General features: G+C 41.5%; 2 protein-coding genes across 2 annotated transcripts; one reads left to right on the forward strand and one right to left on the reverse strand.

The window, feature by feature from the left end:
* Positions 1-175210: 175210 nt before the first annotated feature.
* SORCS3 (sortilin related VPS10 domain containing receptor 3) lies at positions 175211-442137 on the reverse strand. Its single transcript, XM_054637549.2, has 27 exons — positions 441182-442137; positions 358795-358862; positions 317444-317543; positions 298227-298385; positions 275309-275382; positions 256648-256712; positions 249836-249954; positions 237533-237622; positions 235477-235656; positions 233540-233686; positions 232987-233089; positions 230576-230652; positions 230383-230474; positions 227260-227367; positions 211677-211794; positions 210161-210294; positions 206159-206272; positions 204896-205067; positions 200551-200737; positions 197425-197558; positions 193147-193270; positions 190419-190531; positions 188480-188611; positions 186517-186616; positions 184372-184477; positions 180082-180242; positions 175211-179510 (listed from the first exon to the last, which is right to left on the reverse strand). The coding sequence occupies exons 1-27, from the start codon at positions 441785-441787 to the stop codon at positions 179446-179448; spliced, it is 3648 nt and encodes a 1215-aa protein (XP_054493524.2). The 5' UTR covers positions 441788-442137; the 3' UTR covers positions 175211-179445.
* On the forward strand, positions 441604-479030 carry LOC129123268 (uncharacterized). The gene is made up of 5 exons (XM_077182901.1): positions 441604-441720; positions 442104-442338; positions 455152-455207; positions 470475-470546; positions 478979-479030. Coding segments are annotated over exons 1-4 (309 nt in total). The 5' UTR covers positions 441604-441719; the 3' UTR covers positions 470492-470546; positions 478979-479030.
* Positions 479031-487587: the final 8557 nt, after the last annotated feature.

The following is a 487587-nucleotide window of genomic DNA, read 5'->3' on the forward strand; positions in this document are numbered from 1 at the left end:
ACTGTGAAAGGTGAAAAATATTCCTTTTAGATTTGGGTGTTGACATCTATTCCAATGACTCCCAGCTCTGCCTTTGAGGGCCAGAGTTCAGAGCACTCTGACAGTGACGTGCCCTGACTCCCACAAATTGCAAGATCTTCTCTCAGTTAAAGCTCTTGAGAAATTTCATTGCATAATGCAGCAAAATGTGTACACCAACAACTGAGTGCCAGCAAAGAAAACATCTGCACAATAGCTGGGGAGAAACATAATGCATAATATTACTTGTAAAGAAAATTTAGCTGGAGCCAGAACTGAGTACTGGGCAAACATTAACAAATAAAACATTGAAATACACCAAGAACAAACTTATACAAAGCATTAGTAAGCCAAGCTGAAACTTTATCCCCATATCAGTTTGAGTTTTTTTTTAAATGCCCTTTTTAAAAAATAGGGATCTCCACTTTTAATTGCCAATTAAGGATTTCTCAAGTTTTTGTTTACTGTAGAAAAACATCCTTCAAAGGATGCTCAGCAAAACAAACCTGACTAATACCACTTCCTGACCTTTTGAAAATAATCCTTGTGAAGTATTTTTAAAGTCAGTTAACAGACAATTCAAAACTTTGAAAAATACTGAATAAAATATTTCTGCATTCTTCCAGAAACAGGGAATTATCCACAGTTGGCTCATGATATTGGCATTTGTGCTTTCCTTTTATATCAGTGAAGATCCCTCTAGGTCCCTTGATGCTTCTAGGAGAGATGTTGGCACTTCTCTAGACACAAAAAAAGTATCAGCATATTTTCTGTGGTAAATAAGATTCTGGCATGCTCAAATGTCACCTCCCACTGCCCCAGCATGCCATCCCATAAATCCAAAGATTCCCCAATGCCATTTGATCTTTCACTGTATGCCCTTTTAGTGTTTCTATCAACCATTCCATCATAAATTACAGCTTTTACTTAATGATTTTGTTTCTTGTCCAGCTATTTCTCTTACAGAACCATCATCTTTTGCAGGCAGGCAAAGAACATCCAGTAGGGCAGAAAAAGCTTGGGCTGAAGGAAAGGGATGGAAATGAGTGTGACCCAATGGATGTTTGTAAGCTAAAACATATGGATCCTTTTCCTGGTTCTGTCTATGAACCTGATTTTCTTGTTTTCATTTGTTCTTGTGCTCAGCTCAAAATCCTTAGGTACTTTCTCTCAAGTCCTTCTTGTAGCACACATAGTGTAGCAGAGTCTAGCAATAACTGGATGCTTCCAATAGGAAAAAGTGTTAATAAAAAAGCTTGTGTGTGTAGGATGTGATGGCTGCTGTGTTCACCACAAAATATTTCTTCAGAAAGAAGTAAAGATTATTTTCTTAGGAACAGATGTCCCAGTGTAGGAGAGCTTTTTTTCCATGACAGGTCCATATCACATTTGGTAGTTTTCTAGTAAGTAGCCATTCAACTTCCTGCTACAAATGCCCATCCTTGAGGAACTGAACTGAGAATGTGGAGAAGCCACGTGGCAAAGGCTGCTAAAAAGTGACCTGTGGGCACATTTGTTCAGAGCATGGGTCTCTGTGGGAGGTAAAGGGTTCTGTTCAGCTCTTCACTGCACTCTCACTCACAGGAAAGCAGAAATGAGTCACCAGAGATTCTTATCTGAGCTAGAAATATAAATGGACAAAATGGTTCATCAATGTGCTTTCTAGGAAGTTCTTTATAAGGACACCTGGATGCACACAGGTAGTCTGCAAATTCTGGATCAAGTTCATAATGAAACATCTGACTTGACAAAAGTTCCTAATAGACTTATGAGTATGCAAAACTCTTTTCTGTACTCAATTTACTTCATTGTTAGATGCAAAGGTAACAAAATGACACGGGAGAACATGTTCTCCATGTAGAAATGCTCATTAACAGAGATGAGAAATCAAGAGAAGGCTCAGGAGAGAACTTTGTAATGATTTCCAATCTTTTTGGAGCCCTAAGCCAGACTCTTAGAGAGGTAAGCTGTACCCAGACAAATCCATCTTTATGTCAGGAAAGTCGCCAGTCATGAAACTTCAGAATTTGATGGCGCTCAGGAAAATTTAGGAGAAAATTCAGCTCCTGTTGGAATCAGTGCAATCAGTGCAATGTGCCAAAATCACTTAAAGGTCTGGATCTTTGTTAGAAGAAAAGGTGAATGCATCTCTGATTTCTTGCACACAGTCCCATGGATATGACTGAGACATCCATAGCTGCAAGTTATTTGCTCCTGTCTTCTTCAACACACAGCAGATTGTGTGGGGTAAATCCACAGAAGGAAACCCTAGGAGAGGTGGCCAGGACACAAATTGAAGAAACTTCTACGTCGCACTCCTGCAGCTCTGGGACCATGAAAAACCCAAAATAGCAACTCCTGGTCACTGGCTGATAGTTTGCTGTCTGCCTGCAGCTAGCTGAGTGGGGTGACTGTCCTGGAAGATGAAATTACCTGAAGAAATCTCTGTTTTGATGGCTGGATTACCCAATTCTCCAGCAAGGGAGAGCTGGAGAAATTATCTTTAACAAGAGAGCGGCCAGCAGTCAGCATGTAGCTGTATTCCTGCCCCAACCACTGCAAACTCCCAAACTGAGCAAACAAACACCAGCAAAGCTCAGGACCACTTCAGCTCCTTTCTAGACTCAGACCCATCCCTGCCTGCCCAGCACAAAGGGGTTATTTTCTGATTAAAAAAAAGGGAAAAGTTAATGACACAATTCCTCCTGTTCTCTTCCGGATTCCACTAGTGCAGTCTAGTGTACAAAGCTGTTTATAGGCAGCTGCTTGGCAAAGAACAGACATCTTTCTTGTAGCCCAATACATTTAAATATTTAAAGGCCAGCTGCACAGAGCAATGTCCCACAACATTGTCACTGGGACACGGTGACTCATCCACAGCCGGAGGAGCAGGAATTGGACTTTCTGCCACAAGATGGGGCTCTGCCTGCCCTCTTTCCCCATATATCCTATTGTATGCTTTGCTTCCTGTCCTGCATGAAAAAGCATTGTTTCCTTGGTTATCATGTGTCTTTTTTTCCTCCTTCTTTTAGTGTATTGAAGGACATTAATTTTTCATGGCAAGCAACTTTTCTGTCTTGCCCCCAAACAGACACACTAAACTGACAAAGCCTCTAGGATCCCCGTGGCTGAGACAGATGAGTTGTGCTTACAGAATTAGAGCAAAACCTTTATTGCAGAGGGAAACAATGCTATAACCAGGCCATCTGTTTCATAGCCTCCTAAAACAGAGAGCATTCCTACAGGTTTCCTGCTCATTATTACTTGAGCGTTTTGCTCCTACAAGCAGAGAATCAGTGACCAGATTCTGACATTTGGTGCTCACTGGAGAAACAGGAACAGGCTGAAGTTCACAAAACTGTGCTGAATTTTTATGCAGGAATGCATAGCAACCACTTTTTATAGCAAAGAAATTATTAGTACTGTGGTTGTGCCCGGGGGCTTTCACAGGCCCTTCACAATGGCTGGTATTTAACACACACATATAAAGAGAATTGGCTCATGCAGGGTCACACTGATCCTTTTCCTCATGGGAGGGGATGCCTTTGAAGAGGATTGCTGGTTTCTGTCCATCAGGTGCCAAAAGAATTCCATCCCTTGCTGCTGTGTGGAGATGGCCAGAGCAGAGCTGCCTGCCAGCCTCTGTCCATATATTGTAGCAAACACCAAAGCACCACCACCACTACAGGAGGTGATCCCCCAGACTCAGCACACAGGAGGGACTAGGGACTTCCTCCCTCCCTTCCAGGTAATGGGATCTCTGGATTGCACTTGTGAGGATGAGCACACCTGGCTGTGGCACTGCAGGGTGATCAACTCTCAGTGCAGGAACCACCCTGCAGGGACCTTCCTGTCCAAGTGTCCAGAAATGTGTGCTGAAGGACTGAGCAGCCCAGGAAGCAGATTTGGCTCCTGCTGGGAGAGTAACTTTCTTCTTGACTTAGCTATAGGAAGGTGACACTGTTTCTTAGAGCAGTTGTGAGCCTTTTAGAATGGTTTTGTAGTCCACCAGCAGCCTGTGAATCATCGGTCAATGCACGTTATCTGTACTATAAAAAATAGAGCTGAAATCTAAGGAACTAAGATTTGAATAAGCCCAAATCTCATTTCTTTGTTTCCTTATCATTTTTACTTCTGCTTCTTCTGCTGTTACATACTTGTACTTTTACTCAGCACAGAATGCTACTCATGCTTTAAAATCACTGAAACACCAGAAGAAAAGGCATTCACACATTACTAAATTTCATTAAAATATAAAACAGCCTTCAGCACATTTAGAACTTGGAACCAAAACATATTTATTGGATCAAGGCCAGTCCTCTGTGACCTGAGGTTGCTTCCTCATACAAGCTCATTATAAACTTGTCAAGGCTACTTTAAATGAGTTAGAACTTTCTCCCCCACTAGTCCAATTGGAACATTGCTGGGATTTGCTGATAAAGGAATCTTGTCATTTTAAAGTTAAAATTTCTTCATAGCCCTGAGAAGAGGGATTTTATGTGCTATTCTTTGCGGAACAGACTGAAGAAGAATATCTGAGGTTTTCCTCCATTTTTTTACAAAAGGACTAGGAAGTAATGAAAAGTGATTAGCCAAGCAGTGGGCTCAGAGGGTGAAAGTGCAATTCTAGTGCTGGGTCTTAATGCTGGTTAGAAATTACAAAAAAATCCTCTCTGTACAACTGGACAGGACCCATCAGTAATTCCCATCAATATTTTTAAAGTTCAATTCTCAAGTATTTGTGTGAATTAACATAATACAAGAGTAAAAAGAGACCACTTTTCCTGTTACCTTAAACCCCAGCTTTCAGAAATCACCTTTCTTTCTATGGTCACCAGTGGTTTTAGGGGAAGTTTTAATAGAGGCCCGTGATGCAGAGCTGCATTACTAGGCTTCCTTCTGCTGTGGTCCTTGAGTCCATGGGATTTTTAAAGTGTATTTTTTAAGTCTTCTGTTACTATTTTGTCCTTTTTAGATAGAAGCTGTAAACTTTTTCTCACTGAAGATTTCATTCTGGGAAACTCATGGCAACCATCCCATGACTGAGCCTTATACACTTTATTTACAGAGACTGAATGCCAAGGTACCTAGGAAGTGATAACCTGCTTCCAGGAATGGGGAAAATTTAATTCAGGTGGCTCAGGAATGTGGGCAGCTAGGATGGGCTGAAATTTGGGACTGGATGCATAGAAAAACCCAGAAGAAAAAACATAAATTCTGTCTACACTTCACATGAAGACCCTCCTCCTATTCCTCTTGTAGGTATGAATCCCAGCTGTGGCTCTCCTATTTATTTGCAATATCAGGGGAAGTGCAGCCCATGCCTGGGATGTCAGGAAAGCTGCCAGGCTTTCTCTACCAGCTGTGTCATTTTCACACATTCAGACAGCTTTACACAGCCACTGGGCTCATCACTTTGGTCAAGAAATACCAGTAGTTCATTCCACACTAAAATGTCCCCTCAAGATCCCAAGAGCTTTCAGAGAGGAAAACGTTTTCAGGTCTTTTTTCCTCCAGCCTGCACTTTTTCCTCTTACTAGAATTTGTTCATTCTGTTACTCACATTTCTGCACAGCCATTCCCAGACCAGTTGTCATTAATTATTGGGTTTAGGGACGGTTGCTTAATGAAGATAAATGACCCAGCAGTCTCTGTAATACAAAGCCATTTGCACAGCAGCACGTGGTGGGTCAGGCTGGTGGGTCTGCCTCCAGTTCAAAGCATCCAGCCAGATGTTCCCACCACATGTACTGTCATCAGAATTGTCACTAATCACCAGCCTCGTTAGCAGCTTCTCTAAACCCCAGCCAAGGACCAATGGGCCACAGAAGGCAAATTTCCCTCAGAGATTATTTTTGCCAACATGGTTTAAAAATGCATTTAGCAAGGGAATGTAGGAAACAGCTGTTTGTACTGTGAAAAGTGCGTGAAAAGATGGCATTTCTTCAGAGAGGTCAGTATGGCACTGCTCACTAGCAGCAGTCAGGGCTGGAGGACACATCAGTGGTTGTGCTTTCAGATAGAAGCTGCTTATGCATCTCAGCAGGGCAGAAAGGAGGTTGGGGAACAGTGGTTCCTTTTTTTCCAGGTGACTGTGATGGCCCAGCCACCATGAGGGCAGTTGCTGCCTTTGTAACAAAGTTCTCTTGACATATAAGGATTCAAAGGAAAAGCAAACCAAAACCAAAACCCCCCAGGAAATTCAGATGAACAATGGCAGGATTTTTTTTACATTAACATTTTTCATGTTGTTGGAAAGGCTATGACAAAAAGAAGCACCAACATTTTAATTCCATCTCTTACCAATCTCCCATGCAGTTCTACTGAAATTTGAGAGACTAAACACGCCCAATATTCTCAGCTAACACAGCAATCTCATCACAAAGAATTAGTGAAACGACAGCAAGGAAGCACATAATGGTGAAGTTTCAAGGAATCTTATCTCTAGACAATTGTACCAACTTTGTTTTTACATCCTCTCCTTCTCACATAGTCTCAGTATTCTGCTTTGTTGTACTGATCTCTTTTTTTCTCTATTATTCCCTTTTTGAATAATACTGAAATGAGATCTTTTCTTCTCTCTCTTCCTATCTCTTCTAAATAGAAGCAAACCTTATAATCAAAGAAGTGCAAATCTAGTTTCCCTCCCAATGATGTCTGAGTGGATTTGAAACTTAAAATATAACCATTTGTTGCATTCTGGCTAAATGACCTGGTAATAAAGGAGCTTTGTGCCTTTCCTTGGAGGGCTGGTCTTTTGTACAAAAAGTACAAATGCAAACCAGTGAGCTGCACGTGGTGCAGGGCATATGGGGCTGTATTTCTGTATGACCTCCTTTACTCTTCCTTTTACATAATCCATAGGTAAAAATATTAGTAAGATGGAGGGTTAGCAATGTGCATTGTTATTCAAGGTAATTAGGGAAAGTACACAAGTCATTATCATTAGTGGTTCATAATACAGCAATCAAAGCATGATTGCAGCTCAGCCCTAACTCTTAGCTGACTGAGCAGGGCCAGTGCAGCAGGACTGTGGAGAAATGCTCTATGACAAGAGGTTTGTAATGATTTACAGGGTGCTCCTTAATTGCACTATCAGTTGTTTGTTTCAGTTAATTGAGTTCCCCTCCCACTAATTACTCTTTGCTGCTCTTTATGCCACTGTACCACAAGCTTAACTTTTTATACAGATATCTTAGCTCAGTTTTCTCCCAGGACTTTTCTGCTTCACTGGATTGAATTAGTGTTGCCACTGCAGTGGTTCACCAGGAATGCTGTATTTACTTCCTATATGAATTCCCTGTGTATTGTGCATGTGTCTTTAAAGAATGTGGCAGGGTGCAAAGGGGGATAAGGCTGGTTTTCTTCCAGGTGCTCTACATGTGGGGTCTTGATCTTTTCTCCAGAAGTCATTGGTACACCCATGTCCAGGATACAGTTCAAACCATCACCTGCCATATCCTTGACTTCTTAATGTCTGTTTCTGTCACAAAGCTAAAAACAGCCTATGTTTAATGGAATTTGACACTGCTAAGGAAAATCTGTGTTTCTATACGTTTCTATACTATAAAACTAGGCAAGTAATACATCATGACCATATGAAAATGAATATGCAAGCAGAAAACAATGCATGGAAGGGATGGTGGCTGTCCCATTTACTACACACAAACTTGTATTTCTTCCATCACTCATGAAATGTTAACTGCTCTTCATTGTCTGCTACTATTGATTTTTAAACTGGTTTATTGTTGGTTTATGTTAAACAATATTTTATATATACAAAAGTCACTGTTTTAACTGTGGTGTTTGTGAAAGTCTTTTCTGAAGTATGGGAAGCTAGAAAGTCTTCCCTCCATGCTTGTTTGCACATGTATCGAGGCACTTAATTTTCCAAGATTCTTTCAGTCTGGAGGAAAAAAAAAGGCATTTAGAATTTGTTTATGAGGCCCTTTTCCTCCACACACATTTGTATTAGTTGTAAATGATTACTGTGCACATTTTTTTAAATGTTTCTGCTTTTAGCATTGCCAGATGCTTACTAGTAATGATGATTCATATGTTTCATACACATAAATATTTCTGGTGCTTCAGCTTCTGAGATAAGCAGATGGAGGATAGCTGAATTTCAGCAAACTGTGTATTACCAACAGGTAAGATGCAAGTAAGGGAGAATGAAACAATGTGCTGAGCTGCCCCTTAATTTCAGCTCTGCTGTTGCCACCACAGACCAAATATCAATAAAGTGTGGTTTATGTCAATGCTTTCTTGTCTTTTATAGCCTTCAATAATAAACCAGCAGGCAGTGGAATCTCAGTACTCTGCTGGGATTTTACACTGTTTAGACAATTAATTCTCAGCATCTCTTCCACTTTGTGATGCTTTGTTTTCTGTTGAAATCCAGCAAGGATTAAAAATTCTTCTGCACGAATTCACCCATTCAAGATATGGATCTTCTGGATTAAACTGATGTCCAGACCAGCTGCCATTTTGATTTGAAATGTCCAAATGGTGTATTGGGAAGTAATAATTGTTTACAGTTGAACAAAAAAGAGTGTGTGTACAAAAGAGAAAAACACCTGAATAACACTTCTCAGGTTGGTGTGCCAAATAGCACAACTATGCCATGTTTCATTTCAAATATGTGGTGGTTTTCAATTTTGATTCAGCCTTTCAATTTTGTTGTAGCTCAGCTTTACCTTCTCTCAGAAGCCACCTGCTACCAACACCTTACCATGCAAAGCCAATTCATTTTATAAATGATTTTAAACTTCTTAAGCTGTTCCGCTCCCCCCCAAGATCACTATAAAATGAGAAGAGAAAAGGTTAAATCTTGTACTCTAAGGGATTTTAAAAATAACTTCTTTGTTGGACATTCTTCATGGGTTGGACATTCATTCAGTTTGGTACCTGAGGGAACTTGGAAAAGATGTTTGATGTCCTTTACCAAACAGATGAATCCTAGACCTGTCACTGATAGAAAAGAAAAGAGAAAATACCAAATAAGAAAAAGAAAATTGTCAGCAGTACTGTGTAACTTTTGGAGTGGTTAACTTTGATAGTTTTGGGTTCTTTTGAAGGGAACTTTAGTGTTGTTGAAAAAAAAATCCTTGAATATAAAAGAAGAAAAATAAGAATTGACTGCACCAGGTTCTTTTCCAGTAAGTTTAATTTCCTAATTATTTGTAGGGTCATTCCTGAGAGCTGCCAAGGTGTGACTCATTTTTATTAAACACTGTGCCATCCAACACTGTTCATCAATATCTTTCAGCCATTCATTCCTCTCAGCCAGTATCTCTTTTAAGAAGAACTCACATCACTGGATTCTATTGCTTCAGGTCTAGTGAAAAGCTCACATCAAATATGCTGAAGACTATGTAACCTTTATCACAGAGCTAGTTAGGGGACTAGGCTGGAGTCTCTCCCAACAGAAGTAAGTGGTCCTGTTGAGCCTTGGAGGATGGTTTGACCTACAGATCCATACTGAGTCAATATCCAAAGACTGCTACTAGAGTCATGTCTTTTGAGCTTATTACCTTTCAGAGAAGCCTTTAAAAGAGAGGTTTTGATCCATGTCATTAAAAAGCTCATGTCAGTTTTCTTCAAGAATAGTGATTTATGCTAAATAGTTCAGCAAATTCTCTTCTACAATTCTGCTTGTGACCCAGAATGTTTTACATCCTACTCTGTTCTTCTGTGATATCTGCATCAAAAATAAATACTGATAAATCCTGCTCCAGTAATTGCTCCAATTCCTGTCATGGCTGATGTTTTCTTTTTCTAGAATGAGGGCTTGAGGACTGTGTGTAGGGCTGTTAATCCTTTTGATTAATTCTGGATAAAAAAGGAATTTTCTAAATATAACAGGATTTATTGTTATTCTTTCCATAAAGGCAATGGAAAAAGAGAGTGAAGCTATGCGATGGGTAGTTCAAGAATACTGAGACTGATTTGGCACTGTTCATTAAGGCTGTTGCATTATAAATGATCATGAAATGCACTATTTAGAATTCTAACTATCCCAGTATAGGCGGCACATTTATTTTTAGAGAATTGTTAGGAACAATTGCTTGGTTTTCCTTATAAGCAGCGGCAGCCGCAAGTAGAAATTAACTGATGTGTAAACACAGTTGGGAGGTAAATGTGTCTGTGTTAGAGAGAATGAGCTGCATTCCATGGCAGAGAAATATCAGCCAACAAACTGCTCAGTTCTCTGCTCCAATAAATCCTACAGGAGATGTTCTGCTAGCTGGTGTGCTCAGATAAACACCCAACCTCCACCGCTGTTTTCTTGTGGTTGTACCTTCACCATCAAAACCACAGCAAACACAGGAACTATTCTGCCCAGCAGTGGCACTGGCTGAATCAGTATTCTGATGAAAAAGCTGAAGACTACAGGCTTCATTTTGGGAGAGAACATCATCCAGGAGCTCTTCAAGAGCTCCTACTGCTGCTGACATGGTGGGGAAGTTCAAGTGATTACATTAGAACTGCTCTCTAAGGAACAAAACACAGTGGGTAGATTACTTGCCTACGTTATGCAGACTAGAATTAATTTTGAATTATTATCACTTAATCATTTATAAAGTTAGCTTGGGCTCATTTCCAGTGTCTTTCCTTAAGCCCCCCCTTTGTTGAAGTTGGGAAATAGTATGGACTTTGCTTCAGCACAGACATGTTCTGGATCACCCTGTGTTTTCATAACAGCCTCTCTCCTGCTGCAAGGAGGCTTTCTCTCAGGTGCTCTTGTTTATGCACAGAATTTCTGGAGACTTCCTACTCTTTTTATGCATTTTTTTAAATCCATACTCCTTTTGATGAATTTATAAAATCCCCAAAATTTACAGGTACGTGCCTTACTAAAAAAGGGTCTCCTAAAACAATTTACAAATTTGGAATCTAAGGTGCACAAAGTGAGACCACTGAGACCATTGCTTTTTCCTCAAGGTTTTTGGAAGTATATTCTACCTTAGAAAAGAAATCACTTTAACTGGGATGTAAATGAATATCCAAATATGCAAAATTATTCTCAATTTTGCATAGCTGTGAGGCTGTGCTGTGTGGAGACAATTTAAAAAAAACTTACAATGATCATCAGGAGACATTTTGAAATAGTAAAGCTTCTTTATTTGTTTCACCATCTCCCCAAGTGAACAGGACAGGGAAAATTGAGTCAGGAAAACAAAATTTCACCTCTGAAGAAAACCAGACTCAAGATGCTATTTTAAAAACTCCACCTTAAATCTGAAAAATGCAAATCACAGATCTTCCCCCAAACTGGTCACACTAAAATGTATTCTGTCAGGGCCCACTGAAAAGGCTCAAAATGAAAATCATAAAATATTCATTTAGATCTGGCTTCAAACAAAAGACGACTAAAATTGGACTAATGTTTAAATACAAAGGCACTTCAAATTGAAACACTTTTTTCTTCCTTTAATGAATGTCAAAGCACTCTTTTGGACAACATTGGCCCATTTTTAGCTTAAAAATTAATCCAAAATAACTCTTCTGTCAAAAGTACTGTTACAATAAAACTGAATTTAAAATGAAAGAGAGAAAATTTTATAGAGAGGAAATTTTTAGAGAAAATTTTTAACCATGTCATGTCATGTCAAGTCATGTCATGTCACCTAACTCTTAAGCGTGAAACAATTTGGATAAAGATATTTTAGTGACCAAAAAAATATGGAAAATTATTCACAACTGACAGAAATATCTAGCTGAAAAATGGTCCAAAGTATCACTTTGTCTTATGGGAATGTGGTAAGAATGTACATATTGCAGGGATGTTCAGATTTGGTGTGAACTGATAATAGATCAGCCAAATGCAAGAGTGAGCTCTGTGGTCAATGAACCATTTGTGATTTACATCTGAGACATCCCTGTTAGGCACCTGAAGAAATGCCAGTTCATACATGTGAATGCAGTCCATGGAAGCTGCATGTCTGCACTAAATTTTGGTAATACTTTGGAGTTTAAAAGCAGTTAAAAATCTCTGCATTTAGCTGCTGAGAAAGGTTTCCAACTGGAGAGTCTTGAAGCGTGATTTTTTTTCCCTGCTAATGCTTTTTGAAGCTCCTTCCTTTACTGCTGTGTGAACTGCTCTTTTCTCTTATAAACACAAATATCCCGTTCACAGCGCTGCCACTTAAGGCATTCCGTGCGTGCTTTGTTTTTCCTGCAGCTGAAGATAAATTTTAATTACTTTTGGAAACTTTGCTGCCATTTTCCTGCCAGCAGGGTCCGAAGGGAGCGCGTCACCCCTCAGCCCCTCAGCTGGCAGAGATCCGCCAGCATTACCAAATACAAGGCGTAAAACTCTGCCCCCTCACCAGGGTTTGCTGGGCACAATCCTTCCCTTGTACCCCCAGGTTTCTCAAGGAAATACTGCACACTGCAAAAAGAGACACTTGCAACCACATGGATATCTGGAAGACAAATCTCTCAAGAGTGATCACGGAACTGTGTTTCAATTTTAGAGCCATGCAGCTAGGGAGGGCTGAATTTAATATATCCCCTCTGCTCAACCTGCAGTGCAACACACAGCTCCTGTGATTAATAAAAAGCATCATAAAACCATAGCTTGCTGCCTGCCCAAATCTATTAACCCTGTGTGAAGGTCTGCTGCAGAGTCAAGGGGTCTGCATGGAACTTTCAATTCTTCCAGAAGTTGTAATTTTTTCCCTCATTAGGATTACCCATATCTGCTTTTAATCAGGCCCTCCAGAGCTTCACAGGAAAGACTTATTGCTGATTAGACAGTGATGCTTGCCCAGATTTCCCTTTTTTCTGTCCCTTAGAGGCTCAGTTGGAGGCAGAATGTGTTTTTGCAGAGAGTGCTGTTGCAAAGGGAATTAGAAATTATGAGATTGGGAATTTTCTAGTTATGAAATTTCCAGCCATTTTTTAGAGGCCAGCAAAGATGTATGATAAGAAAAACAGTAATAATAGTAGTAGTAGTAGTAGTAGTAGTAATAATAATAGCAATAGAATTAGAATATAGAAAACAAGTAATACACAATGCAATTACCACTCACTGACTGATGCCCTGCCAGTCCTTGACCAGTGGCCCCTGGTCATCTTTCCCCCAGTTTAAATACTGAGCATGACAGGCAGGATTGCCGTGCAGTGTGTAAAGGAATCTGCCAATTCCTTCAAGCCAAGACAGGTGCAGAGGGATAGGGAGGATGATGAAGAAGGCACCAAGTGGAGAAATCACCACTTGGTAATTTGGAAATGCCCTGGATCTCAGTTAGCAGTCATTCAAGCCCATGTGTGTTCAGTAGAACAGGTTTTTGAGGATTTTAGGGATATGATTTGGTGATGGACTTGGCAATGTCGGGTTAATGGTTGGACTCAATGGCATTAAAGATCATTCCCTACGTCATTCTGTGATTCTGCCTGAGTCACACACCCTGGAGGTGGCTGCCATCCAGCTTGTGGCTCAGAGAGAAGCACTTTGCCTTTCCCAGGCCAGTAAATCTTCTTGCATCTCAGAAGAATATGGGCTCCACAGCATGGCACACTGAACAATCTGCCCAAGGAAAAGCATAGTGAAATTTTTGGAGGAGGCTTTATGGGAGGTTTTGCTTCAAGGCACAAGCCTCTCATGTGAGGCAGAACTGAAGGCTCTGGGTTGGGTTGATTATGGTTTGCTTCTTGATCTCTATCCCTGCTCTTCTACACTTGGAGAAACTTGATGTTTCTGGTCCACCAAAGGAAGCTGAGCTGCTCTATAATTATCAAGAGTATTATTGATGAAGCATTGTCTGACACCATCCATCCAAGAGAGGTCAGCTGCAGCTGTACTGAGAAAAGCATCTACTGATAGTGAAGAAAGCAAAAAGCCTGGGCAATGAGTTTGTACAGAAGAAAGCAGTAAAATGTCTTTCTAGTTTAAGTTCCTTGAAGGCTGAGTGGTAAAGAATGTATTTATAAACCACAGATTTTTCCCTCCTTTGGAGAATTAATCCCTTCCTACCAGGGAATTGCCAAGAGGTTCAAGCAGCAGATACCCCAGCCAGCCATGCACACAGCAACTTATCAGCAGCCTTCACTGTAACACACAAATCTGAGTGGGAAAACTGAGCAGCTGCCAAAGAAAACAGCCTGAAGGAAGGGGGAACACACAGGATGTTCACAACACCTGAATCATGGGCTCGAGGAGCAAAACTACTTTGGAGATTTTTGTTTTCTAATTTCAGGAACAGATTTATGAAGGGGGCTAAAAGAGTCCTCAGCCCTAAAGGTACTGGATGTAAAACACAGTTATTCTTGTGTCACAACTATGTAGCAACATGGTCTTATTAAACACAGATCACACTGCCTTTTTTCACCATGGCTTTTTCTTTCCTCCTTCTTCAGTCTTGAAGAAGAATTGCATCTTTATTCTATGAGTTTCTTCACTTCTGCTCATGTTTTTTCTTAATTTTTTATATTTCTTTCTTCTTTTTTTTTTTTTACCAGACTCTATTACAGAGTTTTACCACTTCATTACAGTAATTTTCTTCCAATTGCCTTAAGGGCTTTTGCTCTAGCTTCACAAAATATGTATGCCTCTCACATATAGATGAGGGACATATATGTCTGTAAATACAAACATTTTGAATTGAAAGTGAAATCATGAGCAAAACAATATTTATGAAGACTTCTCTTTTTTCCAGTAGATCTCTATTTTTTTTTTTTTTTTGTCATGGAAATGAAGCATCTTCAGACAACCTCATATCTCTTTCAGTGGGATGCATGAAATTTCCTGAAAACTGTTGTTTGGTTGGTTTCTTAATCTTTGTGCCAAATTTTCCTGCCATGCTTTCTTCTCTGAAGAAGTCTGTTCAGACAGAATATACCATAAGCAAGGTTGTGTCCTTGTTTTATGGTATATATAGATATTAGGAAATTGGTGCTTCCAATAACACAGTTCAAAGGAGTCACTAGAATGCAGTATTTGGATACATCATGCCCTCTTAAAATATTTTTAATCAGTATTAAAATGTTATGAAAACTACCCTTGCATCTCCTTTCACATCTATACTTCTCCTTAGTTTAGTATTTGCCATTTTATTTTTCAGTCTTTCCTGAACAACTCATGCCAAAAGAAACTCGGAAACCTTCCAGTCATGGTAAGAAGTGATAAGAACCTGAAAAGGCTAAAAGATGGGCTGAAAAATCTGCTGATGTCATAGTACCCGTGGTAAGCTGAAGGCACCATGCAGCCTTGGGAATGTCCGGAGATGCTCACTGGGAGGTGCTCCTGGGCAGAGGTGCACAGGGGAGGTGCTGAAGGAATGTAGCCTCCCTTCTTTCTGTTGTGCCCTTTGGTGCAAAACATGGGCCTCTTTTTGTATAACATGGTTGTGGTGTGGGTGAAGTTTGTTTTCAGTCTTCCTTGAAGACACATCTCTGTGAAATAGCTTTATCTTCAGATGCTCAGTTCTGTCTGAGAACTTTTTAGGCTTACCTTTTTATATACCTAAATACAATATATTTTGACATAAAAATACAGCCAATGTGTTTGCAGGCTATGGTTTTATTTGTTAGTCTTCTTATTGACATCCTCTGGACCGAGCAGCTCTTCACTTTTGACCTTTTACCATGAATTACTTTGATTCAGCCAGACTTCTTACAAGCAAATAAACAAACAAACAAACAAAAAATCAGGTCATTCCTTCACAAACAGAACAGCTCATAATTCCAGGGGACAGGTGGTGCTGCTGCTATAAATGTCTGTAACACACAAAGGAATATTCTTTACCTTTGCCATTATTACTGAAACAATTGCCTCCTATGTTAGACTAGTTAACAAGCCTGCTGGAAGGTGTTAGTTTTGATTACAGTGTGACATGACTGATCTATTGTGACAGCAGCTAAAACTAAATGTCCAATTAACCTTCAAAGTCAGTCTGTGGCTCAGCAGTATTTGTCTTTTCTCTCTGCAGAGAGCCTTTTCACATCTCTCACACATTTTAATGTGCTACTGGGTGTCCAACTTCATAAAAGCTACTCCAGACTAACGTGACTGATCAGTGAGATTACTGTCATCTGTACTAGGGCTGAGGCCTCCTTATCCATTCTTAGCTGATCAGGGAGTATTGGCTTGTCCATGAACTTGAGAATTATCCTAGTTTTTTATATGAGTTCTTGTTGATTAAGATCAGCCATCAGACAGTAGCCTGACTGGGTGAGCTCTGCTGTCTTTGGCACAATGAGTGATCCAAAGGGTGTCCTGTATCTACCTCGTGTGGAAGTGCTCCCATAACCAAGCCCCATGGGATCACACCTCTCTCTGAACACATCCTGAATCCAGGCTTGCTGCCAATATGCAAAATCAAAGATGTTTTGTCCCCAAAAAGCAATCTTGGTGATGAGTTTGTATGGCAACTATCTGCAATGCTTCCATCTCCAGGTGATAACAAATCCTGTCTTGTTAGATGAGGTCCTGATCCCCAAAGTATGTCCCCTGAGATAATAAACCCCCTTCCAAAGATTCATATCTAAAAGGACACTCCTCTGCTCAAGGTAGAGATTCTTAGAGGGAAAATAGTATTTTGGAAGAGATTTCTTTTTTCCACCACAGGTTTTATTTAATAAAGTATTACAGAGAGTTGAAAAATGGATTATGTAACAGCCCTGGATAAATCTTTTCCAGCTGGAGTCATCAATAGATCAGTATGCTGTACCCCCTCTCTCCACTTTCATATATAGTCAGAAGAAGATTTTGCCAAGGGACAACCAAATTCAACACATTTCATTCAGACATCAGATGCTGGACATCTTTGTACTTTCAGAAGTAATCTTTTAGACTTTTAGAAGTGATTGAAAGCAATCGAGCAGTCAAGGCTGTCAAGCTTTAATTTGACAGGAGGTTTTGATATAAGATACATCCTGAAGGAAGATCAAATGCACCAAATATTGACATTCCCTTTTCTGAACTTTGGGGAAGAAATCTGTAGAATCAAGTATATCTTGTCAGAAGAGCATCCTCATTTACGGCTGCTTTTACACTTTTTATCCTGGTTTTGTTCTATTTTGTCAAGAACAAGCTCAGAATAGCAAAGCTGATCAACTGCTTGCTAAATCACCTCTATCATTCAGTCTATTTTAATTCATACACTGGCACTGCACACACAGATTTACACTTTGAAGAATCTGTTCTCATATTCTGCATGACAGAAACATTCTCCAGAGGTTGCAAAAAGGAAAGAGCTGAGGGAGCTCATTTCTCCTGTGGCTTAAGTACAAGATTCAATAATCAGTTTTAGACTGTTTTTTCATTAACATTCTAAATTGTGTAACCCTGCATATTACAGATTATTTTTCATCTGAACCTCTTAAGAAAAATACTTTTTTTTATTGTAATCCTGCATGAATATGCCTAAATTGCTGTCAGTGCCCCCCTTCTTAAAAAATTTCAGCTACACTTGTTAATGATCTTGATGCCTCCCCCAAAGTTCTATGGTGCCTGGGGTTTCCTCTCACTGTCTCTGGTATTTCTGACATACAAAGTGGTTTCTTGTGCTGTCTGTTTTTAGCAGCTTGCCCCAAAGCTTACACATGCCTTCACTAAAGACACTGCTAACAGACAATGAGATCAGGTAACCACAAGTAGAAAAAACAAATGTACCCTGCCATAAAAAGGGCTGAGATGGTGCCTGTCACTTCTGAAACATAACTCTATTGAATTCTAACATTCAGAAGAGTTCAGGTCCCCAGCAGAGGGACTGTTCCTTCCACCTTTTGCATAAACATTTGTTGATGTGTTGGTATGTTAATAACATAATATTCAGTGGGAGAAGATGCAACTGTTCAGAACCAGACTTTTTTGGACTTCAGTGGCAAATTCTTCTGGCTAAGAGTCATGATGGCACCATGGAAATGTTGCTGAAATAAATGTACATTATTCCATTTTCTGCCATGAGCATCATCTTTGTCCCCTTCTGTCACACTATGGACTTTCAATACTGTAAAGACTAGATCCTACCAGAGTCTAAGACAGGGTCACATAAACACAAGATTGGTCTTATTCATGAAGTTTTAAATGCAAAAAAACCCAGTTGAATCTGTAATTTTATGTTCTGAGCACAAAAAGACCTCTACATGGAGCAGAAAAATCAGTATTTTCTGTAACTATTAGTGCTGCTAACATTATTTCAGTCATCCAGCTGCTACCCCATAATTGTTCACTGACTCCCATAATTTAATCCTCCCAAGGTACACCTACTCTATCATTACCTGAACTTCTTGCATGTTTAGATTGAAAACTCTATAAATCCCTGCACAGATAGTGAAAAAGATAAGGAGGGCTACTAGAGAGAAAGAATTTTGTTAATGGCTGTTCCTTACTGTAGGAAGTACATGTTCTACCTCAAAAAAAAAGCACACCACCATCTCATTATGATGCAAAACCAATAAATCAGATTAAAAATGAGAAAACAAACTGAAAGATCAAGCTTTTTTCACACAGGTTTGTGAATATTTTAAAAACTCTTCCTTCCCACTCCCTCATTTACCTGTGGATGGATAGTGAGCTCACTTGGTATTTGTTTCCCATAATTCTCACTGGTGTAGTTTTAGCCCCAAAACCTTTGTTTCTTTTCTGTGACTGACTTCCTTTTGTTTTTTTCCAAAGAAGACAAAAAAGGACAAGTAATGAACAGAGAACTCAAACTTGGTGCAAATTCATGAAGCCTGTGAATCACAAGCCTGCATTTCCATTATTACCCATCAGCTGCTTGAACATAACCAGCAAGCAAAGGCTGTGCTCACATAAGGTAGCAGCAAATGACACCGGAGATGTTGGTCCACAAACGTGCTAGTGAACATGTTTGTTCATTATTCAGATATTTTTATCAAATCCTGATTCATGACCCAGTTACATTCTATGTATTATTCATCTTACCCATGATGTCTCCTTATACAACTTCTATAAAACCTTCATGACACTCTATGGCTGGATAAAGCCCACGAGTCTGTCAGGAGTCGGAAGGGGACATGGTGGCTGCTTGTCCCCAGCTGTGACCCCCTATCCAAACTGGACCTGCACATGCAATTTGTATCATCTTGTATGGACTCCTCGTGTACCTGTGCATGGATGCAGTGAGTGTGGAGCACAGACTACTCCATGCTAAGTGACTTCAGGTGTCACTGCCAGCTCTCCCCTGCTCTACAGTTATTTCTGCCACCCTTTAAGGTCAGTCAGAAGAGCCCCAGTTAGCATACATTGGACATGCCAATCACTACTATGAGAAATATATTGTAGCTGTGTTTACGTCTTGTTTTGCTTTTAAGTACATATAATTTCACTGCCTTTAGAAAATACCACTCCCCCATAGCTTCAATTTCCTTCAATGTTTCAGATTCTGAATTCAGCTGTGTGGGAGACCCTGCTGGTCCACTCACTCCTAAAGCAGCTGCAAATCTGAAAAACCAGGAGGGCTTCAAACTTTATTTCATTCCTTGTATTCAGGTGCAGCCCTCTCCTGGGTCCTCTGAAACTATGCAGGGATAGGTTCCAATGAGGGAATGGGGAAATGGGGAGAGGCCAGGAGATGAGGCCTAATTGTGATATTCAACCAAAAATTAATTCTCTCTGATATTTTTTCAGTTATGTAGGAGATAATGCTACTTTAAGGCAAAAAATAATAAACTTGACAGCTCTTGCTCACTCCTCTCACAGGAGGTTGCTTGGCAACCTCATAAGGTGGGAGAGAGGAAGCTGTGGGAGCCAGGCACAGGAAGAGGAGTGGGTCTTGCCCTGTTCTGGATGCCAAGGAAGCCCATGGAGGAGCCACACGACTATGGATGGTGAGCATAAGCCCCATCCTATGGCTCCTTTAAAGAGCCATAGGACAATTTGTCCTTCTAGCCAAGGTCAAGGGAAGTGCCTTGGGCAGCAGAAGCAATGCAGTTCATTTCACAATTTAATGTTTTAAGAGATTTCCTGCTTAAGAGGGAAACAAAGAGTTCAGTGAAAGCAGTTGCTTCCCTGAGACACATCTGTGTACAGTGTATGGCTGTATAGGAAGAAATTGAAGGAGAGCTGACCCTTGCCTGCTGACAGTCCAAGTTCAAGTACTTCCCACTGTTCTGTTGTTTCCCTTGCTGTGTTGATGGGCTGTGAGATCCTTCCTTCCTCAGGTCCTCTGAACCTGACACTGCAACATTACATATCCACTCAGAAGTCAAGTCATCCATCCCAGACAAGCTGCTTTTCAGAGTACTCCAAAGCCTTCTTTTCAACCTGTTGCACAGCTGGTGATCTTGGCATTAAAAAAAAGGAATAAAAGCACATCTAACATAACTGGAATGCAGCTGCAGGTCCAATCTCCTATCCTCTGCTCCAAGATCTCATTACAGCCATGATAAAGCTTTCAGAGTGTTTGGGGTCCTTCTGGAAAGCAAACTCCAGGAACCTTGTGCTACAGTAATGCTGCAGTTTCAGTGCCAGTGGTTTTGCAAGAGGATGTGAGAAGCTGCCACTGTGCAAGTGGCTGTTTGTACACAACAGCAAGGAGGGAAACAGCTGCTGTAATCCATCCCAGGTTACTGGGATGCTGTGTGTGGAGCTGAAAATGCACATGTGATCAGAGATTGTGCTTCAAGTGAAAGGGAAATTCAGCTTCTACCTGGGGACCAATGGCTTTCTAAAACATTCTGGCATAACCATGCCCAGCACATTTGTCATAATTTGTCTCTCCCCTCTTATAAAGCCAATCTGTTTTTCTGGCCAGTTCCTGTTTTCCCCACCAAATCTTGGCTTTCTATGAGGTGCCATAAACTATTGAAATGATTCTCAGGTATTATTGTGCATGAAGGATGGGTCCCACTGTGCTGCTGCTCAAAGAACAATGCATCACCTGCCTCAGCTGAGATAAGATAGATGAGAACATAGATACCCCTCTCCTCAGCACATATCTTTAGTGCTGCTGACAGCGCTGCATCACACAGAGGAGTTCATGTCTACCCACCTGTAGCAACATGCAGTTGTCCTTGACCTTTGGAATCATGTTTCACACCCTCTGCATGTCAAAATGTCAGGCAAACAGGGTGAGCCTTGTGCTGCCAACGCACTCCACACACAGGAGGAGCTGATGGGCTTCTCAGCTTGGACAGAGCAAGGTACTAAACCACACACAGTGGCAAAGCCTCAAGGAGCCCATGCATGAGGTGGGTGCTCACCTCTTTTTCTCAAGGTGGATGCTGCTTGCTCAATCCTTCAGCAGCACTAAGGGATTGACACTAGAACTCTGGAGGAGAAAGCCAAAGAGAGGAGGATGATGGGCAAAGGGTGAATGGTTGCCATGCTCTGGAGAAGATCAGAACTAGTTCTTAATATAAATGTTACCAGGCTCCTGCTTGATCACTGTTTGGTTTCAGTCCTTCAAGTTCTGATGGACCACCCAAAAGCTGATGCATATGAATAAGAGTTGCCCTAGCTGCTATGGTCAGTATGACTGCAAACATCTGATTCCCTCTCTTATGACCTTCTTGATAGAGTATTCCTTGTTAAACAAATGAAGGAGCTGCTAAATCACAGAAGTCTGCAAGAACACATAAGGTCTTTTGCCATGTCTCTAGTTCAGTTCCACCAAAACAAATTGCTGCAAAACAGTTTTTCTTTCCCCCCCCCCACTAAGTTTTGCCACTAATCACTTAACATAAGAAAGCTGATTTCTGATGTAGCCTAAGTAGGCCACCCTAGTAACAACCAGGCAACTTCTTGGAAACATTGGTGATCATGGGACTTTCTATGCCTCTCCTGGCTTTAGTGGATTTCTCATGCTTAGAGATTTACAAAACCATTGCACATGTTATTTTTTTTCATGTGCCTCCTGAAGGCTATTCCAAATATCCTGCTGAAATAACTTCTTTTTATAAAACTGCCTAAGATCATTTTCAATGTCTCTGTTACCCCAGAGTACTCGCTGTAATCAGCTATTAAAAGCATTCCTTTCCTCCTTCTCCAAATCTACCTTCTCCCTACATGTTTTCATCATTCAGTAATCCCAACTGGTTCATATACATGGAAAAGCCATTTGTAGTAATTAGACAAAATTACTTACACCTGCTCAGCAACGCACTGCATTTTTATCTGCAGTGAGTGACATTTTCCCCAAAGAGTACATTTTAAATGAAAAAGGGTTCTGAGATGTTTTCCTCTCCTTGCCCTCTTCTGATTCTGTCCCAATTCCACTTAATTCTTGTGGCCTTTTAGCAGCAGTTATTTTTTTAGAACCAAATCCAGGAAAGTGCTGAGCTGACAGGTCTCCAGCTTCTGTGTGACCACACGTCTGTTAAACTGAGTTCAGGGATGGGTGTGGGAGGCACCAGCTATGGCAGTGGAAAAGGCACAATTTCAACCTTGGAACTGCACACTTTGGACAGCTGGGTCCTGCAGCACCAACAGCCCTAACTGGGCAAGCAGGAGTCCTCTCCTGCACAGGTACTTCCTCAGCAGTAAAGCTTTTTTTCTGGACCACTCAAAGTTGAAGTGTGTTTAAGCAATATAAGGCCTGAAGTTGCAGGTAGCAAAAAATTTAGAAAGCAAATAATATAATAAACTGAGCTTCCCAGATTAGAATCAAACTATATACAGCCCATTTAAGTATTTATATAATTTATTAACAACTTAATTTTTCACTGGAAATCATCAGTTTCCATTAAATCCAGAAGAATAATGCCCACATAGACCCTTTTAAATAGGAGATGTACATATTGTAAACTTTAACGTATTTTTCCCCACAACATCTACTCCTGAGTCAGGAAGTACTTCTAGCACTATTTCATAGATGAAGAATTTCACAGAGCAATTCCTTCATTTGTCTAAGGTCATGTAAGTAACTGGATGTCAAGATTAACTAAACTTGGCTTTCTCATATCCCAGTCTCCTTACACACCCTGAATCTCTTTTCAGCCATTCCTTTTTAAATAGGAGAGGCAGCATCTCTGCAATATGTCTCCACTGGACTGTGCACAATAAAATCTCAAGCATGTCATGTAATAAATGTCCATACAAACACTTTCCAGCTCTTCCTTTCCTTTCCTTGCAACTTGTTACAACCCTTCCTATCCCAAGCCAGGAGAGCAGGCATGGGAAATCTGCACATGTTCAGTCCTAGGCAGAAAAGGAACTTATTTCTGTACCATTTTTACATTTCTCACAGTGTCTGCATTATAACCAAGTGCTGCTGGCATCAGTTATGGCAGGACTTTGTGCCCAGGTTGTCAAGGGCAACAAAAAGAGAGTAATCATTTAGGATTTTTTCTCTTAGTCTCGCTCCCATTTCTATCTTAAAAAAAAAAAAAAACAAAAAAAAAACCAAAAAAAAACCACAAGTAAACAAAACCCCAAACCCATTCTCTAATTAAAAAATAACAGAAAAGCAGAAAAACTGTTTTTTCCAGTTTTAATTTACTATTGAAAAATACCTAGTGCATTTTGTGCCCCTTCCACTAATGTCTATGTCTCTCTGTTTTCTCTGTCAGGGTTTGACCCATCTCTTTTGTATACTGCTATAAAGGAATCAGCACACAATTTGCTGACTAATCTACTCCAGAAAATGGCAATCTGGAGACCAGCAGTGGAGCAAGTGCCAGGAGATGCCTTTTGGAGCCAACATAAGACTGTTGCAGGCTGCAGTAGAAAGCTGCCTTTTTGAAAAGGCTGGTATTGGTTTTCTTTCAAAGCCGGGCCAGAAAGTCCTACAGAAAAATTTTTTTCAGAGATTTCAAGACCTGGTCTTCTGATATTAGTCATAATAATTTTTGGACCTTCCTGGTAGAGTGTGTTATTGACTTTACTAGGAAATCATGAGCTTTTTTTTAGGTCATGTGAAAAATTTGCTTATAATAAGGTTTTCTACCTCTTTTTTTTTTGGTGTTACTTTAATAGATTTGGTGTTTCCCCACAGAGGGCATAAGTACTACAGAGACAAAGTACATGCCATAAGCATTCAGTACAAAAAAACCAATTACAACTCTGTAATATAATCAGCAGTAAGGCCCTTAATTATTGTTATTGAACCTTGCAGCTGTAATAAGTTTTCCTTTATTTTTTGCATTCCCTTCCAGAGTTTCAATGTTTTCCTTTGGTATTTCTTTTCTATATAGTATCTAACAACAAATGATGACAAAACACTCATTCTGACTTGTCAAAAAAAAAAAACCCCAAAATTCCTGAGATGCTACACCCAGAAACAGGGAATTATAAGGAGCCCAAAAATAATTTTCAAATATTAGGTTTTCTGGGCACAAACCTGACTTGAAAATAGAAGTCAGGATACTATGGGATTGTTTGTGAGTGCTAAATTTGTTTTTATTTGTGCTTGAATTTGTTTATGTTGCTTTTGGGTTCTTTCAGTTAATGCCTCTGAGAGCTGAACTGGCATCCTCTATATTTAAAAGAAATTAAATAAAAACAATTTAACATCTTTCCCCTGTGTCTGAATTTGTTGTTTCCTACTCATAGGAGAGAATAAATTGTTAATATATATATGTTTATATTCATATATACATACACGGTGGGGGTTTCTGTTGGGATTGTTGTGCTCCAACAATGGATGTTTCATCATGGAAAAAAGTTGTGTAACATAGTCAGGAAAAACATTTTAGAGGAACTGTTAAAAAAATAGCTCAAAGAGGGAACATCAGGAAATAATAAACAAAATTGTTCCTAATTGACCCATGCCCTCTCCTGTGGGTCTTGATCAGATCAAATGGATCAGGTCAAATGGATCTGTGTCTTGATCAGACAATCCAGGTGTACAGAGCCATTCCCATCACTTAGGATTTCTTTAAATTATGTACCACACATCCTCAGGGCTGTTCTTAGGTCCCCATGGACCAGCAAGTAGAACTTTTTTACTATATTAAGCATTTGTCTGGGTACAAAAGATTTAAACAGAATTTCTGGCTTTTCTATGAGCTCCTGGCACGAAGCCAGTGAATCACTGCACCACTGTGTTTCATGGAATCAGGACAGGGGGATTTGCTGTCAAAAACTGGGACAAAAAATGCATCTTACAGCTTAGAAAATAGCCAGTGGACTGGGAAACATTCTTGGCTGTTTATACCAGTAATGATTACACACGACAAAGTAAATGTTTTATGTTTTGCTATCCCCAGTAATGTCTGCAGCACCGTGTTAATTGTTTTTGTTCCAAAGAATGGAAGCAGATAGCTGAGGCCAGCCCATGTGGGGAAAGCAGCTGCTGAGCTCCAGTGATCTGAACCCACAGCACTGGCTGCAGCAGTGGCTCTCCATTGTCAGCGTCCGCTGGCTCCAGCACTGCCAGCAGCATGAGGGGCCCTTCTCCCAGAGCTGCCTTCGGGACAGCGCCTGAGGCAGCGCCCAGCTGGCGGCTGAGGGCACACCTTGGGCAGGACGGAGTCTGGTAAAGGCTGCAACCAGCGGAAACAAAACGGCGGACTCCAACTGTGGCTTAATCCAGGCTTTAACGAAGCCCAGAGGGACCGACAGGAGAAGACGGGGGTGGGATGACAGCAAGCTTTAAGGGGTAGGGAGAACAAGGGAGGTGCCGGGCATTGGGCCAATGGGGGCGCAGTGGGGAGTGGGGTCCGAGGGATTGACACGTGGGCAACACCAACGGGAAACATTCTGGGGAGGGGCCCCGGTTCCTCAGCCAACCATCGAACTCCCCTGCTGGAACATTCTAGCAGTAAGGGTGGGCAGTGAGAGTGATTGGCGGGGCACTGGGGAGGGATCAGAAGAAAAGATCCAAGGGTTTCCAGGGAAACCAGGGCAGAGTTTAGGGGATACATTGTTGGCTGGGGTGGAGCCAGGAAGACAGACAGCTCCAAAGGCGGGAAGGGAGAGCTGGGGCAGAACCATTTTCAGACAGAAGGGGATTGGAACAAACCAACCTAATAACAAAACACACTGCAACCCTGGCAGCGCTGGTTGTGCAATCTGGCACTGCATTCACCCTCTGGCAGTTGAGGTGACCACGCCATGGTAGCTGCTGTACAACCCTCTAATCAGCACTTGTCTGTTTTAAAGACTTTGTACTCCCAAAATTCACATATATATCTTTTAATTATATGAACTTCAGCTCACAAGATTGGTCCAGGAAACAGGTGAATGATAAGTATATTTATACAGTAAAGCCAGGCTGAAGAAACCAAACCAGTCTGCACAAAAGCATATTAATAACCTGACCCTGTGCAGTGTGTATTCCAGAATATATATTTCTTCTTAAAGAAGGATCTTGTGGGATTTATTAAATTACTGATAGCATTTTATTGTATTTTCTGAAGAAAAAGGAGTATGTTCCTCCATGGTTGAAGAAAATCTAAATGGGGAGTTGAGAAGCTATAAAAGGACTACAATAAAACATTCAGTGGTTTGGACTTCCTGGCTAATTTACTTTGTGATGAAAAGTTTCTTAATAAACAAAGTTGAGAATATCTATGGATTCTTTAGAACATTCAGTATCCAGGTGGCTTAGGAGAACAGCACACCAAAACTCTCAGAGCCTGTAGTCACCCTGCCCATTGTGTGTAGCTGACTGTACCTTTCCTTTTTCTATCTGGCTGTGCAATCTGGCACTGCATTGCCAGCACTGTTTTAGCTCACCCAAGCAGTGATATTGTGATGTCTGCTTCATGATAATAACGCACACAAAATTTGGTGTCACCCCTCTCCACATGATATTGGACACTGAGAATGATAACAGTGGTAGAAGAGAAGCTGTGAACCAATTTACTTTTCTGCTTCATTTGTTATAATCGCACAAGTCTACATGCAATCAAGTATGTAATAATGTATAATTTGCACACATGAACCTAAAAATATACCATAAATTACACATGAATAAATAAAATAAACCAGTGCCAGGAGGGAGTGGAGTGAGAAGAGAACGTGAAGTAAGAGAAGGAAATCACATTGGATCTCCTCAGAGTTAATGTCACAGAAAATGAAAATGTGACCTTTGCTGGAAGATACAAGAAGAGGCTTAAGGAATCATAGTGCCAAATCGAGTGCCTTGGAGCAAGAATGGGGGACCCAGGGTTACTGTGCTGTGCTTATGCCAGTCTGCTTCCAGGGAAATTGTTCCTTCTCTTCCATCACGTTGTAGTCACACACTGAAACTGAAGACGCATTCCCATTGTTTGGGACATGACAGAAGAATGATTATCTGCCTGCTCTTATGAAAAACTAAAGCCATTTTAAGTGCAGGGTATATCACCTTCCTTTGTGTTTCAAAAAGAATCCCTTCTAAATAAAAAGATTGCTTAACAGATTAAATGCTGGGGGTGGTGAAGCACCTAATAGTGTGGTAAACTGCCTCGTCACCTCTAACAAATTCAAGACAATATCTAGATGACATTTCTGTGTGATGGATGCATAAAGGTTATTTTCAATCCTCCACCTAGTAAAACCTCCTGGATGTTTTAATCTCACTGCTTTTTTTAAGAGTTAATAAAATTGAGATGAGAGTATAGAAAATAATTCCAGAGATTAATGAGAAATTTTGTGGACAGTCAGTCTACAGGAACAACCTACTTAGTTTGTGAATCATATGATGGAGAGGCACCTTGTTTACAATAAGTGAACAATTTTGTCAGAAGAAAATACCAAATAATAAACAGCTCTTTTTCCTGGTGGAGAACAACTAATAGCTGCAAACACATTCAGTGAGAATCAAGGTCTAAGTATTTATCACTGATGGTGGTAGAATACCTGAATAATTGTAAAAGCACCAGGAGATTTTCAATTTCTAGGTAACTTCAGTAGTGTGGTTGCTGCTGCCAAGGACTGGCTTTAACAGCCTGTCACAAGTTCTGGTAGCATGGGTGAGATGTGTTAAAACTTCTGTGGTCATACTGTATGAGCTAATGGTCCCTCCTGGCTTCAGAGTCTATCAACCTATTAATTAGTGGCTAATTAGCAGCTGGTAGCAATAATAGGCTATTATGTTGTAGCAAATCAGCCAGTAGAGGAACACACAGTAATACACAAGCTGGTACATTATATGACTAACACTCATTTTTAACAGTCTTCTGGTATTTAGAATGAATTCACATAAGTCCTCTGAGTCACACAGATGAATAAACAGATTTAGCCACACTGTAGATTTATCCTAACCTTAGGGACCTCGGTTGCCCTTGCTTTGTCTTCAAGTCCTAACACAGACATGAAGGGAAAAAGCTGCAATAATCTTTCCATTAGAAAGCTTTTGGGTTCTTTTTTGAAACACAAAGTCCATTTTAGTACTTTAATATTCATGAGAGGATATGGGCCATGCAAAAATTTACATTTAAACAAACATTTTAATTTTGCTGTGTTATTTTTTGTAACCTAAAACCATTCTAGGTGTATTGTCACTTAAAAAACTAGGTTGAAGCTTTGAGTTTCCACGTTCTCCTTGGAAACATTAGCAAAAATACTTTTTTAAGTTTTCTCAAAATTATTTGGGGGAGAGCAACATATTGTTCACCCACACCTGATAACACTTTCTTCCTGTATGCTTTCTTTAATTGAAGTTAGCTTCTTGATACATCCTGTCAATTGTCATCCTGGAAATCTAGGAACTGAGCCAGGAAAAGAAATCTTGTCTTAGGTTCTCCCAAAATCTACATTGTATAATCTTTCCTTTGCCAAAAAGAAGATAGAAACTTCTTGAAAGAGTCACCCTGAAAACCCATGCTGGGCTATGCTCTGGACAATAAAACAGATTAGTATTATCCTTGTGAGAGAAGCCTTTATGAATGCCCACATTAACAGTCACTTTTTCCATCTGTGGAAAGCAGCATGAATATTTTCCTCACTGGCAGGGGTAGCTCCTCACTCATTAACAGACTGTAGGGCAGATGTCCTCCAGAAGCATCAAACTAAATCCACAGTACTGATGTACATTAATTAGCCTCCAGATTTTTCAGATTTTTTTTTTATAATTTCTCATTTATAGTCTAAATATTCCCACCACAAAAGCTGGGATTTGTATACACAATAGCCCTGAATTTTGTACATGGACCAAGCCAGACACATTGATGTATCTTCATCATCTATTCTGTACAACAACCTTTTTCTATATGAAAAAGGAAAGAAAAAATGAAAAGACAAGAAACAAAGTCATTTGTTCTGGGTCCTGGGCCTATTGCTTTCTTATAGATATTACAGATAGTACACCTTTGCAATCCTCCTGTTAGTATGAAGAGGAAGTGTTAAAAATAAAACAAAAAAATCCATTACAGAGGCCTCAAAGAGACTTATAAAGGGATTAAAACACAATAGGAAATGTTCTGAGCACAAGGAGGGTTGCCTCAGGTCATATGAGGTCTCTGACCTGCAGCAATAGTGACAGGGTAGTAATAAAGCCTCTCTGGTGGGAAGTGCTTTTGGTCTCTCACATTAGTTACCTGGAAGATGTCGTAGAAGTTTATTGCTTTGTCCCGTGTAGTTATAAATACTCAAGACAATACCAAAGAATCAGCAGAAAGTTATTCTTTGTTGAGTGCAAATTCTGCATCATTAATGTACCTTTCCTCAGAATATTTTGTCTTTCTTAGGACCTCAAACTTGCACGTTCTGTGAGGCCCATCCTCTCCATGGTTAGACAAAACAGGTTTAGCCATTCTGGTGGTTTCTTGGCTGCTTGTACAGAATTCTCAGCTCCTTCCAAGCACATAAAACAGCAAAGAATTGTGTGATGTGTGTGTTAGGTGTTTTACTGGATTTGTCCAATAGACATTCCCATAATGAAGACTTTGATTTCTTCTTTGTTGTCTGAAAAGAAAAAAAAAATCATATGTGAACAACCACAATGCGTAGTCTTTCATTAATCAGTATTCTACTCAGATGTGCAAGGTTCTAATTAAAGGCTCCAGGCAGTCCTGTCTGTCTCCCTGTTAATGCTGCTACTGAGCCTGAGGTTATGTGTCTTACAGTGAGAGAGTAAAGTGTGGGAGGGAAAAAAGCAGGGTAGAATCAGGTGTTTCATTTCTTTCAGATAAGGACTGAATAAAGGAAAAGAGAATATTTCAAAAACAAAAGAGGTGGAAGAAATGAAGAGAGAGATGAAAAAGGAAATGTGATATGACAGTAAAGAAGTAAATGTATTATTACTGCACGTCCATTTTTATTACAGGTAGTTACCATCATCAGAGTGATTTAAGGAAGAGGAAAACCAGATTTCTAACTTCAGCTAAGAAAGATTGCCTTGCACTATTATTAATACCAGTAGAGTTCAGTTTCAGTTGTGCTGAAAAACTGTGTGACGGGGATACAGAGTGAAATTCTTGAAAAAAAACACAACGCACATAGAAGCTTCACAAAATTAATTGCTGCACAGCATGAAAATCTTGGGCTAGAATATCTAGGAGATAGACTGGAGAGATACCAAATTTGTGAACACAATTACTCCAGGGTGAAAATGTCAGAGCCTATTGCACTAAAATAAAAATCCCATTGGTTATGACAAATAACCACCAATTGAATCAGAAATATTCTATTATCCTACTGTATAAACATTACATTCATTTCATCACTTGAATGTATAATCACTGCTCTTGTTTACACAGCTTGTGTAGGGCAGAATGCGATGATTTCTTTTTCCAAAATATAAAGCACAACAGACTTATTAAATCCTAGCTATAAACACTTTCTTGAGGAATAAGAACAAGCTGCTTTGGAAGGCTGGAATGGCTGTTGGCTCTCCCAGAGTGATTTGTAGGGAGCGAGGGAGCATGCACAGAATGTGGCATTGCACAGAATGTGGCATTGCACAGAATGTGGCGTTGCACAGAATGTGGCATTGCACAGAATGTGGTATTGCACAGAATGTGGCGTTGCACAGAATGTGGTATTGCATTGCACAGAATGTGGCATTGCACAGAATGTGGTATTGCACAGAATGTGGCATTGCATTGCACAGAATGTGGCATTGCACAGAATGTGGCGTTGCACAGAATGTGGTATTGCACAGAATGTGGCGTTGCACAGAATGTGGTATTGCATTGCACAGAATGTGGCATTGCACAGAATGTGGCGTTGCACAGAATGTGGTATTGCACAGAATGTGGCGTTGCACAGAATGTGGCGTTGCACAGAATGTGGTGTTGCACAGAATGTGGCGTTGCACAGAATGTGGCGTTGCACAGAATGTGGTGTTGCACAGAATGTGGCATTGCACAGAATGTGGCGTTGCACAGAATGTGGTATTGCACAGAATGTGGTGTTGCATTGCACAGAATGTGGCGTTGCACAGAATGTGGTGTTGCACAGAATGTGGTGTTGCACAGAATGTGGCATTGCACAGAATGTGGTGTTGCATTGCACAGAATGTGGCGTTGCACAGAATGTGGTGTTGCACAGAATGTGGCATTGCACAGAATGTGGTGTTGCATTGCACAGAATGTGGCGTTGCACAGAATGTGGTGTTGCACAGAATGTGGCATTGCACAGAATGTGGCATTGCACAGAATGTGGTATTGCACAGAATGTGGTGTTGCACAGAATGTGGTGTTGCACAGAATGTGGCATTGCACAGAATGTGGGGTTGCACAGAATGTGGTGTTGCACAGAATGTGGCATTGCACAGAATGTGGCATTGCACAGAGAGCAGCAGCTGCTGAGGCAGGGCAGCGAGGCTGGGAGCTGGGGCTCACCCCGTGGGGCAGCACCCACCAGACCCTCCTGCTTCCCCCTGAAACCTCAGGGCTGAGCTCTGCCTGAGCAATGGCCTTGCTGCCTGTTCATGAGCCACTATTTCCCTGGAACTGTGAACAGTCATTTCTATTTGTGCAGGACTTCATTAATCCCAGCAAATACATCATTTTGGTTATTTATTGTTGCAGCAGTGGCTGGTGGCTGGGAGCTGAGGAGGTTGCTATTTCAAAGTAGGCAACATAAACTCATACAATGAGAGAGAAGGTCTGCATTATTTCTGCCTCTTTCCCAATAACCAGGACAGCCAACGCTTTGGGTGGCATGACAGGGAAAAGGCCATTTTCTGGCTTTCAATCATATTATAATTTCATCTGACTCTGATTCACTCCTCTTCCTGTAATGCAAAAGGTGGTAAAGGAAACAAGAAGAGCTATTCCCAAGGTCAAACTATAAATCCAGTACAGACTTCAGAATAGCAAGCAGCCTCCAGCCTGTTGATTTGTGCTCACAAAGCAAGACTGTGCAGGACATTTATATTTTCCTTTCATCATGAGCTTCCTAGAATATTCAGTTTCCTGTGCTTGCAGTGTTGTATATCTTAACAAAGAGACCTTCTGTGGTTACTGTCAATTTTGTCAAGCATCAACAGCTGTCTGAGCACACATGGATTACCATGATTGAGTGATCTCTGTCAGAGTGTGGTAGAGGCTACATCTCTGGCATTGAGATGCAAGTTATTTTCCCCCTACTTTGAGTTCTTTCTTTAGACCTCACAATTAAAAAGTCAAAATACAGAGATGGACAAGGAGGTCATTTATGCAATTACCTTACATTCTAAAGCCTCATTATTACATACAATATAAATTGAGATTGTTAATATAATTTAATATTCAAGTCATTTTGCCTTAGGAATATCATAAATTTCCTTTGATCATGGCAAGCTATGCACCTTTACCATGAACATTTGCACTAAAATAAATCATGTAGTGCTATGTGAAAACCGTGTAAAATGCAGAGTGTCACATCAGCAGGCTTTGATAAAGCCATGTTCTCTTCTTGTTACTGCTGAAGTGTGGGGGTGACACACCCCATTCTCAGTCCTGGCCCGTCATTTACCTGCAGGGCTTGCTCTAAGGCTTGGTGCTCTTATTTCCAAGAAGTGATAATAATGCTAGGGGATCAGGACTTAATGAATTTGGAAGTCCTTTGGAGCCTTTTGGATAACAGAGACCACAGTTCAAAGTGCTGTTACAAAATCCCCTAGTGCCAGCTCCACTGGGGAGATCATCTGAAAACCCTTTTTTCCTGCCCCAGTCTGTTGTAGAGTAAGTGACTGAGGCAGAGCTTTCAAAGGGTGGATTCAGCAGATGGAAGAACTAGAGAAGGCCTTTGCAGTGGGATTGAAGAAAGGAAAGTGCCCTGCCGGCTCAGCAGCCTTTGCAGCCCCTTCAAAGAAGAGCAGGAGTCGTCTCAGACCCATGGATAGGTCCCTGTCCACCTGACTGCTGCAGTGTCAGGAGAGAGGTGGAATATGACAAGCTGGGACTGGCCTTCAGAAGAGGCAAATTAGAGCAATGAGCTGGGACTAGAGACTGGTGGGGCAGGCAGAAATGTTACAAAGGGATATGTAACACTGTTACCTTCGTCACAAACCCTCTCCCCTGAAAACAAACAAACAAAAAGAAGTAGAGGAAACACAGAGACAACTGCCTTTCTCAAAAATTCATGCACACCCTCGCCTTGAAACCTTTCATTCCAACTGTGGTTCCCTGGCTCCCTGGTTTTTCCAGAGGGCAGGTGACTTTGCATGGGCTGAGCGCTTTTCCCTGATCAGAGCAGATAAACCACAGCCTCCGGAGGAAACATCCTCCTGGCAAGGCACGAGCAGCTCCCTGTGGCCTCCAGAGGCAGAGGGGGAAATGAGCCCTCTGCCCTGAGCACGAGAGGCAGCTCCTCTCCCAGAGACTGACAGAGGCAGTCAGGTCACTGCGCTGGGAAATCTCAGCTTAAAGCTTCAAAGAATATTTTAGCCTTATGAGTTGGTTTTTCCATTTTATTCCCTGATCATTTACTAAGCTGTGCTATGTTCTTGATAGAGTTATTCAACAGCTTTATTAATAGATTCCTTGGGTCAGATATCAATTCAATATGTGTAAAACTTGGCTAATTCACATTAAACCAATGACAATAAAGCAGCCACCTTATAGCAAATTAGCTGCAATTAGAATCAGGGCTTTTCTGTTTGTTTGTTCTCTGAAGAACTGTTAAAACTTTGTGAACAGAGATAAATATTTGCAATGTACCAATAATGTTTTCCTTTTGGCTCCTTTTTGCCCCCTAGAAGGCTAATATTTCAAACAGCAGAGGAATACAACAATCTCCAACAGAGCACAGTATTGCAGAGTCTAAAAGTAGACAGATCTTTAGCAGAAGCTGCAGGGGATATTTTAAACTGGTAAAGGACTTGTACTCAAATGTGCCTAGGGCCCTGGGAGTAGCACAGGATCTTTACTGATCACTAAGGTAAAGGGACTTTCATTTTGCTCCTCTCCCTTTGAGCAGCAGTGTTGTTTCTAATGATAGGCTAGAGACCCAAGGTGGGGCTTTTAGAAGTCTCTTTGGGTCAGATCCACAAAGAAGTTTAGATTTTACAGTCCTAAGCTACCTTTTGTCACTTACTGTGAATTGCTCTGGGCTGTCCATCATACAAATAAAGGCCTTATTAAACCCTTCACATGTGGAGTTTGTCACATACTCAGCAGAAGGCTGTGGGTTTCTTTTGATGAACTGGAAAACAGAAACCAAAGTTGTTCTCTGTGTGCAAATCTTCCTGATGGAAAATATTCCTTACTCCCCTCTCTTCCACACCCAGATGATGGAAAATGGTCTGTCACAGGGTAACTGGCTCTGTAGGTGAGGGGTGACTGGTGACCACTGCTCATCTGAGCTTGCTTCCTTGGAGCCAAACTGGGGAGAGAGGGACTGCACGGGTGGGCCACGGAGTGGGTGGAAAACTGTCTGAATTGTTGAAATGGTACAACAGTTTGAAGTCTAAATGATGTGCTGTTTCCCTCGGGTGTCATGGGACAATGATGTTTCATATCTTCATTAACAACCTGCTGGACAGGAGAGAGCACACCCTCAGCCAAGCCCCAGGTGATATTTCATAAGGCAGGGCAGAGGGAGCTGCTGAAAGCCTGGAGGGTAGAGCTGTGTTCAGAGAGGTCACAGAAAAGCAGACCAGTGGGAATTTCAGGAAGTTAAAAAAATTTCAAATGCAACATCCTGCACCAGGAGATAAAACCTCCATGCCACAATGTAACAAGGTTATTGGGCTGGACAAGGAGCAGTTCTGCAGTAAAGTTCACAGCAATGCCTGTGGGCAGCAAAATGAATATTTCTCAGCAAGGCGTCCTAACTGCAGCAAAGGCTGAGTATTGGTCTGGGTTAAAAGTGGACATAAACAGCAAAACCAAGGAATTATTTTTCTCTTCTACTTGGCAGTTGGTTAAATTGGCCTCTGGAGTAGCGTCTGGTTGTGAGCCACCCATGCAAATGAGACATGGACCTGTTGATGCAAACTGAGGAGAGAGATGAGTCTGTCAACCTGCACAAGGGGAGGTTAAGAAAAGAGCTGCCTGTTGTTTCCAACAGGAGTTGGGCAGTCAATGCTTTCAGCAAAAGAAACAGACAGACCTCAGGGTGCAGAAAAGGAACAAGTGACACAAGTTGCAGAAATGGGAATTTCACCTTTTGAGAAAAATTAACCAGGCAGCAGCCCTCTACCAGAGGGCCAAGAGGCTCTGGATTATGCTTCCATGTGGATTTTTGGAATTTACTTAAACAACACCCCAAGCAAACTTTTCTACTTTGAGCCTTATTTTGAGCAGGAGTTTTCTAATGGGCTCTTCCAAGCTGAATTGTTCAATAAATTGACATATTTCTGTCCTTTTCATCCAGTTTTTAGCTCAACCAATTCAAAGCTTGCAAGGCAAAATACTACAATGAACAGAGAAAACTGTAAGAACTAATTACATACCCAGAACACAAGCTACATTTCAAGATCAACAGATAATTAATGCAGGTTACTCAGCAGAAATAGTTTGACAGCATGGTCTTACCATGAGAGACATCTTACATCATTAAAGGCAGGCATTTACTGTTAAGCAATTGTAAGGTGAAGAGTCTCTGTAGGCTGCACAGCCCTATCCTAAAATAAATGTCTAAAAGGGAGGAACATAATTCCATCCACAGAAGAGGGAACCTTGATAGGTAGCCCCCATTTTACACTTCAGATGTAGGTAGCTCTGCAGAAGTACTAAAGTACTACAAAGATAAATTTCACCGTAATAGCAGTAAAGTGGTTCAGGAAAATGTGAGGAAACCTACCAACCTGTTGTTTCCAAATAAGCAGGGAGAAGTTCTTTGTCCTATATATATTGCTAAATTAAACATGGCTGAGCTGTATTCTTCTGCATTTACCCTTGATTACACTATTGATTTGATGTTGGTTGCCAAAGAAGCTTAATAATGATCTGAAGTATTTATCACTAGAATTGAGTGAAATGAGCTCACTAGCTTTGTTCCAAACCTGGTTCATAACACAGAGATTCTACTCACTCTAATTTACATTATTTGCATAATTGGCAGCTCTCCCAACAATACTGTATTAGGCTGAGAATTGCAAGTAAGCATGTATTTGTTTTAGCATCACTTAGGCAATTATTCATTGCAAGGAAAGATTTGCTTTCTCAGTTTGGATATGACTGTGCTTTAAAGACCCTTTCAAAAAAACACAAAGAATCTATTCCAAGTCGAACTGTGAAATTTACTACTCGGCAGAATTTCAGAGCCAGAAGCTAAGGGTTTGATTCATGAACATAAGCCAAAAAAGAATGCCTTTATATTGAATCTGTCAAATGTATTCATGCTTGTTAACACCATATAAATTTTAGTTAATAGGTTTCCTAATTCTTGTTTCTATTTTTTTTTTTTTTTTTTACATTTAATCCTCTGTCATAGTCTGAAGCCACCAACTGTAAGGTGACAGCAAAGAAAAATAAATCTGGGAGCTGAGAAATTACCATAAACATCTACTCACTTTACAGAACCTCCAAATTCAAGGTCAGTTTGGACTGGCAAATTTTCATTTGTAGACAAACCTGAGTTCCCTGGTCAAGAAAAGCATCTTCTAGAAAATTTTACAAGTGCCTTCATCTTTGTTGCTTCCTCCCACAAGATACCTGTGTCTTACAGCTAACTGAGGACCTCCAGAACAACTAGTCAGAGTATTTCCCCACAGCCAGGGCTTGGAAAGCTGCCTGAAGCTGTGCACTGATTACTGATTACTAAATCAGAAATTCTAACACCCCTGATTGTTTCCCTTTTGCTCCCCCCTGCACTCTCCTTCTCTGTAAGCACAATATCATTTAATCAGCAACTAGTTTGCCTTGGTTTTCTTTTTATAATACATCAGCCTTCCCAAGCAAAGCAGAGGTAACAGATGAGTGTACTAATTGGAGATGTCAGGGCATTGGGGATTTCATTAATGACTGAGAAATGGACTGAGGAACATCAAACACTTCCTCTCACCTCATTGTGCGCCTTATCTGTGGAAAAATGAAAAGCTGGTTAAGCCCTTCTGTATTTTAGTACAGATTGTGAGTACCAAAGGAGACATCCTATCAAATAAAGGTACATGAAAACTAAGTTCATTTTGTAAAAAAAAAAAACAAAAAAACCCAACAAATTAGAATAGAACCAAAAACAACCCATGAAAGTGCTTTACTCTAAAACTTAGTTTTTCTCTGCCAGATATAACCAAAATCTCTCTAGAGAAGAAATCAACACAAAAGTTATCTGCAAAGAATGTGTTTTAATTTTTTAAACCTTTTGAAAGTCTCTTTACTATCCACATAATGCAGGCAGGAATACAGGATTTTATACAGCTCTGCTGAAGCAATGAACTAGGAGGCAGGACTCCTGGTTTGGTGTGTGATCTCCAGTGCTGTCTGACTCTCAGCAGAACACCATTCTGTCCCTAAATCACCACTCTTCCCTTGGTAATAATGAAAGCCTGATTCTCCACTCTCCTTTCTGAAAAATGTTTAGATGTTTGAAGAGGAAAAGCACTGCACAGGCTAAAACTGATTTCTTTCCTTGAAATACATCAATTGGACAAAAGTTCCCTCAAGTGATATGGAATTTGAGACAAGTGTGAATGAAAGAGGTTTCATCCACCATTTCTCAGTGCCAGAGCTGCTCCCTTTCATCTCAACAATGGATTTCAGGTGGGAAATCCACCTGGGATGAGCAGGTGGGTGGCCAGAATGAAGGTCCCCTCTGAATGAGGACAGGTCCTGCATCTCCCTGCTGCCAGCTGTGCCCATTGACTGGAGTGTCCTGGCGTGGTTTGCTCACAGTGTTCTCAGCAGCCTTCATTTCATCTGCACAGTGAAAGGTAGGGCTGAGTGCATTTCTGGAGGATCTCCTTCTCTTTGTGCCACATTGCTGTCAATCCTCGTTAATAGAATGTTGTATTTTCACTCTGGTATGTCCAGCAGGTTCTAAGCAGAACCAATCTTTTCTATCCAACATACGGAATGAACACTTGTAAATTTAGAGATTTAATATGAAATTTTGCTCAGAAATAGAGATTCTATAAAGTTTAATTAAGACAGTCCTGGAAATGTCATTATCATGGACGTATCTTTGGGTCATCAATATGACCCAAGATTATTAACTCACTATAAAATTAATTGGAAAATGAAAACATTTTTTTATTTTTCACAAAATTCTGTCTAAAGTCCAGAGGAAGTTTAGTAACCAGAATTCATCTTCTAGTGTTTTGTTTTGATAATTTCTAGCAGAAATTACTTCTTGGATGCAGTTTCAATACAGGATGATGCAAAGAACTCAGCTGAAGTGACTCAACCAGATGATAAATTTGCTTCCAATTTTAGGATAAATTAGATTTGTTCTCTGAAATTGACCATTCAAAAAATTCCTGCTAAGAGTATTTCTGACCACTTTTTAAGTATCAGGCTTCTCTCCAGAGAGCTATTAAATCTTTACCTCAATTATAAAACCTTTTATGTCTGGGGTAGCATAAGGGATTTTGTCCCAAACTTTGCCGAGATAGGTCTCACAGAATTTCATTTTCCAAAGGGAAAATTTAGAGATTAACTAATTATTTTCTGCCATGAAATAATAAACATTTTTGAAAGGAAATGTTTTTCAACAGAAAGTAAATTTCCTTGGAGAAAAATATTAATTTCTAACTCGAGATTCTTCAGTGAAAAGAAGGAAAATGTAATAATACATTTGCCTTCCAAAAATCTTTTCTACATAGGTTTTGTTACTGAACTGATTAAATCATATTGTTAAAACTAGTTAAAATTCCCTCAGCTTTAAACTGTGGAATCTTGTTGCCACTGAACAATATTTTTGCTTATAGTGTTTGGTTTTTTGCTCGCCTGTTTTCTTAGTTATGCTTTCAGCTTTCACACTTAGTTAATAATGACTATGTTAAGATTTATAGGAAAGATGAATATTTATTTTGATGAGTCTTCTGTGAATATTTTTTCTCCTAATCATAACTGAAATATGTAAAATATTCAACTGAGATAAAGAGAGCAGAAAAAAAGGTCACATATCATTGAACAGTATATCACCATGGAAAATATCACAAAATAGCCTGTAATTATGGAAAATCAAATATAAGTGAGCCCATAAAGATAATTTCTTTCTTTCAACATGCATTCAGGGAAGAAAAAGAAAAGCCAACAAAAACCACATGAGCTGAAAAATATGTTACTACTGTAATTCAGCAAGGCTAAACTTTATAAGGCACGTGATTAAAACTTTAAGGGACTCTAAGCAAAGCTATGATTTTATCCATATCAAATAGAAGTATGCAATAAAACCACATAAAATAAGAACACTAATTTTGATACACTGGCAAGCCCATGAGTGTATCTGTACAAGTTCCTTTATTAACAATTCAGACTTCTTTTAGTAGTTCAATAATACATTATGGTTTCAGATGAAAATCATGCTGCAAAGAAAAAACATCACTGTAAGCTACAAAATCAATAATTTCTAACACAAATGAGGGAATTACTTTGAGTTGCAGCCCTCTACACCTATCATTTTCAGGGTTAATGTTCATGGGGAGCATCTTTTCAGTATGCAAATTCAGGCTATATAAAAGATTTTGATCCAAAAATTAATCTCCACCCCACACTCTGCATAATGTCAGGAATTAAAGCACTGAGTTCTTCTCTTCTTTGTTTTCATGATGCATATATAAACCCTACAAAAGGAGAGAAAAGTCTCTACTCCTCACTTCAGATAAAACTTCATCCTAACTGTGAGCTTGTACTTGTCCTCCTATCAAAAGGGGCTTTCTTCACAAAAGGTGTTCCCAGCCATCTGTTCACAAGGAACATTGCCAGCTGGCAAATTTGGTGGAGCTTTGTTGCTTTAATTCATTTTCAAAAACTTCAGATTTCATAATCTGGCAGCAAAGGCAGAGTAACAAATTTGTGTCTGTCAGCCCACTATTCCCTGATGAGAGGCCTGTGAGCCTGCTGATTATACATATGCAGCTAATTAGGACCGTGGTTAGGAAAAGTTAATGGATTTATTTGCCTCTGTATCCAGTTAAGTGACAACCTCGGGAGCACACAGACACTGCCCCATGATCTCCCACTGCCTGATTCCTGCCAGCTGAGCTGGAGAGGCCAGGCTCCAATCTCCTCCTGGGGCACAGATTGCCTCCCAGAAGCTGTGAAAGGGGAAAGATGCTTCAGCAAGAAAGGGGTGGTAAACAGCCCTCTTTTCTAGATGGGAAGGGATGGCTGTTGATAAGTGTAAAGACCATTTTGCAGCTTTGCTTCCCTTTCATGAAGTGCTAAAGGCCCCTGGCACTGTTTTAATTGCCCATGTGCTTGAACATAAGCAGCAAACTTTTGGAAGAGTGTGGGAGCCAAATCTTCTTTTGCAGGGACCCTTGATTCTGCGGTGCCAGCTCTCTGTCACATGCAGTGACCCTTATTTCAGCCTAATGATGAGTGAGGTCCAGGCTATTGCTCTTGGTGATCCACAGTGGTGCTCCAGGGGCAAACTTCCTTTCAGACTGAAGGAAATTCCAATGCAGATCAGTCAGCTCCGTACAAAGTGAGTCTGCTCTCTGCACTGACAGTGCTCTAGAGAGACCTGCATAGGTAACTGCAGTTTCAGACACCAGACTGTCCTCCCCTGTTACCCCTGAGCTGCAGAACTGATGTCCCACAGAGGAGGAACCACCATGGGAGAGAAGCCTCGGAAATAATTTTACTGAACTCCAGAAGCCTGGCAGGCAGATCCTCAAGTGTACCTAGTAAATTTATCACAAGGCACAGAATGAATATTCTTTCTATACAGGCCAAGAGTGGCAAATCCTGCTGTGTTATCTTTCACATACTCAGCCATTCTCTCAACATACAGTTCTAGTAGGAAATTGAGGAATCAAAGGTACAGTTGTGTGTATTGTACAATGTGAATACACACACACACACACACATCTATCTAATTGCATGTGCATAGACAGTCACATCCCCTTGGCTTGGTTTTCCATTTCACACCAATAACTTTCTAAACCCCTGATCAATTCTATCCAAGTTTGTCAGACAAAAAGGGATCCCATTGCTTGTTGTCTGCAAAACTTTGTAGAAAAGCATCCCTTAGGTCTCCCTTTATTCCACAGGTTGTCAGTAAATCAAGTGGTACAAATTTGTGAGGACCCAGTCTTCGTTCTGCTTGCCATGAAAGTGTTTCTTGCGATCTGGTACTGCTCACTGTTGGAGACCAGGTTCAATGATCAGAAATGCAGTGGCTTTGTCTAATCTGGTATCCAGCGTGGGTTTGTCAAGCATTGCCTCATGTAATCTCAGCTCAGTTCCTTGTACTTGGAACGGGGAAAAGCAGCATTTGTAAATGAACCCATGTGAAGCTGTGATTTCATAAACCATGTTGGGTCTCTAATGAGCAAACTCCTGCAAATGAATGAAATTGTTACCACATGATGCAGGGTGCAGAATTTCATCTGTCTTTTCCCCCCTCAAGCATTGGCAGTTTCCAATCAATGTTTCACCTGATGGGCAAGGCCTGACAGAGCAGTATTGTGGGTCCTTCAAAGCTGAATACTTCTGAGCTAAGCATTTCTAAAGCTATGGCACAAGGATAAAAACACAATCTCAGAAGATGTGTTGCACATTAAATGCCCTTCATTAAATATTTACTGAGAGAATAAACTTGCTGTTTCTGGTTTTACTATAGAGCAGTACTAATGTGTACATTTGGTGGACACATTGTTCTACACCGTGATCTGTTTAATGGAGGTACAGCTGTACATGTGCTATCAAGTCAACACATCAGTATTGCACTGAAATAAAATATATTAGCAACGTATTTTAAAGAATTTAAACTGTTAGAAGGACTGCAGGGTGATTAGTAGACCAGTTTGCAGAATGATTTAGGAAAATGCCTTCATCGGAGAATTTGTTAACTGAAGACCTGAAATACACCCTTAACTGCTTTATTCAACCAGGTCTTCTACAGAGTATTTGCCTGTCTCAAAGTATTAGATGCAACACAGAGTTAATTGAACTTTTTGTAGGCTTCACATTAAATTTGTGCTACAGAACATTGCTGAATCAGGGATTTAATGGGCAAACAGTTAAACAAAGGAATCATGTGCATGGCTTGAGCCAGGAAGCAGAAGGCAGAATCCAGAGTTTTTTTCACAGCTCTGCCTTTGGGAAGGTGAGATTAATCTTTATACTTGTAATAGATTTTGAGCTTTTCTTAATAGACCTTAGGCATTCAGATATAATTAGAAATAGTAATCTAATGTCAGTCTCGTGCTTATTGTACTTAGCAATTGTGGGATTTAGTTAATTAGTACATTTTATGTGCTTTGGCGTCCTTGGACAATGAAGGTCGTGTACCTACTTAGATAGATGTTTGGAAAAATGTAGGTCATTATTATTCAAATGAACTTGAAGTTTTATCAGTCAGTTATATAGAACTGAGGAATGAGGCTGAGATAACCAGTCCAGCTGTTAGTGTGGCCACCAGTTCTTAGAGAAGACAGATTCAGCATTTTCACTACCAAAATTACTATAAAGGAAAAAAAAAAAGAAAAGAGGGAAAACATTGCATATATAGAGGACTTATTTGAAAGTTAGTACAAGCTGTGCTGAAAACAATGAGGGGAAGACAGCCAGGACTTGCTTGTGACAAGTCCTGGACATAGATTTTTTTGGTGCCTTGAGAACACAGCTAAAGCTCTGCCCACCATTTTTACCATCTGTAAGGATTTTGTTTTCTGTTACCCCTCAATCTTCTAGAGCATGAGGGCCAACATTCCCGCATTTAGCACAGTGAGTTACTGTGGAAGAATCCCTGTCTCACATTTATATGGCCACTTATTTTGAGATTTCCCCTTCAAGTTCTCAGTCAGATGCAGTTCATATCAACCAATATACTAAGTACTGATGGCAAGGGGTGAGATGGCAGGCAGACAGACACACTGGAGAGACCTTCTTTTCCTCAAAGAAAGCAGTGAAGGAAATCTATTAACCTTTTCCCACTTTATCCATCCCTGTTTCAAATCTCTTTGTCCTTTGAGTGACTATTTAGTTTTATAATAAAATGTCATATGCACTTGGTTTGGTTCCAAAATTCAGATTTTATGTTAAAACCAACAGCAAAAACAACCAAAAAATTAAGAAAGGACTTTTAGGAGGACAGAAACATCCATAACATTTGCTTTCTCAGCTTATAAGCAGCACTGGTTGCAAAGTCAAATAGTGGAGCAGCTCAGCAGAAAAAAAGTAATCTGTCAGCACCGTTCTTCCCTTCAGGATAAATACCTTTAATGATAATTAAATGTGTGCAGGAGTTCATGTGGGTCCATCTTAAATTTGATGCAAAAGACAAAGATCACAAAATGCAAAATAAATGAAGGAATCAAATATTGATGGGCAAGCAGCAGCAAATTCAATTATTTGATTTTTTTTCTATTTTTTGCTACTCTGAGCCTTGGTCCAGAACAGGCTTTTGCATATTAGTAGTCTATTTAAGATCATCAATTTCTAGATTTTAGGATTGAGCCATTATTATCATCCAGTGTGACCTGCAGAACACAAGCCAAAGAATTCCAGCTGATAATTTCTGCAGTTCAATCAGCCACTTATTGACTTGATCTTCCAAAATGCTGAGCTTTCTGGCCTGGGTTGGGTCAAGCATTTCAAAGTGATCCATGTTAAGAGGGAGGCAAGACACCTACCCATAGAGGTGTCTTACAAGAACAGAGCCTACAGTAGTTCTCTAATAAAGAATTTAATCCTTCCTGGTGGTAGGAAGGTGAGTGAAGTGACAGACCCATAACCAAGGCAGATGAGGGTGAGCACAGACTCAGCCACCAAACACCAGCAGGATCTTTTGTAGGGCTGTTCAGAGCACAAACTCTGTTAAACCCTGGTTTGATCCCAACAAAGTGACATTTGAAGAAAAACAATGAGTTGATCAATGGCACTATAGACAGAAATATTCCTAAGATCTAGAGAAGACATCTTGGAAGAGTCCAAGGACTTTGAAGCTCACCAAAACTCCAACCTTGTTATTGTGGAAAGGGGAATTTCAGCAAAATTCCATTTCATTAAAGCTTTGAATTGAATTCTAATGCAGAAATAAAACAAAGGTGAAATCTCTCAAGTCAGTTTAGAAGCAAAACACCAGACTCCTGAGGAAGCACATTCCTTGTTTCTTTTCTCCTCTGCCCTTTTAAATGGTTGTTATACTCACTTACAGCTCTCTGGGACTGTGCCTCTTGCTTTCTTTGAGCACTTTTACAAAAACAAGAAAGGAAAAAAATTACTTGTCATTCTTTAATCCTTGAGTTCAACAGACAATCTGGGATTCTGGTCTGAAATGTCAAACTGCTTACGTCCACTGCAGAACAAAGTTGAATTTTCAAATCTTTTATTTATTTATCTATTTGTCTGGGTTAAAAGTTATCCTAGCACCTGTCATGTTCCATGTTAAAGCCCTTTGGTGAAAGGACTTTGAAGCAGTGTTCATAAATCTCATTCTTAAATAGCATTCCTTTGAAGTAAAAAAAAAAAAAAAAGGACAAACAAAGCTCACTATTTTTCACTGTTCATTAGATTTTCATATCTGGAATAAACAGAGGGCTTTAAAAGGAACAAAAGAAAGCAGCAACTCCAATTGCCTGCAATAACTTCAGCACCATGCCTAGGTCTGCATTCAGTTTGCATCCTAACACAGCACCCCTGTGTTCAGTGAATGAGAACCAGGTAATATCTGTGAACCAGCTGTAATTTTCAGCCATCAGAAGAGTCATGGTCTGTGCAGGTAATGGCTTGAGTTCAAGTTCTTTCTTCACTTCCTTAAGGCTGGTAGCCTCTCCCTGAAAGTCACTCAGGGTCCCTGTGTAATTGAGAGTCTGCAGTTTGCTCATAGAATGGACATGTCCCTCCATGAGTGAGTATCTGATCTCCCTCTGAACTCCATAGAAAAGTCAAAGCCACACTCAAGACTCAGAGAACTAGTGGATTTATTCCCTATTCCTTTGAAAAACCTCTGAATTGTGTTCAGTTTCCAGTGAAAACATGGCCCCAAACCCTACCAAATGAACTGTTTTCCTTTTTCTTCACAATTTTGAAAGACAGAAGCTCACTTGATGTAAAAATAAGATCCAGTTTACATTTCTGAATATGAAACATCTCCTATGATAAAATATGAAGAAATGTAACATTACTTTGACATTCCTACTTTAATTAATTTGAAGAAGTTTCATTTTAAAAAGATAAAAACATTTTGTGTAATCCTTATACTGTAATCAATCTGTCACAATTTCATTTTACTAGAATATTTAAGTATGATTTAATTATTTTAAAAGCATGTATTAACATCTAATTTCAGAACTTAAAAGTTCCGAATTTAAAAAAATGTTTAGGAAAAAAATTTGAAAATTATCCCCATTTCAGCTTTTCATTTTGAATAGAATATCAGAAATTGCTGAAAGAATCATGGTTTTCAGGCCAGACTTGATACACTGCGGTTAGCACTGCTCAGATTGCAGAGACCAGCATTAAAGCAGGTTCTTGTCACCTGTGCATTTAGCAATCCTCTCTTTTTTTAGCACAGCCCTACTTCCTCCATGGTCTGAGGGTCCCTGCACTTGCAGCAGCAGAGGGCGAGCAGTGCCATGGCAAGGGGCACTCGTGTCCCCCCAGTGTCAGTGGCTGGGTGTGCTCTGTGCCTCTGAATGTGCTCTGCACCCTGCAGTGGGGATGGGAGGCCAGCTTGGCAGATGGAAACCTGCCAGCTCCTTTTCACTAAACTGCTTTCTTGTGTCATGGATCCTTCAAGGCATTCCTTTTTTAAAAATACCCACCCTCTCCAGCAAAGTCACAGGGTGAGCCAGAAAGGAATCGTGTTTCAAAGTCTTTGTTGATTCCTGCAGTAAATGCCAATTGTTCCTGGGAGGATGGATCCCTGGTCAGGAGCCAAGCATCTCCTGATATCCTGCTTACCTTGAATGCTAGGTATTAGAAAGGGAGAGGAAAAACTAAAAAGTCTAACACTTGAGAGTTCAGACCAAATGGGAGTTTAACACCATGAATTTTATAGCCTATTTCTTTCCTTCTCACTGTAATGGTCAGTGGCCTTCTATAACTCTACAAGAGAAAAAAAATATCTTAAAAGAAGAGGTTCCTAAGGTCTCATCAATTTTTGTAGGGCTGATTCAGTTCTCCTCAGTCAGCATGGGCTCTGTACTTACTGTTGTGCAGCTGATCCAAGGATGGCAAATATGGAGGTGACAAGAAGCTGAAGGGAACCAGTCTCAGGTGTGTTTTCTGCATTATACAGTACAAAGTAACCTTCTTCTCATGTCTGCATTGCAGAGGGAAGGCACATCAAAGATGGTTTAAAACAAAACTGACAGCAAAACCAAGGAGCACCTGACTGCTCCCTGAGTGCCAATTGCTGGGCTCTGTCCTTCCACAGCTATGCTGCAACACTACCCTCAACCAGAGAGGTTAACACCAGCTGAAATTCTTCTGACTTAAACAACAAATTTCAGAGGAATTGGTTGTTTGCAGTATATTGCAACAGCTGCACTGTAGCTGGACCCAGATCTTTGTCTCTTCACCCTCTCTCCTCACTGAAGCTGGTCCTTGCCCCTTTTGTACATCTCAGCCTCCAGGCTCTGCTAAGGATCATGCCAGGAAAGCTGGGGCTGCATCTCTGGGTCATTGATCCAAAGATGGGAAACAACGTGTGCAAAGCAAGACTCCTCACTGCTCACCTTTTCTGCAGAGCAAAAATGTCAAGAAAAGGTTCAGGCAGGTACAGAGCAGCACTGTGCAACCAGGCAGCACTAAGCTGCCTCCTTCTTCTGATGTGTTGGGAATGGTAGCAGCAGAACTGCCACATTCCCAACCAGGCAGGCTCTGGATGAGTTAATTCTGCTGCATCCTTCCTACCCAGCAGTAATGAGAGCTCTGACAGATTCCCAGAGTTCATTCCTTGACGAGACAGAGAGGGCAGCTCTTGTGTCAAGTCCTGTAGAACCTGGCAGGACTGTGTACTTCCCATCAGCAGATTATATCTCTGCCTTTTCTTTATTTTCATAAAGAAGTATTATGTGTTTCTTTTTGTCAGTGAGCCTCACAGCATTTTACTGAAAAATGAATGTAGAAAGTAACTTACAAGACATGTCCCACATTTCTGGACAAGGTATCAGAAGAGAAAAAGTAACATTCTTCCTCTGACAAGTGTTTGTATTGTGCAGCTGCCTGAATTTTTTTCCTGAAAAACCCTGCTGGGATTTTTTCATGGAATCAGTCCTCTGACTTCAGGAAATAAATCATGAATACAAAATGCCCGTGGCTCTGTGGAACTTTGCTACCAAATCTGCTTTCCCTTCAGGCTACCAGAACCTCATCAAAGCCAGCACAATGAAGGCTGCAATCAGAAGAGGCAGTTTTCTCTTGCAGCTGCTTGTTCACTCCTTGTGTTGGCCTCATGTGGCACATAACCATGCTGGATTGAGCCACTGCCATAGCCCATACCAGAGCACACACCAGATGGTCAAGCCTTTTGCTTCAAAATCAATAAAAAACAAACCCAAGCAGCAAAAGACCTGATTCAGATAAAGCTTATTTTAGTGGCAGTGCCTTACAGGCATCTATTATAACCATGGGTGTCAGTGAATCACAAAAATAATACTTTTGCATGTTCAGTGAGACCTGATAAAATTGAGTGACTGACTGTTCCCTTTTGAGAGAGTGAGTGCACTCGGTTCCAGCTTGAAAAAAAAAGTTAAAAAAATTCATGCCACTAATTTGCATGAGGAATAAATCCTGTGTTCAACAGGCTTGTCATCTGGTGGTGAGTCACCACTCACCTTATAATGAATGGCATTAATTTGATTTTGAAGGAACAGCTTTTGCATGTTATGTCTCATGAGGTTATAAACAACACATGAATCTGATCCGTGCTGTACAGACAGCTCACTTGGGCAAATAAAGCAGATTTTATTCATGGAGGAAATCCCAGAGAGAGAGATGGGAATTTGTTCTAATGACAGTTAATCTCAGGAATCTCAGAGAAGAACAAGGGGAAATACTTCATGAACCTGTCCCAGCTGCTGGTGTTGGTGCTTTGGGAGGATTTGTACCTGTGCACCCAACCCTGCCCCCTCCCCACACACAGACACCTCCTTCTACCCCCAGGGGATTCAGAAATGCACCACAGCAATTCCTGTGAAGTCAGGGGACTGTTCACCTGGCTTTCTGTCAGTCAGGGCCACTTTTGAACATGAGTACATTTGACACTTTCTCATCTCTCCTTCCTACTTTTCCCAGATTACAGCTGCTGTTGTAGAAGGGTGGTTTGTCCTGGTCCCCTTGCCTGGTAGTGGGAAAAGGGCAAGGAAAACAGCCCAGGCATCTTTGCACCCTGTTTTCTTTCCTGTTCTGCATTTTCTATGATTGTGAGGATGAGGGTTCAGTACACTTGTATATTTATATCTGTTTTATGATGTAAAAAACACGCTGTGACACTGACCTCTACCCAATTCAACTCCTCTTGTAAATGAAGAATCTGTGTGGGAAGCTGCACCCACAGAGCTGAGTGTGGAAAAGGACAGGTAGCTGAAGTCTCTGGAAAAACCCAAGCTATTTGTGTCTCATTGTAAAGCAGGCTTACAGATGTAAACAGAAGTTATGCATACACAGAGCACACTTTTATTTTTATCTTCCTTTAAAAAAAGAGATCTCACGCTATGTCTTTGAGTTAAAAACAAACATGGAAATGAACACAAAGAGAGTAATTTAAAATTGAAATTATTTTTTTACTGCCTCTCCATCACTTCTGTTCCAAGTAGCTGTTGAACATTACCCTGTCAACTCTTCAAGTATTTAACTACAAAATACTCTTCATAAATAATGTAGACAGATTAACTAAATGGTACATAATTACCGCAAATTTCGAGTCCCCTTGCAGAATATATTTTATCCATGATTACAGTGCTTACAGACTTTCCAAACACTCTCTTGTATATTTGACAGTAAGCCATAGGAAAATTTCAGCTGTCTATAACTGCATTTTAGAATCTATAAAAACTTAGATTAACATGTTATTAAAGACTTTGACTTAGGAAACACCTAATATACTTTTCTATTTTTTTTCCTTTAATTTAGGGTAAAAAAAAAAAAAAAAAGCACAAGATTGCACTTGTAAAGTGGAAGTTTTCAAAGTTGATTGTAGGTTCATAGCTCTGTAACAAGGTACTTTCACTCTGGCAGAGACTCAAACGAGACAATTAACAGGAGTAATGAAGCAATTCAAAGAGAGAGTTGTGGGGCTTTTTAATTGGTGCTTCAGAAAGCCAAAGTTCCCTCTACACAGAAAAGAGAGGAGCCAGGGAGTAATTGCCTCTCCGTTTATCTAAAAAGGGCTTGAAATCTCAGTCAAATAAGCTCTTGATCTTAGCACAGGAAGGTCATGGTTCTCTGGAAGTGTACAGATGTTCCTCCCCTGCAGTGAGTGGTCCTTTAGTGATTGGAAAGATTTTATGCTGGTCATTACAAGATACTGAATGAATGCTAAAATAAAAGCTAAAATATAGATTCTCTGCAGTTCCTATTGTGTTGTAAAGGAAAATTTCCACTAACTGCAACAGCAGCTGGGTCTGTGTCTGTTGATAATTAAATAGTCATCTTATATCTGAGCACTTCACTGTGTTGATGCTCACGTTAAAAATGTGACTTTGAGTAAGGACAATATATCCTCTTCTGAGAGTCTCAATATATGTTGGGTAACTGGTCCCAGAGTAACCCATTCTTTTCAGACTGAGAACATGGGATTGGGTTTTCAGAGCCCTGAACAGGCAACAAAAGCACCATTATTTGACCAGGGTCCCATATTGTCCTCAAAAGTCTACCAATGTAAAAGTTTCAGCAGTGTAAGAACAGTCCAAATTTCTTTTCATTCCCAGGCCAGCTCAGTTCAGCTCTCACTCTGTTTTCTCTGTTCTCCACATGCATCTTGGGAAAGCAAAGACAGCAGCAAGCAAATTGCCTTTAAATTCCATAAAGCCTTGAATGCCCATTGCAGTTCAGAGCCCTCAGTGGTTGACTGGTGCCCATTTCTGTTCTCATTAGCTGCCAACTGCTCTCCTTATGCCCCAAGTTGAGAAACCTTCTTCAGAAAGAAATCCTGGCCTAAGTAAGGTGTAGGCCAGCAGTGAGTGACTTTTAGAGCATTTCAATTTCCCCTTGAAATCAGCGTGAATTTGGGGCTCAAACTTCCCTTCTTGACTGCGCATTAACCTCAGTGTTGTGCTTCCCTGCCTTGGATGCATGAACAGAACACTCTCTCAGCTGCTTTAACCTTGAGATTCTTACACAGCAGTAAGGGAAAGACCAGGTTCTGAGTCTATCACAGAGGTATGAGGAAAGAAACTGGATCATTTCTGCCAAATAAATGACTTCTAGGCAACACACCTGTTAAAAAACATCAGGCTCTCAAAGAGATTAATTTGCATTGTGGTGGAAAAATTGCTCATGAAATCCTCAGGCATCCTCTTGGATGTAGTGGAGAGTGAGGACTTCAGGGCTGAAAAGGGAATTTCATCTTCAGTTATTGCCACAGATAATGATCAATTTGTGGCTGTCTTATCCACAGGTGCTTGCCCTTGTCAGCAAATGTGAAGACCTGGGATGGATACCTTGAAATGCTGTGCAAATTACTTCTAGATAGGCAAGTCTTATTTTATACAAAGAAGGAATTTACTTGTATATTGCAATCTGAAAGTCCATTTGCTGTTCTCCATGCAGTAGAGGTAAAATTAGGGTGTTATTTAAGATGCTGTTTAGGTTACCTTCCTTCTACTTGTCAAATGTAATCTTGGAAAGTCATCTGTTCTCTCAGTGCTGTATTTTTTCTGCCTGTAAATTAAAGGTACTATGGCTCTTCACATCACCCTGTCTAGATCACAGCTAGACCAGAATGAAGAACAGATCTTTTATTCAGTGGTTGACTTTAAAAATCAGGAAAAGAATTTTCTGTAGATTAAATGAAAATGGAGATATCTTTTTTGTCATTTTTATTTTTCCTAAAAGCCATCTTCAGATATTATGTTTAATCCCGAGAAAAGTGATTCATTTTATTTTGGCATTGAAAAATTCTTTATATTTTTTAAATACATTTTAAATACATTTTAATACATTTCATATGGCCAAGTTTTCATTTAAAAGAAAGACACTCATAACTTCTAATTTTAAAATTCTCAATTTGTGAGAGCTTTAGAATCCAAGGTATTATTTCTAATTTTGACAGTAGTGAAGTGTTATAGTTTTAATTTTTAAAAATCAATTATCCACAAGCCATTTCCTTCTTTCAATGCAAGAGAGAAGTGCTGATACTATCTGCAAAATTTAAAACAGTTTCACAAATAACTGCAGTCCTTCCAGTTTTCATTTTCTATTTTTTGCCCGTTGTCTTTTTTCTTTAACACAGTTTAGTGTATAATTCCCTGGTACAATGAGTACCCAGGCTCAATGGAATCACATTTATCTGAGTTAATTGCTTCTGTTTTCTAGGGAAGGAAAGAATAACATCAATGACATAGTGGGCAGACCTGCTGCAAACACTGACAATCCCACGAACAGCAGTGAATTTTGTATTTCTGTCAATTAATCCTCATATTTATTAGCTGAAAAAAATGACGGGGTTAGGATGGAGGACACAGTTTATCACTTATCCCAGTCTTGTTTTTCTTTTATCGTTTTGCTTTATTTTCTACAAAGCCCCAGACTTGCCCTGAATTAGGTCCTGTGTCAGTTTCTTTCATTCTTATCTCGGTCATGGCAGCAGGCAGGAGATCTTTTATGATCAGTATTTCACCTCATTTCTTTCAGTTGTAGCTCTGGTTCTGCCAGAGGAAAAAGAAACTTGAGAACAGCAATTTCTCTTCTTGGCAATCAGACTGCTGCATAAGTCTGCTCTGACTTTTATCTGCTCTCTTACCCCTTCCTCCCCACTCAATCCTCACATCTTCCTGGATCTTGCAAGTGGTTTCAGATCTGATCATCTACTTCTGTTGCCCTTCCACTTCCATCTTCCACACCTCTACACCAGAGATTTTGGAGCCTGAATCCCCTTACTTCACAGCAGCACTAAGCAATAACTACCTGCAGTGAAAACAGGAGATTTAAATAAATTGCTCTTCCCTACCAGCACTGAAATTCTACTTCTGAATGTGAGCAAACCAGTGATAATGGCAAGTTTTCCTTGTAACACATTGTTTCATTGTCTCATGTGGGGCAAGAATGAAGCAAATAAAACTCTTCTCAGAATCTGTCTTTCTGGCTTATCTTCATTCATGTGTTGTATAGATTTTCCAACTTTAATTTGGTACATTCTCATAAGTGGCATCCACTAATAGGTCTCTAATCTTAGAAGGAACTACCTAGAGGTGAGTCCAGAGTCCAGCAGCTGCCACGTAGTGCTTCACTGGATTCCAGAGCTGGGCTTCTCTTGAGGCAGAGTAGAGACTCTGCCTCCCTCACCTGTGTGTGCAGATGCTGGTGGGTGTCTCTTTATGCAGACTGGCCTCATGCTTGCAATTTTTGAGCCAGAGAACACATTTAACAATTGCAGATTCTCTTGTAGGATCTAACATTGTGGGTAAGAGATGAAGACAAAGCTTTGTCCACACCCTGTTTATGTAGAATGACTCTTCAGAGTTGAGGTTCTTGTGTTTGGGTGTTTAGGTGAATGCTGGATGGTGCTGGACAAAGTCAGAAGTCAAGTTGAACAGATGTATAAATGTCTCATACAATACTCCATATCAAACAGTTGTGCTGCTTTCATTAAGGAGCTGGAACTTTAATGACCTGCAGAGAAAATGAGAACTAATTTTTTAAGCTTAGGTCACACAATGCCATTTTTCAGAGCTTTACAACTAAACAGTTTTACTTGTTCTGCAGTCACTTAATCAATATTGTTTTCATGGATACTTAAAAAAAGGATATCACTTATCTATAAATCTGCTTCTGCTACATCCTCTTCCTGAGCATCTCTGAATAAGTATTTATCCTTGCCACACATATTTGAAATGCCAAGATATTATTGTCCTTTTTGGGACCTGGGGAAAACAGCTCCCAAAGATCCTTTCCCCAAGATCATAAAAGTATTTTGGGAGAAAAGTCAGGATTTCTGCTATCTGGGAGAAAGCACTTACTACTGTTCCCTATTTCTAATGTTTTCATGTACATCTGCCACAAAAATGGCACAAATTGTTTTTTCCTGTTGGAAAGAGAAGCCATGGAACAAAGAGATAGAATTTGAGCTTATCCTCATGTGGAATTGAATTGTCTCCTTTGTATCAGAGAGAAGCCAGCTGGGTTTGAAACTTGCACTGCTGATGCCACTGTATAGGCAATCATCACACAAAAGTATCGTAATGAATGGATGGCTGGAGTTAAACCTTCTGGCAAGAGGCACGATGGGTACTTGCTTCTTTCTCCACAAAAGAAACAATTTGAAATGTGAGTTATAAACAGGCTGTGTGCCCTGCACCTCCTGCTGCTTAATTGATACCTTACACACCAAAGTATATCTGCTACATCTTTCCCTCCCAACAAATCAGGTGCAACTACAAACTCCTCTAAAAGAAAATAGATTTAGCTCATGTTTACTGTACTTATCAAGGCTTGCCAGAAACTGAAATTTCTGGTAATTCCACATTTGTGCTCTTCTCATGCTAAGTCAAAATTTTTGTTTCCTTTTCTTATTACTTTTTAGAGAAATAGGAAAATCTGGTGCCTCCATGCCATTAGATTTGAATCACTGAAGATTGCTTTGATACTGAGCAGCATTTGCCTGCAATGCCCGTGGGGATGGGGATCCAGATGCCCCATCTCTTATGGGACCTGGGCTGAACTGACCCCCAAGTTTCCCAGGGTCTCTGTGGAATTTGATGTTGAGAAGGGAACCATGTGCTTTGGGAGAAAAAATGTTAAACAGTGAGGGCCAACACGAAAGAGGCTATGATAGAAGGCATGCATTTCCCATAGGCTAATGCACTGATCCACTGAGTTACCAGTTTAGGCAAAGCTGAAATGAAAAAATAAGATAAAAAATATTTTGCCTTTTGCCCAGGCAATCATGCCAACTCAGAAATCTCATATACTCCACAAAGTAATTTTTTCATTTGGAAGATATCAGCTGGAAGTCCTTTGCCCACTTGTACTTTCATTATTTTTAGGGGAATAACTACAGCTGCACACACATCCACTGAAACACCTTGATTTTTCAATTTTTTATTCTGATCCACAGTCCCAGTTTCTTGTCCCTCCCCAGGATTGAGTGGGTCCCTCCAGTACAAGTGAGAATCACAGATGTACCTTATTCCATTACATACAACATTCTTGTTCTTTCCTAAGGCTTGTCCAGGTAATTCCCTTTGTTAGCTTGGTGGAAAAAAATATTCTCTTTTACAAAATTGAAAGTAATGCAGACTGGCAGTAGAACTTCCTTTTCTTCAAAACCTTTGAGCATCCTGGGATGCCAGTCAAATAGTCTGTGCAACAGTTCAGTGGTCATTCATTCCCTTGCCTACATCACTGTCAGCAAGTGGTTCTTAATTTCCCATCTGATAGAGGCACACCAAGGGAAAAAGCTGCCTGTGGGAAAAATTAAAAGAACAGCAGCAGCTCACAGTGATTATGTCAATTAGTGCTGTGTTGATTTAGCTGGAACGAAGAAAAAAGGACAAATTCTCTATTCCTTTCTTGTCTTTTCACCTGCACATTTTCTTTCAAAGCAGTGACCAGCAAGCCTAATCTTTTTACTGAAGATCACTTCAACCAAAAGCTAGCTTTTGTTTCTCATATGGCCAATTGCTATTATTGCTAAATTATCTTGAAACTGTTTTACCAAGGCTATTGCTTCCAAAAAAAACCAAAAAACTGTCCCACAAACACAACAAAACTCATAGACACGAACCATCTGCAGCCAAACTGCCTTGGGCTAGGAATTCTCAGAGGAAACTGAGACACACCACCCATTATAGAGCACCTGATTCTCTCTGTAAATGCAAAACCTGCTAACACAGACATCCCCCTCAAATTCAGATCTGTGTGCTTGCTTTAGAACTGGCTAATGCTTCCCTTCCCAGTGTGCTCAGATATTGCTGTGGAAACTTGCCATGTGTTTTACCAGGATCTGTCTTAAGAAATCTCAGGTTTTCTACCTGTGACAGCTACTGGAATATCTGTCAGCTGATTTTTCTGAGATCCTAAAATACCCCTATTTTCCTGAAAAGTCAAGGCAAGGCATTTGTGGGCTTCACATGAAATCTCTGTGTTGTTTGCTTCATCCCTGCACACCAATCTACTGTGATTCAGACCCTAACTCTGCTGTGATTCAGACCCTAACTCCTACTCCCTGCAGCAGTGCTGAGCCTGTAGGGAAAAATGATGTCTTCCATCACAAAGTGAATGAGTAAAAGAGGCCTCTCACTTCTGGCATCTGTCCAAAATCTTCCAAAAAAAAAAAAAGGAAATCAAAAGCACAAAAGCTCAGGTACATAAAGCCAGCAGAGTGAGAAAAATAATGAAATTGCAAACTCCTTCCAAAAACAACTTCCTGAATAATCCCTCACTCTCAGAGTATCAGCTATGATGCCTTCTACTTTCCTGCATCAATCCCCCTCCACTTTTGTGGCATCTATGCAAAAATCAGAGCAACTTGAAGCCTCTCCCCAAAACCAAAAGAAACTATGAACACTGAAACCAGTAGGAGAAGCCTCATCTCAGCCATTAGAGTTCTACCAGGTAATGATTTAGCAATTAAAAATGAACTATCCCTACACCATGCTCACCTCCCCACTGTCATGTTCAAGTTCTTGAAGGCCTAATGGGCATGGTTTTATTACTGGAGATAAAATGTAATGGTACCAGAGAGTTTCACTCTGCCCAGCACTACAATTGCATTTGGCTGTGCCTCTCATTAAGTGTGGATGAACAGCAATGGCTGAGACCATTTTCTCCACTGAAGTGCCACTGCTGACATTTATGACTCCAATGAGTAGCAATAACTTTTGTTTCAGTGTTGTTAGGTAAACTTAAACTTCCATGTTTACAAGACAGCGATTTTTTTTTTTAGGAGGGATGACACTTCATTGTCATGTTCTCCATGTTGAGGAAATACCAAGCAGGGTTTAACTGGTTTGAAGGTGGAAGTATTCATGAATGATAATCATTGAAAAATGACTCTGACTGACTGTGTAGAGGGATCTTTCCTTTCCCTGCAAGAACATTAATTTGCCTGTCCTCTGCTATGACTAATAATGGACAATTCTGGTTCTATCAAACAAGCTATTTAAAATCTTGGTGCTTGCCTTGGGATTTGGACCTTTGGAAGGGCAAAATACCTCTTTGTGAGAGGTCAGATTGGTGGTTGGATTGATGTTTCTGAGGCACTCAAGTGATTTCCATTAATAGCAGAGCTGAGTATCACAATATTATTATTATTATTATTATTATACCTTTGAGGCATTGTTCCTTGTTTGCAAAGAGGAGAGGAAGAAAGGATCAGGTCTTTTGGTAATTCTTGTGAGTATTCTAGGTATTATCTTCTTGCCAAGCCTCTTCTCCCACCTAGAACAGATTTTTTACAGAAGCACCAGTGTGTGTGTGTGTGTGTGTGTTTGTGTGCACCAGTGTGTGTGTGTCTGTGTGCATACAACCATATTTTAGCTTCACATTAAATAGATATTTTTCTGAGTTTGGTTTTTTCTCAGTAAATAGACAAGCAGAATTTTCTTTCTGACTCTTTTCAGTGTCAAAGTGGCTTTGGTTTTTATTGTTGTTTTGGCTTTTTTAAAGCAAGACTTGGCTCTGTGTTTGTGAGTGAGAGAGAATGCTTGTGTCTGGAGGGGTTTAAAAAGTTTAGGATTTATATACTTCAAGAAATAGAAACAAAAAAGACCAGAATTGGATTTAACTAGAACCAATTTGATTTGCATACTAAAAGGTATCTGACAAGTGTAGTGGTGCAGCCAAATCTCACTAAAGGCAAATCTCACTAAAGGGTTCCTCCTTTTTTTGCCCACTTGAAATCACAAAACTGTCAGGAAGACAGGTCTTCAGAGACATCACAGCTGAAGCTGTTACCAAAGGCACAAAAGTCTTTAGAAAGACAAGTATTCTTTCTCCTGTCACTGTAACACTCAGAATACCAGCCCAGTCTCACAAACCATATATAAGGTCAGTGCACAGGAGCTTCTTCCAGACAAGAGGCTTGAAAAGATATCTGCCATGAATGTCACTGATCTTTTTTTGATTGTGTTGTGCTGAATCTCTGTGCAGATTCTTTGTCTGCAGAACGGGTCATGTTCTCATTGGCATGGATCCCCTGGCTGCAGACTTTCCCTCTCCTTTGAAAACCTGCAAAATTTCAGTCCTGGAGTAGTTAACATAAGGACAGAGGAAGCAAGAGAGTACACTTTCAACTTTGTTCACATTGAAGAATTTGTGTATGACATTTGACCAGAAACAGTTGGATTTGAATGAAAGATGCATAAATCAGGTAAAAATAAATTCAATATCTCTCCATAAGTCAGGTAAACTTATCTGTGCAGAGCAGCTGGGAGTTCCAGGGACAAGAGCCTTATTCTATCTTGAAAGCTCTGCAGTGTTAGTCACAGTCTGGAATATGTATGTGAATATATGTAGAGGCTTACGTGTATATAGGATAGAAAAGGACATTTCAGTTAGAAGGGATCTAGTTCAGGTGCCTGACCTCTTCAGGGCCATTCCTGAAGTTTGCCCAAATGCCTCTGAAACACTGACAGACTTGAGGCATCAGCCTCCAGAGAGCTCAGCACCTCCCTGGCCACTTCCCATTCCCAGCAAAGTGCAGAGAGCAACGAGGCTGAGCACCCCTCAGCTTCTCTTCTCTTCTCTTCTCTTCTCTTCTCTTCTCTTCTCTTCTCTTCTCTTCTCTTCTCTTCTCTTCTCTTCTCTTCTCTTCTCTTCTCTTCTCTTCTCTTCTCTTCTCTTCTCTTCTCTTCTCTTCTCTTCTCTTCTCTTCTCTTCTCTTCTCTTCTCTTCTCTCCTCTCCTCTCCTCTCCTCTCCTCTCCTCTCCTCTCCTCTCCTCTCCTCTCCTCTCCTCTCCTCTCCTCTCCTCTCCTCAGCCCAGCATCCTCAGCACAAGTTATGCAATCAATATAATGGGGTGGGGAGGGAGAAAGAAAGATTCAGCAATACTATTAACTTCTGAAAATTGTACTTAATACCCAGGTAACTGTTGAGCATTTTCACCCTACACTCCTTGTGGAGGTAATGGAGAGATATAGGCACCTCCAGAGGCTAATTTAGTCCACTGCTCTCTTATAAAGTAATTAGGCTTCATCAGGTAAGGAGAAATCTGGGATTTAAAGTTGCCAATAATCTTTAAATGAGCACCTGAACTCCCTCTGCAGCTCAAGGTCTACAAAAAGTTTCTTCAGCTTCTATACAAAATGTTTGCATCTTGTGTTGCACAACTTCCTGGGAGAATATTCCTGCCACTGTTCCTGGCAGAGGAAATCAGGCAAAAATAGCCTTTAGACTGTTAAATTGCTTCAGGCTTTTTAAATGTTTTCTAGGGGAAAAAAACCCAAGCCTGTTCCTACATTCAGTATTCTGGTGAGCTTTGAAATGTACTTAGATTTTATTTTTAAATTTATTTAATCCACAAGGACTCAACAAACACAGTGGGCTGCTCTGACTAGAAAGATTTTGTTTTGCATTCCTGACTTAAAACTAAAATAAATGTCACTTTAGATTAACCTCAGATTCTTGTTTAAATAGATTCCATTCCAATCCATGAACAAAGGAAAATATAAAAGTTTAAAGAAAAACAACCAAATGAACCACCTCCCTATTTTTTGTATTCTTTAAATGCGACATTTTTCTTTGACCTCCTAATTGTTTTCCTTAGTATTTCTTTTCATCATACTTGAAATTCAAATGATAATTTAATTTAAGGTTTATAATTTAAACTTATTTATTCAGTTTAAAAAAAAATGCTTTGTCACAATGCATTAGTGCCATAATCTGGATTGTGCTAGTTTTTACATGACAAATATTAGAATGAGGAATCATTAATGGACGTGATTTTTCTTCCTATGGAGATGAAATGGTAATTTATATCCAAGCAAGACAATTTAGGAACAGATATTCCTTCTTTCGAGTCATGCTATGAGCATATTAATAAAAGAGACAACTTTTGTTGGTTGATTCAGAGAAAATGCACTTCTGTGATAAAAACAAACACCTGGGACACTTGGGAGGCTTGGGGGCTTTCTGAAGGCATATCCACAACCTGAATAAGTCACATCATAATTGCATCTCTCAGTTGCCATATACAGAGAGTGGTGAAATAATCACACCTACTTCAAAAAGGAGAACACAAGTGAGCTGTACTTTATAAAGTCAGAGAAGGAAAAAAAGAGAGCATACAGGCAAGGGAGTGGATATCAAAACCAGGTTAGAGTCTGACCAGAAATGGAGTATGGGGGAAGCTGATCTATGAAGTGACGCTTTCAATGTCAAACCAAGTTTTTCCCCAGTGTAGACACTTCAAACAGCTCCTCTGTCCAATGTGGACAGGTTCGTGGCAGGTTCTAAAATATTCCTGCTCTTTTTCATGTCTACAGAAAAGTTGACTCAGAAGAGACATCCCAACTTGTGCACACAGAACCTGAGCCAGCCAATTTTGTACCTACCATGCCAGTTCAAGTGGGAGAAGCCAACATTTCCCCTGGAGAGGACATTTCCACCTTTCTCCCAGCTCTGGCTTCTCACTCCTGCTCCATGCATGGTCCTTTCTTTACAACACTACGAGCATCTCTGGGACTTTGCTGTGAACTGATCAGATGAAAAACAATTTTAGAAAGGGCTAATCTCCTTGTCCCAAGCTTAGCTTTCTGTCAATTTCTTAGGCTGAATGTATTCACAGGGGGTCAGAGTTTGTGTATTCCTACAGGAGAGGAAAAGAGGAAAGAAAGAAAAGAAAGAAAGAAAAGAAAAGAAAAGAAAGAAAGAAAGAAAGAAAGAAAGAAAGAAAGAAAGAAAGAAAGAAAGAAAGAAAGAAAGAAAGAAAGAAAGAAAGAAAAGAAAGAAAGAAAGAAAAGAAAGAAAGAAAGAAAGAAAGAAAGAAAGAAAGAAAGAAAGAAAGAAAGAAAGAAAGAAAGAAAGAAAGAAAAGAAAGAGAGAAAGAAAGAGAAAGAAAGAAGCCCTATTTTAATAAAGATAAATTCCTTCTCAATATTCCTCTTTCAGATTTGTAATTCAACCCTCTCTGTTTGATGTGATGAATCTAAACTTCAATATCCCTACAAACCCCCTTTCTTCTCCTTGAGCATTGTAAATGCTGTGAAAGCCATTTTCCATGCCTATTGACAGGCAGTGTGTATAGACAGAATATAGTTTATGTGCACACAGAGAGACATAAAGGTTATGGGGGAGCAACACAGAAGATGTTGTTCTCTTCAGGTCCCAGTGTGGATCAAGCAATATTTTTTGCACCAGATGCACCTTGCAAAGCAATTCAAGATGCAGTTCAGCCTTATGAAGTGGTACCAGAAGCTTTGGCAGACACAATGTGAATGACACAAATGCCCCACCTGACTTATGAGTAGCCATGAAATGAAAAAAAATGTTGATGGGAAGGAGGGCTACCTTCCTCTAGCTTCCACAGTAATATGAATTAAATTCCTTGGCCTACTTGGAGATTAAAATGGATCAGACTTGTAAGTTTTGTTCTGTCTGGAGATTTATTCAAGAAGATATAGACACTAACAGGCAGAATTTCCTTCTGAGCATTTCATATATTGTTTGTGCAAGCAGGATTTAGAAAAGCAAGAAAAAAAAGCCTCCTAGGGAACAAATGTGTTCTTTGAGTTTGCTTTTACATCATGTCTTTCTTCCTTCTTTTTTTTTTAACATAAAGATATTTCACACATCTATTTTGTCCATTTGCATACCAGAGGGGCATGGAAGTCAAAGTAAAATCTTACTTTTGATTTTGGGAGAGATGATCAGTGAGTGATAAACTCATGCATGTAAAAGCACCCATAAAGTTATGTATTTATGATTTTAACACATTCATGCCATTAACCCATGGATTAGTATTCCTTCAAGAATATAGGATGTGATATCCAACCTGCTTTCATCACATTTCCAATCAAAGAAAAGTAACTTCTACTTTCATAGGCACATTTCTACTTAATTAGTAAATTAACCAATTTATGCATTTATCATCTAATAATCTGAAACCTGAGATTTGATTCACCAGGTTTCAAATGATCTGTCTGCAATACACAAGTCTAAGTCCCCTACTCTCTCTCCATGTTCATAACTTAAATTCTGAAGTCTTTTTCCAGCAAGAAATCTCTTGTTCCCAGTCTGTAAAACATTTCAACGAAGATCAATATATCTGTTCCACTCTCTGAGAAGTGTCCATGTGGGCTATCTGCACACACCCTTTCCATGTTAGGTTGGAGAGTGTTCTGGAAGCGTGACACCATGGAACAGGGACACTGAATAATCCTGACAGAGGAAGAAGGTCAGGTTCTTTGATGGAATGAGGTACCATGGACAGCAGCTTGTACTTTCTCTTGTCTTCCTATAAAAGTATTGATTAATACTGAAACCTGGTTGTACACTTTATGCATGCAATAAAAGTTGTTACTCTTCTCATCATGGGGGCTTCATTCATGTCAACATCTTCTGTATGTAGGATCCTGTGCTATAATGTGAATATATCCATTCACATCATGATTGCCTTGAAGCTTTTACAGCTAAAAGGAGTGATAATGAAAAGGTGGGGAAAGGAAGTACCCTTGTCCCTGTTTTACAGACAGAGAACTGAATGAGAATAAACCCACCTCATCTGCAGCACCTGAGGTCAATCTTACAGCCAATGTGTAGTTAGGTTGCAGTTCTGGAAGACATAAAGAGAATTTACTAAGGTCACATCATGCAGCAATTCTCATGAGGATCGCATCTCCCACATCCTCTCATAGTGCTTCACTGAGAGGACACTTTTCCTTTCCCTTGCTAATTTTGTGTACCAGGCTAAATCCTCAGAGAAGTCAGCATGTCCTCTAAGCATCCCTCAGACCTGTGAGTGTTAGCTGCAAGGATCTGTCTCCCAGCAGCCCAAAAAGAACACTTAGCAGTTTTATCCAGTTCCTTGGTGTTGGTATGTCAGGGCAGTGGTGCAAACTCATTGCTGCTTGGCAGCTGTCTGGCATCTGCTGACTATCTGCAGGAAAAGTGAGTGGTTATATTTAAATATCTGTCAGCAAATATGACAAAAGACAAGAATACTTCTCTGGGATTTGCAATGACCTTTTCATTTGCCTTGAAGAGTTGTCTTCCTCTGATCAAGAAACTAATTAGATTGCTGAAACTTGCTGTACGTCTCTATCACTGCTCTAGGGAAATCCATTTCTTGTTTTGACAATCACTCTGCAGGATACCTCCATTCTCCCCAGAAGCCTGTGGCTACAAATGGTTCCACTTTCTCCAGAGCTTTTTACTCAGACTGACCAACCTCAGTTGTAAGCGATCACAACATTTGGCAAAGTTGAATTACCTTGGAAGCTCAAAATACTGAGTTTCCACAGTGCATTGGTAGAGTTCTATAATGGGCCCCAAGCTCACAGCTCTTGAAAGCAGTCTGAAGGGGTGAAAAGCAGCCACAGCTCTGCAGGTATCAAGAGGACAGTGTTCTCTGACTCTACACAGGGCACACATGCACCTGAATTTTCACAGGATGGGGAGGGCACATCTAGAAACAAGCTGGTAAAATGAATTTTCAGTGACACAGCAACCAGCAGTGGTGCTGAGAATGAGGTGCTGAATGTCTGCACTGTCACACAGATGAGCAATGGAATGAGGCATGGCCCATGACCTCAGTGGATTGTTTGCTATTCCATGTCATGATTTGCTGAAGACAATTGGGAATTCAAGGAGTTGCCAGGAGACACTCACAGAAGCTTCAGGTGGATTAATCTCATTTACACTGGAAAAGAAATGTAGATTCAAACTCCATCTGTTTACCACCACATTTACCTTGGAGGAGCTTTTTCTTCTGGAATATGCTGCTTCTGGGAATAGGCAGACTCCTCACAACTGATAATGCCAGACGAATATGCCTCCAAATCAAGAGTAGGTTCTTTCTGGGATTTATTTGTTTGCTGAAGATTTCACAATGAAGGGGACCACTAAAGTCCTCATTCTGCAGCCCTCCCCAGCACAGGCCCCTGAAGTTCATGCTGTTATTCCCCCAGTAGCTGTGGCCAGCTAAACCCTGCCACACAGAGATGCTGCCCAGCAGGCAACAACTCCCAGGGCAGATACAGCGTGAGCCCGCTCCCCTCTTCCAGACCAAATGAAATTGCTCCATCTAAGGCAAGATGAGGAAAGAACCAAAAATATGAGTTTGACTTTGTTTAGAGGACCCTCTGTGGAGAGAAGTGGGCTGTTCTTTCCAGCTCACATGGGGCTCAGGAGGGCTGTGTGTAGGCAGCTGCTTCGTGTGCCCAGCAGGGCTGCTCTCTGGAAAAAGGCATCATTTCCTGGGTTCTAAGTGCCAGCAAGCTGTATCCCAGTGCACAGTCAGCTGGGTCATAAAACTTGCCTTTGCTTACCACAACTATGAAAGCACTAAGTGCATTAAATTAAAATACTGTTAAAGTGGTTTATGGGAGCTCCCTATAAATAATCATCAAGATCTAACTCCTGGGAAAACACTGTATTTCATGCAGTTTTGTTCCTTGCTGTCTAGAGAGAAGGCAAGCTTCATAAATATGCACCTTCTCTATTAACAGTTGTAATTCTTGCCTTTCTTTGAGAAACTTCTCTTCCTTTTTTGCAGACTTCCCACTTCCAAAAGACAAACACACAACAGTGTAAGTCACACAGTCCTGAGCCCTGCTGGTATTCCAGGCAGGGAGTAATTCAGAAACCCACATCTACATGCAGCTTAGATTGCTTCAATTTTGGATTCTTAAATGGAGCCCTGAGCCTGAGAGCCCCTTGGCTGGCACTGTCAGCTCCCAGTGATGCTGTGGGTGAACCTCCATGTGTTTCATTAACCTTCTCATGACCAGGGTTTTGGTACCCCCAAATGTGACACCATGGCGGTGTCTCTGTCCCTGTGTGCTCACTGTCTGCCTGCGTGTGAGTGTCACAGAGGCTTCCATGGACAGACAGACAGGCAGACAGAAAGGCTGATGCAGAGATACTCCCTCCTGTGCTTCAAAAACCTTCACCTGCTCAGATGAAAAACTATTTCTCTCTGTCTAAAAGGAGAGGCAGAGAGAAAGGCTTGAAAAGGAGATCTCTGTTCCATGAATGCTTTCATCTAATCCTTTAGTGTTTTACCACTTATCCCTGGAATTAAAGGACTAAAAATTATGATTCCATGGGAAATTAGACCTGAATTACATACCAGTGGAAATCAATATGCAACCAGCCTTAACTATAATTCTTCTTACATGCTCCAATATTATTTATATTGTATATAGATACTTGACTTAGTCTTTATCCTCTTTTAATAGAGACTTCTCATTAAAATGTTGTGGATTTGGCTTGGTTTAATTTCGTATGTTTTTCTTAATTCTTTTTTTTTCTCCTGTGTCTCTAAATTGTGTTCTAGTTTATGGAGGAAAAAAGTTAATTTTCTGAAGCTGAGATACTTTTTATATGACTAAATTCTAATATTACTCTACATTTCTCCTTTTACTTCTGCACTTCCCTTTACTTGGCAGATGGAAGGGAGGGAAGTGGAAGGGAGGAGAGGTAAAAATATTTCAAAATATCCCCAGGAAAGCACCATATTTATTATCTGAAACTTAAATACCTCAAAAACATTTTTTAGAATTATTTGTAATGCACAGAAACTTTTTACATGATCATCTACCAAACAAGATAGATGAAATCAATTTAAAAAGTTATTGACCATTTTCCAGGACAGCTATGGTTCAGAAATCCCTATGCCATGAATTTTAAGGGATGTGGGATGTTTCATGCCATTATATACCACAGAGAAATCTTTTTTTTTTTTTTTTGAGGTCATTATGTTTGCATTTGCATTCTGTATTTACAAAACCTTTGCCACACTGGCATTCCTAATCTGGATCTGCCCAATGGCCCAGTCCTCTCTCACCAACCATGACCAGAACCAGCTGCTCCCAATAGCAGAAGCAAAAATTCAGCTTCTGCAATAACCTACCCAGGATGAATGTTCCTGCCCAGCCACCATTAGTTAGTTAATCTACTGTGACAATTTTAAAAAGCACATAATGAACAGTGGGCCAAATGACTTTAGGAATGCTGCATCAGTAAAAGGTCTCATTTAGTTGGCTGCAGCTGAGCAATGCAGGTGATCAACCACAGCACCACAAATGCATGAATTCACAGCACAAGACAGCACTGTAGTTAATTTATCTTCCTTTAAAATCTTGCTGGATCACTTTGACAAGCAAGATGTGTCAGACCAGAAAATGACCATGACATCATTGCCCAGAGGAGCAGGCATGTCTATTTGGTTATGATCATATTCTAAACATCTCCCAGTAGTCATAAAGCTGAGCACAGGGATCTCTGAGAGATGGGTTTAATGGACTGACACTGATCAAAGCAAAAATGTCAGTTAGGTACTGTGAGCAAGGGCCTAACTGAGATTCATTAGAGGATGCAACAGCCTCCTGAGCTGGATGCTTCATCAAACCAGTCACTTAAAACCACACTGGAGAGAAGCACTGAGCTGTTCAAATGCTCTGCTGGGGAGGGAACAGACACACAGGGATGGAAGGAGACATCCAGGCATTCAGCACTTCACTTGCAGGCAGCAGGAATTTAGGATGGGAATGTATGATAGATCAAGGGATTTAAGTACAGATATCCACATCTGGATGCCTACACTGGGGCAAGGTGTTTAAAAAGCTGCTGCAGTCTGTGGGGACTCCAGTCCTTCTAAAGCAGACAGTGGCTGGTGGGCTAAATGAGCAGCTCTGCAGTCTCCAAAGCAGGTTGTTTATTGACTATCCTGGAAGGTCAGACATCAGCTCTCACCCAGATATGTAGGATAAAGTTTGTAATCTTCAGCTGAATTCCAGCTCTCTCCCAAGAGGAGCTGTCATTCTGTGGACATCATTGAGCAGCCAGCCAAACAAACACCATGTGCTCCCATAAATTTGCGCTGTAGAATGCAGACAAGGAGTTTGCAAGGAGAGTGATGGTTCAATTTGATGTCCTGGATGAATGCAAGTGACACTCTTTGAGGTGTCCTGGGCCATCCAATGCAGGCACACAGGTTTGGCAGGTGTGACAGAGGACTCACAGAAGAGCAGTCACATTCTAAAACAGTAGCTGGTGACCAGATATGATACCATAGGATACCTTAAGGGACACCATATTCCTATGTTTAGACAATCATAATTTCAATTCTCAATAAGGGAAACTGCTGTCTTTTATTAGTGCTTAATTCCTCTGTTGATAAGGAACCATTCTTTTCTTTCAGGTAGGGGAAATAACCTATTCAGACTCCAGAGCTGAATTTGATATGGTGCAGCATGGGAATAGAGCAGTTACACTGCAGAAAATCATTATTAGTAGAATAACTACAAGGCAAGTCATGATTAGAAAAGGGATTACAATGGCATGTGTTAAAATAAGAAATATTTAGCTGAAGGGAAATTATTTTTGGAATTCCCTAGAACTGGCATCAGGATGACATTACTTCAGAAATGTAACATAGAGAGGATGTGCTTATGAAATTTGCTACAACACAGAGTTAGAGGAACTGGAAAAAATTAAAGAAAATCTGAATATTACTAGTAGGAATGAGATGACTTTAAGGTCTGTATTAATTTAAATCATATGATTAAAGTTAAATACTTGTTCCCAGAAAGTAGAGTAAATATCCTTATAGAAATTAAGTCATGTTTATTCTTGAATCCTTTTTTAGGAAGTGGCAGAGGAAAAGTAATATTTAGATAAATAAGTCAACTATAGGATGAGCAAGAGCCACTTGGGTGATGTGACCAAGAAAAACTCAAATATTTATTTGGATATATACAGATTCCTCCAGGAGAAAATATTTAATGTCTCTGGAAAAGACATTAGAAAAAGGAACAGCCTTTTCCCAGCTGGTTCCTAGAAACATCATTTACACTGGAATACAAATGTAGAAGGGGGATGGAACTGAGCAGAGAAATTCAGAAGTAGTTGTGAAAAGGGGGTTGTAAAGACAGTAGAGACCCTAAGATAATTTTGTTTCATCTGGTGGAACAAAGCCCAAGAGGAGGTAGAATAACTTTGCTGAATTACACATGTGGGGACAGTCACAGACTCATTTGTGACTTGTTTGTTGGAAGGCATTGCCAGGGATCCTCTTGTCCAGCTCCAGCTTGAGTGTGTCCTGTGAACGGCAGTGGCTCAGGTCAGCCATGGCTCTGTAAAAACAAATCTTATTAAACTGTTAGGATGGGCATGCCACATCTTCCCTCGTGGTCACTGCCAATAAACTCAGGAAATTCTTTCCTAATGCCCAGCCTGAACCTACCTGGACATGGTTTGTGACCATTTCCCATTGTTCTGTTCTCTGACAGTCCTAAGAGCATTCACAGATCGCCTCTGTCTCAGAAAAAGAGGATTATTTGAACTAAGGAAGATACAGTTCCTGAACAGATGTACATAATCCACCTTGAGTAATTCAAAATTAGAGGAACTTTTTGTCTCTTAGTGGTCTGGGGCTGTGGAGCAGATTTTGGTCAGGCAGATTTGGAATCACACAAAGGTAAGATGGTCCATCAACCTGCAGTAAAATAGAGTTATAAATTTCCCACCAGGAATCAAATACTTCATGGTCAGGATGTGGAAGAGTCTTGGGCTCTTTGATGTCTTTCCAGCTCTCTGTTCTGCAGGCCCAAGTTTCTCTCATAATTTTCCCTATCTAATAAAACAAAGGTTTTGCAAATCTTTGCACCTTTCTCGTAGGATGCAGCTGCTGGTGGTTATATTACCAATTATGCTTAATGATTTTAACACAACCCAAGCACTGTTTGCTAAAAGTCCTGCCAATCAACTGGACCATGAGTCTGACAGGGGTGCACAGGAGCAGAAAGGTAAATCACTAGCAGAGAGCTGCACTGAATCAGTTACTCACAGCAAATAGTTCCCTGCAATTCCTCACAAACCCTTCATGGAGACAAATATTCTCTGTAAGAATAGATTCCTTGGCAAGGATATTTTCTACAAAGCTGATAATATCAGCTTAATATCAGCTATAAAATGCATTCAGAATTTATTTTACATCAGAGATACAATTGTTTCTAGGAATGATTTTTTTGTGGGTGACCTTGTACACTATTATGCAAGAGAAGTTTTTCCAGCACTGAAATAGAGTTATAAACATGTCTCAGCTTTAAATATATATAGGTATTACAAAAGCTAATAATTCTGATGAGGCCTTTGAATGGAAAGAAAATCAACTTTGATTACTTGCCAAATGCTGCTGGAATGTTATAAGATGTGGAAGTTACTTATTCATACCAAATTCCCTCATTTTATTTGTTCTCAGGAAAGAAATTCTTGTTCTTTGGCATTCTCTTTTTCCTGCTTCTCTTTTTTTCAGTCTCTTCTTCATCTGTGACACAAAAGCATTTTCTTTGCAGAGACATTACTTTATTAATTCAGGATTATTCATTTGTGACACTACTTTCCTCAGATTCTGTCTGAATACCTTTATTCCAGACTCTTTCTCGCATTTTGAAATTACAATATTGTACTTAAAAAGAACAGTTCTTGCACTTTTCCCCTTCAAGAAATAAAATAAATTAATAAAGAGGTCAGACAACACTGTTTGCAGGTGTTTCTGTGTGAAACAATTGATATTATTATATAAATGGAAATGGAATGAGATGAGTTTTACTGAATTCCTTAGGGAAATCATTCAATACACGCTCTTATCAAAGTCTAATAATGGCCCTTCTGTTGGCTGTTTGCTTTGATGAAGCTGATAATAACAGAAATCTACATTTATTTGCATTTTTTTCCGCTAGAATTCACTGAGGCATCCCCAAATGTATTTCTGAAGTATTAACACATGTAGATTTGTGAGTTGTATTTGTGAGTTGCATTAAGTAGAAAGAGATCAGACCCAAACTCATGAGACCGAGTCCCCAGGGCTGTGCTTGACCCCCTGCATCCTTTTTGGAGGTCACCAGACCTGAATATTGCCCTGTGTCAGGTACCCAGGCAGAGTCAGAACAACAAGGGTGCATCAAGTGGGGGGACAGAGGGAGCTGCTAAATCAATGCTTCTGCAGCTTTTTTGAGGCAAGCTACAAAGATGCAGTAAGGAGGTAGAAAACCCTGCAAATGACGTAGGAATCCACCACAGCTCCCTTTTCCAGGATCATGTCCCTGCCTAGAGGCACTACATCCTTAACACCTGAACCTCAGAGGCCAGGTATGACCCCACAACCCAAGTTCACAAAGGTTTCATACAGGAGGCAGAAGACTGCAGTAGACATCAAGCTCTGATCCAAGCCCTATCACCAGCTAAAAACCAGCCTGACTGCTGGCAAAATCTGAAAGAATCCAAACCAAATTTTATGGCTTAAATTTTTGTCTACTTTGCATACCCTAGTTCGCTGTTTGAAACTATGATTTTCCGAACAGTAAAGGAAACTGATTTAACTCCTGAAATGAATGTGAAAAAGTTAAGGAAATTTTCTGGTTTGGAAAATAGTTTTCTTAAGAAAGTTTTCCAGAGAAAACAGGTTCTCATTAGAATGCCCAGGGGTTTGAATGTCTCTGCTCACATCTAAAGATGGCTTCAAAGAGTCCAGGAGAAATCACCACACTGCACTGGCACAGTCACATCCTTCTTACCAAGATTTCAGCATAATACTCTCGATAATCTGCATCATTAATTCTTTCTTGCCTAACTTTCTTACATTTCTATAAATCCCTCCTTGTCACACAGCCACTGCCTGCAACAAGGCAACAGCTGCTCGTGCTAACTCCATGTGCTTTATTCCATTCCTCCAGTGAGGATTCTCTATTGACTCAGTTCTCTTCCTCTCAAGAGCCTAAGACAAACTTCGTGGCTTCCAAAAACTTCCCCAATCAATACCTCCTGAGGTCCCTGAAGTGCTGTAATCTGAATCAAGGTGTGTGAAGCAAAACTGAAAATGAGCTCAGCAGGGTTTAGCCACAGCCTGTTATCTGTCACAGGAGGGTTTGGGTTTTTTTCTGCATGTTTTTGGGGGGTTTTTGGTTGCTCTTTGCAAGTTTGTTTTTCACTAACTTTCACTTCTCAAAAGTCAATTCCTGTTTCTGAATGTTCAGGCTGTAGCTGTGCACCATGGAAGGGCCAATCCACTTTGAGCTCAGTAATCAAAATTTCTTCAGATCTCCCGGAAACAAAAGATGCATCTAAGCTGAAAGCATCTAGTTTTATGTGTTTGGCTTAATTCTTCTCCTATTTCATTGCAATTTGAAATAATTGTTGGAACAGAGTTGTTAAGGTGGTGCATCCTTTCAGGGCAAAGGAAAATTTCAAGTGATTTTTTTCTCTATTCCTCAATGAATGATCCATTAATTTTAAGGCTTGATCAAGAAGCCTCCCTGTAGCATTATATTATTTCCATCCAGCCCCTCAATCACAGATGAAAACATTTATGAGATATTAGGAAATGTAAAAAATTTTCCAGTAAGAAAAGTAACTCCATGGTTACATGTTTTTACTAACACAAGTACAATTTAAGAATATATTCACAATGGAATTATTCTTTTATTTTTACACACATAGCTGAGAGACCACTGGCTTATGAAGATTGATGCTCAGTTATTATTATTTGGTGAGATAACCATATTTATGTTTTGGCATTGCCTTGATATCTGGGAAAATGCATTTTGGGTATTGCTGAATGGCTTCTGGAGCACCCAAAGAACCACCAGGAGATTCTCCTGTATAATCTCTAAAGTTTGTCTTCATTCCCTGGATATGTGTAAGTCATCTTGCATTATCAGGTGGGAGATGGCAGTGTTCTGCTTCCTCTCTGTCTGATGCAGATTAATTTGCATAAATTAAAGTTGGCATGCTATGCATGCAACTGCTCCCAGTAAACCAGGGAGTGGTGGGTTCTGCCCTAAGTGCCCCAAAATCCAGAGCAGAATAAAAGAACATCCTCCCATCCCTTGCTCTGAAATGTGGGCTCTGTGGCTCTGAGAGGAAAGGAGTCACAATCGTTCATCTAGAGCTCAACAAGTAAGTTCTCATCTTGTCTGAGAGCTGGGAAAGAATAACATAATCAATATTTTCCATTCTTGAAAAATCTAAATCCAATACAAAGCATCTTTTTCAAAACAAAAACCCATTTGCCACCGTTTTTTTTAAGGAAGATTATGGAGTCAGAATTTACTGGTTTTACATTTCAGAAACAAGAATTTATAGGAATTCTTCTGTCCAAATCTGTTTTTATTTTGACAGTGACTTGCATTTTTGTAATACTGTAAAATAGAAACAATTTCAGACTCTGAAATATTTAGAAGAAAATCTTTTATTGGGGGGAAATATTTTTAAATTGTTTTATTAAAAGAGAAAAAAGGCAGCTCCTTTTGTGGGTCCATTATCAGGTCAGGATACAGCTGTGGACATGAGAAAATATATGAATTGTCACCTGGCTCACATAAATTTGAAAGCCTTTACTCTCTTTCTATCCTTGTCCTTCAGAATGAAATTAATTGTGATTGGGAAAAAAATGCAATCTTGTAAAGCTATTTCTGGGTATTGACTATAACTAAATCTAGAACTTAATCATCATTTTGTTTTTCTTGGAGCTTTTTGGTGCTTGTTTTTTGGGTTTTGTTTGTTTTGTTTCTTGAGGGTTTTGTTTTGTTTTCAATTGAACAGTTTCTACAGCCAGACTCTTTCTGGAAACTTTCTTTTCTGAGTCAGGGTTCAAAAATAAAAGCCAGCTTAAAGCACATTCATCAAGCACCATGAGAAGGAACATTTGTAATAAGTGATGCTATTGCAGTGAGCAGGGCTTGAACAAAGCTAGTGGTGCTATTTCAGCTCTGTGGAGTCCATCCATCCTATTCCTCTATGAATGGTGGTAATGGTGGAAAAATCATGATTAGATTTGTTTGTGCTTCGTGTGTGGTGTCTGTATTTTGTACATCTGTCAGTGTCACTGAATGATGATGAAATAGCTAATTCATGTGCTCTCTGCCTGAAACCTACTGCAACAAATGTAAGAGTACTGAAACAAATGGTATGGCTGAAATATAAATCCTGGTTGATGGCTTTTAGTAATAGAAACACAGGGAGGGTGTTGCCAGCTGCAAGACCAGCTTCTGATAAAAAACTTCAGTGGCTGACTTTATTCATGTTCAAAGTAAAGAGATTTAACAGCAGCCAGAGTTAGCCACATGGAACTCATCTCTAGGTTCAGTCTGGGTGAAATATTAAGGAAGATGAATACAGAGCCTAGTTTTGGGGTATAGGACAGTGGGAGCTGCCATGGCACCAGGCTGTCACCGCAGGCAGCAGCTCAGGGAACATAGGAGTGGCAGTTTCCACCAACTCATCACCTGGTTGCCCCACCGGGTGCCCCATTTCATTTTTCCCCCCTGTCTTCTCCCCCTGACCCCTGCTGACATCTCACAAAAGCTTTAATAGGGATTTATAAACACTTATATTTTAGAGGCACTGCTGTGAGCCTAATGAAACCATTTCTTTACAGCATTAACTAACAAATCTGCATGGATTTAACAGGGAAGGTCTGGGAAAGAGAATGTTGTTCTTTTTTGGCAGAGTGAGGACAACACTTAGCACAGAATGCTAAGGAGGTGGATGTGGAAGGAGCCACAGCAACAATATGGGCTCTGGCTTTTATTCAAGTTCATGACTCACAATCCAGAAGATGCAATATAGGCTGGACCTGTCCTTAGTACTAAAAAAGGATATTTTGTAGCCTTTGTTATGGATTACAAAAGCTGAGTCGAGGATTCTATTCTCACCCCAGACACTTAAAATCAAAGCTGCTGTTTCTCACTAAAATCAGCCTGTACTGAGAGGACTGCCAGGGAATGTTTTCCCTTGCTTGTCTGAGTGCTGAGGCACCAAACATTTGTCTCAAGCTGAGAATTCATGTCCCAAGTCCCAAGCTGCCTTCACTGGCCATAAGGGGGGAGCTCTGCCTGTCCCAGTGAGGAAGGTGAAGAGCACTGCTCAGCCAAGTACCAGTGCTTAAATTTTGTCTCACGTTTCGGGACATTTTGAGTCCTGCAAATGCATCCCCTTAGAGGTTTACATTTCCCATGGGTATTTGATAGCTATCCCTTGGCTGCAATGAATTATGAAATTGTGGACTGTAGGCATAAACAGGGAATTTTTACACTGGTTTCTACATAGTATGGGTGAATTTAATTTCACTTAGATAAAAGTTAGATGCTTAGGCTGCACTGCTATCCACAGCAAAACACAGACATCTCCAGAGGGTCATTTTTTCCATTTGCTTTAAGTATCTAATGTAGGGTGGAATCAATCTCTTGCTGGTGATGCCAAACACTTTACTGACTATATAAGTGGTATATGCAAGATTTCCTTAGCCTAGATATCAAACTCTTAGGCAGATGGCTCCTACTCAATGTCATTGATTTTTTTAAAAATGCTCCAAGAGAGATTGCAAAGCAGTTTCACACAGTTATCCTCTCCCACCACATTTACAGAAAAGAGCAGTCCTGCATTTTTAAGAGAATTTCTTCCTCATTTCCCAAGAATGGCTAGAGGTCGCCTTAAGGTAACCATTAAAAAATACAGATGCAGGAGAGAGAAAGTGTGTGGATTGATTCAGTGGGAAATAAGAACACATTTAATTCATTTCTTCTAGAGTTTTCAAGCTCCCCATAGGATTTTCTGTTCATACTTCCTTTGGTGAAGGCTTAGAAATCTATTTAGCCACTGTCAAATATCACGGACTATAAAAGATACATACTTGGGGTTATGATTAATTCCTCTCATACAATCAACCCACTTCTCTTGTTTGCTGAGAGGAATGGACTCTTGCACATTGACTGTAAAAGCACATTGTAATTTTTTGTAGCTGCTGCTTTGATTTGTGTTGGTTTCTCTTCTCTAAGCCTGGCAAATATATTGTATATGAGTATGCATAACTCGACAGCCTTTGTCTGACTTGGAAACAAATGTCTGATTGTTGTTCCAACTGTTTGTGGGACAGAAATTCAAGTGGCATAAATCAGTTTGTCTTCACAGATTGAAAAGAAAATCCCCAAAATAATTCTGGCACATAGAATTAAAATTTATGAAGTTATACATCTTGGACCTTGATACTTTCCCCCTTTTTTTTGTCTTTTTTAAGAAAAGCAACACAATTCACACAATTCAGCAGAGACAAAGTCACTTTCCTGAATCCCTATTTACAAGGACATACTCAGCAGCAGCAATTGGCTTGTTCCAACTCGATCACTGGCTGTAGCCGATAAGATATATTAAAATTTTAATTGTATTTCATCATGAATACAACTGTTTTGCATCAGTCACTATAGAAGCCCCATTTAACTATTCTCTGCTGGTTTCTGGACAAGAGAGGCCTCAAATTTAATTAGAAGTGTGAGATGCAGCCAAGAATTTGATAACTAACAGCAATTCTGATGGAGCTAAAACCCCAAAAAGGAGAACAGTGAGAGATAAGATTGCTTTTAAATAGAGGTAGTAAATGCAGTTTTGCTTTTGCTGATGGAAGATGCAGAGGTAAACGCCAACTCCAGTGTACAGTCCCAAGTGACTCTCCTTGGTGGCAATAGAATTTCAGTCATCTCGAGGCATTTTCTCTTCAAATTCCTACCACATAATGAAGTAAAATAAGTTTATTTGCATAGCTGATAAATTATGAGGGATCTGATCTCAGCTGGTGTGGTGACTCAGTGATCATGATATTCAAATCTGAAATTTCTGACAAGCAAAGAAATGAGTGCAAGGAAAATTTCAGCTATTTAGCAGGTGTTAAATTTAGGTAGAGGATAGCAAAGTACAAGGTGAAGAGTTTATGGGAGAGAAAGATTCAAAATTTAAGGAAAATCTGACTTTTTCAGGAAAAATTAACTATAAAAATATAAACATTTTTCTGACAAGTGTCATAACGGTCAGCACTAATATCTATCTGGAACAGTGGTCTTAATTTTGGGGAGAATTTTGCCTCACACACAGGTCTACCTGAGCTTTCCCTGTTCCATCCAGCTTGGGAGCTGGTGTCACACCACAGCAGACATGGTCCCAACCCCTTGGGACTTTTTATGTGGCATCAAAAATTGGGTCAAGCCTGCAGCCCTGGCATGACTACTGGTACCTTGGAAGTCAGACTGCAATTGTCTTGGATATGTGTATGTCTAAACTGCTGTAAAATTAACATTTTCATAGTAAATACAGGGTTCAACCTCCCCAAAATAAAACCTCCTTCCTGGAAATAAGCTTTTTTTGTTGACTTACAAAGCCAGGGGTGTACCAATAATCTGGCCATCCTGCCTTTCAAAAAGGCTTTGTGTTGTTGAAATTAGCAGTGCTAAACCCTGCTGCTGGAAGTGGGACCAAAACAAAGACTGCCTGAGACTGAATATGTGATCTCTAAATAAACACTAACACCATTGACATTAGGGAACCCATCTGCTTCTTTATTCCTTTACCACTACAAAACCCATGGTATGTGGTTGGAACAGATGTTTCATGTCTGCAAACGATGATATGCTGCGTTATTAAACCAAGAGGGTCATTAAACTGAGTCGTAGGCACTTTTTCAGTCTGTAACTGCAAGATCATCAACACATAACCTTAGGGTTATGGAAAACCCTCATGTTCCTCTCCTGACTGTGTGTAACTCATGCAGCAAACACTCAGCAAATATCATGAACATCTCCATTAAAGCTTGATAATGCAGGAGTGCCTATAGGCATCCGTACAAGTGTCGGCGTTGTGTCTTAATGACTTTTTTGCCAGAAGCTACATTCAGCTGCAACTCAAATAGTCAAATAGCAGTTGCCCACCTAGATAAGAATGTGAATTCTCTGTTGTTTTAGGTAATAATATTAGGTTGGTCTATTCCTTGATATCAGAGAAGTAAACAAGAATCTCTGCTTGAGCAAGGTATCTTTGTTTTTCTATTATTATTGTTATTTTTTTCTATTATTATTGGGGTTTTTTTGTTTGCTATGTTTTTTTCTATTATTATTGTTATTTTTTCTATTTTTGTTGTTGTTATTATTATTTCTAGATTCTTTTTCTCTTTACTTTAATCAAAACTTCAGCACAAAAGGTTTTTCACATGTAGCTGCCTTCATTACCATTCTATTCACACAGTATTCTTTCCTACTGGAACTGCAGCAAACATATTACAGTAACATAGATTTCCACAAATACATGTATTTTTTGGCTCCCTTTGGATTGAAAAATGTCTATTTTCCATTTTCAAATATCATATAAGAAGCTTTTGCTTTGTCTCTGAAGAATGACTGACAGAGTAACATGAGCCCCAGAGTGAAGCAGTTTTTATTGAAGGATAATATTTCTTTATTGAAAAACTTAAAAAAAGAAAAAAAAGGATTGGCACCAGTCTTTCAGAGATCCATTTAAATTCTTTAATTAAAATGTATCTCCTTATTTAGCAGGATCCTTGGGATTCTTACCCATAAATTTTCATTGTAAATTTTCATAAATGCAGTGATATTAAGGGCAGAGTTCCTGGGAAGTCTAAGGAGAATTGAAAATAATAATATAAGGACACGATATTCAGTTCAAGCAAGTAATGTTAAATTCATGTGGAAAGCATGAACACTTTATGAGTTAAACAGAGATCACAGTCATATTTGAATGAAACATTTACTTGTAAGTTTATTAGTATTTATGGGTGCATATGTGTACTGGACATAACAGCCTTGTTAAAAAGAAAAGAGAAGGAATAATTGTCCTTTTGTCCTCAGCCACTCAAAACTGTTCCTTTTAATCTTTTGCTGGCATAAAAGCAATCTTTTTGCTTCTGTCTTGCAATAGTACTTGAGTTTACAAACCTCTTAAGATGTTTGTAAGCATTGATTTTTGCAGAACATTCATGGTTTGAAAGTACTTGAGATTCCCAGATGTTCCCAGGGAAAGATAGCTATATAGAAATGTCTAATCACTTTAACCTTGAATATGTGAACTGCACCTTGAGCTTCAGTCTGGATTTATTATTTATTTTTATTTTTATTTTTATTTTTATTTTTATTTTCAGTGGGGGCAGGAAAGAACATTTATAAACACTGGGAGCTTCTGGGAAAAGATGGGACAGGAAAGCTATGCTTACATATTTCAAATGTAGTGAGAAGATGTACAAGCAGCTGCAAGTCTCATATTCACATTCCCAAAAATCTGGAAAATTCACTCTAGGTGGCAGTCTCTTTTGTCAGAATGGCCAGAGCAAGCGAGGATTGAATCTAACAGATCTTTCTTGCTCTATAGTAGCTTATCTGTCAGATGAGAGGAAAAGATAGATCACTGGAAAAGTGTGGCACTACTCACATCTCAATTTTTGTTGCTCTGAAGTGAGTCTCACCTGATTATCTCAAAGTGGTTTATCAAAAACGACCAGTACCCTAAAAAGGAATGAAGACATTGGAACAAAAAAGGGATGCTGAGACAGGCAGAGCAGGGAGATCTCCAAAATTCTCACCTAGAAAATTTTCTTGTAGATTATGCTGTACCCCCAAAGGACATCAGGTAGATATATCTTTCATTGTGATTGATGGGCAGAAATCAGACAAGCAGCGCTATTGTTTCACTGAAAATATTTATGAATAGTTATTTCCTCATGTCCATCTGCTCCCCTTGGTTGTGCACAGAAGCAAAGGTCTCTTCCAGGCTTATGTCAGGATGACTCCCTGGTCTCTGCTCTCTCTCTTGATGTCCTCTCCTGCTTCTCTCAGGTGCTTTTGGAAGGGTCCCGTGTCTGTTGTGAATGTAGCATTTTCAGCTGGCCTAAACACAGGTGTAATTCCCACATTCTGAGGCAACCATCTCTTCACACTAGCACGTGCTGCAGTATTTCAGTCACTTTTCATGGAAAAATAATTAAAGTAGTTGCAATGGCCACTGTGTAATCAATACATAATGTCAGTGCTATACTGGAAATGTACTTACCAGTATGTTATTCTGGACTAGTATATCTGGTGCTTGTGTCTCCACATTCCTCTATGAAGAAAAATACTAATATTACAGACTGTGAAAGCATGGCCAACATACTGCCTGTGGTACATTCAAAAAAACATGTGACTTTCAAGTTACATGGGCCTAGTGTTCAAAAACATGTTCTATGAGGATGAATTTGTAAAGGAAAGTTTCTCCTAGCAGTGGAAATTCAGCCAGCATGTGGGCAGTAAGCCTCTGACTTCAAAGACTCAGTTTCATCTCTACCTGATCTCAGTAAAAGGAGAATCAAATGCATCTGACTGAGAATTTTTGGAGATGTAAGGTCAAGGTAGATGCATTTTTCAAATATTCAAGCTAGTAAATACCATCATTATGTGAACCACTGGGTGTTAATATAGCTGACCAACTTGGAAGCATTTCTATTCATCTGGACTTTTAGAAATATGCTATATGGCTGGCTGATGAAAAACTTTCACTCAAAGTGTATTTAGATGCAAAATCATGGGCAGCATTTCTCCAAAGCCTCTTGGAAGAACAGAAATATAGTGTTTTCATTTTCTTTACAATTGTCACGTTGTGATTTGCTTTTGAACAAGGTTTTTTTTCTTTATTTTTATTTTTACTTTTCTTTTAGAAGTTGCTATCTCTCAAAGAAGAGATTGTATTTCAGATCAATAGCATTGGACTAAATGAGCCCCTCTGCTTTGATACTGTAGCTAATCATCTCTTGCTTGGCCTTTGGAACCTTTCAGGAGTCTTCTATGCAGCATTATAATGACAGAGCCCTTAACATGAAACTTCTCATCTGTTAGGAATTGGATTTCACAAACTTTGTGTGACTAACTGGCAAGTTTGGTTGTATATTGCACCAACCTTAGCTACCAGCTATTCTTCCTCTACATATTCTGGCTGCAGGAAACAGTTCCATTTCAATTTCCGTACATCTGTACAAACACTGCAAATTCACCAGGACAGTTTCACAGGTGATGTGTCTTCCTTGTTATTCCAAGAGCTTTCTTGCTCTGTTCAGGTGCCACAGCTCCCCAGGTAGTGCCACAACCCCATAACCAAGGCTGCCACTCCTCTAAGCCAGAGTGCAGAGAAGTATAGCACTGCAAGACCACTGTAATTTTTAAACAGAAAGATTGTTATACCCTGGACACTTCCCACTGGGCACCATTTCTTCTGTAAGAGCTCCCAGTCAGACCTGTCCAATGTCATGCTGGGAATCTACAGCAGTCCACAGAGCCCCCGAGACCTGACCCATGTTCTGCTCCATCTTAGCATGCCTTGTGTCTTCCCAGACAGGCTTCTCATGAAAACATCAAAAATACTGCTGTATTCACAGGGCTGACTGCTTCTCCCTTCTTTCATTAGTTTCCTGTCCCTAGACAGAAGAATTACTGGCCTCAGGTTTCCCTAGGGTCCTCTCCAAAGTGTTTGCTGTTATCAGGAGTTTTTCCTGGGTTATCAGGGTAAAGAGCTTCGTTTTGCAGTGCTATACTGTTTTCCTCTGCAGGGATGTCTCTGGAGTTGCACATCAAAAGGAGCAACCTCTGGTGGGGATTCTTAACATCCCATGCCCAGCACAGGAGGAAATTTGGGGTCAGTTTCCAGGTGATGCAGTAGTACCAAATCTGATCTGTATACTGTAAACATGATTTGCAAGTCAAAGTCTTGTTTTTCAGTAGAAAAAGTAAATAAGATTGGGCTGACTTTTGTTAGCACAGACCAACACAGTGAAAACATGGCCATTCAGGGACTGTCAAAGCTGCTTCTTCATCAGCTTTACTTTTGCTCTCCAGTCTCTGTCCTGACACAGGTTTTGCTCTTTGCCAGCCAAGGCAAAAAACAGTACAAAAGGTGTCTGAAGAGGAATTGATACTGCAGGCAAGAAATAACTTTTGGTGCCTGGGATTTATTCAAACATTAAAGTCATATATTCCTTGCAGTCTAAACTTGGAGAAGAAATCACAGAGCTGATGAAACATCATACCCATGTTTTCCATGTTTCCTATTTTTTGAGGATAAGAGCACAGCGTGGATGTTTCATTAGAGACCCCTGAAATTTCACCTTGTCTCCCTGTCACCACCAGTCAGGTGTGAACACAGGAGTTGCAGGTGAATTTAAACTCCCTTTTCATAAGAATGTGGGCTTCCAATCAAGTTCAAAAATGACCTGAGAAATCTCATTATCCAAGACCAAGAAATTGACCAAGAAATCTCATTATCATTATCATTATCTAAGTTGTGACTGCTCAAGTGGACTGTAGAGACTGTCCATTCACTCTTTATATCAGATATAAGTGGATCTGTTTGGAACTGATATAAGTTTGAACCTTGACTCTTCCAAGACTGTAAGATCAGAACACAATGTTGCTGCTGGATCTAAAGGCCTGGAAGCTTCATTTGACTTCTAACTTTCACTTCTGGAGGTACAGGATTTTCCAGCAGTTATTGCAAAGATTTCCAAGAAACAACATCCCTACCTATTTGTTTATCAAGTTGGCATGCAGCCATGAAAGGATTTTATTGTATATGTAAGTGTATATTTCTGTAATTACCTGTTGAGAGAGAATTACTGCATTTACAACAGAAAAGCTTAGCTCTGTAATGATGCAGTCAGGCATCCTAAAGTAGTATCACACCAGAAGTCAGATTTTTATTTGACAGAAATAGAAAAGGTTCAAAAATGAGGGAGGAAAGTTTGTGAAGCAAAAAGAGAAACAAATTTTAATAGTTTCTAGGTTGTCACAATTTCTTGGCATGCCGTATAAATCAGGTGCTAAGAGCTAATCCCTTGGAAAATCTGAACTATCTTTGACAAACACCATTTAATTCTTTAAAGGGTCATTCCTGTGACACTCTACTGCAGGATTTGGTTTTGCCTCTGAAATTTTATGTCAGAATTCTTCTCTAATTGAGCTGTCACTCCAAAGCAGTGCTGTGCTATTGATCTGACATCAGAAAGTCCCTGACAGCAATGGCCATGTGTCAGGCCATTCTGCCTGATGTGAGAAGAAGTTGATTTGTCCAGAATGAGGGGCAGCTAAAATGACAGGAGCTCCTTTGTCTGCCACAGCTGCCAGACCCTGCCTTGCCACCTTGGTGTCCAGGGGAAGCAGAAGATTTAAGAGATTTGGGTCTCTTCCTTGCTTTATTTTTGAACACGGCAGTGCATTGAAATAGTCACAGAACTTCCCTGCACTTTCGCTGTCAAGTCAGGTTCACACCAGCAAATTTTGCTGACAGATTCTTTTTGCTGAATCTCATAACATTTTGTCCCAAAGGACAGTGAACATCTTGTCAAGCAAAGTTACCCCAAGGAGGGCAGCAAAGAGCACTGTAGTATCTAACCCTCCCTCTCCCTTCTTTGTTTGGGAAAGTCAGTCCTTAACTAAGGGTGTAATGCCACTTCAATGAATATTTATGAGTTTATTTTAATTTTTCAGGTAGCTAAACCCTTCTTAGTTCTTGAGGATCAATATTGGAGAATTACATCACCTAAGGAAGCTATTTTCGCCTTCTTTCAGATGAATACTACCTTCCTCTTGAAATATCTATGGTGTTCCTTGACCAAAGATTCACTTGAGAAGCCTTTTTTCTGACTGCCATTATCCATTGGCTACACACTGTCATTCTGTGTCTTTTGCAAAGAACATTCTATAGTTGTTGCTCTTTTCTTTGGTTTTTTCATTAAATTCTTCTTAAAAAAAAAAAACACCTTAATATTTTCAGTAACATGCATTTCTTTTTTTTTTCATTGTACTTCCTGGGGTTTTCCCTTAGTTAAAAGAAAATAATTCTGGATGGATTGAACCCTTCTGGTTTGTGCTATTTCTTGAAAACAGGCTCAGTCGAAGTTTTTTGATAACAGAAACAACAAATAAAACTGAATGAATCTGCAGCAGATGCTGCAGGTAATGTCATAGTAAAAGACAGAAATCTCTCCCTTTCCAAGTTGTGTTTTGTCCTGTTGCTCTGTGTTTCACATGAACCACAAAATCACTATTGAAAAAAGGTTGATAGGCAGAGGCTTTCCCTTGCAGCATGGCAGAGTTACCTGGACAGTAAGGGGAATGGATTTGGTTAGTGTCTCTGAGAATTACCAACATCAGCCTTACTGCAGATACTGAATAAGTGTGCACTGAATGTTGGAATGGGGAGGTGTGACTGTAGCAGGTGCTGTCAGCCAATGTATCCCAAGCCTCAGAAATCTTTCCAGACTCACCCTCTCCATAGCCAGGCCTGGCCATGCTGAATTCATCATTCAGTCATGCTGCTGTGCTCACTGAGGCATCAAGAACTTGAGATATCACTGAATGGAAGGAGCAGCAATGCTCCTGGTGCTCTCCTCAGCAGGCTCCTGGTGAGAATCCTCAACAAGTAAAACATCTCACAAAGGTACAGAGGTATAAGAGATATTATGTCTACATTCCAATTAGCATCAATGTCTTCTCTTTTTCTAACTAACTGTCCAAGAAATTGATTTCATTGCTTTCAAAACTTTCAATAAACTCAGATGACCTGTCAAAGAGATGCATGAGCCATTAAAATCCACAATTACATTACTTCAAGTCATAATTAAAACTACAGTCTCAAACTCTTCAGACTGAAGTAAGACTTCAATCCTCAGCCATTGATTTTTAAGGGAAGAATGTTTAAGTGGTGATGTAAAGCCCAATGAATCACCAGACTTCAAGCAGGAAAAAAAAAATGTTAGCTCCTCCCATACAATCTCCTATAATGAATTTTACTGTGAAAGCAAGGCGGGACAGGGAGAAAAGGGGAAGTGAAGCTAAATGATTCTATATTTGTACAGTGTTTTTACAACTATTTAGGATTGAAGTCAAATATAGTTTGACATTTAATTGATATTTCCAGTGTTTAAAATGGACAAGCACTACATTAAATTTTGCCACATAAATTTGACAATATAAACCATCTTGCACTTTGCTTAGCAACAGTTGCAACACAATGCAAGTAGAAATGCCATGTAAAAAAATTGCCTACCTCTGTCCACTAATCCCTCCAAGCTTTCTAAAACTTTCTAAAGTTACCTCAACAAGCTTTGCTACTTTATCTTTCCAATTTCATCTCTATGCCAGGGATTTTATTAAAAAAAAAAAAAACAGCAATGAAGGCAGCTAAAGCCTGTTGCTTGTTTTGTTTTTCTTTTCAATAGTTGCTGTATTTGTCCTGGTGACACTGAAAGGGCAACTCTTCCCCTCTGCTCCATGTGCTTGGTGGCTTTTCCCTGAGATACTGAAAAGGCATCACTCTTTTTGGAGCACCAGTTGTATCTTCCCATATCTTTATTGCATGCTGACTTTCCTCAGCAAGAGCAGCAATAGAAGAGTAGCAGAGCACTGATAGAGTGTTTGCCATTCTTTGTATTATCCTTCCCTGCAATATGTACACTTCTTCATGTCTTCTTTGCTTAAGAATGTTTCTGCTGCTTCTTACTACAAAAATCAAGTTTCCAAAAGCTTAAAAAAACCAGATATTTGTTAATAATATAATTAGCCATTACAATTAAGATGTCTCCTTAACAAAAAAAAAATGTCTGTCTCCTAAACTTGTTAGGAGGCCAAACAAGTATTAGATCTAAAGGTAAAGTACAATACAGAAATGAATAGGTTAAAGGACTAAATCTATTTTAAAAATAGATGTCACTGATATCACACCAAGTGGTATTTCATTAAATGCCTTTGAAAAAAAGAAAAAGACCTTTCAAAAGATATAGAGAAATAAGTGTGACAAGAGGCTTGATGTGCCCCAGGAAAGACCAATTTTTGTTATTGTTTATCTAAAAAGAAGTGCTGTATGACTATCTGGAATAAACCTCAGGAGAGCAGGGTTCACAGAGATCAGGAGAATGTATGAGGTTCAGCAAAGGCCACCTCTGTCCTTAAGCCACTATTTATCTGTGTTATAAGGCTCTTAAGAAAATGACATTTCTGTACACCAGTGCAATCTGTTTAACAGGCTTCTGCTGCATTGCAAAAGCTTCTGCTGTCCACTGGATCTGCTGTAGGGCTTCTGACTAACAGATCAATGGATCCCTTTGTCCAGCATTTTCTAGTCCAAGGTGCTCATTCTGATGTGGCTGAAAAGATAGCAATCTTTTAATCCTGGTCTCAAAGCACTAGGCTGAGATCCTAAAGGTTTGAAAGATATTTGTACATCTGGAAATCAGTTTTCTTAGGTCTCCTTCCATCTGCTGTTTCCTGCTCATCCTACTTCCATCAGCCTATGGGAACTGTGCCTTGAGGCAATGCAGAAGCATCTGAGGAATATTTGCTCCCACCTTCTCTGAGACTCATTATACTATTCACTGCTGTGCTTGGTTCAGGAGGGAAAAAATAAGTTTGTTTTTTTTCTAATTGGGTGGAAACTGGATCTAGTTTAAGTCAAATGGGGTAGTCAAGACCCAGCATGCAAGTAGGGAAATGTACTCTACAACTGATAGGAAATGTAGAGTAGCAGGATGGGTGAGAGGTGGACTCCATCCCAATCAAGCTTATCTGAGTACTTAAACCCAGGAGATGGCAAGACATTTCTTTCTCAAGCCTTAAGGTTCAATGATTAAACCATTAAATACCAGCTTTTTGGGGGAATGGGAATCCAGAGATTCTAAGACTTCAGCCATGATACTTTTTCACACCCAAAAGATCTGTATCTCATGGGGAGTGAAGATACTGCAAAAGTTATAAGTGTCATTTCCACAGTGGCTGTAAAAATTTTATTTTTGGTCAGCCCTACCTTAAAGCACTTAGGGATCTTGTGCAATTAAAATAAGAATAAAAAATTAATTTTAAATTCTGCAGAATTTAGCTTCTCCTGTCCATCATGTGTGAAAATAACAGTGATTCTTTTGGGTTTGGTTGTTTGGTTTTTTTTTTTTCTTTGTTGATCTCTAGTAAATGCCTGCAGAGAAAATCCAGGTAGACTACAGGACATCTGAAAGAATAAAGAAATGTAAATCAAAATGCAAATATCAGTCATGATTGTAAAATAGCCTGCTTAAATGAGCACCATGATATATGTATAGCATAAATATGCATCCATTCCTCATTTTAGTCTACTTTTAACATCAATAGTTTCCCCAGAAATGGTGATCGGGGTAACTGAATAGGAAAACTGATGTTTATCTATTTCTGAGCTCTCCCACTTCTGCTTATTCCTCCTTTGGAGAGATTTATATAAAAATAGCATGTTACCCTTCAATTCACAATCAGGCATTGAAATATCCAAATCAGCTTTGTTGGGCTGGATTTGCCAGACCATGGAAGCTGAAAGAATACAGTACACAGATTGAGAAATTGATTTAGAGGGGTTTTTCATTGCTAATAATAAAGTTATACAGAAAGGGTAAATTCAGAGAGGGCATGAGGCAGTTCTCCCTCAGTCATTAAAAAGATGGGATTCAGAAACCACCAGCCTTTTCATTACATGATTGTTTTCTATCTGACTTACATTCAACAAATAAAGGCAAATCCTACTGAGGCATACATAATGCTTTCAGCAACAGATGCTGACAAGGGCATTAATAAATCATGATCATTATTGAAATTCTTAAACCAATATTTTGTTGCTATACATGCTGTTAATTACAATTTCTTATTTATTTATGCAGATTGTACTAATCTTTGCCTAAGACACCAATTATTCAAATGGCTGTAGCAGAGTAATGTACAAAGGCCGTGATCAGTACAACTGGGGTCTGGAACAAGAAGCATCAAACAGTTGATGCTTTGACATGGAAAATGAGAGTCAGGACTCTGGAGACCAAGATCTAATTGTGAAGTGTTGAGTGTTTCATTGACAGTCAAGCTCAAACAGACCTGGATTGCATGTCTCTTCTCATTTCACCTTTTCCCAGATCGTAGCCGATGAAGAAATTGGACAAGCTAGAATCATCGTCTCATAAATGGCAGTATCCCGTGAAATTTAGGGAGAGCTTTTGCTTTACCTGGCCTGAACTCAAAATGCTGCAGATATCTGATACTCCAGATTGTATGTCTGATGTCTTTGGAAAAAGAAGAGATGAGGTGTGGTACGTAACCACCAACCTACTTACCAACAGAGAATACTGAAAGAAGAAATCTTATGAGCTGATTCACCTGCAAGACCAGATCACTTTTGGGCAAAATAGCAATGAATTTCAGTCCAGCATCCACTATGTAGATTCCTAAGACTTTTCTCAGAGAATGTCCACAATCACTGGAAGTTCCTATTCTGTGTCAATGCCCTGAGGGACAAAATCACCTGCCTCCTCCAACTCCAATGCCCCAGAGTGAGCAGACCAGCATCACACTGTTTTCTTTTTCTTCTTGTACAAAAAACAAGACATTAATCAATTGCCCTGGGTTGTGTCAGCTGCTCTGAAAGGATACCAAGGGAATATGTTTGATCCTTTGGGTACCTTCCATATCCTGCTGAAGTCATGCTTAAAATGAGTGAAGCCCAGACACTGACTTCATCTCACTCAGTTGTATTTAAAGGCCTTTGCTGATCATGGCTCTGGGGACTCCAGAAAAAAAAACAAGCAACACAAGAGAGAAGAAGGTTTCATTCCACATAATTGCTATAGATGGACAGAAGTGCTCTTTTACTTCTAATAGCTATTTAAAAACTTAGGTAAATACTGATTTATGTGTCAAAGCTCTGAGCACTCCATTGATCCGGTAAATGTACAGCTAAGGACTGCTCAGCACAACAGACTTGGTGGCTGTTACGCTCTATCAGACTAATGTATATTTGCATTATTTACTTGGTTGGCATTAGCATCTTGATGGAGCTGCTCTGGGAGCTGTTCTGGGACACAGCTCAGCCCAGAGTGGCAGAAATGATGGCACATGAAGCCCTGACTTTGTGCCTGGGAGCAGCTGTGCAGCCGCGTGCCCGGGTTCAGAGATGCATGTCGGGATGTGGGCAGGAAGTGGGGGCACGTTTTCCTAGGAGAGCTCACAAGCTGCTTTTCCTGCACAGCATTCTTCCCTGGCTCTTCAAGATTACATCAAGCTCCCACATGGCTGGAAAGGTAAATTGCTTGTGATGGAATAAAAAAGCCACTATCAAAAGCCAAGCTGTGTTTGTTTTGCAACTGATCTAGAAGCCAGCCTTTCACAAAGGCCCAGCTCAAAGGGGAAAATGTGACTGCCAGGCAGTTAGATATGAACAGGAGTGTTTTTGATACAGTCTCCTGAATTAGGGATTAGAAAGTGAAAGAAAACAAAAAATCATCTGTATGAGAGAAGGAAATCCTAAGACAAAAAATATTTGTTTCTGTAGTTAATGTGATGCATTATTTGCTCCTCAAATTCACTGTTCACCCCTTCATGATCCCCACTTCATAATTTTCCATTTTGGCCATACCTGAGTAATATGAGATCTCTCTCCATTCCTTCCTTCCTTCCTTCCTTCCTTCCTTCCTTCCTTCCTTCCTTCCTTCCTTCCTTCCTTCCTTCCTTCCTTCCTTCCTTCCTTCCTGCCCTTCAGCACCATGCTAGGGACAAATGGGTCTTCAGTGCAAAGGAAAGGTCCTGGCTCTGAGTCATTGTTGTTACTCAGACTTGTAGCCCATGGCTTCTCATGGCATAACCTCCAGAGTAAGCCACTCTGCAGGGCTTTTTGGTTTTTTATTACAACCCATAAAGATCCCCTTTAAGGAAGTGCAGCTGCTTCCATGTGGCTCTGATTGCACTGGCAGCTGGATGATATCCATCCTTTCCTTCCCTCCCTTGAGCAGTGCACTGCTAGAAGCACCCAGCTCCACAAGACACAGACTCAGGGATTTTCTCTCCCAGCTTCTGTGAAGCATTGACCAATTCAGGGAGAAGTACAGGAAAAGTGCTCTGAGGATCATGCATCTGTCTGCTATAACAAGTAGACCAGCACGTACACTGCCAGGCTGAGACAAGGATAAATCCCAAGTCAAACCCTTGGCAGACAGTTCGTGATATTAGCTCAGTAGTCAGTGGGTTTTAAAAAGTCACATTGTGATCTTTTGACTTGTTTTCTGTTGCTGCTCACAAGAAGACAAAGGAGTGGAGGAAAGGAAGATTAGAATTTTTCTGTTGCTCCTGAAATGTTGGAACCTAGAGATAGTGTGTGTGAATGAATATCTAAGAATATGGCAAAATCAGATATCTTCAGGCTCCTGAGATTTCAGGGGAAAGGCTTGTAAATAACATTTTACATTGCAGCTGTGGCAGTAGCATTCAATATTCCGTCATCTGTACAAAAGATAGAGCTAAAATATACATTAAAAGCAACAAGAACTATCTTTACATCTTTTGGAAAATATCAAATATACTTAACAGACAAAAAAATATTCTTATTATTCGAACCTTGTTCAGAAGATGTTTAAGTATTGTTGGTTACTTAAAGGGGGTCAGTACAAGTCTGTGTTTTACTTCATCTCCTTTTTTGCCTTAGATAAATAATCAGACATATTCTGGGCTATATGATGGCACTTTAAACACTAAAATAAACTCCATTTTATTTCAAGTGTGTGGAGACACACTGGAAAGAATAAAGAAGTTGTAGTCCAGTGGATCTAGTAGGAGTGTGCAAGCTTGCAATTCTGCTTTTCCTCATCAGCAGGGTGTACAGGGAGCCATGTTCAGTGTCATGCACTGTATGATAGGATTTTGAATAAGGGGAATATGAATTATCCACAGGCTGCATGAATTTCCCTATGCTAGATCCATTTCCAGCATTGCAGCTGTTGGTCTGAGCATAACCCTTAGCCTCTGTCATTGCATCTGCCTTTTGTCCTTGCAGCAATGCTCAGAATTTCTTGGCAACTGAAATAGCTAGTGTAAGAGGTGTGGATGGTCTCTGCAGATATTTCCATCTGCTTTAACTACCTTCTGAGAGGATGTGTGCGTGGCACTGTGCATGGTTTGTTGTGGTATAGCAAGGCTCTGTCTCCTCAGGGAAGGGGCTGCTCCTGTGGCTGACACTGCCCTGCCCAACTCCCTGGTGCCACCCAGGACACTCTACAACCCCCCCAGAGACAGGAGGACAGTCCTGACTCTGGAGTGCAGCCCTGAGGCAAAAATTGCCTCCATGGCAATTTACTGCAGATCCTCACTGTCTAACATGGAAAGTGCCAAAGACCAAAAAAATTAGTGGGGAGGGTTTTGACTGAGGAAGTAAAAAGAATTCTCATCTTTGCTTTTGTTCTTTCTCTTACACCCCATTTTTCATCTCATCTTTTCATTTAATTTAGATAACCAGATAATCAGTGCACAGATTTGTTCACAAGCCAGGTGATGTGGCTGGCTGAGCTCTGTCTGCCCTCCAGTACAGCAGAGACTGAAGGGGAGTCTTGAGGCTTGGCTTGGAGGACAAAGATTGTGTGGTTTAAGTTTTATCAATTTCTACTCCAACTGATGAATATTCAGTTCAAGCTCAGTTTTGTTGTTTTTTTTTTTTTTGCGAATTTCCTTCTTCTATTACAATATTTACAGCTTTTTAAAAGACTCCTGAAAGGATAGGAGCCATATTGATTAACTAGCTTCTCTCCTAATGTGAGTGTCTTTATCTGAATATTTTCTACTTTTTTTTTTTTTTTTTTTTTTTTTTTTTTTTTTAACTACAGATAAATTGGATGAATTGTGAAGATCATCTGGTTAAAGGGAGTGCTCTGGGGCTTGCACTGTGTTGGACTCCTGACCCATTTTGGAGAGACAGGCTCTCTGTTAGAGGTTTTTTCTCAGAGGCTGAATTCCTGCAGGCCAGGCCATGCAGGCAGATGTGTCCTGCAGATCCACCAATCACACAGAAAGGATGGACCCAGTGCAAGGGGGTCACACACATATTGTAGATAAGGAAACAGCTTCACATGATGGCTGTGATTGGCAAATGTGTGCTGTAGGTGGACTGTGAGTGTCCATCAGTAAATGCACACCAGAGACAGGGAGCATTTATGGTTTTGTACATCAGCTGAGCTCCTCCATGGAAATTACTTAGATTTCAGCAGTGATGCAGCATATATGGTGGAGGGGAAGAAGATTGAGTCTCCTTTTCCTTGCAGTGCTTAGACTCCTTAATACAAATGAGACCCTACTCCTCAAAGTATTTATTCCCTTGAGTTGTTTCTTCCCCATTCTGCCTACATACTATGAAAACAAAGTATTTCCAGTATCCACTGAAACTTCAAGTGTGATAAGAAATGAGATTTCTGTAAGGTGATACTTTCCCTCTGATTATGTACTATATTAGCTTCTGTACCCAGCTGAGAAAAAGTATTAAGCCTAGTATAGAAAGAAAACAAATAGGAGAGTGATACTTAGCCTTAGGGCTGGAGGAGTTCTTAATTTCTTCTACTTCCTCAGCTCTTATTTATACCAAAGTCAGTTATGTTACACAGCCACAGCTGGCTTGGGAGCCCTGAAAGTGGGGTGAAGGGCAGCAGGAAGAAATGAACTTTTCAATTGATGGATGAATAGATGTTTCTATGTACCTAGCATATTTTTAAAAAGATTGTATTGAAAGAAATAGTGATTCCTTCTCACCTTCTGGTGGCACCTGTCAGGTTTGGAGGGAATGAGTATTTTTCTAGTGTCTGCAATTAAATGAAGTGGGGTTGAAGGAGGAATTAATTTCCCTGTAAAACAGAAGCTTTCATCAAATGAATTATAATATTTTATTTCTCAAAATAAAAGAAAAAAAAAAGTTTTGTTCCAGTGTTGAAGTTTTGTTCCAAGGTTTCACATTCAGCTGCTGAAAAAAGCAGAGAAAGTGGGGCAGAGGGGCACAGAGAAGGAAAATTATTTCAGGTGAATTTCTTGATGGAGGCAATCCCACAGAAAAACTACAATTTTTCAAAGGACATGCAACGGAGAAAGCAATTCCCATTCCCTTCTTCCAGCTATGTGGAAAGGCAGAATACACTGGAGCCAAGATCTTTCCTGTTCTTAAGCAGTGCAGCTGCTCTGCTACCCAGATGGGTGAGAGATTTTCATTAGGTGCTTTTGGCAGCACCCCTATGGAGCTGCCCCAGTAGGGGAGAGTGGACTGTAGCTAGATGTCCAGTTATTTCCAGTCACAAGGAAAATACTTCCTTTCATCAGGTTTAAAGACTTTCTCCTTCCCTGCCACTATCACTCTTTCCAAGCCTAAGCCAGAATTTCATTTCTGCTGCTTTCCCTACATCAGCTGTCTCCAAAAGGAACTTCTGGGAGTCCAGAGTGGAGGTGAACACTCTAGCACTATTTCAGAAGGACACACAGTCTTTCCAGGCTGCTCTGCTGGGCCCAGCCCTTGTGACAGTACAGAACAGACTGTGGACACCCAGAGAGGGCAGAGATGGAGCATGAGGCTGCTGAGTGTGCCCTGAGGGGGGTTTGCTGCAGGGCTGCACTCCTGAAGGGGGAAACAAAACATTGGTCTGGTGGAGACCAGCTCCCTCAGGAAGCTCCTCTCTCCTGCTGCAGCTGATGCTGGCCAGCTCTTGGGAGAAGGCTGCATTTTTACTTTCCAGATGCAGCTGGGCCAGCTCTTTCTATATAGTTGGACACCTTTTTTTACAGAAAATGGAACATTTTACAAGTTGGTTTACGAGACTTTTATTCTGAATTGAGCTCTATCCTGAATGGTCAGTGTCTCCCCAAAACAGAGGCCAGCTTTTCTTTGTGCTTCAGCTGTTGTGCTTCCCTTTGCCCACCTGGCTCCAGAGCCCTGGGGGCAGAGCTGCTTCTGACTCCCTGAGATGGCTGCAGTGTGCCAGGATGCCCTGGAGCAGATCTGGATGCAATTGTAGCACAGTGGCAATAACGCTTATAGAAAGCAGCACTGTGATTATGCAAACTGTTTGTGTTTATGCAGTCCATCCTACTGAGATGCTCTTCTGCTCCAGACAATCTTGGCATTTCAGAGGGACATATCAACATTCCCTGTGACACAGCTCTCTCCTGTCAGAGCAGTAAACAGCAGGTAGTTCTCATTCCTTTCCAAGGTGATGGGCTGTATAGTGGCAGAATCCCTGCATCCTCCCTCTCAGCATTCTTATACAAATCTTTGAGACAACTCACTCTGCAGCAGGTGAAGTGTTTTAGCTAAAACACCATGTACCATCTTGTGCCAGAATAGATTTCACTTTCAGTCCAGTAAAACTTAGTTGTAGACTTTGCCTCTTCCTTTATTTTGGTTTTGTGTTGCTATGCCTGGACACATTTTTTGGTGGTTAAAAGGGATTTGCAATCATTCTGTGGAACACCTGAGGGAGAACCATGGATCACTATTGATCTACTGACTACTAGAAAAGAAATGTGGCTTGAAAGCCTTCTGCCAGCATCCATCAGTTAATGCAATGGGGAAGACCCAGTCTTTCAATTCCCTGAAGTCAGCATTATTGAGGCTTCTAGCATGATAAGGACATGAAGGAGTATTGGTTATGAGCTTGGTTTCAGAAGTAAGAATATTTCACTGAAGTAGCAACCACAGTAGTTTTAGACCATAATTTCCCTACATGCCAAAGAGAAGCAGGGCTTCTGGACAGGTCACTGCACTACAATAAAGAAATCTTTAATAGTATTTTATCTGTGACACTGTTTCCCAGGACAGCTGTTGTGTTTATCTCTGCCTCAGTTTCCTTGCCTGTGAAATAATGTAATTGGAAGCCTACTGGAGAAAAGTGTTCTGAAATAACTGAATATATTGATAATAGTAACAAAATAAGCACTGCTCTTTTTTAATAATTCTCTCATTAGAGAAATGTGACAGACAGCACTGCACTTACATCAGCATGCTAGAAATTTCTACTAAAGAAATAACAGAAAGCTCAGATACCTATATGGCATGGAAAAAAAAAAAGAAAAATAATAAAAAAAGAAAAGAGAAGGGACCTTGAAAGAAACCAATGATTTTGGGGATCAGAGCAATACAGTTACAGTTACAGTATCATCTACCAAGTCCCTCCAATGGTGGCTGGGCCAGCATGGGGGCTCTCAGATTTGTCATATACAGATCACAGAGGCATAAAAGACCAAAGTCCCAATAAACAAGGCAGGCTAGCTTGCTTATACAGTGGCTTTGATAATTAAGGTTTACAGAGAGTACATCCATGCAAAAATAATGCCCAAAAGGAGGCAGACAGAACACAGCCTGCCTCTGGAAGGGTTTGACTCACATGCTGCTGAGTTATTCGTGGTATGTGAGCTGTGTGGAAGAGATCTTTTCGTTCTGTTTTGTTTTAATGCTGATGGGATAATCTTTTCTTTTGAAAACAGCCTCCTAATGCATCAGGACAGCTGCCTGGGATACACCTCATTTAGCGGCAATTGTCTCTGTAATGTTTATAACCCTCCCACTGCCATCCAATATACAGTCATCATTTATCCACTCATTTGACTAACACAATGTTAAAATGCCCTTCCAGTGCTTTGTTTTGCTTACTTCTCCATTCCCTTGCTGTCCTCTAGTCAGAGATGTTAAAACCTCTTTTGAGCAACTGGCATCTCTGCGTGGAGGATTTGTGGCTGAAGGATGCTCTCCCCACTCTACCCCGCAGCCTCTCCCTCCTGTTCAATTACAAGCTGGGGAGGGTGGGACATCATCTATCATTCCTTGTTCACTGTATTCAACAGATGCACATTTTGGGCTCTTCAACAAACTGACCAGGCATATGGAGCATGTTATTCTGCTCGTGAAATCTGCCCTTTGAAAATCAATAATACCATTGTCTCCTCAGATGAAATCTCAGGAAATGAGGGGGGAAACCCCCCAAAACACCTGAGCTTTAAGGCCCCTAGTATCATATTTAAGCCTTTCTTGTACAGTAGTTTGTCACAGTCAGATGTGAGTACTCTGTTCTAAAAGCAGCCACACTATGTTTGAGACCATCTGTGTGATGTGAGTTGAGTGGGGACAGTCAGAAATTTATGCAGTGGCACATAAAATCTGAAACCTCAGAAAGTCTAATCGAGCTTTCCAGACAACTTTCCACAAGATGATGATCTTGAAACAGAATACAAAATGCAACATTGATACCTGCCACAAAGAGGAGATGGAAGGACACAGCTTTTGCCTTGATGGAAGTGGCTTGGGTATGCCAATAAAAACCTGTCAGAATGAACATGCTCCCAACTGTGCTTGGCCTGATAGCAGAGAGGTCTCTTACACTAATGCTTCTTCTGAGTTTTAAATCCATGTGGCACCGTGGACAGTACAGATAATCCCAGCCACTAAGGAGAGCAACATTTTTCTCAGGCACAAGGCTGCAGTTCAGTAAACAGAGCTCAGGTTGAATGATCCAGAACAAAATGTTTCATTTCTTTCTTTTCCTCTTCCTTAACTTTCTTTGGGATAAAACAGATGTGCAGTCAGCTCAGTGATTTTGAGTGGTTCCTTGAGATTTAGCGTTTACTTGAGCAATAACATTACTCTGGGGCATTAAGAGCACACAAGACTGAAGATATGAAATTTGTAGAGCTCATGGCAAGCATGAAAACTGGAATAAAAACTATGCTGGAAGTGGATTTATACTGTTTACCTCTCACTAATCATAGAAGGAGCTTGAATAGCTCCCTATTATTTTGGTGTTGTTTTCAGTCTCTCAGGCAACTGTGCCATCTGACAACTGAAAACTTCACCTGTAATCCTGCTGATATTTGAAGCAGGCTCCCAAAAAACATGTGGCAGAGTTGAAATCTGTGCATATGAAGCTTGGTTCCTGAGAGAAATCCTGGGGGGAAGAGAGAAGGCATGTCCCAAAAATGTCGTAAAGAGCTTTGATGAGAAGAGTGATGCTCCAAGAAAACAACACATGGCCTGAAATAGTAAAATGCACAGTGATTCAGCCACATATTCCTTCCTGACAGAGCCTAGGTTTGCAAGGCACTGAGGACTGATCCTCTGTGATGTGTAGTTGTGCAAATCTATCTGTTTCAAGGGCGTTCCTGTCTCCATGAAGAAAAAAAAAGAAAAATGACAAGGAAAAAATCAAAGGTTTGAGATGCTCTGTGACATTTGTGTGTGGTTGCTAATTACTCTGATGTCAGCTGCTGCTGAGCAAGCTTTTATGTCCCATGCTGGGCATGAGTAGTATTCATTCTTTGGTCACCAGCAAGACTTGTGAAGAGCTTCAGTTCCAGTGTTTGTATCACTGCACTGTTTAGTTTGTAAGGTGAAAACCAAAGCTTTCTCCTACTTTCTTTTGGCTAGTTTGACACTGTGTATGGCTGTTGGCCATTCATTAATAGTACATAAGAAAGCTGCAGATCAAAGAACTACCTGACCCAGAGGCCACAGAGTAACAGAGAAAGAGCCAGAAGAACTAGTGTGGTGCTCCCTTGATATAACCAACCACCCTGCAGCCTAGGGACCTCCTGAATCAGAGACTGGAGCTACATCTCTGTGCTGAACAGTCCTCAAGAGACCTATCATCCTCTCCAAATGCATCTAATTGCTTTCTGAATCCAGTTATATTTTCCTCCTTGGCATGTTCAAAAGCTTCATTTGTTACAGGCTAATGAGCTTAATAAGCTGAAGCTGTGTTTTTATTGAAAGGTTAATGATTGCAAACATTTAAATAGTTAAATCAACTCCTTAACTGAGTATGGAGTTACAGAGGAAGGGAACAAACAAACCTAACTCTTCTGGGAAGACTGCTGAGGAATTTTTGGGTTACTGTGGATTTTATATGCTTGAAGTTTCTGGGGCTTACCACTATGATGTTCCAGGTCACACCATTTCTACTTTCCCTTCTGTTGTGCTGGGTTTAGACCACATTAAATCCTGAACTGAGGCAGGTCTTTTCCCTGTAGCTTGTTTGTGTCTCAAGCTACTTTCATCTCAAGTTAGTTTTGCCATTAACATTTGCTGCTTCATGTGACTACTTTATCTGCGTGAATTATCCCTTAAGTTTCTACATTCTGTCATGTTGGTCAAACAATCCATTGACAACAGCTCTGTTACTTGTAAAAGTGTGTTGTTATGACCTCTTAAGGTGAAGTGGTTTTAGTACTACAAGTCAAATGATTGTTTTATAACTGTAAAATAGAGCTTTGTTCAGTGACACTTGAGAAAAACTCTAAAAAGCTAGAATGAGGGACCCCTTATGTGTTTGATAGCAACCAAAGACTCTACATTTTTGAAATAGTTAATTATAATTGATGGTAATGTGATCTTGGGAGAATTAGAGGGTTTCTCTCTTGGAGGTGATAAAAAGTATGTGTTGGGTGATATGAAAAGAATATGAAAAGAGCATTTGTGTGTTTTTCTTCCCAGGAATGTTGGTTTTGTGTGGTGCCCAAGTGACCAGAGGAATGAAATGAAGACAAGTGGCAGTAAAATAATTCCAGAGGTAATGTCACCATAATGACTTTATAAAGAAGTGTTCCACTGCACTTTCTGCCCTTCTTTTTTGTCTATGAGATCCCACTTCTTATTGAAATGTTGATTATTCTGCCTCTCTGTCTTTCCTTCCTCAACTGGCCAAGAAAACCTGGTAAATGAAGGATTCTGCAGTGTGTAAGTTGCAGGATAATTTTGTCAGGCGCAGTGGTTTATCAACATACAACTCTAATATCCAGCTGACTACAGGGATGGCCTATAAAGGCCCACTTGGAAAGCATACTGAACTCAACAGAGGCTCCTGTTGACTTAAATGGGCCCTAGACCAGGCCTGAAATGAAATCTGTCTCCAATTGCCAGTTGACAAAGATCCAGGATGGTGGTTTTATTTGGAAGAAGCTGTGAAACAGAGAAGTAAAACGGGTAGGAGCAAAGCAATAGCAAAATAAAGATAATAATTTAGGCTCATAAGTGGGAGAAAACTGCTAACCAGCAGAAAAGAGCTCTGGAATAGCCTCTCAGAAGAACTAGCAGAGGGAGAATCCTAGCTGGTTCCAGGATCAATATTGATAACATAATGAGACAGTTTCTAGAGTTTTCCCATGTGCAACAGCAGGAACCAGGCTTCTTTTCTCTGGTCTGGCAACAACTCATTCACTTTAAAGCTTTTCTGCATGGTTTCAAAGGTCTGGGGTTTTTGCTCATGTAAATTAGCCTAAAGGGAAAAACATTTTGCTTTAAAAATCTTTTTCTTAGTCATCTGAACACTGGAAGGGGAATGATGTTGGAATCTTTTCTTTGGCTTCTCTTGTGCTCAGTGCTTGTCTCTGCTGACAGCATTTTCCAACCAACTTTTGTTGATTTCAAGATGTGGAGGGAGAAAAGGACACTGTATAGTACACATTCTTGATTGTGAGCTGATAACCAGTTCCCTGCTCTTCTCCAGTTTTGTTTTGGTTTTTTTAATTAAGACTGAACAAGTCAGAAGTATTGCCATGTGTTAGAATCTGCCCTATGAAAAAACAGTAGATATGTTCCCCTCTCTAAGAAGGGGCCATGGACAACTTCAGGGACATTCTTAGTTTCTATAATCTATATAACTTTAAGTGTTATGACTTATGTGGAAGACAGCTGTACTCTCATGATTTATTACTTGTGTTGAGCAAACAGAAATACGGCTGCTATAACCATGGGTTGCTTATGACAAAATCCTTCACCCACCAAAAGCTTCTGGTGCCTCTTTCATGGCCACCTGGACTGCAGGGCTGAAAGCACAGCCCCTTTCATTTGTCAGAAAGGAAGCTGCAGAACCCAATGAACAAGCACTCCAGAAGAGGAACCATTTCCTCAGGAAAGCTGCAGGAGGATTTTGGCAAGGGAGAGAAGCTAGCCATGAAAACCCAAGGGTGAAACCCTTATTTTAGAATCTAGATGAGTGGTCTTAAAACCTTTGTATTCTGTAAGGAGAGCACTTAAAGTATTACACTGATGGCCATGGTAAATAAGCGAAAAGAAATGGAGGAATAAGGGGTGTCAGTCCTTAAGAGAATGGAAAGGCTAAAAGGGTAGCCTTTTTCCTCTAGTTAAGGAATAGGGTGGAGGTTGTCTAATCTTGCAGAGAAGAAAAGCCTGAAATATCCTTAGAGGCAATGCTGCCTTTTTTAGAGCACACAGCAAGCTGATAGCCAAAGGCAACAGAAGAAACAGTGAAAGGGAGCAGCAGAAAGCTGGGACTCAGTGTGAACAGATACCTAAAAGTCAGGGAGCCTGAGGGTATGTGGTTTAACCAGACCACTGAGGACTTTTCCACAGTAGAGGCTCAGATGCCATATTAAATCAGCACACACAACATCAAGCTGTGGCTATTGTCTTCAGGCACTTATTTTGCACACTGCAAAAATTAAGATGAGTAGCATTAACCCTTTTCTGCTGTTGGTGGAGCTACATTAAAATGCAAATTCCTTTGCATTTTCTGCAGACACACCAGTACCCATCAGTGAAGCATGGCTATGTGAGCCATGACTCTCAGACATGTGATGGAGCCATCAGTCACAGAATCCCATAATCACTTTACTACACTCCCTGGTGCTGGAGGAGTGCCTGGTGCCACATGGGGCTTAAAAGCAGTCAGTGCTCTGCACGCTTGGAAAACACTCATTTTACTGCCGGTCCAATTGGCTGTGCCTGGCTGAAGGAAAACAACACAGGGTTTCTCTGTCTGTGGAAGTCAGCCCTTAATAGAACAGTTCCCAGTATTACTGGGAGCAGCAAATTTGACATGTATGTGGTTTGGCAAGATTTCATCTTGAATAAATGAGTGTGGGATTTGCTTTAACACCTGCTGCGCTTTTTACAGTGCCAATTTGTACCTCAGTAGGAATGTTTCCATATAATGCAGTTGTTTAAGGAAGTATTCTAATTTCATAGTGCTTATCTATCTACTATTCAAGTCATGTAAATGTTGTGGATGTTAGTCTGCTCAAATTTATATCTTTCATTATTCTGGTACACAAGTACTTTGTGGCCACAGTTTTCTTTCCTTTACTAAGATCCCTATCCAGCATTACCTGAAGGTTTAAAATCAAAGCAAACTATACAAAAACCCCATTGAATAGTTTTGGATTTTTTAAATTTCTCTGTATATCCCTGAGAGATCATTTAGCTGGGGTTATTTTAAGACTATTTAAAGACATACACATATTTGGAATATTCTTCCTGAAAAATTCTAGTATAATTAAAAAGTAATTATGTACATGCAGGTGTTGAGTTTCTCTCTAACCCCATGTTATAGTCTGTAAACTATCTGAAACCATCAATTTAACTACTTAGAACTGGAAAGTCTTGACTGAATTGTAGCCCAGTTTCTTTAATGGAAGTGATGTACTAAATTATGCTTCCTGGGATTGGAATTTAAAAGTGAATCAAAAGCTCTAGAGAACCTCAATTCCTGTGTTCAAGACACAGAGGAAGTTGCTGAACCCAGCAGGAGCTGGGAGCTATGCAGGGAGAAGACAAGGAAATGGACACAACCTATTGGTTCTTTTTCTGGTAGGTGGGATTTAGTATGCAATATCTTGGGAATCTTATCTTGTTTATATTTTATCCTTGGGATGCATTTCCTGTGCTTTGATGAAATCTTGCCAGTATTCAGGAAACTACAGACTTGAACCTACAGTTTTGTCTGGGACTGTCCCATGCACAAGGGACTTGTTTCTCATCCAGTTTTCCAGCACGAGTGACTGCTCTTTAGTGATGCCTACTGCTTTTCCTTATTTTTCCCTTGCAAAAAATAAGGAAATTGGAATTGTGCCATGTTCCCACAAACACTTTCTATTGACCATCAGCACAAACCAGAAGCTGGAAGTCAACAGCAGCCATGAGAGGTGGCTCACAGTGTCATGGAGCTGGAACCAAAGACCTAAACTTGTCCTGTCTCTCTTAGTGTCTAACTTGGGTGTTTAATTTCTTCAGGTGTCAGGAGGTACCTCAAAGGACTGTGAGAAATTGGCCATTCCTTGCAAGACATTCTAGAAGGGCATCTCTTTCTCTCAAATTCAAGAGAAAAGGGGATGTGGGATGAAATCGGTTTCCAGTGCAGGAGGTTAAATATCTGGTGGAAGTATCTGGAGTCCTGTGGAATGAATTTGAGCTGTGGGCAGCAGCTGGAATGGTTTGGAAGCTTGCACTTATTAATTTTGGGAAGGCAAGAGAACAGCTGGACACTCATGTCAGACAAGATCCTAGAACAGGTTATCACAGTCATAACTGATACAAGATCAGGCTCAAAAAACATTACTGCACCACCAATAATTCCATTTTAAAGTGATTGCCATGGTTAAAGTCGGAGAACTCCTTCTACTATAAAAGGGGTTTTTTTTGATAGGGGGCAATTTGAAATCTTTTACGGGTTCCTGCAGATAATGCTCAGAGTACCAAGACTTACAGCAACAGGACTAAATAAATATGAATGAAGAGTCATAGTAAATTGGGCATTATTTCTCAGTGCCACCAGGACAAGCTCGGCTTAATTTTCCTAAGATAGATTTCTTATCAGTCACTCCTAGTTTCACCCTTGTCATCACCAAGCAAACCTTTAAAACAGGAAAAAGTAGGTCAGAATGAAAATGCAATTTAAAGCACTTCCAGGAATGATGCTCTTTTCCTTATTCCCTGACATGACAGACCCCTATCAGTGTGGATGGTCAAGGCTTTTCCACTTATCTGTAGCATCTACCAAGGAATTAACATCACCTGATCATCTTTATTTCACCCTAACTGTTTGAGACACAAGTCATACAGCCTCTCTCTGGTGAAATGCATTACATGCAAAATCTCTCTGAAATCAGAGACAGGAGCAAAATAAAAATAACTGCTCTAAAGCCCACAAATACCCTTTCCACAAGGAAAGAAAGGTAGCTATCAAACCAGGAGATCATGCAACCATTGTCATTGCTTATTTTAAACAAGGGATTTCTTTGATCCTGATTTGGTTTTGATTGTTTGATCATGTACTGGGAAGAGATTTGGTACTGAAAAGCTCTAGGGATACTTGCTTCTGCAAAAGTAAGGAATAAAGCAACAAGCTGCCCTTGTTTGGAGGGATGTATTTAAAGAGGTGTCATTTTTAGACAGTGAAAGCAAGACTACTGCTGCTCATCAGAAACACTCAAGTGCAAAATGTTTTCTCAGTGATTTTTAGTTTAAAGTCATCCATAAAGTCCTTAGCACAGAAAAGGCCTCAGTGTGTCTGAAAAAAATAGTTTGAAATTTGTTTCCTGCTTTTTGTCAGTGTAGTTCTGTGCTGTAGCTCTGTGCCATGTGGAATCAAAGCATTTTCAGGGAAAGGGAGAAATGCAGAACTCTCAGATGGCTTTACATAGATTTGTTTTGCTCTGCTCTAATTGATGAAATTCCTACCTGGCCAGACGTTCCTAAACCAGAACATTCCACCAAGTCTCCTCTCCCATTCTTTTTTCCTCCTGTTTTTCTAAGAGAAGGATGGGACCATTGCTTGGCCATATATTCAATATATCACTGAAGTTGAACTAGATGTGGTTCAGCCCCAGACTGAGCTTAGACAGCTCTGTACATCTGCCTGCTGCTATCTCCTCTTTTTGCATTTCCTTTAAAATGTCCTGGGCTATGCAGATCACAAGGAAGACATGGATGTTCCAGAGGGTGGTTCAAAAAAGCAAATGCATATAAACATGTGTGCAAAAGCCTATTAAAGGATATGTGTCAATTTTTAACAAGGATTAAATTGCTTATAATGGATAACAGGTACTTTTTCTGAGGTTTGAGGAAAGCAAATGTTCCAATTTCGCACGTAAGTAGGTTTGCAAGAAAAATTGAAACCTTTGGATGGTTTGAGGGTTTTTTTATTGTATGCAATTGGTGACCTAAATTCTTGACTCTGTGCCTGCCAGCTGTCCTCTCTTCAGGGATGCATTGCTTCCTGTGTGGGTTATTCTGTCTAGAATTCACCATGCTGTGCACTTGGACCTCACATCTTTACCACAATAACTCTAAGAGCTGATTGCTTTTTAATTATCTTCCAGGTTGTTTCTACTTAAGATAAAATATTTTATGTTGACTAAGCCTCCCAAACAACTGAAGATCGTAAGGGAAGATGGGACACACTTTAGTTCTGCACTGGGTATCAGAGACTGTGCAGAAAACAGGTGAGGGGTAACAGAATGCCTTGGTCTGCAGCAGACAAACCCAAGTGGATTATGTGCAGGTGAATAGATGTGCAATTGGTAGTTCCTAAAATGCTTCAGGGAAGCTGGCATGTCACCATGCATCTTGCTTGACTTGCCAGGACTAAGGGCATTTTGTTAGAAATCCAACACAAAAGACAGGCAGAGAAGCTGAACAAATTGTTTGTGCTTATAGAAAACATAGCTAGAAACTGCATTGTCACAAATAGAATTCTGTGTGTCCAGAGAGTTGCCATGGTATTAACAAACATTACCCATTTTTTCCTTGTTTCTATAGTTCCTTGTGATTTACCAGCAGCGCTCCTCAAAGCTATTCTGTTATCACAGAGGCATGATTTTAAAATGTTTTCTTATCTAGCCTGCAACACACCATGTTTTTCATTCTTCAGAATATGTAGTACATGTTGAGTTAGCCATACATGCAGCTCTTCCCTCATCACCTGCTTCAAATCCCACTTGTCTCTCCAAATGAATGTGCAAAACCAACTAAACAAATCACTGAACTCCCAATGCAATGCATTCAGGAACTCATTTATTCTAAAGTGATGCTATCCAAGCGGAGGAATTGAAACATGCAACGCTGTCCTCCACCAGATGTTGGGCTGGTTTAAATGCAAATAAACACCCAAAGGGAAAACAAGATAGTGGAATGTAATATACTGCTGAGATATGGGCTAGAGCTGTGCATAACCCAACTTTCTTATAGTTTCAGATTTTGTTCTTTTTCTAAAATTTCTTTGCAAGGCAATTTCATTCTTACCCCCTTGTGGTGGTATGTCCTGCTGAGTGCAATATTCTTCCAATGTTCCTGTTTTCCTCTTCATTTGCTTATATATATCTGCAGAGTAAGAAGGATTCTATTTGTCTGCAGATTTTTCCTTTCCCTTCTGGAAATATTTATGCTCCCTGTGTAGAGCAGAGCAGCAGCTCCTCATTGCTACTGAGTCTCCAGAGGGCAGGACAGAGAGGTGAAGGGAGTAGGTTTTCTGCTTTCTACCATCAATCCCATCACTCATGGTGATAATTCAAACTTCTCACACAATATCTCTTTCCAGATGCCTGCCAAAAGCCCTACAGGAGATTGATTTGTCTTAGGAGACTAAACTTTGGGTGGAAAATTAGATGAACAGCTGGAGGCCTCTATGTGGGTGCATAGCCTCAGGGGACAGGGCAGGAGAAGCCAAAAGATGACATTCCTTCATGTCAGTTTTATTTCCTGCAGCAGAAGGCAAAGGATAGGATGAGAAGACAGGTTTTCTTTCATAGCTCTTTGTTCCTACCTCAAATATATCACCCCTGCAATTTTCATTAATGCCCTTTTGCCACTTCTGACATTTGTACACTTTCCGATCCTTTTCTCTCTCTCCCCTCCTGTTCCTAATTCTGTACTCATATAAATTTTTATTCATCATTGCCTTTCTCCTCCTCATTCAGTCTGTTCCCAAAGTGGCCTGCTAGACTCCATGTTCCCCACAGCATGGTGTGGTTTGTTCTCCTGAAGAGTGGCTCTGTTACACGGAACGATGGTTTGTGAAAATCATCCTGTCTGGAGCAGGCCAAGAGGTGAGCACAGGAACTGAACTGTGAAACAGGGCAGGGAAAAATCACAGACAAACAAACCCCAGGGCTACCTTGTACTGCGGTTTTTGTGGGTTTTGGGAGGGAAGACTATTCTGCACATTATCAAAATAGGTATAAACAAAACTCCTGACCAAATTCTTTTGCTAGACTTGCCTTTATTTGTAGAAATTAATTGGTCTCTGGGTATAAATGTATGAATTTGCTGTTAATGACACAGAAAAGATTGCAAATTAAAGCAATCATGTGGGTCTTGCAGAGCCACGGGGCCCTCTGCTTTGGGAGGTTTGCCAGGAAGTAAATTCAGGCTCTTGATTAATTGGGGTCTTAGAGTTGAGATGGAACAGGGAAGCCTAACAGGTGAATACCTGGGGATACAACAGGAAAAGAAAATGTAACCATATGAATCACTATCCCTTCTGGATGTCTCTGCTTGGGTTTCAAAGGGTTTTTCAGGTGGATGTGTCTGATATTTGGCTTCCAGCTGTGATTTAACACACCTTGAAGGGGAAGCCATTACTTTTACCAGATATTTTCACAAAGGAAGGTACTTTCTGAAAGAAAAGGAAATTACAGGAATAGGCTGTCTCTGGAATGATTTTGGTTGCTGTGAATTTTGCATAAAGGTGAAAAGGGGTTAATTTTTGAAAGGCAAAAGAAAATTGCTCTCTATATACAATATATACATTGCTCTGTTCTTTCTTCCTGATCAAATGAAGGCTCAGTGGAGATTGCAGGTTGACACTGAGAAATTTCAACACTTGCCTCCCTCCAGTCATAACTAAAATAAATCACTTCTCTGCATATGTTGAAAAAAACAAGTTTCATTGTTGTTTTATTGAATCTTGCACTAATGGAGCTGCCACAATCCATTTTCCTGCTGGGAAGTTACAACATGACTGTGCTGTGGCCTCTGCTGGATGATGCCCAGTGCCAGGCAAATCCTCCAAAAGGGAATATTCTCTGTTTGCTACCAGAAATCACTGGCACAAAAGGGCTGGATAAGATACACTCAGTTTGGGCTCCATGAGCAATTTCCTGGCTCCTTGTTTTTCTCACTTTATCCTCTCCCTACTGAGTTTTTAAGATTTCTGTTGGGATTAGTCATCTGATGGAAGGGATTTCTTTGAAATTAAGGCTCAGACCCTCTAGAAGTTAAATGGATCATCAGAAATTTCAGTGATGTTTTGAGAATTTGGTTGGCTGGCTTAGTTTAATTTGTTGTTTTTTTGTTTGTTTGGGGTTTTTTGTTTGGTTAGTTGGTTTATTGTTTGTTTTTTGTTTGTTTTGTTTCCTAAGTAGGGAAATTGTTTCCTTACTGACTCTTGAAATCTAATGCAAACATCTTACTGTAGAGTGAACATTCCTATTTCTTCCTCCATGGCATAGATGGTTGCAGTTATTTGGCACGTTAACAGAGGACATATTCAGATACACAAAAAATCCCTAAAAGGAGTAAGAGAAAGAGAATAATTTATGGTCTCACCCAAGAAAACAGCCTCAGAAACAGCTTGCTAGGGGGTGACTGCCATGGACTCTGAGTCTATGTCGTACATATTTCAGATCCATCAATATTTTCATTTACAGAGGCACCAGCGTGGGAGTACTGAAAGAAAGAGGAAATAAACAGGCTGTGTTAGTTTGTCTGGTTTCCTGGAAAGTGCTAAATTGCTCAAATGCTGCTGGGGCTTCTGCTGAGCACACAGCTCTGGGGAAGCAGAGCTGTCTCTCTGAGGTACTGTCTTTCTGTGGGTACAAAGAACCTGTTTTATAAATATAGCATAAAAACTTTGGCTCCTGCAAGCCAAGTGCTCCACAACCTTTAGGTGTTTTGGGGTTTTTTTTACAGTATATATAATTTCTATAATTTCTTTATTTGAAATTAATTATGGTGTATTTCTTGGGTCTCCTGGTTTTGTATTTGTAAGATACAATGAGTGTTTTATTTTTTTTGCAGCTTTTTTCCAAAACCATGGTAGTTATTAATTCTATACTTTGCAAAAGAGGGAATCAGATATAAATCACATGACTACTGGAGATGAGGTTTATGAAAATCATTGAGTTACTCTGAGATTCAGAGGTTTGACAGGTTCAGTCTCTATAAACTTTTCAGTAAATTTAAGGCCAGGTCTAAGGTGAAGCAAACTAAACAAATGCCTTAAGCAGGAACCTGCAGAGAATTATAAAGGAGCTACCATGTGCTCAGACAACATCAGTGCTGTGGAAATCTGGGCTGAAAGCCGATGGCTGAGCACATGGCAGCTCTGGGAAAGGCCAGCACTTGCCCATGGGTGCAGCAGCTCCCAATTAAATTGGAGCAAGGGTCAGCGAATGGGGGCTTGTCCAAACCCCTTTGACTGGTGTGAGCAAGAGCATCTCCTCAGAAAGGTCTTCTCTTGGCTCTGCTCTTGCTGCTTATGGAAAGCAAACACCTCTTACTTTGTTACTTTCTCCCCTCCTAACTTAAAGTTCACTACCATGTATGTAGACTTACAGCAACAGATAGATTGAAGGTGTGTGGAGCAACAAGTGCTTTGTTTTTGCCTTGTTGATCTTGAAAGGAAAATGGAAAATACAAAATATATCTGTAAAGGAGAGAAGTGGTAGTAGTGGGTGTCAGTATTTCTGTCAGTATTAAGTTGCATTGGAGACTAAATTTGTTTCTGTGAGAAATTTCTCAGTGCCCTTCTCTGAGGTGGTACACAAGACAAGTGACAGGCTGTGAAACACAAGGTGTTGTTTGCTTTCATTAAGGTTTATTTCCCATTACACCTTGTTTGAGAACAACTTGCTAATTCAAAATGGCATGGGCAGTCCTCTAGAATGTTTCCTCATGTGTCTAAAATAAGACTTGGAGGTTTATTTTTGCTTGCTTTTCCTCTGAAATCTTAGACTTCTTAGACAGAGATTTCCAAGATATTCCTGCACTGCTCTGTGAGCATCTATGAGTCCTGTAGCCACTCCACTGGCTGTACCTTGCCTTCCTCCCTTTAATCTAAGCTGCACAGACAAGCCACATCAGTCAAACCATGCTCTTAAGATGAATTACTTCCAGCCACGTGGCAAAAGTAAGACAGTTCAATAGTAACCAAGCCTCCCTGCCAGGGCACAGAGGATAAATCTGAAACCTTTGTGTCTCTCTGTTTACAGTCTGCATTTTTTCTCTCAGTTTGGCCGCAGCCCTGCTGTCAGCTGAGCTGGCCCTGGGTCCTGGCTCTCACTGCCTGGTGTGTGCATCCTCCCAGGTGATAGCAGGCTGTCACAGAGGTGAAGGCAGCACACCCTGGGCACAGATCCCTTGACTCTACTGAAAATAAGGATCTATAGTCAGCAGAAATCAACACAGTTTTGATTTAAAAAAATGCTGAGTTTATGTCAGAAAACTAAATGCTTAATATTCCGGATTTCCATCCAATTTAAAATGGAAATGCCTGTTTAATCAAGAAAATGCTTGGGGAAAAGTTCTCAGTCATCTGTATTTAAGTCTCCTTGATGACAGGTTTTCTGTCCTGAAGAGCTTGTCTCAAAATCAAGTTGTGGTGGAATAACTCACTCAGGATCAGCGACTTCTTTCTGGATAGCAGCATGTGTGAATATTCTTACTCTATAAAAGCCTTACACATGTCTGCACAGATCTTGTGTTAACAATTCATGGACAGGAAAAGAGGGGCCCCTGATATGATTTTCTCAGGAGTTTCCTCCATGACCACTAGGAGTGCAGGCTGCAAAATTAATTCTTTAAATTATGAGGTATTAAAGCAAAAATGGACAAGTGGACTCCAGAAAGTAAAAAAAAATCTTCTCCTTGACATGAGACAGCAGATTTGGCCTCTGCTCCTTTGCTACATATTGATGAGACAAAGATTTATGTGCATACAATCTGACAGCAGATTGTATGCACATGGAAATCCAGCACCTTGATAATTGTGAAACATGATTTTCTGTAAAAGTGGCTTCATAACCCCTGGTGCAAGCAAGAAAGCAACCCACAGGCCAGCTCAGGCCTAAGATGCCAGAACTGAAGCTTTGTTCATCCTGAAAACATCTCATTCTAATATTCCCCCTTGACATGGAGAGCTGCTACAACTCTATGACAAGAATGATTTTGTAAAAAGTGGAAGAAAATTGAAAATACCAGAAATAGGTACTTCCTGAAATTTTCTGTAAAAGGTTGTCCTGATTTTGTACACAGACAGCATGACTTCTGTCATGGCAGTGATGTAAAAATATCTTTGCTGTCCTGTGGAGTAATATCAGAGCTGGACAGTGCTTCTTAACCACAATCCTTAGATCATGTCATGTTTTCATTTGGTCTAACTTAAAATTTAATGTCTTTAAATCCCCCTCCAAGTTTGCCTGTAAAATTACCATTTTTCAATCATAAATTGTAATGTCCTACTAACAAATTGAGTTGATTACCTCATGTCCTATCACCTTCAAAAAACAGCTAAGTTCTGCCTGTGCCATTAAGAGCATTTGACAGTGTAGAAAACTATCATTATAGACCTCTCTTGCTTTCTCAGTTTAAATAGGCCTCATTTCAATTGCCTTTCTCTCTAGGTCATGTTTCCTCAACCACTTATTACCCATACTGCTTTCCTTTGGACTTTCTCCATTTTTTTCTAAATGTCTGTTTGTGTAGGATGTATAAATTATACCTCACCAAATTGCCTCATTAGGGTTTTGGAATAATTACATCTCAGGTCTTGCAAAACCATCAACAGGGGAAAAAAGGTCTAGTAAAGGTTATTAAGTATAGAGGGGCCATCTTCCCTGACCTTCAAATTGGTGGTGGCCACAAGCCTTTTTTTCAGAAAGTGGTGTGCCCTTCTGACAGCAATGTGCTACTGATTCCCATTCACCCCATGCCCAGCAAAAATCCCAGAGCCTGAGCTGCACAGCTGGCTCCTCCTCTCTGCACTTCACTGAGACTGATTTTCAGCCTTGCTCTGGTATGGATCTGTTCTGAATTTAATCTGATTAATTATAGCCCAGTCCCCTCCTATATAACCATGATCTACCAAAGACAGAGAAAATAGCTGCTTCTTTCCATCAGGCAATTGTTCTTCCCCTGTCACATGTCTGACAGCTCTTGTGAAACCTTGTTTTGTGCACACAGGAAAGGTCTTAAAAGAGAGCCCTTCCAACAGGGTCAGTAAATATGGGGTGTAATTAAGATGTGTAAAACAAAGATCTACAGGTCTGGCCATCTGTTTTGAGTCATCTGGCTAGGATGAGTGCCCCACAGCAGGCTCCTGCTGAATGCCTGGATGTGCTGTTGGTTTGTCTGTGCTCGTGTCCCTCTGTTTGGAGGGCATGGTGCCCATTGCTGAGGCTCTTGGCACTGCTTTGAGCACAGAGAGCCTTGTGCAGGCAGTCCACTCAGGCCTGCTGGGCTGCATCTGCTCGTCTGGATCTCCCACTGATGGGGTTTTTGGCAGTACCAGTACAGCAGCCACGTGTCTAGTGTTTGCCTCATCTCTGCTGAAAGGCCCATGCCAAGGAAAACCAGCAAGGAGCAGGAAAATCCTTGAAAAGCAAGACAGGAGCTTGTGGTATCTGACTTTCATGGGCAGGCTAAAGGGAGCTCAGCTGTGTGAGCTAAACCCAGAAACACTCTTTCCAAAATCACTGGGGCTGTGTCAGGCTTGGTAGAGAGCAGAGGTGTCCCAAGGGCGTTTCTGTAGATCCAACCTCTGCTCTAACCCAGTTCACTATGGGATTGATTTTGTGCTCCTAGAAACCACCTGAGTTATTGTTGGTGTACTAGAAAATATAAGAATTACCATACCCAGAAAACAGGGACATCTAACCTGGTATCTTCCCTCTATCCCCATGCCCAGATATGAATAAGCTGAGCTCAGGATGCTGCTGGCTGAAAGGCTTATCTTCCAGTGATGACAGTGCAGGCACTTCCTGAGACAGGAAGATTATCTTCCTATTTCAAAGGATTTCTACACAAGAGCTTCTACAGTTGCTTTTGAAGCTGGTCTCAATAACCAGTTTTCCATGACAAGGAGTACCATTGCTGAAGCACACAGTGCCTGAAGGACCACTGCAGAATACCTATATACAAGACAGCAGATAGAATACATATTTATTCACTTTGTAGCCCAACAATCTTGATGTTTAAACATGCTATTTGCTTTCCAGGGTGCTGCAAGCTTGGCAGTGCCTGAAATGTACCCCACAAATTCAGACTGCTTCCAGTACCCAGGGATGATTGCTCTTGATTGCCTACTTTGTGTACCCTTGAATACACAGTGACTCAGCTTCAGAAGGAAGGAGAACAAAGCTGCACCCTTCACTCTGCTCTCAATGTCTGTCAAACAAGCCCCAGTTAGGAAAAATGTGAGTCCAAATCCAGGCAAGCTGAGTAGCTATAATGACTCAAGTGCCACAGTTCTTGGACAGCTCCCAGGATGTTTGTTGAAAAGTTTGGGACATTTCTCACTGCTTTCCCCAGAAAAAGCTGACAAAAGTACTTTCCCTTTGCAGTCAACATGAGAATCTGAAGGCCAACATTATTTGCAACAGGGTTAAATGAAGGGATTTCTCCCTGTACAATAAAATAATAACTACAGTGACTGATTTGCAGCCCCAGTGGTGAACCTGGTGAGACAAGAACTTACAGGAACAAAATAAGAAGTCAAAGAACAATTGTAAAGTATATAAATACTACTGGTTTTGTTTCACAAGCACTTCAAGTTTCCATTTACAGATACAGAACTTTTTCCTGGAGGTGCTTTATGCCTGGGTTAAGAGCCATCCCTTGTTCTTGCACTCTACCTATATAAGAATTGATGTATTTGCAGAGGGTCATAATTGTTGTGCCTGACTTAAAATTCACCCCAGGTTTGGCTTGGGTTTGAATATCAATATTACTGTCCCTGCTTGCATAAGATGGAGCTGTGTTCAGTAGAAATATTAATTTAAGCATGGGGTTTGTCATTGCTGATAAAGGAAAGAGGAGAGATAACAAGATAAAAGCCTGTTTAGACATGGGCTGTTATTAGATGCTCTGTGTACTGTCCACAGCCTATCTAGACCAAAAAGAATATAATGCATGCATAAAAAAGAGAGGAGTTTGACATTTTAGCTATGCTATTTCTCCAAGTAACTTACATTGGCTTAGCTGAACATGTCTCTGAATCCTCTGGCAAAGGCTTGTCACAAAGGTTAGATTTAGCTTCAAAACTAGAGTAATACCTGAAAGTATAACTTTGATAAAGATTGTAAGATTTGAAGAAGAGGTACTATGCCACAAAAATCCGAAGGAAGGCGGAATTTGTTGAAGAGTTGTCAGCATTTATTGTTTTTTAATGGCCTTCTTGAATGACTGCTGGGCTGGGAAGCTCACTTACATGCTTGCACGGAAGTTTTTGTATCTCTCAAAGGTGGTAATTTCTAATAAGTTATCAGTCTTGGAGGGTGCTGCTGAAAAATAATTGAATAAACTTTAATAATTTGAGAAATAGGGTAAAGGAGAAGATAAAACTGAGATGCAAGAGGAACAACATTCTGAAAACTGTTCCAGTGTAGAGATTTTAAATGCCAGCATCATCTGAACGGCATACTGTACAGTTCAATGCTGCTGGCCCAATTTTTCTAGTCATATGACAGCTTTATCACTTAGACATTTATTTTGCACTCTAGTTTCCCCTCTCTATGCTTTCCTTACTTTTCTCAAATCTTGAGTTAACAGAAACTGTTCTTTGATCCAAGATTGGCAAAGAATTTCTTGAAAGAACCAAACCCTGCAAGCAATTAACATGTGCAGCTCCAAAACCAGTCTGAACCTAAGAGTAGTATTTGGAGCTCATGTGTTTGTTTTTTTTTAATTTTTTTGGAATGGTAAATTAAGGTAAATGTTTTCCATTCAAGTTTCCAAATAGGAATCTAGAAAACAAGGAGAGACAATAGTAAAAAAAAAAAAAATAAAAAGGTGATTACATTTTTTATTTCTTAGAATAGAAGTGATTTCAATTATTGTAGAGATTAAATTCCTTCCTAAGGTGTGCCAAAGATTTAGCAAAGGACAGTGCAGAGAAAGCCTATCCCAGCACAGTGTATGTTTGCAATTGTTCTCCTGTTCTTCCCAGGTTACTGTCAACAATTTGGGGACAGATTCTGGGGAAAACTGAGGGCTAAACCACACATGAGCATTGGGTTCCTTATTACTCTAAAATTAAGTTCTCATCCTTAAAAACTGTCTATTTCAAAGAAGGAGATATCTTTTTTGTATTTACAAGTGTCTCCCTTTTGATTCCTATGAATAATTCACCACCTCCAGATGGAGTCCAAGCCAACCATTGCAAATATCACAGTATTGAAAGCCAGACCCTGGTGCAACAGTTACAAGTGTGTGTGTTCCAACTGGAGCCACATCAAATGCCTGCTTAGAACAGGATGAATATGAAATCTCTCCCTGGAAGTATTCACTAACAGGGATTAAAAACTTATTCCTCCCCTCTCATAAATTTATTTGGTGAATATATTCATAGAAACCTGGAAATTAAAATGGAGAAGCAGATGAAGAGCTTCATGCTTAGGCTTTGTGTGGAGGTAGATTTAGGTAGAGTTCCCACATACCGATCTTCCCTCCCTATATTTCATTTTCTGTCAATTCCAAATTCTGAAAGAAGAGGTGACATAAAACAGATTTACACAGGAATCTGAGAGAAAAATCACCTCACCTTTCATCCTGTTCACTGTCCTTGCACTGGTCTGTGGGATGGAATAAGGACAGAGCTGTCATGTCACAGCACAGCCCTTCCTCCCCCTTCTTTCACCTGTCAGCAGCACTATTGTATCTGGCCCTGGAACAAGCCCTGACACAGATGACAGGTATTTTTGAAGCCCCTGAGACACCAAAGGCAGCAAAATGCAGGGGAAAGAGTAGGAGATGAGAAGAATAGAACTACAGAGCCATGGGAAAGTTCATGGACAGGCCTATGAGGAGAAGTACTTAGGATGGTATGGAACCAGCACCAAAAAGAGCAAATGGAGGTGAAGGTTTTGGATTCCTGACCTTAATGTCTCTGGCTTTATTATTATTATCATTATTGTTGTTATTATTCTGTATGCAGCACAGGTGGAACTGAAGTTGTGAGGTCTGTCAGCTATTCTGCACAGGACTGATTTGGATTCTCACACAAATCAGTCACAAATGCTGCAGTGCAGCTCCCCACTTACATGGCCATAAGGGAGAGAGCTGGAGTGAGCCCAGCCCAGCCCTGGCTGCAAAGAGCTTGCAGAGGTGTAGGGATGGTAAAGGAAAACAGGGAGGAGGGAGAGGAGTTGCAGTAGGGCTCTCACTGAACATCTGATGTTCATGATTTCTATTTTATTGCCAGTATCATTCCTCCTGAATGGGCCAATAACAGGATAAATTAAAAGAATGAGGTGCTTTGCGAGTAGAGTCATTATCAAAATCAAACTTTGCTTGTTTAAAATACTCTGCAGCATTTGTGGAAGTTTCTCCCACCTTTGCTTACATCTAGTATAAATTTATTGGCAGTTCTCTTGTCATCGTTGAAGCTATATTCAATTTTACCAGCAACAATGTATTGTGATTGGAGTGAATTGAATTTTCTTTTCCATTCAGAAATTATTAGATGCACAATGTAGAACTGAATAATGAGCACCTGTTCATAAATGCTTTGCCTGTGGTTACACAGAGTCATGTGCCTTCATCACTGCTGCACACAGTGATATCCTTACAGGAACTCAATAGGACTGAGCCAAGTGGCCACTTCTGCTTTTCATGCCAGATACTGCACTAACATTATAACCTTGGAGCAGGATTTCTGCTCAGATCCCAGTATGGGCTCCTAAGGAGGAAAATCTCACTCTTTCAGTTAGAAAAATCAATTAAAATTAGGTTATGAAAAAGAGGTTGATTCCATTTTCCTATTCTACAGATCTATAAATAGATTATGGTCCCACTGTTAAGTGAAAGTCTGCAATCTAGGTGGTTAGAGGTAGGAAGCAGTGGTAAAGTGAACAACATCAAAATCAGTGAGACTCTTTGCATCTGCCTTCAAAATATTTTTGAACTTTTTTCTTGGAGAAGGGCCCAGTTTCTGGAAAGAAATGGTGGTTTTTAGGATAAAGGTGAAGTGTCCAGAATTTCAGAGTCTTCAGAATTATATTAATACCAATCCTAGTGTGTAAAAATGCAGACCTACACAGATCAGCTGCATTAGAGCTGGGAAAATGTAAGGGAGAGAAAAAGAACAAGACCCACAGTAGTGAGACTCCAGAATTTCTTACTGCACACACACCATCTCAGCATAACTTTGTTTTTTGCTTTCTCCTGCTGTCAAACTTCAGCGAGATTAAAATCAGACAAGTCTGGAAAGGAAATGAAGCTGTTCACTTTATTAGTCTTGATTAACAGCAAATTATTCTCCTAGCATTTACTTTTCCTTCATTTATTTAAGAGTGATTACACGCAAATAGCAGTTAAAAACGTCAGGGTTTTAATAATAGTTTTATTTGCCACTGTAATTGCTTCTGTGGCATCTCAGAAATCTGAAACACACCCCTCCGGACAAAAAATCAAAATAGCAGCAATGCATCTTTCTCTCTTTTAAGTACACTCTCCAAAATAGTATAGAGAAACATGTAGGAGTTTATTTACTATGTTTCTTATTAGTTATGTGACTGTATTTCATATGTTATTCACTGTGCTTGGTCCAAGCTCGAAGGCTGGGGGTACCTGTACTTCCACATGGAGAACCTTAAGGTCAATTTTAGCCTCCTGTTCCCTCAGAAGCTTCTCCAGAGCACAAGTTTACTCAGCCAAGCTGTTGATCCATCCTGTCCTGTACTTTGCTCCCCACTCTCACGCTGGGAATGGCAGGACTGTCCTGCAGTTTAGGCAGAGTGGGGGTGGCACTGAGGTGTAGGAGCTTTGGCTCAGCCATGGCCTTATCCTTCCAAACTGCAGCTCCTGCCAAGCAGCACCTGAGCTGCCATCATGGTGAAGTATCCACTTGGCTGTTCATTGCTAAATTGCTAAGGGAATACCCCTTTTTTTTTTTTCCCTCTTAGCTCTAGTGAAAATTTCCACACCAAAACCCAGAGACTCTTATTTCCAACTCTAGGTGGTGGTTTCTGTCCTCCTATAAAATCCATGGCTGGGACAAAAACTGAGAGCCTTTAACAAAAGGAGGGATGGAGCATCTGTCCACAGAGAAAAGTTTTGAGCTTGCTATTGTTGTGTCCTTGTGGTTTTTTTTAATTTTTTCATTTTTCCTTTCATAATTCCCATTTATACTCTTTCCTTCTGCATCTGAGTGCAAACACAAACTAAATGGCCCTACTTTTCCAGAGCTACTGTATATCCTGGAAGAGTTCCCAAGACATCTGTCAGTTCATATTCACTCTGTTTCCTTTCAATAAAATCTAGCTGATGGGAGCTCCAACAGCATCATCTCAGAGTGAACATGACCTTCTGGTGAAGGAAGTCAAGGAATCTTCTCCCTCTGGGATTAGAGCATGGTTGTGCCTCATTACTGTGAATATGTTTTCTGCATGGGTTTCTGCATGCTGCATATCTGGGCAACTTCACAGTAGATGCACATGTACATAAATAATTGTTTCTTTTAAGTAGACCCAAAATGTTTGGGAGTGGGAATAAGGAAAGAATCCTACTTTTTGTGTTCTTTGTAAGAGGTGTTCAAAAAAAGGGAAAAAAGGGCCTTTCTCATCAAACCCACCAGGGTCTCTGAGGAGTTACAAGGAGTAGACTTTTTAAAATCAGAACTGCATGTTTTGCACATTTGCTGTTGGAATACCATCACATTTTTAAACAAACTTTATTAGAATTCATACCCAGTTATGGAGCTGTACAGAACTCCTTTAACAAGCATAGTCTGGCTGGAGGCAATGAATCTGTCTTTGTCACTAATGATGTTTGTATTATTTTAACACTGTTGATACTGGGAATTTGTGGGGGGGGCTGCAAGCAATCATCTTTCAACCACAGCTCGTCTGCCTTGCATGCTGATTAGAAAAACACTTTTCCCTCTGGATGCCAGGAACACAATGGGGTACATGAGGGGACATGCCCAAAGGATTTCAGTCCTGTTTTCTGGTTGCTGGAAAAACCCCTTGCAATTCCATTGACTTTTACTTACTCAGTGAAGGGGGTGGGTGGAACTCCTTTGGCAACATTTTCCAGTAATCTGCATCTTTTTCATGTGATGAATGTGGTACCCTGTCAGGAGGGTTTGTGATGTGGTCATTTGGTTGAAATGAAGAATTTTTGGAAGAACTAAAGCAGCTCTCATTTTTTTCAGAGGTGAAGGAATCCTGGCTCTGGGCCAGGTCCAAGCTGGACAAGTGCTGAGAAATCTGTTTCCAAGGTGCAGTTCAATTGAATCAGTTAAATATATTTATATACTATGTACTTTATACAATATAGTAAGCATTCTATACCAAATATTATATACTACATACCATATATATAAGAACATTTATATATATAGGTGATTTTAAATGGCTGGAGATATGTGCTTAATCTTCTTTTTCTGTCCTGTGATGCTACTATGAATAAGTGCCAGATGTGATCCCCCAAAACAGACTGGGTATGTTCTTTTGCTTTAGGTGTGAAAGGGGAACAACCATGTCTGCATCTTCTCTTGGCATATCTGTCTTTTGCACAAAAGTTTCTTTTGGTTTGCCTGCTTTGCCTTAAAACAGTGGCAGTAATAAAGGGCAGGAATATGATGGTGTTGTAGAAAAAGGCTGCCACTCCTTGCCCTGGTTTCTGGGTGCAGAAAGTCGAGGGGGACTCCCTGGGTGAGAAAGGAAGGTGATTTTTGTGCAGTTCTAGAACATGGAGGAGGAGGGAGCAGTTATGAAAACTAGATATCTCTCAGCTAAGGGTTTTCAGAATAATCATTGTTGATTAAGCAGCAATATCCTGTTGTGGGTACCAGAGCTGCATAAATTCATCCAAGATCTTCCTCAGATGAGGAGGAACTGGGTTTTTGACTCCCAGAAGATGTGCACAGGATATTTTGGATGCTATTGTTCTTATATATCATTCTCTCTCCTGCCATGACACAGAAGTAGGATGATGCCACACATTTCCCTGATCCCTTTCAACATCCCATCCTGTGTTGGCTTGGACAGCAGGCAAAATCATTATTTCATTAATCATTAAAATAATTAATCAATTAATTTTTTGAACTGCACTGATAGATATATGTCTACCCATGGCACAGATGTATGAATAATAACTGAAGGCTATTTACATAAAGAGATATTTTTTGTAGCCTTAGAAACCCTTTGGTTTCTTTAACATGGACTGTGACACCTACCACAAAATGAAAGGTATTTTCCTGTGCTCCTGCCCTGTGACCTGAGTGAACAGGTTCTGTTCATGATCCTCCACAAAAAGTGGGAAAGAACCAGAACGATTCATTTTTGCTCCAGTTATAAAAGAGACTTTTTTTATGAGCAGATAAGATATTTTGTCAGGAAATGGTTCTCAGCAGAAACAAGTCTGGCAGGTTCAGAGAGTGGGTTCAATGCCTACTTGGCTCTTGATGCCCTAAAGAAATGAGAGGGCTGAATCCCACCTGCTGTTGTCAGGGCTTGGAGCTCAAGAACCATGACAAATGGTGCACAAGGCAAAAATACCAAAATGAGGGAGGGGAGCAAAAATGATCTACAGTAACTGAGAAAAGAAAAATGTTAATATTCCTTGGCAGTTGTTACCTAACTATTCTTTTTTTTTTAGTGTTTAAATTTAACAGTAATGCCCAGGAATATATTGAGTGTTTGAGGGAGAGCCCACAGTTTGGAAAAAAAATGAGTGGAGAAACTAAATGTCCTGGCACTAACAGAATACTAATTTGGGTCTGCAGCAATTAATTAAATTGATCTTAATTAAATTTTTCCTGCTGGATTCATGAAACAATCTGTAATTCTGCCACCTATGCTGTAAAAATGTAACATATTCCCTTTGAATTTGTAAATGTTCCTAACTGTTATTTTTAATCAAAGGTCCACCTGAGTTTAATTGTTCCATAGGTTTGGTGGGGTGAATTCCAGAGGTTACTTGCAGACAAGGATGTAGTGTGATTAACGTTGTCATCTGTGAGCTCTTCTTCATTGGCATCACCTCTCCATGGACTGAACACTCAGAAAACCATTTAATCCTGAGTCAAGGCTGTGAACTCAGGGTCAGAGTCCCAGTGTGGGCAGTTGAGCAAAGGGAAGGAGAACCAGTTTGTGAGGGACAATGACACAAACTGACCCCACTGCCATGGCTGGGTGTTCCTTCCTGGCAACACCCAGGACTGTGCAGGGAATGTGTCCTGAGCCAATGCTGGTGTGCAGTAAGGAGAGATTGGCTGAAATGTCAGCAGGGCTGCTCTGGTTTTGGGGTTTCTTATGCAAGTTGTAATGAGGCCTTCAGGAAAATATACTATAGAAAGAAAATCCTTTAAAATATACTTTAGAATATATACTATAGAAAATATACTTAAGAAAGAAAATCCCTTAAAAAAGTCTTTGCAAATCCTTTCTCTCTGGCTTCTTTGAGCAGCACAAACCATATTTTTCCTTCCATATCAGGCCAGAGAGAATCAAAGACTTGGGATATGATCTCTCTCTCTCTCTCTCTCTCTCTGCTGTAATGGCCAAATTTGACCCAGATAGAGCTGCAAGGCCCTGTGTGACTCACCTGAGCCAGTGTGCCTCCTAATGAAATCATCCATAGTCCAGATGGCAAATCCAGCTTCCCAGAGACCCATGAATTGAAATTCACTTATCCTTAATGGTATTTTGAATAATATTGAGTGATTTTTCAGAATGCTACTGTACTGGGCACACTCCAGATATGTCAAATGGTGTCAAGTGGTTGTTCACTGTGGAACCTGAAAGAAGGGTTTTTATGCAAAGACAGAAGATTGCAAGTGTAGCTGACTGCTCTGCGTTACTCACTTTGCTAGCTTCAATGTGAAACCTGTTCACATAGCTCTTCAGGGGCCTTTGAGGTATCTTTTATGGAAAACCTGCTTGAATTTCTTCAAAAGGCTTAGTGTGAGAACATAAGAAAATTTTGCATACACAATAATGTATTTCTCTTCTGTTTCTATTTTTTTATTGTTGTGTTTTTTAAAATATCACTCAGAATACCTTATTTGAAGTGAAAATTAAAAGTATTCAAGTGGTTATTTTCTCTCTTAACAGAAATTTAAAAACTATTTGTACATTTCACAATCATCTCTCTCAAGAAAAAATATTAATTGAAATTTTTAATCACTTTATTATTTTTTAAGGAGGCAGCAGGAGTTCACCTGACAGCTTTCTAGTAGAAGCAGTAGGAAGGCTAAAAGAACTGCCAAATGCAAAGGCTGACCATCAAACAGCAGGAAAAGGTATTCCCAACAATTAAGCTTGCCTCTCCAATCAAAGCTTGCTGAAAAGGGCCAGAGCTTAATTTGCAAGCAGTGCCTGCCAGGACTCATTTTCCTGGCCTGGCCATAGAGCACTGGATAGAATTGTCTTCTGCTGGCACATCCAGCCTGAGCCTGGCCAGGCTTCTTGGGACTCCACATAGGAAGGAGGATAGGATGAAGTTCCACAGGAATTGATCCTGATGTCTGTTCCTTTCTCAGCAGGATCAGGCCAGCAAGAGCCCAGAGAGCTTTCCTCTAGATCCTCCCCAAACCCTGCTGCCTTGGAGGACACAGCAGTGCTGCTGCAAGGGGTCCTACAGGACACAGGGGCTTTTGACATCAGGATTAAATGAATGATTAAAAGAGACATAATCAGCTGTTGACATTATGATTCTGAATGTTTCAGCAGAGGCGTGATTGATCTACCAAAGGATGCTCTGGCAGATACGAGCTCCTGCCAAAGGTTTTCCTACACACGACTCTGCCAGGGGAAGCTCCTGCAGCTCATCCTGCTCCCACAGGCCATCCAAAGTTCAGATTTGACTCTCATAGGGTTGTGACTGTCTGAAGTCAACTTTCCTTGCTTTTTCCAAACCACCTCTGTTCACTGAGGGTCGTGGGTCTTTTCCAGATTACACCGACAACTCCTTAAATAGGAAAAGGCAGAAGTCTTGATTCCCAGCCCAGCAAGTTTATTTTTATCCCATGTTCTGGTAAACATACAAAAGCTCTGAATTATGATCTTGGATATTGTCTGCTGCATTCTTAGTGGGAAATTTCACAATGTATCAGCAAATGAAATTCAACTGGTTTGTGTTTATTTATCCTATCTAAGAGCTGAAAATGTTGCAGTAATGAACAATATATCAAAATGTCAAATTTACATTCAAGCTATTTGGAATTCTCAGTTTCCCAAACAATAAGGCAATAGTTTTTAAAAAAAGGGATGTCCTACAAGCCATCATTGCAGTGCAGCCAAAACTTCTTGGTATTAAAGCCTTCCTTCTCCAGGACATAAATGTATTAGAGGCAATTAATTATGCTGTGATTAGCTGAGACATCTTAACTGTAAATCATTGTTGCTTAACTACGGTTTCAAAGAATTAATTGGGTGTCTGCCAGCTGAAGGAAATGAAATCCAGCACTAGAAATAATATCAAAGTTGAGACACCTGTGAAAGAGTCTGGGAGCAGTATAGAGGTGCACACCTTGTACTTGCATTGGACGCCCAGCAGCTGAACTCCTCACAACTCCCACACTCCCTTGTGGCAGATGGCAGAGAGGGAAAAGTCCATCTGACTTTTTTTCCTGGTGCTTGCCCCCATAACACCACTATAAAGCTCTGTGCACTTCATGTTGAGGGACAGCCACCAAGCAGGGCCTGTGTCCCATATGGAATGTGCATTTGGGGCTATCCCTAAACGTAAGGAAGGCTCAGGATGCAGCTACAGCTTTTCTCCAGCCTAGCTCACAGCCTCTATCTGCATCCAAACACTGGATTTGTGTGAATTATGGGAATTCAGTGTCACAAGTGGAGATATAGAGTAGAGTCTGTAGAGTCTGGATCCATCCAGGGAAATAAGGAAGGTTCTTGAAGACAGGCACCCTTCACACCCGCCTGACATATCAGTAAATCTACACCATGTGACAAACTTTAAACAAACTGAGTTTAGAACCTACAGTCCAGATTTCAGCCCTCTGTGAGATGTTCACAGATATAATCTTTCAGATATGAGAAAAATAGAGATTGCAGCAAATCTGATATCTAAAATGAAATACATTTAGCAATCTTTGTAACTTATCAAACATGGAAATGTATCCACATTGTAGTACAAACACAGCCAGCTTCTGACAATAATCCTATTGAAGTAACAATCTGCTCATGCTGCTGTCTTTCAGATCATGCTGAAATTACATTTAGAAAGATTAGAAATGAAATAAATGTCATCTACTCTTTTATTTTTCCTCACATCTCTTCCATGTGTTAAGGGAAGACACTGATTCTCTCTTTAAAGGTCACTGAAGGTGTCTGGAGTCTGTTTTCTATGAAATAAAATTTCCTATACTCTGGCTAGATATTCCTTAAAGTCCTTAATATGTCCATAATATCTATGGCAGAGAAACCCCTTCAGACATCTTAAGAAATCCAGATGGACTCTGCTGCTGGGATCCAGCCCAGAATCCCTTCCCAGAGCAGGGTTTGCTTTCAAGCCAGTGAATAAACACCATGGAGCTTTACTCCAGACCAAAACAACTGCCCAGGAGCAAGGTGGACACCATTCAGCCCTGGGTATAAAGGAGTCACTCTGTGCATCTCCCCCAAAGGATTGAGCTGTTGCCTCCAGCCTCAAGTCATGGCCAAACTGGGATCAGCAGAAGACCCTGCTCTGCCTCACTTCCTTGATGTCACACAAGAATTTGGCAGAAGTTTTAAAGGAAGTTGCCTCTGTGAATATCTTGTAGGGGCTGCATAGTGAGGACCTCAGGCATCCTAGGAAGCATCAAAAGGCATGGAATTTCTCACTGTCTCTGCTACCAGTTCAAGGGATGAGATTCACAAAGCAGATATCTCCAAGCCACCCTAACATTGCTGAGAGTCACTGGAGAGAAAAAAAATCACTTCTAAGATGGGATTCATCCAAGCCATAAGAATTGTGCTTTATTTTTTCTTTCAGTAATTAGCAGGGAAGCCTAAGGTGACTACCTCAGTTGCAGTCGTCCAGAACTGTATGGGATGCATTCCAAACACAATGAATAAGCTCCTCAAGAGTAGTAATCTTATTTCTACTACAAAGTATTCTGTGCTTCCTCAGGGTGCAGGAAGCTTTTAGCTGATGTAAGCAGAGTGCCAAAATGAATAGTCTTATCCTTGGCTGTGCAGTCTCTCCCACTCTTTTCTGTTGGGGAAAAAGGTTGATGTGGCCGTGTCCTAAATTGCATAAACTGCTGTGGCTGAAAACAAATTCATTTCAAAGCTTCATATCCTGGTAAATCTGCCATATCTTTAGTCACCTTGTTCAGTGATTCCTTTCACTGTGACAAGATGGGTCATGCTTTATGTTTTGAAATCTTTGTCACTAATTTCTAATCAGCCTTTGCTTCAAGATTTTGAAGTGTGTATTTTCAGCTGTTTCTCTTCATGTTTTCAAAAATCAGAGTCAACAATGTCACTATGAGACCCTGTCTTTAAACAAACTGAAAGAGAATAGTCAGTACCACTCCATCTGATGCTCTGTAATTGGTCTACATTGATTTCTGATTAAAGAAAATATGTCCTTAGATTTGGAGATCTAAAAGGATAAGTCCAGAAAATATTTCATTTCACATCATGTGATAAGTAGCTTCCACTTCATAAATTCCTTTCCAGCTGGTGCTGGAGACAGACAGGTTCTGTGTGGGTTTTTGTCCAAAGCAAATCATCATAGTCTCTCTCAGTAATTGCAATTATTCACCATGTATTGTGACTTGCAAATGAGGCTTGCAAAGACCATTCAGAAACAAGCCATCCACAAATACACACATTAAGAAGGCTATTGAAGTGTGTCTTGCTCTAGAATATTTTGCCATCTCTTTCAGCACAAGCTTTGTAGCAGTATGACTCTTGTTCAATGATCCCTGCCTGCCACATGAAGAAAACAGGAATGTTGTGCCATAAACAGTGGGGCTGCAGGGGCTGCAAAAGGCTTGGGCTCACACCATGGGATGTGTCCTACCCAAAACACAAAGCCAGTATCCCCTGCTCTTCTGGCACTGCAGAGCCTTGGGGCCTGGACACTTGATGCTGATATCTGGGGCAAGCCATGAATTATCACAGCTTAAGTTAAAGTTAATCTTAATCTTAAATTAAATGAGAATTTAACTGAAGTGAAAAGGCTGAAAGTTTCATTTGACTGGGAACTAAGTCAAGGTGGCAGAGGACTGCAGGGCCATGGGTGCTCCTTCCACAGCCCTGGGAAGAGATCCTGAGCCCTCCTCCAGTGAATCTGGGAGATACATCTGAAAGTTGCCTGCTCTCTTTTCCAGCCACTTTCCTCCTCAGCACATTGTCTGGAGGATTACTCCCTGCCTGTTTTGGGGAAGCACTTGGAGACACAGGAACACAGGGAGCCAAGAAGGGAAAAAGTACATTTCAAACCCGAAATGGTTAAAAGTGATCTTCAAATGTCAGGCTGCCTCAGGGAAACAAGAGCTCACCTCAGCTCCATTTAGAGGGATGTTGGATAGAAGGAATTTTATTCTTTCAAATGTATGTGCATTTATAATGCATAAAAATGTAGTTAAATCTGCAGGCCTCTGTGTGACTGAAGAGCGAATATTAAACATAAACGGGTTGCTTCACATCTGGAAGGAAAGCAAATCAGCATTGCTTCTCCACAGGGTGAAACTGAAATGTGAGCTTTGCAATCTTATTACTAGGCCAGGGAGAAATGAAATGGAGAGTTGAGAATCAGTATGAGGTAAAATATGCCATTAAACTATCAGATGAAATCAGGACAAAAGAGGAGAAATGCAGGTGCAGGAGGAGAAAGAAGAACATATTTTGTCTTTTGGACAGATTGAGGGGGTTTTGTGTGTTGGCCTAACACATGTTTTTAGGTGCTATGCTGTCTCAATGAGTAAAACAGTAATTTGGGAGGTTTCTGTGATCTTCTACAATTTTTACCTTTTTTTCTTCCATTTTCTCTGACAGTTTTTTTGCATGCTTTGTCACTTAAAACAAGGAATTTAGAGGAAACCTCTCTTCTGTGAACTGGTCTGGTAGAACCATAATGCAACACTGACTATCAAGATAGTTAAGAAAATGTGACTTCCTTACATGAAGAACATTGTGGTTTCTCAGCCAGATAGGAAATGTCTGTGGCTGGATGCACTTATTACAACCACAGCTTGCATGATCCTTTTCCAACTTTTTCCTTTCCCAAAAACCTACATGGGAGCACTGTCTTACTCAGAAAATAGCATGAATACATTCACAGAATAGTTCACAGTGAGGAGGTACTGAGTAGGTCATAGAGACACAAAGTCAGCTTTTGTTAACTGATGATTAATTCTGCTTTCAATGAAAGGAATAATGTAATTGGTTGAATCTATTTAATATTTTTATTATTATTATCATTACCATTTTCCTCTTTCAGTTTGTGAAGCTTTCCCCTTATATAATACAGTTTCCAAATGCTGACTACTCTACCAACTTATTAATTTATTTAAGAACTTTTTCTTTGTAATTCACTCCTGACAATGCATTTGCAATACACTTGCCTATAAATGTGAAGACAGTTTATTTAGAGAAGCAAATCTAACATCTGCCCTTTAAAATCACAAGACAGAAGCATCAAAACAAATGCAGAACCTGCATTTGAAACTGTCCCTGTGTGCTTAACTCTCCATTTGCTGATCCTTATTCATTGTCCTGAGGTGCTAATCTCCAATTCCTCATAATTTCTTTCTGGTTTCAGGTAGCTACAGCAAAGAACCAAAACAAATTTTCTGTCATCCTGCCTCGCAGCTGAAGAGAAAAGTGGAAGATTGAAATAAGCATCTTGACCACAGGTGATTGTCAGCAGTCACAGAAGCTCCACAAATTACAGGTAAATCTGGGATCGCTGTGCTTTGCCTGCAGGGGGTGGTTTACACAGCTGAAACTAGAGGAGGATTAGAAAGAACCTCAGTGTGTGATGACAAGCAGCAGGAATATGAATCTTCATATCTAGAAGCTGACATTAACTTCCATATGCTCCTCAGAAGAAGCTTATAAGTGAATAATCTGCTGAATAGGATTGCACTAATTAAAGTGAATTATTTGAAAGAAAGACAAAGTGAGTTTATCAAGGAATTCACTCGGGGCACATACTGCTGCCAGCCTTGTTTTAATTTCCTAACACTGTTGCAGTCTTCATGAAACTCCTCTAGGATTCTGAAGTGCCATTGTCACATTAAAATTTTCCTGAAGAATATGGGGAGTCATCTGGGGAGAAGGCAAGCAGGATTCAGCTGCTGTAGAGTTGTGCTGTTTTTTTCCTTTGAAACATCTCAGGTCTTACTTGAAGCTTCCATCCTGGAAAGATTGAGCTTCTCAAAAGTTAGTTTTGCTTGGGTCCTCTATCACACTGCAATAATCTTTCCCCTTAGTGAAGCAAACAACAGCACATCTGTGCTTTATCATGAAGCTTTTGTTCACAGAAATTTAATGAACCAGAAGACACAAGTCACAGTTCTGGTGTGGGCTCTGCAAAATCTTTCGTAACCCAGGAAATCTCTCCTAACCCTAATAATCTCTGCTAACCCAGTATTTGGCTGTACCAGTAGATTCAACAAGGCTAAGGAACATTCCCAGGCATGGTGCTGACACAGGTGATCTATGACTCTCCAAAATTATGTTTGGTTTCTGAGGAGATGATCAGAGACTGTTGCAATTGTCAATTTTGGATACAGCCATCCTATTTCTGCAAGGTAAAAGAGTTTAGTATTAATTTTATAAATGTTTTTTGATGCTGTCTGGCTTCAGTTCCACATAAGAGGTATGTTAATTTAATATCATGGGTAATGCACCAGTGTCCAAACTTTTGAGTTTTCATGCTCTGAATAAGACTGCAGACCATCTGCTTTATTTCACTCATCTTGTTACCCAGCATGTTAGAACTTTTTGCCACACAGTTCCTCCTCTTCTTCATGCATGTAATTTGCAAGTGTGAACCCCACTTTGTGATTAGGCTTGCATTTGTGATAGTCAAGAAAACACCCAAAGAGTGAGAGTTCTCCATCTGTTATGGTAGCAAAGTTTAAATTCAGCCCCAGTGCAATGTGAAATGTTCAGCCATGCAGTACCCAAGCTGCTGACTGGATTCACTGAAATCAGTGCAGGGATTTTTTCTGATTGATGGGAGAGGATATTAATATTCTATATTCAGATATATAATTGCATCTATAGTAATGAGTGCATTATGGTTTTTATCAGTGAGCACTTCCGGTGAAAACTTACCTTTCCTATAAGGAGACTTTTGCATGTTTTCCAGTCTTCTTTCCCTTTTTTGTAGTTGAACAATTTACATTTCTTCCTTTTGCTAGGAATGGGCTATTTCTTGGGCACTGGTCATAATTTCTGGGTCAGCTAATAAACCCTCTTTTTACTTCCTACTTAAATGCTGTGTATTAGAGAACTGTTGAGTTGGAAAATGTTAGCTTCATTTAGCTATTGTTGAGTTTTGCTGAGAAAGGGGATGGCTAGTTCATATACTGTGTCCATTTTCAGAGGTAAAAATGTACTTAATTGGGCTATTTTTGCTGGAAGTTCACAAAGTTTCTACAGCATGGACTCCAATTAAGCAACAGAATCTGATATGAAGCAATTGAGACTGACCCAGCTGGCTTGTAGCACACAGTGAGCTGCTGTGGATGGCAGGAGGGAGCAAAGTTCCCCACGAAGTGCATTCACACCACATAAAACAGAAGATGCTGGGGTCTCTCCAGAAGCTCCTTAAAAGAGTAGGTTAGACAATATAGCCAAGCAATTCAAGCAAAACCATGTGAATACCTTCCACTGCTAATAGCAGTGCTTGGGAGAGGTAAGGTGTCAGGAATAAATAAATAAACTCTGATGCCTCACAGGATCAGCCCCGGGCTGTTGTTTCTCCTCAGCTAACTCCAGCTGTTTACAGTGTGAGCAGCTCTACCTGTGCTGCTTACCACACCCGCTTCACAGTCACTGTTTCAATTATTTGAGCTTGCCAGCAGATAAAGATTTATTGCTGGAAGATCTGAAGACATCACCTTCTGCACAGAGGAGAACTTTAACATTCTTCTGCCCCTGCAGCTTTCTTTTCCCCTGGGTAGGGAGAATTCCAACTCAAATCTGCTTTCAACACAAATTGCAAGGCCTGCAGGTTTGATTGGAGCTGCAATTTCCTGAAGCTATCTTCAACAGTATAACATCTTGTCCCATGCTTAGAGCTGCTAAAGGAATCTCTGTAATTTTTGGATGCAGCAGCTTCTGCAGCATCCGTAGAATTGCCAGGTGAGATCCCATCACCAGTATATCTTACCCAGCACATTTTTGGAGTCTTTTTTTCCTTAGTAAAACCAGCAATTCTGAAACTGTAGAAAGATATAAATCTCAGGTAATACACGGTTTCATTGTACATTGCTGAATTCCTGTTATATCTCCTGATATCAGCTTTGCTTAGCACATCCAGCTGTCTCTCTGAATGTCATTCTTACCACTGCAGTATTTACTTCAACACCTCTAAAAACCACTTGTGGACTTTGTGAAATATTTCAGCAGGAGAAAATCTCTCTTGCAAGACCCAATACCTAAGATGGAAAGCATTTCTAGGCTGTTTCTCCTTGAATATGCTGCAGCACCAGGATCTTGATGAGCGATTATTGCAGATTTCTGGAAGAGCTGGTGGAGTACATCTCATTTAGTAGCATTGTGCAGTGGGTTGTGAGTAGAGAGCTTTGGCCTGCAGTCCTGTAAAACCCAGACTCCCCAAGGATGCCCCACATTCCCCTCTGCACTGTCACCCAGCCCACAGCCCAGTGCAGCTGTGGAGGGAGAGCAAAAGGCAAAGCTTGGATTTCGCAGAGGAATGTGCAAACAGCCAAAGACATACATAGGGATGAGAAAGTATTTATTCCACAAAAAGTCTTCTGATTTGTCAAAACATAAAGATCCCCTTGTGAAAGGAAGCAAAGTACAAATGATCATGAGAGATGCCAAGAGAAAGGTACTGTCATTAACACCTGTCCATCTTCAAGAAGAGGTGAATCATCTGCCATCCCATGTGTCCTCCAGTCCAGTTCCTTGAAGATCATTTTGCTCTTTTATTTTTCCCTGTAGAAATAGGACTTCTATCATGAAATAGAATGAAAACAGTATTTTTAAAGATTTTTTTTCTTGCATGGAAAAAGATTTAACAGTTGTCTATGTAAGCTGGAAAGGCGGAAGAGCCCAGTTCAGAGATCCCACTCTAAAAGCCTTTCCTGGAGAAGACTTTAACAAAGGGTGTCTTTTCTTCCACCCCCTCCTCCAGTACAGTTGTATTAAATATTGCAGCACAAAAAGTGAAAGCCCACTGATGGGGGCTGAAGGAATTTAAAAGTCATTAAATCATTACAGTAATGACTGCAGTGAGTGTGTTCTCAGAAAAACAAATATACTACAAGATGCAGAAAAACAGAAAGATGATTGGATGAAGCCAATTTAAAGTGAGAAATGCACCTTCATGACAGGAGAAACAGAAGATGCTGGAAATAACAAGCAGTTGGGGAATAGCAGCTCCAGGAAATAAAGAGATTTTTCTCTTTAGACACTTGACTGTGCTCTTACAAAATTGTGTAAGTGTGCTGGTGTCAACAGAGAGACCAGATTAATTGTTAGCAGAATTGGGAACTACTGTGTAAATAAGGATAGCTGCACTGGAGTCATGAACTTCAGCAAGAACCTGTTGTTCAAGAACTGATTTAGTTTCAGAAGTCATTAGTTTGCTGTTGGTAGAGTTCCCTGTAGAAGGATTAGATGAAGTCATTCAAATTCCTAGTGGGCATCTATCTACATCTGAAATCCTGCCACTTTTCCTGTTTGTCCATACACCAGCTAATCCATTAAAGATAACAGGGAAATCAGACTGCAGGAATCAAATTTCTCTTTGATATAGCTCTAAGCTAAAAACTGCCTCTACCAATGCATGAGCTGTAGTTTTCACACAAGGCTGCCTAACCTGGATAAAAGGAGCTTACAGCTCCAGACTTATTCCTCTAGCACTATTCACTAACAAAACTTTTCTTTTTAATTTTAATCCATTTTCCTCACATCTAGAAAGGCTTTCTTTCTATCTAAATCTGATAATGATGCTAATTTCATAATCCATAATGCAGCCATACAATATTTATGCTGTGTGGCAACAGGCAAGAGTGATCACAGCTGTCTGGAGAACTAGACAGAGCACATCATCACCAGGCAAAAGGTGTGACAGTCCTCACTGAAGTTCTTCACCTTCAGAAACAGCTCAGAAACCCCCAACTTCTTCCCTCAGCCCTCCCACAGCTGCCAGCGGTGCCTTACTCTCTGTTCTTGAGGCTGAAGGTGAGAAAAGCAGAATTGATCTTGTTGGTGACACCAAAATAAGTATTTGTGCTCTGTGGTCTTGCTGCTCATCTGCACAGGCTTTGATGCTCACCAGACCTTTGGTGAAATGGTTCTGCTCAACAGCCAACCTGAAAAGCACAACCAGCAAAAAGTGAAGTGCTTTTTGCCTGCTTTGAGAGCTGAACCAGTTCAGCAGGTGTCACACACAAGAAACTGGCACAGGGCAAGGGAAAGAACCAGGAGGAGGAGGAAGAAGAAGGACCCCCCTGTTCCACAGCAGCAAACCCTCACTCTAAAGCAGCTCATCTTTGTTTAGCATAGTAGTTCCTATGGCCTGAAAGGAGCCCCAAGTATTTCTAGTGACCCAGAGGGAGATGGGCTCATGTGTCAGAGAGCAATAGAGTGTGATGTGAAGCCACAATGAGATCTATCTCTTCTCCAGTCCTAATAAATGCCCTTTTTTGCTTTCCCTCAATGAATTTTGCTTCTGAGAAGAACAGATCCTCCAGGACCATGTGCACAACTCAGAAAATAATCTAGATACCAGCCTAACTAAACATCCTTCCCCCTCCCTCCGAAGCTCACCTCAGATAAACAACCAGTTAACTGGTATTGACTAATTAACATTGGCTCAGAAGAACTCATCTGATTACACCCTTCATTACAGCCAGAAGAAAATAGTTTCTGCTTCCTTAATAATATATGGGTTAATGTATTCATAACCAAAATCAATACAATTTTTTTTCTCCCAATGTTAGTCTTGAACAGAGTAATGGTTATTTTTCTAATCTATTAAGAACTGTATAGTAATTATATTTTTTAATATCCTCTTTCTCTGGAGCCTTGTTAGGTTATAAATTAATCATTAATTGATTTTAAAATGCAAGGGTTTGGAGATTTAATTTTAAAGAAATTTGAATTCTAATGCTTCAGAGCCTGCCTCAAGCAGAGAGGAACCTCTACACTGATTTTTAAAATAGTCTTATTGTCCACTTTACTGTTTTTCAGAATGTGTGCAAGTTTTCTAATAGACTGTGAGTTACTGGAATAGCCAGCAAAAGTTTGTACATGTTTTCACCCCTCATTGTTAGCAGAAGTACCCCAATTTTCCTATCTGCCCATTAGCTGTGGAATGCTCTTGTACACAGACACGGTGGGAATGTCCCAGATCTCTGTTACAAGGGAAGAGGGAGAGGGACAAAGCAGTGCAGGAGCAGAGGCACACATGGGGACACAGACCCCTGCTTCTCTGTGAGCTGGCAGCCAGGCCTGCACAATGGCAGTGATAATCCAGTTAGCAGGGATTGCAGGAGACATTTAAACAGTGATAAGAGAAATACACCGGCTTCCTTTTGCTCCTTAAGTCAGCAGATACCAAACACCTTGCTAGGCAAGTGATTACCAGTAAGTAACATGTAATTCCACTCTTTAAAATCCCTGCAGTGTACATTATGTAAAAAGGATGGATTTATAATCCTTTTCCTTTTTTGCTTTTCTTTTTTATTCTGTTTCCCTATTTTCTCTTTTCCTCCCATTTGCCAAAGGCTGAGGCAATTTTGTTGGACACAAAAACTTTATCTCCTTTCCTTTGTAGTGATTTCCTGAGTTCTAATAAGTTTTCCCACACACAGACACATTTGGTAAAAAAAAATAATTAAAAAGAAATAGTAGTCTTCTGTTGTCTATCAGGAGAAAGAGAACACATTTACCTTGTTGTGGAGGGAAACCTCTGTCCGTTTCTATAAATATGTGGCATTTTTGAATCTTAGCTCATTTTACTGGCTGATGACCTGGCTGGTGAGAATACATGGGGAGGAATCTATGCCTGATTTAATTAATTATTTTGGAACCTCTATTTCCTGTACAGCCAAAACACATTGACCTCATTCCAGGCAGTTTTGAAACTCACACAGTAGCACTCTAAATACTGAAAATGGTCTATAGCTCAACTACTGAAATTCAGCAAAAAAACATTTTAAAAGTATATTCACCTCATGTAGGTTATTTTTAAAATGAGTGGGCTTAAATCTTTATATTCCCATTGCTTCCTGAGCCTAAGGATTTTGTGATTTAAGGACACTTTTCATCCACCTGAGCCAAGAGGCACATAAGTTTCTGCTGAGGGAAAAAAAAAAAAGAATTAAGTGACTCTTGCTTCAGTTGCTAGGCCTGGCATGATGTAGAGGGAAGCAGTGCATAACTGATGGGAGAAGGTGAGATGTTCCCTTGCAGCATATGAGGAGCAGCAGCTAAGCTGTGCTCTATGAGCAGGAATTAAAAGCAGCCTCCTGCTTAGTCAATTGCTTATCCAAATGAGGAGAGCAAGGTGTAAGGAGAATTTATTACTTCTTGGCTTAGCTGATCAGTCTCATAAGTACTCAAACCTAGCAGCCATTGAATTATCAGCAACTTCCATTGCTGGGTACATGAGTAAAACTCTGCCTGTGTCACATAAAGGATGAGAATAACCAGGTTAAGCCATAGCTGAAGGTAATCATTTGATGCACAGTGCAATGTATTGATGAGCAAGGATGCAACACTTCAGTTTCACAAATGAGGTAAGCTGAAACAATGCCAAGGACTGGTTTATTCATCTTAAGAAGGTACATCCCATGCTCTCCAGCTCTGGGGTTAAGGGATAATATCAGAATGCTCCTGAAACACAGCAGTGACATGCTGCTGGTATCCCTGTTCCTGTTCACAGAATAATAGAACATTTCAATAAAGACTCAATGCACCAGTCCAGCCCAGTGTCAAAGTTGGAGCTGTGCAGTCTGACTAGTGATAAATAGCAGAAAAAATGAAGACAAAACCATGCTGTGTGTGTGAGACAGCCCCTCCCATGCTTTATTCTGCAAGAGTGGTTGGCATAGTCCTGGGAGACAAGTTGAGGGAGGTTAAAGCATAAAAATTAGCCAGTTTGCAAATTAAAATGCAGGTCCCCTTCCCACTCACCTCCTTGCCTATCCTTACCTCCCAGTTGGAAACAAAAAGAACTGACTGAAACCAATTTTTTTACTTATTTAAGAATTATTGTAATGCATGCTCTGAGGGAAAGAAAAATCTGTGCCCATGCATATATCTCTGTTTGCTCCAGTTATCCTGAATATGCATCACTGCCTGCTACTTATGGCAGTCTTCCAGCTCCTCTCCTCTCCTCTCCTCTCCTCTCCTCTCCTCTCCTCTCCTCTCCTCTCCTCTCCTCTCCTCTCCTCTCCTCTCCTCTCCTCTCCTCTCCTCTCCTCTCCTCTCCTCTCCTCTCCTCTCCTCTCCTCTCCTCTCCTCTCCTCTCCTCTCCTCTCCTCTCCTCTCCTCTCCTCTCCTCTCCTCTCCTCTCCTCTCCTCTCCTCTCCTCTCCTCTCCTCTCCTCTCCTCTCCTCTCCTCTCCTCTCCTCTCCCCTTTTTCTGCTTTTATGTTTAAGCAGAGGACACTTCAAGCTGACCCTCTCTTCATTTCCTTTTTCAGCCCACTTTCTATCAAAAATGTGAATTCCAGCCAGGTTTGGAGAGCTGCAGGCAAGGGAAGGCACTGATTTCTGTGAGTGAGCAGGAGGAGCTATCCCATGGGAGATGTTCTCTCCCTGTTGCAGTCAGGGCTCCCAGTGAGCTGAGGGATGGGCAAAACCAAAGGAACAGCACAGCAGAGTCCAGGAATCAGACTTGGGAACAAGGCATTTGCATCACAAGCTATTGTTGAGTTTTATTCCCTAACTGGGAACAAGGCCCTGGATAGGAAATGAGCTCTTGGACTTAGAAAAGCCCAAGCAGCTGAGCAGGCTGCAGCAGGCAGAGGTAGCCAGCCAGCCTGCTGCCTGAAGTTGTCTGAAGCAAAACCTCTGGGACTCTTGCATGTTTAAGAAGAGGAAATTGAAATACTGAAAAGCCAGAAACCTATCTGCTCACGTTGGAGACAAGTTCATTAAAGGAATATAACCCTACTTGTGTCCATGTGCACTGACAGGTTTAGGCTCCCAGGGCTGGTCCATCAGGAGTTTGTGGCTGATGTTAAATGAGCACCAGCACCATCTCTGGCATGGCACAGTGCTGCCTTTTCCTAGGATGCATCACTGCATTGCCAAGGAAAGAGGCAAAACACCCTCCAATTACCTTGGAAAAGCAGGATCCTCCTTACTGAGTCAGCATAGCAGCACTCCAATCTTCATGCCCTGCTGGGAAAACAACAGCTTTGGGGGTGAAACTGCATTCTGTGCTCTCAGGGGCCGTGTCTCAGCACACTGACACACACAGCACGCACAGGTTCTAAGTGAATCGGCTCCTTGCTGCCCTCTCTGGAGTCTCTGCTGAGCTGTCCCCAGGCAGGTGTGGTGCCAGCTCCAGGGGGCCCAAACCCCATTTCCTGGGTACACCTGGCCCGTGTGGCAGAGCCACCGCATTCCCGGCTGGGCAGTGCCGCGTTCAGGGCCACGCACAAACACTTTACTGCTGAACATTAAACTTTATTGCTCTCTCTAATATGCTTTGAGATAACTAAACCGGTGCCTGAAAGAGGCATTTAAACTGTTTTAACACTATCTACTTCACATAATCTCTTTTACAGCAGCGTCTTATGGTTTTACCCATTTAAAATGTGTTCGTTGTTGTTTTTTAATCAAGGGATTTGCACTATGACCTTTGAGCAACAGCAACCCCAGCTAGAAAGCAGCTGGCAATGCAGTGTGCAATGCAATCTATGGAGATTAAATTCATTTCATTCCCTCTTAAAGCAGAGGACTGGGAGGCTGGTGGATCCACTGGGATTTGGGTGGATTGAATTCTTTTTTATTTTGAAAGGAGAGCAGAGACTATATGAGCTAAAAAAATAATAGACAGATTTTTGCTCTGTGGATTTATCCCCACCCTGAATTACTTGGCTGGCCTGGATAAGAGAAGACACATCAGTACCTTTTTCAGGCTAAGGTCCAACAACAAGTTTCCAGCCCTGGAAATACTGAGATACATCTAGATAACTATGTGTAAACTGCTTGAAAGATAAACCACTTTTGCTCTTCCTGGCTTAGCAAGGAGATAAACTCAATTTTTGGTTTAGGTAACTAAAATGAGACTTAGTCTTTATTCAGAAAAAAGGTGCTTGGTATTTCTGTTTGTTTGCAGACAGAAACTCTCACCATCTGAGTGATGCAGGGCACTCCAGCGTGTGGGTCAGCCCCAGAGGCAGGCTGAGCAGGGCAGATCTGTTCTGATGGACACTTTGTCTGAGTGGGAGACACGTTTCATGACAAACACAATCCCATAATTACCATTCTCTTCATGCCAGCTGCAGGTGAGGGCACAGAGCTGCCTCCCTTTGCTCAGCTGCCCACTGAGCCCAGCACACAAACATGTGTCAGAGGCACCTGCTCTACAGAGAATGGGGAAAAAAACCAGAGTGACAATTTGGGTACCTAAAGACTTATCTCTGCACACACCTTCCAGTTAATTAAGCTACCTTAATTTATCACTGGGCTGTCTCTGAAACAAATTAGGCCTTTCTCTCCAGCCTGATGCAGGGCACCCTCATCAGTGAAGGCATGGCAACAGGCTACATTAAAAATTCCTTGTATCTCCAGAGCTTCAGGACAGTTTCTGCAGCTTGTGTTCACCCCTGAAGCCTCCTTGCATGCTCCACCTGACAGAAACACAGCATGGCCAGTATGAAAGCATTTGCTGCTGTCTCTCTTCAAAAAGCCCTTTTGCCACGATGAGAAGCACCCTGATGTTTTGTTTTACAGGAGAGCTCAGAGCTGCCTGGGGAGATTTCTGCTGAGTCTTCAAGGCAAACTAAACCTGAGCCTCCAGGGGCAGCCTCCTGCCTGCACTCTGACCTCACCTCCAAAGCACAGGGCAGATCTGAGCTGCCAGCTGAGCTGGGGAAACTCTCCTGGGCTTTCCTTGTGGTGCACATTTTGCAGGTGGTTTTTCACCCTTTGGAAAATTTCTACAGAACCCGTGGCACCTCAGGGAATGAAATAACAGCCATACGTATATTCCTTTCCTTCCCCTAATTAGTTCACCAAAGACACAGAAATTAATGAACTTTAATGGAAAACCACATCAGTGAGAATCTGCTGGAAGTCACCCACAGAAGAAAGGATTCCTGCTTGCCAAGATGACAAACACGTTTGGGGTGATGAGGATGTTTGCAAATCAGAGACTGTGGTGGCTGCACTGTGGGGGTTGCAATTGTGAGTGGCCTTTCCATTTTGGGGGTCAGTGTGCTAAATTAAAAACCTACAAGAAAGCCTTTAATTTAGGTTAATGGAAAGTCAAATATTAAATGGATTAAGGCAATTTTTTTTAATTCTTTTTTTTTAAAGAGGAATTAGCCTCATTAATCTCCCAGGGCAGATTCTTAGAAGATGTAAATCAGTGTTTTACACCAAAGCTCCAGGGAGGCTGTACACTAGATGGAGTCTGTGCTGTTGTACTTTTTCATACATCTATCCATGAACCATGTATTTAGATTAAATTTGTTCTGTCTTCCCCCTTCGCACCATTTTGAGGATTAAAAATGATATTATACGGTTCCTTACTTACCCACTTCCTTTCCAGCCCATTAACTTCATCACTCTTCTTTTCAGGTCCTACAAAGGGATGGAAACTTTCTTTATGCATAGGGAATTTGGGGAATGATACCATGATATCTGGAGGAAGGGATGCTGGGAGAGTATTATTTGCAATCACAACTTTCAGGGCTATGCTTTAATATAAAATGAGGAGGAAAATATCTTTCAGCAGAGCTGTTTGAGAGTTCACATTTGAAATATTTGGTGGATGGTTAGTTTCCACAGCATGAAAAATTATGCAATGGGAAAATGTTCCTACTGCTTAAAATCAAAATCATATTTTTTTCATCACAGAAATACTTTGTTCCATCTCAGAAAGCAAAAAGCACTGCCCTTATGCTCAGAGGAGGCACATTTTAAATTTTAAATTCTGGGGAAGGAAAAGTCTTCACTGCAATAAAAGAGAGTAAATGTTTAAAATGATCTTTAAATCACTGCCCCTTCACACCACACCACCAGGCAGGCTTGTTAGCTCAGTGCTGCAGAGTTTCAAAGCCTGCTATTTTGCATCCAAGACACAGCAATATGGTAACTATTGTCTTGCTTTGGGCTGAATATATTTTTTTATTGAAAGAATATGATGTCTTTAGGGTCTTTTTGCTGAAGGTATTCCCACATCCTAAAAATTACCATCACACACAGACATTGATTCTCCTCGTGGGTAGCCTCAGCAGAGAGGGCAAAGACTGAATGGGCCAAGATGACTGAAAAAGCCTGAAAATTAAAGATAGTAGGAACTCTTGGTTGTAATGAAGGTCCTTCCAGGTCAATTCCAGTGATAAAAGATTGAGGTTGACTTAGCCTGTTGTCCTTTAAATTCTTTGTGATTTGTTCCTCAAAGCCAAGTTCATTGGGCATGTTGACAACTCTGTAGACTGCTGGAGAAAAAACAGTCTGCTTATAAGCCATTCTACTGGGCTCATGTTACTGATGATTATCTTAATCCCTTTCTGTCCCTCTCCTTTGGCCACTATTGCAGCATAAGATTTCTTGCCTGTATGTCTGTATATGTTTTGTACTGTAATATAAAGAGCAGGAAAGGCACACTTTTCCAGGTTTATTTAATTGGCCACCATTTGCATTTACAAGACAAATGGTTTCCAGCATGAAAGGTGATCTGTCACATCAATTCCTGATTGGTGCTGTGGGTGCAAAACAAAGAAATCAAGCAGGAATTTCTCTCAGTACCAAACTAAACAGAGAAAAGCAGTGGTGAAACCGTTTTTTTTTCTTCCATGCTTTTTTCTCACCATTAGCTTTCACCTCCTGGTTCAGCTTGTCTCAGTCTCAATGTCCACCCTTCTCTCCTCCTCACACCTATTCAGGAGTGGAATTTTACAGTTCATCAATACTAAAAACAACCTGAAAGTCTAATTTTAGGTTTAAGTCTGTCTGTTAACTAAATTTTAAGTTTTAGACTGTCTGTTAACTAAATTATAAGGGTTGTCTTTTAGCATAAATCTTTTTTGCCTAACTCCCAATCTGTTCTGAAAATGTCTTATACCCAGAGCTTGCCATGAGATAAATTGTAAATGTGTGCCAGCAATCAGACTGAGAATCAGTCTTTAATACAAATTATCATTCTGCAGAGAGTAAAACATTACACACAGCCTGGCTGCCTTAGAATATGCAAAGTCCCCGCTGCAAGGAATGATGTTAATTTATACTAAACCCACCTGAACACATGGCTTATCTTGTCTTCCATTTTTTTTCTTGAAAAAAAAAATCTGCAAAAAAAAAAAAATGAAGTCAGCTTTAAAACCTGGTGTGCTCCTTCTGAAAACACAATAATTTCTTACTGAATTGGCATAAAATGAGAGCCACAGAGCAGATCTGGGCAATCCTAACCACAAGATTTGATATGGCTTGGATTGTCCTTCCTAACAGAGTAATAGAATATTGCTAAGCAAGGGTTTTATTAAAAAATTGAAACATTTTCCAAGGTTTTCATTACTGATTTTCATCTAAGTTCCTTATATATTTTTATTGTATATGTAAACATGAAACCACAAAAAAAAAGGGTTTTATTTAAAGTAAAATGTTCGAAATTTTGGAAATAAGGAAAATAATTTTGCCTGCATTGTTATCAACTAAATAGCCTCATTTTCTCTGTGCTTATTTAATCCAGTGAAAGATCTAGCCCACTGCCTTAAAAACATGCAAAGAATTTTCATTTTGAAGATTTTTCCTGTTTTCCAGAAAGGTTCTTTTGGTTTGTAGGCAAAGGAAACCAGGCTCAGGAATATTCCCCTGAATATTGTAGGTACAATATTCAGGGGAAACTGAAAAATTCATTGTCTCATTTTTACTGTCCCCTGGACACCTGCTGATGGCTACAGCTGGAAGAAAAACTCTGACAGCTCTTGATCTGAACAGGTATGGATATTCCTATATTTTCATCATACAATTAATAGAGCTCACAGTTCTTGGCAGAAATATAGCAGTGATGTTATCTGAGAGTGATTTCGAGCCTCCCAGCTGTGTTGGCAGTGTCCTGTGCTCTACCTGCCCTCTCAGACAGGCTGGCTGGCACTACCAAGGGTTATGATGTGCATTTTGTCCCACCCTCTCCAGTAACCTTGTTAGAAAAGGCTTGAGGCCTCTAAACTTCTGGATCCAAGTGCAACTAAGGAAAACTTCCACTCATCAGTAAATTGATGACCCTCCTGGTTAAAAATTCCTCTAATGCTTCTAATTCCTTCTGCTAGTCATCTCTGCCCACAGCCCATTTTAGCTTAATTTTTGGACTTCTTGCTGTTCTTTAAAAGATTTTCTGTATTCTATGGCCCAGAGCAGAGTTTGGGATAACTCATGTGCCATGAGGAACCTGGGAAGAGTGAGCTTGCATCTCTGTGCTACAGTGAATGGACAGTCTAAAACTGAATTTCTTTAATGCAGAGCAACAGATAATTCAGTTCTAATTCAGAGAATCATCACTGGGAAAATAGGTTTTAGCTTTTAAAGTAACCTTTATGTTTTTTTACCTTTTAGGTTGAAATCTGAATCACAGAGGTTAAGAGCCAAAGAATCTTAGTATCTTTAAAATTAATCTAGTATAAAAAACCCTTTTTTTCCCCTGCTCCCACTTGACCTCTCATGTTATTATCTATTATATTCTCCCCATCTTTTCTTGCCTGAAGCCTCCAGACCCACAGAAAAGAATAGGGAATGGCAAGACTGCAGCTATTTATAATAACAATAATCCACTCCCAGGTTCCAGTGCGGCAGTTTTAATCATAAGCTATTGTCAGGCATCAAGATCAAAAAGATTTGAGATTTGATTTGTTTGGATTATAAAGAAGCTCTGAATGCCAAAGTGTTGTTGCTTAAACTGCAAAGCGCAGCCCCTGTGTGAAGTGGAATGAACTGGTATTGCCCTCTCTGATCCGATTTGTAGCCATCACAGCTCTTAAAAGTTATTTGATTTGACATCAATTAGGCAGTTTTCACAAGGGGAAAGTCTCTTTTTGCATTTAATCCAATATCAATGTCATTTTCCTCCTAAAATGTGACAAGGAGCAGACTGCTTCAGTGTGCTTTGCAACAGACACGAAGAACAGGATGAGGAGGAGGAGAAAGGTTTCACATAAAGGAAAAAAAATGGGACTGGGAGGATTGAGAAAACATTTCAACCCCATATTCCCATTTTTGAAGACATGTGTCGCAGACATCTTTCATGAAAAATCCTTTCTTAGGATTTTTCCTTGTGAGAAGCTGCAGTTTCAGCAACCAAAGTAAACAATGGTTATCTGCTGCTGTAGAATGCAACAGGTAGACCTGGGATTGGTCTCCTGTGGGTGTTTGGATTTCTTGACCACTCATGGCAGAGCTGGCTCTTGCTCTCTGTCTGAGACACAGATCTTTGTTATTCATTCTTGTCTATTCTTAGCTTAGCTAGCTTCTGAAGAAACCTTTTCCTTTCTATTGCTTTTTAGTATAGTCTTAATGTAACATATATCATAAAATAATAAATCAAGCCTTCTGATCATGGAGTCAACATTCTCATCTCTTCTTCATCCTGAAAACCCTTGTGACCGCAGTCACAGACATGTATAAACAAAAAAACAGACACAGAGGGAGAGCCACAGGAGAGCCACTGGTCAGCAGGTGAATTTTGTCAGCACACTGGCAAGGATTGCAGTCAATGCAAGGATGCAGAGCACTTCAGACCTTGTCTCCTTGGAGGACAGCAAATCTGGTGACAAGAGAAAAGCATTTGTAGAACCTGAATCCCAGCTTTGTCTCATCTTCTAATATTCTGCCTAGGACTTTGCACAGTGCTCAAGGATGTACAGAGCTAATGCAGCAAACTGCTTGTAAATGTGGTACATGCACAACATTCTGAACCAACACACCAAAGCAATATGCTCCCAAGAGAGAAGAGACTAGATGACTGAAAATTTCTAAAAACTAAAGCTGTTCCTAGAGGCAGGAGTTGAAGATGTCCTGTTCTGCTGAGTGTCATGAGGTATCACAGCTGTTGTATTCCCACTTTTTAGTGCAGCAACAAGATGGACACTGCATGTAGCAATGGAGGGAGAGTAAAAAAGTGTTTTTCTGTACGTGGAGGGGCTGAAGAATTTTGATGAATCAAACAGAAAGCCCAAAACCACAAAAACACAAAACAAAAGCCAAAAAAAAATTTGGGCTTGCAAAATTAGGAGCTGAGACAACTACTAGTCCTTATTAGGAGGTGCAAAGAGGAGAACCTGAAGGGAGTGGCAAAAAAATGGGCAAAACAAAAGTGTAAATGAATACTTTGTGAAAGCTGGTATATTCAGATAATGGTTATACAGGTTTTCAGAGAGACTTTTTATTCCTCCCAAAAATTTTCCCAGAGATATAGGGAAGAGCTGCCTCTGGGACATCTATCATCATGATTTTTATCTCCATGCCCACACAGCTGCAGTATTTCTGGACTGTACATGCAAGTCCAGAGGGTAACAGTGCTCTACAATTTAGATCCCTCCTCAGGGTCCTGAATGTTATTGATTGCTTCCTTGCCTCTCTGCCAATAGCCTGTAATGCAAAAATGAGCTCTAGGTAAACCCTTTTTTGCAATCTCCTGAGAACATAGACAGACTTGCCACTGTATGACAGCTTTTATTAGAAATGTCACTCATAAGGACACCAGATGTCAAACTAGGACACCACAGTGGGTCAAGAGGGTTCTGTTGCTGATTTTTGGGGAAAGAATAGTGAGGATATCAGGTAAAGGCAGAGGCATTTTCTCAAACCAGGGTGGTGTCAACCTTCAAATGAACTGTTAGTGCTGAATCTTTAAAGTGTATCCTATTAAACCCACCTTGCTATTTGTGGCAGTTCAAACGTTCCCAGATTACCTAAATATTTCTTGCCTTTTGGGAATGAACATTTTGATGTTGCCAACCACCATGCAAGATTGAGATGTCATCTATAAATTCATAGTTTAGCAGTGTAACAATTGCCTGTCAGGAGAAGGCAATGGCCGAATTCTGAGTGGTGCAAAAGTTTTTGGACAAGGATTCCACTCTACATTTTGGCTCATAACTCAGTCCCTAAGTGACACAGAGTCATAAGAATAGTCTCCATTTTATCAAGCACAAGTGAGCTGCACTACAAAATGAGATTCCCATAACTGTGATTCAACAGAAGGACAAAGATATTTGTTCATTTGTCCAGTGGGTACAAGCAGCTTCCCAGCCATGCTGATCAGGGCTGTAGCAACAAGGCTGCTTGCTGGTGATAAAATCATGGTGACAGAGAAAATCTGCTTGAAAATAAGCCTGGATCTTTTGGGGGGTTGGCCCACCCCCTATACAGGCCAACCTTCTCAGTCAATCAACATGTTAATATTGTGTGCAAGGCAATTTGTCAGGAGGCCACATGTCAAATGACAGGCGAGTAAAAGATGGCCAAGGTAAGGTCTATTTCCACAATCACTGCCTAAACATGACAGGTGGGGCCTTGAGATGGCACCTGAAGGTTGTAGAGAGGGAGGGAGAAGTTTTGTTTGATTTTCCATTTGCTTGTAACTCTCTCTCTTACAGGAACTCCTCAGACATGTGCTACTTTCCTGGCTAGCTGCAGCAGGGAATGAAAGGTGTTGCAGAAATGTGCCCCTGTGCTCTGTCCCTGAGCTCTTGGCTGATCTCTGAAACTGCTTTAACCAGAGCTACCACTTCTACCATGAACTTGGGTCAAGGATGTTTTCCAGTCCAGCAGTTTAGTTCTGAAAGGTCTCAGTGCTGAGGACTTGCTGGAATAATCCCTTTTTCCAGGTTGTGCTTGGGAACCTGCAGCCGATACCTTTTAGTTTCTGAAACTCAGTTGAAGTGGGCATGTTTGCTTTGGAGAGGAGGCAATAGAGCTGTTAATTTGGGCTTGTAATTATTCACAATTAGCACATTATTCCTTCTTCTTCCCCCCCCACCCCACCCCCACTTATTTAGTTATCAGATCCAATTACAAACCCAAATTACCAGCCCTAATTTTTACTAACAGTTATTCAGACATGAATAGCAATGAAACTGAAGCACAGAAGGGTGAGGGAAGACTGGATAACCTAGCAGGAGTCAAATCAATACCTGATAAATTCTTTATCTAATAGTCCATGCTAAGCCTTATCCTGCATAGACAAACCCCCAGCATTAGCAGTAGATTAAAACCTGTGGAGTCCAAAGGAATCTGCAATCTCAGCTCTGACTGGAGGCCATCATAACAGTGCTTAAATCAGAGGCAACTGCAAGTCCCCTCTTCCAGCACCACCTCCTCCTAGTGCTTAAATTCCATTTGTGTAAAGCACAAAAAGTGGCAAACTGGTAAAACACGTGCTCAGCTGCCTTGGTGTAACCAGCCTGGTGAATCACGTTGTTCTCTCAGCACTCACTCAAGGAACTGATCTAGATTAAAAATAAACCTTATTAGGAGGGGTAAGGGAAGGAATGGTTATTTTAAACCAGCTCAGTTCTGTGATTTATTTAGCCCCTTAAAGGACTGTGGTGAAGAGAACCACGTGGGATCACAAATGCATGGCCAACCAAGGATGAGAAAGAAGTGACAAGATAATGGGGAGGAGCCCAGCTGAAATCAGAACATCTGCTGAAAGAAATGCAGCTGTACCCACAGCCTCTGGAGGGGCACACACAAAGACAAGAGGTGTTGAGCCTCTCACCTCATAAAACACCTGGCAGAAACAATTGATTTTTCTTTTGTGCATTTACACCACTGACCAAACAAAGCAAAAAATCAATCAGTTTAGATTGATGAAAGGGTTTCTGTGTCTCTAATTGGAATCACTTCACTAAAGAATAACTATTAGTTTATAAAAAAGAGGTTTGATTTCTGAAATTATTGTAAAGATTAATTAGAAAATAGTCTATCATTTCTGTTTCCAGGAAAAGAAATGGAACCTCTGCAAAAGCTTTGACTTAGCACAGCAGGACTCTCTTATTTTTCACTTATGGCCTTTTTGATGGAAATTATTCACCCAAACCCCCCTGAACTTCTGAATTCATTCCATCTCTAGCTGCTCATCTGGAAGGGTTCCTCCCAGCTCAAGATATAACATAGGACTGTGAATAAGAGTTGCCTGAAGTAAGAAATGAAATACAGGGTATAAACCCCAACAAATCTCCCAATCAAAACTGTGTATGAAGGAGGAAAAACCAGGAAAATGTGGATGTCCTAGGTGATTAAATGCTTATCCCTGATTAATCCAGAGGTAAGTTTATCATTCCTGGGACACAACTAGAACAGTTAAAGCCTGTATCTTGTGTTTGCAGGCTTTGCATGTTTTGTTTATAATGAAGATAACTTGCAATGCAAGTTAACCCACTTCCATAACCCACCCTGAGCCACTGCTCAAGCTTATGTAGGAGTCCAGGGAGACTCAGTAGTCAAATCCAGATCTCTTGAGTCTCATTTCCATGGGATTCTGCAAGACTATCATTTTCTGCAAGTAACCTGGTTATTTTAATAGGCTTTTGAAAATAGAGAACTGCAAGAAAATTCAGGCAGAAGTCATAAACCTTATGAGTATGACAGCAATAGCATTAGCACGATGCAGCTTTACAAGGCAAAAATACTGTTCCATCATCAGGATGAATTTCTGAGACTTGAGCTTCATTTTTCCCACCCAGGAACCATTTAGCAGTACCCAACCATAAAAAGAAGACATCCTAACACCTAACATTTTTTTTTCTTGTTTTGTTCGGACTAATATATTGATACCTCTCAACAAATTCTAGTTTATTCCATTTTTAAGTTGGAGTTTTTCTTGGTGCTCAGTAATGTACCTGATTTGTTATATCTGTGAAAAAGCAGAGCTGCTAAACAAAGAAATCCAGGCTTGACTTGTTCATTAAGCTCTCCTTGTTTTCATATTGTCCTTTACCAAATGGTGCTCCCAGAGTCTGGGAATCCCTTGTGCTATCCCTTTTTTGTTGTTGTTTTTTTCCTGACTGTGAAATCAGAAGGCTTTCCCCAGGATGTCTGTGTGATAATTTATCACACATCACCTCATTCCAGAGTCTTGGTCCTAATCCAAAATCTACAAGGATTTTTCCCCTAACTCAAAGCCAGCCTTGACAAAGTAAATAAAGGCAGAGTGGTTGGCATCAGTGGTTTCCTGAGAAACAAACAAAGGCAGAGGAGAGCTCTGTGTGGGGATTTTTTGGGGACACAATGATAAGAAGGGACTGGACACCAGGACACCTCATTGTCCCCCAGTTTCCACACCCCCAAACTTGAGCTCTTTAAGCCCTTCTCTTCCCAGTGAAACGAGGACAGGCTTTCCCAGGATGCAGCTGACATGAGAAGAGTGTGACCCTGGCAGTCAGTTAAGGATGCAAATGAGATTTTTTTGGGATGTGTCTGACATGACCCCCGTTCAGCAGGTTTTGGCTCATGAAAAAACACATCCACTTCAGCCTTCCCCCTGCCCTACCCAATCTTATTTGAACAGCAACCCCAGCCTAATGAGAAAAAGGCTTATTAGCTGTTGTTTCTTACATGTAACCCGTGTCCAGGAAATAATATTGAAGATTGTGAGATACTGATGTGTTCTGTCAATATTTGCATTTTATAATTGTTTCTCCAAAGCACTGAGCAGGCAGGACTTCCCTGATGGGGCTGTGGTCACCTACCCTGTGACTTGAGGGAAAAGACAGAATATTAATAAGGTTCATCTGAGTTTCCTCAGCAGATCATTTACTCTCTCCCTGTTCATTACTCATTTATAAATAAAATCTCAGAATGAGTGATTGGAAGGAGCTGGAGGCCAGGGAGAAAGGTGGGGGAAGTTTGCACACCAGCACATCAGACTGGGAACAAAAATGCTCTCTGAAAACCTGTGTCTGTTTGCAAATGCAATAGACCTGTCCCTCAAAGCCAGAGGACTCCAGCTTTATATCACTATAATCAAAAGCAGACTCCAGACCATAATCCTTTGAAATTCAGACTGAGCTGTGCAGTCTGCAGGAGCTGAGGGACTGGAGGAAGAGAGCTGAAAAATGCCCTTTTCTACCCTAGATCAGCTCTCGATGATAATGGGGATCATGGAGATGTACTATCTGATCTCCTTAATGGGGCCAGTACAGCTCTGTCTTACTTTACAGGGCAAAGATAAAAAGCACAGAGAAACACTGGAGGACACAGAGAAATGCCTGGGAATTGTATTCCAGTAAAAAGCAATTCAGGTAGCATCTTAAAAAACTACCACTCAACTGTTGGCCAGTTTGCTAATCCATCACAGACAAAAAAATACATCAGATTCTCTTAAAATGGATTCCTGAAAACTTTCTTCAGCAATGGACTAGAAACATGCAAATGTCCCAGTGCTGAGCTGAGCAGTCCTTACTCACTGTAGTGCAGAATTTGGAGACAGCTGCTGCTTGAACCCTCATGTATCAGAGAAGACTTTTCGTCTCTCAGGAGCTTTGCTGGTCTCTGTTAAGCAAGAGTTCTGTTTAGTCCTCGTGGCAGAAATGTGTTACATGGGTCAGAAGTGGCCTGAGTGCAATGCTTAAGGTCTCTGTCTATAAGTGAGTTTTAATGAGATGGTGTGCTGTCCTGCTGCATCAATGAAAGCATCTCCTGCATCAATGTAGCATCAGTTCTGCTTTTGGCAGCAGCACAAAGCATCTCAAGTAAGAGTTTGGAAGGATCACCATAACTCAAGTGAAGAGTATTGCCCTTAGAAAATAATTTCAGAGATACAGCTCTCACAGCGAGGAAAAAAAAAGGCAAAGGTGTTTTATTGTAGCTGAAGAAGCTGAAGCACAGAAAGTTGAAGTGGGTGGCTTCAGATACTCAAAAAGACCTGAAGTCTTTTCAGGTGCTGGAATTGGAAGGGGTTCATTAACATTCACCTCATGAAATCCCCAGAGTTATCATACTGGGGCCACAGTGTCCAACCTCTTGCTTGTGCCTCTATCTTTCCATCTGTCTGTCCATCTATCCACTTTTCTAAAATTTTCTAAAATTTGCTTCTAAAATTAAAGTGTACAAACTTAAAAACACTCCTTTATGAAGGTGGTGATCCCAAAGCCATTGCAGCCAAGATGAGCAGCTGTGAATGCCAGTCACATCAAAGCAATGTGGATTTGATCCCACAGGAACTTGTTCTGTGCATGCAAGCATGATCCCTAACAGAGGAAAGAGGATCCCAGGGTCCCAGGATCCACACAGCTTAGTGGGAATAACTCCCACACCTGAGACTGACCCATATGGTGGATTATTAAACGCTGTGAAGAGCAGGTTTGGGGATGATGCAGGTTAAATACATCACCTGGCTGCATAGATGAAAGGACATAAGGGATTTGCTTGGGGAGACAGTGCTATACATACACAGAAAAGGGCCAGGGGTAATTCAGTAGCTTGCAGCATTGTTTGCCTTTGGGATGTGGATTTAAATTCATTCCTTCAAGCTACTCTCAAAATTCAGACATAGCTAGAAGTCACAAACACATAAATCTGTTTGCATGGGGTTTTAATTCTGGGGAGCTGTGCACTGTAAGCAGCAGAGAAGCCAGGCCTGGCCACCTCCTGAAGCTGCTCAGTGAAAGCCACACACACCAGCTGTGCCCACCCTCTCCAACAACATGGGTTTAAATAACTCCACATTAAAAGCCAATCCAAGCACTGTTTTGCTCTCTGGCTCATTATGCTGTGAACCCTTTGCTCCCATATAGCAGTGAGCACATGAATCTGTTGGCTAAAAGCAAAGACCACCAGTTTTTCTGCATAATGATAAGGTGATCCTGCAAGCAGTTCTGCATTTGTCAATGGGTGTCTGATACTTAGGTCACAGACTCACTCTAAACACTGTGTCCCACTTGGCAAGCAAAGCATGACCATTCCTGTCCCTAAACATCTCCTTCCAAGGAGCTTTAAAGTTGTCTGCCTGACTTATTTATGTCACACAGTGATTTGGTGGTGAGATGGGCATGAATAGATGTCACATTTTGCAACTTCTCAAAACATCTTCCCTCCATTTTAAAGTGTACTAGATGGGACATGGAAGACAACAGCTCTTTTGAGTAACTTACACCAGTTCTAAGGAAAATTCAAGGTCAAAGCTCTTAAAAAGACTGTACTATTTTTGGAGCAAGACCAATCACTTATTACTACTATGATTATTATTATTTTTGCAATGAGGCCTCAGCTTTTCATGAGCTTCTTCTGCCTACCTGGATAATTCATTTCATTATTTTGTTGTGCAAGAGAATTAGGAGTGAAACTGCAGGAATCTTAGTAAGGGACCACATCAAATCTGCACCATAAGGTTTCATCCCGTCAGCTGAGCATCTCCAATGTTAGAGTTTAAAAGATCCTCTAGGAAGAATATAAGAGCAGGGCAAGTGAGTAGCAGTACTTCCTTGATACACTCTCCCAGACTGCACTAAGCCTGCCCTGCTTCTTACGGCAAGAATGTCCTTTTTGTAGTTCCCAGTTCTGGTGGATTTTCTTCCATGATGCTGTTTGATTCTGTGGGAGTCCCTGGCTTTCACACTGCTTTCCCTGTTTCCACTTTTGCTCTGACAGAAAGATTGCATACTTGCACCTTTTCAGCTGCAGAGCCTTCAGATCCAGTGCAGCCTTTTCTTTGCACATGTAGAAAGAAGCTGGAAATTTCACTGGGAAACAACAAAAAAGTTCACTTTCCTCTACCCAGGACAGTGTTCTAACAGTATCCAGGCTGCCTCGGGGCATGTGAAACACACTCCCATCATCCTAGTAGGAAAACAGCAATTTGGCAGGGTGCAGCATGGTCATCTCATATCAGGCATTTTGAGCTGAAACCTGGGGCTTAGGAGCAGGCCCAGGGCAGTGCTCAGCTGTGTGTATCAGCATTCAGCTGAGATGGTGCCCTCTGTGGAGCACACAGCCAGGAGGCAATCTGCACCAAGTGCTGGGGATGGCAACACTCCCTTCCTCCCTCCCCAGGGCTGTGCCTCAGCAACTGGAAGACTTTTGCACCAAGGTCTCCTTCATCAGACAATGGCCACAATAACTGTGATATCATACTGAGAGGAGGGCTGATGCTAAAGTCTTTACAAACAATTGGCTGGGTGAAGGTGTGGGTGTGAAAGTCTTTGAAATGGCTCTTAAAGTCTCTGCTAACTTTGGACAGCAGGTTTGTTGCAGAGTCCAGAGAGCTTGGCTCCTGCACAAGCCTCAACTTCTGAACTTTGGGGTAAAATGACAGGTTCAAGGGGGAATATGGGTTAGGCAGTTCAGGAAGGCTGCACCTTCCTAATACCTAAGCCAATGGGGAAAGGAAGAGGGCAACATGCAGCTGTGAGTTTAGGGTAAAATGAGGCCGTGTCCTCTGAAACCTCGAGTGAGAAAACTCTGTGGCCATGTGCCCCAGTGGCCTCTCTCCCTTTATTCAAATAAAATTGCAGGACTCCTCTTTCTCCTTTTTGGACATAAATCTCTGATGTTTGTGGATTTTCCTGACAAAATCTTATAGGGAGCCTGCTCAGGTCTTTAAACACACTGAGTTCTCTGCCTTGGAGGGTAACACCTGAGCTGCTTCCAGATGCTTTATAGCTGGGTTTTCTGCAGCAGTGCAGCTGGACGCTTGATCCAGTGTTTTGGTTTGTTTTGTTTGTTTTTTTTTTTTAAAGAGCCAGCACAGGCATTTGATTCACAGGCTTTGGAAGCTGCTGGTGGAGAAACAGTTCTTGTCTGGGAATGAGAGAGGGCTGGTGGTAGACAGGAGTATGGGAATGGGTTTCATTGCTGAGATTCCAGAGGAAGTTGTGTTCAAAGCCAAGCACTCCCTGCAGAAAGGTTGATGGGTGACTGTGTAAGATATGCAACATACCCAGCAAAAGAATTATCAAGAACCTTTTATCAAACACACTCAGATGTACACCTCAAAAACATATTTGTAGCAGTCTATAACAGGTTTTCCCATCTATATTTTCTTATTTTCTAACTTTCTAATTTGAGAGCTAAATCAAATTGCAAAATTACCATACCACCCTAATAGCAGATATTTTTCTGTGTGTCATACCCACATGGTTCATCTTTCTGGCATCTTGTCATACAACACTGTGTGAGTTGAATCCAGGAGACCACTCACTCTTGGATTGTGTTTCTTCTAATAATTTTTCCAGACTGATTTAGTTATTGTTAAACATGGAACCCAAGGTTCCATTCATCTCCCTGTTCGGCAGCAAACCACTTTATGACAACAAAATACTTGTCTAATGTCCCCAAGGTTTGAATTTTTAGCTCTAAGATGAGGATCATGAGAGTCTCTTTGTGCCTTTTTCTGCCTTGTCAGTTTGAACAGTATGGTGTTTGAGATAGGGATTTTCTTTTACTATGTGTACACATAGGGACTGTACAGTGACAGCAGTTGTTCTAAAACATAAATATTATAGCAAGGATTAACAGCTAATACCATTACATACAATTACATATTCCTTCCTAAAGGAAAAGCACTCCAGAGTATTTCAGGAATTGTGGTACAGCTGAATATGAGGCATTGCTTCTTTCTCAAGAATATACTGAAAAGAAAAGGAGTTTATTTCAAACTTCATTTTTTACCTGAGGTCACAATTTTCTGGTACAATCTGTTTGTGGGAACTGGTAATGGCTTAGACAGAGAGTCCTGATAAAAGTGACTCTGCCCATCATCTGTTTCTGGTCACTTCCAGACAAAGGTTTAGATGCACAGAAAAGGGTGGAACCAAGACTTGTATGAAGGCAAGATTCCAATATCTTGTTCTTCTCCATGAACTTCTGAAGGGTTCAAAACAAACCCAGTAAAAAAAACCAAACAAAAACAAAACCCACCAATAAAGACAGGGCTATGCAGTGGGCATGTGGTAAAAAAAGAATAAGAAAGAATTGAATAAGAATAAGAATAAGAATAAGAATAAGAATAAGAATAAGAATAAGAATAAGAATAAGAATGTGTGGAAAGGAAAAAAACTGCCTAAAATATGGCTGCTCTGCATTCTTGCACTATAATTGAAAAATTAGAAATTACATAGTAAAGGAGGTGAAGTTTGTGTTCACAGTAGTGTACAGAAATTTGAGCTAATTAGCTATGTCTGGGCATCCCATTAATTTTAGACAGTCCCTCCTAGCAATGTAGTTCAAAGGCTACAGATGGGACATGGAGAAGGAGAGAATTTTGCAGCTGTATGAACAGAAAAAGCTACTTCCTAATTTCCTGTGAGCTGAGTTGATACTTGTGCATTCTTCTCCACTCTCACAGGCAGTAAAGTAGCAAAATCTGGCAGAAAAACAGAGAAACAGCTGGACAATATAGTGAGTTCAAGAAATGGAGCAAAGCATATCTAAGACTAATAGAGTCTGGTGAAGCAAGGAGCAGCTAGCAAAAACTAAACCAGGCAACAGTTTACACCAGCTTAAATCAGGTTTTGTTATTCAGAAAAGCTTAAAATCATAAGCTATGATAAAAGGTTACCTTAGAAATGGCTGAGAAGTAGACTACACAAAGGAAAGGACAGTTAATAATTGTCAGTATAGCTGAAATTTAGGAGGAAGTTATTGTTAATTTGTTTATTTCCTTATCAGATTTTTATTAATTTTTCCTTCTCTTAGAATTACTGTTTGGTCATTCAGATCATGTATTTGTGAGCAAGCAAATTACCTGTGTATCAAATATTGTAGCCTAACTTCCCCAGGCTTCTCAGGGCAGGCTAGCCCAAAGCCCCTTCCCAAAGCAGGGTCAGCTGGAGCAGCTTATCCAGGACCTGCCCATCACCAGGGATGGAGCCTCTGCAGCCTCTCAGGACAGCCTGTTCCAATGTTTGACCCCCCTCACAGAGTCCTTGCAGAAGTTACATGCATAAATACCTTGCAGTAGAAGAATTTAAGACTGCCCATCGCTTGAGTTTTCTCATCAAAAATTTCCTTCATGTTCCTCAAGTGTCCTCCATCACATGATGTAATGATAGAGAAGAAAATTTTCTTCCAAGTTCCTAATTGACACCTGATGTTTCAAATATTTAAACCTTCAATCTGATCTCTACTGACTGAGATCAGTGGTCTTTCAAGGGAAGAAGGAGGTAGATTGTTACTGAGGCAGGTTATTCTCTGCCCACCTATAAATGCTCAATCCATCCTTCAGCACAGTTCACATTAATGAAACTCTTGATATTTAGAGCACCTCATTATCCATCTTCTCTTTTTTCTTTCCACTTAATTGATTTCATAAAAACTCCTTGGTTACTTTCTTTCTTTTGGTTAGACTAATTATCAACAGTACATAACCATAATTACAGAAAATTACTTCATTGTGCATCAGTTGGATTCGTTCCTGAAAATGCTATGCAGAGTCCCATGTTAAAAACATTTCTATCTGTATTTACAGACTACACTGAGCCCCATCAGAATATGTCTGGGGGGTAAAAATGCTTTATTAAGGAACCAAGAGCTGGCTAGGCATTGAATTTTTCAGACTAGAGCCAAGAGCCTGAACTCCACTTTCATGTTGCTCCTCATGATCAGTGATTTCCTCCCTGACTGATTCTCCAGATTCAGAAGTACTTATTCAGGCTGGCTTGAATATGAAACCTATGACATTTCATTGATATTACTAATGATAGCTAATTAACCAACACAAAATGTATGCTTAGACCAACATGTCTTCTACAAAGGCATCCATGATGAGAAGGCATCTACAACAGTCTACATGCTCCTTCCTAACATGGTCCTCTAATACTCCATCATACTTCTAGTACTTTTACCTTTTCTTCCAAATTTAATTTTTTCTGGTCTTATTATTCTTAAGATTATGTGCATTGATTTTGGAAGTTGGAATTTTGATCCATTGCTAATAGGTAACATCAAGCATTTGCTTTCATTTGAAATACAGTCTTTTCTGCTAGAACAGTCTACAAACTGTTCTATATCCTGCATCTTCTCTTCTGAGTATTTCTTATGGTGTGAGTTGTTTGATTACTAAAATGCATTGTTCTTGATATTGCTTCTACTCCTAGAGATGTCTTGCTTCCAGTAGCCTGGGTCTCTCTGCTGGGTGACCACTTGCACAAGTGAAATGTGTTCAGCTTCAAGATATACATCTAAGATGACCTGCACCAGGGATCTAAGAAAGGCAGAACCACTGTTGGTAAAAAAAAAAAAGGCAAAACCTTTTTCTTAATAATGCCTAAAGAAAGTGATTCTTAATGCCCTCAGTTAACCCATCTTGACTGTTGATGTCTTGACTTCTCTGATGTAAAGAGGTACCTCAAAAGGAAGATACCTAGATCTCCATAAATCACTGCTAACCACTGACTTGAAAGGCCCAGCCGTCATTTCTCTCTGCTGCTGAATGAGTTTTCTCACACTGTCTTTAACCATTTATTCCACCATCTCTCTGAGCAAAACATTTATCCTACCATCTCTTCTCCTAGAGATTAAACACTTGTGGTCTTCAGAATCACCAAGAAGGAGAGGTTTTGTTATTATTTTTTTGTTTGGTTTTGTTTTGTAAATGAAGATTTATTGTCTATCTATTATAATCAGTTGGTTCTTAAATCACTGTCACCAAGGACTGGAACTGTCATGTAACTGTCTGGGTGTAAGAGATGTGTATGTTCCACTCATCATTCATTGCTGATTTAGACTTCTTTTTTGTTCTCTGATTGGGTGACAAACTCATTTCCAAATAAGAGAATAAGGAGTATGGAGGAAGGCCATTCAGGCAGAAGCTCTTTTGTCTTGCACAAACCATGCTCTTGTCTAGGGAAGTGTGCTGCTACAGAAAACTCTCATCTCAATGTTTTGAGGAAAGTGATGAGGAGTAACCAGGGTAAAACAGGAGATAGAAATCCTGATTTAGCTGAGAAAACTTGCTACAGAAAGGATTTTACTCATGTTCTTGAGATAATATTGGAAATACAGTTTGGCTCCAGCTTTTTCTAGAACAAAACGTTTTTTTGTCTCTCACTTCATTCTGACTCTTGGAATCACATCATAACAACAAAAGACAGAGGCTGTGATTCAGACCCCATGTTGAATCACAGGACTTATTGCAAGGTTATCCCCTTACCACATGGCCCAGGGACACCCTCCTTCTTTTCACTTTCATTTGGCAACCCTGAAAGTGTGTGACTGCATTCTTCACAGCACAGAGTGACAGTTCCTCTGTGGTTTTATGTACAAATGCCATAGCAGAGATTATACTGAGTTCACCCTGCAACTGCACATTCCCCAAATGAAGAAAGGTGCCTGAGTAAGGAGACAAGAATGCAGCTGGTTTCACTGAGATGGACTCACAGAGTTTTCTCTCTTTCTGTTGGCTTTGCCACTTTCTGCCACCCAGAACTGTCATTTGCAAGTGTACCTTGTCGTGATGAAGAGCACGCGGTGTCACCTCGGCCTCTGTGACAGATAGGCCACTCACTGTTTACAGAATGGTATTATTGTAAACTAGCAGAAAAGCAATATTCCTAAGGCTAAAATATCCATCATGTAATGGAATAAAGGAACTTCAAAAGAAAAGAAAAATGAAAGCTCTAACATTCTTTTACTGATTGCCTGTAAAGGTCTTCAGGTGACTGGGCAGTCAAAAGGAGAAATCCATTTTATCCCTTGCCTTTCCATAATACTTGCTGAAAGCTGAACTTCAGGAATGAACAGCACTTAAACTCCCAAGGCTTTCCTCCTTGGGGTGGAAACGGAGGCTAAGGGGATAAATGTCAAGAGCAGTGATCTCATGGGGCAGCCAAACAGCCCAAGCCAGGACACACTCTCTATAGACAGGAAGGTATCTCAGAAAATCAAACCCCTTTACACAACCCAACACAAAGAGCTGCTCTTTGTGTACAAATAGCCACACTGTGCTCAGTAAAGAAATCACTTTAAGACTGAAGGATAAGGTGAGAAGAAATGTCTGTTCATGAAGTTTGAGTGACAATTGTTCTGTCAGGTGAATTTTCAAGTAAGTAATTAATGTCATTATATGAGAAAATGCATGATACTCATCTGCGTACATCATCTATTTGCAGAAGCAGTAAGCATCCAATATCCTGACTACATTGCACCTACCATAAGGATTTAAAATGCTGTTTTACTTCTAGGCTGATGTTTGTTTTTATTTTTTTACCCATCAATATTACAAATTATGTTGAGGACTGCTAGCTGATCACCTTTGCCTTTCAATGCTCTCTTACCATAATGTCACCTCTCAAAACAGGAAAGATATGTTACTTCTCCAGCTTTCTGAGTTGAAGACATGTCATATGTAATTACATCTGTTCCTAAAAGGTCACAAGAAATGTGTCTTTAATAACTATGATGACTTTTGTATCTACTTTTAAGAGAACATTCTGACTGTGTGGAATGGAGGTCTTCTCCATGTTGGACAACATTTCCTGCACTGTGCCTGTACTGGACTGCAAAAGAAGGAAAGTCTTCAGGGCAAGAGATCGTTTTCTTGAAGTTAAAGGTATTACAGCTTTTAAACCATGAAAAAGAAAAAAATAGTAAGTATTTTCTCACAAATTTGTTGGAAAATCTTCTCCAGTGTAAGACAAAGTTCCTGGAGACTGGAAAATTCTGAAACTATTATTGAAAATAGAGGAATGGCATGGTCTGATAGTGGCAGTGGTAATATCAGAGCAAACAGTGAAAAGCACTTATCTTTTAGGTGCCAGGAATCTTCAAAACTTCAGAGAGCTTGGGGTGGACAAGGTGTCTCTTACCCTCCTCTACCACACTAACCTTCCACTCTCCAGCTGCCCTGATGTCTCTGGGGAGCCAAGAATGGGAAGGCCTTAATGGGCTTCTCCTGCTGTTGGAGACCTTTGAGCAGGATTTTCATTACCCCTGAAGAGTTTGAAAAATTTACTGCTATAGTGGCTTGATCCTTTGTTCCTTTCAAAGCAAAAGAAGAGGATCACTCAGGGGAGGATTTGATCTGGGAGTGAGCTCCAAGTTGCCCAGAGCACAGCTTTATGGGCCAAGAAGAGAAGGAAGGAGGAGGAAGCAGAGGTTCCTGACCCAGTTCCTCTGAGCTGAGGCTCCTTCCCAGTTCAGCAGACCCCAGAACAGAGAAAGCCACCTTGGGATCCTTGGTGGTGCTTGGCCTGAGGAGAGAAGTGCTGCTGGCTGGATGTGCTCAGTCACAAACTGATGCAGACACTCTGCTTCTGTGCCACAGCCAACCAACACATCTACAGCCAGCACAGCCCTGAGCAGAGCAGGGTGTGCCCTCAGACTGGGTTTATGCTCACACAGAAAGCAGAATCAACACAGCACACCTAAGGCTGATCCCTGCAGGGAAGGATCCTGCAGACCACCTCAGCCACGCTCCTGATGCTATGTCCAGCCCTCCCCAGTACCCAAAGCTCAGACTGGGCTGAACAGATCTTTGTGTCTGCTGCTAAAGCTACACCAGTAGCAGACATTTCTGCAGATAAAACAAATCCTTCCTTCACTTCAGCAGCAGGACCAGTAACCTTTCTGTACTGCCTGTTTGCTCCTTCCACAAAGCAGGCACTGCCTTCTTCTGCATCCTTGACCTTTCCTCAATGTCTCTCTATTTGTTGCTTCTGTCCTTTTTAAAAAGCCTCTTATTGATGTTTTTAAACTGATGGGGAAACATAAACAAGTAATAAAGAAAGGTTAACAGTACTGAATCGATACTACAGAGAGAGGCACTGGGGAGATGGAATTGAGGAGGTTGACTCTGAAGGAAAGTGAAAGGCCAAATTTAATCACAGTACTATTAGTAATTAAATTACATCTTGGTTTGTTGTTCTTTTTTTAAAAATAAAAACTAATGAATGCACAAACTTGTATTAGGGTTTCAGAGAAAGCAAGACAAATGAATAGAATTTATGAACAAGAGCTTTTGCATATTGCTGTGAACAGAACAATCTATTCCTGAGTATTGTGGTCTTTTTCTGACAGCAAAGGAAAGGAAAATACAGTTGATGTTAAACTGGAAAGTTCTGAAAACATAGACTTAGATCTGCTGCCAAGCACTGGAGTGTGGAAATGTGTATGCCACTGGAAATTTTCTGGTATCACAGAATCACAGAATGGTTGTGGCTGGGAGGGACCTCTGGGGATCATCTAGGCCAGCTTTCCTGCTAAAGCAGACTTACCCAGAGCAGATTGCACAGGATTGTGTCCAGGACAGTGCTGAATGATGCCAGAGGCCTGTTCCAGTGTTCTGCCACCCTCAGAGTAAGGAAGTTCTTCCCCATACTCAGGTGGGACTTCTCTGTTCCATTCTGTGCCTGTTGTCTCTTACCATGAAAAGTGTGAAAAGTCTGCAGTGCTGCTATTCCTTGTCTGTTTCCACATCTTTAAAATACAGTGAGCAGAAAGAGTAGCTCCAACTTCTGGACCAGAAAGATCCCTTTTAACTGGGACTTGTCCAATGACACCATTGCCCAATCTCTGGTTCCAGTTCTCCATGTGTTGCAGTTACACAGTGTTCTTTAACAGGCTTCCCTTACTGGCAGAATGTTTTAATTTCATTGTTACCTTTGCCATCAAAACATGTTTCCAGTCACCTATCCACATTATTCTTTAAAGGCTTTAAATATGTGAATAAGAACCCTGGATTTTTCAGAAATGTCTCCCTCCTCTGTTCTGGCAGTGTTTATGATCATGTCCACCAGCTCTGTGTGTGCATGAACACATACACCATACTCTGAGCAGGAAGAAAAGCTGCAAACTGGGAACAAGGAAAAGAACTAGTTAAAATAAATGAGAGAAGGATATTGGGATGGGAGGGTGAGGGGTGACTGCATTTGTCAGAACTGGCATCATGGCCATCCAGAAGCAGCTTGGGATGAGAGGTTGCCAAGCTTAGTTTTTGTCTGCCTGTGGTCTTTGGATTTCATATGAAAAGAGACAAATATGAAAAGAATGAGAGATCCATAATCCAATCCCTGTTACAATCTAGAACAGGGAAATCTACTTTTTACACCACCAGTAAAGAATGGTGACTGCCATTCAGCCACCTTTCCCCTTTGCCCTCCTCAGCTCTCCCTTCTTGCACCAGAATTGATGAGATTGTTTCTCTGCTCAGTAGCAGCATCTTCTTCCATGGGCAAGGCAGGACAATTTAATTAATTTCCTTCCCTTGGCTCTGGCCAAAAATGGCATCTGACTGCACAACAACTCTGTGTCTGTCACACAGGCTTTTCTAATATTCCTCCTATCTTCCCAGCCTGATCATGTAATTAACTTTGGGCAGGAGAAAGGAAAGCAGGAGAGCTAAAACCACACGACTTACAACAGAGCAACCTGGAGAGCTGTCTGATTTGCATTTCTGGTTTTCCTTTCCCTCTACCAAAAATCTTTTTTGGAAAGGTGCCAACTGCTGTATTGTTCACTATGCTGATGGTCTTCAGGAGAGGGTGGATTGTCAATAATGTGCTCACAGATCCAGCTGGGAATGACTCCTGTGCTCTATAATCCAACAAAATGCACCTGCTTCAGAAATAACACCCATATTTGACAAAAGCACTTTAAGTTAAAGTCCTGGAGCTCCTTCTGTTACTAAACCAAGGAGCAATGGCCAAGGTTTCAGCTTTGACAGGCCAGATGGGACAGCAGCCTTTTTTGTTACAAGGAGGCTGCTGCAGAACAGGGACAGGACACTGCAGGTGTGGGATCTCTGTCTTTGGCAACTCTCTAGATTCAGCTACCTGAAGCCACACCTGGTCTCCTCTAGCAGTGGTGAAAGTCCCTCTTTGAGTGGGAGGCTGGATCAAAGACCTCCACAAATCCCTTTTAACCAGCATTTATGTGATTATTTTCATTGAAAAATCCATCCCAGGAAGCACTGGAAGTCTCTATGACTTGAATTTTTATGGTCATGGCTGCAAAGAGATTATCTAACAAAATGTGCCAAGCTAAGAAGCTCTTACAAGTGGTGACTTTGTGGTATCCACCACTTAAGATACTACAGCTCTGAAAGTGAAGAGGGGTACATGGAGACCCAAGATTGACACCTCTGGGCATTTATCATTCTTGCTTCTTGCAGAAGCAGCAAGACCAAACCCTTTTTGAAAATACCAACAGCATGCTCTGTTTAATAGTAACTTTGGGCTATTATAGAACACACTGGCCCAGGGAACTGGTACAGACTCCCAGCTAGAGAGAAACCTCCCAGCTCCAACTCTGGTACTTTCCAATTTAGCAGTAAAAGACTTGACTGTCATTATTAATAAAATATAAATAAAAATTAGATCTTGATTTCCTTGGTTAGAATTAAAAATGGATGCTGTCAAACCTCCAGTTTTGAAACCTAAGAAAATTATCTCATCCAGTTAAGGATATGTCTCTCCTGGGGCAATGTTGTAAAATGGATTTCCAGGATGTGTAGCTACAGCTCTGTCTACACCAGCTGATGGAGTCAGGGCTTGAGAGAGTTAAAGGATCACATGTGTTTGCCCCACCAGGACACCCAAGGATCAATGTGTCCCTGCTGCTCTAAGGGAGCAAATAACAAATAGTGTCACAAGCTGCATGTAGGATTAGCCTTCCAAAAACAACCCCACAGCCAGCTCCCAATCCAGGCCATTACCCAGAGGCTGATAGCACACGGGCTGGCAGGCTCAGTCTGAGGATGGTTCCAGAGCTGTTTGTCTCAGCAAGAATCAAGAGCAGTGAAAAGCTGCTTTTATCAAAAACGATGGTTCTCTTTTACACATTGTCTTTCTGAGTTCTCCACTAAAGAGAGAGCTTGCTCTGCTTTCTGCCATGGAAAAATCAATGCACCAGGCATGCACAAATCACAAAGAAAATGACACTGTGCTGTTGGCAGAGACACTCAGGTCCTCCACTGACTGGGGAAAGGCAGAGGAGGATGGACTGATATTTGATCCACTGCACAAAAGATAAAAATGTTCCCTTTCCAAATTTGGAAGCATCCTTCCCAAACCCTTGCCCCTGATACAAGGCAGATTTATGCAATTCTTTTAAATATTTACCTCCATAACCATGCCTCATAGATGTGTTATTACTTTTTAACCAACATTAAAGTTTAAAACCTGAATAAAAGCTTTGCTTCGTGCAAGAACTTATCCTTCAGACAAACAGGAAATGCACCACATCATGTGTCTACAAATGTAAAGATACTCTTAACATTTCATTATTTTTGTGAAAAAAAAGTAACTGAAAACTTAAAAATGCACTTTCTGTGGAATTAGCTTGAATTTCACCCATGCCAGGTTTTTTAAAGAGGGGGAATTCTTAATAATGGGTCTGGACAAAGAATTGAAATTAAGTTGTAGCTCAGAATGATTGCCAGTGTGAAGATACTTCCTCAGATTCCCTCCCCATACACACAGCTGCTTGCTAGGGCTGCTCAGTGGCAGTGAGGAGTACTCAAAATGTCCCTGTCTGTTACTGACACCTGGCAAGGGTGAGTGGGCACAGCTACTTATTCATCCCCTCCCTTACCTCACCCAATTCAGGCATCAGGCACAGTGGGAATTTCATACTGTGGGTGCTTTGTGGATCTTGCTGGTGGTGGGATCTGGTGCTCTTGGCTAACTTTAGGGCTGGAATAAAGAGCAGCAGCTCAGCTGGCATCAGCAAAATAGCATCAGACACAGCACTGAGTCATTAGTTCTTTGGCTCAGGCAATCCCAACATGCTTCATGCACCATAGACAGTGAACAATTGTACTGTAGAAATGTCATTGTCATTTGGGTCAAAAGACAGCTGTGAGTCCAAAAAGAGCAAACAAGAAGAATGAGGAGAAAGCTTAGCCTCCTTCTCTTCAGGACTGGTGGTTCTCAGTCTGAGCAAACCACCACAGGGAGAAGTATCCTTTACTGGAGGATGCTGTGGTCCAGTGGAAACTGCTGAGGTGCTTTGAAAAGATCCTTTCAGGGTTACACAAACCCCATTAGACTCAGAAAGTCCCAACCCTAGTCATCTTTGGAACAGGCAGAGCACAAGGAAAGAAGTATCTCACAAGGAAAGTAGTGTCTCACAGACTTGCCTTGCTCCTTCTTGTCCATGAGCCTTTGCATACAGCCCTGGGCTGGCTGGTGCCTTACCTGGGCTCAGGATGACCTTTCCTGCCTTTCAGGGACACACACACTGCCCAGGATGAGAAGCAGTGGACTGAACCATATGCCTTCACCCCAAACAATCTGTATCACAGGCACACTCTCCAGATTCTCCACATCTTCCAGTCTGGAAAGATTTTTCCTCCAGGTGAGACCTGCTCCCTCCACCCTGTGCTAGAAGAGGAAGGGAAGACAAAAGAACTCAAAAACTATGGAAGACACCACCTCTCATCAAAGGCTTGTTCTCCTTTTTCAATAGCAACTTTTAAACAAACTTGATCCATCATTTCTAAACTAAATTTCTTGGGGAGAGGGGTATATATTTTTCTTCAGATTGATAATGTTTGTAGATTTCAGCATAAATTGTTTCGAGGGTTTCAATGCATCTGAAATTGTGGTTTTTTCTGCCTTTGCTGAACAAAATATTCCTTGGAGAAATGTCACCCAACTTTAATAGAGATCATAACTCACAGGAGAGACCTATACAGTAATTTCCACTGGGATTAATACAGCCTGGAACAGTTGCCTACTGTTGACGTAACACTGCCAAATGTCTTTCCAGTGCTTTATAAATGGCCAGCATGTGGATACTTATCAAAGCAAGGAAAGTGATTCAGCAGTGGACTCTGCTCATGGAGAATCAAAAGGAAAAGAAACCAGGCGAGCCTTTATTTGGCAATATGGATTAATCAGCTCTGTCTTGGCAATACCACTGACTGGAGCAAGGGCAGCAGCTGACAATTGGGACACTCACTTTATGTCAGTGGCCCAAGGCCAGCCTGATTGCCTTCTTCAGTCCACACCATCAAAGTGTTTTGCTCTTGAAATTAAAATTTGAAGGCTAGATTTTCCCTAGCATTAAAAACAAAATCCAAGGAGGTGCACTTGGGTCCCCAGAGGCAGCCTAATTCTACTCTAGCTTAAGATTTGCTAATGCATTGAGATCATAAATGTTTCATGGTGGTTCCATTTCTGCATGCACACAAAGCCTTTACATCACCCTGGCTTTAATGAACTTCTCCTGCTTCCCAGGAGGCCTTTGGAAGCAGGGATGGTTTTCCCTAATGAAACAATCCTGCCTCTTTGTTTTGAAGTTGTTTACATAGTTAATACCCCCTAAAGGGAAACAAGAAAATAGAAGCCTGTATGTAGAGAGTTGCTCCACAGATAAAGTATACAAGTCTCTTGGGGAAATAAATCATTAAGTTGGGGTTTGGGTATGTTTTTTGGGGGTTGAATTTTTTTTTTTTTTTTAGCTAAAGGTTAATTTCTATAAAGATAAACAAAGATTTTCCCAGAGTGATGGGGAAAAGTGAAAGAAGAGAACAAGAAGGAAATTATCCATCCAACAGACCATTTTTCCCTTTTCGTCAGAGAAACTTCTAAAACCAGAATGTATCTCTTTGCTTCAATTTCTTGATTAAACATAATTTAGAACAAACAATAATCATGGTTTGGGTAGTCTGAGGGAGTGCTAATTCTAGTGTTTATGGCCAGAAGATCACTCCTAATCTCTTTTCTTTCTGAGGGAAATCTTTGGCAAGTCAGCTACTCTGTCATTAAGTCCTGTTACTTCCAATACAGGTGTTAGTAAATCAAAAATAGATTCTGAAAGATAAGTTTCTGACCACAGCAGAGAGAGTGGCAGTCTTGGCTTTAATCTCCTTTGGCTCCCTTTTACCTGCATTTAACTCAGCCCATTTCCATGATAAAACTCAGAAGGTAGCATTGAAATAATAAATGAAGGTGTGTAATGTTGTGTAGCTGTGGTTTCTGATAGTTACTATGGTGGTTGTTAAAACCCAGAGAATAAATGAACAGTCTATTATTTCTGAGACTGAAGCTGGATAAAGGTGAGCCAAAACAACACCACACACAGGCAAAACCCCCAAAGAGGCATTCAAAGTATCATTTGTAAGCTCACCTGACACAGTCCTGATACTATAATTGCACAATGAAATATGCTTGGAGCAAAATGATCCAAATTGCCAGTGTCACAAGGCTGGTAATTAAATGTCTAGGAAACAGCAGGCTCCTGATGAGCAGTGTTTGCATTTTTGAAAGAGAAGCAGCAGAGGGGAAGAGGAGTGGGACCAAGCTGCCTGTGCAGAGAGCAGTGTCTTGTTGCAGCAAAAGAAGACATGGTCAGGCAGAAAGGAAGAGAGTGGGACACATTGTCTCCAAATTATAGAGGAAATGAGTTGATTTTCAAGATAGCTAAGCTGTCATTTACCAGGTGAATGTATTTTAATCAGTCCTATGTAGACTGTGCCTGGTGCTACATGAGGTCATTTGAAAGTCCCAGCTGATATGGCACAGATTTTCTGAATATCTCAGAAAACTTGAGGCCAAAGGACCAAGAGGTCTTTTATAGGAGGCTCAGAGCTCCCCTACAGGGAATTGCAAGTAGATTAAGTAGATTTTAAAAGCAACAAATTCTCATCTTTATTCAAAATATGACTTTTTTGTCAATGCAGAGTGGGAAAAAAGTAAAGTAAGAATAGACAGACAAGCTGCTGCTTACTGCAGCCTGCAGGGCAGTGAAGGGCAGGGGATCCTCACTAGGACTCCACCTGCCCCAGCACGTCAGTCATTGAAAAGGAGGCTCTGGTTTCTGATTCGGCGTTTCCCTTTCTGCTTGTCATTCAAACAGCATGTGCAGGCAGTTTGAAATGGTGTGTACACCTTGCTTGGCTTGACTGGGGATGGACTGGAACAACTGCAGAGCTGGATGCAGCCAGTGCTGCCCTGACAGTTGGCTGGGCAGGTGGATGAGGCACAGGCTGATGAGTCAGGCCACTGTAAATCATTTTACTTGTTAGTTTTGACCCAAGCTAGCAGGGAAGGGTAATTCTACCTGACACAGAGAGGCCAGGATGGCATTTTCTATACTTTGGCATAATTTTCTGTCTGTTTGACATTGAATCATTCCAAAAGAATGGTTAATGGCTCTATTTCATGATTCTCAGAATCACGAAGCTGCTGCTTCATGCCATAAGTCACACAGAGTCACAGAATCACTGGGTTGGAAGAGACCTTCAAAAACATTGAGTCCAACCCAGCCCTAACACCTCAACTAAACCATGGCACTGAGTGCTACAGCCAGTCTTCTTTTAAACACTTCCAGGGATGGTTTACCACCCTCCACCACCTCCCTGGACAGACCACCCTAGAACTTTATAATTCTTTCCATAAAACACCTTTTCCTAATATCCAACCTATATCTCCCTTGGTGCAGGTTGAGACTGTGTCCTCTGGTTCTGTCACTGCTGCCTGGAGAAAGAGACCAACCCCACCTGAGCACAACCACCTTTCAGGGAGTTGTACAGAGTGAGGAAGTTGTAGAGAGTGAAAGTCTGCCCTGCTCTTCCTAGCCAAAATAATTAATGATTCAATCCCAACAATACAATTCTCCTTTGTCTCTTCTGGAGGCTCCAATGCATTTAGGTAAACCAATGCCCATCATTTCATTTGTACAATCAGTGCCACTGCTGTACCAGGCTGATTCACAGCAGAACCTTGCCACTCAAAGCAGGGATGAACATTGCCCACTGCTATATCCATTTTACTTGCCATGGGGTTTGCCAAACTACTCTCATCTGTAGAGTTTATGAGCCTGTCCTAAAGAAATTACAGATACCAGCTCCCCATTTAAGGTGTTCCTGAGTTCACAGGGAAGGTCAGCCTCAACCTTTTTCATGCCTAACCTGTTCATGTCAGGGCCAGGGATGGCATAAATCAAAACATCTGTTGGGAGTCATCATGATTCAATATCAGAGCAACTGTGTTAATATGCAGCATTTTGCCTTAAAACTTTGCACATCCACTTTTTCTCTATGGTTTATACAATTCCCATTGGATGATTGTAAATCATTTTCAGCTGGCAAGGAATTCAAGTACAGCTGGCTAAGCCAAAAAGTCATCAGAGTGCATGAACAAAACTTTATGGAGCCTATGAATTCACCAACAGCACCACAGGTTTGCCAAGCCAGTTATTATAAAAGCCCATGCAGCATTTATCTTTGTGCAGCACCTGCATTGCAAAGAGGAAGAGAAGGAAAGTAAATATATGAATGCAAATCATACATTTTTTATACTTACTTGTCTTTCATTTTAAAATTTTCCACAGTTCTAAAAAGCACCCATGTAAAAGAAATCAGAAATGTTTGTATGGTTCTTTTTGTAAAATATTTTCCTCCCAGAAAAGAAATATCCCAGATTGTGGTCATTGAAAGAAAAGGAGTATTGCACATAGGTAACATCTAATTAACACTAATTGAACAATAAGAAGGATTGCTACATTTTCATCAGAAAACAAGAGTTTACAGCAGAAACCTTTCAATTATGATAAAAGCTCATAAGTCAGGGCTCACAATTTACACCTGCACATGTTGAGTAACTAAAGAGCACAGGCTGTTCTGTCAGGTAATGATCCATATTTTTTTCTCTGTTCAGGGAATGAAAACTAAAGATCAACTTTTAAGGTATGCAATGAGCATTTACTAAAGGGAAAAGGAGTATAAGTCTTCTATTCACACACCAGATGTTCCCATTAAACAATCGTTTTGATGGAAGCTCAGCTCACGTGGAAAGAGAGAGCTCCAGAGGTCAGAAGGGGAAAACAGACAAAAAGTTAACCTGTGAAATAAGGGCAGCTGCTGAAGAGATTGTTGCCAGTTTTGGCCTGGTACACCTCAATCCATTCTGCAAGGGGTCAGAGCCAGGGCTGGTACAACCCAGTGCAGTTCCCTGGAAGTTGGTGTGAGTGACTGATTTACACCATCCTCCCAGTCCAGCAGCTTAAGAGCTGGTGGGCTGTGACCTCCTTCATTATTACATCAGGAACCTGCTCCTACTGGCACATTTTCTGGTAGTAGAAACGGCACAAGTGGGATTTTTCAGTATTTTCTTATTTATGCTTTAAAAACCTCTTTAGGCTTCTGCACAGGTCTTGGAAACAAAGAGGCTTAAGAGTTCAAAACAAAGCAGACACCTCTCCAAATTCCTCACAGTCTCTGTCCTGTTGTTAAAAACACCCCTTAGCAGAAGCATAGTGTACATCAGTACTGATGCTGAGGGCAGAGCTAGGACATCTGGATTAACTTAAGCCTCATTTAATTTTGGGCACAGGCCGAAAACCCCTTCATTTCATTTGGAGCAGCAGCCTGGTTCAAAAGAGTTTGCTCCTGAGCTATTTGCCTTCACTAATTGGTCATCTGCCTGGTTCAGCCCTGCTGCTCAACCAGCACAAGAGCAAACCACACTGCCTCAGCTGCTTTTTTGCCCAGCATCACTCCATAATTTAGGGAGAAGGAAGGGTATTCAAATCACAGAAATGTGATTTCTCATTGGGCCTCTCACAATCTGTTTCTTCAAATGTCGAGGGCTACATGGGCTGAGTTTAAACCTGAACTTTAAGCAGCAAGAGGGAAAAAGTTTGCATGTATTATGGTTGGAGTGAGGCAACCAGGTAAACGACCTTTACTGAATTGTCAAGGACAAGGAAGAGATGTGTAAAGGCCCTTTATGTTTTCTAAAAATACATTTCTCTCCACCACCATACTAAACTGGTTCCATTTCATCTGAAATGTGAATAACCAAGTCACAATTTTTTTTCCTGGCCATTTTGTCATTATTTTATCCAGTTTTCCTGAACTTCCATGGGGATTTTAGATACGGTTTCCCTCTGTCAAGCTCCTCTCAGTTCAAGTTATTTCCACATGCCCTTGGCAGGTTGGAGCTCAGTCCTTCTCAAATTGCAGTGGTCCATTTTCTAATCAAAGGCATGTTCCTGCAAAATGACATATGGGTCAGTGCAGATCATCAAACACTCCTTGTTATGGAGCAAAACAAGGATTGGTGGGTGCCCAAGCACCAGGACAGGCAGAAAAATGCACTTGTGGATCATGACAGGAGCAGGTGGCTGAGGGGGCCTGGGGGGCTCTGTGTGGCTGTGTACAGAACCAGCTCTGCAGTGAAATGCCCCAGGTCTGAAGTGCTAGCAAAGCAAACAGCTGTGCAACAGCATTGGACATCCTTAGATGACATTTTTGCATTGTGTTGGTGCTGCTGTGATCCTATACTCTATTTGGTAGCCTTGCATCCAGAAATGCACAACAAACTTGGTGAAAATGTTATTTCTATCTAGGAGTCTACCATTAAACTGAACACACTCTTCCTAGGCCACAAGGAGCAAGGGGATTTTTTGTCCACTGAGTTCCCTCCTGCTAAAGGTCACAGCAGCATTTTGCAGCCTGGATGTGGCTCCTTGGTCCTGGGACATTAACACCTGCCCCTGCACCCACATCAACACCTGTGACACAGGTATGAGAGAGGGTCTCAGCACTTCTCTTCTGTCTGTCATGAATTTGAGGCCCCTTGGTGTGAACTGGCTCTTTTAATGTATTTCAAAAAGATCGAGAAAAAATTAAGCCCCTGTGTGTCAAACATAAAATGAGCCAAGAACCTCATTATCAGGATGCACTAGGAAAGCCAGGACATGTGCAAGCCCTTCTCACTGTCCCATATCAGTGAGTTTGAAGTTGATGCCACCAAGTTTGTGCCCTGGTACAGGATCACCAGGGACAGCCTTGCTGCCAGCCCAGGAGTGTTCTGGTCTCATTGCTAACCCTACAATGCAGGACCTAAAAATGGCTCTGTTTGCCATCACACAGATGAGCCAGAGCTCTGTAGAGCCTCCCTACATCTGTGCCTCAAGACATCACAGCACATCCTGCAGAGGACATGTCCTGCCTGTGCACATTAAACACACCAAATTCACTTTAAAACACCTTTCTTTGCACTTCATGTGTTACTGTGGCAGCAAAAGTCTCCCCTGCAACTCCAAAAAGCAGCGATTTTGGGTGGGCAGTCAGTGCCCCACACTGAGCCTGCAGTGCCTGCTCTGCCCAGCTCGTTTCAAAGCTGGGCACCCCCAGGACAGACATCAGGAGCTGTGAGCTGGGGAATGAACAAGAGCAGCACAAACCAAGAGTGATTCTCTCCCTGAACAAGCACTAAGAACCAGAGCAAGAAAATGTCACTTGTTCCCCTGGTACTTATGGGGCAACACAATACTTGGGGAAAATTTTATGGATCACATCTCAGCTCCTTCTTATCTCTTGTTCTAGCTGTTGACAGTGGCAATGGAGAACATATTGCTTTAAAAAAAAAAACCTGCTAGAGCTTTTGCTGTCAAGTAGGTCTCTTAAACCCCATGGGTAATGTTCTCAAATGACAAAGCTGCTCTCCTTTTTGGCAACGGTCTTTTATCAAGCAATACAGCAGCACATTTTCAATCATCTCCGTATCACAATGAAGAGACAAACCCTGTTAGCGTTGCTCTCCGAAAATCATAAAATGCAGTGGCTCGGTACACCTAGGGACTAGGCTGGGCTTTGAGCTTCCATGAATCTCAGCAGCAGCAGGAGAAGTGTAATTCAATCTTTTTAACTTGGTGATATATATTCATGTCAGTGGCTTTAAGATAAGGAAAAGACTTTAGTTGAAGAATGAAACTTTTGATGAATAACTGAGAGTACAATGAATAATGTACAAATATTTCTTTCCTCTCAGTCAAAATGATTCCAGATCCTTTTTCATTTTAATCCCTGTTGTATTCTTCATTAAAAAAAAAATTAAAGAAATGAAAGGGGAAGGAAAAAACTCTATGTTTTGAAAGGCATTGGAGTTCTAAAAGAAGAGCTTCTAAAAGAAGCCCTCCTGATTGGATGGAAAGATATTTTTACGGTTTCTTTTTAACTGCTAGAAAACAGAAGATTGTTTGGGTACTGGCAATACCGTGAAAACCTCAGACCTACTTGTTCATGCCCTGCACAAAATGTGGGATTTATTAGAGAAAATGTCTCCCTTTACCTGGGAGGTATTTTTCATCAAAAAGAAAAGCAACTGTTACAAGCATTTTCTTCCCTTGCAATTTCATTCTTAGTTCTGTCTCGGCTAAAAAGTGATGAGGCCAACATATATAAAGGCAGCATCTTTTCTACAGAGAAGCAACAAAAGCAACAAATGTAAAAATCATTTGTTTGTTTTCCTACAGGATGGGAACAGGGAAATGAGAGCACTAGCTCAGAGTCCTGCCATGTCTTCACAGGTGACATCAAAGCCTGGCCTGAGTAAGATGCTCCCTCAGCAGAAGGGTGTCCCTGACCTGCAGACAGACACAGCAGATGATGGGTTTTAACGCTCAGAAGGAGGGAGCTTCTTCAGCTCACGTTGCCTGAACATTTTGAACTTAAATTTTGTGGTGGTGAAGTAAAGATACAGAAGATGGGCATCCTCAACAGCCAGATTTCTCCTCTTCCCCACCTTTGAATGAACAAGGGTGAATTTCACCTCCCCACTAAACTGGCTGCATAGGTGGGAATTTCTGAGCAGGGATATAAGCAAGTAAGAAAGGCAGAGAAGTAGGTGGTGGTGCAGGAGGTGAAAGAAAGCAGCTAGCCAGAAAACCAAACCATAACACATCCATAGGAAAATATCTGACTGTAGAAAATAGGCAAATGCAATTGGTGAGGTTAGTTCCTACCATGGGAATAGCAACAGGAGGGGCAGACCCACTGCAGTGCTGCAGTCAGGAAAACACAGTCCAGAGCAATGACTGGTGCATGTGTAGAAAGTGTTACCAGGTTCATGCAGCAAAAAAACCATTTAATTGCAGGATTCAAGGAAATTACTATATTGTCCATGCTTGACCTCAATCCCACTCCACAGAGCTCAGAGCAAAGTCAAAACTGACCTTCAGAAGTTTCTGAAGCAAATCCATTCCTGCCATGTGCAGGTTTTCATCCCCTCTGATTTATGGAAGTTAGGCATATTGTGAAACACATTATATGAAATTGCTGGAAGGAAAAAATAAGGAAAAAAATGGTTTGCTGGAGCCAACAAAGTTACAAAAAGCCCTTACTGAATGGAGCTTTTCCTCTATGATGTCTTGTTTGAAGTTGGTCTCTGGAGGGCAAAAGTCTGTTAACAAAGTATTTTTTTTGAAATGAAGATGAGGGAAACACATTTTAAAATACCACACATGGGAATAAAACCCTTTACTTCCAAGCACGTTGAGGATGAAGTGGGTCACTGTATGCTTTGATTCACCGACTTGTGTCCCCTGTAATCACACAGTGTATGAGTGCAGTAATTGCACAGGCACCAGTCCACCTCCTGCTGCTCCAGGATCTTGGCAGTGGCTGATTCTTGCCATGCAATAGGAAGATTTGCTCACTGAATGGCCTGAAACTGAACAGAGGAGGATCACTTCCAAAGTCAGACTCGCACACACTGAGCACTGACCTTATTGTCAGCCCCAAATACTACAGACGAACCATGGTGAGTGAAGCAACCAAATTGTCACTTTGTGTTCCATCTTCACAAGGCTAGGGTGGCCTTGGGGCTCTGCAGATATGTTGGCAGGTTCCTAGGCTATCTATCAATTCATCCACTTCAAAATAACATAAAAAGGCTTTTAGTATAACAGAAGGAGTGATACTGCTATTGCCCAAGCTAAGGAAGTAACAGAGGTGAGGAAATCAGGGAGCCAGTCTCCCAAGGTATTCTGGTGAACAGGAGGCAGAGAAGGTTTTCTTCCAAATACTGTCTGAAATGGTGACCCTCTTCTCTGGAGAAATTTTGAGAAATATCCTTAGGGTCGGGCTGTGCTTGAGACATTTTCACTATTTAAGGAGGACAGGAAAAAACAGAGTTTCTGAAAGTCACATCTTAAGTCAGTGTTAGAGGTAGGGACCACATGCAAGTTTTCTCCAATACCAAACCAGTTCCCTACCCACAAAGGCTTTTTGTGTGCAAAAGTTTTCCCACTTTCCAAGAATGCTGTGCTGAGAATCCAGGGCATTTTCTTTTCAAACTGTGTTCACATGTGATTTTATAGCCCAAAGACAAGCATTCCAAAGACAAGCTCCCCAAACTTTTCAGTGGTGCTTGGATCAAAAATTTTCAGGCTATATTAAGGTCTAAGGTATTGATTTATTTTCATGAATTCATTTTCCTTTTCCTTTCCCACAGCTTTCACAGATTTATGAGGTTAAAGAGCATGAAGCTAATTAAATAATCTGACTGGTTGAACATCTGTTGAAACATAGTAATAACTTCTGAAGCCAACATTCCTGATGAGCTGTTAATTATTATTTAAAAACTAGAGGCAGGGTTTTACCATCTAAGAAAATCAACAAATAAAAACCCTAGCACCCTTCTGGGCTCAGAGTGAACCCTCAGCATTGCTTTAAAGCCTATTACACCCACTCTTTCACACCTTCCAGTCCAGGTGTCCTTTTTAGGCTCTCCTACAGCCAGAGTTCCTAATGTAAGCCAGTTGGTTTGTGGGGAAGGTCCAGCCCAGTCTGCAGATTTTTGGTGTGCAGCAGCTACAAGTGGAAATTAGGATTCAGACATGATGGAGCTTAACTGCATGCAGACACTCACCTTAGCCCAAAACAGAAACTATGCATGACTTTAGGTAAGTGGTTTAAGTCCAAGTAGCCACTCAAGTAAGGAACTTAACCTTTTCTTCAGTTCCCTCTTGTTCTCCATCCCCATGGAGCAACCCCGGACTGATTTAGGAGTTCCTAAGCCCAGAAACTTCCACCAGACTCATGTGCAGGAATTTGGTTCTCAGCCTGGCATAGGCTGCCCTAATTTGCTTAGACTTTGCATCATCTTCACATCTTGTTCTCCAAATAGCTTTGTCAAAAATTCATTCGTGGAGCAGATAAATAAATAAGTTCAATTCCCTCCTACTACTCAGGATCACTTTATGTTTCAAGGCTGATGAAAGTATTTTGAATTGATAAGTAATTTGCAGCTGTTCTTAAATCCCCCTCCTCTGCTGGTAAATTATAGAGGCTGTGGCATGCTTGTGAGTGTTTGTGCAGAGTGAGGGTGTGCCCCAAGGTCTGCAGGAGTCAATGACAGATCCAGGGGGACAGTGCTCACTGAGGCCAACAGCATCTTCTCCAGGCTCCCCTGCACCAAAGCCACAGGAAAAAAGCCATGTGCTTGCCCTTTCTGTGACTTTTCCTGTTAGAAATGAACAAATTGTTCACCCAGTAAATATTATAATATTGTAAATTATTCATAGTCCCAAAGTGCAGTGGGTGAAAGTGGGGTTGAAGCTTATGCTGAGACTTTTCTGCATAGCCTACAAAATTAAAACCATAGTCTCACAGGTTTTTCTAACAGTATCTTAGAGTATTCCAAGTGTAGCTGATGTTATTAGGCAATAAGGTCCAGAGCCACAAATAGATTTAGACTTTCAAACTTGCCTGCAATAAGCCTCACACCCTTCAGCACATGCATGCTGTGGGGGGCTCCTGAGGGAAGAGAAGCCTTTCTGTGTGGCATGTTGTTGGTCTCAGCCTTTCTCCATCCTTGTGGACTTTCATGAGACCCAGAACCACTCTGAAATGAGGGGTGTGTGCATGTTGGGGCACTGTAAGTGCACCCAAACGTTTCCAGATGCGGCAGCAGCAGATGCCCCCAAGGCTGACTTTGACTTATCTTGGTTGTCAGATTATCTCACATTTATTTTCACCACCCTTTGTACTCATTAAAGTTTCTCTACTCTCCCTGGTTTCTTTGAGGGTCTTTTCAGGGAATGCTCATTTCAAAAAGACAAGGAAAGGCAGCTACATCCTTGTCCTAACCCAGACAAACTGCTGTAGTCAGTTCTTGACTCACATGGTTCCCTGTAAGACTCATCCTTGTCTCCCCTCCCAGCCAAGGATTTTAACTTGTTGCATGCTTCACCCAGCACACAGACAAATTAATATCCATGAAGGACGATTGTGTCCCATGAACTGAGAAATATTGCATCCATCTTCCTTCTCTTTCCCCACTGACCTCTTCAGGTCCATTTTCCTTACAACCTGCATCAGGAGCCACTTCTTTTTCTCAGCAACCACCCAGCCCATTAAATAAAATCACATGCAACCCTAAACTGAGCTTTGAAATTGGCCAACAAATTCTTCCTGAGCCCTCACTCACCCAAATCTGCTTTATCAGGATGCTCAGTGCTCAGCACTGGGACACTTCAGTAGGGAATCACTTGCTTAAAATGTGTATTTCAATGCTGAGCATCAGGATGTGGAAGCAGAGATGATTCCATTTTATATGGCCTGAATGTTCTCCATCTTCTATTGATTCCGTTGATCCAGGCTGAGACTTTAGAAACTTCCTGTGCTAAAGTCATTAAATGATTAACCAACCTTGTGCTTCTCACTGTGCCTCCTGGTCAGCCACAGGACCCCAGCCAGCCTGGTCCACCTCTCTTCTTCCTCACTCTGCTTCACATCTGGATTCCAGTTTTTCTGTCCTTTTTGCCTTTCAGGTTCACATAGCCAATACAAGACTTCAAAAACATACATCATCATAACATTTCTGTTTAATTTAATAAACATGCTACTCTTTCCTTCCAACTACATCCCTGTATGTGATTTTTTTATTAGTAGTAGTATTACAATCTCCCCTAAATTTTGGTCTGAAAACTGCTTGACATTCACAATGAGGCATTAAAAAGGATTTATTCCATCCTTTAAGTTTGCATGTAACTCCTCTTAATGTGAGAGCTCAAACTGGTGTAAATCAAGACTAAATTCACTGATATCAGGGGGCCTGAACAGGTAGAACCACCATAAAGCAATTGTAAAATAAATATTTTTATATTCATCAAGGGTAAAATCCCAACACCAACAGCACAATTGCCTTCAGTCCTACCTGCACAACTACATTTAAAATACAGTCAATTGACTTACTAGTAATAATTTTTTTGAAATTCAGGAACAAATTATTATTATAATTTTTTTGTTTTGTTTTGTTTTTTTTTTTTTTTTTGTTTTTGTTTTGCAAGGACAAATCTTTCTTTTCTCTTCCCTCACAGACATGTATGAAACAGTTCCTAGTGAGCAACTGTTCTTTCCTCTGTGACCCAAAATAAACTCATCTCTATGGTCTCATATAGAAACATCAGCAAATTTGTTTAATTAGTGTTTCAGGGTCAAGGGAAAAATGTAGAGGTAAATATATTTAAAGGTTTTGAAAGCTTCATGGCAGCACTCCAATACTGCTTTCCTTGCCTTTATTTGCTGGCTTTGGCAAAAAAAAAAAAAAAAAAAAAAGCAGGCCATAAAGCTTAGAAAAGTGATCTGTCTCTGGGTCTGGGGCTCCTGTCACCTGCCATTTCCCTGATGTAGCACCATGATATACAACAGCAGAGCAGCACTCAAGTGATGTATTACAATAATATGTCAGTAATGCAATGGGGCTTTGATAGTCCTTAATAATCAGAGTACTTCCCTGGGGAGAGGGCCAAGGGAAAGGAAGACCCAGGCAAAGAAGGCAAAGTCAGCTAAGCAGAGCCTCAGCCTGGTCAAGTGTGTGAAAGTGAAACCAGGCAGGGAGGAGCTGAGTCCAGGAGCAGTTCTGATGCATTTTCCTGAGGAGCACCAATTCCCTGATAGAGGGGTACTTGGCACAACCATGACAATTTCATAATGTAGTAAACAATGCTTACACTGCCCTTAATAAAGGGAATAAGAGGTCCATCCATCACAGAAAAACCAGCTGAATTCAGGCAAAGATTGAGCTACTGCTCATGTTTCTAGGCTATGAAGTTTAAGTGCCTGCACTTGACTCCACAGCTGCACTTAGCTGGGTTTCTGAACAGTTGAGCACTGGGTCTCAGTGGTAGCTTGTTAAGCCATGGCAATTTCATCCTTTGTGCTTGTCTGTCCATAACTTGTAGCTCAGGATCCCAAGAACACAAGTGTTTCACTATCATTGCTGTAAAGAGGTGCAGACACAAATATTTCAAAAGCTGAGAGGTCTTCTGTGATGCTGAAAGCATCTCATACATGACACTCAGGGATGGCCAACCCAGTCCTTCACTGCCTGACTTTCTCAGCTTTCTGACATAAAGGAAAACCAGATACAACTGCAGTTTATGGACCTCAGACCTGAAGAAAAGGAGGGAGCGTGGGGTGTGCATGCATGTGCATGGGTGGAGATGGCTGATACATATCCAGAGACATATTTCCATGCCCTTTTCTGTTTTTCAACAGTCTCTTGTGCCAAGGAGTGAAGAAACTTTTTTTCTTTTCTTTTTCCCACATTGGCATTTTACAGTCTCTTACAAGCTAAAATCAGACAGGTGAGAGCATGGGATTTATGGGGTTGTGCTTGTACAAGCAGAGTGTTCTCCCCTCCTATTCACCTCCAAGGCTCCAAAGAGAATCAGCCTGTAGAATGGAAAGGTAAGAAGATAATTATTTTTTGAGAGGAGCACTAAGAAGGAAGGAGAGGTAGCTGTTTTCTGTTTTATCTTAAAAGTCTTGCCTTAGAACATTTCTCTGTTGACACTCCATGTGCCTGCATGACCCTGAATAACAGAGTTGGAGGGATAGATATGGCAAGGGAAATTCAGAAGAGAAAGAAGACTTTGCCAAAAGGAAATCTAAAAAGAACAAGGATTGAAAAAGCAGCCAGGGGTAACTCTGATGTACAAAAATACATTTATTTTCAACAATTTCAAAACCACTGCCTTTTTTTACAGTAGAAATATTCAAATGGAACAATAAAACCAAGAACAGTATATATATATGTATATATATGACTCATGCAGTTGTATTACTGTGTTCAATACAGGTATTGCAATTGTCTGTCTCATTTAATCCTTTGAAACCACGGTGGTGGTTTGGGTTTAATGCACTGTCCAACATCATCAGAAAGAATGTGAGGATTCTGGTTTGGTTCATTAGACCTGGAATAGGTGTGGGAGCTGACTGAAGGGGAAGGGAGGAGAACAGGACATCAGGACATCTTTGTACATCTGTGAAACCAAAGTTTAGTCCAAAAGAAAATGCACACTTCCTACACAGGCTCTCATTGATGGCAACTGTGTCTGAAACATTCTCTAGCCCCCTGCCACTCTGGTCTCACCTCTGATCCTTCCAGGTTTAGGGCTGGGGTTCTTGAGTACTGGTTAAACTAAACAAAGGTTCATTTTAGAGCAGACTGTCAGCCACACAGAACCAGAAGCTGCATCTAGTCTCCAGATCTCATTATTCCTCAATTACAGCTAATCCATCATGGGGGAAAGGCTGGCAGTGATAGAGGGCACTCACCCAGTCTCTTGCTCTCTGCCTCTCTCTCTTTCATTTCCTCTTTTTATATAATTACAGTGTGGGAACAATTTATGTTCCATTGATGCCATTGCCTATTGCCCTCATTACTCAGGTAAATAACAATCTACAGCTTCCAGTACATTTCCCTCAGGGGTAAAACCTGCAGGGGGAAAAACCCTAACGACAACCCCAAGTTGTTATTTTCCAGCAAGACAAATAAAAGTGGCCAATACTCCAGTCTGTGCTAACACTGCAGCTCAGCCCTTTCAAAATGGTGAAGAGGGCTGGCTGCCCAGCCCAAACCCTGCAGAGGTCCCATGGACAGACAGGAGTGCAGTAATCCCTCTTTTTGGATTCTAAAGGAGCAGATTTCAGTGATGAACCCAAGCTTTCTCCAGCTGCCATCAGCCATCGCTGTGCCCTAAAGGAGCAGGAATGACCTGGTAAATGTGGTGCCATGCACACCCTGGGGACGTGCCTGGAGCCTGTCCTGACAGGTGTGACAAACTGCACTGAGAGGCAGTGACACCCACCAAGTCCTATGGAAGAGGAAGTTTGAGCAAACGTAAGAATCAGTCAGGCTTTTCTGACATGGCAGTTTTGGCTTCATGGATTTTTCTTGATTGCTTTGTAGGATACTTTAGGATCATTTTGGATGGAAAATTACTTTCTAGACAGATGTTTCTCCAAAACTGTCATTCAGAAATTTCTCAGCCTTCACTGAGATTAAATTTCTTTTTGAGAAGTGAATTTTTTTCCATTTTTTTCAACAGCTTACTCCCAATTTTTCCTTCTTACTTTCTCCCATTTGAGACATTTAACAGCAATTTTAAAAGTGTAAAGGAATAAAATGTAAAAAAATTGTGAAAAGAAATTAAGGAAAAAATTGTGAAAACTGTAATCCTCTGCCTTTCTTCTTAAAACAGCATGAGATGAAGCCCATGAAAAACCTATAAAATTCCAAACAACAATGAAAATCATCACTTTGCCTCATGGTTTATAAAGAAAAAAGTTAATACCGAAAATAATGAGTATTTTACATTCAGCCCTCTGCAGCAGCTCACCACAGCAGAACCTCAAATCCTAATGATCAGCAAAGACTGAGATCAGCCCACACTTCAGCTCAAAGCCCACGGGACCATTGTTTATGTACATCCCTCCCACCTCCACCTAAATGGGAAGCTATGGCCTTGTGCTAACAGTCTTATCATCAGACTGGGCCATTACTGTAAACTACTGTGGAGTTTCAGTAGAACAGAGACAGTAATGCAACAGTTTATGCACTTGTGATGGATGGAAACCAAGGTTAAATAGAATAACACAGCCATTGCTCTTCACCTTGTATTAGAACCCAGAGCAGGAAAGTGAGGGGGAAAACAGAAGATAAATATTTTTAAATCAACAGAAAAAAAAATCCACAAAACTGACTGAAAAAAACCTGAGAAGATTTAGTTTTAGTACTTCTCAAGAAATAGTTTTTCCTTATTTTTCAGGTTTACAATTTTAATCTTGAAACACTTCCTGAGTTTTGCAAAATTGTGTTTAACCAGTTTTCTCTCCACCTGCAGAGCCACCAGGATTTTAACCTCTGAAAGACATTCCAGCCCACTAACAGAGTGAACACATGAGGCTGAGGCTGATTTGTTGCCCACTGGCCTGTTGCAATGCAGGGGATAGCAAGTAACACCCAAATTCCAGCCATCTCCTCATTTCAGCCCAGGTGTATTCAAGGCAATTGAAGTCCTGTACCCAGATCCTAGAAATTATAACAAACATTGTCATCTGCTGTTATTTCTGCCTCTGGTTACCACACAAAGACTAAAACATCTTCCCAAACATGCCCCCCAATCTTCCTTTCCTCCTGCTGGGTCCTACAAGCCAATACTCTGCAGAATAAGGTTCATTTTTGACATCATCAACTCAAGAAAAATGGATAAAAAGTAACTCACCACTAAGTCAACCTCTTGCCCCAAAACTCCACCTCTTCATAGGGATATCCTCAGTTCAGTGTAGTAAAAAATTTCTAAAGAGCTTTTTCAATACCTTTTCTTCATTAACCTCCCTGTTCTCATCAGAAAACACCAACCCACCATGCAGAAATCTCCACTCTGAGCTGGGAGCTGCCATTCTGCAGCACTCACAAGAAAGGACCTTTCACAGCTCATTAATGCAGGTCTGACCCTCCACTGCCCTCTCCAAAGAGCAGTCCCTAATCGCATGCATCATGTTCAGCCAAAATTTACTACTCTTACACATCCTAAATGGCACTTCACTTCATCAGCTGAGCTGCAAAAAGCATGACTTCCCCCTGGGAATAAAGCTACTGCAACCTGCCCCACTGCTGAGCTGAGGTTGTGCTGGGTATGGCAAGGCCACTGATATTTACCTACACAGAGATGGTGATAATATCTCAGGATTCTTTTCCTCATTTTCACTAACAGATGCCACTAAGATCATTCTCAGAAGTGGGCAACAGTGACAAGGATGAAGAGATGATAAACATCATTAAAATATTTATGACAGGCTCATAGTCTGGCTGCTAATATCTTTTTCTGCTCCATCACAGGAAATGACACCATATATATATATACATATATGTAAAAAAAGGCTTGCAGTTATACATAGAGAAATAAACTACTCTCTTTATAGAGAGCAGTGTCAGATTGAAATATGACAGACAACTGGAACACACTTGGAACCAAAGTGTGACTCAAGTGCTCACCAGGGTCCCTGTTTGGCTGGCTGTACGTGGTGTGTGTGTGTGTGTGTGTGCACGTGGGCGTGCACGTGTGTGTGTGTGTGGTTCAGGTTTTCTTTTAAACATATCTTCTTTTACTAAACATTAAATTATTTCCCAAGAAATAAAAAGCTATGTACATTGTAAATATCTACAGTAGGCCTTCGGCATCCTCGCTATTCACATGCACAGGGGCCGGGCTGCATTCATAAACTCAGGCTCGCTCCTCCTCTGCTTGTGGTGCTGTCCCCTCCAGCCAGTCTGTGGTCCAAGGAACACTGACGTGTGGGTTTGCTCTGATTTTGTCTTTTCCTTTCTCAGCAGTCAACAGTGCCAGAGGGTGACTGAAATTAAAAGCAATTAAAGGAGGCAAGATCCTGCAAAAAGCTGAGACATGCATGTCACTGGAAAGCGAGGGATGTTGGCATGTTGCAGAGCCTGGTCCAACAACCCAGTCTGAACCCTCTGGCAGGATGAAGCAGCTGATTCATGACTTATTCTGAAAAGGGCTGAAAAGGGACAATTGACTTACAACATGTTGCCTAAGGTACGACACCTATCTGTTGGATTTGAATATTTAATTCCCATTCTGTATGTAACAGGAAGCTGGCATTCAAATCTCATTGCACACTTGACTCATTCTTTGCTTTTTATTTCTAATCTGATGTGTATTCCCTAAATATGAAGAACCTCTGCTATTTATGAATGCAGCCCTGGTAAACACAAAAAGCCCACCCCATTCCCTCCCAAATGATAATAATGACATATAACTCTTTCTTTTTTCATAATAATAATAATAATTATAACAATAATAATTACAAATAAAAATTCAGAAATGCTGTAGACCAAGTGGATTCTCAGTATTAAACACTAGTGCAGTTGGGGATTTCCTTTGTGCTTTCACTGTTGGCAATTGTTGAGATGCTTCCTGTGGAGGAGAAAATGGAGAAGAGAATCAGTGCAGTGGCTTCAACAGCTTGGTCTGTATTGCTTCTCACTCTTTAGGATGTGGTAGTGTAAGTGTAGAGACAGAAAAATGCACATTTTTTTATGTATTTGCAATAAGCAGGGAGCATGCAGAAAACTCAATTGCTACAGGTCAGCTGACCAGCAGTAAACTCATTAAGCTATTAGGGACATATTTGCTTGTAATCACAGCACACCAACAGTGTGAGCCTGGCTCAGCTGGTTCTTCTGAGAGCACAGGGAATTTGGCACTCTTCCACAAGAGAGGCAGGGTCATGAGCAGGAATAGGTGTGAGCCACAGCCATTACTAACTTTATACCTCCTGCTGGAGTCAGGTTCCTACCCTGGGAATAGCTGAAAATCTATAAGAGAAACTCCATTATCCTGCTGCTGAGAGAGATTTACTCCCTATCCCAGCACCCCAGGGCTCTACTTGTACCCAGGGTCACAGGCACTGCCTCTCCTAATACCCAAAAGACCAAAATCTTCACCCAGACTGTGAAACAGAACGCAGCTGAGGGTTGTCTCTCACCCATCACTCGTGTGTCCAGCTCTTTGTCCATCAGCTCCTCAGGGTCTGTGAACTCACTCAGGGTGATTTTGGGGGCATTTTCACTTTGGCTGACAGAGCCAATCATTTCCTGCTCCTTGTCATGCTGAACTTGGGCATAGATGTTAATCCAAGGGATTTTCCTGCACAGGAAAGGAAAATGAGAGGTTGTGGTTTATAACACAGGGATCCTCAGAATGTCATTTATTAATGAGACAAACTAAACTGAGACCAATCCCAGAAATGCAGCACTGGCAGTGATGCAAAGTATGAGCTCTCAGAATGGTGAAAGTACCACCCAGAGGTTCATCTCTAAAAGTGCCCTCAGTATCCACTAATTCCAATAACAGCCAAAGGTACTCCAAATCTCAGGCCATTGTTTTCACATCATGGGCAAAAAAGCCTCCCTCAGCTGCAAACTTCAGTGTTCTGCCCTTTTAAATCGTGCACACAGTGGACACTGCACTCAGCTCAGACAGCAGCAATTAACTAAGGACAATCAGCTGCAATTGTCAACTCTCTCAGTATTTATTATATGATCAGAGTTGCATTGGAAACCAAAAGTAAAAATCAATTTGGCACTAGTATCAACTGAGCAAAAAAACTGCTGGGCTTGTTGCTGCTGACAGGCCCACACTGACTCAGAAGAAATTGTCACATCTGAAAGAGTTATAAAGAATTGCTCCTGCCTCAGAGTCAGGAAGGATTTGGACCTCATAACACCCATCCAAAGCCTATTTGTTACCATTCCATTGCAAAAACCAGTTTGTCATGCTATGGATCATGCAAGTTTGCAGGGACTTATTTTTCCTTGTTGCTCAGGAAGCCAAGGAAGTGAAGGGATTATTTCTTCCTCCTTCTCCCAGGCAAAGTTACCTTGGCCTGCTAGAATTATATCCTTGAGAGTCAGTCAGGTAGACAGATTATACAGGCCTAGACAGACAGGAAGTAATCCCTGGAGGAATGCAAGTTTAAATGAGAGAGCTGAAAAGGAATGTGTTAAGTATCGTGGGGTTTGCAGGATTATCTGCATTGCCTGTTGGAAGTTGACTGTTTTTCCTAATGCTCTTAGAAAGTCTTCGTGCCATGCAGTTCACACTGCTCCAAAAAGGAAAGTTTGGAGAATATTTTGAGTTCCTTAAAGCACACAGGAGTGGGAGAGAAAGAAAACTTGTTCAAAAGAAGTAACATAAAATGCCATATCTTTATGCTGATCTATGTGCTGTTGGATATGTCAGAGACTAAAAACAGTGGAAATTGCCTCAGCTCTCATGAATTCAAGAGATCTATGCTGATTTTACTCCAGTGAAGCTCTGGCCTCAACCAACCTGTGCTATTGGCTTGATTTAGCATTCTGTTCTTAACCAGCATCAAGCCAGGACATATTTGGGATGTTTAGCAGCAGATGACAAAATTCATGATCTTCTCCCTTTCTCCTACCTTCTAATGTTTAAATATGCCGTATATGCCACGAGAAGATTTGGGAACTCCACAGGAAATGAGTGAGAACTAATGCATTCCCATAGAATCTAGGTGCCCAGAACTTGTCTGGAGGTGTATAGAGACAGGAGAACATGCCTGGAGATAGTGGAAGACTTAGTTCTACTTCCAAACTGTGCAATAGCAGAGCAGTGATCACCTCTGAGTCTCTGAACTTTGCGTGGAAAGGTGGGAAAAGCTCTTTAGAATTGTGAGGCTGAGAGCCAGGATACTTCAGAGAGTTAGGGAAAAAAGAAACTGGGATCCCTGTACATATGTGAATGCATACCCAAATCCTAATCCTGCTGTGCCTCCCAGCACAACACAGGTGGCCACAAGCACATCACTCTGAGCACACACAAGCCCACAGTCCTGCCCTGCTGTCCCAGGACAGACACCTGGACTGCCCCACAGCCCCACCACTGCTCAGCACTCCTACACACACAGTATTGACTGATATATGCTCAATCTCCCAGAAAAGAAACATTTTTGCAGATTATTTCCATACTTTTCCCTTCTTCCTTCCTTTTCCACTGGGACCTCCTCAATAAGCATCTCTCTGGCAGCAGTGCTTAACATGCCTGCTGAGTCTATAAATTGATGGACTCGTAATAAGAAGTCTGTGTGCAAACCAGCAAAGCACCAAATCTATGAATTTGTAGAATTAAAAAATCATGTCAGCCTATGCTCTCCCATAACCTTTCCCTGTAGGCAGAAATTCTGTATTCAGGCTGGGACCACCATTAATCAAAGTACACGTGGCTAATGGACTTCTGCATCACTCAGAGCCACAGGAAAGCTTTTGGGTTTGCTCCCCTTTTTTCCATTAAGAATCATTGCATGCTCTCATTTCTGCTCCAGTGAGCCAGGGGTTTCAGACAGAGCTGAAAAGTTACTTTCTGTTCTGAAAAATTAAGTTGAGAACACTCTGTGTATATGACTTATCCTAAACTTTGTCAATTTGATCTGTGTTTTTCCCCTTTGGGACAGAGAGATAAGAGGAGACAGCCAGTTAATAAGCTTTTGGACTAAGCAAAATTGATGCTTTGACCACCTTCCTCTTTACTCCAAATTTGTCATATAATCAACTTTCAGACAGATTTTAACAAGGCATGGTCTCCATAGCCCTAGAGCATAATAGAAGGCTGATGGCTGCTGTACTCAAAGCTCAGGGTGCTTAAGTAGTACAAGAGTCAGTTTTATGAGCTGTAGTAGCAGAAAATGACCCAGAGAGTGCCAGAGCAAAGTGCATTAACAAGCTCTCACTGTTTTCTGGTAGCTGGAATATAAAGACCCTTCTTTAACTACTACTGGTAACCACAGCAATGGTAACTGCTGACCACAGGGCCAAGGACATCAGGCCAAACCTAGGAAACCATCTCACCAAGACACAAGGAAAAGCATGTCTTACACAGGGCTGTACCTACAGCTTGTCACATCTCCCAGGAAGATTTTGCCTTCCTCATCTTACATCTGTGTATGAGAGGAATCATCAGCTGCCTCCCCAGCACACTATTAAATTGGTGCCTTAAACAAATCCCATTCTCCTGGGAAGCTGTAGTCACCTCACAGAAGCAGAGAGGGGATTTCAGGCTGCAAAATGAGGTCGTGCTGAAGGCCTTGAAATCTGCCTCTGAGCAGAGTCACACAAATGCTTTCTCTGGAAATTGTCCTGGGCCACTGAAATCAGTGGGAGCTTGATAACAGTTAGCATGTGCACAGGATCAAGCACTACAAGGAGTGCCACTCACGGATTAGGACAATGGTTAATGCAAGATGTTAGCAAGGAGGGAAACTTTAAACCTGGAGATTAGGATAGATGCCTGTTTTATCATATAATTTAATTTTGAATATTGTTTGCATCCCACTAACATCCTTAGAGAATACTAGCCTTATGCTGGGAGCAGAAAAGCTGGAGAAAGCAACATTTAGCTGGAATCTGGACAGGAAAAGCTCTAGTTTTTCATTTAGAGAAACTACTATGTCCAGAAAGTTTTATTTATTTAATTTTAAGCAAGACTTGGCTTATGTTTCTAACACAATATTTTGCCACTGGTCAGGGTCTAGGCACACAGACCATTTTATACTGTAAGCACTGTACTGAATGCAAAGTTCCTCCTAAGGAGCTCCATCTGCCTAAAATATATCTTCATAAAGCAGGCCTTCAGCAAACAGGCCATTCTTATCACATATTTTGGTTCACAGCTTGCAGCAGCCAAGTGCCACTGGCCAGACCTGGTCCTGCCTGCTGTCTGGAAGCAAAAGGTTTGTATTAACATCTGTCAAGGTAAATCTCAGCACATATTCCCAAAGGCATTTTGGTGCTTGACACAAATTTTTCTGGCTTTGAGTCTCCCACTTTTAACACAAACACACCTGCTCCTCTGCAAGATTAACCTATTCACTTTAAAAGACACAAATGAGATGCTGCTGCACTAAGGCAGCAGGGCAGGTGGGTATAGACTGTGTGAAGTCATCCATCATGTGGTTTTTGACTAAGCTTGCTTTGTGTATCTCAGTGAGCACAAAGGTTCCCATTTCTTGTTTGTGGTTTAAATACATCTGCTGAAGCAGAAGATGATTTCTGAGCTCTTGGTGAAGTTTTGGAGCACCAGCTTTGTGATGAAACAGCAGTAGATGATTTCCTAAGTATCAGAAACAGGGAGCTACATTCATCTAAGCCTGATGCCCAGCACAGTTCACCCTTCATTTGCAATTCAGGCACAGCTCTGCACAGGTTTCCTGTAAACCACCCAGAGTCTCTTCCTCCCACCCCAAAGTTTTCCAACTTACCTCTTGAATTTGTAGATTAAAAAAACAGCCAAGCCCACAAACACCACTGACAACAACATCAGCATCGCTGAACTGCTGTGACCCGAGCTGGAATCCACAAGTGGTGCTGCAGGAGGAAAGGCAAAGCATCACACTTGAGGAATATTACAAGGAAACACATTAAGTACCAAGAGTTGAGCTCAACTCTGTCACATCTGCTTTATCACTACTGTATGGTGCATGCTGGTTTTGGCAAGACCAATCAGTAGGAAACAAATTGGTTCTCTCATCCTTCAGAAGTCAAGGCCCTTTTTCAAGACAGTGCAGTCTAACATCCCTGAGTGAAAAGGCACAGCAAGCCACGCTCAGCTGAATGCCCAATCACTCCTGTATTAACACTCTGGGCTATTACTTTTCAGGTTTTTCCAGGTACTAGAGTGGAAATGAATTTTATGAAGCATGGCTTAATACATATCTGTTCCCCTTCAGAGAAGATACCTTAGAGCATCAATGAACAGCACAACTCCCATCTTCCAAGGATATTCCTCTATCTCACCTACGACAGGGATCTACCCTTGTGACAAGCCTCAAGGTCCATCCTTGTACAGGACCTTAGAGACTTTTAAATTGAGTTAGTTTCATAATGTGGAGGAGCCCAAAGCCATAATCCTGAATCCAATCACACAATACATTATAATATTTTGGAGAATTTGATCCTTGACATTTTGGCTGGCTAAATACAATATATTCCTATACCTTGTTTATGCAGCTATTCCAAGAGCTCATCAGAGCACATCTTAATGGCCTGAGCACTGTGCTGAGATCAAGTGTCTGATGAGAAGTCTCTAATGATGCACAAATGATTATAAGTAGCAGCTGAGTGTTTCTCATTTTGCATAAATATTTGGCTTTGGTGGTTTAGTATTCTCTATTCTTTTTCCATCACCCTGAAGATAGGGGCAAAGTCATGCAAATAGAGCCAGTTCTGATTTCACTGTCAAATTTCCACACCTAACAGTCTGATCCTGCCAGTATTCTGCTGCTAATACTTCTGACTCTTTTGTGGGAAAGACTGTCACTTCATCCAAGTCAAAATACTATGGAAATGGTCATGAAACAAATGCAGCACCTGCACTGGAAAGGGGGAAAAAATAGCTGCAAAACATAATTTAAATGCAGTGCCTTGCTAGAACCAAGCCAGATTCTTGAGAATTCCAGCCACCTGGAGACCTCAGACATTGTATCACATTCCCAGTTTTGCAAATTAATCCATTTCAGGCTACTCCTATTAGGATCAGACTCACATTCCGAAGGAGCAGTTAGAGAGTGAAGGTAAAAAGGCATTACCTACCTGTAGGAAAGGTCATGAGCCTTGATTTAGCCCAGCTCTTGGCTCTCTGAGAAGAAGCTGAAGTGTGTTATTGTGGGGTATGAATCCCAATCTTTCAGAGAGGCTATCAGCAAGGGCACTTGCCCAAGATCCCACATTTCAGACAATTGCAAGGATAGTCATAAAAAGTAAGGGCAAAAATAAATCCATCCCCTTCTTTGTAACCATCACTATTTCGTCAATAGCTGAGACCTTCACACTAGGTTGGTTTGAAGTAAAGGCATTGACAAAGCTTAAGTGGACTCTCTGTTACTTTGTGCAAAAATGGAGATAGGTAGTGTTGAAATTTAAGTTCTAATTTTTGGAAGTCAGTAATCAGGCACATATTCCCTGTAAGAGACCTCAGTCTTTTCCTGAATGCTTTGCCTCTTTAAAGCCTCCTAGCTAGTCATAACAGTAAAAAGCACTTTGCTATAAGGATTTGATCTAACATCCATGAAACTCAGTAATAACCCACTGAATTCCACAGGTGCTCAATAGGGACTTAATAGAACACCATTCACCTGGTTTTCTAAAACACTTGAAAAACACCAATGCACTTGTTAATTAAGCCACAGGGAACTCTTACAAGGTACTTTTTATACTTGTACAAACTGGAGCATGAAGATGCCCCTGATGGGTTGGTTTTAACACTTCCTGCTTCTACCAAAATGTCTCAGTTGGCACATAGCCCAGTGCCACTTGCCAAACTGTGAGTGCTCTGATGTAGACTGATTCTCCTGGAGTTGTCTGAAGCCTCAGGAGAGCCACAGCTGTGCCTTTGACTCCACACTCACCTAATGTTAACTGAGTGACATACACAACCACTTCAACGCCAGGCTTCAGTTCAAACTGGACCAGATTCTGGTTGAGAGCATTAAAAAGGATTTCTACCACCTGATGAAATAAGAAGAGATACAACAGTTACAGTATAGAAGATTGCAAAGTCTGGAGAACATTCAGGAATACACAAAGCCCATGAATAGTGGCTGACATCTCTCACTGGCTTCAGCAGGGCCCAAGGAAGTGAAGAGAAATGCACTTTGTGTGCTTTGGGTGGAACTGGGTGTCACTGCATGTAAGCCTCCCTGACAGAACTTCTGAGACTCTCATTGCATGTTATTATATCTCTCCTGGGAAGCAAGCCTAGAAGGTTTGCAATTTTGTGTTTCTTTTCTGGGGGCTATGAGCTATTCACCTTCCCTAATATCTTTTGAGTTCAATCAAATGCATTTGGAAATCACTGATATACTGGCCTTTCACTGGTGGATAATGAAACTAAATTAGGCAGTCCAGACCTCCATTTCTTTCTTCCCAATGATTCTGTCAGTTAGCTTCTATTTAAATAGGCTGTTGGGGAATGAGACAATCCAGTTAAGGTCAATGGAAAATTTTCCATATTTGTCCTTCACTTAGAAAAGGGGCCCTTGGACTGGATATGCTGTAATTGCTGCACTGGGAGATCAGCAACCCAGCTCTGGAGTGTTATTTGGTTGCCCCAGAGCACATACTCAGCACATCACCCCAGAGCCTCAGTTTGTTAATGCCTGATCTCCATAGAGTAGTTCTGATGGACAGGGCACAGCTAATGAGTAGTTCTAATGACCGACTCTCCAGGCAGAGCTCCTCAAGCAGAAGGCAGCAAGTGCCAAAGTACAACTGAGTAGACTGTCAACTAAAATTAGAGCACTAGAGCTTTAGGCCTCATAGTCAATTAGTCAGAAAACTAATTGAGATGTCAGCATAACACTGATACATGAAATACTGACACAACAGCTTGTTCAGAAGTTTTAATACTGGTAGACCCTACTGGACAGGACAGAAATTACTCCAAGAACATCCCTCCAAAAAGCCTTTCAATCCTTCCCACCTCAATGCATCTTTTCTGCACACTGACCACCATAAATTTAAGAGACCAGCTTTGATAACTTCCTAGGACAAAGGAACTACTCTGCAGGGACTGACTTTACTCAGTGGGTGACAAGAACTTCCACTGAATTCACCAGTCCTCTGAATAATTTAATGTTTGATCCAAACTTACAAGAGTTACTTGGCAATGGGCTCACACATAGTTTGCACACTGTAAAAATACTGCATACAAGAACATTAGCTAGAGCCAAGCAGCCTTTCCAGCAGTACTTCACTCCTTTGCCTTTATAGAGCTGATTTAATCACTTGGTAATTCTAACATGAGAGCTCCAGCAGCCTAGTGCTGTTGTTCTTTCCTTGCCTGCATATCACTGTTGCAATACATCACTGTAATTACCTATTTATCTAAATGGATGGATATTGTAACTTCCAAATATAGTTTGCACAGACCGTTCAGTGCTGCAGAATAAAAAAAAAAAAAGAGGTCTTGTTGTGGTGATCTATGAGCTGAAGTGTCTGATTTATTTTTAGTAAACCTCAGTATATTATCTTGCTGCTTTGGCCTCCCTTTATTAGCATTCCTCCAGGGAGTAGAGGGAGTACATATTCAAGGTTCCTTTGGTCGTAACTACTGTAAAAAGGACACTCCACTGATTTAGGAAGAATCTCTGCTAGTGGTAGACTGTGACATATCTCAGTGAGGTATTGGAAAATCCTGGTTTTCCTCTGAAAATCATTTTCTTTAATGCCATAAACTATGCTGCCACAGTCCCAGATGCATCCATTTCCACCACACTTATTGTTAAGTACTTCCAGTGCTGTGCAGCTTCAGGGGCCCATCTGCAAACAATATGACAGGAATAAATGTGCCATGAATCCTTCTCTCCTTACTTGCTCCAGATCAGCCTCACTGCTTTTCCTCCTCTCTGTTGTGTTTTTGTGGGGCAGTATGAAGAGTTCAGCAGAAGTAGGCAGCCCAGGGAACAGAGCTACCAGGATCTGCTCATCAGGAATACCAGTCACCTAGAAGAAAAGTAAAAAGAGGTCTCTAGCTGCTATTTTGTTACGTATGTTTCCATTGACTTTGAGAAATGGCGTTCCCATCAAATTTATTATTTTCCAGTTATTTTCCAGTTCCACTGTAGCTGTTGTGGTCCTAATGAGCTGTTTTACCTATTTGGTGGGTCAGAAACTGAGCTTCTGCCAGAGATGCAATCTACTTCCTTTCTAGAAGTGAATGTAAGCTTGACAACACCCCTGGGCCCAAAGATCTCAACCCAAAGTCCAAACCTAGCACGTCTCCAGATCTGAATGTTCCTCGTAGTCCTCCTTGCTACAAAAGAATAACTGACCCAAAGTCAGACCCAGAGAGTCTGTCTCAGAGAAACCACTGGTAAATGTGCAGCTAACAGGGACAATATCAAGAAAAGTGCCTGCAATCACCTTCTGCTATCAGGTTACAGGGATCCACATTGGCCATACATGAACAGCAGTGTCCCCAGAGGGAGAATTCACTCCTGGGGGCGACCAGGAGGGCTGTGCTGGGAGCTGCTCACTTTGCTGAGCTGCCTTCAGCAAGACCTGCCCACTGAGGCTGCTTCCCTCCCTTCCCAACCCCAAGCCATGCATCCTCAGCAGGGCAGGAAGCCTCCCTCCCTCAGAAATGCTCTGCTACATAAGGTTCATTGGCTCCATCAAACCCCATGGCCTCACTGCAGAGCTGAAATGTACCAAGGGGGCAGCCCATTCCTGGTGGGCTACACAAGCAACCACTTCTACCACACTTCTAATGTTCTGTAACCATTCACAGTTACAAGCTGATTAATTTTTTTTTTATCTTGCAAGCTTGACTCTTTTACTATAGCAAAAGGGAAAAATAGTTTAAAAAAATAAACTTAGCATTTTTTCAGGATGGAAAAACAACCAAGGAAACTCTTACAACCTGTGAATTTTGAGTGGGCTGCAGATGACAAAAGCTGAGCAGGAATGTACTTTCCCAGTAAAAATAATCAGCCTCCATTTCTAACAGCTGTAGCTAAAGCAAAAAAACCCCAATGAGATACATTTTTGGCAGAATGCCAAACCCACAAAAGCTTGTCTAAATCTAGCTCCTAATTTCACACAAAACTAAAGTCCCTGACTATTTGATATAATAAGTTATTCTGTCCCCTTTCCTGAAAGAATATGAGTACTAGTTAACATATTCTAATTAATCCCAAAGGAAGATACAGTACCTTCCAACTACAGAAGTTTCTCTTTATCCTGTATTTTAAAGGTAAGTTTATTTTCCTTTTGAATCCTCATTTTTTGCCCCAGTTGGAAAGGGAGTAGAGCTTCAAAATGTTCACCAGTTGCTACACTTAACTGCATGTGAAACTCCTGACTATCAGGAAAAGATAAAAATATCTTCCTCATGTATCCAGAATACTACAATGTGTGTCTTCTGGGATGAAGTGGATCAGCTGTTTAACAACACTCACTAACACTAACCAAATGTTTGGAATAGAAAAGAGTACATACTGTCATATCAACTTGGAAAAATAAGGATAATGATGATAGTATTATAATCTAGAATTTGCAAAATCCTTAGAGATATTAAAAGCTGAAAAGCACACAGAAATATTAAAAAAGCAATTGTAATATTTCCACAAAATCAGCAATACAGATTGGCTCTGTAAAAGGATCCAGCATATTAAAAAGGTTTTTATTGATTTTTAATGACAGTGCCATCACTGCTGTGCTTACCCATTCTTTTAAGCTAGCATGTCAAAAAAGTGCATGTTTTAACAGCCTAGTAAATGTTAGTACAGACAAGGAAACAGATGCTCACCTGTGCTAATGCTCTCTTGATGACTTTGCCAACATCTTGTCTCCATTCAGGGATGTCAGGGTTATGGTAATCCAAGTTGGGAGAAAATGACAGGAGCTGAGATTGGAAATACTCTGGAATAGAAAAAGTATTTATGAGAAGGTTAAATGGGCAGTGTTTAGGGTACAGACAAGGGTGCAGAAGACAACAGGAGGACCATAACTATCTTAAAGCAAGAGAGTGAGAAAAGGCTGAAGGAAAAAAAAGGCTGGCTAACACTAAGCAGGGCAGAGAGCTCTCAAGAAAAGAATGCTTATAGTGGTACTTATAAAGGATGTTTTGATCTGTTGCCAATTTCTGGCTTTGCCCAGAGAAACTGAGAGAAGTGAGAGGATCCTCGTGAAGCCTCTGGGCTTTGTAATTTTGCCACTCAACTTCTTCAGATTCTGCTCACAAGAAGGTTGACCAGCAAATAAGGCAGCACCTGGCTGAAATTTGGAAGGCCTGTCTGTAAAATTGCAGAGTGAACAATTGCTGTAAGTTATGTTTTCTGTTTACCCTTCTGGAGGGAAACCAGGAGTGGCTAATTCCCCAACAAAGGAGAACCTAGTGGGGGTAATGACTGCCTCATCAAGCAATGGCTATTGACAAAACACTTTGAAGTTCTGTCCTGACTGAATGATTGCTGGGAGGAAGAAAAGCTTCCTAGTCTTAAAATAGAGAATGATTTTAACTTTTCTCCAATTCCAACCCCCCCTGCTGGTCTCACCAAAGACAAAGTCTGGAGTCCTTATGGCAGCTGTGCACAAGGGATTTGGGCCAGTGGGAGGCAAAGATCCCACTTGGATCCAGGATGGGAACCACACTCTTATGAAACTTCTCAGTGTAAAAGATTCTTCTTTCTGATTTTGGAGATGTTCTGTGCCTCACCTTGAAGCAACTGATCTCCAGACACTTCAAATAAGTACCATTAATCATTTGGAAGAAGGCACTAGTTTTAGATCAAGATAAACCTGCCAGAGTATAAATGAGGAAATCCATAGAAAAGCAGGGATGTGCCAGCACATCATTTATGTGACAACTTTTGTAAGAACTGTTCTTTCTCTTTAGATGGTCCAATATATTTTTAAATAAAACAAGTATCAAAGAGGACAGGGAAAGTCTCTGATGTTCTGAAGATTTAACCCAAAGTCAGATATATAAAGTCTTTCACTTTTGACCCCTTAGTACCATGTCCACTTTATTTTTTGAGCAAATTCTTTTCTATTAATCTCAAATTAAGGATATAGCTGAATAAATCTCCTCCACTGATAACACCAGAGCCTAGATTATGGCCTGGACCCATAATCACTTGACTCAGGACATAGATTAGCATACAAGTTTATCAGAGGACATGTTTGCTGAAGGCATCACTTGTTTATGTATTCAGACTTGAACTCATCCCCGACTGAGGGGCTGGAAGGACTCCTTCCTTAGAGCAGGTCAGTCTGCAGCACAGCACTGGATAGGACTATTTGGACTGGATCCAAATGGGTTAATTGTTTTGTAATAGAACCCAAAACTCTGGATCTTCTAAACAGAATGGCAACATTTCTTCCAAGGTGTTTAAAACCAGAGTGAGGAGCTCTCTGTGGGACCTACTGGGGCTAAAGATCAAGATCACCTGTGGGTATCACTCTTAAACATATTTGATTCAGGTTTATTCCAGAAACTAGTGGAAGGATGGAAATTTACGAGTAAACACTGCATTTTCCAGTGCTCAGAATTATGGAGTAGAAGGTTCCTAATATTTGATAATAGCAAGTCAAGTTATTACTAAATCACATTAACAAATTATTAAAGACTATTGCATTTCATGGCCAGAATATCAATAAACATCAATTTAGCTGCTGTTAAATCTGAGTATACAGTGGGACATTTATTTGTATTTAATTACTGAAATAAGACACATACAGTGCAACTACACAGTGCTAAGCTTCAAAGTAGCCCAAGTTATTTGAAACCCAGATTTCTCAATAAAACTTGAAGTCCAAACAAAAGCTTGTTCTCAAATGCTGAATGCCAAAAACTGGATAAGGAAAACAAAGACCAGGCCAGGGTGGAAGTTATTCTAGAAGTCCTGGTCAAAGCTGCTGAGAGAGCCCTTTCACCCAGGATTTATCAAGCCCCAAACAGGGCTCTGTTGTCTGCTGAAGGGTGCTTTTTAAAGCCTGTGACATGCAGATATGGCAAGAACACATCAAACATTACCCATGGGCAAGTCCAGTGGGCTCAAACTCAAACCTCCAGCTGTGACAGGAAAAATGGGCAGTGATACCAACAACAGAGTCATTTCTGTCCTCTTTTCCAGAGCCCTCCTGACCCCTGTCATTTCTACAGTCACTGACAGAGACACCAGTTGCATTCAGAACACCTTAATGATGCACTGTGACTATTTCTTTCCACAGCTGGGAAGATGAAGGAAGGCAGCCTGGTTCAAGTGTTTTTTATTTCTGGCAGTTCCCTGTCTGGGTGTACAGACACATCAACAGGCACAGGTGACACCAGCCACCTTATTAATGCTGAGGTTGTAATTTTGGTTAGCTGCCCCATTCTATTCACTTCTGTATTTTGTCATCATGACACATCTGAGCTACTCTGTCATCAGAGGTTCCTCCAGGCATTATCAAGTTCCTAGAGCTCATTCTGGATCAGCAATGACTGTCTGCCCTTCACCCCCTGGGATGTGATTGCAGAAGGCTGAGGGTACCATGCACTGCGATCTCCTTGGTGTCCTGGATGAGGCTGCTGCCCCCAGCAACCTGCACGGTGACAGTGTTCATCCCTTCCACAGTGAACATGTACGAGATGCTGCTCTCCAAGGTGATGAGGGGCTGTAGGAGGCAAAACAAATGACAAAATCAGGGTGAGATTAACTCAGGATCACAACGTGCACCTGATTTATCCACCAAGCAGCAACAGCCCTGCTCCTTGATACAGGCGTGGTGCTGCCAGTTTGCCTGTCCTGCTAAGGCCCAAATCCTGTGAGCGTTGCCTCCTACAGGCAGAGGTTTTTCTCATTTCAGTAAATGTTTCCTGAAATATTCTTCCATTGAACTGCACTGCATGGACTCCTCAGCAGACCACAGTCGGCAGTAGCAGAATTAGCGCAGTAGAATGCAGCACTGTGCACACACAGCCAGCTCAGCTGCTAGATTTGCTGTACAAAACCCAACCTCAAATTGAAAATAAACCAAAGATGCAGATGCTTCTTCAAACAATCCATATTGTTCAGATTCAGGGCCAGCCTTTGCTTTTATGAGCACAAATCCATTTATCTCTCAGAGAGCAACACTGCTCAGGTCAGAGTGAGGACATCCAGCATTGCCCTGTCCATGCTGTGAGTCTGTAAGCAAGCTGCAGCCACAAGCTGGCAAGCTATGCTAACCAGCCTGAAAACATGGCATAATTCCTGCTGAAAATGATGACTGAATGTGGCTGTGCAAGGGATACACCCTGGAGCACCCCATGGGAAGGGCCCACATTGAAGAAATCAATGGAAAACTGTCTCCCATGGGAGGGATTCCCTCCCGTGAGCAGGGGAAGAGTGGGAGGCTTCTTCCCCCTGAGGAGGAAGCATTGGAAGAGACAACATGTGATGAACTGATCACAACCCCCATTCCCTGTCTCCCTGCACTGCTGGCAAAGGAGGAGACAGAGAATTCAGGAGTCAAATTGAGCCTGTGGAGAAAGGAGAGATGTGGGAAGGTGTTTTAAGATTTGGTTTCATTTCTCATTATCCTACTCTGATTTGACTGATAATAAATTGCACTAATATCATAAAGCCAAGGCTGTTTTGGTTTTCAAAAGTAATTAGTGGTATCTCTCTGTCATTATTGTAACCTGATTTTGTTATATTTTATGTATCCTGCCCATGTGAGGAGGGGAGTGATAGAGTGGCTTTAGTGGGCAGCTGGTGTCTAAACAGGGTCAACCCACCACAAGTGAAAATCAAAGGTCCAGCCTTCACAGTGCCACTGATCTGACAGCTGGTCTACAGAAATAACTCCTTATTTAGAGGAACTACAAAAATGGATACAGTGATACTAATCTCCCTTGCAAAAGCACACAGAGGTCTAAGAGAACAGATAAAGCCATTGTACTATTGCTGTTGTCCCTTCACTACACTTCCAGTCGGTTTTTAAATAAAACTTCCAAATTTCACCTTCCAGCTCTCACACTTTATCTCATCATGCTGCCAGCCTGACTGCACTTCACAACAGTGGTCACAAGTTTCATTTTCATAGCCAAATCAAAATTTCCAGCTGCACAGGGCAGACTGGCAAACACATTTCTCTCTCTCTAGAACACCACCTTCCTTAGACCCTCTCATCCATGAGCTGAAAAAGCAGTAAAAAACAAAAAGTCTTATCACATGGCACACACAGTCCAAGGGCACCAGCTCGTGCCAGCCCTGGAGGCCTAGCTAACATTTACTGAGATATACACAGACCCTGGAGAAGCTGAATGGGCCTCTATCAAACTGCAGGGATATCAGCAATCCTCCTGGAGGTTACAGGTTGTGGTTCTGTGCAAAGGCAGATAAGAGGATGCAGTCTGGCCTTTAAAATTACTTTTTTTTTTTTTTTCTTTTTGTATATGTGTATGCTGGACATTCCATTATCATGGATGATTTCACCTCCATCATGGAGTTTTTACATTCAGCCAACTCCTTAATTTTAATTCAAGAACCAAGACCTGGAAACTGACTCTAAATTAAATCAAGTAGTTTAAGGTTCATTTGCTCAAACCTATTAGACAGCTGGATACATCTATTAAACTGGACCTGTGTTAATCCAGGAAAATTGGCCTTTGGGCATACTGCAAAAATCAGTACAGTAGAAATTTAGTACAGGAGTTTCAGCAGGGTGGGGAGAGCAGTAGAGGAGTCTCAGCCAGGTCATTTGTGTCTAGGACAATATTGTCCTGTGCAGCAGCACAGAGAGTGAGACTGCACAGTGACAGGAGACACATCTGGTTCTGCCTGGGATGGCTACAGGCTGAACAGGAAAAGAAGTTGCAATGCCTCAGCATGGATCTAAAACATATAATCTAATAATACCAGTCACAGTATTACACATCTCATGCTTTAATTCAGAGTCCCCATCTTTGACCTCTATTCAGAACACCATAGTTTACTCATGAGTGGGCACAGAGAAGGATCTGACATGTGCATTAAACATCCCAGGAGGAATTTTGATGTGATACAGACTGCTCTTCTGAAAAAAGGTGGCTGATACAGTTATTGCCATAGTTCTGTCAGAGTTGCAGTACATTCCATGAGGTAGCTGGAGATAATGCTTTGCAAAGACTGAAGAGTGCTCTGGGTCTGAGATTCAGACACAGGTAAGTGGCACCACATTTACTCTTCCACATTTCAGCAATGAGTACAATCATGCCAAGGTGTCAAAGGATCAGCTCCATGTTCAACTATGTCCAAAGTACCCATCCCAAACACATCCACATTTGCTTGCACTCTGCTGCCTATGGGTCTGAAATTTAAACTAGACAATGAAACAGTTCATATTTCCATCCCAGGAGCAAGCACTGTGAGAACTGCATGGAAATTTTCAGCAAACACCACTGCTTTGCATTACCTTTTCTAGATCACTTTCTATTTCAAAAAATCTTTTTAAGGCCCTGTTCACAATCAACTTCTATAGTAAGGACAAAAACAATGGCAGGAAAACTCTATGCTAGAGGGCTTAAGCAGATGATCAAGTTACCAGTACTTTAATTATCTCTGATGAACTTTAATGGTTCTCCATGTGTGAGCACTGAGCCAAAAATATTAAATGTAACGGGATTTTGCATCCCTGTATTTCAATGCAGTTAAAATTATGTGGAATTACCTGGTACTTGCAATGGACTGGATGTGCATATGTGGGTGGTTGCCATAGTTCAGCTAGGGCACAGCAACTTGCCAAGTTAGAGTAAAGGGCTTTTTCTCCTGAGTTTTTCCACTGCCTCAACTGTGCTTCCACAAAAATCAGCGAGTTCTTACAGTGAGCTTCCTAACTGGATGTAGAATCCCAGTAGAAGCAGCACTTACTGTTTTTATTTCGTCTCTATGATACTGTTGGTAGCTAGGGTAAGAGGTTAAAACTAAGCAGCTTTGCAAAGAGAAAACAAAATACTTGTGTGCCTATTTTTTATCTCAAGTTCCATATTTCATGTAAAATCCCTGTTTCTTTCTGCTGCAATCTCACCTCAGTGAACAGCTTCAATTGCAAATGTAGACAGCCACATGACTTAAACTGCTTTTGTAAATAACAGCAGAAACTACACTGTGAAATTAACAGCTGCACATTTCACAACTGTAAGAATGGAGAACAGTGCCTGTCTCACTCCTAAAGTCCACAATAAAAACTGTAGTTAATAGGCAATTCTGCTCTCTCCATCTGAAAGCATGACGCTAACTTGTATTTTCACTTATTTTAACTATTGCTAAAAAAGCTCTTTATAATACATACAGTGACATTACACATAATTTGAAAATTCACTACAAAGACATCTCATCCCCCTCTCTAACATAGCCAGACTCTTCAGCTTGAAATTCTAGATACAGCTGTTTATCTGAACACCAAGAGCTTTAAAGTACTGTGTTGGAATCCAGCATTATGAACTGCACACTGGCACATAATGGAAACCCCCTGGTTATGTGAACACCAGCAGTTTTTAAACACTGTGTTGAAAGCCAGAATTATTCCACATATAGTTCAGTTAAGTTGCAAGTGAACGCTGGTAATAACAGTGGTCTTCAAATCTCAGTAGGGCTGATAACAACCAGATGGAGAAAGTAATGGCTCCTAAGAACAACACAACACAGAAGGAAACAAATTCACAAAGGTTGAAGTTCAGATAATGACAACCCTCTTCAGCCAAGTTAAAAACTAAAACACAAAACAAGTTTTTATTATGGCTGAGAGAGTTCCCTGGCTCTTGTGACAAGCTTAGGAAGAGAAAATGAACCAAAAGTTATCTTTACCTTGGTGCTGTTGCCAAACCACCAGAAGTAGGTAAGTGTGCCTGCCTGGCTGGGCCAAACTACTGCAGTAATGTTGACATCCTTATTTCTGATGGCAACAAAGGGAACACTCAGATGGACGTGCTCCACTGGACCTGTGGGAAGAGAGTTCATTATTAAAGGCTTTGAGTTAAATCCTCCCTGCACAGTTGTGAACAGCAAGGATTTTTCCTTTAAATAATCAAAAGTCCTATGTCAGCAGTGACAGTCTAGTGACAGTCTATATTTTAGAAATAAAAGAGAATTTCAGCAGTCAATGAAAAACAGAAAAAGATAGTCAGATTTAAAAACACTTTTCCCCCTCCTATTATGCACATTTTCCATAGTGCTAATTTTCAGAGAGGGGAAGCACTGTGTTTAGGAGAGCTTTTTAAATGCATTTTGAAGAAAAACAATGAACTGTCTTTGCATTATGTAGTGAAATTGCTATTGAAAGCCATAAGGATAGGACACAAGAAGGGGATAGGACACAAGAAAGGGATAGGACAAAATGAAAAAGAAGGTTTTTCTTGAAAATATAGCCACTGAGCTACTAAGATTTGTGGGAAAATCATTTTAGCCAAGATGGCTTAAATCTGGTTATATAAGAGTCATTTATGACTTGATTAAATACCCCAAACAGTTTTTTAAAAGGTCTCTAAAATAAAAACTCATGATTTTGGAAATCCTTGGTATCTTTTTGAACTAGGCCTGACCTTAGGAAGTCTTTGGGGAGTCAGTTGCCCCTGAAACTGAAAGAAAAACATCAGGAACCACTTGAAAGATGGGTGCATTGGCATAACAAAGCATGTAACTGTCAGAAGCACTTGATTCTGAAAGACTTAAAAAATAACAAAGTACCAATGCAAAGTTGTATGTAATAAATGCAAATGTCCAGAATAAATCCAGGGCACGAAGCCCTGAATTCAGAAGGCAGATCCTCTCTAGAAAAAACAACATGTGTAAAAAATACTGGAGGTTTTGTTTGGTAGTTTGTTTAAAGCTTCTACTATCTTCATTGCTTTTCTTCTTGTTTATCTCTTGGTTTTGCTGGTACTGAATTTCAGCTGATAAGTGCTGCCCATCAGACAGTGTTACTTTCTGGGCAGTACCTTTAAAACACAGCAAACTGACAGACTATCCCTGTGAGATGGAAAGGACAAAGTAAGAAAAGTCATAATCTTTTCCTTTTTTGTTAGACATTAATTCTGGGAAGCAGGAAATTTGGTGATTTTAACTGAGACAATCCTCTTGTGTTACCTCTCAGCACAAAATGGGGACATTAATCAATTCCCCATCTATTTGAATGACAAAGATTGTGGAAAGCAAGAGCTGTTCTTCTACCACTGGAACATAGAGCTCCAAGCACAAAAGGACCCTATTCTTGCTTTTGGCACCTTAAAATTTGATCTTTTTTTCCCCCCCCTTTCCCAAGAGATCTCTACCAGCAAGTCACTCCCGAACTCTGACTGTAGGAAGTACCCTGGGTTTGCAAGAACAGCAGGTTCCCCTAAATATTTTGTGATGGTGCATGTAAGAAGAAAAGCACTAATATCTTTGCTTCCTTTAAATTTCTAGTTAAGCTGCTTGTCAGCAGATTCCAGAAAGCTGAAAAGTTAACTGGCTGCTAATAAAGCTGCAGGGTAGAAAATTAATGGTGCTTAAGGCCAAGGAGCCTTTTCCTCTCTCTTTTTTTAGCACAGGATCTCAGTACCAGAGTTATTTCATAGTAAGAATGATTCTCAAGCATATTTGTCTGTACATTTGAACTTCAAGGTCAAACCTCCTATATTGACCAGTACTTCCAAATATATTAAAAGTTTAGTACTGAGGTGTCATCTTATTTCAGCATTAGCATGAATGTAAGTCCTTGCAAAATATTTCCCCAGAGATAATGATAATAATCTCTACCTAAGAATGCTATAAAAGTCAAAGGAGAGATCTGAAAGGTTGATGTAAAAAAGGGTGGAGCAGCAAAAGCATGCCAAGGAACTGTCCCTTGTTGCATTGTGCTTTAAAATCCTCACCATGAAAAAGTAGTTCCTTTGAGAAAAATCAGATAATCCATACAAATCTGATTGTTATTACCAGGTAACCATCACTTTTGTCAGCTAATGGCCCAAGGTGAAGGAAAAAACAGTTAATGCTCTAATAACAGGTTGTTAAGTGCAGCCATGATTGACTTTGAGGGAATTATGAGCATAATAAAAGCTTCAAGGAACATTTATTCCTTCATACAGGGAGCTGGAAATTAAAATGGAGAAAAAGTTCTTGAGTTTTGTAAATTTCTAATGTGCTTCCTTTCAGCAGAAAAGCTCAAGAAAAAGGAAGGATGTAAGACATTCTGACAGGTAAAGAGGGAAGGCAGACGAGGCTGTGATCACCATTAGGGGCAAAATTGATGGGGTGCAGCTGAACAGAGAAGATTTAATAGTCTAAGAGAAGATCAAAGAACTGGGCTCTTTTTTGTCTCATCCTACATTCCACACTCTCTGCTCTCTCCTGTGGCTTTGGGAAGTTAACTCAGAGCTCTGTATTTGAGTTTTCTCATGTGTCAGCTGGAGAGAAATTGCATTGATCTACCAAACAGGACAGAAACATCGGGGATGCACGTCAAACACATGAAATGTGAAAAGCAGCACATTAGCCCTCAGTACATTCATATCTCAGGAAGCACGCTCAGCATAATGCTTCCATTTCATTAAATTAGCACTGTAAATGCTGAAATTCTGAATAAGTGACTCAAAATTTAGTAGTTTAATCTAATCCTCTTGGAATGAGACATATATTGAAAATAGATATCTAGACTTTGTTTCATATACTGCTTGGTCTCTGAGCCTTTCAGAAAACCCAATAGACATTTTCAAACTTTTCTCCATAACTCTCAGAACTGCAAATATACTAGTTTTAAAAAAATCCTTCCCTTTCCCTTCATTCAATGAAAGCTATTTAACAAGTTAGAGGAGTGCCTAGAAGCCCAAGCCTTTGGAAGAGCACGAGCTGCACATGTCTGTGGGTTTGCATCCATTCTTGGGCCCCACTGAAGCTGCAGGGACTTGGAGTGAGGTCAGATTTGGCCCAAGGAATCTGGCAGGTGGAAGTACTCACAGACCACGTGCAGGAACAGGACAGCAGTGTCTGAGCCCAGGCTGTTCTCTGCAAACGCCGTCACCTGGAAAATTCCAGCACTCTTATACACGTGCCGGATGCCGTCCTCCACAGGGCTGAAATTGGCATAGGACACTGCAATACCATCTCCAAAATCAAGCTGGATGTTTGTCCTTTGGAGATCACCCTGCAACAGAGAAGGCTAGAGTAGGAAACTGGACTGATATAAAAGGATTTATATTACCCTCCATCCCACTAGAATGGATACAAAGCAGTAACTTTTCAAAAATTGCCGAACTTTGTTCTGTCATTCCCCAAGGTGGCCACACACAGACAGCAAAAGACCAACACCTCATCCTAAAGTAGCTAAAACAGGTGACACGAATCATCTCTTGCAAATATCCTCCCCTGATTATACAGAGTTTAGAAGACCAGTTTCAGCTAGACATGAGGCTTCAGGATGGCTGAATTTATACAGGTTGAGTCCCACGTTGAGGACTGACAGATTTTTTTTGTCTAATGTCAGTCAACACAGAGACAGGGCCTGGATACACAGGAGAATGAAGCAGATGATGAGAAAATCTCTTCTAGGACTACTGTCAATGACAGTTATTAAATGAAGGAGGGAAAAACAGACAAGAAATTCCAGTACCACAGGTATTGTCTGGGGACAGAAGTTGCACTATTTTAGTTTAAATCATGCTTTAAATCACTGCAGTTGAACTGTAGAAGTGTCTGTTATTTCGGTTTCTCGGAGCCTTACTTTATACTTGCCCCCAGCTGACTAATGTAACAAAAAAAAAGGCTAATTTCAACAAAGCTAAAGCCCACTGCAGTGATTTCACTAAACTGAAATAAAACTACAACTCAGATTAAATCTCTGTAGTTTTAGCTTTCTGCATATATATAAGATGTGTTGTGCCAAGTAATTTCCTTCCATCAAAGATCTGCACTGTATTCACTGGGGGTGAAGAAGATACCACTACATTTTGGAGATATTCCTAGCCCTGAAGGGCTGAAGTCAATCCCTACATATATTGAGGACGTGATCTGAAAGTTTAAAAATGAACATTAAAATCTCTGCTCATAAAGTTACCTTTTTTAATGGGAAATTCAGAAATATTTTACAGTTGTCTCATAAACCCCATTATAGCTGTAAATGCACAGGGAGAACATACACAATGAAGCAGGTCCCATGTGTAGAAAATCAAGACCTTAGCAGCCTCCACTGAATTTATCCTCCTCATAGACTATACCTGCATGAAGAATCAGAGCGCAGGAAGGGTATTTTTCAGATGTAAATTTACTTTGAGTATATAGCTGGGGTCTTCAGACACTCATATAATCAGGATTATTGCATGTAGTTTTTGAAATATGGGTATTTGATTATATATGTTAGCTCTCTCTTCCTCTTTGCTCCATCATTCCCATTCCAGGGAGCCAGGGGAGTTTTGGCTATTGACTTGATTGGGGCACTGTTTTCACCTCTGCCCCACTTGGACATTAAAACTTCAGTATAAACCAAAGAGCAATCAGAAAGGACTAAAATCGTGGTGACATTAAAACATATCTATTATATTGAGTAGTCAATAACATGCTTTAGACAGAGAGTTTTTAAAGTCACTCTAAAAAAGTCTCTAGCAGGAGCAAAATTACACTCTTGAGATATTCAGTTATTTGATAGAAAGGCTCCCACGGCTTGTTAAACCTTTCAAAACCACTTCTCAAGGGAATGCACTAAGACCCCAAGTCCATCTCATATGGAAGATACTGAACTGAGGATAAAAATTTGATCTGGGCTGGATTCATCACTGATGACCTCAGGCTGAAATCTCTTGCACCAACCATGGCAGCTCATCCCCCTTGCCTGACAATTTTCTTTCCTATTTCTTTCTTGCCTCTCCAATATGACTCTGTCTGAAATGAGACCGTTTCACTCAGAGAAGCAGGAACAGATTTTTCATAACTAAACAGTGGCAGATGATCTTTTCACCCAATTATGAGCTGGGTCTTCAATGTAAAGGCTGCCCATCACACTAATCATGTTTTTTTTCTCCTTTCCATACCTCTGTATCCAGTAAATAAAAAACTAAACCAAACATGCTAGTCCCACACAGAGATGTCAGATATCCTGGAGTTTATAAATATAAATGGAAATAGAACGGAAATGAAGGAAAGGAAATTTCAAAAGGAAAAAGAAATCATTGCTATCCATTTATATTCAAGAGGCGTGTTTTGTTGCTTTAAGCCCCATAAATAATGGAAAGGGAACAAGGTATGGGCTGTCACCAAGATTGGCTCTGAGTATGGAAATCAGTGAACAGACGTGGTCAAGAACACAACTCCACAACAGCTATTTGGCAGTCTAGTATTTCTTTGTGATCAAAATCAAACTCAGATTTTAAAAAAAGTCTAAAAAGGTTCTTATCTCCTCATGTTCCCTTGCATGTATACAGTCCAAATCTCAGTCCAGCCCCATATTCCTGAAAACACAGAAAAACCATCAGTCATTCTGCATTTATTTGTCTGTAGTCATTGCCACACATGTATTCTGAATACCATTGGAAAGAATCTTACTAAAGTTAATTCTATAAATCCTGAGAAATTCAGGTTTTGATTAATTATTATGAAGTCTTCATTTACCACTGAACACCTAAAGATCAGTCACCTCCATATATTGAGGGTGTGCACTAGAAGGCAGGAAAGAGCTGCTGGCTCATCAGGGTGAGTCTGACACAGCTGAATGGACACCACACAGATGTATCCACAGGAGGGCTGCTCAGGCTGCTCTTTGGCTCAGAAAGGAAGTGTAAACTTAGGTGCTAAACTACCACCAGTAAAGAGACTGACCAGAAAAGGTGGAGGAAGCCAGGAATTAATCTGTATGGCAGCAAGGTAAGTAATAATTAAGACCTCTACAGAAATTATTTCTTCCAAGTCGTAAGGAAATCCTTGGTCACAATTCTTCTCAGGTTCACACTAAAAGACTGGAATAGCTTTGTCCAAAATCTCAGTGTTCCTTTTCTTTTCTTCTTGAAATTCTATTATTTTAAGAAACGAACTCAACACACAACTTTCTGTGGAATAAACAGTTCACCTACAGAGACATATTCCAAAGAGTCTCTTCCCTTAGAAAAAAAAAAAAAAAAGTTGTTTCAATGAAATGTTTTTCTAACTACCATTATTTCTCAACAACAGACATAAGAGTGAACGCCCTCACATATTTATTCAGCTACCTCTTCAATCTCTAAATCCTTTCAAAGATTCCACTCTTCAGCTACCTTGACTGCTGCCTTATTCCCCATCTGTTTATCATTCTTCATACGCAGCAGTTCCACTTCAGTTCCTTAATAAATTACTAGTTGATTCCTAATTTTTAGATTATATCCATTCTTTTCTGAACTCCCACTCATAGTGTCTACACAAATTGTCTAACCATGTCAAGTCTGCAGAATAGAAAAGAAGCAGTAAGTAGACAAGAAATCCCCCTTGTATAAAAGCAGCGCATGCATGAACCTCTGAGGAAGTAGTAAAGAGGCCCTGTCAGATTAGTGTTGTCCCACTGAAATACTTAGCTACTATATAAGAATTTAATTTAGTGTGAGAATGTGTCTGTGTGTGGGTGGTCTGTCTCAGCTGTCTCCAGGTACTGCTCCAAAATAACATACACAGGACAGAAAATGTGACAAAAACAAGCTGTGCTCCTCCAACACTACCTCAGTCTTTGGCCAGAAGAGCCTCAACATTTTGATGCTTTTGGCAGCAGCATGGCCTGGAGTCACTTGTGCTACTGTTGGCTACAGAGGGAACTGTACCAATAGATAACTACAATAGATAAGGGCTAGGGCTAGAGTTGCTTTGAGGAGAGTTAATTCCTATTGCAAAATAACAATGTCCCTCATTGCTCCCCGTGAGTGTGAACATGTTCCCCACTGTTCTTAACCTTTCCCAGAAGCTGAAGTTAAAGCTTCGCATCCCAGATACAGAATTGTGGATCACAGAAACACCACTTCTGCCTCATAAACTCCATAAGCTGCAGTTTACTGGAAGCAGCAAGAAGTGAGAGGGGAAATAAATATTTGACCACATCTATCTTTCTTCAGCATTATCATCACTGATAGACAAGATAAGCAAACACCTTTGGTGTGACCCAATATGACCTGCTTGTATGTGTCACCACAGCCTTCAATTCTCTTAAATTCTTTAAGTCTCGTAAATCTCAGGACCATTCAGCATTTCATGATTCCCCCTTAATTACTATTTTCCTCTCAGCAGCCTGAAAAACAAAGGAAAAGAATGCCAGTCCTGCCACACAGAGAAAGGTTTACTGAGACCACTAACACACCTCTTCCATGAGGATGATGAAGGTGGCGTTGTGCCCCTGCTCCATGATCAGCTTCCCATCAGAGGTGAGGATGTGCAATCCCCGAGGTGCTTTTCCAGGGCATTTCTCCATCTTGGCCATGTACTTTTCTCTCAAGCCATCTGTGCAGTTGTTAGACACAATCCTGCGGTACCTGGGGAACAGGAACAAAGGACATTGGGCTCAGACAGTGGGTGAAAAGTTCCTTTGTTCTGTTTTTGTTTTGCCCCTCCACATTAATGCATGTGTTTTTTCAAAGGTTAACTCCCTGCACGATCCCCTCACTGAAAGGAAGACTCAAAGAAACCTAATTCTTTATTAAGTAGGAGAAAGCCAAACCAATCACAATTGAACCTTCCCCAGGGATTCTCAGCAGCATCACTGAGAAGAGACCCATTGTGGAAGTGAATTACCCTGCCTTACTAAAAGGCAGAGAATTCCTCCAACCCAAAGCCTGCAGGATTGCATCCTGCATCCCAGCTTTTTAATTATACCATTTATTAGGTCTTGTCTGCCTCTGCTGGGCTAGAGGGCACTTGAAAAAATATGTCAAGGGCTTTGCCCAGTTCAGTTTTAAAATTATTTGAGGCATGGGTTTTTCTCTTGGCTCTTCTTGGAAGATGTTGGCTAAACAGCAAAACTCAAGTCTTACAGCATTTCCTGCATGATAGTAGAACATTTGCAAAGTGATGCTGCCATAATAAACCAACACTTCCCATCTGTTCTGGGTTAGACCGGGAGAAACCAGCACATGAAGCTTGTCTGAAATGCAAGGCATTGAATGTACAAAGTGAAAATGGCAGAGGAAGAAAACATAAAAGAGACTAAAAGTTGCTCATTTGAGCCTTCCTAGAAGCTGATATAAATAGAAGCTGTGAGATAGTAAGAGGTTCAGTAAAATACAATGTGAAATACCTCAAACCTGTCCTTTTAAATGTTCAGCTGTCTCTCAGGCAGACCTTTTTGATTTGTGTTTTAATTTTGCAACAAAGGGGAGCTCCAAGTCTAGGCTCCAGGGATCACACATCACTTGATAGCAATGCAATATCTATGTGTCACTTATGTTAACGTGCTTCTCCCTCTCTCTGAGGAACAAGGCAATTTTCCATACAGATGCTGTTGCAAACATCACCTCATGGATAAGACTGAAAAAGAGCATAATGGGATGCAGAGAAAAAAAGAACTGTCCAGGTTCTCTTGTCTAGTGCAGTCCCCAAAACCAGACAGATTGCAAGATGCACTTACCCAGTGCTGTTCCAGTAGTTCTGACCAACGTTGCAATCCTTGGACAAGGAGGATGGGCTGAACCAGAAGGCTGGGATGCACTGGTTGTTGCTGTGCCTCTCATATCCATAGTCACTGTGGAGAGAAGTCATTAATCCATCTGTAGCCTCTGACTTAAATGTCACTTTTTGGGTTCTTTTGGTTTGTTTGTTTTTTTGCAGCCTTTGCTTTTAGAATGAACCAGGCTAATTCTAATATCTAATGTCACTTTTCACAACAGTGGCTAGGAATATAAAACACTGGGAGCACTTCCTGAGCAACTAGCCACAGAATGTATATTTATGTATGTTAATGGACTCCCTGGCTAAGCTGGGACTCGCCAGAGAGAAAAAAAAAACAGCTGATGTTTTTCCAACACTAAACTAAAACACAACCAGCTTTGTAGTCTAAGGATTACATGGTATTGTGTCCCACAGGGAAGGCAATCCAGGGTATTGATTCTTCCTTGGACCACCTAAGAATGGAACTGTACACAACCACAACCAAAACTTCTTTTTACAGCTGCCTTTGTGTGCCAAGACAATGATGAAGAAATAGGATTAATCCAAAGCTTTCCATAAGTTTTAATAGGGTCTGGATCATGTTTCTATGTGTAGCCTTTATTGACAGGCTGGAATCAAAGGACAAATAATAAAAAGAGATTCTGGATTTTTGCCTGCAGCAAGTTAACAAATGCCAACATGCTAAACCTCTGTGAAAACACAGACACTACAGAAGCCACTGTCTTGAAAGCATTCTGTGCCCTTTAGGATACTCTGAGTTTTATCCTTCCCCTGTTCAGAGCCTGAACTGCCAACAGAAAGTCTCTAGGAAGAGCTTTGGTGAGACAAAATTGTGCTATGTCCCCAATGGCCCAGGCTGCTACTGTTCTTTTTTTTTTTGGAGAGCAAAAATTCTGTGAGCTACTTTAAATGGTTTGGAGATTCCCTAATGCTCTTTCTCTCAACATTCAATTTAATCATTCTCAGTGGGTCCGACCTGCACAGTCAAAAATGCCTGGCAGGGACTTTGTAATTAAAAATATTCAGGAGGAGCTGTACTTTGCCCCAAAGAAGAAAAGAGCTGCATAAATATTTAATAAAATTAAAGACAACATTGCTGTGTGCCCTCAAGGTTCTGTGCTTGTTCATTAACTTCTGGTAAATGTATATTAAAACCTCACATGCTGCCCACCTTCCCTCTCATAAGCCCCAGGGTTTGCATAAGTTAAGAAAATAATCAAGTCCAGCTGCTGTGCTGTCTTTCTCAGGAAAGCTATCTTGACAGAGTAAATAAAGAAGCAGGAGGAGGGCAAAGAAAGCTCAGTGAGCACTTTAATACCACTTATGAGATCCTTCTGCCATTCTCTCTGTTAGAGAAAGGCCAGAATTTGCTTCTGGAAATGACTGCAAGGGTTGGCAGGAGTCACCCCCGATCCTGACTCATATGGATTTTTTGAACTGGGGCATAATCATGATTTATGCCCCTGAATTTTAGATCAGCCTTTTATCTAACTGCAGAGAGCAGCACTGCAGCCATGAGGCAGACAGGGGCAAGGGCACTGTGACCAAACGAGAGGGAGCACAGCCCCCACAGCGTGTGCTGAAGGGCTCCTGCAGTTGTTTGTCCTATCCCCACAGCCCTCAAAGGCAGGGGTCATCACAGCAAGTGGCACAGAGTGCTCCAAGCCCAGAACCACATCCAAACCTCCTTTCTGAGGAAGCAGAGGGCCCATCTGGCAGGACTTGCTGGTCACTGTACTCACACAGTCCTGGCTGCTGGCCCTCCCCTTTTCCCTGACACCCACAGCACCTGCCTGGTTCAACCCAAGGGACAGAGCAGTCAGTGCTTTCAAGAACTGGCAACTGTGAGCCCAGGCTGACGAGGCTCGGTGGACATTTTTCCTTGAAAGGGAATGAGTTGTTCATGAAAGAGCATCAAGTGAAAGTAGGAGCTGTCCTTTCACCTGTCCTGTCCACCCTTTAGTGAGCAGAGAAAAGGCACCTGTCAGCATCTCCCCTTCTCATACTGACATCCCAAGGAAGGCAGGTGAATCTAGAATATATTCTGGAATAACCTGCATCTTGCAACTGAGTAAGCAAGTGTTTCATCCTTTACAAGTCACAAATCAGAGCACAAGTTCACCCTTCTTCTTTGAAAAATCACTTTTAAAATGATCAAGCTCAGTGCCCCACTTCCAGCACTGCCAGTATTTTCCTCAAATGGACTGTCTCATACATTCTTCCAGTCAGCCCTGCTGAGTAGCATCAAAATTCACCATAAAGTTTCTTCTGATTCTCCATCACCAGCTATAACAATTTTGCAACTGGAAGCTAGTTAACAATTCTGTTGGCAGTGCAGGGTCTGAAACAAAAGCCAGCTTGTTGTCCTCTAATTGCATTTCCTCTGCAGGACTGACAAGTTTAACAGCAATACCCTCTCATATTAGGGGGACAGTTAATCAAAAATGATACTGAATGCTTGCAAGAAATCTGTCACGTGATTGAAAAGGTGCATTCTGATGCAGACCCTTTTCAAGGCAGCATTTAAGGCCAATTCAGCTACTACAGTTTTTCACTTACATCTTGGAAAAGACAAACTTCCCTGTTAAAATATAAAGTGGGTGAGGAAAATACAGTGTAAGGGAAAAAAAAAAAAACAAACCCAAACCAATTCTTTAGCATGTCTGGAGACTGGTGCTGGATTCACCCCAGAGGCCTATGCCAATTCCAAGGGCAGATACTGCAAAGCAAGACAGGTCATCCTGCAAGTTCCCATCATGAGAATGAAGGGGAAAGATCTCATGAGTCAAGATATGTAGTCTCAGATGTAATGTTGAATTAGGAACAAGTTAAATAAGCCTCCAGATCAGATTAAAATCTCTGTTCTATATCCCCAACTCTCTCTTAAAGACAAACTACTACAATATTCAAGAAAATACTCTGATCAATATTTTTCTTAATTTTGCTGCATTTCACTATGTCCATGCTCTAAAAGAGAACTTTGAGCCTAAGTCCAAATAAATATACAGATCTCATGCCTCACACCTCTTCAGAAAGTATTTGAAGGTAGATGAAGTGTTCAGGAATAACACCAATACCAGTCAGACACTGATCCTGAATAACCTACTATAAAGATTAAAATGTTTTCTCAGCTGATCAGCTTTCAGAATATTTTGAATTCCTTTTAAATGACATTCTGATAATTTAAGCTCAATCACAGACACTGACACTTAAATCTTAGACACTTAAATCTTAGAAATATTGCCTATCACAGGTCCAGGTAGGAATTCCTCGGGCAGAGATCCTGACATGCATTCTCCCATCTCCTATCTCTGATTGTCAAGCAATAGCAAGCAGTGTCTCATTTCTCCCCTGCTTTATTTTTAAGCTGCTTTCAAAGTGACCTTAAAGCAATTTGAAAATTATGGTCCCATTAAGTTAGAAACACCAATATTTATGCAAAACAAGTAGTTATATCTGACAAGGGTGGGCTGTACAGTCATGTCACAGAAGCCCTTTCAGAAATTTCTCAATAAAACATTGTTAAGAAGCAATAAACTGTTCCCATCTATTCAAAAGAATAATGATTAAAATGTGCATGTTTTGCTGGCTTGCCCCCTAGGAAGTCAATGACCTTGGGAGAGAAATACCCTCCCTCTTCTGAAATGAATATATTTTGGACCAGAAAAGTCCTGGCTGTCACTATTCGGGAATGACAGACAGAAAACGTCCACCAGTACTTGCAATTATTTTGCTTTTGAATTCCAGGCTTGGATTTCTCATGGAAATGAACAAATATTTCCTGCAGATGAAGGGGAAGCTTCCTTCACTCAGCAGGTTTGGGGGTCACATTTCTGCTATATGGTATGATCACAGCTATAAAGCTGCATGAGACTCACTTCTTCTGCAAGGTTTTCTGTCTGGGTAGTATTTCAGGACAAAAACACAGCCCCTGCACAAGTCCCCAGAGTCACATACTCACCACTCAAAGTCTCCTTGGCCACAGACACATGGTTCAGACACCACAGTTTGAGAATAGTCCCGACCTAGGGAACACTGGGCTCCAGGCTTGCGCTTTTTATAAATCTTCCTCTCCCCCATGACACAAGGCTCCCCCTTCATTGGCCAAGGAACAAGAGGAGAAACACAGTTGTACTGGATGGAGCACTTTTTCAAAAGACACAAAAGGCAATTAAAACAAGCATTTATCTCTGGGAGGGTGGGGAGTTACAGTCCTGCTCTCTTTCGTTTCTTTGCAAAATCAAAACTCTCCTTGGGAGGACTCCTGAGCACAGTGTGCTCAGCATTGAGTTGGGATGCCAATGACAATGTGCCCAAAATGCCTGGATGCCCAAGCCATCACACCCACTTATCTCACCTTCCAGAAGGCATCCACCAATATCTAGTCCTACGAATTATCCTGAAAAGACAATGGGGGTGTAGGCCAGGGTTTTTTCCATATGTCAGATAAAGTCAATTTTGATGTGTGTTTCACTGGACTTTTTGAATGCAAAGGTTTTCAAGAACACTACTGGGAGTAGGTAATCTAAAACAAACATTTGATATCTAGGTGAGTTGCTATAAACAGAATTTTCTATTTTGCAGAAGTATTTTGTCTGCATAGAAGTAAGAAAAAAGACAACACCTAATTGTAATGCTTCTCTTCCCTATTAACAGTGATTCCCAAGATTGCTGCGTGGTTACAGATATGTCTTCCCTTTTCTTTCATTTCAATTATTTTCATTTATTCAATTCTACAACTTCAATTATCTTATCCTTGCCAAATTAATGTTCATTTCTCATTCATGGATTTCATTCAGGACTGCCACAGTGCCAATGGTTCTGGCTCTAGTTATGCTACCCTGCAGGCTGTGGGACATCATACTGGTAGTCAGTAACCCATAAGTAATTTGCAGAGGTTATTGACCTCTCAGTTATAGTTCCTTCAGGACCTAAATATATCCAGCATGAAAATAAGCCAGTGTATGAAAAACAAAGCATGTATCCTTGAGTAGAAAGAAATAATCGGGTTTTCTCTGGTGTCTTTTATTCAAGAGCTTTTCAGATTCAAGGGTTTTACAGATATTCAAGAGTTTTACAGATACCTGCAGGACCTGCAGGATGAATAAATGTTTTTATTTTCATTTTTGAGTAGGGGAAATAAGAGGCAAACCGAAACAAAATTATTTTCATGAGTCAGTGACAGAGCTACAAAGAATTCAGTGTCATCTACAATTCAATCATAAGGTGTCATTTTACACTGCCCTAAGCATTGAGGCCAAAAAGATCCAGCTGGTGCAATGGATTATATTCCTAAAAATAGAAGGTAATCTCTTGAGCTTGCCCATAGATACCAGGCCCCATGTTTATTCATGCACATTCTTCAAAGGATGCAAAAAAAAAAACATCCATATGCTTTGATGTAAAGAACAACTGCATTCCCACCTGGAAACACAGAGCAGGGGAAAAGGAACCCCACCAATGGAGAGTGGGGATACCTGATTGTGCAGATGCCAGGTCTGGTAGTCATCCTTGGTACACCTGCGGCTGAAGAGAGACTTGTAATCCACCTTGACCAGCTGCCACTCAGAACGGAGGCTGAAGTGCCCAAAAACTCTGAGCAGGGGAGACAAAAGAAAAGAAAGAGTCAGCCAGACTCATACTTCCATTCAGCAAATAACATCTCATGCTGCAGAAACCTGTACCTGGAGCTTAATGCCAGAAAATGGTATTCAGTCATGAACAATATTTTCCTGTTCTTACAACATCCCAGGAGTGTTCGGCCTTTTCCTGACACTCATACACAGCCTGTGTAGGAAGGTCTTCCCCTGACCAGGGGGAGACCTACACAGGCTTCCCCATCCAGCAAAATGGAACCCAAGTCTAATCACCCTTATTGCAATCTTTAGAGGACAGTAAATGTTACTTTTTTACTATTCCAAGTCTTTCACTAATCTATTTTTACCCAAGCCGCTTACGTGATTAAAAGTTTTGTTCTAATTATTCCAGACTAACAAAGAAAGACAAGATTTACAAATTTTCCTATGAAATCAAAAGAGAAGCAGAAAACAAGACTTCCCCACACTGACTGTAATTCAGATCCTGCTGTGCCCCCAGTGTGCTGCCATTATTTATTCTAGTTGATCTTGGTTTACACTATAATCACACTGAGTTGTTGGCTCTCCACTCACTCCTTCTCTAGTCTGCACCAAAATTGCTCTTCATTTTGCTGTTCTCCATGAAACAACAACCACCCAGGAATCAATCATGCTCTCCCCTGGAGACCTGTCTCAGCTCATGGGGATCAGGGAGACAATGGTGGGTGGGCAATATCTGAGGGTATGGAGTGGTGGGTTTGCTGTGGACACCTGTCTATATCTAAGTTCTGCCTCACAGAGGAGCTCCACTGAGCTGACAAGCAGAACCTGTGTGCTGTCATGAACAAGTGGCTCAGGTTAGGAGTGAGCAAGTGAGGAAGGACTCGTCTGGTAAAATGGATTTATTAGGTTGATTGTTGCTGGCTGTCCAGAACCATTCTTACTGTAGTCCTAATTGCAGGGTATCAATGATAGGAAACACCATGGCATGCAGGCCATGCTGCAGGAGAAGCTGCAATTCCTGTTCCTCAGCACAGAAGGCTCACCCTGGACCAAGATAAACTCACAGAAACCAAAGCAGTATGGGGTGCCAGAGCACTGGGAGCAGGAGGGAGAAGGGAGGAGTGGGAAGGAGCATGGTGGGAGGATGCAGAAGGCCTCCAAACTGTACTCAATAGGAATTCTAACCACAGATCCCCTCCCCACTTTTCCTTGGCACTGGGTATGTCCCATGGGCTTTCAGCACAAACCTTGTTTGTGCTGCATGACTAAAACATCAGTCCCTGCAAAACAGCAATGCAGCAAGCAGAAATCTTTTAGTCCAGCAGATTTACACCAGTATATGATTTGGTGCTTATTACATGGAAAACACAGCAAAAGAAACATGACCAAAGAGAAACAGTGGCATAAACCCAGAAGAAGACAGGGCTGGAGAAATCCAACACTTTGCAAATCAATGCATCTAAAATGAAAATCTTGCTCCTCAGATTGTCCCTTAGCTAACTGTCCATCAGGAGGGAAAAAGGTTTCTTTGTGGTTTACAAAAATACACCAGAATTACTTGATTTTTAAATCCATTTTTAAAAGCTTTTAAACAATTCCTTCTGACATGGAAATTATTCCATGATAATTAATAAAAAAACCCAAGGTTTTCTAAGAGGAAAGCAACATATTGGCATTCCAAAAGCACAGAACATCAGATACTCTTTAATTAAATGATTTCGAAGAAGATCTTTGTGTATAATTGCTATAATTTAGATGGAAACAATGCTACACTAAATGGAATTAGAGCAGTGTTAACAGAGAGAGGTTTTCCTCTGTGCTGCAGCGATGGTTCTGGGTCAGCTGATTCCTAACTGAAACTATTCTCTACTCCACCCTCCCCTTGGTAATAAAAGCTCTTGGTTAAGGCTAATCAATCATTGTGGAAGAGATTTCTGAGATAAGAGCACCAGAGAAGCCACCAAGCACCTGCCCCCCTGCTCGCCAATGCCAAAGCCACCTACAGCATGGCTTCATTAGCCAATGCCAGGAACGTGGTGTGACAGCTCAAGATGAATTTGTTACACATTTGAAACTTCTATCAGTTTCTATTAGCAAATACAAGGAATGGAGGAGAGTGCTATGTGATCTTTGGTGTTCTGAGGTTCTATCAAGCAGCTTTCCTTGGAAAGGGATGAAAGTCTTCATTGTGAAGATTGAAAAGAGCTAAACAAACAATAGCAGGGCACAAACCCCAACTGAGCAAAACCAGGTGTTGCAGCTGAGCTCCACTTCCTCAGTTTAATGAATGACATCACTGGATGTTTTTCCATAGTTGGCCAAGGTGCATGCACAGGACCTCTCCCACCATATCTGTTTTGAGGCGGCCAGGTCCAATAGAAGCTTGGGCAGACAGTAAAGAGCTACAAGATTTTAAAACTCATAGTGTCCAGCTATCAATAAGTGCTTGGCACTCAATGCTTCAGTTCCTCCATATTGGTTTCTATATCAAGTGCAAAGAAACAAGTTCCAAGGAAAGAGATGCAAAAAGAGATTGGTGGGGCCTTATTTTTCCCTACTCAACTGGTGAGTCCTCACATTTCTTTGAAGATCATTCAATTTATCTGATTCCCATGTGCCTTCATTTCCCATTTACTTTGGTCACTAAATAAGGGAGGTGATTTTTTTTTTTTTTAATAAAACAGGCAAACTATCAAGATAATACAGGGAGAAAGGAAATGGGGTACTATAAATTTTGCTTCAATAACTTTGCCTACCGTGGTCTAACTGAAAGCTCTTAATTGCTTGTTGCAAGCATAGAAAACAAGAGAGCTGGATTTTCAAGGTCCAGCTTTGAGAAGCCAACAAAGAAGGTATATTTTGATTCTTCCATATAAGCAGTCTCATGTGGAAGTCCTTGAGAAGCAATAAATACAAGAGCACAGATGGCATTTAGATGGGGTCGGTTTTCTGACTAAGCTCAATTTTAAAAAGGTTCTCCAACCTAAGACATAGAATGGTAATTTACTGGCTTTAGACTGCATAGATTTTGTTCTACCCCTCTGAGTTACAATTCTACATGAAATCTTATCTAATAGGACAGCATCTTCTCAACTGGCTCTATGCATAGCTGACAGTGAAATCATTGTTAAGAAAACAGAAAATGCTTCCCAATCCTTTCTTTGGAGAAACAAGGCAAGGCTTTTATTGCCAGGGCTGGATGTCATTAATTTGCAGAAACCTATTAGAAACATGGAAATCAATTCTGAAATGCTTACAGTTTCATGATGGAGTCATTTTAGAAATGATCATTGCTAATGCTGCTATAATTATATCTTTCATTAATTTTTTAAATACACAGTAGCTTACAAATGCAGTGTACACTGCCTGGATAACCTTGTGCAGGAGCTTTTTAAAAGGCTTTTTACATTTATACAATGTTCTCTTTGCTTTTGCCTTATCATCCCTTGTATTGCTGATAGCTGTGTTTTTTATGTAATTCAATACTGCTCATTCCTGCCAGGTCAACAGAATGAATTGAGGGTCACAAGATAACTCACCTGCCTCTAGTCCATAGATTCAATCCCTGTTCCTGCTCATGGTGTGAGAAACAGACTTCCTCAAGTAACAGCTCCCACAGGAAAGGCATTGGCTGTATCCATGTGGATCTATCCCTGCTGGCAGTTTCAGATGAGCTGCCCAGCCAGCTATTAAAATGGAAATTCTCCTGCCTACATCAAGTCTTCTTCTATAATTTCTGAAGTAGACTGGTAGGACATCACATGGAGCAAGCAAGCACTGAAGCTGCCTGTACTGGGCTGGTCTGGTCTGGAAAAAGAAGGAAGATTTTCCCTTCACCAGCCCTCCCAGCTCCTTTGTGTGTGACACCTGCTGACCTCAGATGTGCCAGCACTGAGACAGAGGACTGGAGATGCCATGGAAGGAAGAAGCTGATAACACCTAACAGCAAAAGTACCCTCCTTTCTGAGGCAGTTTTCCTTCACTGGACATCCACAAGGTGAGAGACATGAAAAGTTTGGGTGGTTTTTTTGCTTCTCTCAATGTACCTTAGGGACCTCTGAAGCCAGATTTTAACAAGATTAGGCCCCACAGAATAGACTGTTAGCATTTTTAATAACTAAAAATAAAATGAAAGCAAAAGGATATAATATATTTAGTAGACAGCATCTTTTGAGATGAACTACAGAAACAGATGGATGGATCAACAGAAAAGTAAAGCCAGAACTACAGAAAAAGAGCCAAACATATACTTTAATTGATAATACCGAGAAAAAAGCTAATTGCAATGTCATCATAAATAGACTGTTTCATTTATAAAAGCCTGAAACCAACCTTGATTTTTATTTCCTTTCATTTTAAAAGAAAAATGCTTGCAGAGAAGTGCCTTAGCAAGCAAAAAAATCCCCAATAGTAAAATCAACCAAATTAGTGAATACTTCAGCTGACCTAAATCTGTGCTTTTGTTTAGAGAATGTAGAAAGGAAGAAAGTCAAGTAAGATCACTATCTGACTTCAGTTAAAATCCCTCTTTATTTACATCTGTGCATCTAACAGGTAGTGCCAGAAGTAGATATTGAATGGGCAAGAAGTGCTATGAAGCACAATCTGGAAGAATCACCTCCTGGCAGGAAAACAAGCATGTGTTGGTCTGGGTTTCGGTTTGGTTTTTGTTGTTTTTTTGTTTGTTTGGGGTTTTTTTGGGGTTTTCTTGTTCGTTTGTTTTTGTGGGGTTTGTTTTGGTTTGGTTTTTTTTTAAATTTTTCCAGTCCCTGGAGAGGAAGCTCTTCTCTCACTGAAACCAGAGGAAGTCCCAGATCTGGAGCAGTGAGTAGGTAATTCACCACAACTGAAGGTGCTGCTTCTCATTCTGATGTCCAGCAGAGGAGCACATGTTGCTGCTGCTCCAATCTTAACAGATATTGTCTCACTCATAATTGCCTTGATTCCTTTGGGATTTTTTCCCCCACAAACCAGGCTACCCTGGTCCCCCATTTCCTGGGAAATGGTGAGCCTGTGCTAGAGTTGCTGGCTCAGTGAACACTTACAGAATGTCTTGGTACATAGATGTACCTCCTTAACTTGTTGATATTTATAGTTTTTGAATCAATGAAAGAAAATGCTGACAATTTCACACAAAGAAGAGGGCCTGTTATGAAATCTGGATCTGAATCCATGTAAGGCAGTAGCAGTAAAGTGAGACAAACCCCTGCATGCAGGCTGAGCTGACTGGGCCAAAGCCACACAAACAGCAATGGAACAGTTGCAAGTTGTGCTGGTGGGACCACATTTATGAATAGATGAACTATCTCTCCATGAATCAAACATAAATCATGACTTTGGAGAAAACCAAATGGGCTGTGTAATCTCCCTTTTTTTTTATTAGGATTTAGATGGAATTAGCATTAAAAGAGGTTACTAGTTACAAGAAATTGGATAGAAAGGGACTGAGACAAGGAAGTAGAACTTAATTGAAAGCACAAATCAGCAATTAGCGAGAGCAGGAGAGGGAGAGTTAAACTGTCTCATGCCTGGCAAGAGGATGTAGCGAGTAAGAGACTGGAAACAAAGGAAACATAAAAAATGAAAGATGACACTGGAAAGGCAGGCAATTGCCAACAAAAAACATCGTCTAATTTTTTTCCAAAACAATAAATATGGTTTCTAAGAGCCTCTTTGGAGCTTTTAATTCAGTTGCTTTTGGCTGACCTGTCAACTAGGAACAATAGCCTGAGGGCAATGGGTGATGACTCAGGGCTGCTGTACTTCTGTCTGTGGACCAAAATAAAGTAAGAAAAACAGCTATTTTGGTGGTTTTTCTTTTATAGAAAGAAGAGATGCATTTTCTTCCAAATAAAACACCATCCATTTGGATCTAGATTTTCAGTTGGTGCAAATTAGTTTAATTTAGACCATCTAAATAGATCCTGTCAGGTATGAGGCCTTCCACTGATACTATTCAGGAGAAAAAACAACAAAGTGAAGTTATCAAGAATGTACCAACACCAGACAGCAGCGTGCATCAGGACAAATTTGTTCAAGAAAATCTTGGTCTGTATTCTATTTCCCAAGGAGAAGAGTCACACAAGAATTTCACAGAATTTCTCCTGCAAATTAAATCTGAGGGATGTGGTTCATTTCACTGAAACTGAATGTCATGACATCAAGGTTACCCACAACAAAGAAATTCAAAGTGTTAGCCACCAGCAGTCCATATTGAACTGGTCATGAAAAGCTGCACCACTGCCAGATTTCAGGTCAGGAGAGAGAGAGGAGATGGGGCAGGCAAAGAGTTTCTGTGAATTACAGATCAAAACCAAAACCTTGCAATAAAAATCCTACAGTACAGTCATGGCAGATCCTTTCCCTCAGCTTTGGAAAACAGTCCTGGTATTATTCATCAGCTCAATGTGCACTTCCTTTATAGTGTTAGCAGAAGAGGAAAACCACTGCAATTGGCATGGTACAGCATGATCTTTCAGTTAGCAAGTAATGCCAAGTGCAATTAGTATGTAATCTGCAGAACATGTAATTACAAAGCAGCCCTACAGTTTGGACTCAATTTCCCCTTTAGCTGCACAAACACTGCATAAGGCAATGGGGGAGACACAGATTTTTGTTATTATTTTTTCAAATAGGAAGTGCTATCAAAATAAGAACTTCCTGAATGACAAACTAAACCTTTTGAAATTTGGTCTCTAAAAAATTTATTACCAATGTTCTCAAACAACTTTACATGACAATTGCTTCAAAAGAAATTCCAGCAACATGAAACAGAGTATGAGACACCTAGGAAGGGGGATGGGAAAGCATATTAATTTTTAATGCTGTTTTTCAGAAGAGTTCTTTCTTTTCTTCGAAGCACTCATGAAAGACAACCAGTTTCTGACAGCCTTGAAACCTGAAGATGCTGCCACTCTTTTCTAGAAAAGATACTGGCAGCTATCAGCAATGTGAGTGCTTCATCCCCTCATGGGTCTGTGGTCTCAGCAGAGGCAGGTGCTGCTGCTTTGCCAGAAGCCAGATAACACAACACATCCAATCATTTCAACCTTTCATCCTATGAATCAGCAGATTTCCAACCAGAAATGTCCAATACAAATGTGGAAGCCATTCCTTAGAATACATAAGTTCCAAATGCATGTGACAGGTGAAGCACAGTGACAAGCTTTGCCTGGATATCAGAGAAGAAGGCTCAGAAGAGGAAGCTCTGGAGAGCTGCTTTCCAACACTCATTCGGTTCAGTGATCAAAAATCTGTCAGACTGAACTCTGCAGCCAACCCAACACTGAGCCTTCAAGCTCCCAGAAAAGCTGGTGTGCTGTGCCACCCTTTTCCTTGTGCAGCATCAGGGAGATTCAGCTGGAAAGGTGCTAAGGCAATGTAGCTTCTCAGTCCCCTGAGGGTTGGTGTGATCAGAGCACCAGAATATTTCATGTCTTGCTCTCACAAAAAGGTGAAAGACTCAGGAATGTCTGGGTGCACAGCATCTTGCCCCTTCCTGTGCACCCTCCATCAGGCCTGGGTGCTTCATACAGCCCAGCTGCAGGCAGGAGGTCAGTACAGGGCCAAGATCCATCTGCCCTTACTTAGCAGCACAGGAAACAAAGCACATGAGCCTCTAGATGAGAATATCTGGATTGTATTGCCATCAGGCAAAACTTGCCCTTTTATTTAGGGAAAAGAAATCATCTATCAGCCTGCTGCTCATTGTGGCTCCTTCTGCAAGGGCTTCTTTCTTTTATTCACTTCAGCAAATTCCAGCCTCAAGTAAACACACCTTTCTCTAGTCCTCCTCCCTGCACATGCTCACCTCTCCATCCCCCTTGTCTGAACATTATAGACATGACTGAGCATCTCCCTCCCCCAAAGAAATGAGAAGAGTCTGCACAGTGGGATTCCCACCTGGGACTCTGGAGACCTGCATTATTCCAAGCTCTCCCAGTGACAGCCTGCTGAGTGCCTGACCCTGGGCACGTCCTTTGTTCTCCCTCAACTTCCCTACTGGCAAAATACAGCTGATGAAGTTGACTATTTTAGCATAGTATTTCATCTAGTGCCCATAAATAGCACTTGACTCCAGTGACAGTAATGTTTGCCCCAGAAAGTCAGAGATGGACAATACGTGCCACAGAGCACGATGCCTTCCCCGTGTGTTATGACTCCTGCCAGGAATCTTCCAGGTACATGGTGCAACTGCTGGGAACTGGTCTTGGGTCACACACATCCTTTTCCTAAAGTCAAATAAATCACACAGTGCTGTCTGAGAAAGATTACTCTAAGCAGATGTTCTCATCACCTGATTTGTCTTTCAGGTGCCACAGAAAGACCTCAGCTCATTCTGCAAGTATTAACAGCACAATCAATATTGTGCTTCTTGTGGACTGTTTAGGTGAATTCATGCAGAGATCCAAAGGCTAAAAAACAGACTGCTCCTCTGGCAGAGAGGGAGATGGGAGGAGGAAGTGACACTGATTAATCTTGGGGTCGTTAATAATGTTTTTAAGTCTTGCAAACAAAGATAATGATATGGGTAATCAACTCTCTTACTCCAGGGTATAAACTGATCATCTGCTGGGATAAAATGGAAATTCCTATAACACACATTTTCTTGTCCATTGTAAAGTCACTTGATGCCATTAGCAGATTGATCATTTTCTCCCAAAGTCCAAGCTATTAATTACTTCCAGAAGGTTTTGAAATTAGATCAGATGATACAGGAATGCAGCTCACTATGGCAAATGCCAATATCCTCTCAATCATTTTGGTTTCCTTACTTAATAATTGTACTTGGAATTTTTCTTCTCAGATCAAGTTCCAAATTTTACTTTTTTTTTTCTGTGTGCAGTCATTATTTTAACAGATTCACTTTAATTTCATGGATTCTATTATGAAGAGTCCTTATATAGGTTTGTGCACTGCAGTCTGCACAGTCCCCTGAGTGAGGACAGAGAAACTGAACTCACAAGGACACATCAGAGCCTTGCAGGAAAATCCATAGCCAATAACAATGCCAATTGCACCACAAACAAATATTGCACTGAACAGAAGAAGAAAAGGAAAACTGAAAAGGGAGATAAAACCACTGTAGGAACAATTAAAATGTAACAGTCTTTTCTAGTATCGAATGGTACCCATGCAATTTGGATAAACCAGGCTTTGAAATCTTCTCTCTGATTTTTAAAAAAGTCCACAGTTCTGGTAGCCCTGAAAGAATGCACAGGCTGGATGGACAGCCTTGGTTCCCTGAGGAAGTGAAGGTAAATAAGGAGAAAGTTCAGAATCTTTCAGCACGACAGCTCCCTGTCTCATTTTCTGCACTGGAAGCTGCAAGTTGGATTTAGCTTTCTAGAGAACTGGTGAAATCTTTCTTCCAGATTACCTCTTTGCCAAATTTCTGTGTGGCTCAGTAGCAAAGTGGCAGAAGATTCTATGTTTTTTTCAGACAGTTTCTTCCTCTTTTCTCACAGAGTGAAGTGAAAAGGCCAGACTGATGTCAGGAAAGTTTAAAGGTACCTGTGGGCCATGGGAATTGGCAAACACGGACTCTTTTCTTCAGGCACGTTGTACAAGAGCCTCAATTCCTTCTAGGAAAAACAAGCTCATGGTGTTTTGCCATCCATTCACACTGTCTCTCATTTGCTGATGTTGCTAAGCAGAGGTGCTGGCTGTGGAGGGCAAAGCCTGGCACCAGGGGGAGAACACAAGCTCCTCTGACCTCGTCCCAGCAAAGGCACTATTTAGCACTGGTTTCACCTCCATTTTTCTCAGTACACCCACTCAGAGGTGGCAGATCCATGGCTCCCTACCCCTAGGCAAAGGGGCAGAATACTTCAAGGACACTGTGTCAGCTTGTAATTTTCTTTCCTGTATTAGCATTTAATGTAACAGCAAGACTTGAACAAAAGGCAGCAGATGTTGCCTTGCTTGAAGATAAAATATGATAATCACCTTATCAGACAAAGACAGGAAAATTACTCCTGGCTCCTATGTAACTTTGAACTCAGTGGGAGCTTGGACCTGGGAGCTGTTGTCCTTTTCTCATCCCCAGTTTGCTGAATCTCTGCTGATTGTGAATCAGAATCTGTCCACATTGCCTTCATACCTGTATCTGCTTTGTTGATGTCTCCAACAGTCAGTTCTTCAGAATAAGAGTAACTCATGGAACTCCTGGCCACAGGATAAGGTGGCTGCTAAAACCTTTTCAAAGTATTTAGAAGGAAAACTCTCAAAAATAGGAAAACTCATGGATATCTTAGAAATACAAAGAATACCATGTTTGGCCAAGAAAGTTCCTTATTTGTTAATCTCTATAAATGTGAGAAGTATATAAGGTAATAATATTTTTAGTATAATTTAGTATAATACATATAGTTTTAGCATCCTGTACTTGCCACTGTTGGAAGATGGAACTGAAATAGAGGGACTTCTGGTTTGACACAGTGTGGCCTGTGCTCTTAATATTTTTTTTCTCACCTTAAACCTCCCCTGGCACCCCTCTCAACATTTCCAACATCTTTTAATTACTTATTCATTCTTCCTCACTCTTCTGCCACCCATGATGGATTGCCAGTAATTTTATGGGTCTCTTGGAAAGAAAGAATTATTCCCATTTCATCTCTGGTAAAGCTGCATGGCCACATAAACAAGAAGGTGTTGGAAAGGGCCAGGATTTGTACCCTATTCATTTACAACCAGGAACATTTCCTAACACACATAGCCAAGGACAGCAGTCACAGCAGTGTTGATAGACCAACTTTCAGCTCACTGCAAATATTAATGCTCAATTATGCATACACACATATATAGAGATCATTAAGTTCACATGCATAGAACTACATAGAAATTTATATACACATGTGGGTGTGTCGACATAAATATTTATTTATCAGTACAGAGAAACTTAATGATCCCCATCTGGAAATGAGTGTCTGCACACATACACACATAATGAGTCTACTAAAATGATGCAGGGCTGTGAAGCAAAAAGGTTGTTCCTCTTAAAATAGGTTTGGAGAGATGCTTAGCGCAGGAGATGAAGTGGCAGGGGTAATAATTATGAGTCAGAGCTGGAACAGCATAAAGCCCTTCTCTGGACCCATGACAACATCTTGTCTCTGATGTGAATGGTACAAACTACTTTGGATATATCACAACTGACTAGAAGGGGAATGCATTGTGATTCCTTTCCTTTGTTTGACAGTGTCAGACAAGTAACGTGCTGAGCCTATGGCTTGTCAATCCAGAAATGTTAGATCTGACCCATCAGAACATGACATCATTAAAAGATACACTAATTAACAGTGAGGGGTACAGCACAGAACATAGAAACCTGCAGATTTCAAAAAGGCTAGTGCATTCTAGGCATTCATCCGAGAACATGTCTAAGCCACCACCCTTATGCATTTATTTTCCTAGAGGACCCTGTGTGTTCTGCAGTCTTTTCCCCAGACCTGCACCCAGCACCACAATGTGCTTTGGTACAAAGATCTGCACTAAAGGAGCTGAACTGATTCTCTTGTCAGATGAGAGATGTGTCAAAGCAACAACAAAAGGAACTGCAGAAGATGATGAGCCAGGACTGGAGGAAGGACAGTGGATTTACTTTGGTTAGGCAGCATTCAAGGCAGACCAGCTCACACAGTCTCGTGATGCTTCCCTGTGCATCACAAAACTACATTCTTAACTGAGCCCCTCCAGCTGGTAAACAAATAATTAATTCTTGCAGCATTATAGCCATACAGAATCATAGAATAATTTAGGTTAGAACAGACCTCTGCAAGACATCCTGTCAGACACCCCGCTAAAAACAGCTCCCAATTCAGACTACTCTTAGATATTCAGAATCACATAAAGCCCCTTCATAAAGCAAGTTACGGATGTTACCATACTGACAAGTTTTTTAGGACTGTTTAGGACAACATACACAGCAGAAAGCAGAAAGCACAGAGGATACAAAAAGCCTAGGATACTCATACAATAAGATAGATTTGGAAAAAGCTCACTTAATAGCTATGAAGTGGTACAAAATTGTGTGCTAAAAGGGTTGCTCCTTTCAACAGCCCAGAGAGCCTCTCACAGCATGTGGCACAAAATGAAGGTTGGGAAATATCATTCTACTGATATATTGATTTTAATAAAATAGTATTATGAAAATATTGTTAATAATGCAATATTTTAATAATAGTTGGAGTATAATGACTATGTATACACATTCCCCTCAGAATATTATTTTTTTTAAATGGGTGAACAGAGAACACTTTGATGCTAACCTATGGAAGAAATTTTTTCTAACAGGAATCAGCTGAGACCACTAGATGTAGTATTCTGCATTTTCAGGGATGAGAGACGAACTTTTAAAAGCCAGTAACCTACCCAGTTTGGCAGCACACAAATATGACCACAGCCTTGGTCTCTCTGCCTCACTGCTGCTTCAAGTCTAAGACCCTATGATCAGTTTGGGATGCAAATCCCAGACTGTTGTGCTCCTCTCATGAGTTTCTTGAAATTGTTGGGGTTTCTACCCACAAACATGAATTCCATGCACCACCAAAGATTTGTGTAATCTTTGTTCAGGGGTGGCAAGTAGCAATAGAAATACATTGATTTCTTCTCAGCCAAATCTTCCACAAGCTCAGCATTACCCTACACTGCCCTTATAGATGAGTTCACTAAAATTCTCACTGGGAGAAGCACCTAAGTGGTTTGTATAGAAATGGTTTACATACAGCTTTATAAACAGGCTCTTTCCCCCTCAGTTCCTTTCGTGGATAGAAATTTCTCAGAACATTCATTGCAAGTGTGATGTGAAATTTCTTTGTATGGCTTTTACAGACTATTAAGAATGGTTTTTAAAACTGCTAATGATGACAGTAATAATAAAGACAATAACAATAGCAATAGCAATTGCAATAATAATGGTAATATGCCTGCAAAGATTTCAAAAGAAAAAGTTCTCAACAAACCTAGTACACGATATTCAGGAAGATAACTCACTTCCTACATTCTCCACCAGAAGACTACAGAGATATAAATAACAATAACCTTAGATTTATAATGCATTTTTCATCTCAAAAGAAAACTGCATTGATTTATAAAGCAAATGGCCTAAATCCACAGCTAGTTGCAACTGATTAGCTCCACTGATTTCAATGAAGGTGCTGATGTGCAGATTCATGTGAGTTCAGCTCTGTCTTTCTGCACATGTGTGTGCATGTGTCTGCATGTGTGTGCAGCTGGAAAGTGACACACATTGCATGAAGAATTTCACAGAAAAACACCATATTAAACAACACAGAAAATTACACATTGTCATTGCATTTGCAGAAAAAATGCTCAGAGTGAAGAGAATTGCAGGTTCTAATCTTTAGCTGGGAACTGGCATATGTGTTTTCCCAACAGGATGCTCACAGCAGTCTCCTGAAAAGGCTCGCAGGTATATCATATGCTGTTCAGTTTTGCTCTTTGCAAAAACAGGGAAAAACAGGGCAATGTTTGCAGATAGCAAGGCAAGAGATGCACAGATATACTCTTCTACAAAACAAGGACCTTTCTTTTTTGAAAAAAAAAAAAAAAAAAAAAAAAAGAAGAAAAAAAAGTCAAAGCCAAGGCATTGTTAAGGAATAAAGGAAAAGCGAGCAATGCCACCAGAACTGACACCACCTCTACCCTGATAAAATCTCAGTGGCTGTCTGTGACAGACACAGAGGCTGCCTTGTTGTGCTCCAGCACTGTTTGGGAATAAAGCAGAGGAGTGCTGCTGTGTAAAGTATAACCATAATTACTTAGTCTGTCCTTCCTAAGACAGTTTATCACAGGGGATATGGATGTGCTGCACAGGAGTCAGCTATGCTTTCCTGAGCCCTCCAAGGCTACAGCACCAAACATTTCTTCTGCCATGGCATAGATGGCACAGAAGCCAGTTTAAATGACCATTTGTTAGAAGAGTAAAATATTATTTTTCCCCAGCTCCTCTCTTGCAGCTGAGCTCAACTTCAAGTATAGGAACATGGTCACTTCTGTTTGTGTAAAGCTGATGTAGAGCTGGTTTTGAAAAGCATAACACAAATCAAACAACGCAGTTAGAATACATTCAAATCAGTAGCAGAAATGTCTAAGACACACAGCTATTACCCTGTTCCAACTTCATCAGAAACTGATGGCACTCAGTTTCTTACTCCCTGTGACACCAACAATGAGCTCCACCCACACATTTATGCTGTATAAGTATGCAGATGGACAGAAGCCTACAAGAAAATAAACTTGACCTGAATCTCTTTTCTCTTGCAAGCAGTGAAAATGTGCAGGAACTTCAAGTGCAGATGCAGTAAAGCAGATTGACTGCAAGATGAAATTTATAATGAATACCCCTGAACTGGAGGGGTGCAACAGTGTGATCTGATGTGATTAACCAAAGGCACTTCTTCATGCCAAGGTAGGTATGCTTCACAGGCATGCCTCAGTGTAAGGCATCTTAGCTACCTTGCTTTCTGATGTTTTTCAGAAAGCTGTTTCAGCCAGTTCAAAGACACACAGGTAAGGAAGGCATTTCTGAAACCAATGAAGGCAGTGCATCTTGTCCTCGCTTTGTTCAGAGCCCCAGAGCACAGTGCTCTGATCTGCTCTGTGCAAGAGGTCAGATGACTTCTTAAAAATTCCTTTGAACCTAAAAACTTCCCTTTCCTGGTTGTTAAACTCAAATCCTGGCCTGTTCTTGGGCCAACATCATTCCACTGGTTCCACCAGCCTTATCCAGTGCTTCAGCACTCCTGGGAGGAGGAAGGTCCCAGCACCATCAGCGCCATCCCAGGCTCTTCCTTCCATGGGATGGGTGAGCCATTCTACACCCCAGAACAGGAAGGTTATTCTGAGCTCAGCTCTGCGTATGCACAATGAGAACACTTTTATCTTGAGCTAAAACTGGATGTACAGCCACAATGCAAGCAACAAGGTTGGGGTATATTCATACCCACCAGCAATCTCAAAAGACAGTCATGTTGCACAACTGGAGCAAGCACAGAACTGGCATGAGGTACAGCCATACAGATCTCTGACTTCTGAAGAGCACTGCAGTCCCTGGGCCTTCAGATCCAAGGAATGCAACCTCAGCAGTAATTCTGAGAAAGGACCCCTGGTTGTCACTAGGTGCAACCTGACCAAGGCTACACCACTCTCCAGAGAAGCAGATCTATCTACTGCTCTATGTGAACTCCCAGGCTAGAGCTTGGGACCATCTCTCCTTGCTATAGCCCCTATCACTGCTGGAAAGAGCTTGGCTCATCATCTATTTGCCACATGATGCAAGAACATGCCAGCCAGGCCTGTGGCCACCAGCAAAACCCACAAAACAGCACCATGCCTTCATGAAACACTGCATGTGCAGCTACACAATGCTGCACTGAACATCATGAGGTAACCATGAACTTGGGGATCTCCATGCACCCCTTGTGCCATCACAATTTAAAATTGGAGCTGCTATACTTACGTCATTATCTGGGTCTCTATGCCAGGGTCTACAAGGGATCCATCCACAAAAAGTGGTGTTGATGTGAAACTGTATTTAGTCCAGGATCTTCCCTCATCAAAACTCACCCTGGGATAGAAGTAGACAACATTTATACATATAAAAAGACTTACTCTAGAGCAAATGTAGCAATTAAATGTTGGCTAAGGTCTGCAAGCTCCAGCAGCTGGATTTACAGACAAGCACCAATCTTTGCCATTTCCCAGCCCACTAAATTCATGCTCTTGATGGACTTTTAAAGATCAAAGCTTTAGAAAGCATAAACACTGGCAATAAGGACATGTATATACTTTATGCAGCTGTACATCAGACCTCAAGGGATCAAGAGGCTTTGCCAAGACCTGTTTCTGGGTCTGGAATAGCACCTGGCATGAAGCACCACTCAGAGCACATGCAACCCTGGCCTGAATGCATGAAAATTGCTTTCACCACCACAGGACATTTTGACCCATCCCTGTATCAATGCCATATGGCATTAGCTACAATCTCTCTAGCCTTATGAGTACTTAAAGGCAAATTTAGCTTATTTGTGGGAGTGAGGAATGTTCAAAGTGTGTGCACACACAGGCATCTGAGCACCTGGATCTGTCTGGGAGACTCTTGGTGGACACTGAATCCCCCCCTGCTCCAAGCAGGTAGGACAGTATCTAACACACCACCAAAGGACCAAGAGGCCACTGTAGTGTGTATTATAAACCGTGGGTTACACCAACCTCAGATCTCTAGTGTGGAAAGCCAAGACTGGCAGTCACCATTCCCTAACTCTCTGCCCCTCACGTCACTTAACAAGACACCTTCACCTGTCTCAGAATGTACCTGTGCAAGAATAGGAACTTTACACCTAAGACAGAACTCTGGGAGCACAACAGCACACAGAAGGATTATCTGCCCTAAATCTATTTATTTAAATGTATGTATCTTCCCACACACCTGTGCATTTGTATGCGTTCTGCTTGCATGCTTATCTCTCCAAATAGCATTTCAACTTCTGGGGCACAGCATGCTTCATTAGCTTAGCTAAAGTTCTCTCAGCTTTTCAATTATCCGCCCCTCTTTTCTCCAGCATGAAACTTATTGTACAATGTCTCAGCCTGAGAACTAATGGATTTACATGTACCCTTTAATCTATTCCACTCCTGCCCATAAAGCAGGTGCCTACTGAAGCAATATGAAGCAAATTCCAAAGCCCCTAAGGGTACAGTTTTGAAGGAAACCTGTTGGAGCTTATTGATAACAAATCTAAATCACTACTCATTTAATAGAGTGGGTAGGGCACTCAGAACTGCACGCACCATTTCAGGAGATATTGTGAAAAGAGAGCATCTGAAATGAGCCTCTGCAAACAAAGGTGAACTGAGCTGTCGGCTCCTATGAAAAGTCAACCTGTGATCAAATCTTTCCCAATATGTAAGTACAGGCACTTGTAGTAACCTGCTTTTTATGCCTGAAGAGCTTTCAAAATTAAAGACACAATTAAAACAGTTGCGCCTGGCTTGAATAATGCAGTAACTAATGGTTAATACATGACTTTTAGCATTTTCCGTAAGGGGCTCACCTTTCACTCTTCCAGAGCTCAACTTGCTGCAGTCTGATGCACCCACTGCTAGTGACACCCACCCTTGGCTAACACAAACTTCTCCTTCCTTGACTCATCCTTGGTTTGGTCTGAAGACTGGGACATGGTTCTGATGTCCTCTTTCCTGAGAGCACTTTAATTATGCCATGACAACAGAGTTACCCATCAGAGGCTTCCAGTCACAGCCCAACACATTCACAGCACAGACTGGAGTCTGCAGCTCACCCTTTGGAGTCTGCCCTGTTACTGCTCTCCTCTGTGTGTCCAGTTATGGAGCCAATATATCCCATGGTTAACAGTCCACTATCACACTGTGACTAAAGCAGTCATTTCTTTGCTTCAGGTGGCAAAGAAATGGGCTCAAATGCAATATATTCAAACTTTTAAAGAAATCTATGTTGCATTCATCCCAGAGTTATCTGTCAGGTCAGAAACATTAAGTCCAGGAGCTTTTTATATTGAAAAAGTATCTGTTAATGTCTTCAAAGTACATCTCCGGAACATGACCTTGTAAATGGGTGAAGTCAGCCTGTCTTGAGGTGTCCAGATTTGGAATGATTGCAGTTTCACTGGAGGATTTTGTACAATAATGACTCAGGTAGAGGAGCCCTTAACACCTCATCACTACTGCCAAACACCATTGCTTTCTCTTTCTATTTAACTGAAGACCACATTTCCTGTTCTGCATGCAAAGTAATAGACATGTGCTTAGCACCATCAAGCTGAGAGACAACCCAGTATTGTACACAGGAACACATCTTGTTTCTGAAATCTATTTCTAACTAATTCACTTCTAAACAACATTAGAAGCTGGGTGGGTCAGTCCATTAGATATGCCCCTCTGTCAATCAAGCCCCAAATTGAAGGTGGTACTAACACAGCCATTTTCTGTAAACGGTGTTAGTTATGAATTTCAGAATGTGTAACTGGTGCAGGAGTCAGAGAGGCAAGAGCGAAGAAGAGGATAATTTTGAGTGGTATCTTTAGTGTTTAGGCTGTTATAACCCATTTATAGCAAAACAGTGTCTTCAACTGAAAAAAACATTTTGCCCTATTTCACCTCCAACTCTAATCAGTTGCCACCACAGTATCTCTGGAAATTGATAGTCAAATACTAGAGGGGTTAGCAACATATCTCTGTTGTCCTTATCTACACCTACTGCCCTCTCCTCTCCCTCCCTTTATCTGTCTTACCAGATTAATGTTAAATTCTGTAAACAAAATGTAGAAACGAGAGACACATCCTCTCAGAAATACCTGAAGCCCAAAGGATGACTTAGTATATGTGTGTCTGTAGGAAAGAAACCCCACCTGGAGGCTCATAGTACATTACCAGTGCAAAGAGTAATCGTAGGTGATTATGTATGGAGCCAGTACCTTTATAAAATGGTGCAATAATCATGATATTCATCAATAAAACCAAAATTGGGGTAAAACATAGATAAGAATGACTCCACCTGCTCATTTTATAGACACTGGCACCCTCTCAAAGTAACAAGTTTCCTTACCACATGTGCCGGATGGGCACTGACGTGTGTTTCATGGCCACTAGTGCCCCTCCCCAGTCCAGAAACCAAACGTTGTACTCCTCCTCAAAGATCTGCAAACAAAATACTGCATGAATGCTCCACTCCCCTGGGAAGTGAAGAGTCAGAAGAATAGCAAAAGGCTCGGTGCTTTCCTTTGCTGTGCAATACGTACCTGTCTCCAGGAATTGCCACCATCAGAAGAGATGAACACGCCAACCTCTGTGTAGGAAAGTTCAGAGCCAATATTGCCTGCAACACAAGTGTCAGACATTCTTCTGTGGATGAACACGCTAATGAAAATGTTAATTAAATTTCTGACATTTAATGCTGGAAAATTAGAAATTAAAATAGGTTGATACTCTCCTGTTACCATCAGAGAATTCAACTAACCACATTATTGTGTCAATGCTATTTCAAAAAAGTTCTGGCTCTGGGAGGCAGCACAACTCAAGAAGGGTGTTTTCATCAGTGCTCAGGATATGGGCAATATCATACTGTCCATCTACCTAACTTTCTTCCCTGACACCAGCAAGAGTCACCAACTGTTTTAGATGAGGCTGTAAGGAAAACCTGATGTGGGCAACCATAGAGAAGGTCAGTCTATAGGGACATCCAGGTTCAAGAGGATAAATCTACTGTTCCAGTTCAAAAATCTTCTTAGCCCATTATCTTATCATGAGTGGAAGTCCTCAAGAATTAGACACTGATTTAAAGGTAGCAGTGTAAGTTTTGTATCATTATATTTTAAACACCAAAATGGAAACTCCAAATTTTCCAACATGGATTTATAGATGGAGGCAAGGAAAGGGAGTAAAGAGGCAAGAATTGTTATCACTTCATTCTGTCTTTCTGTGCAAAGCTGTTCCATTATTTCCTTCATTCTCTTCCTCTAGTTTCAGCTGCATGCATTAAACCTCACAAAATGTAACTCCCAAACAAGTCAAGAGGATTCAGCAGCTGTACAATTAGACAATAAAACATAATTCTTCCATTTGCAGGAATCTAACCTCTGTCCTGTACCAAGTGTCCAAGTTTCCAATCATTGCTGGAAATGCCTCACTGTAAATGAAGTGTTTGAGCAGCAAACACTTGAGAGAAAAAATTGCAAAGCTTATCCTTGAATACATTCAGCAACATGGTGAGATACTCCTGCTGTTGAGAAACTGGCTAGTGGAAACAGATGTGTATATTCCCAACAGGTAAGGTTTTTTCATCTACAAAGCAGTAAGGCAGAAATTATATTCTGCCTTTTAAAGGTTAATTGTTAGACTGGGAAAGCATTCATCCCATGCACTGGCAGTTTGAAAAGAACCTAATTTACTAACAATTCAGATCAATGCCTAGAATCTCACAGTCCTGCTGCCTCTATTTGCTTCCTAAAAGGTTAAAAAAAAAAAGCTTTTGTAATTACAGCATCATGAGTAGGGCTTGTTCCTAAGCATCCATCCAGCAAGTGCAACCTGCCAGGAGTGATGACTCCACTTGGCTATGCATGGGGATATCTGGAGGTTTGAACCAAATTATCTCACTTCATTTGGCCTGGATCAGTGAACTGGAAATCACATGGCATTTCCCTTGTTGAGATATAAATGTCATGAAGGGAACCCGTCTCAGGTTCTGCCTCAGTCTGGCAAACACACTGAAGCACAGAAGGACATGAGAATGAAAATGGTTGGAGGAGGTAGTGTAAATTCATGCAGACAATATGCTAACTGCCCACACTTGCAGGCCACTGCTATGCTGAACAGGACCAAGGAGATAAACTGAGCCTTAAAAGAACAGTTAAGCTATTCAGACATATTTGAGTGTAGTTAGGAGGCTCCATTTGAAAACACAGAACTGCCTCCATGGCTCAGAGGCCAGCTTTCAATAGCACCAGCCATTCAGGAAGCACTTTGTTGGCCAGCAGCTCCCACAGAGCTGAGGGTGGTTGGTAGCCCCATCCATCCTGTAGATTAAGTACAGTGGCTCTGCCACTGCCACCATGAAGTATTGTAGCAGGCTGTCATTTAAACAACACAACCTGCCAGAGCACTATTTTGCAGAACAGCCCACAACACCAATGGCCCATGCAGTGTTGATTAAATGCTGCTAGTCTTGCAGCAGTACAGAGTTAAAAGTAGGTGTCATGCACAAGACAGGCACCCAGGAAGCCCAGGCTTCACCTGACAGGCTTTGTGACAACTCTGTGCTTGCTACTCAAAAGGTGGGACTTATTGACACCTCCCAGGACTGCAGCCCTTGGGTACTATTTTCCCTCATGGCCCCTGCAGCAAACAGGCAGACATGTCCAGTGGTTGTAACAACATGAGTGGATCTAGTAAAGGCACTGGGTAATGGCACCCTGAAAGTGTGCACTTAGATCTGCAAATGGGTTATTGTAGAGCAACAAATACCTGAAATACTTTTTGGACTTGGGGCCATATGCCTTCTCCTAGCCCAATGCAAATGGGAGTTAATGTGAATTAGGTCAGCACTTGCTGAAACAGAGCTGAAAGGTTTTACACCAATGGGGAATACCTCATGTACTCTCAGGCTCCCAGGGAGGTATGGGTGAGCAGTGAGAAGCACTGATGTTCTTACCTGTGGCCACCAGCAGCCCAGGAGCTGTCTCTTTGCTGGAAATGCTCCCTGAAGTGTACGGATTCTCTGAGAGCTGCAGGCGCAAGTGCAGTGAGCAGAAGGGCTGTTGACAGAAAACAAACAAAAGGCAGAAGCTTTAATATTCATCAAATTAAATATCAGAGGAACCCTTGGTGACTGCACACAGATGCTCTGATCCTTCTGAAAATGACCCCTTTGCTCTTAGCACACATAGGTCATATGTTCCTTTGATGGATAAGCAGGAACCATGCACTACAAACAAGCATGTCTGCCCTTGTTTTAACAACAATCTGACTTAGAGCACTTTTCCCCAGCAATTTTCTTATTCTGACTTGAATTCTATTAAATACATCAAGAAAGATGGTCAGAATTTGCCCTTAAAACCTACAAAAATATAGATAAAGAAATTTACTGAATTCATTTAACACACAGAAAGTCAAGAGAGAAAAGATGGGAAGTTTTGTTAACCGAGTGACTTCAATAAGCAGCTCTGAAGGAGTCAGTTGTGCCTTGGAAAAGATCTGCCACTCACCAGCTGGCAAAGTACAGGATCCCCTCTTAGATCAGTGTCCGGTGCCTGTAGCAAACGCCAGTCTCTGCCTTTGTTGTAGGTAATGAAAGTCTTGATCTGGTCATCCACCTTCCTGTTAGCCAGGAATATGCCTTTGATCCCTGCTACCTAGGAAAAAGGGAGAGAGATGAAAAAAAATACATCGGAAGAACAGGCCAAAAGCAATGTCCATCTGAGCACTCTCAGGAGAGGAAAGCCTCTGTAAAAGCAAGGAAGGCATCTCAGTCAAATCTTAGAACATCAAATGGCACTAAAGGAATATCTTGCAAAGCTGAAAGGTCTTGTGTGGTTTCTCTCTTTGGAAGAAAGAGACAAGGATGGTCAAAGAGCAAATCCCTAGGAAACAGCCCACTTTTGGATTTCATTGAGTTCTTGCAGATATGCTGATGATGATCTTGAAGGTGCAGCATGCACCAGGTCACACTTGTGCTCTGTGAGCTTGGGGATGGGGTCTGTCCCACTGCCTCCACAGACTGCCAGAACAGGGGAGACAGATCACATCAGAAGTGTGGGATCTTTTTGTGTACCAGAAAAAAAAAATCAATACAAAAGATGGGAATCCTGAACATGCTGTGACACTGATGTTTTGCAAACTTGATTTCTTCGCTTTCCTTCCACATCCAAATTCTGACAAATCAAGCCAGTTGTTTCAAATGTTTTGATTTTTGTCAGCAGAACCCATTCCAGCAGAATATGGTCCTGTCAAAACATCCCCAAGAAGATTTCATGTTGAGTCTGGTCTCTGTTGCACAGCTGTGAAAATGAGACAGGAAGAAGAAATTTTCTGCAAAAATCTGCAACTTCCTGGCAACTGTCAGGATGCAAATCCTTCTACTCTGAAGCCCCTGGAGTGATACTATTCTTTAAATGACTCTGTAAAAATTTATTAGCATTTAACAGTGAAAAGTCTATGATATACCACTGGGGAGTACACAGGTTTGCTCAGGAATGTGCGACAATGCATGTTAATTTTAGCTGGTTCATCATAACAAAGAAATATACTTTTTCAGAGGCAGGAAAATATATTTAACCAGGTGAAGAAAAAACATAAACTCTGTCCTTCATACTAATCAATGTGTTATTTGTGAATTTTTCCTCATTGACTTAAACTACCTGGATTTTTATAAACTAATTTATTATATTGCTAAATGAGCATTATTCTGGCTGAAATAATAAAACATATAGTCATAACATCTGCATGCAGCTGCAAGAACTTTCTCTGTGTAACAGTAGTAATCAGTGGGACCTGATGCAACCATTTCTATTACTATTACTCATTAGTTGTTTGCTGCTGGCAAAACACTGAGCCCTGCATCTCAGCAGATCTTCCACCCAACAAATAATAACACAAATAATAACACAAATATTAAAGAAGCCAGGAACTGGAATTGCTCTGAATGCACTGCTGCTGCTGGCCAAGGCTGACAGGCTTGGAAGAAGCATGAGGATGGAAGATAGTTTGGGGTAGAAGTTGTCCATCTGTCATCTCTGGGCAAGTGGCACCTACAAATTTTTGGTTGTAGTTCACAAACTGTTCAGTGCTCATGAAGGTGCAGTCCAGACTCCCTGCCTGTGAGCAGGTGTCTCTAGATGCCCAAGGGAAAAAAGGTGTGTTTAGTCTTTCTATGGATATCCACATTAGGATGAGAAGGATAATGGTCTTCCCTTTTGGAAATGACACTTAGCTAACTAGTCATTGACTTGAACCCAACCAGTTGGTGCACCTATAGCAGAATAACTGCATCTGTTTCCACATGAGTCTCCTCAGCATCAAATCCAGGAAATGCCTCAGGGCAATCCTAAAACAAATGAAAATCCTGGGAGGTTGGTAAGAGATTTACACTTGCTTGAACTAGCAGCCCATTGCTGCTGTTTGCAGGGTGACCTTTACTGCATACCTCATAAAGGTCAATGACAATATTCCCCTCCAGTCCTCGGCTGCTTTTCACATTTTCCAAGGCCAGGGTGAAGTAGACCCCTCGGGTGTCGGAGATGTACAGGTTATAGGTGTCATTCTGGTTCCACTCTTGAACAGCTGCAAACACCTGATTCTCATCTGTGCTGATAATATGCATGTCCTGTTAAAAGGAGACAAAAGGCCTGTTACTGAGGATCTCTGTATTTCTTTGCCCTTCGGGACATGTAGTAATTACCATGAATTATGAAAGAATGGAGATGGAGCATGAATTATAGGTATGTTTAACAACTTTCTGTTAGAGCAAGCCAATAAATTACCAGCATTGTGACTTTTCTGCATTTCACTTTTTAAATAATCACCAGCTGGGTGAAGGGTTTTTGCTTTCTTCATTTTTGGTACCTTCAAGGAATTTCATCCGGTTTCATTTTTTATTTATAAATTTGTATGTCGGTTTTATTACTCATGGAAGATTCACAGCCTTGGAGCCTGGAGTCTTCATAGTCACTAAGCATCATATGGCACCAGGCTAAAAGCAGTGATAATTTTCATTCTCATGCTGAAATAATGGGCTTGTGCTTCCAGCTGGCAAGAGATGGTATAAAAAACCTTGGAGTTCACATTTATTTGAAAGTGAGGTATAGGTATCAGTTTGAGCTACTGCTGATAGTGATTTTTAATAACACACTTTTCTATTGAGAGTTTATCTGAGATAATTATCCCACAATATAGGGGCTATCAAATAATCCACCCACTAAATTTGTTGGATTTCTGCTGCTGACCAAGATACAGAAAAGTCTAACAAGGGTTTCCCCATTTAGTTTTAATATCAAAGATATTTGACAGTGCATTTTCTTGGTATTATTTTAAAGGGGTTCATGGAAATTACTTTCAGGGTGGTGATGAGTATTGGAGCACTTCATTCTTGCTACTATTGTTGAACAAACTGACACAGGTTCAGTTAGAAGCAAAATGACTCTGGTTATATGAGACTCCATTTATCTATTTGTACCTACTTAAAATTTCTCTAGAGGCCAAGAGGCCTTGATTAATTCCTTGCACTCTTTCTGCATCAAGAAATCATAATTCTGGAAGTCTCCCAAAGGATGGAGTGACCTGATTTCAGGAAAGAATATCTGGAGGAAGATCAGCTCAATATCCTCATCGTGCCTAGGAGGCATCTTAATCTTTTGTGTGAGGTATCTAGATGAAAAGTTAGGATTGATTAAATTGGGGCTATTTCTAATAGACCTAACATATCCTATCGGCATGAGATGGGGAGAAAAACCATTTGAGGGCCTAATTCTATCCCAGTGAGTACAATCAGTGGGAGATTTGCAATTTCCCTCAACAAAGGAAGACTAAATCAGGAGGTTTGTTCTTGCCCAGAAGCTGTAATTCCTTAAAGATTAAGGAGGTACCCAACCTACTCCAACAGTGTGAAAATAAAGCAAAATGCCCAATGACTTCCATCTGTTTTTACCAGTTGCAGTGGAAATATTGCATTACCCTGGTGCCAACCTCACACACATACAACTCCAGCAGAGTTCATTAATCTGCACATGACAGATAGTTATTACTGTACAGCAAAAATATTCTAGTAACTACAGGCAGCATAAACAATCCTCCTTTACATGGCTCAAAGACTTTTCCATGACACCTAGCCTTAAAGTACTTCTGATCTTTAAATTACAAAAGTACCCCGATTTTATAGCATGCAATTCTAAATCAGGGCCACCAACAAATCTGTATTATTACAGGTCATTTTCCTAGTCCTGTGGCAACAATATTTTTGATACAAAGATATCATTTGCCTTCTCAGCCACCTCAGGAGCTGCTGGCTCATGTTTACCTGCTGTCAACCAACACCCCCAGGTCATTTTCCACTGAGCCACTTTCCAGCCACTCTGTCCCCATCCTGTAGCACTGTGTGGGGTTCTGGTGATCCAAGTGAAGGACCTGGCACTTCACCTTATGGAACCTCACATATTTGGCTTCCCAAGAGATCACATGTCTATGTTCACAAATGGTGGACTCACCTTAGGAAGGGAGTATTTGGGTAATTTGATCTGTGCAAAAGGTTCCCGTCTGTATGACACATAGTAAGTTGCTCTTCCACCAGTTGTCACCTATGAAAACACCAAAGAAAGTCAGTGATGACCCTTCTGAGACACTCTGTGATGACACCTCTAAAAGTGCTTGTCAAGCTTTCTTTCAGGTGTATTTTCTATGTATTTTCTATGGTACAGGTGTATTTTCACAGCCATCCCTAAAGGCATCTGGGTAACTCCAAAGAAATCACAAACCTGAGAGGGATGAAGAATTATTTAAGCTGTGCCATTGAACTTTCCATTTTGTCTCTTATGATTCAAATCCAGTGTGATTTTAACATCTCAGGAAAAAAAGTGCTGAGTGGGAGGAAAAGAAGGATCTGGTTTCATCACGTGGTCCAGCTCAGTTACCTTGGGCAAGTAATTTAAAGTCTCTGTGCTTCTGTTCTTCCCCTGTAAGTAGGAGATAATCCCTCTTTGCTGCTTCTCAGCCTTGTCTGCACTGTAAGTCCCTTGAGGCCAGGATTGTCTTCCAACAACCTTTTACAGTGACGAGCAGCAGAGATCCACACTAGCACCATTCACTGCTAACTGTAAATGTGCTCTTGGAAAGCTGGAGCTAAGCTCTTAGATGCCCTTTGTCACTATGAAACTGGTTTCTCTGAAATTATACTCTCTGAAAATGGATGTGCGTGGGGGGAACTGATAGACATCCAAATCTGCAGTTTTATGGACTGAATGAACTAAAGCCTATGCGAAAATGCCATGCATCAATGGGATCTAACACGGATAATTCGTAAAATATGGGCTCTAAAACCTGTCAGGAGTCACTTACTCTTGCTGTAGGTGTTCTTTCTGGCACCATCTCAGACCTGGCTAAAACAAGGCTTACATCAGTGAATTTCCTACATTCTGATGGTTTGGCAGTCTTGCAGGTCTTAAGATAAAATAATGCACAAAGCACTTGTCTATTGTACAGAATATCACTTGTTGGCTCCTTAGGTTTCCAATAAAGCTAAGAGAAAGGTCCTAGATTCTCTCCTAGATATACTTCCTTTATCTGACAGTGATATTTGAGAATGAGCTTACATAGAACATTGCAAGAGCATCAATCGTATTCTCAGCAATGATATCACCTCTAGATAGTGGCTTTCTTCCCTGGAGAAGCTGCCATCTGAAGGACATGCTATTATTGGTCATGAAATTTGATATCTAATCAACTCAAGGCTTTTCCATTGACAGTTTGAAAAACTGGAAAGAAAGGGAGGTTTAGAAGTAGGACCAGCTTCTACACTAAGACTTCCCCTTCAGATTTTTTCCCATTTTTACATGTAATGTCAACAAAACTGTATTTAGCACCCTCCAGAGAAAAAACAAAACCAGCTACTATTATAGCACACATGGCATAAGGTCATAAGAATGGCCTATATGACAGCAAATAAACTCTATACAGATAACATTTAGCTAAAGCCAAGGGTAAACACAAACAGGAAAATCTAAAGCAACTTGTCTACGGACCCAGAACAAGCCAATAGAAGAGACAGGGAGAAAACAGCAGTCAATGGACTCTCACTTCATGGAAAGTGCACTGGCACAGCAGTGAGCATTTCAGGGTCCTGCTCTGAGTTGAATCACTAGGTTGGGACCTTAAAGATCATCCAGTTCTTCCTTGTATCTAATCTAATTCTACCCTCTTTCAGTTCAAAGCCATTCCTCCTTGTCCTGACACTCCATGCCCTTGTCCAAAGTCCCTCTCCAGCTCTCTTACAGCCACTTTAGGTACTGGAAGGTGCCTTAATGTCTCCCTGCAGCCTTCTCTTCTGCAGGCTGAATAAGGTCAGTGAGTGCTACTTCTGAAAGATATATTTCCCATTTAATACTTCCACATCAAAATAAAATTTTCACAGGAGAGAACAGACTGTGCAGTTGATTCATACTGAGTCCAGCTGAAAGGCAAAATTCATGTTTGCAGTAATTTTATATCTCTCGACTCCACAAGCACTACTCAAAGGATTCCCACACTTCTAGATATTGTCTAAATAGCACAGAGAATATTTAAATATCCCCTCTTCACTTTCAATATTTATGGCCTCCATTGGAAACCCCAAATTCTCAATTCTCACATGAACTGAGTATGTCCAGTGACTACTTGCTAAGAACCCTGCACTCAATATCCACATCTTCTGATGGGCTGAGACATGGTCTTCAACTTGTAGATGAGGACATGAATATTTACACATTTTGTAAATGCTGTGATGACCAATTAAGATTGGGAACAGTCCAACAATCTTCCAGTTAATCCAGTGAATATAGAGTGGCAAAAAAATCAAGGGGTGATCAACTTCTACTTTCTGTGCCACAACAGGTTCTACTAGAAATCTGCCACACTCAAAAGGCTTTACACCATTATTTTGGCTTTATCCCACTGAAAACTGGTACCTGGAGCGGCTTTGTTTGAATTACTTGTTTGTTTGGTTGGTTTTTAAATGCAGAAAGTTAGGATTAAAATACTGTTAAAGTTCAGTATGCAATAGTTAAACTCCCTTTCAGGCTTCCACCTGGACTAGGTCACCTTGACAAGGTTTAGAAATAGAAATATTTGAGGTTTGTGGTCTTTCTGAGCCAGTTAATACGAAGCCACCCACAATTCTGTTGGCAGGAGCTGTGTAAGCTTTTCCCAGCCAGGGTCTCATCTTCGCAAGATTTACATGCACAGTAATAACAGTTCCAAAAAAATGATCAAGCCTCCAATAAAGTTTTGGCAAGCACCGTGGTACAGAATGAATTTTGGAAGGCCCAACTTAATTTATTTTGATGAACTTTTCCTTTTCCTATGAGCAAATGCTCCAACACTGTAAATCCCAGAGATTATGGCAGTGTTTTGCCCTCCAATGCCTCCTTTCAGTTCACATTTGATGAATGTCACCCAATTATTTGCTGTGAGCTCATCTGTCATGCTCAGTACAGAATTAGCTGGGTTTGTCTTTTTCTTCCTCCATTGCTAATGACTGGATCATTAATCTGTTTTTCTGGATTTCTACTTTATGTGTTTAATTGGGCTTCTGGCCAGTAGAAATTATTCCCATGGACAAATGTGTTTGTCATTAAACACATCTGTCTTCCCTAACCTGTGTTCTTTCTTCCTCCCTCCACTCATGAGGTACTACTTTTCTTTAATATTTCCACATTCAAGACAAAAGTGTCATCTAATTTACATCAGCTGGCACTTAAGAAGAGAAACATGAGAAATTTCTCTTTGAAAGCCCTGAAAGTCTGCATATGTTGGCTCATTCCCCCTCCTGACCTGTAATGAGACAGAGTGCATCAAACATAGAAGAAAACAAATACGTTCACAAGACTGCAGAAAATTACATAAAATTTGTCATGGAATCTATTTATCTCAGTAATTTCTATGACATGTCTAGGAACACACAAAGCCATTTCTCATGTTAATGATTGAATAAGATTATTTAAAAGCAAGCTTTGAAGCTTGCTTCCTTTTATTTTTTTTTCTTTAGATTGAAGGTCATCTTAGGCAAAAACACCTTCTTATCTAAAAGAGTTTGGAAGGCAAGCAGAATGAGTTAAGAGGTCTCAGACTGTAAAGAAGCCCTAGATGATGTGGGGAATTGTAGATCACTGTGTATGAGGCCTCTTTATCATCTTCCTGGCTGGTTTATGCTGGGACTTATAATCTCCAATGTAAGGCAGATATCGATGGAACAAACATGAAATTACTAAATCTCAGAAAGGCCCCTGGGCTAAGGAGGACCCCATCTGCCTCCTGCTGCTCAAAGAATTTGCAGGAAAGTGAACAAAAAGCTCACAGAACCAAATTTTACACTTCTTGTTGATAACTAAGTTCTTAATAGTATATAGTTGATGTTATTTTCAAAAAACCTCTCACTTGTTCTCCAAGGTGATTCCCCTGCTTGTGGAGTTCCCCTCCTTTCCAATAACATCAAATTAGCTGGTATCAGTGTTGTAGCAGCATCCTGGATCTGTGTTCTCCACCTCCATAGGGAGCCCTGGCATCCCTCCACATTGCTTTAACTTTAGGTTCCCTTTCTCCTTCTTGTGAGCATAAAGTCCCCCAAATCAAATTGTGGATTTAAGCACAGAAGAGTCATGGCAAGTTCAGCAGGCAGGCTGCTCCACTGACACCCTTACCAAGGGATTTTGGGGTTCTTCAGAGACAGCCCTGCCTAGGCCCTGCACAGGTTTGTGAGTATGAGAATTGAAAAGTTGTGCCTCCTCTCCCAAGCCTAACCACAATTCCAGTCACAAGGGGTTCGGAAGATGAGGAAGAACATGAACCTAGTGTAATGCTCTTCCTTCTTGATTACCCACTATGACCAGGAAAAGCAATCTTCCAGATATTTCTGTGTAGTGAGGTTCTCCACTGCCTTAGCATAAATTCCATCATGACAGGTACCATCCCGTCTGAATTATCTCCCAGTGATTTTCATTAACATCATGCCTTCTGCACAGCCATTGAACAATATGCAATTACCTGAGTGTGCTGTGCTATTTCTGTGCATAAAGCACTCTCAAGTTGCCTGGTAAATTCAGCGGACTTAGAAAACATGACACTCTTTAGAGCATCACACCCATCAGAGAAAATTGGCTGTGACAAAGCAGCATTTATTATACTGGCCCAGTCCCTGTTCAGCTCCCTCTCCCCTCATAGCAAAGATGACACAGCTAAAGGACAGAGTAATCTCGAGTAAAAGTATTGCATTTGTTTTAAAAGCAAATCCTGCAGAAAATGTGCAGTTACACCAAAACACAAGCCACATTTGAGCTGCAGGTGCACATCACCCACACAGAAATCGACTTATGAGAAGAGCATAATTGTACACATTAAACCTCCTTTTGATTTCAGAGGAAACATATGAGTTTGCCAAAGCAATACTTTACATCTTCAGCTGATCAATCAGACAGCGTGATGGGAGGGGAGAGAGTGATAAAACAAAGTACATCACAAAAAGCCCTAGAAAGAAAATCAATAAAAAATAAATAAATAAGGGAAAATGTTAATAATTTTTTTTTATCAAGAGATGGTTAGGCTGAAGTTCCAAATGTGATATTTGGCACAGAAAAAATGAAACTGTGCTAGAAATGGATGAAAAGCACCCAGCAGTGAATAGGAAAGTAGCTAACTACTTACTGCCTGTCTTGCTTTAACAAGAGCTTTTAAATAGCACGTGGGATGCACTTTCTTTCATCTGTATGGATTAATTTCCCCCACTGGAGTGCTGTCCAGCATTTTAAATAGGAGCGAGAGGAGATCAGCTCTAGCAGGCATTATTCACCAGTAAAACAGGTGTAATCGTGTTCATCATTTAAACGTCTTCATCCTATTAGTTTCATAATAAGCTTTTAATGATTCCTTCAATAAAAGACTCAAAGACCAGCCCCTACAAGCTGGAGAGTGCTCCATTGTCCCGCCAAACCGTTTGCTCTACCATCGATCGCAAAGATAAAAATCAATCGTAGCTAAGCAGGGTGAAGTTAAAAATAAATTGCATGGATTGATTTCTGTTAAGACCTTTGGCTCCTAGTTAATGGAGGAAAAAATGGAGGAAAGAAATTTATATTTGAACATGGTGTATTTCGTTTCTATGAAAATAAAGAGATGGTTCTATACTGGGAAATGAACATTTAATTTCTCCCCTCTATCCTGTTTCACTGCTGAGAAGTCTCACATTAATTTAAAAAAAAAAAAAAAAAAAAATCCCCAAAAATAACAACTTTCTTGATTCCTGGGGAAATTTGCCACTTATTTAAGTTTTTTAATTGATAGTTTGATAACCAAGGTCAGGAATCTCTATGAATTAGCATCAACTCAGCTGTGGCTACTGGTTGAAGCCTATTCACCTGATAAATTACTTCAATTCAGCAAATATGCTCATTTAGCCTATTCCTAAATACTCAATAAACTTGAAACATACACTCATGTCCTCCATAAGCACTTTCAAGTGCTCCTAAACAAGCATAGTTACAACCAGTAATAATATTAAACTACTTCTCTGAGCTGGGCTTAGATATATGTAGCTTCTAGAATCAGGAAACTGATCCCCCTCTATAACACCTCAAAGAGAAATGTCCCCCCCACCTGAATTCCAAAATTATAAATAACAAGTATTTTTATTTCTACTGAGGCTGTGGAAAAAAAGGTTATTATAAATATATCCACCCTGATAAACCAGAAATTGATTCAAATAAAAAGAAAGTATATAAATGCCATTTTGCATCAAATTACTTCAGCTGAAATTTTTGGACATGCTCTGATGAGACACCAGGCATCCAAACAAGGAAATATTATCCATAGGTTTTGTAAGATGTCATCAGTGATTGTGGGTGAATACTGACATCTGCATATGTTTTAAGGAAACTTTTCTGATGCAAAAGAAGACTGAAATGGTTCAACAGATTTTGGCAGAAGTGTTTGTTCCTCTGAGCCAGAGGAGTTATTCAGATGTGCACTGTAAGACTCCCACTCAGCTGCACCATACAACAACCTCTGGAGAAATTCTGGATTTGCTCCTTTTCACTCCTGCCAGTGAGCAGGCTGAGAGGCTGCCCTGCTGTGCAACTCCCTGAATTAGGCAAAAGTCTTCCAAGTTCAAACTTACTTCAGAAGGCGAAGAAGAGCCAGATAAAAGATCAGTATCACAGAAGAGCATTTTCTCTTGAACTTTTCACTTTCCATATGCAATTCCTACAATTCCTACAAGAACTGCAGTTGCTTCTACACTGCTGCATGCACAGGATGTGAGTAAACACCATCCCTTGCTCCTAAATGGCAACACCACAGACCCCACCATAGCCAAGACCCTGTCTCTCTTTCCAGCTGCCCTCAAATTCTTTTCTTCCTTCATCACATCAACCTCAAAACAAAGGGCCACCAAGAGAGGAGCTTGGCTTTTTGAACATGGGCTCATCATATGTCCTGGGACAACCTGAAGGAATACAGACTCAAGAGAAAGACAGGCAGTTCCCAGGGTTCCCAGGAGACTGAATCACAAATGAAATGGCATAGAAAGAAGACAGGAAGGAGAAGTAGAAGCAGGGGCCAATGAGAGACAAGACACTTGAGTTTCAGCCTGCAGCTAAACACCTTGATAAATTATGCCAAGGGATGGAAAGGGGAAGTGGTACGCATGCTTCCACTCTTTAAAGGCCTTGGAAAGTGATAAGGCACTGCACATCAGCCTCTCTGATTAGTGGTGCAAAGCACTTCCCTTTTAAAGGGGAAATGGGCAGGATCTGAAGCAAAATGCCAATCCTTTTCAATCAAACTTTGCAGGGATCATTCCTTGCCCTTGTGAGATCACCAGTCAAAGAGAGATCTGAGAGGGTCCATCTCCAAAGGCATTTGTTTGGCCTGTATCACCCCCAAACCCAAACCAGGTATCAGCTGCTAAGTCTGAGGAGTCTTCTATACCCAGTGGTGTTGTGACTGCTACGGAAAGTGCTGAATGTCTGAGCTACAACTCAGAACAACTTCAGCTCCTCTCCACTGGGATAGCAGAGTCTGCAGCATCCTGGAGAAAAATAAAGACATAAAAAACCACCAAGACAGGTATTGATCACCCATCCACACACCTCTGCACTTACAGCCAGCTCAAATCAAAAAGGCCAAAGTAACCCTGAGGGTCTCCAAGTGCTGATAGAGACAGAAGCGTGAGAGAGGAAGGGGGACAGCAATAACTGCATGCCAGACTGGACTGGTAGGATCTCTGGGGGGAAAGCCACAAGCAGAAGGGTTTACACAACACAACAAGATTAATAGGGGAATGGAAACATGAGACCTAGATCTACAGCTGGGGAAAAAAAAGAGAAAAAACAATTTTGAGAAACCAAATCCTTTCTCATGTCCCTTAGGATCTTGTGAATATGCCTAAAATCTCATCTGTCCTTTTCTAACTCTGTCAGTTCCAGCTCACAAAAAATACTGTCTCCCTGTAAATTTTGTCCCATTGACATCCTTAGGTCACCAGCACTGTAACAGCAGTAGTGCCAGCAGTCCTCATGTCACACATTCTGAAGAGTTCCACCACTATTTCTGTCCATCTCCTGATACCCAGGCTTCTGTAGACACAGTCCTCACACAGGTGAGCACTGGGAATGTCATCCCCCTCCACCAGCAGCCAGGCTCATCCAAGGTGGGAGTCCAGCCCCCCAGAAGAACCACTGAGCCAAAGGCACAGAACCTTTGGGCAGCCAGGAGCAGCTCCTTTAACTTGGCAGTACTTAGCTCTCTATGGCAGCTATGGGTCAGCCCACAGGAATGCTGCTCTCTGCAAAAAGCACTGCCCCACAGCAAAGCTGATTCCCAGGGAATGCACTGCCCTATTCATGTCCCTTGGGACCCCTCAGACCCCCCTAAAACAAGCAACACTGTACTGGGACTTCTGTGGCCCAGACTCTCCTCACTGCCTGAAATAAGCGGTGACATTTGCTCATGCTTTCCCTCATTTTCAGTGGAAATTTTTGATCTGTTGACAAGGAAACACACAGATCATTCCTGATCCTCTCTTTATAGAACCAAGCAGCACTGATATTATTTGTTTACTTGTAGGAAAATAAAAAGGTTCTCTCCAAACAACACCATCTCACTCAAAATAGAATTTCCTAAAAAATAATCAGCATTTTCATTAAAGCCTATTTAATTTTCAACACTTTTCAGCTACCTGAGCAATTCCATTAGAAACCCTGATACAAGACTTGCTTGAAAAATACCTTTCCCAGAATTCCCTCTGTAATTTATTTTTTAACAAAGAAATTCTCCAAAGTATCAGTATGCTAGACTCATCCCAAATGACTATCCCTGATCCCCGTGTCTTATAATGTAGGCTCTGCAGATGGGAGTACCATCGCAGTTTTGGTAATTGTCAGGAAATCACATTTTTTAGACAGTTGTAGGTTATGTTTGCACCTCAGTTTGGAAAGTGATATTGCTTCAGTAACAAGTACTCACTGGACCACAGCTATGTAATTGAACACCACAGACATGGACATTAAATGGCAAAGTTGATCATCAAATTAGCTCCTTCTGTTATAGTGCATAAGTCCAGACATATTTCAATGTTTTCTCACTAATAAATGACTTGCTTTGCAAGTTGTATGAATTTTAAGTATTATTAATGAAAGAAGATTATGATATTGGCTCCTGGTTACACCAGAGCAATACTGTGAACACAATGAAAACTTATACATGCAAGAGAGGGTAAGAGTTTCTCCTAATATATCAATTTATGCAGAATTATCCAATCCCATTCCAGCGACATGATAGACATCCTTAAATAACTATTGATCAATCAAATAGAAAATCAGTCAATAAATTCAGTGATCACCTACTGTTTTATTCATAATAATTCTTCCTAGTCTCTCTTAGTAGCTATTTCTTTCTTCCCTCCACATTGCCTTTTACATCTTTCCTCATGGGCTATGTTATTTATCTCTTTTGCCTGGCAACAAGTGCCAGTCTTTTCAAACTCTCTTCAACAGATAAAATTTTCAAGCATAAGATCATTCTCATTTTCTTTCTTTGTACTGTAATTCTGAAAGATCCTTTCAGAAGTGCTGCACAACAGGAATTGTTGATTTATAATGGCATCATAACGTCTTCTGTTTTCTTATTTCCCCTATCCATTATGGATCAATGTATCACATTTGCTTTGAGTGCAGTTAAACAAGTTAATGCTCCTCAGGAATCTTACAGTGCTGGCCTGGTTATCATCTTGGTTAGAATGGATATTCACTGGTAAATAACTATGTAGATAATCTAAGACATTGATATCAATAGCTGGAATTAATCTTCCCTAATTTTAATTGTCAAAAATTTTGGGGTTTTCACTAAGCTCTACTTAGGTTTCTTTCCAATATTAATGAGAAAGGTATACTCAAAGAGGGACCTAGCTCATGTTGAAATAGGTGAAATAAGAGATAAGGTGCCCCTGAAGGTTTCAATCGCTCTAAGATTAGAGGAACACTGACTACAGATTTAGAATAAAAATCTACTGGTTTAATCACAAAAGTTAAAAAAAAATCCAAGTTCCTCTCTCCACTCCAAGACATTAATTCTGATTTGTTCCAGAACAGACATATTAGAACTCATGCACCAATGCTTTATGCAGCTATTAAACCTCACCAAGTTCTTAACATTTAATTTGATATTTATTTATTCATCTCTGTTTAATATTTAAAATTCTAAAGACCTGGCTCCTACACTTCTGTCCAAGATTACCCAGACTGAACAACATGCATGAGACATTGCAAGCAATCTGACACATCCCATAATAGGCAGCAATACCACATGGTTTGTGAGACTAATACACCCAGGACACAGCCTACATATGTACCAAGCAAACACTCTGCATATCCCATTGACCATATCCTGGATTTAACACGCCTTCAGCTAAGAGTGAGCTGGGAATCTGAAGTGCCTGCGTGTCACTCGAGCTCTGCATGGGCTCAATCCCTGCCCAGCATCTGCAGCCACTTACAGCAGGTGCTGAAACCCTGCCAGTGTGACACAAAACACAGGGAAAGGGATACACAGCCTGGGAATGGAGATTCTCCTGCCCAAAGCAGCAGCAATGTTCTGTGTGTATATTTAACAGCTTTTTAAAGTGTGGGGATGTGATTTTCAATTCAAACACCCATTTAGCTATAATAAAACCTTGCTAAGAATAGTCAAGACACTTGAGTATTACATATACATACATGCATGTGTTTGTACACACACACACACAGATTTTTTTTAACTTGAAGTTTTTAGAAGCTAATAGCCTGAGCTGCTCACTGCTGATTTGAGGCAGAGGAATGCACGCACCAGGCCCATGTCCTCAACTGTGAAATCAAAATTCTAAACAGAGCAGCCTTATTTTGACACAGATGAGAGCTGTGGAGTGAGAAACATCTGTAAGGCCTCATGCTTAAAGAGTTGGATGTTCCACAACATCCTTAGCCACAGACATAAACCACCACACACAAGAGAGTGTCTCTAAAATACTCCTTGGAGAGCAGAGCATTTATTGATTGGAAAGCCATTGCTTTTAGTCAAATCACGACTTACTAAGTAGCAAAAACTGAATTCACAGTGTTTTCTAGCAGTGGATCTCCACTGAGGCCAAAGGAAGCAGTAGCAGACTGGGTTTCATGGGGGGTTGAGGGGAGTTGTGGCTCCCATTGCAGTAGGTCATCTCCAGAGCAGCACACTCCCCTACTTTCAGAAGAAGTCTGCCAATCTTGCTCAAACACATGCAGTTTTCATCCTGCAGTCCTCCCAGGCCACAGGGATCCAGTCTTCCACCTAATCCCAGCACAGTCTTATCAGTCTTCCCTCTTATAAGAAAGTCTGACAATAAACACAGCAAATCTTTCTCATAATTTGGATAGAGTCAAGAAAAATACTCAAGGAAATAAAGTAGGAGCTTAATATAACCCAGTCTTATTCAAAAAGGGAAGCATGTGTCTTTTTTGTAACACCTGAATCCAGTCTTCATCTCATTTTGTTCCCCCTGCTTCAGCATTGGAGGAAAGCAGTTAACATCACCATGTCTGTAATTTCTGTGTCTCCTGAGCTTCCTGCAATCTGGAATCACCACAGCCTGGCCCCCAGTTTTCCACCAAACGGTACATCTTCAGGAAGTGTTCTTCCAGACAGTACTATTCATTCTCAGGCTTCCACAGACACAAAATTTAGAGAGATGGCTCTGTTCCATCCAGCCCATGTATTCTCAAAAAATCTCATAGTTTCTCATTTGATTTCTGACACTTTCTCCTCATCTCCAGAATCATCACCAACTGACAAATTTACAGACATCTTTCACTTTGAAGTTGCCCTGTAACAACTTCCCTCAATTTTTCTGCTATTTTACCTCCTGCAACAAATTTTGGTTCACCCTATTAGCATTACTTAACTGTCAAATCAGCATAAACCTTTCCAATTGCTAAAATAATCATTCACACCTTTCCTTTGTTCTTCCCTGTTCTCCCCAGTTCATTTCTAGTTCCTTTTTATTTTACAATTAGCCACACAAATTGCAAGTTGTGAAATTCATGGACCCTTAATGAACAAACTTTAAAAATATATGATTCAAGGCAAGTGATAAGCAGGGAGATCAAGTGCTGTATCCCAGACTACAGAGCCAATACGGGATGGACTCTTAAGAACTGCGGTCCCGTATGCTTATCCTGAGAATATCCTAAGAATATACCCAAAGAAAAAATCCCTTATGCAGGCAGAATTCATGTCCCATTTGCAGGAAGCCAACGTACCTGGATGAAGATATATTCATCCTGGACAACCAGGGAGCTGACGTCGATGGAGCGCGAGAAGGGCCCGCTCCTCTTGGTCTCGGAGCACTCCTGGATCCGACACGTCAAATAGTGGGTGTCTGCAAGGGGAGCATGGGGACACATCAGAAATGCCCAGCCAGGAGCCACTTGTCTGTAAACACCATCAGCAGCTCCAAAGAAAGTCTTATCTCCAACTAGGGAGATGTTATTTCAGGATCTGCCTCCAGCCTTTGACACTGTAACTGCTCTCTGAAGTTAGGAGTTCACCACACTTCAACATTGGCCATTCCCTTCCCTGTTGTGCAGACATCCCTCAGGAGACTGAAGTACAAAATCCCCCATCAATGGAGGGTACCAACCATAAATGCATCAGAAAGCTGCTGATGAGACCAAATAGAGCAGAAGCCACCCAGGTAAAATTCACCCATTCCTACACCCTTCTGGAAATCATACCCCTGTCTTCCCTCTGAAACCCCCCAGCCTTGTTGATTGGTTTTAACTGTGGTAGTAAAACACAAAAAGGAAAAAAAAAAAAAGCCTAAATCAACACTATTAAATTTAAGTTATTTTTCTGTGAAAATCACAAGCATCTCCCAAAATTAAGTCTTTATAGCAAACATAGGCTTGGAATGAAAATGCCACGGCCATGAAATAGCATGAGAAGCTGAAGATTCCTAACAGCAGTTATATGGCCTGCAAGAAGGATCAAATGTTTCTGTCTGGAGAGAGGAACAGAAGACCATCACACTAATGGGATCCTGTCAGGCCTTGACATTGCTTGAGAGGAGGAACAGGACTGGGAGAGGAACATGAAAACAACAGAAGAAAAAGGCAGATATACAGAAAGTTAGAACAAGAAGAGACGTGCTCACCTCCAATAAGTTGGGAGAGGTTATAGGGGGTTAAGCATTATTTCACTCAGGCTAAGAAAAGGTCTCACAAAACAGAACAATGAATGCATTGTGTTTCTGGATGTGTGTAATCTAAATATGCCATCTCTGCTTTTCAGCTGCTCTTCTGAAAACTGCAAATTAGGAAGAAAACAAAAATACTACTAAGATGACAGCTGGAGTGATAAAAGGGTCATATCTTTTGCACTCTGGCACTTTACAGGCCTCCTAGATTCAAATGCTTCCTTGCTTTTCTGCAAAGGGTGAGGATAGAACATCAATGAAGTAAACAGCAAGTTTGTAAGGGCTGGGGTGAGCCTGGTGCAGTGATTTTAGTTCACAATAGAACTTTCTGACATGGACCTTGTCAAACTGAGCTCAAAATGATAAAAGAGAAGTTTAAAAGACAATCACTAGCCCAGCAAAGCTGCTTACAGGATTCTCCATCACAAAAATAACCTGCCTTGTCCTTGGTCTGTGTCCTTCAAGTTACAGCATATGTGGGGCAGTGGAAAGATTTGGGGGCACAATAGAAATCCTCTGAGTTCAGCCAACTGCCTTCCCAAATTCTAAACCAACATTCATAGACTGATAGTTTCCTCTTTTATAGTCTTGTCCTAGCAACACTCTTAAAAATGCAAAAAGAATGCAAGTCAGAGTCATTAATAATTATACTAATAATTACTAAAATACTTTCTCTAAAGGAGTCAGAAACCACAGCCAAGCTTTAATCTAATGAAGGTCCATGCCCAACCACCCTGTGAGTGAAGGCCCCTGTTTAAAGGCTGCAGACCTGGTTCTGGGTTGATGCACCAGGGATTCCAGGTTAATAAGGGCTGAGTCAGAGCAGTCACACAGGTCTGGTGCAGTAATGAAATCGTAGTCCCACTGAGGATGCTAAAGCAGCAGAAAATGTTGCTGGTGCCAGCTCAGAGTCCTGGGCAGTGATTAAAGTGTATGGTGAAAAACACCTGACATAGAGACAGTGCCAATAACCAGAGTATCAGAGCCGTGCTTTCTCCCAGCATAAAATTCCAGCAGCAGCAGCAGAGAGGTCAGACTTTCAGCTGGCATAAATTAAAGTTCTTCATCAACTGATATACACACACTTGGCCCAGAGCTGCTATTTAGCTCCTCAGTGTGGAACCTAAGCCAACCTTGCAGTGGATAAAAGCAACTTCTCAGAAAACAAGAGGGTCTTATGTGCTGCCATGCCATCCAAAGAGATCAACAGCAGTGACTTGCTCTTTGAGGTAGCTCTAAAATTAGGCAGAACAAGGAGGAGAGGTCAGGAGTTGTATTTTTAGAAGCTCATTCCCTCCAGTACGTTCTCCCACACAGTCGCCTGGATATTCTTATCCTTCCAAAAAGGGGATAATTTGCTGCGGCTGAGTGACAGAATGGGAAGAGGAATAAAAACCTGTCACAAATAAATGCAGATAAATCACAAGTGTTGACATGACAACGAGCTTCCTGCCTATTGGGAAATGTGTCATTTTGAGTGTGTTACACCAGCAATCAAATATAGTCAAAGAATGGCACCTGATTAATATTCACAAGGAGATGGTGGTGGAGAAGGGGGGTAGCTCACTACCCACTTTCCATTTAGTCTCTTTTTTTATTTATTTTCATATATTTTACAATACAAGCCTATTAAAAAAAAAAACAAACAAACACAGACACAAATAATATATCTTTAAACCTCTCTGCTTTAGGATACCAGATAAAGTTGTCTTGCTTTTTTCCTGCTTCCCCAATTTTTTTTTTTTTAATCCATTAAAAATCAGGTAAAAAATATAGCAGCATCCAGTTCTGTTCCCATTTGTGTGTAACTTGAAGCAAGAAACAATCTCAAGTCCCTGCTCAAGCTTCTAAAATGTGCTCATTCACAGAGCACATCTTCTCACATAGAAAGAACAGGGTCTCTCAACAAAAGCCTCCATTAAGAGAGAAGAGGCCATCCTAACTTCCAGGCTATTATCAGCCTCTCCTCCAGAATGAGGTAATTTTGCACCCCCCTTTTGGGCAGCCACAAGGTTAAAGGACATTCACCCAGAGGGGCGGGTGACATGAGACTAAGCCATGCCTCCAAAGCCTTGCTTACCTTTCACTGGGAGTTGTATTGTATAAGGAAGGTTGTTTCTATCTGGGCACTACTTCCAATTTATATATTGTCCTATACAAGACCAGAATTAAAGAGTTCAGGTGTTCTGGTTTTCAGGGTTCTTTTAGCAGGCTGGATTTTTTGTTACTTTTGGGATTTTTATAATGTTCCACTGCAAAATGAGTTGAGAAGGGCTCCCTACTTCCCAAGCAGCATTAAAAATTTCTCATGCTTATAAGCAACCCCAGCCACTTCCTCAGCTCATCTGTGAATGTGGCAATATGGGCATCAAGCAGCCTGGAGGGCTTGCTGCAGCTCCAATCCCAGCGTCCATGCCTCCGCACAAACCCTTCCCACCTCCCTTAGGATTAGGGAATGGCTTTCACAGATGTACAGCCATTTTCCAGCTGAGGAGCCTGAACCACCTCCTCATTGCTATTTAACACAGCCTTCCATCTTGAGATTTTGGAGTGTATTTTTACCCTTTTTGAAGTGACAAAACGGAAACAATTTCTTGAAATTGGAAGGGACAAACTGGTGAAATAAGCCAAGCTACCATGTCTCATCTTTTCCATGCCAGCTTTGGCAGGAAGCAGGAGCACAAGAGGCTCTCTCCCCAAAGATGTGGGTTCCTGAAGGGAGGCAGTGAAACAGTCAAAGCTGTTGTGCTGCAGGCTGCAAAGGGCCAACCTGTGTGCAGGTGACTGTGACTTAGACACAGGACAGAAAGTCCTGCCTCCCTCCTGGGATGGCTGGCCAGCATGGCTAACAGGGAAAAGGGCAGCTGATACAGACAAGCTGCATTGGCAGGTGGGCTCAGCTTAAATCAGGCCCTGGTATCAGGCAAGATTTAAAATCATAGCATCGTGAAGGTTTCCATGAGAGGGAGAAAAACTCACTGGCCTCAATAATTTTTCCTCCAAAGAAAAAGACATGTAGACTCTCGGAATTAGTTCCCCTGTTTTATCCTTTTGGTTAGCTTTTCTCCCCTCTTTTTCCTATAATTCAAATCCTGTTTATTGCAGTGTATCTGTGAGTGGGGTGAAGATTAACTCACTGAACATCAGAAAGTTCAATATATCCTTCCCAGGAATGCTGGTGGCTGCTTGTGTCAGTGTGATCATAACAGTCCCCTTGCATCCAGCCCTGTCCTTGCTGCTGCCTATTACACTCTGGCAGAAGGCACAATGCCCAAGGCTCCTACATGGTTTTACAATTTAAAAATGCAAGCCTCAATTATTATTCTGCTACAATGACTCTGCCAAGATGTCGAAAAAATGTGAAAAACTTCATCTGCTACAAAAGATGGGAACAGCTTGAGATAAGATAGGCGCTGGAATTATCAGCATCTTGCAGTATTTAAGGAGACCAGGCACAGGGGCAGATGGGTTTTTCAGAGAAACAACCATGACTGGACAGACAAAACCATGTGGCAAGATATCTTGAAGGACAGTCACCAGAGAGGTGAACAGGACTGCATGCTCCCAGATCCATAAGATTATTGATAGCCCTGACTCATTTATGGATGAATGAGATTCCAGCATGCCCCACCACCTGTTCCCAGCTCCAGAGCTCCTTTTAGGCTCCAGAGTCTGAATTGGTATTAGGTGGGTTCTTGAGTCCCATTAATGCCAAAAGGAAAAAAAATTAAAAAATTTAAAAATCATCAAAATCAGGATTCTAGTTCTAAACAGCCCTTCAATTCCTTCCCCTCCCTTCTCCACTGCTTTTACTCACTATTTTTTTTTAACTTAAAAACATGGAGGAAACTGAAGAAGAAGAAAGAAAAATGCCCAGTCTAGGAGAATCATGTATCTTTCAAGCAGCCAGTGACATTGAAGGCAAGGATTCTCCTATTTGAATTAAACTAAGCAATGGGAATACTTAAATCTATGTCTGTTAATGCATCAAATAAGTGACTGAGCCACCAGAATGACCTAAAAGAGGCATTAGAGAAGCCTTTTCTTCCTTCTGCATAATACTGAGGAAAACTTTCATCAGAAGCTTTCTGATCAAGAGGAAGTAACTGAAGAGCCCCATTTCCCAGCAGGTGTAAGTGCCTCAGCTATTTCACTGAGCACATGAAGGCCCAATTTGGTTGCAGAACTAACTGGGAGGAAAGTTCAGTGCCCCATTCCTGAGCACCCAGAGCTGAACCATATCACACTGGGGAAGTCAATAGCTGTGAGGCTGTCATTTCTTTGTAACACAAACTAATATTGTTTCAAGCCTTAGAACCTCTAACTGGAGCAGCATTGTTCTTTTGTGCTGTGCTGGGAGAGGAGTCCTTTGGTGCAGGCCAGCAGGGCCAGCACAGCCCAACAGATCTGGGATGGCAGCTGCACTGGGGCTGTTTTGCTGACACCACTGGCCAAGCCTGGCTTCCAGTGAAACCCTCAACACCATCAGCTGCCAATTTCAAAATGCTGAATTTATATATTAAAACAAGAACAAAGAGCAAACCCCTGAGCAAACAAGACCTGAAGGAAGAGAGCTGTCTTTAAGCTGGGGATACATCTTTCAAACATTTACATCCTTGACATATCCAATATTCAAATAGCTGGGTGAGCAAGTTTAAACTTAGTTTGAAAACAGACTCCATCAGCACTTTGCTTGCTTACCACTGGGATTTTTTTATTTGCATTTGACCACTTCTCCCATCATACCTGTGACAGTACACAAGCAGCAAAGGCACTGAAGATGCCTCCCTACCTTGTCCACCCACCTGTCGGCCTGTTTTGCTTTTTCCACATATTCAACAAACAGCTGTCACCCCTGAGCTGTTATTGCCTGGTTATTTATTCAGCTGCCATCAATAAATAGCAGTGGGAGGCCAGTGAGTGATTTTAGAACATCCACAACCTCAGAGAAGCCATCTTGACAGACAGGAGTTTGTTCACACATCTGGCCTACGCAGCACTTGACTAAAACAGAGATAAGTTTGCAACCAACAATAATGAGGCTTTTTTTTTCTCCCAGAAATCCTCTAACTCCTTAATCCTATGCTGTTTTTCTATACTGTCCCTGCACCAAAATGGGACACTTGTTCCATTGCTCCCATTTCCTCACAGTAGAGTAAATTTCCACATAAGGAGCAGATGCATTACTATGCTACAGTTCCTGTGAGAAATATCTAACACACTTCAGAGAGAGTAAGTCAACTTACTCCTAATACCATGCCTATGCTGGAGATTGACTATGTAGGAATCCATTCCACTGCAAATGTGACTAGATTTATTTCAGTGAGGAGTGAAGAATTTTTTTCCTATTTCCTGCTTCAGATCCAGGCACCTTTTCAAGCCTGTAATATGTTGGTATGGAACACTATTCATACATTATGAGCAAAACTAAAAAATACTTTCAATACAAGACAAAGGGGAATAGGGACATTCTGGCTGGAGGGCAAGTCTGGCTGCAGGTAATTTCTCAGTTACCACCTAGCTGTTCTGAGCACCTCTGGAAATGCACAGAGGTTCCATGGTACAGTGCTGGTAGCCCAGCTCTTTATGATTGATGTAAACTATGTGATACTGAAAAAAGCTAAACAGGGAACAGAATAGATGGGTTCTTATCCCAACAGACTGTGCTTCTGTCCACCCCCTCCACAGACACAAGCCCTGCAGCCCACAACTTTCCCCTGCAGGTTCAGGATAAGAACATCACATCAAACCCCATGACCTACATCTCCCCTATCAATTGAAATGTAAATGGGGAGGTAAAATGGATGAAGTGGATTCTCATTCCCACTCCATTCTTGGCTCAAAGCCCAGTTTTTAGCAGTGGCTGCAGGCACTCACGTCCATCAGCTGTCCGGGCTTCCATGTGCACAAGGTCAGGTTCTTTATCCAAACCAGCCACTGACCTGGGAGGAGAGACACAGAGAGAGAAGGCAGTCACTTAGCTGAAAGGCTGCAATCAGACAGAGCTGGTGAAGGAGCACAAAACCAGTTTAAACCTACCTTGGGACACTGGTATGTAGGTTTCCACCCTTTAACAACTCATCTCCTTTGTATTTCCACACAGATCATGCTCAGGGGCCCTACACCAACCTTCCCAGGCACAGGAGAGTGATCCTGCACGTCCCTTGTCTACAAGACCAAGGCTACTATGACTGTTCTAGTGATAGCAAAGAGAGCTGGTCCCAGGACCCAGTAAAATCAGAGTTCTGGCTTAATGCTGAAGGAAAAACAAGGGCACAGCAGCCCCATGCCTTCAGAAAGCAAATTAAAAGGAGGTTTTATTCGGCTGATTAGAGACATGAAAGACCAAGTTTCCGGATTTGCCCCTGGTTTGCTGGGCAATCTTGCTATTCTTTACCTCCTTTTCCCCATCTTCAAAAGAAAAACAGTGTTGCACATATGGTGAATTTCTGATTTTAAAAAGGTGAGAAAGTATTCATTATTCCCACCATGATCCCATGCCATCCATGGTCCTTGACAAATATGAAAAGAGGCACAAGGAGTTTCTTTAATCTCACTACCTGAACTCAAGCACTCCTAGTCAAATCTTCCCATGCATTGTTATTTACTCCCTAAAAATATTTTTCAAAGGACATTAAAAAGATACTTTTCCTCCTGGAAGAGGAAAGTCAAGCCCAGAACAGAAATGTTATTATTAGTGTCCTGGCTGATAAGAATCACTGAGAGATGAACATTTAGTCCTAGCAATGGCTGGCAGGGGAAAAAAAATCCATAGATGTCCACGTGATTTATGGTGCTGCTTCTCCTGAGTTAACCAAAGGGTTAGATTAAAAAGGGACAATGACAAAAATCAGTTTCTAATTTGGTGGGAGTTGAATTTGATACAGTAGATTGTAAATAATAGATTCCCTCTGAGCCAGCCAATGTTCAGAACTCCCTAATGTTCTGAAAACATTTTTATCACATTCTTTTGCCGTTTCCATCCTTGAGGCATCAACAGCAAAACCAGTAAAAATAATAATAATAATAATAATAATTTTAAAAATACAGATGCTCTGGTACATTTTTGTGTATGCCACAAAAAACACAGCAACTGAAGCAATGACAAACATATAAATGTGCTGGAGTTCAGCTAAGATCAAGCAGTGCTGCAAATGTCAAAATAACTACATTATGACCCACTGTGCAGGTAACTGAATCTGGCACTGCTTGTTAACGAGAGCACCACATCGATAGCAGGTCCATTCACAACACTCTGAATTGTGGCCAGAAGATACCAACACAACAAAACAAAGCAGCACAGGCAGGGCTTTCATCATTCCACTCACAGTGAGAAACAGTCTGCTCCTTAATTGCTACCATCAGTTTCAGGGTGATCCCACAAGGAAGAAGGGCTGTCTGTTATTGGTAAGGATGCCAGAATGAGCCTGAGTTCCTGTGATCACACAATTATTGGGATCAAAGCTTCCCAATTTATGGACATGGTTAAAAGTGACAGTAGGATACACAGAAATCCCTTTAAATATCAGTGAAAAACATTACAGTGTGCTGCAGTATTAGTCCCCAATGTATATAGAAAGCAATCTTTCTAGTCCATAGCAGAGGTTTTCTGCCCTGTTTCAAATGAGTAACACTAACTGCTGTAATTTCAGTCATTCAGTAACCATCACCCTTATCTATGACATGCCAATAGAGACAGATGCACATGCTTACCATCATATCTATTCATCACAACTTAATGAAATGGAGTGGTAATGCCAGCACTTGGAGGTAGAGGTTGGGAACACTTTAGGCACTTGCCCTGCAGCCCTTACCAACAGGTTTCCTACTTAAATTCAGCCTTCAATGCACTCTCCTGGCATCCAACCTTCTGGAAGCCAGACACCAAGCTCTTACTCAGAGCCATTTGCTGCATCCTGAAACACATCTGACAGTGTCAGATGGCTCCACCTGGGCTCCTGACATCCTCTGGGTCCCTCCCCTCCAGATGGAGAGGGCACTGTATCTCCCCCTGCAGCAATGGGGCAAAACTGTTTGGCCCAGGTAATAAGAGACATCAGTCTGCCACAGTACTATTCATTTTAAAAGAGACTTCTATTAGAAGAACCTAAGTATATCCTAACAAAATCCAGAATACTCATTACCATTGTGCATTTGCATGCATGAGCTCTGTGGATCTACTCATAATGCCTTTCAAGTGTGCACCAGGGAATGAGAGGGATCTCCTGAAACATGTCATTCTAGCTTGAAGTTCCTTTCCAGTGCCATCTACTTGTTCCCTTAATTAGTTTTGACAAGCCTAATGGTTCTTTTCAGAATAACAATGATGACAAAAAAGGACTAGCACACAGCACACTCCTAGTACTCCTCTGTTCACCAAATAGTGCACTACACCTTGAAAAGCTCACAAAGTGTTCTGCAACACAAAAGCAAGACAGGCTGCTCTATCTGCAGGCAGATAAGGCTGAAAAGTGATGCACTGGTCCTCCTTCCTTCACCCAAACCAAGCTGCTTTCTTATACCAATGACTGATTGCAAAACAGATCCCAAATCAATGCTGTTTCTTCGTGCCTCGCCTCACATCTGTTCCCACTGGCAAGGAACAGAGCTTTGTTTTGCATTGCTCTGACTCTTGAATTCAGGTATTTTTAGTAAATGGTCTCTCATCATTTGTCTGGAGGAGCTTTACATGAAGAATGAAAAAAGTCAGCAGTGGAAAGAGCAAGATCCTGAAGCACAGCTGCAAAAACATACACAGACACACAGAGTCTAAATCTATTCCTTTATCCTGTTGTAATTCTCTAGCCTTGAGAACTCACTACAACAGGTCTGGCAATACAGGAGCAGCAACAAAACAAGAAGAAACACTTTCACAGCCTTTTAGTTTCTTACACTCTGAAGAACATTTGGAGGATGCACTGCCCAATATTATTTAAGCAACTAAAGCATGTTGAGGAGAGATGTCAGCATCCCCTGACTTATACAACCAAGTGTAGCTCAGAGTGTGGTGGCTGGGAAAGGCTTTCATGGTGCTCTAGCTAAAAACCCTGTCCAGAGTCTTATAAAGACAAGAGAATTTAACACTCAGGAGCCTGAGGTCCTGACCCATGGTCATACAGATCTATGCATATAAACTCCAGACAGCAAAATTCAAACCAAGGTTCACAAAATGCACCTGTGTGTGCTGCTGTGACGGTTGCAGGGAGTAAAATAAGGCACCCTCACTGTGAGGAACTGAGCTAAATCAACATCATCCACCATCCCTATTCATTAATCACCCCTGGCATGACAAAATGCTGAGAGCATGCAGGCAGTAGTGACAGGAAAGGTCAGTTTTTCCTGCTGACACTTTCCCCAACTGCTGCAAAAGCAGTTTTCAAAATGTGGAGCCTGCAGCCAGAATTGCAGCAGGCACAGGATAATTTTCCAATTAGGAATTCAAACGACCTCTGAATTCCATTAAAAGGAAGAATTGTTATATTTTTTTCTATCTTCTGGTGCTGCTTTTCCTTTCTGTTTTCATGGTAGCTCTTTTCACAAGATCCTTCCTCCCTTCTTTTCAGAAGAGAATTGTGTGCTCTTGAAGGATGGACACGATCCTGGCAAGATCCTTATCTCTATCCTGAGGGAAGAGCATTGTGCATGGATGCACATTTACTAGGCCACTGCTAATATTTAATCTCTGACTGGGAGGGAGAGCAGACTATAATGGCAAGGAAAACACAATACCTACACTTTAACTATTCCTGAAGTGTTTCCTTGTAGTTTCCAACTACAGGGAAAGGTGTTATATACTTCAAAATAAAAAATGTCAACACATGCAAGGAAAGGAAAAAAAAACAAACGGACTCGTCGGGTTACCTGCCTACTGCACACCCCAGCTCACTTCTTCTACCAACTCTAATGCCTTTCCATGGAATAAACAAGTCTTGCATTTTTTTCTAACCATTTTGCATTACTCACCAGGCATTTAAAGGTGAAAAGGACTGACATTTGTCTCCTCTACCATTTTGAATGAAAACAGCAGAGCAATTCCAACTGCCTCTGTTGATCCTTGCTCCCTAAACCATCAACTGAGAGTAAGAGATGCTCTATTCCTCTATCTCCTGGACCCAAGAGTTCGGGAGGTTTGACTGAGTATCACTGAATGTGAGCAACATTTTTGTTTGGGATTTACAACAAGATAAAAGCAAAAATTCAGGAGTCAGCCCTTCAAACTTGATCTGGAACCTGCTGGACTGAGCTTTTTGCCAGGGGTGTGTCTAGTTTCTGACCAGTCAAAGTGGAATTCCCCTGCTTTGAAAACAAAATCAAAACTTTTACAACAAATTGAGACTCCCAATATGCTGACTTGAAAACTCATTTTTGCAGGTTAAGATGTCAGACTGAAGGCAATTTCCAGTGTCCATTTAAAGAGACAGAGAAAACAGATGGATACTACCTAGCAGGATACTGTGCACTAAATAAGGGCTAGAAACATCAAGGAAAAAGGCACATTTATTGTACAATAATGTGTAAAGGAGGAAAAACTCCTCCTCTTGCTGGAGGCAACAGCAGTTAAATGAGTGGATGTTGCCAATTAGTCTGATGTAATTTTAATTCTATCCTGCCCCAGAAGTGAGTAAACACTTTTGTGTCATACCAGGCAAGCAGTGTATATTTCTAACTCGAGCAACACAAGAGCCATGCCCATGTGCATGTATGGAAGCAGGAACTAATTCATTCAATTCCCACTCAACTTACCTGGAGTTTTCCACATGGAACCCTTGCTCAATGACACATACCTTTCCAACAGGCTTCTCCTCTCTCTGATACTGCGTCACATTTGTCTAGGTATCAATAACTGCAGTTGGCTTCATGTGGTCAAGGCGATTCATGTCTGAGTTGGTCTAAAATCACCTCCAGCAGCCATTAACTCTGGGCACCTAACAGCATACACCCAACCTGCACACAACCCTGGGCCAGCCACCATAAACTACCATAGTAAAGAGCTACACAAATGTTGAACTGTTGGGGCAAAGAATGTGTTTATTAAACACATAAATACAATATCATTTATGAGGTGCTGCTGGATGTGTTAGGATGTGATGGGGTCTCTGAAGAGTTAGGGGCGAAACCTCGCTGCACAGCATATTTCAAATGAAGCTTGGGAAAAAAGCTGGACAGGAAGATACTGTAAGGAACTGTCTTAGCTAGGTCCCTGGAGCTTTCTACATCTTTTCCAGTGCTAATTTCCGTGATGCTGTAGTCCTGGACATCGGCAGAAGTAATTGTTGTGAGACTTAGCTTGCAAGATAAGGGAAAAAAATTGCCAAGTGTTTATTCTCAGCTAATTTCTTTTCAGCAAAGCCAATCCTTTTTAAAATGCTCCCAATGAATTTTAAGGAGTTTTTCTGCATGGTATCTCGAAAACAAGGTGGTCATGGCATCTGAGTGTGTTTCCATATGTGCATTCATGCATGTGCCTTCCTGCACCTCATCCCCACTAGTACCAAATGTCTAAACCTGTACCTTCCCCGTAAGCTCAGTGGATCACAGGCCCCTGAACCACAAAGTTGCTACACACAGTTCTTTTATGCATAAACCAAACCAAGAAGAGGAAAGAGGTCCAAATCAATCCTTTCCTTGAGGAGAAAACTGGCATTTAGGCTCAACCATGTCAATCACCACCAGAGAATCCATTAAAAGCAGCAGGCTCTGCTACGCAGAGAATCATTTGTCTTCTCAGTACATTTCTTTTTATCACAGAAATTAGCAGGGAATACCTTTAAAGTATATTTAGCAACAACAAAATTGCTGTTGTTTAATATTTTTCCTTTTCCCTTTATGGTAACACCAGAACCTATGCACAAATCAGGCTGTGTCTAGTTCTCATCCAGGCCATAAGTCTTAGTCCTTTAAAGTCCTGTGGCATTTTTCCCAAATCTATACCATAAATCCCAAAAAAAATATAACCACATTCTCATGAAACATATTTGAAATAAGAATAAGAGTATATTTTTGGATTTTTGCATTTGCTTAAAATTAGTTTAGTGCATACTATATTATGAAGCCCAGTTAATTAATATTTTCCCTGTGCTTGGCTACCTTTCTTTGAAAGTCAGGCACATGGGGAATTGCTATAGATTATTGCTGTACTTTTTCATGAAACATGAATCAGCCCTGGTTTGGATCACTTTAGAAAAGCAAAGTACATGCTCAAAGACCCCTCAGCTCAGCCTGGCAGTCCTGTAACCAAAGATTTCACTGGAGTTACTCCTCTCCTTCAAAGGAAATGTTTGTAAGACTTGTATTATTCTTCCAGGTTTGTTTCCTAGCAGAAGTATCTTAAACATGACCCATTCAAGAAATATTTTACTCCAAAATAAGGATTATAAGATACTGTGTGTTTAATTGGCCTCATTTGTACAAATGTTTTCCAATTGTAAATATGACATGCCTGAAATGCTACGGCTCAGTGATTCAGCTATTAACAGAGGCCTAGGCACAATAAAAGACCTCCAAAAAGCTTCAGAGCAAGAGCATCATTTAATAAATGAATGAAGCAGTAGATGAATAAAAATAAAGCTTAAATTGTCCAAAGAGGGGATGCCAGTATGAAACTTGGCACAGACAATATGTATAGGATTTGCTGATGAGCCCCACATGCCTATGAGCATTGTACATTGTATTAATTAAGGAAGAATGAGTCTCTACATTCCCTGTTGCAGGATATTGTGAAGAATCACCCTGGGATAACATCTAACATTCTGGAAATGAATTTGTGGTTCATTTCATGCATTTTGGGGAAAAAACAATATAAAAAATGGATTTGTTTCACAAACCTTTTGTGACAGTTGTTTCTCTGCATTTCAGACACTAACCTGAAGAGAACAAATGGCTTATTTCCTTCTTTGACTTTTAGCCATCAGCCAGAAAAGGAAGAGGGAGAAAAAAGGAATGAAGAACAAAGGTAAGGAGAAGAAACAGAGAGTAGAATGAACTACTCTGTTCTGGACCAGCAAGCATAAATGCATCAATGTGTCTCCTTGCCCCTAAAAAATCACACTCAATTAGCTGCTGAGAGTGAGATGCTCATTTGTCTCAATACCACAGGAGCAAAAGACAAAGAAGCAGGAAACAAAAGGATTCTGGCAGCAGACAGATATCCAAAGACAGGCTTTGCCTGCAGAAACAGCAAGTCTGTGTGGCTATGATTTGTAAAAGCAACAGTGTCAGGAGGTCAGCAGATCACCAAGTGTCTCATGACAAGACAAGTTTGCATCTGAGACAGAAGCATCCTCACAGGCAGAATGGAGATGAATAAAAGAGACACAGTCACATGCAGGTCTCTGTCAGTGAGAGAGCAACAGTGCAGCAGGAGAGACCAGAGAAACCAGAGATCTTCTGTGGGTCCTTTGCTCTAATGCAGGCAGCTGAACAAACAATAAGGAGACAAGGCTGCCCAGGGGGCTGAGCACTAGACATACTCCCAGCTCTTCACAACAGCAGCATCCCAAAGCATCCCCAGCCCAAAGCATCCCCATCCCAAAATCATTGCCCTGATCAAGTGAGAATGCTCAGGGCAGAATGTTGCAGTGGGAGTCATGTCAAGAAGCAAAGGTGTATGGTCAAGCTGTAGGTAAATCAAGAACTTCTCTTTGTTGGGTTCTTAATCTGTTGTTACAGAGGAGCAATGAAAGGAAAGAGAAGTACAAGGCCAAATGAAAAGTAATACTCTGCTGTTTTCTATCCTCAAGGCGAATTCCAAAGTGCCAGCACACTGTTCAAATCTAATGATTTGTAGAAAGAAAAAAAAAGAATTCTGGAGAAACAACTGCAGATCTAGAAATGGCTTTAGGGAGTCACTATTACAGATTGCCCCTAAAATCAATATGGTAATGGAACATGTCTCCTTCACTCAAAGATTTTCAATCAAAACTTGAAAACCAAAAATACTGTGAGCAAAACCTAAGAATCTGTCTGTACCCTTTGGCCAAAAACGTGACAGAGTTTTTGGCTTGGTTTTCTTTATTTTTTCAATAAAAAGCAGGATTTTCTCCTATGTGAGAAAACCCAGATCTACTGAAATCAGCTCTGAAGTCTACAGACTGAGGTCTACTGGTATTTATTATTTCCTAAGTACTTGCTAGCAGACACAGGTGAGTATGTTTCTCTCTCAGACTCAGCCACAGAACTTCTGATATTCCACTAAACATGGAAATGTGTCTACCTCTCATTTTTATTGCCTTCTGCCCAATGGAGAACAATTATCTTGCAAGATAATTACAGAGCTATGATAACCACTGCTATGTCCTATTCCAATTAACTCACTACAAATATGCAAGTGAAACAGCATCACTCACTGGCTTTTCATCCTTGTTCTCTATATGATCAGCAAGACACAAGTTACTGAATCAACATTATTTAAAAGAACCTGTAATGCAGCTAATAAGACGCTCCTTCCTGCTCTTACATTCTGATGTAGCTTCATGCTCACTGTGCTTAACAATAGCAAAATTAAACTCATCTCATTCTACAGAGGAGACTCAGGGGAATGGCAGGGAATGAAAGGATGGGAGTTTCATTTTCTTCTCTTGCCGAGAATGAATTCTGCCTCATATAACTGCTGATGAATTGTCGTTTTAAGAGAGTTTGTTAATTTACAACAAGCAGAAGGCATAAAAACGGACCTCCTTATCTTTAATGGATGTTATTGAGCAACACAAATGGTTCACATTTAAATTAATGCAGAAATATCTTGTCTGTTTTGCCATGATAAGACTATTCTTTTTGCACAGCATGGGCTCAACTTCTTCTGTTAAATAAAACAACTGGTTTTGTTCAGCTTAATGCCAGGCAAATTTCCAAAGGTTCAGCAGCTGAAGTCAGTTCAGGGAAATGAACTGGAATCTACCTGGATCCTTCAGGGATATGAAATTGAATTTACCTGGGTCCTGCCTGATTCTTTTTGAGAAAATCTCTCTGAAGAATTTCGAGGTATCTAGTTTCAAGTAAAAATGGTCCCTCCTAGTGCTGATGTACTCACTGAGGATAAATCCTCTATTAGATTGCAACTTCCTCCACTGCAAGGATGCTTCCAGCCCCAGTAAAGAAACAAGAGCTGTAAAGGTGCATTTCTTGAAATCAAATGGGCCATCAGAGATGAGGTCTGGGGCAAAGGGAAGATGGATCCAGAAAAGATGCTCACTCCTGATACCTACAGGTGTTTTGCCATTGAATGAAATAGCCCGAAAATTATGTTTGCAATCAGGGTATGTGAAAAGGTAATTCCTAAACATCTCAGAACAGTAGTGATTTTAAAAGAATTCCCAAATGTTTATTTTTCAGTCATCTGAAAACAAGAGGGATTTTCCCCCACACTGAGAATTCATCCATTTTCCCAGAAATGGAGAGATTAGTATGATATAGAACAAAGGTCAAAACCTAACCCAAATTCTACCCCCCAAAAAAAAAAAATTAAAAAGTGGGAGATTATTCCTTGCTATCCAGAATGCACAAAATATGATGCTACTTTCAGCCTGGCAGTCTGGCTTTTGATTAGCTTTGCCAAGCTATGACAGTATGGGAGATCCCCATATGCCTCAGAGGGATACATTATTCAATATATTAATTAGAGGGATGGCTTTCATCAATGCTTCCTACAAAGAGTCACAAAGAATTACTCTGGGACTGTTCCTGACAGGCTGGAATTAATTTGTGTCTGAGTTCACGTGCATCAGGAGAGCCAGGATGAAGTCAGGCCAGGCAGACCACATGAGTCAGCAGTGCAGCATTTCAGCTTCCAACACTGGCCTTTGAAACACAGTGATGGGGTTTGGACTTATTTGTTTGGATGGGTTTTGATCTTATTTGTTACCTTCTTGCAGGAGAACAACACAGATCCCCCCACCCTGTGCTCTTCAGACAGACACATCACTGGGACCCACTCCAGGGATCAATACAAACTGGGAAAAATATTCAACAAACTCTTCCTTAAAGCATTCCTGGTCTTCCTTACTAGTGGTTCATCTGGTCTGCTTCAGCCTCAGACACTCAGTCAAAGAGAGTGTGGGGGAGATGGGGTTATAAAATTATCCAAAATCAGCAATGGGAGAGGTAAGAGAAGAGACTGGCTCCTGGGAGATAAAGAAACCTGACAGATGAGAGACGAAAGCCAAAGGATTTTTGATGGCTGAAAACACTAACTGCAGTGTAACAGGTGACATGTAGTGGTAGGCATTAGATTTAAGCCAAATGAGCAGAAATATTTTAGTCCTTACTTTTTGAGGCCTTAAGGAAAAAAATAACTTCCAGCCACAGAACATTAAAGACATAAGTGTGGCAAACATCACAAATGGTACTAAAATCACAACAAATCACAAATTCTAAAAGCTTGTTGGTATTTATGTAAGTACATCCACTATTGCATTAGTGGAGAGGGATAGTTCTTCCTTCTGCAAGAAATGTTGTGTTTCTCAAGCAAGAAGAGGTCAGAGAGAAAAAGAAGGTGGTTAGAAAGAGAAGTCCTCCAAAGACAACTTATTCCAAAATTACCCTTCCAAAGGATATACCTTTCATTAAAAGAACTCATTCTTGCTGTGATAGCAGCCAGAATTACAGAGGTGCATACATAATGTGGCACTTTATCATGCAGCACTTTACTTAGGGTTCACTTATTATTATGTAGTTCATAGGTTTTAAAGGAGAATTTAAAGTACTTAAAATTATTTCCCTTCAAAATCACACAATCACACACAATCCTTCTAGCCAGAATGCTTTTAGTATGTTTTTCTTTTTTTTTTTTCTTCTCATTAAAAGAGCTTTGTGCCTAGGCAGCCTGACCAGCATGACATCCACGGGACTTAGTAAAAATGCCAAACACTTATTTTCCTAGGAAAGCAGGCAGTAAGGAGAGGGACACCACACAATACAAAAGCATCCATCAATTACAACTTAGAGCTTACATTCACAGCACAAGAGATTAGTTGTAACAAATTTCCTTTGTGAGATAAAGTCATCAGTTGGCATAAACATACACCAAACCTCCAAATACCTTTGGTTTTAGTCCCAGGTAAACTAGAATATAGTCTGTAATATTTCTCCAGTATTGTACTATGGGTTTTTTTCATCTTCCACAAAGATGCTTTTCCACATGCAACTATTTCTGTCGATGTCTCACCAATTTGTCCAAAAAGGAACATGGACTGAGCTCAGAAAGGGGAACAGTAGTCTGAACATTTCACTGACCAGAGGCACTAATGGAACTCGTGAGGTCTGTGCAGTCTCTATAAAACAGTCCTGCAGCATTTCCCAGAGAGAGAAAGTGAAGGATTTTCCTATTCTTAGGGTCATTTAGGGTTTCATTCTCTTAGATACCCATAAAGTCTATCACAATGTCCCTAGAAGAGCACTTACCAATCTATAGTTCAAAATCAAGATAGGATTATAATTAGGAAAAATTATCACACACTTTGTTTCAGACTGCATTCTTTCCCTGCTTTAATTTTAAAATCATATATTGCAAAATGAAGTTTTAGTCAAATTTTAAGATTACTTAAAAAGACCATCCAAAAACTGTCAAATATTTCACAATATTCCTTCCTCTAATTTCTTAGAGAAATATTTTGATAATGTTGCCATGAATTCTAAAATACCTTTATTGACTTGGAACTTTTTCAACAAAAACAAACACTATTTCCGCCAATAAAAAGTATCCACCTCTATATCCAGGCTCCATTTATATCTCTGTCACTGAGTTACTTTGTAATCACAAGTTAGTCACCCACAACCTAACATTTGGAAACACTAAATATCTATAGTGCCGATGGCATTAATTGTAGGCACACAAAATGAAATAAAACACCTAGCCTCACAGTTTCACTTTGCCCATTTTTAACTGAAAAGGGAAAAAAAAAATTAGGTTTATTATCACCATGGTGTTGCGGTCTTTAATTAACTAAAGTGACCTTGCAAGGAAATCTTCCAATATATACCAAGAATTTATGGGAAATTCTCATCTCTCCTGAACTCTTATTACAGAGCTTGAGGCTAGAGTTTGAAAATGTTGTCCTCAGCTTAGTACAATTCATGGTCATGGTGGCTTGAGTAACACATTCCAGATTTATGTTAGCTTTACTCTCCAGGAGAAAAACCTTCCCTGGGTGTTCTTGCCTACGGGGCATGGGCAGCAAGTCCCTTTCCAGAGCCAAATGAGTCATTAGCCCAAGGGAGGCTCCAGTAATAGGCACTGGGTAAGTGCCTTGGTGATGCTCGTAGGTGGCCAAACTGGAGTCATTCCTTTATCCATAGCTCCATGTATGGTATGGTTTTAATTCTGAAAAACTCTAATGTAGGATTATTTAGGAGTCATTTTGACATTTACAAGACTATGTTTTCCTAACACTAAACTTGGCTGTAAAAAATCAGGCGATGTTTCCCCAGCACTGTGCAATGACACCATCTGGCAGTTAATGATTAGTGGGATTTACAGGAGAGGCAGGCACGGATTTGACTAACCATCTCTTTGCTGACAAACTAGGCAAGTAAAGGTAATGTCAGCTGTATCCAAAGGTCACTACTGGAACTGCTGCTGAAACAGTCTGCATGGACCAAAATTGGCACTGGAATTAGGAAATATCAGTGCTGTCACAATGAAGAAATAAAACCAGACACAAATATCTGTGTGAAGGTAGATACAAACCCAGACAATAACCTTTAGAAAAACTGAGGCAAACCCCTTAACTTCTGCCATACTACTCTCAGATATCCAAACCAGCCTTCACTAAAGCCATCCTGAAATTCAGGCTGCGACTAAAAAGAAATACACTGGCTGATACATTTTATCAACTTTTCTTACCCAAAATCACAAAAAGATTGAAAACCTTGCCCTTGAATGACAAAATTTGTTGTCTCATTCCTCAAACAACTGTGACAGAAAACCTTTAACTCCAAAGCATAGCCTAAGTTCCTGGGCACACAGCCTCTTTTCTTCTTTCAGTCAAAGTGTTCCCATCTCACAATTTTTAACTCTCAGAGATCAAAGTGAGTGTGGCTGGCATCCATAGATGCAAAAAAAAAAAAAAAAAAATCCCAAAACAAAATATAAATCTGGTTGATTATCATGGAAAAGAAGGGAAAAAAATAAAATTCAGGGGAGATTTGTTGAGGGAATCAGTAATGTATTTGAGAACTGCTTGATACAACTAATTTTTCTACTTGCAAATAAAAATGCTGCTCCTTGAAGCCATGCTAGTGCATGTCTTATTTTCCTCCTCTCTCCTTTCCTGCCTTGTTGGTCTTATCTGTCCAACTTTCATCACCAGTGTGTATTTCAGTGGCTTTTACTGACTAGACTCATGCTGCACACTGACTTCAGGGCTCCAAGTATCAGAAGTACCAGAGGCATTCAGAAATTCTGCACAGATTTCTCTCTCTCTTCCATGGAAATGGGTATTCCCCACTTTCCTGCTCCCAGGCTTTGAGAGAATCACCCATGGTCCCAGAGAACACGAGTAAAAAAATAAATAAGAAGGGAAATGTCTAGCTGTAACAGGCAAAAAAAAAAAAAACAAGCACCCTACAAAACCACAAAAACAAAACAAACAAAAAAAACCCACAAAAAAAAAACAAACACACAAAAAAAAACCAACAAAACCACACCAAGGAAAATGGTTCCATGTCCACCACTTCATATTCCTCAGTGATGACATAAGGCAGGAAACAGGAATGTGTTCTCCAAAAAACAAAAGCCTGGGGAGACCCTAAGGAAGGGTGTTGGTGTCCAAAGGAATATAGTGCTGTCCTCTGCTCGGGATGGTGATCCTCATTTCTGCTCAGCAAACATAGGAAGGGACACCAAAGACAGGTGGACAGAGGATATTCACAGCTGTTAAGCTGACTGAACAGAAAACACAGGTCCCCTTGAGAAACTCTATATTTGAAAGAATTAAGCCGTAAGATGATAAAAGGATTTCATATGCCACTAAAGCATCTTTTCATTCTCTTTTACCCTCTAGTTCTCTTAATCTACTGCTCTAGCACTTCATATTACTATATATTTGAGTACTTCACCCACTACAGTCATCAAGGTGCTCTCCTATCCCAGTCTCACCTACAGGGTAACAAGGCAAAGTCAGCTGGAGTCACCCAAGGTGACAGGGGAAAGCTGTGGCCCAGCAACGTGCCTGGTGGATGCTCCAGTAACCAACCCATCCTGCCCACCTGCTTGGTCCCATCGTGCTGCTGCAGGAAAAGGCAGAGGGAGTAAAAAAAATACTTAAGGACAATTCAAGTCCTACGACTCTTTATCAGGAGAGCAACAGTATTTAGTCAGCAGAACAGACCATGTGTTTCACAGGCGAGGAAGCTTCCCCAGCATTTCTACGGTACAAAATACGGGCTTTATTTTTTCATATCCTCCACATGGCAGCACAGGTGTCTAAGTTATAGTGATATAAAATGAACAGGGCCCAGAGGGAGCTGCAGAAATGTGTTCTGAAAGAAAAGAACATTGAGTAGGATTTTAACAAACTTTGCACCCATGCTGGTTTCAGTTATCTTGATTGATCTTGGAATTTCTGCATCACATTAGCGCAAACTCGCTATTTCCAGTCTTACAGGATCCTAAGTTATTAAAATCTGAGGCCAAGGCACGTGGGAGCCAAATCTGGATGCCTGTACACACATCAACTAACACAGTCTGTTCAAGCTCTGCCACTGTCATCAGTGGGTGTAGTTAACAAATGAATCACTACTACCAAAGTAGAGAACTCAAATCCTAGGGTTTTTTGTAACTATGAGTGGCCCAGGGGTGAATCTCAGCTTATGCACAAAGTTTGAGCAGGCTCAGGAACCCATGAGAAATGTCCCATGAACAGTTGGACATGTGACACCCATAATGAATGAGAACACAAAACTACAAACCAGTGAGTAGCACCAACAACTATGACTAAGGAAAGAAGCTGAAAGCAAGAGCCAGGATACAATGCCACAAGCTGGGACTGGAGCTTAGGGCTTTGTTTTTGACCAGAGAGCCATCACAGATGCTGCTTGCTAGAGCTACACCAAAAAATGCACAGAGTGACTTGTGTGTCCGTGACTAGCAGAGAGGTTGTGCTTACTCTGCTGAGGCAAAATTCACATCCCAGTCTCACAAGCTCTGAAGCAATCATGATTCTCTCCTGGCACCAAGGTCTCTATGCGTGAGGTCTCTCAGGGAAGGTATAATTATTCAGAAAGATCTCAGAGAGAAAAATAAGACCACTTCTTGTCAGGTTGACTGATCACATGAACCGGGTGAAGTTTATAGTCTTCACAAGCCCATTCAAAGCAGCCTGAGAGATGAAAGTCATGTTTTGAAGGCAAACACATTCAGCAAAGCCTGCCCCAGATAAAGCCAGCTGCATTCCAATCAGATGGAAACTGTCCCATTTCATGAAGGATGCTTACCTGAGCCTCTACTAATGAACAATGCAGAGCAGCACAAAAGAGCAGCTTCTCTCATTTTGGCATCTCCCTATCATTACTATTTCAACTTTCATGGAAGTTTTAATTCAGAGGTTCAATAATGTAGTATTTGATCGACTGATGACAGGGACAGTGATAGGCTGGTGACATGGAAAGGAAAGCTTGCCACAGGCAAGCTGAGAGCTGCAGTTGACACACCAGAGGGAAGGGAGGGCATCCAGAGAGAGACTGATAGACTTGAGAGGTGGGTCTGTGTGAACCTCATGGCTCCAGGAGAACTTAAAGCACCTCTCAGTAGCTAAACAGAGGGAGATTGTACAAGAACATGTAGTAATAGGCCAAGAGTGGTGGCTTTCAGTTTAAAGATGGTAAGTTTAGAATAGATAATGGGAATAAGTTCCTTATTGTGAAGCTGATGAGGCAATTGAACAGGTTGCCCAGAGGAGTCACAGATGTCCCATTTCTGGCAGTGCTCAAGACCAGGCTGGATGGAGCTTTGAGCAACATGGTCTAGTGGAAGGTGCCCTTGGCCCTGGCAGGGAAGTTGGAATTAGATGATTTTTCAGGTCTTTCCAATCTGTGCTATTTTATGATTCTATGAGTTTCACAGAATAGTGGCTTACGTCCCTCTGAAACTTTCAGCTATATCCACTTTTCTCTCTTTTGTAGCACACTAAAAAAATCAACAAATTTTGGAGGCTAAAATGTTTATTTGCATTTTTATTTCTGTAAAGATCTTACAAGCCAGAACTTGCAAGCCATCACAGTTTGAAGCTTTAAAGAGAAGGAAATGAAAAAGAGAAATAAATCAGCTAAGGAGAGTTATTATGTTCCACAATTTCAATACCTCTTATACCTGCACTATGGATTGTTTCAAATCCCTCCCACTCTGGGAAAAACCTAATTCACTCTCTTGGGAAGCTTATTCTCTGTGGGACTCTGCTGTTTCTGAGTGGAATAAAGATTTCTAAGTCTATGTCTTACGAGTTTTAACTATAGAAGACTTGTTAATTTCCTAAGAGAAAAAGGCACCTGAAACACAGACATTACATAATGCACTGCTAAAAACAGTGTTCAAACCATGCAGCAAAAGACAATGAAAAATGGGGTAGACTGTGGAAAACAATACACATTTGGGGTCCAAGTGGACAAACAAGCAATTTCCATTAAACATTATTATATGGAAGCAGAAAATAAGTCACAACATCACAACCTGTCCTTTAAAAAGACGTTCTGCTTTTCTTCCAAAGTCAGCTTAGCCCTTGCACCTTATCCTCCAAGAAAGCCTCTCCCCTAAGCTCACTTGTGTTATTTGAAGGATAGGTTAAAATTATTCCAAGGACCAGCTATTCTGCTCTACTGAAGGATACACCTGGAGAGGATCTACACTTGCCTTTGTCATGTGCAGCCAGCATGAATAGTGAGATCAAAGGATTTTTGATAGTTAGGTCAATCATCCACCTGCCACCAGAACCAGGAGAGAAAAACAACCTTCTTTCCTATATTATGGAATAGTCCTCTGTCCCCTGCTCAGGATGGTGATCCTCATGTCTGCTCAGCAAACATAGGCAGGGCCTCCAAAGACAGATGGACAGGGGATATTCACAGCTGTCCAGCTGATGGGGCAGGAAACACAGGTCCCCTTGAGAAACTCTGTATTTGAAAGAATTAAGCCAGTCTGTCAGTCTGTCTGTAACATGGACAGACAAGGTTCTATATATTTTGCAGATATATAGATATATATCTTTGATATATTTTGATATATTGATATATTTTGATATATTTTGCAGATCTGTGTGACTTAGGAACCTTAAAACTTCCTTTCCTCAGTGTTCAAAACTTTCTCACACTGTCCAGATTCCTCATGGACACTAAGGGAAATCTCTAGACCTGATGCCAAAAGGTCAGTGCTTTAAATGTTGGAGTCTAAAGATGTTTAGAGAGATTTCCAGAAGAATGAAGATAATTTGAAATGAGGAGTCTACCTCCACTTCAAGGTGTGGAAATACTGAAAACACAATCTATAGATATTTTGTGCCTGGATTCCAGGGGCTTTCAGTGAGGTGCAAAAACTTTTACAAGAATTTGACTCTAAGATATATAGATATGGACATAGATATGTATCATGCTTTGTAATTGGGAGTAAATTTTTAAGTTTTCCAAGTCCTTTTTATTTTTAACCATCCAAAATGTGACCCTCTAGTTCCTTAATATTACAATCTTTTTGGGTCTTAAGCACCAGATACTTTTTTTATCCATGCACAGATTCTGTAAATCAGCACTTCTACACATTCACACACACCCCATCATCTGGCATATAGTAAGTACAGCATTAAGAATCTGATTCGAGCCCCAAATCCTAAATTCAACTACAGAAGAACTACACTTTTCTTTTTCTCTCTAAAAGTCAATTCTTAAGCCTTCACATGGTGCAGAGAAGTTTGGGAAAGATGCATCTGAGATGGCTGAGCCTGGAGATAGGAACTAAATTTGTTTCATCATCTGATTTTAAGACACTCTTCCAATTTGAGAGGCTGACACTTGGGAATTGAGAAGGAATTGAGTCACAAAGCAGATTTTTAGCAAACTGCAGATCTTGGGCTTTCACTAGTCACTATAATAAAACTGGCTCCTCAGAGAGTGATTTAAAGCAGAGTGAATCATCCCTTCTCACCAAGATTGCATAAGGAGACTGGTCAGAGTGGCTGGCTCTGCACAAAGACTGTGTTTTAGGCTAAAGTAACTCTCTGAAGGGCTGAAAAATAGGAAGTCTAATGGTCACAGGTTTGTCACTGAGGCACTGGGCAGCTCCTCTGCGTTACTCTAGGCAGGTGTACAATGAAGAAGCAGGAGTTCTGCAATTATCAAAAGACTTGTACTTCTCTGTAAAAGACACCGCGTTTTATCAAATGAGAAGTACAAACACAGAGACTGCAAGGTGTGTTCTATGGACTGAATTTATAGCACTGATGATGAACAAAACCCAGGGTATACTTCACGTTCAGATAAAGTAACCAATCCATTCAAGTAAGATGCCCTTCTCCCCTCCATGACCCACCCAAAGCAAGCTAAGCCAGTGGCCTTAACTCACCAGTAAAACCTGTTTGGAGTGACCCGCTCATGCATGAGCTGCCATTTTCTTCCAAAGTCCATTGAGCTGTACAGCTGGAACACAGAGAAAGAGAGAAAGAATAAACTTTGAGGAAAAAGAAGGAAGACTGTTGCTAGATAAAGTATTAAAATCAGCTAAGATTAAAGAACATGAATGGATTATTCACAATAACTATACACAATTACCAATCACCCTCACTGCCAGGGGAGGCTAATGTCTTCCCTTTACTCTTAAACCACACTGGGCTCCAGAAAATCAAAAGCAGGTTGTCTTGCCAAACCTTGTCAAACAACTTTCTCCTTCCAAATTTCAGTTGTCAGCACATTCACTTTGACTGCCATGTAACAAAGCTGGCTGTTCTCCTGGCTTTTTTTGTTTAATAGGAAGCAGGTGACATGTGAGTTCCTAGTATCAAATAGAATGAGAGACAAATCAGATTAGCCAACATGACTCTGATGAGGTAGTGACTCTATCCTCAAGGTCATGCCATTACTTGTTTTCATGGAATGAATCAGATCTCTTCTGTATTGAAAAGTAAATTGCTCCTAATTTATATTTTCTAATATTGAGAACGAGGTCTAAATTTTTAGATAAGTTAGAATCAACCTGCTCATTAGTTAAACACCAAAGATAGTGACATGACTCTTCTTGGAAGCCAAACTTTCAATATAATGATTTTTTGAGTCTTTCTGGTTAAGAAATGACACAGCTGAAATGTAACCAAATTTCCATGCAACTCCACATTGAGTTTCAGACATATGTTGCCTCATACATATTCTGCTTAATACCACAAACACCATTCTCCATGTAATTATTTTCTTACCCACAATGCACCCTCTCACAATCAAAACATATGTAAGCTCCTTTTCTCCAACTACGAACAAATTCGGTTCTTCAGAGAAAAAATATGCTTTGAGAAATAACTACTATGCTTTACCACTAGATCACAGAGAACTAAATATCAGGCAGCATTTTGATCAGGATTTCAAATAAATTTCATCTGATATATATTCTGGCTTAACAAAACAAGGCTTGATTGCCAGCTAAGGAGGTAGATAAGGGAACTGAAAAAACTTTGAAGTTTGTAATAGTCAAATTTAAGTCCTTAATGGGAAAATTATATCATTTGAGCACAAGATTCTGCACTGCATTTGATTTGAGTAACTGAATTTGCAAATTGGAGGTAGGTCCATGTTCAGATTGGAAGGGTTCACAACCTAGTGATGTGTCCTGTGGCACCGCTGTGATGGATGGCTACGAGTGACTGGGAAGATAAACTACATGTGCTCACACTGAATATTAACATTTCTTGAACAGGCAGCATCTTTGACCACAGAGAGGCAGCAGCCACATCAGAGCTGGACCATAGATCAATTTAGAAAGATGATTGGAAAGGGCTGTTTGAGCAGTGTCCAAAGCCTGAGGCAGTTAATTAATTCTTGCTATGTTTGTACTCAACTACACAACCAAATCACTGTATAGTCAGCAGAAGAAAGTCAGAAACTTAAATTCAGACTCCATCAAGTATCTAATGCAGCTGATATGCATAAAGACAAAAGAATCAGGCCTTTGCATTTTTGCCAACAGGAATGCCAGTCTGGCCAGTAACAGCTCAAGCTGCCAGTAAAACACATATGGAGGAAAGATATGGAAGCAGGTATCCTTCAATCTTCATGTCAAAAAGGGTTCCAATTATGTAAACTTCAGCCAAAACCACTAAGCTTGTAAGAAATATTAAGAAATATTTTCTACCCCGTGTTTTTCAGGCGATCAAATATCTGAATATTCTAATTTGGCCATATTTCTTTAGCACTGTCTCTAGATAGGGTAACATACTGCACTACAAGTCCACAACAGCCAGATTTCCTCTGCTTTTCAGGTGATTGTCTAAAAAAATATGATAGAGTCCTCTGCCCCAAAAGGAATTCTGTGTAGATATAAAATAAAGCAACAAAGCATCACTTGTCTTTTTTAATTAAAGGAGCCAGGAAAAGAAAATTCCTTGTCCAAATTCGAGATTAGGCTTATGAAGTCAGCATCAATATTAAGATAACTAATTCTCAGAACACATGGGTTTTTACAAACAATAACTGAGAATCCACACTCCAAAGTCAAAATTCTACAGTGCTACAACATCAGTTGTGTCAAACAACTTGGTTATCCTTTGCATGTTTTCACTACAGGTGCAAGTTAGCCAGGCTTCAGGCAACTTAGTCCCAGTTAAGTCACGCTCACAAGCGCGTCCAAGTGGGTCTAGCATCCTGATTGTATTCTGCAATGGATTAACCATTCTCACCATGAGAGGAAAGGATTAACTACATACAGCCATTTCCTTCGATTCTCTCTTATCTTTTGCCCCTGGCATTTCCTTTTCTTCTGCAGAAGCATAGCAGCAGTAGCTACAGAAAGCTCAGTGACATGAAGCACAATCTCTTTCAACCACTCATGTCTCCCAGTGTCTCTTTCAGGGAGCATCCCACTCTGTATCAAGTTAAAAACCAGAGACTAGCTACTGGTCTGTGTTTATTTCTTTCTTTTCTCTTTTAAAGCTCAGACTGACTGATGTCAGAAGGATTAAACTGAACTTGCAGCCTTTTTGTGATTTCAGATAAAGAGATAAAGAGGATATTATTCATTTCAATAATTTTTGTTTATTATTCACATACTTACTCTGGGCATCCACTTCAAATTTTAACCTGATGACTGAGTCTTAAAGCTGTATGACAGAACAAATCCCTAAAAGGCCTCTCTGGCCCAGTTCAGTTTTGTAGTATTATTTACAGATGCAAATGCAAAGGTTAGTGTTGAATAAATAAATAAAACATACAATAAAGTGGTTTCTAGTATGCATTAAAATTGAATATATACATATACTTTTTGTTTATCTCCCTTCACGGGAGAAGACAAGCTTTAGAAAAGACAACAAATTTAGTGGCAAGTACAGCAGAATTCAATATAAATTAATTTGTCCTAAGGCTGAATACTAAGCAAAGGAAAAAAAATTATGTAGGTATGGTGCCAAGATTTTCCCATTTTAAAGCTCTGCTCTGGCTCTTTAGTGACAAGTAATCTCTGGCATTTCCACCTCCTGGAGCAGTCCAACACATTGGTTCAAGAGGGTGGACTCTGGTGTACCATGGGGATGGTATTATGAGGGTATGGCCCTTCTGCAACCTCCTTCTGTTATTTGACTTACACTGGTGACTGAAAAATTAAGACCATTATGGGTCTTTACGTTTGTCTGGGCTGGTCTTGTCTCTTGGCACAGCTAAAGATTGGCATACAGTGGATCTGACTCTTCCTCTACTCAGGAGTCTATAGTCAGACCTATCACTTACAACAGGAAAGGCTGTACCATCAAAAAGGTAAATGGCAAATATTTATCCAAACAGCATCACGATACTCCCCACTCAAGGACTAGCAAACATAGCTAGCACCAAACATATCACATCCACCAACACAGCCCTGCAGCTCACCAAGAACACAATCTGTGCGAGGAAAGACGTTGGCAGCTCCAGTGATACCCAACTTTGTTTCACTACAGGTCAGACCTTAACTCCTGCTTGTTTTGCTCAGCACAAATCTGAATCATAAGGATTTTATGTACCACAGGCAGAATGCTTCGTCTTCAAACTCTAAGAACAGTGGCAACATTTTATTTCACACCAGCATTGTTTCCAAGTAAATTGGCAAGCCCCTTAAAGAAGGAGCTTTATCCCTGGTGTCAAATTCTGTACCACAAACACAAGCAACATGCCAGAAACACATTCAGAACTACAGAACTGTAAAGAAAGGAGCTTTAGATACACAGTGTTGCATGTGAAAATGCTGTTGCAATTCTCCAGTACAAACTCTCAGGGTGACACATCATGTTGGCTGGCTTGGAAGATCTTGTTCAGGGTTGTGGGTAATTTGGTTTGGGTGCTTTGTTTATTTTACCAAGAAGAGCTAGCAAAAAAAAAAAAAAAAAACCTGTTTTAAGTTTTCTGGAAAAGTAAAGCTTCTCAGAACAGATTAAAAAATTGGTCTGCTTCAATTCCAGTTAAGGAGAGAGTAGAGAAGAACAAGCAATGAAGGAAACACAGGGAGAGACTCAAGCCCCTGATGTTAGTTATCCATGTCTGATCTAGTCACCAAGGCTCATTTTTAGACAGGCAAGACACTTCTAAAACTGCTCATTGTTCAAGCCTTAGAATCCTCTGCCTCTCCTGACACTAAAAAAGCTTGCAGTGACTAGTGCAGAAAGAGATGACCCCACCAGACATTTGATCTGGTTGAGATGGATTTCATGACCTGCTTGGGCTTCATGGGGGAAGCACACAGAAGAATGAAGTTTGAAGGCAAGCCCAAGAAAGACCAAGCATACAATATGTTGGGTACACTCCATCACTGCAAGAAGCATGTATAGATGTCACTTATAGACTGAAAAGCAATAGAAAACAGACTAAAGACATTCACAGAGCTTTGCTATTTATAGACTTTCATGTATACACATGTAAGAAGGAACATACATAAAAGGAACATACATGAAAGCCAGTAAGCAAATAAAATCAAATATTATTTCTTGCTATGAAATCAGGTCTATTGGCCTGAGAAAACATCTGGTGAGACACTCCACAGTTTTCTGCCTGCCAGTCATCCAAGAGTGCAAATGATGTTAGATAAAGTGAGGAAGATCAGCTGAACTGCATGCATTTAGAGGAACAATTCATTTATTACACAAAAAACTACACTTCCTCCAGACACTACATTTAGGTGATGATGGAAAGATGTATTCAAAATAAATGCATCAGGGTGAGAGTGGGTCTAGTGGGAATAAGTTGGCAGCAGCTGACCCATTATGGAAGAGGAGGGTCAGATTAGACTGGCCTGCTTGGCCTCAGAAGAGCACAATCCCAAGCAGTAGCTCAGATTGCTTACATGGAAAGATGGCTCAGATCCCAGAAAAGCACAAAGCAAACTAGCACCTTCTCAGCCAGAGCTGGTGGGAAAAATCTGCAAGATGTGTGGAGGGCTCCTGCCAAAAATTCAAACCGGGGCAGAAAAAAAAATAAAATTAGGTCAACATTTCTGTAGGAAATTGGACTGCATGCAAAGTATAACTCAGAAAAGAAAGTCTGTTGCAGGGTCTTAAATTTTTTTTACAGAAGGACAAAAATCATTAGCAATAGAAAAAAACTAAAGGCTCAAAAAAAGTTGCAAATTCTCAGAAAACTCAAGGTGTATCTTTTCTTTACACTTCTGTATTAGAAATTAAATTGGAAAAGAAGAAGGGTGTCATCATTAATATTTCAGAAAGGTCATTCCTAGAAGAAAAATGAACTGGAGGAAAAATTCACAATGCTTTTCAGTCTCTAGAGTACAGAACAGATAAGCCATGTCTGACAGCAGCCAGTTGAACACAGGATAGATTCAGTACAGCCATGAAGACAGCTATTGGTACCCCAAGAACATATCCTACTTCTTTATCACTTCTTCCATCCCTGCTTTTTTAAGGACAGATGGATACCTCTCCCTTCCACAGCATCAGTGAAATGTTTAAACCGTGGGGTCTATGGAAACCCCTTTCTCATATTCTCCTGGGAGGCAGGATGGGTTACTTGCATCACTGTAGGTACAGGAGTCAGGTCTAAAATACTTCAGTTGTGTGGCTGAAACCAGGTCAGGAGCAACCCTTGCCATGGAAGTGGCTTTATTACCCACATCAGAAAAGGCTGCATCGAAAGAAAAAATTGGGGAATTCCTCTCTTTCTTCTATTCCTCTATTCCCCTCAGTGAAACAGCCCTGGAGTGTCAAGAGTTACCATTAGGGACACAAAGGCTGACATCACCTTCAAGCTGATAACCACCTCAAGGACTGCCTGTGCTTGTTCTTTCCAACTCCTCCAAGGGAGTTGCCTATCCCTGCCACCTTGCAAGGCAGGGTTCCAGTGGTACCGAGATCTGAAACCTGGAAGTGCTCCTGGAGCCCTAAATAATGGAAAAAAAGAGCTTCTCCTTTTCTTCTCTTGTCACAAGCTGCCTGGAAACCACAATTCAGGTAAGGCACCCTTGACAGCTCCACATTAAAGAAGCTAAAAATAAATCTTATATCTTGAGCCAAAAGATTTGTGCAACAGCTTGTGGGGCTGAACTTAGTAGAAAGAAGTCTACCAGCACCAAATTTATGGTCTTTGTTTACACAGAGTAGTAAAAACTAGTAATTGTAATGAAAACAAATGGACCAGTTTATCTCTTTACTTTGATTTTCCTTCCAGGTGATTAAAAGCTGCATCAAGAGTCCTCATTGCAGCCCAAGGTTCTTCTCTAGCATTGTACAGCCAGATTGTCTTAGGCATGGGAAGAGGATATGCCCAGACTGATTCATGTCTGAGACTCACCAGAGCTGCTCAGTTCCCTACAGATGTTGTATCATAGATGGGACACTGGAAATAGACTATTTTGAAAACTGGTCAAGACAGAAATTAAATACTAATTACATTTTCATCATCTGTCCCATACGAGGAGGAAAAAAATAGTAAAGGTTTCTGAAGGTGGGAAGTTAGGGTTTTTTGCATTTTAAGAAAAATATTACACAAGCTAATCAGTAAGACTAGGTCTTCAGGCAAAAGAAATTCAGTCTCCATCCCACCACAGTAAGACACTGGTCAGGGATCTTCTGAACAAAGACCAAATTCTTTGGAAATGTCTGACTTCAGGATGTAATTGTATAGCTCAACCTGGTTTCTAACTAAGTCATTCAGGTTAAGATAATGCACTGATGTCACGTTTCATGATTTCATAGTTCAAAAAATGCTTTCACTCAATGGGTCCACTTCAAACCTGATGCTGAAAGCAAGACGCCTCTTTCTGCTTTGCCACTTCATCATCAAAAAAAGACAATATTTGATTAAACCAGTGAAAAAAAGAGTTCAATTAAAAAACTTCACAATTCAATTTTTCTTAAGCCTCATTTGCAATTGACACCAAGCACACTCAGCCAAAAATTTGGTATTTCTGCTAAGAGCAGACCACCTTTTGCTTTTCTACTCCATGACTTGTTTCCAGTGGAACAAGAAATCCAGACATAGCTGCAACAGGAGCAGTGTCACAATTGAGTATCACACAGAGTTTAAGGTATGTTTTACCCCTGGGTGAAAAACAGGCTCTTTTTTTTTGTGTGCTTTTCCCCTACCTCCAGAAATGCTAGAGTGGTGAAGAAACAAGATGAAAAATACTGCTTCCATATTTTTTAGCTTAAACTGAAAATCTGGAGAAAAAATATGTTCAATTTGGTCAATCAAAACACATTTCAATCACTGCTAAAGAATTTAGCGACCCGCAAAAGGTACTATAAATAGAAATGCCATTTTAGGGAAGGCTAACTTTTCTGATTGCTTATTTATTCCTTTCTCCATGATCTTTTAACCATTTCAAAATCAGCTATAGAGTTTGAGGGAGGACTAAAGTAGAGAACAGGAACAAGGGAATAATACTGGGACCATGAAGAGATCAGAATGGGATGGAGATGGCAGAGCTGCCTCCTGCTTCCAGAGGCTACAAGGTGTACCAGGAGTTATCTTTACCAGAATTTCTTCCTTTGGCATCCAATAGGTTCGGCCAGAGGCAGAGTGAGGTTTCAGGTTGTTCCTGTCCACAGAGGCTGCTTCACTCCTTTTTCCCTCAGATCAGCTCTTTAACATTCACAAAAGAGTGAATCACCTCTAATGGCTGCTGATTTTTCTGTCTCAAAGCCAGGCTGATCCCTTAGTCCAGTTTCTTTAACTTAAAAATCATTAGGCAGCGTTGGGTCTGAGGTCTGTGCTAATTGGATCCACCAACCACGTGGATGAAGCCAATGCTGCTGTGCAGGTCAGCCTGCACTGAGGAGCTCTGTGCCCTCCCAGCCCAACAGGAAAATTTTCTGTGCTCCTGGGGGCTTCACATTGCAGCCCTTTAGAAGTCCCTCCTTACACTCCATCAATGGTTATACTCCAGAAATTTAACAATAAGGGGAAATAAATGTGAACCACACGTCTAATGGGAAGATTTTTCATTCAAATGTGCTTTATTGTGTGATATATGCCTTTAATTACAGTGCAAGCATCTGGATACATTCATTGCTATTACAGACCAATCTTTCATGTTTATTGAGCATAAGACTACAAGGGACAAAGCAGCAGAGGCTGAGGCATTAGCCAAAGTGCAACATAAAGCTACAATCACATGCTTGGCTGTTCCTCCCCTCCTTCCTTTACAAACCCTGTGGCACTATTTGTAGGTTAACCTCTACATTATACAGACCAGGATTTAATGGCAGAGGGATATTTTCAGATTAGTGGAAGAAACAGATTTCACACCACCAAACCACCTTCTAAACTTACATAAGATTTTTCTGATTTATTTATTCATGTGGAAAAAAAACATTTCTGAAATTGTGTACATGGGCATTAATGAATAGGTTTTAAAACTGCATTTAGAACAGCATTTTTTTTGGAGACATAGTCATTGTTCATGTAAAAAAAAAAACTTCACACAGCTTGAAAGAAATATTAGTCTGGTTTCAAGCAGTATGTGTCATTTAGGCAAAATTAAAGCAATGTATTCTGCCCCAGTTTAAATTGTATGTTATTTAACACACACACACCTGCCACCCAATGCAGTTTGCCATTCATCAGCATTTTCACAGACAGGGATGGTTACTCAGTTTTTGTGACCCACCACCCTCAGACACTGAGCAGACACACGCCTGAACTCATCTCACCCAGGTGAAAATGCTGTTCTTACCTGGGATCAGCCCTGACAGAGTGCAGTTGCCCATTCCACTCAGGTCTCATCTCACCAGCTGAAGAGCAGCAAACCTCACAGGTCCTCAGGAGCTGCCCCCCACTTCTCAGAGTGTTGGATTTCTTCACAAAGTCAAAGCTGTCTCACAAACTGTCCTTACTCTTCTACTCCATTCCCCCCATGAGGGCACTGTGCCCCCTCACCCTGAGGCTGTGGGTTCTGTCAGGGACCTATGGGGCATTTATGGGCTGCCACCACATATCTCCTTTGGTCATGGATATGCCCCCAATGCCATCCTGAAAGTCTTCTGGGAAACTACAGTAGATGAACAGTTACTCTTAGGACATGTACACATTCTGCACTGGGAGAAATCCCTCTCTGGACAGCTCTGGTCCACACATACAGCCTGTGCTCTATGCTGCCTGGGACAAAGGGCAAATACTGGACCAAACCAGCCCAGAGAAGAGCCCACCTTAGTCTATGGGAGTCTAACATCCCCCAAAGGAGAACACAGAAACTGCTCATAGGACAATTCTTGCTATGAAATAAATTCTGTGAGCAAAAAATTTATAAAAACAAGGTAGAAAACTTTAATTTCTGACAGCATTGAAGATGTAGCTTCAGCAAATATTATCTCCTGCTCAAACACCCCAGCTCTTGTACAATGCATTATTTTGGGCCATCTCCCTTACCACGCACTTTTCATATCCTGTCCTATAATGAATCAAGAGGCTTCTGCAAGCTTGAATATATAATAAAGAAAGTTAGATTCCTTTCAGCCTCACTCTCCTACTCAACAGCCAACTCTGGTCTCCACAAGGGCCTCTGATATCTTGAAGTCATTCTCCAGTACTGCTCTTACTATAACTTAAAATCCAGCGGTGCAATTCAGTTCACCTCTAGCCAACCAAATTTCTTTTTGACCAGATTCCCTGGAAATCCATGCATTGATAATAGGCTACAACTGAAGGGAAAAGCAGAGCCTGATTTTACAGGCATCCATCTCCACACATAGACAGCCAAGCCAGAGATCACATGCAAGAAGGGAAGAGTAAGAGGTCTCATGGAAACCGAGAAATTCCTCCCTGCACCTCACAGAGATTCAGTTCATCCCAAGCCAAGACTGTTTACTGGAGGAACCCAAATGAACAGCATCATTGTAAATACCAGCAACCATCAGGAACAATTTAGCTTGACAGCTGGAGCAGAAGCTGTCACTGCATTGAGGCATCACTGCCAGAAAAATCACCAAATGAGAAACTCACATGTTCCAGGGATCCCTCCAGGCTGCTGGGCAGACACCATTTACACTGTCATCTTTGATTCATCCATCACCCAACTCCTGCAATCAAGCTGTGTACCTTTGGAATAAATGAATCTGCAACTGCAGATCACACAAGAAAAAGAAAGCTCTTATCTAGCCTCTCTCAGCAGCTCTCTAGGTTTGTAAATATTCTATGGTGTCTATATTTAAGCCATTTATCCCATTAAATTGAAACTCTAGGTACCTTCCTACTATCTTATGAAGTAGGGTGAAGAAAAAGCCTCTACAAAGCCCCAGAACTACACAAACTCAATTCAAGGCAACAACTATAGTCAACAACAACTCACCAAACTTGATTTAATGTAACTATACTTTCTGGTATTAATCTAGGTTCACAGTGATGGTATAGCATAACTCATAGTGGAAGGAAAGGAAAGGAAAAATAAAGCAGCTTTTTCCATGCTGTCACTAGAGAAAAGCACAACTCATCTAGCTAGGGAATATCAGACTTAATTTTGCAGCAGAACTTTCAGACTCATGACATTTCTGCCGCTGGGTATGTGTGCATAACTCTCGTGGACTTGCACCAAGATCTGCGAAAATCAACTGGCCTGAAGCAAGTGCTATGTTAGAGGACAAAACTAGAGTCCTGTTTTGGCAGCAAAACTTTTGATGACATTATTGTTCTCTTACTATATGGCAGGAAAGTCCCCTTGGGTCCAGTATATTCTGCTAACATGTTATTTGTAGGTGCTTTTATCTCTTGAACACTGCAAGTATAAAATGCTACAAAATCTATATTCAGACAGTTTATGATCACTGAACCTCTGGCAGAAATGAGCTGCCCAAGGTAGCAGGCTGTGGGAAGGATCCCATTTTCCTCCTTTTGTACTACAGAATCACAAGGATTTTCTATAAAGCTTTAAGCTTTGTTGTTTCTTTGATCAATTGTCCTCCTCTCAAAAATATCACCCTTCATTTTGGTGCCTCAGCTCCTCCTTTTATCATACCCACAATACTCCCAATGAACCAAAATTTTACTGCATCATGCCCTAACTTTCATTTTACAGCCACCATAGTCGTATAAAAATCAACTGAACACAAAACTAAAGAATTTTATTACTCTGGAAGAACTTGTAACTGTCACAAAACTTATGTGGGGCTTCTATTGCAAAACTTCAAACCTGCACACAGGTGTGTGCACACCCTACACAAACAGGTCACCATTCTTCCCCTAGACAACCAATATGGACAGCCAGCTGAAATATGCACCAAAACACAACTGAAGATGTGCAGCATTTGCAAGCATAAATAAATATATGTGTCTTAGAAGCATAAATGCCCTGCAGAAGAACAGTACTGGAATCAGGACATTATGAAAATCTTGAGGATTTTGTTTCTTTTTTTTTTTTAAATGGGAAAAATTTCTAATTCTATTAACTGTGAGGAGGCATTTGAAAAACATGGTTTTCAACATTTCCTCAGTCCCAGAAGCACAAGAGACATATAAGAGAGGACAACCAAAATTATTCACACACCTCTCTGACTTTTTCTCTACCAAACTCATTACTTTTAAAGAACCAATTCATTATTTCTAAACACTTGGGACTGAGGTTCCTGAGGTGCTAGACCAAAATTCCAGGAACTGGCCTTCTCTTTCACCACTGACACAACAGGCATGAAAAGCTGAATCATCCATGCCTACCAAGGGGACAGAAGAGTTGCAGCAGTTCCTCTAGGCACCTTTATTCCCCAGAAAAATTGATCACATTAAGCTTCTATCAGAAGGAAAAAAAAAGCAGTAGAAAAAAAAGAGAAAATTAAAAAAAAAAAAAAAAGTGAATTCTCATATGTCAAGGTTGAACAGAAACAAGTAGTTGCCTTAGCACAAGAAAGAGCTTGCACACAGGCTCTCTGCCCAGGGACTCTGCATCTCTCACCAGGCACATTTTAGGGGGGAAAAACCCTGTGCACTGGGAGGCATGAACTACATCTATCTTGCTTTATGTGAGAATAGAATACTGTACATGTTTTCAGGTCAAATCCTCCCGTGATGTTAATCAGCATTTCCCTGCTAAAATCAATGGACTCACACTGAACATCAGCTGCTACATGTGTGACTGCACACATCTTTGGTAAAGCACCTCAGGTATGCTATCAGATCAGAACATGGTCCATTTCCTCACTGAAAACAAGCACTGGAGACAGGGATGGTTTGTTGTGACTCAAAAAGGAGAGGCAAGAGCAACAGAGAGAAGCCTGCTTGCAAAGGGCAATCCAAGGAAAAAACCACAAGCTTCTAGCATTACATAAACCTGTTTCACACAATAGACACAAAGTGATTAGAAATTAAATGTATGAACTTTTTAAGAGACTGCTGTGCTACAGCATAAAAGAAGGACCCTCTCTGCCTTGTGGCCCATTTACTACTACAGCACCTGCTGTAAATTCTCACACAGGGTACCCCACCCCAACCACACTGGAAGTTCTGCCAGGACATATCAGCTCCTGCCTGCTGCCTTCTGGAGCTTCTCTGTCTTTGTCTCTCAGATATGCATCTCTCAACTGTACAAAAGGACTTTGATTTCAGGAAGCTGAAACTCCCCCTCCTTAGGGGCAGAACAGAGAGCAAGGGCCAGCCTGCTATTTCCAGGCCTGCCATTCCTACTCCTGAGTGCAAGCTCCCAGTCCAGCACACAGAAATGCACTCCTCTGGAAGCACCCTCACAGACTGCCCCTCTCCTTGGGTGCTGGTGATGTGACAGACATGTGCAGGGGCTTGTTTGGGGGGATGAGGGGGACAGGACTGTACCTTCACCCCTCAGCATCACCCATCCTGCTGGCTGCCTCAAGGAAAAGAAAAACAAAAGGATGCAAACTCCTTCTTTGCTTGCACTTCATGTTTGCTCTCTTCTCCAGGGTGAGGGTCATTAGAATCTGTAGGCACGATAACAGGAACTAGGAAACTAAATGCTTTTTGCTATTTTGATCATATTGGAATCGTATCCCCTGTAATCCATTTTTCACACATCCAGACAGGAGGGTTGGTTTCAAGTCCTCTAATCTCAGGTAATACAGCAAATAGTTACATCTCAGCAAAGAAATTACTTCCTTGACACTCAGCAGAGGCCTCGTCAATACAAATGAGTCCAAGGTACAATTTACCTCATCGTAAAAGAGTCACCTCCATTTGCTTCCAGAAATCAATCAACACCATTCAGTAGATCACCATCAACTACAACAGGAAGCCATGACACCCAATGTAGGCGTGCATTGCAACATTTTAGATCTCTACAGTCAGGCAAAATAAATCATGCCCCTGGTGTTCTTATTCTTCAGCCTTCTTCACTCCTTCATTTTTATTCCCCTCTGCTATATTTATAACCACTCTTCACCCCACTTAGGCTCCAGATAAAATCAATATACAGCCATGATTTAGCATGGCCAGGAATGAGCCACAGGATCCTTGCCCTGTTACACAATAAACTAGGTTGCTCCAGCAGAAGAGCACATTTAAGCATCAAATGTGTCTCACTCCATTTATCTCTATATTTCCCTTTTCAAAGTAAAACCTGCTCATGAAGTGTCTATTACATAAATAACAAGCAATAGGAAAGACTGTTCTGGCTAAATCAAGTTTCACAAGCCGTTACTTTCTCTTTGCCACCACAAATCATCACAAGCCCAAAGTTCAGTATTTTGCCAGGACAAAATTCATTGGGCATTTCTGAAGTAGAGCCAAAGTTGCATAATTTAATTTCCCATCTCCTATTAAAACTGCCAGGCCTACCATAATCAGAATGATAAATGTAGAGTCATACGTCTTCTTTCTGACGGTAATGCCCATCAATACTTCAAATGCAAACAATTGTGACATCTGACTTTATAAAAATTACCTGGTGCACCAACAGCACTTAATTAAATTTTAAAAATGCTTTTGTTACATTTAATGAATGATATATTATACTGCAATGAAACATGTAGCAATACAAATACTTCACAATGCCAACAATTAAGGCTCACTTCACTTACGGCAATTGACAACACAAGTGCTCCTCACTTCATTCAGCTTGTGCATTCCAAATGAACTGGTTAGCAAAAAGGGTGCTTCTTTGCTAATGAGTTTTGTAATCAAGGCATCTATTTTAATTTCAAATTGGCTAGATTGGGGGAAATTGCTGAACTAAATGGCTGGTTCTAATTAGGATTATAAAAATATTCATCATGCTGCAGAATTAGCGCAAGGTCTTGATTTACTGACATTTGCATATAGCTTTAGTTTAGGAGTGGAAAAAAACCTCCTGATAAATTGTCTTCCTTTTAATGAATTGAACAAACACTATATCTGTTTTAGTCGTCCTTTCATTTAAAGGCACTGATACATATTCATGATTTGTAAATGAAGTTAAGTGATTTCAATTCTTCAGTTCATTATCATATTGAAGAAGAGACTTCTGTAAATTGCTTTTAAGTATTCCCAATCTCAAGGGTTTGGTTCTTTATGTTTGGTTTGTGTTTTTCTAACTTTACTAACATTTCACTTTATCTGTTTGATGGAACCCTGCCTGCCTGGGAGAGCTGCTGGCAGGTGGCTTGTCCAGCAACACAGACACATGATATGTTTGTAGAACCTGATGTTCTCAGAAGAGTATTCAAAAGGCAAAAAGATGAAAGACTTATTTGTGGCTAAGTCATGGGAACAGGACTCTATCTGCGTTCAGTTTCCGACTTTGTTATAGTTCTCAGTGGTAGTTAGGCAGTGAAACACTTTAATGACCTGTGCCTGAATACACTAGAGATGCTCAGGGGACACCACTTTGTCTGTGAGCCTCACATTTAATTGCAAGCACTCTCAGGCAGGGATTGCTTCTTAATATGAGGTTGCAATACAATGGACCAGTCAGTATGGTAGAGATTTCTATGAGCAGTTACTATAATATGGCTTGTATCAAACATGAAACACTGTGTGCTCCTTTACAGGTGGGCAATATACTCACATTATTTCCTTCCTCAGTATGGTAGGCCTGTAGGACTAACTGTTTTTATGGCAGCTTCCTCAGTCTCTTTTCTTTTGGGGTGAAGAAAAGAATGCAGTAGGTGTGCCTCCAGCTTCACTCCGTGGGGTGCTCAAATGTCAAGTGACTGGTGCAAGATAAATCTGAAAGCTGAGCATTGTATCCACAGGACTGGAATCACAGGCAGTGTGCTCTTCAGATATCAGTGAGCTATGATGAGAAACTAGCCCTGGTGTGTTCTCTCACATCATGGAATGAAACGGTGATTCTACCATGAGGATCCATGCAGGAGCAGAAAGAACTTACTTTCCTTGTTAAAAGTAATGTTCACATCTTGCTAAGAAAAGCTGTGTTTTATCCAAGAGGTGCAGTCTTGAGCTGTTGTTGATAAAAGGAGTAGTTACTCACACTTCTAACAACTCCTGACAACTACAATTACATTTAAATTCCAGGAGCAGAAGTGCTGCTGAGGAGCAGGTAACAGGTCTGGGTTCCTGCTGATTTATATCAAAATGAGATGTGAGGCAGACACCAGCCTGCCTCTCCTCATCAGCCCCATACCTCAGTTCCTAAGGAAAGAAAACCTACAGGCCTGGGCCAGAGTCACATCTCACTTATGACATGCAGCAACTCTCACTGCTTGATTTCAGCACATCTGCAGTAGCAGCTGCTATCCTGGAGTCACATTTCCAGCATTAGGAGTTCCAACTCAAAGTTCAGTAGCCTCACCCAAACACAACTCTGAAGTCCCCATGTGCCTAAGTTTCCTTAAAGGGCATAAAATCTGAGACCAAGGAGCCTTTACTGGAGGCATTCAAGACAGGACTGGACTGGGTGTTAGACAATCACATCTAGGCTCCCCTTCCCAGGAAAGGCTGGACCAGATGATCTTTGGAGATCCCTTTCAAACTGGATTGTTCCATGTGTCCATGAAAACAGCTCATCACAAAGAATCCCAAAGATTAATGACTGCTTGGAACAAGGTGCCCACATTCCTAGAATCAACTTCCCCTGGATTTCTCTGGCAGCACTCTGCCCAACTGCACATTGTCAAAAAAAGCCCCAGCCAAACAACCCCACCCTTAGCTGCTTTACTGCCCCATGTCATACTGGGAGACTGGGCCTAAATTCCAGGGGAGCATTTTACCTGGAGCAGAGACACTGCCTTCATGGCTCTGGTTCTGTGTCTAGCACATTAGAAAAAATTAGAAAAAAAATATTAAAAAAACCCTAACAAACTTTCCCACATAGTCCCAGTCTTATCTGTGATTTTTTTGATAAATTCTGTAGTGTCTAGTCAAGATAGTCAAGGCTGTGACATGCACTGCATCCAATTTTCAGATGATAACTTGCCACATCTCCCACACCAAAGGAATATCCCCAGTCAGACCTGATACTGTCTGCCAGGTGCAACTTGGTGATACAGCAGAATGTTATCTTGCACCTCTTATTCATCACCTCATTCGAAGAGATAATGAGACACCCACTTTCTTTTGTTCACTTTCTGCTGAAGATTAAGCTCCATGGAGGGAGAAGCCACTGACTGCCAAACTTCTTGTTTATCCAATGTTCTCAAATTTGTAATGGGTAGCTGGGGAATTTAAATTGGTGTATTAGTGAATTATTCTGCCTCTTACCTATTCCCAGCAGGCTTCAAATCACAGTTTATTCTGTAAGGAAAAAGTTCTACCATGTTGTATACCTGGGGTTTCTTCTCTTAACAATGGTAATTTAAAATATTTTAAAAATCTCTTTCCCTATTAACTAATATTTTCTCTTTTAAACAAATTATCTTTTTTAATTATCTTTTAAACAAATATTTATTCAAGAAGGTTTTGCATGTTTCTCTGAAAGTTTCAATGTCATTCTGAGAGAAACTTCATGGAGCTGGAAAGTCCCTTCCATTTCTACCTCCAGCCTCATCCATTCCCCATGGAGGAATCAGTGTGGGAAATTTTGCCTATTGAAAATTAGTTGGTTTCTTGGATAAATGGGACAAATAATGAGACACTCAGCATATTAGCATCAGGAATGTAAGATAAACTCAAATATTCCTCCCCAGTCACCGTGAATGGCAGCAATGAAATCTGTACCTTAAGCTTGTGCTGAGAGACTTTAAGCTTTCACAGCATTCCACAGAGCAGCTCCCCACACTTTCCAACAGGCAATATTGCACCTTTTTCATATATTCCCCTTCCCACCACATTTTTATCCAAGGATTGTTTAAAATTGCTTCCTATGTACTTTCTGCAAATACCCACAAAAACTGGAGGCTGCAGGCCCATTTTCCATTTTGTACTGGGTGATATATCCAAGTGTCAACATGGACACTCCCTGTGAGACCCAGTCTGACCTGCAGCAAATTGTCTGTAACATTTACACAGTGTCCACCTTCTGCCAAAGGCCACTTAAGGGGGCCATTAACAGAACCAACACGTGCACACATCAGATTGTGCTATTTTATCAATAAAGTAGACACATACACACAAAGCTACTGGGAAGAGATCCAAGATTTTCAACTCACGAGTTGCATTTAATCTTCCAGGACCTGATAGTTATACAATATCACATGGCTGCTCAGGGGGGAATAGCAAACCCACACAGGTTTTCTTAAAGCCCTGTAAAAATTCCTCTAGCCTGTGCTTTATACTCTGTGAGAAGACATCAGGGTCTGTGAACTTGCTGCATGTTCATGCCCACACACAGAGATTTCTTGGCTCAGCCCTGCTGCATTTATGTGATGATACAGGAGAGTTAGCAAAGCAGAGGAGGGTCCTAATTGGCTATAAAAATTAAGAACAGGAACGATATGCTGTGTTGACTCATACTGAGGAAGTATCCTCAATAACTCCTTGGATACTACTAAGAGAAAACAAATGGTGGTAACTGTGATTTGTCCTTAAATCAACAAAGTAACCAGCAGCCACAGAGCAATGCATCTTTCAGAAAGCCTGCTGAACTCCACCTCACTCAGTCGTCTTCTGGGAATTGCCCTAACCAGGAAAAAGCAGAACAATACCTATATGGGAGTGGTAATAAAAGAATTGGTGCCTGAACCGTTTTTATATTCGATTATTTCACTTGATGGAAGTGGTAATACCACAAAGTCTTTGGCTTTCTCAATATGAAGCCATATTTCAAGGAACAGTTCTGTGGAGAAGAGATGGGCTCCTCCTCTTAAAGAAGGTTGTAGAATATGGAATAGGCTTAAAACACTAGCTTGGAAAGGACAATAATTCTGTTAAGAGGGCATTCAAAATGTGTTGGGTTTTTTTAGTTGGTTGGTCATTTCTTTAATCAACCAGATAAATACCCTAACATTGTTGTCAGTTGTGGAGAAATTAGCTAAAAACAAGGAGGGATGTTTAGGTTAAAACAGTCATTAAAAAAAAGGCCTGAACCACAGCCATGGAACTGAAGGTCAGAAGACCTTAGAGGAAAACTATTTAATGGGAAGATCCAAAACACTGACTATTTGTATTTCATTCCGAAACTTTAAAATTTGTTTTCTATTTTTATAAACAAAACAATTCAAAAATCTTTTGATCTAGGCAGTTACCAAATTCATTATTTGTAGGGATATGAACTGTCCCTATTTAATTTCATTTTACTCTGTGGATCAACATACTAAGCAAAATGGATTTTCAGGTTCATCATTTTCATTAATTTCCAAGTTGACTACAGCTTGCTTAAAACACTACATTATTATTATTTTTAATTGAAAGAAAACTAATAAGAAAAATATTAATCTGAAATACTTATTTTAATCTAAGATATGAAATTAATTTTTCCAACTTGTTTACACATTTACAGTTACAAGAGAATGGATTAGATCTTCCCTTAATAGTTTCTGCTGCTGGGAGTCAAATTATATGTACTTGATTTGTTTTCAGAATAACACTTGCATTTTTAAATCTGTCCCTAAAGAAGTTATTAAAATAAAATGTAAGGGTCAAACACTTCTAAAATTAGAGAGGTGGGAAAATATGGTGTCCCACTGTAGCAGTGTCTGCACTACAGAGCAAACAGCAAGTCACCTTCCTTGTCACAGTATCAGTGGACGAATATTACCCGCAGGTTGCAGGCTAATGATAAACTTTCTATTTTATTGCCCTCTCATGCATCAAGTCAGAAGTATTTCAGAGCAGTTTTATCCCCAAAAAATGGACATATGAACTGAGAAAGCAAGAACTATTTGATACAGCTCCACCTGTTTTGTACCAGGCAACTTCATGCTGTTTTGCAGGAAAATGAGCACAAAAACAAAGGACAGAGGAGCACGAGCAGAACTAGGCCGCAGTTGGACAATTATCACCTGTCAGCATGGCATCCCTTTGGATAGCCTCCTCACAGCTGTGAGCACCACTGCAGCCTCTCTAGACACTTATTTTAGAAGCTCTCGATCTCTCTTTTCTGGTGAGCAGCAGAGAGATGAAATGGGCATTGCCATTGGCACAATCCCATAACCACACCCAGGAGAGAATGCACAGTAGAGTGGGAAGCTGTGAAATCCAGATCTGGCTTCTAGAGGAAAAGGAGAACAACCACAACAACCTTATGAAGATGCAAAAGACGTGATGAATATTCTTAAGTATATGGGACTTAAATCCTAAAGGACTCTTTATCCTTGCATTGGCCTAACCTGGGAGAAGGACAGGGCTGACCTCTGGTTCCCACTCGACTGAGGCAGTGCCCCTGTTTCCAGACATGCAGGAATGCATTACAGTGGCCTCTCAGGAGACTTCAGCTGGGGATTTCCCATGGCACTGCTGTCACACTCCAGGAGCACTGCCCATCACCTCAGCATCAGCCATGACTGCAGTGAAGCTGGTGATCCTGACTCAGAGTGACAGCTCTTTCACAGCTCTTACTAACCCAAGACATGGCTCAGCGCAATCTATACCTCAGTTGTGTTAAGAAAACATTTCAGCAGGGAAAAGCACTGCTCCATGGCTCCATTATAGGACCTACATTGAACCAGCACTTCAGGCCATCCTTCTGACCAGTAGAGGAAACCATGAGTGGCCCTGAATGCAAAGGCAGACATAAAGGAAAAGCCTGGACTTGGCATTGCTCCATTTCCACTTGACCAACAAGCTACAGACCAACTCATCTTTGCTCTTACACTTCAAACAATTTTATTTGGTTTCTGGGATGAAATGCAAGCAGCTTCAGGGTGTTTCTAGCTCAGTTCATTTTTCTTGTCGTTTTGCTGGGCAGAAGACAGCAGCTGAGGTGTGCACACAGATGTATTTGTTTGAAGGAGCAGAAGCAAAAATGCTTCTGGCCTCCTGTTGCTGCACTGGATCAGGGGAGCATTAGTACCACCTCACAGTCAATCATGTGCTTCCCTTGTGTTTTGATTTCTTCTTCCAATGACTAACATCACAAAAAGATTACAAAGCTCTGCCAGTAGAAGTACAGTGCTTCATCTCAACAGCGATGCTCTGCACTCACTGCAGATGGATCTCTTTGCAAAGGCATGCTCAGGATGTCTCATCTGGCTTCTCACATACATGACTACCTCATCAGATGCCTGTTTCTTCCAAGCCTGTCTATATAAACACCAGGATCATGCAAAATTATTACCTCCAGTTTAAAAGTAGCATCAAGACATTTTGTGACATCAAATAAATAGATTGGTCTTCCCAGCCTACTTCAAAATCCCTGTTACACTGATCCTCTGAGTTCAGAAAAATATTTGACATTTGACTAACTCCTTCATACAGTAAAGACTTGATTCTATGAAAGGAGTGTGTTTACAATAGCTTTGTTCTTGCAAATGTCACTGAAGAATCATTAGTAGCACAGCAGCAAAACACCTGGTGCCTGCCACAGCACTCTTTTAGCAAGTGGGAAGCAGAGCAATAGGAAATTATTTGATTATATTCTCAGTAACTAGTTTGGTAAAAACTTGCACTAGCCTTCCAGAGGAAATTCTCAAATAGAGAGGCACAGCATTTTAGCTATATTATTCCTATAGCTGGGATGTGAGACTGACTAGTTTAGAAATCTTCAAGAATAACTGCAGAAATTAAAAATCCCACCCAGAACACACCCCCATATCTGACAGGTTGACACATGTGTTTGGTTTGTGTGGAAAGGTTTTTATAGCAGGGAGGGGGCTACAGGGGTTGCTTCCATGAAAAGCTGCAAGAAGCTGTCCAGGAAAGCAAACAGCAGCCAGCTCTGTGATGGACCCACTGCTGGCCCAGGTCACACCCATCAGTGACAGTGGTAGCACCTCTGAGATAACTGATTCATGAAGTGAGGGAAGAAACAAATTGACAGCTTCAGCCAGAGAGGAGTGAGAATATGTGAGAGAAACAGCTCTGCAGACACCAAGGTCAGTGAAAAGGAGGGGAGGAGTGTCCCAGGAGCTGGAGCAGAGATCCCCCTGCAGCCCACAGTGAAGGCCATGGTGAGGCAGGCTGACCCCTTGACCCACGGCAGGACAGGTGAAGGTGAGCCCACAGGAGACCCATATTGGAAGAGTCTGTTCCTGAAGTCTTCATCCTATGAAAAGATCCACACTGGGGCAATTCATGAAGAACTGTGGAAATGACATTGGAAAAGTGTGTGGAGAGCTGTCTCCTGTGGGAGGGGCACCATGCTGGAGCAGGGAAAAGGTGTGAGGAGTCTTCCCTTGAGGAGGAAGAAGAGGCAGAGACAACATGTGATGAACTGACCACAGCCCCCATGTCCTGTCCCACTCTGCTGCTGGGATGCAGAAAAAAGAGAAAATTGTGAGCAAAGCTGAGCCCAGGAAGAAAGGAGGGGTGGGAGAAAGGTATTTTAAGATTTAGTTCTTATTTCTCATTACTCTATTCTTATTTGATAGAGTAGGGTATAAAGGGATAAAGTACAGTAGAGTATTGATAGGTAATAAATTCAATTAATTTCCCCAGCTGAGCATGATTTTCCCATGATGGTAATTGCTGAGTGATCTCCCCCTGCCTTTATTTCGACCCACAGACCTTTCATTATATTTTCTGCCCTGTCCAGCTGAGGAGGGAAGTGACCGAGTGACCTTGATGGACACCTGGCATCTAGCCAGGGTCAGCCCACCACAATGAGGAAAACTTAGTGGTTATTCAGCATGTTTTTGCTTCCCAGAGTCTTGGGATGACAGAAACATAAGAGGGGAAAGATAAAAACTTGGCAAGTTTAAAACTTTGTAGAATTTGTAACTTGACCATCCTGTCTATGTCTCAGCTTTGGGCAGTAGTGGGGACTGCTGCTCCAGACCTGAAGCACACATCTCCTCACCACAGCACTTTGCTACCACACTGCACCTGATCTGCTCAGCACCTTTCAAACAGAGGAGTGCTATGTAAGGGCAAACCTGCTAAGGACAAAGTAACAGACTGCAGATGTCTCACTCACTGCAAAGAGGCTGAAGAGTGGCACAGAGGAGTTTGTCATCTGTTGCTGCTCCCTGACTCCAGTTTGCAAGCAGAATGAGCACCCCTCAAGGCTCAACAGCCAGCTGTTACAGACCAGCTCAGCCTGAGTGCTCCATCCTCAGAGACAGCGCAGAAATCAGTGCCTACGAATCAATAGATTTTTAGAACAGCTCCATGTGTCATGTCAAATCTCTAATTCTTTTCATCTTTCATAGTATCTCCACTACTGAAGTCTCCACACCCATCATGATCACTCTAATACTCAGCTGCTTTTAGCAAACTGGCTTTGGAGTCACTGCATGGCTTTTGAGAACATTTAAACCTGCAAAGTGAGAACAGCAAAGCACACTATAAATTCTTCATCATCTCTGAGAGGGAGCAGTTCTAGACAATATCCCCTTCAACTCCTGGCTCAAAATCACTGAAACATTAAATCAATTGCTTACCTTTTGATCCAGACTGTAGGCCAAGATCCACTCCTCCTGCTTGGGGTGGAAGAGCAAGCTCTGGATATAGAAGTTCAAACGGTACTTCTGATAGGTAGCTCCTTCATCAGAGCTGATGAGGATGCTGCTCTCAATCTCTGGATCACTAAGAAGCATGATCTAAATAGAAAAATGGAGGGAAAGTGTTAATGGAAAAGTGAAAGTGAACATCATTTAAGAGTGAGGTCACACAGCACTGACTCCTATCAGATGTATTCAGAACATCACTCAAGAGTATAACATCCCATAGAGTTAGGATGGGTTTTTATTATTTCAGTTTCATTTCCTTTGGCAACTCATTTGCTGATTTGAGCGATTCTTTTTTTTTTTTCATTTTATCCAGATAAATTCAGAAAGACCAGTAAGAAAGAAAAATTTTATGTATCAACGTTGATTTTGCTTGGATATAGGAACTTCAGGCAGCCACACCAGGCTTTCCTGGACCATATCTGTCCACCACTTCTCTCACCCACTCTCTCCAAAAGTAAGCAACAGAGCATTCCTGAGATTTAAGGCTCATTACCTGGCAGCTTGAGTGCCATAAATGAGAGCATCACCTCCCTGGAAACACAGAATGCCTTCCTGGATCAGCTGCTGGCAGCTGGGTATAGTTCACATGCACATGGGCAAACACTGACACCATTTCATATATCACACTCCCAATTTGTACAGTAAGAGACATTCATTCAGCCAGTGAAAACATAATTTTCCCCAAGCACAGGAAAGTGCATGACCTCAATTTTTACATGGAGGAAAACACTTCTGAGCCTCTAATTTTAATTAGAAAATTATTACCGATATTTTAAAATGGGGTGATTCCACACTATCAGATGGCAAGCTCTACATAAACGTTAGCAGGAAAAATGTTGTGGAAACATTAATACCATCTTATTAACATCTGGAGAAAACGACTTCACATTAAAGCAAATACCAGTACCATAAAATAAAGGCAAACAGTGGGAAATAAATTAGAGCTGTTCTAAACACAGCAGGTTGTTGATACAGCAGCTGAATCAAATATAGAAACTGTCTTTCAGCAGGAAAACAGATCTAGGAATGGCCTTTTCTAGCTCACTGCAGAATGATCAGCTAGCTGAGATCCACTGCAACTTTGGGTTTTGTCCACATTGACTTCTCTTATTCAGCTTCACAGAGCTCCAACTTCAAGACTACAATATGGAAATACATTAATTTTGACAGCAAAAATCAGTTTCAAGGAATGGTAAAACCCTTGGTATGTTAGGCCTTCATCAAGCAAAAAATTTCAGTGCTTGTTTAATCTTAAGTACCTCATTAACTCCATGAAGTCACCAAGGGAAAGGGAATATAACGTAAATGGCTTCTGATCCTTTCCATTAAGGAATGAAAAGCTGAACTAGAAGTGAACATTTTTCCAGAGTGAAGCCAACTGTATGAATCCAGCTTGATGTCAAAGCACCTTCAACATCACTCACATCCACCACTTACCAGCCCCAAAATCAATCCCTAGCCATTCCCACAGGAAGCCACAGTATAAATCCTGAAGAAGTGCACTTGCATTGTGCTCTGGTGCCCGGTCTGGGGAATGAGAAGCATTCCCCATGTGCAAATGATTTCCTGGGAATTAGCCTGAGCAGAGACCTCCAAGATCTCCACTCTAAAGGATGCTTTTGTACATTTATTCTTTCTAATGTGATCGAAATATCACTTTCATTATGCTCCAAACAATTTCACAACTATTTGAAGATATTCTTTTCTGCCACTTTTGAATTAGATTGCAAAGACATTTTGTACCCCTGTTCACCTAAAGCATGTTGCCTATGCCAGAGAACTATAACAGAGTTTAGTAAAAATCACTTGCTTATATGGAATGGAAAAAGGATGTAAGCCTGGCCATTTAAGATGACAATCCAGAAAGATCTTATATTTAAAATGAAGGATACTTCATTTTGGAAGGAACAAAAATATGAACAAAAATATTTTCCACCTGATGTACAAGAGGACTACATAATTAGTAATGCTATATATTAAAAGGTTACTGCTGGAGTTCTGTCCTCAATGAAGGAGCACAAGACAGCTAACAGTGGCATGGGCCTGCAGTGGCACACACACAAAACATTCTTTCTGCCCTGTCACACATGATCTGCAGCACTTCAGAGGATAGTGCAAGAAACGGTCATATGAGACAACAAAGGCAGTATTTCCACCAGATGGTTGACAAATCTGGCCAATTTGTTCTTCTGGATGTGTAACAGTGTTAGAAGATCAGATAATAAAACCACCAAGCTAGGAAAGGTGGAAGAACCTAACAACAGTCACATCAAGAGATGACATCACATAAATCATGCCCTGGGCCTTCACCCAGTTTCCACATCCACTCTTCATTTTTCAAATGGAGAAACAAACACTCAACATCTCTGCTGTCATCCATCCTCCCAGGAAAGGCTGGTCCTACACAGAGCAGGATGGAAAGGCAGGAGGCTCAATCAGAGTGAAAAAAAAGCTCACCACTAGCCACACAGCTTGGACTGGTACACGTCTGTTACATGGCACACAGAGAAAGAAAAGTGACAGACTCTGTGCTTCTCTTTTTTTAACATTTCTACTTTTTCTTCTGGAAGCTATAGGGGGAGCAACTTTCAGCCTGAAACTACCACTTCTCATTATGGGATCAGGAGAAAGCATCTACCCCACTAGTGATTTAGATTAATCACTTTTCATTTAAAGACAATAAACAAACTCCAGTCAGAATGAGCATTTCTGCCAGCATCTTGTGTTGCCATTTATAATTGCCATAAGGAATAGCAAAGGAGAACCAGAGAGTTGTCAAATGTAATTTATAAGGGTTTAAGATCTAATCATTTTCTATAATATTAAATTAAATGGCAGCCCTTATTTAAATGAAAATTACATTTGGTCTTTCTACAGTCTAGATTATTTATATATACACCCATGTATAAAATGTTGCTTTTTTCTCTAATTTAAGTGAAGAGGGGAAGGGCAGGCAGGACTGGTTAGTGCCAAGGGTAAATCCTTGAAAACATACTTTTCCTGACCTTCAGATTCCAGTGAACAATGAATGACAAGCACCAGACCAAACCAAACAGGCTGATAATCACACTAAATTTCAGAGAGTTCCTTAGGAATGGATGCAGAGGAAGAGAGCTGTCTGGGACATTGTGCATCTCCTTTAAAGCAGGAGCTTTGGGGACAGTGAGGACACAGACAGAGCTGTTCTGAATGAACTCCAGGTGGGCAGAACACCAGACACCAGTGAGGCACCACATGGAAAGATGATGGTAGGGAGAGGCCACCTTGCAAGATTACCTACAATATATGGACTGAGATCTTCAATACATAAGCAGTAAACATACCCAGCTCTGAACACTTCAAGGGGATTGACCCCAGGGAATAAACAGCACAAGCTGCAGGCAGAAGAACAAGGAGGGTCATACCTGTGCCTGCCATAATGTGTTTGGTGTACAAACCACAGCAGTAGTTCAGAGTCACTCAGATTTGTTGGAGAGTGTGTAAGACCCTTAAAGGAGCTCAAATGCAGAAGGAGGTAGGAAGGAAAGTGGCACCATATTGCAGAACAAATCCATTAAAAATTCGTGCCATCTGATGGGGCTAATATAATAAAAACTAGGGTAGGATTTGTAACTGAGAATGTGAGTTTCTGCTAGCCAGGTCAAAATTCCAGGTATGTCACTGGGTTAATGTACACACCTTCCATGGTATTGCTTTCACATGGGTTATGGGGAGGTGGATGAGTTAAGATGGTGTCACATTCCTCTTTTTCTGTGCCAGGGTAGTCAGGCACTAAGAGAGCTGTGATGTGGAATACTGAACTGTACAGTAATGGGGCAGCACACCTCTCACAGGCACAATGCTACAACATGCCCAGACAGGCATGGAGATACTCATGAGCACAGAAATCACAATGGAATGTGTTTTGCACGCAGCTGATTTAGTTAATAAACAGCCACTGGACTAAAAAAAAAACCCAAAACAATATGCCACAGAAATGGCATTTTTATTAATATTAGCTTTCAATGAAGCCTTTTATTTTTCTCAACGAACATAAATTTTCACTGTAAATTACCAAAGCGCATCTCCCTAAATCAGCACAGACCAGTTTTATAGGTGCAATAATCTGTAGCAATAGCACCACTGAGCTACATTAGCAAAGAAACACCAGAGAGTTGTCAAATGAATAAAGAAGACAGGTTCAAATAAATGTCTTTTGTTCTGAGAAATAGATAGACAGCATTAAACTCATGTGTACTGCCCCTGATTCTCCACTTTAATGCACTTTTCATATGTTGTTTTTTTCAGAGGTCCTTGTCACATTCACCTATGTAAAAGGCTATTCTAAAAAAACATAAACAAAGCAGTTAAAAAAATAAACAAAACCAACAAGACACCTACAAATCATGCAAGCCTCCACAGCTTCAAAAGAAACCCAGTTCCTTAGCAAAGTATTAGAATTTACTCTGTAGCACTGGATTATCCTCTCCTACAACTGAAAAGGCAGTCTTGCCATAAACATTTCTGCAAATACAGAAAGTTGACTTTTAGTGTTTACAGGTTCATGAGGATTTCCATATTGAATGTGCTCAGCTTAAAAGTGAAAAGGGTTTTTTCTGGTTTTTTAGGCCTCCTTCCACTAGGCCCTCAACTCAGAAACACTTTATATCTGTCCTGAAGCCTGGCCACTTCAACATCATCAATGAAAAAAAAAATCAGATTTTAAAAAGGAAAAATGTTTCATTTGATTTAAAACATCTCATGGGTTGTATTGTCCCATGTCTCCTTCCCAAAAAGCTTCACAGTAGCTTTGAGTTTAAAAAGCCAAAACGTCTCAACAATTTATACTGAAAGGCCAATTCAAGTGGAGGATTTTTGCTTTGATGTCCTTTCCCCCTTTCAAAATTGAGAAATCAAAATTCAATGACATTCAAAGGCTTAAAGATGCAAAAATTGTTTTCTTCCTTCAAAACACCAGTCCATCACAAGTTAAATATGAACAGTTTGGAACTCTCTTACGGGAAAGTAATTTTCCACATTGAAGCATTTTAGATTACATGTTTGACCATCTGAAATTTCTCACTGGGAAATTTCTCACTGGTCATTCATTCCTCCCTCAGTCTTTCTCTCTCCAACACCATTACTGCAATTACCTGCCCTGAAAGCTAAAAGATGCCCCCAGAGGTCTGATCATAACCCAAACTCGTAGAACACAGCTTCTCAGTATATCTAAAGCCCTTCCTTGCCATTCCCATGGAGGACAAGTGCAACTCATTGCAAAGAAAATCTCATCCTTTTTTTCCCCCTCTTTCATCACTGTGTGCCATTTCAACTAAAACGACTTCAGTTTAATTAAATCAGCCCAATTCCCTCTGAAACTAAAAAGTGCTAAGGTAGCACAAGTAACTGTCTACTTACCAGCAAAAGTAACACCCATACAAATCAGCTGAGCTAAAGCTGTCTTTGAATGATTTGCACTACTTTAGAAGGAGGGTTTCTAGAAAGCACACCTTAACTTTATACAAACTTCCATAGATGTTCAGAGATGGCTAAACACCTGCTCACTGCCCTGTAGATATGTTGATCTCTACAATCATCAGGGGGAAATGAAAGCAACCTCTGTTTTCTAGTCACCAAGCATATCAGTCAGACAGGAAAAAATGGGACATGTCACTTATAAAAATCTACTCTAGAGAGAAATCCTGTGTATTTACATACAAGCAAAGAAATTCACTCCATCATTCAGGGATCAGCAGCTGTGACAAGGGGGACATCTGCTCTCTGGGAAGCCAAACAAGACATCCATGAAGAGGGCAACAGCTTTTATATAATTACTTACTTTGTGTACCCAAAGGAAAATGCTCATTGCAAACTTTTGTGTTACAGAGTAGCCCAGATTTGGGACTCCTTCTTCCTTACATGCCTCAAAAACTTCCTTAATGTTAAGGATAACCTGTGGGCATCAATCAAGCAATAAAGGGGCATTGAGCTTTCATAAGAGACAAATTGTCTGGACCTACCCCATTTCAGCTTCTTGTAACTTCACTTCTTATTGCCCGAAATTTAACATTAATGGCAGATCTAATTAATGAATATAGCACCAGATCACCAACTCTCAGAACCATAGTGCTGTAATCTTAAAGGATGAAGTGCACTGCACTGACTTTATAGGGGTTTATGAAGCATGTGTTATAAAAGTACCTCAACCATAAGGCTTTTATACCTTGGCACTCACTTCAATACAATCCCATAAAACCCAAGCAATCTTTAAGTGTTAAAGGTGACTTTCACTACTGTATTTATTATTGGATAATGAAAAATGACTCAGACACCCATGGAAACTCAGCAATGAAATAAGAGTTTCCTGAGACTTTTGCATTGGGTCTGCATTATATGTACCGTGACCAAAGAACCCAATGGCTCTCTCAAGACATTTTAGACACTTCACACTAACCTCCCTCCAGAACTTCCTTCCCATCAGGAATTCTTTGTAATTACAAAACAACTTCTAGTCTGCAGAATCACATTGCTTGCCACAGAACTTTTCAGACATCAATAGCTGTTTCTGTAAGGATTCAAGCCCTCTGGAGGACCTGTTCCATGGACTGCTGCAGCTGTGCCAGAAACTGAGAGCTCTCTGATCCACCAAACTGGTTTTGAGAAGACAGCAACATCATGTAATCTGCAATTACCCACACATGGGTTCCCCATCTTTGCAGCACTGAGACAAAATGGTCAGAGTACATGATGTTGTTCAGGTGACACACAGGTTCATTGTCTCTGCAGAATGTTTTGTCTTTCGTAGAGGGTACATAAAAGAAGAGAAACATTATCAGAAGTACAATAATAAACTGTAACATGAAAAAAATTCTTTAACATAAAACAGCAGCATTTTTGAAACAAAAATGAGCAATGCTGGAGTGCATCAAATGAGTACCAGCACTACCTTGCCTTCTCTGAGGAGATGCACATCAGCCTACCACACTTGTTTACAGGCAATAATCCTGGTTAATCTTTTGTTGTCTTCTATTGTCTCTTATATCCAATTATACCCAGACTAAAATTACAATTAACTGTTCATATTGGTACAAAATTGCAAGAGGCTTTTGGCACTTCAGCCATACCTGCCATAAATTGCAATACCAAAACAAAACACTTCAGAGAGTTCCAAGCTCACACAATCCCCTCCCTATGGAGAGGGCACTCCATTTTAATCACCACCTCCAGCACCTGTGCAAGAGCACAGATGCACCATGCAAGAAGCCCTGAGGATCAGGAGCAAATTAAGGTTAAATTGCATATAAAGTAAGAGCTCTTCAAGGAAAACCACTCTGCCATCCTCACTGGCAGGTGGGAAATGAAAATCTATCATGGCTGTAAGACTTAGACAAAACTCAGAGCTGGGAAAAGAACACAGATACTCCAAGGCTGCCATCTGAACCTGCCCACAATGCCAAATCCCAGGCTGGATCCAATTTGCATGCACAGGAGTGAAATAAACCATGATAACAGAACCAACAAAGCAGAGCATCTTATCTTTGTTTTGCTGCAGAGCAGGTCAGAACAACATGTCTCCCCTCTTTCTCTCGCCTTTTTGGCACTGGACACCTGTACTTTTCACTTTTAATTACAAAGCACAGCAAGCATTTGCTTGTTAAATTTCAGGTGCCAGTGGGGATGGAAGCCATCCAAAAAGCATGTGCTTGACCTGGCAAAGAGTGACTGACTGGCAACAGTCAGCCACATGCTTGGCTGTAAAACCTTTTCATTGTCACAGCAAGGCAGCCTTTATCCAAGGTTACTCCAGCCTATTATATTCTTGTTACAGCTGCACATTCTCCAGCTCCCCACAGATCAGGGTAGCAAAGTCCTCTGCCACGGTATTCCCACCTGCCTGAGGCCACTGCAGTGCTGTCCAGCTAATCTGCCAAAGGCTTTTCTGTGTCACAGCACGTTCATGCAGAGTTCTGCTCCACAAACTGCCAAATGGGTTACAAGCATCACCACTGGATTTGTACATCCAGTTTGACCAGCACTTCTACTAATGGGTCTGAGCCTTCCAGTAGAAGAAACCTCCACTGGTGATCTTAGGCACCAGCCAGTGCTTCCACACAAATACAGAGCTTCTGAGCTATATTATTATATTGCTCCAGAGTCTGGTATTTCTGCATAGCATAGCTCTGCATGATGCCTTTTTACTCTTTTGGACTCTAGGCAGGAAAGCCCCGGTTGTTACAATATCTGACACATTGTTTTGTGGTCATCAGCTTTTTTCTGGTGACAGGGAACAGCTCTAATCCCAAACTGTCTTCACAGAAAGAGAAAAGCAGCATTCACTTTTATAATTATATGTTATTTGAGTAAATGCATGGTTGTGCTATTCTCCATACAACTACAAAGTAATTTTCACCATTATGGTAACTTCCCATGTAAGCAAAAATAGTTACAGAAAATAATGTTATCAGTAAGGAGAGGCTGTGTGCACCACAGCTGCTGGAACTGAGAACACCATTTATATAAAAACACTCCTCTGATTATAGGTCTCACTTGGGAGAACACTTTATATGTGGGTATGAGTTTACTCACAGTAGTTGCCCCATTACAGAAAACAAAAAGATGTGCATGGATAGTTACTCATGGGGGTAAACTTTTGCAGCCTGTATTCAGCAATCTATTTCATTTGAGGACAGTAGAGTGTTTCAGGACTCTATAGAAAAATAAAAATCGTGTTATGTATCTCCCTTGAGGCCATTAAATCTGAATACAATTTTAAATGCATCATTGCTTCTCCTTTGCTTACCCACTTTATTTTTCTGCTTTTTTAGTCAGATTGCAGAGTGAACATAGACAACAGTCAGCTTTATCACTGTTCACATCCAGATGCTTATAATCTATCTCAATTTACTTACTTGGCATCTATTACTCATGTGTCTCACTGTCCCCAATGTACTTCCCTTCCTAACATGCCCCCACTGGAGGAAGCTAAGATGATAGGAGAAGGTCTATCACATTTCTGGATGCAAGGCTGAGGCCCAAGTTACAAAACATGATGGCATTGCAGTTCTCTGCATGGCAGCACTCAGCTCTGAGCTATCCATGGAGGCTGCAAGCTCTGCATGCTAACTTGGGTGCCAAAGATTCAGGAACCAGATATGGGAAGGTTCAGGACTTAGGTAGAGGATTCCCAACCAGCACTTCACTGGCTTTGGCATTTTCCATTACATTTAATAATTAGCTCCCAATGAAACAGTACTTGCAGGTTTATGGCAATAGTCTTGTCTTAGCAGGGGAGTGGCTGCCCCAGTGGCTGAACCCAGTGGCTGCCACGTCCTGTTCCATCAGGGTCACAGGTACTTCACAGCCTGGGGAAAATTGTGTACTTTCCTTTCTGTATCCCTTCATGCACATATGTGAGCTCTGTATATTTCTGAAGAAGCAGTGTAAGATGAAACAGAACTGGAAGAGGGGATAAGAGTTTTATCTCCAACATAACGCTGACACTTTGGTTTTAGATTCAATAGGCAAACATCAGAAAATTACCAAGCTTACTCCATTTTTCCACGCGTTTCCAGGTCCTGAGCACTGCATTCCTTGTGTGCACCCCATTGCCCCTCAATCTCCAAGCACACCTGCTCCAGGAGTTTTCCTGCTTTCTTGCAAGTATTTTTAAGGATCATGTTGTTCCACCATGGGAAGGTTCCAAGGGAGGAAAATTATGAGCTTGTCAGCAACAGAGAATTAAAATATTAGAGGTCTCACCGTAAAAGGCAGAACCAATCTCTCCTCAGAGACAGAAGGACTGGTCTAAGAGTTGATTGCCTAGATTTATAAGAAAACAGCCTGAGTTTTCCCTAACAGCATCTGTGGACCACTTAGAAAACCCCTGTCATTACTTTTGGAGTCCAGCAACATCTGTCTGTATACAATGAAAAAAAGACATCTTAGAACTGAGAGGTGAAGGGCAATGAACTCCCACTAATGAACATAGAAGCCTCAAGCACTCCACAACATAGTGAAATAACTCTCTAAGATCTAGCCCTGCCAAGCTCCATGCTGAAGAAAACTGATTTTAACAGTCACAGAAGTGTTTCCAGGTTTCCCAGTGCTGCTTGAGATAAAATATTTTACACAGAATTGATAACACCAGAGCTGACATTACAGTTACACTGTAAGAAGCAGATGTGTGTATGCACCACAAACTGAGACTGTGGCCACGTGCCCTGCAGACTCTGCTAATCTAGGCTATTAAAATGAGAATTCACTCAGTAATGCTGAGCTTCTCTATTCTTCACTTTAACAAAGAATGAAATAAAAAGATATCTTGCCACTTATTATTGGGTTTGGGGTTGGCAGGGGGTGGGGGGAGGATTTTCCTCAAAGAGAAATAAATAAGTCTTGGTGAACCAACTCTTATCACTAAAGATCAAGGTCAGATCATTATATGGTCTTCAAAAGGACCCACCTTCCCCTCCTCTGAGAGCTGCTCTCCACCCATTCTATTACTTTTCCCTCCTTTTTAATAACAGGATATAGTCACTCACTGTTATTGATTGATTGTCCTGCTGTCTGTGAAGCACCATGCCTCTTCTCGTTAATTCAAAACTACCTTATTTTTCATACTTCATAAATTAATATATTATTGGGCTGCAGCAGTAAATGAGATGGCCATGTTTCAGAGTGTGGTAAGGAGAATGGAGAAAGGAAAATAGTCTCATAAAATTGCCCTATACCAGAACCTGCAGCTGTGTTCACCCTGCTGACAGGCCATGTGGTTAATACAGGCAGCCCTGTACAAGGTGCTGCCTCCTGACAGAACCTCTCCTCCCTCTAACCAAGGCAAGGCACTCTGAAAGCTCACACAGGTTCACTCTGCTCGCTTCATAAAAGTATTGCTCATGCTAGGTGACAGAATTGCAGCTTTATTTCAGTTGATATTTTAACTCTTGATCCATCCCTAACACCCCCTGTCTAAACTGGAGCAAACTGTCTCTGTTCTTCTGACAGCCAGCTCTGGGAACTCTACATCTGAATGTGGATGGGACCTCTGCAGTTTTACCCCATTTCTTGTCTTTATGACCTTGTAAGATCCCTAAGTCTCCATGACTGGAGCAATACAAGGTGAAGCAGACAGAGAGTGCAACAGGAGAGAGGGACTGAATTTTAGGAAGGCAGACAAAGCAGCCCTGTCAGACATGCACCAGGATGCTGACAAGCTTATCACTCTTATCTGGTAACTCTCCTTTTGCTCTAAAAATTGTTTACAATTTGGAATATAGAGGTACAAAGGTGCAAAATACAGATGAATAATGGTACACAAAGACAAACCTCACTCAAGCTTTGTGATTTATGAACTTCTTTTCCTTCACAAACACGGAAAGAATGGCTTTCATTGTAAATGGCAGTTTCTATTTATACCTATTTTCTAACCCTCTTCCCTTCAGCCCCTTTAAATAATGCCATATGGGAGTATTTTGTTAATTATCTCAATTGCATTTATTTTTAGAAACAGCTGATGAGCGGTGCGTGTAGTTCAGTGGGTATGAGGAAATTTTTTCTGTTGTTTTTAAATGTATTTGCTTCTTCAAAGAACTAACTGAAAAAAACACCAGGAATCCCCAGTTTTCACATTCATGAATTCCAAGGGACAGTCTTCTCTGAAGGGCAACAATCACATTGCACCTGTTTAAGAAAGGGGAAAACTTTCACTGGGGGTCTTTCACAATTTTGGGTTGCAATTCTGTGTTGTCTGTGCTGGAAAATGGTCATCTCCCAGACCACGGATGTTGCACAACCTCCGTTTTTCTCTATGATTTATGTGAAGCCAGAAATGTTTAAGTTAAAACCTACAAGCAAACAGACTTTGTTCTTTCTTTAAGGACATGATCCTTCAGGTCAGGTCAGGTTCCAGTGGGGCATCTGGCATGCCAGGCCCCACAGTCCCTGACTGCAGGATGGCAGAAAATTCTCACAAAAGCATCTTGAATACAAAGATTCACAAGGAGGCACAATTTCCAAATATATTCATAATAATAATTTAAAAAAACCAAAACACACACACACACAAAAGACACAACAGAAAAAAAACAACGACTAAAATACCAAATTGGACATACTGAAAAAGATTTAAGAGTATTTGTGCCTTTATATCTCAATGTTTTCCAGGCATTGATCTTGAACCATGTTCAAAACACTAATAAACCAAGTCATCCAGCATCAGGAAACTATATACCTTAGGTAGGAAAGGTCAGAGAAACCTACTCTGAAAATGGCTGAACTTACTGAACTTACTCTGACTTTGCTGAATTCAAAATAGAAAACAGAAAACACTTCAAAACAAAAAATTCCTAAAGTCCTCTTCCTGAAATACTACAAAATGTCTGTAATCCAGGATTTCTTTCACACAGTTGCAGGCCACAGTTCTGCAAACATTTACAAAAATGATCTCTTTTCTCGGGTGCCAAATTCAAGCTGAATTAATTGGACAAGTAGAGAGAATCCCATGTACAACAGCTCACAAGACTGCACCTTGTAAATAAAACACATCATGTCACACATCCTCTCACTCTTCCATAGATGTTGTGGGTGACCTTGAGGAAATCATCTTTGCAACACCAGTAAGTGAAGAAAAATATTACTTCTTCATTCACATTTTATTCCTCTATTTAAATTTTCAGTTCTGGAGACAGAGTGTGACTATCCCTGAAGTGTATTTATGAGATGGATACACTGAGGTGTTACTCCCATCACAGCCACATTTGTACAACCCACTGGTACAACCAGAGTAGGCAAACCTGAGCTCAGCTAAGCCAGGCACTGTGTATCACAGCTTTCCTCTCTGCCCACAGCAACCCTGGTCTGAGTGGCATGGATTTTGGAGCTCTGAGAAACACAGGAACATCACATACAGCTTAGTGAGTACAGAGAAGTGGTGCTCAGAGAATTTTACAGAGAATGTTACAGCAGCGTTTGCAGGTCAGGTGGTTTAGTCCCTGTTAATGGCAGCTGCAAAACCAAGAGCTATTTAGTGACTGTATTCCATTAGGCTGAAGGGAAAGTTTAGGGATAAAAGACAGTAGAAAGGGCTTCTTCCATCACTCCTGCCCTGTGGCTCTCACTCAGCCCCACTGCCTTTCAGTTATAAATACATTCTCAAGATCACATCACCAAGTGCCAGTTTGCAGCACAGACCCTTGATCATGGTGCCAGCACAATGAGGAAAAAGGGTCCAGGGAAACCTTCCATCTTCCTAAAGCCCAAATGGCTTTAGGATATTCCAGAGCTCAGTTCCTCACCAATAGCTTGGGATGCAGTCTAAGGAAAAAGCAGCAGATGATTAATGGGAGCTGTGGCTGAGCACAGCAGCTCAGTTCAGGTTGGGCTAGCACGCCTCAGGTACGTGCTGGAATCTCTGCCTCATCAACCTATCACAGGTTTGATGAGTAAGGAGAAAACAAAATGCTACAGAATTCCTTTGGGAGCATGTGAACTAAGAAATGAAGGCAAAACCAAAATAAGTTTGAATCATGGTTCTGCCCTGAGGCTCCAATCACAGCTGAGGAATTCCCTTTGGCCAGGACATGTTTTGCTCTCAGTGACTCTCCAGGTGAGCAAGAAGAAATAAAGGGGAGGTCAAAATGACTTGTGCTCATTTTGGGATCTCCAGTTTCTGTAAAGGAAGGTGCCACTCCCAATATTCTAGCTAGTCACCAGTCAAGTAAATGCATTCCTCTGCAATTACAGTATTACAGACAATTAATTTCTTCCTTCATTAACACAAACAGCAACACAGTATTGCTCCCTGCCAGCTCATAAACAGTTGCTGCACTTCAGCCCCCAAGAAACTGCACAGACATAAACAAATCTAATTAGATTTATCTTTCAGAAATTCTTGCTCTCTAAATACCTCTGAACATTTCTTCTGACAGCCCAAGTTCAGAGGCATGGTGAGGTATGAGAGGTGCAGCATGACTTTGGCTTTCACAGCTTCAGTGATTTGTGCTGCCTCTCCATTTTGATTCTGTGACAACTAACAAACTAGTGTGAAAAACCATTTTCCCAAAACTCTTCAACTGAGCAACATAACTTTATTTCTGCTTTATTCTGTTTGCAACTACTGTTCAAATAGCTTAGCTGGAAGGTGTACCTTTAAATAAAACCTAAAATGCTTCAATTCTAGTACAAGGGAAAAATGGGGGGAGTCCTCCTCATTTCATTTACTGCACCTGGGTGATGCTTCTGTTCAAACAGTCAGCATAAAAGTCTACAGACCTTTTAATTCTTCAAGTCATCACCTGCAACAATGATTGTAATACCTCAGGGGAAAAGCTAAAAATAACTGCAGCCAACTGAATTGCAAAGCAAATTCATGGAGGAAGGTATTTCTAAGACATCAGAACTGTCACCTCAGATCTTAAATGCAATCAGGGCCTCCAGTTTATCCACACCTTATCTGAACAATACTCTATACAGGAAAATGGAGTTGATTTGTCAGAGTTGTTATTCTCTTCCTTTTTCCTCTCTTTCATTTGCATTCTTTTTAACTCCATCGTCTCCACCTCCACAGTATTCCCAAGGGTAGAGATAAAAGTTTCTTACTGAGAACTGGATTTTCAACTAAACAACATCTTCACCAAGAATAAGCACTCTTTACAGAGTATTTCACAGGAAAAAGTAATACCTAAAATCTATGGTTCAACAATTCCTTGAGATTCAAAGTTGTTCCTCTCTGCCTGAAAGGAGCAGTGCTTCAGATATATGGGACTTCAATTCTCATCTTCTTTCTGCACCCTTTTGGAAGGGCTTTCCATCCCTCTGTGAGGCATCAATTGTAAAATGAACCCTGTTATTGACAACCAAGAAGAAAGCAAATGCTCTCACAATAGGGGATCTTACCCAGCAGACCAACTCATGCTAGAAAATATGGAATCACAGCATTTCAGCTCCAAGCAGTGACATTTTGAAGTGCAGCCAGTTATGGAAAGAAGCACAAGCTTAACTTTTTGCGGAAATTATTCAATTTTCGAACAGAATTTTTTCAGCAACCATAAAGAAAGAAGAGACTTGGGATAACAAGAAACTGGAAATTTAAAAAGTCATGAGAAATGTTTCTATTAAAATAGAAGAGATTTTTCCCTTAGTGTTTTGGAAGAAATAAACACTTTTAATTCCCAGACCACTGTGAAAATCTGCCTCTAGTAAAATGTAACTAACACTCAAAACACAGCTTTAAATTAAAGGTCAGCAGGGAACTGAGATCTCTGCCCAGCAGAAAGTAAGCAGCTTTTTGTCATATCCCCAAAGACAAACAGGCTACAGGGTAGAAAAGCCAAAGCTAAGCATTTTGCTAATTTCAGCTTTTCAGAGCACTCAAACATCTGCTTTTTTAAATCCCATTCATCTGTAAGGAAGGGGTACTGCTAAACAAATATGAAAATTTCTCCATTCCGAAGTTTACCACAAGTTACCTGATTGGTGCAACCTGTTTGGCAACTTGACAAAGCAGATGCTTCACATGTGGTCTTTCTCTCAGGCTAACAGCTGGGTGGGCAGGTGCACTGAAGGGGAAGATGTGCCCTGGAATACACTCTGCCTACTGGAGCATCTTCTTGGGTTTGGAAGTGTCAATACTGCAGGCACTTGGCTTCTCACCAGAGCCCAAAACAGGAACTCTCAAAAAGCCAGTCCCCAGGACTTCAGCGCTGTCTGACTGCTAAGGGCAAAGATACCTGGAATTTCACAGCACTAAGGAGAGCTCAATGCAGGTTTTCCTGATCCAAACACAAGTGCCTGTTGTGCAAGTGAGAGGAGAAACAGCCCAGCCACCTGCAGGAGAGCAGACCCAAGTCTGGCAGTTTCAACTCCCAGCAGCAGAGGCTTTCCATACACTTACAAAGCCTTGTGAAACCCTGAACTTGTTAGCTCTTAGGAGAAGGGAACTAGCAGTGTGACAGCTCCATGGGAAATTGGAGCAGTCCTGGCTCACTGCAGGGAGTGTTTTGGCTGCCATGCAGCCAGAGTCTGCACATTCACAGTGGGCTGCAGTTCCCTCATGTCGGCAACCAAGGTGGTGTCAGATCACCAAGCTGGCCCTGGCCCCTTGGGATGATACAACCCAGGTATCACAGCTGGGAAAAAGAATTCCCAGCAGCTTCCTTTGGTATGTGCATGTTGTTAAATTGATTTAATATAGCTGCAAATGTCAAATTGCACAAGGGCAAAGTGCATTTTCCCAGCGAATCACCTTCTGTGATTTCTGGGAAATGGACACACCCCGTCCCAGCTCCAAGAGCAGCCATCAGCAGGTTGGGGAGCGCCTGGAGCAGGCAGGAGCTCTGGGACCCAGATCTGCTCCACAGCCAAAGCCAATTCAGCTGTCTTTGCTCTGTGCCTTGCTTAACTCTGTGCATGAGGAGGGTGGGGTGGATATCACCCAGAGGAAACACGTAAAAGCCAGAAACAGCTACAGACTAAACCTGACCTCCAAGAAATACAGCACAGGTTGCCAAAAAAATTAAAATATTCCCACCAAAGTTTTTCAAAAAAAGAAATCAGAAACAAAAGGCTTTTCTCTTAAAAGAAGAAAGCAAAATGCCAGCTTTTAAATCCCTGTGCCTCATAATTGAGCCCAGGGTTATGCCACAATTCAGGTAAATGATGTTTATATAACTGGCATTTGGATGAACACAATTCCTATTTAACAGCTGAAAAGAGGCATTTGGGGTCTTCAAAGAAATCTGACAGGTAATTCCCACTGTAGTTCTGCAGGGTAGCTGAGCAGTAATTATCCCTCTCACTAGTAAATCAATTAGGAATGAATGTATGGAAAGCTTTTCTCCTCCTCCAAGTAAGCGCTAATCCTCTGAGCATTAATGAGCAGACAGGGCCAGCAAGCAATGCACAAGCCCATCAGAAATCGACAGGAGCTACCAGGCAGGCAGGTACCAGTGGCTACCAACCAGTGCCTGGGAGCGAGTGCCTCAGGAGAAAACACCTTTCCTGGAGAGGTCTGCATGGCTCATGAGTGACACTGGCTCCGTGCATGTGATTGCTGCTGGTCCCTCCCTCCCACTCACTGCCTCAAGCAAAGACCTCCTTCTGCAGCTCTCAAGAGATCCCTGCATCGTGCACAGCAAGGCAGCACTTCTGCTGCTGGAGGTGAACCACAAGGGACCTGGGCTTTTTCTGCTGGGACCCACCTATTGCCTTGTGATTCAGTATTGGCAGCTGTCCTCAGGAGCTCAGCAAAACCATTCTGCCTACTCCCCATGCCACAGGAATACTCTTCACCCAGAGAGACTGGGAGAAGACTGCAACCCCAGTGCATTGTTTGCAGTGCATAACCTCAAGAATCTGTAAGAGGAGTGGGTGGACAATAAACCCAAACCTGAATTTGACAAATTTCAGGTGTTCTGGTCCGGTGACACCTTGCTCAGACATTTCTCAAGTGCTACATGAATGTCTGGTGTTGCTTTGATGGTTAACAAAGCAGAGTTCAGACAGCCCAGCTGTTTAAGCATGCACAGTAACAGTGCTCATATATTTAGCAGAGGTAGAAAGAATGGAAGCAAGTTTTTCCCACAGCAGCCAGCATTGAAGCTGGTTTCCTTTGAGTTTTTCTTACAGCTTGTCTCTACATTTCATAAGATTTTTCAGAAGGGATAAGAAGGGCACAGATAGGTCCAAAAATCATTTCCTTGAGCCAAAAAGCAAAAAAATTCTTTTAAATTTCTAATCTCAAATAAGTAAACAGCAGGTAAAGATAGGCCTGTATGCCACTAGATGATGAAATGTAGGTGGTTTTAATTAAAAAAAAAAAAGACTGCTAATCTGTAAAGCTCAGTAGCCTGAGAAATTGCTAGAAGATAATAATATATCCTTGTACTCTGATTTGTGAGGGAGTCTTTACACCAGTGACGTAGGATTTGTAACTGAGCATATTGCCTGTGCTTTTGGGTGGGCAGAGTTGCTTTGGAAACAGAATGAAGAAGGATTAACTCTTCAATGCCCCCATATTGGATACAGGATGGGTGTGAAGGCCAGGAAAACTCACTACAAAACATCTTAATCTGTTTTGCTCAGGGAAAAAAAAAAGAAAAAGTCAAGGTAGTTGTCATAATAGCTCAGCTCCTGCATCAGGAAAAATATAAGCCAAACTCTGGCCACTGCTTTCTTCCTCTTCCCTGTACATCCAAACACACTTAGTAACCAGAGCTATGTCTGCCTTATGGTTGCATACACTGAAATAAACATCAGTCCCAAAACATCTGTAGACTGACCAGTGATGGAAAACACAACAGTCATAATAAGAACAGTACCAGTAGCGAGTTACTAGTTTGGAAATCTTTTGATGGAGACAGGATATGGCCAGTTTGGAAGTGATCAAGCCAAATATGCTGCACTGGGCCTCTACACTGGCCAAGCACAACTTCACTGTCAGCAATTAGCTTCGTGCTGCAGCCCTCCCACACTGATTTCTGTGGGTAGCTGAAAGCATCTTTGTCCCACTAGCTCCCCTGAATCAACACAGGCAATAATTTTAAAGCAAAAAGGCACTGAGTAGCAGTTCCTGGGCTGTGCTTGTGTGAGCCAGCTGCAGCCCTAATTGCATCACGTGGGAAGAGTGAGCAGGGGGTTGGAAAGCTGTGACCTCATCTTCTCTCCTACACAACCAAATCAAATTGTAGGCCTTCCACCCACTCTCACAGGCATATTCTGCTTTCAGCCCCCTTACATGATGCAACCAAAGAAAATGTCATTTACATCTTTACCTCCAAATGTGGGGAAAAAGAGTCAAATGCAGAAATAAATGCCTCTTACTCAGTATTTCTAATAATGAGATATAAGGCAGGGAGATGCATAACAGCCAAAGCTGCTGTAAGCAAGAAACCCAGAAATATTTGAGTGAGCTCTTTAAAGTTGTAACATTTAGAAGCAAATAAAAGCAACCTTTTTACTTCTCCAGCAAATTCAGAAGGGAATTAAGTTCTTCATCACCATCACAAGTAAAGCAGGATCAGTTCTGTGGGATTTTGTGGAATTGCACCAGTGCAACTTAGACAGCAAATTCAAGCTCTTGTGAATTACCAACAGATTTCACTTGAGGATCATAATTCCTCTCAGAATGCTGTCATTTTGTTTCTATAGCTACCAGTGCAATGGCTCTCCCTTACCTTCCTCTTGTTAGTGGGACTGACATATAGGTAGCTCAGCACAGTCTTCAGGCCTACTTTGTCATTTAGCTTTTCATAGGTAGTGCCATAGTCTGTTGACCTGGAGAAAAGAGGAGACAAAAAGAGTTTATGTGGTTATTAGAGCTCAGGGAAGGGAATGACTGTGTGCACAGATGCTCCAAGTTACAGTTTGAGCATTATAATGCTTAAAACACAAGATTTTATGTTTTATCAAGGGTGGCCAGCAGAAAAGAGAACAAAACTTGAGTCCTTAGGGGCAGTGTCTGTGTCTGCATTTATTGATTGTACATACTTAGGGAGCTGTGGTGCTGCCATGCAGGTGGACTCTGGGAGTAGGCTCTGCCCCCATGTGCCAGTGTGGGATTGCAAATGGTACCTACACATAAGAGGACTCTGATATCAGCAGCACCCTTAGCACAAATTCTCTCTCCAGACAAATCCAACATAAGAATCCAAATTAAACCCAACAACAACAGTTTTATTTAGGTATGTTGATTTTTGACTTGAAGATGAGGATCCAAATGTGGATCAGAATTGTAACAGCTGAACTCATGTCTAGATAAAAATGTGCCTAAACTGGCATCTTGAGTCCTCAGTCACCCCCAGCCTACTTTGTGCCAGGCATTTAATTTTTCTGAGTTACAGAGACAGATTCAGGCCCCTACACTAGCAAATCCCACCCAGAGGAGCAGATGATCTGGGGGTGGCATTACCCATTCGTGACTGGGGAAAAGGGCTGCTTCGTCACAGAGGGTTTTCTGTGGTGTCCTCCTCCTCATTTGTGGGCATGTTTGAAACCTCACTGCCCTGCTTGTTTCTCTACGGTTTTCATACTTTGTTTTCCTAACAAGATTTTTCCTACCAGAACAAGCCACCAGCTACATCGTACAGGATCCCACACCTGAAGAGTGCTCAGCACAAGGTGACTTTGGGAGGAAGGGGTGTCAGACCCTGCTGGAAAAACTCCCCTCCCCCATGTGGGGAGAGCCTGGCTCCCAGCCCAACTCAGCTTCTGTCATAGGGACAGAGCAAACACAGCCCTCAGCAGATTGACAAGAAAAGGTCCCCATAAAAACCTACCTGGACATATCTACAATTTTATTAGGATGAGAATCCATGGCCCCTGCCCTCCTCTCTAATAATGCTTTTTAGTGGACAGATGATCAGAGAACATGCAGCAATTCTGTGCCTTTCCCAGTACTTATCTCCAGTAATTTGTTTTTGTAAGTTCAACAAGCCTCTAGAATTTGCAGCTTCATTGTTCTGCTTGAGACCAATCCTCTGCTCCTTTTCTGTCTGGCAGAGAAATGGCCCAAGCCACTTCTGGCATCACAATGAACAGTGGCTGGAGAAACTGAGCCACGCCAGAGCCTGCACCCAGCTCTGCTGCTTTCCTTGCTGCTACTGGAGCCCAGTGACACCAAGGTGACACATGAGTGACCAAAACCAGCCAGCTGGTTTCAGGCTTCCAAGTAGTAGGAATCAAGAAGTCAAAAGCTTGCTTTGTTACTGATGTGGCTGCAACACATTTCCTTCAGTGCATCCTTCAAGGACAATTTCTAAATACCTCGTAAGGTCCTTCTTTCCTTAAATATGTTGAACTAGTCTTTCTCCTTTGAACAGTCACCAGCCAAGGTGCTTCAAGTCTCAAACAGCTTCCTTGTGCTTTGGTTAACACTTTAATTTAAAAATAGAGCTAATACAAGCTCCATTTGCACTTACCACTCCTGTGTACTAATGCATAGTAGTATCACCTGCTGGGCTTCACACAGGTACCCCAAAGAATATGACAATAATGTACTGTATTTTCATAGAATTTTCCCACCCAAAGTATCTGAAGCTCTTGTCTCACTAGGTATCAATATGAAACAAACAAACAAAGAAATAATAGCAGCCTTCCCTCTCCAGCCAATCTCAAAACTGAAGCAGCCTAATTAATGGAACTGAATAATCCAGGACAATTAATTCCAGTACATGAGGCCTCCTATAAATGCAAATTCAACAGGTCAGGAATCCTCAGGAAACAGTAAGCTCTAAGCAGAGGATAACAGACAGAGGGCAAGCAGAGGTATTTCCTTGATCTTACCCTTCCAACAGCACTGCAGCTATAGCTATGAACAAGCCACTTTTGTGACTACACATGTACCAGCCACCAGGCAGTGAAAGAGATCACTGGTTTCAATCAGCATTAAAAGAGAACACAAATAACAGTTTAATATTCTGACAGAGCTACTTTGCATTTGTTCTCTGAGTAATTTTAAGATCTCCCAAAATGCTTTCACACTTCTGAAGATGCAGGCTGGGTGCCCTAATGACTCTTTCTCATTAAACCATTTTCACTCATTGCATTTGCCCTTTCAAAGAACAGCTAGAAAGGAAGTAGGATCATTATTTCGTTAGCTTCTCTGAGGCTTTCTTTATTATCCTGACAGTCTCCACTGGCTTCACAGAAACATCTCAAAGGATATCACAATAATATACTGTATTTCCATGGCACTTTTTCTGGCCAAAAAAATCTAAAGCTTGTGTCTTGTGCTAATCCATTCAAACTAACAAAGTCCCAAAAGCCATACTGGGAAATACTATCTATTCTAGAGATGAAGAAGCTGAAAGCTTGCATAGGTAATGGATTATTTTTTCAAACGCAGGCATCTACAATTAGGCATTTCAGCTTCTGCAATCATATAGTGTAGGGCTCAACTCTACCACCAAATTGCCTAATTAGAAAACAAGCATAAGAAAAAAAAAAAAGTTGTCCACTAATTTTAGTTACCCAAGCCTGAACATTTAAAGAGATGTAACCCACAGGTGGAACAGAAGAGTTTTGAGTCAGCTCTTAATCTTAACATGAACCCTTCTCCTTTACTAATTACTTCTAATTCCAAATTAACTAGCCATACATCCTTACAGTTATTTGACAATGCAAGCAGACTGGTTACCATATTCTCTACCATTCCTCTGGTCACAATTTGAATCTCTTCCAAGCACATTACTAAAGTAGTGGAGGGGAAGAAATGTTGTGGTTATATCAAAATGACAAAAGACTCGGTGATATAAAATACGGTTTCCATGAGTCACACCCAAAAAGCCAGCCTTAACTTTGTTAGGCCTTGAATGGCAAACTGATCCTGCCTACCTGGCTCTTCTCTGGATTGCTCCACTGGAGCCATCCCTGCAATCTCACGATCTTGGAAAGTTGTTCCTGCCTTCAGTCTCAGCTGATATTTGGGCATTGCTTCTAACCACACACACGTGTATATGTGAAACTGTTTATAACAATGCTTTCATAAAATGCTCCTCAATACACTGCTGGTAGCACAGAAACTCTTTCACTACAGGACTGGGAATGTTACAGTGATTGCTCACCTGACCTCAGCACTGGTGAGGCCACACCTCGAGTGCCATGTCCAGTTCTGGGCCTCTCACTCAGGAGAGTCATTGAGGTGCTGGAGCGAGTCCAGAGGAGGGCAGAGGAGCTGGTGAAGGGTCTGGAGCACAAGTGCTGTGAGGAGTGGCTGAGAGAGCTGGGGTTATTCAGCCTGAAGGTTCAGGGGTGACCTTATCACTCTCTACAAGTGCCTGAAAGGAGGGTGTAGTGAGCTGGGGGTCAGCCTCTTCTCCCAAGTGATAGAAAAAGAGGACATGGCCTCATGCTGTGTCATGGGAAGTTCAGGCTGGACATCAGGATGAATTTCTTCACAGAAAGGCTGATTATACACTGGAACAGACTGCCTAGGGGGATGGTGGAGCCAGCATCCCTGGAGATGCTCTAAAAGAGACTGGCACTTTGTGGCATGGTGTCGGTTGGCAAGGTGATGTTGGGTCACAGGTTGAATGCTCTCAAAGGTCTGTTCCAACCCAATTGATTCTGTGATATGGAATGGACTCTGGTCATATACAACAATCCTGTATAAACTCAGCCCATGTGTTTTGTCCCACATTTCTGTAATAATATGGGTTTGTCCCTGTTTCTGATGGTGACCTTGAGGGTCTAGGCTGCATCAGACTTTTGCTCCTCAGCAAATTCTGCATATTCCATTTGGAAAAGCAAGGTTTATAATTCAGTGCTTTATTGGGATACTGCAAGTTCTCCCATAATGATAGTCTGTTTGAAACAGTGGGGAGGAGAGGGGGGGGGAACCATCTGCTTGATTCCATTGCCCTCCTGTGACAGGCTATGATGTGTTTAAACCATCACTGCAACCTCCCCCGGTCTGGCAGAGCAAGGTGTCAGGGATACACCCAGGCAAAGAAACTTGTCTATACAAAACCTGATCAAAGTCAGAGCACCACAAGCTAACAAAATCCATCTTGTTCCTCTGAATCTGAGCCTGAACTTCTCTGTGAATCCAACAAACTGGCCTGAGCCAGCAGACTTCATATTGTGGTAAGACTAAGACTTTAGTCACAGAGATATGAAGTAGAGGTGTGGAGAGGGAGAAAGAATGCCATGTGAATGGCTTTTGGAGTTCTCCTCCTCTGTGACACTTTCCATGTCAGGGCTCTGTCAGACAGAGAAAGGCAGGTATGTTTGTTTGAAGTCTCAGCTATTCAGCTATGGAGATAGGCTATAAAACGTGTATCAGTCTCTCAGGAAAAAAAGAGCTGCAAATGCTGGCACTGAATGACTGGGATGAAAAATCCACCTCTTCCACCAACCCTTCTGTCAGAGGGTTTCTCCTCTGTGTGGAGAAGCAGCCATCATGCTTTTGATTTTAGATTTTCAGCCATTTTCTAAGCTTTTTCTAAAGCTGATGCATTCATCTTCAGCAGAGTCCCACTATACATACCTGCAGCCCTACACTGAAAACTGTATGGAGGCACAGATCTGCTTCAATGAGCAGAAGAATATCCCAGCTCTCTGTGCACTTCAGAGAGCAACAGGAACATACCAGATTAATATTTGCTTCACTTCTGATGGTGAAGTGAACACTCACTGTCTCCCTGCAGTGTGCTTGTCTCCCCATGCCCTCCAAACGACTTCTTGCTTCTACTCATTGGCCAATTTTCTCCCAGTTTGGCAGGAATGCAAAAATCCAAGAGGAGCAAAGTTTCTACAAGTTTCATGAAAATCAAGAGCCAGCAAAAGGAGAGCAATTATGAGGGCTCTGAGAAGAGCAGCAGGATAAAAGTAAATCCCATGAAACATGAGAAGAGGCGCATCTCTCTGGACATCCAGCTGCAGGAAGACATTCAAACACAGCTCACATATTAATACACTGCAAAGAATTCAACTGCACAACACAGGAACTCAGGCAGCCAGTCTTCCATCACTTGTGAAACATATTTCCTCCTTTCCCTTCTCCTCCCTCCCCTCCCTGAGATAAAGGCCCTTCAGAAGCTCTGACATACTGACAAAAAAACCCCTCCTGAGTCAGAGTCCAGTGAGGCAGTGGCCAGAAAGATCCACTGTTACCACTGCAAGGCTGTCTGGTTGACCTGGTCACACACACAGACACTTTTGCTGACCAAATAAAATAAAATTCAAAACAAAACAAAACCAACAAAAAACCCACACACAACAATAACAAATAAACCCCTCACAAACAAACACCCCACAAATTTAAAAAGCTCAAAAAAAAAAAAAACCAAAAAACAACAGACAAAACAAAAACAACAGGAAAAATACAACCAAAAAAACCCAAAAAAACCAAAAACCAAACCAAACCAAAAAAAAAAAAAAACAAAACCCCAAAAACATTTAACTAGATCATGGTAAAGGACCTTTAAACCCCACAACTAGGACACCACAGGTACTGATAGCATCAAAAATGACATCAATGGAGGTACCAAAAAATCTTAGTCCTTCCCTGTCTGGACCTGACATAAATCTGGATGTGGACATTTTATAACAGAAGTGTCCACAGAAGCCCTGTGGACCTAAATCTAATCACTCACCAAGGAAGTTCCAGTGTGTGTAGTCTGAATCAGCCAGTTAAGACAGAAAAACATTTGCTGAGAGCTTTTTTTTACTCAACCATGAGTTTAGTAACTGCAATAAATGTAAAACCAGAATATTTTATAATTGCAAGCAGAAAGAACTGCCTCCCTTTGTCTCCATCCTAGTAAAGGAAACTAAGGGCTGCAATGAAAGTCTGGGGAAGTGAACAGAATTCAAGCAAGTGGTGCTGCTTCATGATGTAATGTCCCAGCCTACAGCAATATCACAGACTTCCTAAATTGAAGATGATGCCTTTGCATGCAAGAGTCATCAGTGGGCTTTTAGTTCCATAAATCTGTCTAATCCCACAGAGAAGCTTCTGGCAACGTCTCTATCACATGGTAGTAAACACCACAGCTCTGTGCTGTATGGAGAGGCTCCCTTTGGTTTTAACTGCTACCACTTAACAAGTACAAAACCATGGAGCCCCGTGCTGCCATTTGTGATTTCACTGATTGTTGTCATTTTTTTTTTCCTGTCTCAAGACTCCCTGTTTATTCAGCCACTCCTTGCACAAGCTGTTCATGCCTCTGATCATTCTACGACTAGTTTTACTAGTTCAATTACATCTTTTGTCATGGATGCCTCAGGGACCAATCTTCAACAATCTTCCTGCAATAAAAACCCAGCTATCCAAGTATATCAGCATAGACCCAGAGTATTTAACACAACCTAAATAAAACCACTTTCTGCCATCATACACAAGGCTTTAAATTCTCAATGCTTCTGGAGCCATAACCCATCAGTTCTAGTGGACTTTCAGTTCCATAAAGTTTCAAAAGTATCTAAAAATCAGAAATCCCAGTGGGGAATAAGATGCTCAAGCATCTTTTGATTATCATAGTTTTGATAATGTCTCTTGAAAAAAATCCTTATTTTTACTTTTAGTTTTCCTGTCATGTAAACAGCAGAATATCCACCTCATTTACTATCATGATCCCAGCACCCTCCCTCCACCCCTTTTCTTTTTTGATTAATGGTGATTCCCATCACCAAACATCCAAAAGACTTGAAGATGACCTTACTTGATAAATTTCCATCTACAACAGAGAGTGGAGACTGGCAAAGAAAAATGAGCTGCCATGATGCAGTAGTCATTGTGAGTCACAGTTCAAAATGAAGGTGAGAAGAGATAACAAGGAACACTGGCTTCCTCTTTATTTCTCTTCCTTTTTCTCAGCTTATTCCCTTTATATTTTTACAGAAAAGGTATTGTCTTTTGTTTATTCCATATGAGCCTTTGGGAGGACACTGGATGTCTCCAAGGTTTAACAAAAGGATAGAGAATATTCCACCTCTGGATTTATGACCAATAAAACACAGGAGTTGCAAATATCAGTCACATTTCCAGTGGCTGATTGCACACCAGCATTTCATTTGATCACCATCACACAGGGCAGGGGGGCTGTTCACACCAGTCATTTCCTGGCAGAGATGGCTACTCAGATGGGCATGAACAGTCTATGGAGATGCAGTTTTTGTGTATTAACCCTACAGGGATGGTGGGGACTAACTTGAAAGCCATATGTTTGCATGGTGCTTGCACCTGTCCTGTAGGAACACAGTGATGCTTTAGGTATCCCCAGCAACCACTGACCACCCAGATCATGACACAGGGTGCTTAAATAGCATTCATCATCAGAAAACAGGGTGTCCTTCCCCAATCCCTGCTCTTCTCTGCACCCTTACCTTCAGACACACCATTTCTGTGGAAAAGCAGTAGTTTCAGATCTAAAATATTCTGTAGAACCACCTGAAGAAGCAAGACCCTCTTTTGAGACACAGAGAGGGAGGGCAAGGGGATTGCAGGAAATGGGTAGAATGGCAGAAAAGGTGAGGGATGCTTGGCAAAGCATAACAAGATCAACCAAAAAAAAAAAAATCACCTTGAGCACCAGAGTGGCATTCCCTGCTCTGGGACATTGAGAGGCACTATACCTCAGCCACTGTGTGACACAGATTTGGCTAAAGGCAGCTCTGAAGCTGTCTCAACATTTTGCTTCTACCAAAGAATGGCAAATTCTGCTCTGAAACAGAAATAAACCCAGCCAAGCTGATGGATCCTAACACCTGATAGCAGGCTAGAGCCTGTACTATAAAAGCCCATAGTAAAGAATCCTTTTAGAGAACCTGGGAACCTGACCAGAGCAAGCAGGCTGCAGGTTTTGTGGTTACTCAGCCTTGTTTTATACTCTGCTGCTGAATAATAAGCCCACAATAAGCAGGCACAAAAGCAACAAAGGTTGGTGCCTCCTACTGTGAAACTGAAGTAACTCTACTCCTCCATTTGTAAGATTCCATCTTCTCTCTACCATGGCCATTTATTTAATCTTAAATTCAGCCACCTACAAACTAGATATCTCTAGCTCACAAGCCTGTCCACATTTCTTTTTGTACCTATAGACAAAAACTGTAAACTAACAGGATGCTTTATTCACCCTAAAATAGATGAGGATATATTGCCCTCTTAAGGTGGCTTCCACCCTTCAGTGTAAAAAGAGACCAGAGCAACCAACACACAAGTAGCACAAAGTAAAGTGTGTCTCACCATAAATGGGTTAGAAATTGCATGCACTGAGCTGGCAGTACAAATGACAGGGAAGGACCTCAGCCGTCCTGACTGAGATCAAAAGTTCATGATTTATTATAATGTTCTAGTGCTCTACATTTTAAATGTTATTATTCTGGATCTGTATGAGAATTACTACTATAAGCAGGTGCCAAATGGTATCAGGACTCCACTGTGACTTACACAATTTATCACATTACAAAATGAAGAGAGCAGAGATAAGCAGAGAAGTATGATATGGATTTCCCAACAGTTGCTGGCAGCATAAAGAATATAAACAGAGACCTGATAAAATGTGAAATGGCTTCCCCTCAAAAGCTGGGATAAGCCCTTCCCTTCATTGCATGCTTGTCCTGTTACACCACTGATGAACTGGCAATCCTTCTGTGGCCAGGAAAGCTGATGACTGCTGGTACAAATGGTACCTCACAGAACCTCATTAGATGAGATGCAGACACATCCCAAGACAGAGTTCAGCCACCTTGACTCAGGGGCAGCTGGAGCTTAGAGAGTCCGGCTTTCCAAGGGCCTCTGCTTTTCCTGCTCTAGTTGTTTCACTACTTGAAAAGTCTATGTAAAAGCATTACTTCTACAGCTCTGAAGAACTACACTTCATCATTACTCATTTTCCATTCATACTGTCTATAAGATCTGACATATTTATCATGTTCTTGATTCTGATGTATTCTAATTTACCAAAGAAGTGTTTTATGCATCCCTGATAAGGCAGCATATTGATTTGATTCCAAGCACTTGACTGACTCAGCAAAGATGGCCTTATCAACACATATTCAAGAAATTTGGTCTAGAGGACACTTTAATAGTCTCAAAGATAAAAGACAGCTTTGATGACAAAGCCTCATTAATTAATCAGATATTAATTAGATAATTAATTAGAAACAAGGCCCTCTCCAGGCCCTTTTCTACTTTTATTACTATAGCTAAAAATGCTTCTCTAATGATTCTCTGAAGTAGCTAATCATTTTAATTTGCATTATTTTATAGCAAAAGGGAGTGCTTTGAATGTAGGATTTTGTGAAGCAGTTCTAGAAGTTCCATTTAACATGTGGGCTATTCTGTGCATATTTAAACTGGAACTTCCCTTAAATGTGTCTTGAACAAAATGTCAAGGGGAGACTATGGAACTGCCCCCTCTCTCAACTCTCTATTTTCGTGGTAGATGTGGATGACAAAAAAATTCCTTCCAGCCACTCAGAGAATAAGCACACTCTGGGTTATACAAACTGCCCTGAGAGGAGCTCACCATACCCTCCTTAAAGAGGGGGACAGGTGACTCAAATCTCAGTTTCCCATCTGGGGATGCACACATGTGTCCACTCATGCCCCCTGGGAAGGTGATTTACCAAAACTTGGTTCTCACACAGTCTGCCTCTTTTGGCATCAGTGGTAGGCAGTACTGTGGGGACATTTAGATGAACCTGAGTCATCTCTAAAATAACACAAGGCTTGTTAATTTTTTCAAACCATCAGCAAATCTTTGCAAAACTGATGTAATTAAAAAGAGGACAGTGATAAAGATAGTTTAGTCCAGTTCCTTAGACACAGATATTAAAAATTGCAGACAATCCCCAACCAACTTTTATAGTCAGCCTGCAGCTCCTTCCAGTCCCTACCTCAGGTGACCCCTCTCCCACAAGCCTTATGTCTACCCCTTCTTGTGACCCACAGAGGCTACTGTCCCCAGCAGCACACCCACACAATCTGAACATAAATACCACAGAATCCTGCCTGACCTCAGGCAAGGCTCCTCAGCACTCAGTTTCACATTAACTGAGCTTCCTGGGGAAAAACTGACTCTTACTGTTCCCAAAAATAAAAAATCTGAAGCTCATGAGATGCAGCCACCTGAGACAGCTGGGGACTGGCAATGAAAGAACATTCTAGACTTAGGAACACATCTTTACTCTAGTCACAACATGACTTAGAGCCTCTACGTGCAACTTTTACAGTACTAATAGGACAGCACCAGGTCCCCAATTATTTGAAATCAATACAGCCCTATCATGTACAAGTGAATGATTCATATTGGCAGATTTACACAAATTTACACAATAAAGGTCAGGACCCACTCTATCTGTGTATATCTATAAACATAAAGACTCCTAACAACATTACCAAGAGGATATAATGCATTTTGCAAGAATTTCACAATTTTGCTTTTGTGAGGATTCTGCATTTCTGAAAATGCTCAAAGTTTAAACTTGACTATATAACACAAAGCAATAGTGCAAATTTAGTTTTCTAAAGAAGAAAACAGAATTTGGAGCCATAAAAGAACACAAGTCTCAGGCTATTACTCTTAACAGGTATTTTGTGGTGTTCATATTCCCACCAGAACAGACTTTGGCACAAGCTGTCTTTCAATATGAGAAATAAATACATAAAATAAAAAATCAGCACATTCCTGAATCCTTCAAAGCTTATCCATTCCAATTACCATTGAAATATCCATGACAGGGTCTGCAAACCCTCCCAGCCTTTTGGAATAACATTTTTGAGCATCACATAGCAGAGACATCATAATTCACCAGACAGAAGGAGCTTCCAGGCCAGATTATGCAGCTGACAATGCTCTTCTGTAGGCTGCACCACTTGCTTTGCAGGGTGACCTGGTTATACAACTGGCTCCCCAGGCAAGAAGCTAGGGTTGTTCTGAATGCTCCCAAATGACTCTGGCCATTCTCATCCAGACAGTTATATGTCATTATATTCTCTCCTAGTTCCTCAGAGTGAAGAATTTTGGATGAGAAATATAGAGACAGGGATATAAGTGCAAAAGTGAAAGACAGCTGTCACCCAGATTCTTTGTTTGTGCAATAGTCAGATCAGCAGCTGCATCACACCTCTCCTAAATCCAGTGCTACACTGTAGGTAAGTATTTCACAGCAGCACTGGTTGAATGTGACTTTTATTAATTCCCTGAGCATGAGGATTAACAGCCTTGACTCCAGTTACGATGTTTTCAAAATGCAGACACTGGGATCTAAGCTTGCATCAATGCAGACTCTCCAAAAAGGCAAGCTTGTAGTTTACATCAAGTTTAATTAATTCCTGTGATCCATAGGGCAGGGGTCCCCCTCTTCCCCACCAAATGTTTGCCAGTTGTGGGCAGCTCAGAAAGCACACAGCTGATCACTCCCACTCTAGCAATGCCCTAAGACCATCACTGCCTAATATCTTTCAAACCAGCACACAGGCATAACTTCACCCCAGAAAAGCCTCCTTTTCCTGTCATCTCTTGCACTCAGCCCACAGAAGCTCATCTAACACAAAACACTTTGCCTTTGGGAGAATAAACCTGTTGGAATCTTTTCAGACAGAAGATCAATAAAGTGGGAGCAGCTTGAAAAGTCAATCAGCATCAGCAAGTCCCCCAGGTGATAGCTGAGTGATTATCTTTTTAACGAAGGAATAGTAAACAGAGCACAAGAAAATGCACATCCCCTTCAAACTCACGAGGAAAGGTATCTGAGGCTGAGACACAAGGACAGAAAAGGAAGCCCTGGAAGAGACCAGTCATCTCTCCAGTTTGTTAGGTTGACTCAAGAAATAGTGAGAAAGATCCAACTTAAAATTTCTCAAACTGAGAATTGGCTCCAGTACTACATTGCAGATATTTCTTCTAGGTGTTGAAGGAGGAATAATTTTGTTTAGAACCCAAAAAAAAAAAAGGATAAATATCCCTATGCCCTTACTCCTAAGTAGTGTGCTAAGAACATTTTTATCCATAAAGGCTTGACTTTTATCTAAATGAATTTTATGAAGGGCTAAGTACCCTGCATATTATCAATGCAAATGAAAGGAAAAAGCTGTCCACGATCCAAGTCCTTTTCCTAAACACTCCATGGATTTACTTTATGTCTTTGGATTTAATCATAGAAAGGCTCAAACACAAACAGTCAACCTGCAGTCTCTAAGGTTCACTGAAGAAATGATTCTGTTTTACTAAAGGCATTGGAAGGTATCTTGGAGATCTGCAGGGTTCCTATGTGGTTTTTACACAGGAGGGCATATTTTGCTGCTGTTCCAACCACCTAGGTTGAAGTATGGCACCTCCCAAAGGTTCACATAGAGGAAGACATTTCAAACTGTAAACAGATCACACTTTGCTGTCCATTGGGCTGTATGAGGTCCTGTGCCCTGTGCCATGACAGAGCTCAGAGTCCATCCATGTAGATGTCTATCCAAGCATTCAAGTCTATGACTGTATATTTTGGGCCTTTAGCCATGCTTTCCACTCAAACCTGAGTTCCATCAAACTCAGGATTAACCAACTGTTGTTGTTTGTGTCACTGACAGCACTGTCCACAGATCTACGTCTAAAAAACCAAAAATAAGACCCAAACTCAAAAAACTGTGAAGCATATCTTTAGTTGTGCTCTAACCCAGCAGGATTAGAACCCCTGGAAGGTTTTAAAGCAGTGGCACTTAAATTCTTCCACTGATGTTATTTAGACCAAGACAGAAATGGACTTTTTTTTTTTTTTCTTCATTCTACTCAACCTGGTATTTCAAAAGCCAATGACAAAATGAAGCATGATATTACACTCCTGGAAGGTACCATTAAGTCCCCCACGGATAATGTCAGCATAAAGGGTTGCCCATCTTTTAGCAGGTAAATTGCAATAGCCTGTGATTAATTAGGAAATAGTGGCAACTCATCATTGGCCATTTCCTTATCCCTTTTAGCTGTCTTACCAGAAGGCACGTGGTTTGTTTTAACATCAGCTTTAACATTCTGGAAATGAATCTTCCTGCAGGCTGAACAGGAATGCTCTGATAATAAACCCCCTGCAGTAAACAGTTGTCTGATCAACCACCTGGTGCAGAGGCAGTTCTGCAGACTTGTCTGTGCACACCTTTGCAGGTTTTACTCTGAGGACAGTGGAGAAAATGAAATATGGGTACAAAAGAGGGAGATTCACATGTTGCCATGATTTCTAGGGTAAGCATTTGGTCATGGCTGATAGGTCAGTGAGAAGTGCATGGACACCCTGAGCATAAGAACATGCAGGAAAAATGGTTCATCTCTGCAGTTTATTCCACAGAATCACAGCAGGGATGAGTGGCCAGTGGCTCAGAACAGATGAATTTTCTTACCCCACCTTTGTCCCTTCAAAGGCTCCCTGTGAGGGCATCTGGACAAGAAACCTGATGGATTCACAGCACTGCCTTGAGTATGCTGCAGATTGCTCATGTTCTAACATTAGGCCCTCAGCTATTATATGTCCAAAAGCAACTACTCATCCCATCCAAAACTGGAAGCCTCAATAGAGTACAGCGTGCTCCTCAGAACATCCTGCATCAGCCACTTTTAAATAAGCACTACAGTGAACCTGCAGCACTTAGGCAGTTGAAAATAGAAACTGGTGAGCGGATCTCCCACTATAGGAAATCTACTAATCTTAACCAAGTTTCCCCCAATTCATTTCCCCCCATCCCTCCCTCTCCCAATACCTCTTTAACCCCTCTAGTGTGTGTCCATATTAATCACAGTCAATACAGACAAAAAACCTTCCCCCAGAGTCCATTTTAGACACAAATATTTATTTGTCCTTGACTCAGATACAAGAGAATAGGTCTGTGTTAACGAGCTACAATCATGGATCAATAAAGTTCATACTGGGCTTTAAGTGCAGTGATTACTAAAAGAGAACACAGAAAGAGATATAACACCATGTACACATGCATCATGTACTGTTACACAGCTGCTAAGCTTTAAAACAATGTGTTTGCAAGAATCAAAGCAGTGTGGTGAAATAGCAGCCGTCTTTTCAAGCCAACTGTAACAAAGCACATTGGGAGTGCTTTCTAAATGGGTTATTTCTTTGTCCATACTTTACACAACTGATACTGAAAATAGAGAAAATAAATAATGATGGGGTTTTGCTACAAGTCATTATTTTGCAAAAATTTTACTATAATAGCTCTAGTATATGAAGTTTTTAATTAATTATTTTCCCTTCCTCATGGATGAGGGCAAACGATAAACGGGTTCCTTTAACCCCCACTTTCTCTCTGTCTCTTTTTACTTTTTTTACATCACATTCTGTCACCACTTATCAGTGTCCCTGTAGCAAAAAAGGGGAAAATATTAAATGCATTTCCAGGAATTCTATCTCATCCTTAATGACACCATCAATAATTGCTGTCACAAGCTAATATCATAGTTGCAACCTTACAAGGAAGATAAAGAGGCAGGGTTTTTCACACCGAGGTTTCTAGACAGGCTCTAAATGGGATTTTGCTGCATGCTTTGAAATGCCTCCTGGATAGCTCAGTGGGAACTGAAAACAGGTTGAATCCAGACAAGGGAGTACTAAACCTAGGGCTGTCCCATGAACATCCCAGAATGATGATGGATCCAGAAAACAGGATGTAAATAAATACAGCAAATGCTGCCCTTACAGCAAGGCTTACACCTTTGGACACCAGGATACCCTCAGGCAGATGCTTCTTCATGCATGAAACAGATTCCAGTGATGCCATTCAGCAGTACCCAGATGTCCTTTGGTCCTTGTGCCACAGTGCAGGTAAGACCTTGTCATCACAATAGGCACCCCATTAAGAGAATTTATTCTCCAAGATGCTTTAGAAAAATAAAAACTGGAACGCCTCCTAGTTGAAACTCTGGCTGGTGAGCTGAGCAATGTCCCTTCACATATGGGCAGCCTGGGGGCCTTGACACAACCTGCACCCCACACAGACCTGCCTCACACCAGCAATCTGCAGGGGAGCAGTTCCTGAGGACTTCTGGTGAACATGCTGAAGGGCAGACACTGGCACACCAAACCAAGAACAGACCAGTTATTTGAGTGATTCTCTACACCCTCCTAAGTGCATCCAAGCATGGCCCTCAGACTTGAGCAGAGAGGGAGACAGGATTACAGCTGTCAGACTGAACTCCAGCTGGGAGGTAGCAACACCAAAGCTCAGATATTTGGAGTCACTATGACTTCTCAGGTGACTGAATTATTAATTCCCAAATAGATTTTAGTATACTAATCAATAGAAAACAGAGGAGAGGGGAAAAATCACCATTAATTCTGCACACTGGAATCTCCATGTAATTAATACTTAGTATGGCCCACTTGCACTCCTTGTTGCAACCCCTGAGAAAACTCCCATCAAGAGCTTTGCCAGGCAGTGTTTCATTTCTATTTCAGCAATGAAGACATTCCCTCTGCTTTTTCTTACTGCTGGCCAGCAAACACAGTTCATACCTTCCCTCCTGAACAGTCTGGTGATGCAGACCCTCTCCCCAGTTTGGTTAAAAATCTCACCCAGCCTTTGTTTACTCTATGCCATGAGCCAAATACACCATTCAGTAAGAAGAGTCCAAAAATGAGTCATTAGTCATAGACTGAGGTGGTTCAGTATCATAAACACACTGTCAGACATAAGAAGTCTCTGAATCTGACAGAGGGAAATTGGAGTTTAAATGTTTTCTTTCCACAAAACACAATGATTTGGTTCACCTTTTGAAAAAGGTTAGAAAATTAAAGAAAAAGGCAGAATTAAGGTGACAGCAAAGTCTACACCAGGGATCCCCTCAGTTCCATGCACTGAACCCAAAAGCACAGTTTGAGCAGAGTTTATTATTCTGGAGCTGTTTAGACCCTGCCACATGACAGACTGGTCCAAGTTCATGCCAGTGCAGTCAGCTCCAGGAGTCAGAGCCTCTAAGCAAGAACACCATCTCAGAAACAAGGAGTCATTTGCTCCAGACTGAGAGCTGTAATTTTTTTTCCCAATGTCAGTGTCTCTAAGCAGGACAGAAAAGCAGATCTTGTCATTCCAACATGAAAAGAAGTGGAAAGGCACAGTATGATAATTTCAGCAAAAATAATTGCTTTGTGCCTACACGAGCTAAGATTTTCTGCACTGCATTACCTTCCCCAGACCAGTGTATATGCAATGCAAATCATCTTTTGAGCAGCATTTGTACTACAATAATAACTTGGAAGAACTTGTTTAATATCAGAAGACTTATTGGAGCAGATGAATGGCTCTGACATGATATCCATGGGATAGAAATTCAATTAAAAACTGCAAGTGGCACAGAAGTGCTAGTTATTGTTCAACATGTACCATGGGACCTTTGTTGAAATACAGCTATTAGCTGTACTGGTTGAGAAATTCTGGGATTTTTTAATGGCAATCTGTTAGCTTATAGAAAGTTAAATTAATAAAAACACAGAATCACTCTCATGTTACAAGAACAGAGCAAAGCCAAGGACTAGTTGCATATTTTATAATTATGGATTAAGTGCATTATGCCAAGGAAATTAGAGATGTCACAAATATAATAAAAATGAAAGATTGTCTGGCTCTAGTGCTGATGACATGCTGGTTTGACAAGGCATGCTGGTTTGCCCATCCTTACCTCCCCAGGATGTTAATAATTATTCCTAATCCTAGTATCTAGATTCAGGAAGTGTTCAGCCCTCAGTGGAGATAGACTTGCATGACAAAGTTACCCTCCCTGCCTGTTAGCAGCATCCCAAACTCATCTTCTGCCTTGTGGAGTGGTTTTGTCCCCAAGGAACAAGAATAAAAAGGATGGAAGGATGTTCTTTGTTTGTTTTTCAAGTTAGATGGAGGGCAGACCTCAGTGAGAAATTACTCCCTAAGCCCATCCAACTTTTGCCAAGTCACAAAGATGGGATAGGCAGGAATCTCTGGATGAAAGTTTGGTTTCCTGAAATCATTTCTTACAGTGGACAGACAGCTAAACCCATGTTCTCAAGTATGTATCTATCTTACCTCTCACGAGCAGGGAACATTAATTCTTAATCTCCCTTTTCACTCCTTTTGTAGGAACACTGTTTTTGTATGAGGAAGAGCAATTATGAATTCCTTCCTCAAATGGAATATCAATCCTTCTAAGAATACCCTTTCATGGATGGCAAAGTTTACTGTCACAATGCTATTTTTCCCACCAAGATCTAGATGCATCATGCCACTCAAAATTAACACCACTTTAACACTAATCTGTAATAACATGTGACAGCTGCCATTTTTTTAAAACCCCAAATGGAACTCAGGAACTCAAGCTAGTCACTTGTATCTGTCTGGTTTGACAAAACTAGTTCAGGGAACACCTGCCTTGGACTGAACACATCTTAGTTACTGGCAGCAGACATGAGCAGAGTGCAAAGGGAAGTAGTAAATGGTGTGGGAACTCAGCAAGCAGCTCCTCTGCCTCCAGAGAACTAAGGGGTTATTCTGGTATACCAGACTGTTTTATCATGAAGAGTTGAGGATTTTAGCAACCAGCCTTTGAACAGAGATTTCAGTTCTCCCAACAGCTGTGTTTATAGGCTGTGCTGTGTAAACACAATGGCCTTTGCTCAAGGGAATGACCTACCAGAGGATGCCATGTTTCCCTGGTACAAGAACTCTGCAAGTCTAGTGCCACATAAACACTGCACAGGTCAGAGGGCAGGGACTTTGGGAGAATGAAAAGCTCTCTGCTCCCTGTCCTTCCACACGGCTCTGCAGATGGATTGTGCTGAGTGGGGAAGAATAAACAGGTTACCAGACAGGCTTTCAAAGAGAGATCTCTGGAGGCACCATAAATATTTGAGATAATTCATGGCAAAGGGCTACACCATGCTGAATTAGAGGGTATATATTAAAACATCAATACAAAGATCTTCACCATGTGGTTTTGTCAGCAGCCATAAAACCAGCCATAAGCATTTCCTCCTTTTTTCTTTTTCCTCTGTATTAAAGTTATTACCTCTGGCTGGAAACACCCACTAGGATCATGAAAGCATCATGTCAACTCCTCTGCTTCAGTTTCCCACTAAACAGAAATGAAGACATGAGCATGGAGATATCCAGTTTATCTTTGCAGAAAGCATTGTCTGAGCTTATTTTCATAAACAAAATAGCCAGTGTGACCAGCAAGACCAAATAAGCATAGAAAAAGAAAATAAAGCCACAAAACAACCACTTCCCTAGGTTACATTCAGATCTGTCTGATACAGGTACTTAGCTGAAGAATCATAACTTCCACTTCAAAAGCATAAAAAGAGCTATTTGACCATCTGCTGCCCAGGGTTGCTGGGACATTGGTCTATACATAAGCCACAAAGAGAAAGCATCACACTTCCACTGCAGGTGAGTAACAGTGGTATCATCAGTGTGGCAGAAGCGTCTCACACTTTCACTGCAGCTCCAGGACCAGCCACAGCAGGAAGGTCTGCACAAGCTGCCTGGGCATCCTCAATGTGCAGAGTATCAGCGTGAGCACAAACAAGCCAGCAGCCTGTTTGTCCTCATCAACCACCACTAACCACCCTCCATTGCTACCATGTCAGCTTGGCAGCATCCTAACAAAGAAAAAGAGAAATCCCTCCCTCACTCCTGCCACATGCTCACCTCACTTTCAATCCCCAGACATTGATAGAAAGGATTAAAGTGAGTGCTGCTTAAAATAAAATGGATATAGGATTCAAAACCAATTACCAAAGCATAATCTTGCTCAGATGGGCATGCTAAGAATAATTACTATCCATAAGATGAATGCTTGTTGGAGACACATTACAGAAGACTGCATAATTAAATATAGCAACTGATCCTCATTTATCTACCGAGCAATTCACATTTAAAAGCTCACCTGCATGCATTTGGGCAAAAACCACTTGGGAGTTTTCATGGCAGTTGGAAGTTCAGGGAAAAGCAAAAACAGGAAAATAAAACAGCAGGAAAAGCAATCAGCTTGTCACCAGAAAAAAAAAATACAGAGGGAACAGTAAAATCCTGCTCTGGGCATTATTTGCCCTTTAAAATAATAACCTTTGAGAAAAGCGAAAACATCTTTGATGTCAACTTACACTTGGTCCAAAAAAAAAAAAATTGTTTCCAGATGCAGAAGCAAAAGAGGGCACACTGCCAGGTGGGGCTTTCTCAAGATGCTCTCTGCAGGGTCTGTGGACTGGAGAAAAGCAACGAAGGCAACCAGTCACCACATTCCAACAGTTCCCACAGGGCACCAACCTTCCCCTGTCCACTCAGCCAAGGGACAACTGACAAGTGACCCCCATCATGTGCCAGGCACCATAAAGCCCTGCCAGCCCAGCTCCTGAAGCATGGCACCAAGCTCTTCCCCTGACATGTGTCACCCAAAGCTAATTATGCCCCAGCTCTTCTCTCCATGGAAAACTTTATTTATACAAATACTATTAGTAGCTGAACAGGAAAGATATCTACTTCATCCCATAAATAAAATATTCATCTAACTTTTCCCTTAGTGGAAAAAAGGCAAAAAAAACTTTACAATTTGGAAGCCAGATGAATTTCTGTGGATAATATTGCCTGTGCAGAAAAAGAGGAATGTATAAAGGGAAAGATTTTCAAAGACACCTACTAATACAGATGTCCAATTAAACTTAATGAGAGTTGATCTTCAGCTTAAGTATGCAGCATTGACGACCTAATCAAAACATACTAAATTTTCCTACATCTATCTTCTGAAACATCTTCCTTCTTACAATCCATTTTACTTTGTCCCTGAGAGATTAATTTTCTCAGCAGCACCTTCCCTAGAACCTTCTGATCTTGCATGTGAACCCCCAACCAATCATACAACTTGAGCAATAAACACTGAACACTAAACATGCAAAAAGTTTTTACTGCTGACAACCAGTAAAAGAAGCAGAGGCTGTCCTTTGAAAACTGTCAATAATCAAGGAAGTGTGACAGCATTGAATTCTTGCAGACAATAGCTGAAAAATAGGGTTTACATGCATCCATCCTGAGGTTTGGATACAGAGGTGAGGCTCTGGAGGTTGTGCACAAGAAATGCTTTTGATAAGTCCACATTTAACTTTGTATAGAAAAAATTACAGGTAGAGACAAGCTTGGTCCTTAAGATTCCTATGTCATTTATACTAATAATTCAACAGTTTCCATTTCTACAATATCTTAATGCAATGACTTCCACACTCCTCGAGTGAAGGAGCACAGCCATCTCCACAGTGCCAATGGGAAAAATACAGAAACTTCAGTTTCATTCCTGAACTTTGCTCCTACCTCAAGAGTTTCATCATGCTATACCAACTGTAAGAGTACAGAGATGAGGCATTCAGATACCATTTCCAGTGAACTTGCTTTGAACTTGAATAACCAGTGCAAATAGATGTGCACTGAAATGTAAAGCTTTCCATGCTAAAGGCAGATCTTCAGCTTGTGGGAAATCCCCCAGATTTCCCTCATGAAGGACTTTGAAAGCATCTGTAAAGAGTTCTGAGCTACTGTACCCCAAAGAAGAATTGACCTTTCAATTCAAACACAAGGCAGGAGAACAGTCACAAGGTCTTAAAAATTCAAACATGGCTCAAGTCTGTTACAAAACATTGATGCCACGAAAGAAGAAAAAAAAAAAAAAAGGCATATTTGCAATATTAGTTTTTGGCAGAAAGAAAAGCATCAGCACAATTTAATAAACACTCCATTGGACTCACTTTCTTTCCTACATGAGCTCTGGTTAAATGACATTGTGTGAAGAACACTGTCTACATTTTGTCTGCAAAATGCATTTGAAACCATCTCTACCCTATGACACATTTCTTCTTCTAGACTATTGGTACTTCAACACAAAGAAATCCAAAACCATTGAAAGTAAGCTACTGTTTAATAAAAACCACCATCACCCTGACTGTTGTATAACCAATGGCTTTTAAGGAAGAAACTATTAAAATACTTTCTTCCTAAAATCCGTCTATATATAGCACTGGGAAAACTATACTTACTCAAACAAATCCAAGTGAGATGTTAGCTATGCTGTGTTAGGGACCTCCAATGAATACAGCAGATTTATTCTCAATTAAAAATCAGTATTTAATCATATTGTGAAATGAATAACAAGAATTTGGGCAAAATTCATAGAGTAAATAGAATTAAGTGTTCCATGGTGAAGCCTACTCTTTGTGGGTGAGATTAAAATAATTAGACATGCAATTTGGCAAAGAAAGGATGGAGAGCTATTAGTAATCATCAGAATGTGAAAGGTCTAGGAGCTTTATCCAATTCGTGTTGGATTCAGCCAGAAAAAAAAAATCCTATTTACCACTTCAAAATGGATGCAAAAATTGAAACTAAAAAAACCCGAAATATTAGGCCAAACGTCACTAAAATCCTGTAACTTGCAGAATCATCAGTAGTGCCCGTTGGAGATACTTCATCAAAATGTCTGGGTGGACTAAGAAATTGAAACATCTCTGCCTTTTCAGATAGAAAATCCAAGTTTTGGGACAGCTCTGGCACATAAAATATGGAACTGGCTGCCAAACAAAGTGACAGAAATGTCACTGCTTAAAGACAACAAAATGTAATTGGTCATGCTAGACCTGTGCAGCAGAAAGAGAGCACAAACTTGCAGGGAAGAGATTGTTCTCTGCAGAGCAATTTGTCAAGCTGGCCTCTCATTTGGGCCCTCCCTCAGCAGGCAGTACCAGAGACACCAGCCCCAGAATTCTCTTCCATGCCACAGCAATCAGCCACAAACAGCCCAGCCCCACTGTGTTATTTCAGCAAAGACAATGGAAGTGAGGGACATCTCACAATATCCCTCATAAAAAAGGGGATTCTAATGGAAAAATGTCATGTTTGCAGAATGTAAACAGAGATTTCATAGCACCGAGTCTTCATTTTTATCACATCAGATAGCTCTTTCTTTCTAAAGAGAACTCTGAGGAAAGATAACTAAAGGTTGTTAAGTCCTGCTGCAGCTTTGGATTTATGATGGAAAACCATTTATTTTCCTAAACTACTTGCAACAAATGTTGCTAGGCAGAAAAAGCCAATAGAAACACTTGTAAATGGTCTATTGAGAGGCAGAAAAGTAGAAGGTGACAAAAGCTGAAATGACCAGATGAGGTTTTAATTTTAAAACACTATAAACAACATAACAAGTATTTAATGGCAGGGAATCAAAGACAGCTTTTTCTCCTTAATGCAGGGGGATCTGCAATCTCATACAAATAGAAACTGTGCTTCATTTTGTGCAGTGAGCATCTTTCCCCTGCACCTGAAAATACATGAGAGAAGTAAATACTACAGTTGCAAGGCTAATAAAATAGTCCAGTCTAGGAAGATAAACTAAAACCCATGTAAAAAAAGCTATTTTCAGGTAACTAATTACATGAAGAAACGCAAGCCAGTTGTTCCAAAATGTGGAGCCATTTTTTTGTGCCAGAACAGTCAGACTAGCCAAGATCATATCTTTAGAAAATATTGTATCAGTTCCTGCAGTAGAAAAGCTTCATGCTTTGTCTGTACTCTCCTGATCTTATAGCCACAGCAAATAAAATCCAACATTATTCTGCTGTTCACCACCTCCTGTTTCAGAAGAGCAAAGCCATGGAATTATGATTTTTTTTTTCTTTTGAGCCAAGAGGAACTTTTGCAGGAGAAACAATCAAGAAGGAACTGAACACCTCACCCAATTTTCATGCTGCCCTTATTCCAGCCAAGGCACACAGGACCTTCATCTGCAGGGGTCTCCTGATTGCACCTGCTATTCAATGTACTGAGCACATGCATTCCCAGCTGGTGATGGGGCCACTGAGCACTATTTGCTGTTTGATAACAGCTCCCAGGTGATGCAACACCTGATGGGGGCTCACCCAGGCTGCAGAGGCACCCACTGAACACAGTGGGAGCCAGCAGACACCAGAGCAGGAATGGATCCAACAATGCATCCAACAAAGGGATGCGCCTCTGCTGGTGGTTCAGCCTTGTCCCCTCTGTCCAGCCTTGGGGCTGGCTGCATCCAAGATGCCTCCAACATGGAATCTTAATAATCTGTCTCACAGCAGCGCCAAGCTTAAGTCAAGATTCTCCTTTCCCTCAAGCACCAGCTATATCCAAGATCCACGGAGAACAGAGTCTCTGTCCACCCCTCTCCAGGGATACACTCATCAGCCACAAAGCCTTTGGCAGAGTTGAAAAGGAAGAATGCCTTCTCAATCCTCAGTCTCAAGAAGAAAAATTCCCTTTCAAGGGTCTTTTAAAGATTTTTTTAAAAAAAGTCATCCACATGAATGAGCCAGTGCTTTATTTCATCCCCCTGAATTTTTTGCCCTCAACTCTTTTTGCAAATAATTATAATGCCATGAAAGGGAAAGTGAGGAACAAAGAGCTCCAATGCCTGGGTTTCATCATCCAGGAATCATGGCTGTAATTTGAAATGTCACAGGTACTGAGGCTCTCAGATATATAGCAAATCAGCCTGTCTTTCAGCATCACTGAATTTGGCCAACTCAGCCCAGAGTCCATTTGCTGCAGCATCAAAAATGAAATGCAGTTCTAGCAGCAATGCAAATCAGATCACATAATTGACAGACTATAAGTATTAGTAAAGACTGAGTATGTTTCCAGCCAAGAAGCAATACTTCAAACTACAGTGGAGACTCAATGTAGAAATTATTGAGTAAGATTCTCTGGACTGCACTATACAATTAGATTATTACCATTACTTCTTCTCTGTGCTTTAAATCTATGAATCTGAGGATGTGCAGAACCGCACTTCTACAAAAAGCACCTTTCCGAGAATTTTCTTCCTACATTATAAGCTGGAACATGAGAAATCTGAGGACATAGGATTTGTTGCCATTTGTCAAGAGAAGCATCTCCCAAACAGGAATGATTAGAGTAGAAAAACCTGCTGCATTATGAAAAACAACTGGTCTTTAAACAGGATGTGAGTACCTGCTTGGGGAAGTAGAGGGCCTTTCCATTCAGTCCACAGAAGCACAAAGAGCTAAAACCTGATAAACTCAGGCTAGGCAAGCATGGGCAAGAAGGTATTTTCTTCTATTTTGTGTGGGGTTTTTTAAAAACAGGGAGGGAAACTGTTCCAGCAGACTGTACTAATGGATAAGGTAAATTCTTCATTACTGCTGATTTTACAGTCAAGATAGGATGTTGTCCCAAGAGTTTTGCTCTTGATCAAACAGATGTTAGATGAGGAAATAATTTCTGCTTAATGTCTATGACTGATTTTCTTTTCCTGCATGATCTTGCACAGTGTTTGAGTACAATGCTCCTTCTGCCTTTATAACCTAGAAATTTCTTAATAGTTCCACATCCATGAGTCACCAGTGACACAGTTAGTACTTCACATCTTATCCTCATAGTTGCTTCTAGACAATTTTTTCATTTTTTTTAGGATTACACCCAGTATTTCTGAGGAAGACTCTAGTGTCAAGATTCCTTCTCTAAAATGTCTCTTCCCATGATAAAATCTCACTCTACACACAAGTAACTAAAATCACTTGGTAATTTTGCTCCATGAAGGAGGGTGACTCTCAGAAAGCAAAGCAACAGTCTGTTCCAGTGAACAAGGTCCTAAGACTCTCTTTATATTGTGATCTCTCCTACTTGACCACCATGAGCTATAAAAAATCACTATCAATGAGTCCTTGACTATATTCACCAATTTCCCCAGTGCTGTATCTAAAAAATCATCCACTGCCTCACTTTGCAAACACAACAGCATTTTCCACAGCTCCATGCCTGTTTCAGAAAAAGAAGTGAGATGCTGAGCTGCTCAAGATCCCTCACATTTCAAACACATCCTTTTGCTCTTCCACCAGCCATTCAGCCAGCACTGCTGGCTTGAACACAGCTGCTTTGACAGCAGTCACATTTCCAGCATTACTCCAACATCAGCCAGCTGATTTTGCACTCTGTGGTCTCCACTCTGTAATCAGTTGGAGAGGGCAACAAAGAGGTGAGATGAGAATTTTTCATGTTCTCGAGCCATCAGACCCAAGATCCTATCAAACTGCTCATCTGCACTGCAATATTTTGTTTGTTGATGGGACTGAAATCAGAACAGATGCTTTGCAGAGAGTATGGCCTCAGTGTCAAGTTAACACTTTTTATTCCATATTGTCCAATTTCCATGTTGGCTTCACTACCCCATTTACATAATATTCTAATGGACACATTTCAGGACAAGGTAGGACAGGTCACAAGATGCTGATAGGTATGAAGTGTGCTGAATGCACTCAAGGAAAAATTATTTAACCTCTCAGCTCCTTCCATAGTCAGCTTCTAATATGAAGCCTGTTGTGCTGCTTTCCCCAAGGGATGTGGCTGAGAGGCTCTCCTATCACTGGAATACAGACACAGGGTTAAGAAAAATCCACCAATGTCTGCCCTCCCTCCCAAAGGCACGACTAACCAGAAGCAGACATCTACCTCAAAGGCTAACATGTACCTCAAGTCCTTTAAAATGGACACTCCTCACCTTCCCAAGAAATCCATGCTCTGCTTTAAGGGTGTTTTTCCTAAAACCTGCCTCTGCACTGCTGCAAAATACTCAGTAGCTGGAGAACAGGTATTGGGAGGCCAGGCGGGGGAGGGAATGATTATGCTGTGTATATTTGCATACTTACAGGACTGCTGTAAGAACAAAGTGTCCAACTGTTTTTCCTTAACTGAGCTACTGTAGCCTGGCACCTCTTTTCTAAAATTAGCACCACTTACAGATGTTGCCATAGTATTTGTTGCCATACCAAGGCACACTTCATAGGTGATGTCATTTGTCATACAGCAGAATGCCAGAGCTGTTTACCAGTTCTGAGCCTTGCTCATTTCTTAAAGCAAATCTGTCACCTGCAGAATTACCTGCACAGGCTATGGATTATTGGAGGTTTTGAGGGGAAATCCTGCCTGAGCTCTGCAGTTCAGCATCTGCACCCAGGAGCCAGAGCCCTGCCCTGACACCCAGCCCAGGCAGCAGCTCTTGCCAGCTTCTCCTGAGGTACATGATTCCCACAGGGCTGCCCCAGGGTTAGCTCAGGGAATTTTCTCAGGCTAAGTACCTGATATATGAAGACATGTTTCTCTTCATTACTTTTACAAGACCTGACCCAAAGTCTCTGGAAAAATGCCTGGAAACACTCTGACTTCCTTAGAATCATAGAATAGTTTGGGTTGGAAGTGACCTTTAAAGGTCACCTAGTCAAATCTCCTCCAAATTTAGATACTACATTAGTGACCTACATCTAAAATAGGTTTCCTGCACATATTTCCTCTCTCCAGATTAAATAATCATTGTACAATCCATAGCCATGCTCAGATTTTTCATATTTCTACAACTAAGTTCCCTTGAAACTTCTGAGAAGGATCTGCATCTCAGATAGCAGCCAAGGAAATTCTGGAGGTCTGGATTGTTTGCTCTTGTACTCACTTTCTACTACTTCTGGAATCAGATGTATGATCAAGTACTTTTTAAACAATTCCCCTCACATTGGGCCAACTTTTTGCAAAAGCTGGAACCAGAGTTGAACTTCTGACATGTTTTCTCCTTGTCCGTAGTCCCAATACCCCTTGCAGATTTTTCCAAAAACAAAAGTGAATGTTCAGATGTAGAGAAAAATAATCAATGTTGTTCTGACTTCAGTCAGCCCTGAAGTGTATTCTCAGATTTCTGCTGCACAAAATGGTTTAGAGGAAACATCCAGCCTGTAAGATTCTAACCAGATTTTTTTCTGGATCATTTGCCCACAATGAAAACTCTCAGAGAATAAGCAGCGGGAGAGAGATAGATTACAAATGCATTCCAAAATTATAGCAACAATGCACTTTCCCTTCTGCTGAACAGGCAGAGGCCCTGGGCCAAATTTCAAAGGGGAGTCAAGTGCAACTCATGTTTTTCCTGGCCCTTTCACCTACACAAGTCGCTTTACTTTCACAGTATCCTGGACTCCCCTTACATTTCAACACGTTGTTGACAACTTGCCCATTCCATCCCTCGTGAATTTGCACACATTGCAGACCATATCTTAAACAGTCAAAACACAGAATTATAAAAGGGAAGTAAGTGCAGAAACGAGCACGTCAGCCCTCATCACTCCACACATTCATTTTCCATACAGAGATCTGGAAAATCGTCTTCACACACTGGACTGTAGCCACCATCCTTGTTTGCATGGGCCACGCATAGCTGCACACCTTCCTGACCAGGCACAATAACAGATGGTTTTGCAAGAGGTGCTTGTTCAGACACTCAAGTTGGGAACACCAAACACTGGCTAGAAAAAACCACAGCCATTGTGTGCAGCACCAGCCCTGCTCCCTCTGAACCAGCTCAAGCAGCAAAGGCTCTGCACCTGAGTGTCTGAGAGAGCACAGAGCAATCATAACATTTAGATTCATAAGATTAAGGTCACTTTATGAAATACTTCTAAAGGGAAATCCTTCAGAATTTAGAATCCTTTGGTGCCTCCCCATCTTGTTTACAACTTCCTTAGCCTGAGAACTATAATTCAAATGAAGAAAAATAAAACCAAGGAAAATTGTACCTTATGCTCCAGCTGTTCTTCGGAAAGCTTGTAAGTCATTACACGTTAACTGAAATTCATTGAAGTCATTAAATCCATTTTTCCCCAAAGCCAGCTCTCTCCCTGAACACCCTCTACTGTTTGAAATGGCAAGGAGAGACAGTGATAGGACCTATTTATGCCTGTTTGAAGGTGAGTCTATACTATCTGATTTTTAATTCCAATCCATCCACCACAATCAAGTACACCATACTGGTCCCTCAAACCACATGTTCCCAGCAGCCTGACCACTGTGGCAGTGTCAAACTCCTTCTCTCTACTTACAAAGGCACCTTATGCTAACTTTAGAGCACCACTTTCCAAGATCAATGATAATTGACTGATTAAGTATGCCTAATGCTGCCAGAATGTGAGCTGATTGTGTAATGGTGCTAATTACTAACTGCCAGAGCTCATTCCAATTATTAACCTTTATGAATGTCATTTTTGAAGATAACAGTTTGCAACACAGCTTATTGCAGCATTTGTAATGGTTTTTGTCACATGGGATGAGAAGGAGAACAGTGACCAATGAAGCTGAGATAAAACACAAGAAAGGAGTCCTGAAAACAAAGGATTCTGACTTGGCTTTCTGTAGGTGATACAGGGACTTTAACAATAGAAAACTGGATATCTGGGCTAAGAAATTCAAGAATCCACTTTTCCACAAGATCTGAGCTCCTCAACAAAGCATGCCTCCAAAGCTTCCTAGCAGTGCAAGCACTGCAAACCAATTCCAAATGTGCCAAAGGGACATGGCAAAGTGCCATGTGATGCTCTGGAACCAGACAGACGTAAGGAGAACAAGTTTGCTGCTGCATACTGAGGAAAAACACCATTCCCATGTCTGCACAGGCACAACACTAATTCTTCTGATTTATGTGACAGAGGATATTTCATGACAAACCACACCATGCACCCTGCTTGGATCAGATTTAGCTAAACAATTAAGTTAGATCACAGCCTCCTTAACTTCACCCTCATCTGTCCCCTAAACAAAGCATTTGCACTGTCACTATTTAAAAGGAGCACTTTCAAAAAGGAAATATGGGCTCCTTGTAAGTCTCTCACCACAGATGGGCCATGATCTTGTGCCCATCACTGTTAAAAAGCCACAGGACACCAAACATATACAAACTCTTCAGGTGGTGTGACTAAAACCCCTCAGCCCCTACAATTAGGCAGCGTTGGTGCAGACCACTCTCCAAGTCTCAGCAAGTCAAATGGTCCACTAGTGCCCCCTACCATATACTCTTCCAGAAAAGAAACCCCAAAGCTCTTCTTCCTTTGTTCCCCATGCCTTGTACAAAATAGAAAATGCACACTTGGGGGTAAAATGCTAAATGTTCTGTGGTAACTCTGTATTCCTCATAGACATCCCTTTTATCTTTATTGGTTACACATAATAGAACCAATGGGATTTTAATCTTCCAGGGGACATTTACTCTTTACTTTGCAAAAGGCATGCTGAATGATGTACCATGGTCTACTGCTTACTCTGTAGCTTAACTACTCCATGGCAATATAACATATCTGAAACCTGAAATTTGAACAGATGATCTTACTCCCCTAGTTTTCCTCAGCCACACTTACAGCTGCAAGTAATCCAAAGAAAGGACAAGGTTTCCCACAGAATGGCTTTACAGAGACTTGTGTCTGGGGCACCTCATGGTCAAGCATTTCTGTGATCCCTGAAGTAATTACACAGGACCCAGAGGGATCATACTTATGATTTTTCAAGGAAACTCATACACCCCTGTGTGGTGATGGATGTTGTGTGATCCTCCTGTTTCCACACCAAGACCTGGGACATAGTACCTGTGTGTGAGCTACCCTTTTCCAAGCTGTCCTGGACCAAAAATCACAGCCAGGCTTCCTTCTTAAAACAAATGATTCCCACAATTTCTAACATTTCAGAGAAAGAGGTGCAAGAGGACCAATGTGCATTTCTCTTACCATGGGGCTGATTACTCCTTTTGAGCTCAGACTCCCACAAGGCCAGAACCCAGGCCCCAGTGATGGGTTGCTCTTTCTTTCTGTGTACTTCTTCCAAGGCACCTTTGGAACTTCCAGGACTTTTTGTAAAAAGAGGGCCCTGCACTCCTGGCACTAGTTACATATAGCTGGAGATTGCTGCATTTTGAATGCACCAGAACTCACCCAGGTCAGTTCACAGTGCATCTCTCAACCCTGCACAAACTACCTGATTTGGGGTAAGGCTTGGCAGTAACAGTTGTATTAACTGTATTAACAGCTGTATTAACAGCCCAGGCATCTTCCTGTTACCCGTCTCCTATTATCATCTTCCTCACAGATACCCTGAGCTAGACTACAAGATCCAGAAAACAACATGTAACAGTCCTGTTACAGAGGCCAAAGGATACTTTTGGATTTATTATCAACTCAACCTTTCCAATACACCACCAGATTTTTGCATGCCTGAGTAGACCTCCAGGATGCAAAATGCCCAGCTGCTAGCCTGCTTCCAGATTCAGGCATCTGGACAGCAACCTTCAGGGAAAACTGGATATAACTGACTACTAATATTTATGGAGTCAATTTTCTAAAGTAACTGGCCTTCAAAGACCCAGAAACAAGGCCTAGCAATCTGGTTACAGAAAGGCCTCACTAGTCTTTTACAGTTCAGAGGTAGAAATCCTAAATGTAAAAATGCACTAGCTTCCCATGATCTAGCAGTTTACAAGAGCTTTCATTTTCACAGGCATATACTGTAAAAGAACTGGCTGACAGATTTTACAGATGAAGCACATGTGGTAAGTAAATAAATCAAAGGCTGCCTTCCAGGCTGGGGAAATGTAGCCCTTTGTAAATATTATTTGGAGAAGGGACCATTTCATATGGGCACTTTTAACTTCATTAGAAGCCTAATGAATCTACCATGGACATAATAAGAGAGACAGACCAGACTAAAAGAAAGATGGAAGGATTTCTTGCAAGTTTTTTAGCAGCTTTTCTCCATCCTTATGATTATTTATAGCCATTATAAAATGACAGTGCATTTGGGGGGAAAAAAAAAGAAAGAAACCACCATAACATAATAAAACATCAATATAAACAGACACAACGATGTTGAAATACTAAAGTACTAAATTCTACAAGTTGCTGTACAAAGCATCCAAGATTTATTGCTTGATCTGAAGCCTAATTGGAAAGAACAGAAAAGCCAAGGGAGGAAGGAGATGAGAAGAGAAAGGAAAAAACCAGCTTGGTTCAAGAGAAATCTTGTAAGACGATGCAAAGCCTATCTTCAGTGTGGATAGGGGCACTGCCCTGCAGCACTGTAGCAAGAACGAGGTGGCACCAACACAGAAATGTTCTGGGCAAGAACCTGGGGCTCCTTATGCAGGCCTGGCTGCTTGGACAGTACGGGGCAGTATCTATCTCTGTCTGACTCATCAGAGGCCAGGGAATCTCTGAACCACAGATGAAGTCTGTGCATGTACTACAATCCTTGAAAGATTTGTGTCTGATCCTAGGAACCCACCTCAAACATGAATAAAACCAGGCTCCAGCAAGGAGATGCACAGATTAACTATATATTGTCCTGAGATCCACATTCTTCTACTGGCTCTGAATCTTAGGTCAATGTTTCTTTACTCTTCTTGGAACCAAAGAATTGCTGAAGTTGGAAGGAATCTTTGGAGCTCATCTGATCCAACCTCCTGCTCAAACAGGGCCACCTCAAAGACATTTGCCCAGGATCAGTCCAGATGGCTTTTGAATATGTCCAAGGATGGACACACCACAACCTCCTTGGACAACCTCAGCCAGTGTTCAGTCACTTACACAGTAAAAAATGTTTTCTGTCACGTTCAGGGGGAACATCCTGAGTTTCAGTTTGTGCCCATGCATTTCTCTTGTCCTGTCACTGGGCAGACACCTAAAAGAGCGTGGCTCCATCTTCTTTTCCCCCAGCTTTGAGGAACTTTCACACATTGATGCAATCCACCAGTCCCACCCCAGCCTTCCCTCCTCCAGACTAAAGAGCTCTCTCAGCCTTTCCTCATATGAGATGCTCTACCCACTCACTTTAGCGAGACCCTGTCCATACCACATAACATTTTAAGATTTTTAACATACCCTTTTCTGGCCACCTCCTCTCCCAATCCTAGTAGATGAGACCTTAGTATAGAAACTCTTATGCAATTTATTAAGAAAGTTTTATTTTTCACTTATCTATTTGCATATTTATAAGCAAATTTAATATGTGGTTTTCATTACTACTGGCACAGATTCCCATTGAATGCATTCCCTACTAATCTCTGCCAACGAAACTCCTCTGCACAGCAAAGAGTGATCAGAAAAAGACATTAGTAAGGTCAAAACAAATTCATCTTTACGTGTGGCTTCCTGCAAAAAGTTTTGCAGTCGACATCCAGATCTCATTAGAATGTAAGATTAGATAACTCAACAAAAGGAGCAGCTCTTTAAGGAGAGCAGTGGAATTGCTGCTCCAAACGATAAAAGAAGCGATGGAGGAGCCAATTCCTGTTAACAGGTGCGGCTCTGCTGATGCAGCAACAGTCACAACACCCACAGGATCTGCAACAGCAGGTTCTTGGCTACAGACTGCCTCCTGAGTGCTGCCTTGCTGCTTCTAAACAAGTAGGCAAAGCACTACAAACACACTTTACCTGCCAGCCCTGACAAGATGACTTCATAGGGACAGTGAGGCTTCAAAAGCACATTTGCTCTTGGCAAAGCTTCCTCTGACCTGCTCCACCAAAGCCCCAGAACTGAATGCCTGGGAACATGACCAGAGCTCGAAATTCATTGCTGATGAGATAGGATGTCTCCTTTCTTCAGGAGCCATAATCAAAGAAATTCACCAATAAGGACAGAAAAGCTATAATCATTATAACATATATTCGTTGAGAACACAGGGACAAATATATTCTTCCAGCTTCCTAGAACACTTTTTTCCACAAACAAATTTCATTAGTTCACACATTAGTTCAGAAGCTACTAATGCCTATAAATCTACACTGGAAATATCTTTTGGCATTAAATTCCCTAAATTTCCTATTTTATTATCTAGTTTTCTGGAATGGAATGACTAGAGATCAGAACAGGTCTAAGTGCTCATTGACCCAGCTGATCATCTAAAAGTACTAGCTTAAAATTAAATTATACCAAAGATATTTTTGATCGGGCTTTTTTTTTTTTTTTTATTTTGGGTTGGGTTTTTTTCAAACTACAATTTCAAAGACTACTTCCAGGTCAATGAAACACCTTTACTTACAAAATGTGGTAACATCCAAGAGATACCAAGTGATGGAGATCCCACCTGTGATGCAGAAGACTCAAATCCCTTGTTTGAATAAGATGGTCACAGTAGACACACCAAATTACAAATATTTGTGTTGCCTGTTAATCTGCCACAGAATATTCTTGGGAAAGTGTATTAAAGAGACAAAAGACAGCATGATTTCTCCCCAGGGTCTGTCATCCAGTTCTCTGGACTTAAAGATCTCCAGATCCCAAACCCGCTAAAATACTGTGCAATATCACATCTCCAGCACAATCCCAGCAATTCCATTAGAATACTTAAAGCATGAGAGCTCTTTGCTGACAAATAGCTGACAAAAAAAAAATGTTTCTGCAACTCTGATCCAAAACCTGTAGACTTGTCTGTTCCTTCATTGTTATAAAACACTATTACGTTATTCAGCCACCAGCAGAAATATCCTCCATTAATTCACTGAGTCCCCTTTTGAAATCCATTTATGCTTTTATTATTTCTGCCTCACAGCATCCTGTAGCAATGAGTTACACAATGTAATTACTTGAGGAATAAAAAAGCATTTCCCTTTATACTTATTCAGAGCAAGGGCTTGAACTTGGATCTTCCACACATAAGATTAGAATGAGTCTCTCCCTGGAGAGATTCTCAGTATCTCCTGTTGCAGCTCTTTTGTAGAATATATATAATTCAGGAGAGATGGCTGGGGCTCTTACCTGAATCGTGGAAAATTAAAGCAAAACACAGCTTGTTTTTCTCTCTGTACGTTCTTTTTTGAATTCCACTTTCATCCCAAAAACGTTTCTTCAAAAAGTTAGGAATTTGATAAATTGCCTTTTCTTTTTGCTTCCCTGTATTCAGCCAGAAAACAAGATGTATCCAAAAGTTCCCAGGTCTGCCTATTAAAAGGAGCATCCCAGTTTTAGCTATGAGATCAACACATATGTACAAACATGTAACTTCTCTAGGTATATTCAAAGTGCACGTTCCCCACCGAAATAGATCTGCAGCATCCACTGTCAGTGACCAGCCCAGTCCTCTCACAGCCACACCTTTGGACATCAACAACTTCAGCCCTGTTTTCAAGCTGCAAAAGCTGTGTGAATGGGGCACAGAGTGGGGATGTGTAGCACAGGTTAGACAGGTGTTACCTGCACATGAAAACATGAACCCCTGTGCTCCCACCATGCAACACCTAAATGAGGCTCTGGGGCCAACATTTACCTCTTCAGAGATTCACAGGTATAAATAAAAAAACATGGGCATTTATTTTTAAAATAGCAGGCTATCCAAAACACCATTACAATCTGCAGTTCTGTTTTTATTCATTCTCTCCAATTCAGTAGGAATTTCACCAAGGAATAGGGATGAGCAGATGCAGGGGGTAGCACATTAATAAATCAAAACTGTCATTAAAATTTGTAAACTAGTATCTTCTGGGAAGTCTTGGCAATTAGTCTCAGAGCTTTCTTGGCAAACAAAAAATTAATAAATCCAAAAGGCCCCCTGTCTGATGACATCCCACCCCCACAGAAAGGTCACTAATGAAGCAATTAAGAGACACAACAAATGGACCAGTCAGCAGGCTGGCTCACAAAAGACAAATGAGCTTCATGAAACAAGAGAACTAAGACATCTTAATAAGCAAAGGTGGGACTTCAAACCACACACCACTCCAAGACATGTACAAAGGCTTTTAGATTCATATGCTGGGATAATACTTTTTACAGGATTTTGCAGTGGCCTCCTTGGTCTCCACCATCTCCGAGGCAACATTAACACAATTACAGCAAGGAACCACCAGAAAGCAAAGGTGTGAACATTATTATTCTCTTTTTGGAAAATCCTGTGGGATATAACAGGGTTAGGGAAACATTGGGAAGGAGACAAATGAAACTTCGCTACAAGTTTTTTAAGCTTATACTTAAAAAATTAAGTATTGAAAAAAGGAAGTCTTATCTTCATTACTATTACTGATTTTGCCTAATCCTAAAGCATAGCCCTGAATTTAGGATAAGCCAAATAATTTTTATTATTGGGCATTTAAAACAGCTTTAACTCATACTATCCCTTTGTTGTAATGACAGCATCTCCTTCTAGTATTAACTGCAAAGATTGCATGCTCTGGACACTACCTGGGGCTCTGGTGCATTTGAGGAGGGCTAAACCTATGGTTAATTCTGCTCAACTCCTTAAATTCATTTTTCTTTAATTACCATGACTCATCCCATTCAGCTACACACAGCCCAAGCAAATCTGAACAATCCCTTCAGTGTATTTCCTGACATCCACAATTAAATATTTGTTTAAATCACACTGTTAAACTAAGGGCCACCATTTTCATTTGGCAGCAGCTGGGCCAATATGCCGTTACTGCGCAAGTCCCAAAGAGTTCCAATGTGGCTCCCATGCCAAGGTGACATCTATGACTGCCAGCCAGGATGAACTGGACCAGGCTGAACTGGACCACCCACTGTGGGGAAACAACTAATCATCAAGAGTACTGGAGGTTAAGAACTGCATAATTCTGGGATTTTGCTGAAGCTGTGCACTGATTGCAGCTCTGGGAGCTGGGAGCCCCGAGGAACAACTGCCATCCCACACTGTGGTCATCTGCTGTGGTTCCCCATCCCCTGGGCTCTTCAGCAAACATAGTCTGCACCTAACAGCTCTCAACCACAAAGAGTTTCATAGCTGGCTCCCATAGCCTAAAAAACTCACCATCATTAAGGTAAGTTATTTATACATTCTAGCCAAAAGCAACAGTAGAGATGCCAAACTTTTGGTTGCCCTGGTTTTCAAATCCAAGAGAGATCAGGGTGCCTGCACACACAGCTGGCTCCTTCCCTCAAGGCCCTGATGGAGGCTCACTGCAGATACAAGAACCCCTTCTCCTCATCAGCACAGGATTTCTGCACTTTGCAGCATTATTAAAAAGTGCCAAAGAAGATGCAATAATGGGAAGCATTACTACTTTGAAAATCAGCTCCGTTAATTTTACGCCTGAATACAATCATCCAGAAAATAGCACATATAGAAGATGCATGTCATCAGCATAAAAGTGGAAAATTATAAATGTAATCAAATTTGACAATACTGAGAGGAGATGTCAGCTGCTGGTCATGGAGACTGCATTTCAATACAGCAAACTCCAAGAAAACTGCAATGGCCCAGTGGAGCCAAATCAGTACTAAACAAGAGGTTGTGGCACAAACCAGAATTTACCATTCAAAATGCAGCCTAAATATTGTATTGACACTGCCATAGAAACACTCTTAAGAAAGCTCTGTCATGACCTATTTCAGGTTTAGCTTGTTTCACAGGGGATGATATGGAAATTTGAGTCAAGATTTTTGAATCTCCTGATCCCTGACTTCTTTACTCACCAGTCTAAGAAGCTGCTACATCTGGAGCAACCAGACTAAGCCTCAGGTCCCAAAAAGGGCACTTCACAGAATTCACAGAATCAGTGAGTTGGAAGAGACCTTAAAGATCATTGAGTCCAAACCAGCCCTAACACCTCAACTAAACCATGGCACTGAGTGCCACATCCAATCCTTTTTTAAACACATCCAGAGATGGTGACTCCATCACCTCCCTGGGAAGGCCATTCCAGAACTTTATCATTCTTTCCATGAAAAATGTTTTCCTAATATCCAACCTATATTTTCCCTTGGTGCAGCTTGAGACTGTGTCCTCTGGTTCTGTCACTGCTGCCTGGGAAAAGAGACCAAACCCCACCTGACCACAGCCACCTTTCAGGGAGTTGTAGAGAGTGATAAGGTTCACATCACACCACACTCACCCTTTCCCACCTAGAGCAGCCCTATGAAGCCAGCTCTACATGCCACAAACAAACCTAGGACACAGAAATCAGCATGAGCTGGGAAATTTTTGCAATGCTAGAGATACACTGGAACATGCTGAGGGTCTCTGGGGACTGTGGGAGGCTTAAGAGGCAATTCCATGGGAGGAAACAATGTGAAGCCCGCTGGTATTTCAAACAGAGCTGAATGAAACAGCAATGAACAACATGAGGCAGCCTGCAACCAAGATGGGGGGGTTTTACCCCTCTCTGCTCCAAACTAGGGCTGCAGCTGCTGCATTTTGCAGCTGCCTCTATTAAAAAAGCTGAAAGGGTTTTTTTCTAACTCAACAAAGAGACTGAGACAACAGACTAACCTCTTTAGGCACAGCAGCCACAGGAGTAAAAAAATGCTTGGGGATTTTTGACTGCTGCCATGGAGACATAATTTCTTGGTTAATAAACAGGAAAAAAAATATATATAAAAATTTCTTCATCAGCATTTTAGCCTCTTAAACAGAAATATTTAGTCGCAATTTTGGGTTAATGCATGGGCCAGCATTATGTACAATCAGATAATTTAGCCAGGAAAACAGCCAGAGGAGGGGAACTCCAGGGGACCCATCTGAGGTGGGTAAAATGGTGGCAGGGACTCAGAGCTGACACATGCAAGTGCTTGCACTTTGGAAGAAAATCTAAACTGCTCCCCACTGCCCAATTAGCTGATGTGTTGCAGTCATGGCTGTGGCATTGATCACAAATAGCTCCTTGCTCACTTGTGCCTCTCCTGTCTTCTGCATCACCCTATTGTCTCTCTGTCTTCACCTGAGATTGAGAATTTCCTTGAGATGGAAGCTGTCTTTTTAGCTACTGCAATCCAAATAAATAAAATAAATTAATACATTCCTGAATACTAAAGCAGGCAACACTGGAAAACCTTTCATTCCAGTTATCCTAGCAGAAAGAAATTGCTCAATACACACTGGTTGAAACAGCTGAAAACATTTCAAATAGTACAATATCAACTATAAATACTTATCCAAAATATTCCCACAACCCTATCTCAATACTGTACAACTTAACAATTCCTGTGAGGAGCCTGGCACCTACTCTTTAGAGAGTTCATATTTCATACAGATCACTCCTGTATGCTTACAGTTCCTCATGGACAATGAAGTTTAATGCAGGGATCCTGGCCTACAGAGAATCTGGGAATTAGAGGTTCTCCAACAGCACTTCAAATCAAAACCATGTAAGTTTACAGATTTAAAGGGATTTTTTTTCCCTTTTGTTGATGGAGAAGAGGTGTTAGTGGGGTGAAAAAAAATTCTATGGAAAGCATATGGCCATCCCTTAATTCAGTTTTTAATTTAAAGCAAGCAGGATTCTTTACTACACAGTTAGATAATTCACTAGGCAATGAGAACTGATGAAGGGTTTGCATCTCTAAAAGCTTAAATAATTTTTACAGTTATATTTGTTGACCTATGAAAAAGACATCTCTCCAGAAATTCATAAACAACTCACACCATCACAAGCATAGTAAAGTAGCAATAAAGTAGCTTCCTTTCATAGGAGGAAAATTATCACCTCCACTCAACTCAGTGGGAAAAACAAAAATCTAAACCGCAACTGACAGGTATCTCCCGTGATGAAGAAGAGATGTGGCATTCACAAGGAAGAGGGGGTGTGTGGGTGTGTGTTTTTTCCTTGAAGCTGGCTGCTTCAAGGCTGGCTGCTTCAGTAGCAATAAAGACCTTTTGTGTGATTGTTTGAGCCCCAGAAGCATGAATCTGGATATTAGAGCAATGTCTGTGTTCTTGCATTCAAATGCTGACTAGAATTTCCCCTGTCTAAGCTCATACCAGCCTGATACAGGAGCAGTTTTCAAATGTAACTTCTAATTCTCCTCTCTTCTTCTGTTATTCTCACTGCCTTTTTTAATTACATTCAGGATGTTTTCCTATTGATTTACTTGTTTTTGTATTTAGATGCAGGGATTAGAAATTCTTTTTATATGGCAATTCAGTTTTCCATTAAAAGAAGCCTCTCAAGCTATAAACCCAGGAGGAACTGAGGAGGAGATTTTGATGCAGGGAGCAGGTGGAGGCAAGATGGTATTTGGAGATTGCATTGGACTCTGCTCTATCTCAGCATCCTCTGCTGTGTAATTCATTGCTCTCTGCCACAAAAGCCACATTCCTCTCTTGTGAAGGCAACTGTATTTGCCAAGTGGTCAGGATAGATATCATACAGCACCACAGCTCAGATGGGCAGGGCTCCTGGCTTAGTTATATTTCCATAACAGAGGAAAAAAAAGCCAAACCCCTTGGAAATGTACAGATCATCTTTTGATACACAGTTGAAGTTGCATTCAGTTTGTGATCTCTCTGGGGGCTCAGAGAGTCTACAAAAAATATCTAAAGCAAGCAAACCTCTTGTCAGGAGGCTTACATTCATTCTGCAAAGACAAATCCTCCTTTTAAAATTTTCAGGGTTTCAAAAACGAAAAGAAAATTGAAAAACACCAATTTAAATAATGGAAAGATTCAGGGGCCTGAATGTGCAAACAGAACAGGAAATCCCAAGAAAAGGAGTATTTCTCTGGCTTATTTCTTACACTTAGTATCTATTTGCATTTCTACAATGTCCTTTGCAGAGAAACTCATAGATGCTCTCCGAGATTCCACACTCTCCTGTCAAGTAAAACATGGCTTATTCCTGAATTTTCCAAGCAGAAAATAAGGTTTAGAGCCCAGGAATCTACCTGCTAGCTTTTACCCTGAGCTTTCCTCACAGACTTACAAAAGAACCTGAGAAGTTCTAACTTCTCAAGCTCTCTGAATCTCCAGGCCCCCACTGGCCCCTATTTCACTTGAGACCAGCTGCAGGAGTGTTCCAGAACACACTCCCACAAAGCCCTGGGTTTTCCCAGCTGACCAAGGGCTGGATGCCTTTAATTGTATTGATGATTAATTACATTTCTATCCCTTTGGGAAGCCTCCAAAAAGGGGTGCTGCTATTACCTTTCTGCAGAGCTCAGGTGATGCTGCAAGCCCAGGATAAAGACAAGGTTTGCCTGTTTGTTACATTATTTATGCAGGGCAGATTGTTTGGCAATTACATTTAAAGTACAATCACTGTGCCATTTGTACTTGCTACAGTAAAGAGGCAAAAGTTTTTTAAGGCATTAATACCTTGAAAAGTACCAGGGTAAGTGGAAATGACTGTTCTCTCTTATTAGCTCCATGGTTATTTATACTTTTGCAGATTACCATGGTGCAGTGCAATTAGGCTTCTTAAGTACTGTTCAAATTGAGAAGTTTCAAGAGCTCTACTGAATAATTAACCCTTAAATACATTTACAGGAATAAACCTACAGCAAATGGCCAAAGCCTGCTCTAAACAGAGGCTTTTAAATCACCTGTGAAGAAAGAAGTACAAGAGACCATCTGCCAGGAAGGGCTCACATGTAAGCAAAGGCTACAATGCACTGACCATTCCACCAACTACACCTTGAGCAGGTTTCACAATAGCTATAATACACCAGGTAAATATAAAACAAAGCACTTGGTCTCACCACCCCTGGCTGCCTTTGTTTCTTTTTCTTTCTTTTTTTAATGTACCTAGGGTAAAAAACACCTGATAGCAATTCTTTTAAAGGCATACCACTCCACAGGCAGGATAAAACAATTTGGTGATTTCAAACATCAAGGAACTGACCTGTTTATAGGGCTGAGTTTGGGGACTGAGGGGATTTAAAGTTATTTCTTTATTTTAAATGCAGACACACACTTCCAAACACACACACTGTCCAGAAACTTGTTTCCCCAGGGCAGGACAGTCCATCTCCCATGCCAGACTAGGAACATGGTAGCTATGTGACACCATCCAAGTACACCCACAGTGGAGAAGACACTATGGCACCTCCAGTCCTTCAGCAGCTACTCTCCTTACAGCCCAACACACAGTCACCACCAAGATGACCATCTTAGCTCACAGGGGTGAGGAACAAGGATCAGCTAAGATTATGTCATACACTGTGTTTTATGCCTTCTCAGACTCAGTTCTAGCAAGTGTGTACCCATCTATAGAGCGTGTTCTCATTGCCAGCCTCACAGTAGAGAGAGGAAGGAGACTCGAAGGTGAGAAGGGAACCAAGCTCCTCTGCATGTCAGGGAAGTGCCATTACATGATGAAACCCTCTTGTTTGCAGACCCCACTTCATTAAAGGAATGTGTGCTAATCTTGCATCCCTTTTCCAAAGAGCAGCTCCATTTGTCTCAGATTCTTTCCCAGCTCCTCCTGTGATGAGCTCAGACACTGCCCCATGCCCACAGCCCGGGTCAGCCCCAGACACAGTGCTGTGATTTCCATGTTCCACCTACCTCCACAGTGAGCTCTCCGTTACACTCCCCAGGTTGAAGTCGTAGAGCTTTGTCAGAATGAGAATCACCTAGAGAGGGGAAAGGGAGGGAGTGAGAGAGAAAGGGAAAAGAGGAGAAAAAAAAAAGGTTGATGTTAGATTTTGTAACAATACACAGGGCATCTGAAACCACCTAAAGGAGAGCTGAGCATTTATCCATTAAAGTTGCAGTATTATAGGATAAAGTAGGTTTAAAAAATAAAATGGGAAATCATTAGCTTAGTGCGTTGTATAACCAGTAACACTTATTTTAATCCCAAAATGTTTTGCATTTGAAATAAAACATGCCACCAGGAATTAATCAGACTTTGTGAGCTGACCTCTCTGCAACTATGGTTATTCAAATTCAGGGATGGAATCAAATGCACCCTTGTTAATTCAATAGTTCAATCTAAAATTACAGTCAATTTCTTTTGTCTCTCAACATTTTATCATTAATTATTCAGTCTGCACAGAAAGAACTAGCAAGTTGGTTTTTTTATCTAGATCCCCATCCACCAAAACAGTCCATCTTGCCTACAGTCAGCTTTGTGTTCTCCATATGCTGTCACTGACTCCAGAGCATGGGAATTCCTACAAGCCATCACCTTCCCACAGCGGTAAGAGGGACACAGAGGGTGACATTCTGCTTATGCACTGAGCAAGACAGACCTTCACTTGCATCTTTAGTGCCCAAGGACCGTCAGAGGCTCCAGGACTCACTGACTTACCGGAGAAAACACTCCTGAGTCATGCCCCTGCAAAACTGAGGCTGGTGGAGAGGGAGTTGAGCAGTACAGGGCGGACCACAGAGGAATACACTTTCCCTCTGATCTACCTGGTGCTGTGACCTGAGATTTCACAGGCAAATGGAATCCTCCTAGCTACAAGCTACATTGCCCAATGTCCTTCTCTCCAGAAAGGCATTTATGCATTCTGATAGCTTGGGAGCCTCTGTGCAAGCTCCCAGGCTCACGTGGGCTGAGGGAATAGAGGGAAGGTAAGAGCATTTGAGAATCTGCTCCTTGCTTTTTTAGCATAACTGATGTCATACAGTTCATTCCTTTGGATTCTACAGGACCAGCCTCAAGGCAGAGCTCCAGGGCACCTCTTCATTTTTGTTTTGCATCATTTTAACATTTCAGCATCATTTCCTCCTTGCAGGATTCAAGCCCAGGCCAGCTTCTCTCACATCTGCTCCAGCTGTGAGAGAGAGCAAAGTTTAAAGCTTTGCAGAAAAATGCCAAAGGATTAATCAATATCACAGCTGCTGCAGCACTCGTTTACTGTCAGCATAATACCAGGAAAAAACCTGTTCAAATTGTAAGGGACCTTGGTACGTGACTATGCACTCAGTGCCCATCTTAATGACTTCAGAATAGATGCTCCAAGCATTCCTCCCTCTCCTTGATTCACTTTTACCGTCCCCTATTGCATTTTTCCCTTTATTTCCCAATGCAGAGACCTTTAGGAAGAAGATAATAGCCAAGCTGCTTCCAGCAGGGTGTGAAAAGAAACCTGCCAGGCAGATTTGAGTCAGCATATGCAAGTCCATGTCAGCTGAAACCAACACTACCCTTTGGGGAAATAAGGCCAACATCCTTTTTAATGCAGCCTAAACCCTGCACACATCTTCCCATACAAAGGGGGAAGAACCAGCTGCAAGCTGCAGCAACCAAGCTTTGGATGGTTTGTGTGCCTCCACCCCTCACACCCAGCAGGGCAGCCTTCTCCCAGCTAAAACCCAATGAGAATGACATTTCTAGGATGTTCCCTACAATCCCACAGGCACTCAGCCAGCACTCCTCTCAAGGCTCTCTAGGAAGCCAAGCACTATGGCACAAGCCCTGCCCTGTCTGAAATTGGACCCCTCGTATTGCTCACAGCCGGGGTGAGGTTTCACAAAGATTTTGAGTTTCAAAGTCTAAGCACATTGAAGACAGCTGAGTTCAGTGGATCCTGGATTTATTCCTAAACATTGTAAATAAAATCTCTGTGTCTTGATCAAATTTCAACAGATTCTACCTTATTGCTACCCTAAATTGCAATTAAAACTAAAGGCAGCATCCATACTCTCCCAGCTCTTTGTCTCTCTCCCCAGATCTCCTATGCCCTATATTTTTGAATACATCACTTATCTATTATCACCCTGCAAATCCCAGGATAACAGCAGCTTTACAGAAGTGGGCTGAATGCTACTCAGCTTCTGGGTATAAATTCATAGTAAAGGCATGTTGTTTAGTATGACTTTTCTGGATTTTTGCCCGGGATGACTGACTAACATCCATCTCTACTTGGTGATGCATGGAAAGCACAAGCATCCCTTGAGCAGTGTCTTACACGCAGTCCCAGGAAATAGCAGGAGTTTCCTGAGGCAGTGGTAACACCTACAGCAACCTGTCCCTAAAATCACTCACCAGATGAGCCCAGGACAGGCAACATTCCCACACCACTAACCCAGGCAGCTTCCACTCTGCTCTCACTTACTTTTGAGAAAAAACACCCTAGATTCAATAAAGACCACTCTTGTAAGGGTTTGGGAGTCTGAAAACCAGAGAGGATCTGAGAGTCTGAAGACACAACCTTCTCAAGAAAAGCTGCAAAAGCACTTTTTCCCTACACACTGCCACAGAGCAAACTCAGCTGCTCAGGGACCACCACGGGGCTGAGACACAGACGAGAGCCTGAGAGGCAGGGCTGGATCCTGAGCTGTTTCATGGGCTGTGTTTGACACAGCTCTGCAGAGGAAACATCAAACCCTTCCAGAGGATATTCTGAGGCACCAACAGGCTGCCCCAGCCATGCTGAGAAGAAACATGAGGCAGGGGCAGATGTGGGAAAGTACCAGATTTTCTGACATTGTGTTGTTTGAATGCTTTAGTCGAAAAAGGATGGAACAAAATAGTGCGTTTTCCAAAACTGAATTCCGACAGGAAAAAGAAAAATTTGAAAGGGAAAGACCTTCCTTGACTCAGGCTGAGACATTTAATTCCAATTTCTGCTTTGTAGTCAAAGAGGCTCATCTTGTTTTTGTGAACACTAACAAATTACTTTTTTTTCCACGACAGTGTAATTTTGCATGAAAATCTTGATGTTTTTCTTTTTACAAGCTGAATTCTACTGAAAACTGGAGGTTTTACAATTAAGGCACTATTTCAAAACAAAAACATTTTCTTCCCCTGAACTGAGAGAAATCTGGAATTGCCACCCCATAGAAAATGCCCACTCTGCAACATAAATTAAAACATTTTGCTCTAGGGAAAATAAATACAAACTTCTTAAGTTCCAAACAATTCAGAAACAGCAAAAACTTACACTTAGGCATTATTTAATCAAAATAAAGAAAACACCTTTATAGTGCCAAATTAAGCTGTTTCTATTCATCAAACCAATCTTTCCAAAATTAATTCTAAGTCAGCTCAATGTTAAACTGCATTTTGCAATGGGAACGTACTTTTCACTCCAGGAAATGCAGCTCAGATATGAAATTTCCTCATCTCCTGCAGGCTAGGCTCCACACACTACACTGTGTTTCCCAGGACACCCCAGGGCAGGTGTCCCTTGAGACACCAAGCAGCTCAGCTGGTTGAGAATGAAAAAACAGGGGAAGAGTCTGCAGGACAGAATGTGGAAATAGGGAGGCTGAATTACAGCTCCCTTAAGGCAATACAATCCCTCCAGAAAATGCAATTTCAAGCTGAGCTTACACGAAACTTAATGACCTGAATAATTTAACAAATTGTTTTGGTTTTGTAGACAGAAATGGGAATGGAGAAAGGATAATCAGAAAAAATATATTTTCTTTGGAAAGAAGTGCTGTTCCAGTTCCACAAGAATTTTCTTATGTGCTTTATTTTTCACACATGCATCTCCACATTGCATATAGGTTGGAGTTGTTTTCACTGTCTACTAAATAGCCTGCTTTAAGGCTTATATAAAAAAATGCCAACACTTGTCAATCATTTACCTTCAATGGTCTATACTTCAATACAGATTAAGAGCCTCTGGCACAGAGGAATCCTGACACAATGCTCTATAGCATACTAAACCACTAAATCCAGATTTAATGTGATGGACCACTTCTTTAAATTAAGAGACAGCAAGTGTCCAAAACTGCCCAATTCAGCAGCCTTGAGTCTTAACCCACCTTGGCTGGGATGAAAGCAGAAAAATTACAACCAGGAACATTAGCCCACATTTCATTCCATCTCAAAAACACATTCGAAGGAATCCCTATTGTTCAGTCAATTATCAGCAATCCCCAAGCCCACAAATCACAAAAGGACTCAGAAGCTTTTCAGAGTGTTTGGTGGTGTAACAATCTTCCATGCCAATAAAATTTTACTACGAAGAAAATTACCTCAGGTCATTAAACCCAGCTCTAGATCTTGCCAATTCTAAACTGGCAAAGTACTTTGCATATACCTCAGAGTGGAATATATAATACCTGTTTCCCACAAATTAAGAGTGCAAAGACACTGCAGTTCCTTCAGCAGGTTGACAATGAACTTCAGAACAAGTGAAAAGCACCACACCAAGGCTGTGTGGAGACCCTGCACTCCTGTGTGAGGGGACATTCATATTAGAGACAAGAGAGGGCAGTGAAGAAGAGCATAGCAGCCAAAGTAGGTGTCAGACAGACATCTGAAAGGACAGCTCTGATTCACTTCAGGAGACATCTCTTCTCTGAGTGATCCTGCTGTATCAGCACAGAGATTAACACAACTCATCAGTAGCCCTGAGCACATATTTGCCAAGTGTAATTAATAAAGAGTACAGGGATGAGCAGTAGGCAGCACAGAGCACAGCAGAAAGAGGGCAGACAAATTTACATGTGAAAAATGAGAGCTCTCCACTCACTTGCTCTGGCACGCTGGGGTCTCTGTCTCCTGCCCACAGAGATATTTCCATGATGCTTGCAACATTTTCTACCCTCCAAGCCAAGCACAGGAAGCTTGTCTGCAATTTCCATCTGCCATTCCCCAATCCATATGAGAGCTACAGCACCCAAGAAGTAAATTTCAAATGTGAGCAACCACAGGATAGTGGGAACCAGTGTCAGTAAAAATGCTCACAGCCAAAGACAAATTGGCTTAAAATGCTCTGGGACTTAAACACCAGCAGCACTTATATTTGTAGGTCCTTGATGTTTTCTTATTTGGGATTTTTTGTGGGGTTTGTTTGTTTGTTTTGGGTTTTTTTTTTGGTGGTGGTGGGTGGTTTTCAAGGCACAAGATTATTAACTAAAGCTGGACTGACTGGCAAGCACATGGGCATGCACATTCATGAGCATGAATTTCTAATGCACTCTTTCATGCAATCACTTCATTCAAAGCTCATTCTGTCAAAAGCCACCAATACCAGCCTAATTTTTCCCAAACAAACACTCAAAAGATGGGGAAAGGACAATTTAAAAGTTTAATCTATATTTGTGTTTAAGTGGAAACTGTGGTAGGCTGACCCCAAGCAGGAACTAAGCACCAACCCAGAACTGACTCTGTCCCCACCCCAGGTTGATGGAGGACAAAGCCAGAAAAGCAAAAGTGAAAAAAAACTTGTAATTCCTGACAAAGGCATGGCCATTTGTCAAGGAAAGGGAAGAAACTATAAATAAACAAACAAGTGATATAGGGCAAATCATTGACTGTCCTCCCCAACAGACCAATGTAAAATGAGTCTTAGAACACAGTTACTATTGCTGAGGATGATATTCTATGGAACACAACACCTTTCTGACCTCCTCCTTGGGTGGGCACAGAAAACCTGGCACTGAGAAGCTCTGTTCAGCTACACCTAAAACACTGATGTGCTATCAGCACTGCTTTAAGCTAGAATTCAAAACACAGCATGGCACAGGCTGCTCTGAGGAAAATTATTCCAGTACTAGTGTTTTCCTGGGTCAGGGTAGCATGATTCTCAAAAATAATCACTAAATAATCCTGGTCTCATCAAAATCTCTTCACAGAAATACAGCCTCAAAAATCTATGTGTGCATGTGAGTGATCACACTATGCAACATCACCATCCTCATTTCCACTGGAGGTCTGAGTGCAGTTGCCAATACCCAAGAGTGCCATCACCAGTTGAGAGAAGCATATAGAACTATTACAAAGCTCCCAGGAGAGGAATTTAAATTCCACAGGTGTTAACAGATTCTGCAAGCATCACCACTATGAAACAAGGCAAGTAATAGCATCTTTGTTTTACTGATGAGGAGGCAAAGAGAGGTTAAGTGAAATTTTAAGTGTTTCTCTACATGGGAACACTCAAAAAGAAGATTCCAAATAAACTTTTAAGAGTTTGGTTCAATCCACTTTGCAAATCCATATGAAAAGTCAAAGACTACTTTATTCTGAAAAAGAGTCCATCGAGGAATTCAGCATAGCTGAAAGAATCCAGTTCAGCACATTTTGATAATTTAAGGTAAGAGGCATCATCTGGAAGAAAAAACACCAATCTGAGTTCACCCAGAGTAAGAGAATGATTAGCTAAAAAGGAATACATACACCTTAAACACCAATCTCCCCTTTTTTCCTTAGCCTGGTGAGCATAGCTGAAGAAAACTTATCTCCAGATAATAGGAAGTAATGAATAGCACATCCTAAGACACAATAAAAAAACAGCAGAGGTGCTGACAACAAGCACAGGCCAAATCCTGCCCCTGGAAATCAGAGTAGCACTTCTGTAAGAGTAAAGCTTTGCCAACTAAGCTTGCAGCAAAGGACTTTTCCTTACTTTTTTTCTTTTTTTTTCTTTCTTTTTTTTTAATCTCTGGAGAGACAAAAATGATCTGTGGGTGGCTTCAGGCAGTGCAGACAAAAGAGCCCTCTGAAATTGAAAGAGACAAATCCCAAGATCACACACACAAGCAAAACATGTTTCAGTGAACTTGTGATCTCCAAACAGCTGAGACTGTCAAATTTGTCCTCAAAACAAGAACCAGTAACTAAAAGGAGGATATTTGCCTTTAATCCTGCTTTCCCTGTGTTGCTTATCACTTTCCAGTGGGAAAACTGCCACAGCAGGCTCCTTCTGTCCCCTGCCCTCCTCCCTTTCAATATAAATCAGGCACCACAATGGGCTGGAGCCAGAGCAGAAGTCTTCCCACTGGCACAGCTGGAGACAGATCACATTATCTTCACAAAAGCACCTTCCAGATGTAAGTAGCAGTGTGAAATTCCCATTTACAGGACTTGCACTGAATGAACAGAATCTGAGGGTGCAAAAAAAGAAAAAAAACAACCGAGAACTAAACCCACTACAGTGCCTTGCAGAAATAGCCAGATCTGGAAAGCCCAACTCTCTCTTCCTGTCCCTTTACAAGCAAAAGCAGAGCAGGAATTTTGTGTGCTGGTTCCCTTGGATGCCTTGGCAATTCAAGGGCAAGCCAGTCTGTCAAAGAAACAGCACCCACCAGCATAAACACAGAGAGACACCTCTTCCAGAGTCATGGATATACCTTACTGGCCTCTCACAAATCTAGAAAGTGTTTTTAATTGAATCTGACAGAGTCTTTCATGCTTTTAGTTTTAGGCATTTTTGTGCAGGGGCTGTAATTTAGGATATGTTCAGAGATGCCTTGCACATACAAATCCTTGCTGTGGCAGTGAATGCAGCTGAATAACCCCACCAGCAAGGCAATGACTAATGACTCCTGGACTCAGAAAAGGAATTGGACTATAATGTTTTACAACAATGTGGGAAAAGGAGTCTGATTTTCCTCCTCCCAAGGCAGACATTCCAATTATCAACCAAAGAGAGGGTTTTCACAGCCACTAGCTGTATAGTGGCTGCAAGTCAGCCACAAGCCTCTTTCATCTCCACTACACATTAAAAATTGGGCAATATCTCTCATGCAACATTTTTTCCAAGAGAGTGAGAAATAAAATTGGCAAATCCTGCCTCAGTTTCAGCAAGTATATCTCCTGCATATCCACATGCTTACCTTACACAAAATGTAACTCTGATTACAATTGTGCAAAACCTCCTTAATAAAGAAATAAATGAGATGCCTACAGCAGTCCTTAAAGAGCAGCTGGATCCTGTCCCAGAGGCTGCAGGAGAGTGCACACACTCCTGTGCATCTGTGTCTATGTCTGTGTAACATAAAAGCAATTATCAGCCACACAGAATCAGGAGAGAGTATCTGGAAAAGGTGTGGTAATTAGGAATAAACACACTGGAAGGGAGGGTGGACACACTAACACTATCAGCAGCTTGTGAGTAGCATTAGTCAGAGAAGTCAGAGATAGAAAATACTCCCCAGATTATCTTTGTCCACCCCCCTGACAAGGCACAGTTTTGCCCTACAGAATTTTTCCTAGCTTTTCAGGATGGTTTTTCTGCACATAAATACACATTCCCACCAGAAAAGACATCTAGATTGCTTAAAATAACAGAGGGCTGAGTTTTATCTCTGTGTAACTCAGTTTAACATAAATACAATCTCTCCTGTCAGGTAGTGATATGATTTAAGGGTCCCCTATCATACCTTATAAGAGGTGATAGCAAAGAACTCATTATTTATATTGATTCAGCAACCCACACTAGATCACATATCCCAGTTCTTCCTCCTTGCTAAGAAGCCCCCCTCTAAAGCCTTGGAAACTTTAATTTTATCTTTTGTCCCTTCTCTGTCTTCCTTTTAAAGCTGCTGTGTGCACACCTCCAAGTTCAAGAAGAAAATGAAAAAAGGCCCCAGATACTTTGCTGGCTCAGTTCTTATTCCAATTATCTCCTGATACCATCCACAAAGCAGCAGATTTTGTGCAGCAATTTATCTCTGTGGAGTCAGTCATATTTCTGCTGAAGGGCCATTTAAAGCTTCTGACATTGGGAGACCTGGAAAGAAGGAGTGACATGAACTCCAAGTATGGGTACACTACTTTCAGAGGACATTTCTCCATTTCTCAATTTAATTAAAAAAAAAAAAAAAAAAAAAAAGTAAGGGAACATAGCCCTTTGAGATCATATCAAGTGCCAGGACAGGAAAGGGTTTTTCTTGAAGGCAGGAGTATCTGGTTCTATAAAAGAAGCTAAACTATGTGGGAAATTTTCTGTCTGAGGCATTTCTGAAAGGAAGAGGGGAAAAAAAGTTCTCATAAAGGTAATTTTTCAAGAAAATTCAGGCTGCTTATAGCTGCTCCATTTTGGACTCCAGGTTCTACTCAGGAACTCTCACTCCTCTCACACATATGCCCCTCTCACCTCTCCCCTGCGTATGTACATATATAAAAATGAGTGATCTTCTTCAGATTCCAATTAGCATCTCAAACAGTTGTTATTGATCAGTGCACGGGCAAGAGACTCTCCCTCTCCCCAGGGACAGAGGATGGAGTAGATATCCTGTTAAAGTCCACTCTAGCCTCATGCCTACAAAGGCTTACTTCATGTGAAAAAGCCTCACTGCTAGCACAGGAAAACCAGCCCAAGAGTTGGAGTTTTACAGATGTTACCATGGAAGAAAACAAAGTACCTGTTGGGAGATAAATCCTTCCATCTGTTTTTAGTGGCCAGTTAAAAGACCTTCCACTCCTGCAAATCCAAGCACCTCAGACTTTGGCTCCTTTCCTTCCTCACAGCAGCCCAGGGAAAGAGGGATTGTTGCAGTTTGCCAAATGTCAAGTGTAGCACAGAGGGAAAAAGGGCAAAATGCACAACTTGTTCGAGTTATGGTTCTGCAACTATCAACATCCAGTAATGAGATTTTCCATCACACATGAGAACCCACTTTGAACAACTGTACGAATTCATTATGTAATCACAACGTCTTAAATATGCATACATAGAGTACTTATAATTAAACAGGGAAGGTGAAATATGAGAATCATCACAGGAAGAACAAGAAAAAAAATAAAAGTGATCATTTAGATTATATGAGTAAGTATCACAGTCACCTTGGGTCAGTCAGGCTGAGTGGGACACACAGAATAGGACAGTGCCTGAGGTAAGAGACAAGCACAAGTCAGGGCTTTTGACAGACAAAAGGTCAGAAGCAAGAGTTTGAGTGCTAAATAGCCAATTAACATATTTTTACATTATTATAGATTAAAAAAAAATTAAATGATCTGATTATCCTATATATTAAGGTAATAAAAACGTGGTCTGTCCAATTAACTGCACTCTCCTGACCTTGAACTTCTGTTTATGCAGTTCTCATCTCCAGGCAACAAAATCTACTTTAAAACTTAGTGGCTCGACTATGGTAAGGTCAGACTCTGCCCTAGAAGCCCCTTTTCCTACTCATATTCCTTTGAAATAATCTTTACTCATTATTTTAATCACCTTTATTGTTTTTATTTTTATTCTGTATTTCTCATGTGCACACATTTCATCATCATTACAATGGCTGAACTACTTATGGTATAAGTAGCTTTTTACTATTATTTTCTTGTATCTTTTACTATATTATCTTGTATCATTAAACAGTAAACCAAATTATTTTCATCTGTGAATTTGCATATGTTTCTGTGAAAACACACTCTGTCCGGGCAATTTCCTTTCTTTGCTCCTGTGCAGAGCAGCTCTTGCTCATTCCAAGCACCCCTTGCCCTATCTCCTTTGGAGGGCCTAACCAAGCAGACTTACATGAAACCTCTCTCACTAGGTATTTCCAGAATGTGAGCTGGGAATGATTCCTCTGTGGACATCCACCACATTGAGCCAGCCAGATATAACATCCTCCTCTGTCTCAGCACTAAAACTTTTAATAAATTTCCCCCCCCCCCATCCTGCTCTCACAAAATTCTCCTGTGAAAGACTGGCACCAGCTCATGGTGGGGTGGGAGAAAATGAAGGAATCTTTGAGGATCCACAATACAATTGCAATTTTTAGTGTCAGTCCAATAGCTCAAAGGGGGGATAGAATGTGTTTAAGAAAAAAATCCATTCATCTGGTTTTGACCTTAGTAAGAAAGCAAATGGGTTTTTCCCACTTTAGAAATACCTTGTGCTAATGCCTGCATGGGGAGATGTGGAGCAGCACAGTTGAAGCTGTCAAGGGCAATTTTTCTTACAGACTTAAGTGTTCTGTTACTTATAAAAAAAAAAAAAGCTGAGAAAAATAGAGGAACTTGAATTCCAATCTCCTTTAATGCAACATTATGGTTGAGAATTTCAAGCTGTAAAAGTAGGAAACTCAGAAGTTCAGCTCTACATTATGTACACAGATCGTATAAGAGAAAAGAGGCAAATCACCTTTGCAGAAATCCACAAGCTCTATCAACATTTGGAATCCTTTTACAATTGGTTGAGGCCCAGAGACAGTTGGTCAGACACCTACTGGCTCCAGTCTGCAACCCTCACTTCAACAGAAAACTTCCAGAAGGTTTGACTTTGTGAGATCTCTCTCCTTTCCTTACTTAGGGATCTAAAAAATTATTTCTATGGACCTGAAAGAATCATGCCTTCCAGGAGACAGAGAAATTGAAGCGTGTCTATGCCTGTGTCTTCATATCAAGCCACTATCTTGTAAGAATCTCCTATAAGAATCATGGTTATGACAACTGAGACTGCTGACATTTAAACTGGGACTACTTTTAAGATCAAGATCTAGGATGCTAAAGTCTAAGAGATAGAGCCTTTTTACTCATGTGTGACAAGGAAGGCTCAGTGCTTTGCTCTTCTAGTACCTGCATCACCATCAGAAGGACATCTAGGAACCAAAATCTGGAGGTAGAAAAGGGGGAAGAGACAGAGTCTCATGTTCTCTGAAAATCCTTTGCAGCTCTGCAGGGTCTCCAGATGACCTTCTGGGAATTTCATATCCATGGGCTATAGGATTATCTTGCACCTTACATTGAGATATCAAAACCACCCATCACTGCAGAAGGGCTCTAAAGAGCATCAATAATCCCACTGACTATTCCTGCATTGGAATGTTTTATGTGGTGTGCCAGAAATTTCTCAAAGCTTCCAAAAATCATTCTGCCCCTTGAGGAACATAAGAGGGAATGGCTCTTAAAAATAAGAATGTAAATTGACTAAACAAGATCTGTAATGGCCACTCTGCAAGGTCTGTAAAAATTTTCTTCTCCTCTTTACTGCCTCAAGAGCCCTGGATTACCATCAGAATAATCCCCTCTCCTCTCCCTCACCAGTCACACCACAAGGTCTTGTCCTTGTCAGCACCATGAAGTCATAGGAGCAACATGCTTTTCATGAGAAAGGGTTGAGCTGGCAAAAGCTGAGAGCTCTGAACATCACCAGAGGCTGAAGCACAGTGGGGACCAGAGGGCTGATTCAAGTAGATAGTGTCAGTGTCATCTGTCAGTGTATCAACTCTGTACAGATTCTTTGTCTTACCTTGCAGGATGCACACATAGGAAAAGGTGAGCACATCTTTTAGTACCTGTGACAGACTAAAGAACAAATCCAAAGGTTCATTTTTGCCTCTGATGTTTTATGACTGTCCTTTCACTAACATGATCATCTACAAACTACTTCTTATAAAACACCTCCCTAAACAGAAATATTTCTCTGGGTCCTTTTTACATCAGGACTGACAGCAAGAGCTCCAAAGATAATCATCAGTAAACCTAGTTATTGGAACAGTGTAACTGGTTGTAAATTCACATGTACAACACAGAAGAATGAAGATACTCCCCAGTCCAGTCTTTCAAATGGAAATTGATACAGATCTCTTTAGTGACTGCACCAGCACAAGACTGATTCCAACAGCTCCAAGCTCCTCACAACACTCCTGCAGCCAGAGCAGCTCTCATTACAAAACTGATGCACTAAAACAGGCACCAGGGGCTCAGCTTTAAACCAAGCTGTCAGAGCACCAGTGTCCTCCACTGCATCACAAGCTCAAGTTATCATGGACTGTTGCATTTTGGTTGTCTACAAGCCCTAGCTCTTGGAGGCCAGCAATGCCTTAAAACAAAACAACAAAATCTCATATTCTCTTATTTTTACTTTTCCTTTTACACACATGCATACATTATATACATATGTATTATATAATTTATAGATATACATAATGATTTTTAATTATTTCCACTGCATTCTTTTCCCTCCTCTCCCGACCAAGAAAGAAGACAATAAATTATCTCGGGCTTTTTTAGATGCCTCAGATTAGCAATGCCACAGTCAGAATAGCACAGAGCACTCCTGAACAACTATTGCAAGCACTTGCAGATGCCATAAGCCCTTTTCATTCAAGAAGACTGTATTTACATTTAAACATAAAGGAAAATAAAGCCAATTTGTTTCACAAACTTCTCAAGAACAGCTTTGCATTCACAGCACGTGTGGCATTCTTGATTAAACAAGAGATCTGCATGAACATAATAAACCTGTAATTTTATTGGCCAAGCTCTATGAAAACAATTTAGAAGACACGGATTGCAATGTTAAGCAAACTGCAGCCCATGTACAACACCCATGAATTATAGCAGTTTGGCAATGAGCTGGCCAGTTGCTTCTCACAGCCTTTAATAACAATCATCCACATCTTCACAGCACAATAGAAATTAGAGACGCAAGAAGCCTATTAGCTCATCCAGAAAAAACAGGATTGTTCCCCATGGGATAATTGCTAATATTCAGTCCAAAGTAGATTTAAAGCTGTAAAACAAGGTAGCCTCTTTAGCAAGATTACTCAGCATGGCCAAAAAGTCAGTTCCATAAAGCTTCTTCTAGATATTAAATTTAAATATTTCCTCTTTAAAAAGGTTTAAAGCTATTCTAAGGATCTTGGTCTCCTTTGAATTCCCTTCTAGTCAATAAAGAGAGGGGAGAGTTGGGGGACTGAACTTCCCCGGCCAACACGTTTCAGAAACAGCTTTCCTTCTTCCCAGCTCCTCTGTGTCAGCTCTCAACAGGGACATGTGGCAGTTCCAGTGCAAAATGCAGAACCTCACTGTGTTCTGGACTAGAGCAGGGCTTCTGACACAAGGTTGGTTCTAGGTAAATGTCCTTGTTGCAAGCAGTGTCAGTCCTTGCTCTAAATACCAGGCTGTATTTCCACTGCTCAGAAAGTCTCCATGCAGTGCTTCAGTCCCATGGAAAGTCCAGAATTTACAGAGAATTAATATGTGTATCAGAAGAGCTCAGATGTACCTGGGAGGTAGAGAATTACAATATTTGCAGACATAAGAATCATAGCAAGTCTACCACAATTCAGACTAAATCCAAAGCATTGCAGCACCAAACACAACAGCATCTTGCTCTGAGCCCAGGAGAGTCAGTAATGTCACCATGAGGTATTTGTGTGAAAAGATGGAAACAACAGCATTTAACACTAATTAAAACATCAATGGATCCCGAGTGATGAAACCAAAAGTTTTCAGCCTGCACACATTAGGTCATCTGATTATTATTAACAACCAATTTTTAAAAAGAATCAGGAAGAAGATGAAATTTTCCACATGACAAAACAGAGCTGGAACTCAGGAGAAGGTGTCTCTTAACACCCAAACATTCCAAGAAAAGCCTTTGCAAACTCTAAGTAACAGTTACAAGTGAATGGGTAATGACACCCATAAAGGCTTAGAGAAGTTTTTCATGCCAAGGACACTAGAAAAGAAAATGTAAAAATCAAACTTTATTTCCCTGAAAGGTTTCTTCTGAACTGCCTCCTAAAAATCTTCCAAAACCTCTAGTAAAATATAACATATCCATGACTGAGACCCACTCTTACAAACTACAAAATTCCCTGCTGTTAACTGAGGCATTGTTAATGTGGTCACATCCTTCCTGCTTAGTATAAGCATTTAATGAGTGCTCTAGCCTTTTTCCTAAAACAAGCCCTAACCTCTACTATCTTTGCTCTATAGAGACATTTACAAGCAGGATTTCAACCAGTCACCTGCATACACTCACTACATGAGCTCATTACATAAGAAGGTGGAATTAGAAGGGACACCTTGTCTGGAGCAATCCACAGCACCTTATGTGTCCCCAAATCATGCAATTCCCAAGACACTTCTCAATGCCTCTGAGCAAACATCAGACCTTAACCACAAAAGTCAAAACAAAGAAATATCCCACCAAAAAAACCTCTTTTAACATACCATAGGAAGACAGGAAAAGAAAAGTTAAGGGCACTGCCACTGTCCTCCAGCCTTGCAGTAATGAGGGATCTGAGAAATGCCAAGATGATTGTCTGAAGTGGAACACTGAGAGCATGTCAGACACACCACATCTCTCTCCTCCACAGCTGAATGAGGAGACACTTTTTAAACACAGACTTCCCCTATTCCACTCAGAAAAGTGACCATGTTACAGTGAAGTCTGATGCTCATGTATCTGACATGAAATCCTTCAGGATGAAAATTGCAAAGAAGCAGCAATTTATTATTTCTGCCACAAGAAAAATAATATAGTTTGAGGATGCAAGATAAAGTTCTTTTTCACCTGAAGAATTACCTTGCTTTTAAGAAAGGCAAAGCACCCACAATGACAGAGGAAAATCTTTGGATGTAGTACCAGAAAAAGACATTAGAAGTGGCAATCACCATGTCAGACACACTACACTGCAGGGGAAGGGAAGAATGACCAGATAATGAAATTACAGGGCATTGAAAATGTCAAAGAGCGACCGTGCTCTACCATCATTCACAGGTTATATGAGGCATTAACATGCTGATATCCCATTCCAATGACAAAGATGGCAACAAGAACAGAAAATAGTCCAAAATGAATCTGTTGCTGAGACCAGGAATTTAATGAAACAGGGAGATGAGCAGAAAATTAATCTTACTTTCACTGTGCAGCCTTCAAACTGAAAGCTGCTGGCCCTGTTCAGGAACAGTAATGGCTCAGGAATGCATTATTTTACTTTCTTTATCTATGATCTCCCCAGACTTCTGAGTCATCATCACAAAAAATGGTATGAAGTCTTTCAAACAAGGACCAACCTTCTTGGCAGGCAGTGGCAGTAAGGAATTTCCAGCAAGGTATAAAGGAGAAGAAAAAGTCCTTCACAATTAAGCTGATTCACCACTAAATCAAGGGCCCAGGGAGATTGGGATATCGCTGTACTTGGAGGAATTCAGAACTTGACTGGATGAGGATCTGAGCAGCTTTATTATTGCTTCAACCTTTGAAGCTGATCTGAGCAGGAGCTGGACCAAAAGATCTGCAGAGCCTCCCCCTGCAAACCCAATCTAAATGACTCTGCAGCTGAGTTCTGCTCCCTTCAGATAGGAACACCACTGATCAACATGAGAAGCACACGAAACAGTAAAGCCAGACGACCCTGTGTCCATCCTGTAACACACCTTCCTACCTTGCTTGAGATAGTTCATCACTATAAAAAAAATCTTCTGCCCCTATTCCTCAAATAAAATGAAAAAAAAAAAGAGAAGTCACAGTAAATCAAAATGTAGAGTCTGTTTATGGAAACCCCCTTCTGGAGAGAGTCTAATAGGTCATAACCCAGCTTGGGGCAGATGCAAATGAACTGTCAGAATCCAGAGAGCTCCATGTGGAGCCACATCTACACATCCTCTCCACATATGGCAACCCCACAGGGCAGAGCAGCACCATCCCAGCAGTATGACCCAAAGCAGCCAAGGTCATGCTGGGAGCATTTCCTCTGCAAAGTTAGATGCAGCAGAAATTCTGCCCTGTACCCCAAACCCCCAGATTCTGATGTTCTTCCTAGGCCTGGTACAGAAATGGTCCTTTTTTCAGCCCAACCTAATAAACTCTCCTATTGGAAAGACTGAGAGCAAGACTGCTTCAAAAGGTTTGATATGGTCGGTGCTAAAGAGTAGCTGATAAGGCTATCTGGCCTCCACAATGGTTTCTTATGGAGCTTGAATTTTCTATTTCAGAATCTTATTTCAGAACAAAATTCACCCAAATTTAAGCAGGCACATGTCTTTGAAAAATAAAAGCAAAGTGAACAAAAAAACCCATTCATTTAACTTAATCTGGAAAACATAAATAAAGCAGTTTCCTCATTCCATCAAGCAGACACAAATTTAATTTCAGATCACTCAATTTGCTTTCCTGTAAACAAACAAATTATTAAAAAGCAGAGAGAAAAAAAAAACCCTTGGAAACACTATCTCTTAGCACATATAGTATGTGCCTCTCTCTCCCCGCTGGCCCATATCACATTTAATCCTACAGATTTCAAAGGCTCCTGGAATTCAGGCTGCTAAAGGTGTGTAATAAATGAGGCTTTGTAGAGTGCATTTGTTGAGTAAGCAGGAGTATCTGGACATCTGTGCACAGGGATGATTCACAGAGAGATGTGTGTAAGACAAAAGGCTCATCCTTACTTATTTCAAGGCCACATTTTCACCAGTTTATTGGCAGCCAACCTGCCAGACAACAAACTTAGCCAGACTGTGAATCAAAAATCTTTCCACCCACAAGACCATCATTCTTCTACTGCTACACGAGTGGTTTTTGATCATGCCTAGAAAGTAAAGAGCACCTACTGCTCAATTAAGGTGTGGAAAAGATCTATCACCTCAGGGCATTCTTAAATACAACCATCTTGTTCATTACAAGGGCATAATATTCTTCTCTATTGACTGAGTAATAGTCATGGATCATGTGGCAAGAACCAGCCTTGGAGGTAGCTAGATGGATGCCCAACCATTACAAGCTTCATGGTCATATAAGCAAAGTCTTTGGGAGATCTATGGACAGACAGTACAGACCTTGGCAATGTCTTTGTGACTCCAAGCCCATCTGCCACAGCAGCAGAACAAATGAACAATAGCCAGCTTTGAACTGCAGCCTACACCCCTAATTATACCTGAAGTGTCTCCTGGCAACATCCAGGACTGGCTGAGATAGCACTTACCTGTCAAAACACATTGGATACAACAAACTGCCTCTTTAGAACATAGAAGTGGTTTCACATTCCCTCTGTTGCAACTCTGCCACTCTGCTTCCTCTATGGAAGTCCTGCAATCTGAAGAACACATAGATTTTTCTGTGTGCCTTGCATTTACAGAGCCCAAGAAATGACTGCCTGATGTAGGCACCATGTCAAGAGAGAGTTCTGTGCTCAGACTGAAAAAGGTGAGTTTGCTTTAAAGTCAGATCAGGTTTTCTTTGCCACTGTGCACTTAAAAGTCATCAAGATGCACACAATTCAAGATTTTTCTGGGGCTCCCCCTAAGGAATGTGGCACCTAAGGTGCAGTCTGACACCTCAAACATAAGTATAAAGAAAACACGGTGCACTGACAATTGAATGCAGTTTCTAAAAGCTGTTACTAGAAGGGGAATGTGAAGTCCCCTCTGTCTTGCCCATATCTGATTTCTTGCAGTTGTTTCCAGTCATCTTTTAAATGAACACCTGAGGTGCAGCCCCAGTCAGCTGCCAGCTAGTACTGCCATGCTGCACAAAGCCCACTTGGGCAGCAGAGACTGGCTGACTTCACAGGAACATCAGAGAGCAGTAACACAACATGGACATTGTGGAACTACAGATTTAGAAGGTGGAGAGATGGCAGAGTGTGCCAAAAACAAGCAGAACTGACAAAGAAAGAATTTCACAGTGCACTGTCACTGTTCCAGCTTCATTACATTTGGACATCAGGAGCAAGCCTTGGCAACAGACACCTGAGCAGAACTGAGTTAAGCAGCTTAGAGAGTTACCTGCAATAACCACAAGCTGTCACAGCTCACACAAGTTAAGTACCTTTTACTTTCCCGAGCTACAAGGTGACAAGATGAGTTGCCCTTCAAGCCTGGACTAGGATTCTACTCTCCCAACAAAGTGGAAATACCAGGAGATCCAGTGGGCATCTAGGAACTACCCAATGTTACAGAGAAGCAAGCACCACTGGGAAGACAGAAATGAAAGCCCCATCTGACTCCATCTCCAGTCAGGTTGACCTCCCTCACTGCTCTCCCACCTCTTTCTGTGCTGACACAGCTCAGCTCTCCTACCCAGCTGGAAATTCACTCTTGCCTCTGCCCCCCACACACTGCTCTTACACAAGGGCAGCCTCCATTTCTCCCCTGCCAAACAGAGATTGGTCCAATCCTCGCTGCAGCTTTTCCTGCACAGACAACTTACACTTGTTTATCTTATCATTCTTCCCACAGTCTCAAGTAAAGATGCAATCACCACAGCTGCAGTGTTATCCCACAGAAATTACTTTTTCACAGGGAAAAGTGCAAAAATACAATTACTTGCTTTAGATACAGCGGCTTAGAGGGACCCAGTTTTGATGTGCTTCCTATTTTCCACAAAAAGGCTGAAAACTTGTACCTATATGTATAGCAATCAGAAAGTACTCATACCCTTCCCTAAAGAAAACCCATGAAAATGATGCCAGGCCTTATCTGACAGAATTATATGGTATTTCTGTCTCAAAAGCCTGCATGCAGTTGTATCAGAGTTCTTGTTATTTAGCAGGACTGAAGGAGAGGTCAAGCTGCACAATGATTCTCACAAATCAAGATTTTATTGACACTCACAGAGAGATGCAACCAGAACCAAAACATGCTGCCACTGCTGTAACAAATGACAAACCTGAAGGATCACTAAGGTTTGGAAGTGTAGAACCATGAAATTAGTGAGCTCTGGAGATGTTGTCTAACCAACCTGCATTCCCCAGGCAGGATGTAGTTCCTCTGAATCACTCCCAAGAGATGTTTGCCTGGTCTGTTTTTAATGATCTCTGATACAAGAAAGGACTCCCAGGGAGCTATATCACGCTTTACTCTCACAATAAGCTTTTTCATATGAACTAACTTTCTCTGTTTTGCTGTATTTTAAACATATGATTGCTCATCCAATGCTTCACAGACAAAAGTAAAAAAAAAACCCCAAACCTATTTACCTTAAACAGCTGTGTTTTCCATTCATTTTATCATCCCTCTTCAGTTTCCTCTTCTTTAGCTGAACAATTCCCATCCATTCAAGCTTTTCTTGTAAGCCAGGTTACCCTGTGCTTGAGGATCTCCATTTTTCTTTGAGAGAGAATCTTAAAATGATCTTTATCTTTCTTTAAGTGAACTTAGACTGGCCACGAAGCTACTGCTGAGGTCTTACTTGCACTGAGTGCACTGCAAGGATTACTTTGTCCATCTTGCAGGCTACATATAATCCTGCTCATTGAAGCAGCAGAGGATTTTCTTTCTGGAAACACTCTGCAAGACCCATCCTTAGTGCACTGTGGAGGTGAGTTACTGAAGGAGAGATTGGCAGGAGTGGGAACAAGTTAGGGCAGGGGGAAAGCTGGAGTAAATGTTTGTGTATTTTCAGCCAGGCCAGAGAAGGTAATGTTGTCAGGATTGCTGTGCAGAAGGAAAGTGACTTATGGAGATAATGGCTTCCCTTAGAAGAAAAGATGAACACACCTCTGGGATGGGACAAAGAATAGAACCAGTTTGGTACAAGCTGAGAGCATGAAGCAAGACAAGAGCAGTCAGATAGCATGAGTGAGAATCAAATGCAGTCTGGGTTTGTGCCCTAAGAACATGGCAGGAACAAGTATTTCAGTATTACCTATCCTAAGACAGTGCCCTAAGGAAAACCAGAGTCAAGTACACTGCACACACAGTACAAAAGGGCCTGACCCCCAAGCCTCAAAGCAGGAAGCCCACTTCTCAGCATTCAGGGTATTAAATAGGGTTCTGAAACCCCTTTCAAGTACAGTGAGGTTGGATTAGTGTCTGACCTTTGTTTCAGAAGTAAAAGATGATACAATAAAGTCTCCTGATCAAAGTGGCCCAAAAGAAAATGCAGAGCACACAGCAGAGAAGTTTACAGGTTCACATGCAAGCAAACGAGAGCCCAGCCTAGTCTTACCTTCCTTTTCTCCCTCCTCCAAACCAACATGACTCCCTTCCAGTCCTCGAGAAATATTTTAGCGAACAAACTCAGTGGTACATAGTTGTACAGATATTTCAGCAATGGGATTAAAAGGGCCCCTGTCAAATATGCCAGACATCAAGACTCACTGTCATTCTGTCCTCACTTAGAAAGGAAGCAAGAAGAGAGGAAGGATGCAAGAGGAAAACATGGTCATTGGGCAAACAAAATAATCAAGGACAAGATGACAATGCTGGAGAAAGAACAAAGAAATAGCTGGATTATGCTTCAATATTTCAAGCTCTGAAAAGACCAAAGCAACTTTGTCATTAGCAGAGAAGACAGTTCTTCCTGATATACAGCCCTTACAAATCTGTGTGGTATAAATGCAATTTATGTGGCCTATAATGCAGTTAATTTATCCCCATAAAGGAAGGAGACAGTGTAACTTCCTAGACAGGTTCTGGTTCTTACCATCACTCGGGGTGATAAATTTAGCCCAAGTTTCTGTACCTGACTTTCCATTTCTAGGTAGCTTAAGCTACTCAGACACTAACCTTATTGTGACAGTGTCAGAAATGACACATATCTGGCCACATTTTTTTAATTGTGGTTCTCCTTTTTATTCCCCTCCTTCTCTCTGGTGCCCACGGAAAGCATTAGCCTGACAAGAGTAGAGAACAAGTCATTTATTTTCTGTCACAACAGATATGCAGCACAGAACAAGTTGCCTATGCACCACTCCCTGCCAGTGTGCATCAGCCCTGGCTCAGGGGGACCCATCTCCAAGAGTAAGAGCACAAATCAATTTTGCATGACCATCCAGGGTCAGCCTCTCTGCTGACACCATGTGCTTCTACCAGCTGTACTGGTATGGTGTAGGTTCTGCCATATGGATGTCTGTCCACTGGGAAACCCAAACTATGCATATCAGCTGATCTGGGACACTACCTTACTTCCATTTCCACAGAAACTTTGTTTTCATCAGCAAACATCTGAAGCTGGTTTGGTTTTTGGTTTTTTTTTCTCCTTTCCACATGGATGCTTGATCCATTCTTTCAACCCCAGGCTGCAGTTACCCAGGGCACACAGGAGGGACACACAAGATAGACAGAGAGAAGATGAAATCTTTTAACAGGAGAGGTAGACAAGAACTCTTAACTTATGCTTTGATTTCCATGTACATTTGGGGGATTTTTAAAGAATTGGATTATACAAGAATATTTGTGTTATTGCTTTATAAACATGCACCCATCTGGTGGAAGATCCTAGGGCATATACAACTGCCTAACAGTATTTATTGTTGTTTTGAATATGTTTTTCTTTATGTATCTGCCAAACTAGGCTGTTCAGAAGAAAACAAAAAAGCCATATTAGTAGACTTAAAAAGGACAAAAGAGGAAATCCTCGTTCAGAGGAATCCAAAGGAACAGTTCATAGCTATGTTTTTCCAGTTTTTATGGAGTTAAAGGTCCAATGCAGGTTTTGCTGGCATGTGAGTTGGTTTGATGGGTCTTTTGGGAGGAAGCCTGTTCTCAGTTTATTGGTTGGGCTTTTTCTTATGATAAAATATATAATGAAACTAGAAGATGGCATCACATAAATCTGTAACGGTAACAAACCTGGAAAATGGTATCATTGTAACTGATTCTCAATACATATTTAAGAGCATAATTCCATAGGATACTTGCACTCTCCTCTTTTGCCCTGTGCTGCAACTTTCCCAAAAGCATGTAATAGCATAGCTGATGGTTTAGCAAAAGCCCCTGCTTTACCAGCTGGCTGAATTTTAACCTACAAAGAAGGCAATCACATCTGAAAGCATTGGGGATAAACTCCAATTTTCACTGTATGTAGCTTCAAGCAAAAGGAAATTGCAATCTCTGAGCAGCAAAAGGCCACAGTAAATAGAGGACACAAAACAGTTACTGAAGTTGTCATTTTTAACATCTGACTCTGCATGGAGCATGCAGAACAGATTTACTAATAGATCAGGCTGCTCAAAACCCTGAGGTTGGTGTCTCCACGTGTGCATTAAATTCAGTGTATATGTGGCATTTATTTAGTGTCCTGGCTGTTAAGAAATGGCTTATAATAAAGGGAGTTCATCTGAAACCTTCCTGCATCTTTATACATTTCTTTGCTTCATATTACAGAAAGGGATAAATCATACCTCATTTAACTGTGTGAGTTCCCCCAAAAGCTGCTGAGAGCAAGAGCATGATTTCAGAACAACATAGGCTGATGGGCAACAGGCAGCAGGACAACAGGTACTTTGCAACAGCAGTGCCAGCCTGTGGGAAGTCCTGCAGGTTCCCTGTGGGCACACTAAGCTGTTTTTCCCTCATTTACTTGGCCATAGCTTTATAACTTTACTTGGCTGTTGCTCTTTAACTAATTTCTTCTCAGGCCCTGGCATTGTGAGTGGCTGTGGCTGTGCAATTACAGCTGAAAAGAAGGTGCAGGTGTGACCCACAGTTTGTTGTAAGCAAGGGAGTAAGGGAAAAGTCCATCTCCTGCACCACAGCAGTGTCATGTGTTACATGAACCCATTTTACACACACATGCACAGCCTGTGCCTTCCAGCAAGCCAAAGAAAGCATGAGTTGCTGAACTAGTTGCTCTGACTGCTTCCAGATAATTTAATTTTACCTTGATTGTAATTAATTAATTTCAGCAGAAAATGGGTCCTCCTTGACCAAAGCTGGCTCTGGTGTGTGATATATTTAATACAGCAGCTTCACCAGTCAGGTTTCTATCAGCAGTTAATAACAAGTATTGCTTAGTTACCTACTGTGGGGTGAAAACAAGTTCCTCAGCCCTCCACATCAAGACTTGGTGTCATCCTGTCCTACTGACAACCAGGACAAACCTCTGACTACCAGGGGCCAGGAACGCAAGGTGACAGTGTCTTTGGCCACCCTTACCCAACCAGATGTGTTTGCAATAGAGGAGATAAACTGGATCTTTCCAGCCTTCTGGAAAGATCTCTGCTCCAGATCTTTACTTTTTATCTCTGGTCAAAGCTTTGACATTTAGCCTAGATTCAGCATTTTCTCCTGGACTGCTTTGTCCTATCTTTTTGATATCATGAACTACCAGTTCTTGGCTAATGGGTTGTCAACCTTCATTTAAATGTGCCATTCCTTTTTGCCTCCAGAGAGGAAAAAGAAAACTCTTCTTTCAAATTGCTACTTACAGCACTCCACCAGAGTAAATCCTCTCCATCCCTGTACAAAAGGATAAACAGATGCCATCCTAACAGAGTTGGAGGGTTACTTCCTTGGCTAAAATGATCAGCTGTGTCCAAGATACCTGATGTCTTGGGTCAGTTGTTTAAACACAGGTCTAGAATAAGGAGGGGATTACCAGTAAATTTGATTCACAGCCACCCAAGTTTATGGTTGTTTCTGCCCTCCTTAACTCAAATGATCTGCACCAGACTTTCAGTTTCATTACAGATTCAGAGCTATACTTTCTTCCTGGCTGTTAAAACAATCTTACTGGCTCTTCCATTCTCAGTGTTTGGTTGCACTTTCCAGTCCCACAAAAGTGGAATTTGCCAGCTCTTACCTTAATGTGGGCATGGGTGGCATCAGGAGGGTATCTCTAATTGGCCTTGGATGGTACTACAAGGTTGTCATATACCAGGCAGCAATTTACCCCCACTATATGAGGTGGTACTCATCCACTAACATTCCTCTTTGTGTATGAAGCCACAAAACCTTCAATCATCAGACCACATGACAGCAAATCCTTCTAGTGCAGCCAGGCTTGAGTTAGACATGTATTGTTCTAGTCCAGTGTTAATTACAACAGAGGTGGGGTACAGGGACTGGCACCAGGCTTATTCACCCCCAAATAACCACACACATGTACTCAAGGCAAGTCTATTCACAGATGGACAATTCAGAGCACAGGTTTCCATGCAATACATTATTTTACATCCTAGAGCAAGATGGACCAACACTGTGAAAAAAAGTCCTGGATTCTGTCACATATTATCCAGTTAATCCATATCCTGTCTAACTAGGCAAATTGAGACCATGAACATTCATCTTTATTTGTATTCACAGAATGTTCTTCATGGGCTTTATTTTTCCTTAACTATTCTGCATTTGCTTTACTAAAGCTACATGTATAGATGAGCAAGAAGTACCCAAATATTTCTATCCTGTGCTACACAGAGCTTCCAACAGGATGAGTTCATGACTCAACAAATTATCTGGGTGTTTTTGCTAAAACTGTCACTTGTGAGTCATTATGGGTGCTTAATTGGTCATCTGCAAATTTCAGGGTTAACACCTCACTTAATGAACAAGCTTGTTCAAACCTCTGAAAATTATTCATTCTGGCTGCCTGAACTCCTGGGGAGACAGCTAATGCTTCAGTTCCCATTGTGACATTTTCTGTATAATCACAAAGGCTAGGAAGATGTGTATTTGTGTATATGGGCAAGTGAATAAAAATGCACATAAAATGAGAAAGAGCTCAAGCACATACTCAGACTCAGGAAGAGGAGCTTTGTGTCAAATGATGGATGTAGAGGACCTTGACTATGAAGTGAACGTTGTATCCAAGGTAATTTATTTCTTGTCAGATTTTGTCCCCCAGAAGTATTAGTCAAGCATGAACTTTTAGAAGTATCTGCCACAGGCACAATTACCTGAATTCCAGCCACTGTAATATTAGATTAATAACAAGGGTAGCTCTCTTGCCAGTTTAACTAATGTAATAACCTTAGTATTTGCCTTCTGTAAACACAATACAGGCTGGTTTCTTACTTAATCCAGGCTTGCAGCATTGCTTCCTGACTTCTCCCACTCCCATGATCAAAAATGGATTTCTGCTCTTCCCCCCCATACACACACTTTTTCTTTCTTTCTTTCTTTCTTTCTTTCTTTCTTTCTTTCTTTCTTTCTTTCTCTCTTTCTTTCTCTCCCTTCCTTCCTTACTGTATTTTACTTCTCTTTGTACAACTCATTTCTTAAGAAAGCCAGCTCTCTTCCTACACTCTTCTTTTAGAAAAGGTCAACATTTGGAGAATAGAAAGCTACAAATAATGAATAAAGAGCTGACAGGTAGATTGAAAACCCTGAAGGAATGAACAGACCAGGCACTGGAAACAGCAAAGCTCATTCAACACAAAGCTCACCACCAAATTCCTAGCCTGCTCTAAAGACAACATTTCACATCCTCTAGGCCAAAAGAGGACTGCTCCAGCTATTAACACACTAAAGGCCATGGGAGCTGGTGAAAAAACAGAAAAGTCAAATTTCCAGCTGTTCTTCAACCACATTGCCAAGGATGACTATAAAGATGTATCTCAGATCCCTTAGAATATCCCAAAGAGACCTGGATCTACCTGCAGGACTGGGTGTCACCCCCCTTTCTTTTTCTAGTACTTCAACCTGTGAAAGGCAGGTGAAATGCCATCCTGTGTGGCAAGGAACCCAAAACAGCAGGATACAATGGTCAGAAAAGAGCTGTAAGCAGTTCTAAAGCAGGAGGACACCGTGATTAGTTGCAGGTGTTCCTGACACCACAAATAGGATGTAACCATTATGGAAAGACTGCTGGCTCCTAATCCTTCTGCACAACAGCAAGGAGAACCTGAACCAGAGCACACAAAGTCTTTCTGCATGGAAGAGTCCATACTAGATCTATTAGATGCCCTCTGTTGTTGCCAGCTGGAACTGTGGACACTCACCACCCTGAAAACCAGATCTTTTAGCACACATTTAACTGTCTCACAAACAAAATCATAGGTACATACAAAGTAGTACAGCTAAATCACTCTGCAGACCTGCCTGCTGCTATAACCATGTGGGACAAGAAGAATGTAACCTTGGTTGTAGATAATGGCAAAGAAGATAAAAAGAGTTGTTCTCTTGATCATACTCTTTTCTTTCTTCCTCTAGAGTGACCTTTGCAATTCAAACCATGCCATGGTCATTAAAATAATAAAAGTATATTTTATTACTTCTACTTGTAAGAAAACTCAGCCTGAACTCTACCTTAATGTCCAATTCTCCTTAATGTTTCATATCTTACTGAGCTTCTGAGGCCTTTTATTCTGCCATATGAGGCTGACCAGCCCCCATCTGTTCTCTTACAAGCAAACAGAATGAAGTTAATTTACCTGTCAAACTCTGCTGTGGTCAATGATATGTTAATGATGTGCATGGAGTTAAATAATTCAGTATCCAAACAATAAGGTGACTCACTTATTGCACTATTCATTTTTCCTTTTCATGGAAGGAACTTGCTGTTCCTGAACATGCTCTTGTCTAGGTCAAGCGTGGGTGTGTCTGTGCCCAGGGAAGAGGTAGAAGAATGTAGAATTTCCCAGTAAATATTTCACTGCAAGAAGAGCTTTGTAAATGCAAGACCCACTCATGAGGGGGTAAGGTTAGGACCCTCTACCATTTTATTACTCAAGGGTGGCAATACTGGAGTTTCACACACACATGTAAACAAAACAGCTGCTCCAGCAAACCTGTCATCCCATATACAGCCACCTGTCAACTGATATAAGCCAGTGTTACTTCAGCAGAATAAAACCAAAGAGACTTACAGGTGGTTACCAAATGTCTGTGCCAGCCAATCTTCTAAAGTTTGCTGATCTGAAGGAACAAGCAATTGGTAATCCCACATTACCAGCAGAATTGCAAGTCCAAGATGACTGTGACCATGGAAGTGACACATCTCTCTGCAACCCAAAAACAGGGCCTGGGGCAGCAGACAATTTGTATTTATTTAAAAATGCATTAAAATGTATAAAATGCACAGCCTGAATGGAGTGTGCTCTCTCCTGACTTCACATCCCTTACTGCTGGCAACCAGAAAGGGGGCTAATATTAAGCAAAACAGAGGCTTATTTTCCCTGAAAGTCTCAGTGAACAAAACCTTAGCCCTAAGAAAGGCTCTAAGCTCTGGACAAGCTTCCTCTTACCAATGCTGTGCTACACCACATTTCAGCATCCTAAATTAGGTGCTCTTCTGTAGACCCAGATCCTTTTATCTGCAACAAGCAGGAGCCACTGCCACAGCCATTTTTTCTACCCACATATCTCTGGTAAAACTATCCATACACCCAGTCCCAGAGGAAAGATGTGTGCCATAGGAGTCACTTGTTCAAAACTGACTTCCAAAACTCAGTAAGTTTCCATTCTGGATCCTGCTTGGTGTCTTCAGCAAGAAGAGTGGAAGGGGTTTACTTCTTTCATGCTCTTAAAAGAACAAGGTAGCATCTTTCACACCTAGACACAATTAAGCCATGTGTTCTCATTCCATTTCCACTCGGGAAAAAACAAATGGGTCTCATTAATATCAGAAAGCCAGCCCAAGAAGAGGCCCAACTCTGCATTATTTGCTAGTGTCAAGAGACATGAACAATTTACATCCCTTGAAACTGGGTCACGCACTGCTCTGCCACAACAAAAATTAGCTCATCTGTCCAAAAGACATTCAGTGCTCATGAGGCCTAAAGTTGTTTACTTCTGCTCCAAGGGAGAATTAGGGGCCTTGATTCTGCTGTGATGAAAACTATAAAGTGGTCTTCAGCATGGTTTTAATACATGGATTATGATTGCATAGGGCTTATGATTGTTTACATTTTTGCCTTCCAGTGATGACCATAAAGCAGAGTGTTGTGCCCACGGAACAGCAGCACTGATTCAATGTGGCAGCAGGTCAGCAGGGGTGAGACAGAACACCTCTGGAAACTACACTCTTTGTATGACCCCTCTCAAAACATCCCAGACAGCCACAGCCTGCAGTAAGCATGCTTTTCTTGTTCTACAACATCAGCTTCATCCCATTTTCTAGAACAATAAATCCTGTCAGAAAAAGATACCAGCTATTCTCAAGAGAGCCTCAGCACAGTCTTCAGACACCTTTGCCCTTCTATTAATGGAGGAGAACTGAGTCACAAAGTCCCCAGGAAGTCTGCAGTCAAAGATCATAGATGAGGCTGTTTGACTTTGTAGATAGGGTTCCCATCCTCAAAATAGGAAGTTTGACTAGATCTAAACAAAATGCAAACAGATCAAACATTTTCTGGGCTCTCCAGACTCTGCGGATGGCTGTTCAGTGGTGGGGGTACATAACACTCACTGTTTTTCCAATCCAGATACAGCTGTTTATGCAGCTGGATGGAATAAGTTCTTACTTCTCACAACACAGAAGAAACACAAGCTCAGCTACCTTGAAGAGATGGGCTACAAAAAAGAACAAAGTAAATTACACTATGATAATATGTACTTCATCAATAATTAAAAATTATAATAATCAGATCTGGGATGAGCCAAAGGAATACTTTAAACACCACTGGGCACAAGGAGAGGGGATTATACAAAGCAGACAAAATGCAGACCTAAATCTGTTATCCCAGACTAAATTTGTCTTTGGGTTCAGTGGAAAGATAACAGAAGAAGCATCAGTCTTTTTTTTGGTGCTTGTTGTGATAGGAGCACACATCTTCTCTAAGTCACCATCTCCCAAAAGAATCTCTAATATATGCAGCCTTCAAGGATAATAGATCATCAGGACATTATTTCTGTATCACCAAGGTGAACAACTTTCTCAAATGTGGAGCCACCAATAAATTATACAGGTCATATTGCAGGAGTGGGTTTGGGGGTTGGACTGGTTTGGGGTTTTTCTAGAATCCTCCAATACATAATTTTAAAAGCTGACCTAAAGAGCTCTTCCAGCCCAGAGTCATCAGGCCATGGAGACATCCACATAAAGTACTTCATGCCATGTCTCAACACAGATGATTCTACACAGGTTTGTCAATAGAGGGGCAGCGGTGGGGTGCTAGTAGGCAAAATGTGAGACAAAGCATGGAGTTGAAAAGGAAAATATTTTCAAGGGTTTTTTATTATTAAGTGGTTTCAAACCATTGAGATGAAAGAGATGACAACATGAAAAGCACCAAATGCTAACAGTGTCCTACAAACCTGATCCCTTCCAGATGATGTAACAAACGTTTAAAGCCCAGAAGAATAACAAGTTGCCTTCTTTAGAGTTTATTAGTGCAAAATTAGACCCACTTGTGCTGATAAGTAACTGCTTAAGCTTGGTCTGTTTACACATGTGTATGCACATCTGTTTCACATCTGCCTTCTGCAAAGTTGGTATCCAATACCTGAAACACCAGTTATTCCTACTCTGATTGAAGGAAGAATGCCTGATCTGTCCAAGATTTGGGCATTTCATGACTTTTCATCATCATTGTGTCTGGATTCCTCCTATATATAAGTACACTTGCTCTCAACTTTTCCCTGTATCCTAAAAAATATGTTCATTCCTGGTTTACAGTGAAGAGGTGAAGCATTCAGAAAGCCACAAGATAGAGCCTGAGAGGACTTATTACCTCCTGCTACTCTTCTGTAAATGCCAAGTTCCCTTTTGAATTCCTGCCCTGAAACCACATGGGAGGTCAGCAGCCAAGCCAGGACCTGAACTCACTTCTATTGCATCCCACAGGATAAAATAACTTCTGAATTCTTCTCCTGTACAGTTGCCTGGTTTTTGGACTCAGTGGGTTTCACCTCACATCCCTCAGTACTTCATCAATACACATCTTCAAATCACCAAGCCATTCAGCTTCCCAGATAAATCCATTGTAGTGAATTCGACCAACACTTGCTGGTGCCAGCCACCAGCACAGGCTGGTCCAGGCCTCCTGATTAAGGTGAAAGATTTATTTCTGTGCTATGAACTGTCAAATCGTCCTTTTTGTTTATTAACAGGGAGAATATTTTCTGAGCAGAGCATCCTCAGAATCCAGGACCCAACTCTGCAAGCTGCCAAGTAGCTGCTGAGTACTTCCCAGTTCTCTGCAGAAGGCATTCGTTCACTCCTCTCCCCAGAAACTTTGCCCATTAATAATCCTCAGAGACTTTTGTCGCAGTGCCACAAATATGGCCCCAAGCATTCTGCCAGCAGAGTAAGCATCTACTAACAGCCAATACATCAGCTGCAGCTCAGAATTGTCCAGCAGCATTACTTCTTCACTATGCATTTTAATGTTCTATACCCTAAACAATAATGCTACCTCCAAAGACAGAAGACAGTTCAGAATCCAAGACTTGCAAACCTCAGCTGCTCTTGAGTCTCCAGCTTTAATAGAGTCCAGCAAGCCATCCTCCCCAGAGAAGCTAATGCAAGGAAAAATACTTGCTGGTCTTGGCAGTTCAACTTGCAGCATTTTTGCTAAGGAGCAGAAGATCTAGAAAGTTACCTACAAAGGCTTTTCAAGACTTTGACTTTCAAGTCCCTTTTGGGTATTAAGTTTCAAGACTCTCACAGTATCTAGGCTATTTCATTTCTTTCTTCTAAGTGCTGGATTTGCCTACACCAAGCTTACAGCCTGATGCTCCAGAACACAGCAAGAGGGAGTGGAGGAAAGTGCTTTGCAGCAATTGCCCCCCCCTTGTGTGATCAAAGCTAAGCAACTCAGCACAAGAGCATGGACTGTGAGCTGTATCTTGGTGAGCAATTACTCACACAAAAATAGCACTTCAAGACCCAGATAAGATACTTCTGGATTGTCAGGCCTTGGTCAAGATCATTGCCAAACACTACTCCCAGAAGATCCTACAACCTGAAAAAAATTATGGACAATCTCTATTTTACAAGTTGAGAACTAAGCTTATGAGCGACCCCAGACTCTGCAAGGGAAAGCCAGTGCACGATATTCAATCTTAAATAAGTGTGGCAGCACCTCAAAGGACAAAATTTATTCTGGAATCATTTTGTTCACAAAGGTGTTTTCACAAATAATTGCAGCTTCTTTGCAAGCCACCTCTGCTTTACCCTAAGCAACTTTCCTGAGGCCTGAGACACCAGGTTCACACACCCCAACTCCTATTCAAGCACTTGGCAGCCACTGAAATTAAGCTGGCATCAGGCACCTAAATCTTCCCCTTGAAGGTGTGAGTCTAGTGTCTTGCTCTGTGGTACAGAGGAAGTCTTGTCAAAACCAGGTTTTAGAGGAAAATCTTCTTTATCTCTCCTTAATGAAACCAGTCCTGAAACCCAATAAAAATTTGATCCCTCCTCTTTATCACTTGTATTGCAGTTCCTCTCCAAATAATGCACACAGACTGAGCAGCTCTTACCATTTACAACAATTCTGAGCAGAAAAGCAGGTTATTCTGATACCTGGTACTAGTGTTACACTCCAAAAGCACCCCAAAAGCAGACTTCATGGTCCTCAGCAAACTTCACAGACTTCAATAAACTCAAACTGATGCACTCTGTAGACAATTTGACACAATATTTAACCTTACCCACCCACTTTAAGATCAGGAATCTCTCTGTCTCCTGTTTCTCCTCTCTTAAGTTGGAAAGATACAGTTCTACAAATCTTTGCAGTCTAAAAACTTGATAGAGCAAAGATGACCATGCCATCCAACTGAGGCTTCCTTTTCCTGATAGATATGGCACAAATAATTGTCCCTGTTGAAGCCTGACCAGTACCAAGAACCCTCTGCTAACAAACATGGCATATTTCAGGTCTGCTGACATGATATTAAGGCCAGCCAAGTAACACATAGTCCTTTTGCTTGGAATTTAAAAGCATAAAAAATGGAACATAAATGCCACAAGATACAGTAAACACAGGGTTCATCATAATACACAGGATTTCAGGTAGATGTTTGTGTGTTAAGACCACAGCAAAGACACATGCTCTAAATCACAGCCTAGAAAATGGATCCAAAAGAAGAAATTTTCAGCATTCAAAGTCACTCTTGACTTCAAAACAGAAGTCACCCTCTCCAAATTGCCACCACTTTCTCCTGTTTTAATCTAGCAGTTCCACTGCACCATGTTACAGAATAATTAGTCTTAACCCAGTTTAACAGACAAAATCAAAGGAAGAACTTCTCAACTTTGATATCCACACTTCTATGCTAAATTGGGAGAGCTTGATTTTACAAAGCAACTTTACCACCCATGGGCAAGTCAGTATCACAGCACATACCATGCCAAGTGCACAAGCAAATGGTTTTGAACACGTTTTCATCTGATGATCTTCTGTAGTGTGCAATCAGCCAGTTCTGTGCATGTAACTGCAGCAAACATACCTCACACATCAGTGAAAACTGACCCCATTAAATGGTCAGTATACTCAGAACAAGTCTAGGCTTTAAAAAGAGCTGGTTAATTTTACTGTCAATAACTGTAGCAGCTAAGATAACAGTAATCAAATCCCATGCTTCAGAATGAGAGTTAACTGCCTTCAGGGTCAAAAAGATATCTACTTCTTTGCCTCTGGATATCACTGAAGAACTACCATAGAGGATTATATGACTCAAACATAACACCCATTTACTGCTCAGTGCCATAAGCAGGAAAGCACATTTAACAGGTAAAATGATCCAGTACAGCCAAATCTCTGCCACAGCTTATTAACATCAACTTTTACTTGCTGCTCTCCCACTGTCTCCATCCTTCTCTGCAACATGATTTTGTTCTGCAGAAGGTCAAATTTTGTTTTCCTAGCTGCTCTCCAACAAACATATGCAGAATTACCTAAGGGCACTTCAAACACACTTTGATAATTTTTTGTTTTAATTGGGCCAACTATCTATTATCAACATTAACACTGAGAGAATATTGAAAACTACAGCTAAAATACTGATTAGCTGCTGTTCAGGTCCTTAATTCCCTAGGAATAGCCAATAGACAGGCATTTCCAGCTTCCCTGCTGTGCCCCAATGCAACAGAAGAGCTAGGCAAAGGGAAATTAAGCAATTAATTTGTTCTTAAAAAAAAATGTAAAGGGGGGAAAAAAAGTAGTCGAGTAAATCATTTAGTACATTGGAAAACTAATAACAGTAGCCAAAAGACAGGCACAGCAGAAGAAACATCCCCTCCCTCCTGAAGTTGTGTGTTGCCCTCTGCTGTTCTCTGGGTCAGCTCCTGACACAGCTCAGTCAGTGCCCCTCACTCAGGACCTTCTGTGCTCACTCATTGCCAGCCCTGAGCTGCAGCACAGCTCAGCCAAGACTGTACATATCCCTCTCTCATGTACCTGTAAAAGAGATAAAATCTGGCACAGTTTTCCTAGTTTAATTTGCCAAGATATTGGTAAACTTTGAAATACTTGCCCTGCCTTGCAAGGCTCCTAAGGATTGTTCATTTGTGGAGTGCTTTCACACTGCAGCAAGGGAGTCAAACAACTCAAAAAACACCTTCTTCATGGGCATAAAATCAGCTCAGGCTACATTAGACAGCTGTCATATGTAATCAGCTGGTTTTCCTCGATGGGGGGACCCTGTGCTATCCTGGTATCATGTTAATTAGTGACAAATACGCAGCTGGGGAAAGTCTGCTTCCAGCTGCAGAAAAAGCAGAGGACAGGTTGCAACACAGCTGAGAGGACAAGCCCAAGGACACACTTTGCTGTTTCCTCAAGCTTAAAGCAGCGACCAAGGAAAAATGGTCAATGCCAACCCCCTTAAGTCAGACATCATGGAGATGTCTTCATGCAAAGAGCTGGTGCATTACTGACACGATTCTCCCTGCAACAAAACACACTTCTTTAGGAGAGCCTAAGAGAATGGTAGAGATGTTTACCTGGGGGAGTTGCAAGAAATTTTGCCCTACCTCAGCTCCCTAGATGCTCTTTTCCATAGTTTTAAGATCAGGAAACCTGGCAGCTCACCCCACTTCTGATTTTTCAGTGATCTGTGCAAAGACCAGTATGACACAATATTTTTGTCACAGAGTCTCCTCATCTATAACCCAGTGACCATGACACATAACAGCTGGTTTTGGACACCTGCAGAGAGATAGGAGGCTCAAGGCAAAAGTCAGGCTACAATATTTTTAGTGCTACTAGGGAAATAGAGATATTTAAAGGCATTTTCAAGCAAGTTTAGACATGAATATGAGAAAAATAATGAATGGCTCTCAGTCCACTATTTTTGAGAGACCAGTTTTCAGTTCAAGACCAAATTCTCAGTCTGATCCAAACAGTCACTAACCATGACCTGGTTCCTGGTAAAACAGAGATATCCATTTTTGAGCCACTGGTACAGTGGAAGGGTGAAAGCCCACTGTGAGATGACCACAGGACTGTGCAACCACAAATCCAGAAAAACACTTTGGGTAATGCATTGCAGCCAGGCTACAAACAAAAGCATGCCCCAGTCTAGGCCAGCCTCAACACATGGACAGGTCCTAATCAAGAAGCTTCTAGATTTGTGTAGTGCTCACAAGGGGAATGAACTGTCACCTTCACCATGACCAGGCTGCTGGGGCACATGGGGGCTTGTGCTGCTCATTTCCATGCTAACAATATGAGAAAATGAAGCTTGAAAAGGTGGAGAGAAGAATGCTACGGTTAAATCAGCTGGCATGACAGACTACAAAAAATGGCAGTGTGAGGTTGCTCTCACCTTAATAAAGACATTCTGATTCTATTTGCTCACTGCCATCAAGACAACCAGACTCATTCATTGCACAACCTCCTCCACCCTCCAGTCTTCACCCCACACAGCCTGCTAATATCCACAGAGAAACAGCCATGCATTCATAGCTCAGAGAACTTCCAATTATGCAAAGAAAACACCTCAGGGCATGAGTCTGAATTAAGATTATATCCATTGCTTAATAACAATGACGAATTCATTCTGCCCCTAGAAAAAATATTTAGATGCAAACAAAAGGGATGGAAGGAGGGAATGATGGATCTTCCATATTAGCTCAGCAGACACAGATACAGCAGTCACAGGGCTTTCTTGGAGCACTTGCCTTTAGTGGTAAGAAAATGTAGATAGTAACCAGCAAGTGGGAAAACTCTCAATACCAGCAGCAGGTTCTAGCTGGCCCTTTATACACAGACCCAAGGTGAATCAACTAGGAGGATTACACACAAAAGAGATTTCTTGTCCTGGAAGGACCAGCTATTCTCGTACCAGAAATCCGTGCAAGTAGCCCCTCTTATCATGAAAGACCAGACTGTCCTGATCTTAAAGTCCAGTTCTCCTAATATCTTCCTGTGATAAAAACTCTGAACAGCAAGGCATTGAACTGTACCTGCAACTATAAATTCTCATCTTACAAAAGCCCTAAAACTCAGCAGTGCTCATTGAAAGGACTCCTTGTTCTTCCTGATGCACAGACACCTTTCAGATGCTGGACAGCTCCCTCATCCACTGATGTGCCACTGCCCCACCTCAGCCTGTGACACAAATACAGTAAAAGCTGTAGACCACAAGGGATGAAGGGAGCAGGTCACTCCTCTCCATCCACCACCCAGCAATACAGCAGGAGGGCAGGAAGCAAATCCCTCTGTGATTTTTCATGAGAATTCAAGAAGGAGTGTCTGGAAGGCAGGACATCAAGGTACAACAACAGGAACCAGCTCACTCATCCTCCTCCAACTCTGGGACAGCTCTGGGGCTGTCCATAAAATACAGGTATATAACATCTGTGGAGCAAAGTGGGCATTCCTCCTGTTTACAGTTCTACAACATTATACTGAAAGCTAGTCTCCTTTTGGAAATGACCAATTGCAAAAGTACAGTTGTTGTAATGTTTATTTTCTTCCATTCATTTCTAAAAAACTGCTTTTATTTGTCGTCCCTCTATAAACTGGGGCATGGGGAAAGGATGAACAAGGGAAATATTTTGCTTCAAAAACTAATTTTGCCTCAAACAAGGGGACAGCCATAAAGGAGAGAAGTTAGGAATCTAGAAGGAAGTCTGCTATAGACAGAGGGACTGAATCTTTTGTGTGGAAACCAGATCTCTTTTTTCCAGTTGAGAGAAAAAAACAAAACAAAACAAAACAACCTTCTTTATCACTCAAAAAAAGGTCAGTGTTAGCCCTTCAGGCAAAGTTGCAGGTGTTATTTCCATATGCTTCATGTACCCTGAACTCCAGCTCTGGAAGCTTTCAACCTTTTATATAAGAGCAAAGAGAAATCATTAATATTTCATGTGTTGCTTCGCTTACTCGCAAGTTCCTTGGAAACTATTAAAGTGCAAGCGTAATAATGTCATCATTTACTTGTCATCTTCCACCTGCTCTTTGCAAAGAAAAGAAGAAAAGAATACCTGCACTCCTGCACTTCCATGCAAAGCCAGTGCAAACACTGTGCCCTATTCATTGAAAGACAAATTAAAGGTTTTTCTGGAGAGAGGTGGGGTAAAGAGGCAAGTATCCCAAATCACCTTCCGGATGTCCACAAAAGTTCTTACAATTATCATTCTCTTCTGAAGGGGAGATAGTTTTCTGCCACAAGTAGTGCTATTGCAATCTTCATCACCATCTCCTGAAGCAAGCACCTGTTCCTTAAGTTTCCAGGAATACTGTTCACCCAAAACTACCTTCAAAGCTGACATACAGAATTATCAAAAAGCACCATTTACACCCTTCCACAGCTTAAAATACAACCTGTTCTAGAGTGAAATGAAGCTGCTGTTTACACACAGCAGCAGCAAGATCAGCAGAAAACTGTTGGAGGACTGGACTACTGCCAGGTAAATTTACCCTAAAAAAATATGGTGCCCAGAAAGTGTCCCACATCTTTTATCTAGAAACACACAAATGGTAAGAACTCCTGTGTGTCAAAGCCTTCCAAGTATCATCAGCAACTACCTCTATTAATAAAATGCTTGATTTCCTTCCTGGTACCTCTGAGAAGGCCATTATCCAGCTTCATTCCTCTGCACTGAAGCCTTTTTTTTCCATTTTACCTTCAGCTCATTCACTGAGTTAACAGCTGATTGCTCCTGAACCAATACTGCCCTATGTTTTCATTAGTCCTTCTTCCTCCCTACTATTTGTGACCTTAACACATTTAGACAGAGCAGGCACTTCCCATCTCTGTCATCATTTCCACCAGTTTTACAAGCTTTTAGTCTCCACTCATGAGAGGGGATCTCTTTTCCCCAGTCATCTTACTAGCCCATCTCTGCCGGTCTTGTTTCATTTTCAATTCTTCTGCCTTGAACATGGCTGACAAGAATTATACATAATATTCTAGATGAGATCTTCCTAGTGCCTATAAATTATTGACAGGGGTTAGTTTTGCAAAAGGGAACAGACTTGCTCAAGTATTCAACACCAGCTCTCAAGCACTCAACAGCAGTGAAGATACCTCCTTACCTTTGCTGGGGATTACATAACACCAGGAGATGCTTGAATGAGGCTGGAAAGCAGACACTAACAGCAGCACTGGATTGGCCAAGCCATAAAGGTTTGTATTAGTCGGGCTACAGACCACTAAATTGGAAAACAAATCATCAAAAGCAGTGATGGCAATATAAGTTATTTCCTTCCCCATGCATACACACAGCATAGTATCAGAAACCACCCTCACTCCACAGGCAGGATTGCCTCTCCTGGCAAGAGGAAGAGACTGGACCAGACCTCATACAAAGCCAGATACCTACATCCCAGGCTTTCTTCTGGAAGCAAGTCCTCCACATTGAATATTACAGCTGCACAGCTGAGTCATGCTGGATATCTCAGGGACCTCTGGGAGATGCTGGGCTCCAGCACTCTGTGCCCCTTTCCAGGCACTGCTTTGCCTCATTGCTAGAGCAGACCATGTTTGCTCCCTGCCTTGTACACTCTGGTTCCTACAACCTGGTCCTAATGAGAGAAAAACCTGTTTCTCTGGGTGTTGTCATGGCTTTACAACTCAAATTAAGGTTTCTCAGCTCCATCTGGACCAAATGAAATACAGAACTAACTAAGAAGATTTAATAAAGGACAAATGTATCATGTAAGCCCAAATCTCTCTTTTTGTAACCCAGAAAACGGGATCAATATTCTGCAAGGAAAATTCAATATATAGGAAGTTCACATGTACGCCAGAGATTTGTCCCAGGAGTCAGATTTCTCAGAGAGTAAATGATTGCTATGACTTTCCACCAACATAGTTTAAGATAGGAAATCTCTCTAGAAATCAGTGATTTAAAACAAGATATGCCTCGAAGCCCTGTCCCTCCCACTTGCTCTCCTTTTCCAGACACTCCTGAAAGCAAAAGGATGTGAATAAAACTTATTCTGAAACTGAAAATATCCAAGATGTATAATAAAATATACCCTTACAAATATACACACAAAAGTTTGGCTAAAATTAAAGGTTCTAATTCCAGATGAGATAAAAGAGGGTTTAAAATAATTATGGGAATAATTATAAGGAAAGAAACTAAAACAAAAGGGGGAAAGGAGGTAATTTCTTAACAAAACTAAGTATTTGACAAGGGACCAGACAAGAATCTGAAGTGCAATAGTCAAATTGCCCCAGGTCTACCACAAATCCCACTCTAGCAGAACTTTTTTGGCCTCTGCTGATGTTTCAAAGTTCAGCAGATCCTGGAAACCCAGTTTTCTTGCAAATAAGGGGAGTATCACAGCAACTGCAGCCAGCTGGCTGGCAGTACAGAGACTCAGTATCATTGGGGAGTTTTAAGTTTTAAAATTTCAGCATCCCAATAGACAAAATGAATATAGGCCTTGCTAGGTGGCTGATGGCTTCCCTCAACCTGCCATTAGTTTGTTTTCCATAAAGCACCACTGGTTCTTCCCTAGCACTCAGTCCCACCTTACCTGCCTCTCTCACAGCCTTTCCTACAGCACCAGGAGAAACCTGGAAACGCTGCCATACCCTCTTCACAAACATATGCACTGCATTTATCTGCCAAGGAGGCAGTGTGTGGCAGCATGTACTGCCTTAAGCTAAATGTCCTTGCTTTGTAAAGACTTCACAGATAGTGCAAAAGGGGCCTTTTAAAGGGAGCCACAAAAGTCAGAACACAGACCTGGGGTTTAAGGCAGCAGCTTCCACATGTGGGTTGTGTTTCCTCGATGTATGCTCCTAAGGGGGGAAACTATCCCTCAGTTTCACCTTTCAGTGGTGTCATTTGACTTTGAGAATTTTTGGCAGCCAAATACTCACCTTCTTTCTGGCTACTGAGAACAAAACAAAGCAAACAACATTTCAGCTTTACAGGCTCCAAGGTAGAGCACAGAGCATAGCTCACACCCTATATGGGCCATCTCCTGGCACAGCACAGCCCCAGAAAGCCACACAAACCCTTACCATTGCATTAAAATGCCACTGGTAGGTTACAGCATGACATACAGACCTCAAGCATCACATTCCTGGCCTGTAAATAACCCAGAGTAAAGAAGAAACTTCCCTGCAGTGTGCATTATCACACTGATGCCAAGCATTTTTCTGAAGCATATGGTATTTGTCACAAGGTATGGGACTGCACACTTCATTCTTCTGATACTCCACCAAAGTCCCCCATGGTGATGCCTCAGTTTCCAGGCCGTGAATCACTCAGAGGAGGCAGGGGATGCTCTTAGAGGGATCAGCAGAGCGCGGCTTTGCCTCCAGGAGAGGGCACCAGCGGTGTATCCTCACCAGGATGAGGATGGTGAGGGTACAGAGCTGCCTCCTCCCGGCCACACGCGCAGTGAGGGGGGCTCAGCCACACAAAAGCACCGGGTGACAACGCTGCCGGTGATAGATGAGGTGAGCAGAGCCCATCTTCCTCCTACAGCTGTATCAGCTCTGCAGAGCTCACAGGAGCAAGCAGACACTGTCACATCTAAAGGGAGAGGCTCAAGGGCACAGCTGGAAAAGTGGATCTGCAGAAACAGAGGGTGCTGTGCTCACTTCAATGTTTGGGTGTAAACAGGCTATGCTAAAGGCAGATGTAAAACAAAATTTAACATAAACCAATGGAAAAAGCCTCTAGAAACCAAGATGTTTGGGCTAAATACCCTTTGTCCCCATCACTGCTCTTCCTGTGCATATATTACCCTTTCCTTCCCTAGAGTGTGCTCATTTTTACTATTCAGGTCTTTTGAAAAGAAACGGATTCCAACAAAAAAAAATTAATACAGAGATGGCCAAAAGCCAACTAAAGAATCCAATTTGCCCCATTCCTTTCACTTGTCTCTTGCCTATCCATCACCTCTGCAGCCATAAAGCTAAATTAGATAGTCTTTAAGCTGGTCCCAAACAGCCATTGTCACATTCAGCCCTGGTCATTCATGGCAGTGGGAAAAACTCCTTGGCTTCAGTCTCCTGGCAGGACAAGAAGCAAAACATGGAAGAAACTCTAACAACCAGACACTGCTCCCTTAAAAACAAATTACCTGGTCCTCTCCCAACAAGAGAGAAAGTAGAAGCATGTTCTCTCCAAGTCATTTCTCTCCAGCAGGCTGACTTTGGGCTGGATTAATCAATAAGGTATGGCCGGGCAGTGCTAACAGCACTGCAGAGAACACTGCTTTGCACAGTGGTTAATTACTACAGAGAGTTTAATGAAGTTTAAAGAGTCTGAAACCTTCTTCCTATCAATAAGGAGCAGGGTTTGTTACACACCACCCTTATTCAATTAGGAGATGTGCTCACCAGGCTGGCTTCAGTCTCACCTTTGCATGCTGAGGAGCAGTGTTATCAATCTGCATCTTTGCCCAGATAAAGAGGAAGGAGATACTGTCACCACAGCCACCTCCTGCCCTCCAGTGTACCCTGCTTACAACAAGAAGCCCCAGTGTACACATGGATCTCTTTCCCCCTTTTCCAAAGAAACACAATGACTAACAAAAAAGCTAAAGGACTGGCAGCCCTGGAGTTCAGCCACCACCAAGCAGCTCCATTCTAACAAACTCAGCTTCTCCTGCCATGCCCTGTCTGCATGTACAAGCCCTGGCCTAGAGAAGCAAATCCATAAAGGTTAGAGGGCTGTTCAGGGCTGAACACAATTTTTTCTTTCCTTCAATGAACACATTTGCATTTCAATCTGGGTCTCCTTCTCTCTTTTCCCTCCTGACTGAAGTATTATTCTTTGGACTACCGGGATAAAGTATTAAAATCAGTGTATCATTTGCTCACCCTGGCAGCACTCACCATCTAGACTGATAATAACATCCATCAGCACTGTCACAGATAAAGATCCCTTACTCCTGTTCCCACTGCAAAGCCTCATCTTCATCCTTGCCAAGAGTTTAAAATATGGTGGAAAAATTAGCTTTTACCAAAACCAAGCATACAAGTTTTCAGAAAAGCAATGAAATGGGAAGTTTGGTGGGGGTTTTTTAAGCCAATTTATTTCCCTTCAGTCCCATTACAGAAGTTGCAGAAGTAGGAAAAGCAAAGATGCAGGTTCAGATTGCTCCATTTACATTTCTATAGCTCATACTCAGCTCTCATTACAAGAACCCAGCAGCAAGCTCACAATGTGGACTGATGCTTTTGATAACTGATGAAAATCACAAAGCAAGGGAGAGTCTGCATTTTTAAGTCCACTGCATAGCACTTGCTTATTTAGATCATATAAGGCATTGTTTGCTAAATACACAATTTCAGACCAAATTGCAGGGTATTTTTCTTTTGCCTATAGTCCAGGTTATTAAAGATATACAGGACTTGATGCTCTGCAACTTTCAAGGATCCAGAAATTTCCGGTACATTTTCATTTTGAAAGGAAAATATTATATTCTCTTATAGTTCCTTTCAGTTAGTCAAAATTTATTTCCTATGCAGCTACCTCAGGGGGAGCACAATGAAGTGGTTAAATTGCCAATAGAAACTATACATGAGAGCTGACAAAAAGGGGAAAAGAAAAAAAAGAAAGAAAATAGAAAAATAAGGAAGAAAAATTCCTGCTGTCTTTTGTGAAATAGAATAGGACAAAAAATTGGTGGGGAAAGAAATGTAATTCAAGAACCTCTGGGGTATATTGCAAAGAGGAAGAAAGAAATTAAAAGCAATAAATAAATAGCTGACAATATCCCTTTTAAACCGCAAAAAAACAGGGTTTATATCTCCAAAGTGAACATTAACAATTGTTGTGCTGTCTGGATGGCTACAAAAACAGACAACCTTTGTGAATCTGGATCTCACATCATTATCCTTTCTCCCTTTCCTGCCACCCCAACAGTAATTTCTGAGCTACTTACAAGCCATGCCAGTAGAAGAATCTGGCCAAAGCAGATCTCAGGGTTTACCTCCAGGTTCAGCACTGGTCATTAGGAATCACACAACACACTGTCACTGTTTCCAAGATTAAAACTCCTCTTTGGCAGCACAGTGAGTCATCAGTGAGATAAAGCCCACAGCTGGCTGGAAGTTGACGTGTGCTGCTCTTCAAAGCACAGAGAGCTCCCACTTCACCACCTTGTCCTCTATTCCAAGCTATCCAGCAATGGACACTTCCTGGGGCTGCAGCCAACACTTCCACCCTCTGCTGTGGCACTTTACCTCCTGAACAGCAGGAATTCTTTCCCTGCAGACAGCCCAGTTCCAACACCTCCATCACAGGCTTAACCCATGACATACAGCGAGTGTGCCAGGGCCATCACTGCCTGCTCCTTGGAAGACCCCTTCTCTGGGATTCTCACCACCCACCTTCTGCCCTGTGCCAGTCACTCCCTGAGCACAAAGCTGTGTTTTGCCTGCTTTCCACCCACAGCCTTGGGTTCTTTTCTATCCAGATTTGTAAAATACTCCTGTGAATGAGGCAGAGACCTGCAAGCTTCAGGCTCCCAACATAACCAGCCCCCACCACCCAGTTGTAAGAGCAAAGAACTGACCCCAAGCTGCCAAGAAAGAAGCCAAGGGCAGGGCAAACATCTGCTCCCTACTGCCCACTGTTTCTCAGCTGCCCAGGGCAGAGTGGCTCCCCAGACACTGAGGTCCCCACGTGGATTCCCCTCAGCATGACAGGAGCTGCCATCCCAGTTCAAAGGTGTCTCTGCCTTCTCTGAACAACTTAGAAACTGAAACTTAAAAGGCTTTTCAACATCAAGGCCTCTACCTTTTTGTCAAGCATGGCTGAAATCAGCTTATGTGAATTCAGACAAAATTTGAAAAATAAAAAAAAAAAGGAAGTAGCAAAAAGGATTAGTATACCTACAAATATAAAAATAAGTTATCTCCCTGGGAAAGTGCCAGGCACAGGCTGATGTTCAAAAAACAACAGATCCTTCCCTGGCTTCTGTGTAGCACTCAGAGTCTGTGGACAGCAGTTCATGCTCTGACCCAGCCAAAGACCATTTTGAAGCACACAGAAGGTTGCACCTTACCAGTCAAATCAGTCAAGCCTCTCTCAGAGCCTAAACCTCAAACACCAGAGCACAGGTCTCAAAACTGGGCACATGCATCTATTTACACAGGTGTAAGTGCCACAGCTGCAACCACAGCTGCTGAGGCAGCTTAATGCAGCAAAGGAACAGCACACACCTACAACTGCCTCTCCCTCAAAAATCTCAAAAAAACAGCAGATTTACAACTGATTATCCATGACTCATAGGCAGTGTCCTCATCAGATTCAGAAAAATTGGTTCAAGGGTCTTGTATTGAATGACCTCTGTTTTCCCCCTGGAAAATGAATATGCCAAGGAAGCCCAGGATGAAGAAAGCAAATCTCCTGGGATGCTGAAGGAAAATGATGGATAAGAAGCAGACAAATGTTATTTGGGAATGTGACTGTTTGCAACAGCATCATGCAGTCATTATCAAATGGATTTCCTACACATTGTTTTTCCTACATGACTTGTTATTAGTGGCTATGTCTGGAAGGCTGGCCATTATACATGAATGTCTTCTAAAACTAGAACAGCCATTAAGTTCATACAACTACAGTGCTGGCCACAAAACTATTTACACTGTCTGGGAAGCAAAATGTATTCCCAATGAGCTGCCCCCAGCAAAACCAAAGGTATCGCAGCTTGTGACCAAAACAGAGACAGGGACATGCAGTCATGTAATCAGGAGTAGCAGGCTCTAATGAAGCCACACGCTGTCACTCCTTTAGACTACAAATAAAGCTTAACCGTTCTGCAGCAGAGGCAGAAATCAGAGTAAACCTCTGGCCTCTATCACAGGGATATCAGGTTGGTAAATGCTGCAGAACATGTCTACCTTTGAAATCTGTAGAGACAGGCTAGTTGAAACATTTCTTCTCCAAACATGAATCAGTCTTTTCCTTTCAACTGGCTGTAGAGAAGACAAAGAGCATTTCTGAAGCTCCAACTAATATCAAACACCAAGATCTTGGATCAACTAAAGTACAGGGATTCCAAGGGCCTTTACCCAAGATACAGTCCATGGATGGTTTCTTAGGGCTTCTCTCAATTTGTTCTTTACTTTGCCATTGTTTTTGAAGGGCTGTGCTCTATTTATGAAAACAAACAGGCAAATGAAAGAAAATAACCCCTCTTCCCAGCTGTCTTTCAGTCATCCTTCAGACAGAAGAATTAATCAGAAAAAACAAGAGCATGCTTACCCATAATTTCTTTTTTAGAGTACCCATCACTTCAACTTTCTAGAGTTGCACAGAGATTGGCACCACTTTTACAGAGGTGAGAAGCAGAAAGAGGACAAGCCTTGTCATTATATTTGGGATGTGGCTGCATAATCTGAAAGGCTTCAGCAGAGAAAGCCCTACAGCTGGTTCAATCCACCCATGTGCAGAGCACTTTGCAGAGGCACAAGCTCATGTACCAAATGCACTTTGCAGTAGGTCAGGTGTGTATCTGTGTAAAAGAAATCTTTTCTGTATCACTCCACTATGATCTCTCTATAGCAGCATCAACATAGACAAGCAGCTCCCATTCTCCCATAACTAGGTCTCTGCACAGGACATGCACACCCAGAAACACAGAATCAGTCTTCTTAGAAGTCAAAAGTTCATGATGAAAGAAGGAGGGAACATCAAAGTTATGTCACTTGAATAGGAGGGACCACAGCTGTAATGCAACCCTACTTTTGCATAGCAGCCAAGGCTCTAATATGCAGCATCTTTCATTTCTGCTCTGTTTCATGGAACAAAGCCTGATCTATTTACAGATTTCTACTTATATAATAATGCTGAAGTGATGACGAGCTTTATTATTGTATTTATTATTAACCAGGTGGACTAGAAAAATCTCCACCATGAGTTCAGTTTACCAGGATGAGAATACATCAGCAGAACTGAATCTATGTAGGCAGCAGAGGCTGGCAGAGAGGAGGAGGGATTCAGTGAGTCACCCACAGCACTTGTCTTGAGGCAAATTTCTGCTAGATCTCTACATCAGCTTTTTGGCTTTTCTCTGCCTAATCCCTAGGGTCAAGTGAGACCACACAGGCTACAGAAGGGATGAAACAACCCCTTTTGGCCCTTACAGAAGACATAGTTAACATCACAGTCCAAACATCTTCCCAGGGACAGAAATCACACCAGTGTCTCCTGCTCCTCTTCCAGGATTCAGCCACTGGCTAAGCCCTGGCTCTGCTCAGCTTGTCTCTGGAAGCCTCACATATCTATTCTCCTGGAACAGCACCCACTGGGGAACACCCATTGCATGAGAGAAAACAAAGTTTTTAACGTAATCAGCACAAGGTCTGGGTATGAATTACTGGGATACCAGAGGTGACTCTCACTTCCAGCAGAATACTCCAACCAACAGTTCCAATAGACACAGCCTAGGCTTCAAACATTTCAGCCTCTTCTTGCCCTGCTACGTGAGATCACAGCCATGTATTGCCTGCAGAGACCCCAAATTCATCTATGACCAGGGAGGACTTCATCCTCTGGGGTTCTTCTGAACACAAGGCCTGCTTGGCTTGGTGAGACACCCCTGATGCTTCTCCCACCAGCCCCACAAAGATCCTCTAATACAAAGACAACACACTGAGGAAATGACAGAGGCAGAAAGTATCACAAAGAAGGAGAAGAGCTGCTGCACCAATCTTTCAGATCCAAACCTAAAACCTTAATCAGGAATAAGAGAGACAGCAGAAGAGGAGTCACCTAGGGAAGCCAGAGGAGAGTGGCAAAGGCTCCGTATGAACTCACTGGGAAGCTGTGCTCAAACACATCCCCCTCTGTCTTCCCCCCTTATCAACCAGCAACATTTTGATTGTCTCATTTTAAATTTGAACTTCTTAAACAAATTACAACAAAGCTTATGTGAGGTTAATCATTCCCTGTTTCCTCTGGCATTCATTTTAATAGTACTAATTGCAATAAACACATTTAAAATTAATATGCATGTTATATGCATATATCAATTGCATTCTAATTTACCTCTGACTAACATCCACAGACTGAACGTGCTCTCAATAATAAAAAGCTCTGACATAGCTTAACCAACCTCTGCCTGCCAGACTGCCCCCACAGCATTAGGAATCCATGACACATGAGATTAATGAAAACATGCAAGCCACCAGCAGCAACCTGCAGATGCAGGCAAGCCCAGCCTGTAACACAGGGTAAGGATGAGCCTTTTCTTCATGCTAAGCCATCTCCATTGCCTGTCATTTTGGAAATGGGCTCACTCTTACAATTCCAGAGTACACTGACAAAGTATTTCAGATCTGTTTGCAAGCAGGGAGGATTTCATTTTCACTAATACAGTTGGTTTAGCCATTATCAGCCACCTCCCTCTTCACAGGACACAATTCCTTCTAAACATCCATCAGCAAGGCTCTACCAGGAAGGGCCATGACAAGGCACAATCTCAGTGAGACCAGCAGGAACCTTCAGCAGGTCAGAGGCCAAGAAGCATTTTTGCCAATACCAGACACAAATAGAATCAAGTATATTGACTTGACACCCCATCTTTAGCTGGGATGCTGTAATTGCTAAGTGTGGGTGACCTGTCCCACAGTCAGTTTATTAATCAGTTAAAGAGATCACAAATGAGTAAACAGGCACTGAGAGAAGAGCTGGAATAATTTCTGCAGCTCTTACACATTCCTTTCTCTGAGCTGTTTGTTCTGCCCCTCTGCCAGAGGACATGCTCATTACAGCAAAAATAAAGAGTGTTCCTGAAAACCACAGACATATCCACAGATTGAAATAATTTTCAAATTATCACGCCAAGATGTGAAACCCAACCAGTGCTGGATTTGCAGATGACTGCCTACCTGCCACATCTCCTTCAGAGCAGACTGCCAGGCTGAGAAAGGAGCAAATGAGATGATCTCACACACCCTGCTCTCTGCTACAGGCATAACCCCACCTTAAAGGAAGGATGAGAGAGAAGCTCCTGGCTCTGGCAAACACTGGTGCTTGTCTCTCCAGAGCTCAGAAGCAGCACAGAGGGAGGATGAACATCATTCAGCACTGAACACTCAGATGAGAGGTACCAAGTGAAAACAGGGGCATAACTTGACAGCATCCCATCCATGCCTGTGCCTACAATCAAACCTGCCGAGGCAACAAAAGGGAAGGTTCAATAAGCTATTGCTGAAGAACAGTTTTTACCAATCTTGATGAGCATGAGAAAACTCACCACAAGAGACTGCTAAAGATTTACTTCAGCAGTATTATCCTATCTCTCCAGACAACCTACAATCTGGCCCTAGTCTTACTCCAGCATCTTTTGGTGTAACCTTTCTTAAAATACTTTCAATGAGCATACTTCCGTCTGAAGATTCACAGAATGAGAAAATTTATACAAATATTGGAGCACAGTTCTGTCCCATTGATCTGACCTCTGCTCCAAGACCTCAAACCAAACATTTGGACTTTTCCAACTGGGCACCAAACCAATGCCAAGTGACCTATGAAGCTAATTCAAATTAACTGGCACACTAAATGCTTGTATGAAAGAGTTCATGAGTCAGCCGTGGACAAAGAATGAGTCATAGGAGATACATAGGAGATAATTTTGAAGAATGAGTAAACCTGAAAAAAATCCCAAATTGCCAATGAACAATATGCAAGTAGAAAAACACGTTCAATTTACAAAATAAGTTAATTGCTATGAATTAGTCAGATGGTTCTAGTCACATAAACATATCTATTGTGGGCTGCTGTTGCAGTTTATATGTCACAGTTGAGCAATTTGAATCTCTATTAAAGGTGTCTCTGACTTTAACGAGAGTTACTGCAATATATATCAACAACACGCTCTGGAGGTACACAGAAAGACAGTACCAGAAAGAAATCCAGTGCCACAAAAATGAAGCTGCCTTAGCTTCAACAACAGAGGATGCTTCCCTAAGCACTCCTAGGTTCCAGCCCCACTGCAGGCCTCTCAGGGAAAACTCACACTGGTCCATATCCCTCCTAGGGCTCCACACCATTGGAAAAAAAGAATTGCTGATTCCTATTGAGCAGGGTCCTCAAACTTGCTATTAATTAAGAAAGGAGATGGGGAAGCCTAAGGACTTGGTCAGCTCAGAGGACACAGCCAGTCCTTCCTTTGCTCCTGCAGCTGCTGAAACACCCCATATCCCCAGTCCATCCCTAATGATTATGGGAGATCACCCCCAACACCTTTCCACAGAGGAAAAAAACCAAAAAACAATTCACCTGCCCATTTAAGAAAATAGTTTGTTCTTACATTTCGTTCAGCCACCAAGTGACACCACCACTTCTGTTCCTTAAGATCACATCCCTCCATTTGCCTCACCAGAGGCAAGTACCAGGACAGACCCAGCAGCACAGAAAAGGCAGAGGCTCCTGCAGCCCTCCTATCAAACCTGCAAGCCTCCTGCCTACCTGAACCCAAAACTTCCCCAAGCCCCTCCCTCAGAGCATGGAGTAGTATTTCAGAAGGTTCAACAAAGACAGGCAACTTCTACAATTTAGTAAATATTTGCTATTTCTCTCTTCCTATTTCCAGGTCACACAATAAAACTGACCCTTGACAGAAGCACAGCTTCTCTGCAGCACTAATGCTTTGGGGATGCATAAGGGCACAATTACACCCTGAAATCTCTCTGGCTGCAAATCCCACTCAAGAGATTCCCACTGTGTTCACTCCCACTCTCTTCAAGGTAACTTACCATCGCCACAGACATTCCTGGGGACAAGTTCAGATTTAGGTTCCACTCATCCTCCCCTCCTTTTTAGTTTTGATTTTGATCTTTTGATTGTCACCAATTCTTGACAACTATAGTCCCACAAACAGTGACATTACCACAAGGGAGAACAATACCCAGAGATGGGGATTTCAAAAAGCACAGGAATCTCCTAACACAGCTTTGCCACTCAAACCACTTTAATATCATACTCCCCATTCCATGTTTCTGAGCCTTTTTATATCTAACCCTTCCTAAACCATGTCCTCTTAGAAGAAACCCAAGTCTTCTTAAAAGGAACACAAACCCAAATCATGAAGTAGATTATTTCAATCAGTTTTGTTAACACAGCTGAACAAAATGAAGCCTGAATTCAAAATGTGCCCTTAGGACCTTTATTTTCTTGTATGATTTTTATCACCTGTACATACAAGGATGGATATGTGAGCAGGAAGGTACAGTTTTTTTCTTTAATTTTTAGTCATGTTTAGTGTTATACAGTTCATTCATTGGTAGTCAGTCTGCTCTGAAACAGTTTGTAAAGGAAGTGTTTTAATTAACTAAATTCCTAAAGCTTCCAGTCACTGACCCCAGTTCTGCCAAGAATATTACCTGTCTCAGGAAAAAGCACCTACGTTTTATAAGTACCTGCAGCCACATCAGAGTCAGGGCAACATCTCCCTGCAGGAAGAAAGTAAAGCAAAGCCTCTCAAGTAATCCCTCTCTGCATGCCAGCACTGGCACCCATCTCCTAGGAGACTCACCAATTCATCTAGTATTGGACCCCATATTTATAACCAACCCTTAAATCCCAAATGAGTAACAAAGCAGTGAGCTAAAAGCCCCATGATTCACTGGTAGGAAATGTAATCAGCATTCAATAGCCCACGTCTGTTAATAACCCAACTAATGCATAATGCCAAATGGATCTGTTTCCACAGCACTGCTTGAAATACAGAACATTTAGTCAGTCTGGAAAGGACTTTATAGTTATTGACACACAGGAGGGAAGAGTATTTACACCTTTTCAGACCAAGCTTTCCCACCTGACAGCCATACAGCTCTAAGTAGGACTAGGACTTGGTTCCAAGTCCAGCAAAAATAAGAGCCGTCAAATAACCCTCCTGCCCAAGAAAGGTCGGGAAGCAGATCCTCAGGAGGCTGGGAAAGCCAAAAAATACCTGAAAAGGCATAAAAAAACCCAAAAGGAAACTCATCAACCCTATCAAACATGTCAAAAAAGTAGAAGCAGAAGCAAATCTGCAACCACTAAGCAGTTGTACAAACCCAGAGCAACACTTAGTGAAATCTAAAGAGCTGATCTGCACTTAAGCAGCTCTGACCAGCACAGCTGCTAAATTGTTACCCTCAAACTCCCGAGTGTTTTACTAGTTTTCCTTACAGTCTGTGCTGGATCATGACAGGCAGGCTGAGGAATGCAAAAAACTACCCATGGTGACTAGAAATTCAAGTAATGACCTCAAAATTACTTGTGAACAATTTTCATGAGTGCTCCAAACTTCAAGTAAACACAGAACACAATGCAGCAGCATTTTGGCCTGAAAGACTCCAATCCTTCCAGCCTGCAATGAGACCTAAAGTGCCAGGAATGGTTTTCTTTTTCTCATTTCTCCATTCCCATCAGCTCTTGGTGACCTAGCACTAGGAGAATGCTACCTTTTGAGACACAGCATGCCCCCAGTCAGGGGGGAACACCAGGGCACTGTCATCCAGAGATGCTGTGGTTGAAAAGGCATTGCATCTATAGGCTATATAGATCTATAAAGGCAGACTGGAAGAAAAAGTTTTGAAATATAATTACACCATAACTAGACAGCCTAAATGGCTGGTCAGTGCAGAAATAAACCAAGGGGTGGTTATGCAACCACTCTGATGCAGCACAGACCCAAGCTGCTGCCAGAAACAGTAGTCATATGCCACTTGACCACCTCCAGCTGTTCATTCCCACAGCAAACCTTGTGCCAACCCTGATAAAATGGGTGATGAATTCTGGGGGAGGAAAAGAGAGCTGAAAACTGCACAGACAAGCTGGAGTCTTTGAGTGCTCCACCTGATGGATCAGCTCTTTGGCAGTGCTGGCCCAGGGGAGGCCATGGGAACAGGCTGCAGCACAGCCGAGCACAACAGCCTCAGCTGGCAGCACACACACAGTCAGATGGAACCACAGTGTGGCTACAGTCTTTTAACTCCTCCATTTAAGAAATGTTCCTGTCACAGAGCCTTCTACAAAATTGATTGTAATATTCCTGAACGCACTCTTCTGCAGGATGGAAATGCTATTACTGTCATGTTACCACCCTGTAACCAACAGAACTAAAACCCAGCCCATGACAAAAAAATTCCCAGATGAACACTGGATTCAAATAATCCAAGTTTTGCTGAAGCTTAGTAAATACATGGCTTGGAGACACTGCCAAATATAATGGAGTGAAAATGGGACAGCACTATTCATTCTGCTTTCAGGTTCTTTGCTGTAATGCATTACAGATGTATTTGCCCAAACCTAAGTTATATGTGAAGGATTTCTGAAAGGGATTCAACATGGAATGTACAGCCAGACAAGCTGCTGGAAGAGCTAAGGTTAGAGAAAGTTCAAGTTATCAATAAATGGGAGGAGTTATAAAGCACAAGAAGCACTTAGAAACTTTCCAGTACCTAAATATTAGAGCTCTGTCAGTAATTTTTCTTCCAAACATCTTTATAATAGCATATTCCTTTGACCAAAAGCAAACATTTCTCTGCCCTTTTGATCTAAACATTTTGTTCTTATTCCAGACCTGAAAAACTGAAGTGGTTCCCCACAACTGAATACAAAAGAACACCTTTGCTAAATATTATTTTTAAGACAACAACCATAAATAAAGCACACACAAAAAGAAAAAGAAATCACACCAAAAAAAACCACTAGAAAAGCTATGTCATTTCAAAGAAACTTTCATTTCTTCATACTTTCTTCCCCAAAATAATTTTAGTATAATTGGTCAAAGAATTTAAGAAAAAGATGTAAGAAGCAGCAAATAAACACATGGGAATAATGAATGGTTGGTGAAAGCAGTATATATTTACCAATTCAGTCTTTTAAAGTCCCTCCTGCCTTGTAGAAGAAGAGCTTCTTTTCAATGAGAAGAAAAAAAATGAGAAGCAAAAAAAAGAACAACTCACAGAAAATTCTCCCTACCTGGCTCAAAAATCAACTGCAGGACAATACAAAGAGAAAAAAAGTTATAACCTCTTCACTGTAAGAAGGATTGCAAACCATAAAGTTTCCCACAGGTGTCTTTCTTTTTTTGAAATGATACAGATTAAAAATCAGAAATCCCAAGATCATACATGGCTGATGTCTCATCACCAAAACACTTAACTTCCCTGAGCAGCAAGGAGACAAAATCCATTTGCAATTCTTCTTTTTCCAAAGGCGGAAGCTGAGTAGGAGGCAAGACCTGCTCTTGATTGCATAACAGCACAACAGCAAGAGAAACAATTGCTCACGAGCATTCATGAACTATTTTGGGTCCCTTGGCTGCTCCTGTTCCAGGTTCAGAGCACAAGGCATCACACACTGCTATCCACACCAATGGAAACATTCATTCCCTCAAAGTTTTGGATACCACGTGGAGAGTCAGAGGTTGCAAGACTTTAAAAAGTTTTCTGGGAGAAACAACCTCCCCATCTGGCAGGAAATTAATCACTTCCCCTCATGCCTTACCATCTTCCTAAGGATTGAAGTGTGCAATCAGGAGTGTGCATGAAGGGCTGCGGGAGGATGGGACAGGGTAGGGAGTCATAAGCTCCTCAAAAAGGAACTCACCAACAATAAAAAGTGAGCTGTGCTTGCAGGGATCTCATTTTCTGCCATTTTTTCTGTAAAGGGGCATCAGATGCTGTGCCTGGACACAACAGCCAAGTGGGAACCTGCTGCTATAGCAGTCAGTAGAATCACTGCAATCTCAAGCAATCTACAGGACTGAATAATCATCAAATAATCATCTTGTTAAGCTTCTACAAATCATTAATTCCACCAAGTGTCAAGGTTAACAAGGGTCCCGTCAATATCAATGGTTTGGCAGAGAGGAATTCAATACTTAAGAGATTCAACCAGCACTATTATTGAAACACACAAGAAATAAGATGTGATTGTCTCTTTTTCACCCACTCCCACCACCAGGCAATCCCTACCCCACGTGCAAGCTGCAACTACAGCTGCTCAGAAGTTTCTGACAGATTTCCCCCAGAAAAGACACCAACTGAATGTGTTTTGCAGAAGCACATTCATTCAGTGAGCCTTCTGCTGAAACGTAAGCTCGCGGTGCTCGGCCAGCTGCCAGGAGAAATCAACTGTCATATGGCACAATGCAAAGTGCATGATGCAGCTCAGTCTTCAGAGCTTGAACTGTTCAGGCTTCCAACATGCACAGCTCTCCAGGCAGGATCTCCGTGAACTTTGCAAAACCCAAGCATGTTCAAACCATGAGAGAGTCACATCAGCTCTGTGCAACCTCTGACCCTGTGCCACCTGGGAAATGAAGGGACTGCAAGTCCTCATGCAGCTTAAAAGCAGGGTTTCCCCAGAGCTCAGACTTTCACACAGTAATGCAAAAATAACCCTTTTGCAAAATTAGTATTACCAGTGCCATAAAGGATATCAGTGCATTCCCTGGAAAGCTTTTTTAATCTCATGTTCATCTCCCCTTTATTAATCATGTTTATTCTCACAAAGCCTGCAGAAGCAAGTCTTCAGGCTGTTTACATCTGAGATTAAGCTGGCCGTAGTTGGAGCAAGTAGACAGACTCATAAGTAAGATACCTCATTCTTATGTAGACATCTTCACAGCCAAAAATAAAGAGAAGATGAAATATCCAACAGTCCCATGATGGCAACAGAATGCTTCCTAAAACACTAAGGTTTTCTAACTTCCCTCAAAGCATCAGTTAGTTTAACAGTAATAAAAGCAGACAATAAAATCCAGCTTTTAGGATTCCCAGTCACCAAACTCCCCAAGCAAAACTAATTTCTTCTTCTCTTATTTTTCTGCAAACATGTTTTAGGTTGCAGTCCCTAGGAAGAGGCAGTACAGGACACTAGTGCACCACCTGTCCCATTCCAGAGGAAACAAAACTCCCACCATTTTTTCCCCACACCTAATAAACCACTTTCCAAACTTGAAGTCAAAGGACCATTCTCATCTTACCACCCTGAGTTACCAAGAAGCAGCCACATCAAACTGATAAACTCATTTAAATGAGTTCAGCAGGAATCTACAGGCAGTTCGTGTGCTTTGGAGGCTGCCAGTGTTTGACAGATCAGTTTGGAAAACACAAAGGAAAGTTGGCTAAATATTACACAGGTGTTAATTAGCCAGCACAAGAACCTATTTGACTCCATGCTGAGTTAAGGCAAGGTTGCTCCAGCAAAAATCCTTTACCTTGACTCTGCTAAAGGAACAGTAACTCTTTAAATCACTCAAGTCTCATTTTAACATCTTATAACCCTGGAAGTCTCAGTGTTCAGTAACCAAACCCCTTGCTAAATCAAAGATTGGGGAAATTGTCTTCCTCTGAGGAAATAGTATAATGAATCAGCAAGAACATAATGATACCACTATCTTCTAGAGCAGAGGAAATCAGAACTGTTTAAACTAGCATCTCTGAGACTCTTTCATGCTAAGTATCCTCTCTTCTTGCAGCTCTTTGATCCCTGTGGTTACAGTAGAATCCAAACAGTCACAGAGAAGTGCAAGACAATTGTAGGCAGGCACCAATTTGAGACAGCATTAATGTCATAAACCCCCTGCTACCAGCAAAGAAAGAAGGGAGTGTTCAATACTTCCTAAAATTTGACAAGTCTGAGATTTTAGTTTTGCTTTATTTTTTTTTCTACTTTCTGTTTGTCCAGGTCTCAACACTTCCTGCTCTGGCAGGGGTTAGGGCATCTCCTCACTCCCCCTGTGCTAGCCTTCAGGTTTGCCATCTTTTGGGGAGCTCTGCACTTGGCTATGGCTTCTCAAGGGAGATGAGGCACTGTCATGCCATAGGCTGAAGTGGCACTAACAGCACACTGAATACAGGGCTCTACACTGCTCCACACAACAATCTTTCTTAGCTGAAGTTGGTTTTGAACCAAAAGTTGACTGGGAATTTTTGCTCCAACTGTCAGATCTTGATGCTGTCCCAATATCCAGAAGATGACAGCCATCAGGTATGAGATTTCTCCAACCTGTCTGCATCCTCTTTTAAGAAATCCTGTTCCCAGAATGACCTTCCCTGGCATTCCAGCATTCTCCCACCAAGCAAAGCAGCCAGGCCAGCCAGCAAGCCACCAACAAGCAGGTGTTATTCTCCACTGTGCCTTGCTCTTGGCACACTACCCTGCTCAGATCCTCTGATATAAAAGTCCAGATTCTCCAAGAGCAAGAATTCCACTAAGACAAAAGACTGGGTTGAGGATGGATCATGAGCCTCTCATAAGGATGGCTGTTTAAAGGAAAGAATTTGATTCAGTGGATGTCAAGTGTTCTAAAATTATCTCACTACTCCTGTTGGAAATTACTCCAAGTTTAAAAATTTTTATGTAAGTTTAGTCAAGGGTTTTGTTCACCTTTGCCCAGAGGAAGGAGAATTGAAGTTTCTCCTCCAAGAATTATTTCACCATTTGAGGCCTGATGAAGTTAACATCTCAACAAACTGGGAGTAGCTCAGAAGATGCACAAAAGATAACAACCATCGATGAACATCAACTCCAAACCTCAACCCTGACACCTGGTCTGGGAAAAGAGATAAGAGAATGAGAACGTAATTAAAATTGAAGGCAAAGGGATTTATAACCAACAGGAAACCAAATACTGAGATCTCTAACTTGGGACCAGTGAACATTGAACCAATGTATTCCTATGGGTTTTGACTGTATAATTATCTGAAAACTCTAGAAAAAAATAACGTGTGATGGAATGATTTTCTCTGCACAACCTGGGTAATATGTGGATGAAATTATTTCTGTTGCACATCCTGGCCAGAATAAAGTAATGCCTCGATTCTTTAACAATAAAAATGCTGTTGAAGAGTTTCTTCCCAGTTTCAGTGACAATGCCACAGAAACACAGGGAAGGCCACTCTAAGTCAGAGCAAGGGTCCATTTAACCCACAGTTCTGCTCTGCCACAGTGGTCACCTCCAACACCTAAAGCAGAATAAGGTCAAGGTAAGTATACATTAACCCTAATATTCTCACAGTATGTGGTAATTTTTCATCTAAAGGGACTGAGTTTTTACTCATGACTGAGTCTACAAAAGACCAGCATGATAATTTACTATAGGTGAGGAAAAAATCACAGAGTTTCACCCTGCAGTGGCTTTGTTTTCAAGGCCACAAATGCCATGAGGTTTCCTTGGCTCTTTTGCAATCCCTAAAGGACAGCTGGCTTATGACTTTGTCTCCACCAAGTAAAGTGGAGCCTTGCAGTCTTACAAGAGTCGGTGTTCTCTGTCCCCATCCTGTCCAAGGCAGAGAAGGAGAAAACATTGTACATCTGCATAGATCTGGTATGCCATCTATCTGCAAAAAGCACTGCTGGCTCTCTGGATCACATCTGTTTAAAGATCCATTTGAGCTTTTCCATCTATCTGGTGCTTTGAAATCATGGGGTACAGACAAGCCAATTATGAACAATTAAGTTACCACACATAAGAAATTACTGTTTCTCAGATGAGCAGAGGTAATTGGCCATATGCAAACTCACAGCCTAGTCCCAATGGCCAAGAAAATTGGTTTAACTTGTATTTTGTTGTAACACATTTCGCTACCTGTTTGCAAGGGAGTAAAAGAACAACCATAATCAACTAGCACAGCTCAGGGCATCAGCTTTTATCTGTGTTTTAAGAAGGTACACACAAGTAGCCTGTTCATTCCTATGGTGAAACCTTTAGATTGTCAGTGTTACTCAGCTCCACCTGATCAAACAACTCACACTGCACAAACAAACCCAGTTTCATTCGAAACAGAAGCAAATTGCTATTTAAGTAAAAACATAGAGAAAAAAATGCAACAGGGTAAAAACAGATTTACTTTCTACTTGTTCCTCCTCTAGGTAATTAATTCAGAAGCATATCTTAAACTATGCATTTTCTTTCAAAAACACAGAAATTGAGCCTGTGAATAACTTTAGTTTTATGTCAAAATAGACTTATAACTTTTCTTGCTTGCAGTAAATGACCTGGGGGAAAAAAAAAATCACATTATTGAGGAAAATTACTAAAAAACAACCACAGTAGACTTGGCTACAAGATGAGATAGGCGCAGGTGGAAACATCCTCAGAAATACCAGAGTCGCATAATTTGAGGGTCAGCTCTAATCCCAGGAGGGTAAATGGGTCACAGCAAAACATGAGAAGAACCAACTCTACAGAATTTATCACTCAGTAACATCCTGCCTTTGGTGCACATTAATCAGGCTGTGGGGAGAGCCAGGGAGGAGGCAGACAGGCACATGTGGTTGCTATGGAGTTAAAGGCTTGAAGGAGATACATGGAAACAGCACAACTGCATAGAGCACAGTTAACTCTTAAACTGCCTCTACCTAAGCAGCTCCCTGGCCTGCCAAATTCATGAATACACATTCTAAGAGAATTCTTTTAAATACCCAAGGGTTCCCATGAAGACTCAAAGTACAACCAAAATCCACCAAGGCAGAGGTAGTTGCCCCACGTTAAAAACCAGGGAGCTGGACAAGGAGAGAGGAACATGCTTTGCAGCACACAATCTCTGATGTCTCTGTAGTTTAATACTTTGATCTGTCACACACCAGGGAGCAAAAGTAACTGTTAGAGATCCATGCAGAGAATGAGTTACCCCAGACAAAAAGTAGGGTTAAAAAATTTTTTTAAATCACCATAAGATTTAATACTTTCATGGTTTTGAAAAGTCAGAAGTGTGCTGAAGTCCTAAGAAGCCCAGACAGATCCCTTCCCCAAGAGCACACATCTTTAAAGGTTTGGACTTTTTCTGCCCCATGGCATCATTCAGCACTGCTTCAAAAAGCCACCACACTTGCTGATGTGAGTGCACAAGACTCACATATAGGCAAGGACTGGGATGAGGCTGGCACAGGACATGCTTCTTGTGCAGACTAAACAAGGAAGAACTTCTTGGAAGACAATTTCCTGAAGTAAATGTTTTAGGGATGGGAAAAGAGTTCTGGGAGACTAGGGAAATGAGGTAAAAATCCTGAAGACAGTGACAAACACATTGGAGCTGATGACTGCAGTAACAAAGCACATTTCATGGATAATCCAACCAGCTACTTCCAGATCACAAGAAGCTGTTGCACATCCAACTCCCTGCAGAGTTTCCTAGCAGGGGCTGTCTGTGTGTGTGTGTATATATATACATATATGTAGATAATCAGCAAAGTTTCTATTTTCTCCTCCTACTTAAGGGAGTCTTTTAGTGAGCAACCTCCTACACTGCTATTTTTACCTGCTCCTAATCAGTGTGTTCTTAAACATTGAGAGACTCTGAGAAGAGCAGTTCAACTCCTCCAGTGCACAGCCCACAACACACTGAGTAATATCTGAGTGGCAGCTCTTCTCCCAACACCCAGGAGAAAAGAATTCTTTTTTTTCTTCTTTTATGTTTTGTAGAGCACTAGGGAGAGCTGGTGGTCAAGGCCTGGGGGATCTCTTCTCATTCACAGGATGCTGAGCTTGAACTGAAGGTTCTTTGAGCAGAGATCATTAGCACCACAAGAAGTCAAGTACAGAGGACTGGATCCAAAGTCAGAGTTTTAAATTACTGATATAGTAAATAGTAATACTGAAAATAACCCAAAAAGCTGGGCCAACTCTTTTACTGCAATATTTTCTCCTCTCCTTTTTATCTCATTTCACCATAAAGGTTTCAGTTTTCACTTTCAATGAATTATCATTGCCAGACCCAAAAATGTCTGATCTCAGCCTCAAAGTAGGCATTGACCTGTGGACATAATTCCCAAAAGACCAGGGCGCCTCAGTCCTTCCAAGGAGTCCCTGAGATTTATGCTAACAAGACACCCAAGAACAAGGAGATGGCACCAAATCCTGATGCCAGATGACAGCTCACTAATCAGTAAGTTACACTCTCAGCTCCTCTAAAGGTCTTTATCAGATGGCTGTTTATTTAAGAGGGGCCATTTTCAAAGCCCAGCATACAGAGGTGGTGTGTCTGCATGGGCTGTGGTGGCACCCTCTGTGATGACACCCTCTGTGGTGACACCTTATGTGCCAGCACAAATCCTGATCGTACTTTGTCTCTCCTCATCCATTCATGCAGCCTTGCTCTGAAAGTAGATGCTGAATTCTTTCTTGACTTCCAAGAGCAGATAGATCTTCCTTTGAAATAATCATTAATTCACCTGATTCAGCAAGTCATTTCCTCTCCTGCAGCAGCATTTAATTAAAAAAAAGAATCCACTAAGGCCAAAACTACCAGAGGCAAAGCTCCAGCTGAAACATAATGGAGAATCAGCTCCAGTGCCCCAAAATGCAACCACACTAAGAGTCTATAAAGACAGTGCCAATTACTTCAGAAATGTTGCCAGCAAGACTGACTGGTCACAAGCACCATGTTTGGGGAAAATGGCATCTTGGGCTGCACAAGAGTGTTCTGAGCAAATCTCAGCTTCCTGTCAACACATACATTTAAACCTCTGACATTTTAAAAGTTGACCCTATGGATTGATTGTAGGCAGTTCAATATAAGAATTCAGCACATGATACTTGATATTTAAACTTCCTATTTCAGATTATAAATGTTGACAGATTTATCTATGGCTGCAGTTGACTAGAAAGTATCTGTCCTCCTATTTCAAGTTTCAACCTTTTCCCTGTTTTTGTAAATATTTATCAAAAAATTTTTACGGTTGCTCAAAATATTTAAAGTATTTTTTCTAGCACTGAACAAAAACAAACAATTGAAGCAATTTCCTAATATTTTTCATAGAGTACTTTGTCATAAAGCCCTTTGATTAAAGCTGAAACTTTTCAAGAAATTTTCAATTTTCTTGGAGAATTGATTGAAAACCATGTCAATAGTAATTCTGTAATCACTCTCCTCTCCCATGAGTCTTATACAGACTCATGATATTGATTTTATTCTTACTTTAAAAGTAGAAGTACATGCAGTTGAAATCTTTAAGTGAAAGTTCTTACTCAATTTGTCATAAAACTAGTAAACAGCAATATATTAAAATTTTTTTAAAAATTTAGCAGGGCTAACATTTGTCAATGACATCACTTAAACATGAAAAATATTTTTTGAAAGCAAAGTCACCTTAGACAATACAGTAATAAAGCATTTTGAAAGTTTTTCATTCTGCTTTACTTTATTTTCTTTCTTCTTCCAGCTGCAAACAGAGTACAAGTGATTTTGGGGAATATACTTTGGTATAAATTTTTAATACACAGTTTCCTGACAAAATATTAACTCTCCTTATTGCAGCTTACTTCCTATGAGCATCAACAGCAGTAATCATTAGAACATGACCAAGGAAGCTCAAGCTCACCCAGGGCTCTCTTCCTTGGAACAAAACAGAGACAGTAGTTTGTATTCTTCAAATTCTCTACAGACTGCAGTCCATTAGGATTTATTTAAGTAAGAGTAGGCTAACATCACTGAAAGAGAATGCTTAACTCAGAGGGGAACAGCAGCATGGGTCACACTGCAGTGACCACTACTCTGGTACTTCTTCATCCCCTGCATTCAGGGCTTGCTGCAGCTCTACCACACACAAAGGGAGCTGCACAGGGACAGAGCCATCCCCCAGCACCTGATCCAGACCAGACCCAGCTGAATACACACAGAGAACTGGCTGGTGCTTCCCCCTCTTCCCAAGAAATTCATGCCTGCAAGCAGACCATTTTCTCTTCACCGCCTAAGCAGGGAAAACTAGAAAGCAAAAATCACTTTGTTTCAGTCACATTCACAGTAATGTGCATATCAATATGTAAAACAAACAAGACATTGTCTGGAAATTCAGAAAAAATGGATGATATCTTTGCTGAGACAATCACCACACAAATGCATTTCACAGCCTCAGACTACAACTCAAGTGACAGCTAAAGAAAGATAAGTCAGCTCATGTTTATTTTTTCAGGCAGCAGGGCTTCAGACCAAGCCTTGGGTGGTCACAATTACAACACAGTGTCTTGCAGTAGTAAGCAAAATCTGTCTTCTAGCATGTGGAAGCAGGCTGCCAATTTCTGGTGGCAAAAGGTAAGCAACAAACACCAGAAACAAGTGTGCAAATAAGCAAGAAGGAAGCTTTTGCTCTCTGGAACAGTTATAGGAGTCAAGGATGGTATGTTCACTCAGCACATCATCTGCTTGGATCCCTCTATTTATATTCAAGATAGATTACATACAATTACTATGTTTCTATGAAACCTAATTAATCTATTTATTTCCATCACTTCTCTCTGACAACCCCCTGCACAGAAGTGAAAGTTTGTTTACTACAAAGTTTTGCCTGTTGGAGCTGAAGTGGTTTTCTTCCTCACAATAGATTATTAAGCTCTGCAAAGCCAATGAGACAAATCCAAGTATCTGTGTCCTTCCTCTGTGCAGGCACTGTCCCATATGTCTGATACCATCAGAGAAACTTCTTTGAGGTTAAACAGGGCATGACTTGTGATAATGATAATTTCTCCCATGATAATGTGTAGTGAAAAGTTCAGTACTCTGAAGTGGATTTTGATGGCTCACTGCCAAAGCAGTTAATGGGAGCATGGGCCCCAGCAAGCTGAGGACCATGGCCTCACCATGGAGGAACATTTATCCATGCAGACCAGAGATACATCACAGGACAACATTCCTCCCCAAGACATGAAAACTCTTTGGGAAAGACATTGGTCCAAAAATTGCTGACATGGGGAGTCCTGATCTGAGCACTACTTTCTGTAGCACTGCTTGACTCAGTCCTCACTGCCATCTGGCCTCCCTAGTCCCATCTTCCAGCTTGGTTCCCAAGTGTTTCATCTCCCCGAACCACCCAACCACTACTAAGACTTCAGCTTCTTCTTCTTCCCTTCTCCCCTTACATCTCCCCTTGTCTCACCAGAAGGTGGCAGATAATTGCCAGAGATCATTAGGACAGGCAGGAAATTGTACTTCCCTTCGGGGCTAAATACCCAAAGGAGCCTGAAGCCACCTCTAGCCCTCCAGTGCTTTCCTTCCCTGTGCATACGTTTGAGCTAGGACTCTTCTAAGCTGTCTGAATCATCAGCTAACCCTCTAAAGAACTTGTCTCCTCTCACCCCTGCAGCATTCTAGCAGCCCCACTCAAATCCCCCAGCGATGCAGGGCATCCTCTCACCAGCAGCCAGGGAGCCCAGCTGAGTTCATTGATTGTTCCCTAGACACTGATTTGAGGCTGATCCACTAATCAGACACAAGAAAGCCCTGGGGAAGCTCCCAGGAGCCATCCTTGGAGTAAAGCCTGCAATTTTCCTTCACACCAGCTCCCCCGGCCATGGCTACAGACAGCACAGCAGGGACAGAGCAGGAGCCTGCATTAAAAAGGAGATGTGGATGGTAGGAGTCACAGGATGCCACTGCCACCTACCCCATCCTTTTGGGGAGTGGGGGGTGACTCAGCAATAGCCAGAACTGTGTTATTTATTATTGGTTATTACCAATACCTTTCCAACTACAGAGGCTCCTGCACAGCACTAGGAGTGCTGCCTTGGGAAAAGTTAACTCCATCCCAGCCAGACCCAATACAACATCTCTGCCTGCAGACTCACAAATTAGACCCTTCAATGTACCTCAGGATACCCCTAAATATTCAGAAAGTTTTCTTTTGGATACACATCTTCAACTGGAAAATTAAATAAACTGGGAAGAGGAGGAAAACACACTGATAATAAACTGATTATCTGATGGTTGCTGATAATAAATAAGCACATGTTGCAAGCTTTCACCAGATCCCTGGCAACCAAAAACGTCACACAAGAGAGCAAGGGGCAACTGGACAAGTGATCTAACTGGATGCTTCCATAGCAATAGCTTTAGGTGGATAAGCAAACTCTTTGGTGTATTCCCACATCTTCACCATCCTGTACTCTATTACAGGCCCCAGATAAAATCCAGGCAGACTTCTGACAATTTGTATTCAATTCAAAGCAAACAGTGGAAAAACAAGAGATCAGATCAAGAGAGACCTTTACCTTCATGTCGCTGTTGCTCTTCGTTTTTTACGCCCATATTAGAAAGTAAGACAAGTTAAGGCCTATTTATTGGTCCAGAGACCACTTGAAACATCAGGGTCTGCCTCCATCTGGATGAATTTCCTTTCTCCCCAAGAAAAGGCACCAAAAGCAAACATTCTTGGACTACCTAATCCCCTAAACCAGGTGTGAGTTTGTCTGAAAATGTTCCTTGGCATGAGACATAGCAATGCTGGGGGACACCAATGGCCAAACCATCACACTCTCACATCAGGCCAAGCACCCAGGAGCAGGGAACATCCAGGAGCATCCTGGACACCGTGTGAAATGAAACAGGTAAGGCACATCCCCCCTGAGGTGGGCACTGGGGTCCCACAGACAGAATTTGCCATCATTCATGGGGCCAGCACCACAAGTTTATTGGAGAAGAGTCACTGGCTGGAAGCCCAACCTCTGACAGATTAGTGTCTGTCCTAGAGGCAGAAAATCTGGTGCACAGAGATTAAAAGTGCTCTGTCTATCCTTCTTTGTCAATAAGCTTGGGGATGGATGACATGTACAGACCAGCCCTGGCAGCAAGGGAGGTGGCAGTGGACGAGGCTGTTTTGCTAAAGCAGCAGTGATGTCCCTCAGCCCTGTGCCTGCCTACCACACACACCTTTCCTTTCCACTGCAGGCTTTCCATGCAGATAATCTCTCTTTGCAAACAGACCTGGTGCTGGCAGAAAGAAATAATCTTTGACACATTTCCTGGGGGTGCTTTGATAATGAAAAAAGAGTTCAACAGTGGCAACACCTGAAGAGCCTTCCTGCTTTCTTTTTATCATTTTAATTATTTTTTTAGAAATTGTTTGAAAAAAACACCAAAATTAAAGCAAAACAATGGCGAAATATCAGTCTTCAGATAAAAGCAATTTTGAAATCTGATGCTTATGTAGCTCTGTAGGCACAGTGGATATTAATAATTCAACAAAATATTATAGTCATTACTATATTTGGCAGTATCACAACAGTGCATTTTAGAAGAATTTCTCTCCAAATCTCATTGCAACAGCCATTAATAAATAAAATGCAATTCACTGTATTAAATGTGTTGTTTAAAGGCTAAATATTTCATCAGAACTAATTCATTTTAAATAATCAGACTAGGACTCTCCTCCCAGCACCAGGACAAATCTCTCTGTACACTTTCTGCACTTGGAAATGAAATTATGTTTCAAAAAGCAAACCACAAATTGAATTCAACTGGAACATCTACGCAGCAGCTCTTGGACTGCAACCCACTGCAGACAGACGGGGTCACATTCAAACAGGCCACAGGTTTCACAACTTTGTTATGCTGTTTTTGGCACCCAAGTAAATTAAGACTGAAAAAATACAGTAGGACTGTTTGCATTTACTGCCTGCCTTGAACAGTGGCCAGGATCTGATTCCCTGGGGGAAGGAGAAAGAAAGGCACGTTGGTCCAGACCTCAGCTGTCAATAGCCATAGATAACAGTGCTTATCCAGGGCTTCCCACCAGTCCCTCACCCAGGGCTTTGCAAACAAGGTCAGGTTTGACCTCTCACAGGTGGGAAAACTGAGGCACAGAGGGAAACAACTTCTCAGTGGTTGATGTAAAGCCTAAAGGTGGAGTTCCCACATGTTTGTCCATCCTGCAAGAGTGTTACACATGAAAGCTCCACCCCATTGCGCCCTAAGCCACCCATGACTCCCTTTCAGTTCCAACTTTCTGCTGGCAAATGCTACTTTTTTTCCCCCTATAGTTTTTCTTGTATCTCAGGAATGAGACCAAGTAATTTAGATGTGAGGTGTAACTCCCCCTCCATTCTCAAACACACCCAACCTACCCAGCCATAAATTGGTGAGTTTCTAAATCAGGATGAAGAAGAGGGAGTTTGATTTTAGTTTCTATCAACTGGTATCTTTAGCAAAAATATGTTAAGAAACCCATATTACAAATTAAATAAATGACATCCAAAACTAAAAAACACCAGACAAATAGACAAACAAAAATCATATGTGTATTTCAGTTTGAAGTTTTCAGTTTAAAAACATCTTCAAAAAAAAAAAAAACAAAAAAAAACAAAAAAAAAAAAAAAAAAACAAACCAAAAAACCCCCAACAAACTAACAAACACAACCAAAAAACTCTCTAAAGTGTCATTTTCTGGCCACCTCCAGAACAGTGTGAGAGTATCCACCCTGCTGACTTACCAGCTGACGTCAGCAAGGTAATTCCTGTAATTAACACAAAACAACATGACCTTACAAGCAGGTCCTGCATCAGACACCATAATCTCTATTTTTACCCACAGAGCTCACTGCTTTCCTCCAACAAGAGCACATAAACATGCAACCGTCTTTTCACTGACTTTATACCAAGACAGCATAGCACAAAATGTCACAGGAGCAGTATCTTCAAGTGTGACTTTCTACAGTAAAGTAGCAATTTAATAAGTATATTTTGTATCTTCTAAATTGTGCTGAGTTTACTTCCATAACTACATAATAAATATTTTGTTTTAACCTTTTAAAATAAAAATATCACCTTTCCATTAAAAAGAATTCTTTCAACAATTCCTTAAAATTTAGGGAGATGTGGTTCTTATTTTGTTGGTTGGTCGTGGTTGTGTTTGTTTGTCTTTTTTAAACTAGAATGCAAGTCAGGGCTTGGTCCAAGTCAAAACCTGGGGAGACCTATCAGGGTGGTGATGGGTGCCATTAAACCCAAATGATTTCCCTTTTGCCAACCAGCCCACACACTCTCAAAAACACCAAGGCAAGCAGTCAGTTATTTACAGAGCTCTCTGTACTACATATTCTTGATTCCAGAGAGGTGCCAGATACAATTCACTGCCAGATACAGCTGTGCCACTGAGCAGTGTGACATTGGGAATAGATGGACTTTTGGTCTCGTCCAGCACATCTGATCTTATGATCCTGGGCACATGTCCAAACCCATTAAAGTCAATAGAAATGCAAAGAATTCACTGGCTTTGAGTCAGACCTTATATGACAGTGGACAAGAACAGCTAGAGATATTTAACCTGTCAAGGAGAAGAGTTAATGGGAACTTGCTCTAATAAATACACCACCTTTACTGCACTGCCTCTTTGTGCTTTAAGTCATTCATCCTCAAGTGCTAAGGAGCCTTAACTCCTGAGCCAAAACCCAGAATATTTCTCTCAGCTTTCATCAAGGCCCTATAAAGCACTTCTGCCCCAGTCAGACAAGCCAGCAGGACCTGAGCTAGAGGGGAACCTAAACCCAGGACCAGTGAAGGACCAGCAGAGCTAGAGAGGTCACAGCCAACAATGGAATTTGTGAAACTGATTCAGAGCTCAGGCAATAAGAAAGTAGCAAGAGAACACACCACACCACAAGCCAGGATGGTGTCTACCAAGGCAGTAAAGAAGCCTCATTTTTATTTGATGTGCTGTTTGGACACTGCTTGGTGGAACTTTGCAAGTGAAGCCCTCATCATCACTCAAAGCTACTTCTAAAGGACTGCATTCCTGGATTGCTCAACCTCTCCAAGAGACACCTCTGCTTCACCAGGCAGCTTGATGGCTTCTGACACTTGGTAATTTATCACTGTGTTAATGCTCTCCTGGTTGCTGTCTGTTATGAAACACAGATAGAAGCACAGTCTTGCAGATGGAAGAGGCTTTCAAATTCCATCCTGTCCAAGCCTGCCAGCTGCCAGAGAAGGGGAAGGCACATGGGTCTAATTCTCATCTTACTGACATTTCATCAGTGTATCAGCATTGACTTTGAAGGTATTACTGTTGCCCTACTCAGCATCACAAAGATGAAAAATATGCCCTTGAAATAAAACATGCTGCTCTGACAGGCACTCCTCCTTCATCAAGGTAAGGTTCTTATCAAGGTTTTATTGCAATAGCAAGAATTTAAACCAAGCACAGCAGTTTTATTAAAGAGAGAGAACAAAAGACAAACCAAAGGGTTCCAGTGACAAGTTACTCCAAGCAGAAGTGAGAGATCCAGAACACCATTTCCAATCTGGCAAAGAGATCACTCACAACACTTGTTCTGTCTGGCCAAGTCTGTGTACTCTTTATCTATCCAGCCAAAAAAAAAATAAATTTCCTCACAGCAGCTGTTTCTAAAACAAGCACAGAAGAGGCTGGCAACCCCAGCTCATGGCTACAGCATAGCACAATGTTTAAAAGCCTGGTTTGCTAGTTTATTACAAAAGTTCCCTCCCTCTGACTTCATTTGGGCAGGTGTTGGTGACCTCTCAAAACACTTACCCAGTGAAGATATTTAGCTAAACAGTGGACTGAGAGCCCACAGCAGCACAAAAGACTTTGAGAGACACTATGTGCACTAGGAAGGGTTACCTGTCTTCTCCCAGAACAAGCCAACATCATTTAGGATACACTTTAAAACTGAGATCTTTTATTCTAAATATTCCAAAAGAACAGAGACTTGGCAAGTTCCAGCTTGGCAATTCTCACCCTCCAGTGTCCAAATCACTGGTAGGCAATTAACATTACTGTTTTTATTGCTAAAGCACATGCTAGTGCTCTTGAACATCCAAGATTCTCATCTTTGCAAGAAAGAGAGAAAGAGACTTGGCCATACTACAGCAATACCCGAGTCTTCCTTCCTTAAGTCACAGATTTAGTTATGTTACCCTCAACTGGGGGGGGGAAGTCAAGGGTACAAGTTAAAGGAGATACATAAAGACACTTAAAGACCCACACTGGCAAAGCTAAGGCTGCACACAGAAATATTCACATTAGGGTCCTGCCCACATTAGCACTAATCAAGCTCTACGGAGCTTGATTCAATATCAGCATAAAATCACCATAAACCAGAGTAGATTTTAGAACACTAACATGGGCTGAACAGTACCCGTTGAAATGCTAATTTGCATTTACTGACATCCTTCCTCTCCTTTCAGTTAATGGCAGGACAGACCATTTAGTCAGTGGTCTAAAGCTTTAGCTCACAAGACAGCAATTTATGCACCCTGGCAGGTGAGAATGACCCATTGAGCCTAAACAAGAAGGAGAAAAGCCTCCTGACAGCATTTCTCTGCCCAGTTCTTGTCTGAGACAACTCCAAGTATCATTCAGCCATGGCAGGTCTAACCTGAACTGACCGTGTCCCAGACTCCTGGGAGTCAGATCCCCTGACTTTGAATAATCACTTTCCTCCCTTCTCCCCCAGCAGGACTTAGGCACAAAACAGTACATCATCCAAACACTATTTAAGTTCCCAGTGGCTGTGCATGCTTTGCTCAGGGGACTGATTTTTTTTTCCTCTGGTGCTAATTCCATCTCTTAGGTTCATTTTCTGTCTGTGCCCTGGGCAGGAACTGCCATAGCAGAAGGATGCCCAAGGAAAATGCATCAGGACAAGTCAAGCACAAGCATGCCTCTGGCGGCAGAGAATTTAAATAAAGAATGAACCTGAAAAAGCTACCAGCTTCCCTGCAGCCAGCACTGTTAAGAAAAATTCACCACAGGGGACTATCACAGGAGCAAAACACCTTCTGGCCCCACATTCAGGAGGGAGAAAGCAAGCACAAAACTGACCAGTGTGCCACCGCAGGCACTGGCAGAGGCTGGTGTCAAAAAGTCAGAAACAACCAAAAAGGCCACATCTGCCCCATCACAACTGATCATCTGTGTTCTGTAGAAACAAGCTGGCAGGGAATGCCTCCTCTTCAGGGAATTCAAATTCCATATATGCAGGCAAAAACAAATAGCAACGTTCTGCCTTCTGTATCATGTACATCATCCTTCAAAGATACAAAATTTGTGCAAGGTGCTGTACATACAGCTGGGTAGGGAGAAAGCCTCCCCTGTTCCAAATGTTCATCATTAAACACAGTTTTCTACTTCTCTCTTAAAACCATAAAACTCCACAGGTACTTTTTTCCAAAAAGAAAAAAAAATGCTTTCAGCTCAAGACAGAAAATATTAAAAGGACAGACCCCAACTAATTGCCAGCTCTTCTTCACCTTGCTACCATTTCCTCCCATCTCCTGAGCAGTGACATCTGCAGATGAGAGCAGAGCAGAGCTGAACCCAGGGAGGACACATGCTTTAGGAGAGCTGCAAATTCAGCACACCAACAACCACACTCAGCCTAAGAAACCTGGTGTGTAACTAAGGGTTCCAAACCTAGCTGTGGCAGGCCCAGAAAAACCTTCACTCTCACTCATACCAAAGCCTGTCCAAGCCACTGCCACTGTGCAAAGGCCACAGCAAAGGAAAGAGGAGGAAGGGACCTGCAGTACCATGTAATAGCATCAGAGCCCACAAGTTACAGTGGAGGCATAGAGAGGGAACAGAGGAAAAGCAGAAAAATCAGACTGTGGCCCCAAATCATCCCTGGCTACATGGCACGTAGGTTTTTTTCTAATTATATACTTATATACTATTTCTGTAGTTATCAGGTCACATATCCTTACACACACACAAATGTAGGCATAGCAACCCCTACATTTCAAAACCAAATTTTTTTAACAATATAGTGATTAAAATGGGACTTTAAAAGATGTAAAAGAGCCCAGGAAGATCCACTCTGTCCCCTCCCATTCTACTTTGAGGTGTTCCCATACAGCTGATTTTGACAAACACAGGTAACAGCAGGCTTAGTTTTGTTAAACCTGTTAGGTACCAAGGGCAATAAATGTAACAGCCAACTCTCTCAGGGAAGAATGTGCAGCATTAGACAACGTGTTTCCCCACGAGGTGTGAAAGAGAACACTTTCACACATGTATTGACTCACTCCTGTGTTCTGACAGGTTCGATGGATCACATCTGGCCTCTCACCCCTGTCTCCTCCAGGATGAACACATGAGCAGAACTCTGGCTCATTCCAGCCTGTCTAAGAACAGCATCCACTAGTCAGGGACTTTCATGACTGTTAAACTTTGTCTTTGGGAAAGAAAATGAGAACCTCCTCTTCTACAGAAGACACAGCATTCTCAAATGATTCAATATTTTATCATCTAACATTTGATCTCATTCTGCAGCCTACTTCCCCCTTCTGTGAGTCGTTTCTCCATCTCCCCAAACCAGTTTATTGCCTGTTTCCAGGAGCACTACAGGAAGCACAAATAATTTTTTTTTTTTAAGCCATAGAAAGCTGAGAGCCATAAGAACAAAACTTCAGTGCAACTGAGAAAGGCAGGCTTTGTTCCTTGCAGTATGTGAGGTGGAACAAGTAATGCAGATAATCTGAAATTAATTAAAGGGAAAGGCAGGTACATTGAACCTGTCCACAAAGAAATGCTGTATAAGCAAACTGAGAATGCTACACTACCAGCAGTGGTGCCTTTTGATTAAAGGAATGGAGTTTCCAGGCAGGACAGCAAAAACCAACATGAACACTTAATTAAGAAAATTAAGGACTCCTCAATGCTGATGCTGTAGCTGTGGTTTAGGTGCCTTGAAAAAGAAACCATTTCTGCTTTGGATCAACAGACCATGCTATGTGTAAGCTAGCACTGGAGGAATAACTTTGGAATCTTTGGACCAATTTGAACTGAACTCAACAGGGAAAAAAGGTCACAGAGGTGCAGAATTCCTCTAAGTTGAGCAGAGTGAAGAAGCAGACCCCAAAATAATATCTGGCCTGAACCATAAGGCACCCAGTGTCTACTTTCATAGCTGGCAGGGCTCCAGCTGACGAATGCATCAATCACAATGAGCTCTGCAGCACATCTGTAATGCTCAGCCAAGTACACCTTGTGCCACTCTTCACCCCTCCAAACAGGCAGCAGAATGAGGGAGGGTGACAGAGATGATAGCAAACACTGAGAGAGAGAAGACTCCTGGGAGGGCACACAGTTAAGTGATTGCAAACTTCTGTTGCTTAACAAAAATGACCAGGCATTTTGCTCATTTCCTGGTCCTTCAGAGAGCAGACAGCTCTTACAGACCAGATTAAGTGTTCAGCATGGCTACTTGGTAGGGCCTCAAAATCACTCAGCAGAAATCATAAGCTGGTGGGCTGTCCTGGCCAGATTTTTTTCTGCTCTATTCCATATCCACACTTTTCTGAAAGCCCTTCAGGTAAAGGCTCAGCTGCCCCTAAAGTCTGACCACAGACAGCTGAACAATCTCTATTATACCTCTGTGACACCTGATATGGACACTGTGACTGGATGGGACTTTATCCTGGTGTTGCTCCAATAGTTGCCAAAGTACACCTGAACAAAGATTCTTTCTTCTGAAACACCAGCTGTCTCAAGTAGCACGGCTATCCCACGGGTTTGCAATCTCACTGTCTCACAGGCAAACCTCTCTTCAGGCCAGGTACAAATGTGTTTTTCAGAGCCCAGTAGGCAGGTATGCATGTCTGCCTCTCCAACCACACGCTGTGAGCACGAGCTGACAGTGCTTCTTCACATGCAGGCTCACCAGTCTTGTGTCTTGCACTGGGGCTTTTGGCCAGACAGAAGCAAACCCCTGTCCCGCTGCAAACACAAGGTTTATGCAGGCTCAGAGAGCTGGTGTATCTGCCCACAGGTGCCAGGCCCCAGGCCCCCATCTGTACTCCCATCCACGCTGCCACTGCAGAGTCAAGAACTAACAACATTTTTGCTGGTTGGGAATAAAACTAGGAAGACACTGTGGGTGACAGAACAAGGACATTATCCATCACATACTGGTCTAGCCCTTCACCTGGCAGAAGACTGCCATGAGGAAACCCAACCAGGCCCACCAAGGGGGCAGAAGGAAAATTCATTTGCCCTGTCTCACTCAGGAGTACTTCACCTGCACCTGGTGTTGGGCAAAGACTTTCCCCTTTGGCTGTGAAGTGGAACATGGAGGGGAAGGCCACCTTAATGACCACACAAGCTTACAAGACCCTTGAACTTTACATGCTTCTACATTATCCCATGTAAGATTGCACAAACAGGCACACAAACCTACATGTGCTATCATCCAAACAATCCACACACCTCAGAGTCAGCTCCCACTCCCCTGATCAGACAGATTCCTCTCCTGTCTGCATTTCCAATGAAAGCCCAAATTCATGGCTCCCACGGCCTCATCACACTAATTCTCATCCAGCTCAAAAGGAGCTGCAATTTGAAATGGCTTGATCTGTCAAGCCAAGCAGGTAAAGGGATAGGAACAGCAGACAATGACGATCTTAAAACCCTTTGAGACAGAATTTTGCAATGCTTTAACATTAACATCTGTTAATGATTTTAGCTGACCATGTTCTACTTTTCTACTATTGAGAGTCCTGTTCTTTCCCCTCTTAACTCCTCACCTATTTTCCTTTCATGCAATCTCTTAGAAAAATATATATCTACAGCATCTAAGCTGTAGCAATGAAGTAAGGTATTTTGTTATTAAGTAGCCCATCAATACTGATCATAGCCCAGAGTATATCCCTCCTCTCTTGCATGCCTCAGTTTCCTCAAAAAAAAAGGGAAAAAAAAGGTTATACTACTGACCTTCCTTTCGATGTCCTTTGGAATACACAGCTGAAGGAGGCAGCAAAAGACATTTTTATGTACAGTCATGACTGCCATCGTGCAAGCAAAAAAATGGTAGGATTTGGTGGTAAAAGACAGGAAGACTGGAACAGAAAAATGTCTCCATATACACAGCCATCCACCCCACTGCCTTGTGCAGAAAGAATTTACCTCCCAGTTCTCTTCCCTATTAACAGAGGCAGTTAAGGCCACAGACCAGCAAAATCTGCCTGCACCTCATGGTATTGATCACAGCTGAGAGGGATTTTTCAAACAGACACCAACTGCAGGGAAAGGCTAACAACCAATTAAAGCTCCCACTCCATCCCCCCTGCACCCATGAGGTCCTAAAGTATTTTGGCAAGAGCGACATAATAATGTTTTACACATTCTTCTCTTCTACCCAACAGCTTTTGCAAATGTCCATCCATTTCAAGCCTCAGTGAGAGCCCTTCACATGCATTAACTCCTGCTTGTGGATAGAGAATCCAAGATATTTTAGGTGCAATGGCAAGACCACGAATCATAAACACAACCTGCATGCATAGCCTGCTCTCCTCCAGTGCCCAAGGATGCACATCTGAACTCAACCCATACATTTCTCTCTGCCCTGAAAGTCAGCAGGAGCCGTGTGCCAAGACTTCTGCTCCATTAACCCCTCACTGGGGTCCTCTACCAAATCCCCAGGAGAGGCTCAACCCATTTCAGGAGCCTACCACCACCAGCACGACTGAAGATGTACCAGCACTACCCACATTACAGACTGATGCAGTGTCAAAGCAGCTGCTTCCAGCATCCCAGTTCTTCAGCCCATCACTGACTTAAGTGATTTGCAGCTGCTCAGTCCTAGTTTTTTTTTTTAAATCCCAAACATACATTTTAGTCCCAAAGGGATTGGCATGGTTGCATGCTAGTGCAACCATGTTTCTCAGGAAATTTTTCTTTGTCCGCAACGCAGCGGCTGGTAAGAATTCCAATTCTTTCTATTCCTCCACATCCACAAGAAAAGAAAGGATGAACACAAACCCTAAGATTTGTGCAACACCCTTCAGCCTGGTCAAAAAGTTAAGAGTGCCAAGTGGCAGGGACCAGTCAGGGCAAGTGCGTCCTCTGCGGATCGGGCACAGGGGGAGAAGTGAAGGAGCCCAGTTCTCCTGCCTTCCCCAGCGGAGAGGGAGCAGATGGGCAGCGAGGTGGCTCTGTCAGAAGCGCCCCGAGCCGGGGGACAACAACGGGCCAGGGTAGCGGAGGAGGTGGAAGGTGCAGGCAGGAGCGGCCGCCCTGCTTGCCGGCCGCACTGTTCAAACACAGCCTCGCCCACGGCAGCTGCAGGGCCACGCTGGAGGTTCCACTCAGGCTGGAGGGGACGGAGCAGATGAGAGATCCCGGCACAGGGAAAACCACCTTCAGGGAAAAGCCTGGCAGCGCAAAGGGAGCCAGCATCACTGCACGGGATGGCGGAACGCTGCACCACGGCCGAGTGCTGGCAGGACTCCTCTCGTCTCTGGCAGAGGGAACCCCAGGCAGCGGGAGCTTCCCAGAGTCTGTGACTCCGAGCGGGTTTCCATATCCACATTTCAGCAGCCGCTGCCCTCCCAGCACGCAGTCCGGGCTCCGGCAGCGTTCCCTCCCTTTCTCAGAGGCCCACGCTCCCTCTAGCGCCCGGCGCCGCTTCCCTCAGGCCGGCAGCCCGCGCCCTTCCCTCGGCCTGCGCCCCGGGACCCATCCGCAGCACGCCGGGCTAATTAAAACCGATGCTATTTGGGGCACGCAGGCCCTGTGGTGCTCTGCAGAGCTGCCCGCTTAGCGATTGTGTCGCATGTTGGAATAAAAAGGGAAAAAAACACCGTGACAGCCTCAGTGTCAGGGCTGTGCCACTCGTTTCAGTGGGAGAGCAATCAGGTCTCCTTCAGCACTGAGAGGGAGGAACAAAAGTGAGATTTGATAACTCAGCATCCATCTTTTCTTACTTTTATTGCATGCTGTGACTCCACTGGTTATGAAGGCTGGAAATTGACCCTAAAGTTTCCATGGCAGATTATTTATCAAATATGTTTACATCCACACAGCCACGTTCTACAAACATGCAGCAAATTTTCTTCAGTTGCCTCAGTCTCATAAGACCCCATAAAGGCAGGAAAGGAAACACTTCCATGCTCTCCTTTTTGCCTGGAGGAAATATTAACAACAATGGTGCAGCTCTCCCTGAACATGAGGAGAAGTTAGGATTTTGGAAATTGTTTACTTTGGATTCCTACATGGAGTTTAAGCAAGCCAGGAAGCTTGTATGCAAAGGTGTGACTGCAGTAAAGTATATTCCAGCTAAGGGTTATTCCAGCTTAAAATTCCTGTTGGGCTCCACCAAATATGTCACCAGAGCATTGTCCAGCATGGCTTACAGTGTGGGTCAAACTCCCACAAAGTAACAAACTCTCCCGGCCAAACAAGAGACAGTGAAAAGCTGTGCACAAGAGAGAAAAAAAAAACATCTGCCCACAGTCCTGTGGCTGTAATTCAGAAAACGTGAAGGGCCCACAGGTCTCCTTGTTGTACTGTTCCATGTTTCCTCACTACTGTATTCATTTCTCAATCTTACTTTCCCACTGCTTTAGGATCCTGCAGGTTGAATTCTCCACTAGAGTAAAGTAGCCTAGATCAATCCTACATCAATTTAAACTGAGGATCCAAACAAATACTTTGCTGCTTTGGGGAATTTCTGCAATTATAGCATTCAGTGCTTCACAAGGAACATGTCATTTAATTTACTGTCTCAACTGAGGCAGGTTGGATTCAACACCTTCAAACACAGATTCTCAATGGAAGGTAAACTTGACCAGAGCCCAGCCAAACCCAAGCATTAACTCCACAAGTGACAGGTCCCCTGCAATGTCCTCAAAGCAGCCCCAGCCATGAGGCCTGGCTCTCAATTCTGGAATGAATCTGGAATTGTGTGCAAGTGCTGACTGATGTAAGCATGTACTGCTCTCTGTTCTACCCACAGTCATCCAGGGAGCTCAAGGAGCATGATACTACAGTATGACTTGAGTCAATTCTTGACTGTTTGCAAGACTGGTTTCCAGTATTCTTCAGTGCAAGTAACACCAAAGATCTTTGCCCTTAAGCTGTGCTTTTCCCATCAGACAACACTGGTCTCCTATGTTTTCTAAAATCCCTGCTACAAACACAGCTGTAAATTTGGAAACTCTCAGAAAGTTTCATCTTCCTACAGCCTTGCCTTCAAGAAAATATTTGTTTCATCTCACCTCCCTTTTGAGAAAAATCTCTCCTGCTAAACATAAATCATTGCTCAAACCTCTTTTCAAAAACTTCATCATCTAATTGGATGAATGTTTTCCATTATGAAAAAAATAATTAAAGAATCACATAGCTTTTTCTATTTGCATTTAATCCACTTTGAAAGCTTAGCCACAAGTCCTAGGGCATCATCTCTGATCATGGCAAAGTCTGAGTAGTGAGGTCTGAAGAGAAACTGCTGATAGGCACCTCAGACAGGAGCAGTTCTGTTACTGAGCTTGGAGCTACAAGAACATCAACAGTTTCTGTGCCAGGCAGGGAAACGGCCCAGGGAACCTGCCAGTTTCCTGGGATCCACAAACAGTACCCAGGTCCAAACATCAAATTGACTTTGCAATGAAACCAGTCTGGAGAGAAACAACACAAAAAATATTTTCCAGATGCCTTCTCCCTGGTCTACTAACTCAACACAATCACAAAACTAGTTGCCACGCTGATTTCATTTTTACTTCCAATCTTCTATTTAAACATTAATTAAAAATGGATTGGCAAAGTACTGGACAAGGACTTTAGTAGCAAGCTACATTAATAAAGGTAGAGGAAAAGTGGAAAAGCATAAAGACATTTTGCCAGAGTTGGCCTACCTTCAATGGCAACAAGACCATAGCATACTCAAAAGCTATTTGAGAACAAAACAGTCTAGAATAGAAATTAAAATATCTGCCAAAGGCAGTGCAATTAATGTGGTTGCTCTCTCACCATTTTTGCATTCTAGGAGTAAACATTTTAGACTGAAATCCAGCTGGACTTTTGGAGCAGTTACCCATGGCTGACAACTAAATGCAGCTTTGCCTGCCTAAAGATTTCCCTTCCTCCCTTCCAAGCATAGCAGTCTATTTGGAATTGCAAATACTGCCCATCACACACCGCATTGCAAGGCATCTTAATGAAAAACTACCTGGCACAGAGTGATCCCATTGGCCTCCCCAGCTTGTAATGCTCCATGGGAGTGAATAATGTCTCAGCATCCGACCACCAGTACATTAGCAGATCACACCAGAACCCTGCCAAAAGCATTCAGAGGAATCATTCCCGGAAGAGACAGGCTTCACTGGGAGAACTTGCACAACCTGCTTGTCACTGCCAGCCCCCAGAGCTTGACAGGGCAAAGAAAAAGGATCAGTGGTAGCAGGAGGTAAAGAAAACCCATCCAGGACAGAGTGGTTCCCATCAGATCATCATCTTTACATGAGTCTTGAAAATCCCCAAAGAACTTCTGGTACCTTGCTGCAGCACTTCCTTCGAGAAGAAACTTTTCCTAATGTCCAGTATGACATTTGTTGAGGCTGTTAACACATATTAATTCCTATTCAACCAAAAAGATAAGCTGCATCTTCTAACTCTACTTCCAATGTCTGTAAGCTACTGCAGCATTATTAGCCTCCTCTTTATTATCTTGTCCCAAAGGCATCTCATATTCCAAGTCTTGGGGTGAATCTTGAAACTACATTAACTCTAGAAATGACACAGGCTGATTGGACAAAACAGTGCAGCATAGCTGCCAAGACAAAACCAGACCCTAGTCCAGTGTCTGACCAGCTCTCATCCTGCCCTCCCCAGTTTTCAGGGCCTGGATCATGCTGTAAGCATCAATGCAATTGCATGGTTTGCACAAGCAGCGGCTGCATCACTGAAGCACACCGGACTTCCACTGGTTTATCTTCTGCACTGTGGTACTACAATGAGATAAAAAAATTGCATTGCTGACATTTTTCATGTAGTATGAAAAATCCAACCCCTAGGATCATAGAGGAACTTGGCCTGGCTGCAGCAACCTGTAATGTACACATGCCTTAGACAAATGCCCTCTCCTGCTCTTACTAGGGCACTGTAGTGCATTTCTCATCTTTATTCCGGATGTTTGGGAGAATTTATGCCAGAATCTGGGAGATGTCCCTGCCCATGACAATGGGGAGTGGGACTAGATCATCTTTAAGATTCCTTCCAACACTTAATATTCAATGATTCTTTGGAGTTTGCCTCTGGTTACTAAAAAAGGCAAAGGCATATATACATGGGATAGCTAAAGCATGCAGTGATCATAGCTGCAGCATCTCCATAGATAGTGGATTAAAAATGTCTTCCAGAGAAAGCTAGAAATGTGCATCTTTTCTTCTCATATGAAAAAAAAAACAATGCCAGTCACAATGCCACAGAATTTGTGGTAATTCAATCACGGAAAAAGCATGGACAAAATTAAGTACTTTCTATAAACAGCTACTTTCATCAGAGGCACAACTCTGAAACCTAACAAAAACAGTTCCCATTTCCTATTCCATCAGTGATCATACCAGGAGAGCAATCCTAATAAGTGTGTTTTATTCCCTGTAGCTTCTTGGAATCTCTTGGAAAACCTACATCAAGAAATGAGATAGTGAGATTTAAAACTGTAAGAGCATTTAAGGTGCTGCTACCTTTTTTTTGCACATCCTTATCCTAGAAATCAGGGAGAGAGGAAGGAGGAAAAGATTATATGAGGAATCAGATCATCTTCACAAGAAGGTTGGAGAGAGCATCTGATGAGCAGAACAAGGAAAAATTTGATGCACTAACATAAACATCTAGAGAGGGAAAACAAGTGTAGAACTCAAAACTGCTCACTGAATTTGTACACAGCATATGTGTTCAGAGATGAATGCTTTTGGAAAAAGAATGGTTTGCAGATCTTTTGGGAATAACAGTATTCTTCACTAAAAATTCTCCTTTCTTTAGAAAAGCCTTGGCAAGAAAACATTTTATCTGATCTCTCCAAGGTCCCTCAAGAGCTTCATGACCTTGCTCAATAAATGCTTCTATTAGGGCAGATTGATACTTGAAGCCCAAATAGAAGTCTGCTTTTTCCAATATCAGACCCACTGAATTAAACCAAGTGCCCTCCATAAGAACATAGAGAACACAAACCTCACTTCTACACAGACTAGCATTTTTGTATTTTCCTAACGATTTTCACTTCAAGATCCTCAGGTATTGTACAAAGCAGAAATGAATTCTGCTCCACACCACCACTTTGTGGTAGCTAAGTAGTACTATCCTCGTTTAACATGGAAGAGGAGATCCAGAGAGGTTAATTGTCTTTCCTAAGGTCACAGAAAAAGCCTCTGGGCAGGACAAAGCAGAGAACCCAAATTCCCTGATCTCACCAGCTTTTTGCCTCTATCATAATCCTGACCTCACTAGCTGCAAATACAGAAAACAAAAGTTTGTTGCCTGGAAGGGATTATGTTTTAGTAAGTTAAATTGTGATTTCAGGGACATGTGAGAAAAAGGGGATAGGAGATTCACAGACACTTGCTTTTAAAATAACAATAATCAAGGAGCAGAGGGTTTTAACATTCTAGGTAACAAAACGTTCAGCAGCTGCAAAGACCTCCCTTATGTGGAGTGTCTGCAGATCTCTGCAAATCCATCCAGTTTTTAGGAATACCCCACCACTAATGCACAAAACTTGATTGATCATGTTTTAATAACACATAAGTGACAAAAGCTGAGCTTTTGAAGTCTGTTCAAGTTACAGAATTGGTAAAAGCAAGCTGTTTGCCTCTTTACTGCTTTGGGAGCCTGAATACAATAACATACATATCCTACCTACTCTACTAGGTCAACTGAAATAATCATGACGTGAGTTAATATCTATTGTCCATTTCCAACACACCTTCCTGCTGCTTTACATCTCCTGTGACCTAAGAAGATTTATGCTTTGTGATGTGGGGCTGGGCACCAATGTGGCTGGCAAAAGAAGCCACACTGTTTGCCTGAGTGACCTTGGGCAAATTGCTTCATGTTCCTGTGCCATGGACACACCAACAATGGAATTAGGTAAAAACTGAGCTGCAGCAGAAAACCAGGCATTGGATTCAGCCTTATCTGTTAATTAATGAAAGAACCCAGGTTCCCTCTACACAGTTAAAAAAAAATCAAATTAATTACTAAATGCAGTGTGTTTTCTGCAAAAGACAGGAGAGAAAAAGTCTCAGAATGCTAGACCTCATATTAGGAAAATCACAAAAAAATAACATTAGAATTTATTATCATGCTTGCTTCTCCTTCCTACAAACACCACCCTGGCAATAAACACCAATCTTTTGCTTTAGCTTGTGCTTTTGAGTTGGAAGCTTTCAATGCATGGTATCCTGAGGTGCAAAATCCTAATGGTATGCCATGAACAATCAGGATATTTTCTTTCTTTACCCTTCTCAGTCACTTAAAGAAGAAGGAATCTAGTTATTTAAATAGCATGTTTCTGCGAAAGAAACTGAGGAGAATGAATTTTGTGAAAATCACTTTCTGAGCTGTGCTTTAGAAAAAAATAACCTTTCTTTCCCCTGCAAATGCTTACAGAATGAGTTTTCATTGCTACTTTAAGCAGAAATACTCAAAATTATTGGAAATCCGTGCTGGGAAGGCATGGGGGAGGCATTTAAGCTTCTTTTACCCAACACCACTTGATTCAGCATCATAATGAAACAAAAGAGAGGGCATATAGGTTGTTTTCTTCAGTACATGGCATGTTATGTTAAAAATAAATAGTCCTAGAGACAAGTGAAGTGCTGAAATATACCATACAGTTGTTTTCTCTTCAATATTTGCTTTCATCTTTAATGAGAGTGAAATTCATGTCTGGCAAACACAACTGCCTTTAAAATTTGGTTAAATCAAAGTAACATCTACATTGCTGTCAGAATTATTGCCTAAGTAGCAATAAATAGACAAAAAAAAATCAAGTAAAAAAAATAGTTGAATTGCACATTAGAACCTATAGCTGATGCACAGATAGAGACACAGATAGAGAAGTAGGTAGACAATTTGCTTTTTCATGGCTAGTAAGTTCCATGAAGAATGTATCTGAAAATGCAACCAATCTGCTTTATGCTGTTAATTGCTTTATATTCATTTCCAATAGTGGCAAAACAATAAAAGAGGCATTTTCAAGGCAGTGACAAGCTATAATAATCAGAATAATGGGAATATTGTCATCAGACATAAAGGTTTCCCAGAGTCCTTTAAATTACATCTGTTCCCAGACTACATGAGAGTAGGAATGGTATTTCTGATACCAAGTCAAAAGAAACTTCAAGTTTTGTCCACAGCCACCTGCCGGGCGTTGCAGAGTGGGCGTGAGGGAGGGTCCTGCACAATCATGGCACAACGTGCGGGCTTTTGGGACGTGCCCTCTACACACAGTCCCACAGGCTTCCAGGGACACCTCAGAGACTCGTTATTATTGACTTCGGGAAATAGGCGTGAGATCCCACGGATTTTTTTAAAACTCTGCTTGCACTACATGCCTCCCCTCAAAGCTCCTTGACGTGCTGTGGGGCTTTCCACCCCTTAATGAATTAATGGGATCTCTCTTGCCTCCAGCACTCACAGCGGGGCACCGGAGGGCTTTTCCACCAGCCCTGCGCATCACGCATCCCAGGCAGGGAGGCAGCAAAGCGTGCCACGGTGTTAATTACATACGGAGGGACTGGGAGTGGGGGTCCCCAGGGCAGCGGCGCACGGGACACGCTGGAGCGCAGAGCAGAGCGCTGGGGCCAGCCCGGCCCTCCGGGGCGCTGCCCGGGCATCGCGGCTCTGCCTCCGGGGGCGGGGGCAGGGGCAGAACCGTGCTCCCACTCGCCTTCACCTTTCCCCAAGAAAACTTTTCTCCTGCGGCCATCGCTCCGTGCCCCACTCCCGCTGGCCATAAGGGCACGGTGCCCGCCCAGCGCCCCTCTCCTCCCCGCAGCCCCGTCCCGCCGCTGTCCCGGCTCCCTCCCCGCCAAGCGCCGCCGGACCGGAGTGGGTCGGCTCGGGTCGGCTCGGGTGTGCGGGGCGGTACTCACGCTGCTGTTGTGTCCGGACCAGTGCACCATGGCTTGGTTGTGCGCCGCATCCCCGGTGAGCGCGAAGGTGGTGCTGCTCAGCCTCGGCTCCTCGGCCCCTCGCGGCCGCGCCGCTCTCCCATCCTCCGGGGGCCCGCGGGGCTGAGCGCGGCCGCCGCGCTGCCCCTCGGCCGCGGGCACCCCCCGGACGCCGCCGGCCGGCAGCGCCCGGCGCCCCTCGGTGCTCCGGCGGGTCCGCGGCGCCGCCGGGCCCCGGCTCCCGGGCGCGCCGCCTCCCGCCCCCGCCGCGCGGAGCGCCGCTCCCCGCGGCCCCGCTTGGCCCCCCGGCTCCGCGCCCGGCACCGGCTCCGCGGCGGCCGCCGCCCCGACCGAGCCCCGCGCTCGGCCGCCCGGCCAGCTCCGTAATCCTCGCGGCGGCGGCGGCGGCGGCGGCTGTCGCTGCTCCTGCCTAAGGCGAGACGAGGAGGACGGCCAGGAGGGCGATGGAGATGAGCAGGATCTGCAAGTTATTTCGGCGCCAGTGCAACACCAAGAGAGAAGTAAGAACCATGTCCAGGCGAGAAAAATGGTGTGGCAGGTCGGAAAGCAGTTGGTCCCCTTCTCCATGCCTTTGCGGAGCGAGTCGGGGGGCTTGCAGAGGGAGGGGGGATGAGGCGCTGCGTTTAGGGCTTTTTTTTTTTTTAGGAAGAAAGGGGCCGGATTCTAATTATAATATTTATTATTTGCAAAAGGCGCCTCTTTCTCTGGCTCTTCTTCTTTCTCTTCTTCGCTTTTCTCTTGACTCTTTCTCAGCCTCTGAGACGATGACCAGGAAAAAAAAAAAAAAAAAAAGGAAAGAAGGGGGGGAAAAGGAAAAAAACTCTCCCCGGTAGTTGGATTCTGTTCCTTACTGTTGCTGGATATTTTTTTTTTTTTTCAAAAGTGCTTTTCAGTGAAACTGTTCACGTTCAAGGATTTGATCAAGTGAGAGGGTACCACCACACGGGGGGAGGAGCCCCGAGCCTTGCCAAGCCGCCGCCGCCGCTGAAATACACCGCCGAGTCACCCGCCGCGCCGCGCCGCGCCGCCGGGGGCCGGGAGCGGGGCCGGGGGCGGGAGCGGGACACCGCGCTGCACCGAATCAGCTGGAGCATCACCCAGCCTTCTCTCCTGATTTGGTATGTGTGCTCCTGGCCGAGAGAAAGCAGCCGTCATTCCCCGCTTCTCCTGATGTATATGTACATAGACTCGTGTTTACAGCGCTGTGGGTGCTCCTCGCCCTGTGTGTGTGCGTGTACATGTACGCACAAAGGCTGGATGCCAGCCACGGGTACGGGGCACGAGGGAACGCAGCTGGGATGAGCGGCTCTTGGGTGCCTCCCGTGTGTAAAAGCGCACCCACGGACCCGGCCATCCAGCAGCATCCCTCCAGAGCCGGCTCCTTGCGTGTGGATGTGCCCGTCCCAAGCGCAGCCTCCCGGCCGCGGGAACTCGCGCGTGTGCGTGGGATTTCCAGTTGCCACTGTCCAGCAAGGGACACTGGCAGGATTTGTGTAGGGCCAATAACGAAGAAAGGGCAGTGTCTGCAGGAAGCTCCCTGCAGGAGCATCTCGGGACTGTGTCGGGAGAAGGAGCGAGGGGGATGTATTTCTTTAGGTCACGGCAGCGCAGCGCTCCCGCTCCCGTCGCACGGATGCATTCCCCCTGGCCAGGACACCTGTTTTCTGCTGGCAAAGCTCAAGAAGCCTTTGCAGCTTCAGCCCCCGGACAAGGTGTGAGTAATGGCAGGCTGTGAATGGGAGAGGGAGGCTGCTGCCGCCTCCCGCGGCTGCGGGGCGTCCCTGTGGGTCACCCTTGTCATCGCCATCTGTGCCAGTGCCACGTCCCTCGGGACCGATTCATTGCAGCAACACGTCGGCACTTTCTCTTCGGATCAAACCCACGGTCGACCTTCTCCCGTTCTCCTCCTCCCTTTGAAAAGTGTCGATAATTAGCGATTTTTCAATCGTCCCACCCTCCTACTTCCCGCATCAGCCATTCTTTGCCGTCCAAAGACGGATCCACCAACTACGCGGCTCTCCCCGCGGTCTCCCCCCTCCCCATCACCAGGCCCGGTGCGGGGGCGGCTCAACACTTTCTCCCGCCTATCGCGGGTCTCCCAGCCCGGCAGGGAGCGGGGGACAGAGGCAGGACCGGAGCTGACACTGCCCGCACTGGGGAGCGGGGAGGTTTCTGGCCAGCTGCTGCCCGGCGCTTGGTCAGCGCCTGCTGCAGAGCGCCCGGCTCGGGCTGGGGGGTCCGTGCAGCCCGGCTGCCGCAGGGGAGCGAGGAGAGAGCTGGAGGAGGGAAGAGGGGCTACACACAGCGCTGCCTGTTGCAAACGGGGGAAGCGGTCGCTAAAGGGCTGTCCTGCAGGAGTGGGAAGAGGGGCCGGGTGGCAGCCGGTGCGCACAGAACAGCGCTGACAGCCTCGGGAAGGCGGCGGGGGCCGTACCCACAAACGCGGCCCCTTATTAGCCTCAATTCCCAACGCAGAGAGGGAAAGTGGGAGGTGGGGGTAGGGGAAGCGAATCACCCACTCCCAACGCAACGGATGGTATTCCTGGCTTGGAATCGGCTCCTTTTGTACTGTGCTGCCAAAATGTTTAGATGACGTTTTATTTGTGTGGGAGCAGTGACGTGGGCTTGAGCCAGAGCTGCTCCACAGAACCTCAGGCAAGGGGATTTCACAAATTGCACACACGCGTGGCAGGGACTACCCTGCATGCACAGGGACACACCAGCCTTGAGACTGCACACTGCTGTTGCTTGTAAGCAACCAGCAGGGTATGGGGAACAGGAAGGACCCCACTGCCCCCCAAACTAGACTACTGCAGGAACAGAGTCCCCAGGTTTGTGTTATTAGCAGAACACATACCACCCCAGTGTCTGTGCACTGTGAGGAGAGGCACTGCCCACCTAATGCCATCCTCTAGGAGTGAGGTGGCAGCTGTGACAGGCAGAACTTGTTCTTAAATTATAATCAAAGTTTCTGCAGTCCCTCTGGACCCAGCAGCAGCTCACTGCTGCTCCTGAAGGTCTCTGCTCTTCAAGAATCCCAGGCACCACATAGTAAAAGCTACTGTGGTGCTAGCAATTGCCACTACTTAGCCAGTCCCCTGCAGTGCAGTCCACCCAGTCCCTTTTATCTCTCAGCCTTGCTGGACACTGCCTAGGATCTAGTCCTTGTCCAGATCCTGATCCTGCACTCCTTTGTGCAGCAGCATCCTTGGCCAAAGCTCACCCAGACCAAGACAGGACTTGTGGACTCATCTCATTTCACAAATCCTGCCAGCACAAAGCATTTCTTTGTGTCCATCACATCACTCTTTGTCACCACAAGAGCCCAGCTGTGCTGGACATGGCACAGAAGGTGATGGTGAACACTTGCATGCAGCCTAACACTTTGTTTAGGACAGTACTCTCACCATTCCAATAGCAGGTGTTTTCTACCCTGCAGACTGAAGAGCCATTCCTGCAATCGCCTCTGTGAGTGTCATCCTCACCTGCCACACTCGGGGATAGTCCCAGACATTCAGTGCTGCCTAAGTCAGTGAGATCACCCCAAGCCCTAATTTCTCAGACAGACACCCACAAGAAGCTCTGGTCTTTCTGAAGCAAATTCTAAAATGCCTTCATCAGTGCCGGCTTATTGCCGTTAGATAACAGGATGCACAGCTGGGGAAGTCCCACTGATGATGTGGGACTGCGTACTAGAGTCTCCCCGCTCTGCCTCAGCAGTGCCAGAGAGCAACAGCCGTGCTCTCTCGTATCGTTCCTTCTCTAGAAAACAAAGGTAATGTGAGCAACACCCCCATCTCCTGCACGATTCGCGAACTGCGTGCCCATGGCCAGCACACAGAAAAAGGGGCTTTTCCAGTTTGTACCATCCCTGTTGCAGGAATAACAGATTTGCTTCAAAACCTGGCCTCTTGCATGACAGGGTGACGGTGAGGATGTCATCTGACAACCCCAGATCTGCACAGTCTATATCCGAGAATAGAAATGGAATAGTTCAACGCAGTATCCATTACAGGCTGTTTTAATCCCTGATCTAATCCATTATGATCTGCTTTAATCCCCACCCAGCTGCAAACATCCATTCAAAGAAGCAGGGGTTGGTGTTATATTCTGTCGGACCATGTTGAGTTTTAATTGATGTAGAGAAAACCATATGCCCTAACACCAGGCAATGCAGAGGATTTCTAAGTAAGTAAGTAAATGTTCCGGAAGGCAAATTGTGGCACAAATACAAAGTAGCAGAACATTCCTATAACCGAGGGGGAGCTGAGTTCAGTTAAGGAGAGAAAAGCAATTGGGGGAGTTATGTTTGTTTGGAGGGGGTGATTTGGATGGAAGAAGACTAATGACACTATCTAAAGAAAGAAGCAAATAGAGCCTGGCAATTGCCAAAGACTTCAAAAGCAGCATTGATTATTTGGGTTTTTCTTTTTTCTCCTTTCCTATTATATGAATTTAATATGGGAAAAAAATAATTATGAAATGTTAAATTCTATCACACATATCAATAACTTCATCATCACTGCCTCTGCTGTTGATTGTAGACCTGCTGCCCAGTACCCCAACCCTTCTGTTTTGCCCAGCTCTGCCTATCATTGCTCCATGTCCCTCTCCTCCTGCAGGATTGCACACACCCAGAGCGTGTCTCCCAGTCACTATCCCTCCAGGAAATTTCTGAGTGGGAGCTCGAACATGAAAGAAAGGAAGAAGGGTTAGGTAAGAGATCATAAGAGGAAAATTTAGAGAGGGGGGGAAGAAATTAATGTCCCAGCTATACTGCACTCTTTTCACACACTCACATCCTCCCCTCAAGGTCTCCTGCACTACTCAAGCCCTCCCAAGGGAGGAAATCCCACACATACTAAAAGAAAAATCAATGCTTGCTCCAGTTAACTTTAACCTATTTATTATGTGTGAGACCAGTCACTGGAAAACAAAGCAGCTCTGTGATAATGCTGTCTTGTTTACCAAGGAAAAGCCTGAATCTACCTAAAGAAAAATCATTAAAAGCTGAAGTATCCCTGTAGCCTCAGACAAAGTGTCACCTGCAGGCAGGGCCTCCACCATTTTTGCTGGTGCAGTACTACCCCATTATAGGACAGATTTTCTCTGAGCACAGCCAGCCAGGGTGTGCAGCAGACAGTCTGACTGAAGTACAGCAGGCCCGTGGCACTGACAGACCTGCTGCAAAGCTCCTGAACAGGGGCTGCAGAAAACTCTGCAGATGCTGCAAGAGAGAGTCTGGTTTCTGCACTGAGTGATGAAGTGGGAGTCCAGCAGCCCAGTGCAGCAGCCAGAAACACAGGTACCACATAGCAGCACACCAAGGGAGGTGTCTAACACAGCCTGGATCAAGGGACAGTGGCAGGACACTTGATCTCAGCTGATCTTGGAACAGGGTCCTCACAAAGTGGATCCCCTCACTGCATCACAGCACCAGTTTCTTTGATCAACACCACTGACAGTGCCCCAGAGCAGGAGAGGAAGCCACAGGCCACACTGGGAGTGCAGCAGGTAGAGGCTTAGCAGAGTGAAGAACCCCTTCTGAGAATCTACCTCGGGCTCCCCAGCATGAGCAGATGTCATGTCAGGTTTGGTGACCAGCTTGACTGCATCCCTCCTTTTGATTTTATCTATCTGCACACCGTATCTGTGGGAGACAGAAGAGCCCCTTTCCTTTAGGGATGCTCAAACAGCTGCACTCTCTTCATCCACTGAAAGGCTGCCCAAAAGGTGCACAACCTGCACAGTGCAGGTAAGAGACTCAGCAAGACACAGAGCAGGCAGGGGTGTTTTCAATTTTCTGGGGAAATTCAGCAGGTTTTAAGTCATGTTTCTAGTTAATGTTGGGCTTTATTGTTCATCTTAAAGCCAAGATAAGAAAATCCCCTTCTGCTGATAATCAGCATCTTCAAGAATGCCAAAGAGCTTATCAGAATGGAATGAGTGCACAGATTTGCAGCATATACAAAGATAAATTGTGCAGCACACAAGTTCACGGTATTGAATTCACTGTATATTGAAGATTCCATATATTTTTATCTTAGAGATTCCAGTCAGAAATACAGGATCTCCCAGATTTCAAATCATTTAGGACCACAGTGAAATACTGGACTTTCAGAAGCATTTGCCAAGTTTTTGAAAATATGCTCCTTAGCATTACTTAGAGAGCTCTGGATCGGGACATTTAAACCTTCAGCCCCTCTTTGTCTTCTGAATTCAATGAGCTCATCTAAAAGCTGGGTCCAACTATGCCACATATTATGAAGAGAGGACAAATAATGGCTTAAGATGTTACAATATCTAAGAATACTCTATGAGTACTGAGATACCCCATTTGCAGAAAAGCTGATTAAAACCAGAAATATGGCTACTGTTCATTAGATCATTGACTCAGGAAGACTAAATGACCCTCATTTCCCTTCCTGTCCCAAGGTGTGTCTCAGTCTTGCAGGTTCCCTGAAGAAAAGGAATCTTCCTTACTGTTAGAAATGTTGCGCACCTGTCATCAGCTCTTCATTCCTGGTTATTAATGAAGCCTCATGCCTAAGAGGGTTTAGGATTGGCTTTACAGCCACCTAAAGGGAGAGCACAAATGCTGCCTTGCTGTGCAAAGACAGTCTTTGTGAACATGAAGCCTCCCCTATGCTTGTTCCATTCCTGCAGAGCCAAGACAGAAAAATGACAAAGTGCCTTTTCCCATCCCACAGAGCACACACTGGTAGAATGAGGCTGACATGGTCAGTGACACAGCAACAGTTCTCTCTCTCTCTCTCTCTAAGACTCTGTTCCCTCCCCAGTTACCTTTTTCTATTTTTTATCTTCTTCCAGACAAATCTTTCCTTCTTCCACTCTTCCCTTCCCCTAAGCTTGAGATAGACTTAGAAGGGGAAGGAACTGGTATTGTTTCTCCTCTATTCAAGCTACAAAGTGATTTCTCTGTGTGCGAGTGCACAAAGGCAGAATTTTCTTAGCAAGCTAGAGAGAAACAAGTCTGGCAGCAACCCCAGCTTTGATGGTGGGACTTCACAGGAGGATGTTCAACCTGCAACAGCTTGGTGCTCTTTTCTCTTCCACAACAAACACCATCTTTCAAGATTCTCACCTATGGCTATTTCCTTCCCTTCTTTTAAGAAGAACCCCAAACAAGAGAGAAATTGAACTACAGCACAGAGGAAAGACTTTTTACTAGTCAACATGAAGGGAAGCTTGTATACTTAGCACAGAAGAAACAAATCAAGAAGGAAATAAAGAAAAATAACGCAAAACTACAGCAGTACGTAGCTGGCTGGAGGCAGGTGTTTCTTACCAAGCCAGTCCTGGCAGTCCCCAGATATCCTGTGCACTGAATCAGCAATAACTAACTCCTAAAGGAGTCAGGTTAAATCAAGTATCATGTAAACAGAGATTGAAACATTCTGAAGGGGGGAGTCTCAGGCAAATGTGTGCTCCCAGCACCTCTAAGACATGAAGTAGGAGAGAATTAAGTGGCAGCTTTTACAGCCTTTGCTAGACTGTCTTGGCCAATAGCTTCAACTCACAGGGGACCAAGTGAAGTTTCACACCACCAAAGGAAATTAGGAAAGATAACACCATCCCCACAAAGAGAATAATGTGCGCAGTGTAATGAATTCTGGCTGGCAAAGGCCAGGCATCACAGGTCTATGTATTTCCATGATAAAAACACCAATTGCTAAATTAATAATGATTTAAACTTTAGCAATGCCTAGAGTTCCTGTCAGGCTCCAGGTAAAGGCCTGGAAATGCAGCAAGGAGACAATCCCCTCTCTGAAGTTTAGGTTATTACTCTAAAGCAAGGAACTTGGGTGTTGTTTTCAAGACAGACTGAAAATTAGAATAGTTAAGGAGATTGATCTTCACAAAATAAAAATGTACTGGGGCAAATCAGGGAGTTTGTCATGGAAAGGAGGAGGAAAACCTGCGCAGGGATTTATTGCAATGCAAAATCTGTCACAGGCAAGGGGTGGAGAGGCCAAAAACCTGAAAGGTTTGGGAAGGCTCAAGGGAACCCTCTTCCCTTGAAAGACCACCTGACCACATTTGTTACTCAAACACAGAGTGTATTTATTCTGTGTACTACCAAGTGATTTAACAGCTTCCTTCTTTTGTTGATGGTTTGAATCTATTCCTTAGCTTTGTTGCAGATGTCCAGGTTCCAGGGCAGTATTGCAGAGACCACCCTTGTCTTTTCTCCCTTTTCTGAATCTGCCCAACACTTGGCAATTTCAGAGGCACTCCCAAGCAGAGGAGCAATCTCAAGAGGGTTAAAATTCAGGGACACAAATGAAAATGCAATGAATAAGTCTGCCACATAAAAGATCCTGATGCTCATGATACAATCTGCAAGGGGTGAACGTTTTTCTTTGGGCTTCTTGTGCTCTGCGGCTGCGATAACGCACGGCAATATCGTTAGCATTGATTTGCTGCAAGGTGCGTGTTCTACATCTGCAAGCTACCAGGGGAAATGGAGGGAGGCTCTCTCCTTGAAAGGCTGCAATTACTTAATTATCCAAGGAAAATGACATGCAGATTTAACAGCACAGGGAAGGGTTAGGACTCACTTCCCCCATTCCCAAAGAATACAGAACAACGCTTCTCTGCTACGTGATCTCCATGCAAAGCTAACGCTCCTGGTCTGCTATTATTAATTACCCAGCTCCTATTCACTGGAATTCAGAGGTGTTGATACTTTGCATCACCCCCAGCTATGCTTGCAATTCATAAATCATACTGAGAGGAGTTGCCAGGAGAGGAGAGGAAATACTAAAGGAAACTTGCAAGCATCTCTGAATAGGCAGCTGCTGCTCAAAGAGGCTGCATCCTCTGCACAGAGTCAGATGTAAACCAGGATTAGAGCTACAAGACAGCAAGAGACATGCCAAAAGTGGGCAGGCAAGACAAAGAAACAATGCATTCAGACAGAAAAGGTAAAGGAAAGCAGATGGCCCTGGGGATTAACCTTTCATCTTCACATCTACAGGCTAGATCAGATCAGATGGTCTGATAAAAGCTCAAAGGCTCTATTATGATTATTAATCTGGAAGAGATTGACTGTAGTCCAAACAGAGAGAAAGGTAGCAGTTCTAATGTTCAAGCCAGCACTGATTTCCCTTCCCCTGGAATTTGAAACTTCTTTCCCAGTTTTCCATTTGTAAAATAGATCTGAAGTTGCCTCTCTATATCAAAGGCAAAATTCTGAACAGGATTTTGGCCATCCCACACCTCCTACCTCTTTATACAGATATACATTCCACAGGAAGTGCCCACTCCCCTGCTCATCAGAGTGGCTATGCTGAAACTATTGTGTCCTTTTTAAGCAATTAAGAAAGGTAAGTTTGATTCCCAAGGGATTTCTCTCTTAAGCCAGTTAAGAGACTGATGACCACACCTTGTTATTGACCCCACTCAGTTGCCCTCTGGCTGGCACCAGAACAACATGGAATCAGATGTGGATGAAATAAAACCACCAGGTGGGGAGCATCTGCCCTCTCTGTGAATGCTCTCCATTCACAGGGTTGCCTTTTTGGGTTGGTTTTTCCTCCTCTTTTCAAAAATAATTTCAAAGTTACAAGCAGTTGATCCTTGAAAGCAAGGTTTGTTGGAAAGCCCTTCTCGTAGGGCTCACAAGGTACCTCAAGGAAAAAGAGAAACTTGAAGGCACACAAGGCCTTCATTTGGCCACACAGCCCCTCAAGTTCAGTTTTCTTATTTTGAGGGAAGGAAAGAATCCCCTTCTCTTTCCTCTTTTCTGCATTTTGCAGTTTAACCCAGAGAAACTAAAGATTTTAGGTTGCTTTGTTCTTTTTCCATTGTGGAGTTTGTGTGTTTTCCCTTTCCTCACAATGCACCTCTTCAATTCTTTTTCAGCCCTGGAAGCCTGACAATGTGGTAAAAGAAACAACCAAAGTAACACAGAAACAGAAAAATAAATCAGCTGGAAGTTATTCATTCCAGTATTCTATAATATAATGAAGGGGAAAGGGGGCAAAACAGGGTTAAAATATCATCTTCAAAGACCACTGATATGAAATTCTGAAATACTGAGATTTCCGGTCTCAGTGAAAATCACAGAAAAGAGAGATAAAAAAAATCACAAATACCTTAACAGAGGTAATATTCTCTTTAAATGTTTAAATTTTTTTAAAGATTTTTTAAACAAGGTTTTTTATTAGATGAAATCCTGAATTATTGAGTAAATTTTAGAAATAGCAGGTTTAGCCTGACACTTTGCTTTCCACAAGTGGATTTCTCATTACTACCATAATAGCATTTTTATGTTGCAATTAACTTTTCTCCTCCCAGACTGAAGAGAATATTTCTTATTCCTCCTGCTAGACTTTCCCCCATATTCTCTTCATCACTGCATTGCCAGCATAGGAGATTCAGAAGTACTTTAAGCTGGCAACTAAAGAGTTTTTTCTGCTTAGGTCTGTCATTGAGGCCCACCTTTATCACACAAGCAGACACAGGAGGGAGCTCAAGCAACCCCATTCACACTGAGGTTACGTGTCTTCCTGCAGCAGCTGAAGTGATTTTATACCTCTCATTCTCAAATCAGGGTTTCTTTAGGTCTTGGACTTGGATTTCCACACCTGCCAGAGGAGAAGTCTCCTTTTTTTAGATAGCAAAACAACTGATATGTGCTCCCTGCATACCAGGAAAAGAAAAATCTGTGTCAGTGTTGGCTGAGCTGAGACCAGAGGGCTGAAATCTTTGCTCACCAGATTTGGCAGTTGCAGATGTGGCTGCACACACACCTGCAATGTAACACTGCTCTTAGCACTGCTGGCTGAACCCTCAGCTGCCTTTTCTGTTTGCTCTTGCTTGTCTACTTCTTTCCTCTTGCTAGACCTCACAAAGAAAACCCTAGGAGTTTCTCTTCTTTAGCTTCCTCCTATTCTGCCTAAGCAAAAGACATCTCCTGGGGAACAGGGAGCAGGAATTCCTTCTCTTCAGAGTTTTTTTTTATTTGTGCAACTGCCAAGGCAAATCTCTTGATAGTAATGCTCATTTACCCTTTATAATGCTTTCTACAACAGATTTCATCCCCCTTATTTTGTCTCCCTTTGCCCTTAATAGGCAAAGGGCGCCTTAATAGGAATATTGCCCTATTGCCCTTAATAGGAATATTCCATGGAATCATGAAATGGTTTGGATGGGAGGAGACCTTTGAAGGTCACCTGATTCCAACCTGCCTGCCATGGGCAGGGACACTTTCCATTAGACCAGGTTGCTCAGAGTTCCATCCAACCTGGCCTGGAACACTTCCAATTATGAGGCATCCAGAGCTTCCCTGGGGAACCTTGCCAGTGTCTCACCAACTTTCATAATAGAAAAATTATTCTTTATGCTCAATATGAAATGTCCTCTTTCAGTTTAAAACTGATGTCCTTTGTCCTGTCATGACAGGTCCTGGTAATGAGCCTCTCCTGTCCTATAAATCCCCTTTATGTACTGAAAGCCTTCCTGAAGCCTTCCCTTCTCCATGATGAACAAACCCAACTGTTTCAGCCTTTCCTCACAGGACAGGTGCTCCAGCCCTCTGGTCATTTTTGTGGCCATTCTCTGGACTTGTCCCAACAGGTCCATGCCTTTCCTAGGCTGGGTGTTCCAGAGATGGACACCATACACCAGGAGGGGTCTAAGAGAGCAGAAACAAATGGGCAGATTAACCTCTCTCTGCTGGCCATGTTCCTTTTATGCAGGGTGGCTTTCTGGGCTGCAAGCATACATTACCATCTTATATCCAGTTTTTTAGCACCAAAATAAAAATATTTGAAAGTGCCTCTTTAGCCCAAGTTCACAATCCTCATTAAAAATGAAGCAGTGCATGAGAATCCAAAACAAATTCTTACAGGCACCTAAAATTAATTCACTAAAGGGAGAATCTACAGCCATAGCCCTCAGCAACTACTGTCACCTGTTTCCACATCACACACATGAGGTCAGGGAGCCCTGGAGGCAGCTGACACAATTAAATGAAGATTTGGATCAAATCATCTCCAAGTCAAACAACTGTGAGCAGACACCAAGATTAAATGTTTGCTCATTTGCCAGAATATGGCCAAAAATAATTTTATTGTGGCACATATTTCTATAAAGAATAGAATAGGCACTGTCAGTGTGGTTTATTATTCTGGGTTTTCCTTCTTTCTCTAACATCAGCAGTGTCAGATAAATTCTGGAGAAAAAGATAGTTTTGTTCTACTTTTTACAAAAGAGGTTTTGGAGGATGTGATTATTTACTGTGTTTCTTTGCAGTCTTCACTCTATGAAACCCAACTTAGGCATTATCTTTGCACGCCAAAGCAATAGTGATCTGTAACAGCTGCAGCACCAAGAATGAACCTGGATGCATTAGAAGAGCCCAGAAGAAATCAAATGTCCAAGAGGACTTCATTAGATGTAAGGAAGATTATGACTTTTATCTTCTTCCTTATTTCCCTAATTTCTGCTGCTCATGATGGATGCAGGGATGTGATTATTAGCAACCTTTTTGCTGGGATCACTGGCTGCTGCTGGTTGTCCTCTCTCCAGTTAGACCCATACAGAAGTCCCCAGCTGCTGCATTATCTTTCACGCTTCTCATAATTTGCAAGGAGAGATCATTCTTCATTTGAGGGGAGAAAAAAACTGGTTTGATTTAATTTTTCATTTCTCCATTTCCCTTGTATCTAGAGGCCCAGTTTTCTAAAAGGCCTGTTTTTCTGCATTGAGATGGTGGTGTTTTACATCCCTGAAGAGAGCAGACATTCCACATTACCATCTGAGCACACTCAGTGGGGTACTGGAGTGCAGAATTCTCAGTCTGTTCCTCTGCCTCATTCATTACTGAGCAAATACCTCCACAATGAACCAGCAAGTTGGCAACCCCATCTGCTCTGAATACACCCAGAGGAACCAGCAGAGTGTGTATGGCATTCTTCTCCCCTTCTTCCAGCACATCCCAGAGGGCTTTGCAAACGCCATAAGTCTTGAATGGGAATGCAAGTTATACATTGATTTTTTCCAAATTACTCAAAGGATTTAAAGTTAGAACAGGCTCAGCTGGGCAACTATAATAGTGTCAATGGCAAACTTAGGTAAAAAAACCAGAAATCTTGGTGCTGTTCTGCCTTCTGGTCAGGTCTTCTGCACCTTAAATTCATTTCACTCACTGCTCTGAGCAGAGGTCTGAAACTTATTTTTGACAGGGACTGCATTTCACCTCTAAGGGGAGTTTCTCCTTATTTGTATGCTTCCTTTCCCAATTCTACTGCCTCAGAAGTCTCATTCTGTCCCAGACCTGCATATTGGCTTTCCACAACCCTCCTCATCTTGCATGGTGCATTGATCTGTTCTTGCTGAGACTGAAGGACACAGGTGCCTGCAGGAGTAGCATTTATGCTGGTTTGCATAGCAATGATTATAAAGTAAGTACAATCAGCAATTCCTTTGCAATATCTCCCAAGAGAAGCAATATTAAAGCCTAGATTGTTAAAATACTCTCACTAACAAAAGGGTTTCATACTGGAAACATCTTTTTAAAATATCTGGGCACTGCTATTTAAATACAAACTCCAGTCCTAACCTAGAGACACTGAAGACTCAAACAACCAGGATACAGTGTGAAAATAAAGCCATTTCATGACCACACAGTTCCCTGCCACACAAAACCACCTCCAGCCTCTGCTCACCCTTGTTCACAGACAGAAGTTCACTTCTCTCTTCCAGAGACAGCACATCCAGACACGCAAACCCCTGAAAAACCCAGCAGGGACTGCTGCACTCTGCTGCCTTGCAGGATGCTCAGGGCACCTGCCCTGACCTCCCTGATTGTCACAAGAGCCACAAGGGAAGAGCAGTTCTCTCACAGCCACAACAGCAGGGATATATCTGCCACCTGACTTCAACTCTTTTCTTTCTTATAGGGAAGAGATAATGCAAGGGAACCTGAGGAAGGTGAAGAAGGAGATGCAAAGAGGAGGTATGTCTGTACTGGAGATCAGAAGCATGAAACTGCTCATTTGGTGCTTCTTTCCTTTTCTTTTCCTTCCCCAAGATTTTCTTTTAAACATAATTCCCAGATGATGTCTACTTTTTCCTAGCTATTTTTTGTCTGTTTTGTTTCTCTAGAAGAGGAAATAAAGCTGTATATTTTCAGCTAAACGATATTAGTTATTGAGTGTTTTGCACTGTTTTTAGCAGAAAGGCTAAATGTTTATTAGAAAATATTTTAACAAAGGAGAAAACTAATTTCCAGCTAGGTCTAGCTGTAGGAAAGGTGAGCATGGCTCACTGAGTCTGTAACTGTATCAAAGGTTTAAAAAGTGCCAATTTAAAATCTAATCCCAGCACCCTTGCATGAGCGGTCCTATTAAAGGGAGAACAAATTTACTTTTTTGCCTTCAGATTTATACTGGTTGTCAATATAAGCAAATGAGAATGAAAGAAATTCAGAACCACAGCCTGTTCTAAGCTGCACCACTTCAAAGAAACTCTCCAGGAGTCAAAGGATGTGCTTTTAATTAGCACTGGAAACACAGAGTTGAATCAAGAAAATATAGTTTTTAAGTTAACGAAGGTGGTCTTATTTATACACTCCAGCATCTCTGAATCATACAATACATTTCAAAGACAAAAGTTAGGATGCCTCCCTCATTATACACTCATGGTAACTGCTAGGTATGCACTCACCTTCCTTTGATTACTGAGGTTCAATCAAAAAACTTCTCATGGTCACTCTACCTGAACATAGCATTTTGTAAGTATCCCTGCATCTTGGTGATGTCTGTGTGTAAGCATCAAAAAATGATTGCTCAATTCTCAATATTCCACCGCTTGTGATATTTCAAAAATAAACAACTCTTCCTCTATTGGGAAATAATATCTAGGCTAAAATAAAATTGTGAAATACTAAAAGAAATCCAGCCTCCTCCATATTAATCTTAAAACATTTATGATAGATCAAGGCATTGAATTTCCAGATCTAATGAGACTTTTGTGCTCTGAGGTAACTCCTCAATTTATAAGGGAGGAGAGTAGATTTCACCACTCCTTGGCCAGCTGGCTCAGAAAATCCTTCTCATATTGTGTATTTGCAAAAATGGAAGCCAAAATATTTTTTTGTCTGGTCCTGTCTATGCTAAATCTGCTTAAATCCCCTGCAAAGCCTCCTTAGTATGGACATAAATTACAATCACTCTATGACGCCCTAAGCAATGAACAGGAAACTGGTCTGTGTGAAAATAAAACCTGCTGAGTGACTATCTCTTGTGAAAATCTGGCTTTTGATGACAAGAAGAGATAGAACAGGACAGAAATTGTCTCTGAGTCTTAGAAAATGTGTGACAGAACAAGATTGCTGACAACATTTTTTGAAGTATAAAGTAAGCCTAGCTTTCACATGATAAAATCCACAATAAAGGTGGTCAGTGTTAGAGTGCATCTTGCATCCATATTTCTGGCCAAGTTGGTTTCTTACTGATGAATAACAATATTGAGGTAAGACCAGTGAAACCCAGAGCAGTAAGCACAGAGCCATGTTTTAAACAGACCAACAGTTCCACTTGAGGATAAGATCACACTACCCATGTGCTTGGTTCTTGAGAACACAAGTTAAAGATCAGGGTCAGTCTGTCTGCAATCCTTGTACTTATTCCAGCCAGCTTTCACATTGCTCCTGCAAACCAGCCCACACCTCAGTTTAGCAGCCCTCAGACCAATGCACTAAAAAGAGATGTTCATCCCTCCACAGTCACTCTCCCAACCACACTGCCCCCAGTAACTGCTCTAAACATTTCCAGGTTTCTTATTTCCTGTTTCCCCATTGGTTTCAATCCTGCATCACAAATTCACAAAGCTCCTGTTGAGTTAACGTCAGAAAAAGGATCTTAGCCCAAAATGGGGTTTTCAACAGTTCTTGGCAGTGGCCTAAATTCAATTTCTTTGAGCAACTGTGACAAAATTTTACCAAAAGCTCTTTTAGGCATATCAGATAACCCCACTCCAACTTTGTATCGGCACTTTTCACTGCACTTTGCCATCTTCTTCCACTACAAATGACATGTATATTACAAATAATAGGCAGACTGAAATCCTACACCATTTCTTTGAGCCCTTTTTCTCCCCCCACCAAAATACAGAGACAGCTGAAGAGCACAAAGATATTTATTCTCTCAGAAAGAGCAGCAGTGCTTTTATTGAGTAATGCTGGCTTGGCACTGAAGCTCTGATTAACTCCTATCATGTTAAGTCACGTTGTTTGCAAATTGCCTCCATTTCCCTCCCTCAGCCTCTTCACCAAAAAACCCCAAGAACATCCCACATATTCCAGAAAAAATGGTAGTATCAGTAAAGGAAAAAAATAGAGAAGTTTCATTCTCACTTTTTGAAGGGCACATGTTTCTTCAGAGGCAGAGACAGTAAGGTTTTCATAATGTTTGCTGACCTGAAAAAAAATACTGTATTTCCAGAAGTGTGAAGGAATTCTGTTCCATTAATTCATTTGCATTTCATCCCCCATAAGATTAGGAACATAACCCTTTCTGTCTGTCCTGTCAGCTGACATTCCACATCACAGCTATGCTGAGGCCACTGTCATGCCCCATTAAGCATTAGAGGACTTTGCTCAGCCAATACAAGTATTTAAAAACTCCCTAGAAAACACATTAATCAAGTGGATTCGCAGTTGTGTAAAATCAAAGTTTTTAAATGTACCATATTTAGTACGCAATGGACTGTCAAGCACCTCCAGCATGCCAAATTGCCACAGCTCATTGCATCTCCTGGCTTATGAAAAACATGTAGAAGCACAGCAGAGCCCTTTTGATATGCCTACTTTTTCCATATTTTTGTTTCCTTAAAAAAAAAATCAAAGCTAAATTCTAAATATAGAAGTAACAGACAAAATTTAGCACAGAACATAACCTGAGCAGGATCATAAAGCCCATGTCAGATCACAGTGTGACTTATTCACCTGTGTAAGAAAACTAATACATATATTCACATGCCCCATAAAATTTATGGCGCTCATTTTAAAACAAAGGTGACAAATACTTGTGCAATTTAGAAAATGGACCACTTTTCATGATTTAGCAGAGACACACACAGCATACTGTGTTCCAATTACAAACTAAATGGCACGCATTCACTGGCAAATGGGAAACAGAAAATTATTTGCTCTGAATGTGTTGAATCATGAGAGAGAATTTGAAGTGGCACAGCACAGAAAACGTCTCCAGCATGCATTTAATCCACACAGATCAATGCTTGAGGCTTCACACATGAATTAGTGACCAGCACAACATCAAATACTCCTGTCCCATGCCACAATAATAGCATTACACAGCCCAACAATAAAACATTCATTCACCCATTCATTCACCAGTGGTTGCTCTGTGTTTGCTGTTGCTGGAAGCTCCCCAGAAAGATCTGTCACTTCTGAACTCACAGGTGTAATGTGCATGGCATGGCCTCACCTTCAATGTAAGTGGCTGTGGCCAATTTAAAAGTCACATGAGAAGGGTGGGTAAAAACTCAGAGTTTAATGCTGGGAAGATTTGCAGTGGTTTTCCAGGGCATGCCTCTCTTTCCTCCTTTTATCCTCCTGTGGAACAGCCTTGGGCAAGAGGCAGCAGAGTCAGGCTGTGTTGGGGGGTATTTAAGGCAATAACACAGGAAAGGCATTGGGACCAGCATTTGTCCCTGGGAGGTTAAGAGCTACCAGAACACTGCTCCTGATTCATTTCTGGCTTACACTGCCCTAACTCCATGACCTGTGAGAGAGTTGTAGCTAAATAAAAGCTCCACTAAACTCAAGGCAGTTACTCAAAATTTACACCAGGAGCTGAGCCTATCAAGGCACATCCAAAGCGTGTGTAGGTAAGAATAACATATGTGATTATAGGAAAGGCAAACACAGCAAAATAGGGATTTAACAAGGTGAATAATGAAGAGAAAGCAGCACTCAAGTTGTTGTTCATACCCTTCTACTTCCATGCAAATGAAACAAACCTGAATGCTTGCCTGAACATGTGGGTAAAGAATGCCATTCATCACATTTACTCCTCATCCAGCACCAGCTCCACAGCTCATCTTCCTGAAATGAGGTTTACAAAGGTGCTGAAACAAATAGAATATGTATCCTGCAGTTGTGTGTCAAACAGGAAAAGGTGTGCCCATCAGCAAGGCTTACCAAATCCAAAGCCCTGCAAACAGGAAAAACATGCATGGAGTCTTCTAGAAGAAAAACTAAAACAGTACATTTTTAAAAATCCCTGCAGAATCAGGAGGAGGCTGGAATAATTCCACTGTCCTTTCTTGTCTCATTTGAGCTGAGTACAAGAAGGGCCTGAGGCAGAACTACCAGCCAGGAGCACACCTCAGGAACACAAACCTGAGGAGAGATGCTGCAGAGGTGGACAGCTTGTGGAGATGTGGGACCTCCCCACAGCAGCAGTGCAGTGTAACTCCCAGATGTGAGGGAGAGAGATTGCCCACTGGACTGATGAAAACAGGCACTTACACAAGATAATTTGGGGGTGTTATTTAGTTCCACGTCTCTTTCATCGACATCACTCTGGAGTTTGGAATCTGACAAATGAGATTGAGCTATCCAGGAGTTGTACTCATGATTTTATCCCCAAGTAAAGATATCAGCAACATCACAGGAAAAGACATTCCCTCCTCCACCAAAGCTCTAAAACTGTGCATCATTCTGCAGTAGAAGAATAATGTCACAGTGGTAAGAATTAAACCATACATGATGCCAAAAGGTGAAAAATTCAGCTTTGTATTATACATAGCATATATATACAGTAAGGGTGATCCATGTAATCCTTCAAATCCCAGTCTCTCCCAAGTTCTGAAAACAAAGTCCCAGACCTGCCTACATATTTTGACAGAAATGGCAAATCTCAGGAAAAAATAAACAAACAAACCAAACCAAACCAAAAAAAAAAAAAAATCAAGGGGGCAAGCTCAGTGCAAACTCAAGAAAGCCTCAGTCTTTTCCCTAGACTGCACTTTTCATTCATTTTGTCTTACAGCACAGTACAAATTGCTGAGCTAAAGAATCTCCTGATTTCAAACATAAAAGCACAGAGTAACAAGGCCGTGGTCTGAAGGATCACTGCTTTGCCTTTCTCATACCCAGACAATCCTTGCTCTGTTCTGCACAGAGAAGGAAACTGTCCACCCTGTTCACACCACATCCTCCGGGACAGATGAGCACCCAACATACCGAAGTGGCTTCCCCCAATACACTCCCTGAATTTTTAGTTATTTAAAAAGAACAACAGCAAACAAAAGCTCAATTGTGAATACATCCTGAACTTAAAATCATCTAGAAAAGACCTTCCTTCATTCCCTGCTGTAGCTTTTTTTATCGCTGCCAGCTACACCGCAGTGCCCTAGGGTAAGTCACAAAATTCTCCATTCTTTTGAGACAGGAATAGTTCAGCTTAGAGAAGGAGCCATTGTCCACGTGACGAGATACATGTACCTGATGTCAGCAGTGGGTTTGGGAAATAGGAAACCAAACTGAGAGAGAAGAAGAGGGAGAACTTCATTGTAATACAAATGCATCCACATCAACAGGATTTGGTTTAGTACTCTGGCAAGAACTCCTTACAGAGGTACTGAAAATGCACTTAAAGATCACACCACACCTGGGACTCTGTGATACTGGATGTGATGCAGAGACTGTCACTGCCAAGAACTGTTTTCATACTAAGCAGACCGTATAAAGAGTAGGAAGAGAAATTAATAATTTGTAGCCATCAAACCAGCACTGTCTTAAAAGAGCTGGAGAGCAAATGCAGATTTTATATTGTGAACAGAAGGAGCAGGTATCAGACACAGTGCAAGCTACCTGAGAGCCTGTCTCATTCATCCAATGCTTAAAGAGCTCATACCAGCATAGCACATCAAGTTAAGAATGAGCATTACACATCACAGTCTTCACAGAATCATCTGGGGGTGTTGTGAAGTGCAGGACCTGGCAGTTCACCTGACTGAGCCTCATACAGCTGGCATTTCAATCCAGCATGTCCAGATCCCTTGGCCTTCCTACTCCCCAGCAGATCAACACTCCTGCCCAACTCAGTGTTGTCTGTAATCTTGGTAAGTCTGCCCTCAATCCCCTCCTCCAGACCATTGAAAAGGATCTGAAACAGGCCTGGCCCCAGCACAGAGCCCTGGAGAGCACCAGTCGTGCCTGGCTGCCCACTGGGTGCAGCACCTTCCCCCACCACACAGGCAGGTTTTTACCCAGCGAGGTGAATTCCCACCCCTTCTCTCTGCAGACAGTTTCTCCAGGAGAATGCTGTGGGAGGCAGGGTCAAATGCTTTACTAAAGCACAGGCAGACACATCTTCAGCCTTTCCATCATCCACCAGGCAGTCAGGAGACAGAACAGGTTGATCAAGCAGGACCTGAGTGTCCCAACCCCACACTGGCTGGGGCTGACCCCCTGGCTGTCCCATATGTGCTGGTTGATGTCACTGTTCCATAACATTGCCCAGCTCTGAGGTCAGGGTCAGCAATGCTCCTTTCCATTAGTCCATCTGTCTGATACCAGACCACACAGAACAAGAGTTAAACTCTCTCCTCAGACCAGAAAGAGAGATGAATTCCCAGCCAGCCAAACACAACACTCCAGTCTTAAATGCTCAGCTCTTACAGACTGATTTCTGATCTGACTTCAGTAATGTCAGGATTGTGGTGGGAGGATCACACTCCTCAGTTTGACCCCTTGACAGTGATCCCTGGAGCACAATCAGAGCAATCAGGCAAAATGAGGAGCACATGTTGTAAAGGCAGGGTACGTGATTAGCTTTGAATCTCCGTGTCAGGTCTAAGTCAGCAGCTCCCAGTGCTTGTGGTAGCAGGGAAGGCAGATTCTAGCAGCAGCAGGATGGGGATGCTGGGCTGGCTTTCCACCATAAGAACTATTTCTGTAATAGCATTTTCAGAAACTGCATCTTAGGAGGATGTTATAGCCTCCCCAGTAAGGAGGGAAAGGGAATATGGCAAGAACCAAGTAAGCCTACTTACATCTTCAAAGGCACAGAATTACAGTCTACAGCTCTGATACTAAATGGCAACTCCAAGCCTCCAGCTGCCTTCCCTTGCCAGAAGTTAGCAGGCATCTGCTATAAGCATGCACCTCTGTGGCTTGCTGTCAGGCATCACCAAAGGCTGGAGAGATGGTAGATCTACAAACAAAGCAGAGACACTGGGACCAGGATTTATGTCACTTCCCTCCCTTTTCCAGGGTTAAGGACCAGCATTACAGTCTGCTGAAAAGTCCAAAAGAGGAAAATTTAATAATTTAGGTAATTATTAATGATTTTAATTAATGCTTCTATTAGATTTTGCTGATAATTGTCATACAGCTTAAAACTGGTTGTGGATCAAGTCAAGGGTAAATGCACACAATTTCCTCTGTGCCAGCCAGCCTTCTCCAGCTCCAAAGATTCCCATGCTGCAAGCACCTCTCTCCATCACAGCTGCCACAAAACCACAGCCAGACGGAGCTGGGACAGCAGCAGAAGGCAGGAGACTCTACAAGCACCATTTTCCTTTCCCCATCTGGGAGACTACTCAGATTTCAGGCTCTGTTGTGGCTTCTCATCTTCCCCTGCAGGCTCTGGTAGCTGCTCCTCAGGGCTCCCTGCACTTCATGCTTCCTGCTAACTCACACTGTGCTGTTACTTGCAGAAGCTAGATTGCCACATTTTCACCTTTTGGTATGAAATTTTGGTTAAAAATAGAGCTAGTTTAGGGGAAAAGTATTTTCAAAATTTTAAATAAAATCATATTTTCCTTTCAAATTTGTAAAAATCAGCAGGCACTTTTTCATGAAGAAGATTCAAAACTAAACTACGCATGTTTAATAATGGCAATTATTTTACAAGCTTTTCTAAGCACTACCATTTTTCCCCCCACTTCTTACTGTCTGCTCCTATTTATGCAGAGACTTGAAAAAGCATGCAAGTTGCTCATTCCTCCCAGCCCTGTCAGAGGATTTGAAAGAACATATTTTTCATAAGATAATAAGGACTTACTTAAAAAGCTTTTATGAAAAGCAGCATTGTGTTTATGCTTTTTAGAAGCAACTAAAAAATTTCACAAGCAAATTTGAAGTCAATAACCATTCAGCAAAAAGTTTTCCTTCAGAGAACTTCAACTAGCAGCCCCTGAAGTCTGACAGTCAGGATGCTGAATGGACTTGGATCTATATTAACTCAAAAGCACCCGAGTTCCTCCCCTGTTCACATCTTTATTACTATGTCATACATAACTAGAAACTCAGGATTTGTGTTGAGGCAATTTGACAACACATGCTCACCTTAGGAAGCTTTTTATTCTAGAAGGTGTAGCAGGGGCTACACATTATTGCACCTCAGTGTCAATCTTCCTCAACAATTACCAGAATAACTTTTTCAGCTTTTTTCCCCACCCACAACTGAGACTGATATTTTTTCCCACTGAAAAATAAAACCCTCATTGCCATGGGAATTTACTAGTAAATTCCCATAAGGCACAGTCTTACTCTGCCTTTCCACTTTCAAAATTAAACTTAAAAAGTGACAGAAATTGGCCAAGGGCAAGAATGAAAAAATCATAGTGAGTGCACAGAAGGATCGCAGTCAAAGCATCAGTCAAAGCAGTTAAAGACTAATAAGAATTGTGTCTTTAAGGCAGGATCTAATCAAAAGAAAAGACAGAGCATGTTGTATTAGTTTTTCAGCAGATGACACCAACAAAATGCAGGAATGTATTACAAAACATCTTTGTAATACATGAGGTGCCGTCTTTCCAGTAAGAGAGAGCTGTTAGACCATTACAAGAACTCTGCTGGGATAAAGCAGACAGTTCTGTCACCTACAGTCACAAGAGTTACAAAGATCAGAAGTGGTGTGAAACAGGGCTAACAGTATGATAAGGAAGAGAAAAAAGCCATCCCACAAGTGGAACTTCGATTATAAAAAGCGAAATCGAATGTGATCATTCTCCATATAAACCTTCAGTAATTATCACTAAGGAAAGAATTAACATGCAGTGACATTTTAGCTGGGGAATATACAATGATTTCTAATCATAAATGTTGGACTATCAAACAGCTTTTTGGTAGAGTGATTCCTAGCTGGTTTTAAAGTGAGTTTAATCTGTGAATAGAACAGTTAATGTTTTTGACAGCACAGACCTGGACCTCTTGACACAGAAGATTCATTCCACAAATTTTCTTTCATGTTTCTGAACTCCTAAAGAACTAAATGAATCCATGTTTCCATCTGCTAGGTTGAAACATTTGTTCAACAACAATATTCTTCCAACATTTATCATTGTCGCCTGTTCATTAAGCACTGGATATGGAATTACAGCTCTACCAAAGAAAGAACATATCTAGGCTCTTCCCATCTAAACAGAACACTCTTTCATCCTGTTATGTAAGTTTCCCTCTCCCCAAAGGATCTCAAAACACTTAAATGCCATGCACTGGTTTACTGTACACAGAGATTTACCAATTTTAGCATGCAGCTCCTCTGGGGTGATACGTGTCAGCTGCTTTAACAGCCCACAACAGACACACGGAGCAGAGGAGAGCATGTCCTCCTGAACACACAGAGCAGATTCTCTGGGAAACAGGCTGGAACTACACTAAACTTGGACTCTGGCCAGGACTTCATGTCTAACACCTCCAAATGGTCCCACAGTATCTCTGAAGCAACAGGGAAGTTTGTGTTAGGCTATATCCAAATGAGGCTCTTGAGTTGCAGACATCAGGATGGCACAAAAGTGGTCTATAAGAAAACTGATAAATTAGCATTAGGACCAAGGACCACTGTGAGGCAGGATAAGGATATTTTTCCCAATTTACAAATGGTAAACCAAGGCTCATTGTACCTAAGTAATTTCTACATAGTAGCAAAAGAAGTCTGTGGTGGATTGAACTCCAGTTTATACCCCAGTTGTTCTTCCTTTAGGTGTTCTTGAAGCCATCCATTGCTGCAAAGAATAAATATGAGGTTTATTTACGTAAGGGAAAAAACTCCCATGCTTGTAATGTGTCTCTCCTCAAAACCCCAGACTAATTTCTTGGGTTTCAACAACTCCAATTGCATCATTTCTAGTATCTGAAGGATGCAGGTACCCTGTCCTTTCAGGAAAAGCTGCCTCCATATGTTAACTTTCATGACAGCCTTGACACTCATTTGTCTATGTACCATTTAAAAACAGTAGATTTATTTTTAGTCCAAGCTCTGCCACCAGAAGTACTGAATCCATTTTGTCCCCCACAACAGCTAAAATAAAGTTTTGCACTTCCAAGGTTTTATCCATCAAACGAGCTCCCTATGCTGCACAAGCTCATGCACCAGGGGGGTCCATCAAACAGATCTACTCCATGACAACAATGTATATGGACTGTGACTGAAATCTCCCCATGGTCTCACAAGTGGAGTGCTATTTTCAACTCTGTTTTAGAGCTGGGGTAAAAGAACTCAAAGAAATTTGCTGCAGAACAGGGCATTGAATTGAAATTACTCAGTTCACATGCAAAACTTCTAAGCAGTAGACCAGTCTTCCCTTTACCATTAAAAAAAAAAATAATAGAAGAAATCACAATGTGCTCAGATGACAATATCATACTTCTCTAAACTGCATATTTCTTAAACTAGAAGTTTCAAATTATTGGAAACATTGATGTTCCCCAATGTCCTTTTATAACCTAATTCCTCCTCTTTCCTCTACTCCACTTCCAAACTTTGCTGCATTTGAAAATGTCATCATTCACTTGGTGACACATCCCAGCCATGCAGTAGGGTGGCAGCTGAGTCACCTCCCTGCTGTGACGAGGTGTAATGGTGACACAACTGCACAATCCTTTTTTGGGCACTTTGTGTTGGAGGTTGCTCTATACAAAGGCTGGGTGGGAGGAACAAATCAGGGTGGAAGAACTTCTCACACACAAAGGAGAAAGGAGGGATTGGAGGTGGCCCTGGCAATCAAATTACATCTTCAAGCACAGTCAAGCTAAATGGCACATAGAGAACCAGGCACAGCCTGAAAGACCAGAATGAGTCAGAGACTCCTTTGGGTTGACATTTGGCTGATATCTACTGAAGGCTCTGAAATAAAGCATCTCTTGAAGCATCTATGTCTCTCCACAGACTTTGTGGAGATACTGGGATGTAGCATTACATCTTTGGCTTTGATGCCAGCTTAAAATGTTTCTCTCTTTCTCCCACCAATTCCGCATCCTCCAGTTCATGAGGAGGTTCAACCTTCTCTCAGGCCTGCTAGTAAGGCTGTTTGTGGGGTTCTCCAGGAAACTGGAAAAGAAAATTATCCTAATTTAAAATGTCCCTTTTGTCAGGGGAAAAAGGGCCAGAAATCCCCTCATCCAGCTTTGCTGTTTAAGACAATGGACCAGCACCACAGATCACCTAAAATTCCCAAACCTTATTCTGCTTGACTATGCCCTCATACCCATGTCAGAGAATGTTTTACAAGGCAGGTGATCATACAGCACCCACAGAAATAACTACTGCCTAAAGGGCAATGGAAAAGCACTGAAAAGTCAGACTGTTCAGTCTAAGTTGGTCTTTGATGGGTAGGTGGGATAAGTCCTGCCAAACAGGTGACATCACATAATCCCAAGTGCATGATTTTGCCTTGAGTCCATGAAGGCCAAAGCCCTATCCCTTGTGTATGAGAGAGAAGCTGAACTCATAGTGCTGAACATGCAGAAAAACAGCTTATTTACATCCTTACCCCAAGGAATTAATTTGGCCTCAGCAGGATGGCAGATCAGCTACATACATCCTCTTCTCTCTCTAATGCTCAGAAGCCTGGCAGTTGTGTTTCCTGGGTTTGAAATCATAGTTTTGTGCAAAACATTGTCTAGTGGGGCACCTGGTTAACCAAGGAAACAAACCTGGAACTGACCACCAAACCATAACCCTCTTGCACATTTATTTGTGCCTCCTTTCTCTGAATTAGGAAGTGCATTATGCCAGGTGGCATTACAATGTCCTGGAAATATTTGCTGCAAACTTCTGGAAAAACTTTAATTTCCTTTTGGCCTGCACCATGAAAGATGCATTTTCTCCCACCAACTGGTCCACCAAAATACTGGACCTTTTATCAGACCAATTTACAACTAATAGAGAAACAGAATAAATACAAGCAATGCTAGAGCATGACTGACAACTAAGGACAGGATGCTTTCTCTGTTCTCTTAGTGTTCTCCACTTAAATATAGGCCCACTTGCTACTTCATGATGACCTGAAGACCCCTATCAGATGGAACTGCAGGTCAGTTATTCTCCTCTTCTATGCTCTACTTCAAGTCAGCTCAGGACCAATTTCAAATGCTTTTAAAAGTAAACTCTGCACAGGAATCCTTTATCAACGCTTTCTTGCAACTGGAGTTGAGCAATTCTTCCTGTGGAGGCCACACTAAATGTCTGCAATGGGTTTGACCTCACAGGATACATCCCTGATGCAGTCTTTGTCCAGTTTACTCTCTGGGGGGCAAGAGGGAAATAGAAAAAAGCGTAAGAGCAAAAATGAGAATTCAGTGCATTGTAGAGTGTTCTCCCTGGTGTAATTGTCTTGGCTGCACAAAAGTAGAAAGTACCTATTTCTGGGGCTTCTGTAAGAATCTCAGCTTAACAGCTGACCCTTACATACAGCCTAGTTACAAAAAGAGATGCTCCATCATTCACACATCACTTCCTCACCTTTGGCTGAAGTAACTGGAAAGGGATCAATGATAAAGATAAAACCTGAAAAATCAGATGTATTCCCAAAGGGGCCAGGAGTTTTTTACTTTTATTTTAAAAGCTTTGAGAAATGTTAACTGTAAGTCAATAGAGACAGGGAAAGAAATGCAGTTGGGCTACCCCTTGCTCCCAGGAGCAGGCAGACAAGGAAAGAGCACAACACTCACACAGCAAAAAGAGATCTGCAAAGTTAATGCCTCTCTCAAGCTTGCAGGAGGCCAGAGTGTTACTGTGAACCCAGCATGCTGTGCAAGATGCCCTAAACTGGCTAAGAGTAGTCACTTTATTCTGCACTTATCAGTGCCTTTGGCACTGCTTATCCTTTTTTCAGCTGGGATAGAGTTAACTTTCTTCCTATTAGCTGCTACGGTGCTGTGTTTTGGATTTAGGATGAGAATAATGTTGATAACATGCTGATGTTTTAGCTGCTGCTGAGCAGCACTTACACTTTTCAGATTCTTTGCTGCCTGGCCAGCAAGAAGGCTGGGGGTTCACAAGAAGCTGGGAGGGGGCACAGCCAAGACAGCTGACCCAGCTGGACAGGGGGATATTCCAGCTCATATGGCAACGTGCTGAACAATAGAGCTTGGGGCAGCTGGCTGGGGGCGGCAGCCTGCATGAGAGATTGCATGGCAGGAGAGGGACACAGTGGATTCCCAGCCTTGCCATCCCAGCCAAACCAGAGCACCCAACTCAAGCCTCTAAGTTTACTATGAGACAAATAGAAAACAGCTGCATGCTCACCCCCAGGAGCTGTGCACTGTGCTGCCTCTCTCCCAAAACCCTCTGTCCAAGGCTGCAGCAGATGAAGGTTCAACCCCTGCCACGATGCTTGGTGGAGCTGTTGGCCACTTACACACAGGACTCCTGCTCGTGTTGGGGGAAGATGATGTTAAGCCCTGTGGTGCCTTCATGTGGACAAGAATTACTGAAGAGTCACCAGAGTCCCAGCAGCACCTGCTAGAGGACAAAGATTCTTTACATTTCAAATTTCTGCCTGATGTCACCCCCAGACCTCAGAAATTAGTCTTCAATATTTACAGCCCTATAACAATCCCTTTTAAAAGGCTTCTTCGTTTTCTGGTCTTTTTGTGTCACATACCTAATCAAATGTGGTAAATTTATTCTATAGTCCCTTCTACACATTCTCTCCCTCTTCAAGATTATTTTCAAATGAATTTTTTTCCAGCATCTGCTCCTTCCTGTTTCTGTACCACTGCTGTAAATGGGATTTTTCTTCTTGACATCAAAAGAAGCAAAATAGGGCTTCCTAAGATAGTTTTCTGGCTGATTACACAGAAGCAGTGCAGTAGTCATGAGCAATAGATAAGTAGCTTTAACACATCATAGTTTTGCTTCTTTGGGCTGTAGAACAACATAAATATGTTAATGCACCCTGCTCTGAGCCCTGCAGAGCTCCACAGCAGCCCCTGCTCTCGCTGCAAAGGTGAGCACACACCTCTGTGGGAAGGGCTCCTGCTCTGCCCCACACCTGCAGCTGTGCACAGGCACCAGCACAAGAGCCTCACAACTCCCCTGATGTGCCCTGGGCCACCACTAAACCACGTGGGGCCACCATGGGACGTGGTGACAGCTGGGTGGGGAAGTAACAGCCCAGGTCCTCTGAAGAGGAGTGGCCATGAGGAAAAATGAAGAATAGTCTTTAGCTGTCCATTTCAGCCACAGGTCCCATCCAGATCATACCTGAACAAACCCACTCACTGATTTCTTTTTTCTAACAAAAGCAAACAAAACAGAACATAAAAAAAAAAAAAAAAAAAAAAAAAAAAAAAAAACCCTCTGGTGTTCCCATGTGTTCATATTTAGGTAGCAAACAAGCAAGAAGCTGGAAAAACCCAGTCAAGTAAAAAACTTTTGCAAAGGGGTTCAGGCAGGCAGTACTTAGAGAATTTCCTGAACACAAACTGTCTTCACTGGCTGACAGCACAGAGACACTCAGTTTTATGCATTGCAAAAGCACGGTCTGTAGCAAACTACAGTCCTGGTCAAAGGAGCAGAGATGGAAGGAAGGATGAAGAGACACCCAGGAGGATGGAAAGGCACAGAGGTTCAGTGAAAGCAGAGCCCTGGACTGCTTTTGGCAGGTTCAAATATCTGCTGTAGAATATTTCATATGATAACATTATATATATGTGTGTTTGGAGATATGTATTTATTTCCTACATGCCCATTATGGAATTGTCATTAAATAAAACATTTCTCAGTAAGTAATTCTTCTGCAGAATAATTTACAGTTATGTACACAAGTCATCTACTAAACTACAGTTGCATTTAGACTTCCATTTCTGAGCTAGTTCATAAGATTTTCATGTAGTAGCACAATTTTGCTTGTATTTCTGAGACTGCAGGCAAATGTTTAAATATTTTACAAATAGAAAAACATTTTGAATGAATTTTTTAAGCCAAGATGTAACATTTCTATTCCTATTTGATTTGAGGAGCTTCATACAGTTAAAGAATGCCCAGCTGGGACTCGGACCAAGAAACCAATGGCTCTTCAGTTATTACAGGTACAGACTGATTCTGCATTGAATGCATTTGATGACTTTTCAACTTCTGGTTACACTCAAGACACTAAATTATAAAAATGCTTCCATTATCATTATATATTCCATATTCCCTTACTAGTTGCTTTCTAGCTTCCCAAAATTCTCAGTATATCCTGAGACAAACCTGAGCAATTCAGTGATGCAAAGCATATCTGAATGAGAACTGGAGCCTTCATGGGGTGCCTGAAAGGAAGGAGCCAGCTAGAAGACATTAAACTATTTTCTATATAGATTTCTCATCCATGTCCTTTACCTGATGAATGGCTGCACAAGTCTGAATTAGGAGTTTCCTTGAAAACACAATCCAAAACTAACAAATTGACAGGTAGTTATAGAATGAAAAATATACCCTAGAAAATGGATCGAGTTGAAGTTCCTCAAAATGTACTAGGCAATAAAGCAGGAGTAGAACTGCTAAGTCAGGTCAAGCTCCACACAATGTTTGAAATAACCCAGGTAGAAACTTCTTAGAGATTGCTGAAGTAGACAAAAAGAAAGTCTTTGAGGTTTAGAGTCTTCAACTCTTACATTTCTACTGTTTCCTCAGCTCCTTGCCAGAAAGAATCCTCTCTAAAGAAGATGTTGTCCTCATTCTGAAGCTCTTTGAGCACATTAAATTTTTGCATGGATACAGAATTTTAGGAAAGACCTTGAGGTCTTCTGTGTTTGCTAGTACTTTGCCATACAAATAGATTGCGTATTTGGTACCAGACGTCTAGGGCAATGAACTGGACTCTTTGTGGATGTGTGGTGGAAAGGAAGAGTGGATCTTTTGTCATCCTTGAGGAGCACAAGATTTATTGTGCTTTATTTCTGGTCTCTGAGACCCCTCCTGGAGCACTGTGTCCAGCTCTGGAGCACTCAGCACAGACATGGAGCAAGTCTAGAGAAGGACCACAAAAATGATCAGAGGGCTGGAGCACCTCCCTTGTGAATACACAGAGCTGCAACTGTTCAGCCTGCAGAAGGGAAGGCTTTGAGGTCCTCTCTAACCCAAACATTTCTGTGACTCTATGAGACGTTAGCATTAAGATTCAAAATACGATGAACAAAAAGAAAAGGATACGCAAGTCTGTCAATCTGCTACAGAATTCTCGTCTGCTGTCCAAAACATTTTTACTTTCAAGAACCAACTTTCACAGAATAATTTATGTTCTTTGTTTCTTATGTGCTTCCTTGCAAACATTGAAATCAATCATGTCTAGAAACCATCAGACCCAAATAGGAGAGGATTATGCAACAGCATGTCATCAGTGAATCAATACTGTCTGACCAGGCCATGTGCTTGTCAAGGTCACATTGATTTCTTTAATGACCTTCCTGGCAGATCCATCCATGCTGCAGTGGTTACAGGTGTACACTCACCTCGTTGCTGGCCAGTCTGCAGGATGCTTTTCCATCCCAAGTTTCCGTTCTTTATCTGAAGCACCATTGCCCTCCATATGTTGTGCCCAACTCCATCAAAACCCACTGCTATAGTGACTCCTGCTTCCTCTGGCTGGACAGAGCTGCTGAGATACCCCATTAAACCCCCTGTTCTGAAAGCATCAGGGGCTACATGTGCTTAGCACACTAAAACCACATCTTCCTTTATGGGAAACTGAAAACTATCAAAGTTCTAGGGCATGATCATAAAAATTTCATCTTTGGCCATCGAGCAGTGGTCCTTATTATCCACTGAGTACACACCAGGAAGTGTAATAGGAGCAACATAACAGGATTGTTCACCACTGTGACTGTCATCTTTTACTTTTAAGTAGGGAATCATTAAAACTTGTCTTCCTCATCTTTTACAGCATGACATTATGAGGTGCATTGAAGAAAAACAGCTCAGAATATAATTAGATATCAAGGACAATAAGCAGAAAGCTCTATATTTATTACCAGATGTTAGTGGCAAGTTGCAATACAAGCATGTAGCCTGGCAGCCAAGCCCAGGCCCAGCAAGAGTTAGGAATAAGAGCCAATTCACACAGGAGTGTTATGTCCCAGGCTGAAGAGTGGTATCAGATATTCCAGCAGTTTCTTTACCAAATAAAGCCACAGAGCCAAATCAGGGTGCAACATGAGTGAGAATGTTATTTCTAGGCAGAGTACAGACTGGTGGCAGGCAGAAGAACTCCATGTGCCAAGCAAAACCAGTTAGCCAACTGTCTCTCCTCTTTGAGTGTGAACATGTTGCTTTTCTTCTGCTTGGATGATTTTTTAATTTTTTTTTTAATGAATTCTTTCCCTAACCCTAGGGTAAAGCAGCCCAATTCTCAGTGCTACTAATAAAACAACTCCCATTAAACACAACATTTAATAAAGAAAAAAAGCAGTCACATAGGTAAAATCAGAAAAAAAAAAATGGCTGGAGGAGAAGTCTGTGATAGGAAATTTGGAGCAATCAGAGAGCAAAAATCTGGCGGCTTATCCTGCAAGATAAAGATAGGTGAGGAAAGCAATAAGCTAGTTCCCCTGGTTAACACCTGAATAACAGTTGTATCACTACAAAGCAAAGAGGAAACAATTGAAAGTCCCCTTATTATAAAAAAACACAGATGGGGAGAAAAAGAACTTTCAAAATGATGAGTAGTTAACACAAGCTTAAATCATTTCCCAACCGGGTGAGCAGGGAACAGAAAAACATTGAGAATTTGGAGAAAAGTTCTCAGAATAAGACAAATGTGAAGTCTCTTTCTTCCCCTATATAAGAACCCCAAGAAGCAAACATGGACTTTTTTTTTCAACAACTGTTCAAAACCCATGAGTTGATTATGTGCACAGCCTATTCCATCTTGGGTGTCAGCTGTAAAGTAACCATATAGGTATTCATTAAATTCTCATAATGACATCTGGTGCTGAAGCACAAGCACCTCTTAAAAGACTATCAGGACCAAATTTTTGGAAGATGCTGGCCCACTTTCATTAGATCCACCAAACATTGGGAGCAGTCTATAATTACACCAACGCCAGGGCTCTTGTCATGTACCCAGTGTCTCAGTTGACTTAACAAACTGCTTAGACCATAACAAAGCCATGTCTGTAAGGGAAGGAAGCAATCATGTGAGTAATGAGAGTAACACATTTCCATTAGTTCCATCTCCAAGCTTTCCACTATTTCAAGCAATACTGATTTCAAAAGCAAAGTCCATGCTGTCTGCTGCACTACTACGAGGGTAGAAGGTCAGTCCAACACTCCAGTTAAACCCCTCTGGCAGAGAAGGAAACTCCCAATCAATCAGTATTGAGAGCTCACCTTTTTTTTTTTAACTCTCAAGTTATAGCAGTGCTGCAACATATTTTGCTTTTAGCAAAGTGAACTGAGTTTGAGTGCTTAATTCAAAGTAAACCAGTAAAATCACACAGACAAATCTGCTCCCACATACGTCTCCTGGGACAACAGCCAGGGTTGACTTTCATGTCATCCCAGCAAGCACAACCCCTGAGGAATTCAGTTTAATTTATTCTAACACCTCTGCAGAAAATGCATTGCAGCAACCCAAACACGGAGCAAAGGCAGCTACAGTAAACCTTGGTATCTCCACTCTCAGTGCACAGCCCAATATCTATATATCTGGAGAAGAAAACTTCCTATTTCTGAAAGTAATCTCTGCAGCAAATCTTACTCCAGGCAGTACAGTTTAATGGTATTAATTCACAGATCTATATGCCCTCTGACATGTTCATTACAATTTGGAAATCCTTTTGGGAGTTCCTACCCCTTCCACTCATCCTATTTTCTTTTTTTTTTTTTTCATTAACTAGTTATTTTCAAACCAGTTTCATGAACCAGGGGAGGTTTCAGAGACATGAACCTCCTCAAAGAGTTTCAGTACAAGTAGTTGGATGGAAAAGATACCCCCAAATTAATCTCTTCCAGGAAAATGTTTTTCTGTTATACATCAGAAAATTCAGCTCTTCCTCTCCCTCTCAGTCTTACAGATGGGAGACAAAAAGAGACAACAACCATGCTAGAAAGCAGTCTTCACACATTTTGATGTTCCTGGTGCAACTTCTTGAAAGTTAAGACAAATTCTGAGATAGTGACCTCAAAGGTGCAACTTCAGCCCGAGGTTTGGTTACAGAATGAGGACACACAAAAACACACTTAGGCTTCTCAAAGAAACCTACTTGGTTTGTGAGTCTAGAGGGCAAGTGGGCAGCTGTCATTACAATTTTGCTTCCAAGAGCATTGCAGACATGAATTTACTGTTTGGGGTTTTGGCTTGTTTTGCTCTTGGGGTTAGGGTGCTGGTTTGTTGTAGATGGTGTGGTGAGGGTGGGTTGTTTTGTTTTAAAAGCTTCATCCTCCAGAGAAAGCAGCTTTTGGGGGGTGCCAGATTGGCAATTTATGCAGCAGGTAACAGGAAAGCTGCACATAATTTGGACAAAAAAGTAAGGTGCACAAAACTGAGACAGTTTTAATTGAACATGTTTAAAAACAGCAAGGCAACATCTTGCATCAAAAGCTCTCTGTGGCTTACAGCTGGTGCCAGCTCTGCCATTGATCTCTCAAGAGTTTGGGGGTTTCACTTCTTAGTGAATTTCTTTCTTATCCATAAGACAGAAAACAGGAACCAAAGCTGTTTGCTGACACAAATGGGGGCAGGGTCCCAGTTATTAGCCCAGTCAAGGACTTGAGAGATCAAATTTCTCCTCCTCGCTGTAACATTGGCTTCCTGTAAACAAGTCACATGGGCCAGGTTCACAGTACTCCCTCCAGCATTGAGAAACAATCTTAGAGTTGTAGTGTGGCATCTAAAATCAAAACAATGATGAATGATGAGCTACTGAAGGGCTTAAATTAAATATTGTCCCTGTCTTTCCACTGACAGGTAGTTAGGAGTTTTCAAGTTAATCCCTCTGCTATATTGCAAGATACTGATGGACTTGAGTATATAGTGATTGAAACCAGGAGTACAGAGAGAAACAGCTCTGTGAGAAACAAATTACTTAATGTTCCAGGAAATTTATTATAACAAACCTTAGTTCTCAACTACTGTTTCCTTTATATTAAAAAGGGCAATTAGCACAATTATCCCTGTATGGGATGATGACTGTGGGCAAAATTAGAGAAAATTGGGAAGTTATATTATTCACATTCCAGCAGAAGTTAGCACAGAATTTATAGGATGGAGTGCAATTGGCACGTGCAAAATGTACTCCACAATGATTCCCCACACAACACAGCAGCCTGCAACCCTGTGTGCAGACTAAGAGGGATGAGACAAGGGTGGGAGCAGCTGCAGACACGGCAGCCAGGCTCTGCTGTAACCATTGCAGGGATGGGAAGCCAATGGTACCACGCAGCTGATAAATCACACAGCAGCTGTCAGCCAAAGGAGACAGGAGATGTCTTGCTGCTGAACCAGCATCTGTGGCAAAACAGCTCTCTGCACTCTCTGCAGATGAGCTTGGTGCACCCACACCTCCACCCCAAAGCTACCTGCCTCCAAGGTACAAGCACTCCTCACTCACCATGTGCTCTCTGCTGCACTGACTATATTTTTCAGAGCAAAGCAAGAGAGTTTTACCAATCAGAAACAAAGGTATGTATGGCTCTACCTACAAGGAAAGAAATAGTATAATGGTGAATTAAGGATGGAGACAAGTTAGGGAAGACTCCACTGTAACTTCTGGGATCAGTCAGTGGGCTGGAACTGTTCTCTGCCCACAGGGACTCCTGTTGGGTAAGAATTGCATTGGGTGCACACTGAATGACTATTTGAGCAAATTTCATTGGTGGTTTGAGCTTGGCTGTGTATTGCTTTAAATTCAGCTTAAATGCAGCTGCCAGCAGCATGATCACCTGAAAGCAGAGATATCCAGGAGGGGAGGGGGTGGGGGTCTCTTCCTAAATTATAATAAAGGATTCAACTCTCTTACACTGTTGGTACATGCCCCTGATAAAGTCAGTCAGGCCACCCTTGGATATAGTGGGTTGTTCAGTGGAGTCCCCATAACAGGACACCAACAGACTGGTCAGGCACAAGAGATAAATCACATTTTATTTGATATCTTTGCTATGGACATTAACCACTAGCAAACCATAGACAAGCCATGAACAGCACAGGCCCAGTAAAAACATGAACACTGTTTGTTACAGTTGGCTACACACACCTCTGGAGAAGGGCCTATTGATCTTATGGAGAGGAAGATAATATTTTAATAACCATTTAGTTAAAAGAAATTGTTAATGAGCTGTTTACAAATGGAAACTTTAAGCATTACTCAATTGACATCTTTCTGTCCAATTTTAGAGCAGAGAGACCTCTGTAATGAGTGCTATCAGCTAGCAAAACACAAAATTAAAAATCTGAAAGAGTATTCTCTTTTTCATTAGAGTTGGGAGAAATTTATGGTATTCTATTTGCACATATCTTTATTGATTTAATACCTGTTACACTGCCCAGGAATTTTATGTAAAATAGGTCAAACAAGAAATCCAGCAGATTATTTCTACAGTCTTCTAGAAGTAGCACAGGGTGTACTCATTTGCAAACTGTGTCTATCCATTAATCACAAATTAACAATAAAAACCAGTCCAAACTGGTCCTCCATGCACAGCTGTTTTCAATCTATTTGGGGTATTTCTCCTAAACACAACAGAAATGTTTATGCATATCAGAAGGAGCTAACTCATGTTGGTGAAAGTATTTCAAGGTCCCCAGAAAAATCAAACCAATCAAATCCACCAGTTCATGCATAAAATCAGCTCTGTGGTTTCACTGTACGTGTGGTAAGTAGCAAAACAAGGCTGAGGAAGCCAAGTGTTCTAAGTGAAGGTGTTTTAGCCAGGTCTGGTTAACTTGGCATCATGAGGGATTAAGGGCAAGCAGAATCTCAACCAAACCATCCACAACCAACAGATGCTGAAGGCTTCAACTAACAAACTTTTGATCACTTGGAAGTGATGGGAAGAGTGCACCATAGCAGTGTCTAAGGACCACATCCACTGGACATTCCACCAGAACAAAGATCTTCATTTCTATAGCATGAGCTGCCTCATCCTGTGGGTCACACATCAGCACAGCCCACTGCAAATCACAGGGAGATGTTTATGCCTGAATTAAAACCCTTGCTGTGTAGGAGCAGGCAGAATCTGGACCAGTACCCTTTATCATTTATTAACTTCACTCAGCCTCATGACCTATTTCTGTCATTCAAGACAGAACAGCCAGACATAGTCTTTCCATCAATCAGTGCCAAAGAAGTGGTAAAAATATTGCTTGTCTGTATCCAAACATCTTTTTTATTATTATAGATCTATTGAGTTAGAGGAAATGCCAGACTACAAATACATAGCATATTCATCAAAATTCCCACCTTTATCTTGTTTTTGTTTGGTTTTTTTTTTTCCTTCCACTGCTGTTAAGAAAAAAGAAAATCCTTGTTGAAAAATTTATACTGGAAGAATTTAGCATTGGAGGAAAACAGCCATGTCAGCTCACAACAGAAAAAACTATTCAGAATAGGAGAATTTCTTGCATTGTACCCCCTCTTCACTCCCGAGCTGCCTGATTTAACAGCTTCTGAAAGCAGCAGGGAATTTGCTGCTTTAAATTGCTTTCCGTGTGCTCCTGTGGATCACTCCTACACATGCTCAGCTGAGCAAAGGTGAAACCTGTCCCAAGGGAAGGTGGCTCCAGCCTTGAAATAGGGCAATTATGCTGCAGAGTGAATGAACAGTCGCCTTCAGCAGAAGATTGAGTGAAGCTTCCCAAGAGCACCAAGGTCATTGTGTTATATCAGATCTGCCCATTAAAGAGGGGACAGTTTTGTTTTCAGAGCAGAAATTGCTCTGGTGAAGAGGTTCACAGGGTTCTGTATGAAATGACCATGTTTGGAATATTCATCAGGCCAGAAATGCCCTCAGCTGAGTGAGCTGTGTCCTCATGTCACACATCAGATGGACCCAGAGGCTCTCAAGGAGTTACAGCTGTTTGGGATTTGCCCCTTGTAAGCTGCCCAAGGCCACCCTAATCCTGCACACAGACCTGGGTCCTGCTATGAGCACCCCAGCAGGAGCAGGCAGAGGATTTCAGCCCTTCCTCAATCTGATGGCTGCTGGCACTCAATTCCACAAGGGAACTCCCTTGAGCAGAACAAGGGGAACCCAGCCAGGCAACTCTGCTACTGTCAGATGGGCAGCTGAGGCCCAATCTCTCTCAGACACTGTACAGCCATCTACAGTCTTTGGTAATTTTTTCATTCACAAATATCTATATTTTCTTGGGTATTTTAAATCCTTTTCAGCACTGTCCTTCTGTAGCCATGAGAGGACTCCCTTTCCAAGATAGGGATGAAGAGTTTAATACATCTCAATAAATTTATTCCTCTCCTGAGCAAAGCTGTCAGAATTCAATGAGCTGTCAGCAACAGCTCTAACTGTATAATTTTATCTCTAGGGTCCTTCACAGCTCATATGACAATGGATGTCTGTCCTACGTTCTTCTGGAGACCACAGTATTCAGCACACTGAGAAAAAAAGCAAGAGTACAGAAAAAAAAATGGATGAGACAGAGTATTTTGAGTGTGAATATAAAAAACGTTGGTTACATGCCACCTAAACAAAAAGCCTTAGAAATAAATTCATTTTCTACTTCCCAAAGTCCAAATAGGGCTATATTTGAGATCCTCTGTCTCACTGCTACCTTGTTCTGATTTGTAAGTGCTCATACCACTTTCCAGGGGAATGGTTTCCAGCCTTCTTCCTTCTGGGTAGAAGGAGGGAAAAATGAAACTTCCCTTTTAGTGAAAGATAAGGAAATCATGACTCTCAAATTAGACTGACTATTTCCTTATGCATGGGAGGTTCTTCAAGTGAGCATGTATTTCAAAAGAAAGGGACTTTTGGGGCAATCTAACTGAAAGAAAGGCTGGCCTACATTCACTGGATGAATGCAATTATGGCAGGAAAGTTTAGTTGCACCAGCTATGTTTTCACCTAACCTAAATAGTTCTTAAGGCCTCAGATACTGACTAGTCAGTGTTCCCTAAAATCAGGAACTAGCAATCCACATACAGACCAACCTGAAATAAGCATCTTATGAGACTTATAGGACTCAAGTTGGCCTAGCTAAACCCCTGTAGCACATGTAATTTTGGTTTCATGAAATTTTAAAATGGAATTTCCCCTACCTCTTTCAGAGAAAATGTTTAAATTACTGATCTCCATGTCTCTACCAAGAAATGAGACATTTAATTCCTGATGAGCATCAGCCCAGTTCATTTCAAAAAATTAAAACAAAAGGGCAGGTAAAACAACATACAGTAAAAGGAGGCTACCCAGCAGGTCACTGATGATGGGATTTTCTAAGATGCTAATGAAGATATATTTAAATTCTACTGGAATTTGGCACTTTAACCTTGAGGCAAAATTTGCTTAGTGAGTTACAAAGACTTTTAACTGCACACGGCCAGCCTTATTGAGTTATGCCAAGCTGACAAGTGTCAGCACAGCTTCCTGAAGCCAGCAGTATCCCAACCCTCACATGTTGCCAAGGGCTCCTTTCAGGTTTGCTTTAGTCTGACAGAGACCCCTCCAGTTCTGAGCAGAAATATCCAGGTTCCAATTCCTCCACCAACATGAGTTCCCATCTGAGCAATCTATACAGCAGGAAAATGTAGTAAAGAGGGAAAATGAGTTACCAACATTTTTATAGCTTCTTTAAATGCTTTGCCCGTTCCAGTTAGAAGTCATATTAATTCTATAAAACCTCAAGCTCTGAACAGTGAAAATGAAACAGAGGAGCCCAGAAAGCTCCTCTGGAATCTGGCTGAAGACTGTCCAGTTGCAGTCCAACACTGCGAGATGAAAGAGAGGAAGGCAGAGGTAGTGCAGGAGAGTTGGAGCGGCTGTGCCGTCAGTCAGTCACCGAGGGGGCCAGACCTCAGCCTCTGTGCTCTGATCAAGCAGTGGCTCTGCCTCACATCTGGCAGAGTGGGAAGAACACAGCAGCACAAATGTTTGATTATCCTTCTTAAAACATTCAGTTCAAACTCCAACCTTGTTCCATACAGACACATTTCAGGGGCACATCCTCCCATTACCAGGAGCAAAGGAAACAGAGCTTTGAATGTCACCAAAAATAAATTGTCTGTCAGAGAGGGAGAGATCATTACATCTTTTCAAAAAAACAAGACATTAGGGACTTTGTTTCACTCCATTTGATGTCTGGTATTTGATGTCAACACTTCAGAAACAAAACAACTAAAGTTGTTTGAATTTGGTTTCTTTCTTTATAGAATTCATTTCTTTGTCTTGCAGTTAGTGGCATTATGATGGTCTCAACAATTACAGGTAACAAAGTATGTCTCTATTGCCATAAATACTTTGCAAAGACAGAAAAAGTGGAGTACTTTGTGCTTTGTAGAAGCTGTAAGTATTGGGTGAAAAGAGACCCAGGGATTTCTGTACCAAAGACTATTTCCAACAGCTTGTGTGCTTCCTGTGCATTGTCCAATCCTTTGAATGTCAAAAGTCCCACACCGTTTTGTTAAAAAGAAAAACATGCCATGCACTACTAATTGAACAAATCAATACACAGAGAAGGCCACAAAGGGAATGAAATGTTTCTGACACATACAAGCAGTTGTTTTCAATGAGCATAAGAGGAAAAACCCTGCTTGCCCTTTATGCCTTAATTAAGGTAACCTCAGGAACATGGGGTGAAAGACCTTTCCTCTGCACCCTCCTCACCATTCTGCTCTTAGCTCCCTGCTGTTTGGCCATTAGTGACAGTCAGAAGTCTGTGAACACAAAACAAGTCACTGCAGTCTCTAGGAGGGGATCCAAACACCAGAGGGGCTCCCACCAAGCTCCAGAACAGCCTCCGAAATCCATGAAAGGAAATGTGTGGTGGACTGTTGCCTTAACAGGGGCTGGATATAAAGTATATTTGTAGGGTCCAATCACATGAGCTATCTAAAGTCTTTGGTAATTTTTTCATTTATAAATATCTACATTTTCTTGGGTATTTTAAGTCCTTGTCTCCAGAAAGGCCTTCAAAGGACATCCTTACAAAACTTTTACAGCCAAGGGTCTAACAAAGACAGCAATTTCAGCAGAAATCTTTCTCCAGAAGCTTCTTCTGGGCTGATGAGCACCCATGAAATAGCCTAAGACAGCTTGCTTTGAAAGCACTCTAAGGAACTCCATGGAAGCCTGGCATTTGAAGCCACTGAGATTTACCCTTTCCCAGAGATTTTCTCCTAATGCGAATCTCTGCAGAGAGATTCACTGCAATGCAAAGATGAGGAACCTCCCCTTTCTGGCTGCTGGGTTCTGTCTAGTAGCTCTTGGTGCCCTGCTTGTGCCTCCCTGGAGGTCAGGCCATGAAGGGCTGTCCCTGTGAACTGCTGTGGTGGCAAACAGCAGAGAGAATCTGTGATGCACTGTGGGATCTACATCTGGTTTCTCATCCCCCAGTAGAACTATTTGCAGAGATTCATACTCCCTACACATGGCACTGGCTTAGATTAATACTTTGGAGGCCTCAGCCTGCTTTCCTCATGAAATCTAACTCTTAAAGGCAATCTAGTGTGGACTGACAAGAAGCCTTTTCAGTCCTCCAAGGAATTTCATCCTTATCTTTTGTTTACTGCCATCTCCGAGATCCTCAAGCGTGGATGGAAAGGGTAAGTAGACATAAGACAAGTTACAGCAACCATAGACTGAGCTCAATTAAGGCATGTCTGTCTATCCCTACAGCTAGACAGATAGTATGTGATTTACTGCCAGTCAGAAAATGAGCTAAGAAACCTGAAGCCTGTGAAATGGTGTATAAGCAAATCAAGACACATTATGGAAACCATTTGTGCCACCAGCTGTGGCACAAAACTGGAGCAAGGTAAGAACAAGATGAAATCTTCCTCCCAGGCTTCAGATGTGGGGTCTTTAGGAGGATGTTTAGAGCTCAGCCCTGCCTTCACTACCGGTTTGCTCCAAGGAAGCAGTATAGAATATTTATGGCTATCGTCAAGATCCAAGCCCAAACCTCTAGTTTCTATCCAAAGATCTGAGACCCAAAGAATGATTTCAGTTCTCAACATGCTAGGAGACTACAGAAAGAAAGCTTAAGTGATTGGTCGAGAAAATCAGTGGAAAAACCATTTACACTCATTCTCACTCCTGCATGGCACCAAAGAAGAAACAATCCTGTGGGCCTGATGGAGCTCATGGTATCCATCAAGCAGCTGGTTGTTCTGTCACTTAATTTATGCAACTATTTGGTGTCATGATTTCAGAGTGAAATCATAAAATAGCCCTTGTGCTTTTCATTTTTCTGATTTCAGAGAATAACGCAGTCCCAACTTCACTTTTAACTCCCTGAATTTTCATGACTATGAGTATCAGAAAATCTCATATACTCCATGATCACAGGAGCCTTGGGATGAGAATGCTGGCCTGGAAATCCTTAAGAGTAAATCAAACTCATTTTTTCAAGCAAAGGTTTTTTAAGCATGAATTCTTCCCTCTGTCCACACATATTGTGCAAAATTCTTCTCAGGAAATGAAACAATAATAGTTTTCCAGCATAGTCAAAACTACTAGGAGGACAATATTAGCTGACAGAAATTATCAAACTGCCTTGAGAAGTATGATGAGTTAACTCAGCTACTCTAAATATGTAAGCATTTTCATCTCTGCCTCTGCAATTAAAAATTAGCACTTAGATTTAGCATCTTCAGAGCAGTCTAAAATTAAGCCCTAATAACTCAGACAAATTAAAAACTAGGCATGAGTTCAACAGTGCAATGTACCACATTTTGTGTCTTCTATAGAGGTCAGCTCATTAACACCCCAACATTACATGGTGAGACCTTCCCATCACACCATCACACACATGTGAGCAAAACATCATTGAGGAGAAGTTCCAAATATTCCAACGATTTCACATCCCAGAATAGAGTATGAAATGAGATATAATCAAAGAATTGCAGAAGATACAGTTAGCAAATGACCTTGTCTGATCTATTTCTATACCCTCAGGAACAACCAATTTGATCTAAACCAATCCCAATAGACCTTAGTTTTTCTTAAGGGTGATATAAATCATGTCTTCCAAATTGTTTAAAAACACATCTGCTTCCAAAGCTTTTGGAGTGAAAAGTTAGGTCAGTTCTTTAAAGAACTGCTCCTTCTGTAAGATGTCCAACTTTTTATATTTTTGGTGAAGGCTATCTTAAAACAAGTTTCCTTCAGCCTTACAGGCTCTGGTCAAACACTTTGCAATGATGATTTCTGCCTATTTCACACATCTCCTTCCACAGGTCATTCCAACACAAATATATCCAGAGAGTTCTCTACACAGAAAGCTTTGGAATTTTCCAGATGTGCAGTGGGATAAAGAAACTACCTAATCAAATCCAACCAGAAAATGTCTGCAGCTTCAGTCTTAGCTGCTTCTAGCAACACTGGAGATTCTGGAGGTTATTTAATGGCTTCTAAACCAGCTATTCAGTAGGAGAAATGAATTGCACTGGAGACACAGTTCTTTGATTGAGAGCCAAAAGTCAAGATCATTAATCCTGATAATCAAAACAGCAGTGCACTAATTGAAAGAAGCAGGGTATAAGCCTTCTTCTCCCAAACAGATTTAAACCCTCTGAACCACAGCTCACATAAATTTCCTGATTCTGATTTGCTATTTCATATCCTTGACTCCAAAAGTTAAAGCTGTGTGGTGGAGTCACTGCTGTACTCAACACTATCAGATTGACATCAGCTCATGCTGAGTGTATTTTGGGGGAGGGGAAAGGAAAAATCATGCAAAACACAAAAGATCCTCAAAAAATTTTTGTAGGAAAAAAAATTGCATCTTTAGTGGGGACAATTTTACACAAACCAGAGAGAGGAAAATAAAACTCAGCATTCAAAAACAATTTCTGGAGCAAGCAAGCCTTCAATTTTCTCAAAATCTGCAAATTTCTCTGAATCTTAGCACTTCTCAGGTTGCATTTTAATGTTCAGTTTTTCATTGGCTATAGTTAGTACATCCATCTGCAAAATGCTGCAGGATTATTTGAGAGGAAAAGCTTATGCATATGAAATAATTTTTATGTATGTACTTATAAAAGAGTCGTTCTAAAGTCACTTCCAGCATGCCAATTCTATTTCTTCTTATATTAATCTAATGTTTAAAAAATCTGCTGTTCCATGATCAGGAATTAATTTCTATGTGCTCAAACTTTAGAAATACATTTATACTTTGCTGAAAATGTTATATTTAGACATAATCATTTAGACATAATCATAAGCTTCAGAGTTCCAAAAAGCTGCTTTGGGAAGAAATGCTTCAACTGATTTGGGAGCTAGAAGCACTACTACCCACCCTTGTTATCAGCCATGGTGTATGGAATTAGATATTTTCTCAAAAAGAATGCCACATATAAAGTCATCCATTAAAGGTAACAGAAAGAGCCTTCAGCAAAACTTAGATTCCCTTTTCCTTAATAACCACAGAGTGCCCTTTCCAAGCTGATTTCAGCAGCAGGAGACATCTAAAGGCTGAGTAACACAGTGCAAGCAAACAAGTAATTCCATTCAACAACCCATTTCTTGGACACGGTGCAGTGAGTCTGCTTCAGATTGTTAGACCAGAGTTCCATTCCTAAACATGGTGGGATTTCCAGGCACTCAGAACAATCAATACACCTTTCAATACACCCTTTGATATGAAAATTCCCAATCTGGGGAGTTAGTTGAAAGAAATCTGATGCCAGCTCTTAAGTCTGATTCTATTTGTTTCACTCCAACTTTTGTCAAATCTAGAAATATTGATGTGTCTTAAGGGAAGCTATTTTTTAAAGATTTAGTAATTATTAAAATATAAGAAGCTCATACAGGCATCTGATTGATTACATTTCTGAAGTACTGTAAACATCCATGGAAACTCATCATAAAATGGGTGAGATTATCTAGCACAGTTTAGACTGCAAAGAAAGGAGATTAAAATGAATTGACTTTTGTTGTTTGCTTGTTTTTTAACCCAGCAGTCAAGGACAGTCCACTGCTACTCAGCTGATGTGCTGTAGCTCAGCACAGTGACTGGAATAAGGGTCCATTCCTTGCCATCATCACAAGGGCTGTAAGTCAGGATGATGGGAGTAATCCTTGTATCATCAGCATTGTACCAGCACCAGACAGCTGGAAATCTAGCCTCAATCCTGAGAGCTGGACAGAGCTGGACCCAAAAATCCAGTCCTACAAACATCCCAAGGCTGATAATTTCCATGGGTGGGAAGCAGCAGCTTCTGTTCCCACATCCCTCAGAGTGTGTGCAAACACAACCCACATGAAATAAGAGGGCATGACCACCATTCATCTCCAAACTATATAAATATCACCAGTGGTGATAAGACAGTAAATCCTGTGAAGTGCAGTGTCCCAGTTCTGATAGTCCTCTGCCTTTAACCCAATAACCAACTTTTCATTAAAGTAAGCAATGTGCATAGTGCTCTTCCCTGCAAGAAGAAAGGGAAGGTGAACAGCATCCCTCTGCTCCTCTGCATTTTGCTGCTGGCTAATTATTCATTTGCTATTTATCAGCTAATTACACATGTGCCTTGGCATTTGAAGACTTAGGGGCATACTTTATTTAATGGCTAGTAATTACACATGGCTCCTCTGATCCCTGTGCTCTAATAGAAAGGTTTTTCTGGTTTTGTCCTTGTGCTGTTAGGTCTAGAGGTTAAATACCCCAGGACAGATGGCTATCCTGTTGCACAGAGAAGGAGGTTTATATTTATGTGATGATACAGGGTTCCCCAATAATTATGTGTTAATGCAACAAATTCTTTCCTTCAGAGCTCAGTGTTGATCTGTCTGTCCACGTGTAGGTGAAAAATTACTGAGGTGCAAAAGATTCCCAGAGTTAGCTGGCCAGGGAACTCTGCTCTGAAGAAACACAGAATCATTTAGGTTGGAAAGACCTTTAAGATCAAATCCAGCTGTAAAACTAACACAGTCCAGACCACCACCAAACCTCATCTTCCAAATATGTCAAAGCTGCTGAACCACTTTCCTGGGCTACTTTTTCCAGTGTTCCATACCCTTTCTGTGAAGAAACTTCTCCTAATATCCAATCTAGACTTCACCTGTGCAATGCACAGGTTGCTTCTTCTCATCCTATCATTTATAAGTATTATCAGAGGAGAAGCCTCAAATGACACAGGAAATACATTCTCTGATGCAGCCTGTTAAAGAGAGGGGCAGACAACATTTAAAGCAAAGCTGTAAAACACCAGCTTTAGTTCATCAGCTTTGGTATTGGATCCCAATAATGAGCAGAGATGTTTCACTGTAGCTCAAAGCCCACTGTGCAGGAAAAATCAATTTCTGGTTGAGATTATAAAGGCTCCTATTCTGATTTTACTTACTTGGTGTTAACATTGGAATTTTTCCCTACTTCAAGAGATGTTATAAGAAATAAGAACACAGAAGAAAAGGGAAGCTACAGACACATATATTTGGGGGAGTAACAATAGAAAAAGAGAAGGGGTGCTTCACTTCATGGCAGCAGTGCTTGCTTGAAGCTCAGAAACAGAAATGTCAGGTCCTGTTCCAGATCTCTTGCCCAAGAAAAAATGGGAAGAAGAGAATTATCCAGAGAGAAGCAAGTGGATGAGTCTTTTCTGGGTAAATAGCAGAAGTATCACCTTCTCTGAGGATATTGGTTACTGAAAACAGTGCAGCATGAAACAGAGTCTAGGTTCTTTCTGATGGTGATGAGTCTTTGTTTTAAAAGTTGAGGTAAGTAGTGGGAATTTAGATTTGATTGCAATAAGGAGAAATTGTTAAGGACTGAAAGGTAGAAAGCAATGAAGATCAAAGTGATCATAAGACAGCAGAGGAAGGGAAAGAGTCCAAGAGAATGAGGACAGTGGACTTAAAAAAAAAAAAAGCATCAGTCTTGAACACACTCAGAACTGTGAGGGATGGTCTCTTGGGAAGATAATCTAAGGTAGGGAGGAATGCAGAGGATCTGGTAGTGCTGAAAGGGACTGTACAAAA

The sequence above is a fragment of the Agelaius phoeniceus genome, chromosome 9 (assembly GCF_051311805.1).
Source record: "Agelaius phoeniceus isolate bAgePho1 chromosome 9, bAgePho1.hap1, whole genome shotgun sequence".
Taxonomy (NCBI): domain Eukaryota; kingdom Metazoa; phylum Chordata; class Aves; order Passeriformes; family Icteridae; genus Agelaius; species Agelaius phoeniceus.

Bases quoted from the DNA above. Each gene is read 5' to 3' on its own strand.
- LOC129123268 (XM_077182901.1), top strand. The intron at 442,339-455,151 runs GTATGTGTGCTC...TCTTTCTTATAG, and splicing joins CAGCCTTCTCTCCTGATTTG to GGAAGAGATAATGCAAGGGA.
- SORCS3 (XM_054637549.2), bottom strand. From the start codon at position 441,787: ATGGAGAAGGGGACCAACTGCTTTCCGACCTGCCACACCATTTTTCTC. The intron at 233,090-233,539 runs GTGAGTGGCAGA...TTCTGTCAACAG, and splicing joins ATCCTGTACTTTGCCAGCTG to CCCTTCTGCTCACTGCACTT. The intron at 180,243-184,371 runs GTAAGTTGGAAA...TTTCCTGTGCAG, and splicing joins TTAATCTACAAATTCAAGAG to GAAAATCCCTTGGATTAACA.